At 43.2% G+C, this 525,594-nt stretch overlaps 1 protein-coding gene across 1 annotated transcript; it reads left to right on the top strand.

Annotated features, from left to right (window-relative positions):
* Positions 1–123,877: 123,877 nt before the first annotated feature.
* On the top strand, positions 123,878–365,315 carry LOC311150218 (metabotropic glutamate receptor 4-like; the record flags this gene model as incomplete). The annotated part of the gene is made up of 10 exons (XM_084187584.1): positions 123,878–124,423; positions 243,755–243,971; positions 291,708–291,843; positions 294,563–294,717; positions 295,020–295,160; positions 338,340–338,540; positions 349,427–349,563; positions 355,215–356,150; positions 362,100–362,346; positions 365,266–365,315. 10 exons carry the CDS (start codon positions 123,878–123,880, stop codon positions 365,313–365,315), a joined length of 2,766 nt encoding a protein of 921 aa, XP_084043710.1.
* Between the last annotated feature and the right edge of the window lie 160,279 nt (positions 365,316–525,594).

Raw genomic sequence — 525,594 nt, forward strand, 5'->3', positions numbered from 1 at the left:
GTTTACTGAGTACAGGAATAGGGAACAGTGGTACCGGCTTAATAGCTTGATTAGGTTTACCAGTTAATTGACAGGTGTGACAAGTTTTGATGAAATCAGAAACATCCCTCTTTAATCTTGGCCAAAAGAAATGTCGTAATATACGATTGTAGGTTTTTCTCACACCCATATGCCCAGCAACGTCATTGTGAGAAGTTGTTAGCACCAACTCACGAAGCTTAACTGGTACCACAACCTGACTAATCGCCTCCCCCAGAAAACAACTACCATGAGACATCCACTTTCTCATCAGGACCTCTTCTTGGAGAAAATAGCCCTGTGCGACATCTCCCAACTGTTCCACAGGCACAATTTGGTCCCGCAACTCTTCTAATGTAGGGTCAGTCCGTTGCGCCTCGATTAAATCGGAGCGGGATATAGATAACGGGATAACAGGGAAAACAGTAACAGACTTCTTTGTGGTATTCTCGTTAGCCAGTTCCGTGACCAGGTCGTCATAGATCATAGAACGCGTCACTGTACACGCAGAAAACACCTCTGGGAAATTCTGCGCACTCTCATCAGGAATCCCTACAATTGACGGCTTAGTGGAAACCACTAAAGATGGAAACACGATAGGCCACACACGCTCCCCAGCCAAGTTATTCCCAAGGATCACGTCAATACCCTCAATAGGCAATGAAGGACGCACCCCCACAACAACCTCACCTTTCACCAGTCCAAAATCCAACATCAGTTTATGCAATGGAACTGACAGAGTGTTCAGACCTATTCCCCTAATTAGAACACTATTCCCCGAATCAGTCTCCGCAGAGAAGGGTAACACAGATTCCAACACAAATGATTCAGAGGCACCTGTGTCTCTTAGGATCTTTACTGGCACTAGGTTCTTACTTCCTACCATAGACACAAAACCCTCCGTAACGAAAGGTAAATAGTCGGGATCAATATAGCCTTTCACCTGGCTCTGGGCATGAGACAATGCGTCAGGAGTGAACTGATGTGGAACAGGCGCTGCTAACGCTGCAGGCCTCGATTTACCATAAGCACCTGTACTGAATTTACCCCTAGATTTAAGAATCGGACATTCATTTTTCCAATGACCTAATTCTTGACAGTAGTGACACTCTTGACCAAAGTCAGTTTTACCACGGGTATCAGGCTCAACCCTAGTTGAATGAAACTCTGCCCGGGAACCGAAGTATCTCGGCGAGCGAGGCCCAAATCTCTGCAAACGCCCCCACTCACTCCGAATACGGGGTTCTGCAAAAACATTTTTGTGAGTCAACACATATTTATCTGCCAAAACCGCAGCTTCAGCGACATACTTTATTTTTCGTTCGTTAATGTACGTCGCTATACGATCAGGGATTGTGTCCTTAAATTGTTCTAACATAATCAGATCAAACAGCCCTTGGAAAGTCATAACTGCAGAGGCAGAACACCAGCGATTAAACTGTGAAGATAATATTCGCGCAAACTCAACTCTGCTGATCATCCCTTTTTAAAGTTCTAAATCGTTGGCGGTAAGCCTCAGGGACCAATTCGTAACTCTGTAACACAGCCGTTTTAACCTTCTCATAACTAACACTGTCTGCTACACTAAGAGCTGAATATGCTTCTTGCGCTTTACCAGTCAGCACACACTGCAACATCAAAGTGCGATCAGAATCAGGCCAACTCCTAGCGTCAGCAACACGCTCAAACAACGAAAAGAATGTCTCCGGGTCCTTTTCATTAAACTGGGGCAACAACCGTAAATTCCCAACAATATCAAATGTGTCTGGATTACGACCAAAAGAGGAACGACCCCTAGGTAACTCTGGATCACCTTCCCAGAGCAAACTCTCCCCTGAGAGCTTTCCTTCCCTAACCAACTCTAGTCACTCTTGTTGCAGCTTGATTTTAGCACGCTCCATATCCTGTTTAAATTCCAATTCCCTTTCATATTTTACACGATCATGCTCCATTTTAGCTTGTTCATGCTCCATTTTAGCTCTTTGTCCATTTTGTTCATGCTCTAGCTGTAACAGAAGCAGTTCTTTCTGCTGTTCAAAAAGAAGACTACTATGACTAACCGATGGAGCGGTCATTGTAACATATCGGGGAGACAACGTGTCCTCAGCAGAGGCTGCCCCAGTGGTAACATCCAGAATACCACTCTCCATCAAATTGGCCTTCAATATTAACCTAATAGAATTTTTTTGACGTTTATCACTAATTTCAACCTTGTAGTGTTCAGCAACCTTCAACAGCTGTTCTTTAGTACAGTGAGGGGAAAAAGTATTTGATCCCCTGCTGATTTTGTACGTTTGCCCACTGACAAAGAAATGATCAGTCTATAATTTTGATGGTAGGTTTATTTGAACAGTGAGAGACAGAATAACAACAATAAAATCCAGAGAAACGCATGTCACAAATGTTATAAATTGATTTGCATTTTAATGAGGGAAATAAGTATTTGACCCCCTCTCAATAAGAAAGATTTCTGGCTCCCAGGTGTCTTAAAGAGAGTGCTCATAATCTCAGATTGTTACCTGTATAAAAGACACCTGTCCACAGAAGCAATCAATCAATCAGATTCCAAACTCTCCACCATGGCCAAGACCAAAGAGCTCTCCAAGGATGTCAGGGACAAGATTGTAGACCTACACAAGGCTGGAATGGGCTACAAGACCATCGCCAAGCAGCTTGGTGAGAAGGTGACAACAGTTGGTGAAATTATTCGCAAATGGAAGAAACACAAAATAACTGTCAATCTCCCTTGACCTGGGGCTCCATGCAAGATCTCACCTCGTGGAGTTGCAATATCATGAGAACGGTGAGGAATCAGCCCAGAACTACACAGGAGGATCTTGTCAATGATCTCAAGGCAGCTAGGATCATAGTCACCAAGAAAATAATTGGTAACACACTACACCGTGAAGGACTGAAATCCTGCAGCGCCCGCAAGGTCCCCCTGCTTAAGAAAGCACATATACAGGGCCGTCTGAAGTTTGCCAATGAACATCTGAATGATTCAGAGGAGAACTGGGTGAAAGTGTTGTGGTCAGATGAGACCAAAATGGAGTTCTATGGCATCAACTCAACTCGCTGTGTTTGGAGGAGGAGGAATGCTACCTATGACTCCAAGAACACCATCCCCACCGTCAAACATGGAGGTGGAAACATCATGCTTTGGGGGGGGGGGGGGGGGTTCTGCTAAGGGGACAGGACAACTTCACCGCATCAAAGGGACGATGGACGGGGCCATGTACTGTCAAATCTTGGGTGAGAACCTCCTTCCCTCAGCTAGGGCATTAAAAATGGGTCGTGGATGGGTATTCCAGCATGACAATGACCCAAAACACACGGAAAGGCAACAAAGGAGTGGCTCAAGAAGTGGCCTAGCCAGTCTCCCGACCTTAATCCCATAGAAAATCTGTGGAGGGACCTGAAGGTTCGAGTTGCCAAACATCAGCCTCAAAACCTTAATGACTTGGAGAAGATCTGCAAAGAGGAGTGGGACAAAATCCCTCCTGAGATGTGTGCAAACCTGGTGGCCAACTACAAGAAACGTCTGACCTCTGTGATTGCCAACAAGGGTTTTGCCACCAAGTACTAAGTCATGTTTTGCAGAGGGGTCAAATACTTATTTCCCTCATTAAAATGCAAATCAATTTCTAACATTTTTTACATTAGTTTTTCTGGATTTTTTTGTTGTTATTCTGTCTCTCACTGTTCAAATAAACCTACCATTAAAATTATAGACCGATCATTTCTTTGTCAGTGGGCAAACGTACAAAATCAGCAGGGGATCAATTACTTTTTTCCCTCACTGTATAAAATGGCAGGGTTTTGATACCTTGTGTCCCCTTTGGCTTCATGTACATTCAAACAGACAATGAAGGCTCAACCATGAATCATATTCACAACAAGCTCTCACAGTCTCACATCAGAATTAGACGTTCATCCATGTCTCTCAAACGTCAAATTTCGAAGTTGTTCAAAACGTGACATTTCAAAGTGTTTAAGGTTAGAGACCGGGTTAAGTTTAGGCATTACGGTTTGGGATAGGCTTAAAACAAAAATAACTTTCTATCACGGGATTCAAACATGCAACCTTTGGCACCAGAGGCAGATGCTTACACCCATTACGGTTTGGGATAGGCTTAAAACAAAAATAACTTTCTATCATGGGATTCAAACATGCAACTTTTGGCACCAGAGGCAGATGCTTACACCCATCCACCCATCCACCAACCCTGCATTGGAAAAACCGAAACCTACTTGAAGGTAACAGCGCTCACTGTTGCCCCTAGTGGACAGTTTCCACGTCATCTCCCAACATCCTCAGACATGGCTGGACATCGAATACTGACTCGTATAATGGGTGACCTGGCTGATTCATTAGTGCACACTGTAGCAAAACGTTTTGCAACAAGAGTTTCTTATTGGACAATTACAGGTAATCCCTCAGTTTTCTTCCGATTTATGTCTAGTGAATACACCCCAGTGAAATCATGTCGTGAGAGAGCCAACACTCAGTTCTGGTGAAAAACTGATGGCATGGGCTTGAACCCCCTTCTTTTACTTGCATAAATACTGTATGTGAGGTAAATACATTTAAAACACTGCTCAGTGATTTACAATTTTTTATGTGCAACATGGCATGAGTTTGAGGTTCCATCTTGAAACAGGCATTTGTCATAGTTTACATAAATGAAATACAATTTGCATTCATATCTATTCCTGTACTGCATGGAGACTTGGCACTGATTGCATAATTGACACAGCAAAAGAACCTGAGCTCAGTATTCTCTATCAATACAGTTCCGATTCATTGTATTATATGAGCATGCATCCAATAGTTTATAGGTATGTAAATTCTATTTTAAATGCTAATTACATTGTCTGCTAAATGACCAAACTGTCACTCTTATCCAGAGCGACTTACTAGTTGGTGGTGATATTGATTTATCATTATCCAAATTCAAATAGAATTTCGACAGCTATATGCTTCCATAGATAGTAACAGAGAGCCATGCTAATTTGGAAACATTTGTGAATATGGAATAAAAACCTTCATAACCTGAGTTTCAGGCCCTGACAAGGGGTGTTGATGTCATTTCAGATTATTTTATAATAATTGTAATGTTTACATTTACATTTACATTTTAGTCATTTAGCAGACGCTCTTATCCAGAGCGACTTACAGGAGCAATTAGGGTTAAGTGCCTTGCTCAAGGGCACATTTACGTCATTTAGCAGACGCTCTTATCCAGAGCGACTACAAATTGGTGCATTCACCCTATAGCCAGTGGGATAACCACTTTACAATTATACTTTTTTTTTATTTTTTTTTTTTATATTTTTTTTATATGTTATGTTAATAATAATAATAATCTAATACATGACAACATATATTTTTGTACAAACCAAAAAAACTATTAACAATTCTGCCATTGAACAGACATGATTAAATAAAGCATAATTCATATTTCCATAAAGACAGTTAGCTACAGTACACTTGACAGACGACACCACTACACTGTTTCATCTCAAAGCAGCTTAACAAACTATTAAGAGTGTGATGGACGTTGTTCTTCTCAGGAATGCAGATCGTGAACCCTGGGTGAACCTCAATTGTAATGCATTGATTCCTCATGTCCTCTCTCCGCCCCCCCCATCTCAAAATACATTTGAGGAGAAGATCCAAGGTCCCTACCCTCAGACCTTCTCCACCAATGCATTTGTAGAAAGAGACGAGGAAATGGACACACGGAATCAAGGAAAGACAAAATGAGATCCTCCACTTGTGTTCTTGGGAGGGGCGGTAGAGGGCGGGGTCACCTGGGGGACGTGTGGGAGAGGGGCAGGCCCTCGTAGGCTAAACATGTCCCCACTGGACGAGTGTCAAGACGGGGCCTTTCCACACACCAGAGAGGGCTCTGCCTCTTTGATCTACATGGCCCGCTTGTAGAGCTCCGCTGCTTTCTCAAAGTCCCCCTCATAGCTGGGGGAAAGAGAGGGAGGAGGGAGGAGAGGATGATGGACAGAGAAGAGAGAAAACCAGGTTCATAAAGAGATGTGGGGTTGATGACAATGATGATAAGACAAGTCGTTCAGCTCATAGTACTGTATGTATATTAACAATACGATGGTGTGTGTGTGTGTGTGCATCTGCCACTGTGTGGGTTCAATGTTAAACAGATTTTACAGGATGTACAGTACATCCATTAAAGGGGCAATCCGCAGTTGAAACAATAACAAAGCGTCTGTTCCACAAGCCCATGGAGATGAGGCACAAGGTGGAGTTTTACAGGAAAGTGAGGAGGGAGTTTTATGAGGATGGAGTTTTAGAAGTGTTTTCTGATTAAGAGATTGAGAAACTGGAAGCCAGGTTGTTGGAGTTGACTGCAGAGATGGGCTTCCTATGAATCTCTGATTTATTTTGGAGATCTAATAGTACGATAAGATTGAATAAGGTAGGATTGGTAGGTATAGTAAGTTTGATTAGTGTAGGTTTCCTATTTTATAACAAAAAAGTATTAGTTTTTTTAAGTATCAAAATTGTGATGGATCTTTTTTGAGTGTGAAACTCAATATTTGGATATACAGTGCCTTCGGTAAGTATTTAGACCCCTTGGCTTTTTCCACATTTTGTTAGGTTACAGCCTTATTCTAAAATGTATTAAAACGTTTATTTCCCTCATCAATCTACACACAATATCCCATAATGACAAAACAAAAGCAGGATTTTATAAATTTTAGCTAAAAAATAAAATAAAATAAACAGAAATATCACATTTACATAAGTATTCAGACCCTTTACTCAGTACTTTGTTGAAGCACCTTTGGCTGCGGTTACAGCCTTGAGTCTTCTTGGGTATGACGCTACAAACTTGGCACACCTGTATTTGGCGAGTTTCTCCCATTCTTCCCTGCAGATCCTCTCAAGCTCTGTCAGGTTGGATGGGAAGCGTTGCTGCACAGCTATTTTCAGGTCTCTCCAGAGAAGGTTTGATTGGGTTCAAGTCCGGGCTCTGGCTGGGCCACTCAAACACATTCAGAGACTTGTCCTGAAGCCACTCCTGCGTTGCCTTGGCTGTGTGCTTATGGTCATTGTCCTGTTGGGAGGTGAACCTTCACCCCATTCTGAGGTCCTGAGCGCTCTGGAGCAGGTTTTCATCAAGGATCTCTCTGTACTTTGCTCCGTTCATCTTTGCCTCGATCCTGACTAGTCTCCCAGTCCCTGCCAGGTTTCCTCCAGAAGTGACACTTGGCATTCAGGCCAAAGAGTTCAATATTGGTTTCATCAGACCAGAGAATCTTGTTTCTCATGGTCTGAGAGTCCTTTAGGTGCCTTTTGGCAAACTCCAAGCGGGCTGTCATGTGCCTTTTACTGAAGAGTGGCTTCCATCTGGCCACTCTACCATAAAGGCCTGATTGGTGGAGTGCTGCAGAGATGGTTGTCATTCTGGAAGTTTCTCCTATCTCCACAGAGGAACTCTAGAGCTCTGTCATAGTGGCCATCGGGTTCTTGGTCACCTCCCTGACCAAGGCCCTTCTCCCCCGATTGCTCAGTTTGGCCGGGCGGCCAGCTCTAGGAAGAGTCTTGGTGGTTCCAAACTTCTTCCATTTAAGAATGATGGAGGCCATTGTGTTCTTGGGGACCTTCAATGCTGCAGAAATGATTTTGTACCCTTCCCCAGATCTGTGCCTCTACCCAATCCTGTCTCGGAGCTCTACGGACAATTCCTTCCTTCTCATGGCGTGGTTTTTGCTCTGACATGCACTGTCAACTGTGGGACCTTATATAGACAGTTGTGGGCCTTTCCAAATCATGTCCAATCAATTGAATTTACCACAGGTGGACTCCAATCAAGTTGTAGAAACATCTCAGGGATGATCATTGAAAACAGGATGCACCTGAGCTAAATTTCGAGTCTCATAGCAAAGGGTCTGAATACTTATGTGAATTAGCAAAAATGTCTAAAAACCTGTTTTCGCTTTGTCATTATGGGGTATTGTGTGTAGATTGCAGAGGATTTTTATTTATTTAATTCAGTTTAGAATCAGGCTATAATGTAACAAAGTGTGGAAAAAGTCAAGGGGTCTGATACTTTCCGAAGGCACTGTTTATATATACAGTATATATATACACTACCGTTCAAAAGTTTGGGGTCACTTAGAAATGTCCTTGTTTTCGAAAGAAAAGCAGTTTTTTTGTCCATTAAAATAACATCAAATTGATCAGAAATACAGTGTAGACATTGTTAATGTTGTAAATTGTTATTGTAGCTGGAAACGGCTGATTTTTTATGGAATATCTACATAGGCGTACAGAGGCCCATTATCAGCAACCATCAGTCCTGTGTTCCAATGGCACGTTGTGTTTGCTAATCCAAGTTTATCATTTTAAAAGGCTAATTGATCATTAGAAAACCCTTTTGGAATTATGTTAGCACAGCTGAAAACTCTTTCTATTCTGGTTAGAGATTAAATTAAATGTAATACAATGGCAATCCGGGTTATATCTTAAAATCCTACGCATGAACTGCCGATATTACTACGCATATTAATTGATAATGATGGAAAATAAGATATTCAAGATATTTGAATAGATATATATTTTTAAATAGTTATATATACAGTGGGGAGAACAAGTATTTGATACACTGCCGATTTTGCAGGTTTTCCTACTTACAAAGCATGTAGTGGTCTGTAATTTTTATCATAGGTACACTTCAACTGTGAGTTGAAAAATCCAGAAAATCACATTGTATGATTTTTAAGTAATTAATTTGCATTTTATTGCATGACATAAGTATTTGATCACTTACCAACCGGTAAGAATTCCGGCTCTCACAGACCTGTTAGTTTTTCTTTAAGAAGCCCTCCTGTTCTCCACTTATTACCTGTATTAACTGCACCTGTTTGAACTCGTTACCTGTATAAAAGACACCTGTCCACACACTCAATCAAACAGACTCCAACCTCTCCACAATGGCCAAGACCAGAGAGCTGTGTAAGGACATCAGGGTTAAAATTGTAGACCTGCACAAGGCTGGGATGGGCTACAGGACAATAGGCAAGCAGCTTGGTGAGAAGGCAACAACTGTTGGCGCAATTATTAGAAAATGGAAGAAGTTCAAGATGACGGTCAATCACCCTCGGTCTGGGGCTCCATGCAAGATCTCACCTCGTGGGGCATCAATGATCATGAGGAAGGTGAGGGATCAGCCCAGAACTACACGGCAGGACCTGGTCAATGACCTGAAGAGAGCTGGGACCACAGTCTCAAAGAAAAACATTAGTAACACACTACGCCGTCATGGATTTAAATCCTGCAGCGCACGCAAGGTCCCCCTGCTCAAGCCAGCGCATGTCCAGGCCCGTCTGAAGTTTGCCAATGACCATCTGGATCCAGAGGAGGAATGGGAGAAGGTCATGTGGTCTGATGAGACAAAAATATAGCTTTTTGGTCTAAACTCCACTCGCCGTGTTTGGAGGAAGAAGAAGGATGAGTACAACCCCAAGAACACCATCCCAACCGTGAAGCATGGAGGTGGAAAAATCATTCTTTGGGGATGCTTTTCTGCAAAGGGGACAGGACGACTGCACCCGTATTGAGGGGAGGATGGAAGGGGCCATGTATCGCGAGATCTTGGCCAACAACCTCCTTCCCTCAGTAAGAGCATTGAAGATGGGTCGTGGCAGGGACTTCAAGCATGACAACGACCCGAAACACACAGCCAGGGCAACTAAGAAGTGGCTCCGTAAGAAGCATCTCAAGGTCCTGGAGTGGCCTAGCCAGTCTCCAGACCTGAACCCAATAGAAAATCTTTGGAGGGAGCTGAAAGTCCTTATTGCCCAGCGACAGCCCCGAAACCTGAAGGATCTGGAGAAGGTCTGTATGGAGGAGTAGGCCAAAATCCCTGCTGCAGTGTGTGCAAACCTGGTCAAGACCTACAGGAAACGTATGATCTCTGTAATTGCAAACAAAGGTTTCTGTACCAAATATTAAGTTCTGCTTTTCTGATGTATCAAATACTTATGTCATGCAATAAAATGCAAATTAATAACTTAAAAATCATACAATGTGATTTTCTGGATTTTTGTTTTAGATTCCGTCTCTCACAGTTAAAGTGTACCTATGATAAAAATTACAGACATCTACATGCTTTGTAAGTAGGAAAACCTGCAAAATCGGCAGTGTATCAAATACTTGTTCTCCCCAGGTGACAGCATTGGAAATGCTTATGGCAGTTAATCTGCTTCTGTTTTTTGGGTGGCACTGTGTGCTGTTTTTGATGGATGGGTCCTGGCCTCTCGGGGCCCTAGGGATCCGGAGGGACGTGGGTGGGATGCCGATCACTGGGATGACGGCTCAACTTGGGATGGGGAGGGGCTTTAGCGGGGGAATTAGTGGAGAACAATTGAAGGGTTACTTAGTAGCAATGCAAATATCAAGATACAGCTATATGGACACTCAATCATTACGGTATTTTTTATTGGTAAATTTACAAACATATATAATGATAAATAGACTTGAAACTTGTATCTCATTATGGTGTATGGTGAAATAAGTATAGCCAGTTATAATTGTAATGGCTTAGCTGATAATAACAAAAGAAGAACAATATTTACATGGCTCAAAGAGAAGGAATATAATATCTATTGTTTACAGGAAACGGATTCAACAATTCTAGATGAAGTTGCGTGGAAAAAGGAATGGGGGGGCGAAATATACTTCTCCCATGGGCAAAGAAATTCAAAAGGGGTGATGATATTAATTAATAGTAATTTCGATCCGAATGTGCAAATTGTCCAAATAGATACGCAAGGTAGATGGATTATTTTAAATATGTTATTGGACCATAAACAGATATGGCTCATTAACCTTTACGGACCAAATAATGATGATCCATACTTCTTTGACAATATATATACAGTGAGGGAAAAAAGTATTTGATCCCCTGCTGATTTTGTACGTTTGCCCACTGACAAAGAAATGATCAGTCTATAATTTTAATGGTAGGTTTATTTGAACCGTGAGAGACAGAATAACAACAAAAGAATCCAGAAAAACGCATTTCAAAAATGTTATAAATTGATTTGCATTTTAATGAGGGAAATAAGTATTTGACCCTCTCTCAATAAGAAAGATTTCTGGCTCCCAGGTGTCTTTTATACAGGTAACGAGCTGAGATTAGGAGCACACTCTTAAAGGGAGTGCTCCTAATCTCAGCTTGTTGCCTGTATAAAAGAGCCCTGTCCACAGAAGCAATCAATCAATCAGATTCCAAACTCTCCAAGGCCAAGACCAAAGAGCTCTCCAAGGATGTCAGAGACAAGATTGTAGACCTACACAAGGCTGGAATGGGCTACAAAACCATCACCAAGCAGCTTGGTGAGAAGGTGACAACAGTTGGTGCGATTATTAAGAACTGTCAATCTCCCTCGGCCTGGGGCTCCATGCAAGATCTCACCTCGTGGAGTTGCAATGATCATGAGAACGGTGAGGAATCAGCCCAGAACTACACGGGAGGATCGTGTCAATGATCTCAAGGCAGCTGGGACCATAGTCACCAAGAAAACAATTGGTAACACACTACGCCGTGAAGGACTGAAATCCTGCAGCGCCCGCAAGGTCCCCCTGCTGAAGAAAGCACATATATAGGGCCGTCTGAAGTTTGCCAATGAACATCTGAATGATTCAGAGGAGAACTGGGTGAAAGAGTTGTGGTCAGATGAGACCAAAATCGAGCTCTTTGGCATCAACTCAACTCGTCATGTTTGGAGGAGGAGGAATGCTGCCTATGACCCCAAGAACACCATCCCCACCGTCAAACATGGAGGTGGAAACATTATGATTTGGGGGTGTTTTTCTGCTAAGGGGACAGGACAACTTCACCGCATTAAAGGGACGATGGACGGGGCCTTGTACCGTCAAATCTTGGGTGAGAACCTCCTTCCCTCAGCCAGGGCATTGAAAATGGGTCGTGGATGGGTATTCCAGCATGACAATGACCCAAAACACACTGCCAAGGCAACAAAGGAGTGGCTCAATAAGAAGCACATTAAGGTCCTGGAGTGGCCTAGCCAGTCTCCAGACCTTAATCACATAGAAAATCTGTGGAGGGAGCTGAAGGTTCGAGTTGCCAAACGTCAGCCTCAAAACCTTAATGACTTGGAGAAGATCTGCAAAGAGGAGTGGAAGAAAATCCCTCCTGAGATGTGTGCAAACCTGGTGGCCAACTACAAAAAACGTCTGACCTCTGTGATTGCCAACAAGGGTTTTGCCACCAAGTACTAAGTCATGTTTTGCAGAGGGATCAAATACTTATTTCCCTCATTAAAATGCAAATCAATTTATAACATTTTTGACATGCATTTTTCTGGATTTTTTTGTTGTTATTCTGTCTCTCACTGTTCAAATAAACCTACCGTTAAAATTATAGATTGATCATGTCTTTGTCAGTGGGCAAACGTACAAAATCAGCAGGGGATCAAATACTTTTTTCCCTCACTGTAATAAATTATCAACCCTGGTTTATGGTGGGGGATTATAATACTGTTTTAAATAGCTCAATGGACCGTAAAGGAAATCACACCACAAACAATCACCCACATGCTCTTAAGGAAATCGTGAATGTCATGGATACATTAGAACTAGTAGATATATGGAGGCTTACATATCCTGATCTAGTGAGATATACATGGCGGAGAGTCAATCAAGCTAGTCGTCTTGACTTCTTTCTTATCTCATTCTCGTTGGCACCAAAAGTTTAAAAAGTGTTGATAGGGGACAGAATGCGGTCGGCCCGTCATATAATTGGCATATACATTACTCTTACTGAATTTCCACGTGGGCGAGGATATTGGAAATTGAATCAAAGCCTATTGGATGATAATTAATTTTTTAACTAGGACAAAGGAATTTATAACTGACTTTTTCCGACATAACATAGGTACAGCAAATCCCCTTATTGTATGGGACACATTTAAATGTGCCTTTAGAGGCATGCAATTCAGTACTAATCTCGAAAACAAAAGCAATTCAGGTCAAAAGAGTTTATACTAAGAAAGGAAATAGAAAGTCTAACAGAACAGATAGATGGCAATAAAAACTGTAACATAGAGGCTCAGAATAAATTAGAGGAAAAACAAAAAGAAATGGAAAAACTTATTCAAGAAAGATCAAGTGTAATATATTATAAAAATAAAGCAAACTGGATGGAATATGGGGAAAAATGCACAAAATTCTTTTTTAATCTTCAACATAGGAATGCTACCAAAAAGAACTTAATGAAACTGGTTACAATTGACGGAGTCACCCATAATTCACCTAATTATATTTTGAAGGAAGAAACAAAGTATTTTAAGCATATGTTTTCTTTTCAGTCGCCTCCATCTCCTCTAACTGAAGCTAATTGTAGAGATTTTTTTTCTATTGATAATGTCAAATTAACAGCCACACAGAAAGACTCATGTGAAGGTGAAATTACAGAGGAGGAACTTCTGGATGCAATTAAAGACTTTAAGTCCGGGAAAACTCCAGGGTTGGATGGCATACCAATCGAGGTATACCAAACCTTTTTTGATATACTAAGAGGACCGTTATTAGCATGTTTTAACCACTCCTATGTAAATGGTAGATTATCTGACACTCAAGAAGAAGATCTCATTATTACTGAAACAGGATACAAGTGGAAAATATAAAGATCCAGTCCAATTACAAAATTGGAGGCCCCTTACACTTCAGTGTTGTGATGCAAAAATCCTAGCAAAATGTATAGCGCATAGAATTAAAAAGGTATTGTCGGATATTATTCATTCTAATCAGACAGGTTTTTTACATGGAAGATACATTGGAGATAATATAAGGCAAGTATTGGAAACAATAGAACACTATGGAAAATATGGGAAACCAGGCCTGCTATTCATAGCAGACTTCGAAAAGGCATTTGATAAAGTTCGACTGGAATTTATATATAAATGCCTGGAGCATTTCAATTTTGGAGAATCTCTTATAAAATGGGTCAAAATCATGTATAGTAACCCTGGGTGTAAAATAGTAAATAATGGCTATTTCTCAGAAAGTTTTAAACTGTCAAGAGGAGTGAAACAAGGTTGTCCACTATCGGCATATCTATTTATTGTGGCCATCGAGATGTTAGCTATTAAAATCAGATCCAATAATAATATCAGAGGATTAGAAATACAGGGCTTAAAAACAAAGGTGTCATTGTACGCAGATGATTCATGTTTTCTTTTAGATCCACAACTAGAATCCCTCCACAGCCTCATAGAGGATCTAGATACATTTTCTAACCTCTCTGGATTAAAACCAAATTATGACAAATGTACTATATTACGTATTGGATCACTAAAAAATACAATTTTTACATTACCATGTAGTTTACCAATAAAATGGTCTGATGGTGATGTGGATATACTCGGAATACATATCCCAAAGGAAATAAATGATCTCACTTCAATAAATGTTAATAGAAAGTTAGCAAAAATAGATAAGATCTTACTACCATGGAAAGGAAAATACCTGTCAATTTGTGGAAAAATCACCCTGATTAACTCTTTAGTATTATCCCAGTTTACCTATTTGCTTATGGTCTTGCCTACGCCTAGCAAACAGTTTTTTAAATTATATGAGAAAAAAATATTCAATTTTATTTGGAACGGCAAGCCAGACAAAATTAAAAGAGCATATTTATATAATGAATATGAATTCGGAGGACAGAAATTATTAAATATTAAAGCATTAGACCTATCACTAAAATCTTCAGTCATCCAAAAGATATACTTAAATCCGAACTGGTTCTCAAGCAAATTAGTAAGATTGTCTCACCCACTGTTCAAGAAAGGCCTTTTTCCCTTCATTCAGATTACAACCTCTCACTTTCAGTTATTTGAAAAGGAAATCATCTCCCAAATATCCCTATTTCTAAAACAAGCCATAGAAAGTTGGTTGCAATTTCAATTTAATCCTCCAGAAACGACAGAACAAATAATGCAACAAATATTGTGGTTAAATTCAAATATACTAATTGACAAAAAACCTTTATTTTTTGACAGAATGTTTAAAAAAGGTATAATCTTCGTAAATGATATCATCGGTAGGACTGGTGGAGTTATGTCGCACATGCAGCTAACAAAAACATATGGAAATGTCTGCTCTTCCCAAAATTACAACCAAATAATTGCAGCCTTACCGCAAAAGTGGAAGAGGAAAGTTGAAGGGGGAGAAAGTAAGGAACTTGTCTGTCGGCCTTGCATTAAAGAACATAATTGGTTAAGGAAAACTGTGATAAATAAAAAAGTATATCAGTTTCACTTAAGGACCAAAGGATTGACAGCCGTCCCATATAGATTGCAAAATAGTTGGGAAGAGATCTTTGACGTACCGATCCCATGGCATAGTGTTTATGAACTGACACGCAAAACGACACCGGATTCAAAAATTAGAATCTTTCAATTTAAATTATTATATAAAATTCTTGCTACCAATAGAATGTTATTTATATGGGGGATACAATCTTCCCAGCTCTGCAGATTTTGCTGTGAAGAGACAGAATCATTAGATCATTTGTTTTGGTTCTGTCCATTTGTAGCTTGTTTTTGGACACAGGTCCAGGAATGGCTAAAGGATTGCAATATTTACCTGGAACTAACCTTGCAGATATCATTACTGGGTGATCTGAAAAGTCATAGTCAATCAATAATATAATAATACTTTTAGCAAAAATGTTTATTTTTAATTCATAATCTGTAGAAGCAATGAGAATAGAAAGGTTCAGAACTTTTGTAAAACATCACAGTACGGTTGAAATATATATGGCAAATAGAAATCCTATATGGATGGTGTTAAGAGATAGATGGGAGGTATTGAATAGAGTTGAAGGATGGGACTAATAACAAATAACAACAAATAATAACAAAGATAGCTAATAATGTAAGCATACTGTGTCCATAATAAGTATATAGGTTGTATGTTGGGAGCTTTTGGGAAAGAGCACAGTTAGAAAGATATAGCATTTAGAAGCAAACCGGATGGACATCATGAAAATGATCGGAGAGGTTGAGAGTAGAAGAAGTTCAGGAGCAAAAAAATCAATAAATATATATATATATATATAGAATTATTGTAAAATTAACTCTGTCCATAAGGTGTAGATAGTAAGTATAGACCGGAAGTAGAGGCCTGGGCGTTGTTGTTCACTAATTTACTCCAAGTAGGGAAAGGATGGTGGGGTTGAAAAGTAATAAAGGGGAATATATATATAAAAAATATTTAAAAAACATGGGGGATTGGAAGTGATGCAGACAATTACATTGATAGAAGATACAATCTATCTGCAATATTAAGCTGATCCATTCCCCCCCAAGAAAAATAAATAAAAATAATAATAAAATAAAGAAAATAAAGAAAAAAAAGTATAAAAAAAATAAAAGTAAAAAAAAATGAGATTAAAAAAAAGAGATAATTGATAAAAAGAACAAAAAAAATAAACAAAAAAAAAATAAACAAAGGAAATAGAAAGTCTAACAGAACAGATAGATGCCAATAAAAACTGTAACATAGAGGCTCAGAATAAATTAGAGGAAAAACAAAAAGAAATGGAGAAACTTATTCAAGAAAGATCAAGTGTAATATATTATACAAATAAAGCAAACTGGATGGAATATGGGGAAACCTGCACCAAATTATTTTTTTTATCTTCAACATAGGAATGCTACCAAAAATAATTTAATGAAACTGGTTACAATTGACGGAGTCACCCAAGATTCACCAAATTATATTTTGAAGGAGGAAACAAAGTACTTTAAGCATATGTTTTCGTTTCAGTCACCTCCATCTCCTCTAACTTAAGCTAATTGTAGAGATTTTTTTTCTATTGATAATGTAAAATTAACAGCCATACAGAAAGACTCATGTGAAGGTAAAATTACAGAGGAGGAACTTCTGGATGCAATTAAAGACTTTACGTTTTTTGATATACTAAGAGGACCGTTATTAGCATGTTTTAACCACTCTTATGTAAATGGTAGATCATCTGACACTCAAGAAGAAGGTCTGATCTCATTATTACTGAAACAGGATACAAGTGGAAAATATAAAGATCCAGTCCAATTAAAAAATTGGAGGCCCCTTACACTTCAGTGTTGTGATGCAAAAATTCTAGCAAAATGTTTAGCGCATAGAATTAAAAAGGTATTGTCGGACATTATTCATTCTAATCAGACAGTTTTTTTACATGGAAGATACATTGGAGATAATATAAGGCAAGTATTGGAAACAATAGAACACTATGGAAAATCTGGGAAACCAGGCCTGCTATTCATAGCAGACTTCGAAAAGGCATTTGATAAAGTACGACTGGGGTTCATATATAAATGCCTGGAGCATTTCAATTTTGGAGAATCTCTTATAAAATGGGTCAAAATCATGTATAGTAACCCTGGGTGTAAAATAGTAAATATTGGCTATTTCTCCAAAAGTTTTAAACTGTCAAGAGGAGTGAAACAAGGTTGTCCACTGTCGGCATATCTATTTATTGTGGCCATCGAGATGTTAGCTATTAAAATCAGATCCAACAATAATATCAGGGGATTAGAAATCCAGGGCTTAAAAACAAAGGTGTCATTGTACGCTGATGATTCATGTTTTCTTTTAAATCCACAACTAGAATCCCTCCACAGCCTCATAGTGGATCTAGATACATTTTCTAACCTCTCTGGATTAGAACCAAATTATGACAAATGTACTATATTACGTATTGGATCACTAAAAAATACAACGTTTACCAATAAAATGGTCTGATGGTGATGTGGATATACTCGGAATACATATCCCAAATGAAATAAATGATCTCACTTCAATACATTTTAATAGAAAGTTAGCAAAAATAGATAAGATCTTGCTACCATGGAAAGGTAAATACCTGTCAATTTTTGGAAAAATTACCCTGATTAACTCTTTAGTATTATCCCAGTTTACCAATTTGCTTATGGTCATGCCTACGCCTAGCGAACAGTTTTTTAAATTATATGAGAAAAAAATATTCCATTTTATTTCGAACAGCAAGCCAGACAAAATTAAACGGGCCTATTTATATAATGAATATGAATTCGGAGGACAGAAATGATTAAATATTCAAGCATTAGACCTATCACTAAAAGCGTCAGTCATACAAAAGTTATACTTAAATCTGAACTGGTTCTCTAGCAAATTAGTAAGATTGTCTCACCCAATGTTCAAGAATGGTATTTTTTCCTTTATTCAGATTACAACCACTCACTTTCAGTTATTTGAAAAGGAAATCATCTCCCAAATATCCCTATTTCTAAAACAAGCCATAGAAAGTTGGTTGCAATTTCAATTTAATCCTCCAGAAACGACAGAACAAATAATGCAACAAATATTGTGGTTAAACTCAAATATACTAATTGAAAAAAAAAGAAAGTATAATCTTCGTAAATGATATCATCGGTAGGACTGGTGGAGTTATGTCGCACATGCAGCTAACAAAAAAACATGGAAATGTCTGCTCTACCCAAAATTACAACCAAATAATTGCAGCCTTACCGCAAAAATGGAAGAGGAAAGTGGAAGGGGGAGAAAGTAAGGAACTTGTCTGTCGGAACATAATTGGTTAAGGAAAACTGTGATAAATAAAAAAGTATATCAGTTTCATTTAAGGACCAAAGGATTGACAGCCGTCCCATATAGATTGCAAAATAGTTGGGAAGAGATTTTTGACGTACCAATCCCATGGCATAGTGTTTATGTACTGATACGCAAAACGACACCGGATTCAAAACGTATAATCTTTCAATTTAAATTATTATATAACATTTTTGCTACCAATAGAATGTTATTTATATGGGGGATACAATCTTCCCAGCTCTGCAGATTTTGCTGCGACGAGACAGAATCATTAGATCATTTGCTTTGGTACTGTCCATTTGTAGCTTGTTTTTGGACACAGGTCCAGGAATGGCTAAAGGATTGCAATATTTACCTGGAGCTAACCTTGCAGATAGCATTACTGGGTGATCTGAAAAGTCATAGTCAATCGATCAATAATATAGTAATACTTTTAGCAAAATTTTTATTTTCAATTCACAATCTGTAGAAACAATGAGAATAGAAGGGTTCAGAACTGTTGTAAGACATCACAGTACAGTTGAAATATATATGGCAAATAGAAATCCTATATGGATGGTGTTAAGAGATAGATGGAAGGTGTTGAATGGAATTGAAGGATGGGACTAATAACAACTAACAACAAATAATAACAAGATAACTAATAATGTAAGCATACTTTGTCCATAATAAGTATATAGGTTGTAGGTTGGGAGCTTTTGTGAAAGAGCACAGTTAGAAAGATATGGCATATTGTCACGCCCTGGCTCTGGGGACTCTTAAATGTTGAGCCAGGGTGTGGACTTGTTATGTTTAGTTGTCTATGGGTGTTCTAGTTCACGTATTTATATGTTGGCCAGGGTGGTTGCCAATCAGAGGCAGCTGTTGCTTGTTGTCTCTGATTGGGAACCATACTTAGGCAGCCTGTTGGCACTTTTGTTTTGTGGGATCTTGTTCCGGAAGGTTTGTGTATTTAACCTAGGACTTCACGTATCATTTATTGTTTTGGTTCGTTGTGTGTACAAGTAATAAAGATGTACGCTTCTCACGCTGTGCCTTGGTCCGCTTCTTCTTACGACGATCGTGACAGAAGATCCCAACTCGACTGGATCAAGCAGCGTGACGAGGAGAGAGGATGGTCTTGGGAGGAGATGAGTGCGAGTCTGGCAAGAGGGATGGAGGCCTTGAGCACGGGGGAGAGACAAGCCCAATACATTTTTAGGGGGGGCCTCACACCGTGGACGGCGAGGCAGCGGGAGGCCGCGATAGAGCGGTTCGGCAGGTTAGCAGAGGAGGCCGCCAGGTTACGGGGGCCACTGGTCACGAGGGAGAAGGGTAGTGTAGAGGCACGGCGAGAGGTACTGGGGTGTGTTACCAGTCCGGTCCGGCCCGTTCCTGATTCCCGCAAAAGGCCAGTGGTGTGTGTTCCCAGTACGGTCAGGCCCGTTCCTGCTCCCCGCACTAAGCCAGTGGTGCGCGTCGCCAGCCCGGTCCGGCCTGTTCCTGCTCCCCGCACTAAGCCAGTGGTGCGCGTCGCCAGCCCGGTCCGGCCTGTTCCTGCTCCCCGCACCAAGCCAGTGGTGCGCGTCGCCAGCCCGGTCCGGCCTGTTCCTGCTCCCCGCACCAAGCCAGTGGTGCGCGTCGCCAGCCCGGTCCGGCCTGTTCCTGCTCCCCGCACCAAGCCAGTGGTGCGCGTCGTCAGCCCGGTCCGGCCTGCTCCTGCTCCCCGCACCAAGCCAGTGGTGCGCGTCGCCAGCCCGGTCCGGCCTGTTCCTGCTCCCCGCACCAAGCCAGTGGTGCGCATCGCCAGCCCGGTCCGGCCTGTTCCTGCTCCCCGCACCAAGCCAGTGGTGCGCGTCGTCAGCCCGGTCCGGCCTGTTCCTGCTCCCCGCACCAAGCCAGCGGTGCGCGTCGCCAGCCCGGTCCGGCCTGTTCCTGCTCCCCGCACCAAGCCTATGGTGCGCGTCGCCAGCCCGGTCCGTCCTGTTCCTGCTCCCCGCACCAAGCCTGTGGTGCGCGTCGCCAGCCCGGCCCGGCCCGCGCCTGCTCCCCGCACCAAGCCAGTGGTGCGCGTCGTCAGCCCGGTCCGGCCTGTTCCTGCTCCCCGCACCAAGCCAGTGGTGCGCATCGTCAGCCCGGTCCGGCCCGTTCCCGCTCCCCGCACCAAGCCAGTGGTGCGCGTCGTCAGTCCGGCACGGTCCGTGCCTGTTCCACCTGTGCCTGGTCCGGCACCGGTCAGCTGCTCCACGCCGGAGCCAGAGCAATCCGCTCCACCGGTGTCCAGTCCAGCTCCGGCCAGCGGGGCCAGACCAGACCAGGGGCGCTACGGGGGGGTAGCGAGAGAGTGGTGGTCACGCCCGGAGCCGGATCCGCCTCCGAGGCGGAATGTCCACCCGGCCCCTCCCCTGTTGTGTTTGGTTGGCGCGGTCGCAGTCCGCGCCTTTGGGTGGGGGTACTGTCACGCCCTAGCTCTGGGGACTCTTAAATGTTGAGCCAGGGTGTGGACTTGTTATGTTTAGTTGTCTATGGGTGTTCTAGTTCACGTATTTCTATGTTGGCCAGGGTGGTTCCCAATCAGAGGCAGCTGTTGCTTGTTGTCTCTGATTGGGAACCATACTTAGGCAGCCTGTTGGCACTTTTGTTTTGTGGGATCTTGTTCCAGAAGGTTTGTGTATTTAACCTAGGACTTCACGTATCGTTTATTGTTTTGGTTCGTTGTGTGTACAAGTAATAAAGATGTACGCTTCTCACGCTGCGCCTTGGTCCACTTCTTCTTACGACGATCGTGACACATATAGAAGCAAACCGGATGGACATCATGAAAATGAACGGAGAGGTTGAGAGTAGAAGAAGTTCAGGAGAAAAAACAAACAAAATATAATTATTGTAAAATTGACTGTGTCCATAAAATGTAGATAGTAAGTATAAGCAGGAATTAGAGGCCTAAGCATTGTTGATCACTAGTTTACTCCAAGTAGGGAAAAAAAAAGAATAGACTGACGAGTTTCAGAAGAAAGTTATTTGTTTCTGGCCATTTTGAGCCTGTAATCAACCCCACAATTGCTGATGCTCCAGATACTCAACTAGTCTCAAGAAGGCCAGTTTTATTGCTTCTTTAATCAGCACAAGATTTTTCAGCTGTGCTAACATAATAGGAAAAGGGTTTGCTAATGATTAATTAGCCTTTTAAAATGATAAACTTGGATTAGCAAACACAACGTGCCATTGGAACACAGGACTGATGGTTGCTGATAATGGGCCTCTGTACACCTATTTAGATATTCCATAAAAAATCAGCCGTTTCCAGCTACAATAGCCATTTACAACATTAACAATATCTACACTGTATTTCTGATCAATTTGATGTTATTTTAATGGACCAAAAAATTGCTTTTCTTTCGAAAAGAAGGACATTTCTAAGTGACCCCAAACCTTTGAACGGTAGTGTGTATATATATAAAATACTTTATATATATACAGTGGGGAGAACAAGTATTTGATACACTGCCGATTTTGCAGGTTTTCCTACTTACAAAGCATGTAGATGTCTGTAATTTTTATCATAGGTACACTTTAACTGTGAGAGACGGAATCTAAAACAAAAATCCAGAAAATCACATTGTATGATTTTTAAGTTATTAATTTGCATTTTATTGCATGACATAAGTATTTGATACATCAGAAAAGCAGAATTTAATATTTGGTACAGAAACCTTTGTTTGCAATTACAGAGATCATACGTTTCCTGTAGGTCTTGACCAGGTTTGCACACACTGCAGCAGGGATTTTGGCCCACTCCTCCATACAGACCTTCTCCAGATCCTTCAGGTTTTGGGGCTGTCGCTAGGCAATACGGACTTTCAGCTCCCTCCAAAGATGTTCTATTGGGTTCAGGTCTGGAGACTGGCTAGGCCACTCCAGGACCTTGAGATGCTTCTTACGGAGCCACTCCTTAGTTGCCCTGGCTGTGTGTTTCGGGTCGTTGTCATGCTGGAAGACCAACCACAACCCATCTTCAATGCTCTTACTGAGGGAAGGAGGTTGTTGGCCAAGATCTCGCGATACATGGCCCCATCCATCCTCCCCTCAATACGGTGCAGTCGTCCTGTCCCCTTTGCAGAAAAGCATCCCCAAAGAATGATGTTTCCACCTCCATGCTTCACGGTTGGGATGGTGTTCTTGGGGTTGTACTCATCCTTCTTCTTCCTCCAAACACGGCAAGTGGAGTTTAGATCAAAAAGCTATATTTTTGTCTCATCAGACCACATGACCTTCTCCCATTCCTCCTCTGGATCATCCAGATGGTCATTGGCAATCTTCAGACGGGCCTGGACATGCGCTGGCTTGAGCAGGGGAACCTTGCGTGCGCTGCAGGATTTTAATCCATGACGGCGTAGTGTGTTACTAATGTTTTTCTTTGAGACTGTGGTCCCAGCTCTCTTCAGGTCATTGACCAGGTCCTGCCGTGTAGTTCTGGGCTGATCCCTCACCTTCCTCATGATCATTGATGTCCCACGAGGTGAGATCTTGCATGGAGCCCCAGACCGAGGGTGATTGACCGTCATCTTGAACTTCTTCCATTTTCTAATAATTGCGCCAACAGTTGTTGCCTTCTCACCAAGCTGCTTGCCTATTGTCCTGTAGCCCATCCCAGCCTTGTGCAGGTCTACAATTTTAACCCTGATGTCCTTACACAGCTCTCTGGTCTTGGCCATTGTGGAGAGGTTGGAGTCTGTTTGATTGAGTGTGTGGACAGGTGTCTTTTATACAGGTAACAAGTTCAAACAGGTGCAGTTAATACAGGTAATGAGTCGAGAACAGGAGGGCTTCTTAAAGAAAAACTAACAGGTCTGTGAGAGCCAGAATTCTTACTGGTTGGTAGGTGATCAAATACTTATGTCATGCAATGAAATGCAAATTAATTACTAAAAAATCATACAATGTGATTTTCTGGATTTTTGTTTTAGATTCCGTCTCTCACAGTTGAAGTGCACCTATGATAAAAATTACAGACCTCTACATGCTTTGTAAGTAGGAAAACCTGCAAAATCGGCAGTGTATCAAATACTTGTTCTCCCCACTGTATATATATACAGTATCTCACAAAAGTGAGTACACCCCTCACATTTTTGTAAATATTTGAGTATATCTTTTCATGTGACAACACTGAAGAAATGACACTTTGCTACAATGTAAAGTAGTGAGTGTACAGCTTGTATAACAGTGTAAATTTGCTGTCTCCATTGTTATTATATTATATATACAGTGGGGGGAAAAAGTATTTAGTCAGCCACCAATTGTGCAAGTTCTCCCACTTAAAAAGATGAGAGAGGCCTGTAATTTTCATCATAGGTACACGTCAACTATGAATTTATTTGCAAATTATGGTGGAAAATAAGTATTTGGTCAATAACAAAAGTTTCTCAATACTTTGTTATATACCCTTTGTTGGCAATGACACATGTCAAACGTTTTCTGTAAGTCTTCACAAGGTTTTCACACACTGTTGCTGGTATTTTGGCCCATTCCTCCATGCAGATCTCCTCTAGAGCAGTGATGTTTTTGGGGCTGTCGCTGGGCAACACGAACTTTCAACTCCCTCCAAAGATTTTCTATGGGGTTGAGATCTGGAGACTGGCTAGGCCACTCCAGGACCTTGAAATGCTTCTTACGAAGCCACTCCTTCGTTGCCCGGGCGGTGTGTTTGGGATCATTGTCATGCTGAAAGACCCAGCCACGTTTCATCTTCAATGCCCTTGCTGATGGAAGGAAGTTTTCACTCAAAATCTCACGATACATGGCCCCATTCATTCTTTCCTTTACACGGATCAGTCGTCCTGGTCCCTTTGCAGAAAAACAGCCCCAAAGCATAATGTTTCCACCCCCATGCTTCACAGTAGGTATGGTGTTCTTTGGATGCAACTCAGCATTCTTTGTCCTCCAAACACGACGAGTTGAGTTTTTACCAAAAATTTCTATTTTGGTTTCATCTGACCATATGACATTCTCCCAATCCTCTTCTGGATCATCCAAATGCACTCTAGCAAACTTCAGACGGGCCTGGACATGTACTGGCTTAAGCAGGGGGACACGTCTGGCACTGCAGGATTTAAGTCCCTGGCGGCGTAGTGTGTTACTGATGGTAGGCTTTGTTACTTTGGTCCCAGCTCTCTGCAGGTCATTCACTAGGTCCCCCGGTGTGGTTCTGGGATTTTTGCTCACCGTTCTTGTGATCATTTTGACCCCACGGGGTGAGATCTTGCGTGGAGCCCCAGATCGAGGGAGATTATCAGTGGTCTTGTATGTCTTCCATTTCCTAATAATTGCTCCCACAGTTGATTTCTTCAAACCAAGCTGCTTACCTATTGCAGATTCAGTCTTCCCAGCCTGGTGCAGGTCTACAATTTTGTTTCTGGTGTCCTTTGACAGCTCTTTGGTCTTGGCCATAGTGGAGTTTGGAGTGTGACTGTTTGAGGTTGTGGACAGGTGTCTTTTATACTGATAACAAGTTCAAACAGGTGCCATTAATACAGGTAATGAGTGGAGGACAGAGGAGCCTCTTAAAGAAGAAGTTACAGGTATGTGAGAGCCAGAAATCTTGCTTGTTTGTAGGTGACCAAATACTTATTTTCCACCATAATTTGCAAATAAATTCATTAAAAATCCTACAATGTGATTTTCTGGATATTTTTTTTGTCATAGTTGACGTGTACCTATGATGAAAATTACAGGCCTCTCTCATCTTTTTAAGTGGGAGAACTTGCACAATTGGTGGCTGACTAAATACTTTTTCTCCCCACTGTATTATTGAGATGAAGGTGAAGGAAGGAAAAGGATACATGAAAGGTAGGACAGTTTGCCAGAGAAGCGCAGTGGGTCGTATTCGAACTGATGCCGACTCTATTAGACTAGGCCATACATGTGTGCCAGGGTCCGTGGCACTAACCACACAGGCCACAAAATCTTGTGTTATGAGGGAGTTTACAGACATTTATTTAGATTAAATGGAAAACAATTACTTATAGATTAAGTATGCGTTGTGACATACTGTGAAGCAGGTGGTCTTCCCCCGGTATGATGAGATAGATGTGTCCAGACACAACGTTCTCACTCACACCTGACTCCATCCAGATCTGACCCAGCTCATTACATGCCTAGGAGGAAGAAGACGATGCAAAATTCATAATCTGATCTTCATCACGTCAATAATGTATGTTTTACAGTCAGGAAATAAGTTATGTGTTAGTACTCAAGTCAGAGTTAATTTTAAGTGCTTTTCACATGGGTCACGAGTACACTCATTACATAATTAAAAGGGAATAAAATAATGTAGGAAAATGGGGAAAGAGGATTATGGAGTACTGACTGTGTTGATGACCAATACTGACAGTTCTGCTTTTAAAGCAGCAGGAGACCTAATTGACTCAAACTGCTCTTAGAGGAGGAGTTCTGTTCCAAGAGCAGCAGCGCTCCCTGTTGATTTATGCTGCTACTAGAACAGCAACATTTAGCTGGCTAGTTAGCCAGCAGGCTTAAATTGTTTACTAGCAAGCTAGCTTGATAACCTAATGCTCAATCTGTTGAGCTAGCTAGCTAGCTTGGTAACTAACTAAGGCTGTAACAGTTTAGCCTTATTTACCAAGCTAGCTAGCTAGTTAGCTCAACAGTTGGCTAGCTAACATTAGCTAGAAAAACACATTTTAGCTAACTAACTATAGCTTGCATCACATTTAATATTGAATCAATTATTTAGACTAGCTGAAAAAAAAAACATTAATCTGCAAAATGAAGAACCTGCTGGCTATATTCAATTTACCTTGTTTTGCTTTCTTGTTACTGGCTCCTGCAGAATTTTGTTCTTCCTATTCTTCCCTCACCTTTTTCCCTAAAATGTTTTTGAATCGTGTCATATGACATGTCTACTCTCCCACCTCCTCTCCATTTTCAATGGTTGCCTGACGCAACCAATCATAATCCTTTCTGCTTTGAGAACATGCTTGAGTAAGTAAACCACCCATGAGCCAGAACCAATGGGAAACCAAAAACGTATGTTCCCAGAACTTCCAAGGAACCAAATGTGCTAGCTGGGATAGGTTCCAATAACAATGTTGACATCAGGATTATAAATGATGGTCCTCACTAACTGTATATACCCGAAACCTGGTAGTCAGTTGGAAAGGCCTCCTGCAGCCACCTTGGCATGCAGGTGATCCACGGTGCCAAGGCAGAGCTCCATGGCTTTACATCCGAATTAACCATCTCCACCTCCTCTTTGAGGTGGGGGCAGTGTGTATGTGTGTGTGTGTGTGGGGGGGGGGGGGGGGGGGGGGGGGGATCTGTAAGAACCACCAAGGCTGAGTGAGATACACTATATATACAAAGGGATGTGGACACCCCTTTAAATTAGTGGATTTGCCTATTTTAGCCACACCCCTTGTTGATAGGTGTATAAAATCAGGCACACAGCCATGTAATCTCCATAGACAAACATTGGCAGTAGAATGGCCTTACTGAAGAGCTCAGTGACTCAACGTGGCACCGTCATAGGATGCCACCTTTCCAACAAGTCAGTTCATCAAATTTCTGCCCTGCTAGAGCTGCCCTGGTCAACTGTAATTGCTGTTATTGTGAAGTGGAAACGTCTAGGAGCAACAATGGCTCAGCTGCGAAGTGGTAGGTCACACAAGCTTGCAGAATGGGACCGCTGAGTGCTGAAGCGCGTAAAAATCATCTGTCCTTGGTTGCAACGTCAGAACTGTTAGTCGGGAGCTTCATGAAATTGGTTTCCATGGCCGATCAACCACACACAAGCCTAAGATCACCATGCGCAATGGCAAGTGTCAGTTGGAGTGGTGTAAAACTCGCCGCCATTGGACTCTGGAGTGATGAATCCCGCTTCACCATCTGGCAGTCCGACGGACTAATCTGGGTTTGGCGGATGCCAGGAGAACACTACCTGCCCTAACGCATAGTGCCAACATAATTTTGGTCATGTAGTGTATGTCCAGCAAAAAGGCATGAAACATTTTTTATTGTTCCTTTTTTAACTTGGCAAGTCAGTTAAGAACAAATGCTTATTTACAATGACGGCATACCCCAGCCAAACCCAGACCCATTGTGCACCACCCTATGGGACTCCCAATCACGGCCGGATTGTGATGCAGCCTGGAATCGAACCAGGGTCAGTAGTGACGCCTCTAGCACTGACATGCAGTGCCTTAGACCGCTGCGCCACTCGGGAGCCCAAAACATACTGTGAAGAGACCCTGTTTTTATGCTGGGGATTAAAGACGGAGAATTGCATTAGCAGTCGTAATAGTTAGGAAAATCTTCAAAAGAAACAACATCTTTAACTGAACAGTACACTGTTCCGGTAGACTCTTTAGAATGGTCCTCATTTGAAACCCCTTCTGTTTCCCAGATTTTTTGTTTCTTTTGAATAAGACTTCCCCATCTGCGTAGGATTGGTCAACACCAGAAATCCACCTAGCACATTGGGGGTGATGAAACAACGGAGCCCCATTCATTTTCAATGAAGGGGACTGTTAGGGCGACATGAGCATGGGCGAGGGAGCGTGAAAACAGGGCGGAGCAAATTGGGAAAAGCTGAACTTTATGCAAATACTCCGCAACATTGCGTTGCTATTGACAAATGGAAGCTCACTATAGTTTCCAAACCCTACTGGATTGGCAGTTGATACCTAGTACTACCTAGCCTGCTTGCTAGCACCAACATGAGGGCGATGCAGGCTTGGCTATCAAAATGTATGCGATCTTGGCCGTATCGCTGTAGCAGTCATTTTGGCCTACGTATGTGGTTGTTGTGTTGTGCAGGTGTTACGGAGGTAAGAACGTGTCGTAAACTCAATCCACAGCAAGCATGAAATGTCGTGGATGGGGCTCAACCCTTTGGAACATTGTCAAGGAGGGTGGTCACGTGTGTTGTAAGGTCCCTCAGTTGAGCAGTGAATTACAAGCACAGATTCAACCACAAAGAGGTTTTCCAATGGTTAGAAAATAAGGGCACCTATTGGTAGATGGGTAATAATAAGCAGACATTGAATATCCCTTTAAGTATGGTGCAGTTATTAATTACACTTTGGATGGTGTATCAACACACCCAGTCACTACAAAGATACAGGCATCCTTCTTAACTCAGTTGCCGGAGAGGAAGAAAAACGCTCAGGGATTTCATCATGAGGCCATGAGGTGACATTAAAACAGTTGCAGAGTTTAGTGGCTGTGATAGAAGATAACTGAGGATGGATCAACAACGTTGTACTTACTCCATAATACTAACATAAATGACAGAGTGAAAAGAAGGAAGCTTGTACAGAATAAAAATATTCCAAAACATGCATTCTGTTTGCAATAAAACACTGAAGTAATACTGCAAAAAATGCGGCAAAGAAATTAACTTTTTGTCCTGAATACAAAGCGTTATGTTCGGGGGAAATCCAACACAACACATCACTGAGTACCACTCTTCATTTTTCAAGCGTGGTGGTGGCTGCATCATGTTATGGATATGCTTGTCATAGGCAAGGACTAGGGAGTTTTTTAGAAAAAAAAAACTGAATAGAGCTAACCACAGGCAAAATCTTAGAGGAAAACTTGGTTCAATTTGCTTTCCAACAGACACTGGGAGATGAATTCACCTTTCACACAAGGCCAAATCTACTCTGGAGTTGCATACCAAGAAGACGGTGAATGTTCCCGAGTGGCCGAGTTACAGTTTGGACTTAAATCTGCTTGAAAATCTATGCCAAGACCTGAAAATGGTTGTCTAGCAATGATCAACAACCAATTTGACAGAGCTTGAAGAATTTTGAAAAGAATAATGGGCAAATGTTGCACAATCCAGGTGTGGAAAGCTCTTCACCCAGATAGACTCACAGCTGTAATCGTTGCCAAAGGTGATTCTAACATGTATTGACTCAGGGGTTTGAACACTTATCTAATCAAGATATTAGTGTTTTATTTTTCAAGACATAAATTATATATATATACGCTACCAGTCAGAAGTTTGGACACACCTACTCATTCAAGAGTTTTTCTTTATTTTGACTATTTCTTACATTGTAGAATAATAGTGAAGACATCAAAACTATGAAATAACACATGGAATCATGTAGTGAACAAAAAAGTGTTAAACAAATCAAAGTATATTTCATATTTGAGAATCTTCAAATAGCCACCCTTTGCCTTGATGACAGCTTTGCACACTCTTGGCATTCTCTCAACCAGCTTCACCTGGAATGCTTTTCCAACAGTCTTGAAGGAGTTCCCACATATGTTGAGCACTTGTTGGCTGCTTTTCCTTCACTCTGCCGTCCAACTCATCCCAAACCATCTCAATTGGGTTGAGGTCGGGGGATTGTGGAGGCCATGTAATCTGACGCAGCACTCCATTACTCTCCTTCTTGGTAAAATAGGCCTGACACAGCCTGGAGGTGTGTTGGGTCATTGTCCTGTTGAAAAACAAATGATAGTCCCACTAAGCCCAAACCAGATGGGATGGCGTATCGCTGTAGAACGCTGTGGTAGCCATGCTGGTTAAGTGTGCCTTGAATTCTAAATACATCACAGACATTGTCACCAGCAAAGCACCCCCACACCATAACACCTCCTCCTCCATGCTTTATGGTGGGAAATACACATGCAGAGATCATCCGTTCACCCACACCGCGTCTCACAAAGACATGGCAGTTGGAACCAAAAATCTCAAATTTGGACTCATCAGACCAAAGGACACATTTCCACCGGTCCAATGTCCATTGCTCGTGTTTCTTGGTCCAAGCAGGTCTCTTCTTCTTATTGGTGTCCTTTAGTAGTGGTTTCTTTGGAGAAATTCTACCATGAAGGCCTGATTCACACAGTCCCCTCTGAACAGTTGATCTTGAGATGTGTCTGTTACTTGAAATCTGTGAAGCATTTATTTGGGCTGCAATTTCTGAGACTGATTATTCTAAATTACTTATCCTCCGCAGCAGAGTTAACTCTGGGTCTTCCATTCCTGTCGCGGTCCTCATGAGAGACAGTTTCATCATAGCGCTTGATGTTTTTTGAGACTGCACTTGAAGTGTCACGGACCCCCCCGGTTCTGCTGCTCATTCCGTTCACCAGCTCCGGAGGTCTACGTCATCGGCCTTCTAGGCGTCACTGACCTGGTTCATAACCACCAACCCCGGACTGTGTTGTCTCATTAAGCAGACCTGGTTCCCATTCCCCCTGATTAGTATGTGTATATATGTGCCCTCTGTTCCCAATTGTCCTTGTCGATTATTGTCCCATGTCCATTGGTCTTGTGAGTACCGTGTATTGTGTAGAGATTTACACCACATTCTTATATTTGGGTTACATCCCTTTGTTATATATATATATATATACAGTTGAAGTCAGAAGTTTACATACACTTAGGTTGGAGTCATTAAAACTCGCTTTTCAACCACTCCACAAATTTCTTGTTAACAAACTATAGTTTTGGCAATTCGGTTACTTTGTGCATGACACAAGTAATTTTTCCAACAATTGTTTACAGACAGATTATTTCACTTATAATTCACTGTATCACAATTCCAGTAGGTCAGAAGTTTACATACAATATGTTGAGTATGCCTTTAAACAGCTTGGAAAATTCCAGAACATGATGTCATGGCGTTAGAAGCTTCTGATAGGCTAATTGACATCATTTGAGTCAATTGGAGGTGTACCTGTGGATGTATTTCAAGGCCTACCTTCAAACTCAGTGCCTCTTTGCTTGACATCATGGGAAAATCAAAAGAAATCAGCCAAGACTTCAGAAAAAAACTGTAGACCTCCACTAGTCTGGTTCATCCTTGGGAGCAATTTCCAAACGCCTGAAGGTACCACGTTCATCTGTACAAACAATAGTACGCAAGTAAAAACACTATGGGACCACGCAGCCGTCATACCACACAGGAAGGAGACGCGTTCTGTCTCCTAGAGATGAACGTACTTTGGTGCGAAAAGTGCAAATCAACCTCAGAACAACAGCAAAGGACCTTGTGAAGATGCTGGAGGAAACAGGTACAAAATCAATCTATATCTATATTCACAGTAAAACAAGTCCTATATTGACATAACCTGAAAGGCTGCTCAGCAAGGAAGAAGCCACTGCCCCAAAACCGCCATAACAAAGCCAGACTACGGTTTGCAACTGCACATGGGGACAAAGATCGTACTTTTTGGAGAAATATCCTCTGGTCTGATGAAACAAAAATAGAACTGTTTGGCCATAATGACCATCGTTATGTTTGGAGGAAAAAGGCGGTACCTTGCAAGCCGAAGAACTCCATCCCAACCTTGAAGCACAGGGGTGGCAGCATCATGCTGTGGGGGTGCTTTGCTGCAGGAGGGACTGGTGCACTTCACAAAATAGATGGCATCATGAGGAAGGAATGATGTGGATATATTGAAGTAACATCTCAAGACATCAGTCAGGAAGTTAAAGCTTGGTCGTAAATGGGTCTTCCAAATGGACAATGTCCCCAAGCATACTTCCAAAGTTGTGGCAAAATGGCTTAAGGACAACAAAGTCAAGGTATTGGAGTGGCCATCACAAAGCCCTGACCTCAATCCTATAGAACATTTGTGGGCAGAACTGAAAAAGCGTGTGCGAGCAAGGAGGCCTACAAACATGACTCAGTTACACCAGCTCTGTCAGGACGAATGGGCCAAAATTCACCCAACTTATTGTAGGAAGCTTGTGGAAGGCTACCTGAAACGTTTGACCCAAGTTAAACAATTTTAAGGCAATGCTACCAAATACTAATTGAGTGTATGCACACTTCTGACCCACTGGGAATGTGATGAAAGAAATAAAAGCTGAAATAAATAATTCTCTCTACTATTATTCTGACATTTCACATTCTTAAGATAACGTGGTGATCCTAACTGACCTAAGACAGGGAATTTTTACTAGGATTAAATGTCAGGAATTGTGAAAAACTGAGTTTAAATGTATTTGGCTAAGGTGTATGTAAACTTCCGACTTCAACTGTACGTGTTTGTTTTGGGCTTTGTCCCTGTCGTTTTTCATGATGTACCTTGTGTTGGGTGGAGTAATTAAAACCCCTAATACGTATTCCTGCGCCTGTCTTCAATCATTATACAACGTGACAGAATAATCAACCCATAAAAATGGAGACAGCGGGAAAGGCAGAGATGGTGACCATCGTAGAGACAGTCCAGCATCACGAGGACTGTCTCTCCAGACTCTGCAGTGCCATGGACAGCGTGCTGGCAACTACCCTGCGGCTGGAGGGGAAAGTGCAGTCCCTCCAGTCTCCAGCACCGGTTCCGGCACCGGCCCCCACACCACCACTACCTGCCTCCGTCCCACCCGAGCCAGTCCGCGGAATACCCCTGTCCCTCCCGGATCACTTTGATGGCGCGCCAGCGAGATGCAAGGGATTCCTTCTACAATGCGACCTGTACCTCGCTCGCTACGCCGAGGCTGTCTCTGGGAGAGACAGTGTTGCCACAGTCATCTCAGTGTTTGATCACCCTGTGGAGGGCCGAGAGGGGGGTGAGCATCTACTCCGACTACGCCAGGGATCTAGGACCATCTCGGAGTTCGCCCTGGAGTTCCGGACAATCGCGGCCTCCACCGGATGGAACGAGTCGGCTCTGGTCACCGAGGTACAGATGGAGGTAGCCTGCCGTGATGACAACCTGTCACTCGACCAGCTCATCAGCATGGCGATCCGGTTGGACAACCTCCTGCGGTCCCGACGAAGACCTGCGCGGAATCCGGAGCCCATGGCTACACCTGCTCCGTGGCCAGAGCAGATGGAGGTGGGCTCTGCATGTTTGCCCGAGGCAGAGCATAGGAGAAGGAGGAATCTGGGCCTCTGCTCCTATGGTGGAGAAAGGGGTCATTTCTCCCTGACCTGCTCTCTATCCACTAATTGGCGAGGAGGTGACAAGGAAGGATGCAAGATCTCCTTTTCTGTCATCTCAACCAGTGTGTTTTCCATTAAATTCCCTGAATACCCTAGCCCCTCACTCCTGTTAGCTCTGATTGATTACGGAGCTGCCAGGAATCTTTTAGAATTAGCGCACTGGCCACTGCATTACGCATTCCTTTGATTCCCCTACAGTCACCCATTCCGGTTTGAGCCCTGGCTAATCGTCCAATAGGGACAGGGCTCGTACATCACAACACTGTTCCCGTTTCTCTGCTGACCCATGACACTCATTTAGAACAGATCACCTTTTTGATTCTAGACACCCCCAGGCATCCCGTTGTTTTAGGTCTCCCCTGGTTGAGTTGGCATAACCCTGTTATTTCCTGGTCCGAGAGGATACTGCTGTGTTGGACGCATGAGTGTCAGGGGAGCTGTCTCATGGTGTCTATCAACACCACTACGGTGGAAAGTACATATCACGCCACTCAAGTGGATTTACCGGAGGAATACCTGGATCTGGACCGGGTTTTCTCTAAGACCCAGGCTACACGCCTGCCTCCTCATCGCCCCTGGGACTGTGCCACTGACCTGCTGTCTGACACAGTTCTCCCGAGAGGACACGTCTATCACCTATCCTATGCAGAGACCGAGGCCATGGAGACCTACGTATAGGAGAGCCATCAGCAGTGTTTTATCCGCCCCTCTATGTCACCAGCCTCGTTGGACGGCGGAGGCAGAGAGGGCGTTCGAGAAGCTGAAGGCATGCTTCACCACTGTTCCCGTGCTGGCACATCCCGACCCCTCACTCCCCTTCATCGTCGAGGTGGATACCTCCGAAGTAAGAGTCGGGGCAGTGCTGTCCCAGCGCACCGGAACCCCTCCAAAACTGCAGCCCTGCGCCTTCTACTCCAAGCAGCTGAGCCCCGCCCAGAGGAACTACGACTTAGGGAACCGGGAACTCTTGGCGGTCAAGAAGGCTCTGAAGGCGTGGAGACACTGGCTGGAGGGGTCCAAACACCCTTTCCTGGTGTGGACGGACCACCGCAACCTGGAGTACATCAGGGCAGCGAAGAGGCTAAACCCGAGAAGGCCAGGTGGGCTCTATTCTTCGCCAGGTTTCAATTCACACTTTCCTATAAGCCAGGCTTGAGGAACGTGATGGCGGACACCCTGTCTCGCCTCTATGACACAGAGCAGATGCAGAGACAGGAGACCCCCATCATCCCTCTGTTCCATATCATCACGCCAGTGGTGTGGGACGTGGACGCCGACATACGGCAGGCTCTGCGTACGGAACCCACACCTGCACAGTGCCCGGAGAACCATGCTTATGTTCCCACGGGTGTGCAGGACCGCCTCCTTTCCTGGGTGCACACGGTGCATGTGTCGGGTCATCCTGGGATAGGCCGTACCATCGCCTGTCTGACTGAGTGGTACTGGTGGCCCACCTTGGCTAAGGACGTCCGGGTTTACGTCTCTTCCTGCTCCATCTGTGCCCAGTCTAAGACACCCAGACACCTCCCTTATGGAAAGCTCCTTCCCCTGCCGGTTCCACAACGACCCTGGTCTCACCTCTCGGTGGACTTTGTCACTGACCTTCCCCCCTCCCAGGGGAACACCACCATTCGCGTCGTTGTGGGCCGGTTTTGTCGCCTCCTTCTTCTGCCTGGGCTCCCATCGGCCATGCAAAACGCGGAGGCTCTTTTTACGCACGTCTTCCGGCACTACGGGATCCCGGAGGACATTGTGTCAGACCGTGGTCCTCAGTTCACCTCACGCGTATGGAAAGCGTTGATGGAACGCCTGGGGGTCACGGTCAGTCTCACCTCCGGGTACCGTCCTCAAGCCAATGGGCAGGTGGAGAGGGTCAATCAGGAAGTGGGCAGGTTCCTGCGGTGTTACTGTCAGGACCGGCCGGGGGAGTGGGCGGATTTTCTACCTTGGGCTGAGTACTCGCAGAATTCCCTCTGCCACTCCTACACTAACACTCACTCCTTTCCAGTGCGTTTTGGGGTATCAGCCGGCCCTGGCACATTGGCATCCGAGCCAGACCGAGGCCCCTGCGGTGGTCAGCACCATGAGCTGTCCATTTCCGATTGATTGTGCCACGGCTGCTGCTTCAAGTTTCAGCAACACAATGTAAGTTCCTCGAATCTGACTTATTGTGAGGTCAATAACTCTGATAAATACATCACGGGCAAGAAACATATTTTTTAAAATAAAATCAAGTAGTAGCAAGCTATCAAAGTTGACCTCCGGTACTCCTTCTCATCTTCGCGCGCTCCTTCTCAAACTGAACAGAACATAGGCTAGTCTGCGTGCAAGATAGTGAATCTTTTGGACTAGGCCTAATCCCAAATAATTTAAGGAAGAAACCTTTGACACTCCTCCTGAACTGCCACTGTAGCCCTATAGAGCAGAGCCATTGGTTAAGCAGCAAACAAAAACGTTTTTGAACAGCAAGAGCAGGCCGGGGCTCAGAGTTGGAATAACCATTGCAGTGTGTAATGCTGCCTAGTTTTATTTACACCATCCCAGCAGCTATCTTAGATATATAACTTTGCTCTGTGCTTCTCCAAGCATGCACTTCGTAGCCTATAGGAGCACTTGATATTGTGCTCCCAGCGGAGAATCAGAGATGAGGGGCAGCATCGGGCACACATCGATATACAGCCTAATACGCAACTAATTCTAAAGCAATGAGAAATATAGAAATGTCATCAATTACAAATTACATGACCCTGCCCTGGACTAGATAAAAAAATACTAAACCCTCCCCTTGACTGAAATTGAAATGCATGACCCTCCTCCATTTTCCTCCAGGTAACCATACTGTAAATTTCGATCTGTCCCTAAGTGAGTACTATTTTAATAGTAATGTTAGATAATACACATTGGCTGTTAAGCGTATTATATTATATGACTGCTGCCTCCCGTTTAAGGTTATTGTGATGATAATTACATTTATTTCTTCAAACTATGTGTTGCAAAATGCAAGATCCCACTGATTTCGCCGTGGTTCTGGTTCTTTCTTCAGTTCAAAGCTGCTTTCAAACACCGCCCTCTACTGGACACCGTACTTACAAACGTAATTAGGATTTTTTTTTACATGTGTTCTCATCTGAACTGTAGCTTGGCAGGTAGAGTAGGGAACTGTGGAACATTCAGGGATGTGAGGGTATTGGATCAAATCCCAGTGAAGGCCCACTATTTAGAAAATAGTTTTATGTGAAACCATACTTTCTGCACATTGTTGTTCAAATAATTAGTTTTATTTAGTATAGTATAAGCTTCTGTCTTAAGCAGAAAAAAATGTATTTTTATAGTTATAGTCAAAAGGGGAAGCATGATGTAAGAAGTGAACCTGGTATTCCAACTGATTGTAGGCTACTAAAGCCAATGCCTTACTGCTGCGCCACAGATTTTTGATGAAAACAGTGGGGAAAAAACTTCTGACAATCAAACACTGCTATTTATTGCTGACCAGCAGATGTCACTAATGTGCATTTTGAACCGATATTGAAGCCTAGAGTAATTAACCGTTTTTCTGCACAATTTGGTGAACGCTCCGAAGCCTTCAGAAAGCCTTGGTCTCCCATCACTACTTACAATTACCGAGACCATTTGATAAGGACTAATATTGCATCAGCTCCCGTTCTCCCAGAGCACGCCAACCTCACACAGCAAGACAACATTTCTGAATGAACGCAAACACTCAGTTTATAAAGGCAAAGTCCTGCACTTCATTGCTAACAAGCTGCACCTGTCAAGCGAGACAGAAGAGTGCTACTCAGTGTCCACCTGTCACACATAGTAAAACGTTCTCAGAACATCCCTGCAACCTAAAAATGAACGTTGCCAGAACAGGCTACATTTTTACTTCCGTTCACATTGCAACAACCATGACCAAATTCCCTGAGAATACATTACATAAGATGAAGAAACAATACTCAGAGCCGCAGCTCCATACTACTTGTCAGACATAGAGAACTGATACTATATACTCATTGTTGAGCTGGGATTGACGTATGGTGTGGGGGTTCCGTTGGTGGCTTTTGACAATTTCTCATTATTAGAAAAAAGTTTGGTCCGAATTGGATGTTAGGTACCATATTTATTGAATATTGTATAAATCGATAGAAATTAATGGCCAATCTGTGTGCAATCAATTAGCTTAATTTCTCAGAGATCAAATTATTTTCCAACAAAATAATTTTGCAGGAATGCTAACCTTAATTGTTTCTAACTACAGAAACGATTTCAGAACAATCTGAGATGGTGGGTGTCATGGCTTGCTGAAGCGACATGGAACAACCAAGAGGAATACTGGGCAGAATTAATCAACCTATGGCCCCACTCTGTTTGGCGCGGTGATGGTGAGTAGAGAGCAGAATAAGGCTGCTTTTAAGCAGAACCCTATGGGCCCTATAGTTCACTACTGTTGACCAGAGCCATATGGGCCCTGGTCAAAGGTAGTGCACTAGGGAATAGAATGTCATTTGTTACAGCCCAGGTGAATTTTTAATCTGGCATATGCCCTGAACAATTAAATAATTAAAGCTTTAGAGGTTTGGAAAAGTCATCCTGGACTGGAACTCATGTATGAGATAGGAAGAACTGTGTCTGTCTTTTGACAATGTCTAGGCCTATGTCTAGGTTTTAGTCCTTGTCGTTCATTGCTGTTTCCTTACCCTGTTGAGATCTTTTACGACCACTAACGAGATAATCACAAAATATAGCTTTTCTACTACTTAATAGATTTATAAAATGATCTATTGTAACGCAACCATTGGAAATGTATCCATTTATGTATAACTGCATCAAGGTTTAACACACAAGATGTGTCTAATGTTTGTTAAAGTTGTTAAAGTTGATGCAGAGAAAGAAAGTCTGTATTGATGGGATGTTGATGCTAAAACCTTTACTATGCAGTGCATGGCATCAGGATAAACAACATTAGTCACTTTTAACCTGCTCTATCTCCGGAGAAGGTCTGCTCTGTTGCATGCTAATTGATACAAATTGCAGCCTACTAATGAAGACCATAAGGACCAAAACTTACTTGCCTTGCAACTTCACTATAAAGTGCCTTTGTGTATCCAATTCTAAGAGTACTCTCAATGTTACAAGGAAAGAAATTAATAGGAATATATACTGTATGTAGCTTAAATACAGTTGTTTACTATTCTACTTAGAGATGGACATTTCTTATTTTGTTTTTCTATTACCATTGTATTGGGTGGCAATGGGGGTAGTCTAATACCGAATACTATCATAAGTTCATTAAATAATAAAAGTATAAGTTAAATTAAAAAAGCTCTTAAGGATCGGACCCTTTTTTTCAATTTTCGCCTAAAATGACATACCCAAATCTAAATACCTGTAGCTCAGGACCTGAAGCAAGGATATGCATATTTTAGATATCATTTGAAAGGAAACACTTTGAAGTTTGTGGAAATGTGAAATTAATGTAGGAGAATATAACACATTAGATCTGGTAAAAGATAATACAAACAAAAAACATGTGTTTTCAATTTTTTGTTTTGTTGCATCATCTTTGAAAAGCAAGAGAAAGGCCAGACAGTGATGTAGGATTATAGATGTAGTTTAGATGTTGTCCACCAGATGACAAAAGTGTGTGTGAAAAGTTTCAGACTGATCCAGTGAAGAACTACATCACTACACAATATTTTGTGTGAAGTCTGCCAGGAGTTTTCCCAAATGTGCCGAATTGGTTTTCAAGTACATAACTATAGAGAACATACACAAATGCTATGGTAATACAACATTTAAGTTAGCACACTCCCAAGAATGTCATAAATGATGGATCATTAGCTTCCCTACAGAAAAGACACTAACCTTCACACATCTAGATGGCCGGGCGGCGTGGGTGTGGAGTCAGAGGTGAAACTATTGAACCCAGTTCCTACATTTGAATATAAAAATGGATTTTTCAAAAATAACTACACTACATTTTATCTCTGGGACCCTCAGGATAGGATGACAAATCAGAGCAAGATTACTGAATGTAAGTACATTATTGTCACGCCCTGACTCAGGGGACTCTTATATGTTGAGTCAGGGTGTGAATATTCTATGTTAGTATTTCTATGTTTCAGTCTAGGTGTTGTATATCTATGTTTGGCCGGGTGTGATTCCCAATCAGAGACAGCTGTCACTCGTTGTCTCTGATTTGGGCTCATTACTTAGGCAGCCTGTTGGCATGCATTAGTTGTGGGATCTTGTTCCGTGTTTAGGTTTGTTGTGTGTTCAACCTTAGGACTTCACGTTTCGTTTGTTTATTGTTTTGTCGTGTGTTTATTAGTTTAATAAACATGTACGCATTTCACGCTGCACCTTGGTCTGACCCGTCCTTAAACGAACGTGACAGAAGATCCCACCAAACACGGACCAAGCAGCGTGCCCAGGAGGACCGAACACCCTGGACACAGGTGGGGAAGATTTGGTCTTGGGAGGAGATATTTGCGGGAAAAGGACCCTGGGCGAAGAAGGAAGCCCAGGCAGGAGAGGAGCAACGGCAACACAGAAGCCAGCCGAGGAGGAAGCCCGAGAAGCAGCCCCAAGAAAATGTTTGGGGGGGGCTAAAGGAGTGGTCGGGGAGCAAGAGAGAAGAGCCCCGACCACTGCACCCGGTGGGTTTCCAGATTGAGTCCTTACGACCATGGGAAGAAGAGTGGGAACAGTTCTATACTGAGGAGTCGGAGGATGACGACGACGATGAGTGTCTGTTCCCTAACTCGTGGGGGCTCCCGGAGGAGTCCTCACTGGAGGAGGAGTGCCGAGAGAGAGAGAGGGATTGGTTCTGCAGGGTAAGAGAGGAGGCCACCACATTGCGGGGGCTGATAGCTAGAATAGAGCAGGAGAGATCCATTCAGGAGGCACTGCAGGAGGCTCGTAGGGAGAAGGAGGAAGTAGAGGCACGGAGAGAGGAGCTGGTTAGGCAATATAAGGAGCGGGGGTTAATAGAGGAACCTAGGTATGCGGAGAAACGCACTGTGCCAGCGCCCCGCACGTGTTGTGCGAAAGTGGGCTGCCAGCCAGGACGGGTTGTGCCAGCTCTCCGCTCCAGACATCCAGTCCGCCTCCACAGTCCGGCCCGGCCCGTTCCTGTTCCTCGCACCAAGCCAGTGGTGCGTGTCGCCAGTCCAGCCCGGCCTGTTCCTGCTCCTCGCACCAAGCCAGTGGTGTGTGTCGCCAGCCCGGTACGCCCCGTACCTGCTCCCCACAACAAGCCAGTGGTGCGTGTCGCCAGTCCGGCCCGGCCCGTTCCGGCTCCTCGCACCAAGTCAGTGGTGCGTGTTCCCAGTCCGGCCCGGCCTGTTCCTGCTCCTCACACCAAGCCAGTGGTGCGTGTCGCCAGTCAGGCCCGGCCCGTTCCTGCTCCTCGCACCAAGACAGTGGTGCGTGTCGCCAGTCCGGCCCGGCCTGATCCTGCTCCTCGCACCAAGCCAGTGGTGCGTGTCGCCAGTCCGGCCCGGCATGTTCCTGCTCCTCGCACCAAGCCAGTGGTGCGTGTTCCCAGTCCGGCCCGGCCTGTTCCTGCTCCTCGCACCAAGCCAGTGGTGCGTGTCGCCAGTCCGGCCCGGCCCATTCCTGCTCCTCGCACCAAGGCAGTGGTGCGTGTTCCCAGTCCGGCCCGGCCTGTTCCTGCTCCTCGCACCAAGCCAGTGGTGTGTGTCGCCAGTCCGGCCCGGCCTGTTCCTGATTCTCGCACCAAGCCAGTGGTGCGTGTTCCTAGTCCGGCCCGGCCTGTTCCTGCTCCTTGCACAAAACCAGTGGTGCGTGTCGCCAGTCCGGCCCGGCCGGTTCCTGCTCCTCGCACCAAGCCAGTGGTGCGTGTCGCCAGTCCGGCCCGGCCCGTTCCTGCTCCTCGCACCAAGCCAGTGGTGCGTGTTCCTAGTCCGGTCGGGCCCGGTCAGCTGCTCCACTCCGGAGCCAGAGTAGTCTGCTCCACCGGTGCCTGATCCAGCTCCGGTCAGCTGCTCCACTCCGGAGCCAGAGCAGTCCGCTCCACCGGTGCCTAGTCCAGCTCCGGTCAGCGGCTCCACTCCGGAGCCAGAGCAGTCCGCTCCACCGGTGCCCGGTCCAGCTCCGGTCAGCGGCTCCAGTCCAGACCCAGACGTCAGCCCCTCTCCAGGTTCGGGGTCTCCCACACCAGGGTCCAGACAGGGCTTGGAGTATCGTGGGAGGAAGGAGAGGGGAAGCAGCGCGCTGAGGTCCAGACCAGACCAGGGGCGCAACAGGGAGGCGGAGAGTATGTGGTCGTCACGCCCGGAGCCGGATCCGCCTCCGAGGCGGAATACCCACCCGGTCCCTACCCTGTTATGTAAAGGTTGTGCGGTCGGAGTCCGCACCTTTGGGGGACTCCGACCGCACACTCGTTGTCTCTGATTGGGGATCATACTTAGGCAGCCTGTTGGCATGCATTAGTTGTGGGATCTTGTTCCGTGTATAGGTTTGTTGTGTGTTCAACCTTAGGACTTCACGTTTCGTTTGTTTATTGTTTTGTTGTGTGTTTATCAGTTTAATAAACATGTACGCATTTCACGCTGCGCCTTGGTCTGACCGTCCTTAAACGAACGTGACAATTATTTACCTTAAGAGATGAATGAACAAAACCAGTTACCGTGATAAAAGTGTTTTGTTGTTGTGCACTATCCTCAAACAATAGCATGGTATTTTTTAGCTGTAATAGCTACTGTAAATTGGACACTGCAGTTAGAATATCAAGAATGTAAGCTTTCTGCCCATATAAGACATGTCTATGTCCCGGAAAGTTGGCAGTTGTTTACAACACCATTCTAGTCACATATCGCATATTGAGCAACAACCGTCCCGTATAAATGTTTTATGTAAATGGATGTTATAGAAGGGTCCAGACACCTTTTGTGTGATTTCACATATTTTTGAGAAACTTACCCCAAACAGCAAATCACTTCCTCATCTTTGTTGTGTAGTATGTGGCCCTGAAAAAACATGAACAAAGGCTCCAAAAACACCCAACTATGTACTTTTTGGGAATGACAAAGCTCTCAGTATAGTGCTGCAGGTCTTTAGATGTTTTACACATGAAATTGTGCCATTCTGACCTTTATCCGTAACATTATATTACAGGCAGAGCCCCACCTGTTTTGAGCCCCACCTGTTTAGAAAAAAATAAATTGTAAAAAATAAAATGTTTTGCATGTTATTTTGGCATTAATATGTGTCACATATCAGTTTGCAAACAATGTAAAAAAAATCTAAAAATCATTGAGTTAATAAAGCCGCACACAAACATGGTCTCTTTTTTGCTTTCTTGAGTAAGGCAGCTCCAAAATGCAGGTGTTTCAGCCTAGCTCAGTGCTTTCTGTGGTGGTGGGGCAGCCAGCGGAAAATACGGAGCGTAGGGGTTGGTAACGTTCTCTAGTTGCACCGTGATTGGCTCAGTGTTCTGTCGCTCCTGGGGACACTATGTCACCGCTAAATCTACGGGGAGAGCTCAGAAATTCAAGCCCCTTGGGTGCTGCCATAGAGTTACATTAGAAGTGCCCATCCAAGAAGGCTCAAGGTCATTGGCCACATATAAAATGATGTCAAATCAAGTTATATCTACCGTAGCTTTGATTGGACTGATCATGTCAACATCATATTTTCAAAATCTTAGCTAGCAAGCTAGACAAGCAGTCATCATCATGAATCACGTCGACAATCTACTGGCAAATCCTTTTTAATCCTTGTCATATGAAGAGAAATTATAAATAAAACGTATCAGTGCTCATCGGCCATTGGACATAAACAATACACAACAAGTTGGAAATCGCAAATTCAACAATGAGTGGTTTGGAAGGAATCAGTGGCTAACTGCAAGCATTGCAAAGCAATCACTAGCCTGCTATTCAGTGGAGTGGGTGTGTGGTCCAAGTCTGGGTTTAAGGGTCTGTTTTCCAAGCTTAAAAGGATAAACATTCAACACTATGGGCATTGGCCATATTGTCAATCCAACATGACTTCTGCCGCATTCAAAACAACTGGAAACTCGGTACTAGGAAATCTCAGACTTCAGTGAGTTCAAGACAACTAGGAACTTTGAAAAAAACTAGCTCCGACTGGGAAAATACGTTTTGAATGGTCAGCCAACTCGGAATTCCAAGTCGGGAACTCAGGCCTCTTCTAGAGCTCCGACCTGAAGATCACTGACGTAATGATTCGACCTTGTTTTTTTCAGAGTTCCCAGTTGTCTTGAAAGCACCATCAATCCAGAGAATGCCAGACTTTGATGCCAAAGTTTGATGACAAAATTTGCCCACAAGGACCGCCGCGCCACCTTCCTGTTCAAGTGAGCACAGCACAAAAGGTGAGTCCAAAAATGTCACGTATGCTGCTGCATAAATGATGTAATGTGCCAGGGCGATATGAATACTGTAGCTAAGAAAGTAATACGAAGTGTATGTTGTGTAGTAAACTGTTGTATCCCATGTGCCTCACCCTAATCATTTGGTCCCTTTCCCCCTCACAATTTAGCCTACTTCCCCCCTCACAATTTAGCCTACTTGGTGGTGCACATGCAGCCTATAGCCTGTTCTAGAGAAATGTAATCAGCAAATATTGTAAGAGCTTTAATTGTCTGCTTATATGCCCCCTTTATTATCCTATGGTTCTGACTTGGTGTACAGGGAGAATACTGTGAGAACGGCCCATGTTCTGAATTCTGTCACTGTACATTTCAAAATTGCTGAACAAATAGTTATATTGACTACGTCCGTCCTAGCTCGCTCATTAATGTCTTAATCGAAATTACAGATTGCCTCTTATCTGCTCGTCGTCCCCTTATGCCATAGTTTGTACATCTCAATTGTCAGTAGAAACCACATTTGTTTAAGCAAGTCAGCCATATCAGCTATGTATTTTTTTTAAGGCAGTAAATGAGGGTGAATGAACTGTTTCGCTGCCAGACAAGGCTCCGCTGATAGCCAGGTGTAGCAGTGGTAAGGATTCACTCCATTGTGCTGAAAAGAAAGCTCTGCTATTGGGATAGCTTTATGTAGGCCCTATTCCGTTATAGTGCAATTAATGTATTGTTTAGTGTTGTGTTGTGTTGTGTAGTGGCTTTGCTGGCATGCATCTAAAACAATTTTATATTTTTTGCCCCACCAAGATTTACATGCTAAAATGACCACTGTACAAAGTATATTGAACACATGGGGTGCTTCCACACAGGAAGTTCCAGACACTTGTAGAATCCATGCCAAGGCGCATTGAAGCTGCTCTGGCGGGTCGGAGTGGCCCAAAGCACTATAAAGACACTTTATCTTGGTGTTTCCTTTATTTTTGCAGTTACCTGTACCAGCAGGCTACATGGAGAATGGAACCGCTGGATAGGGGAAATGGCTTGAGTCACGCAAAAGGGAATATAAGATTGTGGATAAAGTTTGGAATGACACAATCTCATGTGTACAACATCTAAAGACCTTCATCACTATACTGAGAGCTTTGCTGTTTCAAAAAGTACATATTTGGGTGTTTTTGGAGCCTTTGTTTATGTTTCTTCGGGGCCCCCATACTACACAACCAGGATGAGGAAGTGATTTGCTGTTTGGGGTAAGTTTCTCAAAAACGTTTGAAATCACAAAAAAAGTGTCTGGCCCCTTCTATAACATTTACATACAACATAGAGATTTGGTTGTAAAAATATTTATTCTTTAATGACCTGTTATTCAGTAAAGGAATGGTTTGACAATGTTCAAAATGACAAACAATTAATGGAATGTACTCAGTGTCGTGGGAATGTTCTGAGATAGACACCCAAATGGGAACCATTTGCTTGTTTCCCATTTGAATGGGTAGGTTGGGTTCAGGCTATTCACTCATTATTGGAAGGATGCACTAAACTCACCAAGTGTGTGTGTGTGTGTGTGTGTGTGTGTGTGTGTGTGTGTGTGTGTGTGTGTGTGTGTGTGTGTGTGCCTGCGTGCGTGCGTGCGTGTGAGAGTGAGATGGCATGGAGACATGTTGAATTTTATGTTAACATTTTTTTTATCCTGGTTTTTAATTATCATATTTTTATTCTCCCAGATTAAGCAATTTTGGTATTCCAATATCCAACCATACTGAGTAACCTAGCAAGGATGTCAGGAAGGAGGTAATTTTAGCATTGAAGATAACTCAAGACTGTATGAACAGAATAGCAGTTGTTGACAAAACGAGGCACTAGACGGCGCCGTCAACCTTCAGAATGATTGTAATGCAATTAATTGACTGGCCAGTCGCAGAATTAAATTCCCACCCACCCACCCCTGTGTTTCCACCACAGCTTTTCACTAAGCCAAAGTAGCCAGAAAGGTTTCTCCAGCCATTTGCTCTCTGTTCTCTTCTGTAATTCGTCACCGACAATTATGTTCTTCAGGTTTGCCGATTCAAAAGTTCCAGCAACGCCACACCAGACACCACAAAGCGTCAATATGTCAACATTTACCAATAGGCCTATAGTTTTGCATTATATTGGATGATTTGGTAGGGTTTGGATCTCCCAGAAGCGAGCTGCGTTTCACTGCCCCCATAGCACCTGCTTAACTTCAGTGATGAAGCGCCTGATATACAGCGAGTGCGCTTCAATGCAGCACCAATTCTACTCCACACAAGAGTTAGAAGAGAACGGCCAGTGTAACTTAAGCTCATTAGCCTACTATCAACCATAAACCCATAACAGACTCCGATATGTTGTTCCCATCATAGCTTCCAGTGAGGAGAAAAATAGGGACAGGAGAAAGTGTGCCTATTATGACAAAAATGTGTTGAAAAGAATGCATGACAAAATCGGTCTATTTATTTTGTTGTGATCTCGAACTGGCTCCCAAGTTTGGCTGAACACCTGAACACCTGTAATCACTTAAAAGGCCATATTTCTATAGGCTATATCTTCTCTCGTGTACTTTAACATAAGGTTAGACAAACGTGAGTAAAAAGATCAGAGAAGAATCGTGGGTATTATCTTTTTCCTCACTATCTTCTGATATTAATTCATAATTCGTTTGTCTGTCGCCCCTATTGATATTTTCAAGCCGCTTAGTTGCACGGAAGCATTGACCTATGAGACATTGATTTGTTTAAAAGGCACTGATTTCGACGTAATATTTCTTGCATCGATTTTGCGCAACCCCTGTTCTCAGCATGCTGGAATGTTCTATTATCAGTCACTCTCATTGCCAGAGTCAGGATTGCACGATAAAGCTCAGTATTCGGATGGATTTCTCGTGGTAAGACGTTATAGACTATTTTCCTGCAGAGTGGGAGGGGGTGGCTTTGTAGGCTACAGTCACAGAAAGTAGAAAATAACCAGCGCAGGGACCCTTTCAGCACCACTCGCCAATGGACAGCAGTTTCAGCACGCAGAGTCATTGGGCAGTTTGAGAAGTGACAGGATTTGTTAGGAGTCTTGACCAGTGGGATTTGGACTACCGAGCCATCAAGACAGGTACAATCCTGGAGGTTCTATTCTCGTAATTCTTCGGCACTGATATTGTATCCCCCACTACAGGACTAAACATATGCCTTTGTATCCTTACACCTGTTTTTCGCGAGCTCGGGTTCTAACCAAAGAGGAGTTCTCTGGAAAGAATCCGTATATCTACACATGCTGACAGACAGTCGCTGAAAACAGAAATTTAGAGTGGACGGTACCAATTCAACTTCATCTTCATAAACTCATTTTTCTGAAATAAACTTGAGTGGGTTTCATTCAAAGGTAAGAGTTAATTTTCTCTCAGCTCATGGAAAAATAATCATGTGGTGGGCTACATGTGATTATTTAATTGAATGAAAACTTCTCCAATACATACACATTAGGCATCTTTATATCAAGGCTGACATAATTTTTTTGTCTCCAAGTTTAGCTAAAATGTTTCTTCATGAAGGTTGTAGAATAGCTGCATTCTGTTGTAGATCTGCATCCTTTAGGTCAGGGATGGGCAACTTCGATGGGGGTGGGGCCCACAAAAAATCAGAACTCATCATGAGGGGCTGCAGTGGCTTGCATGGCTTGTGGGTCTGCGTACCTACATCCATACCCACACATGCAGCCAGAGCTGGCCCTAGCCTTTTGGGGGCCCTAAGCAAAATGTTGCTAGAAGATTTGGCAATTGGATAACTCATTTCATGTAATTCTTCTCATTTTGCCATGGGCGGTAAGAAACATTAGCAGTTTTTAATATGATATCAGAGTGAGTGTGACTAACAAAATCAATGGAGGCCCCACGGTCGGTAATTCGAGTGACTGACATGACAAGAGAAAAACTGTTTATGCACAACCAAATTTCGAATATGCAGCTTGTGTATTCTACTATTCACATGTGGGAATGGACACTGCCTCAAGGGGGGCTACGGGCCGCCAGTTGTCCATCCCTGCTTTAGATGACTGAAAAAGCTTGGGCTTCGGAGAAAGATACATTTTTTGTTGTCCTGATATCGGATGGATCATGATATTTGAGTTATGAAAACATACTGGCTTGATTCATTCTTGCGCACTCGAGTCCAAAGTGAGAGTGTGGTCAAAGCAGGCTATTTAAAAAGTTATTCGATGTAGCTTGACATTAAATGTGCTGAATCCAGAGTGTGTATTTGCTTGTCTGTCAAAATGATTGAGGGATATTCACTTGTTTCATTTCAGCGTGTGTGTGTGCACTGCTCAGAGTGTGCGTGTGTGCGTGCACGCTCAAATCCGCTGCACTAGCTCTTGTGTGCACTCATGCAGTCCATATACATTTATCCCTTTCTATTTTTTTGGTTTGTCGCCTAACTAGATACTCAACAGATGAATCACATCCAAGGATTCTAAAGCCCAGTGGGCTGGGGCAGTAGTAGGCTAACATTCTTCGTTACAGTGTACACAATACAATGAGCCCCTTCATCAGCTGTGTCAAAGCAAGCCCCCCTAGCAAGCCCCTCTGTTTTTCCTGCTCTATTTAGCTGACATTCAGACGAGAATAGATAATGGGATGTAATCAATTGAAAAGCAGCAGGTATGAGTCAGAATGAAAATTAATTAATTAAATTAAGATTATATTCAAGTGAGATTCTTGCTTTGTTAAGATTGGGTTAAGATTTTAATGTTGAATATTGGATTTAATTACACTTGAATACATTGAAAATCACTATCACAAGGAGGCAAAATTCATGCAATGGGATATGTCTGTGTGGCTACCAGATTTTCAATAATTTCACATTCTGGTGTTTTCCCCTCTTCCTTTCAAGTGCCAATGCAACAATGTTATATAATATATATAATGTATGTTTAGGAAGGTGTCTGTCAAGGATTGTCAGATCCAATCAGTTTCTAGCATTGTATTGAGAGAGAGAGAGGGAAGAGAAAGTTTGTATAGATTTCTTTGTGTACTATTTTCTTTTAACCTTTTCTTGCTGCTTTTCCTTGACAATATTTTTTTTTTTCAAACATACATAGACAAAAGCAATAAACAACTTAACATTCACATAAATACATTTCCACAAACATTAATGGCATCACATTTGTTCAGACCCACATGTTCCTACCATATCCACACCCAATATTGTTTCTAATACTTGTAAGACTCTGCCCCATAAGACCTCAAAGTGTGCTATGCTGTTTCTGTCCGTAGCCAGATTCGTCTCAATATTTAAATAATAAAGCATTTAATTATTCCATTCCCTTAACGTTGGGGTATAATTTGACTTGCAGTATTTAAGTAATAACTTCTTCAATGTAAGTGACGAAAATAATATTGTCCAACCCATTGGGTATCACCGCACCCCCATATGTCATGTCTTGAAATATGCAGTAGGGGTGCGTAGGTAAAATTACTGGTGAAGCTAAGCCAGGAAAGAAAAGTAATATTACAACCTATGTGTTGTGATAATTGTGTTGTTTGCTCTATAACCTGTAAGTTCATATGCCTTGCCATCGTGATATATAGGCCTAAGGCCGAGACAATAAGAAGACACAGTGGCGGAATAAATTCAACCACACCTTTGTGGAGTCCACAAAACACATTGCATGTAACAAACAGTTACATGACCTACAGCATGGTCAATCAAGTTAATGTTTCTGAGATTTTCGGACTACTAAACAACTATTGATTTAGAACCATGGAGATAACCGCAAGTTGCAAAGAAAACATGTGCTGCCTCCACTATTCCAGCACCATTTCAACATAATCTGATCACCTATGCTTAGTCCAATACAGTGACAACTAAAATATACCAAAAAACGACTCTACCTGGCTAAAATGCTTGCTCGCTAGCCTTACTTCCTTTCATGGGCAACGATGTGCCAGGCCAGCCAGTTAACACAACTAGCTACATGTTGAACTTCCATCCTCTCAGGCCAGTGACACGGTGTATGCATTTATGGTTGGATCATAATCACCGTTATTATCATTGGCCAGTACAGAGAATTAAGTAAAACCACAAGTCCATCCATGGCTAATTTAGGAAAGGGTTGATTTTAGCTAGCTAGCCAGCTAGCCACCAGAGGACAACAACACAACGAGATGCAACAATTCAAGTTTTTTCTGTCACGTTTGGCTTCTGATGTGATGTGACTGGTGTGAAGCCAAATCCAAACTGGCTTCCCTTGACACTTTTTTTTGGTGTGCCAGGTCCATTCACAGCTGAGCTCACTCAGTTTAGCTCAATGCTGATTGGCTATTATTTTATTTTAAAAATTATCAAGGGAGGCCAAATGCTCGCTGGCTTCCCTTGCATTCAATGCTATGGGCGGCAACAATGTAATACTCTTTTTGACCAGACAGCATAAGATAGATGGGCTACACATATTGAGACAAAGGGGCGCTGTTTCGTTCATCGCTCGGATGCTTTCTCCGGAGATACATTCAGCCTCTTGTGAATTGAAGGAAATTCATGAAACACAGAGAGACTAAAACATTGTTTATTTATAAAAAAAATTGGGGGAAGCCTGGCTTCCCTTGGCACCCATTAATACACGCCACTGGAAATATGCAGATAGACAGATTAAAAGTAAATTTACGTTGTAAAACCTCTGACAGACAGCTTTCTAGCTCCGCCCGTAACTTTTGGACTACATAGAACTCCCAGAAGGCATTAATTATTGAGTCATTGTTAGTTTTACACTTAAGACATGACTCTGTGGTTGTGCTGTAGAATTTGTGAATTGTGTCTCTTGTGTAATAAATTCTATACATTAGTTTATACTGGATTAAGCGTACATTTTCGTTAACTGTCATTTTGTTCGTTATATTCTAACACTCCCCCCATCTTGTGCCAAAATCAGTTATTTTTAAGTATTGGTTCCAATAGTTTTTATTTATTTCTAAGAGATTCTCAGTTAGATATGCTCTCTGCCAGGTTTTGTATAGCTTACCTATCATCTTTTTCTGACTCAAATAGGATTCCCTCAACATTGTTCTGATGTCCAAAAGCTTTCAAGTCGAAATTTCGCGAAAGAGTTTGTAGTGAGAGAGAGGGAGAAATAGAGAGATAATCAAAATGGATGCACTACAACCTCACTCTCCCCACACTACATTGGTTAAGCAGATGTATTGTCTTTAATGGGAGAGATATTTGATATCTGTTCAGGTTGAGATCAGTTCCATGATTTATTCAGCCAATTCAGGAAATTAATTTAAATTGTATGGAGATTTTCAATTAACAATTTCTGACTTTCAATCTCAATTCATTTTCTGATCTGACAGAGTTCAAACTGAATGTAGACCCCCCTCCCTCCCCTACATACACCTGTTGTGCCTCTGACGTCAGAGGTTACAGTTAGAGTATGCAATGTCAAGGATTTCAACGAGCTGCTCCTTTTCAGGGTCATTGCGTGTTACTCAACATGTCAACATGCTGTTACTGGATCATGCTTCGACTAAAAGAGCCAAAACAACATATTGAGGGAGCAGACTATCAGACCATCAGATGCCACTTTGTCCCCTCAAGTCTAAATATTTGGAAGTTTCTTTCGTTTGGAGTTTTCTAATGACTCCATGTTCATGGTGTGTCCAGTCCACATTCTGGTTCACCTCCTCTGCTGTTCCTCCTGGCTACGACCATCTGTTCATCAGGGGGCCTGATGTCTGCCGAGTTTGGATCACAGTCTGATTATCATATTAGCGCCAAAACATCATGCCCCTAAACAAGCTTAAAATATTATCCTAAAAGCAAATTTAAAAAAATATATAGGCCTAGAGCAATTGGTATTTTTCCAACTTTTACAGTTTCCGAGTCCACATGGCACTGTGGTGCCATTCATCCAATACGAACAAAAATGGAAGTGAAGTGGCTCTTCTAATAAATTTACGTAAGAGGTTTGGATATTGATTTTGCATTATACTTTTAGGTCGGAAGTGAATCATGGTGCCAAGAAACCTGTGGAGTATGCCAGTACCATTAAATGGCTGGTCTCGTAGTTCCTGTTGTGCTCACCCACTGTTATAATGGACTTATCAGACTGGCTTTGGCAGATTCTCCAATGGGTCATTCATTTCCAATGGGAGCTCACAATGGGGCATGGTGCTCCATGGCACGACCATCTGCAGTTGGATGCATGTGAAAAGTTAAGATGGTTTTACACAGCTTGGACCATGGTGCTGTTGGAGGAAGTTATATTACATCACTTCTCAGGCCACCTTTACACGTTATTAGGTTGTTGCCATTTAGCAACTAACCCATTGTGACACTGCTTATCTTGTTTTTTTCATGATTTAGCTAGCACGGTTTGGTGTGATCGGGTCCATCCATACACAAGCATTTGGCGGCTCTGCCAGTGGGTGATTATTTGCGATTTGTTGATGTTAATGTAATGTCAATGTGTGATGGCCCCTACTGCTGTCGGTGTTTGTTTGTGTGCACACTTGCGTGAGTACATGTCTCTACACTAACAATCTGTCTTGCCTACTACTTACTAAAACTACATACTGTGTACTAATAGCACTACAGTAAAAACATATGCACTAAGCAACAAATATCAACATATCACTTATCCATACTGAGAAGGCGTCATCTAATGCACAATCACGCTTTATCCCCACCATTCGTTCATTTTGGTAGCGCTATTCTGATTATTAGCTGTTGTCAAACACGTGAGTGTGAAAAGACGATTATCTTCCTCAATAGTGCGCAGTGAATTCTACTTGATGAAAAGCCAAAATGAGTTTGACATCCTGGAATTTAAAGCATACTCATCTTCGAAATTTCACATACTATAAAGCCTTCCATTTTCGCATACCCAAAAAGCCTATTATTTAGAACGCCAGTATGGGTATTCGGACACGGCCAGTGTCTAGTCTGATCACACAAGTGCATGAGAGCTGAAATGTGCCCACAGTTTGATCCACTTCATTAGAGGCCGGCTGACACTGATCGGAGATGACATCTGTTCGCGCTGTGGCTAATTTCTGAGATTTATGACATAAACAACGGACTGAACAATCTATTCATCCTGGTACGGCGGTACAGCTTCCCCTCTCTCATCTCCTGAGGGGCCCCTCATCTCACAAGGCGAAGCATTCGTCATTGTTTTAGGGGGGATGTCATAACTCAAGGCTGTTATTCCTCTGAGCACAGTGGCTGACATTAGTGTTCATGTGTGTGTGCCTCTTCAGTGCTCCCATGCATGCAAACATCCATACAAACAGGATTAGGGCATAGATCTATAAAGGGAGAGTGGCTCTCTCAAATCAATTTCTTCCATCACACACAAGCAAGCAGAAATCTTGAGAGATAATAGGCTGATAGATCTCTCACACCCCAAGACCTGATAATGTCTTATTTAGACAAATACGCAAAATGCATTGATTTAACCTGTATACCTGATTACCCTATTATAGGGTACATCAGAGTCACCCACTTTTCTCTTGCAAAAACACTTCCTTTATCTGTATCAATTCCAGAGAAGTTGCTATGCTCTCAGAATGTTGTATTTCTTCCCTGTTCATCCTATCTATGAAACAAAGATAAATTACATAAAGAATGATAGTAAAAAGCTTTGGAACACCTTAAATGAAATTTTGGGAAAAAAGGCAAACTCAGCTCCATCATTCATTGAATCAGACGGCTTATTCATCACAAAACCAACTGATATTGCCAACTACTTTGATGATTCTTTCATTGGCAAGATTAGCAAATTTAGGCATGACATGCCAGCAACAAACACTGACACTACACATCCAAGTATATCTGACCAAATTATGAAAGACAAGCATTGTAATTTTGAATTCCGTAAAGTGAGTGTGGAAGAGGTGAAGACATTATTGTTGTCTATCAACAATGACAAGCCACCGGGGTCTGACAACTTGGATGGAAAATTACTGAGGATAATAGCAGACGATATTGCCACTCCTATTTGCCATATTTTAAATTTAAGCCTACTAGAAAGTGTGTGCCCCCAGGCCTGGAGGGAAGCAAAAGTAATTCCGCTACCTAAGAATAGTAAAGCCCCTCTTACTGGCTCAAATAGCCTACCAATCAGCCTGTTACCAACCCTTAGTAAACTTTTGTAAAAAATGGTTTGACCAGATACAATGCTATTTTACAGTAAACAAATAGGGAAGGACATTCAACAATCACAGCACTTAAAGAAGTGACTGATGATTGGCTGAGAGAAATTGATGATAAAAATATTGTGGGGGCTGTTTTGTTAGACTTCAGTGCGGCTTTTGACGTTATCGATTATATTCTGCTGCTGGAAAAACATATGTGTTATGGCTTTACACCCCATGCTATATTGTGAATAAAGGGTTACCTGTCTAACAGAACACAGAGGGTGTTCTTTAATAGAAGCCTCTCCAACATCATTTACATAATGAGTAAAGCCAGTGTCTATGTATGCTGATGACTCAACACTATACACGTCATCTACTACAGCGACTGAAATGACTACAACAATTAACAAAGAGCTGCAGTTGGTTTCAGAGTGGGTGGCAAGGAATAAGTTAGTCCTAAATACAGTACCTGTCAAAAGTTTGGACACACCTACTCATTCAAGGGTTTTTCTTTATTTTTACTATTTTCTACATTGTAGAATAATAGTGAAGACATCAAAACTATGAAATCCCACAAATGGAATCATGTAGTAACCTAATCAAAATATATTTTATGTTTGAGATTCTTCAAAGTAGCCACCCTTTGCTTTGATGACAGCTTTGCACACTCTTGGTATTCTCTCAACCAGCTTCACCTGGAATGCTTTTCCAGCAGTCTTGAAGTAGTTCCCACATATGCTGAGCACTTGTTGGCTGCTTTTCCTTCACTCTGCGGTCCAACTCATCCCAAACCATCTCAATTGGGTTGAGGTCGGGTGATTGTGGAGGCCAGGTCATCTGATGCAGCACTCCATCACTCTCCTTCTTGGTAAAATAGCCCTTACACAGCCTGGAGGTGTGTTGGGTCATTGTCTTGTTGAAAAACAAATGATAGTCCCACTAAGCGCAAACCAGATGGGATGGTGTATCGCTGCAGAATGCTGTGGTGTGCCTTGAATTCTAAATAAATCACTGACAGTGTCACCAGCAAAGCACCCCCACACCATCACACCTCCTCCTCCATGCTTCACGGTGGGAACCACACATGTGGAGATCATCCGTTCACCTACTCTGCGTCTCACAAAGACATGGCGGTTGGAACCAAAAATCTCAAATTTGGACTCATCAGACCAAAGGACAGATTTCCACCGGTCTAATGTCCATTGCTCGGGTTTCTTGGCCCAAGCAAGTTTCTTCTTATTATTGGTGTTCTTTAGTAGTGGTTTCTTTGCAGCAATTCGACCTTGAAGGCCTGATTCACTCAGTCTCCTCTGAACAGTTCATGTTGAGATGTGTCTGTTACTTGAACTCTGTGAAGCATGTATTTGGGCTGCAATTTCTGAGACTGGTAACTCTAAAGAACTTATCCTCTGCAGCAGAGGTAACTCTGGTTCTTCCTTTCCTGTGGCGGTCCTCATGAGAGCCAGTTTCATCATAGCGGTTTTTGCGACTGCACTTGAAGAAAACTTTGAAGTTCTTGAAATTTTCCGGATTGACTGACCTTCATGTCTTAAAGTAATGATGGACTGTTGTTTCTCTTTGCTTATTTGAGCTGTTCTTGCCATAATATGGACTTGGTCTTTTAACAAAAAGGGCTATCTTCTGTATACCACCCCTACCTTGTCACAACAAAACTGATTGGCTCAAACGCATTAAGAAGGAAAGAAATTCCACAAACTAACTTTTAACAAGGCACACCTGTTAATTGAAATGCATTCCAGGTGACTACCTCATTAAGCTGGTTGAGAGAATGCCAAGAGTGTGCAAAGCTGTCATCAAGGCAAAGGGTGGAATATCAAATCTAAAATATATTTTGATTTGTTTAACACTTTTTTGGTTACTACATGATTCAAAAAGTGTTAAACAAATCAAAATATATTTCAGATCAATCAAACTGACCACCATAGTCCCTGTGCCCAAGGACACTAAGATAACCTGCCTAAATTACTACCGACCCGTAGCACTCACGTCTGTAGCCATGAAGTGCTTTGAAAGGCTGGTCATGGCTCACATCAACACCATTATCCCAGAAACCCTAGACCCACTCCAATTTGCATACCGCCCCAACAGATCCACAGATGATGCAATCTCTATTGCACTCCACACTGCCCTTTCCCACCTGGACAAGAGGACCACCTACGTGAGAATGCTGTTCATTGACTACAGCTCAGCGTTCAACACCATAGTGCCCTCAATGCTCATCACTAAGCTAAGGATCCTGGGACTAAACAACTTCCTCTGCAACTGGATCCTGGACTTCCTGATGGGCCGCCCCGAGGTGGTAAGGGTAGGTAACAACACATCTGCCACACTGATCCTCAACACGGGGGCTCCTCAGGGGTGCATGCTCAGTCCCCTCCTGTACTCCCTGTTCACCCATGACTGCATGGCCAGGCACGACTCCAACACCATCATTACGTTTGCTGACGACACAACAGTGGTAGGCCTGATCACCAACAACGATGAGACAGCCTATAGGGAGGAGGTCCGAGACCTGGCGTGATCAAGACAAAGGAGATGATTGTGGACTACAGGAAAAAAAAGAGGACTGAGCACGCCCCCATTCTCATCGACGGGGCTGTAGTGGAACAGCTTGAGAGCTTCAAGTTCCTTGGTGTGCACATCACCAACGAACTATCATGGTCCAAACACACCAAGACAGTCGTGAAAAGGGCACGACAAAGCCTATTCCCCCTCAGGAGACTGAAAAGATTTGGCATGGGTCCTCAGATCCTCAAAAAGTTATACAGCTGCGCCATCGAGAGCATCCTGACTGGTTGCATCACCGCCTGGTATTTAACTGCTCGGCCTCTGACCGCAAGGCACTACAGAGGGTAGTGCGTACGGCCCAGTACATCATTGGGGCCAAGCTTCCTGCCATCCAGGACCTCTATACCAGGCGGTGTCAGAGGAAGGCCCTCAAAATTGTAAAAGACTCCAGCCACCCTAGTCATAGACTGTTCTCTCTGCTACCGCACGGCAAGCGGTACCGGAGCTCCAAGTCTAGGTCCAAAAGGCTTCTCAACAGCTTCTACCCCCAAGCCATAAGACTCCTGAACAGCTAATCATTGCCACCCGGACTATTTGCACTGCCCCCCCCCACCCCCACCCCCACCCCCCTCTTTTACGCTGCTGCTACTCTGTTTATTATTTATGCATAGTCACTTTAACTCTACCCACATGTAGATATTACATCAATTACCTTGACTAGCTGGTGCCCCCGCACATTGACTCTGCACCATTACCCCCCTGTATATAGCCTCCCTACTGTTATTTTATTTTACTACTGCTCTTTAGTTATTTGCTTGTATTTTTTTTACTTAACACTTACATTTTTTTTTACAAAAAATGCATTGTTGGTTAAGGTCTTGTAAGTAAGCATTTCACTGTAATGTCTACACCTGTTGTATTCGGCGCATGTGGCAAATAAAATGTCATTCCATATGTGTTATTTCATAGTTTTGATGTCATCACTATTATTCTACAATGTAGAAAATAGTAAAAATAAAGAAAAACCCTGGAATGAGTAGGTGTGTCTAATCTTTTGACTGGTACTGTATTTCTAAAACTAAAAGCAGTGTATTTGGGACAAATCATTCACTAAACCCTAAACCTCAACTAAATCTCGTAATAAACAATGTGGAAATTGAGCAAGTTGAGGTGACTAAACTGCTTGGAGTAACCATGGATTGTAAACTGTCATGGTCAAAACATATTGATACAACAGCAGTTAAGATGGGGAGAAGTCTGTCCATGATAAAGCGCTCCTCTACCTTCTTAACAGCACTATCAACAAGGCAGGTCCTACAGGCACTAGTTTTGTCGCACCTGGACTAATGTTCAGTTGTGTGGTCAGATGCCACAAAAAGGGACTTAGGAAAATTGCAATTGGCTCAGAACAGGGCAGCACGGCTGGCCCTTGGATGTACACAGAGAGCTAACATTAATAATATGCATGTCCATTTCTCCTGGCTCAAAGTGGAGTAGAGATTGACTTCATCACATTTACATTACATTTACGTCATTTAGCAGACGCTCTTATCCAGAGCGACTTACAAATAGGTGCATTCACCTTATAGCCAGTGGGATCACCACTTTACAATGTTTTTTTGTTTGTTTTTTTGTTTTTGGGTTGGGGTTTGGGTTGGGGTAAGGGGGGGGGGGGGGTAGAAGGATTACTTTATCCTATCCCAGGTATTCCTTAAAGAGGTGGGGTTTCAAATGTCTCCGGAAGGTGGTGAGTGACTCCGCTGTCCTGGCGTCGTGAGGGAGCTTGTTCCACCATTGGGGTGCCAGAGCAGCGAACAGTTTTGACTGGGCTGAGCGGGAACTATGCTTCTGCAGAGGTAGGGGAGCCAGCAGGCCATAGTTGGATGAACGCAATGCCCTCGTTTGGGTGTAGGGACTGATCAGAGCCTGAAGGTACGGAGGTGCCGTTCCCCTCACAGCTCCGTAGGCAAGCACCATGGTCTTGTAGCAGATGTGAGCTTCAACTGGAAGCCAGTGGAGTGTACAGAGGAGCGGGGTGACGTGAGAGAACTTGGGAAGGTTGAACACCAGACGGGCTGCGGCATTCTGGATGAGTTGTAGGGGTTTAATGGCACAGGCAGGGAGCCCAGCCAACAGCGAGTTGCAGTAATCCAAACGGGAGATGACAAGTGCCTGGATTAGGACCTGTGCCGCTTCCTGTGTAAGGCAGGGTCGTACTCTCCGAATGTTGTAGAGCATGAACCTACAGGATCGGGTCACCGCCTTGATGTTAGCGGAGAACGACAGGGTGTTGTCCAGGGTCACGCCAAGGCTCTTCGCACTCTGGGAGGAGGACACAACGGAGTTGTCAACCGTGATGGTGAGATCATGGAACAGGCAGTCCTTCCCCGGAAGGAAGAGCAGCTCCGTCTTGCCAAGGTTCAGCTTGAGGTGGTGATCCGTCATCCATACTGATATGTCTGCCAGACATGCAGAGATGCGATTCGCCACCTGGTTATCAGAAGGGGGAAAGGAGAAGATTAGTTGTGTGTCGTCAGCGTAGCAATGATAGGAGAGGCCATGTGAGGATATGACAGAGCCAAGTGACTTGGTGTATAGGGAGAATAGAAGAGGGCCTAGAACTGAGCCCTGGGGGACACCAGTGGTGAGAGCACGTGGTGCGGAGACAGCTTCTCGCCACGCCACTTGGTAGGAGCGACCGGTCAGGTAGGACGCAATCCAAGAGTGAGCCGCGCCGGAGATGCCCAGCTCGGAGAGGGTGGAGAGGAGGATCTGATGGTTCACAGTATCAAAGGCAGCAGACAGGTCTAGAAGGACAAGAGCAGAGGAGAGAGAGTTAGCTTTAGCAGTGCGGAGAGCCTCCGTGACACAGAGAAGAGCAGTCTCAGTTGAATGACCAGTCTTGAAACCTGACTGGTTTGGAACAAGAAGGTCATTCTGAGAGCGATAGCAAGAGAGTTGGCTAAAGACGGCACGCTCAAAAGTTTTGGAGAGAAAAGAAAGAAGGGATACTGGTCTGTAGTTGTTGACATCAGAGGGATCGAGTGTTGGTTTTTTGAGAAGGGGTGCAACTCTCGCTCTCTTGAAGACGGAAGGGACATAGCCAGCGGTCAAGGATGAGTTGATCAGCGAGGTGAGGTAAGGGAGAAGGTCACCGGAGATGGTCTGGAGAAGAGAGGAGGGGATAGGGTCAAGCGGGCAGGTTGTTGGGCGGCCTGCCGTCACAAGTCGCAAGATTTTATCTGGAGAGAGAGGGTAGAAAGAAGTCAAAGCATAGGGTAGGGCAGTGTGAGCAGGACCAGCAGTGTCATTTGACTTAACAAACGAGGATCGGATGTCGTCAACCTTCTTTTCAAAATGGTTGACGAAGTCATCCACAGAGAGGGAGGAGGGGGGGGGGAGGAGGATTCAGCAGGGAGGAGAATGTGGCAAAGAGCTTCCTAGGGTTAGAGGCAGATGCTTGGAATTTAGAGTGGTAGAAAGTGGCCTTAGCAGCAGAAACAGATGAAGAAAATGTAGAGAGGAGGGAGTGAAAAGATGCCAGGTCCGCAGGGAGTCTAGTTTTCTTCCATTTCCGCTCAGCTGCCCGGAGCGCTGTTCTGTGAGCTCGCAATGAGTCATCAAGCCACGGAGCTGGAGGGGAGGACCGAGCCGGCCGGGAGGATAGGGGACACAGAGAGTCAAAGGATGCAGAAAGGGAGGAGAGGAGGGTTGAGGAGGCAGAATCAGGAGATTGGAGGGAGAAGGATTGAGCAGAGGGAAGAGATGATAGGATGGAAGAGGAGAGAGTAGCGGGAGAGAGAGAGCGAAGGTTGCGACGGTGCATTACCATCTGTGTAGGGGCAGAGTGAGTAGTGTTGGAGGAGAGCTAGAGAGAAAAGGATACAAAGTAGTGGTCGGAGACATGGAGGGGAGTTGCAGTGAGATTAGTAGAAGAACAGCATCTAGTAAAGATGAGGTCAAGCGTATTGCCTGCCTTGTGAGTAGGGGGGACGGTGAGAGGGTGAGGTCAAAAGAGGAGAGGAGTGGAAAGAAGGAGGCAGAGAGAAATGAGTCAAATGTAGATGTAGGGAGGTTGAAATCCCCCAGAACTGTGAGGTGTGAGCCATCCTCAGGAAAGGAACTTATCAAGGCGTCAAGCTCATTGATGAACTCTCCAAGGGAACCTGGAGGGCGATAGATGACAAGGATATTAAGCTTAAATGGGCTAGTGACTGTGACAGCATGGAATTCAAATGAGGAGATAGACAGATGGGTCAGGGGAAAAATTGAGAATGTCCACTTGGGAGAGATGAGGATTCCTGTGCCACCACCCCGCTGACCAGATGCTCTCGGGGTATGCGAGAACACATGGTCAGACGAGGAGAGAGCAGTAGGAGTAGCAGTGTTTTCAGTGGTAATCCATGTTTCCGTCAGCGCCAAGAAGTCGAGGGACTGGAGGGTAGCATAGGCTGAGATGAACTCTGCCTTGTTGGCAGCAGAACGGCTGTTCCAGAGGCTGCCTGAGACCTGGAACTCCACGTGGGTGGAGCGTGCAGGGACCACCAGGTTAGAGAGGCAGCAGCCACGTGGTGTGAGGCGTTTGTGTAGCCTGTGCGGAGAGGAGAGAACAGGGATAGGCAGAGGCATAGTTGACAGGCTGCAGCAGATGGCTACAATAATGCAGAGGAGATCGGAATGAAATGAACTAAACATCTGGGAAAGGAGAGAGCGGGGCCTCCCTCACCACAACTCCCAAATATAACTCTCCCAACTTCCACCTCAGAAACTATAATTGTTGTAAACTACAGCGGTTCAATGTTTTCTAGGAATAGACTAACTTAGTTTATTCAGCTAGCTAACTAGGTGCAGTATTATTCCGTGAAAATTGTCCAGGCACTTAGTCATAACACGCCACAGCCAGCTAGCATGCCGGACTCCAACAACACGGTTTAGCGCCAATACTCGGCCAAAACAAACCACCAGTGTATCAACACGCAAGCAGATCGTTCGTGTCCGTGTCTAACGTTGTGGGTTAGTCCCGACAGCTTGAGCGAGTCCGTCGTCAACTTATTCAGCCAGTTAGTTAGCTAGAATAGTTAGCAAACTAGCTAGCCATTGCTTTCAGACAAAGAAGAACCCCTCCTTTCACAGCACGAACACACAGAGAGAGCCAAACTAACGTTAACTAGTCACCCATGTCCCGAATTCCTTGAACGACTCGGGCTATCAATATGTAAAAAACAAAACACAAATGTAGGTTATGACTTACCCCTAGCAGCTACTGTTAGCTAGCCAAGTGCAAAGCTAGCCACTGAATTGACTCAGCCAGTTCGCGTCTGTTCGCTCGGTCGTTCCAGCTATTGTTTACTAGTAGCTATCCAGGTAGCAACAAGCTAGCTAAATTTCAAGCACAGTAGCCATTTGCTACCTAATGTTAATGGTTCAGACAATGAGGTTAGAAAACAGCTGAATGGTAGGCAATTATTGTATGTAATTATTGTAGGCAGCCAGCTGGCGTAATTACAGGCACTCTCAGGCGTGAAACAACTATACCGTTGCTAATAGCTACTCGCCAGCTAGTCCAGGTGGTGGGTTAGCTAGCTAGCTTCGTGCTACACCGGGCATAGCCGAATACAATACTAACCTACAATAATTACATACAACAACCCACGATAACTACCTACAATACCTAACTACAATCTAAATACATAGTTTAAGCCTTACTCGACAAAGCCCAAGCTATGTATAAAGCCAAGCTTACCCGACGCCAAGCTTACCCGACGACCTCCTTACCCGACTCATTGTACCGAGTCAATGTATTCACCACTTGTATTTATGAGAGGTATTGACATGTTGAATGCACCGAGCTGTCTGTTTGAACTACTGGTGCACAGCTCGGACACCCATGCATACCCCACAAGACATGCCACAAGAGGTCTCTTCACAGTCCCCAAGTCCAGAACAGACTATGGGAGGCGCACAGTACTATATAGAGCCATGACTACATGGAACTCTATTCCACATCAAGTAACTGATGTAAGCAGTAAAATTAGATCTAAAAAACAGATAAAAATACACCTTATGGAACAGCGGGACTGTGAAGCGACACATACATAGGCACAGACACATGCATACACACACACGATAACATACGCACTATACACACACGTACACATGGATTTTGTATTGTAGATATGTTGTAGTGGTGGAGTAGGGGCCTGAGGGCACACAGTGTGTTGTGAAATCTGTGAATGTATTGTAATGTTTTAAAAATGGTATAACTGTCTTAATTTTGCTGGACCCCAGGTAGAGTAGCTGCTGCCTTAGCATCAGCTAATGGGGATCCATAATAAACACAAATACACATCTGCAGTGGCTATCCAGAGTCAGAGTTACAGATGTAGGATCTTAATTTGAGCAGTTTGCTACAGCAGGAAAATTATCCTGCAGCAACAGGAAATGTGAATTATTATGTGGATTATAATTAATTGACTTTTTTTGTGGGGTTTTCTAAATGTTTTGTTAGGGCAAATCAAGTCTGACTTTTTAAAGTGGAAATTACAAACTTTAGAAGCCTTTTTAAACCTCGAATACACTACACGTTAGAATTTTTGAAAATTCTCAGAAACAAAAGAGTGATCAAATTAAGATCCTACATCTGTAGGCTTGATAAATCATATCTCACATTGCCAGGGTCTCTCTGTACCCTACAGAGAGGCATCAAAACCAGCCACAGCTCCACCAGATTAGGCCTTGTTCTTCTCACCAGAGTACTGGAGGACTCCCTCCCTCATATACAGATGCTGCCACAGGCAGGCTGGGAACAGCCCAGAACAGCCCCTAAATCCTGGCGTTAACAATCAACCAGCTCTTGCTGCTCCACTGGCCTGATTTCCTTTCATATGTCACAGCAGCGGCAGCCTTCATCAACACATGGGAACATGGAAGAATTTAACTGTTATTTTCGCCTTCATGTCAGCGTTGATGCTCTATTGCCTCAAGGTTTTACATGGAATATATTGTTGGCTTTAATTGTGTGGTTTAATGCTGGAGTGCTTCAAAGCCTTTGGTCCTAGACCATTTTAATATCATTTAGCTATTGCAGTGGCCATACAAGTCCATGTTAGCCACTAAGGTCTTAGTCTGGACTGTCCATCCAAGGACTTTTGTGGTCCTCTGTAGCTCAGCTGGTAGAGCACGGCGCTTGTAACGCTAAGGTAGTGGGTTCGATCCCCGGGACCACCCATACACACAAAAAAAATTATGTATGCACGCATGACTGTAAGTCGCTTTGGATAAAAGCTTCTGCTAAATGGCATATTATTATTTATTATATTATTACTTTAAACGTTTATAGATCCACTGTTCACATCAACTTTTCTCAATAGCCTGGCGGTGTCTTATAGAGAGTTGAATGCAAAAGGCAGCCGAGACATATAGGTTTCACTGTCAGCACACACTGGTCATGATTTATTGCATCGCTATACTCTCATTGTTTTACCCTAACTCTACAATTGAACGTGAACAAAGCAAGACGAAGCTAGGGACAAGGGAGAGGAGAAATAGCATCAGTTTCTGTAGGGATGCATTAGCTAACTTACAGGCTGGCTGTCTTTTCTCTTCTCCTCCTGATCAAGACTGCAGATGCTCGTTAATTATCTGGCGTGATTAAGGTACTGTAAGTACAAGACAATAACTTGAAGTGTGTGTGGCATTAATGAAACCATATTGTAACCACTTGATTGACATCATTGCTCAGCTCCGCTTGTTTTATAGGCTTACTTGCTTCATCAATTTCACACATTTAGGCCTAATGAAAAAGTATCTTGGTCGATCAGACTGATCATCGACAATACAGCCCCTTGTATTATCATTATTCTATACTTTACTACTACTGTGCATACACCATAGTAAATTAGCATGCATTTGCCATTCAGAATAAAATGGGCTACATTGTAATTAGAGGCAGGTGGCTGATCCCTCAGTTCTCTTATTCTCTTCACGCTGTGTCTCATAATTAGACTGAATGGCTACTGTGTGTAGGCTATATCTCATAATGGAGCCTGGATAATATGTAAGAGCTCATTAACCTCTACGGGATCAGTGTCCCGTATACGTGACGGTTGAGCTAACGTGCGCTAATGTGATTAGCATGACTGTTGTAAGTAACAGAAAACTTTCCAAGACACAGACATGTCTTATATGGGCAGAAAGCTTACATTCTTGTTAATCTAAATGCACTGTCCAATTTACAGTAGCTATTTAGTGAAAAAATACCATGCTATTGTTTGAGGAGAGTGCACAACAAAAAAAACATATCACGGCAACTGGTTTGATACATTCACCTCTGAAGGTAAATAGTGTACTTACATTCAGTAATCTTGCTCTGATTTGTCATCCTAAGGGTCCCAGAGATAAAATGTAGCATAGTTTACATTTTAGTCATTTAGCAGACGCTCTTGTCCAGAGCGACAGTTAGTGAGTGCATACATTATATTTTTATTTTTCATACCCCCCGTGGGAATCTAACCCACAACCCAGGCGTTGCAAACACCATGCTCTACATCCCTGCTGGCCATTTCCTCCCCTACCCTGGGCCAATTGTGCCCCGCCCCATGGGTCACCCGGTCATGGCCAGCTACAACAGAGCCTGGATTCAAACCAGGATCTCTAGTGGCACAGCTAGCACTGCAATGCAGTGCCTTAGACCACTGCGCCACTCAGGAGTTTGTTTGATAAAATCAATTTTTATATTCAAATGTAGGAACTGGGTTCTAGAGTTTGAACCCCTGCTGTCTCTGGCTCCACACCCACCCCGCCCGGCCATCTAGATGTGTGAAAGTTAGTGTATAAGATAATACCCATCATGTATGACATTCCTGGGAGTGGGTAAACTTACATTTTGCATTACCATATCATTTATGTATGTTCCCTATAGTTATATACTTGAAAATGTATCAATTGACCAATTCGGCACATTTGGGCAGTCTTGATACAAATAGTCCAGTATTGCAATGCTTCACTGGATCAATCTGAAACGTTGCACACACACTGCTGCTATCTAGTGCCCAAAATCTAAATTGCGCCTAAACTGAAATATTATATTGTGGCCTTTCTCTTGCATTTCAAAGATGATAAAAAAGAAGAAAAAAAGAAAACGCATGTTTATTTGTTTGCATTATCTTTTACCAGATCTAATGTGTTATATTCTTCTACATTAATTTCACATTTCCACAAACTTCAAAGTGTTTCCTTTCAAATGGTATCAAGAATATGCATATCCTTGCTTCAGGTCCTGGGCTACAGGCAGTTAGATTTCGGTATTTCATTTTAGGCAAAAAAAAGGGTCAGGTCCTTAGTAGGTTAATCAGAGAGAGAAGCCTCATCATTGACCATGGCCTTTCTCCTCTTCATTCTCCAGCTAGCGCCACACTTCACCTAGCTGATAATGAGACGTCTTTATTTACACCAGTGTTTTATTTACACCACTGATTAATAATGCAGGGGCCTAGCCAGTGACACAGGATATATCTGTCTAACACCCCCACCCCTCATCGTTTGGGCTGTTGTCTCACATCCCTCCCTGATCTCTCTGTGAAATGTAATTGTGAGTAGTACCAAAAACACACAGTTTAAAAACGGACTTCCTGAAGCTTGCTTCAACTCTTCACACTTTCGTGAATTACCCAATCTCTGGCAGGCTTACAATTTATATGTATCGGTTGCATGGTCTAATGAAAAAAAATAGTATTATAAATGGTCAAATAAAATAAAATCAGACTGGATCCCTTGTTATGTTTTGTTCATCTTGAAAGTCCAAAAGTGCAGGCAAACACATCCTCATATATACGACCGGTTGTTCACCATGTTTGTTCAACATACAGTATCAGTCAAAAGTTTGGACACACCTACTCATTCAAGGGTTTTTCTTCATTTTTACTATTTTCTACATAATAAAATAATAGTGAAGCCATCAAAACTGATGGTTATTTCATAGTTTTGATGTCTTCACTATTATTCTACAATGTAGACAATAGTAAAAATTAAGAAAAACCCTGGAATGAGTAGGTGTGTCCAAACTTTTGACTGGTACTGTACTTCCATAGAGGCATGCTGCTCTAGTCTACTGGCACCTGGTCTGAGGTCCTCATCATATCTGCTGTACCTGCTCTTTGTTTACACCCGTGCTGTAATAGGGGCTTTGTAGACTGCCCAATCGATACTAATGCTATAGCATGAGAGCAGGCTCCAACAGCATCATAACCAGAAACATGACAGCACCATCCACTGCAGCTCTCTTCAAATGCTTCAGGCGATATATCCCTGAACGTCTGATTCATGTAGAGGAAATATTTGTACATGGCTGTGACTTCCTTTAATGCATTAGGCCTGAAAGAGAGCGACCCGGCTCTACGTATTTTACTGCTTTGTGACCCGGCTCTACGCATTTTACTGGTTTGTGACTCACTGACACCGACCCTGGTTAGAGGGGAACAAAGCAGGCCAAGAGTTTACACACACAGGGAACTTTATTTACACACTCAGGAAGATGAACTTGGGGATGTACATGGGGATGGTTCTGTAATGGACAGAAACAGAGAGATAATAAATATGCTACACAGGAGATAAATACACTGGCCTGAATATATATATGCAGAGTAGGATAGAATGGGATATGGGATAGAACAAGAAGGACCATAGCTAATAAATGACCCAATAACCCAACCTGGTCTCAGAGCATTTCATATTGTTCTTTACGTAAGTCGTTTAGTTAAATATGTTGCCTTTCGTATGGTATGTATTAATTTGTGGATGTCGATCACCCATTTCCTATGATATGTTACGAATTACAATTCTTATTATATGTTATGAATTTTCAAAACGTACAATATGTTACGAATTTGCAAAACATATGACATGTTCCGAATTCTAGCTAGGTGGCTAGGTGGCTAACATTAGCTAGCTGGCTAACGTTAGCTAGGCTAGGGGTTAGGGGTTAGGGTTAAGTTTAGGAGTTAGGTTAAAGGGTTAAGGTTAGAGTTAGGGTTAGGGGAAGGGTTACCTAAAAGTGTTAAGGTTAGGGTTAGGGGAAGGGTTAGCTAACATGTTAAGTAGTTGAAAAGTTGCTAATTAGCAAAAATGCTAAACTTGCCCTTGATGAGATTCAAACTCGCAACCTTTGGGATGCTAGACGTTCGCGTTATACATCCACCCACCCAACCTACTTTCCTTTTTACCTTAAGTAACCATCTGTCTTATGTAACCATACCAAACGTAACATATCATACCAATTTGAGTGTCCCGGATTTAAGTTTAAGTAAGAATAATGCCAAGGACTGTATATTATACAAATAGTAGGCTACTGCACAGCAACACACAAGAGCAAGGACTCATCATTGCAGACAATATCAGTAGTAATATAATAATAATAATACAGTAATGAAAACTACATAGAATACTGCTACTCTAGCACATACTACAATGATAACAACAGCGACAACTTACATTGTAGTTACGCATCTCATGCATGTATGTCCACCCACGCTCTGACACCGGAAAAAACAAAGTTCAGGCCCGGCTAATACTTATACGATTGAGAGAGCATGCAACGGACCCGACTGGCCAGTACTGGGCTAGCTAGGAGCATCTGACCAATCACAGGATGCGTGATCAGTGCATGGGCAAAGTGTAGGGTGCATGGGGACAGTCTGATTGGCTGAAGCCATGAGCTGGAGGTGATCCATATCTCTCATATGAGGGGGAGAGCTAGACTACGCAGTGCCAGCCAGACATAAACAACAACACACACGGTGGAAATTAGTCCCACACAGTGCCCTCGGCAGGGGCATTCTGTAACACCATGTACATCCCCATGTTCGTCTTCGTCAGTGTGTAAATAAAGTTCCCTGTGTGTGTCAACTCTTTGACTGCCTTATTCCCCTCTAACCATGGGCGGTGTCAGTGGGAAGCCAGTAGAATAGGTAGAGCCTGGTTGCTCTATTTCAAAGTCATTTAACCACTCTTAACCGCCCATGTAACTCGTGTTTGCGTCCTTATGATTTTTGTATTTATTTAATTAATTAATTTATTTATTTCACCTTTATTTAACCAGGTAAGCCAGTTGAGAACAAGTTCTCATTTACAACTGCGACCTGGCCAAGATAAAGCAAAGCAGTGCGATAAAAACAACAACACAGAGTTACATATGGGGTAAACAAAACATAAAGTCAAAAATACAACAATATATATACAGTGTGTGCGAATGTAGTAAATTATGGCGGTAAGGCAATAAATAGGCCATAGTGCAAAATAGTTACAATTTCGTATTAACACTGGAATGATAGATGTGCAAAAGATTTGTTGATAGTCCCTCACTAATAATTAGGCTGTGTGTTTTAATCACGCAGATAACAATACAGCGGTATTGCCGCAAGGTAGATGTTTAAGGTACTTAAATGGCAGCGCTCCAGCACTTGTGCCGTCTGTGTTTGAGAAAAGACAGCAGACTAGTCTACTGGGACATATAGGATTATGAGTATCACATGAATAAAAAGCCTTGGCTGCACCCTTTCAGCCGTGCTGTGTAGGCACTCTAGCATATAGCCTCTCTTCTCATCTCAGTGTGTTAGTGAGTTGCGCTGCGGCACAGCCAGGCAGGTTCATGCTCAGTGTTTCAAATGAAAAATCCATCTCTGACATTAGACTGCCATTTTCACGCTCTATTAAACTTCATACATTCATCGCACTGGTATGCATTATGTGCCATTGACTCCTGCTATCCTGCAGCATCGTTTCAATAATGGGGGGTAGGGGATGTGGGTAGAGTGAGGGTTCATCAGTTAGTAATTTCACCACAGTCCCTATTATAGATTTTCTTTCGGTGGTTCCAGATTATTTCCTGTGTAATTTTCCATCTTGATGGGTGCCCTGCAATCTGTATTTTGACAGAAGAGACAGTATTAAGAACAGCCTCAAAATACAATAAATGATTGTCTTATTATCATATCTATTTCATAAACCAATATTTGTTATTTGATTGTAGTCAGCTACGATTCCAAAACAGACATACTGTATATACACTCATTATTATTGTTTATTATTGTTTGGACCGTGATTTCTAAGATTCAGGCTACAATTTGAGGGCCCAGTTAGAAAACGTACAGTACAGTATCACATCCAGGTAGATCATCTGACGCCTCACTTTGAGAACAAAGGGAAGGAGAGGAGGAAGCTGCAGCACAAACATAGGACTAAATAAAGCTCCAGCTGATTTAATCAGAGAGAAGCTGTGAAACTGAACAGCATCACAAGGTTGTGATCCTCACTGTCTTCACATGGTAAGGCTGAAGAGGGGAATGTGGATTCGTATATACAGTGTGGTGTATTAACATTATGACTGTTTCATGAAGAAATGCAATGTTGTTTATGTTAGTATCAAAAGGGAATGTTTTAGGTGTAACGCCACATACAACCGACAGGAAGTGTGTTGTAGACAGGGGAGACTGGTGATTGGCCAGAAGAGGGAGCATCATTGTTTATAAATAGGGGGGAAAACGAAGGAGAGGGCAGAACGAGCAGCCATTCTGAGGCGTCGCTCTCCGGGTGTCATGTCACCTGTAACTTATGCTGTAACCTCGTGATTTTAATAAAAGCCTCTAACACGGTGCAGCATAAACGGACTCTTTGTTGACAGCAATAATATGCCACCATTCACCCGATACGACAACAGCAACAGCACCAAGGTTTTCTTCAGGATGGCTAAGTGGAATCCTAACCCTAATGCAAAGTAAAAAGATCAAAGACTTGATTTGAGTGCAGACTCCTTGTTCCAATGCCTCTTGTGAAATAGTTATCTCGCTCCTAATCATGCATGAGCATACCCACTAGTCCTTAGAGTTGTAGATTTCTCACAAATGTAGAGCTTGGAGGAAACTTTTTGTACTACTGTATCTGTCATGCATTGATGGATTTCTCTGCCCTGAACTAAAAATCACAGTTAATAAACACATACATAAACTGTGTTTAATCCGGTTACGCAAGAGTAAACATAATGTCAGAACCAGTCACTTTTCTATGTCAAATCAAATAAACCCTCACAATATTTTGTTGTGATGTTAAAATAGTTGCTTTTTGAAAACATTTACCCCAAATGTGCATAGTCTGAATGGAAAGTCTAATGGTTGGGCATTAGACAGAACCCAGATGTCCTCTGGTAACTATCACATTCAGTTTAGGAAACAAATACCCCCACAGAGTGTCTTCAACACAGTCAATATTTGTAGAGACATGCTCTACTCCTCTATTTCACCGCAAAACATCACAGGCTTGAATAATTTAGGGACCTAAAGCATTCATAGGATCAATAAAGATTAAACATAAAAAAGACATACCATGGCTGTGTTGTGCAAATATTTACTATTTTCCCGTTAGAAGTACTGAATTATATATGAGATATTCTTATCACAACCAGGGGTGTAGTGCTGCCGGAGAACGGAGGAGCGGCGCTCCTTCACTTTTTTCAATTTGACTCGAGAATACACGGAGCTGGTAAAACTATTTCTGGAAAATTAATTCTGATAAATTCGAAATAAATTATATTTAATTACCACAACAATTCAATGAAAAACGATAGAATGACAAACCAAATAAATATGGATAGCAGCCTAGAGGTAGGTACATTGTGTTTTCTTCCCCATCTTGGTGAGAATGATATCTCCCGAGTGGCGCAGTGGTCTAAGGCACTGCATTACAGTGCTAGCTGTGCCACTAGAGATCCTGGTTTGAATCCAGGCTCTGTCGTAGCGACCGGGAGACCCGGGGCGGCACACAATTGTCCAGGATAGGGGATCACTAACTGTAAGTTGCTCTGGATGACAATTTTTTTAAACAAAAATGAATAACTATTAGGCTACCTGTGTGCAATGCGGAGGTCCGTTGGAGTCTTGACCACTTTGGCCAATCGGAATGTTGAAAAAAATTAAATAATTCAGTGTGTGTCAGTCTTGAGGATGTTCTTAAAACACGGACGCCTCTTACGCATTGGAACCCAGAATGATATGTGATCACTTGTTTATGGCGACGCTGTTTTGCCGAGGACACCCAAACCAGAGTTGCCACCGCAAAGCCCAAGGTACCTGACCCTCTCTGGAAGTTGCTGTAGCCCTGCTTGGGATATTTAGCCTACATTGGCTGTTGGTTGAGACATAGGGTCCATTCTAGCTTGGTATGTCAGGGTGGGCAATTGGAAATGTGAATTGGGCCAAGTTGGAGGTCAAGTTTTGAGATGCATTGTCAGTAGCTGAGTGTACATTTACATTTACATTTTAGTCATTTAGCAGACGCTCTTATCCAGAGCGACTTACAGGAGCAATTAGGGTTAAGTGCCTTGCTCAAGGGCACATTTACGTCATTTAGCAGACGCTCTTATCCAGAGCGACTCACAAATTGGTGCGTTCACCCTATAGCCAGTGGGATAACCACTTTACAATTTTTTTGGGGGGGGGTAGAAGGATTACTTTATCCTATCCCAGGTATTCCTTAAAGAGGTGGGGTTTCAAATGTCTCCGGAAGGTGGTGAGTGACTCCGCTGTCCTGGCGTCGTGAGGGAGCTTGTTCCACCATTGGTGTGCCAGAGCAGCGAACAGTTTTGACTGGGCTGAGCGGGAACTATGCTTCCGCAGAGGAAGGGGAGCCAGCAGGCCAGAGGTGGATGAACGCAATGCCCTCGTTTGGGTGTAGGGACTGATCAGAGCCCGAAGGTACAGAGGTGCCGTTCCCCTCACTGCTCCATAGGCAAGCACCATGGTCTTGTAGCGGATGCGAGCTTCAACTGGAAGCCAGTGGAGTGTGCGGAGGAGGGGGGTGACGTGAGAGAACTTGGGAAGGTTGAACACCAGACGGGCTGCGGCATTCTGGATGAGTTGTAGGGGTTTAATGGCACAGGCAGGGAGGCCAGCCAACAGCGAGTTGCAGTAGTCCAGACGGGAGATGACAAGTGCCTGGATTAGGACCTGTGCCGCTTCCTGTGTAAGGCAGGGTCGTACTCTCCGAATGTTGTAGAGCATGAACCTGCAGGAGCGGGTCACCGCCTTGATGTTGGCGGAGAACGACAGGGTGTTGTCCAGGGTCACGCCTAGGCTCTTCGCACTCTGGGAGGAGGACACAGCGGAGTTGTCAACCGTGATGGCGAGATCATGGAACGGGCAGTCCTTCCCCGGGAGGAAGAGCAGCTCCGTCTTGCCAGGGTTCAGCTTGAGGTGGTGATCCGTCATCCATACTGATATGTCTGCCAGACATGCAGAGATGCGATTCGCCACCTGGTTATCAGAAGGGGGAAAGGAGAAGATTAGTTGTGTATCGTCAGCGTAGCAATGATAGGAGAGGCCATGTGAGGATATGACAGAGCCAAGTGACTTGGTGTATAGGGAGAAAAGGAGAGGGCCTATAACTGAGCCCTGGGGGACACCAGTGGTGAGAGCACGTGGTGCGGAGACAGCTTCTCGCCACGCCACTTGGTAGGAGCGACCGGTCAGGTAGGACGCAATCCAGGAGTGAGCCGCGCCGGAGATGCCCAGCTCGGAGAGGGTGGAGAGGAGGATCTGATGGTTCACAGTATCAAAGGCAGCAGACAGGTCTAGAAGGACAAGAGCAGAGGAGAGAGAGTTAGCTTTAGCAGTGCGGAGAGCCTCCGTGACACAGAGAAGAGCAGTCTCAGTTGAATGACCAGTCCTGAAACCTGACTGGTTTGGATCAAGAAGGTCATTCTGAGAGAGATAGCAAGAGAGTTGGCTAAAGACGGCACGCTCAATAGTTTTGGAAAGAAAAGAAAGAAGGGATACTGGTCTGTAGTTGTTGACATCAGTGGGATCGAGTGTTGGTTTTTTGAGAAGGGGAGCAACTCTCGCTCTCTTGAAGACGGAAGGGACATGGCCAGCGGTCAAGGATGAGTTGATCAGCGAGGTGAGGTAGGGGAGAAGGTCACCGGAGATGGTCTGGAGAAGAGAGGAGGGGATGGGGTCAAGCGGGCAGGTTGTTGGGCGGCCTGCAGTCACAAGTCGCAGGATTTAATCTGGAGAGAGAGGGGAGAAAGAAGTCAAAGCATAGGGTAGGGCAGTGTGAGTAGGACCAGCAGTGTCATTAGACTTAACAAACGAGGATCGAATGTCGTCAACCTTCTTTTCAAAGTGGTTGACGAAGTCATCCACAGAGAGAGAGGAGGGGGGGGGGGGGGGGGGGATTCAGCAGGGAGGAAAATGTGGCAAAGAGCTTCCTAGGGTTAGAGGCAGATGCTTGGAATTTAGAGTGGTAGAAAGTGAGCTCGCAATGAGTCATCAAGCCACGGAGCTGGAGGGGAGGACCGAGCCGGCCGGGAGGATAGGGGACACAGAGAGTCAAAGGATGCAGAAAGGGAGGAGAGGAGGGTTGAGGAGGCAGAATCAGGAGATTGGAGGGAGAAGGATTGAGCAGAGGGAAGAGATGATAGGATGGAAGAGGAGAGAGTAGTGGGAGAGAGAGAGCGAAGGTTGCGGCGGCGCATTACCATCTGTGTAGGGGCAGAGTGAGTAGTGTGGGAGGAGAGCGAGAGAGAAAAGGAAACAAAGTAGTGGTCGGAGACATGGAGGGGAGTTGCAGTGAGATTAGTAGAAGAGCAGCATCTAGTAAAGATGAGGTCAAGCGTATTGCCTGCCTTGTGAGTAGGGGGGGACGGTGAGAGGGTGAGGTCAAAAGAGGAGAGGAGTGGAAAGAAGGAGGCAGAGAGAAATGAGTCAGATGTGGACATAGGGAGGTTGAAATCCCCCAAAACTGTGAGGGGTGAGCCATCCTCAGGAAAGGAACTTATCAAGGCGTCAAGCTCATTGATGAACTCTCCAAGGGAACCTGGAGGGCGATAGATGACAAGGATATTAAGCTTAAATGGGCTAGTGACTGTGACAGCATGGAATTCAAATGAGGAGATAGACAGATGGGTTAGGGGAAAAATTGAGAATGTCCACTTGGGAGAGATGAGGATTCCTGTGCCACCACCCCTCTGACCAGATGCTCTCGGGGTATGCGAGAACACATGGTCAGACGAGGAGAGAGCAGTAGGAGTAGCAGTGTTTTCAGTGGTAATCCATGTTTCCGTCAGCGCCAGGAAGTCGAGGGACTGGAGATTAGCATAGGCTGGGATGAAGTCAGCTTTGTTGGCAGCAGAACGGCAGTTCCAGAGGCTGCCTGAGACCTGGAACTCCAGGTGTGGGGTGCGTGCAGGGACCACCAGGTTAGAGAGGCAGCAGCCACGCGGTGTGGGGCGTTTGTGTAGCCTGTGCAGAGAGGAGAGAACAGGGATAGGCAGAGGCATAGTTGACAGGCTGTAGCAAATGGCTACAATAATGCAGAGGAGATCGGAATGAAATGAACTAAACATCTGGGAGAGTAGAGAGCAGGGCCTCCCTCACCAAAAACTTCTACCTCAGAAACTATAATTGTTTCACTGAACCACCCGAACAAAAACTCTACCAACTTCCACCTTTAGAAATCAGAATTGTTGTGAACCACAGCGGTTCAATGTTTAAAGGAATAGACTCAACCCACTTTATTCAGCTAGCTAACTATGACACCATAGCTAACTAGCATGCTAGCATCCAAAAACACACAGTTTAGCACCAACACTTGGTCACAACAAACCACCAATAGTGTGTTAACACACTAAGCAGATAATTCGTGTCCGTGTCTGTTGGCTAGCTAGCAATGGCCACTGTGTTGACCTTGTTTGAAGAACGGCTAGCTAGCTAGCTTCGTGCTACCCCCGGCACCGCCGAAAAACAATGCCAACCCACAGTAACTACCCACAACAGCCCACGATGCCTAGCTATGACGCCATAGCTAACTAGCATGCTAGCATCCAATAACACACAGTTTAGCACCAATACTTGGTTACAACAAACTACCAAGAGTGTGTTAACACACTAAACAGATAATTCATGTCCGTGTCTAGTTCCTTTCATAACGCAGCAAAAATTAAACGTTGGCTAGCTAGCACATTAACATTGGAAACAACTCTCCACCGTTGCACTAAACAGATAATTACCAATAAACGTTACCAGTAGCTACCCGCTAGCTAGCTAGCATACCAAGAGTGTGTTAACACACTAAACAGATAATTCATGTCCGTGTCTAGTTCCTTTCATAACGCAGCAAAAAATTAAACGTTGGCTAGCTAGCACATTAGCTAGCACATTAACATTGGAAACCACTCTCCACCATTGCACTAAACAGATAATTACCAATAAACGTTACCAGTAGCTACCCGCTAGCTAGCTAGCCTCGTGCTTCGCCGGGCTCCGCCGTAAACAATACTTAAACAATACGTAAACAATACTTACCTGCAATAATTGCCTACGGAAACCTACAATAACTACCTAAAATAACTACCTAAATAAACTACCTACCTACGATCTAAATACATGGTTTAAGCTTTACTCAACACCATATGAGAAGCCAAGCTTACCTCCTGCTAGAGAAAACACAACCTCTCTCTCTTCCATAGACCAGTGATGGAGGAGATAGACAGATGGGTGAGGAATCAAGCGCAGGAAACACGGGCGTTCGTCAACAGACTTTAGTAACAAAAATACAGCACCAAACAGGCGAACAGCCAACCCAACCGGGAGGCCAAATACAAAGTACGCACAACACACACAGTGCGTAAAAATGATGATAGCGCACACAGTGCGGACTCTCGGAAAACAACAATCCAGAGAGTAAATACCAAAGAGCAACAGCTTGACAAATAAACAATACCACATAACACCTGCCCCCACACACTAAAACTAAATAGGCAACCAAATCAAACACTAACAAGGGACAGGTGTACAAACAGACAAAACCAAACAAACATGAAACATCGAACGGTGGCAGCTAGTACTCCGGGGACGACGACCGCCGAAGCCTGCCCGAACAAGGAGGAGGAGCAGCCTCGGCCGAAACCGTGACAGTACCCCCCCCCTTGACGCGCGGCTCCAGCCGTGCGCCGATCCCGGCCTCGGGGACGACCAGGAGGACGCGGAGCAGGGCGCGCGGGATGGTCCCGGTGGAACTCCGACAGGAGAGATGGGTCTAGGATGTCCCTCCTCGGCACCCAGCACCGCTCCTCCGGGCCGTACCCCTCCCACTCCACGAGATATTGGAGACCCCCCATCCGGCGTCTCGAATCAAGGATGGACCTCACAGTGTACGCCGGAGCCCCCTCGATGTCCAACGGGGGCGGAGGAGTCTCTTCTATCTCATAGTCCTGGAGTGGACCAGCTACCACCGGCCTGAGGAGAGACACATGGAACGAGGGGTTAATATTCCTGTAATCAATAGGCAGTTCTAACCTGTAACACACCTCGTTCAACCTCCTCAGGACTTTGAATGGCCCCACAAACCGCCGACCCAGCTTCCGGCAGGGCAGGCGGAGGGGCAGGTTTCTGGTCGAGAGCCAGACTCGATCTCCAGGTGCGTACACAGGCCCCTCACTGTGGTGGAGATCGGCGCTCGTCTTATGCCGACGGATGGCCCGCTGCAGATGAACGTGGGCAGCGTTCCATGTCTCCTCCGAGCGCCGCACCCACTCATCCACCGCAGGGGCCTCGATCTGGCTCTCGTGCCAAGGTGCCAGAACCGGCTGGTACCCTAACACACACTGGAAAGGGGTTAGTTGGGTGGAGGAGTGGCGGAGAGAGTTCTGTGCCATCTCGGCCCACGGAACGTATCTCGCCCACTCCTCCGGCCGGCCCTGGCAATAAGACCTCAGAAACCTACCCACATCCTGGTTGACACGTTCAACCTGCCCATTACTCTCCGGGTGGTAACCCGAGGTAAGGCTCACCGAAACCCCCAACCGTTCCATAAACGCTCTCCACACTCTGGAGGTGAACTGGGGGCCTCGATCAGACACTATATCCTCGGGTACCCCGTAATGCCGGAAGACATGGGTAAACAGAGCCTCAGCGGTCTGTAGGGCAGTAGGGAGACCCGGCATGGGAAGGAGACGACAGGCCTTCGAGAACCGATCCACAACTACCAGGATGGTAGTATTCCCCTGTGAGGGGGGAAGGTCTGTAACAAAATCCACCGAGAGGTGGGACCAGGGTCGTTGTGGAACGGGCAGGGGTTGTAGCTTACCCCTGGGCAAATGTCTGGGCGCCTTACACTGGGCACACACCGAACAGGAGGAGACATAAACCCTCACATCCCTGGCTAACGTTGGCCACCAGTACTTAGTGCTAAGGCAGTGAACTGTCCGGCCGATACCTGGATGTCCAGAGGAGGGGGACGTATGAGCCCAATAAATGAGGCGATCGCGTACCTCGAGCGGAACGTACGTCCGACCCACTGGACACTGTGGAGGACTTGGGTCGGTGCGTAACGCCCGCTCGATCTCTGCATCAACCTCCCATACCACCGGTGCCACCAGACAAGACTTTGGTAGTATGGGAGTGGGCTCAACGGACCTCTCCTCCGTGTCATACCGCCGAGACAGGGCATCTGCCTTCCCGTTCTGGGACCCAGGGATGTAAGTGATTTCAAACACAAACCGGGCTAGAAACATAGTCCAGCGGGCCTGGCGAGGATTCAGTCTCCTAGCTGCCCGGATGTATTCCAGGTTACGGTGGTCAGTCAAAATTAGGAAAGGGTGTTGAGCCCCCTCAAGCCAATGCCTCCACACCTTTAGGGCCTGTACCACGGCTAACAGCTCCCTGTCCCCTACGTCATAATTCCGCTCCGCCGGACTGAGTTTCTTAGAATAAAAAGCACAGGGGCGGAGTTTAGGTGGTGTGCCAGACCGTTGTGAGAGAACGGCCCCAATACCGGCCTCGGACGCGTCTACCTCTACCTGGAATGGAAAAGCGGGATCCGGATGCGCCAACACCGGCGCCGAGGTAAACAGGTCCTTCAGTCTCCCAAAAGCCCTGTCCGCCTCAGCTGACCACCGCAAGCGCACCGGACCCCCCTTCAACAGAGACGTTATGGGAGCTGCCACCTGTCCAAAACCCCGGATAAACCTCCGGTAGTAATTCGCAAAACCCAAGAACTGTTGCACCTCTTTCACAGTGGTTGGGGTTTGCCAATTACGCACAGCTGACACCTGGTCAACCTCCATCTTCACCCCTGACGCAGACAACTGATAACCCAAAAAGGAGACCGACTTCTGAAAGAACAGACATTTCTCTGCCTTGACATATAGGTCATGCTCCAACAGCCTCCTCAACACTCGGCGCACCAGGGCTACATGCTCTGCTCGGGTAGGACTGTACACCAGAATATCGTCGATGTACACGACTACTCCCTGCCCCTGCATGTCCCGGAAAATCTCATCGACGAAGGATTGGAAGACTGAGGGAGCATTCATTAACCCATATGGCATGACGAGATACTCGTAATGACCGGAGGTCGTGCTAAACGCTGTCTTCCATTCATCGCCCTCTCTAATGCGCACCAAGTTATATGCGCTCCTGAGATCCAATTTTGTGAAGAACTGAGCACCGTGTAATGATTCCGTCATAGTCGCAATCAGAGGAAGTGGATAGCTGTACTTCACCGTAATCTGATTGAGACCGCGGTATTCAATACACGGGCGCAGACCTCCATCCTTTTTCTTCACAAAAAAGAAGCTCGAGGAAGCGGGTGAAGTGGAGGCCCGTATGTATCCCTGTCTCAGAGACTCGGCGATGTAAGTTTCCATCGCCTTCCTCTCCTCTTGAGACAAGGGATACACATGGCTCCGCGGGAGGGCTGCTCCTAACTGGAGATCTATCGCACAATCCCCCTGTCTATGAGGCGGCAGCTGCGCCGCCCTAGTCTTACTAAACACCAGTGTCAAATCCTCATACTCGGGGGGAATGTGCAGTGCATGCATTAGATTCGGACTTTCCACCGAGGTCGCCCCAATGGAAACACCCAGACACAGCCCCTCACACTGAGCAGACCACCCTTTAAGAGCTTTCTCTCGCCACGAAATAGTAGGGTCATGGGTAATCAACCAGGGAAGCCCCAGCACCACCGGATACGCAGGAGAGTCAATCAGATAGAGCTGAATCGTCTCCTCATGACCCCCCTGCGCCTCCATCTTAAGGGGCGCTGTGACCTCCCTAATCAACCCAGATCCTAACGGACGGCTATCTAGGGCATGTACAGGGAAAGGCTTATCAACGGGAAGGAGAGGAATCCCTAATTCTACCCAGAACTGGCGATCTACAAAGTTCCCAGCTGCGCCTGAATCGACTAGCGCCTTATGCTGGGAACGAGGTGCTACCTGTGGAAAACAAACAGGCAAGGTTATGTGAATGACAGAAAGCTCTGGGTAAGTAGGGCGCCTACTCACCTGGGAGGACTCCCCAATGCGTGGCCTGCCTTCACCTCCACCGGGGGACCTTCCCCAACACCTAGCCGCGGTGTGCCCTCCACGGCCACAGTTGGTGCAGGGGACGGCCCCCCTCGGGTTCCTACTCCTCCTTTCTCTAGCGCCAGCACCTCCGAGCTCCATAGGGCTCGGCTCGGAGGTGCTGGAGGGTGAAATGGGCGACCCCCATCCGGGACGTCCACGGGTGGCGAGCAGGGTGTCCAACCGAATGGCCATGTCGACTAGTTGGTCAAACGTCAACATAGTATCCCTGCACGCCAACTCTCTTTGGACGTCCTCCCGGAGGCTACAACGAAAGTGGTCTATGAGGACCCGCTCATTCCACCCTGCATCTGCCGCTAGAGTCCGGAACTCCAGGGCAAAATCCTGTGCGCTCCTCATCCCCTGTCGGAGGAAGAACAGACGCTCCCCCGCCGCCTTCCCTTCTGGTGGATGGTCGAACACGGCCCGGAAGCGGCGGGAGAACTCCGCATAAGTGATGGTAGCGGTGTCCATTCTCCTCCATTCGGCGATGGCCCACTCCAACGCCTTGCCGGTGAGACAGGAGATGAGGGCGGAGACGCTCTCGTGTCCCGAGGGCGCCGGGTGTACGGTGGCGAGGTAGAGCTCCACCTGTAGCAGGAACCCTTGACACCCGGCAGCGGAGCCGTCGTACGCCCTCGGGAGCGAGAGCCGAATCCCACTGGGTTCCGGAATGTGGACAGGAGGACTGACCGATGGGGATGGTCCGGTAGGTGGGGGCGTGGGTACCCCGCTGCTTTCCCATCGGTGGAGATTGTTCATCACCCGATCCAAGGCGTGCCCGATCTGGTTAATCCGGTCCTCCTGTCCACGAAGACGGTCCTCCATGACCTCTGTCGGCGCGGGTGCTCCTGCTGACTCCATGAGGTTGTGGTATTCTGTCAGTAGCTGAGTGTAGATGCGGTGAGGAATCAAGCGCAGGAAACACGGGCGTTCGTCAACAGACTTTAGTAACAAAAATACAGCACCAAACAGGCGAACAGCCAACCCAACCGGGAGGCCAAATACAAAGTACGCACAACACACACAGTGCGTAAAAATGACGATAGCGCACACAGTGCGGACTCTCGGAAAACAACAATCCAGAGAGTAAATACCAAAGAGCAACAGCTTGACAAATAAACAATACCACATAACACCTGCCCCCACACACGAAAACTAAATAGGCAACCAAATCAAACACTAACAAGGGACAGGTGTACAAACAGACAAAACCAAACAAACATGAAACATCGAACGGTGGCAGCTAGTACTCCGGGGACGACGACCGCCGAAGCCTGCCCGAACAAGGAGGAGGAGCAGCCTCGGCCGAAACCGTGACATGCATGAATACACCACACCAAAAATGTGATTTTATGGCTGTGCAATTCTATATAGTAATGATCTATGTTCACTACTTGGTCAATTGATTTGATAGCATTTTTAATCTATGCAAATCAGTTCTATGAATTGATAGTTCACCTCTCTGTTTTCTTTTATTCTGTAATAGGGTATATTGTAGCCACGTGTTCAAGCTAATCAAATCAAAATGGATTTAGGATACAGAGTGTAAGCTACACAATACAATGGAATGCCTACTCGCAATAAAGCTCTCCTCGCAAACAGTGCAATGATATTAAGCTATATGTATTTGTATTTACATTAGGCTATAGCCTACAAATAGCTATACCACGTAGTCATAAGGCTTTTAGGCTATACTGAAAATTATTGTTGTTTGTTCCTGAACTGTCTGAATGGCAGAGCTATCCTTCAACTATCCTTCAGCACCACAAGTTAGTTCAACTTCTTTAATTAACATCATTGCGTGATCCTGGCGCTGTCCTTTCAGCACCTTTCCATTAAAATGTCCTTTCAGTCCTTTCGCTTAAAATGACATTTCATCAAGATCTATTGCCTACGACTATAATAGTCATACTCATCACTTATTATTATTATTACTACAAATAGAAGATTATTCCTTCTCACAATGGTGCTTGTTTACTAAAGTTAGATCAAATAATCAATGTCTAGCAAGATCACACAATGATTAATTTGCATGTTACATAACAGAACCGTATATAATACCATAGCATAGTAGGGCTGTAATGTTACTGCTACAACAAACACCTCCTCATTTCTAATGAGATTTTAGGATGGTTAGCTGAAGCCGAATTGTCAATTACATTTTTCTCATGCGCCAAAACTCAACAGAGCGCACTACTAGGTAGAAGATATGCTTTGATTGAAACAAAATACAAGAAAGGCTAATAGTTTGTTAACACCATCTTCTCTAATTCGCTCATGAAAAAGTAATTCAAGATCTACAGTAAATGCATATTCCCATGAAACTGATTGAGATCAATCAAATGATTGGCATGGACATGCAGTTTGGACGTTTCACCGGTAAAACATGAAGAATTGCGCTAGTCAGCCATCAGCACTCAATATCAATGTCTGTAAAGCCATCAGATTACGCTAGAACACTGATGAAGCTCTCGCCATTGAATCAATCTCTAGAGATCCTGGTGCTTTGCTTTTAGCTGCACCTTGATACAGCTTTAAACCAAACAAAAGGCTCAGGAATAAAAGGCTTGTGAGGAACCACACAGTGTACAATCTCTAATTCTGTTAGTGCTGTTCCGGCTCTTTCTCTCTCTCTTCACCCCCCTTTGTCACACGGTACATGTTTAATCGCCTTAAAACAAGTTGATAGAGTGGTAATATAAATGAGATAGCATGGCCATCTGAGGAGCCGTCTTCATTAGGATCTGAGGAGAGAGTTTCTATTAGTTTTCTATCAAGATGGGATGACGGCGTGTGGGAAATGACACGTCACAATACAAAGCACTGACGGCCCCAGAGCTCTGAGCTGGGCCCAATGGAGGATGAAAATCCTTAATCAACGGGAGGGGAGTACCGGTGACAGGGCACCATGATCTCTCCTCATGTCACAATCAAGGAGATTATTGCTAGCTTCCTGACACTTCCTCTACAACACTGAGGGGAGGGCGCCTCTCCTTTTCGCTCCTTTATCTTCTCCACATTAAGGTCATTCATCTTTCTTCTTTTCTTCTCTGCTGGCGTGATGCACACTTCTTTCTTTGTTCAAGGGGAGGACAGCTGGCCTGTTAGGACAAATTATGATTATAATTAGTCTGTGACTTTTCTGAGGATCTGAGAATGTTGTAAAACAAACGGGTTCATTTTGCTCCAGTTAATAGTCATGAGCTAAGACAAGAGAAAGAGATTATTCACAAGGAGAAAACCCCCCATCAATGCATGTTTTTCCCCCTATGATATATCCATATGTTGCTCTTGTTTTTTCCCCCAATGCAGCTTGTTCTATTTATTCTATTTCCCACCAAGACATTATTTCACAATTATCATACAGCTGTCTGTCTGTTGGTCCTTTTCTACCCATGATCAGAAGCCCATTAGTTTGAATTAGTCAGCTGCCATTATTTAGGTTTTTGTTCGTATTACTCATCTGGCACCTAAAAAACAGGGCCTGCAGAGGGAAAATGATCTTTATCTCTGACCTGATTCTAAGAGTGACCTAAATAATTATTGCCCTATTTCTAAATTTTCTTTCCTAGCTAAAATATTAGAATCCTTGATCCTTGAATTCTCAGCTAAGATCTTTCTTAACTTTGAAATGTATTCTAAATGTACATCCGTCTGGTTATATACACTATCTCTGCTGCATCCCTAGTTATAAATTATGTGATTAACTGTTTGGATAAAAGGCAACATTGTGCTGGCCTCTTCATTGACCTGTCAAAGGCTTTCGATACTGTTGATCACTCACTGCTAATTCAGAGGCTTTCCTCAATTGGCCTAGATCAGGCTGCATGTAACTGGTTTCAAAATTACTTGACAGATAGAACTCAATGTGTATCTACTGATGGTGTTAAATCAGGTTTCCTGGATTTTACGAAAGGTGTCCCACAGGCGTCGATTCTGGGTCATGTACTTTTTACTGTTTACATTAACAATATCGACTTGTCTGTAAAAAACTGTAACCTGCACTTGTATGCCAATGATACTATTGTGTATGCTATTGCCCCCAAGGTTGACCAGGCTCTATCTGAACTACAGACTGCCTTCATTGTATTACAGAGAAACGTTATTGACCTGAAATTAGTATTGAATGCAGGTAAAACTAGCTATATGTTGTTCTCGAGAGTGCATAAAAAAAGCTCTGATGATGTAAGCGTATGTACTTTGGATGGTGTCCATATTGATCATGTCCCTGCTTACAAATATCTGGGCATCTGGAAAGATGAAAAGGTGTCTTTCAAAAAGCATATTGATGAGTTGGTAAAGAAGCTGAGAATATAAATGGGCTTCTTCTATAGAAATAGGTCCTGCATCTCGCTAAATAGTAGAAAGCAGATTATTCTGTTGACGTTCCAATCGGTCCTAGACTATGGCAACATCATCTATATGAACGCAGCTGCCACTTCATTAAAGCCGTTAGATGCAGTTTATCATAGAGCACTGCGCTTTATTACGGGCAACACTTTTAGTACTCATCATTGCATTCTCTACCAGAAAGTTGGTTGGCCCTCTTTGATGTCACGTAGGTTGATACATTGCTATGTTTTCATTTATAAAGCCCTTTTACAAAAAGTCCCACTGAACCTAACATCTTTCCAAAATTACCACACCCGGTCTCAGGGATGGTTAACTCTGGAAAATCCTTTGGTCTCTACGGAGTTAGGTAAATCAGCTTTTAGTTTTCTTGCACCTTATTTATGGCACAATCTTCAAAATGTTCTTAAATTTGATGTTTTGGTGTGTGTATTTTCTGTAATTTATGTAATTCAGGGCTCATCTGTAAAAGAGACCTTGGTGTCAGTATGACTCCTTGATAAAATAAAGGTTAAATAAAAGATAGCTTTAGAATTATTGAATTTCTGAAATTCAACATCTGAAATGTTATTCTTCAAACCACCTAGCTGTGAAATATGGCCTGGTCTTCGTTATGACAACAAGTATTTAGATGAGGATTGCATCAGTGAATGCGGGTATCACTTCTACGCCTCCCTCCACCAGCCTCCACTGGATTGCATGTAGACCTGTTGCACTTTGGGTGGGTGGGAGGGATCAAGAGCAGTCCCATAATTGGAGGGGGCCATCACCTCAGAATGCTAGTCCAGCACTGTTATCACAAACACAGTTTGCCCAGCTGTTTATCCATACTTGGCCGGTCCTCCATCCAGTGCCAGGGTGCAAGGGTCACCATCGGAGCTCAGTGGGTCCTCTGCCATCCCCTCCTCGACGGGGCACAGGCTGATAATTAACATGATTAATGGCCCTGGTCCACGGTGGCAGCATTAGCAGTTGAGGTAATTAACAAATGAGTCGGCAAATACTTCCTTCTTGCTTTCAAATGAGAGGGATGCTAATTGTCCAACACACTGTTTAATGGTGGTGTGGACTGTTTACCAGATTCCCATGCAGATGGGTGGGCACCACAAGCATGTCAGTGTGTACCCCCTGTTCCCTGTTTGAGAAGATACTGTATGTTCCTGCCAAAAGCCTGAGTGAGGGAATAGGACATATGCAGGGCCTGTTTCACAGGCCAAGAGTGAGGACCCTAACCCTGGACTGAAGAGTGTTTTAATCAAGAACCTGGTTGGGTTATCTCAAGCGTAGCAGATAGGCTAAAAGCATGATGTAAGACATGAAACTGTTAAAAACAAAGGGAAGAGTGAGCTGTGTATGGGCATCTTATGTCTCTCCCAAGCATGTAGTGTCTGGCCTACCAATAGCTACATTAACTAGCCTTCATTGAGGGGTATCTGCCTGTTAGATGTTGCAGAACCCGTTGCATATTCTATTTGCTGCCAGTGGGTTACGTAAAGAGGGCTGCCTTCTGAGGTTCTGCCAAAGCGAAGCGGGGGACCCTGTGCTCTCTTCTGATTAAGTGACAAGAAAGATGGCCCAGGGTTATGAAGAGTGTGCACTGAATTCTGCATACTAAGTGTTTCATTCCAAAACGCTATATATCCCTTTTCAGAAATGTTGGTAAATTAGCTTTTATTGTTTAAAGAACATATGAAAGAGATTGGTGTGTTTTTTCACTATCTAATCATGGCATGGGATTGTTCAATAACAGACATGTATTTGTTTGAAATCTATCACTTGATGGTTTCATTTCAGAGAGACAAATAATCATGTTTTGTTGCAAAACGCTATATATCTGCCACACTTTCAGAGAAATAAGTAGTGCTGCTAGGACGTTTTACACAGTCAATTGTGTCAAATAACTTTTTTTTTTTTTAATAAAGAACTGTAGAAATTATACATTTATGACATCCATATAAAAATAAATAAATGAATCAATACAGTAATATGAGATCTGTATGTAAAATATTTACATTTGTCATTTTAGACATTTATCAGATTTGAGTTCTATGTAGAACCCTTTACACAGAGGGTTCTACATGGAACCCAAATGAGTTCTACCTGGAACCAAAAAGGGTTCTCCTATGGGGACAGCCAAATAACCCTTTTGGAACCCTTTTCTTTCCAGGTAGAGGGGATGGCCAGAAACAGTGACAGGGCTGTCTGTCGCCTCAGCCTGGCTGAACCTTAACGCCTGGAGCGATCCAAAATGGCAGGACAGTCACACCCTGCCTCAACCATAGTCAGACATCCTTCAGGGGAACTTTTATGGTTATTGCAGTGTCTGCCTGTGCAACAAACAGGGCAGGACTCCTTTTAAAACTTTAATTGGTAGGCAGCACAGTTCTGCTCAGTGGTCTTTGCCTGTGGTTGCACCCTCGGCTGTGCTAAATTACATAGTTTTGAAGTATAATGGAGAGGTGATGAGTTTACCTCACAGGGGTCAGATTAACTAAGCGTTTGCACCAGGTGAAAAGTGTGTTCTTTCAGCAAGGGATAAAGCACAAAAAAAAGCTAAAACATGAAATTCTTTCTCCTAACCTTATGTTACCTTTTGGCTCTGTCCTCAATGTCTAATTAGCTTTTTAAGAAACAGCAGGTGAAAATCTGTCCCATGGTGTTGTCAATAACAATGTTCTCCCAATGTGGTTAGACCTTGAACACGTAGGTGAGCTTTAACCATATTATCCCTCTGAAACTTCAGTTATTGCTCCTTCCCAGCATTGATATTCTGGACAGTGTTGGAGATGTGCTGGTGGAGGACTCGGTCATCCCGCTCTGGCCCTCTCCTCTCCTCCTCTGGTCACGTCTCTACGGCTGACTGAGGTCTTGGTGGGTAAGCGGCAGCTCCCCTCATCAGGAGCGAGAACAGAGCCTAGCTGTGAAGCCTAGCTTCTTTGAAGCTTGGAGGGCTGTGCAGAGTTCACCCAACTGCCAGTTTAATGAATTGGGTCTGGCATTCCATTGATGCCGCAGAGACACAGCTATTTGCTGGGCTTAAAGTTGAGAGAGCAAAAGGGACTGTTCTTTCTCTATTTCTCGTTCTCTTGCTATGCCTCTCTCTCTCTCTCTCTCTCTCTCTCTCTCTCTCTCTCTCTCTCTCTCTCTCTCTCTCTCTCTCTCTCTCTCTCTCTCTCTCTCTCTCTCTCTCTCTCTCTCTCTCTCTCTCTCTCTCTCTCTCTCTCTCTCTCTCTCTCTCTCTCTCTCTCTCTCTCTCTCTCTCTCTCTCTCTCTCTCTCTCTCTCTCTCTCTCTCAAACATTTCTGAAGTCTTGCACTGTATGGAATTCAAGGCTTCCAGAACTATTCGATCTAACGAGCATACTTTGGCACATGGTGTGACACTAGAATGAGTAAGTCAATGTTTGAATTATTTTCTGAACATTTCGTGCTGAGCTTCGAAACTTTGCAAGCTCTAAAACCTTTATATCGATGATGGGTTGCAACCCTAGTGTGTATGGTTCTGTATCAACTAGCCTACTGAAAATACAATCAGCTTGGGAAAACTGCCTTGGAAAGTGTTTTTGTGAAGAAATACAGTGGGCTTGACCGAACTAAAATTCACGCATTTATCTATTGGACAGATTTGCTTCAGATTCAGTTATTTTCCATAGATGTCAATTGTCATGACTGACAGCGAGGCAAGGAAGTGAAGGAAACTCTCCAGTGGCACAATGGGAAAGGGAGTTAAGATTCCACTGGCAGTCCTCTGGGTGAAATGTCACAGTGAGCACATCCAGGAACGGAATTAGGGGTCCCTGATCTATACTACAGAAATGCATAATTATGGTTATGAATATCACTTCATGGTGATGTATCCTGAATAGGTACACAAAGGTAGAAATATGCAATATCCTTATTTTACATATCTGGGTATTATTCTACACACTGGCTATTATTGTAATGAGCTTCGCCCCCAAACAAGACCACATTTGGTTGGTCCGGACCAGACCAAATCTGAAACAATCATAGTCATCTATGTTTCACAAATTTGGACATCACAGTAAAGCACAGTAGAGCACAGTAGAGTGCAGTACAGCACGGCACAGCACAGTAGATATGTTCACTACAGTACAGTACAATGCAGTACATTATACTGTACTCTACTCTAGTGTGCTCTACTGTACTGTACTGAACTCTACTGTACAGTACTGTAGTTTTCTTTACTTTACTGTGCTGTAGTGTTCTCTACTGTGCTCTACTGTACTGTGCTGTCCAAACTTGTGAAACAGAGACGTCTATGAGTGGTTCAAATTTGGGGAAGAGAGAGCGAGCGAGAGAGAGAGAGAAAGAGAGAGAGAGAGGGGTTTTCAAAGTCTTGCATGGACCACCAGATGACAGAAAGAGAAAAAAAACAGTTATGAGCTGAACATAACAGTATGCCAGTGGAAGGGAGGACGGTAGCAGGTGACCCAACTGTGGTTTGTGACTACTATGATTTCCCATTGTAGCCAATTCAATTGCAGTAATTCTGTTACAGATTTTTTGGTAATTCCGTTACCGATTTGGTAACAGAATTACAAGTTTGAATCACTTAATAATTCATAGACAAATTTTATATCAGTAAAAACACTATAACTAATTGGTTGGTCTACCTTTACTTGTTACTTCTGTAAACTTTCATTATCCTCCCTCCTCATGAGGGAGAGAAATTAGAAAATATCTTAAAGATATGTTTCTTAAACTTACACTACGCAAATAATTTCCCAAATAATTTCCCCAAAACTAAATATTGATATTAGTTGGCAGGGGTCTTTACTTCAACATTATTGTGTTTTGATGTATTTCTAATACCTTTTAAGAATTTTTCTGGTAGATGTTGTCTAAGACCCCTTTTCCATCTGTTTGACCAGAAATCAAAGGCTTTGCTTATTCCTAATTTCTTGACTGGAAAATGTTTGAAAAATGTATATTTGCCATAATGTACAAACAATATAGACTCTTAGCTTTAATTTGATACCCAATTTGACATGCTCTTGTGAACTTCAGAGTGAGTGTGCTGGTAGTAATACTGCAGTCTCGTTCTGAGCTGGCTGGTTGACTGGGCAGACGGCATGTGTCTGTGTTAACTCAGGATGGTGGGCCATCTGGTCCAGTCACTGAGACTGATGAAGGGGATAACACTGTCCAGTGGAAACAGTGAGAGAAACAAGGAGAAAATAGCAGTGGCCCGTATGCTGAGGATATGAGACACTATTTACAACTGAATACCACCAAGGAAACGTAACAGTTGAGACCAATGATGTATGGGGTTCATGAACTTGCCATTCTGCCAGTCTTTAGATAGAAATAGACCCAACTTTGTTTTCTGATGGTCATGGTTTTAAATTAGGTTTACTTTGAGCACTAATTCTTCTTCCAAAGCAGTAGTTCCAACAGCCAATATGAAGAATAGAATGTAATGTCAGTTCAATTACTTGGTGAAGTCATGGACTTTTGGATTAAGAGTACAAAGGAGGCATTGATTAGCTCAGAGTTTGACAATAACAAACAGCAGAGCACTCTAGCTTGAAGCAGTTACTGCCTCGCAGTCAAGTTATTAACTCGACTGGTTGCAATCAACTTAAACAAACTCCAGTTCCTGTCCGCAAGACCTCTTTGGCAAACAAGTGGCCCCGTGTAGCTCAGTTGGTAGAGCATGGCACTTGCAACGCCAGGGTTGTGGGTTCGTTTCCAATGGGGGGCCAGTATGAAAAAATGTATGTACTCACTAACTGTAAGTCGCTCTGGATAAGACCGTCTGCTAAATGACTAAAATGTAAATGTAAGTGATTAAATGTATGGCCTTCATTATTCCGATAGTCTGATAGATATCCTGTGAGATGGATATTTCTGCTCATGATTTAAAGAATTAGAGTTGAACTCCATGAGGGAACCAGAAAATGCTCCTCTCATCCATTTAGATGTTGTTAAAGGCAGGTGATTAAAGCCTGGTTGTAATATAATAACATGAATATAATGGTGTGTTATCATCAATCGTTTTGTGAATGTGTTAGCATCAGTGTATTCTGAAAGTGACACTTTCAATTAGAAAGTAACACTATTTAGTGCTGTGTGTTGTGGGTGTAGGTCACAGACCTTTTCATTTAAGTGATGTATGACCAGTAAGACGATAATCTCATTGAAGTTCTTGTTAGAAAGCCTGTATGCGTTGGCCAGACAAGTCTAATGTACGCTTACTATGCTTCGCAAATCTGTTTTAAAGTGACCATTATTATGTTGATTATTGTGAGAAATTAGTTTGATTAATATCAAGTAATGAATGCCCTGTTGAGGAGTAACTTACTAACTACAACATAGACCTTTAATGGAAACATGGTGTAGTTTTACCTCATGCAATAATTACTGTACATCTGTTCAGAGATCCAGTCTTGCAGGAAAACGTTCCCTAATTACCATCTTTGTCGCAGTTCTACAGTAGTCTGAAGGGATAATAACAGCTGGCCACACTAATTGTTACTTTATGAACTTATTTGTAGAATTATGCTGCTGAACCTTCCCCCTAGAAGCTGGTTTATTGTTCTGCACACAATGGGTCTGTGGTGGTGCATCTTTAGATTTTGAACCATTGCGTAAACTCAATGAATATACTTGTATCGTATACTAGTATTCAACAGATATATTCACGTCATCCAGTTTGTATATAAATCTACCTTTGTTCCTCATATTTTACAGACATTGTAATCATAGCAATTAGTCTGTAAAGCCCTTAAAGTGGTCCAAAACGTGGGCGTTGGCTATGCCAGAGCTCCTCTGACAGGGATAATACCACGGCTACCCTTCTGTATCCATATTCCTTTAACTTTAATCAAAAGATGCAGACAAGAGGAGAGCCTCATGTTCTGTTCTGTTCTGTTGTGTGGTGGAATCGATGTGCTGGTCAATGAGTGTGATTACCATCTCAGTCGTTTCACTCCCATGTCTTCACTGTCAGAGCTAGAGGAGGTAATGAGAGAGCACACATGATTGGGTTCTGCCGTGATCCTGTTGAATGAACCTGAAATGAGCTGAGATAATCTAGTCCTTTTTATCTGCCCTGTTTGTTGTGGATATATGGTGAATGAGCTAGGCTGGTTTGTGTAGACCACATATAATTACAGTAAGATGAGATAGACATTTGGTCTCAATGGAACCGATAACCTAACCATTACTGTGATTATTTCCTTTGAAGTAGTGCATTATGTGATAGAGTCCTGGTCTCAGGAGCCAATCACATGGACTTCTCTGATGAACTAACCAGGGAAATTACATCCAACTCTGACGGCAGCCTTTTCTAGCTGATTTCCAACCGAAGTTTTGCCATTTTCCACAAAATTATAATACAAAAAAACAACAAAAAAACAACAACCACTGACTGAAATGCAGAAAGGTTAGAAAGCAGGAGCCTCTGTGAACACGTCATGCCTGATCCACTGAGAGAATCCTGGCACATTAACTGAGCTCTTTGTGTCTGCATTAATAATGCAGAGGCCAATGTGAGCGAATGAGAGAGAGAGAGAAAGTGGTTATGTACTGAAAGACCTGCCATTGCGTTAATGCACCATTAATCACACAGGTTAAGACAACAGCCCAGGGCGCAGTTGATCCCCTCTCTCTAGGGGTAGGGTGGGTCAAACAGTAGGGCTTCCGGTAACTCAGTCCCTGGACCTGGGTAATGTGGTGTTGAGACTTGTTGTATTCCAGTTGGTTAACCTACCTGAACCTCTCCCCACCCTCATGCTGTGTGCTATGGAGTGTGAGCCTCATGAAGAATTCAAATCTCTCTGCTGACAATCTCAACTCTTTACCTGTCGTGGCTCATCTGCAAATCACATTTCACATGTTTCTTTGTGCGGCTGGAAATCACTTTTCATGGCTCTCGTCAAACCCCAAATGGGATTTGATTGGGTTACAGCCAGTGAAATTCTCACTTTACAGTGTGCAGGTACAGGTATGTGGTCTAAGACAGTGGTTCCCAATCTGAGGGGTCGGCAGGGCGGGCGTCCCCCCACAAAAGGAACTCAGTCCTCCTTTCAACTTCTCTTGAAAGTTGTAATAGTAGAATGCTCTAGGTGCAATTTCTAAATTGAGTTTTCCACTTGTTAGGTCAGTCATTGCCTACCTTAAAGAGCTATTTATAACTTGTCAGAAATGTCCAGATCAACTAGCCCATGTCAGCTAATGTGATTCTTTTTTTTTTTTTTTTTACTTTTTACCCCTTTTTCTCCCCAATTTCGTGATATCCAATCGGTAGTTACAGACTTGTCCCATCGCTGCAACTTCTGTACGTACACGGGAGAGGGGAAGGTCGAGAGCCATGCGTCCTCCAAAACACGACCCCTCCAAGTTGCACTGATTGCTTAACCAGCCGCACCAATGTGTCAGAGGAAACACCGTACAGCTGGCGACTGAAGTCAGCGTGCATGCGCCCGGTGCGCCACAACGAGTCACTAGAGCGCGATGGGACAAGGACATCCCTGCCGGCCAAACCCCTCCCCTAACGACACTGGGCCAATTGTGCGCCGCCTCATGGGTCTCCCAGTCACGGCTGGCTGCGACACAGCCTGGGATCGAACCCGGGTCTGTAGTGACGCCTCTAACACTGCGATGCAGTGCCTTAGACCGCTGCACCACTCATGAAGCCCTCATCTTTCGTTTTTTAGCTAGGTTTTTTAGCCGATAGATTTTGTAGTAATGTTTGAGTCACTCAAATATCACATGAACACACATTAGACATGACAAAATGTAAAGAATTACAAGAAAATGAGCTTTAAAACTGCAACATTTTCTCTCCACCAACAAGAGGAGTGTGAATAGTTTGTGTCAGTGCATGAATAGTGCTTGTGCCCATTGAAAGGGAGTAGATGTGGCAGACGCGCGAAGGGGAGGGGCGGTGGGATGATCACCCAAGGCTGGAAGGGCCTGAGTGAAAACGTTTGGGAACCCCTGGTCTAAGATGATGAAAGTCGTTAAAAAGAAAGTCCAACTGTGCTTTCAAGGTAGGGTAAAAGAAACGCCCAATAGTGACCTCAATCATTTGGGTTTGTAGACTGAGCTATTTCTTTGTATCCACATGGGTATTGCCACACTTTGTCGGACTACATTTTGCTCAGCTGGGGATAGACCGACTACTACTTTGAAGGCTCTTTCCGTATAGCACCAAGCTCTCGGTACTCTCATACCCTTTTTCTCCATCTCTCCTGCCTCCCTGAACTGAAATCAATGCCCTTTCATCCTCCCAGCGGAGGGAGCGCCTCGACAGGAACAGAGTCTATCAGGCCTCACCATCCTGACATTTCCCTCCAGTTCCTACACCTACTAGGCCTAGGGGACCGGGGCTGACTCATTCCCCCTTAGGGTGGATAATCCGGGGGTGAAATCCCCCCAGGCCCCAGCTCCCCCTACCTCCTGTGATTAATGATATGTATTGTGGCTGTGACCATTGTTCTCTCCCTATGATGCCTTGTGTCAAGCCCTGGGAGTTATGTGTGAGAGCAGGGGAGCTTTTGGTCTTTATAATTATTTACTGGCAAAGCAGCCGCTGGCAAACATAGACAGACTGACAGGTCTTTTATTAGCAGATATAGAGAGCTTTATATTACAAAGACAAAGCCTGTATGTATTACCCCTGGCCCTACCTCTGCACAGCCTTGTCTTCTGGTCTGCAGTATTCTGGTCTGTCCTGCTGAGCACACGTGCTCCAGCTCCACATTGATGGGTTAATGCAGGGATGTTACTGGTACTCTCAGCGCAGTGTCTCACCACTGCACATATTTGTGACTGCTTGTGCAAATCCCCCTTCCTTCCTTGAGAACAGCTGTTCTGTAAATGTGGGTACAGAGACGACAGCCTCCTTCAGCTGAAACCATCTTAGTGGATTCAGTGACACTCAGATGATAATTGGGTGTTCATTTGGGTTCAAGTGGAGATGATGCATTTGAGAGAGCAATATAATTTCTTCCACCCACAACTAATGCAGTCATTGAAAATGTGGATTTTTCTCTATAAAACATTTATTGGTATCCATGTCAACTGAGCTCTCTTGTTCTGTAGACTCTTATGCCTTTATTTACCTCAGTTTCTCAGCTAGAGACTGAACCAGACGGTGAAACAGTAGCTCTAACAATACTCCCACCGAAAAGCTGTATGGGGGAGCAACAGGGAACAGCAATAGTTTAAGTCTCTTTAATTTACTCATACTGCCTGCCATGGATCTTCTCGGAAGCCATGTGGTGCAAGACATTGGGCTGTTTGATTGTTGATTTGGTGCCAAATGTACATTGATCCTATACTAACTGGAGTGGCAGTCTGAATAGCACGTTACGTATTGGTAGTACAGGTCATTGTTAGGTCCTTTTTCATCTGGCTTAACCAAAGATTGTCTGCCCTTCAAGACTGAGCAAACCAACCTTCCTACAGACTGCACTATGCTACCCAGGCCTGGTGTCTTTCCCAGCATGATCAGTTCCTCTACCTCACCTAGTATCTAGCAGCCCCACTGTTCTTCAAGCTACCAAGTTCCCCTAATGGCTTTAAAGGTATTCAGAGCCTCCTCTGCCTCCAAAGTAGCTCCTCCCTCTGGCAGCTCTAAGAGCCTTTATCCGTGTTTCACATGTCCTACTGTATCTGTGCAGTGCTCAGTGTCTGACTCTATATCCTGGTGGAGCTGCAGAAACATGTAAACATATTCTTAACATATTCTCCTCGCATTCTCCTATGTTAAAGACTTGGATTTACTTGGATAGAGTTCAAGGTTAGGATCCTGTTTGTAGGACACTTGTTCAGTCAGTCTCCTATGTTAAAGACTGGATAGATATCAAGGTTAGGATCCTGTTTGTAGGACACTTGTTCAGTCAGTCTCCTATGTTAAAGACTGGATAGATATCAAGGTTAGGATCCTGTTTGTAGGACACTTGTTCAGTTAGTCTCCTATGTTAAAGACTGGCTAGATATCAAGGTTAAATCTGAACAGAGGGATTGTTTTCAGGAGGATCCTGTTTGTAGGACACTTGTTCAATCAGACACCTAACTACCCCTGATGAGGTGCTTCATGTTAATGACCTTATTTCTCATTTCTCCTCCTCCTTTTCTTCTGGCCAGGAGGGTGAATACTGTATCTTCATGGTGAGCTGTCAGGATGTGATGAATGCAATTGGAAGAATGGGTCTCAAAACCTGCGTACATTATTAAGGAAATTATACAAATTATTCTAAAGACAAAGCACTAAGCAGGTTGGAGCAACAAGCACACAGTTATGTCAGGGTTTCTTTACAGATTTAGCTAGGCGGTAGGCTTCAATGGAGAGCATTGAGAGTGCCATTGTGTTACAAGAGCTGTCAAATGACTTCATACAGTATGGAATCAAGGAATGGTGACCTTGAGTTCCTATGAGATCATAAATCCATGCAGTGTAGATTAGGATGATCATGCATCAGTGTTTTGTCCCCTTAAGGCAATTTATACAGCAAAGGTATATCAATTGTCATCAATCAACCCTTATCTTCCTATTCACTTAGCTACCTTTTAATGCTACTTTCAGATATTGAATGATTGTTATTACCCACTCAAATACGCTCAGGAACTTTCTCTGCAATTCCTGCTTTCTCAGTTGCAGCAGGTGCACAACCAATGTACCACCCAAGTGACTAATTAATTCAACTTCATTTCTACTCAAGCACAGCACAGATGGCTGTATTCCGGGGCTGCTAACCCATCTACCTCTTAGCCAGTACGCTAGATTGCAGTGTCTTATTCATGCTTTGCCCCGTCTTGTTTGATGTTAGATTTAACAAGGCAGATGAAAGGGACAATTATCGTCTCCCAAGCTCCACTTAAAGGTGTGCCTTACACGAAATTGGTGTGGTACATCGCAAGCTCTGCTTCAAAGAGGATGTTTTCTCGTTTTCCGCAGTGGAGAAGTCACCAAAAGAGACAGAGGGGAGAGATAAAAAGAGAGAGGGACTGAGATAAAGTGGGAGGAAGTAAATAATGAACGCTCATATTTTGTAAAAACCCAGGATGCATACAACAAGTCTGTAAATAAGATAAGCTCACAGTAGCATTCTAGGGAGGGATGGATAGGGAAAGGAAGGGAGGACGGGAGGAAGGGAGGAAGGAGGGAAGGGAGGAAGGAGGGAAGGAGCGAGAGACTGCACTATAACCTGTCTCTCACTCTCATCAGAGTTAAATTATAGAATATTTCAGGGACAAGTGCTCGCGCAGGAGGGGTAAAGGTTCTGGACCTGAACCAACTTTTAAAGTTAGGTTTACTCTCTCTTTTGCTCTCAGATGATGGAGATATTTTTCAGAGCATCAGAAAAACGTAAAGAATAAATAAAACGTTGTGAGGTCATACATAGGCACTTCTGTCATCGGGAAAACAGAGCTTCCTTTGTAACTGTAGTTACAGGCACTTCAGTAACGATGATGACGATTATGATTATTATTCCAATTATATAAATGCCGATGGTTATTATTCTCCTATAAGAGCACTCCTGAATGAGAGGCACTGCTTTAGCCATTAGTCTTAGCTGGCAATGCAAACAGATTGATGGACAGTTGGACAGGCTGTCATCACTTCTTTTTAGCCTAACACTGTAAAACTCTCCCAGCCAGCAATTAGTCCCTGTGATTCAGAGCTCTGGGTGAACAACAGCTTCTGACAAGTCACAGAATCCTCTATAAACCCATCCACAGGCCTCAAACACAGGTCAGATGGTTATTTTCACAGCCCACCTCCTCTGAAGACAGGGTCTTAAGGCTAGCCTAGAGACCAGTGTCAGAGAATGATGAACCATACAGGGACTGTGAGGGGACTACGTTGGAGAGAGTGATATGACATTCCGCCACCTTGATGTTATCTTTTTGAGGTCTAGGATTATATAGTGGGCTATGTGGTGGTCACTGAGTCCCGGTATGCATCATTGGAAAACATTGAAATACATTAAGCTGTATTTCCACTATACAGTAAAGATTTACAGTTCTGCGATTGCAGTCTACCCATAACAAGCTTACCTTCCTCCCAACAGATTAATTGCTGTGTGATACTGAGATAATTAATCCAATAAAAACACGGAGCTCAGCGCACAAACCATGCATATCAACAAAGGCTTGGATGCACTTCAGCACCCCACACAAAGACATGATGATTGGTATTACCAGAGGAATACACACATGTATTCCTTCCAATTAGTGTGTATCCCCTCATCTCTAATCCAGTCAGTTGCATGGCATTCACTTACAGCTATGGCACATGAACAACGTTTTCCACACATGCTGACGCAGTGTTGTGTGTGGTGTGGCAACCCTATGGCACATTATGCGTTGGCTGGTTGATGCATGTACGCTCCCCTGAACTCCTGAGCTGGTATTAGGAGTCTCTGTCAACATCACAGTGAGTCCCTTTCAGACATGTCCGGTTTTTGGTGCTGTCATGTTCCCTTTTTGCTGCAATCATTACTAAAGCATTCAGTATGTTGAATTTGTCCCAGGGCTAGAGCCCCGGCTAGCTGACGCTATCTGCCAACCTTGGAGTCTCTCCTCTGTTTTCCCATTCATCTTTTCTTACAGGGATCTACTCCCAGCTTCAAAGTGCACTTTGAGAGCCTTTGGTCTTGATGCCATGGACTTAATCCCCAGACTAAAGGTTTTATAGAAGTGTTCTTTCCATGTGAAATGGGAATATGGGAGTCAGGCTGTGAGACGGGGTGAAGCTGAACCACCCTGTTGTGGTGATGTCAGAAGGAACCAGGGGGAGCTAAGTACAATGATTATTACTAGATCCTCAAAAGCTCTCAGCCAATGTCTTCTGAATTGGGAGGAAAATGTGCTCTTATACAAATAAAACCTAAAACTGTGGCCATTTACAGTGCATTCGGAAAGTATTCAGATCCCTTGACTTTTTCCACATTTTGTTACATTACAGCCTTATTCTAAAATTGATTAAATTGTTTTTTCCCCTCATCAATCTACACACAATATCCCATAATGACAAAGCAAAAACAAGTTTTTAGACATTTTTGCAAGTATTCAGACCCTTTACTCGTTGAAGCACCTTTGGCAGCGATTACAGCCTTGAGTCTTAGGTATAACGCTAAAAGCTTGGCACACCTGTATTTGGGGAGTTTCTCCCATTCTTTTCTGCAGATCCTCTCAAGCTCTGTCAGGTTGGATGGGGAGCGTCGCTGCACAGCTATTTTCAGGTCTCTCCAGAGATGTTAGATTGGGTTCAAGTCCGGGCTCTGGCTGGGCCACTCAAGGACATTCAGAGACTTGTCCCGAAGCCACTCCTGCGTTATCTTGGCTGTGTGCTGAGGGTTGTTGTCCTGTTGGAAGGTGAACCTTCGCCCCAGTCTGAGGAAATAAGCACTCTGGAGCAGGTTTTCATCAAGGATCTCTCTGTACTTTGCTCCGTTTATCTTTCCCTAGATCCTGACTAGTCTCCCAGTCCCTGCCGCTGAAAAACATTCCCACAGCATGATGCTGCCACCACCATGCTTCACCGTAGGGATGGTGCCAGGTTTCCTCCAGACGTGACGATTGGCACTCAGGCCAAAGAGTTCAATCTTGCTTTCATCAGACCAGAGAATCTTGTTTCTCATGATCTGAAAGTCCTTTAGGTGCCTTTTGGCAAGCTCTAAGCGGGCTGTCATTAGGGCTGTGGAGGTCATGAAATTCTGTCATCCAGTGATTGTCAAGCAAATGACGTCTGGTCTCATGGTAATTGACTGTTAATTAACATAAACACATTTAGCGTCTCCTGTCTTCCACGCATAGCCTACAAGCCACTGATGCAGACCTTTGGAACATCTACATTTTAAAAGTCTAATAAATCCATGTAATATGGCCTACACCAACACAATAAATCCGTTATTTATTTTAGACAGGTCTAAAGAAACATGATATGAAGAAAATGTAGTCTATTTCAGAAGAACAGAATAGCATACTCTGCGTTGTCCTTATGTTAGGCCCTGATCTGGCTATGCCATATGGCTTTGGGCTACACTAGTTCATTTAGCAGACAAGATTTACTTAGAATTCTGTAGCATTATTTTATATTATTTTAAAGTATGAAGAATACAATTGAACATAGCTGAATAAAATAGAAAGGATATTTTCTCCAAACGATTTGAGGGAGTGCGCACATGTGGCTATTCTGTGTTGAGCAGTTAACAAAGAAACAGGTACTCTTAATTTAGAGTTATTTATGTAACTTTAGTTGTGATACAAATGTTGGGCTATACGTTTATATTTTTTATACATTCTAAAGCTGCATGATGCGACTCTAATAATGATTAGAAAAAGTATCATGAAAGGCATGAGCTCTGCTTTGCTTTTTTGCGCAGGCTGTACACACTTCATCAGTCTTTCATTCACAATTTGACAAGCACTTTATAATGCCTCGAATTTCCCGGCTGCATCCCCTTTGTGTGGCCATAATCCCCCTAAAAGAATCCATGCCTTTTGCGGCCAGTGGTCATTATGCCCTTGGGCTGAATATAGTAACTATAATTCCCTTCTCCCCGCTGTGTGCCGAAGCACCTCTCACTCACATGGCTCTCAGTCATGTGATCGGGTCTTTCTCACAGGCTACAAGTGAAGACAGACACATCGGGGACGCAACTGCGCGCATCCTTATCCAATTCCGAGGCGCATATTGAAGACATTGGAAGAACTGCCCACATTTACTTTTCGTCAGCCAACAAGATCAGTAGGCCTAACGAACAGCAAAAGCACTAGCCTATGTCAATCTACTATCCCCCATAGTACAAACGTTGACATATTCTATTGGTCAACTTGTCTTTCTGTGAGAGAAAGAAATATTCCAAACAAAGTCCAGGAGAGTTGTGGGATACGATAGATCTCAAATTAATACAAACGGCAGCATCAAAAAACCTGTTTTAAGCAATGAGCCTGACGCAACAGATGAGAACGTTTAGCTTAAAATGTTGATAAACTATTAGGCTACTTCTACACATTATAACCGCAGCAATGCGCACACGGCAGTAGGCTATAAGCGCAAATGTTCCATTAGCAGGAAAACACCATTCTCAAAAGTGACCACAAATGTACACTACCAGTCAAAAGTTCAGACACACTTACTCATTAAAGGGTCTTTCTTTATTTTTTACATTGTAGAATAATAGTGAAGACTTCAAAACTATGTAATAACACATATGGAGTCATGTAGTAACCAAAAAAGTGTTAAACAAATCAAAATATATTTTATATTTGAGATTCTTCAATTCCTTTGACCTCATGGCTTGGTTTTTGCTCTGACATGCACTGTCAACTGTGGGACCTTATATAGACAGGTGTGGGCCTTTACAAATCATGTCCAATCAATTGAATTTACAACAGGTGGACTCCAATCAAGTTGTAGAAACATCTCAAGGATGATCAATGGAAACAGGATGCACCTGAGCTCAATTTCGAGGCTCATAGCAAATGGTCTGAATACTTATGTGTAAATAAGGTATTTTTTAAATATTTTTTAAAATACATTTTCAAACATTTCTAAAAACCTGTTTTCGCTTTGTGATTATGGGGTATTGTGTGTATATTGATGAGGAAAATGTTTCATTCAATCCATTTTAGAATAAGGCTGTAACATAACAAAATGTGGAAAAAGTCAAGGAGTCTGAATACTTTTCGAATCCACTGTATATCTCACAAAGGAAAGACGGAATACTGGAGTAGTATTGTTATTATGAGACTTTCCAAGTAAATGTTTCAAAGGCAGTTGTCCTCCTGTAAGCATATGTTCCCAGCTAGCACATAACGTTCTGAGAACCATACATTTGAGTGTTATAATCCTATGGTTATTCTGCATACAACTTTCTGTGAATGGTGCAGGATAGCTGCTTGGCTTTGGAACATTTGTAACAACTTAATTTTCTTGGTATTTTATTATTTTAACAGAACGTTTCCTAAAAGTTCAAACATGGCTACATTTAATTATTTGACATTGGGAATGTTCTCAAATAGTTCAGAGAAAGTTAAGAAACAATATTCTTCTGTGGGAATTTCAGTACTTGAGCAAAACGTTTCATACAGGTTTCCTCATGGTTCTATTTAAAGTCCTGTTCTCAAATGGTTCCAAGAACGTTAAGAAACAACGTTCTACTGTGGGAATTTCAGTATTTTAGCATAACATCTTCTACAGGTTTCCTCATGGTTCTATTTAAAGTCATGTTCTCAAATTGTTCAGAGAACTTTAAGAAATGTTCTATAAAAACCACAATAAAACTTTAGTAGCATTCAGTGAATGTTCTAAGAATGTTATTTAAAAAACATATACATTCTGTTCTCAGCATCAGCAAAATTCTCTCTATCCTCTATCTTGTTAAGTGTGTTGAGGTGTGTTGGCCGCACCCACTAATTGGCCACACCTGATCTTAATGAGTGCTTGTTTCCTTTGAAATGGGGTGTGCTTGAATAGACTAAAATGAACACCTTTGTATGCATAAAAAAACATTTAATGCTATCTTCATCCTTGTGGACTAATTCCATGGATAGAGAACAGAAGGTTATATATTCTCACTGATTCTTAGTCACAATATAAAATAAATATGTTTGCATGAATAATGCCTAAGAAAATACATTTCCATGTGTCCTATCTGTGCTTGGAGTTCAAAAGAGTTAACCAAAATAAGCTATCAGTGTTATTAAAAGTCTTATTGAAACGTTCAGTAAAAGCTTTAATGAAGTTATAAAATTCCCCAAAACCTATAATTTCCAATGTCAGAATGTTATTAAATACTCCCGGGAGACTTTCAGTAAAACGTTCTCAGAACCTCCCTGCAACCTAAAAATAAACGTTCCCAGAACATGTGAAATTTCCACTTCTGTTCTCTGTTTTACCGGTCAGGAAACGTACAGTATGGCTTTGTTCCCAGAACCAAAGGGAAACCAAAAACGTACATTCCCACAATTACCAAGGAACCAAATAAACCCTTCAGGAAGATCCCTCATCCCTGGCCTACAGGTATAGGAAAGCATCAGAGGCAAATGGAAGAGCTGTCATGCTAAAGATCCCTACCTTCTCCATCCATGTGTGCCTAAATATTAAAACGCTCTTTGACGGGTGGTAAAACGCAGAGGGGATGCAATATTAATGCCTTCTGTTTTCAGGACCATGAATAAACCCAGGCTATATTTGGAACAATGTTACTGTGACATTCCCAAGCATTTGGAATCCTCCTCACAAATACAGTTCATCATATCACCCCTTCGCTACATCCCCCACTGCTTCACTCCTGTCTTCTTACCGGCTGGGAGGTTTCCCTAGAACAGTGACATAGCCATTGTGTGATTCCCAAGCATTTGGAATCCTCCTCACGAATACAGTCTCTCTCCCCCTTCTCTCCATCCCCCACGCTTCCACTCCTGTGTCCCTAGAACAGAGGCATAGCCATTGCCTACTCAGGGCCTTGGTACACTGCCACCACCTGCCCTGGCTGCACCGTTGCCTGTAGCTTTGTGATGTACTAACCAGTGTTATCCAGTCATTACTGAGGCACTGCATGGAAACAGATTGCTGTCTGTTCGGTAGGGTGGATGTGATGCTTAGTAGATGCCAGAGTAGTTTTCCATTTGTTTTCTGGGTAGAAGACATGACAAAACCTTTGATTGTTATGATCAAGCTTGGTGTTTGATGTGGGAGCTGATGTTGCATCATATCTCCCCTGGAAGTTTGCGTTTCCTTTAGGTGTACAATAGAAGGTGGTCACATGCGTTGGTGTGTATCCCATTCTATCTTGGCAGGGAGCTTATCAGTATTCGATGCAAAGTCAACACGTCCATTCATGATGCTTTTAGTTGCAACACACCTTTAGCTGTAGGTATTCTCAGACTATCCACATCACGACTCCCCTTAGACACCAGAGGTGAGTCATGAGAGCAAGTGGCAAACAATAAATGACCATGGATAAATACATTTACCATGGAGACTAAAGCTATATTCACCGCTTAGAATTTGCAATTCAGATCTCACACATGCACACACACACCACTTCCATCTCATTTTGATATTATGAACCAACCTTTTCTGCCTTCCTCTCTCCATCCCTTCCCCCATGAGCCTGATGCCTCAGGCTGTGACAGTCATGGAAGTTGGATGACGGTTATTGGTCAGCCAAATGACCGCGGTCACCGTAATAACCATTTTAATAGCAATTATTATTTGTATAAATAATAATAATCGTAATAATTTTGCCTAGGCAACCGAAGACTCGTTTGCTACAACACCTTGCCTGTTTCATCAAGGAGCAACAAAGTTTAATCACTGTGTAGAGTCCAAGTTACAGCAGAGAAACGTACTCAACTGCACGACTGCTCGGCCGTCCCATCATCAGTCAGCTGTTCATTCCACACCCTACATAAAAATAAAAAAAACGGTTATTTTATTTTCATGACGTTCTTCATCCATAACCGTCGGTTACACAGTTATACGGTAATTGTGCCAGCCCTAGTGACGCATGTGTATTGATCTGCAGTAGAGTGTGTGTGTGTGTGTGTATTTGTGCGTGTGTGTCTGTGTGTGTGTCAGCAGCATCGTCTGTCCTGAGTATCAAATAGAATAATACTCCTCCTTATTCGTCTGGCACCTGCTGAAAAGCACACGCTGGCAACATTGATCTGTCAGAAGGAGAGGTGTTTAGAAAGGAGAGAAGGAATCCCAATCGTTCCATGTTGAACATCTAACTCACATGATGTGATCACTGATACTCTGTCTGGTGTCTGGACTGTCTGCAACAATTCCAAGTGTATGTCTGTCGCCTACACCTCCGCCAATATTTACACCAAAACAGCAGGGTGTCATGTCAGCCATTTTGCAAGCCTCACCGTTCTGATTTATAAGAGCATTAGACAATCCTCAGTATTAATATTGAGTTGCATTGGAAATGATGTATTGCATTATCATCAACGCAAATGTATTGCTTGGTCTAGTGTTATTTGAGTGGGTCTGTAGAGCAACCCCTACAGTATAATATGAGGCTAGAGCCTTGCAGCTGGGTGTGCATGCGGCAGTGGTTCACTGTATCTCATTCACATGGCACATTTAGGGCGCATTCTATTCAATTGCTTATGGTAAACCACAGTGTTAGCCTCTTAAACAGACCAGCCAGGCTTAAAGAGCTTGTTGTAAACTGTGGCACATGTAAAATTAGCCCAAGCAAAGTGGGACACACATGGAACCTCTGCTACTAGCTTTGCTCGTTGCTTAACTGGCTTCCCCCTTTCTCCCTCCCTCACCTCCCTCTCTCTCTTTTCCACAGTCTCTCAGAGAGACATTGTGTACCTTTACAGTAAAAATAAAAGGAAATCCAAAACAAAGACAGACTTTTCCTCCTCCACCACTAGCTCAAATCCCACCAGTGTGACATTACAGAGCAACTTAAAAGGCCAGGCTGTAAATAATTGACACATTTCATACATAGTGGTGGGGGAGACCTTGAGAGGAACTAGGAACTACGTAGATAGTGTCTTTAAACACTGGCAGGGTAAGGGTTGGGTTGCATCATACAGTAGGCTTATAAACAGAATAAACAGGCATTTAATCACTGCCTGATGCTGAACGAAACTCTGTCATAGGCTCTGTCGTAGCTGGCCGCGACCGGGAGACCCATGGGGCGGTGCACAATTGGCCCAGCGTCATCCAGGGTAGGGGAGGAAACGGCCGGCAGGGATGTAGCTCAGTTGGTAGAGCATGGCGTTTGCAACGCCAGGGTTGTGGGTTCAATTCCCATGGGGGGCCAGTATTATAACAAAAAATAAAAAAGAAAAAAAAGAAATGTGATGTATGCACTAACTGTAAGTCGCTCTGGATAAAAGCGTCTGCTAAATGACTAAAATGTAAATGTAAATGAAACCGATCACATCCAGGGTGCCATTTTGTCTCAGAGTAATACATGTAGCCTATTGCACAGAGACAATGTTGGGTTTCCATCAAGGATGTTTGTATTACATCACACTACACCAGGGCTTTCTCAACTAGCAGACATTTGGAAGTTGTTGGAGTGTAAGTTTTTGGTTTCCCATTGGTTCTGGGAACGAAGCCATACATTTCCTGACCGGTAAAACAGAATATTTTTTTATGTTTTGAGAACGGAAGTGAACATTTAGCATGTTCTGAGAATATTACTTTTTAGGTTGCAGGGAGGTTCTGAGAACATTTTACTATGGTTCCTTGAAAGTTTTCCTGGGAAGTTTTATTAACTTTCTAAGAATGGAAATTATATGTTATTTGAAGGTAATTAAATAACGTTCTGAGAACATGTTTCAATAAGACTTTTAATACCACTGCTAGCTTAAGATAATTCCAAGCACATATAGGACACATGGAAATTCATTTGTTTAGGCAAATATTTTATTGTGGCATGGCGTCAGTAAGATTCAAACCTAGGATCTTCTGTTCTTTATCCATGGAATTAGTCCACTGCACCCCCAGGACAGAGCAAGCATGCCATGTTTTTATTTTACTCATACAAAGCTGTTAATTTTAGTCTATTCAACCAGACAACCTTTTCAAAGGAAACAAGCACTCATTAAGATCAGGTGTGGCCAATTAGTTGGCATGGCCAACACACCTGAACACACTTAACAATATAGAGGATAGAGAGTTTTGTTGATGCTGAGAACTGAATTTTTATGTTTTTAAATAACATTCTTAGAACGTTCTTTAAAATATACTAATGTTTTCTTGTAGTTTTTATGGAAAATATTCTTAATGTTCTGAGAACATAATTTTATATGGAACCATGAGGAAACCTGCAGAAAATGTCATGCTGAAGTACTGAATTCCCACAGTTGAACGTTGTTTCTTAACGTTCTCTGAATGTTCTGAGAACATGATTTTAAATAGAACCATGAGGAAACCTTTAGAAAACGTTATGCTGAAGTAATACAATTCCCACAGAAGAACGTTGTTTCTTAATGTTCTCGGAACCATTGAGAACATTACTTTAAATCAGGGGTGTCAAACTCATTTTAGCTCAGGGGCCACATGGAGGAAAATCTATTCCCAAGTGGGCCGGACCGGTAAAATCATGGTATATATAACTTAAAAACAACAACTTCAGTTTGTTTTCTTTGTTTTAATACAATCAACATAAAACATAAAGCTGGAGCCTAAGGACAGTGTGTCCAAAATAGTACAAGCACAACATAACTATTAATCATAAAACACCTCAAGTTTATTTGAAAATTCTAAAGAAAAAGAACACACAAACACACAATGCCTCAGTGATTCACAGAACTGTTTTACAGATCACAGAACTATATCAGGGTGTCATTTCTCAGGCAGAAATGTAGATAAAAATAATGAAATCCTGTTCCCCAAACAAGTGCAAGAACCACAGAGTCAAGAATAGGTTAAATATACAAATAAAATAAAATCAATTAAAAACAATAGCACATCAACATAAAAACATATCAACATAAAGCTGGAGCCTGAGGACAGTGTGTCCAAAAGCACAACATCACTATTAATCATAAAACACCTCAAGTTATTTGAAAGTTCTGAGGACAAAGAACACACAAACACACAATGCCTCAGTGATTCACGGAAGTATATCACAGATCACAGAACTATATCAGGGTGTCTCATGCAGCACTTTAAGTGGGGTTGCATAGTTTATTTGACTCCTGATACCTGGCATCTTTTAGCTTTCACCAGCGCATCAATATCAGGCGTCACATCCTGAGTGGCAGCCAACTTCAGGATGTGATTCAAGTGCTTGTGCGTGAGCCTTGAGCGCAGCTTTGTTTTATTTATGCTCATTACAGAGAAAACCTGCTCTCTGTCAAGGCTGAGGGGTATGTGGTGTGGGAGTCAGGCGCAGGACACCGAAGCTTAGTCCAACAAAGTTTACTGTGAAACCACTAGGCAAAGATACAGTAAACGGCCTCAAAACAAAACAGAGGCGAGCAATACGCAAACTATGCGTATTACACTAAACAACGAAACAGATACAAAAACACGCAGCACTACGGACAGGCGAAAAACAACACACAACCTAACCAATACAAAACAGGCAACTTATAGGACACGTAATCAGACACAAACGGACACAGGTGTAAACGACAGACAAAAGCAATCAAACATAGAAACATTAAACGGTGGTAGCTAGTACTCCGGGGACGACGAACGCTGAAGCCTGCCCGAACCAGGAGGAGGAGCAGCCTCGGCAGAATCCGTGACAGTACCCCCCCCTTGACGCGCGGCTCCAGCCGTGCGCCGGGGACGGCCAGGAGGACGCGGACCCGGGCGCGTGGGATGCCCACGGTGGAACTCAGTAAGGAGGGATGGATCTAGGATGTCCCTCCTAGGCACCCAGCACCGTTCCTCCGGACCGTACCCCTCCCACTCCACGAGATACTGGAGACCACTCATCCGGCGCCTCGAGTCCAAGATGGTCCGGACCCTGTACGCCGGGGCCCCCTCGATGTCCAAAGGGGGCGGAGGGGTCTCTCTTATCTCATCTTCTTGGAGTGGGCCAGCTACCACCGGCCTGAGAAGAGACACATGGAACGAGGGGTTAATATTCTTGTACTCAATAGGCAGTTGTAACCTGTAACACACCTCGTTCAATCTTCTCAGGACTTTAAAGGGCCCCACAAACCGCCGACCCAGCTTCCGGCAGGGCAGGCGGAGGGGCAGGTTTCGAGTCGAGAGCCAGACTCGATCTCCCGGTGCATATACCGGTCCCTCACTGCGGTGGCGATCGGCGCTCGCCTTTTGTTGACGGATGGCCCGCTGCAGATGGACATGGGCAGCGTCCCACGTCTCCTCCGAGCGCCGAATCCACTCATCCACCGCAGGGGCCTCGATCTGGCTCTCGTGCCATGGTGCCAGGACCGGCTGATACCCTAAAACACACTGGAAAGGTGTTAAATTGGTGGAGGAGTGGCGGAGAGAGTTCTGGGCCATCTCTGCCCAGGGGATATACCTAGACCACTCCTCCGGCCGGCCCTGGCAATAGGACCTCAGAAACCTACCCACATCCTGGTTGACTCGTTCAACCTGCCCATTGCTCTCTGGGTGGTACCCCGAGGTAAGGCTCACCGAGACCCCCAAGCGTTCCATGAACGCCCCCCAGGCTCTGGAGGTGAACTGGGGACCTCGGTCAGACACAATATCCTCGGGGACCCCATAGTGCCGGAACACGTGGGTAAATAGGGCCTCAGCGGTCTGTAGGGCAGTAGGGAGACCCGCCATTGGGAGGAGACGACAGGCCTTGGAAAATCGATCCACAACGACCAAAATGGTGGTATTCCCCTGGGAGGGGGGTAGGTCGGTCACAAAATCCACCGAGAGGTGGGACCATGGTCGTTGTGGAACGGGCAGGGGATGTAACTTTCCCCTGGGCAAATGTCTAGGCGCCTTACACTGGGCGCACACCGAGCAGGAGGAGACATAAACCCTCACATCCTTAGCTAACGTTGGCCACCAGTATTTCACGCTAAGGCAGTGCACTGTCCGGCCAATACCTGGATGTCCAGAGGAGGGTGATGTATGAGCCCAATAAATAAGGCGATCACGAACCTCGAGCGGAACGTACGTCCGCCCCACAGGACACTCGGGGGGAGTAGGGTCGGTACGCAGTGCCCGCTCGATCTCCGCATCGACCTCCCACACCACCGGAGCCACCAGACAAGACTCCGGCAGTATGGGAGTAGGCTCAATGGACCTCTCCTCTGTGTCATACCGCCGGGACAGGGCGTCTGCCTTACCGTTCTGGGACCCTGGGATGTATGTGATCTTAAAAACAAACCGGGTCAGGAACATGTTCCACCTAGCCTGACGAGGGTTCAATCTCCTAGCTGCCCGGATGTACTCCAGGTTACGGTGATCAGTCAGAATGAGGAAAGGGTGTTGAGCCCCCTCAAGCCAATGCCTCCACACCTTTAGGGCCTGGACTACAGCTAACAGCTCCCTGTCCCCTACGTCATAATTACGCTCCGCCGAGCTGAGCTTCTTGGAATAGAACGCACAGGGGCGGAGCTTAGGTGGCGTGCCGGACCGTTGTGACAGGACTGCCCCAATACCGGCCTCGGACGCGTCTACCTCTACTTGGAATGGTAAAGAGGGATCAGGATGCGCCAGCACCCGGAGCCGAGGTGAACAGGTTCTTCAGTTTGACAAATGCCCTGTCCGCCTCAGCTGACCACTGCAAACGAACCGGACCCCCCTTTAGCAGGGACGTAATGGGAGCTGCAACCTGTCCAAAGCCCCGGATAAACCTCCGGTAGTAATTAGCAAAACCCAAAAACTGCTGCACCTCTTTTACAGTGGTTGGAGTTTGCCAATTACGCACGGCCGACACACGGTCAACCTCTATCTTCACACCAGACGCGGACAACCGATAACCCAAAAAGGAGACTGACTCCTGGAAGAACAAGCATTTTTCTGCCTTGACATACAAGTCATGCTCCAACAGTCTCCTCAACACTCGGCGCACCAGGGCTACATGCTCGGCTCGTGTAGAAGAGTACACTAGGATGTCGTCGATGTATACTACCACACCCTGCCCATGCATGTCCCGGAAAATCTCGTCAACAAAGGATTGGAAGACTGAAGGAGCATTCATTAACCCGTATGGCATGACGAGATACTCGTAATGACCCGAGGTGGTGCTAAATGCTGTTTTCCATTCATCCCCCTCCATAATGCGCACCAGATTGTACGCGCTCCTGAGATCCAACTTTGTGAAGAACCGCGCTCCGCGTAATGATTCTGTCATAGTCGCAATCAGTGGAAGAGGGTAACTGTACTTAACCGTGATCTGATTGAGACTACGGTAATCAATACACGGGCGCAAACCCCCGTCCTTCTTCTTCACAAAGAAGAAACTCGAGGAAACCGGGGAAGTGGAGGACCGTATGTATCCCTGTGCCAAGGACTCGGCTATGTAAGTCTCCATAGCCGCTGTCTCCTCTTGAGACAGGGGATACACATGGCTCCGCGGAAGTGCCGCTCCTGTTTGGAGATCTATCGCACAATCCCCCTGTCTATGAGGTGGTAGCCGTGTTGCCCTCGTTTTTCTGAACACCAGTGCTAAATCCTCATATTCAGGGGGAATGCGCATTGCGGGCACTTGGTTCGGACTCTCTACCGAGGTCGCCCCTAAGGAAACCCCTAGACATCTCCCTCTACACTGGGCAGACCACTCCATAAGAGCCCTCTGTTGCCACGCAATGGTAGGATCATGGGCGCTTAACCAGGGAAGCCCCAGCACCACGGGATACGCAGGAGAGTCAATCAGATAAAACTGAATGATCTCCTCATGACCACCCTGCGTCGTCATCTTAAGTGGTGCTGTGACTTCTCTGATCAACCCCGACCCCAACGGCCGGCTGTCTAGGGCATGAACAGGAAAGGGGGCTTCTACCGGCCGAAGGGGAATTCCTAACCTATAACAAAATGCACGATCAACAAAATTCCCAGCTGCGCCTGAATCTACTAGCGCCTTATGCTGGGAATGAGGTGCCACCTGTGGAAATCTCACAGGTATACACATGTGACCAACAGAGAGCTCTGGGTAAGTGGGGCGCCTACTCACCTGAAATGACACCCACAGTGCGTGACCTGTTGTCCCCTCTCCCAGGAGACCCTCCCCAGCACCTGGCCGCGGTGTGTCCTCCACGGCCACAGTTGGTGCAGGGGATGGCCCCCCTCGGGTTCTCTCTCCTCCTCTCTCTAGCGCCAGCACCTCCGAGCTCCATGGGAATCGGCTCGGAGGTGCTGAAGGGTGGAATGGACGACCCCCACTCGGGACGTCCGCGGGTAGCCAGCAGGGTGTCGAGACGGATGGAGATGTCCACCAACTGGTCGAAGGATAGGTTGGTGTCCCTGCAGGCCAGCTCACGACGAACGTCCTCTCGTAGGCTACACCGGTAATGGTCGATGAGGGCCCTCTCATTCCACCCCGCGTCCGCCGCTAGAGTCCGGAACTCCAGGGCGAACTCCTGTGCGCTCCTCTTCCCCTGTCGGAGGTGGAACAGACGCTCCCCCGCCGCCTTCCCCTCAGGTGGATGATCGAAGACAGCCCTGAAGCGGCGGGAGAACTCCGCGTAGGTGATGGTAGCGGCGTCTATTCCCCTCCATTCGGCGTTGGCCCACTCCAACGCCTTGCCGGATAGACAGGAGATGAGGGCGGAGACGCTCTCGTATCCCGAGGGCGCTGGGTGTATGGTGGCCAGGTAGAGTTCCACCTGCAGGAGGAACCCCTGACACCCGGCTGCAGAACCATCATATGCCCTCGGGAGCGAGAGCCGAATGCCACTGGGTTCCGGTGCTGAGAGAGGAGGACTGGCCGTTGGTGATGGGATGGTGTGAGAAGGCGTGGGCACCTCCCCCGTAACCAACCGGCGCAGAGTGTTGGACACCTCGTTCATGGCGGCCCCAAGTTGCCGGATCATGATGTCTTGGTCGCTGATCCGATCCTCCAGCGACTTGGGTGCCGCCACTGCTCCTGCTGACTCCATACAGGTGTGTTGTTCTGTCAAGGCTGAGGTGTATGTGGTGTGGGAGTCAGGCGCAGGACACCGAAGCTTAGTCCAACAAAGTTTACTGTGAAACCACTAGGCAAAGATACAGTAAACGGCCTCAAAACAAAACAGAGGCGAGCAATACGCAAACTATGCGTATTACACTAAACAACGAAACAGATACAAAAACACGCAGCACTACGGACAGGCGAAAAACAACACACAACCTAACCAATACAAAACAGGCAACTTATAGGACACGTAATCAGACACAAACGGACACAGGTGTAAACGACAGACAAAAGCAATCAAACATAGAAACATTCAACGGTGGTAGCTAGTACTCCGGGGACGACGAACGCCGAAGCCTGCCCGAACCAGGAGGAGGAGCAGCCTCGGCAGAATCCGTGACACTCACAAAGATATGTGGTTCCAAACATGCACAACAGTTTTACAGTGAGGGCTGTCAAGTTGGGGTAACCTGGCAAGAGATTCTGATAAAATGTGTCCAAGCCAGCTGCGGCAAATTTGCCCTTCAAATCCGAGTCACACTGCAAGTCTATTATTTCAAGGGATGCTGACGGGCAGATCAGAGGGATTCACGGTGAATGGCGAGCAAAAATCGTTGAAGTCTTTCTCCAGTTCACCAAAAATCTGAAAGCGTTGCTCAAACTCCCGTAAAGTCCCGTTATTTTATCTTTGAACCGCTTCATGTCTGCCACATGTTGGGTCGCGCACACATTTTTCAGACAGGGGAAGTGAGCTGCATCACCACCGGCGAGTTGCGTCTCCCACAATGACAGCTTCAACTTGAAAGAACGTATGCTGTCATAATACTGCGTGACAACTTTGTTGCGCCCTTGCACCTGTTTGTTCAAGTTATTCAGGTGCTCTGTAACATCCACCATAAATGCAAGGTCCTGCATCCATTCTGCGGAATGAAATTCTAACACTGGTTTGCCCTTTTCTTCCATGAACTGTTCAATTTCTTCTCGTAAATCAAAAAACGCCTCAGCACAGCACCTCGGCTTAACCATCTTACCTCAGTGTGGTATGGCAGGCCATAGATGTGGTCTTTCTCTCTGAGAAGGCTGTCAAACTGACGGTGGTTCAGGCTTCTGGATTGGATGAAATTAACAGTCTGGATGACCACCTTCATGACGTTATCCATCTTTAATGACTTGCAACACAAAGCCTCCTGGTGCAAAATACAGTGAAAAGTCCAAAAATCACATCCTCCATTTGCAGATTGCACTTTCTCTCTGAACTTTGTCACAACGCCTGCTTTTTTCCCGATCATTGAGGGCGCACCATCTGTAGCCAGGCTGACAGCGCGGGACCAGTCCACTCCGACTCTGTCCAGCGCGCCGACGATTGCGGTGAAAATATCAGCTGCTGTCGTTGTATCTGTCATCGGCACCAACTCCACGAACTCCTCGGTGACGGTCAATGTGTCATCAACTCCGCGGATGAAAATGGCCAGTTGTGCAACATCTGTAATGTCCGTGCTTTCATCAATTGCAACCGAAAACGTAATAAATTACTTTACTTTTTGCTTCAACTGGCTGTCCAAATCCACTGAAAGATCGGAAATCCTGTCTGCAACTGTGTTTCTTGTCAGGCTGATATTTACAAAAGCCTGACGCTTTTCAGGGCACACAATCTCCGCTGCCTTCATCATGCATGTTTTTACAAATTCACCCTCACTAAATGGTTTTGAAGCCACTGCGATTTCATTAGCAATGAGGTAGCTAGCTTTCACTGCAGCGTCACTGATGTCTCGGCTGTGAGTAAACACAGACTGCTGTTTCTTCAGACCCGCCAACAGTTCATTTACCTTCTCTCTTCTCCGCTGTCCTTGAAAGTTGTCATATTTGTCGGCATGAAGACTCACATAGTGGCGATGAAGGTTATATTCTTTCAGCACTGCAACATGCTGTGAACACACTAAACATACAGCTTTCCCATTCAATTCCGTGAATAAATAGGAGGATGACAATTTTTCTTGGAACACTTTTCTCTTTTTTGACAGAGACATATTGGGGCAATGAGGGTGCCAAAGCACATAATGTTAAAAGTAGAAGCCGTAATAAATATCGCGGGCAAAACAAAGTAGCTCATCCGGACTGGCTGCACTTGCTTGACCTACTTGCTCTGCCCCGGTATAAACAGTTTGCTTGCTTAACACAATTGCTATTGCGCCATCCAGTGGACGCAATTGGAACAGCAGTGTATTTTATTTTTATACTTAACAAAATCATCTTGCGGACCGGATTAAACCCGTTTGCGGGCCTGATCCGGCCCGCGGGCCAGACGTTTGACACCCCTGCTTTAAATATAATGAAGAGGAAACCTGTAGGAAACGTTATGATGAAGTACTGAAATTCCCACCTAAGAAACAAATGATTCTCAGAATGTAATGTGCTAGCTCGGTATCTTGCAACATTCCCAGAATGTTGTGGGATGGTTGTATACAAAATAACCATATGACAACCACGCTCTCACCAAGCTCTAAGAAACATATGGTTCGCAGAACATTATGTGATAGCTGGGTATGGACTGTACACAGACAGTCCTTTGAAGGTTGTGTTTCTTTGCTCACATTTCTTTGCTCACATTTCAAGGCTTTTTCATCCCAGCTTCAGTACATACAGTGATTTGGGTGTTGATAGATGTGAAACCAATTTGAGAGCTGTTGTTTATAGCACGTTGCTTTGCATGCAGTTCAACATCATCATTAGCAACACTAGCACCAAGGATAGTGGCAACTAGAAAGAAATACAGTTTTGTGAACAATTTTGTCAACTGTAATTAACAACAAAAAAATTATGACCAAACTGTTCTTTAGTGAATAAGCATTTTTCCAATATCCTTCGTCATTGTGTGAGTAAGCTGATGGTGTATAGAGGGAGTCTTTGAATATGGTGAGTGTCTGATGTCTGTTATAGAGGTGGGATGAATGCAGGTAGCATAATATGGAGTTAGAATACATGTAATGAACCTGCTGCGCTCTCTCTCTCTCTCTCTCTCTCTCTCTCTCTCTCTCTCTCTCTCTCTCTCTCTCTCTCTCTCTGTCTCTCTCTCTCTCTCTGTCTCTGTCTCTCTCTCTCGCTCTCTCGCTCTCTCTCTCTCTCTCTCTGTCTCTCTCTCTCTTTCTCTCTCTCTCTCTCTCTCGCTCTCTCTCTCTCTCTCTCTCTCTCTCTCTTTCTCTCTCTTTCTCTCTCTCTCGCTCTCTCTCTCTCTCGCTTCTCTTTCTCTTTTTCTCTTCCCCTCTCTACTCTGTCTTCTCTCTCTCTCACCCGCCCCTCTTCCCTTGTTTTTCTCTCTACCTCGGTTCTAGCTCATTGTGCACAGAACATTTCTCAATAAATGAATGTGATACTTGCCAAGATTATAATACATGCATTGTAGTTCTGTGTATAATTTATTTTCTTGCCAGTCATATTCCTGAAAGAAGATCCTGTGTTGTCTCCCAGATTGTCCCTCTGGCATCTTACTGATTCATTCATAATAGATGAACTGTTAGGTAACACGAATCTGGCTACAACTGCTGAAATCTGACTTTCCCTAAACTCTAACCCTAAACCTAATCCTAACCCTAACCCTAACCCTAACCCTAACCCTAACCCTAAACCTAAACCTAACCCCTAAGCCTAAAATAGCCTTTTTACAAGTGAGGACAGACAAAATGTCCTCACCTCTCTGAATTTTAGTTGGTTTACTATTCTTGTGAGGACTTCTGGTATTCACAAGTATAGTAAAATGTGTACACACACACACACACACACACACACACACACACACACACACACACACACACACACACACACACACACACACACACACACACACACACACACACACACACACACACACAAGCATGCATGCACACACACACACACTCAAATACAATATCAAACAGTCAAGCAATTAACTATTGATCGTATTGATCCTAAAAAATATTCTAAAAAATATTTATTTTTATCTTCATTTTGGTACGCAATTTCTTCCAGACATGTTGAAAAAGGGTAACAATTATAAATGAAGATTGCTTTCCTCAATATGTAAATCTGTTAATGCTGCTGTTTAAAAAAACATCCCTTATGCAAATAAAGATACAGTGTTTACTTGCACCTGTCTTAAACAAGTGACCACATGCTGATTTGAGACTCTTTTGACAGAGTCTGTACGTATTTAGGATCTGTCACTGCTACCAATCTCAGACAGTGAGGAAATACTTTTTCTCTTTCCCACTCAAGTGACAGTCAGTCACAGTGGTGGTTGATCCCAGTGGTGGTTGATCTCACTTGCTCAGTTCTATTACCTTTCAAGTAGCTGACAGACTTTACTGGATGTGGATTCCTCCAGTGTCTGTCTGATGGATATGGAAACCTATAAGACCTCTTTGAGCTTGGATAGAGATTGGATACAGGTTGTTGTATGTGTGCCGGTGGATGTAGGTGGGTGTATATTTGTTTATATGCCAGCAAGTGAGTGGTATGAGCCCTTCCTGATATAAGAAGGCAGACACTTGTGTCTTCAAGGCAATGAAACATTGGGCTATCGTATATTGACTCTGAGGAGATTCATGCACCACTCTCCCCAAACACAATAGTTCATTTCTGCTCCCCACTGTGATCCTATTGCCCATTTGGGGCCTAAGTATGAGTGCTGATGAATCATAACGGCCAAACAGCAGTCTCCTGTCGGATTAGGATATCACTGTCAGACGCATGGCTGCCCAGCCGCACTCTGAGGGCCCTATTAGCACAGTGCATGGCATTACCAGGCTTCAGCTCTGTGATCTGAAATTGAACTGAGTTGAGCCCCCCACTCTGGCTCCTTATTCCATCCAGACAGACATATTGGTCCAGGGGCCATTTGTTTGCAGCTGATGCATTCAATTTGTGTCTGTGTGTATACACCAGCCAGGTATTATGATGGCTCATAATGGCACAAACAGTTGATGCCAAGTAATTCATAACATGGATGGTCTATGGAGCGTTCAAGCTGAAATACCAAGGTAGTGGTTGGTGTAGGTGGATGTTATCGCGGGTGTAGCGAAATGCTTATGTTCCTAGCTCCAACAGTGCAGTAATAACTTACAATACAATACACGCAAATCCCAAAAATTAAAAGAAAGGAATTAAGAAATATAGAAATATTAGAGAACGAGAAATGTCCGGAATATAAATATATACTGTACTGTATGTAAATTATATGATGGTGTGTATAGACATTTTGGACAGTATATGAATATAAAAGGTGTGTAAAGAAGTAGTTATATAGGATGACTAGAATACAGTATATACAGTTGAAGTCGGAAGTTTACATACACTTAGGTTGGAGTCATTAAAACTCGTTTTTTTCAACCACTCCACAAATTTCTTGTTAACAAACTATAGTTTTGGCAAGTCAGTTAGTACATCTACTTTGTGCATGACACAAGTAATTTTTCCAACAATTGTTTACAGACAGATTATTTCACTTATAATTCACTGTATCACAATTCCAGTGGGTCAGAAGTTTACATACACTAAGTTGACTGTGCTTTTAAACAGCTTGGAAAATTCAAGAAAATGATGTCATGGCTTTAGAAGCTTCTGATAGGCTAATTGACATCATTTGAGTCAATTGGAGGTGTACCTGTGGATGTATTTCAAGGCCTACCTTCAAACTCAGTGCTTCTTTGCTTGACATCATGGGAAAATCAAAATAAATCAGCCAAGACAAAAATAGAACTGTTTGGCCATAATGACCATCGTTATGTTTGGAGGAAAAAGGGGGTCGCTTGCAAGCCGAAGAATACCATCCCAACCGTGAAACACGGGGGTGGCAGCATCATGCTGTGGGGGTGCTTTGCTGCAGGAGGGACTGGTGCACTTCACAAAATAGATGGTATCATGAGGAAGGAAAATTATGTGGATATATTGAAGCAACATCTCAAGACATCAGTCAGGAAGTTTAAGCTTGGTCGCAAATGGGTCCTCCAAATGGACAGTGACCCCAAGCATACTTCCAAAGTTGTGGCAAAATGGCTTAAGGACAACAAAGTCAAGGTATTGGAGTGGCCATCACAAAGCCCTGACCTCAATCCTATACAAAATGTGTGGGCAGAACTGAAAAAGTGTGTGCGAGCAAGTAGGCCTACAAACCTGACTCAGTTACACCAGCTCTGTCAGGAGGAATGGGTCAAAATTCACCCAACTTATTGTGGGAAGCTTGTGGAAGGCTACCCGAAAAGTTTGACCCAATTTAAACAATTTAAAGGCAATGCTACCAAATACTAATTGAGTGTATGTAAACTTCTGACCCAATGGGAATGTGATGAAAGAAATAAAAGCTGAAATAAATCATTCTCTCTACTATTATTCTGACATTTCACATTCTTAAAATAAAGTGGTGATCCTAACTGACCTAAGACAGGGAATTTCTACTAGGATTAAATGTCAGGAATTGTGAAAAACTGAGTTTAAATGTAGTTGGTTAATGTGTATGTAAACTTCCGACTTCAACTGTACATAATATGAAGTGGGTAAAACAGTATGTAAACATTATTAAAGTAACCAGTGTTCAATGTACGTAGGGCAGCAGTCTCTAAGGTGCAGGGTTGAGTACCGGGTGGTAGCCAACTAGTAACAGTGACTAAAGTTCAGGGCAGGGTACTGGGTGGAGGCTGGCTAGTGCTGACCATTTAACAGTCTGATGGCCTGGGAATAGAAGCCGTTTTTCAGTCTCTCGGTCCCAGCTTTGATGCACCTGTACTGTCTCCGCCTTCTGAACAGGCCATGGCTTGGGTGGCTGAGGTCCTTGATGATCTTCTTGGCCTTCCTGTGACACCAGGTGCTGTAGATGACCTGGAGGGCAGGCAGTGTGCCCCCGGTGATACGTTGCCATACCAGGCGGTGACACAGCCCGACAGGACGCTCTCAATGGTGCATCTGTAGAAGTTTGTGAGGGTCTTAGGGGCCAAGCCGAATTTCTTCAGTCTCCTGAGATGGAAGAGGCGCTGTTGCGCCTTCTTCAGCACACTGTCTGAGTGGATGGACCATTTCAGGTTGTCAGTGATGTGCACGCCAAGGAACTTGAAGCTTCATTGACCAACAACCGGTCTGCATGTGCATCCTGGATTATATAAATTCCTAAACACACCTACACACACACATGCACACTCTCAACCAATTTTCTTGTTGCTCATGCACTGTAAATTAGAGATGTCAAGTAAAGTAAAATGTTTGTCAGTGACACCTGCAATCAGTTCGGCAGTATACAGGCTACGGGCTTTGGATGAAAGTGGATGTTGATTTGCAGGAGTTGTAATGAGGAGATGTTTTTCAATTTCCGCCGAGTTGCTGTGTCGTCAGCAATTGCCCTGTATACCTCCTAATCCTCTTCGACAGACAGAAAGATGATGTTGATCTCCTCTCCCCATCTGGGTCTAGAACATCTGGTGTAGATGCCACCATGCGTGCAGTCTCCGACGCTGACAGCAAATGGCACGGCCCCGGCACATAACTATAGTGTCCACATTGGCTAAGAGGGCATGGTGAGAGAGAGTGAGAGACAGAGATAGAGATAGAGAGAGAGAGGGGGGGGGGGGGGGGGGGGGGAGAGGGTGAGAACAAACTCAGGCAGCATGAGTAATATTCAAACTGATTTATTTCCTGGGAATGGGAGATACGATATGTGGGACTTTTTCCCGCCTTGCGCCACAGTGCCAGGGCTTGTTATTCTGATCTGGTTTCTTGTCATTTTATGTCATTTCACTGGAAAATTGTCCAGCGCTGAAGCAATTTATTTGTCTGCTCTGTTTGGTCACTACGCTGTAATTACCTTCCTTGTTGTTGTATTAGCTTTGTAATCTTAACAACGTGGGGGGAAGGACATTTGGAAATTAGACTCATGCAGATAACTGGCCTGCAGCTTTTCAAATTATCATAGACTAGACGTAACATAGTAAAGGTAAATCCGGGACACTCAAATTAGTATGATATGTTATGTTTGGTATGGTTACATAAGACAGAAGTTTACTTAAGACAAAAACTAAAGTAGGGTGGTTGGTCGGGGTGGATGGGTAGAAGTTTAATGCGACCGTATAGTAACCCAAAAGTTGCACTTTCGAATCTCATCACGGACAACTTTGAGGTTGCCAAAAAAGGTTGAAAAAGACTTAAAAAACAAACAAATCACTGAAAGGGTCCAGTAATAAAAAGGACTTGGCCTAAGCAGGCATTCCTGCCAATATAACTCTCTTGACACTGACGGGGTCTACCTGGCCCAATATTGGACTAGAGGAGCCTAACGTTACTCCTTATAGTCCAAGGACCTTACATGTTCTGTTCAGAGGCTAATTGGCTCTGTCAGACAAAACAGCCATATACCATCTAAACGTGAATCGATTCTCAATTGCGGTATGGTTCTAGAAACAGAAAGCCCTCTACTTTTTTATCACATCAAAATAATTTCACAAATGCAAAATAGGCACATACTGTAGACTTTTAACAGTTTTTCTTTGCAGCCAACAGTATTTTTCAGTGCCACGTTTGTTGGGTCCGTCTTCCGTTTGCACGCGGGAGTTCGGAGAAGCAGATAGCTAATTATCACAGGTAGTCCACTCTGTCTTCCGTCTGTTCTCCGTAAACAAATGCTGTGTGCAGGTCAGTCAAGTTCTGCCTGGGGGAATTGAATTGCTGAAACAGGAAAGGGCCTTCCCTAAACTATTGCCACAAAGTTGGAAGCACAGAATCATCTATAATGTCATTGTATGCTGTAGTGTTAAGATTTCCCTTCAGTGGAACTAAGGGGCCTAGCCCGAACCATGAAAACAAGCCCCAGACCATTATTCCTCATCCACCAAACTTTACAGTTGGCACTATGCATTGAGGCAGGTAGCGTTCCCCTGGCATCCGCCAAACCCAGATTCGTCTGTCTGACTGCCAGATGGTGAAGCGTGATTCATCACTCCATCAGTCCTGCTCCAGAGTCCAATGGCGGCGAGCTTTACACCACTCCAACCGACGCTTGGCATTGCGCATGGTGATCTTAGGCTTGTGTGCGGCTGCTCGGCCATGGATACCCATTTCATGAAGCTCCCGACGAACAGTTTTTGTGCTGACGTTGATTGCAGAGACAGTTTGGAACTCAGTAGTGAGTGTTGCAACCGAAGACAGATGGTTTTTACGCAGTACGCGCATCAGCGCTCGGTGGTCCTGTTCTGTAAGCTTGTGTGGCCTACCACTTTGTGGCTAAGCCGTTGTTGCTCCTAGACATTTCCACTTCACAATAACAGCACTTACAGTTGACCGCGGCCGCTCTAGCAGAGCAGAAATTTGACGAACTGACTTGTAGGAAAGGTGGCATCCTATGACGGTGTCACGTTGACAGTCACTGAGCTCTTCAGTAAGGCCATTCCCCTGCCAATGTTTGTCTATGGAGATTGCATGGCTGTGTACTCGATTTTATACACCTATCAGCAACGGGTGTGGCTGAAATAGCCAAATCCACTCATTTGAAGGGGTGTTCACATACTTTTGTATATATAGTGTACCTTCATCAATAGGCGCTAAAGGTAGTTAGTGTCTATGAATGGGGTAGATATGGAGTAGCCTAAACATCTTCCTGAGATAGGTTAGCTAGTAACATGCTAACTATTCACAGTCGGACAAAAAGCTGTACTATTTTTTAACAGGTCCTCTTCAAGCTAGGCCGTCTCCATCACAAAATTGCAAACCATTTTCCTTATTTTGTGAGGACATTGGTTTCTTCCCAGCCTCATTTGAGGAGGGAGAGAGTCAGTGATTACCTTCCTTATGCTCTGCCAAGCCAGCCCTAATCCTCCATGGACCCTGAGCTGCATCTGCTTCACTTTCTTCAACCATCTTTCCCTCTTTCCTTTACAAAAGCCTTGTCCATTGTTTTGCCCCTCAGTCCCCAGCCCCCCTCTCATCCCTCTCTCCAGAACTAGATGTTGTGCTTCAGCTGAGCCTGGGAAGCCTTCATCCATTATGGATGCTGTTTTAGGAGGCTGATCTATAAGATCTCCCTTTGGATACCAGCAGGACAGGAGAAGCCAGCACAAAGCAGCTAGGACACTCTGCATCTTTTTACTGTACAGTTACTGGAGCAGGGCATTTTTATTTCTTGATTTGTTGTCTATAATTCACGAGGCATGGCAGCGTACTAAGGCAGCCCGATACTGTATATTGTAAATCCTGTTGGAGGCTGATAGGGGTCTGCAGAAAAGCATCTATTCCCTTCTTCGACCTCTGTCTTCCTCCTACTTCCTACTCTGATCAGGGCCATCAAAGCCACAACAGAGGGACCCTACTACCCATTGTTTGGGTTGAGGAGCAGCATGTATCTCCTTTTATGTTGACCTGTTTTCTGCCATGTGCCCTTCCTAGCCTCCATCACAGGACAAGCCAGGCATGGCAGACAGCTGTATGTGGGCAAGTCTGCATAGGCAGTTGCTGTTGGACTGATTGACTATACATGGGACAGTCAATGAAAGAGAGGAAGAGAGAGGGGGTGGAGAGAAAGAGAGGTAGAAGCGAGAGAGAGACACACAAACACAAACAGAGGGGGAGAGAAGAAACACAGACTCAGCTGCAGGTCTTTCCCACTGGGCATACATCCACCACTTTATTAGTCTGGCACAGTGGAAGAGGAGAGCCTGCTGTGGTGGGACGAAACACACACACACTCACACACAGAAACACACACACACACACACACACACACACACACCAATGTGTCCAAATAGAGACAGAAGCCATACAGCTGAGATGATGGGTTTGGAGAGGAGAATTGAGCGAGGGGAATGTGGAGTCCAAGCAGATGTCTTAATCAGTCAAGTGATATTCCTACTTTGATTATGAGCGTCCTGTGTTGTCAATTTGAGGCAGGATATTTTCTAAGCCTTTGGTAAAACACCCTGGAGAGATTCTGCTCTCCACATGAAGAAAGCGGGACGTGGTTACAAAGCAGCCTATGGACTCGTGCCGCTTAGACTCTGAGTCAGTTATACTCCAGGCCTTATAGGAATAATTCATAACAGTGCTCTGATAGCAAGTGAAGCAAGGGTGTGAAATATTTTTAAAAAAATTATACGACTGCAGTATTATGCTTGGTGATTTTTCTGCTTGAATATCTGGATCCACTATTTGATAGAAACGTGACTCTCCAATGTTGTTGTGTATCCTCAGATATGTTTATCAAATGCAAAAGCAATGAAGAAGCATGACTCTGCTTCTTATCTGCGTCATCACAGTAGAGAGTTAGTGAAAATGTATTTCATGTTTCATTGAATTGAAAAGCAGTGCGTGGGAGTTAACGACAATTGAGATAGAATTGTTATAAGAACCATGTGGGAAACTAATATGCAGCAAACCCCCTCAGAGCCTTGCACTGAGAAATCTATTGTTGATCAGACTAATGAAATCCCATTTCATCTCTCAATCTTTTTTTTAACAGAGTTCTACCTTTCTCTCCTCTTTTTCTCAGAATCTCATCCCTTTTATCTTTCAGAAGTTTGCTGTCTTTCTGAGCTTGAGGAGGGAGGCCATGTCTGAGTACCTGCGGGTCTGCTCGGGCTGACTCAGGACTTTCTGCCTGCTCCAGGCGGGTGATCCAGAAAGAAGCTAAACGCCCCTGACTGGCTCTGGAGGAGTGGAGAAAAGAAGGCTTATCTCCCACCTTTGTTCTCTCTAATGCCCCCTGAGATGGCTTTCAACGGACCCACTCCCACCTCACTCAAAACTGTTTAGTAATTCCACACCGTCTCCATACCCCAACAGCAGGGAGAAAGAATACCCCACAAGGAAGTGGAGAAAGAGAGAGAGAGAGAAAGCTAATTAGTATTACTGAGATTGTGTCAAAGCTGAGAGACATGAGAAGAGACTTCTTAAGAGATTTCTGTGCTCTGAGGGATATTGCTGCTAAACTTTAGGACGTTTGTTTGTGGGATTCCTTTTTTTAAGTGACTCAATTAGTGGGATGCAGATTTAGCTTAGCCTTCCGTCATGACTCTTCTGGGAAGCTGTATGAGGAGGGGGCAGACTGACTGCCACAGAGGTGGTCCGGCTGGGCCCTGTCAGGTCCTGCTCCTGGCCTGCTGTATCCTGGTAATCCTGGGGGCCAAGCCAAAGACACCTGGCCACACACACCTCAACTCCATCCGCATTGACGGGGACATCTCACTGGGTGGGCTCTTCCCTGTACATGCCAGAGGCAACAACGGTAAAGCCTGTGGGGAGCTGAAGAAGGAGAAGGGGATCCACAGACTGGAGGCCATGCTGTTCGCTCTGGACCGCATCAACAACGACCACGAGCTGCTGCCCAACATCACTCTGGGGGCCAGGATCCTGGACACCTGTTCCCGGGACACCCACGCCCTGGAGCAGTCACTCACCTTTGTCCAGGCGCTCATTGAGAAGGACGGGACAGACATCAAGTGCCTGAGTGGCGGGCCGCCCATCATCACCAAGCCTGAGAGGGTGGTGGGTGTCATCGGGGCCTCCGCCAGCTCCGTGTCAATCATGGTGGCCAACATCCTGCGCCTCTTCAGGGTAAGTGCCTTTCAGTTGACACTTATTGGTTAATGGCTGTGAATGATGGTGGTGGCTATGAAAGTAGTCGTTTGTAGGATGGCAGGCAGCACGCTCTGCAAGTGAGAATGCAAGTGAGGCTACTATGAAAGCAATGTGACAGAAATCTGTAGCTGACGCTATTGCCTGATTCATGTATGATTATTAGTAATAGGTGTCATCAAAAGGCTAGGTTGCTTTTTCTGGTAAAAGTGTTTGTAAGTGTTTTCATGAAAGGATAAATATCTATTCTGTCATTTTCCAACATTATGGAACTGTTGATGTGATAAAAACACTCCCCACATTTTCTATAGGCTTTTACTTCATGTCTTCTCTCTAAGGTGATATTACATAGTGTAGCTAGGGGCGTATTCAATATCTCACATTTCAGGTATGCTCTGTGTCTGTGAAAATGCACCATGTCGCTCTTGTATGGGCATCAACTCAAGTGAGGAAACAGGTTTACACAGGGGTGAAAGTAAGGCGGTACGGTCCGGTACAGCGTCCCTGCAAAATAAATAATGGGGGTATGCCTTACCTGTAAAACATGAGCCAAAATATCTGGAGGCTATTACACCATTATTTATCATTACCGCATGTCAGAGGCATGATAAATTAGCAAATGGACATGAAAACGGGTGATATAGCCTACGCTCTAAAGTGCGATGTAGTCAGTCGAGAACACTGAAATTTTGCCAAGGCAGAGATGAGTGGCCGACACCGAGACGCGTGTGGACAGCAGTGGACGCATACATTCTGGCCTAATGACAATCGCCAAATGTCATTAGGCCTACACTTTCTGGTGTTTTGTGTAACAAATGTCTCTTTCCATTCACCATTGTTTGGAGGCTGGAAATATGTTGCGAGTGGATGAACGTGCACGGGTAGCTTAGTAAAGGAGTCTTTTGAAGTGATTGTTTGACAATCAGATGAAAACATCATGACTGGTTGGGTTTTTGCCACAAAAAAAGGTAATACATTTTAAAAGTTAAATGACAAATCTTTACGACTAGGCCGACAGAGATCCTATTGAATTAATAGGGATTCTATATGTAATTCTATGAGCGTGCACCCATAGGAGGTCCCGTACTGGGAAGAAATTAAATATATTTTCACCCCAGGGTTTAATCCCCTCATTAAACCAATCAAAACTCATATTCCTAAAGATTTTTGATTATCAAACCAACATGTCTGGTCTTCTGCCTGTATGTTGGCCATCTGTGTTTGCCTCAGTTGGATGTGGTCTTTGTGGTTTGTAAGTTATATAAAAGTCCCATTAGAACCAGACATATTTTTCACTGTCCTGACAGTTGAGGCTCATCGTTAGTCCTCAGTCTCTCCCCATAATGACATTAATTTGGGAAGAGTCCTTAGCGGTGCTTTGCCTCTAATTAAATAAGCCAAGTCATGCATGTAACCACGTGAGCTCGTTCAACACTTATTAAAGATCTAAAACGAGCCTCAACAGCATTATGTTTGCTCTCAGGATCCAAACATAATGTGCCAGTGTGAAAACCCAAAAAGAACCAAACACAACAAGACAGGCCCTTTCATAATGCCAACACAAAGCTGTCATAGGAATGACGAAGATGCCAGGCAGAGCAACAGGCAAACAGTTGGACTGTGTTATAATGTAGCTACAATATTATGATGCTCATAGAACATTTGGAACATCGGAGGGAAGACTGGATGCTTGAGGCTTGTTTGAATAACATAATTCCCATAATGCAATATCAGCACAGCGATCTGTGTTCTCTGTATTGTGTTCACAGTGCCAGACAGTGACAGTAACAGATAATGCTTGGGGGGCATGCAGAGCATAAGCTGGTTGGATTTAAACTGTGTGTAATCAGTGTTCTTAGCTTCTCAGGTCACCTCAGTGGTGAGCATGTACTGTAATCGCCCCCTGCACAAAGAGCCGCCTGTTCTGTATTTGTACTGCAATTCAACTGAATAAAAGCCAGCAAGCCATCCCAGGTCCCTGCCATTGTGATATTAGCTATGCACCTCGTCGTGATTTCCAAGGCTATGTGCTCTGATAAGTACCCTTTTGAGCTCTGTGCAAATATAATTTGAATATCAACCGAGAAGCTGGGAAATGTCCGCAGAACTTAAAAGTCAACAAGGACCATCGGGAGACACTCTACTGCAGTAGCTGGCAGTAGCAGTCTGTGTCTGCTGTAAGGATATAATAACCAGTGCTGTGCTCACATCATGCTGGCCTACCTCAGCCTGCCTCACGCTGGATCACATCACCATCATTAGCTCCATATAATGGCTCCTCTTCATTAGTGAATGAGGGTGGTATTGCCGCAGATACATACACCTCTTGTTTCTAATTATTTCAAGAACTTGACCTGATACTGTATTTTTCATCTGCACAACCTATGTTTTTGTCTCTCTCATCCTCACTGTTGAGGAATGAGTGTGTGTTCTTCAGATGATTGGATGATGGTGGTAAGAGATTTGATCAAAGTGGGAGGCAGTCCTCAGAAAGATGTTTGGAGAAGATTGCACTGATTTCAGATTGCACTGGTTTCAGATTGCACTGGTTTCAGATTGCTCTGGTTTCTAATTCAATTGCAGTGATGAAGGGCTCATGGCCAAGTGGTACACCAACTAAGTGCAGGTCACTAGAGCCCCGTTTTCACTGGCACTTAAAATTAGGGATAAAATTAGGGACAAATTAGGCCCAAAATCGAGCTGTTTCCAACGGAATTCTCAAATTCTAGCTGGGTCGAGGGAAACAACTGGTGTTAGCGCGTTTAGAATTTGGGCTGGTGACGCCTTTACCATGCAACCACCAAGCTGATCACTGCTGGATGCTGACACAATGTTTAGCTAGCTCGTCTGGGCTGGTTGCTACCTAACATTAGCTAGCAAATCAGAGTTGAAACAAGCTGGCTAGCTAACGTGAGTTAGCAGGAATTTAGCCAGCCAGGTCGTATTGAAAGCTAGCTACATCATATCAAACCTGTCGCCTGGTTTGCTTGGTTAGCTAGCTAGCTAATAGCCATTGCAATGGCAAGCAAGGACCAAGGTAGGAATTAAGCTAGCTAGCTAGCCTGTTATGCTAGCGATGATGCTAACTGTTTAGCTAGCTAGCTAACGTCAGCAAGCTAAATACATGGCTCTGAGTCTGGCTGGCACTGGAAGTAGTATTGGGTAACATTAGTTACATCATGGTGAGGGTGAATTAAATTCTTCAAAATCTTGTTAGCTAGCTAGCAACATTAGCGAAGCCAGCTGCAGTCACATTTTGGCTACTTAGCAACATGACATCATTTCTCATTTCTGGAGGCAGTGGAAACGCAATTTGAGCTTGCCCAACAAGGCCAGCCCAACCTGGGTTGACTTCAAAGTGCCAATGGAAACAGGGCTCTAGGTGAGCTCTAGATAATGACATTCAGTAGGCTACACACTCCCTTTTCAATATCATAACAGGGTTGGAGAGACTACTGACCATGTTTACCTCAACATGGACAATTACAGGTGTTTTACACTTTACTATTGCACCTTTTTCTTTATTTTAAAAGCAGAAAGTAGGCGAGCTTCTCAGCCCTGGCAGACTAGCTGAGGATAGGGCTGTCCCAGCCGCACGTAAGCTATACCCAGTAAACTCTTGGTGAGTCAACTGTTTCCTGTGCCGAGGTCAGGTGATCTGCCTCGTCCATATTTTGTTTTGTTTTGAACACGCAAGGCAAGCACAACACTTACACTTCAGTTTGGGTCCCAACCCTTCTTCTTACTATTCCTTGCCATGCCTAAGGGTAGTGGCCATAACACACTGCATGCTTGCTGTTGTTGTCAGAATGCTTCATTCTTTCTTCCCCACTTCCCTCTCACAGTCTTAGATCAGCTGAGGCTGGGTAAAGTGTTTACTCAGCACTCCAGAGCAGTAGGCAGGATCCCGTCTCTATTGTGCTGCATGAATATTTTACTCCCAGATTACGTAATGTTCGCCTGGGGATCCGGTTGGGGTTTGAAAGCTCCCTCCCTTCATGGTTGGCCCTGTCTGCTCATGCTCTGTGATGTTCTCATCAGTTGGGCCTTTTACTGCAACATAAGCAGGAGTAAAGTGTGCTAGCGCCCAAGCTAATTTGCAGAGGGCTGGTTATGACACTGTAGCGACTGCATTTGATTACCCACTCACGACAAGGCTGGTTTTAATAAGGGATCCAGCTTTGTGATTGTGTCTTGGAGACGTTGTCTCTGGCCCTGTGCACGTCAGATCTTCTCTCGGTCTTGTGTAGGCTACTGTATCAGCACTCTAACTGTCACATGGGTATGATGGTGGGTTCAAATGCCACTGTTGAGTTGCTGAGACATAAGCATATGTTCTCAGAGAAGAATAGGGGTGCTTCGGCCACCTCCACCGAGGTGTACAGTCTGCTAAGGCACAAACAGCCTACGCACATGCCTGTACTTCTGCCTTCTAAGCAGCAGGGAGGATGCCTTCAGAGAGGAGAGGGGAGGGAGGTGAGAGTAGCTTAGAGGAGAAGACGGGGGAGCCTGTAGTTAGCTGTAATAGGAGGGTTAACTAGCTGTCTGTTGTGCTGTCTGTGAAGCAGAGAGACTTTGCAGCCCCTGTCTCTTCCCTCATTAGAGACAGAGATGGTAGACCCTCAGACACTGTACATTCCTCCTCTCAGCATCTCAACATGTTGAGACAGTGTTCTCTCTGGATTAACGCAGGAACCATCATGGGCTGTAAAAACCTTACACAAAAATAAATCAATTTGGAAAATGTGATGAAAGGATGCCTCTGCTCTGTTTGCAGAATGCTGGGCAGACATTTACAGGAATCTGTAGAATGCCTGTGCTGTAGGGAATGTGTGGAACCAGAATTATTTTCAATGGTATACCTTTGAATTAATTTGGCAAGACAGTAGCTGAGTATTTAGCAAAACTAGACTGAATGACGATGGCAACTGTATGAGCTGAAGCACAACTACACAAAAGCCAGTAGCTCTCTTTATGACCCTGAGACAGGCCTGCCAAGGTGTGTCCTGTCACCTTCATGGATCCTCAGCATCGTAGCTCTGTGGTAATTAAGAAGAATTGATTCTATGGTGGACTCCTATTCTAAGTGGACTCCTATTCTGCACTAAGTGTAAATTGGTGCAGCCACACTAAATCAGGTCATTCAAGCCAGCCATTCCAGCCCTTTACTCGCCCATCCATGCCCAATAAATCCAAGGAGTGAATTCTCTACTCGCATGTGACTTTTAAAATCTCATGCAGGCAAAGCCAACAAGGGAAGAAAAGCAAACAAGCGTCGCAAAAGACTTGCAGGAAATTGTTTTCTGCAGGTTTACAGGCCAGTGGTTGTGCAGTGTCACTCAACCAGACTTTTACAGTCGGGGAAGACCTGATCCTTGCAGCTGTCTTTCTCACTGTTCATTGCAGTCTTTCCCTTCCACATAGAGCTCCGGCCATAGCAGAACCACTCCTTAATTACAAGATTAGTTCCGACTCAAGTCGCTTAGACGACCCTGGTCCCAGCGGTCAATTCCCAGTACATCCATGAGGGAAGAGTGCCCAGAAACATGTCCCTTGCCTCTAAGTTTTGCTCTCTTTTTTCTTAGTTTTGCCCATTCTGTGTGCAAATCCCATCACAGGAAGCTGGAACACCAGCTGCTAATCACCATCCATAGTGGTGAAGGGGCACGGTGCGGTGGTCTCCACATGTGCACTGCTCGCTGTGTGGAGACGCTTGGTTTCACTCAAATTAATTTGTGGCATTTAATTACTGTAAGTTTGCAGGTCTGCAGAGTGAATGCTGCATGGTGGGGAGGGGAGGATGTCGAGTTTGTTTTAAAGTGGATGGTTTCATTTTTTTCACTTCATGAGAGAAGTGATTGAAATTCTTCACTACAACTCTGTGGAGACTAACACCATCTGCACTGATTTTAACAGCAGAGGAGATATATAGTGCTTTGGTAGAAACACAAGACAAGCTACACCTGAGATAACAGCTCCAATGTTCTAACCCTCTACATAGTCATTTGACATTGTGTATTCTTAAGGCATGATAGCATAAATAATTTTTCTCTAACACAGTAGACATACAACATGAATAATGTTCAACACTGTGTGTTTATAGAGTATACTCTTACCCTTCCCCTGTGAAAAGAGGGGGTTGTCTTGGAGAAAATCCAGTGTTACAATCATGCTGCTAATTTACTGTTGGCATTTTCTCCAATTACTGTACATCGCTTCTTCAGCACTCCTTGAAGCTCACTCCTTGAATTTGTGACACTGTAAATTGTCAGTAAGTCTTTTGATTTTGGTCTACATTTACAAACTGTCCATATGCTTACTTGCAATTGTAATTCCTCAAAACAATTGGTGTCATCTGATGTCCTGTGAGCTTGTCTCATAGCTGCCACTACTACACTCCCCCTGTCTCCAAATCTAGGCATTCCAGATATTCATCTTTAAACAGCCACATCTCTAAACAGAACCCAAGCAGCAAATCCATGGTATCTCACAGTTCCCTCAAAAATAACTCAGGATTAGTCGCTTGCAGCTGTCCCCCCTGGAAGATCTGCCCATCAACCAAATAACATTCTGTGACCTACTGTCTGGAGATACTGTATGCAATGCATATAGATTTGTAGTTGTAAAGATGGTTGAGTGATTAAAAGACAGACAGACCACACAGTTGTTAGTAGGTGAAATATATTTGAATTCATGTGATCGATGGAGGCATGACAGTTATTGATTCTGGGAGTAGTGAAATTTGATCGAGAAGTGACAAGTGGTACGTCGGAGTGATGGTATATATCAGCAAATATTCCTTGATAAATTGACATACTCTCTGTTTTTATCCCTGCACACTTTTGTACATTGCCTGAATTATGACCGTAAAAACATAACCACTAAGAAATGTAAATGCACTGCAATGTTAGCATAATGATAGTCAAGTTGTGTTGATCTGAGATTTTCTATGTCTGCTCAATTCCTTCCTGTGCCATCCCATATCCTCCACCTGGCCTGAAGCAGTGACAGAGAGTGAGTTTGGCCTCCCCCAGGCTATAGTAAGAAGCTTGGATCATCCAGTCAACGTGCACGTCAGACAACATGGTAGCTAGCTTCTATGAGTCATCTACCCTCCATCACACAGAGGAATTCACTCTCTCTTCTCTGAGGCAGTAACGATGCTCCATTACAAATGACCATTTGAACGTTAGACAACTAGGACAAAACATATTAATTCAGAAGTGTGAAGATTTATCAGATCTGTATTGCATTAGTGACCTTCAGCAGCACGTACTGTCACACACAATTTGTTTTATTGTTGAATATAGTTTCAGAAATGTTTAAACAAAATGATGAGATACATGTATAGTAACAGTATGAAATGTCCATGGTTTTGATATAATGCCCCCTTTCTGATATTACATCATACTAGAGGACAATGTCAGGCAGAACAAATAAAAGGACATAAACAATAAGACACGCACCCGTTCAAAGCATTTGTACACACCAACATTAGCAGACAGACAGAGAAGGATCAATTCTCATTTACTGGTTAATTATCTCTTTCCAGACCTCCCTCAGTCAGTAAAAGAGACTAAGTCTGTAATAAATCCCTACACAGAACACAGACTCTGGGTTTATGTTGTACCCCTCCGTCACTTTTATTATTTGTTCCGTACAATCATTAAACAGTCAAGCAAGCTGTGAAGACCCACTCCCACACAAACACAGCACACCTCTTAGATTGCACTCCTTTTTTAGGTATTGAACCTGAGGCAGGGAACTATTGTGACAGCAAACTCTGTTTCCTGGAATTGTACCCTCGTCTTTTTCCTGCTGTTGAAAGGCAATGTTTGAAGTTACACGATGGAAGGAAAGTTGGTCCACATTGGTATTGATTTCACACAAGGTTGAGGTGCTGACATTTAAATTAAGATAAATGTACTAACATAGTGTTTGTTTTTGGTACATAGGCTATCTTACCTGGGCTGTTGCAGACAATTCTGATTGTATCTTCAATGTCCCTGACCTAGGATGCCACCATACTCACTGTGTCGGTCGAGGATCCATTCTTGCAAGAGCACCAGTTCAGTATGGTAGCTTATGGTACACACAGCAACACAAAGCATAAACAGCTTGGAAATAACAGTAAGTCTATAAATGAGTTTTGGTAGTGTGTGACTGTAGTTATTGAATCAGACCACAGCACTTGCCCAGCTAGAGGGTTTGTGGTCAAATGTTTCCTACCTGACTGGGCCTGAAAAGATGCTAAACATTTCTTGGAGGCTGCTAGGTCATGTGTAAAATCTTGTTCCTAAGAAACCCTGTTTTGTGTATTTTCAGCGGTGACCCTGCGGCGGTGTGGCATGTCCTGAGGTGGTTTATCTTATTCAGGACTACTATATTCCCCGTACGTCTAATTGACTCACATACAGCAATAGTTAATCTGATCTGACAGTTCTGTCTGCACTCTATGGCTGGGTCTGAAATGGCACCCTATTCCACCCCACGGGGGGTATGAAAAATAAAAAAATTATGTATGCACTCACTAACTGTAAGTCGCTCTGGATAAGAGCTTCTGCTAAATGACTTAAATGTAAATATATAGTGCAACAGTTTGGTCAAAAGTAGTGCACTATATAGGGAATGGCATGCCATTTCAGACGCATCCTATGTGATGGGTAATTGTGAATAAAGGGTCTCCAAGTACATCCAGAGACGGTGGTGAAAGAATACTGTATTACTGTATGTGCATTAGTGGAAATGGTTATGTACAGATTGACTCTCTGCTGCATGGGATCTGTCTGTACATCAATGCCACAACTACCTCAATCATAATGGAGTTACATTCAGGGCAGCTCTGTCCCCTCAGAGATAGCCTGCTACAATAAACATAATTTTACCTTTGAGACGATCGATCATACCTTTGCTTTCCCCTCCAGATCTAGTACTCTGAACCCCTCTTTTCTCTGCTTACTGACCCTCTGCTCCAGTTCTTTAGAGGTAGGTGAAGTGAGTGCAGTGTGGCCAGCTGGATGGCTGAATATGTCAGCCCAGGAGTCCTAGGGTCATCCTCAAGGACACTGCAGCTCCTCAGCCCTGATTTTAGTGATTTAATATGCCAGGCTGACATGTTGGCCTGAAGGTCTCTTTCCCTCCAGCTCTCCTCTCCTCTCCTCTCCTCTCCTCTCCTCTCCTCTCCTCTCCTCTCCTCTCCTCTCCTCTCCTCTCCTCTCCTCTCCTCTCCTCTCCTCTCCTCTCCTCTCCTCTCCTCTCCTCTCCTCTCCTCTCCTCTCCTCTCCTCTCCTCTCCTCTCTATAGACCAAGGCATGCTCCACAGGCTCAGAGCCACAAAAGCACAGCCTAGTGTCATTGGCATTTGTCCTTAACACAGCTACTGATGAGAAATAATTGCAATTCCAACCAAGGGTCAGTTTATTCATTTTAGGTTTGTGTAAATCAGGTAGGTAGTTTCCAGGTGTTCTTTAGATGGCAACCTCCTGTCTTCTGTTTGACCCCAGATTTACTCTAGAGCACATCAGATCAAGCCAAATGTTCTCATTGACCTCTGCTAGAGCTTGCCTGTAAGTTCAGTACCTGACATTGCAGAAAGAAAAGATCAGACACCCCAAAGAAGCAATGCACTTTTTATCTAACCACTTCCAAAGTCAAACAAAAACCCTCAGTCTTATTAAAAAGCTTGTCAAAGTATGTCATTTACACTCAACAACCCTTAAATTAAGTTTTATTCATGAGAGACCAATTGCTACTATGCCACTGCTGTTAAACATGCTCAGATTATGTGTTTCTAGAAATTAACAAGACATTAGCGCCGCTTGACTCACTTTATTTGGATGAGATGAGTTCTGAGAACAACTTGAGCATGGGAGAAAACCCTCTGATCAGATAAGTTATTATCTGAATCTCAAGGAGATTTTGTGAAAATCGGGTCAGATTCGGTGGAAATAATCAAAGGAGTCAATTTGCAGAGAAATATTAAAATATACAATATATTTCTGAAAGATGTAGCTGACAAAATGGTTATTGCTACTTAAAATGAAAACAGTTTCCAATAGTGGATCGTACTTGTAGGTAAAGGTCAATAGTATGTGCAGTATATCATAGAATTTTATTAAACAAAACCAAGCGACAACGAACAGAGAGAATCGGTGCGTCTCATAGCATTATAGAAGTAGAGGATGCCATTTGATGAGGTCAGTGACCATCAAGAGCTCGCAAGCGATGTTACAATAACTGGTGAAACAATTCTGACTTGATGTGAAGTAGCATTGTGTGTTTATTTAATGTGACTCTCACAGAGAAATTGCTATGTCTTCATTATGCAGTGTATCTGGACCATTTAGAAACTGATTATCTGACATGAATGCAGTAACATACAGCAGAGGTCAGAGTTACAGGGCAAACATGAGAGGCGTTGTTATTATCCTCTTTAAATGGCACTTTAAAACCCGATTGAAGAGCGTTTAAGCCTTACAGTGATGTTCGCAAAGTGGTACACTGTACTGTTGCCCTTCTGGCTTTTCCTCAAGTGTTAAACTGGCCATTAGGTTGATGTTCAAAAATGGTTGGAGTAAAATAGAGAAACATTCACCCATAACACTTGCCCAAATGCCATTTCATGCAACTGTAGGCTAACTCATTTTAAACACATTATGAAGCTTAGGAGAACTAATAGCGAGTGCGCAAAGGATGTATACTGAATAAAAATATAAATGCAACATGCAACAATTTCAAAGATTTTGCTGAGTTACAGTTCATGTAAGGAAATCAGTCAATTTAAATAAATAAATTAGGCCCTAATCTATGGATTTCTATAGGCCTGGGAGTGCATAGGCCCACCCACTTGGGAGCCAGACCCACCCACTGGGGATCCAGGCCCAGGCAATCAGAATGAGTTTTTCCGCACAAAAGAGCTTTATAACAGACAGAAATACTATTTTGTGTTTTTTTGCATTGATCTTAACTTTTTCTTGTACATAATGTTTCTACCATAATTTTCTATGACTGAAAATAAGTTCTGGACATGAGAACAGCAATCACTAACCTCGATTTGAAAGAAGATTTCTACTTCAACAAGTCAACAGGACATAATGCTCACCCCAGACCAGGCCCTAATCCCGGAGACTCGGAAAAGATTAAGGTGGCATAAGAGAGGCCTACGTGCAGGCACCCTGGCGAAACTACGTCGGCGCGTTCATAACCTGCCTCTACCATCCGTTCTATTGGTGAACGTACAATCACTGGAGAACAAACTGGACGAGCTCCGTTTGAGACTATCCTATCAACGGGTCCTGAAGAACTGTAAAATCCTATGTTTCTCAGAGTTGTGGCTGAACAAGGACATGAATAATATACATCTTGCTGGTTTTTCTATGCATTGGCAGCACTGAACTGCAGCGTCGGGTAAGCTTAAGGGGGGAGGTGTGTATCATTGTTAACTACAGCTGGTGTGCAATTTCTAATATTAAGGAAGTCTTGAGTTTCTGCTCACCTGAGTTAAAATATCTGATGATAAGCTGTAGACCATACTATTTACCAAGAGAGTTTTCATCTATATTTTTCGTAGCTGTCTATTTACCACCAGAAACCGACGCTTGCACTAAGACCACACTCAACAAGCTGTATAGGGCTCATCCAGAGGTGGCGCTCCTAGTGGCCAGTGATTTTAATGCAGGGAAACTGAAATCCATCTTAACTAATTTCTACCAGCATGTCACCTTTGCAACTAGTGGCGAAAAAACTCTAGATCACCTTTACTGTCTCACACCGTCCATTTGGCAAATCTGACCATAACTCTATCCTCCTGATTCCTGCTTACAAGCAAATTCTCAAACAGGAACTACCAATACGGAAGTGCTCCAATGAAGTGGATACTAGGCTACAGGATGTTTCGCTAGCAAAGACTAGAATATGTTCCAGTATTCATCCGATGGCATTGAGGAGTTTACCATATCAGTCACCGGCTTCATTAATAAGTGCATGGACGATGTCGTCCCCACAATGACCGTATGTACAGTCGTGGTCAAACGTTTTGAGAATGACACAAGTATTGGTCTTCACAAAGTTCGCTGCTTCAGTGTTATGAGATATTTTTGTCAGATGTTACTATGGTATACTGAAGTATAATTACAAGCATTCCATAAGTGTCAAAGGCTTTTATTGACAATTACATTAAGTTTATGCAAAGAGTCAATATTTGCAATGTTGACCCTTCTTTTTCAAGACCTCTGCAATCCGCCCTGGCATGCTGTCAATTAACTTCTGGGCCACATCCTGACTGATGGCAGGCCATTCTTGCATAATCAATGCTTGGAGTTTGTCAGAATTTGTGGGTTTTTGGTTGTCCACCCGCCTCTTGAGGATCGACTACAAGTTCTCAATGGGATTAAGGTCTGGGGAGTTTCCTGGCCATGGACCCACAATTTTGATGTTTTGTTCCCAGCGCCACTTAGTTATCACTTTTGCAGTATGGCAAGGTGTTCCATCATGCTGGAAAAGGCATTGGTCGTCACCAAACTGTTCTTGGATGGTTGGGAGAAGTTGCTCTCGGAGGATGTGTTGGTACCATTCTTTATTCAGTGAGTCCACTCCCTTAGCTGAGAAGCAACCCCACACATGAATGGTCTCAGGATGCTTAACTGTTGGCATGACACAGGACTGATGGTATTGCTCACCTTGTCTTCTCAGGACAAGGTATTTTCCGGATGCCCCAAACAATCGGAAAGGGGATTCATCAGAGAAAATGACTTTACCCCAGTCCTCAGCAGTCCAATCCCTGTACCTTTTGCAGAATATCAGTCTGTCCCTGATGTTTTTCCTGGAGAGAAGTGGCTTCTTTGCTGCCCTTCTTGACACCAGGCCATCCTCCAAAAGTCTTCGCCTCACTGTGTGTACAGATACTTTTTCCACGTTTTGTTACATTACAGCCTTATTCTAAAATTGATTAAATTATTTTTTCCCTCATCAATCTACACACAATACCCAATAATGACAGAGCGAAAACAGATTTGTAGACATTTTTGCAAATGTATTACAAATGTAACCCTCTCACCAGGCTCGAATTTGACTCTCACGATAATACCTTATTTAGAATATCTGAACAGCATGGGATATTAGGTGAGAAGGACATCTCCAATAAGAATCCCTATTGTAAACTTGCTAGGGTGAATGACAAATAGGGTATTAACTTCAGATAGAATGATTATAGACTTGGTTATTGTTATAAGGATATGCTTTCCCATGCATTAAATGAAACTGAAACAGTAAATGACTCCACCAATACAACAGACATAAGGTTCAAGATCTATATTAATCAAATGTTCAATGTATCACATCAAAATAAATAAAAATAATAAACCCAATGATTTTTCCACAACCCATGTCCAAATTATTTGCAAGCTTGCTTAAACCCTGGGCGCGTGTTGGAGCTCATAAAAAAAATTACGACATACATAAAGTCCCGAAGTCCACCCCACATTTGTAGTTACTCACTACTTGTAGATAATGCCTCAGCAAAATATAGTAGTTCCGTGCTGGTGTCCTCACAAGATCCACAGCGAACACAGCTATCAATGCAGCCAGTACTCGGTAGCAGCAACAGACATCCGTTGGAAACCCGAACTCGTTGATCGTCACAAGCAATTCTCTCCAAGTCTTGCACGATGCTAGGCTAACCTCTAGGATGTCGAATGTCTCCACAATGCGACGGCAGCTTCAGTCTCTACTAGGTCTTTCTTAACGAAATAATAAACACTCTCTTATAGAAATAAAATCAGGATTTCCCTTTAAAAAAAACCTGTAGGTATGGTTTTGTTTTCTCTTTATCGTTTCCTTTGGTCGTTTTTCCTTCACCAACCCCACTAACGTCTCTCCTCTCCCTTCTTTCAACCTTTCCCTCTCTTTTCTTTCCCAGCAACCAGTCCACTCTCCCATTGGCCACAACTTAACAAGTTACCTCATTGGTCAAAACTTTAACGAGATATGTGGGAAACTTAAACTTAAAAGTAAACCAACCTATTCACTTGTACATTTAAAAAAAAAACATTGCTTCAAAAGAAATGCATTAATGACATTACAAATCAGGAGCTATTTGATCACCTTTTAAATCTAATACCAATGAATTATAACAAATAAACTCTATACTTGGTTTTAGCAAGGTATTACAGTCTCCCCCCACCAAAATAGGCATGTCCTCATGACTTGTAAACATAAGTGAAATGTAATGACAAGTAAATGTGTCAACTCTTAACTACAACCTACAGCTGAGACAAAACTTGTTAGATAATTGAAAATGAGATACATTTGTGTTTCCCTTATCCAATCCACTTGTACAATGTGGAACAATATCTGACAACTGGGGCTATACTTGGAACTCCAGGTTTATCATAGGTAAGTAATACATGTGCTTTCTTTACTCTCTGACATCTTCTTATCCCTGGTCCTTCCATTTCCTCCGAAGTTTCCACTTCTCCCTGAACTTCTCGTTCCTCTTCTGTAATCTCTTCAACTGAGTTAAATGCCTCATTATCATCTGCTTCAACTCCAGTTGCGACCTCAGCTTCTTGACTGGACTCTTTTACTTCCAGAACTTGGTTTGCTCTTTCAGGTTCCCCTGTCATTTGATTCCAAACTATGTCTAAGTCCAAGCTAAATGGTTCCGACATCTCTTCCACTTCTCGGCTTATACAGTTTGTATTTGGCACTTCATACCATACTCCGATGTCCTCATCTTCTGAGTCAAAATCCTTCTCATCTTCTGGATTCTCAACCTCTTCAACTTTCTCATCATTCCGAGGAGTACAGTTTCCAGGCAACTTTTCATGTCCCTTTCTCTTCCTCCTTCTTTGCAGGGTCCTTCTACCAGGTGTTGGTTCTATGTTAACCACAGGTTCTATGCGCACTTTCTGCCCCAGTGGTAGCAGGTGATTTCGATGAAGAATCTTAATGGGTCCATCTCCAATTTCAGGCTTCAAACGAAACACAGGTAAGTTTGACATCTGACTTTCCACCACATATGGCGTAGAGGCCCAGCGATCTGCCAGCTTATGTTTTCCTTGCAGTCCTAGATTCCGTATGAGGACTCTGTCTCCAGGCATAAGTTGCGTGTAGCGGATCTTCTTATCATATCGCTGTTTGTTTTCTTGGTTTTGCTTTCCAGCAGTGCTCTCAGCAAGTTTGTAAGTAGCTTGTAACTATTTCTTCATATCAGATACATACTTGAGGTAAGTTCTCTCTGAAGAGCTATCACTCGAGGCTCCCAAACAAATATCAACAGGCAATCTAGCTTCACGTCCAAACATAAAAAAATATGGCGAATAGCCAGTCGCTTCATTCCGACTACAGTTATACGAGTGCACTAGATGCCCAACATACTGACTCCATTTGTTCTTTCGTGTAGGATCAAGAGTTCCAAGCATGTTCAACAAGGTTCGATTGAATCTCTCGGGTTGCGGATCTCCCTGAGGATGATATGGTGTTGTCCTTGACTTCTCCACTCCAAGCATATTCAGTAGCTCATGGATGAGTCGACTTTCAAAATCTCTACCTTGATCACTATGCATCCTCTTGGGCAGACCATAATGGATGAAGTACCTCTCCCACAATATCTTGGCGACCGTGGATGCTTTCTGATCCTTCGTAGGAAAAGCTTGAGCGTATCTTGTGTAATGATCCGTAATGACAAGAACATTCACTGTGTTACTGGAGTCAGGCTCAATGGACAGGAAATCCATACACACAAGGTCCATAGGTCCATCACTTTGCATATGACCAAGCGGAGCAACTATCTTTGGAAGTGTTTTCCTCTGTACACAGCGAGCACAGGACTTACAGTACTCCTCTACTTCCATCTTCATGCGTGGCCAGTAGAACCGGTCTCTGACAAGTCCATATGTCTTGTCAAATCCTAAATGACCTGAGTCATCGTGCAGTGACGTGAGAACCATAGTTCTGAACTTCTCTGGAAGAAGTAACTGAGCACGACGAGTCTTGTTTGGCGGATGTGTGATCCTGTACATAACTCCATCTTCCATCTTTAGCTTCTCCCACTCTCTCAGGAGCAAAGAGATGAGTGGGTGTTTTGTCTTGGTCACCCTGGTGATATCATGTTTATTAAGAGCAACCCACATCTCTCCTAAGCAAGGTTCTTCTTGTTGTGATGCAGAAAGTTCCATGGTGCTCAATCTGGGCATGTTAGACGTCAGCATGCTCAGGTTACAGTATGCTTGAGGCACAGCATGCATAGAGGCTCCCAACTGATCAATCACTCTACTATGAGATGATCCAGGAGTTATTCTAACAACATTAGACATCTGGCACATGGCTCTAACACCGGATGCAGGAATGTCTCTCCAATCTTGTTCCACTGCATATTGCTGATGAGGGCGGCGAGATAAAGCATCGGCATCTATGTTCTGCCTGCCTGGCCTGTACTTGAGACTAAAGTCATAGGTAGACAACGCAGCCAGCCAACGATGACCAGTGGCATCCAGTTTTGCGGACGTGAGGACATATGTCAATGGGTTGTTGTCTGTTCTAACCTCGAACTTGACCCCATACAGGTAATCATGTAGTTTATCAACCACGGCCCACTTCAACGCAAGAAACTCTAACTTGTGAGCTGGGTAGTTGCGTTCAGAAGTGGTCAGGCTTCGACTCACAAATGCCACAGGACGCAGACCCTCACCTTGATCTTGGTACAGTACTCCACCTAACCCTTCGCGGCTAGCATCTACATGTAGAACGTATGGCAACTGAGGATCAGCAAAAGCCAACACAGGAGCTTTTGTGAGGCTTTCCTTCAATGTCTCGAATGCCAATTCACACTTTTCATTCCACCTTGATCCAAATGGTTCTGAGTTGTTGAGGTAGCTTTCACCTCTTCCTTGGACTTTCTCCCTTTCTTGCCTGCGGGAAGATATCCACATAAGAGCTGATTCAGGGGGTAACTCACTTTAGAGTAGTCTTTCACAAATCTCCTGTAATATCCACAGAATCCTAGGAAAGAACGCAGAGCAGTCACAGTTCCAGGCCTTGGCCTCTTGGTGACAGCTGCAATTTTTGATGGGTCTGTGGCCACTCCATTCTGGGATATGATATGTCCAACATAGTTGACAGATGTGCGGCAAAACTGACACTTGTCAAGGGACAGTTTTAGGCCTTCACTTTTCAAGCGGTCCAACACCTTGAGCAACCTCTGCTCGTGTTCTTCCAGCATCCTTCCAAACACGATTAAGTCGTCAAGGTAAACAAGAACTTCGAGTAGATTCATGTCTCCAACTGTCTGTTCCATGACACGTTGAAATGTTGCAGGTGCTCCGGACACACCCTGTGGCATCCTCTCAAATTGGTAAAATCCAACTGGACAGATAAATGCAGTCTTCTCTTTATCTGTGTCACCCATTGGGATTTGATAGTATCCGCTTCAGAGATCTAACACACTGAACCATTTGCTCCCACTCAAACATGTCACACGTGGGACTGTGTACTGGTCGGGAACAGTGCGCTTGTTGAGGGTCCTGTAATCAACACACATGCGTATGGTGCCATTCTTTTTCCTCACCACCACAATAGGAGATGCATAGGGGCTTCTCGACTCAGATATGATCCCAGAACTTTTCAAGTTATTTAGATGCTTCCTTACATCTTCAACATCAGCTGGAGCCAAGCGGCGAGATCTCTCCCTAAACGGTTTGTCTTCAGTAACTCTGATGGTGTGATGAGTACTCTTTGAACAACCCACATCAAACTCATGTGTTGAGAACACTTCTTTCCGTTCCATCATCTTTTCACATAACCTCTTCTTCCATCCCTCAGGCACTGGAGAATCTCCAAAGTTGAATGAAGAAGACGTCAGTTTCTCAGATGAATCCTGCTCTCGTTTCTATGGAAACCCAGGAGCAATATCTACAGGAAACAGATGAGCAATAGGCATACCTCGTTTCAGAGTGATCTCCTTTGTCGAGACATTCCTGACAGTAAGGGTGATTCTTCTAGACGACAAAACTGCAACCGTCTGGATTTCAGGCCTCACTAGTAGTTCTTCAGGGAACCGGGGTTCTTCAGGCCTCTCTACCAGAAGGGTTTGAGTAGAAGGTATCCCAGGAAACTTTGGAATTCCAGTAACTCTTGCCTGCCCACCAGGTGGCAGGGTGACAGGTTTTGTCTGTGCGAACCAGACCGTTCCTCTCTTCTCATCATCATCAGTTGAGCTTTCTCTCATCCTCTCATATGCCTCCTTGATAGCAGGATGAACTTGTAGTGTGCTAAGGAAACCTTCACCTTCCTTTTCTCTGCAAGCAGTCATAAGTCTCTTCACTACAGACGTATTTGTGCCGACCAGAATAGACACGTCACCTTTCATGGCCGGATCTGGACATACCAACACAAGTGCTTCAATGGTCTCTGCTACGCCCACAACCGATCCCGAGAACTCAAGCTTGAGCGACAAATAGCCATCATATGGATACTGCTCAGAGCTAAGGCCCCATATCTCTAAGTTTCCTATAGGAATCAATGGCAAATGCATCAGGTACCTGTCATAAAAGGATCTGTAAAGTAGAGTAATCTGAGAACCACTATCTAGTAAAGCTTTAGTATAGACACCTTCAATCTGTACAGAAACGACAGAACTTGGGCCAACTAAACCTGTAGGTAGCATGTCTTTCATGTCTTCATACTTGTGGCACTTTGTGGAACGTATCTTCACCGGGACGTCAGGCCGCTCCTTTACTGGGTCCCTCTGTAGTTTCCCATAGACCGTTTTTGTTTGATCAGGCGTGTGTTGACTTTCCTCAAGTTCTCTTCACCTTCACAGTTTCTCTTGAAATGGCCATCTTCTCCACATCTATAACAGAACACTCCAGGGTTTCTGTCGGCCTGTGTCTGTTCTTGTGATGGATTTACCCTTTTCTTTTTGCTTTTAAATGCAACATCTGACCTTTGTGTGTCAGAGTGAGCTGCTGTGACGTTAGCAGACATGAGACGTGTCATTTCAATTTTCAAACCTTTTAGCTCTTTTCTCAGCACTTCTATCTCAGTATTAGCTTCTTCACAAACTGTAGCAACAGGAGCAACAGCTGATGACTTCACAACACTCTTCGTTGTGTTCCTGTCTTGAATCATGTCCTCCTCCTCCCTTACTTCCTGCAGCAGCTCAGTAAAGGTTGGTGGATCACGCAGCTTATAGGTCATGCGAATACGAAGCGCAACCATGTCATGTGAGGATGCACCTCTCACTACTTGGCCAATGTGTGTGCGATTCATCTCTGACAGCTCAATGCCTCCTTTTCGACATACATTGTGCAGCAATTTGTCAAGTCTCAACAGGTAAGCTGAAAGCTTTTCTCCTTCACTCTGGAATGTGTTTCTGAACCTTACCATGAGATCAGGTGCACTTTCGGTGGTACCGAATGCGGTTTCTAGAGCCTTCATGTATTCGATCGCTGTAGCATGGGGGTTTCCGGTCCTAAAGAACCTCACAATGTCAGCAGCAGGCCCTTTAAGACTTTCTATTATTCTCTGTTTTTTCACATTGTCGGTGCACTGCCATTCCTCTAGAAAATGGGTGGTTTGCTCAGCCCATACTCTTCTTCTCCACTAGGAGTGGGCTTCACACCTGAGAACATACGTAGCTTACGGAAACTCTGAGTCTCAGATGGCACATTGTTGCATTTTTCTACCAGTGAACTTATGGCAGTAACCAGTTCAGCGTTGAGGTCAGCACCAGAGGGACTTACCAGGCCTTTAACATCAGCCACAGTCTTCCCTTCATGTCTCAGAAAGGATAATAGCTTTGCCTGGAAATCTTCACCCTCTTTCTCAACTGGAGATGTGACTTGTGAAACTACATGTACAGGCCAGGGACCCAACTCTCCAGGTATCCCAACAACACTTGGCACAGCTATTTCGTTAAGGTTGTTTGATATCTCTACCAAAACATACTGCTTTTTACCAGCTGAATAAGAACAACGACCATGCAATCTAATTTTACCAAAAGCCTTAACATAAGTCAGCGTTTCCAGCAGAACCTCATCAGACACATCATCTGTAACACTGCTAAGGACAACTGCACGATTAGTAGCTAGCTGTTTCTCTCTACACCAGGTAACAATCTCTTCAACATGCATGTTGTAGGTTTATGCCTATACAGCAATGTCAGAAGAAAATCCAAAATGTCAATTCAAAATTGTCAAATGGGGAGTCAAAAATATCCCATCAACAATAACCAAGATCCCGGACGAGCCCCCAAAAATGTAACCCTCTCACCAGGCTCGAATTTGACTCTCACAATATTACCTTATTTAGAATATCTGAACAAATCAAATCAAATCAAATCAAATCAAATTGTATTGGTCACATGCGCCGAATACAACAGGTGCAGACATTACAGTGAAATGCTTACTTACAGCCCTTAACCAACAGTGCATTTATTTTAAACAAAAAAAGTAAGAATAAAACAACAACAAAAAAGTGTTGAGAAAAAAAGAGCAGAAGTAAAATAAAGTGACAGTAGGGAGGCTATATATACAGTAAAATAAAGTGACAGTAGGGAGGCTATATATACAGGGGGGTACCGTTGCATAGTCAATGTGCGGGGGCACCGGCTAGTTGAGGTAGTTGAGGTAATATGTACATGTGGGTAGAGTTAAAGTGACTATGCATAAATACTTAACAGAGTAGCAGCAGCGTAAAAAGGATGGGGTGGGGGGGCAGTGCAAATAGTCCGGGTAGCCATGATTAGCTGTTCAGGAGTCTTATGGCTTGGGGGTAGAAGCTGTTGAGAAGTCTTTTGGACCTAGACTTGGCACTCCGGTACCGCTTGCCGTGCGGTAGCAGAGAGAACAGTCTATGACTAGGGTGGCTGGAGGCTTTGACAATTTTGAGGGCCTTCCTCTGACACCGCCTGGTATAGAGGTCCTGGATGGCAGGGAGCTTTGCCCCAGTGATGTACTGGGCCGTACGCACTACCCTCTGTAGTGCCTTGCGGTCAGAGGCCAAGCAGTTGCCATACCAGGCGGTGATGCAACCAGTCAGGATGCTCTCGATGGTGCAGCTGTAGAATTTTTTGAGGATCTGAGGACCCATGCCAAATCTTTTTAGTCTCCTGAGGGGGAATAGGCTTTGTCGTGCCCTCTTCGCGACTGTCTTGGTGTGTTTGGACCATGATAGTTCGTTGGTGATGTGGACACCAAGGAACTTGAAGCTCTCAACCTGTTCCACTACAGCCCCGTCGATGAGAATGGGGGCGTGCTCAGTCCTCTTTTTTTTCCTGTAGTCCACAATCATCTCCTTTGTCTTGGTCACGTTGAGGGAGAGGTTGTTGTCCTAGCACCACACGGCCAGATCTCTGACCTCCTCCCTATAGGCTGTCTCATCGTTGTCGGTGAGCAGGCCTACCACTGTTGTGTCGTCGGCAAACTTAATGATGGTGTTGGAGTCGTGCCTGGCATGGGATATTAGGTGAGAAGGACATCTCCAATAAGAATCCCTATTGTAAACTTGCTAGGGTGAATGACAAATAGGGTATTAACTTCAGATAGAATGATTATAGACTTGGTTATTGTTATAAGGATATGCTTTCCCATGCATTAAATGAAACTGAAACAGTAAATGACTCCACCAATACAACAGACATAAGGTTCAAGATCTATATTAATCAAATGTTCAATGTATCACATCAAAATAAATACAAATAATAAACCCCAATGATTTTTCCACAACCCATGTCCAAATTATTTGCAAGCTTGCTTAAACCCTGGGCGCGCGTTGGAGCTCATAAAAAAAATGACGACATACATAAAGTCCCGAAGTCCACCCCACATTTGTAGTTACTCACTACTTGTAGATAATGCCTCAGCAAAATATAGTAGTTCCGTGCAGGTGTCCTCACAAGATCCACAGTGAACACAGCTATCAATGCAGCCAGTACTCGGTAGCAGCAACAGACATCCGTTGGAAACCAAGTCTTGCACGATGCTAGGCTAACCTCTAGGATGTCGAATGTCTCCACAATGCGACGGCAGCTTCAGTCTCTACTAGGTCTTTCTTAACGAAATAATAAACACTCTCTTATAGAAATAAAATCAGGATTTCCCTTTAAAAAAACTCTGTAGGTATGGTTTTGTTTTCTCTTTATCGTTTCCTTTGGTCGTTTTTCCTTCACCAACCCCACTAACGTCTCTCCTCTCCCTTCTTTCAACCTTTCCCTCTCTTTTCTTTCCCAGCAACCAGTCCACTCTCCCATTGGCCACAACTTAACAAGTTACCTCATTGGTCAAAACTTTAACGAGATACGTGGGAAACTTAAACTTAAAAGTAAACCAACCTATTCAGTTGTAAAAATTTTTTAAAACATTGCTTCAAAAGAAATGCATTAATGACATTACAAATCAGGAGCTATTTGATCACCTTTTAAATCTAATACCTATGAATTATAACAAATAAACTCTATACTTGGTTTTAGCAAGGTATTACATAAATAAAAAACAGAAATACCTTATTTACATAAGTATTCAGACCTTTTGCTATGAGACTCTGAATTGATTGGAGATCACCTGTGGTAAATTCAATTGATTGGACATGGTTTGGAAAGGAACACACCTGTCTATATAAGGTCCCACAGTTGACAGTGCATGTCAGAGCAAAAATCAAGCCATGAGGTCGAAGGAATTGTCTGTAGAGCTCCGAGACAGGACTGTGTCAAGGCAGACATCTGGGGAAGGGTACCAAATAATTTCTGTAGCATTGAAGGTCCCCAAGAAAACAGTAGCCTCCATCATTCTTAAATAGAAGAAGTTTGGAACCACCAAGACTCTTCCTAGAGCTGGCTGCCTGGCTAAACTGAGCAATCGGGGGAGAAGGGCCTTGGTCAGGGAAGTGACTAAGAACCTGATGGTCACTCTGACAGAGCTCCAGAGTTCCTCTCTGGAGATGGGAGAACCTTCCAGAAGGACAACCATCACTGCAGCACTCCACCAATCAGGCCTTTATGGTAGAGTGGCCAGACGGAAGCCACTCCTCAGTAAAAGGCACATGACAGCCCGCTTGGAGTTTGCCAAAAGGCACCTAAAGGACTCAGACCATGAGAAACAAGATTATCTGGTCTGATGAAACCAAGATTGAACTCTTTGGCTTGAATGCCAAGCGTCACGTCTGGAGGAAACCTGGCACTATCCCTACGGTGAAGCACGGTGATGGCAGCATCATGCTGTGGGGAAGTTTTTCAGTGGCAGGGACTGGGAGACAAGTTAGGATCGAGGGAAAGATGAACGGAGCAAAGTACAGTGAGATCCTTGATGAAAACCTGCTCCAGAGTACTCAGGACCTCAGACTGGGGCGAAGGTTCACCTTCCAACAGGACAACAACCCTAAGCACACAGCCAAGAAAACGCAGGAGTGGCTTCGGGACAAGTCTCTGAATGTCCTTGAGTGGCCCAGCCAGAGCCCGGACTTGAACCCGACCGAACATCTCTGGAGAGACCTGAAAATATCTGTGCAGCGATGCTTCCCATCCAACCTGACAGAGCTTGAGAGGATCTGCAGAGAAGAATGGGAGAAACTCCCCAAATACAGGTGTGCCAAGCTTGTGGCGTCATACTGAAGAAGACTCTAGGCTGTAATCGCTGCCAAAGGTGCTTTAACAAAGTACTGAGTAAAGGATCTGAATACTTATGTAAATGTGATATATTTCAGACCAAAGCACTGGCAAAATCCTGGAGGAAACTCTGGTTCAGTCTGTTTTCCAACCGACACTGGGTGACAAATTTGTCTTTCAGCAGGACAATAACCTAAAAGACAAGGCCAAATATTTTATTTATTTATGTTTATTTCACCTTTATTTAACCAGGTAGGCCAGTTGAGAACAAGTTCTCATTTACAACTGCGACCTGGCCAAGATAAAGCAAAGCAGTGCGATAAAAACAACAACAATACAGAGTTACACATGGGATAAACAAAACATACAGTCAATAACACAATAGAAAATCTATATACAGTGTGTGCAAATGTAGTAAGTTATGGAGGTAAGGCAATAAATAGGTCGTAGTGCAAAATATTTACAATTTAGTATTAACACTGGAGAGATAGATGTGCAGAAGATGATGTGCAAATAGAGATACTGGGGTGCAAATGAGCAAAATAAATAACAATATGGGGATGAGGTAGTTGGGTGGGCTAATTACAGATGGGCTGTGTACAGGTGCAGTGATCGGTAAGCTGCTCTGACAACTGATGCTTAAAGTTAGTGAGGGAGATAAGAGTCTCTAGCTTCAGAGATTTTTGCAGTTCGTTCCAGTCATTAGCAGAAGAGAACTGGAAGGAATGGCGGCCAAATGAGGTGTTGGCTTTGGGTATGACCAGTGAGATATACCTGCTGGAGCGCATACTACGGGTGGGTGTTGCTATGGTGACCAATGAGCTAAGATAAGGCTGGGATTTGTCTAGCAGAGATTTATAGATGACCTGGAACCAGTGGGATTGGCAATGAATATGTAATGAGGGCCAGCCAACGAGAGCGTACAGGTCACAATGGTGGGTAGTATATGGGCCTTTGGTGACAAAACGGATGGCGCTGTGATAGACTACATCCAATTTGCTGAGTAGAGTGTTGGAGGCTATTTTGTAAATTACATCGCCGAAGTCAAGGATCGGTAGGATAGTCAGTTTTACGAGGGCAGGTTTGGCAGCATGAGTGAAGGAGGCTTTGTTGCGAGATAGGAAGCCGATTCTAGATTTAACTTTGGATTGGAGATGCTTAATGTGAGTCTGGAAGGAGAGTTTACGGTCTAACCAGACACCTAGGTATTTGTAGTTGTCCACATATTCTAAGTCAGACCCGCCGAGAGTAGTGATTCTAGTCGGGCAGGCGGGTGCAAGCAGCGTTCGATTAAAGAGTATGAAAAATGTATGCACTCACTAACTGTAAGTCGCTCTGGATAAGAGCGTCTGCTAAATTACTAAAATGTAAAATGTAAATGTAAGAGCATGCATTTAGTTTTACTAGCGTTTAAGAGCAGTTGGAGGCTATGGAAGGAGTGTTGTATGGCATTGAAGCTCGTTTGGAGGTTTGTGAACACAGTGTCCAATGAAGGGCCAGATGTATACAAAATGGTGTCGTCTGCATAGAGTTCGATCTAAGAGTCACCAGCAGCAAGAGCGACATCATTGATATACACAGAGAATGGAATCGGCCCGAGAATTGAACCCTGTGGCACCCCCATAGAGACTGCCAGAGGTCCAGACAACAGGCCCTCCGATTTGACACACTGAACTCTATCTGAGAAATAGTTGGTGAACCAGGCGAGGCAGTCATTTGAGAAACCAAGGCTATTTAGTCTGGCAATAAGAATGCGGTGATTGACAGAGGCGAAAGCCTTGGCCAGGTCGATGAAGGCGGCTGCACAGTACTGTCTTTTATCGATCGCGGTTATAATATCATTTAGGACCTTGAGCGTGGCTGAGGTGCACCCATGACCAGCTCGGAAACCAGATTGCATAGCGGAGAAGGTACGGTGGGATTCGAAATGGTTGGTGATCTGTTTGTTAACTTGGCTTTCAAATACTTTCGAAGGGCAGGATGGATATAGGTCTGTAACAGTTTGGATCTAGAGTGTCAAATATACTTTGGAGTTGCTTACCAAGACAACATTGAATGTTCCTGATTGGCCTAAATACAGTTTTGAATGAAATCGTCTTGAAAATATATGTCAAGACTTGAAAATGTCTGCCTAGCAATGATCAACAACCAACTTGACTTGAGCTTGAAGAATAAAAAAAAAAAATATGCAAATATTGTACAATCCAGGTGTGCAAAGCTCTTAGAGACTTACCCTGAAATCACAGCTGTAATCGCTGCCAAACGTGGATTCTAACATGTATTGGCTCAGGGGTGTGAATAATTATGTAAATTAGATATTTATTTATTTCATTTTCAATACATTTGCAAATATTTCTAAAAACATGTTTTCACTTTGTCATTATGCGGTATTGTGTGTTGATGGGTGACAAAAAAATATTACATTAATAGATTTTGAATTTAGTCTGTCACACAACAAGATGTGGAATAAGTCACGGGGTATAAATACTTTCTGAAGGCACTGTACAATAAGTGGATTGAACTAGGTAAGACAACAAGTGGGTTGGGCAGTATCCAGATTTTCATACCTTTCCTGTACCATACTGGGGTATATGTTATTACCAGAAGTGCACACCAGGGGTGCTATTTCTTTCCAAACGTAAAAAAACAACAACAAAAAAACATACCACACTCATTGCATATAAAACTGTAAAACCATTGATCTAGAAGAACCATAAAGAATTGCTTAAAAAAATAAATACAAATAATTGCAGCTGTAGCACGTCTTGTGAGGGAGCAGAAATGTAATTACCAATAACCATTACGCTCATCGACAAAAACCCAAAGGCTAATATGCTACCGCCCTGGCCGATAACCTGTGTTTATCAACAGAATTGGCCATTCTTTACCTCTAACGGGCATGCCCTCTTCGGGTAAACTGCATCCCTTAACAAGACAGATCTTAACAGCCACTCACTCGTCTCCTGTTTGTGGCTATCAGTCTGGTCTTGGGCCCCTCTAAAAGCAATTACAGTGTGTGCCGTGGCAGTGTAAGGGGCAGAGGCGTTGACTCACTGAATACATTACCTGTCTGTGTACTCTTCTCTCAGTTAATCAAAATTACTGAGTCTAAATAGAAGCATCAGATCTTGACACTGACGCCTTCAATGGTGCCGGCTGCTGCTGCTGTTGCTGCTGAGGGCAAAAACAAACGTGTGAAACAGAATGCTCCATATCATTGGCAGAGTCCTCAGACACCTCCATCGATTTTCATCTTAAAGCCTAAGAAAATGAATATCAGACCAAGATCGAGTCCAGCTTCATAAGTCTATGGGAAAGTGAAAGGGGAATATGAAAACTCAACAAGTCTAAGGCAAGGTCATCGTAGACTGGCTCAGAAAGAGCTTAATGAAGCTATCAACTGGGCTTTAATTGGTAAACATTGAGTTATTGTGAATTGATTTTAGTCTGAAGGAGACAGACTTTCGGTTTAAAGTCATAAAGTCAACCATGATGCTTACATACCCAATGTAAATATGAATTTTAATTGAATCTGTACTACTTGAACTGTAAATATAGGCTACACTAAGCTCAGAAACAGTGGAATAACCCATAAGTTCTAAACCACAAAAATCTCTTCAATTAAATTCTAAATACGACCATATGGTGTCTTTATGTTTTCCAGACCGTCACCATGAATAAGAAATATGATAAGATTGATGCAAAAACAGTGTACTGCCAAACCTAATTTGACTGAGCAATGGCATTGACTACCTCTCCCTTCACTGACCATAATGGCGTTGGTTAGTAATGCTATGTGACATGTGTCAGTACTCTTAGGGAAATGTGTTTGATATGGTCCTGTAGGAGGCCTGGTAATGGCCATAGTATGTGTTTTACTTGCATGTCCATCACCATCTGCTGCTTTGATGGATGAAACACAACATGGTTCTGGAACATGCAGGGTTCAAAGTACCAGATATATTTTTTGCCTGAATTCCGTGAGGAGGTGGAATCAATCAAATGTTGCTGTGAGATTGAGAATATTCGGTGAGACTTTGAAGATCTTGGATCTTAATCTTGACCTCCATATAATGTTGATGTGCAGGTAGAACCTCTTAAAACATGCCATGTTGTCTACATCTTCTAGGTTGAATATATTGTGGCCTCTTTGAGCCTTACAGATCTTTGCAAAAAAAGAAAGTCATAGAGGAGATGGCGAAATACTATTACAAGTGGGATTTTCTCGTAGCTTCGTAATGGAAGTAGACCTTTAGACAACATTACATCAAAAAAGCTGTCAGAATACTTTAATGTTTGAGTTCTTACAGATGCACAGCCAGAAGATGACCATCAGTTTCTCTAACAAACAGATGCACCAGTAACGTTCATTCTGCAGATACAGATTGCACCATTCAATTTCACTTTCCTTCCAAACGAATTTCAAACTTCAAAGATCCGCTCAGGTGAAAAGGGCTGGTTTGCTGTGACGTTGAGAAGTGAGCTGCCTGTGTGACTCAGCGTCAAGAGGCGAAGCGAAAGGAAAACGCTAGACACAAAACACAGAGCCAATCTCCCTGCATGGCTTAGAGATGTTAGAGATGTTAGAGATGTTAGCTGTGAGCGGGAGAGAGGGAGAGAGACTGTGGGCGCACACATCCCCCCTCTGTTGCCCCTTAACTGGCATACACCGTGATGTGCTACCTGCTTCTTTCACCGCCCTGCTTCTCTTTTCTGCAACTTTAGCTGAAAAATGTAAGTAAACTATTGGGGATTTCAGCAAGCCTTTTTCTTTCTTTTGGTGATCTCCAGTGAGAGACATATCTGCAGTGTAGGTTGGAGTTGGACCAGGTAGGCGTGCAGCCCTTTTCACGTGACAGCTGTGATGATATGCACTAATCGTTCCCCTTTTACTTGAATTTCATTCTAGGTCTGGCTGTGCAACCTGTGCTTTATACAGAATGCATTGTCCTTGTTGGGTCGCCTCATCCTGTTCATAAAGCTTGCGGCGTGGTTTTTTAAAACTCCTGTATGATCATACATGACAGGGAGCACATACTGTAACTAGTGGAGTTGTGATTATAACTAGCTGATGAAGTCAGGTATTTATGAGGTTAAGGTCATGCAAGTGGACCAGGGGACTGCAGTGTTTCTGGGGACTGAGAGGGGGTCTACAATGTACTTGTTTTCACTGGTGTTTTAATAGTTGCAGTAGAGCGGGATCTCATGGGGATGGATTATAATTGGCGCCCGTGTGGCTCACTTGGTAGAGCATGGTGCTTGGAATGCCAGGGCTGTGGGATCAATTCACACTGGGGACCAGTGTGAAAAAGTGCACTCACTACTGTAAGTTGATCTGAATAAGAGTGTCTGCTAAATTACTAAAATGTATAAACTACGGAACTATTTACATTAGTTTATGATGCTGCTGTTCAACACAATCAGTCCTTGGCAAGTATAGTGTTTAGTGAGATGACAAAAAAGCACAGTTACACCAGACGCTGAAAATGTGTAGTGTATTTTCTACAATCGGTTATAACTGTATCCACAGATCAATGTTTCAGAGATATTCTCTTAATTTATTCAGTGCAAACTAATGCATTGTATTTTGATATTTCATAGTCTGATTTTATATTTTATTACGCATTGTTTGGTTGATAACTATGAACCTATATGTCAACTAGGACAAATGGAAAGGTAAAGGTATTCATTATCTCCAGCAGCATACCAATGTTTACATATGTGAAAACGGCGAGTTTCTATGATCTGTGGTTAAAAAGATAAGAAAGGTCCTAAAAAATGCTTCTCTGTGACATCACAGGGTAGGATTAAAAGCAAGGGTTGGAACCAATTCAGGGAACAGAACAGAATACCTAAATAAATAAATAATTTTAGGAACAGAACCCAAACAGATAATGAAAGTGATCTATACTGTTCCGGAACGGAACTTTTATTTTAAAAGCATGGGAACCGGTTAACAACGTTATTTTACGTTCCGGGCATTTTTTTCCAGGCCCACAAAAATCCCAACAAAGCGCCTATTTAAAGGCAAGCTTCCTCCATCCTCTCTCGCTCTCTCCTCACCCTCAACATTTCAGTTGCATCTCGCGCCCTACACTGTGACTGGCAGCACAGTGTGTGTGTTTGTCTTTCATTATGATTAAACCATGCTGTTACAGCAAAATACAATTTGCTCTTAACTTTCCTATACAGAATAAATCGCTTACCCGCTCCACAGCAAGCTGCTCTATCCGCACTGATTGGTGAAGTAATTTAATGTTGAGCTAAATTTAAAAAATAAAGTATATTTCAGAGGTTTAAAAAGGAACAGAAAGGAACTGTATAAAAAGTTATTTTTTTTTGGTTCGAACCGGTTGAGAACTTTATTTTGCTGGTCGGAACAGTGTAACGGAACAAAACAATTATGGTTCTGTTCAGAACAAAACGATTGGAAAATGTTGGTTCCAATCTCTGATTAAAAGTAAGAAAACCAGTCATTTTCAGAACCTGCACCGGGATTCTAGCCAGAGGGAGGCAAAATTCTTGCTCCCCATGTCACTGTGAATCTCATAGTGTTTGAAAATCACTGTTTTAAAAATGTTTTCACTTTTGATGATGTCATTAGATTACATTTTTTTCTCCACAAAACATAGAAATGTGTCGTTTTCACATGTGTATCAAATCAAATCAAATCAAATGTTATTGGCCACATGCACCGAATACAACAGGTGCAGACATTACAGTGAAATGCTTACTTACAGCCCTTAACCAACAGTGCATTCTCTTTTCTTAAAAATAAAACAACAACAAAAAAAGTGTTGAGAAAAAAAGAGCAGAAGTAAAATAAAATAACAGTAGGGAGGCTATATATACAGGGGGGTACCGGTGCAGAGTCAATGTGCGGGGGCACCGGCTAGTGAGATGCGTACATATTTATTTTATTGTACACCACAGCGAACAAAACAACAAACGAAACGTGAAGTCCTTCGATACAAACACAAATCAAAAGGAACAAGAAACCACACCAAACGAATGCCTTACAGCTACCTAAGTATGGCTCCCAATCAGAGACAACGAGCAACAGCCGTCTCTGATTGGGAGCCACCCTGGCCAACATAGAAACACAAAACTAGAACCTAACACCCTGGCTCAACATACGAGAGTCCCCAGAGCCAGGGCGTGACAGTACCCCCCCCCAAAGGCGCGGACTCCGGCCGCGCCAACCAAACACAACAGGGGAGGGACCGGGTGGGCACTCCGCCTCGGCGGTGGATCCGGCTCCGGGCATGACTCCCACTCCCTCTCTAACCCCCCAAAGCGCCCCTGATCCGGTCTGGCCCTGCTGGCCGGAGCTGGACTGAACACTGGTGGAGCGGAATGCTCTAGCTCCGGAGTGGAGCAGCTGACCGGTGCCGGACCAGGCACCAGTGGAACAGGCACGGGCTGTGCCGGACTGACGACGCGCACCACGGGCTTGGTGCGGGGAGCAGGGACGGGCCGGACCGGGCTGACGACGCGCACCATTGGCTTGGTGCGGGGAGCAGGGACGGGCCGAACCGGGCCGATGAAGCGCACCACTTGCTTGGTGCGGGGAGCAGGAACAGGCCGGACCGGGCTGACGACGCACACCATTTATTTGGTGCGGGGAGCAGGGACGGGCCAAACCGGGTTGACGAAGCGCACCATTGGCTTGGTGCGGGGAGCAGGGACGGGCCGAACCGGGCTGATGAAGCGCACCACTTGCTTGGTGCGGGGCGCAGGAACAGGCCGGACCGGGCTGACGACGCGCACCATTGGCTTGGTGCGGGGAGCAGGGACGGGCCGAACCGGGCCGATGAAGCGCACCACTTGCTTGGTGCGGGGAGCAGGAACAGGCCGGACCAGGCTGACGAAGCGCACCATAGGCTTGGTGCGGGGAGCAGGAACAGGCCGAACCGGGTTGGCGACGCGCACCACAGGCTCGGTGCGAGAGGCAGGAACAGGCCGAACCGTACTGGGAACACACGCCACTGGCCCTAAGCGGGGATCAGGAACGGGCCGGACCGGACTGGCAACACACCCCAGTACCTCTCGCCGTGCCTCTACATACTCCTTCCCCCTGGTGTCCAGTAACTCCCGTAACCTGGCGGCCTCCTCTGCCAACCCTCTGAACCACTCTATCCCGTACTCCTGCTGCCCCGTCGTCCACGGCGTGAGCCCCCCCCTAAAAATTTTCTGGGCTTGTCTCTCCCCCGTGGACCAGGCCTCCTTGGTTCTCGTCCAATTCTCTCTCCACTTCTCGTAATTCCAACCTTTCTCCTCATCACGCTGCTTGACCCAGTCGTGGTGGTTTCTTCTGTCACTATCGTCTTGAAAAGAAGCGGGCCAAGGCGCAGCGTGAGATGCGTACATATTTATTTTATTGTACACCACAGCGAACAAAACAACAAACGAAACTTGAAGTCCTTCGATACAAACACAAATCAAAAGGAACAAGAAACCACACCAAACGAATGCCTTACAGCTACCTAAGTATGGCTCCCAATCAGAGACAACGAGCAACAGCCGTCACTGATTGGGAGCCACCCTGACCAACATAGAAACACAAAACTAGAACCTAACACCCTGGCTCAACATATGAGAGTCCCCAGAGCCAGGGCGTGACAGTACCCCCCCCCAAAGGCGCGGACTCCGGCCGCGCCAACCAAACACAACAGGGGAGGGACCGGGTGGGCACTCCGCCTCGGCGGTGGATCCGGCTCCGGGCATGACTCCCACTCCCTCTCTAACCCCCCAAAGCGCCCCTGATCCGGTCTGGCCCTGCTGGCCGGAGCTGGACTGAACACTGGTGGAGCGGAATGCTCTAGCTCCGGAGTGGAGCAGATGACCGGTGCCGGACCAGGCACCAGTGGAACAGGCACGGGCTGTGCCGGACTGACGACGCGCACCACAGGCTTGGTGCGGGGAGCAGGGACGGGCCGGACCGGGCTGACGACGCGCACCATTGGCTTGGTGCGGGGAGCAGGGACGGGCCGAACCGGGCCGATGAAGCGCACCACTTGCTTGGTGCGGGGAGCAGGAACAGGCCGGACCGGGCTGACGACGCACACCATTGACTTGGTGCGGGGAGCAGGGACGGGCCAAACCGGGTTGACGAAGCGCACCATTGGCTTGGTGCGCAGCCGTCACTGATTGGGAGCCACCCTGGCCAACATAGAAACACAAAACTAGAACCTAACACCCTGGCTCAACATACGAGAGTCCCCAGAGCCAGGGCGTGACATATGGCTTGGGGGTAGAAGCTGTTGAGAAGTCTTTTGGACCTAGACTTGGCACTCCGGTACCGCTTGCCGTGCGGTAGCAGAGAGAACAGTCTATGACTAGGGTGGCTGGAGTCTTTGACAATTTTGAGGGCCTTCCTCTGACACCGCCTGGTATAGAGGTCCTGGATGGCAGGAAGCTTGGCCCCAGTGATGTACTGGGCCGTACGCACTACCCTCTGTAGTGCCTTGCGGTTGGAGGCCAAGCAGTTGCCATACCAGGCGGTGATGCAACCAGTCAGGATGCTCTCGATGGTGCAGCTGTATAATTTTTTGAGGATCTGAGGACCCATGCCAAATCTTTTCAGTCTCCTGAGGGGGAATAGGCTTTGTCGTGCCCTCTTCACGACTGTCTTCGTGTGTTTGGACCATGATAGTTCGTTGGTGATGTGGACACCAAGGAACTTGAAGCTCTCAACCTGTTCCACTACAGCCCCGTCGATGAGAATGGGGGCGTGCTCAGTCCTCTTTTTTTTCCTGTAGTCCACAATCATCTCCTTTGTCTTGGTCACGTTGAGGGAGAGGTTGTTGTCCTGACACCACACGGCCAGGTCTCTGACCTCCTCCCTATAGGCTGTCTCATCGTTGTCGGTGATCAAGCCTACCACTGTTGTGTCGTCGGCAAACTTAATGATGGTGTTGGAGTCGTGCCTGGCCATGCAGTCATGGGTGAACAGGGAGTACAGGAGGGGACTGAGCACGCACCCCTGATAGCCCCCGTGTTGAGGATCAGTGTGGCAGATGTGTTGTTACCTACCCTTACCACCTGGGGGCGGCCCGTCAGGAAGTCCAGGATCCAGTTGCAGAGGGAGGTGTTTAGTCCCAGGATCCTTAGCTTAGTGATGAGCTTAGAGGGCACTATGGTGTTGAATGCTGAGCTGTAGTCAATGAATAGCATTCTCACGTAGGTGTTCCTCTTGTCCAGGTGGGAAAGGGCAGTGTGGAGTGCAATAGAGATTGAATCATCTGTGGATCTGTTGGGGCGGTATGCAAATTGGAGTGGGTCTAGGGTTTCTGGGATAATGCTGTTGATGTGAGCCATGACCAGCCTTTCAAAGCACTTCATGGCTACAGACGTCAGTGCTACGGGTCGGTAGTCATTTAGGCAGGTTATCTTAGAGTCCTTGGGCACGGGGACTATGGTGGTCTGCTTGAAACATGTTGGTATTACAGACTCAGTCAGGGACATGTTGAAAATGTCAGTGAAGACACTTGCCAGTTGGTCAGCACATGCTCGGAGTACACGTCCTGGTAATCCGTCTGGCCCTGCGGCCTTGTGAATGTTGACCTGCTTAAAAGTCTTACTCACATCGGCTACGGAGAGCGTGATCACATAGTCATCCGGAACAGCTGGTGCTCTCATGCATGCTTCAGTGTTGCTTGCCTCAAAGCGAGCATAGAAGTGGTTTAGCTCGTCTGGTAGGCTTGTGTCACTGGGCAGCTCGCAGCTGTGCTTCCCTTTGTAGTCTGTAATAGTTTTCAAGCCCTGCCACATCCGACGAGCGTCAGAGCCAGTGTAGTAAGATTCAATCTTAGTCCTGTATTGACTCTTTGCCTGTTTGATGGTTCGTCGGAGGGCATAGCGGGATTTCTTATAAGCGTCCGGGTTAGAGTCCCGTTCCTTGAAAGCGGCAGCTCTACCCTTTAGCTCAGTGCGGATGTTTCCTGTAATCCATGGCTTCTGGTTGGGGTATGTACGTACGGTCACTGTGGGGACGACATCATCGATGCACTTATTGATGAAGCCAGTGACTGATGTGGTGTACTCCTCAATGCTGTCTGAAGAATCCCGGAACATGTTCCAGTCTGTGCTAGCAAAACAGTCCTGTAGCTTAGCATCTGCGTCATCTGACCACTTTTTTATTAACCGAGTCACTGGTGCTTCCTGCTTTAGTTTTTGCTTATAAGCAGGAATCAGGAGGATAGAGTTATGGTCAGATTTGCCAAATGGAGGGCGAGGGAGAGCTTTGTATGCGTCTCTGTGTGTGGAGTAAAGGTGGTCCAGAGTTTTTTTTCCTCTGGTTGCACATTTAACATGCTGGTAGAAATTAGGTAGAACGGACTTAAGTTTCCCTGCATTACAGTCCCCGGCCACTAGGAGCGCTGCATCCGGATGAGCGTTTTCCTGTTCATTTATGGCCTTATACAACTCATTCAGTACAATCTTAATGCCAGCATTGGTTTGTGGTGGTAAATAGACAGCTATGAAAAATATAGATGAAAACTCTCTTGGTAAATAGTGCGGTCTACAGCTTATCATAAGATACTCTACCTCAGGCGAGCAAAACCTCGAGACTTCCTTAGTATTTGATTTTGTGCACCAGCTGTTGTTTACAAATATACACAGACTGCCACCCCTTGTCTTACCGGAGTCAGCCGTTCTATCCTGCCGATGTAGCGTATAGCCCGCTAGCTGTATGTTATCCATGGTAGACACAGGTATTGTGCTGGAGAAAATGAAAGGCAATTGGTGAAATTGCCCTTTAATTGCAATTGGAAATAAGATAAGAGGCATGTCATGAATACGAAAAATCAGTAAAAGGGCTCTTAATTGCTTTTTGGTAATCAGTCACCCTGAAGAATTTAAAGGGAATCCAAGATGGATTTCAATCTCATGATATCATGAGGATAGCTTTGAACTACCAGGAGACACGTCATCCTAGATTTAAATTTGAATAAAAGTTTGACGTCATAATGCCAATGAGATAACAAAAGTTAGAAGCACATAGATGAATAGCCTCTGTCAGAGGCTTTTAAAGCACAGAGGGTGGATGAATGGCCCAGGCTGCAGAGTGCATTGAATTATTTAATGTTGCTGTGCATTCATCATGTGCACTGGCCATATTGTACATATACTGAACAAAATATAAACAAACACCTAAAGTGTTGGTCCCATTTTTCATCAGCTGAAATAAAAGATCCCAGAAATTTTCCATAAGCACAAAAAGCTTATTTCTCTCAAATTTTGTGCACAAATTTGTTTACATCCCTGTTAGTGAGCATTTCTCATTTGCCAAGATAATCCATCCACCTGACAGGTGTGGTATATCAAGAAGCTGATTAAAAAGCATGATCATTACACAGGTGCACCTTGTGCTGGGGACAAGAAAAGGCAACTGTTTTGTCACACAACACAATGCCACAGATGTCTAAAGTTTTGAGGGATGTGCAATTGGCATGCAGACTGCAGGAATGTCTAACAGAGCTGTTGCCAGATAATTGCATGTTAATTTCTCTACCATAAGCTGCCTCCAACGTCATTTTTGAGAATTTGGCAGTACATCCAACCAGCCTCACAACCGCAGACCATGTGTAACCACGCCAGCCCAGGACCTCCACATCCGGCTTCTTCACCTGCGGGATCATCTGAGGAGGGTGAGGGGGAAAAACTCATTCTGATTGGCTGGGCCTGGCTCCCCAGTGGATGGACCTGACTCCTGCCCAGTCATGTGAAATCCATCAATTAGGGCCTATTGAATTTATTTCAATTGACTGATTTCCTTCTATGATCTGTAACTCAGTAAAATCTTTGAAATTGTTGCATATTGCATTTATATTTATGTTCTTTATAGTTGGCTTCAGATGAAAAGGTGCCTGGCTGGAAGATACAATTAGCTATCAATGTTACAGGTCATATCAGTAAATTCAACTGTGGGAAAACGTAAAACCTGCATTATGAATTGTCTGGCTTTTCATTTCATATTCAAAGGCAAGTAGGGAGGCCCCAGGTACAGTAGACTGAAAATATTCCATATCTCACTATAATAATGAGGACATACTTAGCCTCCTTGAGTTACTCAAAGTGCATCCTGTGTAACCCATTTTACCGGCCAGTTACATTTGAAATGGCTTATATGTTCATTAGTGAAAGGGTAAAGTACACTGAGTGTACAAATCATTAAGAACACCTGCTCTTTCCTTGACATGGACTGACCATGTGAATGCAGGTGAAAGCTATGATCCCTTATTGATGTCACTTGTTAAATCCACTTCAATCAGTGTAGATGAAGGGGAGGATACAAGTTATTAAAGAAGGATCTTTAAGCCTTGAGACAATTGAGACATGGATTGTGTATGTGTGCCATTCAGATGGTGAATAGGCAAGACAAAATATTTAAGTGCCTTTGAACGGGTATAATAGTAGGTGCCAGGCGTACCGGGTTGAGTGTGTCAAGAACTGCAACGCTGCTGGAGTTTTCATGCTCAACAATTTCCCGTGTGTATCAAGAATGTTCCACCACCCAAAGGACATCCAGCCAACTTGACACAACTGTTGGTAGCATTGGAGTCAACCAACATGGGCCAGCATCCCTGTGGAACTCTTTCGACACCTTGTAGAGTCCATGCCCTGACAAATTGGGGCTGTTCTGAGGGAAAAAGGGGGAGGCTCAATATTGTTCTTAATGTTTTGTAGACTGATAAATGCAAATGGAGGAACGTGAGCCCATTACGCCTCTTCATAATCTGAGTTACCCAGAAGTAAAATAATTTTGCGAAATTTTGTCATTTCCGGTTTTACTTCTGGGGGGAATGCTGTTAACAATTGTGATTACCTTTGTGCAAAGGAAGGAAGCGAAGTATCCTCCCTCGCAAACGGAAACTCTCAGCCAAACCCCTCCCTTCCACTCATTTCACCTGTGTTTATCATGGCCAAAAAGCTATTTTGTTTTCATGGATTTTTACGATATAGCCAATTTTGACTGGCTGTGGAATCTAGTGGAAGCCGTTTATCATCCCGCCTTCGTCCAATCCTGATTTGTCCAAATAATCAATGACGAAAACAACAAACCAGGAACTACTGCTGCTCATAACCACATAATTATATGTGAGCCTTGACTGATTCTCGCCATTTCATGTCCACGAGAATCTGTCCACGAGAGATTGTCCTCTTCACAACTGTCACTTGCAAACTCATTCTGTCTGCATCTGGAATTACCCCTGGGCCAAAGACTGGTTGGCAATACTGAAATGAGAAGCCATTACTTATTCATTTATATGCTATCTTAAGCAGAGCTTCTCTTTCCTCTATCAGTAGCATGTGATGCAAGACAACCACAAACCCCCACTTACTCCCTCCAATGACAGAAATCACTCAACTCATGTATGCGTGGGTGTGCTGCAAATGGCTGGGATGAATATGATGTGTCCTCAAATTCTGTGTTATTTGATGCTTCTGCCATAAAACAAATGCTTACTGTGCATTAATGTAATGCACACACATCAATGTGAACTTAATATTGTACTGAAAAAATTAAAGGCTTTGAAAATGCCTCCTAACTTGAAGACATTTAAAATAATAATATTTGTGTCATATGACAACTCATGCTTCACAGATTCATCCAGCATGCTCTCTTGAGGTCTGTTGAACTGCAGATGAGGCATAACATATTCATAGATGATAGATTTTCATCATCATTTGGTTGATAGATGACAAAGTTACACCTGTTGTATGGTTTCCATTTTAGGACATCCTCAGCCTCATACTGCTTCCTTGACTAGATTTTCACGTTTCATACCAAAAAAGGGTCTCTGTCTAGCACCTTTTTTTTATTAATTCAATAGATGAGACTGAAACATTCAGTCAAAGGTATTAAATAACCAGAGCTTAAACAAACTGAATTTAATTAGTTTTTATTCCTCGCGTGTTAGCTCAATACCTTTTGTTCCCTTTTTGCTTACAATAGGCTTTTCCTCGTGACTATTGGCCACTATCCCTCATTTCCAGACCCTCCTCAGTGGTATATTCATTATCAACTTCCACTTTTTATGAGCTATCTGTAATGGCTCTTGACCAATTATAAAGCGTTGGGATAATTAGTTGCTTGGGCGAGTGAGTAGGCTCCAAAATGTTTGTGCTGGAGGGGAACTTTGGGAGAAATATGTCACTGGAGGGAGAGAGTGAGAGGGAGAAATGGAGAAAAAGAGAGAGTGAGAGAGAGATGAATAGAATGAAAAAGAGAACGAGAGAGGGAAGAAGAGTTATTCAGTTCACTGGAGTAGCAGCAACACTGATGGAGGGAGGAGGAACACTCAAGTAGATCCCCCTTGCAATCTCCAAGCATTGTTGACATATTAAAATACATATTTTTATAGGGTCATGTACTCTGTCCTCTTTCTTGAAGCTCTGATGCCACTGAGCAATAAGATACATAGGTTGTATCCTATGTACATCTACCCACCTTCTCTGTCTAAACCTCCTCCAGATAATGCCAGGGAATACATCAATGTGGGCTGAATCTTAAGGCTTTGTTTCTGTTTGTGTTTATCAGTCTCCCACAGATCCCCTATAGTGTAGGCGTCTGGGGTAATGGATTAGAGCGTTGGTGTCAGCGATAGCATGCTTGAGAAAGAGCTGCATATTTCAGTGTCTGTCTTTCTCTTTCTTTGTGCCTGTGTGATGCCTGTGTTTTTCAAGGAAGGAAGAGTTTCACACTGCCACTGATATGCCTATCGGCACGATGGTCCAGTGTGGGCACAGTGTACAGTGGTCTACACTAATGATGTGAAAAGGCTGGGTGTTAAAAGTGCAGTAGAAGGCAGACCAGACTATGAGGATTTGTTTTGGTGTGTGGTTTGGGGAATAGGGAGGTTAGCATTTGCTCTTCTGGCGAGGACACCATGGAATGTTTACAAATAAAATCCAATGTGAATGTGATACCTGTTGCATTCCAGAAGGATGTCATGATTTCATATTTTTTGGGGGATTTAGTATAAACAGTACAGAAAAAAGCCATGTGGCAACAATAACTGTGACTCAGTGTTGTAATTAGTGTTGGAAAGGGAGGGTATATTACTGGAAACTTTCAGTAAACTACCAGAATTTTGGTAACTTTCAAGTTTTTTATTACATTATCAGATGACATCTAATGGCCTTTTTTGGGTACTTCAGATTATCACAGGTGTCTGTAATTATCTCAGCTGTATTATACAGCTGAAGTCGGAAGTTTACATACACTTAGGTTGGAGTCATTCAAATTCGTTTTTCAACCACTCCACAAATTTCTTGTTAACAAACTATAGTTTTGGCAAGTCGGTTAGGACATCTACTTTGTGCATGACACAAGTAATTTTTCCAACCATTGTTTACAGACAGATTATTTCACTTATAATTCACTGTATCACAATTCCAGTGCGTCAGAAGTTTACATACACTAAATTGACTGTACCTTTAAACAGCTTGGAAAATTCCAGAAAATGATATCATTGCTTTAGAAGCTTCTGATAGGCTAATTGACATCATTTGAGTCAATTGGAGGTGTACCTGTGGATGTATTTCAAGGCCTACCTTCAAACTCAGTGCCTCTTTGCTTGACATCATGGGAAAATCAAAAGAAATCAGCCAAGACCTCAGATTTCTTTTTTTGGAGTCTGGTTCATCCTTGGGAGCAATTTCCAAACGCCTGAAGGTACCATTTTTATCTGTACAAACAATAGTACGCAAGTATAAACACCATGGGACCACGCAGCCGTCATACCGCTCAGGAAGGAGATGCGTTCTGTCTCCTAGAGATGAACGTACTTTGGTGCGAAAAGTGCAAATCAATCCCAGAACAACAGCAAAGGACCTTGTGAAGATGCTGGAGGAAACAGGTACAAAAGTATCTATATCCACAGTAAAACGAGTCCTATATCGACATAACCTGAAAGGCCGCTCAGCAAGGAAAAAGCCACTGCTCCAAAACCGCCATAAAAAAGCCAGACTACGGTTGGCAACACATGGGGACAAAGATCGTACTTTTTGGAGAAATGTCCTCTGGTCTGATGAAACAAAAATAGAACTGTTTGGTCATAATGACCATCGTTATGTTTTGAGGAAAAAGGGGTAGCGCTTGCAAGCCGAAGAACACCATCCCAACTGTGAAGCATGGGGGTGGCAGCATCATGCTGTGGGGGTGCTTTGCTGCAGGAGGGACTGGTGCACTTCACAAAATAGATGGCATCATGAGGAAGGAAAATTATGTGGATATATTGAAGCAACATCTCAAGACATCAGTCAGGACGCTAAAGCTTGGTCGCAAATGGGACTTCCAAATGGACAATGACCCCAAGCATACTTCCAAAGTTGTGGCAAAATGGCTTAAGGACAACAAAGTCAAGGTATTGGAGTGGCCATCACAAAGCCCTGACCTCAATCCTATAGAAGACGTGTGGGCAGAACTGAAAAAGCATGTGCGAGCAAGGAGGCCTACAAACCTGACTCAGTTACACCAGCTCTGTCAGGAGGAATGGGCCAAAATTCACCCAACTTATTGTGGGAAACTTGTGGAAGGCTACCCGAAATGTTTGACCCAAGTTAAACAATTTAAAGGCAATGGTACCAAATAATAATTGAGGGTATGTAAACTTCTGACCCACTGGGAATGTGATGAAATAAATGAATGGGTTTGTGTGCATGGAACACATTTTTATATTGGATAAGCTAGGATCTAATCATTTGCATCTACAGTTGAAGTCGGAAGTTTACGTACACTTAGGTTGGAGTCATTAAAACTCATTTTTCAACCACTCCACAAATTTCTTGTTACCAAACTATAGTTTTGGCAAGTCGGTTAGGACATCTACTTTGTGCATGACACAAGTAATTTTTCCAACAATTGTTTACAGACAGATTATTTCACTTATAATTCACTGTATCACAATTCCAGTGGGTCAGAAGTTTACATACACTAAGATGACTGTGCCTTTAAACAGCTTGGAAAATTCCAGAAAATGATGTCATGGCTTTAGAAGCTTCTGATAGGCTAATTGACATCATTTGAGTCAATTGGAGGTGTACCAGTGGATGTATTTCAAGGCCTACCTTCAAACTCAGTGCCTCTTTGCTTGACATCGTGGGAAAATCAAAAGAAATCAGCCAAGACCTCAGAAAATAAATTGTAGACCTCCACAAGTCTGGTTCATCCTTGGGAGCAATTTCCAAACGCCTGAAGGTACCACTTTCATCTGTACAAACAATAGTACGCAAGTATAAACACCATGGAACCACGCAGCCGTCATACCTTTCAGGAAGAAGACGCGTTCTGTGTCCTAGAGATGAACGTACTTTGGTGCGAAAAGTGCAAATCAATCCCAGAACAACAGCAAAGGACCTTGTGAAGATGCTGGAGGAAAAAGGTACAAAAGTATCTATATCCACAGTAAAACGAGTCCTATATCGACATAACCTGAAAGGCAGCTCAGCAAGGAAGAAGCCACTGCTTCTAAACCGCCATAAAAAAGCCAGACTACGGTTTGCAACTGCACATGGGGACAAAGATCTTACTTTTTGGAGAAATGTCCTCTGGTCTGATGAAACAAAAATAGAACTGTTTGGCCATAATGACCATCATTATGTTTGGAGGAAAAAGGGGATAGCTTGCAAGCCGAAGAACACCATTCCAACCGTGAAGCACGGGGGTGGCAGCATCATGCTGTGGGGGTGCTTTGCTGCAGGAGGGACTGCTGCACTTCACAAAAAAGATTGCATCATGAGGAAAGAAAACTATGTGGATATATTGAAGCAACATCTCAAGACATCAGTCAGGAAGTTAAAGCTTGGTCGCAAATGGGTCTTCCAAATGGACAATGACCCCAAGCATACTTCCAAAGTTGTGGCAAAATGGCTTAAGGACAACAAAGTCAAGGTATTGGAGTGGCCATCACAAAGCCCTGACCTCAATCCTACAGAAAATGTGTGGGCAGAACTGAAAAAGCGTGTGCGAGCAAGGAGGCCTACAAACCCGATTCAGTTACACCAGCTCTGTCAGGAGGAATGGGCCAAAATTCACCCAATTTATTGTGGGAAGCTTGTGGAAGGCTACCCGAAACATTTGACCCAAGTTAAACAATTTAAAGGCAATGCTACCAAATACTAATTGAGTGTATGTAAACTTCTGACCCCCTCTGAATGTGATGAAAGAAATATAAGCTGAAATAAATAATTCTCTCTACTATTATTCTGACATTTCACATTCTTAAAATAAATTGACCTAAGACAGGGAATTTTTACTAGGATTAAATGTCAAGAATTGTGAAAAACTGAGTTTAAATGTATTTGGCTAAGGTGTATGTAAACTTCAGACTTCAACTGTATAAAATAATCAAATAAGAATGAAAAAGCTGTAAAACATTATCCTAAATATAAACCATCAACTTAGTGAATACCATTGGTGTTTAATATGAGGGTTTCAGCATGAAATATCTTTCATATCTTTTTTAACATACTTTTATTTATTTCACTATGTCAATATGTCTTTGTTGTCAATGTTTAGGCGCCAAACTGATGGTAATTGTGAAAAAAGTTAAACGTTGGAAGAATTGCAGAGTTCATTGAAAAAAATGCCATTGTTGATTATATATTTTTTTTCTCTTGAACCATATGGTCTATCCACTAGAAACTCATGGACAATATGGACACCCAAATGTATACTATATCAGATTTTTTCTTTAAGGTATTCAAATATATACTGAACACAAATATATATGCAACATGCAACAATTACAATGATTTTACTGAGTTACAGTTCATATAAGGAAATCAGTCAATTGAAATAAATGGGTGGGCCTGGGAGGGCATAGGCCCACCCACTTGGGAGCCAGGCCCACCCACTGCGGAGCCAGGCCCAGCCAATCAGAATGAGTTTTTCCCCACAAAAGGGCTTTATTACAGACAGAAATACTCTTCAGTTTCATCAGCTGTCCAGGTGGCTGGTCTCAGACGACCCCGAAGGTGAAGAAGACAGATGTGGAGGTCCTGGGCTGGCATGGTTACACATGGCCTGTGATTGTGAGGCCGGTTGGACGTACTGACAAATTCTCTAAAATGATGTTGGAGGCGGCTTATGGTAGAGAAATGAATATTACATTTTCTGGCAACAGCTCTGGTGGACATTCCTGCAGTCAGCATGCCAATTGCATGCTCCCTCAAAACTTGAGATATCTGTAACACTGTGTTGTGTGACAAAACTGCACATTTTAGAGTGGCCTTTTATTGTCCCCAGCAGAAGGTGCACCTGTGTAATGATAATGATGTTTAATCAGCTTCTTGATATACCACACCTGTCAGGTGGATGGATTATCTTGGCAAAGGAGAAATGCTCACTAACAGGGATTTAAACAAATTCTATATTTTTGTTCAGTGTAAATTACCAAAATTACCATAGATTGCCATTGATTACCTGTTCATTACAAAAATTACTGAAAATTCTGCTAACTTTATTAATTACCAGTAGCCTGCATCCCTAGTTGGAATTCCAACACTGATCCTCATCTGGCAGGGCTCCCAATCCCTATCATCCTGTACATTTCATGTGAAGCAGGGCACCACAGCGAGATAAAAACAGGATGACATCAATATTGACCTACCTGGATGTAGAGATAGGAGGAGGAGACTGGATTCTCACGCACTGGGAGGAGGATATAGCGTGTTCCTCTCCTAGCTGCTTCTCCGCAGCATGTGCTGAAGGCAGGGAGCAGTCAGGGTGGCAGTGCGCTTTCCTTAAGTGATGGGAGTCATTATATGATCATATTTCAGGTTAAACGGATGTGAGAGCAATCAAGAGCCTAGAGCTACAGAGGCACGTGCCCCCTCCAGTAGTGGTATGTGGGTAAAATGATTGAGGAAGCCAAGCCAGGAAAAAATCTATATTACAACCTATGTGTTGTGATAATTGCGTTTGCTCTATTTTATTCATTTATTTATTTGCGTTTGCTCTATAACCTGTTAGTTTATATGCCTTGCCACCATGATACAGTGGGGAAAAAAAAGTATTTAGTCAGCCACCAATTGTGCAAGTTTTCCCACTTAAAAAGTGAAAATAAGTATTTGGTCAATAACAAAAGTTTCTCAATACTTTGTTATATACCCTTTGTTGGCAATGACACAGGTCAAACGTTTTCTGTAAGTCTTCACAAGGTTTTCACACACTGTTGCTGGTATTTTGGCCCATTCCTCCATGCAGATCTCCTCTAGAGCAGTGATGTTTTGGGGCTGTCGCTGGGCAACACGGACTTTCAACTCCCTCCAAAGATTTTCTATGGGTTTGAGATCTGGTGACTGGCTAGGCCACTCCAGGACCTTGAAATGCTTCTTACGAAGCCACTCCTTCGTTGCCCGGGCGGTGTGTTTGGGATCATTGTCATGCTGAAAGACCCAGCCACGTTTCATCTTCAATGCCCTTGCTGATGGAAATCTCACGATACATGGCCCCATTCATTCTTTCCTTTACACGGATCGTCGTCCTGGTCCCTTTACAGAAAAACAGAAAAACAGCCCCAAAGCATGATGTTTCCACCCCCATGCTTCACAGTAGGTATGGTGTTCTTTGGATGCAACTCAGCATTCTTTGTCCTCCAAACACGACGAGTTGAGTTTTTACCAAAAAGTTCTATTTTGGTTTCATCTGACCATATGACATTCTCCCAATCCTCTTCTGGATCATCCAAATGCAATCTAGCAAACTTCAGACGGGCCTGGACATGTACTGGCTTAAGCAGGGGGACACGTCTTGCACTGCAGGATTTGAGTCCCTGGCGGCGTAGTGTGTTACTGATGGTAGGCTTTTTTACTTTGGTCCCAGCTCTCTGCAGGTCATTCACTAGGTCCCCCCGTGTGGTTCTGGGATTTTTGCTCACCGTTCTTGTGATCATTTTGACCCCACGGGGTGAGATCTTGCGTGGAGCCCCAGATCGAGGGAGATTATCAGTGGTCTTGTATGTCTTCCATTTCCTAATAATTGCTCCCACAGTTGATTTCTTCAAACCAAGCTGCTTACCTATTGCATATTCAGTCTTCCCAGCCTGGTGCAGGTCTACAATTTTGTTTCTGGTGTCCTTTGACAGCTCTTTGGTCTTGACCATAGTGGAGTTTGGAGTGTGACTGTTTGAGGTTGTGGACAGGTGTCTTTTATACTGATAACAAGTTCAAACAGGTGCCATTAATACGGGTAACGAGTGGAGGACAGAGGAGCCTCTTAAAGAAGAAGTTACAGGTCTGTGAGAGCCAGAAATCTTGCTTGTTTGTAGGTGACCAAATACTTATTTTCCACCATAATTTGCAAATAAATTCATTAAAAATCCTACAATGTGATTTTCTGAATTTTTCTCAATTTGTCTGTCATAGTTGACGTGTACCTTTGATGAAAATTACAGGCCTCTCTCATCTTTTTAAGTGGGAGAACATGCACAATTGGTGGCTGACTAAATACTTTTTTCCCCCACTGTATATAGGCCTAAGGCCGAATCAATAAGAAGATAAAGTGGCAGAATAAATTCAACCACACCTTTGTCTCATCACAAAACCAGAGTGCAACAACACAAAGCATATTGCATGTAACAAACAGTTACATGACCTACAGCATGGTCAATTAAGTTAATGTTTCCTACATTTTCAGACTACTAAACAACTATTGATTTAGAACCACAGAGAGTTACCGCAAGTCGCAAAGAAAACAGGAGCTGCCTCCACTATTCCAGCACCATTTCAACATAATCAAATCATCTATGTTTAGTCTAATACATTGACAAGATACCAAACACAATTTAGTCCAATCAACGTAAGCTAAATATGATGGGGCTGTCCATGGGACTGATTTCTGTGTGTGTGTGTGTTCAAGTAGAAAAAAACATCCTAATATCATATATTATATATTTCTTAATTCCATTCTTGTACTTTTAGATTTGTGTGTATTGTTGTGAATTGTTAGATATGACTGCACTGTTGGAGCTAGGAACACAAGCATTTCGTTAAACCCGCAATAACATTTGAGTTGGAACATGTTGACTCACCCTACTTGTAGAGAAATGCCAATGCCATCCTCCTCTCTTTCATGTTGCCGAAATGGTCTATAACTCTGTCGTACAGTAGGCTACACGCGTTTAGTTTTTGTTGTCCTGGCTAAAATGCTTGCTCGCTAGGCTAACTTCATTTAATGGGCAACGATGAGCCAGCTAGGTAACATTAGCCTACTACATCTAGCTACATATTGAACTTCTCAGGCCAGGGGCACAATGTATGAATTTATGGTTGGATTAGAATCGCCGTGATAATCATTGGCTAGCACGCATAGCCACGGGAAGATGTTTCGGGGTGGGGGTGCTGCGATTTTTCCCTCGCTACAGACGGCTATATCTGTACACTAATACAGGACTAGTAAAGGCCCAGTGCACTACTTTTGTGGAAAATAAATAAACAAAACATCGGATTTTTTCAGGGGGTGCTGCAGCACCTTCAGCACTCCTACTTCCTGTGGCTATGCCAGTATGGAAAATTAAGTAAAACCACTAGCCCAAATCCCTATCTCCATCCATGGCTAATTTAGGAAAGGGCCAATTTTAGCTAGTTAGCCACTGGAGGACAACAACACAACGAGATGCAACAATTCAAGTTTTTTTGTCAATGATGTTTGGCTTTTGTTGTGATTGGTGTGAAGCCAAATCAAAACTGGCTTCCCTTGACACTTTCTTTTGGTGCGCCAGGACCATTAACAGTTGAGCTCAAGGCTGATTGGCTATTATTTTTTATTTTTTTTGTCAAGGTAGGCCAAATGCTCACTGGCTTCCTTTGCATTCAATCCTACGGGTGGCAACAAAACTATTTTTGTCAAAAATGTTATAAATTGATTTGCATTTTAATGAGGGAAATAAGTATTTGACCCCCTTTCAATCAGAAAGATTTCTGGCTCCCAGGTGTCTTTTATACAGGTAACGAGCTGAGATTAGGAGCACACTCTTAAAGTGAGTGCTCCTAATCTCAGCTTGTTACCTGTATAAAAGACACCTGTCCACAGAAGCAATCAATCAATCAGATTCCAAACTCTCCACCATGGCCAAGACCAAAGAGCTCTCCAAGGATGTCAGGGACAAGATTGTAGACCTACACAAGGCTGGAATGGGCTACAAGACCACCGCCAAGCAGCTTGGTGAGAAGGTGACAACAGTTGGTGCGATTATTCGCAAATGGAAGAAACACAAAATAACTGTCAATCTCCCTCGGCCTGGGGCTCCATGCAAGATCTCACCTCGTGGAGTTGCAATGATCATGAGAATGGTGAGGAATCAGCCCAGAACTACACGGGAGGATCTTGTCAATGATCTCAAGGCAGCTGGGACCATAGTCACCAAGAAAACAATTGGTAACACACTACGCCGTGAAGGACTGAAATCCTGCAGCGCCCACAAGGTCCCCCTGCTCAAGAAAGCACATATACAGGGCCGTCTGAAGTTTGCCAATGAACATCTGAATGATTCAGAGGAGAACTGGGTGAAAGTGTTGTGGTCAGATGAGGTGTTTTTCTGCTAAGGGGACAGGACAACTTCACCGCATCAAAGGGACGATGGACGGGGCCATGTACCGTCAAATCTTGGGTGAGAACCTCCTTCCCTCAGCCAGGGCATTGAAAATGGGTCGTGGATGGGTATTCCAGCATGACAATGACCCAAAACACACGGCCAAGGCAACAAAGGACTGGCTCAAGAAGAAGCGCATTAAGGTCCTGGAGTGGCCTAGCCAGTCTCCAGACCTTAATCCCATAGAAAATCTGTGGAGGGAGCTGAAGGTTCGAGTTGCCAAACGTCAGGCTCAAAACCTTAATGACTTGGAGAAGATCTGCAAAGAGGAGTGGGACAAAATCCCTCCTGAGATGTTTGCAAACCTCGTGGCCAACTACAAGAAACGTCTGACCTCTGTGATTGCCAACAAGGGTTTTGCCACCAAGTACTAAGTCGTGTTTTGCAGAGGGGTCAAATACTTATTTCCCTCATTTACGGACGGGGGGCAGAGCTCATTAACAGTTGAGAGCTGCCAGCTCTGGCTCTCATTCTCTTTCATTCATTCATTCCTACATGGTGACGACATCTGTGTTGATGAGTAAGCAGAGACGCCAGGTTCCTTTCAGTGCTGCTAGTATAAACACTGTTATCTTAACACCCTCATGCTCATTACTGAGACACAGAGGGTATTTTTCTAATTTATTCTGTGTCTAAAGCTTTAGATAACCCAATCAGCTTCTGTCTGTCAGTCACGGCCACTTCAGAGGCATCGGTGGAGTGCTTTGTTGTGGGTCTGGCTGGGGTGTATGGGAGGTTGAGAACCATGAGAGCCATTACAGTGGCAGGAATAGGTAACTGTTGGAAACTAATGAGCTATTTGCCCTCTCTCACTTACGCTGCAAAGATGAAAAGGACAATGACAATGCAACATTTGTCGACTGAAGATGACAAAACACTGACTAAGACTAAGGCCAACACAACCACAATGTGTTCAACATTATTGAATCAAATTATTGGAAGCATAATATAAATGTTCAACTACAGAATTCCATTCTATTAACATAACCTCTCAATAAGACATTTAAAAAATGCCTCAAGCAAACGGTCTTCTTTTTATTTCCGTGTTGAGTTTGTGAATATATATTACCCATAAGAAATGGTTAACTGGCACTGATCTCTACACAATCATCCTGAGAGAAAAATACTTTTCAATTTCTTCAACTTAACTGAAGTAGTCATACCAAGGTAATTACTAAATTAATATTCTTTCTACAGTGGATCTGAGCTATTTCAGAATTTGTGAGCAACAATGTTTTGATCAAAAGAAAAACGGATAACTTAAGAATGATTCAGCAGGAGAAGTGCAGGAAGTGATTTTGGATTAGAACTGAGATAGTGACTCTGGGTTTATCCAATCAAAAGAAAAGGATGCCCTATTTTCTGAATAAACTACACATTTTAGTGGAGGGGTCCATGGAGGAAGTTAATTAATTCAAAGCTCTCCTGTGCTTACTGTACAGAAATACAGCTATTGAATTGGCATAACCAGCCAAACTACCAGGAGGAAAGAAAACTACTCCCTTCTTGTCTTACTGTGTTTTCAAAGTGTTTGAGGGGCAATGGAATTGTTATGCTGTGTTTTTTTCTCTTAATCAATCTAGGTGGAAAAGGACACTATGTCCTGCAAAAGCAACCCTGCAACTGCTTGAGAGAAACAGAACATAACGTATTATAGTGGAGACTGAGTGAGAAACTGCTAGGCTACCAACTAAAACCACTAGGATGACTCAAAGCTTGTCCTTTCTTTAAGTTTGTAAGGCTACTGTGTACATTACAGGGCAGGGATTTATCGGCCCAGTCCCCCTGATGCTGCCCCCTCAGCTGGGAGTCTGTACAGTAGCAACATAGGCAGGCATCTCTCTGTACTGAAGAAAATCAACTGAACTACATCAGCTATGCTTCATCAGGCTTAGAAACGGCACCATGAAGAGTAGCCTTTACAGGGCACTATACGGTAAGGTGATATGGGGTGTGTACTACATCATATAACAGACCATCGTATAAGGTCATACAGTACATGCTTATGACACTTCTTATGCTTTATAGCCACATCATAATGCATTAAACCATTATAAAGTGTTACAGAGTATTGAATAGGGAAATAATAACTCTCTTTGTTTGATATATAACTGTAGGTCCTATACGCTTAATATAACTGTAGTTCCTATATTCTTAACCGCAGTGATAACGTGCAAACCCTTGGTGGTTGTGGCTCCATTGGTGGGGGGTGAATGGCCAACAGAGGATCACAGAGAGGTTTATGTCAGTGAATGGAAGTTGTCTATAAGACACAAGAACAGGTTGTGACAAATCTGAATAGACATGAGTGGACCATGATTGATGGCTCAGAAAGACATTGAGGAGACAGGCGTGCATTTATGATCCAGTGCCATACTTTAAGTACAGCGAGGAATTGGAGACAGATGAAAAGTACTAGCTATAGGATGGATTACTTTCTTTCTTTCCATCCTGATTCCTGTCAAGATTGTAGTATCTGAACAGATGGAAGACTAGAGGAGAGTGAAGATGAATTGCACAGAGCATAATGTGAGGGTTGTGGTGTGGTTCACGAGTTCGGCTTCTCGCCATCTGATGAACATGTCGGAGTGGGTAGTAGTTGTCAGAGTTTGGTATGAGGGTTTTGCCGTGGATGGTGGTCAGGAAAGCCAGCCCCCGGTCGTGGATCGGGGTTGGAAGCTGGTCTGCCGGCAGGGTCAGCCCCCAGTCGTGAACTGTGGTTGTGCTGAGCCTGCTGGCAGGGCCAACCTCCTGCCGTAGGCTGAGATTGTGCTGGCCTTCCTGCTGGCGGGGCCAGCCCCCTAGTCATGAACCAATGTTGAGCTGGCCCGCCATATTTGCAGGCCGCCTGGAGGGTGACTCGATGGTGAGGAGGACGGGGTGGTGGCGGGTCAATGGATCAGCACGAACATGCAGTACAGACTGTTTGTTAGGCAGATGTACAAAGGCGTCAAGATAGATGTTTAAATACTATGAGGGTGGTTGAGGCAGGCTTCTGGCTAATGAAGATTGGATGCAGGTGAGCAGATTGGCATAGTCACGGCTCTATGTCCATATATGGATTTTCTTACTAATAGGCCACATTCAAATATGAGTGTCTGGGACCATATATGGAGTTCCTGCTCCTGGGCCACGTTCCAATATGAATGTCGGTGCCCATATACAGTATGAAGTTCCTACGCTAAGGCTGTGTACCAATACGGAAGACAATGCCCATATATGGAAGTTCCTGCTGTGGATTAGATGTGTCTTCTGAAACGTAAAGCTCTCCTCCCGAAACTGTGTGATAAACTACTACACATATCAGAGCATCATAAGTGACTGGTGAGACCAAGATGTTGGCATAGATTCAGCTAGGAATAAGATACCTGCTCTATCTCAAACACCATGTAGCTTACTGTACTGTCAACATCCCCTATGGTATTCTCTGTTTAGATTAATTTTAGGGCACCTGCTGCTGGCTTGGGCAGGCTCTGATATAGTGAACCCATTATTTCATACAGTATGTGGATACTTCTGCTGGACAGGGGAATTAGAGTATAAATTGTCCCACCGGAATATAGTACATCTCAGCACCATCCAAACACCTCAGAAAAATAAAGATGAGCCATTAAATTATAGAGTAAGAGCCAGCAGTCACAGGTGTGGAGGTGGTATAAACCAAAATGCTGTAAAAATCAGTGTTGAATCGCTCTGTCACATAACTTCTTAATCTGGAAAACAGAAAATACAGATTGACCAACAGGGGATGCCTTGATCTCTGAGACATCTCTGAGATGTTCACTGATTTCTTCATTGATCCCTCCAGTTGTCAGCCTTGACAATAGTTCCTCTAGCCTGGGGGAGTTAAGCCAGTAGCCAGTAGCTACAGAAATTGAATCATCAATATTTGATGACTAACCAGTGGTGTTGACTCTCAAAACATTCCCAACATTCCCAGTGAACATGATTAAACATCACCCATACACTGTATGCCCACAGAAAAGCCCCTGGTTCTATACTGTGTCACGATGGATGAGGGCTTATGAATCTTGAATGCAATCACTGTCAGCAGATAAGGTATGAAAAGCTATATACAAAGATTGCACAAGGTTCTATTAATCAGAACACAATAAATACATGTTCCTACTCGATGATCAGCACATTTCCATAAGCTAATATTTCCTTTAGCATGGCTGATGAGAGCAGGACCTTGTTAAACAAATGTAAGCAGCACTGAGTTATGATTCCGAATAAATGCGTAGTCATGCATTCCTGGGAGGGAAGGATTAATATTCTCTCTCCTTCAGCAGAAATGCCAGCAGAGCCTAAGGTTTGTCTTTCTCGCCTCCCTTGTGCGCCATTTACCAGTAGAGTGGACCGTAAATATCCTCAACTAAATCAATTAATCAGATATTACTGAGCAGTTTACCCACAGCATGCAGGGAGTATCTGTATGCCATTCAGACTTTAGGCCTGAACTAGGATGATGGAGGGAGAATCTCAAATGTCCAGATAGAAGCCCACCTCTGCCAGTTGAATGTGAGCAAGAATGATTTCAAGCCTAAACATGAGTCCAACAAGGTGTGAAATTCTCCTCTCCAAGTCTTGAACATGTGTTGAATCTCTGTTTCTCAATTCCCCAAATAAAACCACTATTCGTTTTCCTTGACCAGGCTGAAACCCATTTTATTATTGACCATGAGAGGATGCTTGTATGTATTAAATAGACTTCAACAAGCTTAGAGAGTGGTGAAGCAAACTGAGGGACATGTGCCTATGGGAGATGAGGAATGGAGGAATGGGACTGCATCTCCTGTTAGCTCCTTACTCTTTGGTTGTATGGGAAAGAAAATGTACAGTTAACACCTGTCACGAATTCCGCCGAGACTGCTCCTCCTCCTTGTTCGGGCAGGCTTCGCCGTTCGTCGTCCCCGGAGTACTAGCTGCTACCGTTTGATGTTCTCTATGTTTGTTTGGTTTTGTCTGGTTGGTGCACCTGTTTCATATCATGTATTGATTATGTCACCTATAAGTTTCCTTTGGTTTTGTTTGTAGTTGTGTGTTGTTGTACGCCTGTCCGTTGGTGTAGGTTTATTGTTTTCTTGTTGTTCGTGCTTTACGCACTTTACGCACTGTTTGCGTAATCGCTCGCCTCCTGTTTGTTGAGGCCCGTTGTTGTGTATTTTGCCTCTTTGACTATTAAAGTCGGATCGACTAAGCTTCTGTGTCCTGCGCCTGACTCCAAAACCGCATCCACATCAGCCTCTGACAGAACAACACACCTTTACAATGGAGTCAGCAGGAGCAGCGGCGGCGACCGAGTCGCTGGAGGATCGGGTCAGCTGGCAGGACGCCAGGATCCAGCAACTCGGCTCCGCCATGCAGATGAACACCCTGCGCCGATGGGAAAGGGGAGGCGTGCCCACACCTCCTCCTACATTACCACCACCATCGGCCAGTCCCACCAGACCAGCTCCGGAATCCAGTGGGATTCGGCTCTCGCTCCCGAGTGCGTATGATGGCACAGCAGCCGGATGTCAGGGGTTCCTCCTTCAGGTGGAACTCTACCTGGCCACCATACACCCGGCGCCCTCGGGATACGAGAGCGTTTCTGCCCTCATCTCCTGTCTCTCCGGCAAGGCGTTGGAGTGGGCCAACGCCGAATGGAGGGGAATAGACGCCGCCACCATCAGCTACGCGGAGTTCTCCCGCCGCTTCAGGGCTGTTTTCGATCACCCTCCTGAGGGTAAAGCGGCGGGGGAGCGTCTGTTCCACCTCCGACAGGGGAAGAGGAGCACACAGGAGTTCGCCCTGGATTTCCGGACTCTAGCGGCGGATGCGGGGTGGAATGAGAGGGCCATCATCGACCACTATCGGTGTAGCCTGCGTGAGGACGTTCGTCGAGAGCTGGCCTGCAGGGACACCAATCTGTCCTTCGACCAGCTAGTGGACATGTCCATCCGTCTGGATACCCTGCTGGCCACCCGCGGACGTCCCGAGATGGGGCCGTCCATTCTATCCCCCAGCACCTCCGAGCCGAGCCCAATGGAGCTCGGGGGTGCTGGCGCTAGAGAGAGAAGGAGAGAGAACCCGAGGGGGGCCGTCCCCTGCACCAGCTGTGGCCGTGGAGGACACACTGCGGCTAGGTGCTGGGGAGGGTCTCCAGGGAATCGGGGCAACAGGTCGCGCACTGGGGAGTCATTTCAGGTGAGTAGGCGCCCCACTCACCCAGAGCTCTCTGTTGTTCACTTGTGTATACCTGTGGTATTTCCTCAGGTTGCATCTCATTCCCAGCATAATGCGCTAGTCGAGTCAGGCGCAGCTGGGAATTTTATTGATCGGAAATGTTGTTCTAAGTTAGGGATTCCCCTCCTGCCCGTTGATGCACCCTTTCCTGTCCATGCCCTAGATAGCCGCCCGTTGGGATCTGGGTTGATTAGGGAGGTCACAGCGCCACTAAAGATGAAGACGCAGGGGGGTCATGAGGAGATTATTCAGTTGTACCTAATTGACTCTCCTGCGTATCCCGTGGTGCTGGGGCTTCCTTGGTTAATCACCCATGGTCCCCCCATTTTGTGGCAACAGAGGGCTCTCAAGGAATGGTCTGGCCAGTGTGTTGGGCGATGTTTAGGTGTTTCCGTTGGGGCGACCACGGTGGAGAGTCCGAACCAAGTGCCCGCAATGCACATTCCCCCCGAGTATGAGGATTTGGCACTCGTGTTCAGCAAGACGAGGGCGACGCGTTTGCCACCTCATAGGCAGGGAGATTGTGCGATAAACCTCCAGACAGGTGCGGCACTTCCGCGGAGCCATGTGTATCCTCTGTCTCAAGAGGAGACGGCGGCTATGGAGACATACATAGCTGAGTCCCTGAGACAGGGATACATACGGTCCTCCACTTCCCCTGCGTCCTCAAGTTTCTTTTTTGTGAAGAAGAAGGATGGAGGTTTGCGCCCGTGTATTGATTATCGTAGTCTCAATCAGATCACTGTGAAATACAGTTACCCTCTTCCTCTGATTGCGAGTATGACTGAATCATTACGCGGAGCGCGGTTCTTCACAAAACTGGATCTCAGGAGCGCTTATAACTTGGTGCGCATTAGGGAGGGGGATGAATGGAAGACGGCATTTAGTACCACCTCAGGTCATTATGAGTATCTTGTCATGCCATATGGGTTAATGAATGCTCCTTCAGTCTTCCAATCATTTGTGGACGAGATCTTCCGGGACCTGCATGGGCAGGGAGTGGTAGTGTACATTGACGACATCCTAGTGTACTCTGCTACACGAGCCGAGAATGTAGCCCTGGTGCGCCGAGTGTTGGGTAGGCTGTTGGAGCATGACTTGTATGTCAAGGCAGAGAAATGTCTGTTTTTCCAGGAGTCCATCTCCTTCTTGGGTCATCGGTTGTCCGCGTCAGGGGTGAAGATGGAGATTGACCGGGTGTCAGCCGTGCGTAACTGGCAAACCCCAACCACTGTTAAAGAGGTGCAGCAGTTTTTGGGTTTTGCCAATTACTACCGGAGGTTTATCCGGGGTTTTGGACAGGTAGCAGCTCCCATTACTTCCCTGCTGAAGGGGGGCCCGGTGCGTTTGCAGTGGTCGGCTGAAGCGGACAGGGCGTTTTGTAAACTGAAGGACCTGTTCACTTCGGCTCCGGTGCTGGCGCACCCGGACCCCGCTTTAGCGTTCCAGGTAGAGGTGGACGCGTCAGAGGCCGGTATTGGGGCAGTACTGTCGCAATGCTCCGGCACGCCTCCTAAACTCCGTCCCTGCACTTTTTATTCTAAAAAGCTCAGCCCGGCGGAGCGTAATTATGACGTAGGGGACAGGGAGCTGTTAGCCGTGGTTCAAGCCCTAAAGGTGTGGAGGCATTGGCTTGAGGGGGCTCAACACCCTTTTCTCATTCTGACTGACCATCGTAACCTGGAGTACATCCGGGCAGCTAGGAGATTGAACCCTCGTCAGGCTAGGTGGAACATGTTCCTGACCCGGTTCGTTTTTATGATCACTTACATCCCAGGGTCCCAGAACGGTAAGGCAGACACCCTGTCCCGGCGGTATGACACAGAGGAGAGGTCCATTGAGCCCACTCCCATACTGCCGGAGTCTTGTCTGGTGGCACCGGTGGTATGGGAGGTCGATGCGGAAATTGAGCGGGCGTTACGCACCGACCCTACTCCCCCAGAGTGTCCAGTGGGTCGGACGTACGTGCCGCTCGAGGTCCGTGATCGTCTCATTTATTGGGCTCATACGTCACCCTCCTCTGGACATCCAGGTATTGGCCGGACAGTGCACTGCCTTAGTGTTAAGTACTGGTGGCCAACATTGGCTAGGGACGTGAGGGTTTATGTCTCCTCCTGCTCGGTGTGCGCTCAGTGTAAGGCGCCTAGACACCTGCCCAGGGGTAAGTTACAACCCCTGCCCGTTCCACAACGGCCGTGGTCTCACCTCTCGGTGGATTTTGTCACGGACCTTCCCCCCTCTCAGGGGATTACCACTATTTTGGTCGTTGTGGATCGGTTCTCTAAGGCCTGTCGTCTCATTCCAATGCCGGGTCTCCCTACTGCCCTACAGACCGCTGAGGCTTTGTTCACCCACGTCTTCCGGCACTACGGGGTTCCCGAGGATATAGTGTCTGATCGGGGTCCCCAATTCACCTCTAGAGTCTGGATGGGCGTTCATGGAACGCTTGGGGGTCTCGGTTAGCCTTACCTCGGGTTACCACCCTGAGACTAATGGGCAGGTGGAGAGAGTGAACCAGGATGTGGGTAGGTTTCTGAGATCCTATTGCCAGGGCCGGCCGGAGGAGTGGTCGGGGTATATCCACTGGGCAGAGATGGCTCAGAACTCTCTCCGCCACTCCTCTACTAACCTGACCCCTTTTCAGTGCGTGTTAGGTTATCAGCCGGTTCTGGCACCATGGCATCAGAGCCAGATCGAGGCTCCTGCGGTGGATGAGTGGTTTCGGCGCTCGGAGGAGACGTGGAACGCTGCACACGTACATCTGCAGTGGGCCATCCGCAGGCAGAAGGCGAGCGCCGATCTCCACCGCAGTGAGGGTCCAGTCTACGCCCCTGGAGATCGAGTCTGGCTCTCAACTCGAAACCTGCCCCTTCGCCTGCCCTGCCGGAAGCTTGGCCGGCAGTTTGTGGGGCCATTTAAAGTCCTGAGGAGATTGAACGAGGTGTGTTACAAGTTGCAACTGCCTAATGACTATCACATTAACCCCTCGTTCCATGTGTCTCTCCTCAGGCCGGTGGTAGCTGGTCCACTCCAGGAGAGTGAGATAAGAGAGACCCCTCCGCCCCCACTGGACATCGAGGGGGCTCCGGCGTACTCAGTCCGGTCCATCGTGGATTCGAGACGTCGGATGGGGGGTCTACAATATCTCGTGGAGTGGGAGGGGTACGGTCCGGAGGAACGGTGCTGGGTGCCTAGGAGGGACATTTTAGATCCATCCCTCCTGACTGAGTTCCACCGTAGTCATCCTACGCGCCCTGCTCCACGTCCTCCTGGCCGTCCCCGAGGCCGGGGTCGGCGCACGGCTGGAGCAGCGCGTCAAGGGGGGAGTGCTGTCACGAATTCCGCCGAGACTGCTCCTCCTCCTTGTTCGGGCAGGCTTCGGCGTTCGTCGTCCCCGGAGTACTAGCTGCTACCGTTTGATGTTCTCTATGTTTGTTTGGTTTTGTCTGGTTGGTGCACCTGTTTCATATCATGTATTGATTATGTCACCTATAAGTTTCCTTTGGTTTTGTTTGTAGTTGTGTGTTGTTGTACGCCTGTCCGTTGGTGTAGGTTTATTGTTTTCTTGTTGTTCGTGCTTTACGCACTTTACGCACTGTTTGCGTAATCGCTCGCCTCCTGTTTGTTGAGGCCCGTTGTTGTGTATTTTGCCTCTTTGACTATTAAAGTCGGATCGACTAAGCTTCTGTGTCCTGCGCCTGACTCCAACACCGCAACCACATCAGCCTCTGACAACACCCAAGCAGAGTGAGTACTGTAAAGACACTTGTTATCTATTGATAGTTGTCTTCAGTCGTTTTGTTGTTTTTCTAATCCTTGAATGCACCTTTGAGGACTACTTTATATCTGATCAATGTGGCTTGCGAAAGTATTCACCCCCCTTGGCATTTTTCCTATTTTGTTGCCTTTCATCCTGGAATTAAAATGGATTTTTTGTGGGTTTGTATCATTTGATTTACACAACATGCCTACCACTTTGAAGATGCAAAATATTTTGTGTGTGACACAAACAAGAAATAAGACAAAAAACTGAAAACTTGAGCGTGCATTACTATTTACCCCCCCAAAGTCAATACTTAGCAGAGCCACCTTTTGCAGCAATTACAGCTGCAAGTCTCTTGGGGTATGTCTCTATAAGCTTGGCACATCTAGCCACTGGGATTTTTGCCCATTCTTCAAGGCAAAACTGCTCCAGCTCCTTCAAGTTGGATGGGTTCCGCTGGTGTACAGCAATCTTTAAGTCATACCACAGATTCTCAATTGGATTGAGGTCTGGGCTTTGACTAGGCCATTCCAAGACATTTAAATGTTTCCCCTTAAACCACTCGAGTGTTGCTTTAGCAGTATGCTTAGGGTCATTGTCCAGGCTCAAATTTCTGGAAGACTGAAACAGGTTTCCCTCCAGAACTTCCCTGTATTTAGCGCCATCCATCATTCCTTCAATTCTGACCAGTTTCCCAGTCCCTGCCGATGAAAAACATCCCCACAGTATGATGCTGCTACCACCATGATTCACTGTGGAGATGGTGTTCTCGGGGTGATGAGAGGTGTTGGGTTTGCGCCAGACATAGCGTTTTCCTTGATGGCCAAAAAGCTCAATTTTAGTCTCATCTGACCAGAGTACCTTCTTCCATATGTTTGGGGAGTCTCCCACATGCCTTTTGGTGAACACCAAACGTGTTTGCTTATTTTTTTCTTTAAGCAATGGCTTTTTTCTGTCCACTCTTCCGTAAAGCCCAGCTCTGTGGAGTGTACGGCTTTAAGTGGTCCTATCGACACGTACTCCAATCTCCGCTGTGGAGCTTTGCAGCTCCTTCAGGGTTATCTTTGGTCTCTTTGTTGCCTCTCTGATTAATGCCCTCCTTTTTTATTTTATTTTATTTCACCTTTATTTAACCAGGTAGACCAGTTGAGAACAAGTTCTCATTTACAACTGCGACCTGGCCAAGATAAAGCAAAGCAGTGCGATAAAAACAACAACAACACTGGTCCGTGTGTTTTGGTGGGCGGCGCTCTCTTGACAGGTTTGTTGTGGTGCCATATTCTTTCCATTTTTTAATAATGGATTTAATGGTGTTCCGTGGGAGGTTCAAAGTTTCTGATATTTTTTTATAACCCAACCCTGATCTGTACTTCTCCACAACTTGGTCCCTGACCTGTTTGGAGAGCTCCTTGGTCTTCATGGTGCCGCTTGCTTGGTGGTGTCCCTTGCTTAGAGGTGTTGCAGACTCTGGGGCCTTTCAGAACAGGTGTATATATACTGAGATCATGTGACACTTAGATTGCACACAGGTGGACTTTATTTAACTAATTATGTGACTTCTGAATGTCATTGGTTGCACCAGATCTTATCTAGGGACTTCATAGCAAACGGGGTGAATAAATATGCATGCACCACTTTTCTGTTATTGATTTTTTATAATTTTTTGAAACAAGTTATTTTTTTCATTTAAATTCACCAATTTGTACTATTTTGTGTAAGTCCATTACATGAAATCCAAATAAAAATCCATTTAAATTATAGGTTGTAATGCAACAAAATAGGAAAAATGCCAAGGGGGATGAATACTTTTGCAAAGCACCGTAATTCAAACTTTTCTTCAGGAGATACAGTATCATGTTGGGATGGTGTATCAATTCCCCAATTGCAATATTGCCCCCTAACAGCTCAAGATTCTTCATGTTTTCTTGAAATAGCCACATTGATCAGATATCAAAAGGAAATAAATGCACACCTTTCAGTTTATAAACCTCAGGGGACTTTACTATCTAAGAATTTGCTGAATACGAGCATTTCTGTTATCCGAAAAAAAAGAGAAGATACATTTTCAGTTAGTCACTGGGGTATTACACAAGTTCAGATAACAGTGACTGCTACTCAGGCGATGCTTTGACTCAGCATGCTACAGGAATTTAAATCACTACAGGAGCTAAGGCCTAAACCTCAACCATCATCCCACCTCCCAGATGGGCTGGCAGAGAACCTGCAATCTTGATTTGATCCCACTGCTCTGAACATTTATCAGGTTTTCAAAAACTGACATTAGCCTGTCTGAGAGGTCCCAAGAGCTTGGTTATGCTAGTTAGCTGTGAATCTGTCGCTGGGGAGAAGTATGTCCTGGAGCCCAGTTTGACACTGTGTCGCTTAGATCTGCCATTCAGCCCCCCTCTCCCCCTGGGTGGTGTGTGAGTTATCACTCCCACGCGAAACAGCTGTAAGGGCTGTGTCTGTGCTGCAGAGGAGAGATGACTGCTCCAGTGCCCCGTGGCTCACTGCTGTTTCACGGTAGGGGGCCAGGGCAGAACCATTTGAAGGTGGTAGGGAAACCCTAGGGCAATTCTTTCCCTCCTGGCCTGCCATACTGACCATTATACCATATTGCCCATGGCTCTTCTAGGCTACATCCCTTTCCCACGCTCTCATTTGCATTTACATATTCGTCACCCCCTCTCCTTTTCTCTCTTTTCTACTCTTGGTTTTCTCTTTCTCTGCCTTAGTTAATAATTTATCAAGTTTTGTTAAGTCTCAGAACCACTCCCAAAGGGCTTTGTGCTTACTTTGGCCAGACCAGAAGTTAACTGATGCAATTAGTACCAATATTTAATGAAATCAGTACAGAAATGATAGCTCTGGTCGCACGTTTGTTTTTCTACAGTAAATGGGAAATCTATGGGGGTTTAGATTTCTAACAGCATCATTTATTTTTTTGCTACCAACATGTCAGGCCTTAACGCCCCTGGTCAGATAGAGAAATTGACACTTACATCTGGTTTTTATGTTGGCTAACCTGCCAATTTTTCATCCTCTAATGGCTGTGGGTGAAACAATAAAGTTAAACTGGTGCCGCTAAATGTGCTGAGTACACAGAGGCTGTGTTTGTTTGGTAAGAAAGGAAAATAAAATGACTATAAAGTGTAGAAATCCATGTGCAGTTTTTCTGGTATCCCTCTGTCTAATGAGTAGACTAGAGGTGCCCTACTTTTACCCAAAAAGTGTGCAGCTGTAACACTACTGCACAAGAAGAGCAGACAAGACAAATATAGATAACATAATTAAATCAAACAATGCTAGAAAAAATAGGATGGGGCAGAGGAGTATCTTAAGACTGAACTGCATACCCAATGATAGCAAAGCCCTGGAGACATTCTAGGCACACAGTCATGAGGCATGCTGGGTAATGACAAGCAGTTATTTATATGTACACTTTGGTGGCTGTGATGGGCTCAGAGGAATCACAACATGCAGTTGACATATGAACATGTTAATTGCCAGTTAAGCTGGACAGGGCTTGAAGCTCAAGGTGGATCTCATGCGAATTAGCCAACTTCTTTCCTTCTCCCATCGTCCAATTCCATTTTTGCAGGTTACATTATATATTTCCAGTGGAACAAAGCACAGTTATCATGTGGACCATGGGGTTTGGTGTCCAATGCATAAACATGCAGAGTGATTCAGCAACCCAAGGCATACCGGTAGCATGCTTGAAACGATCCGATTTCGGAAATCCCTATGGGACCAATAAATGGGAGATTCTTTCCTTGAGCAGTAGAAGGAGAAGAAGGTGACATCACAGTTCTGCTCTCTGTCAAACAGCTTGATCTGATTGCATTACACTCATCTCGACAAGATACTGAAGTGTTTCTCTGTACAGACATAGGGTCGGGACGATACCAGTATAACAATACTTGTTAGTATCGTGGCAAGGAAACAAAGCACAAAGCGGATTTAACTTCTTTAGGAAAAACAACCCACATTTTGAAAACAAACATCATTATCTTGTCATCCAGAGTCACATTTATTTCCCAAGCCATAGCACACAATATTTTACATAGAGAAGGTTTTTAAAAAGGACCAAAATAGTTAGGTCTGCTTCGTGTGTAGATTTTTGCCATTGAAAAAATATTGCAAAACTGGGATCGTCCCGGCCCTAACAGATATACCATACAGTTTATCATTCACCCGTCATCCTCAGTCTGTTGCCTTAAATGTGACTGACATGTTGGCAGCTCACTTTATCAACCATCACATTATTCTCTCATTGACAAGGTGTTTGATGAAACTTCAATAAAATGTTCTCGTTGCAGAGAAAAATGAATAGGCACAGTGATGTATATCTGCTAACCAATCAATACATAATTTTCGCATGAACTTATCTGACTGTCTTTTCCATCCATCAACTCAGACAGAAATGACTGTGGATAATACTAGCCATTATTTCAGATGACTTGTTGTTGTGTTGTGCTCTGCTCCTGTAGTCAGGCCAGCTGGTCCAGCATACAGGAGCTTCTCTACAAGTGTTCTCTCTCTGAGCCATTGAACTAGTGCCTCTTAACCCCCAACCTCCACGGCTGTATCTTTGCACTACTTCTCCAATGCCACCTTAGCTGTTATTAATAGCACCTACAGTAAATCCAGTCCACTCCAGCAGGTTGGGCCTGCCTGGCTGTGTGTGATATAAAGCAGCTCCATGCAGTGACGTGATCATGGCAGACTAATGGCTTTCATTTAGGGTCTAACGGCTTGGTATTTGCCAGCCCCTGTTGTGTTGATGGATCTCTTAATTTTGAGTCATTTGTTTACCCAGATGCCATGCCCCCCACTCTGTCTAGTGTGTGCTCATTCTACACGTCACTCCCGCTGAGAAATAACAGAGCACAGACAAGGGCAAAGTCACTGGAATAAGATTAATATGACAAATTCGGATGTTGAAGCAGATGAGTGTCAATTAATGGTCTCCCTCAGGCAGGTTCAGATACTGGTTGTTTACCTGGAAATCACTATTTTGTTTGACACCATTTTTATAGCCAGCTTTGTTACTGGCAAGCGTTATTATACGCATTTGACTGCTTGTATCAATAAATTATACACTAGGCTAATAAAATATTCAAGTTTTGTTTTGAAACAAATGAATCTCAGATATGACATGATTGAATATCAAAGCCATATAACAAGTGGATAATCATTGGAACCATCATCATAATAGTGATAATAGGAAACTTGGCGTTGGTGCCAGAAAAAGTCTATACTGTTGATAGCATGTGATCCCTCATCATCATTGATGCCAAGTGCTGCTGACATTCCCTATGACCCAGGGCTGATATTGTACCCTGACATTATCAACCCAACTTGCATGGAGGTTTCTACCCAGCCAGACGAAGAGCTAATCTAATCCCTTGTCGGTCCCAGGGTTCCGGGGGGACTTAGTATGACAAGGTGGGAGTTTATAGGAGCTGGGAACATCTCTAGCAGGGATCCAAGGACCTGTCTTCAACCTTCAACTGAGACAAGATGATCAAAGGATCCAAAGTGTCGCTGAGGGCAGAGGCCCTGACTGACTGGCTGGCAGGTTAGAACTGAACTCATCATCAACAGAAGGCCAGTAGGTAGTGTGTCATCAACATGGCTGAGATTATGCCTACAGGAGAGATAACCTTTACCTGTCCTATAGGTACAGTCCATGATAGGAATACACTTTAGCAAACAATATCTGCTGAATTTTAATTATACAACTTCAGCCATTTTCCCTTCCAAACCAAGGTTAGACACAAGGCCAGGAGAGATGAGAACATGTTGAGTTGACACTAAATACTAAGTAAATGTCTGTATATGAACGCAGACTTAAAGATCTGATGAAGGTGAAGAGTGTCTTACTGTAACAACAACTCGATGGAGTGATTGTGATAGTATTCAGTTTGTGCATTGAATGGTTATTTATGATGTTATAGGTAATTCCTCAAGCTCCATGATGATGCTTTACTTTAACCTAATTTCCTCATAACATGCACCACATGTCAACTGTCCCAGTAGTCTCAGCTGTCTCATGTTGTTAACTTTAAAGTTTGCAAATAAAATATGTATGCTGGCTTTCACTGATTCTGTTTTGATCAAGCTTGTTCATGCATGTGGGAGATCATGTCAGGATTAACAGCACATATTTTAAAAAGGGAATTTTAAAGATTAATATTAGCATTTCCTATTAACAAAGGCACAACAATGGAGTTACAGTGCATTCGGAAAGTATTCAGACCCCTTGACTTTTTCCACATTTTGTTTCGTTACAGCCTTATTCTAAAATTCAATTGTTTTATTTCCTCAACCTACACACAATACCCAATAATGACAAAGCATTTTTTTTGTTCAGTTTTTTTTAAATGGATTTATAAAAAATAAACTGAAATATCACATTTAAATAATTATTCAGACCCTTTACTCAGTACTTTGTTGAATAACATTTGGCAGCAAATTCAGCCTCGAGTCTTCTTGGGTATGACGCTACCAGCTTGGCACACCATTCTTCTCTGCAGATCCTCTCAAACTCTGTCAGGTTGGATGGAGAGCGTCACTGCACAGCTTTTTTGTTTGATCGGGTTCAAGTCCGGGATCTGGCTGGGCCACTCAAGTACATTCAGAGACTTGTCCCGAAGCAACACCTGCATTGTTTTGGCTGTGTGCTTAGGGTTGTTGTCCTGCTGGAAGGTGAACCTTCACCCCAGACTGAGGTCTGAGCGCTCTGGTGCAGGTTTTCATCAAGGATCTCTCTGTACTTTGCTCCGTTCATCTTTCCCTCAAGCCTGACTAGTCTCCCAGTTCCTGCTGCTGAAAAACATCCCTACAGGATAGTGCCAGGTTTCCTCCAGACGTGACGCTTGGCATTCAAGCCAAATAGTTCAATCTTGGTTTCATCAGACCAGATAATCTTGTTTCTCATGGTCTGAGAGTCTTTAGGTGCCTTTTGGCAAACTCCAAGTGGGATGTCATGTGCCTTTTACTGAAGAGTGGCTTCCGTCTGGCCACTCTACCATAAAGGCCTGATTGGTGGAGTGCTGCAGATATGGTTGTCCTTCTGGAAGGGTCTCCCATCTACACAGAGGAACTCCGGAGCTCTGTCAGAGTGACCATCGGGTTCTTGGTCACCTCCCTGACCAAGGCCCTTCTCCCCGATTGCTCAGTTTGGCCGAGCGGACAGCTCTAGGAAGAGTATTGGTGGTTCCAAACTTCTTCCATTTAAGAATGATGGAGGCCACTGTGTTCTTGGGGACCTTCAATGCTGCTGACATTTTTTGGTAACCTTCCCCAGATATGTCTCTCGACACAATCCTGTCTCTGAGCTCTACGGACAATTCCTTCCACCTCATGGCTTGGTTTTTGCTTTGACATGCACTGTCAACTGTGGACCTTATATAGACAGGTGTGTGCCTTTCCAAATAATGTCCAATCAATTGAATTTACCACAGGTGGACTCCAATCAAGTTGCAGAAAAATCTCAAGGATGATCAATGGAAACAGGATGCACCTGAGCTCAATTTCCAGTCTTATAGCAAATGGTCTGAACACTTATGTAAATAAGGTATTTCTGCTTTTTATTTGTAATACGTTTTCAAACATTTCAAAAAACCTGTTTTACTTTGTCATTATGGGGTATTTTGTGTAGATTGAAGAAGAAAAACATTTACTTAATCCATTTTAGAATAAGGCTGTAATGTAACAAAATGTGGAAAAAGTCAAGGTGTCTGAATACTTTCCGAATGCACTGTAATCTATCGTTGGTGATTATATGAATTACACCTCACACTGGCTGTGGTAGACAGATCAGAAGCCTATAACCTGAGACTAATGTGCTTTTTATGTGATGTCCTTCATGTCAGGACAACCAGGAACATCTAGCTTTATGGGTTCAGAGAGACAAATGAGGAGGAGAGAAGGAAAGAGGGGCTGTAATTGGGTCCTGGGTACGTGTCATTCCACAGATAGAGGCCCCACTCCACTTTACATTGTGAACCTGCTCCCTTGTGAGATATCATTTATTTCTCTCTTGATTTGGGGTGCGACATAACCGTCTTTTTCTAGGCCTCATAAAATCCTGAACTGCAGCCATGTGAAGACAGATCGGAGGGGAAATGGAGAAACCAAGCTTCCTCTCAGATGACTGTGTTGAGATTGACAGATTGAGAGTACACACATGCCATAAAGACAATATATGTTTTCTTCTCCCTTCCCCTCATAATCCATGAGTGAAACCAAACAAACAACACTGAAAGAGTGACAGAGGAGAACATTTACATTTTTCTTCCCTCCTTTTCACTCTTCGCCATGTTTCTACAGACGTAGGATCTTAATTTGAGCCAGTTTGCTACAGCAGTAAGATAATCCTGCAGCAACAGGAAATATGAATTATTATGTGGATTATAATTAACCTTTTCACGTGTTCCAAATATCCCTAACGGTCGCCCCAGTGTGAGTTTTTTTGTGCGTGTGATGTCAGAATGCACTGTTTCAAAATGTGATTGTTACGCAATAGGACAGTTAATCCACACTGCCCTCAAATCAAGGCACGCTGCCTGCTAAATATATATAGGCTATGTTTCAATTTGTAAATTTCAAATTATTTTCAGACAAGTTTTATTTTCTAACAACAGTTTGAATTGACATGTGTTCCGACTCCTCATTTATTCACATAGAAGTAGGCCATTTCACTGTTGCGGACAATTTACGTTTGAGGCATTACTGAGCCGGACAAACGTCTCTCTTCTATGAGAGCCCAAGCACAAACGTAAAGTCCATCATTACTTTAAGACAAGAAGGTCAGTCAATACTGAAAATATCAAGAACTTTGAAAGTTTCTTCAAACCATCAAGCGCTATGATGAAACTTGCTCTCATGAGGAGTGGAAGACCCAGAGTTACCGCTGCTGCAGAGGATACGTTCATTAGAGTTATCAGACACATCTCAACATCAACTGTTCAGAGGGGACTGTGTGAATCAGGCCTTCATGGTCGAATTGCTGCAAAGAAACCACTACTAAAGGACACCAATAAGAAAAAGAGACCTGCTTGGGCCAAGAAACACGATCAATGGACATTAGACCGGTGGAAATGTGTCCTTTGGTCTAGAGTCCAAATTGGAGATCTTTGGTTCCAACCGCTGTGTCTTTGTGAGATGTGGTGTGGCTGAACGGATGATCTCCGCATGTGTATTTCCCACCGTAAAGCATGGAGGAGGAGGTGTTATGGTGTGGGTGTGCTTTGCTGGTGACACTGTCTGTGATTTATTTAGAAGTCAAGGCACACTTAACCAGCATGGCTACCACAGCATTCTGCAGCGATACACCATCCCATCGGGTTTGGGCTTAGTGAGAGACTATCATTTGTCTTTCAACAGGACAATGACCCAACACACCTCCAGGCTGTGTAAGGGCTATTTTACCAAGAAGGAGAGTGATGGAGTGCTGCATCAGATGACCTGGCCTCCACAATCCCCCGACATCAACCCAATTGAGATGGTTTGGGATGAGTCAGACGGCAGAGTGAAGGAAAAGCAGCCAACAAATGCTCAGCATATGTGGGAAATCCTTCAAGACTGTTGGAAAAGCATTCCAGGTGAAGCTGGTTGAGAGAATGCCAAGAGTGTGCAAAGCTGTCATCAAGGCTAGGGGTGGCTATTTGAATCTCAAATATACAATATATTTTGATTTGCTTAACACTTTTTTGGTTACTACATGATTCCATATGTGTTATTTCATAGTTTTGATGTCTTCAATATCATTCTACAATGTAGAAAATAGTACAAATATAGAAAAACCACGGAATGAGTAGGTGTGTCCAAACTTTTGACTGGTACTGTAAGTGCCTTATTACGTTATCATTATAGTTTCTGTACATCATTTTCTCATTTCTACTGTAGCACACCGTGTGCATGTATGGAGCATCATGTATTTACTGTTTTATTCACATGTTTTCAAGTACTGGTGACAATTCATGCATTGCGATTCTTGCATAGATTGTAATGGACACATATGATGTGTGTAAAATACTATTTTGAAGGTTGTACTGATTATGATACGCTAATGCTAAGCTAATTATCAGTTATGTGTAGCACCATGTTTGTTGACTTCATGCAATACATTCTGGTTGTCACGTAAACATCTGTCAGACCAAAGATGTTATAACAAAACGAGGTGAAGGGATGGTTCACTCGTCTTTCGAGTAAACTTATGAAGTGAATGATGGAAGTGAATGATGGTAGACGACACACCCCTTTCAACATGCATACTGCAAACAGACCCAACTCATTTTGTAACATCTTATCTTTGATTGACGCGAAAAAACAAACATGGCGACACGCACAAACAACACATCGTTGGATTACTTTCATTACAAAAAAATAATGTTTTACTGAATTATTTAGATCACTGGTGAGGTCACCCGTTATGTGATGAATCATAAATAGTAATTGCTATTACCTAATTAATATTATAGTTTCTGTCAGCCGAGAGTTAGCTAAATATGACCGCTTGTGTTAGGTCACTCTTTCTTCAGTTAGCGCTACGACTAATGTAGCCTACATTTTCTGGTTTGGATGAGAATTGTGTTATGCTGTCGCTACTTCTGTGAATGTCTGAACATTGCATCCAAAAATAATCTGCTCACATTGAGGACATAATGTTGTAAAGACTGTGTTTGTGCAAAATGTTTCTGTTAAAAAACAGTTTGGCCAGCTCAAACGCTGACTGTTGCGTCAATCGTAACTGGACATTCTAAATAAGTGTTCTAATCACACCGGTTTGAGCGTATGCTGCAGGGACCACTGTAGAATTATCACACCCGTTTGTTCGTATGTGTCAAAGGGTTAATATTTTAAAAAATGTACATTTTGATACATTGTTTGTTTGGGCAAATCAAGTCATACATTTTAAAGTGGAAATTACACACTTTAGAAGCCTTTTAAACCTTGAATACACTGTCTTGCAGGAAAATTATCAGCAACAAAAGAGTGATCAAATTCAGATCCTACATCTGTAGCTCCTCAAAGTAACAGGTGACAGCCAAATGAGTGGCGTGTGGTTTTTGCTGCAATTTGTCAGGTGTAGCTTGCCATTTCAGCTTTGATACATTGTCAAAAGCACCACAGGATTTCATTTATTACTAGTATCAAATACACCTCAGGCCTGCCTTTCATACTGTAACCTAGCAGCAGCACAAATTTCACAGAGCTACGATGCATATGTGCATATTGTTTTGTATTGCTAGGTATTATTACTGCACTGTTGGAGCTAGAAACACAAGCATTTCGCTGCACCTAAAATAACATCTGCAAATCTGTGTACGTGACCAATAAACTTTGATTTGATTCGATACATATCAGTAATAAATGGAATGGAGTAAATGGAATGCTATCAAAAACATGGTTTTCAAATGTTGGATACCACCCCATTGACTCCATTCCAGACATTATTGTGAGCTGTCCTCCCTTCAGCAGACTCCACTGATACATACCATATAAGCCAGGGGTAGGCAACTAGATTCAGCCAGGGGGTGATTTTTGTCGGAGCGGATGGTCGGGGGTGGGGGGGGGGGGGCGCGGAGCAAAATTATAATACTTTTGAACACTGCAAATTGACCACAACTAAGCCCAAAAAGAGATTGTATTTGAAAATAACAATAATTTTATATCTTGATTACATTGATAAACGATCATGTTTCTTTTTTTATTTATGGAAATACTTTTCCTGAAATAAACAATTTTTTTGCTGAATTACTGTAGATTTTTTGTTTGGTTTACTAAAAACTTTGGGGGGCCCAAATAAAATCACTTGAGGGCTTGTTTTGGCCCGTGGACCGCCTGTTGCCGACCCCTGGTATAGGCCTTCAGTTTATCATAAAAATATATTACAAATGTGAAATGGTCAAGAATTCAGTATTGTTCTCCAATATTTTAGCAGATGTTATGTGGAATTTCAATACGATTAGACTCTGGTGTTTCTCAGTGCAGTGAGTGTACAGGGTGAGGTAAAAAAAAAACAATGGGCGCTGTGAAATTGGAGAAGTGGTAAACTGCACTATACAGGCCCCTGATGGATGGCCTTGGGGTGAATGTTTGGAGGGGAAAATCTCATTTTCTCCATGCTAGCTGGAGGGAGCACTAAATTGTATCAAACATAAATGTAATCAAACAAGTCGTAGGTCTTTGTAGCCGCTAAGAGGTCTCTGTCACCAAGGCATTATCATCTGGTAGTGCATCTAGAGAGGGCAGGCCTCCCTCTCTCCTCCTCTCTCTCTTCTATTCCCTCTCCCACTATAAACCCAAACACCATTGGAACCAGGGTGACCAAGGTCACTATTAGGAGGTTTTGGAGCGGTAGATAGGGGGGTCAAGTATATTGCTTGTATTTTCCCTGCTTTGATAAATCTCTTGAATCGTTCTGACTGAAATGGCATTAAACAGAGAGTGCAGAAGGGCGGATAAAGTTTACATTGCTGAGGTATTAGACATGGTTATGGTTACGCAACTCAACTGTCCTTTCGACCTCTGAGGAAATGTGGTGGAAGTGAGGATGGCACCCAGTTGTTGTATTGATTCAATACAGTACTTGTCTATTGTCTATTTTGTCTATGTCTGGCTAGAAAACCTCTGAATCAGCAGAATAGAGTTTATAGATCACTTCGAAAGGTCACAAGACTGAGAAAGACCATGTGCACTTTTGAAAGTTCAATCAATTAACTGCAGGCATTTACTGGCATAAGCAACACACACAGTAATGAAGCATTTCAATATTCAAGCAGGAAGACTATCATATAAATTGTTATTTTGCTATTCCTTTTTCAGAACTGATGCCAATGACTTAATTGTATTACCATAATAAACTACATCACAACAAAGTGCCGTGGCAGAGACTAATACATCTGAGTCAGTGGCACAATGGCATTGTTTAGATTGCTGAAATGGCAAGCTTTTATAATTGAGCTGGTCTATTAGGCTACTTCTCAACCTTGCTCTATGGTGGTGGTGTGATAAGGATTTGGAGTGGTTTAGATACAGAGAAGTCCCTGAGGCAGTCATACAGCAGTGTTGGCCTCACAGACTCATAATCACTTCTCTGGCTAAATAAGTGGAGGTCAGATGATGCCAGATGGTTCACGGGTCAGGGAAAGGCCAAGGGTCATTTCACTCTTCCAGGTCTTCATTAACTGAAGCAACCAGTATTGCACCTCACTCTGTACTTCCTCTAGAGTCACTCTCTGCCTGTAAATAACCTCCACTCATATCCATCTCTTTGAACTATTCAATTACCCAAAGCTGCTACTGAGCAGCTCTGTCTCTGCCTAATAGTGTTCCATCACTATCTGCTGTCTCTGCTTTTGAATCTTTTCCTTATATCTAACTCATTGTTTAAAAAAAGTTTGGTCCAAATCTGATGTTAGGTACGCTACTATATTTATTGAATATTATATGACTCTTATAAATTAAACTAAATAAATTATATTTAATTAACTTCTAAATAAATTATATTTAATTACTACTAGCATTCCATGAAAAACGCTAGAATGACAAACCAAATAAATATGTATAGCAGCCTAGAAGTAGGTTTGATCTCTGTCTTCTCTCTGGCGGTGGTGAGAATGATTAAGAACTGTAGGCTATGTGTGTGCCCTGCGGAGGTCCGATGGAAGCTTGACCACTTTGGCCAATCAGAACATTGAAAAAATATATAAACTCGCCGTGTGTCTGCCTTGATGTTCATAAAACTCCACGGAACCGCTCTGGTGCAGTGGAACCCAGAACGATATGTTACCACTTGGTTACGGTGACATCCAAACCAGAGTGGCCACCACAAAGCCCAAGGAGCCTGATCCTCTCTGGAAGTTGTTGAAGCCCTGCTTGGGATATTTAGCCTACATTGGCTGTTGGTTGAGACACATGGCCCGTTCTAGCTTGGTATGTCAGGGTGGGCAATTGGAAATGTGAATTGGTCCAAGTTGAAGGTTACAATGCATTTAGGTTATAGTTTTTGAGATGCAAGAATACACCACACCAAAAACTAGATTTTATGGCTGTTTTAAAAATAACTTCTTGCAATTCTACCTAGTAATGATTTATGTTCACTACTTGGTCAATTGATTTGATAGCATTTGTAATCTATGCAAATAAATTATATGAATTGAATTCACCTCTCTGTTTTATTTTATTCTGTAATAGGGTATATTGTAACCATTTGTTCAAGCTAACCAAATGAAAATGTATTTATGATACAGAGTGTAAGCTACACAATAAAATTAAATCCATACTCGCAATAAAGCTCTCCTCGCAAACAGTGCAATGATATTAAGCTATATGTATTTGTATTTACATTAGGCTATAGCCTACAAATAGCTATACCACGTAGTCATAAGGCTTTTAGGCTATACTGCAAATTATTGTTGTTTGTTCCTGAACTGTCTGAATGGCAGAGCTATCCTTCAACTATCCTTCAACTATCCTTCAGCACAACAAGTTGGTTCAACTTCTTTAACATCATTACGCAATCGTGGTGCTTTCCTTTCAGCGGGCACTCCAATCGCTTAAAATTACATCTCATCAAGACCTGTTGCCTACGCCTAATAGTCCTACTCATCACTTATTATTATTATTACAAATATCACTTCTCACAATTGTGATTGTTTAGTAAACTTAGATTAAAGCTGAATCAATGTCTCGCAAGATCACATAATAATTAATTAGCATTTTACATAACAGAACTGAATATAATAACTTAGCATAGTAGGCCTATAACGATACTGTTACACTAAAAACACCTCCTCATTTCTAATGAGATTTTAGGATGGTTCGCTGAAGCTGAATAGTCCCCCGAATAAATATAATGCGCTAAACTCAACAGAACGAACCACTAGGCACAATATATGCTTTGATTGAAACAAAATACAAGAAAGGCTCACAAAACAGTAATTCAAACAGATCTAAATGCATATTCCCATGAAACTGATTGAGATCAATCAAATGATTGGCATGGAGATGCAGTTTGGACGTTTCACCGGTAAAACATGAAGAATGATCATTTACGATTGACAGTGATGATGACCTATTTTAAAATTAGGTAGCTTATGCTTAAGTTGGTGTTTGAGGGTATTAAAAATATAGAATTTGTGTGGGCATAGGTAGACATTGCAATTATTTTATGCATATTCTAAAATAATAGGCAATTCAAGTTTGTACATCTGTCGGTGCAAACTTTGACTGAGAAAATTATTATGACGTCATTAAAAAATGTAGGCGTTCCCTCACCTAAAGAAATTGCACTATGCCACTGACTGTGACTCCCCTTGAAATGTGCATGCATGGTGTATGTGTGAGGACAGAGCTGAGAGATGTGTGTAGCACAGCCTGCATGGATGTTGAGCTGCCTTGTGTTACTGTATGTTCAAGAGATTTCATTGTTAGTCTATCTACTGCACCTTCAATACTAGTCTTTACCTTGGAGCCATGTTTCACATGACATGATGCCCTTCCACATGATGCTATGTCCTCTGCTTTTTAAGATGCCTGACCTTTACCTTCCACACATGCTTTCAAAGAAGAAGAATTACCACTGTGCCCAAGCTGCAGCCTCTGAACTTTGATCCATTTACTGTAGTGTCCAAGCTTGGCAGTTACAATATGGGCAAGACTACAGTATGAACTACCCTAAAGCTGTCTTTTACTGAACTTTCATTAGATCCTCACCACTTCACCTGAAGCGTATTACTGTATCATACCTCCCTAGTGGTCAGTATGTTTAGTCAGAACTTCCCTATTTTCCTGATCTGCTGCTCAACACTGCTGCTCATGTACAGTAAGCAGATTTGGCTAACACCAGACACAGAGTCACAAAGATGGAAACGCTAACGTTGCGGGGTGAAATTGGCAGCAACAGCAGCTTGTTGCTGTTAGACAAAGATAATGTTTTGTAACCCCACTCCTCTTCCTGTACTGGTAATGTTTTTTCCATTCACAACCCAAGCCCTCAGTCCCAACCTGATGTCACACTGATTTCGTTATGGTAATTAAAAATCAGAGTCTGACTGCAATCCTTCACAGGGATTTGGAGGACATGGCATTTATAACAGCAAGAGGAGAAGTTTCCAAAACAACTCGGCAGGGTCTGCGAGACCCCTGCCTGCACCCGTACCACCCTATGTTATCCTACTTCCTCTAGCATACCCATTATCATGTAAATACCATGCCACATTATTATTAGGAGAGGGGAATTTGTTAAAGTAGAATTTCCCCTGTGCGGCTGGTTGATAGATAATGTTTACCAATTGTCAATTACCATATCTGAGGGAGTATTAGCTAGCTGGAGCGTGGTTGCACTGTAACGAATGGAGAGAGGGAAATGTGTAGAGGTTCACACAACGGTCGGTTCTGATATACTCTAGAAAATCAGTGTGTAATGAAGTAGCAGCAGGATTATTGGCACTGATTTCAGAGGTTTCCTGAGGTTGACAACCCTATAATTCTATACACACTGAAACCTGAAGTAATCAACTGGTGATATACTGTAGGTAGAGCTCTTTATTACCACTGCAGCTTCTGCAGAGTTTTGTGAAACCTTACCCCAGTAAATTCTCTCTTAGCTGCAGCAGCCTCTCTATGACAATATATCAAATTAATAACTCCACAAAAGTACTGTAAAGCAGTTCTGACTGTGTGCTCTTATTTGAACTTTCCAAAGCTTTCCAATGTCTCTAGCTTTGCTCCACCAGCTATTGATATTGAGGATTGCAAACATATTATTCAAGACACTACTGTATTGAAGATCCAAGCTACAGTAAAACACTTATAATGGGTTACTAAAACCTACGCATCAAGTTATAATTACTTCCACTAATTTCATTGTTGTGGTGTTGATATGAAAACATGCATTGCAATTAACAACAATTAGTTGTATTAACCCTATCGTTGTGTTTTCCCATTACTCTACTGTATATTCAAGCAGTGCACGACTTCAGCTGACTTCCCTTTTCCCAGAGAGTGCTGTGAATATTAGATTGTTGTTGACACAGTCTAGTTCCACTGGGGATCTGTCTGTTTAGCATTTTCTTCAGCCAAACCAATAGCCACTTCTAACAGACCCTGCCCTTCCCTTACAGTCCTCCTTTGTTTGTCTAGACATTACTCTTCTCTCCATCTATTGCTTTAGAACATTGCAAGACCTAAAGAACCTCAATTGCATTTCTTTGTTCGAGGACTGAGAGTTCTTAAGGAAACAGAGCAAGAGGAGAATCCTTCCTATTGACGGTACATTTCAATTAGCATCATATCGATGCGGCAGGACTGTGACTTTGAGGCCATTGATTTTGGTTTTAAGAAAAGGTCAGGTTTAATCACTTACAAGTGCTCCATGCTAGCTTTGATCAGTTGAAACGCAAGGAGAATGTACTGTACTGTATGAGGCTATGGGCCTTTTTCATTATCAATATGGAAACAAACTGGTGAGTGTTATGGCAATGAGTAATTTCATTCACAACTCTCCTGCCAATTGTGGATTCCAGGTAGCAGTGGCAGAGAGTCAAATAATTAGACAGAGTAAGAGGACATGTTTTGTCGATTAAATGTACCTTTGGTCCAATCATGATATATTTTCTGTTATTAACTCTTAATTTATTGAGATGCACTGTATCTACTGTAACCCAGTTCCATCCACTGCATGCAAACCCCCACACCTCCCACCAAGCTCTCCCAGCCCCCTGTCAGGCGTGCGGTAGGTGTAAAGGTGGAATCAAACGCAGGACTCGATATTCCCAAAGGCTTGTATTAAGGCCAAACCAAGGCAAATGGAAACTTTGCCCGGAGGCAACAATCACGCACGAAGGCGAAAAGAAACTGCGCACAAACAGGTGCGACAAAATAGTAACCGTGCCCAAACAGGTACGACAAAATAGTAACCACGCACAAACAGGTGCGGAAATACTCCAGTATAATGGAGAGAAGCTCAACCGAGCAATACACACAACTGACGGAAAATCAATTACACACAACACTAGACAAACACAACGAGAAACTTATAGGACACTAATTATGCCAAAACAGAAACAGGTGTGAAAACAAACAGACCAAAGCAAACGAACAAGAAACAAACAGCGGTGGCAGCTAGAATTCCGGAGACGACGAACGCCGAAACCCGCCCGAACAAGGGAGAGAGGCAGCCTCGGCCGAAACCGTGACAGTACCCCCCCCCTTGACGCGCGGCTCCAGACGTGCGCCGACTCCGGCCTCGGGGACGACCAGGAGGACGCGGTGCAGGGCGCGTCGGATGCCCCCGATGGAATTCCGTCAGGAGCGACGGGTCCAACACGTCTCTCCTCGGCACCCAGCACCGCTCCTCCGGGCCGTACCCCTCCCACTCCACTAGATACTGGAGACCCCCCATCCGACGTCTCGAATCCAAGATGGATCTCACGGAGTACGCCGGTGCCCCCTCGATGTCCAACGGGGGCGGAGGAGTCTCCAAGATCTCATCTTCTTGGAGTGGGCCCGCTACCACCGGCCTGAGAAGGGACACATGGAACGAGGGGTTAATACACTTATACTCCACAGGTAACATTAACCTATAACATACCTCGTTCAACCTTCTCAGGACTTTAAATGGCCCTACAAACCGCCGACCCAGTTTCCGACAGGGCAGGCGGAGGGGCAGGTTTCTGGTAGAGAGCCAGACTCGATCACCAGGTGCGTACACCGGTGCCTCACTGCGGTGGAGATCAGCGCTCGCCTTCTGACGTCGGAGGGCCCGCTGCAGGTGGACGTGTGCAGCGTTCCAAGTCTCCTCCGAGCGCCGCGCCCACTCATCCACCGCAGGAGCCTCGATCTGGCTCTGCTGCCAGGGTGCCAGAACCGGCTGGTAACCTAACACACATTGAAATGGAGTTAGGTTAGTGGAGGAATGGCGTAGGGAATTCTGGGCCATCTCGGCCCAGGGAACGTACCTCGACCACTCCTCCGGCCGGTCCCGGCAGTATGTTCTGAGAAACCTACCCACATCCTGGTTTACGCGTTCCACCTGCCCATTACTCTCCGGGTGGTAACCCGAGGTGAGGCTTACCGAGACCCCCAACCGCTCCATAAACGCTCTCCAGACTCTGGAGGTGAATTGGGGACCCCGATCAGCCACAATGTCCTCGGGTACCCCATAGTGCCGGAACACATGGGTAAACAGTGCCTCGGCAGTTTGTAGGGCAGTAGGAAGACCCGGCATGGGGAGCAAACGACAGGCCTTAGAGAACCGGTCCACCACGACCAGGATGGTAGTATTCCCTTGGGAGAGGGGAAGGTCTGTTATAAAGTCCACTGAGAGGTGGGACCATGGTCGTTGTGGAACGGGCAGGGGTAGCAACTTACCCCTAGGTAGATGTCTAGGCGCCTTACACTGGGCGCACACCGAGCAGGAGGATACATAAACCCTCACATCCCTTGCCAACGTGGGCCACCAGTACTTGGCACTAAGACAGTGCACTGTCCGGCCGATACCCGGATGTCCAGAGGAGGGTGACGTGTGAGCCCAATAGATCAATCGATCCCGAACCTCGAGCGGAACGTACTTCCGACCCTCCGGGCACTGTGGTGGACTAGGGTCGGTGCGTAACGCCCGCTCGAGTTCAGAATCGACCTCCCACACTACCGGTGCCACCAGACACGACTCAGGCAGCATGGGAGTGGGCTCCACGGACCTCTCCTCCGTGTCATACCGCCGAGACAGCGCATCTGCCTTGCCATTCTGTGACCCAGGGATGTACGTGATCTTAAAAGTAAACCTGGTCAAGAACATACTCCATCTTGCCTGGCGAGGGTTCAGCCTCCTCGCCGCCCGGATGTACTCCAGGTTACGGTGGTCCGTCAAAATGAGGAAAGGGTGTTGAGCCCCCTCAAGCCAGTGCCTCCACACCTTTAGAGCCTGTACCACGGCTAACAGCTCCCTGTCCCCTACGTCATAGTTCCGCTCCGCCGGACTGAGCTTCTTGGAATAAAAAGCACAGGGGCGGAGTTTAGGTGGCGCGCCAGACCGTTGTGAAAGCACGGCTCCTAAACCGGCCTCCGACGCGTCCACCTCAACCTGGAACGGCAAAGAGGGATCCGGATGCGCCAGCACCGGGGCCGAGGTAAACAGGTCCTTCAGCCTCCCAAACGCCCTGTCCGCCTCGGCCGACCACTGCAGACGCACCGGACCCCCCTTCAACAGAGACGTGATGGGAGCTGCCACCTGTCCAAAACCCCGGATAAACCTCCTGTAGTAATTTGCAAACCCCAAAAACTGCTGCACCTCCTTCACAGTAGTTGGTGTTTGCCAATTACGCACGGCCGACACCCGGTCTACCTCCATCTTCACCCCTGACGCAGACAACTGATAACCCAAAAAGGAGACCGACTCCTGGAAAAACAGACACTTCTCTGCCTTCGCATACAGGTCGTGCTCCACCAGCCTCCGCAACACTCTTCGCACCAGGGCCACATGCTCGACACGGGTAGGCGAGTACACGAGAATGTCATCAAATTACACCACCACTCCCTGCCCCTGCATGTCCCTGAAGATCTCATCCACGAATGATTGGAAAACTGACGGAGCGTTCATCAACCCGTATGGCATGACCAGATACTCGTAATGGCCCGAGGTGGTACTAAAGGCTGTTTTCCATTCATCACCCTCCCTGATGCGCACCAAGTTGTACGCGCTCCTGAGATCTAATATCGTGAAGAAACGCGCCCCATGCAACGACTCAGTCATGGTCGCAATCAGCGGGAGTGGATAACTATACTTCACCGTAATCTGATTGAGACCACGGTAATCGATGCACGGACGCAAACCACCATCCTTTTTCTTCACGAAAAAGAAACTCGAGGACGCAGGGGAAGTGGAAGGCCATATGTATCCTTGTCTCAGAGATTCGTCTATGTAAATCTCCATAGCTTTCTTCTCCTCCTGAGACAGAGGATACACATGGCTCCGTGGGAGCGCAGCTCCTGCCTGGAGGTCTATCGCACAATCCCCCTGCCTATGGGGTGGCAACCGCGTCGCCCTCGCCTTACTAAACGCAATAGCCAAATCCCCATATTCAGGTGGAACGGGCAATGCGGGCACCTGGTTTGGACTCTCCACCGAGGTAGCCCCTACGGAAACGCCCAAACATCTACCCACACACTGAGCAGACCACTCCATCAGAGCCCTCTCCTGCCACGAAATAGCTGGGTTATGGGTACCCAACCAGGGCATGCCCAGCACCACCGGATACGCAGGAGAATCAATCAGGAACAGCTGAATCATCTCCTGATGATCCCCCTGCGCACACATCCTAAGTGGCGCCGTGACCTCCCTGATCAAGCCCGTACCCAACGGACGACTATCTAGGGCATGAACGGGGAAAGGAACATCAACAGGAGTAAGGGGAATCCCTAACGCTAAACAAAACTTTTTATCAATAAAATTCCCAGCCGCGCCTGAATCTACCAGCGCCTTATGCTGGGAATGAGGTGCTACCTGTGGAAAACTGACAGGTATACAAAAATGGGCAACAGTGAGCTCTGGGTGAGTGGGGCGCCTACTCACCTGGAGGGAATCCCCAGTGCGGGACCTGTCGTCATCTCCCCTAGGAGGCCATCCCCAGCACCTAGCCGCGGTGTGTCCTCCCCGACCACAGTTGGTGCAGTGGATGGACCCCCTTAGCCTGCCGACTCCTCCTTTCTCTAGCGCCAGCGCCCCCGAGCTCCATAGGACACGGCTCGGAGGCGCTGGAGGGTGAAATGGACGGACCCTCCGCAGGACGTCCGCGGGTAGCCAGCAGGTGATCCAGCCTGATGGACATGTCGACCAGCTGGTCGAAAGTGAGGCTGGTGTCCCTACAAGCAAGCTCCCGACGGACGTCCTCTCGTAGGCTACATCTGTATAAATCGATGAGGGCCCGATCATTCCACCCTGCATCTGCCGCTAGAGTACGGAATTCAAGAGCGAATTCCTGGGCACTCCTCCTCCCCTGCCGGAGGAAGACCAGACGCTCCCCCGCCGCTTTCCCCTCCGGGGGATGGTCAAACAACGCCCTGAAGCGGCGGGAGAACTCGTCGTATGTAATCGTCGTGGCGTCGATCTTCCTCCACTCCGTGTTGGCCCACTCCAACGCTTTACCGGCCAGGCAGGAGATCAGGGCGGACACGCTCTCATGCCCCGAAGGTGCCGGGTGCATTGTGGCCAGGTATAGCTCCACCTGGAGTAGAAATCCCTGACACCCAGCCGCGGTCCCGTCGTAGGCCCTCGGGAGAGATAGTCGGACTCCTCGAGGTTCCGGCGCTGGAATGAGCGGGCTGGCCGATGGTGCTGGCAGGGAGGGAGGTGGTGGAGGCGTACCCCAGCCTCGGATGGTGGGAATCACCTCCTGCATGGCGGTCCCCATCTGTTGGATCTGCTCTCGTTGGTCCCGAACCTGGGCCTCCAGTCTCGTCTGAGCTGCTTCGGCTCCTGCTGATTCCATTGATGGTGTGTAATTCTGTCAGGCGTGCGGTAGGTGTAAAGGTGGAATCAAACGCAGGACTCAGAACGATATTCCCAAAGGCTTGTATTAAGGCCAAACCAAGGCAAATGGAAACTTTGCCCGGAGGCAACAATCACGCACGAAGGCGAAAAGAAACTGCGCACAAACAGGTGCGACAAAATAGTAACCGCGCACAAACAGGTGCGACTAAATAGTAACCACGCACAAACAGGTGCGGAAATACTCCAGTATAATGGAGAGAAGCTCAACCGAGCAATACACACAACTGACGGAAAATCAATTACACACAACACTAGACAAACACAACGAGAAACTTATAGGACACTAATTACGCCAAAACAGAAACAGGTGTGAAAACAAACAGACCAAAGCAAACGAACAAGAAACAAACAGCGGTGGCAGCTAGAATTCCGGAGACGACGAATGCCGAAACCCGCCCGAACAAGGGAGAGAGGCAGCCTCGGCCGAAACCGTGACACCCCCATTCTGTTTTGATTGTCAACTTCAAAAAAATTATAATTCAAAGGAGACTCCGATGGATTGCATGCTCATGATGCAATTACAAAGTTACAAATAAAGTCACAGAATAGTGAAGAATATAATCCTCCACAGTAAACAGCCAGAAGTGGAATAAACGTCAGCTAATATGCACTATCAATCACTGACTCCTGCACTAATTCACCCCATTATGCCATTTACTGAGAACGAGGGCAGGCTGATCTCAGTAACACGCTGAGATGTTTGTCGTGAGTGAGCTGCAGAGCACAGCTTGACTCAGGCTTGATTTAGACTTCAAACCAGTTTCAGACTTGTATTGACATCCGTTAGTAGGCTATAGCAGCGTCACTTGACAGTCTCATGGTGCAACTGTAAAACCCATCAAGTTCCATTGTTAACTGCCTTGGATATGGAGCGCATTGATAATTGATACAACTCAAAGACACAACTCAAAGAATCAATATAGACTTGGTGAAATTGTGATGTTAGCTGAAGTCTATAGCCTGCACTAATTCGATCCACAGTTAATAGTATTAGGAAAAGATGGGCTGGTGCCATTGAGATATCTGGGGAGGCTCTTAGGTGGCTGAGAGACAGAGGATTGAATACAGACAGGATAACCTTTCTTCAGGGGCCACTTTAGTCATGTTGAGCTCACAGGGCACAAAGGTACTTATTTTTCCATTAACTTATAGTACATAGCCTTGCCTTTATTTCCTTTTGTGTTAATCCTCCATCCTGTATTTCCATCCTTCTCCTTCCCCCCTTTAGGATTGCATTCTGTTGTATTGATTTGTCTGTCTATACTCCCCTGAAGTTACTGTAACTATTGAGACATACCTAATTGCAATCAGAATCATACCTGCATATGTGCTTGCCATCATGTGTTGGATCAGATTATAGCGAATTGCACATTATTTTATTTATTTATTTTTATTTCACCTTTATTTAACCAGGGAAGCCAGTTGAGAACAAGTTCTCATTTACAACTGCGACCTGGCCAAGATAAAGCAAAGCAGTGCGATAAAAACAACAACACAGAGTTACATATGGGGTAAAACAAAACATAAAGTCAAAAATACAACAGAAAATATATATACAGTGTGTGCAAATGTAGCAAGTTATGGAGGTAAGGCAATAAATAGGCCATAGTGCAAAATAATTACAATTAGTATTAACACTGGAATGATAGATGTGCAAGAGATGATGTGCAAATAGAGATACTGGGGTGCAAATGAGCAAAATAAATAACAATATGGGGATGAGGTAGGTGGGTGGGCTAATTTCAGATGGGCTGTGTACAGGTGCAGTGATCGGTAAGGTGCTCTGACAACTGATGCTTAAAGTTAGTGAGAGAGATAAGAGTCTCCTGCTTCAGAGATTTTTGCAGTTCGTTCCAGTCATTGGCAGCAGAGAACTGGAAGGAATGGCGGCCAAAGGAGGTGTTGGCTTTGGGGATGACCAGTGAAATATACCTGCTGGAGCGCATACTACGGGTGGGTGTTGCTATGGTGACCAATGAGCTAAGATAAGGCGGGGATTTGCCTAGCAGTGATTTATAGATGGCCTGGAGCCAGTGGGTTTGGCGACGAATATGTAGTGAGGACCAGCCAACAAGAGCGCACAGGTCACAGTGGTGGGTAGTATATGGGGCTTTGGTGACAAAACGGATGGCACTGTGATAGACTACATCCAATTTGCTGAGTAGAGTGTCGGAGGCTATTTTGTAAATGACATCGCCGAAGTCAAGGATCGGTAGGATAGTCAGTTTTACGAGGGCATGTTTGGCAGCATGAGTGAAGGAGGCTTTGTTGCGAAATAGGAAGCAGATTCTGGATTTAACTTTTGATTGGAGATGCTTAATGTGAGTCTGGAAGGAGAGTTTACAGCCTAACCAGACACCTAGGTATTTGTAGTTGTCCACATACTCTAGGTCAGACCCGTCGAGAGTAGTGATTCTAGTCGGGTGGGCTCGTTTGGAGGTTTCTTAACACAGTGTCCAATGAAGGGCCAGATGTATACAAAATGGTGTCGTCTGCGTAGAGGTGGATCTGAGAATCACCAGCAGCAAGAGCGACATCATTGATATACACAGAGAAAAGAGTCGGCCCAAGAATTGAACCCTGTGGCACCCCCATAGAGACTGCCATAGGTCCAGACAACAGGCCCTCCGATTTGACACATTGAACTCTATCTGAGAAGTAGTTGGTGAACCAGGCGAGGCAGTCATTTGAGAAACCAAGGCTATTTAGTCTGCCAATAAGAATGCGGTGGTTGACAGAGTTGAAAGCCTTGGCCAGGTCGATGAAGACGGCTGCACAGCACTGTCTATTATCGATCGTGGTTATAATATCATTTAGGACCTTGAGCGTGGCTGAGGTGCACCCATGACCAGCTCGGAAACTGGATTGCATAGCGGAGAAGGTACGATGTGATTCGAAATGGTCAGTGATCTGTTTGTTAACTTAGCTTTCAAAAACTTTCGAAAGGCAGGGCAGGATGGATATAGGTCTTTAACAGTTTGGATCTAGAGTGTGACCACCTTTGAAGAGGGGGATGACCGCGGCAGCTTTCCAATCTCTGGGGATCTCAGACGTTACGAAGGAGAGGTTGAACAGGCTAGTAATAGGGGTTGCGACAATTTCGGAGGCTAATTTTAGAAAGAAAGGGTCCAGATTGTCTAGCCCAGATGATATGTAGGGGTCCAGATTTTGCAGCTCTTTCAGAACATCAGCTGTCTGAATTTGTGTGAAGGAGAAGCGGGGGGGCATGGGCAAGTTGCAGCGGAGGGTGCAGAGCTGGTGACCGAGGTAGTGGTAGCCAGGTGGAAAGCATGGCCAGCCGTAGCAAAATGCTTGTTGAAATTCTCGATTATTGTAGATTTATCGGTGGTGATAGTGTTTCCTAGCCTCAGTGCAGTGGGCAGCTGGGAGGAGGAGCTCTTATTCTCCATGGACTTTACAGTGTCCCAAAACTTTTTGGAGTTAGTGCTACAGGATGCACATTTCTGTTTGAAAAAGCTAGCCTTTGCTTTCCTAACTGCTTGTGTATATTGGTTCCTAACTTCCCTAAAAAGTTGCATATCGCGGGGGCGGCAGTGATCGCTGAGATCCTGGTTGAAGACAGCGGAGGTGTATTTAGAGGGTAAGTTAGTCAGGATGATATCTATAAGGGTGCCCATGTTTATGGATTTAGGGTTGTACCTGGTAGGTTCCTTGATAATTTGTGTGAGATTGAGGGCATCCAGTTTGGATTGTAGGATGGCCGGGGTGTTAAGCATATCCCAGTTTAGGTCACCAAGCAGTTTGAACTCTGAGGATAGATGGGGGGCAATCAATTCACATATGGTGTCCAGGGCACAGCTGGGGGCTGAGGGGGGTCTGTAGCAAGCGGCAACAGTGAGAGACTTATTTCTGGAAAGGTGGATTTTTAGAAGTAGGAGCTCAAACTGTTTGGGCACAGACCTGGATAGTATGATAGAGCTCTACAGTAGATTGCAACTCCACCCCCTTTGGCAGTTCTATCTAGACGGAAAATGTTGTAGTTGGGGATGGACATTTCTGCATTTTTGGTGGCCTTCCTAAGCCAGGATTCAGACACTGCTAGAACATCAGGGTTGGCGGAGTGTGCTAATGCAGTGAATAACTCAAACTTAGGGAGGAGGCTTCTGATGTTAACATGCAAAAAACCAATGCTTTTACAGTTACAGAAGTCAACAAATGATAGCTCATGGGGAGTAGGAGTGATACTGGGGGCTGCAGGGCCTGGGTTAACCTCTACATCACCAGAGGAACAGAGGAGGACTAGAATAAGGATACGGCTAAAGGCTTTAAGAACTGGTCTTCTAGTGTGTTGGGTACAGAGAGTAAAGGGGGCAGATTTCCGGGCGTTGTAGAATAGATTCAGGGCATTATGAACAGACAAGGATATGGAAGGATATGAGTACAGTGGAGGTAAACCTAAGTACATGTATTGGATGTACTGTAAAGACTGTGTTTACGAATTACTCTACACCATAGACCCACTTAGGACCAGAGAGAGAGAGTTTTTGAAATGTCTGTGGGGTCAGTCTGAAACCAATGAGAAGATTGTGCAGCTATCACACACCCTTCATCATCCCATAGCTCTATTTATAAGCCTCCCCATACACCAGGCCAACTCTCTAGGGAGGTCATTAATTTGCCTCTAGGTCAGCAATATGCCCCACAAAAAAACAGATTAAAACTAGTACTCTGCTCATCTTATAGTCTCCATTTCTCTGGCAATACTAAATCTCAAAGAGGAACCCTAATTACTCTAATATATCAGGGCTACTACTTGTCCTGACAACGTGACAATGTTTTCCTGTTCAAATCATGCTGGATCCCGCACCTGTATCAGTCCAAACTTCCATACACTGTGTTGTTCATCAATTCGGAAAATCGGGGCCTCTAAAAACATTGCATAGTGCAGATGTTTCCTCATGCACCGAGCTAAAAAAGTAATCCAGTCAGTCTGCGACTTCTCTGACCTCCTGTGGTAGTGTTGTGTGTGGCTGTTTACTCACTTCCCTTGTCTCAGCATTTATCTGAGCGCTGCCACACTGACCCATGACCTCTCTAATCGTTCTTCTCATTCAGAGTATCAGAGCACTGTACTGGGCTTGCTGTGAAGTGGCTGCCTAATGAACTGCCTCACAGGGAGAGAGGGGGATGCTCCGGCAGTGGTTCACCCTCCTCCTTCTTTCTCCACCCTTTCTTATTTACAGCCATATTTCAGCTTGGTTCCTGCTGAGATGAAATGCACCGGAGGTGTGAATAGTTCATCTGGAAACAGATACATCATGCTCTGGGATTTGCATGATATGTATAAGAGTGATAAGAGCACAAAAAGCTGCTTTGCTGTAGCAAAACAGAAATATTAGCTGTTATATTGGATATTGGTTAGAATGTACTTTTTTGAGCAGTGTTTCCTTGACTTCCTGAATACATTAGAGTGCAAGGTCTGTGTAGAGGTTGCAAATAGAATACATTTCGCATGAAAATCTGTCGCAAATTGTATGGAAACCTAGCTACTTACTGTTGTATACACAGTAGAATAGTTGAGGTGATGTAAAAGTGTTTAAATACTATGTAAAGGATTCCCTGAGGATGGTATAATAATTTCTTTGGAAATGAAAATGGCAGATGCACAATAAACCGATCAATAAATACAATTTGATAACAAACACATTGTGATAGACACTACAAAAATAACCACAACATTACAAAATAACTACAGTATTTAGCTATTTCTGTCCCATTCTCTACCCCCTGGTCAATGGTTCTTTGTTAGGAGCTACATAGGGTACATGAGATAGCAGCCATTATTGATCTATTCATCATTGATCAACTCTCTGTGTGAATGGGAACCTCCAGTGGAGGTTCATACTGTATGAATGTAGCTTGCTTAGCATTATCATTGTTAGCATCTTAAACCTGTCTTGGGGCTCATATGGGAAAAAATAACACTATTTTGTTCTAACACAAGTATGAGTGTGTCTATTTACAAAATATAACTGAAAATGCATTACTTTCTCTGGACCTTGATCTAAGTCTGATTTAATTTAAAAATATGCTGTGTGCTCCATGTCCCTAAATATTTATAGTCAAATAACTGCCTGTCAATTCTTCATAAAGCATACATTGTGTGTGCATTGGTTACTTGGCAACCATCTACAGTATGGACTGCAATATGTCAGCAGCACTTCCAGGCTTCACACAGTCAGGAAACTGCACAGTGCTCAAGTATGATAAACACATTCTCAACAGAGTGAGCAAATTGGTGAGGTCTTTATAGGTGCAGCCAGATGCTTGTCCACTGAATTGGAACTCTGGCTGTGTCTGTATTTGCTGCTATGAGTGGAATGAACAGTGAACATGTTCTTATTTGTGGTTGGGTTTATTAAAGTCCTCTGCAATAGCTAAATGTTTTCTCAGCCAGGTTGTGAGTAGATCGTAATAATGATTTCTCGAACAGTGAGCACTTTGTGGTTGCCTCGGAGAGGTGAAGGGGACCTGCAAATAGCCTTCCTTTGTATCTTAATAAGCAATAACTCTTATTAGGGGAGGACATGCTCATTTTCTTTCTCAATTTGCAATCTGATGGCTTCTATTTCCTTCCCTTCTCAATGTTTGAATGGCTGAGAGTTTTATGGCTGTTTCAAATGGGCCTTGATCAGACTAGGACAAGTGTTGATACTACATCCCCGTATCACACAGTGAGCGAGACAAACAGTCTATCTATTCTATAACTTTGTGGAGAGATTGTAACAAGTATAGTTAGCTTCAAGTTGACTGACTTGTGATTAGTCAGCACCATGATTCTGGCCCTAAATGTTAGGAAACCGACCATTCAAACAACAGAGTACGTTTTACCTTCCACACTGTCTCTAACTATCATTTCTATTCTCACTGCTTCGGCCATTCAGTGTTGATCATCATACCACATCTTTCATCAATACCCCATCTCCATTCATTATGCTGAGAGATCCAGCCTAACACAGCATGCATGGTCAGCCGTTCTGTCAACACAAATCCAGTCTTCACCGGACTGAATACGGCTTTAATTGACTGGACTGATAATGACGATGCATCATTCCCAACCTGCCATCGCATGCCATCATGGTTTGGTTGTTAGTTTGTTAATAACAAGCAGCGCATACTGCATTTTCTGGGAATATTGTATTTATTTATTTATTAAGAGCTTGGTGATGATTCAGACATGTTGAATAAACATAGTAATCCAGAGCTTTGTCAGACCAGCCGTCAATTCACATGTCTTGTACACAATAGGATAGATGATCTGGCTGTTATCATAGAGTCCAGTCACATAGCTACTTATCACTTTAACACTGTGGCTGGTGGCCAGAGCTGTTTGTGTTAAACCACAATACTGCACCGATACAGCCACATTGCTACTACTCATCTAAGTATCTTGTCACGCTCGTCGGGAAGAGAGGAGGACCAAGGCGGAGCGTTGAATGCGAACATATTTATATAATGATCACACGATCAAAAGCAACAAAACGATAACGTGACAGTCAATGGTCCAACACAAACCAACACGAACAAGATCCCACAACCACTGTGGGCAAACAGCCTGTATAAATGTGGTTCCCAATCAGAGACAACCAGCCACAGCTGACACTCGTTGCCTCTGATTGAGAATCACACTGGCCAACATAGGAATGAAATACATAGATCTACACACCCTGGCTCAACATAACAGTGTCCCCAGAGCCAGGGCGTGACAGTACCCCCCCCCTAAAGGCGCGGACTAAATACCACAGGGGAGGGACCGGGTGGGCACTCCGCCTTGGCGGCGGATCCGGTTCCGGGCCTGATCCCCACTCCCTCTCCAACCCCCCAAAGTACCCCTGGTCCGGTCTGGCCCCGCTGGCCGGAGCTGGACAGCACACTGATGGAGCGGATTGCTCTAGCTCCGGCGTAACGCATCTGACCGGTGCCGGACCAGGCACCAGTGGAACAGGCACGGGCCGTGCCGGACTGACGACGCCCACCACTGGCTTGGTGTGGAGAACAGGCACGGGCCGTGCTGGACTGACGACGCACACCACTGGCTTGGTGTGAGGAGCAGGAGCGGGCCGAACCGGGCTGGCGACGCGCACCATTGGCTTGGTGCGGGAAGCAGGAGCGGGCCGTACCGGGCTGACGATGCGCACCCCTGGCTTGGTGCGTGGAGCAGGAACGGACCGGACCGGGCTGACGATTCGCACCCCTGGCTTAGTGCGTGGAGCAGCAACGGGCCGGACCGGGCTGACGATACGCACCCCTGGCTTGGTGCGTAGAGCAGGAACGGGCTGGACCAGGCTGACGACTCGCACCCCTGGCTTGGTGCGAGTGGCAGGAACAGGCCGAACCGGGCTGGCGACGCGCACCATAGGCTTGGTGCGGGGAGCAGGAACAGGCCGGTCCGGGCTGACGATACGCACCCCTGGCTTGGTGCGTGGAGCAGGAACAGGCTGGACCGGGCTGGAGACTCGCACCATCGGCCTGGTGCGGGGAGCAGGAACAGGCCGGACCGTACTGGGGACACACACCACTGGCCCTACGCAGGGATCTGGAATGGGCCGGACCGGACTGGTAACACACCCCAGTACCTCTCGCCGTGCCTCTACACCTTCCATCCCCTCTTCGACCAGTGGCCCCCGTAACCTGGCGGCCTCCTCTGCCAACCCGCTGGGCCGCTCTGTCGCGGTCTCCTGCTGGCCCGTCGTCCACGTCGTTAGCCCCCCCCTAAAAATTTTCTGGCCGTCTCTCCTACCCGTGGACCAGGTCTCCATGTCCCTCGCCAGACTTTCGCCCTTCTGCTTCCAAGTCCGGCCCTTCTCTTCCTCACCCGGCTTGACCCAGTCGAGGAGGCGAAGGAGATCTGCTAGAGATCTCCCTGGCGATGGCTCCTGGACACGCTGCTTGGTCCAGTCTTGGTGGGATCTTCTGTCACGCTCGTCGGGAAGAGAGGAGGACCAAGGCGCAACGTTGAATGCGAACATATTTATTTATATAATGATCACACGATCAAAAACAACAAAACGATAACGTGACAGTCAATGGTCAAACACAAACCAACACGAACAAGATCCCACAACCACTGTGGGCAAACAGCCTGTATAAATGTGGTTCCCAATCAGAGACAACCAGCCACAGCTGACACTCGTTGCCTCTGATTGAGAACCACACTGGCCAACATAGAAATGAAATACATAGATCTACACACCCTGGCTCAACATAACAGTGTCCCCAGAGCCAGGGCGTGACATATCTATTAATCTTTCCTGTTTCCTATCTCCTCCCCAACTCTCTCCAAAGATGCACTATTAAACACATTTATCATTTCATCTGCTTTATCAAAGCATAAGGGGCGTCCATTGAGGAGACACGTTATCGTCCTTCTTTGACTGATTCCCCAACATGAATCACACAACTAACAAGGTGTTAAGGGGGAAAAGAATGTTGACTCACGTGACATTTGGTAGTGGTGGTGAAGAATAAGCCCATAACCACTATGGGAATGATTCATGACAACAATAATCATTATTTGAATGAATATGTTGTTCATTTATTATTTGAATGAATGAACTGTTTTTATCAGTAGTGTGCGATCTAGCCTTTTCACAGGTTATATGTGTATTTTCTAAATGACAGGCTAGAGGATTTTCTGTCCTACATGGTCAGGGTCATAATTAGCCTACTAGTTTTGTCAGAGCAGTATTGACTGCATGTAATGAGGGCAACGTTATAGTAAGGAGATTAGTGTGGAATCCTGTGTTCTCAGGGATTACAAAGACCCATGCAGTGGTTATCTTCGCATGGCGACCACACAACAACAGCCATTTAGGCTCTGTTAGGGCCCTCAGAAGCTGCAATCACAAGCTGCTCATACCTACAATTTGTCTGCATGCTTTAGCTCATAATGGCTGCCATGTATTGCTGTGCAGCACTTTTACTGATGTTTGCATGCAGAGGGCAAGCTCACTGGCAGAGGCGTCTATGTCTAGTCATGTGCAGTGGGACTTTATTGAAGATACTTAGGAGCACCTCTGTCCTTATTTGTCCCCTCATTTTTAAGAGGAATTGTATGTAGTACCTCACATGGGAATCTTTGCATACAATCTCTGGACGTATTAAACACAGTCAAACAACAACATAAATATTATATAATAGCCTGCCTCCCTATTGCTAAAAGGCTCCAAGCGTTTCTGCAGAGTCTGTGTTCTTTCCTGAGCAGTTACTGTAGGTTGCTATTATTAAGGAGAGACAGTACTCAACCACTTCATATAGCACATCTTGGACATGTATTATTATTGCCATAATAGATTCACAAGGCATTACTAAACTGTACAATGTTTTGATTACATTTTCCAAGTACTCATGACATAAACCTCGATAGGGACACAGGAGTGCCTGAAGACAAGAAAATATTTTGTTTTGCTTCATGAATACTTACACAATCTTCCAATCCTTTTAGAGTTTACTCTAGAGTTTAATGTTGCCCTGTAAATGCAGGTACTGTGTAAGTTTAAAAGAAAAGTGTCATACTGCATAAGGCTGCCTGGAGTGACATGTTAAAGGTCCAAGGCAGCGGGGGTGGTCTTTTCAAACAGCTCTTACACATAATTTTCACTATTTCACAGTATTATTCCAACCTCATAGTGTGGAAATATATATGAAATCTAATGTTCGACTGCACTGGGCCTTTAACAGTACTTTAAAAACAGTACTAACGTCTTTCCCCTAAAGTACGTTCCACCTTTCTGTTGTGTGTGGAGCATGCATAGTCCACATGAATCTTGTATGAGGCTGAAAGCACCACAGTGCAGACATAGTGCCAACATACTGCCTTGTCCTTTCTGCTACAGTACTATTTCATCTACATTCTACACATCTGTGTCTCTTTTGGTATGAAGTACTATACACATCCTTCTTGGTATGAAGTACAATACACATCCTTCTGTGTTTGATGATGGCAGGCAGGATCTCTTCTGTTCTGGGGAGAGCTGAGCAGGTATCTGGGTATTCTACATTATTTTGCAGAGCAGATAATATTTTATCACATCCTAAATTGACACAATTCCCTGAGTGTATGCATACATCTCCCTACAGGGACTGCTGATCCAAAGACCAAACCAATTTATTTGTGGATCGTTTTTTAGTTATCCTACTGGGTATAAATCTGTCCCGCTTTCTTTCTTTTTTTGCCCGAGGGTCCAGTGAATCTGAAGAAGAAGATGTTTTTTCATTCATACAAGTCCCCCTGGTACCTTGCTACATATCATGCTGAACATCAACAGTAGAATCCTCTCGTAGAGGTAATGACCAGGGGAACACTGTCACAGTAATGACAGCATCACTCTCATTTTCTTTGTCAGAGCATTGCAAGTATCTGAGCAAACCTATTGAAGATTGTTCACCTTGCTCAAACAAGTAGGTGTATGCACTTTCAAACCATTGATTCATAGTGCCCATATAATGTCATACACTTCTTGTAATACTATTTATTACATATGGTATTAAAGATGCATCCATTGCATATATGTATCAGTTATATGGTAGCATTAGATGTGGGCTGAGATGACTTGAGGTAAGCAATGACATCATATGAAATTATTTGAGTTTTTTTCATGCATTGTACTAATGAAAATCACTGGTTTCCGTTTGTAATCATGACATTCTCTCAAGGTGGTGAGAACAATTTGCTTTCACTGCTAGACTTAATTGAAGATATGCAATGCAAATACATGATAATATTGCCCTCAGTGTTGGATAAAGCTGTATCTGTGCTAGGGAGATGTGAGGATCTACTGGGTAACACTTTACAATAAGGTTGCATAAAGGGTTTGTAATTACGTTACTAACGGTTATTAAATCATTTGTAAATGCATTATACCACCATTAATAAATGGGTTATAACAAATTGGCCAAATAGTGCGATTGCCAGTCAGCGCTTGCCAAAAAATAAGCCACTATTTACCAGCTATTAATAATTTATAAATGCACTTACAAATGTGTATAATATTGAACCCTTATGTATCATCATGCAACCTTATTTTCAATGGTTGCACAGTTAAACAATAGTTATTTTCTCACTTTTGGGTGTGAATCATTGTTGCTCGGTCTCAGGAACAGAAATGGTTGGTTTTCAGACCAATGGTCAACATCCATGATGTGTCTTGTCCCACGTTTGAAACCCTGATGATGCATTGGTACACTTATTTATTCCAGGAATGAAGGCCTCATCTGAAAATCTCAAGCCATATTATTGGTGTGTTTGCTGGTTTCTGAGAAATGTCCCCGACTTTGTGAGATCTGCCGATCTGTGAAACGTGCTTGAATTAAAGACAACTGGAACGTGCCTAGAATATTTAGTTGGCAATGACATAATGTGACAGTGCATCATGAAGAATCAGGATGGATGTGGCTATGAGAAGTGTGCAAAGGCCAGACAGAAGAGATTGAGCGAAATTAATGTTGTTCACAAGATAAAAATGTTGACAGTGGAGAGAAGGTAAATTCTCTATGCAATTTGTTTTACTTTTGGACACAGAAGTTCTGCTGGATGATTTAGCACGCTGCTCAGCTAGCAAAGTAGCTATCTAGCTAATGTTGGCTAGCAGCTCTGTCCTAACGAATCTTGTTTCTCATGGTTTGAGTCCTTTAGGTGCCTTTTGGCAAATTCCAAGCAGGCTGTCATGTGCCTTTTACTGAGGAGTGGCTTCCGTCTGGCCACTCTACCATAAAGGCCTGATTGGTGGAGTGCTGCAGAGATGGTTGTCCTTCTGGAAGGTTCTCCCATCCATCGCCACAGAGGAACTCTGGAGCTCTGTCAGAGTGATCATCGGGTTCTTGGTCACCCCCCTGACCAAGGCCCTTCTCTCCTAATTGCTCAGTTTGGCTGGGCGGCCAGCTCTAGGAAGAGTCTTGGTGGTTCCAAACTTCTTCCATTTAAGAATGATGGAGGCCATTGTGTTTTTGGGGACCTTCAATGCTGGGTACCCTTCCCCAGATCTGTGCCTCGACACAATCCTGTCTCTGAGCTCTACGGATAATTCCTTTGACCTCATGGCTTGGTTTTTGCTCTGACATGCACTGTCAACTGTGGGACCTTATATAGACTGGTGTGTGCCTTTCAAAAAAAAATTCTCCAATCAATTGAATTTACCACAGGTGGACTCCAATCAAGTTGTAGAAACATCTCGAGGATGATCAATGGAAACAGGATGTACCTGAGCTAAATTTCATGTCTCATAGCAAAGGGTCTGAATACTTATGTATAAAAGGTATTTCTGTTTTTAATTTTTTATAAATTTGCAAGCATTTCTAAAAACCTGTTTTCACTTTGTCATTATGGGGTATTGTGTGTAGATTGAAGAGGCAAAATAATAATAATTTAATCAATTTTAAAATAAGGCTGTAACGTAACAAAATGTGGAAAAAGGGAAGGGGTCTGAATACTTTCCGAATGCACTGTACATGTTGGTAAATCATTTATAGAGAGCACTCAGAGCTTAGATATACGTAATAACAAATAATAATATGCCATTTAGCAGACGCTTTTATCCAAAGCGACTTACAGTCAGGTGTGCATACATTTTTACGTATGGGTGGTCCCGGGGATCGAACCCACTACCCTGGCGTTGCAAGCACCATGCTCTACCAATTGAGCTACAGAGGACCAGTATAGGCAGTATTGGATACTCATCACTACATACATGAGAGAAGATTCAACACTTTGTTAAAGATGTTCAGTCAATGAATGGGGGGTATGAAGACCAAAACATTCAACATTGTGAGAGGATACCTCCTCCACTGTTTCACCAACCAAAGGTATCATTTCACACCAGAGCGTTCACCATACTTGGACTATCACAGAGAAGTGTGTTCATATAATCTGGTAAGGGGTAATATGTTTGGAATGATGATTGAATATTGTCCTGGATGTAAATTTGGCCAGGGCATCAGGGTTTCAAAGGTGGGTCAAGACACATCATGAAAACCAACCGCTTCTGTTCCTGGGACAGAGCACCAATGCATCACTCCCAAAAGTAAGAAAATAGCTATTGTTCAACTGTGCAACTATTGAAAATAAGGCTGCATGATGATACTGTACATAAGGGGTAATCCTTTAAGCATTTGTAAGTGTGTTTATAAATGGTTAATAACTGGAGGTAAATATTGGCTCACTATTTGGCAAACACTGACCAGTTATTGCACTATTTTGACCAATGCAATATAACATTTATTAATGGTTTATAATGCATTTACAAATGATTAAATAATAGTTAATAATGTAATTATAACCCCTTTATAAACCCTTTACAAATGGAACCTTATTACCCAATACTGTTCTTGCGTTGAGCAAGAACGAAAGATGGACGGTTCTCACTCTGAAACATTAAGTTAATTCACATCTCAAAGGACAAATAGGAATGCTGCTTATTCTATTCTCCCAGCGGCTATTTTTTTAAACCATTGCAGTAGAAAATGGCCGTTGCCTGGGGAATAGAAAGAGAATGGGGTGGTGGCAAGGGATGCTGAATACAATAGACATCTTTATTCTCTTAAGCACATGGCCTCCCAGGCAGTTCATTACAGGTCAGATTTAATCATAAATTTGACATTTTGAAATAAAACTGCCAGGGCCCCTCACGCAGGAAAGTGTCATTTCAATAGATAACTATATCAGATACCTAAAACAGATTAGGGTAAGGATTAAGAACTCTATTCAATCCATATCGCGGAAGTTCAGCCTTACAGCGTGATTGAAATTTAAAGCCAAAGTTCCTGCGTTAGCTGAGACTGCATTCACAATAAATGCTGCATATGTCGGCTCAATCAGACATGACCTTTCCTTTTCTGTCGTGCAATCTGTAACGCTTCAGCAATACAGATTGAATAGAGCCCTAAGTGTAAATCTTCAATGGTACCAACAATGCATTTAGATTTCAGAGAATATGGCCTACATTTATCTAGAGTCGCCATTTTTCAAGGAATGATCTCAAACAAAGTGAATCAATCAGAAAATCTAATTCGACATAACCGGAGGCTGAAATTGTCGTCTCTTAGCACTAATTGCAGTTTTCCATTGGCTCCCATCACTTTCTGTGGTAAACAAGTGTATTATTGTCTCTGCAGTCATTCATTAATCACAAATGACATTTTTGTTCAAATTTCAGAGCAGCCTCAACCTTTATTTGTGATCACTTGGATGTTTAACGTAATAATAGTTCAACCTGTAATGAGATAATTAATCACAGTTGACAGTACACAAATTAATGATTGCCATTCCTTAACAAATGGAATAACACCCCCATGTAGCCAGCAGCTTTCACAAAAGGGAAGAAACAATAGGTGCCAGGCCTCCTCATACGTTCAGTTCATCCCCGGCATTTGTTTTTTTGTTATAGCAAAGTATGAAAAATGAGATCCCTATTTGTTACAAAGAGTGGGAAATGAAATGGAAACAGCCCACTCAGCCAGAATGGGAAATAAATTATTATCCTGTGTTGCCTGTCTGTTCTTTCTGCTACGAGACACAGTGATACATGCAAACTCCAACAATTTAGTGTCACTGTCTCACATTGTGTCTGTGCATGCATTTGTGTGTGTGCATGCGTGTGTGTGTACGTGTGTGTTTAAATGGATGGGAAAGGCAGACGTACACATTCCTTTTTGTTGTAGTTATGATGGATGTTTCTCATCCCATGCAGGGGCCTGTCACTCTGTTTCCAATGAGTCAATAACACTTCAGCTACTATGTATACATATTCATCACGTATGCATCAGTCTGTATGTGTACATTCCTCCATGTGTCCTTCAAGTTGTCACAGCCTAGCATGGCGCCAACTGGCAATGGCAGCATTCTGGGTAGGCTACAGCTCTAAATCAACATGCGGGTTAGTGAACAATCACATAGCTAAGACTTAGAGTTCAGTTATCTAACCAAAAAGACAGTAGGAGGACTACTGCATACTAGTAGCACTACTGCATACAGCAGTATACAGTATACTCTTAGAAAAAAAAGGTGCTATCTAGAACCTAAAAGGGTTCTTCAGCTGTCCCCATAGGGGAACCCTTTGAAGAACGCTTTTTTGTTCCTGGAAACAAAAAGGGTTCTCCTATGGGGACAGCTGAAGAACCCACCCTTTTGGTTCCAGGTAGAACCCCTTTGAGTTCCATGTAGAACCCTTTACACAGAGGGTTCTACATGGAACCCAAAAGAGTTCTACCTGGAAACAAAAAGGGTTCTCTAATGGGGACAGCCGAAGAACCCTTTTGGAACCCTTTTTTCTAAGTGTGTATACTTCCTGAGCAGGTCTAAGATGAAGACTGCTCAGTATCTGTAACATTAAATCATGCCCGTAGTCTCTTTATACACACAGCTACAGTATGCATATTCATTGCCCAAGACTCACTTTCATGAAATATAGGAGAAGTCAGTGTAGACTTGATTAATTAGACCGTTCACCAACATATGCTACAACGTCTGTCATCTCCCATATCCTGTGAACACGCTTGTCACACACCTGAAGCTGAGCAGCATAGGTGTCAGCCACTGAACAAGGACGAGGAAGCGCTGATTTGTTCAGACATTACACATTATTTTTGGAATCAGTCTTGTACGTTGACGCTGTTGGTCATAGTAATTATTCCACTTGGCTCAGGTTACCCAGTTGTCTTATGTTGTGGGCTATGATGCTACAGAGCAGAAATAGAGTGTCTTCCATACCTGTGTTTTTTCTGGAGTGAGCTGGAAGATTAGCTTATTCAGGCATGGCTTGTTTAGTGGTGCTTTCTGTAACGTGAGTGCCCTCGTCTACTCAGTGAATAGTATGGGGATATATTTACGCAGGTGATCCTAAATGGTGCAATGCACAGTAGGGATGAACTGACATTTCATTGGCTCTTAAAATGGGATAAGAGTTAGATAGTAGAGGTAGTCTACCCTCTTAGAAAAGATATGCTATCTAGAACCTAAAAAGGGTTATAGCTTAGTGGGTAAGAGCGTTGTGCCAGTAACCGAAAGGTTGCTGGTTCTAATCCCCGAGCCGACTAGGTGAAAAATCTGTCGATGTGCCCTTAAGCAAGGCACTTAACCCTAATTGCTCCTGTAAGTCGCTCTGGATAAGAGCGTCTGCTAAATGACTAAAATGTAATGTAAAAATGTTATTTGGCTGTGCCCATAGGAGAACCCATTGAAGAACCCTTTTTGGTTCCAGGGAGAACTATTTTGGGTTCCATGTATAAGACAATCAGAAATACTGTTAGAATATTTTTCTATTGACTGCCATAGCCCCAAATAAAAGTATTTTGGTTGGGGTCATGAGAATTTTCAGATATCAAATAGGGTCTGCCAAAAAAGTTTGGAAACCCATGGGTTAGCTACTGCTTGGTGTAATACAGTGAATTTTCAACCAACCTTAGCTTGGCGATACTGTCTTCGTCCTCGATTCGTGGAAACGGGAGACTCATAAAACGTCTGTGTCCACAGTCCCCAAGTCCAGAACAGGCTATGGGAAGCGCACATGACTACATTGAGCCATGACTACATGGAACTCTATTCTACATCAAGTAACTCATGCAAGCAGTAAAATTAGATTTAAAAAAACAGATAAAAATACACCTTATGGAACAGAGGGGACTGGGAGGCAACACAAACATAGGCACAGACCCATGCATACAAACACACGATAATATACGCTCTATACACACATACACATGGATTTTGTGTTATAGATATGTGGTAGTAGAGTAGGGGCCTGTTGTGAATGTATTGTAATGTTTCAAAAATTGTATAACTGCCTTAATTTTGCTGGACCCCAGGAAGAGTAGCTGAGCAGCTAATGGGGATCCATAATAAATACAAATACGGGGGTTCGTTTGAATTTAGACAGGGCTCTACAGTGCGACCTTTTTAGTCTCATATGCTCCTAAATACAAGTATTTTCCTGTGCGACTTGGAATTTTTAGTTAGGAGCACCAGTGCGTCGAGAAAAATGTAAGCTGCACTATGCAGAAATTGCTCCGCAATTTCCTGGTTGCTAAAATTCTAATAGTTTGCCTAGTAGAGTACCAAAGTATGAGTCATAATACCCATGGAACCTGGTGGTCAAACAGGGAAATGGTTCCAATTGTTTTTCCACCATTCATTTTTCCCATAGGGAATTTTAAAAACCCTTAAAATAAGGTCTGTGTTTGGTGTGGGCTTGCCCCGGTGTGACATTTTGATAACCATGCAAATCTCTCTAGGACAAGTAGATTTTTATCAATATATTTGCCTGTATTTACCACCCAAAAATGAAATTGTTGCTGATTAGCTGCTAATGTGGCTATCATAAAGAACTACAAATGCCAAGATGATCTGGACGAGACTGCCAAATCGAGGCAAAGGTAAGAATCGCTGGATTAACTATCTGTTAGCTACATTTAGTAATTAATTGACAATTCTTTGAACTATCTTGTGCAAGTTTTAAATTGACACGATACCTGTTAGCTAAGGTGCCAGCTAGAGATGACATGCAGGAGCTTGCAGGGATTTGTAGTCTTGCATGATGTCTACTTTGATGCTAATTAGCATTTTTGAATCTGAGTAAATAGAGCCGAATATATTGATGTGACCTTGCCCAGGAGAGATTTGCATGGTTATCAGGGCTTCATGCCGGGGTAGGCCTACATGAAACACAGCCGTTATTGTAGGCCCTGTGTAGCTCAGTTGGTAGAGCATGGCGCTTGCAACGCCAGGGTTGTGGGTTCGTTTCCCACGGGGGGCCAGTATGAAAATGTATGCACTCACTAACTGTAAGTCGCTCTGGATAAGAGGATCTGCTAAATGACTGAAATGTAAATATGAAATGTAATGAAATATGTAGAACCCTTTCCACAGAGGGTTCTACATGGAACCCAAAATGGTTCTACCTGGAACCAAAAAAGGTTCTACCTGGAACAAAAAAGGATTCTCTTATGGGGTCAGCCGAAGAACCCTTTTGTGTGAGTGTTGAGATGCTGGTGTGATCGCTAACAACAAACAGTACCTGAGAGGACAGTGCCTCAAAAATCGCTCTATATAACACTCTAATATACAGTGGGGGAAAAAAAGTATTTAGTCAGCCACCAATTGTGCAAGTTCTCCCACTTAAAAAGATGAGAGAGGCCTGTAAATTTCATCATAGGTACACGTAAACTATGACAGACAAAATGAGAAAAAAAAATCCAGAAAATCACATTGTAGGATTTTTAATGAATTTATTTGCGAATTATGGTGGAAAATGAGTATTTGGTCAATAACAAAAGTTTCTCAATACTTTGTTATATACCCTTTGTTGGCAATGACACAGGTCAAACGTTTTCTGTAAGTCTTCACAAGGTTTTCACACACTGTTGATGGTATTTTGGCCCATTCCTCCATGCAGATCTCCTCTAGAGCAGTGATGTTTTGGGGCTGTCGCTGGGCAACACAGACTTTCAACTCCCTCCAAAGATTTTCTATGGGGTTGAGATCTGGAGACTGGCTAGGCCACTCCAGGACCTTGAAATGCTTCTTACGAAGCCACTCCTTCGTTGCCCGGGCGGTGTGTTTGATATCATTGTCATGCTGAAAGACCCAGCCACGTTTCATCTTCAATGCCCTTGCTGATGGAAAGAGGTTTTCACTCAAAATCTCACGATACATGGCCCCATTCATTCTTTCCTTTACACGGATCAGTCGTCCTGGTCCCTTTGCAGAAAAACAGCCCCAAAGCTTGATGTTTCCACCCCCATGCTTCACAGTAGGTATGGTGTTCTTTGGATGCAACTCAGCATTCTTTGTCCTCCAAACATGACGAGTTGAGTTTTTACCAAAAAGTTATATTTTGGTTTCATCTGACCATATGACATTCTCCCAATACTCTTCTGGATCATCCAAATGCACTCTAGCAAACTTCAGACGGGCCTGGACATGTACTGGCTTAAGCAGGGGGACACGTCTGGCACTGCAGGATTTGAGTCCCTGGCGGTGTAGTGTGTTACTGATGGTAGGCTTTGTTACTTTGGTCCCAGCTCTCTGCAGGTCATTCACTAGGTCCCCCCGTGTGGTTCTGGGATTTTTGCTCACCGTTCTTGTGATCATTTTGACACCACGGGGTGAGATCTTGCGTGGAGCCCCAGATCGAGGGAGATTATCAGTGGTCTTGTATGTCTTCCATTTCCTAATAATTGCTCCCACAGTTGATTTCTTCAAACCAAGCTGCTTACCTATTGCAGATTCAGTCTTCCCAGCCTGGTGCAGGTCTACAATTTTGTTTCTGGTGTCCTTTGACAGCTCTTTGGTCTTGGCCATAGTGGAGTTTGGAGTGTGACTGTTTGAGGTTGTGGGACAGGTGTATTTTATACTGATAACAAGTTCAAACAGGTGCCATTAATACAGGTAACGAGTGGAGGACAGAGGAGCCTCTTAAAGAAGAAGTTACAGGTCTGTGAGAGCCAGAAATCTTGCTTGTTTGTAGGTGACCAAATACTTATTTTCCGCCCTAATTTGCAAATAAATTCATAAAAAATCCTACAATGTGATTTTCTGGATTTTTTTTCCTCAATTTGTCTGTCATATTTGACGTGTACCTATGATGAAAATTACAGGCCTCTCTCATCTTTTTAAGTGGGAGAACTTGTACAATTGGTGGCTGACTAAATACTTTTTTCCCCACTGTATAACCAATTTGTCATTGTATAGAGTGGGGGGAAAAAAGTATTTAGTCAGCCACCAATTGTGCAAGTTCTCCCACTTAAAAAGATGAGAGAGGCCTGTAATTTTCATCATAGGTACACGTCAACTATGACAGACAAATTGAGATTTTTTTTTCTCCAGAAAATCACATTGTAGGATTTTTTATGAATTTATTTGAAAATTATGGTGGAAAATAAGTATTTGGTCACCTACAAACAAGCAAGATTTCTGGCTCTCACAGACCTGTAACTTCTTCTTTAAGAGGCTCCTCTGTCCTCCACTCGTTACCTGTATTAATGGCACCTGTTTGAACTTGTTATCAGTATAAAAGACACCTGTCCCACAACCTCAAACAGTCACACTCCAAACTCCACTATGGCCAAGACCAAAGAGCTGTCAAAGGACACCAGAAACAAAATTGTAGACCTGCACCAGGCTGGGAAGACTGAATCTGCAATAGGTAAGCAGCTTGGTTTGAAGAAATCAACTGTGGGAGCAATTATTAGGAAATGGAAGACATACAAGACCACTGATAATCTCCCTCGATCTGGGGCTCCACGCAAGATCTCACCCCGTGGTGTCAAAATGATCACAAGAACGGTGAGCAAAAATCCCAGAACCACACGGGGGGACCTAGTGAATGACCTGCAGAGAGCTGGGACCAAAGTAACAAAGCCTACCATCAGTAACACACTACACCGCCAGGGACTCAAATCCTGCAGTGCCAGACGTGTCCCCCTGCTTAAGCCAGTACATGTCCAGGCCCGTCTGAAGTTTGCTAGAGTGCATTTGGATGATCCAGAAGAGGATTGGGTGAATGTCATATGGTCAGATGAAACCAAAATATAACTTTTTGGTAAAAACTCAACTCGTCGTGTTTGGAGGACAAAGAATGCTGAGTTGCATCCAAAGAACACCATACCTACTGTGAAGCATGGGGGTGGAAACATCATGCTTTGGGGCTGTTTTTCTGCAAAGGGACCAGGACGACTGATCCGTGTAAAGGAAAGAATGAATGGGGCCATGTATCGTGAGATTTTGAGTGAAAACCTCCTTCCATCAGCAAGGGCATTGAAGATGAAACGTGGCTGGGTCTTTCAGCATGACAATGATCCCAAACACACCGCCCGGGCAACGAAGGAGTGGCTTCGTAAGAAGCATTTCAAGGTCCTGGAGTGGCCTAGCCAGTCTCCAGATCTCAACCCCATAGAAAATCTTTGGAGGGAGTTGAAAGTCCGTGTTGCCCAGCGACAGCCCCAAAACATCACTGCTCTAGAGGAGATCTGCATGGAGGAATGGGCCAAAATACCAGCAACAGTGTGTGAAAACCTTGTGAAGACTTACAGAAAACGTTTGACCTGTGTCATTGCCAACAAAGGGTATATCACAAAGTATTGAGAAACTTTTGTTATTGACCAAATACTTATTTTCCACCATAATATGCAAATAAATTCATTAAAAATCCTACAATGTGATTTTCTGGATTTTTTTTTCTCATTTTGTCTGTCATAGTTGACGTGTACCTATGATGAAATTACAGGCCTCTCTCATCTTTTTAAGTGGGAGAACTTGCACAATTGGTGGCTGACTAAATACTTTTTTTCCCCCCACTGTATATGGTTTTATATATTACTGTATATCACCTTAAATACCATGTGGCTGGGTATACAACGAAAGTATTCAGACCCCTTGACTTTTTTCACATTTTGTTTGCCTCATTCTAAAATAAATTAAATACATTTTTTCCCTCATCAATCTACACACAATACCCTATAATGACAAATTGAAAACAGGTTTTTAGACATTGTTGCAAATTTATAAAAAATAAAAACAGAAATACCTTATTTACATAACTATTCAGACCCTTTGCTATGAAACTCGAAATTGAGCTCAGGTGCATCCTGTTTCCATTGATCATCCTTGAGATGTTTCTACAACTTGATTGGAGACCACCTGTGGTAAATTCAATTGACTGGACATGAGTTGGAAAGGCACACACAAGTCTATATAAGGTCCCACAGTTGACAGAGCATGTCAGAGCAAAAACCAAGCCATGAGGTCGAAGGAAACATCACGTCTGGAGGAAACCTGGCACCATCCCTACAGTGAAGTATGGTGGTGGCAGCATCATGCTGTGGGGATGTTTTTCAGTGGCAGCGACTGGGAAATTAGTCAGGATTGAGTGAAAGATGAACAGAGCAAAGTACAGAGAGATCCTTAAAGATAACCTGCTTGAGAGCACTCAGGACCTCAGACTGGGGTAAAGGTTCACCTTCCAACAGGACAACGACCCTAAGCACACAGCCAAGACAACGCAGGAGTGGCTTCGGGACAAGTCTCTGAATGTCCTTGAGTGGCCCAGCCAGAGGCCGGACTTGAACCAGATCCAACATCTCTGGAGAGACTTAGCTCTGAAAATAGCTCTGCAGCGACGCTCCTCATCCAACCTGACAGAGCTTGAGAGGATCTGCAGAGAAGAATGGGAGAAACTCCCCAAATACAGGTGTGCCAAGCTTGTAGCGTCATACCCAAGAAGACTCAAGGCTGTAATCGCTGCTGCCAAAGGTGCTTCAACAAAGTACTGAGTAAGGGTCTGAATACTTATGTAAATGTGATATTTAAGTTGTTTATTTGTAATACATTTTCAAAACATTATAAAAACCATTTTTTGCGTTGTCATTATGGGTTATTGTTTGTAGAAAAACGATTTAATCCATTTTAGAATAAGGCTGTGGAAAAGGTGGAAAAAGTCAAGGGGTCTGAATACTTTCCAAATGCACCGTATGTCATGTTTAGGAGGCTAGCAACACATTTAGAAGTTCATTGTCAGAGATATTAATTTCTCACCCAGTTAACACTGCAATGGGTTTTAGAGAAAGTACACAATAAACGTCAGCGATAGGTATAAAATGAAGAGATGCCAGGTACCTGGGCATTTGACATTTTCACAACTCCATAACTGGAAACGGTGGTGTTCACAAGGTGTCCCTTTTAATAGTATGCAGTGCAAAACATTTTCTCAAGTCCTCCACTTTCCAGGCAGAACACCTATTAATTATAGACTGCAAGCCAAGAGCTGCAAATGATCCAGTTTGAGGGACTTGTCCCCTTTGCGTCCCCAGGACTCATTGTTCTCCCCAAGCCTCACCATATTCATCATAGTTAAACACAATGGAAATATCCTGGTGTGGTTTTTCATATGACTTAGTGGATTGGTGCCAGTAGTTCACAGGATTATACAGTCCGAATAGTAGTTACTCCCAGATGGGGAAATTGGTTTGTGGCATACAGTCAGGGTAGGGTCAAGCCAAAGAGTCTACTGGTTGAAGTAAAAACCTTCTGTGATTTAGCAGTATAACCAGGATGGACAACACCAGTAGCACAGGCTGCAGCAATTTGTATTAACATTCCTCTCACAACCTGAGACAGAGCAAACATAGCATTTTATGACCAAGATATTGCTGCTTGGAGGATTGCAAAAATTAGTTGACACTTCATTGCCACTGTAGAACAACCCTCTTCTACTTACTTTCAAAAGCATCCCTCACTGTGTGTCAGCAAATCACCAGGGGATGGGAGACCTTGAATCCCACCCAGTAGCTAGCTACCTCTCCTTGGTGGCTTCTTATTTTAATGGAGGAGTCTGCTCCGTGTCTGAATGTATCTGAAGGTTCCATCATGTATAGCAGGGATAATCAACTAGATTCGGCCGTGGTTCTATTTTTTCTTGAGCGGATGGTCAGGGGACTGGAACATAATGACAAATAATTTGTAGACTGCAAATTGACCACAAGAAGCTCAAACAGATACCATATTTCACTAAAGCATAATCATTTCAAATTTTGCTTGCTTTTGTATACGATCACATATATCTCTTTATTATGAGTGGGAATACTTTGAAAATTAAAATAACTTGGAGCTGATTTTCTGGTGTTTTTACAGTGTTTAATGTCCCCCCCCCCCTCCCCCCCCTCCCCACACACACACACATAAATGTATAGCCTGAGCCCGGGGACTGAGGAGGCTGCAACGTGTGGTGTTCAGCTCTGCAGGGCCCCTTATGAGCTGGCTGAGAGCAGACTGACTTGTCGTGACAGGGTTTGCCAATAACTGAACCTGACAGACAGGTGTGAAGCCCCCTACCGCCAAATAAGAATCTAGCCCATTACCTTGGCGACTGCAGCCCCCCACTGGGCGGTTGACAGCCTGGGGGATGAGGTGGAACTGTTGTCGTGTTGTTGTGGTATAGGGTGTGTGTGGGCGTCTGACAGAATCCCTATGTGCTGCTATACCACCACAAAGAGAGCCACATACATACCCTTTCCTGGGTATCAGGCTCAGATGGTCGTTTTACCACATCTCATATTAAGGATGTATAGCAACAGTCAGCAGTAAAGCACAATTCCTTGGATAGACAGCCACCCTGGCAGACTGGTAGCTAACTTCACCAGTCTCAGACATCCATATCCAATAGACATGAATCACTTCAAGTCATAAACCTAAACTATTTGTTTCACTGCCTGGCAGGCAAATGCACAGTCAGAGAAACAGACTTGACTGAAATATTCACCAAGCAAATTAGAGTTTCAGTGCCAGCCCGAATGCTTTTGATTTTTCTTTGCCAGCCACACAGTGCAGATGTACGGTATAATATTTCTGTAGGTTTCTAATGAGCATCATTACTTCAGCATTGATGTTGTGCCAAATGAACTCATTGCATTTTTTAAAAAGCCACAGTTATTTAAAGCAAGTGAATTGAACATTAAAACTGTATCAAAAAATCTGCTTGAGACTCCATCACCGTAATTTCTCCCACAATGAATGGGGAGGGATGAGGAAGTGTTGAGGGAGAGGTGGGGTAAGGGGGTTAATTTCTAAATTCTGGTCACGTTCATAATAAATCTGTGGGAAAGGTCAGGGTTAGGTTGAAGATAACAAAGGTTAAAACAAGAGGATTCTAATATCCCATAATGCTTTGCAGCAACGAGGAAGAATTCTAAACAATGGGACCAGCGATGCTAGTTAGTAACGGCACTGGTCCATCTGTTTATTTTAAAAAGCTTCCTCATGGAATTATTAGCCTGTCCTAACCTGGGTATCTTCAACCTAGGGTCAGGGAACACCTGGCTCTTGAGGTCAAAAAGCTTTGCTGATTTAGTCCTAGAGAAAGTAGATTGGGAGGCTGAATCCCCCAAATGAAAAGGAACATATGGGTTTTAGGTATCTGTCCTTGATCTTGATGGAAATTCCAAGCCACATTGGTACACCAGGCAGTGCCTTTGCTTTTAGATGGACAAGGCATTCTCTGGGCTGTATGTATATGTTGTACAATATTCTATCCAAACAAAGGTTTCTCTAGTTTGTCTAAACTCATTTTCTCTCATGGGTCAGAGAGGAGTTTGGATGGGGAGTTGAATTCCTTGAGTCAAAGCGTGTAAGTTTACAGTATGTGTTCTATTACTGAGAACATCACGCATCAGTACTTTCACTGTACTCCAGAGAGGGAGCGAGAAAGAGAAATCTAACAAACAAAAAACATGATAAGCTCAGCCTGTCCTGCTTCTTGACAGGATGCTGAAATTCAGTAATTGTTACAGGAGGAAAATTCCCTCAGGTGAAAAATTTAACATTACACAGAGTCCCTAAATATCTACAGCAAGTCTTGCAGATATATTTCTGAGGGTTGTCATGGCAGAACCACCATACATTGCTTGAAAAACAAAAACATATATGTATTCCCTCTTCAACATTTAGCTATTAACAGTATTTAGCTTAATGTCATTGTGCTATCCTGTAATCATAATGTTAGATAACTGGCTCCACCTACAACTCTTATTAGGAAGTCCATTTGCTATTAACAGATTTAAGAAGCATCCCAAAACTTTAATGCTATGTTTCATAGTCTCGGTAATACTTGATTTGGATAATCCCATAGACCTTTAGTCTAAGTTTTCAGCCATTTTCTCCAAGATTGAAGAGCTAAGAACTGTTATTTTATGGAGTAACAATGGAAGCGAGGCTTTCAGGTAGACTACAGTGATGCGGGATGTCAGCAGGGATCCTGTTTGATTTGTTATCTGTGTTTAGACAAGCTCCCCTGGGATGAAAACCTGAGTGAGCCTCGTGGGTGGCACAGCAAACACACCATGTGTGACAGGAACAGTCCATTGACGTTTTTGATACACTACTGTATGTTATTTTACATTTCAGTCATTTAGCAGACGCTCTTATCCAGAGCGATTTACAGGTGCATACATTTTCATACTTTTTCATACTGGCCCCCCATGGGAAACGAACCCACAACCCTGGCGTTGCAAGCGCCACGCTCTACCAACTGAGCTACACTTTCCTTTCTTTCAAAGGAACATAAAAGCACAGGTAAAAAATACACCAGGATAGGAACAAGAATCCCAAACCAAGTGAAATACAAGTGCAGTACAACGCAATCACATCCTTTGCAACTTGAGAGAAGCTCTGTTGGATGAAGGTGAAAGTCTTTGACGAGTTAAATGCAAGTGAAATAGTGGATATTCAAGCGCTCTAAAATAAGACGTTGTTAGCAGCTTCCAAATACAGTTTAGCAGTCCCTTTAATGATGTTCAGGTAGGAGGCAGAACATAGACAGGGCCCTCCCCATGACTTCAAAGCCAGAACAAAAATATGAGGCCAGCACACTTACTTTTCCTTACAAAAGGAGACAGGAAACAGTTTCACTTAACCTCAAAGTAGACACAAGTGGAGCAAAGTTTGGTGTGAGGACAGATTCCTTGAATCTGTTTCCAGCAGGATATTTCCACTATCCTCCTTCTGTGCCCCCTCAGTCACAGCCAACTGTTTAAGTCTGATGACCTCTGTCGGTTCCTGTGGAGCCCTCTGGACATGTGCCAGAGACCACAGACACGACTGAAGCCTGAGTGTCCCCATGAGTTTTCCAATTATGAGACACACAGAGTGGCCAGAGAGACACACAGTAGCCTGTCCAGGCTGCAAGGAAGACTTGGCCTGTTGTCAGGATAGACCAAGGAGTTGAGGTGACAGGACTATGGACCATTCCCAACTGACTCATCTCATGTTGTATAATCAGTCATTACACATCAAGCACAATGCACTGTGCAATGTAAGACATCCACCTACATGGATGAGCTAGTGGTATTCTCCTTGCATAAGAAGAGTCGTGACACATCTTCGCTCTAACATTCTAAGGAGTAAGATTATGTCCCTTATTTTATATTTACATACTTAAATACGACCTTACTTTGCATGTGTCACTCGAAATGAGAGGTGCTGTATGTTGTTCATTTGCATAATTTAACCGATACAACCGCGCGGGTGGAGGAGGAGGGGGCGGGATTAGGACTGACGCGGGTGTTAGGGGCTGCAGGCACTGGGCACAGCTTGTTTGTACTCCAATAGTGGCTGCGGGGGTGAACACACCAGTGTCAGGATCAATGGGAGCTGCAACTGAACACATCAAAGCCAACCACAGTGTGAGGCAGGGAGAGGGGAGGAGGATAGCTCTACAGCAGTCAGACTGCGTTCAGACCGCAGTGGAATGACGCATGCTGGTGGAATACTGTACTGTAGTTGCAGGAGGAAGGTTTTGTCCAGGTTAACTCTACTCCTGTGCTGCAGAGGTTTAGCCTCAGAGGAGCCTCTGATCTACAGACTTGCAAAATGCATCAGTTCATTCCGGAACATATTACGCAGAGCTGAACTCACCAGCATGCGTCATAGCTCACACATATCTCTCTCCTAAGGTAACTACCCCTCACCCTGTTTGAAATCAATTATTCAGGATAGGCTATATCAAGGGAAAAAACTCTGAACAAAGGTTATTACAGCTCAGCGTGAACAGATTCATAGTGGTACTTTAGCTTCAGTGTACAAAGATGGGATTTCTGTTTAAGATGTTTTAGAATATGACCAGATTTATACAAATATCAGTAGATATTGCTGATACTGTGTAAACTTGCAGTCCTAATAACCACAAAATTAATATACAAACCATTCTGCCTTAAAACATCCGTGCATCAATCTAAGTAACATAATAAAAAAATCCCCATCAAAATCCGTCAGTTTAAGATAAAATATCTGCATCCGCCTATGTCGACTTTCCACATCTGCGGTGGAAGGAAGGTGGCCAAGCTACAGCGGCGTTTGTCAGACCATGAGACATTCCGAAAATAGGTCTTCTCACTAAAACATCTGTAGCGTCTGAACAGTTTAGCCAACAATCTAATATGGCCACTATGTAAAGATGAGACTCACACGATGGTGTTCTCTGTTTTGCTCTACGACCTCCACAAGACCCACGGGACGCCGATGTGCCTACTTCTGTCTTGACCAGGGCATAAAATAATGCATCTGCCACCGGCCAGATGCAGGTAGATTTTGGTATTGGTGGGTAAGAATGTCTAATTCACCAGCCACAATGGTGGGTGGTCAATTCGCAGGGCTCTACAGTGCGAGCATTACATTCGCATTGTGAATAAACATAGAGTCAAAAGTCAAGTATGAGCATATGTGCGAGTTGCGATTTCTAGCAGAAAAATGCTGATGTAGCTGTTTTGTTTCAGAGCTGCTAATCACACAAAGAAATATGAATCCTACATCCCACCTCGTACCGCAACAGCTTTGCACACTGTGATTGAAGCGCTGAAAGATACATTTTTGGAGGCGCTGGGACAGGCATTAAAGTGGGTCTAATTTACTCAAGTCAGCAAAGTGATACTGTCCTCGTGTTTCTTGGCTATTTTCAATGTTTTGTTCAAAAGCTCGGTTGTTTTTCAAGTTAGTTTGAATCTACTACTAGTCACATCCCAGATCTCACACACACACAGATACACCTGACATGACTCCAGTGGCCCCATTACCACGGTAACCTCCCGCCCTTAAAAGGGCAGCTGAACATTTTGTCTCATCTGATATTTTGGTTAAAAGACTCAGGTCACAGAAAATGAAATGAAATTGAGCAATATAGCACATTACTTCTTACTAATACATTTCTTGTTTTATAAACATTACAAGCATGGTCATCAGTTTTTTGCAGTAATTATGGTGAAAAATGATTTTGGCTGGTAAAAAATCTGAGTGGCTGGTAGACCTTTTCATCTACCTGCTACAGTGGCTGTTGGAACAAAAACTACATTTTTAGCTCTGATCCGAACCGTTTGGGCTACAAACTATATGACCACTCTATGGAAAGATGAGGTAGGCACAAACATGATGGTGTTCTCCATTTAAGTGTCATGGGACTTGTCTGAAGGTAACCCGGTACCTGTTAAAAAAAATTATGGAAGTATGGAGGTAGTTTTGTGCCAACAAAAAAAGGGGTTAAATACACTACATAGCCAAAGGTATGTGGACACCCATTCAAATTAGTGGGTTTGGCTATTTCAGCCACACCTGTTTCTGACAAGTGTATCAAATCGAGCATACAGCCATGCAATCTCCATAGATAAACATTGGCAGTAGAATGGCCTTACTGAAGGCCCAACGTGGCACTCTCATACGATGTCACCTTTCCAACTTGACTGGCCTGCACATAGCCCTGACCTCCACACCATCTAACACCTTTGGGATGAATTGGAACGCTGACTGCGAGCCAAGCCTAATAAGCCCAACATCAGTGCCTAATGCTCTTATGGCTGAATGGAAGCAAGTCCCCGCAGCAATGTTCAAACATCTAGTGGAAAGCCTTCCCAGAAGAGTGGAGGCTGTTGTCACAGCAAAGGGGGGACCAACTCCATATTAATGGCCATGATTTTGGAATGAAATGTTCGATGAGCAGGTGTCCACATACTTTTGGCCATGTAGTGTATGTGTCCAAAAAACAAAAATGTTTCCTGAGCTTTCTTATATCTCCTAGATAAAGGACAAACACTTCAAAATTGTATTCCTTATTTTTTTAACTGTCTCTTTTGCCATTATGAATGCGTTTCTATGGGCTATATATTAAAGGCCAAATTCAATATTCTATCAAATAATTGTTTTATTTTTGGGGGTATACCTACAGGGGTCCAACAATTCTTAATCAAATAGCTAAATTATCCATGGTATGACCTTCTTAAAACAATTCCATATGTTAGCTTAGTCACCCCCCCCCCCCCCACCCCCCGACCCCCCCCCCCCCCCCCCCCATTCTGAAAACTTACTTAAGTCAATATCTGTCTCTCCAGATCTGTCGGTCTCTCCCTGGTGATTATTCAAGGTCACAGCATATGCCAATAACCCTAGAGGCTGTAGCTGTAGCCTAGTGACAGAAAACATTTGGAGAGAGATCAGGCCGAGTTCACTAAACTGTCAGTCATATCTAAGATGTCTGTATCAGGGTCATACAGCAGTCATGATCTTCCTTCAAATAACCAGGACCACATCCAATTAGAGACTGCTACTCAATAGTGATGGGGGGAAAAAATCGATACAATTACATATAGCAACATTATTTTGGACGATATTATATAAATACTTTGACTCTAAGTATCGATTTTTATTTTTAGCATTAGCTAGCGCTAGTCGGCTGTACTTGCGCCAAAATACCGGTATTTTTAATCCTATAGCTTATTTTCCATCTTATTTTTTAATAGTGAGCCAACATGTTTTCAGCACTTTTATTTCCATGACTGATCAAAACTCATTTTCTCATGCTCTCTCTGCAGCAGACATATAGTAAGCAATGTGTTCGGAACATCAAATCGCAATAAAATCACAGTATCGAAACACAATACATATAGAAACGTGAGAATCGCAGTACATATCATATTGGCACCATAGTATCATGATAATATCGTATTGTGAGGTCCCTGGCATTTCCAAGCCCTATTACTCAATTCACAAAACATACACAGGACGTGTTTACTTCCAGTGTTGCTTTGCTTATCATGAGAGTATTCACTATAGCCCTTATTGTTTTCATTTAGTTATAGATTTTCATTATTAACCATTTGGTAAAGCAAAAGAGTGGCATGAGGCATCTGCGTGTGGGGTACCCTGATCATTTTAAACCCCTGACTCTGGCATGGTTTCATTGTGATGTAAGGCCATAGGTTTGTAGGGCAACCTAGCCCCTGAAGTGACTCTTCTTATCAACTGTATGCAAGAATGTCTTAGGTTTGTCTCTTGGGGTTGTCTCTTGCCAACCCCCATGGTCGGTCTCTCTCTCTCTCTCTCTCTCTCTCTCTCTCTCTCTCTCTCTCTCTCTCTCTCTCTCTCTCTCTCTCTCTCTCTCTCTCTCTCTCTCTCTCTCTCTCTCTCTCTCTCTCTCTCTCTCTCTCTCTCTCTCTCTCTCTCTCTCTCTCTCTCTCTCTCTCTCTCTCTCTCTCTCTCTCTCTCTCTCTCTCTCTCTCTCTCTCTCTCTCTCTCTGACCATGCTTAAAATAATGCATTGTAATACTTGTTAATGCTTAAGCTTACGCCTTGTATAATGTCATCATTCATTTTACTAAGTATTTAAATACACTTGTATTTAGAATTCAATTCTCAGACATTTATTCATTGCCTATTACTGTGACTCAACCATAGTCACGTGCATATTGCTATTTGTCTTGTGGAGTCAGATAAACATTCTAATAGGCTAATTGCTTAATCTTATTACGAGTCGCGTGTGATGTACAGTGGGGGAAAAAAGTATTTAGTCAGCCACCAATTGTGCAAGTTCTCCGACTTAAAAAGATGAGAGAGGCCTGTAATTTTCATCATAGGTACACGTCAACTAGATCCAGACAATCACATTGTAGGATTTGTAATGAATTTATTTGCAAATTATGGTGGAAAATAAGTATTTGGTCAATAACAAAAGTTTCTCAATACTTTGTTATATACCCTTTGTTGACAATGACACAGGTCAAACGTTTTCTGTAAGTCTTCACAAGGTTTTCACACACTGTTGCTGGTATTTTGGCCCATTCCTCCATGCAGATCTCCTCTAGAGCAGTGATGTTTTGGGGCTGTCGCTGGGCAACACAGACTTTCAACTCCCTCCAAAGATTTTCTATGGGGTTGAGATCTGGAGACTGGCTAGGCCACTCCAGGACCTTGAAATGCTTCTTACGAAGCCACTCCTTCGTTGCCCGGGCGGTGTGTTTGGGATCATTGTCATGCTGAAAGACCCAGCCACGTTTCATCTTCAATGCCCTTGCTGATAGAAGGAGGTTTTCACTCAAAATCTCACGATACATGGCCCCATTCATTCTTTCCTTTACACGGATCAGTCGTCCTGGTCCCTTTGCAGAAAAACAGCCCCAAAGCATGATGTTTCCACCCCCATGCTTCACAGTAGGTATGGTGTTCTTTGGATGCAACTCAGCATTCTTTGTCCTCCAAACACGACGAGTTGAGTTTTTACCAAAAAGTTATATTTTGGTTTCATCTGACCATATGACATTCACCCAATCCTCTTCTGGATCATCCAAATGCACTCTAGCAAACTTCAGACGGGCCTGGACATGTACTGGCTTAAGCAGGGGGACACGTCTGGCACTGCAGGATTTGAGTCCCTGGCGGCGTAGTGTGTTACTGATGGTAGGCTTTGTTACTTTGGTCCCAGCTCTCTGCAGGTCATTCACTAGGTCCCCCCGTGTGGTTCTGGGATTTTTGCTCACCGTTCTTGTGATCATTTTGACCCCACGGGGTGAGATCTTGCGTGGAGCCCCAGATCGAGGGAGATTATCAGTGGTCTTGTATGTCTTCCATTTCCTAATAATTGCTCCCACAGTTGATTTCTTCAAACCAAGCTGCTTACAGGTGTCTTTTATACTTATAACAAGTTCAAACAGGTGCCATTAATACAGGTAACGAGTGGAGGACAGAGGAGCCTCTTAAAGAAGAAGTTACAGGTCTGTGAGAGCCAGAAATCTTGCTTGTTTGTAGGTGACCAAATACTTATTTTCCACCATAATTTGCAAATAAATTCATTAAAAATCCTACAATGTGATTTTCTGGATTTTCTTTTCTCAATTTGTCTGTCATAGTTGACGTGTACCTATGATGAAAATTACAGGCCTCTCTCATCTTTTTAAGTGGGAGAACTTGCACAATTGGTGGCTGACTAAATACTTTTCCCCCCCACTCTATATAATATATAATATACTGTATATACACATATCAAATATTACTGCCCACTACAGGTTTTCATTGTCTATTAGTGTAATATATAACCTACAGGGATTTGGTGCCAATCAAAAGTGCATCAGCATAAAAAGTGTGTCTTTGTATTTTATGTTGTAACATGAAACACATTATTGAGTGTCATAAAATCTGCTCAGTTAAATCCCAAAGTGTGCAGGGAAGAAGCTATGGAAAGATCACTGAAATTACTTGAGCAAGCAGGAATAGAGATTACTTATCAAGTGGAGAAAGTCTCCAGCGCTTGAGGCAGTCTTTAAGACTTCTGCACTGACACTACTACAGTACATTCGGCAGAGTGAATCAAATCTATTATTACAGTATATTTCTGGCACAGGCACAAACACAAATAATATGGAAACCATTTGACTTATCATTATTTAATACATATGTTGAACAAAAGGAATTATAGTACTGGTTGACTAGATCAATAGTGGACCCAGGGTCTTGTCAGTGGGGTGAGAAGCATCAAGAGGCACGCAGGATTCGATTGCAAAATGGTGGTATTTATTTACAGTTGCAGAAAGTGAAGATGGATCCAAAATATGAACAGCATGTTGAGGAACACTGACAAATACTTTGAAAACAACAAACAATAATCTAAATGGCAAACATACAGAAGCTACGACTGGCTTCTAAGGCAGAGCACCTTCAAACTAGACGGAGAACCTATAACTTAGACAGATCATCAATAATTCCTCAGTTGAGAGCCCAGGGCAAACATGTCATTCCTTCCAAACTCTCCGGAAATGAGAAACCTGAATAGGTTATAAGACCACCTAAACAGGTATTTCATTCCCATCACAATCAATACTTATCAAATGTCATTATATAAATGGCCAATACGTTTCCCAATATCAGGACATATTATAACATAGACATATAACAAATAAATGTATTAGGAAAACTGAGCGTGTGCGCACTTGCTGGGTAACCACGTGGCTGTACCAGCGCTCACTCTCCAAATCGGTCCACAAACAATCCACGGTGGTGAGTAGGCTACAGTTTGGTGAGACAATGTCACTTTAAACTCTAACAAACAATGTTAACATTTCTACTCGCGTGTGATCTTTTGTATAACTGTGGGACATAGTGATAGGATATGCTTGAAAATGCTTGCATGAAAACTAAACATAAGCAAACATTTGCAAGCTATGTTTTGGACACAGTGCCCTTCGCTCCCATTTTCCAAGGACTTCTGTCCGGCAACGGCATGGGAAGTCTACCTAGTAGCCAATATCAGTGTGAAGCAATAGTACACCCATCATTAGTACTTTTAATAAAAAATTAAACAATTGTCCGTTTTACAACTGAAAATGTACATCTATGTAAAACGAACAGTGACATTCGACTCAGGGTCGTATGTCACTATAGCAGAGCGCCTTCGACCCACCCACTCCTTTCCACATGCCCACTACTTTCCTTTCGACACACCCACTCTGTCATGAGCCTCTCACTCCACCGGGTTACCACCTTAATTTTCTTCCACTCTGCTCACCACTCTCTCTACTCAGCCTAACTAGCTCCACCTGTCCCTGCTCTGCTCTGCTCTAATTACTCTGCCAGCTGCGCTGCATTACCCACTACCTCTCCCAGTATTTAAGGCCCTGTCTTTCAGCTCTCCGGTGTCAGATCGTCTGCAAAGCTCACACCCGGAACCTGTTTGCTCGCGCTTCTGGCTCACCCTGGTTTTGTGACCCCGGACCTGCCTGATTTTTGGATACTCTTCTGCCCCAGGAGATCCAGACCTGCTTCTGCCATAACGACTCCTGACTACTCTTCAATCCCGGTAACTCTGACCAGCCTTCTGCCTTGCTACTACGTATTTTGGATTTCCCTTGAACTGTACTGCTGCCTTGTTTCATTCCGCCCTGTTGTGTCTGTGTCTCCCCCCCCCAGGACTTCTGGACCACCCACCACCGGCTTCATAGGACGCATCGCTGCCACTGGGGGGGGCACAGACCCAGCACATTGGACGGGATCCCTGTTACCCCTGGAGCCTTCATTCACTCCCTACTTCCCTTTTCCTTAAGTTTTAATAAACTTTCTGGTGTGACGCAATTGTGGTCCTCTGGTCGTCTGTCTGAACCGTGACACACTCCTTTCCACACGCCCACTACTTTCCTTGACACACCCACTCCTTTCCACATGCCCACTACTTTCCTTGACACACCCACTCCTTTCCACACGCCCACTACTTTCCTTGACACACCCACTCCTTTCCACACGCCCACTACTTTCCTTCCGACACACCCACTTTCCCATACTCCGGTCACCATATTGGGCTGCAGCTACCACCTTTTCGATTCTCTGGGACATTTTGATAGAAAAATATATCAGACAGACAACTCTCCCAACAAATCATGAGTTTGGGTAGGCAGGGCTTAAAATGAGGGCGGGAATTGTGCTCATGTTTATCTAGAGCAACAAGTGAATACGTGCCGTACTGTGATGCACCTTCTATTTCCGACTCATCCTCTGTCCCAACTGATTTCAGAACTTCTACAGACATGTAAACTGGAGCATTGGTACATTGTGGAAGGCAACCCGTCTGTCTAGAGAGACTACGTGCTCCACAGTACACCTAATTTCATGGAGACATAAAGGGAATATATTTGTAAAGGATGTTATCAAAGGATGCACATTTTACTCTGAATTGTATTCTTGTAGACAAATATACATTACCAAAACTATACAGTTTATATTATTACCATATTCTTGTTCTCTCCACAAAAAAACTAAAAACAATGTTGCCCTTGTGAATGCCGGGAAAACACAAGACTGACTTGTCAAGTTACTTTAAAATGTGTTATCACAGGCCCTTGTCTGTAAACACTTTTCACTCCCAGAGAGATGAAAGGGGTGGTTAATGAAACAACTCTGATAGTTCATAAATATTTGATATACTTTGCTCAATTATGTTACCACCAGCCCACCAAAGACCTTTCCCCTTAGGAACAAAATGTACTTCATATGTTTTACTAGTTTAATATCACTTATCTCTCAAATAGGTCGTCAGCTTTTAACACAGCCAATCAAGCCTCTACATTCTGTAAGTCAAGAGTCCTCTGGACTGATATGAGAACACTGAGAGCTGACTGCATACTCACAGTGATTACCTCTGTAAATGAGAAATGACCTACAGTACTAATCTTGAACGAGAGCCGACTTGATAATCTCATAACAACTAATCTTTAATAAGAGATTGAGTTGTACTAACTTCCAACATTCCTCCCAGCATACAGTGAGGGAAAAAAGTATTTGATCCCCTGCTGATTTTGTACGTTTGCCCACTGACAAAGACATGATCAGTCTATAATTTTAATGGTAGGTTTATTTAAACAGTGAGAGACAGAATAACAACAAAAAAATCCAGAAAAACGCATGTTAAAAATGTTATGAATTGATTTGCATTTTAATGAGGGAAATAAGTATTTGACCCCTCTGCAAAACATGACTTAGTACTTGGTGGCAAAACCCTTGTTGGCAATCACAGAGGTTAGACGTTTCTTGTAGTTGGCCACCAGGTTTGCACACATCTCAGGAGGGATTTTGTCCCACTCCTCTTTGCAGATCTTCTCCAAGTCATTAAGGTTTCGAGGCTGACGTTTGGTAACTCGAACCTTCAGCTCCCTCCACAGATTTTCTGTGGGATTAAGGTCTGGAGACTGGCTAGGCCACTCCAGGACCTTAATGTGCTTCTTCTTGAGCCACTCCTTTGTTGCCTTGGCCGTGTGTTTTGGGTCATTGTCATGCTGGAATACCCATCCACGACCCATTTTCAATACCCTGGCTGAGGGAAGGAGGTTCTCACCCAAGATTTGACGGTACATGGCCCCGTCCATCGTCCCTTTGATGTGGTGAAGTTGTCCTGTCCCCTTAGCAGAAAAACACCCCCAAAGCATAATGTTTCCACCTCCATGTTTGACGGTGGGGATGATGTTCTTGGGGTCATAGGCAGCATTCCTCCTCCTCCAAACACGGCGAGTTGAGTTGATGCCAAAGAGCTCGATTTTGGTCTCATCTGACCACAACACTTTCACCCAGTTCTCCTCTGAATCATTCAGATGTTCATTGGCAAACTTCAGACGGGCGCGGGCGCTGAAGGATTTCAGTCCTTCACGGCGTAGTGTGTTACCAATTGTTTTCTTGGTGACTATGGTCCCAGCTGCCTTGAGATCATTGACAAGATCCTGCCGTGTAGTTCTGGGCTGATTCCTCACCGTTCTCATGATCATTGCAACTCCATGAGGTGAGATCTTGCATGGAGCCCCAGGCCGAGGGAGATTGACAGTTATTTTGTGTTTCTTCCATTTGCGAATAATCACACCAACTGTTGTCACCTTCTCACCAAGCTGCTTGGCGATGGTCTTGTAGCGGCAGGTAGCTCCCTTTAAGAGTGTGCTCCTAATCTCAGCTCGTTTTGTATAAAAGACACCTGGGAGCCAGAAAACTTTCTGATTGAGAGGGGGTCAAATACTTATTTCCCTCATTAAAATGCAAATCAATTTATAACATTTCTTACATGCGTTTTTCAGGATTTTTTTTTTTTGTTATTCTGTCTCTCACTGTTCAAATAAACCTACCATTAAAATTATAGACTGATCATGTCTTTGTCAGTGGGCAAACGTACAAAATCAGCAGGGGATCAAATACTTTTTTCCCTCACTGTATATCGATACTATAAAGTGGAACTACAGTAGGTGCTCACACCATGTTCTCGTTCTCTCTCCTCAGATCCCCCAGGTGAGCTATGCCTCCACGGCTCCGGAGCTGAGTGATAACACGCGCTACGACTTCTTCTCCCGCGTCGTGCCCCCGGACACCTACCAGGCACAGGCAATGGTGGACATAGTCAAAGCCATGCGCTGGAATTACGTCTCTACAGTAGCATCAGAGGGCAACTATGGAGAGAGCGGTGTGGACGCCTTCATACAGAAGTCCCGCGAAGACGGTGAGTCATCTCTATCTCACCTGAACATTATTTTCACTGTTCCACATGCATGCTGGGTCTTATTTAAAGAAATTATGTTTGATTGGCTCCTGAAATCAGGGACCTATTATGACATCACATGGCTTCACAAATTGGTCGGGTATGGAATCTTCCCGATGTTTTGGCTCGCAAACCCTCAGGATCCATAGGTTTATGGGCATTGGAAAAGCTACATTTAGTTAAATTGATACATCATTATCATGTTGCATTTGAGTTAAATTTGCCCTATTGCAATGAAGCCAATCACTTAACATAGATGCCATGCTTTTGTGTGTTAAGCCTAGTGTTGCACTGTCATTTACCTAAGAGTCACTGGCTTGAAAGCGGAATCGGTTGTTTGCTGTTAAAGGTTTCTATCTCTGTGCAATGCAAACACTAACGGAGATTGAATGGCACTAGACCCTTTATGTGGATATGCAGATGTCATGGTGAGAGACAGTCCTCGAATAAAATGCTATGTTCAAGCAGCTGAACCAAACAAAGCAAGGGAACTCATTGGAAATTACCCTGTAGCTTTTGAGTGCTTTTATCTCTGCATTATTATTTCACACAACAGCCTGTATCTGCTTAGGAGTTTTTCAGGTATGGCATTATGCCATTTAGCTGTGTCTCCTTATGAAGCGTTAGAGGCAGAGAGGTCGGTAGTTTTCATGGGAGTTCATCTTGTTGTGACCATGCAGAATTCAAATGAAAGGAAATGACAGTCATAAAAGAGCTGTTCCATTTAAGCATTCCATCCACAGATCAAACAACACCTTTTAGATATAATAGTAATGGCCATTTGGCCCACAGAATGAATGAACAGTCAAAATGAGATAATAATGTTGGCTGTACTATGACGATCATCATCCATCATACACATCATACTGTACATATAGAATAATTAATTCAATTTTCACATTTGCATTAACCCAGCTGACATCAACCAAATACATAATGGTTTATCTGACAGTTGACAGGATAACATATAGCATAAAATTGCCTAACATGAACAAATTAAACATGTGGTAGTAAAGCTTGAGAAATGTTGAACCTGCTAGAGATAGCCTACCACATATGTCAAAATCAAAAGGTCTTCTCTCTCTTTTTATGGAATTGAGAGTTGTATTAATCTCTTTCAAAGTGAGGTTATGAAGGCTGAGAAGTGTTCTCACATTGCAGCAGTACAGCCATGCCTGGGACGTTGGAAGGAATGATTAATTGTTTCTTTTTGTTTGCTGGTAAAGAGCTCTAGGCCATTCATCTTTGTCTCCCTGGCCTCAAATCTGCCACAGATTGATGGGCGTTTGGCAGCATAATCTTAAAATAAGTGGATACTGATTTGTAATGTAAATCACATGAATAATTAAAATATTGGGAAGTGAAACAGGTCAGTGATTCTGAATGAATTATCCATGTTGATGAATTCATATCTTAATAGAAAACAGTCATTTATTTATTCCCATTTGCCATAAAGGATAATTGTTTGTCCACCCCCCCATGTGCACAAATGACCTGTGTGCGTGCATTCGTATGTGTATTTTTGCCATTATTATGACTCCGATTCATGTGTTGATGATGCTCGTCCTGCTGACACTACACCCTCTGTGAGCTTACGAGTGTCAGTGTCCTGAAATGGGCACCATGGCCACATTTAGTGTCAGCTTTGTGGCTAAACCAAAGCAATTTGTCCAGTGGGATTGGAAAAGTGTTGAGGAAGGGAAAATGAATCAGTATTCAAAGATAGCTAGAAAGTGAGCAAACAAGAGAGAACTGAGAGGGAGAAGTAGAAGTGAGCATGACTGCCCGGAGTGCCAGTGGGCGTGGGCGTAGCACAGCGTTGGGAATACAGTCAGCTCCGAGCAGGGAGCAGGCCTCACGCTCAGCCTGACCCCTGACCCCCGCTGGGGTTGAATGTAATCACTACCGACATGCCTACCGCTCTCTGTGCCACTGCGTCTCGCTCCTCTGCCGGCTCCAAGCTGCTGCCCATCATACTGTATGTCCTGGAGAGAGACCAGTGGCGGAGGAAGCGGAGGAGTGCCCCTGCAGAGCCCTCCAGCTTCCCCTGCTCAGCTCTGTGGAGGAGAAGTTCATATGAGGAGAGTTTAGCAGGCTCAGCAATTTATAGGTTGGAGCCTCTAGGTTGCACCATGGGGAGCCTCCAGAAAGGTAGTTCCATGTGTAGGCTACCAGATTAGCCAGGATGGAGCTAATTTCTTGTACAGTAGGTCGAGCTCAGTTCAACTAAAGCAGCAAACTCCAAACCCACTTCTTTTCGCAGATAGACAGACAATATGGTAGGGTTATATACTGCATCTTTCCAAGCACCTCTTCCGGGAGTTAAAAACACACCATCTAGCTGCCAAGCCAACTTGCTGAATCCCCCTTATTGCTTGGCTTCTTATTCGCTGTGGCAACATAAAGCAATCCAACACGTCTATGAATACCCACCAAACCATGACATGTCCAATTAGCATTCCCGAGTGCTCAACTCAAAAAGCTCCCTGCGCTCAAGTCTCCATGTGCCAGACCATTACACCCTGAAGTTTAATGATACTGAGAGCATGGCCCTTTTCACTGATCCTTATAACAACCCAAACTATGTAGGATGTTATATTGAAGTCAGCATACCCTGGATTTGTCATTGTACTCAGATTACACCAGGGCCACCGGAAAACTTGTGGCGAGGCGGCATTTGCCACAGCACTTTTCAATCAGGTGTGGCAGCGCCATAACACTTTTGATTTAGTTTAATAAAATACAGTATATCGATGCTAAATGTTAAAAAGAGGGGCAAAGTGCTTTTTTAGACCGATTTGCCTCATGATTTGTCAACTCAATCACAATGTATCTGTCCATCACATCGGAGTGCTGCTACAGGCTCTTTGCGTGTCTTGACCAATCAGATTCACGGAAATTGCATGTCGCACCGGCCGGGGCACAACGCACAAAGCTCAAGGTGCGCTCTTCACTTTCCACCGGTATTTATTTAGCAAGCATGATAACACATTACTCCCGACAGCCACAAGCAAAAACTCTTACAGAAATGTAGTAGCCTATACACCTAAATATTACTGATCTGACATGCTGGATTGCATGGAAACTGGACTATTTTTCAGTCTGATCAACTGTAGGCTACTAACAACAGCAGCTGCATAGTCTCAACTCGGATGTTGGCCCATCACCTCAAGCTCAACCTCGACAAGAAGGAGCTGCTCTTCCTCCCGGGGACGGCCTGCACGCTCCAAGACCTCTCCATTACGGTTGACAACTCCATGGTGTCCCCCTCTTAGAGTGCAAAGAACCTTGCTGTGACCCTGGACAACACCCTGTCGTTCTCTGCAAACATCAAAGCAGTGACTCGCTCCTGCATGTTCATGCTCTACAACATCCGTAGAGTATGACTCTACCTCATACAGGAAGCGGCACAGGTTGTAATCCGTAATCAAACCCCTGCAATTTATCCAGAACGCTGCAGACCACCTGGTGTTCAACCTTTCCAAGTTCTCCCATGTCACCCCGCTCCTCTGCACACTCCAATGGTTTCCAGTCGAAGCTTGCATCCACTACAAGACCATAGTACTTGCCTACGGAGCAGCAAGAGGAACTGCCCCTCCCTACCTTCAGGCCTACCTCAAACCCTACACCCAAACCTGAGCACTCCGTTCTGCCACCTACTAGCCAGTAGCCTTAATTCTTGCACAGAATCCAGCCTAGCTGAAGCGATGCAATTTTCCAGATATCTGACCACTTTTTTTCTCTGGCCTCCATTGATTTAGTCACCCTAATTCTGGCTAAAAACTCCAATAACTTTTGAATGGATTATGGTAGAGGCATGAGGTTTCGACCATTGGTTTACTTAGAGGATTATCCACACAGTAACATATTTTTTTCCCATTGGTCAAAAGATGCGTTTTGATTGGACAATCTTATACTATGCCCCCTGTCCCTCTGGCCAGGGTAAACAAAGTGGTAACGTTGTGTATTTATAGTCCATTTGTTTGTGAGAAAATGTGAATGGGATCAAATTTGGCTTATATTCAAACTTGGGCTGACTCGGCTACCTACACTATTTCAATCCAAAATTATTAACTGGAATTGATCAATATACACAATAGCTGACATAGACTGTGAGTTAGTGTTTCAATAGGCCTACAGTTGCAAAGGGCAGGACTACATGATGCAAACCTGCATAAAGCAAGCTCAGCCCTGTGAGTTTTATTGTCCAATCATGTTGCTTTCTCTGTGTATAGGAAACCCCCCTAGTCCTTCTTTAAAATATCATTCATACGAACAAGTACAAGGTTGCTGCAGTTTAGCAGGGTTTTGATCCTCCCCAAGGCCAGAGTTTTTTTTAAACCATGTGACCTGATTAGAAAAATTCTGGTCCCATCATCGCCCATATTAAACCTTTTTACAACAGATTAATCACGTCATACCGTATAAGGTCCAGAGTTTTACCTGGTTAGGTACCAACACAACACCACTCTGGGACCTGTGGTGCCACCTATGGATTACACTGATATAGTATGTCAGATGGTATGTTGGTGAAATGGAGCAGAGACAATACAGTAAAACAGAGGCAGCAACAAACCACACAATTTAATCAGTGTGTTGTGTGATGAAGGGCGGCAGGTATTCTGGCGGTTAAGAGTGTTGGGCCAGTAACCAAAAGGTCGTTGGTTCGAATCCACGAGCTGACTAGGTGAAACATCTGTCAATGTGCCCTTGAGCAAGGCACTTAACCCTAATTGCTCCTGTAAGTCAATCTGGATAAGACCGTCTGCTAAATTATTAACATGTAAATGAAGGAGAGGCTAGAAATTCCAACCGTACTTGAAAAGCGATTAGAATTACTGTCATTATTATCTGATTCAAAGCTGATTGGGATGCATGGGATGCACAGGCTGATGTGAAGTATAGTGATTACCTTCTGGGCTGCAATTAAGTACTGTATGTGAACAAAACAGGCTAAGAAGAAAGGTAATGAAATACTGGGCACCAGCAGTATACAGAAGGTATTTGTGTTACATACTCACGGTCTCCTAGGCCTAGGACTCACATAAACATACTCCATGGACTCACATAGGTGCAGTTTGATAGTGACCCAGAAAGCTTCAACAAACATGAACGTGTGTAGTAAGTGAAAATCAAAGCCACAGGTTGTTTGGCTGCCTGACAGAAAGCCACCAGAGAGGTTCCCTTTCATCTTAGAGTGGCCAGCCCGGAGCAGAGATGGAGGGATGGAGGGATGTGGCCTCATTATTAATCAGCCAAACAGAGACAGAGTCAATAATGCTGGGCTTTACTCTGTCCCATCACGGCCTAACCCACCTGACAGGGTAGACAGAGAGCAGGCGCTACCCCACATCACAATGTGGACAATGCATAATAAGTGCACTCTGCAATTCAAACGGCTTAGGATCTGTTAGATTTAACCTAGCCTCTGCAGAGTCTCCAACAACCTGATGTTCCGGTTTTCTGGGGAAATGGAAAGAGAGCCTGTGATGCAACTTCCACTTTTGTACGTTAACAAGGTGACACTCCATCTTAACCCCTCCTCCACTTTTACTGGATTGGTTGAACAGTGCAGAAGAAAACGTCTCCCAAATGTTTTTTTTCTTCTCGTCAAGACCAGTATGTAGGGGAACTTGTTTCAGGCATTTATTTTATGCCTGCTACGTTAGGTTACATTTAACCTAATGATTACAATCCCGTTTAACCCTCTGAAAATGAATATTTTAAATTTTTTATGTACTGTATGTTAGCATTATTCACTTTTCACATGAGATTCTTATGTTAGGCTAGGTGGGGACTCAGGCGCAGAGACGGACACACGGACAAAGAGGGTGAATTAAGATGTTGTTTATTCAGCGTGTTTTGGCAGAGAGAATCAGTTCAGGGTGGAGCAGCTTCAGACCGGGGTAGGAGCTGAGTGGGGTGGAGAGCCAGTAGCACTGAGAGCTGGATGACGAGGATATCAGACAACAGATGAGCAGGTTGCGGCGTGGGAGTGGCAGGCAGGCAGGCAGCAGGAACAGACGGGATCTGGTCGAAGGAGAGACAGGTTACAAACGTGGCAGAGACAACTATAATGCTGAGAGGGTAACAACTAAACTGAGATTGCTGTACGGAGCCAAGTTACCACAGGTGGTGTAGGAACGAACTGGCGCTGGAGAGGTGGCCAGCCCGGGTAGATAACTGCTGGTTGATTGGTGACAATGAGCTGCAGCTGGATGTAACTGAGCAGGAGAGAGAATGGCCACGCCCCCTGACCTAGATCCTCTGACTGGGCTGCACAGCGGGAGGAGACAGACACAGACAACACACACAGGGAAAAAAGGAAAAGGAAAACAAGCGGGGACAGGAACAACAGTGCCGGACCGTAACAGTACCCCCCCCTCAACGGGCGCCACCCGGCGACCCACCCGGCTTGTCAGGGTGGTCCCTATGGAAGTCAGCCACCAGCTGCGGGTCCAGTATAAACCGCCGGGGAATCCAGGACCTCTCCTCGGGACCGTATCCCTCCCAGTCCACCAGGTACTGAAGCCCTCTACCACGCCTCCGGACGTCCAGCAGTCTCCGCACCGTGTAGGCTGGATGGTCGTCAATAATACGCGGTGGCGGAGGGGGATCCACAGGCGGACACAAAGGGCTGGAGGAGACCAGCTTCAGCTGGGACACGTGAAATGTAGGATGGACTCTCATGGCCTGGGGAAGCTTCAACCGAACAGCCGAAGGGTTGATGATGGAGTCGATCTCGAAAGGACCCAAATACCGGGGCGACAGCTTACGGGAGTCAGTGCGCAGAGGGATGTTGCTGGAGGAGAGCCAGACTCGCTGACCAGGCTGGAACTGGGGAGCGACTACCCTGTGCCTGTCCGCCACTCTCTTGTTACGCTCTGCTGTCTGTAGAAGGGCCTCACGGGTGTCCACCCACACCTTGCGGCAGCGACTAAGGTTATCCTGAACTGACGGGACGGCTAACTCCCTTTCCTGAGACGGGAACAATGGCGGTTGGTACCCCAAAGCCGCCTCAAATGGTGAGAGGCCGGTGGCAGATGAGGTGAGGGAATTGTGGGCATATTCGACCCACGGGAGGTGTTTGGCCCAGGTGGACGGGTTCTGGGATGTCACACAGCGTAGAGCAGCCTCCAGGTCCTGATTGGTCCTCTCAGTCTGGCCATTGGACTGGGGATGGAAACCTGATGAGAGACTGACAGAGGCACCCAGAGCAGAACAAAACTCCTTCCATACCCGAGAAATGAACTGTGGGCCTCTATCGGACACTATGTCCACAGGTATTCCATGGGGACGGAATACATGTAGGACAAAGAGGTCGGCTGTCTCACTGGCAGACGGTAATTTTGGTAATGCAACAAAATGGGCAGATTTAGAGAATCTGTCCACGATGGTGAGTATGGTGTCATTACCTTCAGACATAGGAAGTCCAGTGACGAAGTCCAAGTCCACGTGAGACCAAGGACGACTCGGGACTGGGAGAGGCCGCAGCAGGCCCGAAGGAGCCCGGTGGGAAGCCTTATTTTGGGCACAGATGGAACAGGCCGCCACGTATTCCCGGACGTCAGCCTCGACGGATGGCCACCAAAAGTGCCTCTTCAGTAGCGACAGTGTACGGTTCATACCAGGGTGGCAGGAGAAGCGCGAGGTGTGGATCCAGTTGAGCACTTGCGGCCGCACGGCTGCGGGAACATAGAGAAGGTCGGGGGGGCCATCGGCCGGTCCAGGTTCCGACTCTTGTGCCGATCGGACGAGGGACTCGATTTCCCAGTGAACAGCCGCCACCAAACAGGAAGCGGGCAGAACAGGTTCAGGATTGCTGGAGTCTTCATTGTCTATAAACTGGCGAGAGAGAGCATCAGGCTTGATATTACGTGTGCCAGGACGATATGTTAAAATAAACTTGAACCTGCTGAAGAACAGAGCCCATCTGGCCTGACGGGAGTTTAGCCTCTTGGATGACTGGATGTAAGCCAGGTTCTTGTGGTCTGTCCAGACTATGAAGGGTTGCTCTGCTCCGTCTAGCCAGTGCCTCCACTCCTCCAACGCCAACTTGACAGCAAGCAACTCCCGGTTACCCACGTCGTAGTTCTTCTCAGCAGGGGTCAATCTCCTGGAGAAAAAGGCCACAGGATGGAGCTTCTGGTCCGTGGGGGAACGTTGTGACAGGACAGCCCCCACCCCCGAATCAGAGGCGTCCACTTCCACAATAAACTGCAAACTAGTGTCTGGATGAATAAGAACAGGGGAGGTGGAGAACAGTTCCTTCAGTGTACTCACGGCTGACTCGGCCTCAGAAGTCCACAGGAATGGCACCTTTGGGGAGGTGAGCTTGGTCAGGGGGGCAACCACTCGGCTGAAACCCCTGATGAAGCGGCGGTAGAAGTTGGCGAAGCCCAGGAAGCGTTGTAGCTGTTTCCGAGACGTGGGTGTGGGCCACTCCGCAACCGCTCTGATTTTGTCAGGGTCTGGTGACACTTGTCCCCGCTCGATAATAAAACCCAAAAAGGGGACAGACTGCCGGTGGAACTCACATTTTTCTGCTTTCACATACAGTTTATTTTCCATGAGGCGTTGGAGAACCAGACGGACGTGGGAGACGTGTTCATCCTGTGACTTAGAGAATATTAGAATGTCATCCAAATAGACAAACACAAAACGGTGTAGAAAATCCCTCAACACATCGTTAACCATGGCCTGAAACACTGCTGGGGCGTTAGTGAGACCGAATGGCATGACTAGGTATTCAAAGTGTCCGAGAGGGGTATTGAACGCAGTTTTCCATTCGTCTCCCTGCCTGATCCTAACGAGGTGGTAAGCATTACGCAGGTCGAGTTTGGTAAACACGGTGGCACCATGAAGGGGTTCAAATGCTGAGTTGATGAGAGGCAGGGGGTACGTATTTCTGACTGTGATGTTATTTAGTCCTCTGTAGTCAATGCAGGGGCGTAATGTTTTGTCCTTCTTCTCTACAAAAAAGAACCCAGCACCAACAGCGGAAGATGAGGGACGAATGATGCCAGAGACTAGGGAGTCGCCTATGTAGGTTTCCATAGCTTCTCTCTCAGTACGGGACAGATTGAAAAGCCGACTGGACGGCAAAGGGGCTCCAGGCAGTAACTCAATAGCGCAATCGTATGGCCTATGAGGTGGTAGTGAAAGTGCTTTGGACTTACTGAATACCTCGGCCAGGTCCAGGTACTCTTTAGGGACTGAAGAGAGGTCTGGGGGTTTGACAGGGGAAGCAGGGGAACCTACAGAGGGCGGAATAGCCGACCCAAGGCAAGCAGAATGGCAGTGAGTGCTCCAACTGTGTATTTTGTGGTTTTGCCAGTCAATATGGGGGTTGTGAAGGCTAAGCCAAGGGAAACCGAGGATAAGAGGGGAGGCCGAGGAGGAGACTACTTTAAACTGGATGGTTTCTTTGTGATTGCCGGACAGCATGAGAGAAACGGGGACAGTTTGGTGGGTGATGTTGGCAAACTGATGGCCGTCAATAGCGGTTACTGTTATAGGCTTAGGCAGGGGCTTAACAGGGATCTCAGCCTGAGTGACCAGGTTAACGTCAAGGAAACTATCCTCAGCACCAGAGTCAATGAGAGCAGCTAATGGGAGAGACAGATTCCTGAACTGGACTGTAGCTGGGATAACTAGACGGGGTGCTGTGGGCATTGAGTCAGGTGTAGCGCTCGCAAGTACGCCCACTTTTACCTGCGAGCTTTGTCTTTTGGGCGAACCGGACAGTTAACCAGGAAATGAGTGCGGTCCCCACAGTACACGCACTCACCAGCCCGCATGCGCCGTTCCTTTTCGGCAGGGGACAGACGAGCACGGCCCAGCTGCATGGGCTCGTCTAGTTCCGTGGAGGGATCCGCTGAGGTGTGTGGGCGGTGTCCGAGTGGTGGTGTTGCTCGGGTTGCAGAAAGCGAGGGGGCCCCGCCTGCGGTGCGGACCCGACCGCCCCTCTCCTGTCTCCTCTCCCGTAGCCTGTTGTCTATTCGTGTAGCAAGGGAAACGAGAAGATGAAGGTTAGCAGGCTCATCACGAACAGCTAGTTCATCCTTAATCGTGTCACTCAAACCGTTAACAAACGCTCCCTGAAGAGCTTCGTCATTCCACTTGGAATCGGCTGCCAAGGTCCAAAAATCAATGGCGTATTCAGCCACGCTACCCGTGCCCTGTCGTAGCTTCAACAGTCTCTTTGTGGCGGTCCCGGCATGGTCCGGGTGATCAAACACAATTTTCAATTGAGAGGAAAAATCGTCAAACGACAGGCTGGCAATCTGCTGAGTAGAACAAGCCGCTTCTGCCCAAATCAAAGCTTTGCCCCTCAGTAACCCCAGAGCGTAATGTACCTTTGAGGATTCCGTGGAGAAAGACAGGGGCTTCTGTTGGAACACCAAGCGGCACTGAAGCAGGAAACCACGGCATTTGTTCAGGTCCCCGGTGAAAGGTTCGGGTGAGGTTGTAGGGGGTTCCCGCAGGGCAGGAGCGGAAGCCGAGCCTGGAGCAACTGTAGGAGGAACAGGCGGAGGAGAAGCAGAGGGAGGAAGAGTAGTGAGTGTTACCAGGTTAGCTACCTGAGAGGTGAGCTGAGATACTTGATCCAACAACCGCTGGTTGTTATCCAATAGAGACCGGATGAGTTGGTCGTGTTGTCCCAATAACATTCCCTGTGAATGGAGGGCGCGTTGTACGCCATCACCCGTTGTTTCATGTGGCATCTCTGCTGAGTCCATGTTTGGCCAGTTCATTCTGTTAGGCTAGGTGGGGACTCAGGCGCAGAGACGGACACACGGACAAAGAGGGTGAATTAAGATGTTGTTTATTCAGCGTGTTTTGGCAGAGAGAAGCAGTTCAGGGTGGAGCAGCTTCAGACCGGGGTAGGAGCTGAGTGGGGTGGAGAGCCAGTAGCACTGAGAGCTGGATGACGAGGATATCAGACAACAGATGAGCAGGTTGCGGCGTGGGAGTGGCAGGCAGGCAGGCAGCAGGAACAGACGGGATCTGGTCGAAGGAGAGACAGGTTACAAACGTGGCAGAGACAACTATAATGCTGAGAGGGTAACAACTAAACTGAGATTGCTGTACGGAGCCAAGTTACCACAGGTGGTGTAGGAACGAACTGGCGCTGGAGAGGTGGCCAGCCCGGGTAGATAACTGCTGGTTGATTGGTGACAATGAGCTGCAGCTGGATGTAACTGAGCAGGAGAGAGAATGGCCACGCCCCCTGACCTAGATCCTCTGACTGGGCTGCACAGCGGGAGGAGACAGACACAGACAACACACACAGGGAAAAAAGGAAAAGGAAAACAAGCGGGGACAGGAACAACAGTGCCGGACCGTAACATCTTAACTCTGTATATATTTCTACCAGGGGTTGGAACCAAAATTATTTTCCAATCGTTTCGTTCTGAACAGTACCATTACTTTTTATCGTTCTGTTACACTGTTCCGACCAGCAAATAAAGTTCTGAACCGGTTCCAACCCCAAAAAAGTAACAGTCTATATAATTCCTTTCTATTCCTTTTTAAACCTCTGAAGTCATTTTTCTTTTTTTTAGCTCAACATTAAATGACTTCACCAATCAGTGCACATAGATCAGCTTACTATGGAGAAGGAAAGCGATGTAATCTGTATAGGAAAGTCACTAAGAGCAAATTGTATTTTGCCGTAACAGCGTGGTTTAATCATAATGAAAGAAGAAAAAAACAGAAACACTGTGCTGCCAGTCACAGTGTAGGGCGCGAGATGCAACTGAATTTCTGCGGGTGAGGAGAGGGTGAGAGAGGATGGAGGAAGCTTGCCTTGAAGCGACTGGGCATCTTGTTATGACATGCATTATCTGAATTAGGCCAACAGAATTCTACCTATGTAGGAGCGACTTCTATGGAGGAACTTTTAATGTCTTTGAACATCCGAGTTGGTTTAACGTTGGACCAGACCAAACGTTAGCGGTGGGGTTATGGTATTGGCAGGCATAAGCTACGGACAATGAACACAATTGCATTTTATCGATGGCAATTTGAATGCACAGAGATACCGTGACGAGAGCATGAGGCCCATTGTCGTGCCATTCATCCGCCGCCATCACCTCATGTTTCAGCATGATAATGCACGGCTCGCAAGGATCTGTACACAATTCCTGGAATCTGAAAATGTCCCAGTTCTTCCATGGCCTGCATACTCAACAGACATGTAACGACTCATTGAGCATGTTTGGGATGCTCTGGATTGATGTGTACCACAGTGTGTTCCAGTTCCTGCCAATATCCAGCATCTTCGCACAGTCATTGAAGAGGAGTGGGACTACATTCCACAGGCCACAATCACCAGCCTGATCAACTCTGTGCGAAGGAGATTCTTTTAAACAGCTCTTCGTAATTTCTGTTTCATGCTTGTAACGTCGTCAGTAGGCTACAGTAACCTATGCTTCAGAGGGGATGGGCAGGTAGCCTACACACACCCACTGGCAAAGATTTCCAGCTGCCAGGCAGATGCTGGAATACGTTTCTGAGCGACTGAGTGAGGGCTTTACATAGGCACTTTGTTGGGATTTTTTGGGGACTGGAAGAAAATGGCAATATGTTTAGCAATATGTTACTGTATGTAATTGAATTTGGAGTGCTAATTAGTTGACCGAGGGGTGGCAGAAATCAGCTTCTTGGTAATCTGAGGCCTTTGAATGCCGTGTCGTCTGGTGACTGGTGATCAGACAGCTCCTTTACCCAGCGTTAGTTCAAATCAAATCAAATCAAAATGTGTATTGGTCACATACACGTGTTTAGCAGATGTTATTGCGGGTGTAGTGAAATGCTTGTGTTTCTAGCTCCGACAGTGCAGTATATCTAACAAGTAATATCTAACAATTTCGCAACATATACGCAATTCACACAAATCTAAGTAAAGCAACAGAATTATTATTATATAAATAAATATATGGACGAGCAATGTCAGAGCGGCATAGACTAAGATACAGTAGAATAGTATAGAATACAGTATATACATATGAGATGAGTAATGCAAGATATGTAAACATTATTAAAGTGACTAGTGTTCCATTTATTAAAGTGGCCAGTGATTTCTAATCTATGTATATAGGCAGCATCCTCTAATGTGCTAATGAAGGCTATTTAACAGTCTGATGGCCTTGAGATAGAAGCTGTACTGACCTCGAATTCTGGATGATAGCGAAGTGAACAGGCAGTGGCTCGGGTGGTTGTTGTCCTTGATGATCTTTTTGGCCTTCCTGTGACATTGGGTGCTGTAGTTGTCCTGGAGGGCTGATAGTTTGCCCCTGGTGATGCGTTAGGCAGACCGCACCACCCTCTGGAGAGCCCTGCGGTTGCGGGCGGTGCAGTTGCCATACCAGGCGGTGATACAGCCTGACAGGATGCTCTTAATTGTGCATCTGTAAAAGTTTGTGAGGGTTTTAGGTGCCAAGCCAAATTTATCAGCCTCCTGTTGCGCCTTCTTCACCACACTGTCTGTGTGGGTGGACTATTTCAGTTTATCAGTGATGTGTACGCTGAGGAACTTGAAGATTTCCACCTTCTCCACTGCAGTCCCGTCAATGTGGATAGGGGGGTGCTCCCTCTGCTGTTTCCTGAAGTCCACGATCATCTCCTTTGTTTTGTTGACGTGGAGTGAGAGGTTATTTTCCTGGCACAACGCTCCTAGAGCCCTCACCTCCTCCTTGTAGGCTGTCTCGTCATTGTTGGTAATCAAGCCTACTACTATTGTGTCGTCTGCAAACTTGATGATTGAGTTGGAGGCGTGCTTGGCCACGCAGTCATGGGTGAACAGGGAGTACAGGAGGGGGCTGAGCACGCACCCTTGTTGGGCCCCAGTGTTGAGGATCAGCGAAGTGGAGGTGTTGTTTCCTACCTTCACCACCTGGGGGCGGCCCGTCAGGAAGTCCAGGACCCAGTTACACAGGGCGGGGTTCAGACCCAGGGCCTCGAGCTTAATGATGAGCTTGGAGGTTACTATGGTATTGAATGCTGAGCTATAGTCAATGAACAGCATTCTTATATAGGTATTCCTCTTTTCCAGATGGGATAGGGCAGTGTGCAGTGTGATGGCGATTGCATCATCTGTGGATCTATTGGGGCGGTAAGCAAATTAAAGTGGGTCTAGGGTGGCAGGTAAGGTAGAGGTGATATAATCCTTGACTAGTCTCTCAAAGCACTTCATGATGACAGAAGTGAGTGCTACGGGGCGATAGTCATTTAGTTCAGTTACCTTTGCTTTCTTGGGTACAGGGACAATGGTGGCCATCTTGAAGCATGTGGGGATAGCAGACTGGAATAGGGAGAGATTGAATATGTCCGTAAACACACCAGCCAGCTGATCTGCGCATGCTCTGAGGATGCGGCTAGGGCCGGCAGACTTGCGAGGGTTAACACGCTTAAACGTCTTACTCACGTCGGCCATGGAGAAGGAGAGCCCACAGTCCTTGGTAGCGGGCCGCGTCGGTGGCACTGTATTATCCTCAAAGCGGGTGAAGAAGGTGTTTAGCTTGTCCGGAAGCAAGACGTCGGTGTCCGCGACGTGGCTGGTTTTCGTTTTGTAGTCCGTCATTGTCTGTAGACCCTGTCACATACATCTCGTGTCTGAGCCGTTGAATTGCGACTCCACTTTGTCCCTTAGGGAAAAGCTGATCTTGACCCTGAGATTAAATTAGCTTTTTTTCATGACTGTGCTGCAATGTATGATGCAGCAAGTTAACATTTTAACTTGCTGCATCATACAAGAGAAAGAGGCACTGTATGTCACTAAAATTTAACATTATGTGGTTGTGGGTGGAATTTACATTTAGATAGTTCAGTGTACAGTAGTAGTTACATTAGAATGACTTGTTTTTTCCAAAAATATAGTTGAGTTCTGTTTTACTGTGACTGGACAAGCCAATGTCATGGTCTAGAGAGCCACAATATGGACTATATACAGCTCAACTGAAAACCAGAGAGCAAGTTGTTTTCCCATTGCTGTTCCCAATCACAGTGTTTCCCATTACAGCCTGCAGGATTTTGGTCAGGGTTCACAGTACGTATGGATTTCCACAGCACCACAGCAAACCAATATTTCACCACCTGAAACACAGCTTCATCTCAAAGTGGTCATGCTGTATAGAATGGATCTATACAGTTGTGGCTGTTTTATCAACAAAAGGACAGTTGGTAGTTTTTTTTGCTTGCAAAAAGCCCAGAGCAAAAATAAGCACACATAACCACACAGAAACTCACACATAGACACAGTGAATGTCCACAAATGAAATGTGAAAAACAGGAAGGACGCAGCTCAAATGTTAACTCACAGGAAAACATCAATGTGAAGTAGTGATAATGGAGAGTTTATATAATTCATAATATTATGTCCACATATGTTAACATCTGTTGGATATGGAGCTCCAGTATCTGCTAGTCTTTCCCAATAGCTTCAGGACATCATCTCATCTCCGATGGCAAGAAAACAGCCCACCTAGTCAGCTCTAGTCTCATGAGTAGGCTACATTTATGTGATGATTGACCTATATAATTATTTTGATGCAGCACTATGTTTCACGTTTTCAACATACATAGTGGAATAATGTGTGTGGGCATTAGTTTGTAAACAAAGTCACTGTGTAAACATCGCTATGGCAGGTGAGACTGAATCCCAGCCACTGTCCTCAGGCTCTGTAAGATAATTAATAGCATATTGTTTGCATGGCCATATGTGAGACAAAGAACTCTCGTAAGTCGAGACACCTTAAATAATAGCCACTATTCTTACTTGGTCTCTGCAGTCTTCTTGCAGATTGCCATTTCAGGAACCTTTGCTTGGCATGCTATGTCACTTAATTATATAAATTAGTCTGTGCTGCAGTTGGGGGCTGCAGGGTGGATTTGCAAGTCTCTCTCTCTCTCTCTCTCTCTCTCTCTCTCTCTCTCTCTCTCTCTCTCTCTCTCTCTCTCTCTCTCTCTCTCTCTCTCTCTCTCTCTCTCTCTCTCTCTCTCTCTCTCAAATTTAGAGTCTGAGATGTTGGTAGCACTCTGTCTCAAAGCAATGTGAATAATATCATTATTTTACACTGATCATGTTGCCTTAACACCACATTATATCCAACTCACCAGACACAGATACAGTATATGCATATGAGGCTGGCTGGTAGTTCGTTCTAAACCAGTACCATCTTGGACTTATAATTGCTTCACTGCGACAGCTGAGAGAATTATCTGAGTCTGGGGACTCCCCAGCTTTAAACAGTCAGACCAGGGGCTCCAGGTTACACATTATGGGAGTAATGATCCCCAATGATGTGCTAAATTATGTTATAATCATGCAATTTCCATTTTATGACCAAATGTTCGGCTCTGTGTTTAATGTTAAAACAGTTGTTAAAAATGCATGCTGTACAGATGTAGGTTTTATTTTGAGGAACACATTTCATGTTTCAAGGGGTTATCTAATGGTAATTCCACGGTAATGGAATTTCGCAGAGACTTTAAAATGTATGCCAAACAGAAGTTTAACAAACCATACAATTCTACGCACAATGACTACTTCTAACAATTTACACAGTTAAAAAATATATATACTGGAAAAACTGTGCAGCTGCAACGTTTGGTAACAGAATTACGGTAAAATCCTCCCAAATATTATTCTGTTACCAAATGTTGTATCTGCACAGTTCTTTCTGTAAATGTTTTATTTATTTTTTATGTTCAGTGGAAGTTGTTAAAAGTAGCCATTGTGCATAGAGCCCTATGGTTTCTGAAACTGTGAAATCAGTGGTTTTTGTTTTGGTATACATTTTAAAGTGAAAATTTAGAATTATGTTATTATGGGAATTGCCCCTAACAGTTTCCCCACCCCTTACCACCACTTCCGTTGTCATTACAGAGAGTTTTGTATGGTAGCATTACTAGCATGTTGGTAGTTTATTTTATCATTGTAACAGATTACTGTACCTGTTCCCCTGTGCATCTGCACATGGTGATAAAGGAATTCCAGGATTATTCAAGACTCCTCTGCTATATGTGAATGTAGGTGTGCATGAGTGAGTGCATCCATGTGTGTATGTGTGGTATGGCTTTTGGCCAAGATTCAGCTATAATCATATCTCTTTCCTTGCAACCCTTTAGCATTACACCTGCCTCACCAAAGCACAGAGGCAGATGTAATTCCCGCTCAGCCCAGTCAAAACTGTTCGCTGCTCTGGCACCCCAATGGTGGAACAAGCTCCCTCACGACGCCAGGACAGCGGAGTCACTCACCACCTTCCGGAGACATTTGAAACCCCACCTCTTTAAGGAATACCTGGGATAGGATAAAGTAATCCTTCTACCACCCCCTTACCCCAACCCACCCCCCCCCCCCCAAAAAAAAACAAAAATAATAATAAAAAACGTTGTAAAGTGGTTATCCCACTGGCTATAAGGTGAATGCACCTATTTGTAAGTCGCTCTGGATAAGAGCGTCTGCTAAATGACGTAAATGTAATGTAATTGGTTTGAATCTTCCTCATACAAAAACAAGGAAGTGAGCTAAACATGGCATACATAATTATTAAGGCCAGGCACCACATGCTAAAATTACATTTTTGTATTGTCAAGGTAGATGTAGGTGGGTGTGGTGGTGGAATCAGGCGCAGGACGCAGAACGTTAGTCCAAAAGACTTTAGTAGAGCACAACAAAACAATCACGAAATAAATGCCCAGAGGCAAAACTCCGCACGTAGGCGAATAACAACGGGCGCACAAACAGGTGCGCAAAACACTCCAAACTAATGGAGAAAATGCTCAACCGAGCAAACAGTGGAAATACAGCCTACCGGCACGACAGTAAAACAATCACACACAACACTAGACAAACACAACGAGAACTTAAAGGACACTAATTACACTAAACGATAACAGGTGTACAACAATCAGACAAAAGCAAACGAACATAGAAACATGCAACGGTGGCAGCTAGTATTCCGGAGACGACGAACGCCGAAGCCTGCCCGAGCAAGGGAGAGAGGCAGCCTCGGCCGAAACCGTGACATGTATATACTTATACATTTTGAGATGTTTTGTAATTTGGATCATTAATATTAGTATTTTCAAAAATGATGAAAAAAATATGTCAAAAAGTTCATGAAATATATATTTTCATTAATTTATTATACTACCGTCATCAAACTGTCATTAATTCTAACCACTTTTAAATTGACATGCATCCATAATTTCAAAGGTCATTACATTGAATCAGAAATAATTTAAAAGCCCATTTCATAGAGAATGTTACAAACTGGACTATACACTTCATGACCAAAAGTATGTGGACACCTACCCGTCAAACATCTCATTCTGTCGGACTGCCAGATGGTGAAGCATGATTCATCACTCCAGAGAATGCGTTTCCACTGCTCCAGAGTCCAATGGCGGCGAGCTTTACACCACTCCAGCCGACATTTGGCATTGCACATGGTGATCTTAGGCTTGTGTGTGGCTGCTCGGCCATGGAAACCCATTTCATGAAGCTTCCGACTAACACTTCTTGTGCTGACGTTGCTTCCAGAGGCAGTTTGGAACTCGGTAGCACCCAAGGACAGACGATTTTTACGCGCTTCAGCACTCGGCGGTCCCATTCTGTGAGCTTGTGTGGCCTACCACTTTGGCAGCTGAGCCGTTGTTGCTCCTAGACGTTTCCACTTCACAATAACAGCACTTACAGTTGACCGGGGAAGCTCTATCAGGGCAGAAATTTGACGAACTGACTTGCTCGAAGGGTGGCATCCTATAACGGTGCCACCTAGAAAGTTACTGAGCTCTTCAGTAACGCCATTCTACTGCCAATGTTTGTCTATGGAGATTGCATGGCGGTGTGCTCGATTTTATACACCTGTCAACAATGGCAACAACGGGTGTGGCTGAAATAGACAAATCCACTAATTTGAAGGGGTGTCCACATACTTTTGTATATATAGTGTATGTAGTAACTTCCTTTGAAGAGATGGTGATTGGGTCTTAATAGGTGTTTGGCGTTTGGTAGTCTAAATTCAGTATTTGTGTCTTTAACTGCCATTTCCCGAATCTTCCTACACGCAAAGACATTTTCTCAGCCTCCGAAGTATCTGCATTCACCAAATGTTGTGTGGTTATCCTTAGAATCATTCTCCAGACTTATACATAGGGAATTGTTGATATGTTGTCAACTGTTTATTCTAGATTAGATTTTATCCAATTTTTGTTGCCAAAAATGCATCCATTTTACATACCTTTCTATAGTATTTTACAGATAATAAGATGAACAAAGTGTGTAAGGCTATGTGGAAGTCTGGTCCTGGGGTGTCTTAACGAAATGAAACCAAAAGTATTCGGTCTGACTTCATCTAGTGTCCAGAAAAATGGATTTGAGTGGTATGGAAATACGTACATATTTAATTATATATCACATACTTTGCATATTTTAATACAATATTTCAGAATTGTTTTTATACAGAAAGTATTATTTTTGTGTCCACATTCAATTGGTAAAAGTTGATTGTGATATGATAAAAAAAAAAAAAAAAACGATTAGGGTGAAACACCTTGCTGTAACTTAATCCTTAGAGGGCCACTTTGTCTTTGTCACTTGAAATAGTCCTTTGCTCCTTTGGCTCCTTATCTCTAACCATCTTCTGATGGGTGGACACGTTTATTATGATTCACGAGGCAAGGAGATCTATTCTAATGATCTACCTCCCCCTGTTCAGATAGTACCTTCTCATTACCATGTTGAGTGATGATCCCTGGCTGCACCTACAGACTCCATAGAGACTCCATACATGGCCATTCACGTGGCTGCTTCTCACTGCCCATTATATACGTCTGGTCAAGTATTCCTGATGGATAAAGTTGTGCTGGAGTCCAATTGCAAAGCATGTTAGCTAGAGTTTTCAATGTGATGTGCTTGCACTGCAGTAATGAAATTACAGCTTTGTGACCTCAGAAAGCAAGGCTGTCCTTAATGTAGTGATCTGTTCTCTGCTCTGTATGGGGATTCATTTTGTCCACAGTGACTGCTATTGTTGAAAAGACACTCTATTCTCACGTCTTACTAGAGACTCCTTAGCCTTGTGCAGCAACGGGAATAGCCGATTAAACTAAATTCCACAATTTACGATGGAGTAGAAGGGCGACTAGTATGGGCAGACTGGAGCGCTGACGTCACACCCAAAGAATAGCTTGCAATTACACACAAGATTTTTCGGTGTAATTGCAGGCTATTCTTTGGGTGCTGATATAATTTTATGTGACTTCGGAGCTCCACACTAGTCGCCGCTCAACTCAATCATAAATCGTGGTGAAAAGTGCCAAGGCAATATCATATTTCTATGACTTCACATATTAGAGTCTAGTCCATCTAAAAATGGGCTAGGGGGAAGAGGGGGCTTGGCGCATTGATTGTGGCTGAGCCTGACCCCTGCTGATTCCATGTGTAGGCACGCAGGTGACAAACATCCTCAACAGCTGTGCAGGGACAGTGTGCCAAATGCCTCCCACACACAATAAACAGCTTATGCATTAGCCATTGATTAAAGGCCTGCTCCAAAAAAAAAGATTAAGACAAAACAGATAAAATGGTGGGTGTGTTTAAGATTTGTGAATTTAAATGTAATGCATTTTTATGCCAGATAAATAGTGTGTGGTCGCTAGAAGATAACACCTCTATGTATAATACTGACTGTATAGTGGTCAGTGCAACCAGTGCCTACTCAACCCAGTGATGATTGGTATCATTGTTCCATAATCATGCAACCAAAACAAGAACAAGAGCAAACCCCATGGCTTTAAATTCCTCTCACACTGTTTGTGACTGCACTGCATCAGCTATTCCGTTGTTCCCTTCCCTGTGTCAGGGTACGCTTATAGATGGTTGGAGGCAGCGATACAACCTATAATGTATGAAAGTAATGACAAAATTACTATTTTCTACCACAAGAGGAATCCTCCACATTTAGCTCATTTAGAGTACCTGTGGCATCTAGTGGTGAGCAGCCCAATGTAATTGTCCAATAGAGCAGCATTTTACAGCTGCATATCAATGTGGGAGGCAGGTAATTTGGAGTTCGGGGCCAACTGAAACGTTTTTTTGATTGACAGGTGGTGCAACAAGGAGGGCAGTGGAGGCAGACAGGGCAGTGGGATAGCAGGAAGATTTATTATGCAAATATTAGCTTTGAGGGTAGTGTCCCTTCAGCATGACAGGAATATCAAGAGGAAGAGTGATGATTAGGAAACCTTTTTCTATTCCACAGAGATGTTACTAAGCAAAATATCCGAAGGACCACAGGAGGTTGGTGGCACCTTATTTGGGGAGGACGGACTCATGGTAATGGCTGGTGCGGAGTAGGTGGAATGGTTTCAAATACATCAAATACAGCTCTGGAAAAAATTAAGAGACCACTGCAAAATGATCAGTTTCTCTGGTTTTACTATTTATAGGTATGTGTTCGGGTACAATTTACATATTTTTTTTATTCTATAAACTACTGACAACATTTCTCCCAAGTTCCAAATAAAATATTGTCATTTAGAGCATTTATTTGCAGAAAATGACAACTGGTCAAAATAACAAAAAAGATGCAGTGTTGTCAGACCTTGAATAATACAAAGAAAATAAGTTCATGTTCATTTTTAAACAACACAATACTATTTTTTTAACTTAGGAAGAGTTCAGAAATCAATATTTGGTGGAATAACCCTGATTGTCTTGAGATTGGGCTGGCCATGACAGGGTCTTGATCTGGTGGTCCTCCATCCACACCTTGATTGACCTGGCTGTGTGGCATGGCACATTGTCCTGCTGGAAAAACCAATCCTCAGAGTTGGGGAACAATGTCAGAGCAAAAGGAAGCAAGTTTTCTTCCAGGACAACCTTGTACGTGTCTTGATTCATGCGTCCTTCACAAAGACAAATCTGCCCGATTCCAGCCTTGCTGAAGCACCCCCAGATCATCACCGATCCTCCACCAAATTTCACAGTGGGTGCGAGACACTGTGGCTTGTAGGTCTCTCCAGGTCTCCGTCTAACCATTAGATGACCAGGTGTTGGGAAAAGCTGAAAATTGGACTCATCAGAGAAGATTACCTTACTCCAGTCCTCTACAGTCCAATCCTTATGGTCTTTTGCAAACCTCAGCCTGGCTCTTTTTTGCTTCTCACGACTTCAGCCCTGCCCCTAGGAGCCTGTTTCGAACTCGCCGTGCACTTCACCCCAGCTACCATTTGCCATTATTTTTGTAGGTCACTTGATGTCATCCTACGGTTGTTGAGTGACATTCGAATGAGTTGGCGGTCATCCCGGTCAGTAGAGAGTCATTTTCGCCCTCTGCCGGTCTGTAGCTTTGTTGTCCCCAATGCCTGCTGCTTGACCTTGTTCTTATGGACCGCCGTCTTTGAAATGTTAAGGACAGAAGCAACCTGGCGCTCACTATATCCCTCTGCCAGTAAAGCCAGAATTTAACCCTTATTTTCCTCACTCAAAACTTTCCTTTTCAACTCTTTTGGCATGGTCCATAGTTATTTCTGATTAATATAACTTTTGAGGGACTATTAGCACTGTTTTGCCATCCAGCTGGTCCTATTGCAAGAGGATAGTGATGACCACAGCAGTGGTTTTTATACTTTTCCTCATTAAATAAGATTTGGTTCAGGTGATCACCTAATCAGTACCTAATGCAGTAGAATGAGGTGTGCCTGTGTTGGAATTCAACAGACACTGGATTTGGAATGGCTGTCATACATGTAGAGAGGCTGATTTAAGAAACATTTGCAGTGGTCTCTTAATTTTTTCCAGAGCTGTATATGGTTTCCATGTGTTTGATGCCATTCCATTCGCTCTGTTCCAGCCATCATTATGAGCCTTTCTCCCCTCAGCAGCCTCCACTGCGAAGGACTTTTCGATATTTTAGCTGTCTGTCACACATACCCAATTTCAAATTATCTCCCAAATTCTCAGAAATATTTGCTTAATTTTGTAGTGCCAAGTGCTTTTTAGTGCAGGTGGTTTTAAAAGGAAAGATCATTTCCACCTGCTTGGAATAATAATTCTCAAACACTATTCCAAATTGCGACTTTGAGGATATGTCTATCACAACATGGTTAATAGGTCATTATTGAAATTAACTAATTAGCCAGCAAATCATTGTACATGACCATTTAGTAAAAGTTTAATTGCACGTATATGCCTTACTACTCTTTTTCACCCTTTAACTGTCCTTAATGAATGCCTGTAAAATAGAGTTAATTTAGATTAACAGTTACAGTAGGTACAGAAGATTTAATTCAACACAAAAAGAAAGAAGGATCCCAAAATCATATACTTTAAGGCAGGGATGGGCAACAGCACAAACAGATCTGGGACCAGGCTAGTTTAACAGGGGCAGGAGGGTAAATCACAGAATACAGAGTTTATTCCGTCATACACAGTTACGCTGGATAGCGACAACAAAATACAGGCACAGGGGAACAATCTACCCCAGCAATACAAGGTACGGGTAGCTCCAACAAAATACAGGCACAGGGGAATAATCTACCCCGGCAATACAAGGTATGAGTAGCTCCACCGAGCTACACTCAACTCACATAAAACAATCACCTTCAAGGACAAGTGGGCAGAGGGAACACTTATACACAGACTAATGAGGGGATATGAACCAGGTGTGTGTAATTGACAAGACAAGACAAATGGAATGATGATATATGGAGCGGCAGTGGCTAGTAAGCCGGTGACAACGAACGTCGAAGCCTGCCCGTACAAGGAGGGGAGGCAGCCTCGGCGGAAGTCGTGACAAAGTGGCTTCAAAGCCTGCTGGTTACCCTATTACATTCCTGGGCAGAAGTGTTAATGTCTGGATTGGCCTACGAACAGAAGCAGCAAATGTTGTTACACTCGAAAGCATAGGGGTTTTGCCTTTTTTCATTTTAAAATAAAGCTGTGCTCTGAGTGCTTTCCAAGGGGGGTGAACTGAGACTCTCAGGGCTGTCAGATGAGTCATTTCATCACCGTACAGGACGGTTAATCTCACAACACTGAGAGACTTCAGCCCTGCTATTCTCCTACTTATAAATAATTTAGCCCAAGTAAGAAAATGTAATTTAGTCATTTTGAATTCAAATTTATGCTTGCCGTAGACCCCACTGTCATGTACCTTTTATTTATTAAAGACCAGGGAACAGAGCACAGTCCGTAAATTCCCCTGTGTTAAGTCGTTCTTTGCAGAGACCTCAGACAAAAATGCAAGGAGAGTCTTAAATTGGGCACAATGATACATGGAATTGTGCTATCCAGATGCCACTGTGAGTCTAGAATAGATTATTTGATGTATCAGAGGAAACAAAAACCTGTTTGAATGGTATGATTTATTTCCATGTATGGTTAGAAAACACTGTATTTAGTCAGTTGTGTAATCATCACGATGCAGTTATTTTTCACATACAGTATGTTATTCAGATGTTACTACATTTTTACATTTCATATGTGATATCGTGTGAGATTGTCAGTGGACTGCATACCAGCCCAGATTCTGACTTAGAGGGGGTGGGACTTCACTTTCTTGGTGACAAACTGGGGAGACTGATATACATGTTCTGTCACTCACTGCACAGTAACTGCTACCCATGTGCCAGGGATAAATAGAGAGTCTGGGTCCATTTCCCCATGGGAATTAAAGACTGCTTACAGATGAAATCAGTGCTGCTGATGGATGGCTTTGTTGCAGTTTGTTTTCGAAGGCTTTGGAAACTAGGCCTGTCAACACACCCTCACCACTACATACAGTTGGTCCATCACCTAGAAGGCCAGTTTATAACTAACAGCATACAGCTCAACCTACATTTTAGTCATTTAGCTGACGCTCTTATCCAGAGCGACTTACAGTTAGTGAGTGCATATATTTTCATACTGGCCCCCCGTGGGAAACGAACCCACAATCCTGGCGTTGCAAGCGCCATGCTCTACCAACTGAGCTACAGGGGACTAATAGTGTTCTCATGCATGCTGTTCATGGTAGATTACTTATATCATCAATATTGTTACTTACATGCGCCACTAGATAATTGTTGATTATGGCAGCTAATGGTTTTGCTCAATCACTTTGTATATTAGCTGCTGCGGTTTGTGGAATTCTTGTCCGATCATAATTTAATGTATCTGGCCAATAACAGACAATAAATAGTATAAGGCTTTATCATAGCACAAGCCACAAAATATTTGATTTGTAAAATTCTTACATAATGTAACTAAACTGATTAATTATTCAACATTAACACGTTTTTGATCTTCATGTTTCCAACACATTGTACAGTAATTATCATATTGATTGTTTTAACCTTTATTTAACTAGGCAAGTCAGTTAAGAACAATTTCTTATTTTACAATGACTGCCTACCCTGGCCAAACCCTCCCCTAACCCAGACGATGCTGGGCCAATTGTACACCGCCCTATGGGACTCCCGATCACGGCCGGTTGTGATACAGTCCGGGATCGAACCCTGGTCTGTAGTGACGCCTCTAGCACTAAGATGCAGTGCCTTAGACCACTGCACCACTCGGGAGCCACATGGAAAGGGATAAGACAACCTCTGTGCAATATGCAATACATCTAGGTTTACTTCATAAATTCTGTAAGCAAAAAACAACAAATGACATTATGAAAACATGTGTTTCTACACAGTTGCAATGATATCCCTTTTTATCCAAGCGTAAGTCCTCTTATCGCCAGCAGGATCTTGCCGACTGTTATGATGAGTTTCTCGGGTATCAAGTAATTCATGATGCAAGAAGATATTTAACAATTAGATGGAGAGTTCATACAAATATTTAATAGATTCGGTACCGGGTTTGTCTAACAAAAGGAGCATGCCTTTTGTCACCCGAACTACTAGACAAAGAAAATATCTCTCTTCTTATAGTCCCTGTTACATATTGCTTCCACAACATCTGGTAACCATCAGTTGGCACTCCCTTCTTTGATGGTATTATCTTGTACCCCAAGTCAGTATATCCCATCTATCAATCATTCTAAGATAAACGCCAGTAAGCTCCCTTGACATACTGGAATCCAGACTCGGTGGCACCAATAATTACCTATCTACTAAATTTCCTTGTTCCCACAACACCATGAAGAGACATCATAACACTGACTATCAACACAGAGAGAGCCTCACTAGAGAGTACATTAGGAGCCATTACATAAGACTACACAACAAGATGGAGAAACCATTCCCTGGGATTTTGTTTCATCTTGTCATCCTTTGATAACAAATCGGTTGGGGACAGCACTTTCCTCAACAACATGGCACAGAGTCAGGTCCTTTTCCAGACATATGCATTTGAAGCTTAAGGCATGATGGAGTATGCGTTCTTGGCTACCTATCGTAGTGAGGCAGGGGATAAGGTCATTCATGAATGAAACGTCTGATTCGTTATCTAATTAAAGATTCCTGTATTTCCGACTATAATTTTAATGAGTGTATATTGCAGTTCCATTCTTAATCATGTATTTAACCGAACACTGAAAATTGCTTTAGTTGCATATTCCATTGTCCCTTCCTCTCTCTCACGTGTCTTCCAGCTCTCTGTAGATCTCTATTTCTTCTGCTCAACAGGTAATGATTCCATTTGCCTTTTGATTTGTCATTTCTTAAATGTTTCCACACTAAGCAGATTTTTGGAGCAATGGGCTTGATTAATGATAGGAAATAACATGCTCAAGACATTGGTCACGACTCATGCAAACAATAAAAATCGCTCTCAACTGCTGAGCATCCATTTCAATTCCGCCTCTGAAAAGGCTTATGTTTGATTGAGCGATGCCCACTTTACAAGAGGACCTTTTTAGTTGAATTGGCATCATCCCCCTCCTCATCATGATCACACTTTGTTTTGTTTCACAACAGTTTCCTTTGAAGGATGACATCCATGTATCACAGGCAGTGACTAGAGAAAGCCACACACTAACACAGGATAATATTTACACTTAAGCATACTTATATCAACTCATGCTCTTGCAACTACCTACTCTCTCACATACAAGTGTCACTGGCTACATCATGATGCAAAATACCAAAAGTTCAATTTTGAGTGGATTTTCCCTTTAAGGGAAAGTAATAAAAAAGTAACAGAAAGTAATCAGATTACGTTACTGAGTTTGGGTAATCCAAAAGTTACATTACTGATTTCAATTTTGGACAGGTAACTAGTAACTGTAATATATTACACTTAGAAAGTAACCTACCCAACCCTGATTGTTACAGTATTCGTTTCTGTAACATTGGCTACCTCAATGTACACAAAATTAATTCAAGCCCACCACAGTTCATTTTCACACATCAATAGTATTAAACCACACTCAGTCTGCTGCAGCTTATGTCAAACAACAACACTGATAATAATTTCAATCACACAGTCCATAGCTGCCTGTGAGTGGAGATCCTGTTGATCAAATATCACACTCTGTCATAAATTATTATTCTTATCCGTCTCTATTTAGCTACAGAACAAAGCATGCTTTCAACTTTACTTCCCTTAGCTTTCAGCTAATTGGCTTTTCTTTTTTTTGTTTAATTTTTAACTTTTATTTTATCAAGAAGTCATACTGAGACCAATGTCTCTTTTATAGATCAGCCCTGAATTACAGAGATTACAGATAATACACATATCAAAATACAAATACAAAATGCTAGCAGAAAGACAAACACAGTCATAAAAAACAAACACATTAATCAGTAATAAGGTCCTCAATCAGCTTTCTGAATTGCCCAAGAGGCACCAAAACATCCTATTTAAGAACATTTTGAAGATCGTTCCACAAATAAGGTGCAAGAAAACTAAAAGCGGATTTACCTAACTCAGCAGAGACCAAAGGAATTTCTAGAATTAGCCATCCCTGAGACTGGGTGTAGTAACTCATAAGTCTAAAGTTTAGTAATGATGTTAGTTAGCTACAGTGAGAGTTTTTGTAAAAGGGCTTTATACATGAAAACATAGCAATGTATCAACCTACGTGACATCAAAGAGGGCCAACCAACTTTCTGGTAGAGAATGCAGTGATGAGTACTACCACTGTCGCCTGTAATAAAGCGCAATGCGCTATGATAAACTGCATCTAACGGCTTTAATGAAGTGGCAACTGCATTCAAATAGATGATGTTGCCATAGTTTAGGACTGATAGGAACTTCGACTGAATAATCTGCTTTCTACTATTTAGCGAAAGGCATGGCCTATTTTTATAGAAGAAGCCCATTTTTATTCTCAGCTTAATTAACTCATCAATATGCTTTTAAAAAATATCTTTCCAGATGCCCAGATATATGTGAGCAGGGACACGATCAATATGGACACCAGCCAAAGTACACACTGTATGTTTAAATCATGAACGTTATTTTTATGCACTACAGAGAACAACATATACTTAGTTTTACCTGCATTCAATACTAATTTCAGGTCAATAAAGTTGTTCTGTAATACAATGAAGGCAGACTGTAGATAGAGCCTGGTTAACCATATGGGCAATAGCATACACAACAGTATCATCGGCATACAAGTGCAGGCATTTTTTTTTTTACAGACAAGTCGATATTGTTAATACAAACGGTAAAAAGGACAGGACCCAGAATTGACCCCTGTGGTACACCTTTCGTTATGTCCAGAAAACCAGATTTAACACCATCAGAGATCAAATCCTACTACACCGGCTCTGACACTCATTGGATGTGGCAGGGCTTGCAAACTATCACGGATTACAAAGAGAAACCCAGTGACGCGAGCCTACCAGACGAGCTAAATGCCTTCTATGCTTGCTTGGAGGTAAGCAACACTGAACCATGCATTAGAGCACCAGCTGTTCTGGACGACTGTTTGATCACGCTCTCCATAGCCAATATAAGACCTTTAAACAGGTTAGCATTCAGAAGGCTGCAGGGCCTAACGGACTACCAGGCCGCAGATCATGCGCTGACCAGCTGGCAAGTGTCTTTACTGACATTTTCAACCTCTCCCTGAGCCAGTCTGTAATACCTACATGTTTCAAGCAGATCACCATAGTCCCTGTACCCAAGAACGTCAAGGTAACCTGCCTAAATGACTATCGCCCTGTAGCATTCCCATCTGTCGCAGTGAAAAGCTTTGAAAGGCTGGTGATGGCTCACATCAATGCCATCATCCCAGACACCCTGGACCCACTCCAATTCGCATACCGCCCCGAAAGATCCACAGATGAGGCAATCTCTATTGCACTCCACACTGCCCTTTCCCACTTGGACAAAAATAATACCTACAGTGGGGAGAACAAGTATTTGATACACTGCCGACTTTGCAGGTTTTCCTACTTACAAAGCATGTAGAGGTCTGTAATTTTTATCATAGGTACACTTCAACTGTGAGAGACGGAATCTAAAACAAAAATCCAGAAAATCACGTTGTATGATTTTTAAGTAATTCATTTGCATTTTATTGCATGACATAAGTATTTGATACATCAGAAAAGCAGAACTTAATATTTGGTACAGAAACCTTTGTTTGCAATTACAGAGATCATACGTTTCCTGTAGGTCTTGACCAGGTTTGCACACACTGCAGCAGGGATTTTGGCCCACTCCTCCATACAGACCTTCTCCAGATCCTTCAGGTTTCGGGGCTGTCGCTGGGCAATACGGACTTTCAGCTCCCTCCAAAGATTTTCTATTGGGTTCAGGTCTGGAGACTGGCTAGGCCACTCCAGGACCTTGAGATGCTTCTTACGGAGCCACTCCTTAGTTGCCCTGGCTGTGTGTTTCGGGTCGTTGTCATGCTGGAAGACCCAGCCACGACCCATCTTCAATGCTCTTACTGAGGGAAGGAGATTGTTGGCCAAGATCTCGCGATACATGGCCCCATCCATCCTCCCCTCAATACGGTGCAGTCGTCCTGTCCCCTTTGCAGAAAAGCATCCCCAAAGAATGATGTTTCCACCTCAATGCTTCTCGGTTGGGATGGTGTTCTTGGGGTTGTACTCATCCTTTTTCTTCCTCCAAACATGGCGAGTGGAGTTTAGACCAAAAAGCTCTATTTTTGTCTCATCAGACCACATGACCTTCTCCCATTCCTCCTCTGGATCATCCAGATGGTCATTGGCAAACTTCAGACGGGCCTGGACATGCGCTGGCTTGAGCAGGGGCACCTTGCGTGCGCTGCAGGATTTAAATCCATGACGGCGTAGTGTATTACTAATGGTTTTCTTTGAGACTGTGGTCCCAGCTCTCTTCAGGTCATTGACTAGGTCCTGCCGTGTAGTTCTGGGCTGATCCCTCACCTTCCTCATGATCATTGATGCCCCACGAGGTGAGATCTTGCATGGAGCCCCAGACCGAGGGTGATTGACCGTCATCTTGAACTTCTTCCATTTTCTAATAATTGCGCCAACAGTTGTTGCCTTCTCACCAAGCTGCTTGCCTATTGTCCTGTAGCCCATCCCAGCCTTGTGCAGGTCTACAATTTTATCCCTGATGTCCTTACACAGCTCTCTGGTCTTGGCCATTGTGGAGAGTTGGAGTCTGTTTGATTGAGTGTGTGGACAGGTGTCTTTTATACAGGTAACGAGTTCAAACAGGTGCAGTTAATACAGGTAATGAGTGGAGAACAGGAGGGCTTCTTAAAGAAAAACTAACAGGTCTGTGAGAGCCGGAATTCTTACTAGTTGGTAGGTGATCAAATACTTATGTCATGCAATAAAATGCAAATTAATTACTTAAAAATCATACAATGTGATTTTCTGGATTTTTGTTTTAGATTCAGTCTCTCACAGTTGAAGTGTACCTATGATAAAAATTACAGACCTCTACATGCTTTGTAAGTAGGAAATACTTGTTCTCCCCACTGTACGTACGTGAGAATGCTGTTCATATACTACAGGTCAGTGTTCAACACCATAGTGTCCTCCAAGCTCATCACTAAGCTAAGGACCCTGGGACTGAACACCTCCCTCTGCAACTGGATCCTGGACTTCCTAACCGGACGCCCCCAGGTGGTGAGGGTAGAAAACAACACATCCGCCACTCTTACCCTCAGGGGTGCGTGATTAGTACCCTCCTGTACTCTCTGTTCACCCACAACTGCGTGGTCATGCACAGCTCCAACACCATCATTATGTTTGCAGAAGACACGACGGTAGTAGGTCTGATCACCGATGACGATGAGACAGCCTATAGGGAGGAGGTCAGAGACATTGCAGTGTGGTGCCTGGACAACAACCTCTCCCTCAATGTCAGTAATTCAAAGGAGCTGATCGTGGACTACAGGAAACAGAGGGCCAAGCACACCCCTATTGACATAGTCGGGACTGTAGTGGAGCAGGTTGAAATCTTCAAGTTCCTCTGTGTCCACATCACTAAGGATCTATCTTGGTCCAAACACACCAACACAGTCGTAGAGAGGGCACGACAACGCCTTTTTCCCCTCAGGAGGCTGAAAAGATTTGGCATGGTGCTTCAGAGCCTCAAAGAGTTCTACAGTTGCACCATTGAGACTGGCTGCATCACCGCTTGGTATAGCAACTGCTTGGCATCAGACCGCAAGGCGCTACAGAGGGTAGTGCGTACGGCCCAGTACATCACTGGGGCTGAGCTCCCTGCCATCCAGGACCTCTATACCAGGCGGTGTCAGAAGAAGGTCTTAAAAACTGTAAAAAACTCCAGCCACCCAAGTCATAGACTGTTGTCTCTGCTACCGCATGGCAAGCGGTACCGATGCACCACGTCTGGAACCAACAGGACCATGAACAGCTTCTACCCCCAAGCCATAAGACTGCTAAATTGTTAGTCTAGGTAGCTATTTGGTTAATTATTTAACTATCTGCATTTACCCTTTTTACACTAACTTTTTTGACTCATCACATACGCTGCTGCTACTGTTTACTTTCTGTCACTTTATTCCTAGTTATATTTACATATCAACCTCAATTACCTAGTACCTCCGCAAATCGACTCGGTACTGGTACCCCTTGTATATAGCCAAGTTATCGTTATTCATTGTGTATTTATCATGACTTTTATTATGACGTGTTTTACTTTTCTCTTATTATTATTTCTCTATTTTCTTTCTCTCTGCATTGTTGGGAAGAGCCCGTAAGTAAGCATTTCACTGTTAGTCCACACCTGTTGTTTAAGAAGCATTTGACTAATAAAATTTTATTTGATCAGTAGATACACATTGAATTATATCTGTCAAGTAGTTTTTAAGCCAGTTACATGCAGCCTGATCTAGGCCAATTGAGGAAAGCCTCTGAGTTAGCAGTGAGTGATCAACAGTATCGAAGGCCTTTGACAGGTCACTGAAGAGGGCAGCACAATGTTGCCTTTTATCCATACAGTTAACCACATCATCATATCACTAGGGATGCAGCAGAGATAGTGCTATGACCTGGTCTAAAACCCGAATGATGTTCTGTACATTTAGAATACATTTCAAAGATAAGAAATATCTTACATGAGAATTAATCAAGGATTCTAATATTTTAGCTACAAGTTGACAGATTAACCGTTGAGTCAGATAGAGGCTGGCAGAGGGAAGAGCAGTCGATTGACTGACCAGGGTCAATTAAACCACTGTTTCAAATAAAAAGGCTGCCTAGATAAAATTATGATTAAAAGCGTCACTTCTCACATTCTTCTCGGTTATGATACCAGAGTCAGACAGAACTTTCTTAGGCAGGGAAGAAGAGGAGTTTGTACGCTTCAGTGCATTTACTGTTTTCCAAAATGTTGAAGGGTCACCAGCGTCAGAGATTAAAAAGTAGCTTGATTTTGCTTTCTTAAACAAGATAGTACATCTGTTTCTCAGTTGTCTGCAAGATTGCCAGTCCACTACAGCGTCAGTTTTCCTTGCTTTTGCCCAGGCCTGAATTCTCATCTGAATGAACTCAGATAGATCTAACCATTGGTTTTCTTCAGAGCTATCTTTGACTCTGAATTGTTTAAAAGGGGGTGTGTTTATCTGCCAGAGGAATAAATATGGAGGATACATTTTCTAGACCCAACTCAGGGTCAGGAGTACAGGAGACGGTGGCTAAATTAGAGTAGAACATGTCATGTAAAAACCCTAGAGGAGAAAACTTTTTAAAATGTATCTTCTTAATTAAACGAGGATTACAATTTTGCTGTTTGGTATCTCTAATACATAATATGGGACAATGATCACTGAGATCAATATGCAAATACTGAGATCAATATGCAAATAATCAATCAATGAGAAGTTAACAGGGTTTTTCACATTTAGCTGTGTGGGTTTTGAGATCAATTGCGTTAGATTTAAATCAATGCATATACTCTTAAATTGATTCGAGGCTGAGGATAGCCAATCCAGATTAAAATCCCCTAAAATGCCCAACTCCGAGGACAGAAAAGGTGTTAAACACTCAGATATAGCACCAATAGGGGTGCTATTTTCATAATTAACCAGTATTCATTTAATTTCAGTCAGATAGAGATAATATCATGATAGAAATGCAAACATGGTGTCAGGGTGTTGGCGTGCTGGCGTGCTGTAAGTTTGTATCGGGTGGATGGAACAAGCTGAAGAGGCTTCTCAGCACAGCAGTCTGGCGACATGGCTCAACAGACCACCAGCAGGAACACGTCCCCTGACCAAATGATGTTTAGTCGTTCTCAATGACCCCTCCTGCTCCATGGAGATGCTTTATACTGCATGCAGAGGCTGAGTTCTCTGTCGTCCAGGATATTTCTGTGTTTCTCTGAACCTCTCCTGGTTTTTTTCTGGTTTTTTCTTGTAGCGTTAATATTATTTTATGTCTGATACAATTCCACAGTCTGTGTTGTGCACCATCATAACCGTCTGAGTGGGCCAACAACAGTACATAGTCCCATAGCCAGCTAGCACCAAGCATGAGGGGGGCTTGGGAATAGACTACTTAGTTACTACCTAGTTCAAAATTAGAATAAATGTTTGCCTTCAGCCCCTTCATACCGTTTCACTTTCAATGGAACCTTCTAGGAGCTTTGGGCAACACTTTCATTTGAAAGAGCTTGGTTCAAGAGTTCTTGATGAAAATACCAAACTCTTCAGGCAAGAATACAAGCCAAAGGAACAACATGTCACCCCTGTTCATATGGCATGGAAGGCAAGAAATGGCTGCCTAAATCTTGTCTTTTGCAGTAAATGGTGCAGTCAATGTCATAACATTAGATCATCGATTACCACTTCCTTCTAGAGGGAGAAGCATTGTTTTAAATTCATATATTAATATGAATATTAATATACTGTGGCATGTGATTTGGACGGAGTCAGGCGCAGGAGGGTAAATCACAGAATAAAGGTTTATTCCGTATATATGTCTATACAAAGTACAAGGAGCTCCACCGAGCTCATATAACCTCCACAATAAACAATCACACACAAAGACAAGGGGGCAGAGGGAACACTTATACAGGTACTGATGAGGGGAATTGAAACCAGGTGTGTGTAATAAACAAGACAAAACAAATGGAATGATGAGATGAGGAGTGGCAGTGGCTAGAAGGCCGGTGATGACGAACGCCGAAGCCTGCCCGAACAAGGAGAGGAGGCAGCTTCGGAGGAAGTCATGACATATACCTGTCCTTCGTGTATGCAATTTAGGGCTATGTAACATCAAACTTTTCAAAGTTGTCAGCCATGTCATCATGCATCAACATAAATATTATTGAGTAACTGGAGCTGTATTAACTAGGAAGTACATGATCAGCAGCACCAGAGTAAGAGAGGAGAGGCAGGATATTAGTGTGAATCCCCATGGGCCCTAAATGTGTTTGACAAGCAGGCCTGTGGGCACAACACAAACGGCTGCATTCTCCCACAGTGACGGTGAACACACGCCTCTACCACAATCCATTCCAGAGCTGCTGCCTCATATTACCATGCACACTGAGTAAACCCTATGCTGTCTGACAAGTCCTCTAGTGTCTGCCATTCCTTACAATAGAAGCACACTTTCCCTTACTATCAAGGAATGGCATTTACACATAGGTGCCCTTTTGGATTTTGTACATTTCTCAGTTCAAAAGTGGATGATAGGGGGAGTTCTGAGAAATGGCTTTGGCATAAAGAAAACATTTCCATGCTAGGGCGGTTGCAACATTCACCGTGTTTTTATTAATTGCTTGACTATCTGTTTTCTGTCTACATGTTCATACCGTATGACAGTGGATCTAAACGATTGGACTGCAATGTGGGGAATTTCATCAGAGAAGAGGGGAGAGAGGGAGAATTTTCCTAATTAAAACCTGTCCTGCGGCTAAATGTAATCTAGAAATGCATTTTGTGGAGAAACAGATTCCTGGAAGGCAGTCATTACCGTTGGATTATTACCTTGCATAAACTATAATAGCAGATGCATAATGAGGGAACGATCATAATTTGATCGATAAAAAGGCATAACAGTCTGTGCTGGATTTGTTTTCGCAGTTCAGTATAAACTCCCCCACCAAACAACTCTGTAATGAGGAAATAAACAGAATACCTGCAGAACAATGAATACATATTATATTCCTACAATTGTACAGAGATTGGTAATTACATCGACATTTTAGTCATTTAGCAGACGCTCTTATCCAGAGCGACTTACGTGAGCAATTAGGGTTAAGTGCCTTGCTCAAGGGCACATTGACATATTTTTCACCTAGTTGGCTCAGGGATTAGAACCAGCGACCTTTCAGTTACTGGCACAATGCTCTTAACCACTAAGCTACCTGCCGCATTGTAATATGATTGCAATATAATTGCTGATGAACCAGGCATGCTAGCAGCACAGTGCTAAATTATAGTGTTTTGTGCCAGTGATACATTATGGAGTTTTGTGCCACTGACCCAGTAGAGGACCCAGTGAGTTCAGTTTAGTTCAATTTTTGTTTAATTTATTTGCACCTAAGAAAACAAGTGATAGACAACAATACAGATTTATTTTTTAAATATAAAAAAATGGTGTGCAGGTGTGGTTGGAAGCCCAAGGGCGTATATGAAAACCACACCACAAAACAAATGATACAATACATAAGTACAAAAATAAAAAAAGGTTTGTTAAAACAGATAACAAAACCTACTAATCATAAATGTATAAATGAATTGATCAGTAATCATGAAAAAAAATATATATATTTGTTTTGTTTAAATGTGTGTGTGCGTGCGTGTGCATGTGAGTGTGTGAGTTAGGCTATATGGAGGAGATTACTGAGTAGTTTGATTCATCAGGCTGGTGATGTTTTGGCAATGTGAAGATAACAATTCCAGAGTATGGTACCTCTGTATCTGATAGAGAATTGACTATGTGAGGTGCGGCAGTGGGGAGGGTAAAGGTTATCGCAGTGTCTTGTGTTATACAGATGGATTTCAGAATTAACCTGGAAGAATCCATTGAAGGGTTTTAGGTAAACTGTCTGGGAGGTATGAGTATTTGTAGATGAAAGTCTATAACTGGCGTACATTAAATGTCATAAATAGACAAGATATTGAGTTTCTTAAACAAAGGTGCAGATGGAGCCAGGTAATTAGAGGAGGTGGCTAGTCTTGCAGATGTATTTTGTATGATGAGTAATTTGTGTAGGTCGGAGACATATGTACTGGCCAAGACAATATTACACTAAATGAGATATGGATAAATTAAGCAATAGTATAGAGTTAGGACGCAAGCCTGATACCACAGATTTCATAACTTTGCTGCCGACAAAATGAATATGATCTTTCTAGGATAACTTTTAATCAATTAGAACTCTGAGGAATCTAGTGGATGTGACTTGTTCCATTTCGTTCCCACCAATTGAGATTCTGGCTCTTTTTTAAATTTATTTTTTACAATATTTCTTATTCTTACTAGTGAATACAATAAAGTAGGATTTTTTTTACATTTAAAGATAATTTCTTTATCTGGAACAATTCAGAAAATGTGGCCATGCCTGAGTTGGCTTCATTAATTAGTGAATCAAAATTATTGTGTGATAAAAGACACAGCAGCAAGGTCATTGATATAGATTAGGAATAACAAAGGTCCAATTATCGAACCCTGTGGCACGCCACAGGATATCTTGGCCTAGTAGATGCACAGCCATTTGCATAAACAAATTGTTCTCTATCATAAACATAACTATCTAGCCAATTATATGTATAATCATGAAAACCGTAATTATGCAATTTATAAATAAAGTAATATTTCATGATCAACCGTGTCAAACGCTTTGAATAAATCTAAAAAGATGCCAAAAGCGTATTCATTGTTATTCAGGGCTGTAAAGATTTGATCCACAAGTTACAAAAGTTTTTACGAAAACCATATTGGTGTGCATATACAGTGCTTTCGGAAAGTATTCAGACCCCTTGACTTTTTCCACATTTTGTTACGTTACAGCCTTATTCTAAAGTTGATTAATAAAAATAAAAACTCAGCAATCTACACACCATACCCTATAATGACAAAGCAAAAACAGGTTTTTAGAAATGCTTACTAATTTATTACAAATAAAAAACGGAAATATCACATTTACATACAGTGAGGGAAAAAAGTATTTGATCCCCTGCTGATTTTGTACGTTTGCCCACTGACAAAGAAATGATCGGTCTATAATTTATTTGAACAGTGAGAGACAGAATAACAACAAAAAGATCCAGAAAAACGCATGTCAAAAATGTTATAAATTGATTTGCATTTTAATGAGGGAAATAAGTATTTGACCCCCTCTCAATCAGAAAGGTTTCTGGCTCCCATGTGTCTTTTATACAGGTAACGAGCTGAGATTAGGAGCACACTCTTAAAGGGAGTGCTCCTAATCTCAGCTTGTTACCTGTATAAAAAAAACACCTGTCCACAGAAGCAATCAATCAATCAGATTCCAAACTCTCCACCATGTCCAAGACCAAAGAGCTCTCCAAGGATGTCAGGGACAAGATTGTAGACCTACACAAGGCTGGAATGGGCTACAAGACCATCGCCAAGCAGCTTGGTGAGAAGGTGTCAACAGTTGGTGCGAATATTCGCAAATGGAAGAAACACAAAATAACTGTTAATCTTCCTCGGCCTGGGGCTCCATGCAAGATCTCACCTCGTGGAGTTGCAATGATCACGAGAACGGTGAGGAATCAGCCCAGAACTACACGGGAGGATCTTGTCAATGATCTCAAGGCAGCTGGGACCATAGTCACCAAAAAAAACAGTTGGTAACACACTACGCTGTGAAGGACTGAAATCCTTCAGCACCCGCAAGGTCCCCCTGCTCAAGAAAGCACATATACATGCCCGTCTGAAGTTTGCCAATGAACATCTGAATGATTCAGAGGAGAACTGGGTGAAAGCGTTGTGGTCAAATGAGACCAAAATGGAGCTCTTTGGCATCAACTCAACTCACCGTGTTTGGAGGAGGAGGAATGCTGCCTATGACCCCAAGAACACCATCCCCACCATCAAACATGGAGGTGGAAACATTATGCTTTGGGGGTGTTTTTCTGCTAAGGGGACAGGACAACTTCACCGCATCAAAGGGACGATGGACGGGGCCATGTACCATCAAATCTTGGGTGAAAACCTCCTTCCCTCAGCCAGGGCATTGAAAATGGGTCGTGGATGGGTATTCCAGCATGACAATGACCCAAAACACACGGCCAAGGCAACAAAGGAGTGGCTCAAGAAGAAGCACATTAAGGTCCTGGAGTGGCCTAGCCAGTCTCCAGACCTTAATCCCATAGAAAATCTGTGGAGGGAGCTGAATGTTCGAGTTGCCAAACGTCAGCCTCGAAACCTTAATGACTTGGAGAAGATCTGCAAAGAGGAGTGGGACAAAATCCCTCCTGAGATGTGTGCAAACCTGGTGGCCAACTACAAGAAACGTCTGACCTCTGTGATTGCCAACAAGGGTTTTGCCACCAAGTACTAAATCATGTTTTGCAGAGGGGTCAAATGCTTATTTCCCTCATTAAAATGCAAATCAATTTATAAAATTTTTGACATGCGTTTTTCTGGATTTTTTTGTTGTTATTCTGTCTCTCACTGTTCAAATAAACCTACCATTAAAATTATAGACTGATAATTTCTTTGTCAGTGGGCAAACGTACAAAATCAGCAGGCGATCAAATACTTTTTTCCCTCACTGTGTGTATTCAGATCCTTTACTCAGTACTTTGTTGAAACACCTTTAGCAGGGATTACAGCCTCGAGTCTTCTTGGGTATGACGCTACAAGCTTGGCATACCTGTATTTGGGGAGTTTCTCCCATTATTCTCTGCAGATCCTCTCAAGCTCTGTCAGATTGGATGGGGATTTTGATGCTGCCACCACCATGCTTCACCGTAGGTATGGTGCCAGGTTTGCTCCAGACGTGACACAGACGTGACACTCTTGGTTTCATCAGACCAGATAATCTTGTTTCTCATGGTTGGAGAGTCCTTTAGTTTTGGCAAACTCCAAGCGGGCTGTCATGTGCCTTTTACTGACGAGTGGCTTCCATCTGGCCACTCTACCATAAAGGCCTGATTGGTGGAGTGCTGAATAAATGGTTGTCCTTCTGGAAGGTTCTCCCATCTCCACAGAGGACCTCTGGAGCTCTGTCAGGGTGACCATCGGGTTCTTGGTCACCTCCCTGACCAAGGCCCTTCTACCCCGATTGCTCAGTTTGGCATGGCGGCCAGCTCTAGGAAGAGTCTTGGTGGTTCCAAACTTCTTCCATTTAAGAATGATGGAGGCCACTGTGTTCTTGGGGACCGTCAATGCTGCAGACATTTTTTTGGTATACTTCCCCAGATCTGTGCTTTGACACAATCCTGTCTCGGAGCTCTACGGATAATTCCTTCGACCTCATGACTTGGTTTTTGCTCTGACATGTACTGTCAAATGCGGGACCTTATATAGACAGGGGTGTGCCTTTCCAAATCATGTTCAATTAATTGAATATGCCACAGGTGGACTCCAATCAAGTTGTAGAAACATCTCAAGGATGATCAGTGGAAACAGGATGCACCTGAGCTCAATTTCGAGTCTCATAGCAAAGGGTCTGAATACTTATGTAAATAAGTTATTTCTGTTTTTTATTTTGATAAATTTGCTATAATTTCTAAAAACCTGTTTTTCAACCTGATTGATGAGGATTTTTTTTATTTAATCCATTTTAACAAAATGTGGAAAAAGGGAAGGGGTCTGAATACTTTCCCAAATGCATTGTAGAATACAGTGTTGATTTAAATGTTTCAACATTCTCTTATACACCAATTTGTCTAGGATTTTAGAAAAACATGGTAGTACAGATATTGGGCAATAATTTGTAAAATATATTGGATGCCCAGATTTATAGAGGGGGATAACCTTCGCAATTTTCTATTATTTAGGAACAATACCAGTTTGCATAGATTTGGTGAAGATATACAGTACATTAGAGGCTCAGTAATCGAGGAAGACACTGATTTCACCAAAGAGGCACCAGTCTCATCATGACCTGCTGCTGATATCTTTAAGTTACCAATTACCTCCATCACCTCCATTACAGTACATCAGGAGGATCAAACAGAAGCAGAGAAGGGAAATGTCCCTGAATATAATCCAATGGATTTCCATCAGTTTTCTCTATTTTATTTGACAGAGAGGAACCCACAGGCAAAAAAGTATTAAATTCACATGAAATAACATCAGGATCACTATAGGTCTTATTTCCAATAATAAATTGAGTTGGAATAGTTGTAGATTACTTTTTCTTATTCAACAGTTGATTGATGATTTTCCAAGTTGACTTTATATTATTTAAGGATTCTTGGAATTTGTTAGGAAAATATTGTTGGGGGGATATATTTTGCAATTTGCAGAATTCAGGGGAGAGGAATTTGTGAGAAACTTTTTATAGAACTTGTTTTTATTAACCGGTTGTAAACCAAGGTTTCCAGAACCCTTCTGCTGCTCTTTTACGTCATTTAACGAAGGGAAAGCAGTGGTGAAATACAGAATTGAAAGATGTGAGAAAAGTCTGGTAAGCAGACTCCACATCGGCCTGATTATAAAAAATGTCACATGAAATATCCTCAATCAATATCTTAAAGCACTCACAATTACTTTAGTTAAATATTCTACATTTAATGCTACTAATCATTCAATCTGTTCATTTCCAGCTGCCAAAGAGAAGTGGAAAATTGGAATGTGGTCAGAAATATCAGTATAACGTATAGCTGTATTAGCCACATTATTCAAATCATTTGTAAAATTATTATCAATAAGGGTGGCAGATGAACTATTCAAAAAGTCAGATGTCAGTGAGTGGTTCTCACTTTTAAATAAGTTTATGTTGTAATCACCCAATAGAAAACACATTTTAGCTTCATTAATAATCAGATCCAAGGTTGATGCAAGGATATCAATGAGACTAGCAATGTCAGAATTGGGTGGCTGATAGATGCATCCCATCCCAACATTAATGTTATCAGATGTAAGTGTGAGGTCCTCACTTACAAAGAATTGAAAATGTTTATGACACTCTTCCTCCCATTCTTGATGTTTTACAGTGGCGAACAGCATTATAAGGAGACGTCATAAAGCATGGCTGTCTCTTCAGTCAACCATGTTTCTGAAAGGGCAACAATGGAAAATTGAGAGAAGACAGATAATGAACAAGGTGGTTATGATTTTTAGGAAGACTATGAACGTTCAAATGAAAGGTAGAAAATAAGCTTGTCTTGGAATTAGATAAACTGCTATACAGGTAGCTCAACATTATAGTAATCACAAGTGATAGACTAATCTCTGGTAAATTTCAGGAAATTTGAATCTGGATCAACACAATCATTATATTTATCGTTAGCTTTATTAATATCAGGGTTGATATCGTGCCCAACTAAGAGAGATACACAGTCGGAATCATCCAGAGAGTGGAACAGAAACACAAAACTGCATGACTCACATGTCTAATACAACCATACATTTGTCTTAGTTTTATCAATAGGGGTGCACTTATTATGGAATGCACATTGACACAGTCCACATAACACCACTGAAGACTTCAGAGGGTTTGACATTTAGAGCGGTGTGTTTTTGGTCATGAGGTTAGATGAAACACATGAACAAAGTAGAATAAATATGTGTGTATGTGTATGTGTGTGTGTGTGTGTCAAATCAGTTGACTATAGCGGAGTCACTTGCAATAGGCAAGAGAGGGGGGTGAACGACCACCTTATCATACTTCAGGTATGCAATGTTGCCTTTCTTTGGTTCTTCAATTAGTCGTGGCAGCAGTTCCTTTCTTTTGAGGCGTACCTTTTTCGGAGAAGTCTTCATTGATTAATATTTTGGTTCCCTACAGTCACTTGGCTCTCCTGAGAATCTCCTCCTTGTCTTTGAACCTGAGCAGTTTCACCACTATAGATCTGGGCCGTCCATCGGGGAAGAAAGGGCCATTCCTATGCGCCCTCTCCATCTCGATGAGTTTAGGGTCCAGTTTGAGTTGATCTGCCAGGAGTTTCTTGGCCTTGACATGCCAAGTTTCAGTCTTTACGTCCTCAATTCCATCGATTAAAATGTTATTGCGCCTCAATTGGTTTTCAAGGTAGTCTCCTTTGGAAGAGCGCTTGTCAAGTGTTGTTTGGAAAATTGCGAAATCCTCAGACATGGTTTTGAATGCGGTCTGGCTGGTGACATTCGAGGCTTTTAGCTTCTCCACCTCCGACCACGTAAATTCCAAACTGTGTTTAAATTCCATTAAATCCTTAAACAGATCATCAACCGTTTTGTTGGTAGAATCCATAAAGAGTTGCATGAAGGACTAAAAGTTATTTTCCTGCAGATCTATTAGATCTTTATAGTGGGCCTCGACTGCAGGAGGCTAGGAGCTTTCACTTTCTATCTCTCTATCTCCCTCCCCCCGTCTCCAGAGGCCATAGAACAGTAGCAGTGAAGTGAAAAGGGAATGGGGAGAAGGGATAACTCTCTATCTCCTCCACAGAGCATATGGTTAGGGACCCTGGGACTGAGACACCAGTGAGGCAAAGACGTACTTAAGATGGATACAGTCTCCGGCAATGACAAGGAGAGGTGCTATAGCATTCCTCTAGATCTTGCTGAAGTAACATTTCCAATGAGTCTACTGGCTACGTACCCTATATAGAATGAGACAGCTAGCTGGATAGACAAACCTATTAGGATAATTAGTTTAGACTGGGTTTAATTAGATGGGAAAAGTTTACGGGTGGAATAGAGTAGGATTGGAGACGGACAACAAGAAAGTGGGATGGGAGACTGCATAGAGTGGGGCCCTGAATGGTGGTTTGTAGGATTGTAGTTGGTCTATAAAGCGCTCCCTAATTTACTGTCTCAAGTAAGAGTATACTATAGATGTAAACCCACAAATGGCTTTCAATCTAATGTGGAGTGTGGAGGAAAGAGCGAAAGAATTGTGGAAGCTGGAGAATCATGGATCTGTCAATATGACGATGGCTGGCCATGCAAGAAACAGACATGAACCACAATATGAGTAGGAATAAGTCTCTATTTTTCCAGAGAAGAAAAATTAAATTATCCAGCCCAGTGACTGCATGGGCAGAGTACTGCCAGTGCCAGCTGCTTCATCTAGGCTTATTTGTTGTCACATGCATGACCAGCAGCATTAGAACACTCAGCAGGGAAGCAAATAGTGAGAAAAACCCAGTGGTTTATCAATACAGCAAAATCTAAGAAGAAGAAACTACAATTACTTGTACTATACAGAATGTGGGAGTACAAGAACATCTGTGTGTTGGTGCACTCCATTGACTGAGGACTGATGCATGCCATCAACTGGAAGTGGCCCTTTGCACCTATGAGCTAGCCTGTCATCACGGCCATGGTTGTCCCTCTAATGTTCTTTGCTACTTCGTTTTTTCTTACTTCCACTTTTCCAACCTATTAGTATCAGAGCTGGGAAGCCGCTTTGTTTTCTGATCCATCGTGAGGCCCTGGCAGCCATTCACTGAACAAGAGGGTATTATTCCTGCATTGATCATACAGCGGGCCGGCTATGTATGAGTCAGGAGAGGCGAGTTCATTAGCATGCACATAGACGCTGTGGCATTTTGGCAGGACGACAAAACAATTCTCCTGAAATGTTTCTCTGGGAATTAGAAAGCCTTGGCTTGTTTGGTATCCAATGGACGTATGCTGGAGCTCTCTCACTTCCTTTCTGCTGCTCGATACCAATGCCTCAAGGCAGGGGAAGGTTTAGTTTGTTGCTCTCTTTGGGAACTTGTAAGTGTATTGTGTGTGTGTAACAGTATTGTTTGAGTCCATCTCCTCACCCCAACCTGGGCTGGAACCAGGGACCCTCTGAACACATCAACAACAGTCACCCACAAAGCTTAGTTATCTATCGCTCCACAAAAGCTGAGGCTCTTGCAGAGCAAGGGAAACAACTGCTTCAAGGTCTCAGAGCGAGTAATGTCACTGATTGAAACGCTACTAGCACACACAGCTAACTAGCTAGCCATTTCACACCGGTTACATGTGTCAGAGTCTAACACGGCAGATTAGGAATGGTCAGTATGGAATTAGGTTACATGGGTTTGACTGATTGTATTTAGATGAAATAGCACTGGTTTCCATAACATGTGTGTTGAATGGGTGGGCTATTACGTAACTATTCATCACTATTCATTTATTTGCGACAACAGTCCATTTTTTAAAATGTTTCTGAAGGCCCACTTAATTGTTGTATGAGTCAGTGGAATTCCTTAAGGCTTGATACATTTGGATGTATTCAGTACACAACATTAATAATGCTTACTGTGTCAGAAAGTAGAAAGTTGAAGCTGCAGATCAATTAAATTATGCTTTCCCAGTAAGCAAGGCATATGTATTTCATAACTAATCAAAAGCCTAACAATGCTAAAGTTAAACAATAATACATGGAGAGAATGTGTTCTTAATTGACAAGCCTGGTAAAATAAAGCTAAAAAAATTGTACAAAATTGCAGCTGTTCACAAATGTATTCAGTGCTCACCGTTTAATTATGAGTATAGGTTCGCTCAGAATTGCTACACAATTTCTCCAGTCTCATTGGCAGCCCTATAAACTAAATTGATGGGTTTTTGTGTCTTAGATCTGCCCCTTGTGGTGCATGAAAATATTGTTTAATATCTTGCATTCCTCCTACTGTGAAATATTACACCTGCACAATTTTAATCTTGCATCCAGACATCCATAAAATGTCCTGAAGACATGAATAGGATTAGTGTTGTTGGTTTAGTTGAGAGCGAAAAAAATACTCTCCTTTGCTTTGGCCTACTTTCAGTTGACACAGAGAAATAAGAAAGAGGGTGATTCTAAGAATGATATGCCAGACTAGCTTGGGGAGAACCTGAATTTAGATAGAGGTTTACTGTATCTAAATGCAGATGCCCTGTAATGGTTTTACCAATGTAGTTATTTCGGATGCTGATGCCCGACAGGTGTTCCATACCAATACTCCAAACTACAGTGGCTTGCGAAAGTATTCACCCTCCTTGGCATTTTTCCTATTTTGTTGCCTTACTACCTGGAATTAAAATGGATAATTGGGGGGTTTGTATCATTTGGGGTTTGTATCATTTGATTTACACAACATGCCTACCACTTTGAAGATGCAAAATATTTTTATTGTGAAACAAACAAGAAATAAGACAAAAAAAACAGAAAACTTAAGCATGCATAACTATTCACCCCCCCCCCCCCCCAAAGCCAATACTTTGTAGAGCCACCTTTTGCAGCAATTACAGCTGCACGTCTCTTGGGGTATGTCTCTATAAGCTTGGCACATCTAGGCACTGGGAGTCTTCAAGGCAAAACTGCTCCAGCTCTTCAAGTTGGATGGGTTCCGCTGGTGTACAACAATCTTTAAGTCATACCACAGATTCTCAGTTGGACTGAGGTCTGGGCTTTGACTAGGCCATTCCAATACATTTAAATGTGTCCCCTTAAACCACTCGAGTGTTGCTTTAGCAGTATGCTTAGGGTCATTGTCCTGCTGGAAGGTGAACCTCCGTCCCAGTCTCAAATCTCTGGAAGACTGAAACAGGTTTCCCTCAAGAATCTCCCTGTATTTAGCGCCATCCATCATTCCTTCAATTCTGACCAGTTTCCCAGTCCCTGCCAATGAAAAACATCCCCACAGCATGATGCTGCCACCACCATGATTCACTATGGGGATGGTGTTCTCGGGGTGATGAGAGGTGTTGGGTTTGCGCCAGACATAGCATTTTCCTTGATGGCCAAAAAGCTCAATTTTAGTCTCATCTGACCAGAGTACCTTCTTCCATATGTTTGGGGAGTCTCCCACATGCCTTTTGGCGAACACAAAACGTCTTTGCTTATTTTTTTCTTTAAGTAATGGCTTTTTTCTGGCCACTCTTCCGTAAAGCCCAGCTCTGTGGAGTGTACGGCTTAAAGTGGTCCTATGAACAGATACTCCAATCTCCGCTGTGGAGCTTTGCAGCTCCTTCAGGGTTATCTTTGGTCTCTTTGTTGCCTCTCTGATTAATGCCCTCCTTGCCTGGTCAGTGAGTTTTGGTGGGCGGCCCTCTCTTGGCAGGTTTGTTGTGGTGCCATATTTTATACATGTTTTAATAATGGATTTAATGGTGCTCCGTGGGATGTTCAAAGTTTCTGATATTTTTTTATAACCCAACCCTGATCTGTACTTCTCCACAACTTTGTCCCTGACCTGTTTGGAGAGCTCCTTCGTCTTCATGGTGCCGCTTGCTTGGTCGTTCCCCTTGCTTAGTGGTGTTGTAGATTCTGGGGCCTTTCAGAACAGGTGTATATATACTGAGATCATGTGACAGATCATGTGACACTTAGATTGCACACAGGTGGTTTTTATTTAACTAATTATGTGACTTCTGAAGGTAATTGGTTGCACCAGATCTTATTTAGGGGCTTCATAGCAAAGGGGGTGAATACATATGCACGCACCAGTTTTCTGTTATTTGTTTTTTTAGAATGTTTTGAAACAAGTAATCTTTTTCATTTCACTTCACCAATTTGGACTATTTTGTGTATGTCCATTACATGAAATCCAAATAAAAATCAATTTAAATTACAGGTTGTAATGCAACAAAATAGGAAAAACGCCAAGGGGGATGAATACTTTTACAAGGCACTGTACATCAAAGATGGCACACCCTTAGAAAGATAAATGTTTATTTAAGTCCCCAGGTACAGATTTTAAACTGTTTGGATGGAGCCCCAAGACAGATCAGCAGTTCAGCTTTTGTTCATGTCTATTTTCCTCTGTCTATTGTTAAGAACCATATTTTGATGATTATTCCCTATTGGAATTTGGTCTCTAGGTACCCACTCTAAGTTCAGAGGTTACCATAAAGCAATACTTAGTAATTGGTATCTGGTCTCCTGAGCCATAAAATTGGCCATGGGTGTCAAATGTATAGTCTATTCAACCCCCAGGTTTCAGCCTTGATTTAGTGTTTTGGAACTAGGCACGGAGGGATGAAACAACGAACAGATAAGGAAGAGCATTTAGGTCCGCCCTTCCCTCTGGAGGGTGACAGTTTATTACGGACCTTGCAGAAGTCTCGTTTTGGTCTCCCTGTGCACATTTTTGTTTAATAAAACTCTTAAGTATAGAAGTTTATCTATTGCATCCAGCATTTCTCCACACCTTGACCAGTTTTCAATTCCTAACAATATAATAGTCCTAAAATGTTTTTCCTCTGTCTTGGTTGCAGGAGGTGTGTGCATCTCTCAGTCATTGAAGATACCACGAGAACCTAAGCTTGGAGAGTTTGACAAGGTCATCCGTAGACTGTCGGAGAACCCCAATGCCCGGGTTGTCATTCTCTTTGCCAACGAAGATGACATTAAGTAAGTTCAGTTGACTGTTACAGGAATGAAAAAAATATGAAACTAACTAACTAAATGATGCCAACAAAGTTACTCAATCCATCTGAGTTTCTGTTTAATGACACATTCATAATGTTGGCCCATTGGGTATACACTGTGGTGTAAATGGCTGTAAATGTGTATATTGTCCTCCTCAGATAACATTCAATTAGTTATTTACTGTAAGCTATAACAGCTTTGTTTTCATTAGGTGTCCATAGTGTAATGGATGTGTGCCAGTTTACATTAAATATATACAATCTAACTATATGTAGCATTCTGATAATATGTTCTTCTCATCTGTGGTATATATTTCTAGATTATAGCAATTTCCAATCTTCTGCATCTTGTTTAATTTCCTCTGTTCCCCTGCAGTGTTATAAACCTTTAATAGGACTGAGGAGCATCTTGATCAGTTGGCATGGGGTGGCAGGTGGTGATGTGCGTGGGTGCAAGTAATGCAGCTAGCCATTATGTTTTGCAGCACATTCTAAAATTACCTAGTACTAACACAAGCATAGAATATACAGTACATATATAGCACAATGTATGGGTTTGTCCTCCATATTGATATAGTGCAACATTTGCCATCTGTCTGTCATTGGATACACACATAGGATCCAAAACATTTCACAAAACAACACTGCAGTGGCTTATGGTATGTAAATATGAACACAGGACTTTTGTTGAGAGGTGCATGAGAAGAGAGAGAGAGAGAGAGAGAGAGAGAGAGAGAGGGAGCCCTACACAATTTATTGCCAATTTGATTTATATTTGAACTATACTGTGAACTTTTTCTATTCAAGAATATAGCAATGACTTTAACATGTAATTTGTACTCACATATATAATAAATAATGCTAACTTATTCCAATAGCTTGGTGAGTAGAATGCATATTGTATAATATCCATCTGCCCTCAGAGGCAATATACCAAATGCAGGGATTTTGAGGTTCTATGAGGTAATAGGCTTAAAATAAAAATCGGGTTGCTGAGTCAAGTAACACATACAGTATAAACCAATGTGAGAAGTATCCAAAGGCAATTTATTACAATAACCAAAGTTACCATTAAATAATTTTGCACTTTTTTTACCCTGTCCTATTGCTTTTGCTCAACAGTACAAATGTGTAGAAAAGAGTTGTTATAAATAGCATTAACCTAGAATTACCATGTAGAGGAGCAGTTGACATTAGTCAGGTATATATTCTTCTTAAAGGATATAGGCAGTGATTTGAGGAAGCCGTAGATGGTGGATGACCGGGGCAGAGGTCCCAGTGCTCATTGACTTAATCCAAGCTTGATAATGGGTAATAGTGTGGATATACAGTAATTATACAAAGCCAGGGGGATTTAAGCTCAGTATGTCTGCTCTACCCTTGAACCCAGTCAATGTCAGTTGGCAGCCACTTAATAAAAAAACAAAAACTATAGAAAACTGCTTGAGCAAGAGTTGCCTCATCCACAGGAGAATGATGTTAGTGCTATCCTGCATTTTGTCCTAAACATAGACCTTCAGTCCATGTAATTGAGTGATTTCATGATGAGAACACCTGGTGTTTATGTGATAAACTAGATTGTCCTGTGAACGACCTTAAGGGGGGGTTGCAATTGACAGTTGACGAAACAGTCTCCTTCCCTTCTCCTTACGTCCAGGAAGATGTTCTATCTTATTTTGAAGGATGGAACAAGTTGCCATGGACCCATACAAATAACAATTCTCAAGTGAGGCAAAAAAGGAGCATATGACAACATTTGCATAGTATACTGTAGGTTTTGTTATGGACATTATTGTCTCCTGTAAAGCCACATGGGAAAGCTGGGACTCAGAATAAACCATGTTTATTCAGTGAGAGGTAGGAGAAAGGTCATTATAACTCAAACATGCATTATTCTCAGTCTCTTCATTCTTTGGATTGAGTGGTGAGGAATAGGGGTAGCAGAGTGACTCAGGAGACACTGTGTTGTTATTGTACCTGGCTGTTGTAGCGACTGTGTTTCCAGTACTACGTCTAATATATCCTGATTGCCTAGTCACTTTTACCTCTACCTACATGTTCATATTAACTCAAATACCTCAACTACCTCGTACCCCTGCACATTGACACGGTACCTGTACTCCTTGTATATAGTCTCGTTATTGTTATTATATTGTGTTGCTATTTCCTTTTGAAGTTTCAGCAAATGTATCTTACTTTTTATCTCTGCATTGTTGGGAAAGGGCTCGTAAGTAAGCATTTCACAGTAAAGTCTGCACCTGTTGTATTCGGCGCAGGTGACAAATACAATTTGATTTGAGTACTGTGGTCCTGGTGGCAGCAAAATGAGTGATTTAATACAGAGCCTGGTGGAACAGCAGGGAACGCCGGCTGGCTCATCATGGTTGCTTCTTAATTAGCTCTATTACCAGGGAGGGACCAACCTTGGAGTAATGTGGCAGCACTGGCAGCCTGGGATGGGTGTTCACTAGCCTGCACCATGCACACTCCACAGGGTGCCCTCTGTCTTAGGCAGGGAGGGTGGCAGTGTTCCAACTGTGTTCTTCTTTAGTGTGTTGTGCTGGTCCTAGGGACCCACGGGATGTGCAGGTAGGCTTTTGTTCATGTCCAGTACCAACACACGGTTTTCAACTAATCATCAAGGCCCTTTTGTATATAAGTGGCAAGAATTGTATTGTATTCTCTCTTTTCCCCTCTTACAGGCGGCTTCTTCAAGCAGCTAAGAAGGCTAACCAGACAGGACATTTTATATGGGTGGGGTCAGACAGCTGGGGGTCTAAGATCTCCCCCATCCTGAACCAGGAAGAGATGGCAGAAGGGGCTGTCACGATCCTACCCAAACGACAGTCCATCCGAGGTATTGATGTTATACACACTATATAATGTCCTTTATTCCTCATTGTCATAAATGCCACACAACGGTAGGCAGTTCTGGTCAAGTGAGGATGACATTTAAATCTATTTTCTGTTGTCTATGACAATGCACGTCTAATATAGCTAGATATTTCCATATCAAACACTGACACACTGTAAACAACAGCAGGATAAGAACACCAGTGAGATGAAAGTACTATGCGGAGATAGTGTTGAAAAAATATGTTGATAAAGTCATTGCTGCAGTAGTTCAAATCCAAATGTGCCTCTCATTGATCTCTCTAGGGTTTGATCGGTACTTCATCAGCAGAACTTTGGACAACAACAGAAGGAATATTTGGTTCGCAGAGTTCTGGGAAAACAACTTCCAGTGCAAACTCAGTCGACACGCTCTGAAGAAAGGATCCGGCATCAAAAAGTGCACAAGTAAGAAAAGGATTTCCTTGTTTACCATAGCCTACTCTCACACACATTCTGTTTATGACCTCACAGATGCAATCGCTAGTTGTAGTATTCTGAACATGTTTTGGTTGATGTGCCATTCCATCTATTTAAAATACTATGGTTATTTTGCATGCAGGGGTGAGAAACATGGAGTCCAAAATGTACGCCCAGGTTGCAGGGGTATACTGTACATACTTCCTGTGGCAAGTTCCAAACTCTGCCAGGAACTTTGATTATTCAAATATTATCAATTAAGCAGAATAGAAGAATCATCACTATATTGCACTTAAGTGTAACTAGAGGAATGCGGAATATGTTTTGCAAGTGCAATGCCAACTAAATAGATTGGTTTCATTACGGTTCTTAACATTTATTTGTGCTTGAATGTAAACTTATAACCCTTCTCCAACAGCCTTATGCATCTGCAGAGATGTAGGCTACTGTAGTATGAGCTAGGGTAAATGTTAGGTAAATGCAATGTAAAGGGTAGGATCCTCTTGTTCTGTTAGACATGATTAAATGTTCCCATTACTCCACGTCTCCAAGTACAATCTGCACTGCAGTACAATAGCAATCACCAAAACTGGGCCATTACACAAGTTGAAAACACAATCAATAGCAAATCCAATCAGCATATTAGAGACAAGCTCCCAGGTCATTAAAATCAGTAGGCACTCCAAGCCTGACTGTCTTTCATTTCCCTGTACAGACAACACAATCTTCAGGATTCTAATCAGTCTAGACAGGACTGATTCTGGAATTGGTTGGATTGTGAAGCTTTGATGGTTGATTCCTTCTTACGCGTTAATGTCTCTTACTTTCATCAGCTTGCTACGATAGTTGCTGGGAACTGATGGGTTTCCTCGCAACAGTTGCATGACGTCATAATGTCACAACTATTTGCAGTGAAGACATGATTTGTTGTGGCACACTTTATACAGGTTCAGTTCTTGGTGATCAAAAGGGATCCAAAGAGAGTGGTTGAGAAACATGGCCTCAGTAATTATGTTCAGATCCTTGTTTCTAAAATCATATGTACTTTATTTAATGCATAAGGCGGGGTGTACTGTAGAGCTTGTGTTACACTTGACAACCTGATGAAAGACATGAATTTGATAACTTAATGCACTAAATTAACTGTAAACATGATCCTGCCTTAAACTCAAGAAAGACCACTTAAGATATTTTCCCATCGAAAGGGCGGCAGGTAGCCTAGAGCAGGGGTTCCCAAACTTTTCTACTTTGTGACCCACCAATTGAGGAGTCTTTTGAGTCTCGACCCACCATAATGGCTGTGGTGAAAAAATATATACAGACCAAAGATAAGTTCAAAAATGTTATCTTGGCAGCAGAGCGAGGTTTTTCAGTTTCAAAGCTAATCTCCTGCAATTCTACACAACCTGCCATGGAGCTGAAAGAAAATCTTGCAATTTTATAGCCAATTTCCTGCAATTTTATACATTTTGCCATAGAGCTGTTTTGTTATTAAGTCCTACAATTCTACGCATTTTGACATGGCTAATGCTGTGTTCTAATGCTTAAACATTATAACAAAATCAATGGTGGCCTGATTGTCTAGCTTTGTTTGTAAATTCTCAAAGATTATAGGCTATTATTGAAAAATATATAGGTCCATTATCTTTTCTACGTACTTTCTATTTGGTTTTAGTCATTTAAGTTTACACTGAAAGCATTTTTCTATATATATACAGTACCAGTCCAAGGTTTGGACACACCTACTCATTCAAGGGTTTTTCTTTATTTCTACTACTTTCTACATTGTAGAATAATAGTGAAGACATCTATGAAATGACACAAATGGAATCATGTAGTAACCAAAAAAGTGTTAAACAAATCAAAATATATTTTAGATATTAGATTCTTCAAAGTAGCCACCCTTTGCCTTGATGACAGCTTTGCACACTCTTGGCATTCTCTCAACCAACTTCATGAGGTAGTCACCTGGAATGCTTTTCCAACAGTCTTGAAGGAGTTCCCAAATGCTTAGCAGTTGTTGGCTGCTTTTCCTTCAATCTGCGGTCCAACTCATCCCAAACCATCTCAATTGGGTTGAGGTTGGGTGATTGTGGAGGCCAGGGCATCTGATGCAGCACTCCATCACTCTCCTTCTTGGTCAAATAGCCTTTACACAGCCTGGAGGTGTGTTTTGGGTTATTGCCCTGTTGAAAAACAAATGATAGTCCCACTAAGCGCAAACCAGATGGGATGGCGTATCGCTGCATAATACTGTGGTAGCCATGCTGGTTAAGTGTGCCTTGAATTCTAAATAAATCACTGACAGTGTCACAAGCAAAGCACCCCCACACCATCACACCTCCTCCTCCATGCTTCACGGTGGGAACCACACTTGCGGAGATCATCCGTTCACCTACTCTGTGTCTCACAAAGACACGGCAGTTGGAACCAAAAATCTCAAATTTGGACTCATCAGACCAAAGGACAGATTTCCACTGGTCTAATGTCCATTGCTTGTGTTTCTTGGCCCAATCAAGTCTCTTCTTATTATTGGTGTCCTTTAGTAGGGGTTTATTTGCAGAAATTCGTCCATGCAGGCCTAATTCACGCAGTCTCTTCTGAACAGTTGTTGTTGAGATGTGTCTATTACTTGAACTCTGTGAAGCAATTATTTGGGCTGCAATCTGAGGTGCAGTAAATTGCCGATTTCTGAGGCTGGTAACTCTAATGAACTTATCCTCTGCAGCTGAGTTAACTCTGGGTCTTCCTTTCCTGTGGCGGTCCTCATGAGAGCTAGTTTCATCATAGCACTTGATGGTTTTTGCGACTGCACTTGAAGACATTTTCAAAGTTCTTTACATTTTCCGGATTGACTGACCTTCATGGCTCAAATGCATTAAGAACAAAATAAATTCCACAAACTAACATTTAAAAAGGGACACCTGTTAATTGAAATGCATTCCTGGTGACTACCTCATGAAGCTGGTTGAGAGAATGCTAAGAGTGTGCAAAGCTGTCATCAAGGCAAAGGGTGGCTACTTTGAAGAATCTAAAATCTAAAATATATTTTGATTTGTTTAACACTTTTTTGGTTACTACATGATTCCATTTGTGTTATTTCATAGTTTTGATGCCTTCACTATTATTGTACAATGTAGAAAATAGTCAAAATAAATGAAAATCCTTGAATGAATCGGTGTGTCCAAACCTTTGACTGGTACTGTATTTATATTGTTGTTGCTTTATTTGGGGGGGGGGGGGGGGGGAGGGGGGGGGGGGGTGTCATCCCACAACCCACCTGGACCCCTGCCGCGAGCCACAAGTGGGTCTCGACCAACAGTTTGGGAACCACTGGCCTAGAGGTCAAGAGTTTCTGGTTCGAATCCCCAAGCCGACTAGGTGAAAAATCTGTTAATGTGCCCTTGATCAAGGCACTTAACCCTACTGCTCCTGTAGGTCCCCCTGGATCAGAGTGTCTGCTAAATGACTAAAATGTAAATGTCAACCTTAACCATGTCATTAGCTGATAATAGAGCAGCCTCAAGTGCAATATGTTAGTCATTGGTAAATTTAGGGCCTCCGGCACAAGCCAATGTCCTCCTGTCATGATATCAGCCAAGCAAAACATAATTTTGATAACACACTTTGGTGCCGAAGCAGTGTGTTGCCACAACATTTCTGAAAATGCTGGTGTCCACGTATCTGAAAACTCACATTACTGTATATAGCATACTCCCAGAACCACAACATACCTCATTCAGCATCACCATGTGAGGATCTAATTTACAATTCAAATGAATGGTGATTAGTTTTCTAAATTGTATAAAGGAATAGAACAAATGTAAGCTCTTTGTTTATTTTAGCTCATTAAGCAAAATGTTGAGGAGCTTGACAATTATGCAATATTTCCATTATTCATAATCCAATGCAAGAATGAGATGTACAATCTTGTCTCCAAAATTTCACAGGGGGCCTGAAGTAATCCAGCTGAATGTAAAAATAATGAAACTGCATTAGTTTTAGCACAACATTAGTCAATTAAGCAAAGACTTAACTGTAAGGTCTCTGCACATACCTTATGCCTTACGGATGCTCTCAAACAGACTTGCCTCCTAAGTTTCAAGAGAGAGGATAGTATTCTCTTTGTGTGTACTGGTACCTTTCATCAGTTGTCATGGTTGCGGCCCTTGAGCCAAATTGCAGCAGTTTTTTTCTGCAGTGAGTGGCCCCAGGAGCACTGTAATTTCGTACAGTAAAGAGTTACTGTATATCCACTCTACTCAGAACCCCCATATCCTCCACAACAACTATCATCTATTCTCTCTCTCTCTCTCTCTCTCTCTCTCTCTCTCTCTCTCTCTCTCTCTCTATCTCTCTCACACTCTCTTTCATCTCCTCTTTCTCTCTCTCTTTCGCTTTATTTTTCTCTCTCTCTCCGTACCATTCACTATAGTATATTTCAGGGGTGCGTTTTGCAGTACGATTGTGCTGGCCCTCTGTAAAATTATTGATTTGCTCTAATAGACAACATGATTTGAATTAAGAGTTTGCCAAATCATCAAATTTGAGGGAGAGTGGGAAAGAGGAGTATTCTCCTGTGATCTGTCTCTGCTACAGAGATACACTACATGACCCAAAGTATGTGAATACCTGCTCATCTAACATCTCATTCCAAAATCACGGGTATTAATATGGAGTTGGTCTCCCCTTTGCTGCTATAACAGCCTACACTCTTCTGGGAAGGCTTTCCACTAAATGTTGGAACATTGCTAAACGGACTTGCTTCTATTCAGCCACAAGAGCATTAGTGAGGTCGGGCACTGATGTTGGGCGATTAGGCCTGGCTCGCATTTGGCGTTCCAATTCATCCTAAAGGTGATCGATGGGGTTGAGGTCAGGGCTCTGTGGAGGCCAGTCAAGTTCTTCCACACTGATCTCGACAATCAATTTTTATATGGACCTAGCTTTGTGCACGGGGGCATTGTCAAGCTGAAACAGGAAAGGGTCTTCCCCAAACTGTTGCCACAAAGTTGGAAGCACAGAATTGTCTAGAATGTCATTATATGCTGTAGCATTAACATTTCCCTTCATTGGAACTATGGAGCCTAGCTCGAAAAACAGCCCCAGACCATTATTCCTCCTCCACCAAACTTTACAGTTGGCACTATGCATTAGGGCAGGTAGTGTTCTCCTGGCATCCGCCAAACCCAGATTAGTCCGTTGTACTGCCAGATGGTGAAGCGTAATTCATCACTCCAGAAAACGCGTTTCCACTGCTCCAGAGTCCAATAGCGGCGAGCTTTACACCACTCCAGTTGACGCTTGGCACTGCGCATGGTGATCTTAGGCTTGTGTGCGGCTGCTCGGCCATGGAAACCCATTTCATGAAGCTCCCGACGAACAGTTATTGTGCTGACGTTGCTTCCAGAGGCAGTTTGGAACTCTGTAGTGAGTGTTGCAACCGAGGTCAGACGAGTTTTACGCACTACGCGCTTCAGCACTTGGTGGTCCCATTCTGTGAGCTTGTGTGGCCTACCACTTCACGTCTGAGCCATTGTTGCTCCTGAATGTTTCCACTACACAATAACAGCACTTACAGTTAACCGGGGCAGCTCTAGCAGGGCAGAAATTTGACAAACTGACTTGTTGGAAAGAAGGCATCCTATGAAGGTGTCACGTTGAAAGTCACTGAGCTCTTCAGGAAGGCCATTCTACTGCAAATGTTTGTCTATGGAGATTGCATGGCTGTGTGTTTGATTTTATACACCTGTCAGCAACAGGTGTGGCTGAAATAGCCGAATCCACTCATTTGAAGTACTTTTGTATATATAGTGTATTTATGAATCAACCTCCTGCTATTGGCCAACTGCTGATGTTACTGCAAACATTTAACTGAGGAAGCTGGGACTGTAAAGCACTCCATTTAATTTCATAAGAAACCCCAGGGACCGGTGGTTATGGGGACTGATACCCACGTGTACCCCCTCAGAAGTTTAGAGTTTTGTGTTTGTCGATTGTATGTGGAAAGAACAGCAAAACAAAATCATGGTTATTGTAAGTCACATACTTCTTTTTTTTTTGTAGACACTCTTATCCAGAGCGACTTACAGTTAGTGAGTGCATACATTTTTCATACTGGCCCCCCGTGGGGAACGAACCCACAACCCTGGCGTTGCAAGCGCCATGCTCTACTAACTGAGCTACAGGGGACTACACAGGCTCCTTCCCTTCTCCTTACCGCCAGGAAGATGTTCTATCTTATTTCGAAGGATGGAACAAGTTGCCATGGACCCATACAAACATACTGTACATCAACCACTTACATGTGCACCTCAGCTGTGGGTACTTATGCTATAATGCTGGGTTTTAGTACCTTTTTAGTACCTTTTCTCATCTATTAGGATGGTGGCTCCAGACTGAACGAGCTAGGCCCCAGAGTCTGGATGTATTCAGATCCAACTACTAGTCTCAGTCCAAATCTCCTTGCTTGTACTTAGGTTTACATTGTAGGTGACAACCACCTCAACCTGTAGGTCCCTGTATTGCTCAATGTGTCCATTGCCAGATGGTGACGAAACCTACTCAATAGTGGATGGCAGACAGGTCATAAGCCAAGCCACTAAGTACTTGAATTCCACACATTGATATCGGAGCGGAAGTGTCGGCCAATGAGAGCAAGTGCCTCTCCATCTGACTATACTAGCTGGACTGGAGTCATTCAACTAGATTAGAGGAAATTGCACGTTGATGATTAATCTGATTTGGAAAATCACAGGCAATTACTTGCCAAGACTCCCACAGTCAGAAATAAGGAAATCCACAGCAACTTAAGAATGTCACGCTCGTTGACGGACGGGACGGACCAAGGCGCAGCGTGATATGCATACATGTTTATTATCACGAATAAACACACGACAAAACAATAAACCAACGACACGTGAAGTCCTAAGGTAACACACAACAAACCTTATACGGAACAAGATCCCACAACCCACTAGTGCCAAAAGGCTGCCTAAGTATGGTCCCCAATCAGAGACAACGAACTACTGCTGCCTCTGATTGGGAACCACACCGCCAACATAGATCTACACATAATAGAACTACAACATAGAATATATATAACAAAGAATATACACTCCCTGACTCAACATATAAGAGTCCCCTGAGTCAGGGTGTGACAGAGAAGGCTCTTAGTGCCAATTAGGGTAGAATAGCGGGAACCAGGCTACCGAGATTTACTAAGATTTACCGCCCAAACCCACTCCCTTTTCCCAGGATAAATAACTGCGACAAACTGGTAAATTATAATAAATTAATTCTATGAACAGCATGATGTGAAATGGAACTGTTAAATTATATGGGATGTCTAAAGCTGGCCTCTTTATGGCCTTCTCTCTGCTATCTGCATGATCAATGCTCAGGGTTGGGACAGACAACACATCTCTGTATGGAGTGCAGTTCACAATGAATGTCATCATGGTAAAAAAAAATATTTTGACTGGTAAGTCTACATTTGCTGCAGCAGAGCCTATGCTACATTAATATAAGGACTGAATGTATGTGTAATTTACACATATTCTCTAATTTACACATATCAATTTGGCTTTGAGGGGTCACCTTATTTTTAAATGGTCAAGATCAGTGGTGGTCAGTGCCGTTTAAGATGAGGGAGGACTATTTTCTTTTTTTATAAGCATGGCCTTATTTCTATTACAGCATATTGGATGACTGTCATTCATATTCCATTCACCCAGTTCAATGTAACATCGATAGGTTAAGGCTACTACATGATACTCATGAGGTTGCTACAACCTAGCCTATGAATGAAAGATTACAACGTAGGTGCACAGAGGTCGAGACAAAATGTTGTGACAGACATGGACAGACAGCGACACATTCAATACCACCTTGCACACTATTGCCTGCATCTAGCTGATCTAGGGTATAATCATTAGTCTACCAGTTGCAAACAAAAGTTTATATTGGACAAATTCAGGTATGTTTATTCCTGTTTCGTTCCGTTTGCTTCCGTTTAAGAAAGGTTTTCAACAGAATCGGCGGAATGAATACACCCATGGTCACGCGTAAACACAGTTCACATTCATAGCAGCCACGTTGCTCTCCTCCCACTCCCCTTTTCCCTTTGTTTGTGGACTTCAATGCACAACACATCAGCTGTATGTGACCAAGCAAAAAACCTTTCCAAGCCAAACCATAGCATAACTGCTACACACAGCCTACATAGTTGTCACCATATTAGCTAAAGTAATGTCATAGTCAACTTAGCTAAAGAACTAACGCATTAGTAAACCCGCCACAATCATGCAGTAACTTTACAGTGTATAGTCAGTTGGCATTTTAGCAGTTACGCCAGCAGGCCCCGGTAGCAATACATTTGTAAAACCACAAGCTTACATTGACTTGGAAGAGTTCCAGAGTTGTGTTGGATAGTCATAGCCAGCTTGCGAACATAGCATCCCTCTGTTTGAGCAGGGTGTTTGAGTAGGCTAAACTAGCTAGCTGCATTTGCTAGCTAAGTAAGTGAAACTGTAAGTGAAAAAAAATATCTAAATCTCTCTCTCTCTCTCTTGCTCTCCTTCATTTTTGAATAAATTAATTTGTTCAAAACTGTTAAACTATTGTCTTTCTCCCTCTTTAAGTCAACTACTCACCACATTTTATGCACTGCAGTGCTAGCTAGCTGTAGCTTATGCTTTCAGTACTAGATTAATTCTCTGATCCTTTGATTGGGTGGACAACATGTAAGTTCATGCTGCAAGAGCTCTGATAGGTTGGAGGACATCCTCCGGAAGCTGTCTTAATTACTGTGTAAGTCTATGGAAGGGGGTGAGAACCATGAGCCTCTTAGGTTTTGTATTGAAGTCAATGTACACAGAGGAGGACGAAAGCTAGCTGTCCTCCGGCTACACCATGGCGCTACCCTACAGAGTGCTGTTGAGGCTACTGTAGACCTTCATTGCAAAACAGTGTGTTTAAATAAATTATTTGGTGACGTGAATATATTTAGTATATTTAAAAAGATTAACTTTTTTTATGTTTTACCATTTTTATTTTTATGAAAATCACTGATGAGGATGGTCCTCCCCTTCCTCCACTGGTCAAGATTGTATTTATTTTTTAAATTGCAGCTAATTTAGATCAGTGTCTCTATCTCCATCAATTCTATTCAAATTGCATCCAAAATAAATAATCCTGATAATCCTGTTCAAGATTAATATATATATGTGCAAGTATTCAGACCCCTTGACTTTTTCCACATTTTGTTAAGTTACAGCCTTATTCTAAAATTGATTAAATACTTTTTTCCCCTCATCAATCTACACACAAAACCTCATTATGACAAAGCGAAAACTGGTTTTTAGAATTTTTTGCAAATGTATTAAAAATAAAAAACTGAAATACCTTATTTAAGTATTCAGACCATTTGCTATGAGACTCGAAATTGAGCTCAGGTGCATCCTGTTACCATTGATTATTTGAGATGTTTCTACAACTTGATTGGAGTCCAGCTGTGGTAAATTCAATTGATTGGACATGATTTGGAAAGGCACACACCTGTCTATATAAGGTCCCACAGTTGACAGTGCATGTCAGAGCAAAAACCACGCCATGAGAAGGAAGGAATTGTCCGTAGAGCTCCTTTATGGTAGAGTGGCCAGACGGAAGCCACTCCTCAGTAAAAGGCACATGACAGCCCACTTGGCATTTGCCAAAAGGCACCTAAAGATTCTCAGACAATGAGAAACAAGATTCTCTGGTCTGATGAAACAAAGAATGACCTCTTTGGGTTGAATGCCAAGCGTCATGTCTGGAGGATACCTGGCACCCTCCCTACGGTGAAGCATGGTGGTGGCAGCATCATGCTGTGGGGATGTTTTTCAGCGGAAGGGACTGGGAGACAGGATGGAGGGAAAGATGATCGGAGCAAAGTACAGAGAGATCCTTGATGAAAACCTGCTCCAGAGCACTCAGGACCTCAGACTGGGGTGAAGGTTCACCTTCCAACAGGACAATGACCCTAAGCACACAGCCAAGACAACGCAGGAGTGGCTTCGGGACAAGTCTTTGAATGTCCTTGAGTGGCCCAGGCAGGGCCCGGACTTGAACCCGACCGAACATCTCTGGTGAGACGCTCCCCATCCAACCTGACAGAGCTTGAGAGGATTTGCAGAGAAGAACGGAAGAAACTCACTAAATACAGGTGTGGCAAGCTTGTAGCGTCATACCCCAAAATACTCAAGGCTGTAATCGCTGCCAAAGGTGCTGGGTAATGGGTCTGAATACTTATGTAAATGTGATATTTCAGATTTGTATTTTTAATACATTTGCAAAAAAAATCTACAAACCTGTTTTTGCTTGGTCATGATGGGCTATTGTGTGTAGATTGATGAGGGAAAAAATATTTAATCAATTTTAGAATAAGGCTGTAACGTAACAAAATGTGGAAAAAGTCAAGGGGCCTGAATACTTTTCGAATGCACTGTACGTCATGATCCAGGAGAAAGTATGTTTTGGTTCTGTCTGGCATTTGCTGGAGCATTTTGATTTTATTCATCGTATATATCCAACATTGGTCAAAATTTGTTTTCTCTACGAGGTTTCAAATAATGAGACCGAATTGTATGTTGAGCTCCAACAGTAGGACCAGATACATCACGCAATCCTGTCCTATCTAGTGAACATAACCACAGAGCCAACATAATACTGGCAAACTTAAATGAATAAACCCATACTCTGCCATGGCTGATCTCCTGATACAGTACGTGAAAAGGGGCACAAATTAGAGACAAACAAACTTCTCTTCCGTGAGCAAATAAATCTGCACAGTGGTGTGGCATGAGATTTCCTCAGATTATCTCTGCATGGACAATCATGAATAATGCTCAACTGTCAATGGGAGTACAAATAGATTGGATTGCTCTGTGAAACCATGGACCCCTGGCATTTATTTAGCAGAATATTGTGTCTTTATCACACATGTTCAATGCATCCATTTTCTGGTGAGATCTAGTCAAAGCTGTGAGGTGTTTAGGATGACTTTGCTGTCCCATTTTGATTCTTCAAAACCTTGAATCGTTGTATTTTACAAAATTATCATTACTTCAATTTGAGCACAGATTTCTGTCACAGCTTGTTCATTCAGCTAGTGTGTCACCTTTATCAGCCTGTGGCATTTCTTTGATAAAAACAACCTTTTCGGTAATTAATGTGCCTGGAACACCCAGCGCCCTAGGGACTAGGGAATTTACAGCTCCGTCAGGTATGATGCTTGTCGCTGACTTCAGTCCAAGGTGAGGCCTCCTGTCTGGGTGCACTGAGGAGTCAAGCAAACATGACTGACTGAATGACTGACTCACTCTGTTGCTCACCATCCCAGTCGACATTAGTCACCAAGGCCAGCGGAAGCAGGAGGATGAGGAGAGTTATCTGCTTGACTGGCTGAGGCCATACTCTTGCTGAAACTCAAAGGCCGCCTGAAGTCAAGGTCACCTTCCATAATCAAGCAATGTTTGGTGTGTCTTTGTGTTCCTTGACTTACAACATTCGTCAATCATGTCTGTGAACCTGAGTTATTCTGTTAGCACTGAGACGGTTTGCCCTAGTAGGAAGCACACTGTGAGCAATTCACCTATCAATTATAAATATCACTGTGATGTCTACCTCTGAGAAGCCTCCCAGTAAAGCAATAAAAACAATCAAGCAACCTAGAAAGCGCAAAAAATTGCCAACATTAACATATGTAGCCTAAGAAACAAGGTTCATGAAATCGATAACTTGGTAGAAACAAAGTATTCAGATACTGGCTATCTCTGAAACTCACTCAGATAATTCCTTTGATGATACAGTGTGAGCAATATATGGTTATAACATCTACAGAAGAGACAGAAATGTCAATGGTGGTGGTATAGCTGTTTATATTCTGAGTCATATTCCTGTAAAGCATAGAGAATCTCATGTCAAATGGTATTTAAATAATATGGCTACAGGTTCACCTGCCTCATCTAAAGCATATTCTTGTGGGAAGTTGCTATAGACCACCAAGTGCTAACAGTGAGTATCTGGATGATATGTGTGAAATGCTTGATAATGTCTGTGATATTAACAGAGAGGAATATTTTCTGGGTGACCTAAATATTGACTGGCTCTCATCAAGCTGTCCACTCAAGAAAAAGCTTTGAACTGTAACCAGTGCCTTTAACCTGGTTCAGGTTATCAGTAAACCTACCAGGATATTATCAAACAGCACAGGATTGAAATCATCCACATGTATTGATCACATCTTTACTAATGCTGCAGAAATCTGCTCTATAGCAGTATCCACATCCATCGGATGTAGTCGTCATAATATAGTAGCCATATCTAGGAAGACCAAAGTTCCAAAGGCTGGGCCTAATATAGTGTATAAGAGATCATACACAAGGTTTTGTAGTGATTCCTATGTTGAAGATGCAAAGAATACTTGCTGGTCTGTTGTGTTTAATGAGGAGCAACTAGATGCTGCACTTGATGCAGTTATGAAATTGCTTATTCCAGTTACTAATAAGCATGCACCTATTAAGAAAATGACTGTAAAAACTGTTAAATCCCTGTGGAAAAATGATGGTTGAGAGGGACGAGGCAAAAGGGATGGTAAATAAGTCTGGCTGCACAGCTGATCGTCAAACGTACTGTAAATCATGTGACTAAACAAAAAGAAAAGAAGAAGAAACTGTTCTATGAAACAAAGATAAATGAAATAAAGAATGATAGTAAAAAAGCTTTGGATCACCTTAAATGACATTTTGGGCAAAAAGGCGAACTCGGCTCCATCCTTCATTGAATCAAATGGCTCATTCATCACAAAACCCACTGATATAGCCAACTACTGTAATTACTTTTTTCATTGGCAAGATTAGCAAATGTAGGCACAACAAACTCTGAACCTACACATCCATTCATAACTGACCAAATTATGAAAGACAAGCATTGTAATTTAGAATTCCGCAAAGTGAGTGTGGAAGAGGGGGAAATATCATTGCTGTCTACCAACAATGACAAGCCAGCTGGGTCTGACAACTTGGATGGAAAATTACTGAGGATGATAGCGGACTATATTGCCACTCCTATTTGCCATCTTTTCAATCTAAGCTTACAGGAAAGTGTGCCCTCAGGCCTGGAAGGAAGCAAAAGTCATTCCACTACCCAAAATATCAAAGCACCCTTTACTGGCTCAAACAGCCGACCAATCAGCCTGCTACCTACCCGTAGTAAACTTTTGGAAAAAATTGTGTTTGACCAGATACAATGCGATTTCACAAGAAACAAATTAACTCTGAATTTCAGCATGCTTATAGGGAAGGGCACTCAACATTACACACTTACACAAATGACTGATGATTGGCTGAAATACATTTATAAAAATAAGCTAGTGGGAGCTGTTTTGTTAGACTTCAGTGCAGCTTTTGACATTATTGATTATAATCTGCTACTGGAAAAATGTATGTGTTATGGCTGTATATCCACTGCTACAAGTGCCCTCTATAATTATTGGGACAGTGAAGCATTTTTTCTTCTTTTGGCTCTATACCTCAAAAGTTTGGGATTTTAAATCAAACAATGACTATGAGGTTAACCTCTTAAGGATTGGACCCTTTTTTTTCAATTTTTCACAAAAAATGACATACCCAAATCTAACTGCCTGTAGCTCAGGACCTGAAGCAAGTATATGCATATTCTTGATACCATTTGAAAGGAAACACTTTGAAGTTTGTGGAAATTTGAAATTAATGTAGGAGAATATAACAAATTAGATCTGGTGAAAGATAATATTTTTGTTAGTTTTTTTGTTCCATCATCTTTGAAATGCAAGAGAAAGGACACAATATTGATTTTGGACACTAGATGGCAGCAGTGTGTGCACAACATTTCAGATTGATCCAGTGAAGCATTGCAATACTGGACTATTTTGTATCAAGTCTACCCAAATGTGCAGAATTGGTCAATTGATACATTTTGAAGTACATAACTATAGAGAACATACAAAAATTATATGGTAATACAAAATGCAAGTTTACACACTCCCAGGAATGTCATACATGATGGATCATTAGCTTATACACTAACTTCACACAGCTAGATGGCCGGGCGGGGTGGGTGTGGAGCCAGAGACAGCAGGGTTTCAAACTGTAGAACCCAGTTCCTACATTTGAATATAAAAATGGATTTTATCAAACAAAACTATGCTATATTGTCAGGCGGTCAGTGGGATGTGGTAGGACGAAGTCAAGCGCAGGACACAGAGCTAATCGAAAACGTACTTTACTCGTAGGTAATGTAACCTCCAGGCAAGGAGAAACAAACCCGCTCACCAGACGACAACCAAACATGAACAAACATGCACACAAAATCAGTGGGAGCCAGAGGGTTAAATAGGAAACAAATCATAGACATAATGTACAATGAAGACAAAACAAGTAGAACACAGAAACATAGATCAGTGGCAGCTAGTACTCCGGTGACGACGAATGCCGAAGCCTGCCCGAGCAAGGAGGAGGAGCAGCCTCGGCATGAACAGCCTCGGCATGAATCCGTGACAGTACCCCCCCCCCCCCCCCCCCCTTGACGCGCGGCACCAGCCGTGCGCCGACACCAGCCTCGGGGACGGACAGGAGGACGCAGCGCAGGGCGAGTCGGATGACGACGGTGGAAATCCCTCAACATGGAGGGATCGAGGATGTCCCTCCTAGAGACCCAGCACCGTTCCTCCGGACCGTACCCCTCCCACTCCACGAGATACTGCAGGCCCCCCACCTGACGCCTCGAATCCAGGATGGAACGGACCGAGTACGCCGGTGCCCCCTCGATGTCCAGTGGGGGCAGAGGAACCTCCTGTATCTCAGACTCCTGGAGTGGACCAGCTACCACCGGCCTGAGGAGAGACACATGGAACGAGGGGTTAATACGATACTCAGGAGGAAGCTGTAACCTATAACAAGCCTTGTTCAATCTCCTCAGGACTTTAAATGGCCCCAAAAACCGCCGACCCAGCTTCCGGCAGGGCAGGCGAATGGGCAGGTTTCGGGTCGCGAGCCAGACCCGGTCCCCCGGTCCATACACCGGGGCCTCACTGCGTTGGCGGTCGGCGCTCACCTTTTGTCGCCTGCAGGCGTATATGGGCAGCGTTCCAGGTCTCCTCCGAGCGCCGAAACCATTCATCCACCGCAGGTGCCTCATTTCTGGCTCTGATTCCATGGTGCCAGGATCGGCTGATAACCTAATACACACTGAAATGGAGAAAGATTAGTGGAGGAGGGCAGAGGGAATTTTGGGCCATCTCTGCCCAGGGGATGAAAACCGACCACTCCCCCGGCCGGTCCTGGCAATAGGACCGCAGAAACCTACCCACATCCTGGTTTATTCTTTCCACCTGCCCATTACTCTCGGGGTGAAATCCTGAGGTAAGGCTGACCGAGACCCCCAGACGTTCCATGAACGCCCTTAAGGGGAACTGGGAACCCCGATCAGACACTATATCCTGAGGTACCCCGTAGTGCCGGAAGACGTGTGTAAATAGGGCCTCCGCAGTCTGTAGGGCCGTAGGGAGGCCAGGCATAGGAATGAGACGGCAGGACTTAGAAAACTGATCCACAACGACCAGGATCGTGGTGTTCCCTTGAGACGGGGGAAGGTCCGTAACAAAATCCACCAATAGGTGGGACCACGGCCGTGGTGGAATGGGTAGGGGTTGTCATTTCCCTCTGGGCAGGTGTCTAGGTGCCTTACACTGAGCAGGAGGAAACATAAACCCTCACGTCCTTGGCTAAAGTGGGCCACCAGTATTTCCCACTAAGACAGTGCACTGTCCGACCGATGCCAGGATGACGTGTGAGCCCAATAGATCAATCGATCGCGGACCTCTAACGACACGTACATACGACCCTCTGGACACTGGGGGTGAGTGGGCTCTGTACGTAACGCCCGCTCGATGTCCGCGTCAACCTCCCACACCACCGGTGCCACCAGACACGACGCCGGAAGTATGGGAGTGGGCTCAATGGACCTCTCCTCTGTTTCATACAGACGGGAAAGGGCGTCTGCCTTAGCTTTCTGGGAACCTGGTCTGTATGAAAGGGTGAACACAAAACGAGTGAAAAACATGGCCCACCTTGCCTGGCGAGGATTCAATCTCCTCGCCGCCCAGATGTACTCCAGACTGTGGAGGTCAGTCAAAATGAGAAAACGGTGTTTAGCCCCCTCAAGCCAATGCCTCCACACTTTCAGAGCTTTAACCACAGCTAACAGCTCCCGGTCCCCCACATCATAGTTGCGCTCCGCCGGGCTGAGCTTCTTCGAAAAGAGAGAACAGGTGCGGAGTTTTGGTGGCGTACCCGAGCGCTGAGATAGTACAGTTCCTATCCCAGCCTCGGATGCGTCTACCTCTACCGTGAATGCTAAGGAGGGATCCGGATGAGCCAGCACTGGAGCCGAGGTAAACAGGTCCTTCAGGTGACCAAATGCCCTGTCCGCCTCGGCTGACCACTGCAGTCGCACCGGTCCCCCCTTCAGCAAGGAGGTAATCGGAGCCGCTACCTGACCAAAGCCCCGGATAAACCTCCAGTAATAGTTGGCAAACCTTAAGAATCACTGCACCTCCTTAACCGTGGTTGGAGTCGGCCAATTACGCACGGCTGAAATGCGGTCAATCTCCATCTCCACCCCTGATGCGGACAGGCGGTGCCCTAGGAAGGAGATGGACTTTTGAAAGAACAGACATTTCTCCGCCTTGACGTACAGGTCATGTTCCAACAGTCGACCAAGCACCTTGCGCACCAGGGACACATGCTCGGCTCGTGTACCGGAGTATATGAGAATATCATCTATATACACCACTACACCCTGTCCGTGCAGGTCCCTGAAAATCTAATCTACAAAGGATTGGAAGACTGATGGAGCGTTCATCAACCCGTATGGCATGATGAGGTACTCATAGTGCCCAGATGTGGTACTAAACGCCGTCTTCCACTCATCTCCCTCCCGGATACGCACCAGCTTGTACACGCTCCTGAGATCCAATTTTGTGAAGAAGCACGCCCCGTGCAATGACTCCGTCATACTAGCAATGAGCGGTAGTGGATAACTGTACTTGACAGTGATCTGATTGAGACCCCGGTAGTCAATGCACGGACGTAAACCTCCATCCTTCTTCACAAAAAAATTAACTTGAGGAGACAGGTGAAGTGGATAGCCGAATGTATCCCTGCCCCAGAGATTCGGAGACATATGTTTCCATAGCCGCCGTCTCTTCCTGTGACAGGGGATACACGTGACTCCGGGGAAGTGCCTACCTGGAGATTTATCGCAATCCCCCTGTCAAATCGGCATATTCGGGGGGAATGTGCATGGTGGAGACCTGGTTTGGACTTTCCACCGTAGTTGCCCCTATGGAAACACCTACACACCTCCCCGAGCACTGACTTGACCATCCCTTGAGAGCCCTCTGTTGCCATGAAATCGTGGGGTCATGAGAAGTTAACCAGGGAAGCCCCAACACCACTGGAAATGCAGGAGAATCAATCAGATAGAGACTAATTTTCTCCTCATGACCCTCCTGCGTCTTCATCCAGAGTGGAGCTGTGACCTCCCTAATCAGGCCTGACCCTAAAGGGCGACTATCTAATGCATGTACAGGGAAGGGCACATCAACAGGAACACTAGGAATCCCTAAACTACGAGAAAACTGATGATCAATAAAGTTCCCAGCTGCGCCTGAATCTACGAGCGCCTTATGCTGGGAATGAGGGGAAGACTATGGAAATACGATATCAATGCACATATGCGCAACAGGGAGCTCTGGGTGAGTCGGGTGCCTACTCACCTGAGATGGTCCACCAGTGCTCTGCCTACTGCCTCGACTCCCTAAAGACCCTCCCCAGCACCGACCAGCAGTGTTTCCTCTGCGGCCACAGTTGGTGCAGGAGATAGCCCTTCTTCCGGTCTCCCTAAGCGCAGCACCTCCGAGCTCCAAAGGGGTAGGGTCGGAGGTACTGGGGGATAGAATGGACGGCAGCTGTACCATCGTATGCCCTCGGGAGCGAGAGCCGAATCCCACTGGACCCAGGTGACGAAGGGGTGGACAGCGGTGTGGGTGGTTGTGTAGTTGGAGGAGGTGTAGGATAACCACCTCTCTCCCATTGCTCCATGGTGTTCAACACGCGCTCCATTGCGGTGCCGAGATTCTGGATCATGGTCGCCTGCTGTTGGACACGTTCCTCCATTGATCCGGACGAAATGAATGTACCTGCTGACTCCATTTATGGTGCGTGTTTCTGTCAGGCGGTCAGTGTGATGCGGTAGGACGAAGTCAGGCGCAGGACACAGAGCTAATCGAAAACGTACTTTACTCGTAGGTAACGTAAATAACATAACCTCCACGCAGGGAGGAACAAACCCGCTCACCAGACGACAACCAAAGATGAACAAACACGCACACAACACAGTGGGAGCCAGAGGGTTAAATAGGAAACAAATCATAGACATAATGGGAACCAGGTGTGTACAATGAAGACAAAACAAGTAGAACACAGAAACATAGATCAGTGGCAGCTAGTACTCCAGTGACGACGAACGCCGAAGCCTGTCCGAGCAAGGAGGAGGAGCAGCCTCGGCTGAATCCGTGACATACATTTTATCTCTGGGACCCTTAGGATGACAAATCAGAGCAAGATTACTGAAAGTACTGTAAGTACATTATTTATCTTCAGAGGTCAATGTATCAAACCAGTTGCAGTGAAACGTTTTTTGTTGTTGTGCACTCTCCTCAAACAATATCATGGTATTTATTATAATAATAATAATAATAATAATAATAATATTCACTGTAATAGCAAATGTAAATTGGACAGTGCAGTTAGATTAACAATATTTTAAGCTTTCTGCCCATTTAAGACATGTCTATGTCCTGGAACGTTTGCTGTTACTTACAACAATCATGCTAATCACATTAGCGCACGTTAGCTCAACTGTCCCGTATACGGGACACCGATCCCATAGAGGTTAAAGTGCAGACTGTCAGCTTTCATTTGAGGGTATTTTCTTCCATATCGGGTAAACCATTTAGAAATTACAGCAATTTTTGTACATAGTCCCCCCATTTTAGGTGAGCAAAAGTATTGGGACAAATTCACTTATGTGTATAAAAGTGAAGTATTTGTCCCATATTCATAGCATGCAATGACTACATGAAGCTTGTGAGTATACCAATTTGGTTGATGCATTTGCTTTGTTTTGGTTGTGTTTCAGATGATTTTGTGCACAATAGAAATTAATAGTAAAGAATGTATTGTGTCATTTTGGAGTCACTTTTATTGTAAATAAGAATAGAATATGTTTCTAAACACTTCTACATTAATGTGGATGCTACCATGATGACGGATAATCCTGAATTAATCGGGAATAATGATGAATGACAAAGTTACAGACGTACAAATACCATATTGAAGGCACTAAACCATTCACACCAAGTCCGATGCGTTTTCCGAAAAATATGCATAACGTCACCAACGATCGAACATCTCTGGAGAGACCTGAAAATAGCTGTGCAGCGACGCTCCCCATCCAACCTGACAGAGCTTGAGAGGATCTGCAGAGAAGAATGAGAGAAACTCCCCAATTACTCCCCAAATTTATAAACAAGCAAACATTTCTAAAAACCTGTTTTTGCTTTGTCATTATGGGGTATTGTGTAGATTGAGGAAAAAACTATTTTATACATTTTAGAAGAAGGCTGTAAAGTCAAGGGGTCTGAATACTTTCCGAATGCACTGTAGGCTAAATGAATTGATGCATTAATATACAGTATTAATGTCACATCTGCCCCTGCAACGCCCTCTACTGCTCATCCTGTGTCTCCTTGACCTGCCGCCACTCCCCCAGTACTCTCTCCCTCTCCCTCTCTCTCTGTGTGTGTGTGATTGTGTGGGCGGAGACAGGTGTGCTGGAGTCAGAGCAGATCTCCACCAGCTGCAACCTGTTCAATAATCAAGACCTCTACAAATACTCAGTCCGGCCACTTTTACACTGCCAGATAGTAATCTCTGCTCAGTCAGTCTACGGTTCTAGCCCGTTTGTTACTATTGAGATCGTGTTATCCATTGTGCCTGTTTTCCTTGCCTGACGCTGTTTTCCTCTCCGCTACAGTTCTGCCCGCTCCGACTCTGGTCCCTTTCTCCAGTACCACGTCTCGTCATCCTGCTACTCTGTCCTGGATTCCCCACTCTACTGCTCCCTTGGATTCCCCTCCGGACCTGCCCACCCTTTCTCAACCCCCCTCGCTCCAGCCTCAGCCTCCGCACCTGGTTTCCAGCAGTTTCCCCTGACCTGCACTCCATCTTCCCCGTGTTTCAATAAATACCTTGGTTACTTCATCCCAGTCTCCTCGTCTGAGTCTGCTCTTGGGTTCCCCTGTTCCATCTCTCTCGCTATCCACATCGACCACCGTCTCCGTGAGCGTCGGAGGGAGAGGGTAGGTAGGGTTGCATGTCCCATAATATCTGCTTCAGTACCTTGTCCTCCTCCGACTGCATCCCATCTCCAGGCTCGTCCAGATCCTGAACCCATGCAGCTCGGCCGGGCCCATCTCTCTCCAGAGGAGAGGCAACGACGAATCGGCGCTAGGAGCTGCTTATACTGTGGCCAGGTTGGTCACTTTGTCTCCACTTGTTCCCTGCATCCAGCAAAAGAGGGGGCTCGGCAGTAGTGGGGGATATACTGTTGAGCCAAATCGCCTGCCCATCTTCCCCCAGACCCCTGCTTGAAGGCAACCTTGTGTGGCAGAGACAGGCTTTTCCTTTGTCTGCTTTCATCGATTCGGGCACTGACGAGAGCTTCCTGGACCGAGGTGTCATTACCCAGTTGGGCCTGGACACTGTCCCACTCGATTCACCCCTCGACGCCAACGCTCTCAATGGACTGCTTCTCACCCATGTCTGTGAGAGAACCGTCCCTATCATCCTGCATCTCTCTGGAAATCACCAGGAAAATATCAGTTTCCACATAATCAACTGTCCTTGCTCTCCCCTCACTGAGGCCGTGCATAGACTTTCGTGGTCTGAATAATATCACTGTTAAGAACAAGTACCCCTTGCCACTCATCAGCTCTGCTTTTGTCCCCCTCCATGGTGCCAAGGTATTTACCGAACTCGACCACTGGAATGCCTACCACCTTGTCCGCATGAGAGAGAGGGACGAGTGGAAGACTGCGTTCAACACACCACTTGGTCACTTTGAGTATTTGGTCATGCCTTTTGGTCTTACTAACACCCCTGCTGTTTTCCAGAACCTAGTCAATGACGTGCTGAGGGATGTGATTGGACGCTTCGTTTTTGTCTATTTAGATGACATCCTGATTTTTTCCAAGGACCCTGAGGCTCACCAACAACATGTTTGCTAAGAAAAATTTGAGTCCCATGCTGCCACAGTGTCTTTCCTGGGTTATATTATTGCACAGGGACAGTTACGTATGGACCCCGCCAAGGTCATGGCAGTCACAGAGTGGCCTGCGCTCTCCAACCTGAAGCAGCTACAGCGTTTCCTGGGGTTTGCAAATTTTTACAGACGTTTCATCCGCAACTACAGACGTCTGGAAAGCACCTCTCACCACTCTCAATGCCACCAACACTCCGTTCCACTGGACTCCTGAGGCAGAGGCAGCATTCCTGAAACTCAAGCGTTGCTTCACCTCCGCTCCGGTCCTTACTCAGCCCGACCCAGAACTCCAGTTCATCGTGGAGGTGGACGCCTCTGACACCGGGGTAGGTGCTGTTCTGTCTCAACGTTCCCCCTCTGATCAGAAGGTCCACCCATGTGCATTCTTTTCCCGTAAGCTCTCACCTGCAGATAGGGATTTTGACATCGGAAACTGGGAACTCCTGGCAGTTAAGCTGGCTCTGGAGGAATGGCGTCACTGGCTGGAGGGCTCTGTAACCCCCTTCATCGTGTGGACTGACCATAAAAACCTGTCCTACATCCAGACCGCCAAACGTCTGAACCTCCGGCATGCCAGGTGGGCCTTGTTCTTCGGTAGATTCAATTTCACACTCACTTATTGCCCCGGTTCGTAGAATACCAAGCCTGATGCCCTCTCTCGCCAGTTCACCACCAACAACACGGGTACCGAGCAAGAAGCCATTGTGCCATCCACCTGCATCGTTGCCGTCGTCACCTGGGAGATCGTATCCGCCAGGCTCAGCAGAACCAGCCTGATCCGGGTAACGGTCCTAGTAATGCTCTGCTTGTCCCAGATTGTGTTCGCTCTGATGTTTTTCAGTGGGGCCATTCTACCCACCTCACCGAACACCCTGGTATGAACCGGACCTTCGCCTTCCTGCGTCAGCGCTTTTGGTGGCCCACCATAGAGCGAGATGTCCGGGAGTTTGTCTCAGCCTGTTCAGTTTGTGCCCGGAACAAACTGTCACATCTGCTCCTGCAACGGCCTCTACTGCTCATCCTGTGTCTCCTTGACCTGCCGCCACTCTCCCCAGTACTCTCTCCCTCTCCCTCTCTCTCTCTCTCTGTGTGATTGTGTGGGCAGAGACAGGTGTGCTGGAGTCAGAGCAGATACCCACAAGCTGCAACCTGTTCCATAATCAAGATCTACAAATACTCAGTCCTGCCACTTCCACACTGCCAGATCGTAATCTCTGCTCAGTCAGTCTACGGTTCTAGCCGTTTGTTACTATTCATATCGTGTTATCCTGTTGTGCCTGTTTTCCTTGCCTGATGCTGTTTTCCTCTCCACTATAGTTCTGCCCGCTCCGACTCTGGTCCCTTTCTCCAGTCCCACGTCTCGTCATACTGCTACTCTGTCCTGGATTCCCCACTCTACTGCTCCCTTGGATTCCCCTCCAGACCTGCTCACCCTGTCTCAACCCCCCTTGCTCCAGCCTGAGCCTCCGCACCTGGTTTCAAGCAGTTTCCCATGACCTGCACTCCATCTTTCCCCTGTGTTTCAATAAATACCTTGGTTACTTCATCCCAGTCTCCTCGTCTGAGTCTGCTCTTGGGTTCCGCTCTTGCGTAACAATTAACTAACTTGTTGCAAACTGGTCTCAGAGCATTTCGTATTATTCTGTATGTAAATCTGCAACACTACATTTAGTATGTTATGTTTCATTTGGTATAAATTAACTTGTGGATGTCCATCACCCATTTCGAATGATATGTTACACATTTACAAAACATACTAAATGTTAAGAATTTGCTAAACGTATGACACTTTCAAAACGAAGCCTACTATATGTTACGAATTTGCTAAACTTATTTTAGTTTATGATTTCTAGCTGGTAGGGTTAGGGTTAAGTTTAGGAGTTAGATTAAAGGGTTAAAGTTAGGGGAAGGATTAGCTAAAAGGGTTACGGTTAGGGGAATGGTTAGCTAACAGGCTAAGTAGTTGCAAAGTAGCTAAAAGGTATTAAGTTGTTGAACATTTGCTAGTTAGCTAAAATGCTAAAGTTGTCAAAGATGAGATTTGAACATGCAACCTTTGGGTTGCTAGACATTTGCATTATACGCTCACCCATCCAACCACCCTTCTTTAGTTTTTGCCTTAAATAACCATCTGTCTTATGTAACCATACCAAACGTAACATATCATACTAATTTGTGTGTCACAGATTTATTTTTACTATGTTACGTCTAGTCTATGAGACCAGGTTACAAAAACTTAAACATCTCTCTGTCTTCACTGTTCCCTTTTTGCGCAATTCACGCATCTCCGCTGACATCTCCACTGGCTTATCTCTTCCCCCTTTCTCAAGCTTTTGAATGAGTTTACCCTATGAACAGCAATATAGTTACAAACTTATTTAGAGCAATTTTTTTAAACTAATAGGTCTAAGCCTATTAGAGGAGAGAAGCATCAATCGATCCTCTTGCTTGCTGAATGGCTATAAAATAGGCTGCAGTGTTGGCAATGAACTGGCGGGGAAGTTTGAATGGCGAGAGCGAAGTGTAGCTCTGGTGCATTGGCTAAATTGATATTGTTGCACTGATGCATTGCAAAGGAAAAACCAGGCAGAGAGAAATAAATACATTAATTCATTCCCAAGACATGTGCAAGTATTTGTTTATATTTATTTTCGTCCGAATTATTCAGACGAAAAAAACGGACTTGGCCTCGAGATTGAATGTGGAGTCAGCAGTTCAGTCGTTCTACTTGTAACCACTACAGCACAATAACTGAACAAGCCCAAGACATTGCTTGCAGCGGTTTCCAATAGCTGGGATGAATTCACTACATGTGACTGGAAATGTATTTTTGGGCGATGATGACATGAACTGTAGTCTGTTTTGAGCTTAAGGGAGATAAGGCCAATTCTTCATAATGAGATAGAGGAAAGAATCACGCTGCTATATGATAGCCTTCCACATCAGTCAGTGCCATGGTGGCACCAGCTCACTTGAACCTACAACAGCCTTTCATGTTCAATCAAGTGCAAGGTTCCAAACCTACTTGGGGGAAAGAGTAGAGAGTGACTCCCGACTGACATATGCACAACTGATGTCACCCATATACCACTCTTGATTTAGCTCTACTTTTGAAAATGTAATATTCCCCAATAAATTATGTGGTGGGTGATTGGTTGGGTTTCAGATGGTTGGATGTATTGCCTGCTGCGTCTTTACACCATTTCAGTGTTTAAACAACACACAACAATATGTTTCTCCTTCTGGGACAAAAAACAGTCATTTAGAGTCAAAAGAAGCAATTTAAAACCAACCCTCTCTTGGGAAAGAAAGTCTACCACTAATGATTACTGACAAACATACAGTATAAATCCACATCAGAAGGCAATGGCCATAAGCTGTTGGGCATTCAGGGAGGATGCATCAGTACAGTAGGTTTCTGCCTAGCTTCAGTGGAATCAGCATTTATCAAAGTCAGTCGACAGTCTAATTATAATTGTATAGTTGTTTTGAAACTTAGCATAGGGATACATCCTACCCTTTTTTACTATAGATACTTCCAACTAGCATTGCTTATTTAAAATGGCCTTTGATGTCCAATTTAGCTCAATACGTTTTAAGAAGAAACACCAGAGGAATCCTGTAAAACATTAGTTTCATACAGTTTCTTACTGTCAAGAGATTACCAGTCCATTCATTTGCTACCACTATATTATAAACAGTAGGGTCGTCATTCAGGACCCCCCCCCCCCCCCCCCCCCCCCCCCTCTCTTTCTCTCTCTCTCTCTCTCTCTCTCTCTCTCTTTCCTGAATTATTTCAATATGCAAAACATTATAAATCCAGTGTATTTCTTTAGACAAAGGGTAATAGCACAACATGCATAGTGAACAATACACATATATATATACAGTGGGGAGAACAAGTATTTGATACATTGCCGATTTTGCAGGTTTTCCTACTTACAAAGCATGTAGAGGTCTGTAATTTTTATCATAGGTACACTTCAACTGTGAGAGACGGAATCTAAAACAAAAATCCAGAAAATCACATTGTATGATTTTTAAGTAATTCATTTGCATTTTATTGCATGACATAAGTATTTGATACATCAGAAAAGCAGAACTTAATATTTGGTACAGAAACCTTTGTTTGCAATTACAGAGATCATACGTTTCCTGTAGGTCTTGACCAGGTTTGCACACACTGCAGCAAGGATTCTGGCCCACTCCTCCATACAGACCTTCTCCAGATCCTTCAGGTTTCGGGGCTGTCGCTGGGCCATACAGACTTTCAGCTCCCTCCAAAGATGTTCTATTGGGTTCAGGTCTGGAGACTGGCTAGGCCACTTCAGGACCTTGAGATGCTTCTTACGGAGCCACTCCTTAGTTGCCCTGGCTGTGTGTTTCGGGTCGTTGTCATGCTGGATGACCCAGCCACGACCCATCTTCAATGCTCTTACTGAGGGAAGGAGGTTGTTGGCCAAGATCTCGCGATACATGGCCCCATCCATCCTCCCCTCAATACGGTGCAGTCGTCCTGTCCCCTTTGCAGAAAAGCATCCCCAAAGAATTATGTTTCCACCGCCATGCTTCATGGTTGGGATCGTGTTCTTGGGGTTGTACTCATCCTTCTTCTTCCTCCAAACACGGCGAGTGGAGTTTAGACCAAAAAGCTCTATTTTTGTCTCATCAGACCACATGACCTTCTCCCATTCCTCCTCTGGATCATCCAGATGGTCATTGGCAAACTTCAGACAGGCCTGGACATGCGCTGGCTTGAGCATGGGGACCTTGCATGTGCTGCAGGATTTTAATCCATGACGGCGTAGTGTGTTACTATTGATTTTCTTTGAGACTGTGGTCCCAGCTCTCTTCAGGTCATTGACCAGGTCCTGCCGTGTAGTTCTGGGCTGATCCCTCACCTTCCTCATGATCATTGATGCCCCACGAGGTGAGATCTTGCATGTAGCCCCAGACCGAGGGTGATTGACCGTCATCTTGAACTTCTTCCATTTTCTAATAATTGCGCCAACAGTTGTTGCCTTCTCACCAAGCTGCTTGCCTATTGTCCTGTAGCCCATCCCAGCCTTGAGCAGGTCTACAATTGTATCCCTGATGTTCTTACACAGCTCTCTGGTCTTGGCCATTGTGGAGAGGTTGGAGTCTGTTTGATTGAGTGTGTGGACAGGTGTCTTTTATACAGGTAACGAGTTCAAACAGGTGCAGTTAATACAGGTAATGAGTGGAGAACAGGAGGGCTTCTTAAAGAAAAACTAACAGGTCTGTGAGAGACGGAATTCTTACTGGTTGGTAGGTGATCAAATACTTATGTCATGCAATAAAATGCAAATGAATTTCTTAAAAATCATACAATGTGTTTTTCTGGATTTTTGTTTTAGATTCCGTCTCTCACAGTTGAAGTGTACCTATGATAAAAATTAAGTAGGAAAACCTGCAACATCGGCAGTTTATCAAATACTTGTTCTCCCCACTGTAGGTATTTTGTACAAAAGTATTTGATCTCCTGCTGATTTTGTACGTTTGCCCACTGACAAAGAAATGATCAGAGACAGAATAACAAAAAAAACGCATGTCAGAAATTTTATAAATTGATTTGCATTTTAATGAGGGAAATAAGTATTTGACCCCCTCTCAATCAGAAAGATTTCTGGCTCCAAGGTGTCTTTTATACAGGTAACGAGCTGAGATTATGAGCACACTCTTAAAGGGAGTGCTCCTAATCTCAGCTTGTTACATGTATAAAAGACACCTGTCCACAGAAGCAATCAATCAATCAGATTCCAAACTGTCCACCATGGCCAAGACCAAAGAGCTCTCCAAGGATGTCAGGGACAAGATTGTAGACCTACACAAGGCTGGAATGGGCTACAAGACCATGGCCAAGCAGCTTGGTGAGAAGGTGACAACACTTGGTGCGATTATTCGCAAATGGAAGAAACACAAAAGCACTGTCAATCTCCCTCGGCCTGGGGCTCCATGCAAGATCTCACCTCGTGGAGTTGCAATGATCATGAGAACGGTGAGGAATCAGCCCAGAACTACACGGGAGGATCTTGTCAATGATCTCAAGGCAGCTGGGACCATAGTCACCAAGAAAACAATTGGTAACACACTACGCCGTGAAGGACTGAAATCCTGCAGCGCCCGCAAGGTCCCCCTGCTCAAGAAAGCACATATACAGGGCCGTCTAAAGTTTGCCAATGAACATCTGAATGATTCAGAAGAGAACTGGGTGAAAGTGTTGAGGTCAGATGAGACCAAAATCAAGCTCTTTGGCATCAACTCAACTCGCCGTGTTTGGAGGAGGAGGAATGCTGCCTATGACCCCAAGAACACCATCCCCACCGTCAAACATGGAGGTGGAAACATTATGCTTTGGGGGTATTTTTCTGCTAAGGGGACAGGACATTTTCACCGCATCAAAGGGACGATGGACGGGGCCATGTACCGTCAAATGTTAGGTGAGAACCTCCTTCCCTCAGCCAGGGCATTGAAAATGGGTCGTCCTGACAATGACCCAAAACACACGACCAAGGCAACAAAGGAGTGGCTCAAGAAGAAGCACATTAAGGTCCTGGAGTGGCCTAGCCAGTCTCCAGACCTTAATCACATAGAAAATCTGTGGAGGGAGCTGAATGTTTGAGTTGCCAAACATCAGCCTCGAAACCTTAATGACATGGAGAAGATCTGCAAAGATCTGCAAAGAGGAGTGGAACAAAATCCCTCCTGAGATGTGTGCAAACCTGGTGGCCAACTACAAGAAATGTCTGACCTCTGTGACTGCCAACAAGGGTTTTGCCACCAAGTACTAAGTCATGTTTTGTTATTCTGTCTCTCACTGTTCAAATAAACCTACCATTTAAATTATAGACTGATCATGTCTTTATCAGTGGGCAAACGTACAAAATCAGCAGGGGATCAAATACTTTTTTCCCTCACTGTATATATATTTGACTGGTATATACAGTACCAGTCAAAAGTTTGGACAAACCTACTCATTCAAGGGTTTTTCTTTATTTCTTACTATTTTCTACATTGTAAAATAGTGAAGACATCTAAACTATGAAATGACACATATGGAATCATGTAGTAACCAAAAAAGTGTTAAAGAAATCAAAGTAGCCACCCTTTGCCTGGATGACAGCTTTGCACACTCTTGGTATTCTCTCAACCAGCTTCACCTGGAATGCTTTTCCAACGGTCTTGAAGGAGTTCCCACATATGTTGAGCACTTGTTGGCTGCTTTTCCTTCACTCTGCGGTCCAACTCATCCCAAACCATCTCAATTGGGATGAGGTCGGGTGATTGTGGAGGCCAGGTCATCTGATGCAACTCTCCATCACTCTCCTTCTTGGTCAAATAGCCCTTACAGAGCCTGGAGGTGTGTTGGGTCATTATTGAAAAACAAATGATAGTCCCACTAAACGCAAACCAGATGGGATGGCGTATCGCTGCAGAATGCTATGGTAGCCATGCTGGTTAAGCGTGCCTTGAATTCTAAATAAATCACTGACAGTGTCACCAGCAATGCACCTCCACACCATCACACCTCCTCCTCCATGCTTAACGGTGGGAACCACACTTGCGGAGATCATCCGTTCACCTACTCTGCGTCTCACAAAGACACGGCGGTTGGAACCAAAAATCTCAAATTTGGACTCATCAGACCAAAGGACAGACTTCCACCGTTCTAATATCCATTGCTCGTGTTTCTTGGCCCAAGCAAGTCTCTTCTTATTATTGGTGTAAAACGTCAGTATAGAGACAAGGTGGAGTCGCAATTCAATGGCACAGACACGAGTTGTATGTGGCAGGGTCTACAGATTACAAAAGGACAACCAGCCACTTCACCGAGACCGACGTCTTGCTTCCGGACAAGCTAAACACCTTCTTCGCCCGCTTTGAGGATAACACAGTGCCACCGACACGGCCCGCTACCAAGGACTGTGGGCTCTCCTTCTCCGTGGCCGACGTGAGTAAAACATTTAAACATGTTAACCCTCGCAAGTCTGCTGGCCCAGACGACATCCCTAGACAATGCAATAGCCATCACACTGCACACTGCCCTATCCCATCTGGACAAGAGGAATACCTATATAAGAATGCTGTTCATTGACTATAGCTCAGCATTCAACACCATAGTAACCTCCAAGCTCATCATTAAGCTCGAGGCCCTGGGTCTGAACCTCACCCTGTGCAACTGGGTCCTGGACTTCCTGACGGGCCGCCCCCAGATGGTGAAGGTAGGAAACAACACCTCCATTTCACTGATCCTCAACACTGGGGCCCCACAAGGGTGCATGCTCAGCCCCCTCCTGTACTCCCTGTTCACCCATGACTGCGTGGCCAAGTACGCCTCCAACTCAATCATGAAGTTTGCAGACGACACAACAGTAGTAGGCTTGATTACCAACAATGACGAGACAGCCTACAAGGAGGAGGTGAGGGCTCTAGGAGTGTTGTGCCAGGAAATTAACCTCTCACACTACATCAACAAAACAAAGGAGATTGTGGACTTCAGGAAACAGCAGAGGGAGCACCCCCCTATCCACATCGACGGGACCACATTGGAGAAGGTGGAAAGCTTCAAGTTCCTCAGCGTACACATCACTGACAAACTGAAATGGTCCACCCACACAGACAGTGTGGTGAAGAAGGCGCAACAGGAGTCTGAAGAAATTTGGTTTGGCACCTAAAACCCTCACAAACTTTTACAGATGCACAATTAAGAGCATTCTGTCGGGCTGTATCCTGGTACGTCAACTGCACCGCCCGCAACCGCAAGGCTCTCCAGAGGGTGGTGCGGTCTGCACAACGCATTACCGGGGGCAAACTACCCGCCCTCCAGGACACCTACAGCACCCTATATCACAGGAAGGCCAAAAAGATCATCAAGGACATCAACCACCTGAGCCACTGCCTGTTCACCCCATTTTCATCCAGAAGGCGAAGTCAGTTCAGGTGCTTTAAAGCTGGGACCGAGAGACTGAAAAACAGCTTCTATCTCAAGGCCTTCAGACTGTTAAACAGCCATCACTAGCACATTAGAGGCTGCTGCCTATAGACATAGACTAGAAATCACTGGCCACTTTAAGAAATAGAACGCTAGCTACTTTAATAATGTTTACATATCTGCATTACTCATGTCATATGTATATACTATATTCTATACTATTCTACAGTATCTTGGTCACTTTAATAATGTTTACATATCTTGCATTACTCATCTCATATGTATATACTGTATTCTAAATTATTCTACGTTATCTTACTCCATGCCGCTCTGACATCGCTCGTCCATCTATGTATATAGTCTTAATTCATTCCTTACCTACAGTCGTGGTCAAAAGTTTTGAGAATGACACAAATACTAATTTTCACAAAGTCTGCTGCCTCAGTTTTGATTATGGCAATTTGCATATACTCCAGAATGTCATGAAGAGTGATCAGATGAATTGCAATTAATTGCAAAGTCCCTCTTTGCCATGAAAATGAACTTAATCCCCCAAAAACATTTCCACTGCATTTCAGCCCTGCCACAAAAGGACCAGCTGCCATCATGTCAGTGATTCTCTCGTTAACACAGGTGAGAGTGTTGACGAGGACAAGGCTGGAAATCACTCTGTCATGCTGATTGAGTTAGAATAACAGACTGGAAGCTTTAAAAGGAGGGTGGTGCTTGAAATCATTGTTCTTCCTCTGTTAACCATGGTTACCTGCAAGGAAACACGTGCCGTCATCATTGCTTTGCACAAAAAGGGCTTCACAGGCAAATATATTGCTGATTGAGTTAGAATAACAGACTGGAAGCTTTAAAAGGAGGGTGGTGCTTGAAATCATTGTTCTTCCTCTATTAACCATGGTTACCTGCAAGGAAACACGTGCCGTCATCATTGCTTTGCACAAAAAGGGCTTCACAGGCAAAGATATTGCTGTTAGTAAGATTGCACCTAAATCAACCATTTATCGGATCATCAAGAACTTCAAGGAGAGAGGTTCAATTGTTGTGAAGAAGGCATCAGGGCACCCAACAAAGTCCAGCAAGCGCCAGGACCGTCTCCTAAATTTGATTCAGCTACGGGATCGGGGCACCACCAGTGCAGAGCTTGCTCAGGAATGGCAGCAGGCAGGTGTGAGTGCATCTGCACGCACAGTGAGGCGAAGACTTTTGGAGGGTGGCCTGGTGTCAAGAAAGGCAGCAAATAAGCCACTTCTCTCCAGGAAAAACATCAGGGACAGACTGATATTCTGCAAAGGGTACAGGGATTGGACTGCTGAGGACTGGGGTAAAGTCATTTTCTCTGATGAATCCCCTTTCCGATTGTTTGGGGCATTCGGAAAACACCTTGTCCGGAGAAGACAAGGTGAGCGCTACCATCAGTCCTGTGTCATGCCAACAGTAAAGCATCCTGAGACCATTCATGTGTGGGGTTGCTTCTCAGCCAAGGGAGTGGGCTCACTCACAATTTTGCCTAAGAACACAGCCATGAATAAAGAATGGTACCAACACATCCTCCGAGAGCAACTTCTCCCAACCATCCAAGAACAGTTTGGTGACGACCAATGCCTTTTCCAGCATGATGGAGCACCTTGCCATAAGGCAAAAGTGATAACTAAGAGGCTCGGGGAACAAAATATCAAAATGTTGGGTCCATGGCCAGGAAACTCCCCAGACCTTAATCCCATTGAGAACTTGTGGTCGATCCTCAAGAAGCGGGTGGACAAACAAAAACCCACAAATTCTGACAAACTCCAAGCATTGATTATGCAAGAATGGGCTGCCATCAGTCAGGATGTGGCCCAGAAGTTAATTGACAGCATGCCAAGGCGGATTGTAGAGGTCTTGAAAAAGAAGGATCAACACTTTGCATAAACTTAATGCAATTGTCAATAAAAGCCTTTGACACTTATGGAATACTTGTAATTATACTTCAGTATACCATAGTAACATCTGACAAAAATATCTCATAACACTGAAGCAGCGAACTTTGTGAAGACCAATACATGTGTCATTCTCAAAACTTTTGACCACGACTGTAGATTTATGTAAATTGTGTATATGTTGTGAAATTGTTAGATATTACTTGTTAGATATTACTGCACTGTAGGAGCTAGAAGCACAAGCATTTCACTACACCCGCAATAACATCTGCTAAACAAGTGTACAATGGCTTGCGAAAGTATTCTCCCCCATTGGCATTTTTCCTATTTTGTTGCCTTACAACCTGGAATTAAAATTGATTTTTTGGGTGTTTGTATCATTTTATTTACACAACATGTCTACCACTTTGAAGATGCAAAATATTATTTATTGTGAAACAAACAAGAAATAAGACAAAAAAACTGAAAACTTGAACACCCCCCACAAAATCAATACTTTGTAGAGCCACCTTTTGCATCAATTACAGCTGCAAGTCTCTTGGGGTATGTCTCTATAACATTGGCACATATAGCCACTGGGATTCTTGCCCATTCTTCAAGGTAAAACTGCTCCAGCTCCTTCAAGTTGGATGGGTTCCGCTGGTGTACAGCAATATTTAAGTCATACCACAGATTCTCAATTGGATTGAGGTCTGGGCTTTGACTAGGCCATTCCAAGACATTTAAATGTTTCCCCTTAAACCACACGATTGTTGCTTTAGCAGTATGCTTAGGGTCATTGTCCTGCTGGAAGGTGAACCTCCGTCCCAGTCTCAAATCTCTGGAAGACTGAAACAGGTTTCCCTCAAGAATTTCCCTGTATTTAGCACCATCCATCATTCCTTCAATTCTGACCAGTTTCCCAGTCCCTACCGATGAAAAACATTGGTGTTCTCGGGGTCGGGGTGATGAGAGGTGTTGGGTTTGCGCCAGACATAGCGTTTTCCTTGATGGCCAAAAAGCTCAATTTTTGTCTCATCTGACCAGAGTACCTTCTTCCATATGTTTGGGGAGTCTCCCACATGCCTTTTGGCGAACACCAAACGTGCAATCTGAGGTGCAGTTACAGTCGGAAGTTTACATACACCTTAGCCAAATACATTTAAACTCAGTTTTTCACAATTCCTGACATTTAATCCTAATAAACATTCCCTGTTTTAGGTCAGTTAGGATCACCACTTTATTTTAAGAATGTGAAATGTCAGAATAATAGTAGAGAGAATGATTTCTTTCAGCTTTTATTTCTTTCATCACATTCCCAGTGGGTCAGAAGTTTCATACACTCAATAATTATTTGGTAGGATTGCCTTTAAATTGTTTAACTTGGGTCAAATGTTTCAAGTAGCCTTCCACAAGCTTCCCACAATAGGTTGGGTGAATTATGGCCCATTCCTCCTGACAGCGCTGGTGTAACTGAGTCAGGTTTGTAGGCCTCCTTGCTCGCACATGCTTTTTTTGTTTTGTTTTTTTAGTCATTTAGCAGACGCTCTTATCCAGAAGCAATTAGGGTTAAGTGCCTTGCTCAAGGGCACATCAACAGATTTTTCACCTAGTCGGCTCGGGGATTAGAACCAGCAACCTTTCGGTTACTGGCACAACGCTCTTAACCACTAAGCCAACTGCCGCGTTCACTTTTTCAGTTCTGCTCACACATTTTCTATAGGCTTGAGGTCAGGGCTTTGTGATGGCCACTCCAATACCTTGACTTTGTTGTCCTTAAATCATTTTGCCACAACTTCGGAAGTATGCTTGGGGTCATTATCCATTTGGAAGACCCATTTGCGACCAAGCTTTAACTTCCTGACTGATGTCTTGAGATGTTGCTTCAATATATCCACATAATTTTCCTTCCTCATGATTCCATCTATTTTGTGAAATGCTGCCACCCCCGTGCTTCATGGTTGGGAAAGGTGTTCTTCGACTTTCAGGTAATGTCGATATAGGACTCGTTTTACTGTGGATATAGATACTTTTGTACCTGTTTCCACCAGCATTTTCACAAGGTCCTTTGCTGTTGTTCTGGGATTGATTTGCACTTTTCGCACCAAAGTACGTTCATCTCTAGGAGACAGAACGCGTCTCCTTCCTGAGCAGTATGACGGCAGCGTGGTCCCAGGGTGTTTATACTTGTGTCTCCCGAGTGGCGCAGTGGTCTAAGGCACTGCATCGCAGTGCTAGCTGTGCCACTAGAGATCCTGGTTCAAATCCAGGCTCTGTCGTAGCCGGCCACGACCGGGAGACCCATGGGGCGGCGCACAATTCGTCCAGGGTAGGGGAGGGAATGGCCGGCAGGGATGTAGCTCAGTTGGTAGAGCATTGTGTTAGCAATGCCAGGGTTGTGGGATTTGATTCCCACGGGGGGCCAGTATGTAAAAATAATGTATGCACTCACAAACTGTAAGTCGCTCTGAATAAGAACGTCTGTAAAATGTAAATGAACTATTGGTTGTACAGATGAACGTGGTACCTTCAGGCGTTTGGAAATTGCTCCCAAGGATCAACCAGACTTGTGGACATCTACAATTTTTTTTCTGAGGTGTTGGCTGATTTCTTTTGATTTTCCCATGATGTCACGCAAAGAGGCACTGAGTTTGAAGGTAGGCCTTGAAATACATCCACAGGTACACCTCCAATTGACTCAAATGATGTCAATTATCCTATCAGAAGCTTCTAAAGCCATGACATCTTTTTCTGGAATTTTCCAAGCTGTTTAAAGACACAGTCAACTTAGTGTATGTAAACTTCTGACCCACTGGAATTGCGATACAGTGAATTATAAGTGATATAATCTGTCTGTAAACAATTGTTGGAAAAATTACTTGTGTCCTGCACAAAGTAGATGTCCTAACCGACTTGCCAAAACTATAGTTTGTTAACAAGAAATTTGTGGAGTGGTGGAAAAATGAGTTTTAATTACTCCAACATAAGTGTATGTAAACTTCCGACTTCAAATGTAACTCTAATGAATTTATCCTCTGCAGCAGAGGTAACTCTGGGTCTTCCTTTCCTGTGGTGGTCCTCATGAGAGCCAGTTTCATCATAGCGCTTTATGTTTGTTGTGATTGCACTTGAACAAACTTTCAAAGTTCTTGACATTTCCATATTGACTGACCTTCATGTCTTAAAGTAGTGATGGGCTGTCGTTTCTCTTTTCTTATTTGAGCTGTTCTTGCCGTAATATGGACTTGGTCTTTTACCAAATAGGCCTATATTCTGTATACCACACCTACCTTGTCACAACACAACTGATTGGCTCAAATGCATTAAGAAGGAAAGAAATTCCACAAATTAACTTTTAACAAGGCACACCTGTTCATTGAAATGCATTCCATGTGACTACATCATGAAGCTGGTTGAGAGACTGCCAAGAGTGTGCAAAGCTGTCATCAAGGGAAAGGGTGGCTACATTGAAGAATCTCAAATATAAAATATATTTTGATTTGTTTAATGCTTTCATTGGTTACTACATGATTCCATATGTGTTATTTCATAGTTTATGTTTTCACTATTATTCTACAATGTAGAAAATAGTAAAAAATAAAGAAAAACCCTTGAATGAGTAGGTGTGTCCAAACTTTTGACTGGTACTGTACGTATACTGTATATATTGTCAAGGAAATTTTGCTGTGTGAAGAAACAGTCTTGAAAATGTTCATCTTGTCTTTGATGTCATAAACAATCCTTGGTTCCTGCCTGTTCCTGGTCAAGATATTTTGGGGGGACCTTCATGACCTCCTCCTTGGGACCATCTGGCAGAACGCCAGAATATGTTCTTTAAGTTAAGATAGGAGATGGTGCCAGACACATGCCGGAAACCAACCCTATGAACTGTACCTATGTAACGTGTATGTAACCAGTATATAAGGGAACTAACTGGACTGCCCCGGAGGAGCTCCTGATCGACATGTGTACTTAGTGCATTGAGTTGGTTGGAACCTCTCCAGTTAACTGTTAATAAACAATGATTCATTTAAGATTGACTTCGAGTGTCCATGTGTAGCATTTCCACAACAATTATTATATACAGTGGGGAAAAAAAGTATTTAGTCAGCCAGAAATTGTGCAAGTTCTCCAACTTAAAAAGATGAGAGAGGCCTGTAATTTTCATCATAGGTACACGTCAACTATGACAGACAAAATGAGAAAAAAAAATCACATTGTAGGATTTTTAATGAATTTATTTGCAAATTATGGTGGAAAATAAGTATTTGGTCACCTACAAACAAGCAAGATTTCTGGCTCTCACAGACCTGTAACTTCTTCTTTAAGAGGCTCCTCTGTCCTCCACTCGTTACCTTTATTAATGGCACCTGTTTGAACTTGTTATCAGTATAAAAGACACCTGTCCACAACCTCAAACAGTCACACTCCAAACTCCACTATGGCCAAGACCAAAGAGCTGTCAAAGGACACCAGAAACAAAATTGTAGACCTGCACCAGGCTGGGAAGACTGAATCTGCAATAGGTAAGCAGCTTGGTTTGAAGAAATCAACTGTGGGAGCAATTATTAGGAAATGGAAGACATACAAAACCACTGATAATCTCCCTCGATCTGGGGCTCCATGCAAGATCTCACCCCGTGGGGTCAAAATGATCACAAGAACGGTGAGCAAAAATCCCAGAACCACACGGGGGGACCTAGTGAATGACCTACAGAGAGCTGGGACCAAAGTAACAAAGCCTACCATCAGTAACACACTACGCCGCCAGGGACTCAAATCCTGCAGTGCCAGACGTGTCCCCCTGCTTAAGCCAGTACATGTCCAGGCCCGTCTGAAGTTTGCTAGAGTGCATTTGGATGATCCAGAAGAGGATTGGGAGAATGTCATATGGTCAGATGAAACCAAAATAGAACTTTTTGGTAAAAACTCACCTCGTCGTGTTTGGAGGACAAAGAATGCTGAGTTGCATCCAAAGAACACCATACCTACTGTGAAGCATGGGGGTGGAAACATCATGCTTTGGGGCTGTTTTTCTGCAAAGGGACCAGGACGACTGATCCGTGTAAAGGAAAGAATGAATGGGGCCATGTATCGTGAGATTTTGAGTGAAAACCTCCTTCCATCGGCAAGGGCATTGAAGATGAAACGTGGCTGGGTCTTTCAGCATGACAATGATCCCAAACACACCGCCCGGGCAACAAAGGAGTGGCTTCGTAAGAAGCATTTCAAGGTCCTGGAGTGGCCTAGCCAGTCTCCAGATCTCAACCCCATAGAAAATCTTTGGAGGGAGTTGAAAGTCTGTGTTGCCCAGCGACAGCCCCAAAACATCACTGCTATAGAGGAGATCTGCATGGAGGAATGGGCCAAAATACCAGCAACTGTGTGTGAAAACCTTGTGAAGACTTACAGAAAACGTTTGACCTGTGTCATTGCCAACAAAGGGTATATAACAAAGTATTGAGAAACTTTTGTTATTGACCAAATACTTATTTTCAACCATAATTAGCAAATAAATTCATTAAAAATTCTACAATGTGATTTTCTGGAGAAAAAAAATCTCATTTTGTCTGTCATAGTTGACGTGTACCTATAATGAAAATTACAGGCCTCTCTCATCTTTTTAAGTGGGAGAACTTGCACAATTGGTGGCTGACTAAATACTTTTTTCCCCCACTGTACAGTGCATTCGGAAAGGATTCAGACCCCTTGACTTTTTCCACATCTTGTTAAGTTACAGCCTTATTCTAAAATTGATTAAATATTTTTTTCCCCTCATCAATTTACACACAATACCTCATTAATTTTTCTGCATTAGTATTCAGACCCTTGCTATGAGACGCAAAATTGAGCTCAGTTGCATCCTGTTTCCATTGTTCATCCTTGATATGTTTCTACAACTTGATTGGAGTCCACCTGTGGTAAATTCAATTGATTGGACATGATTTGGAAAGGCACACACCTGTCTATATAAGGTCCCACAGTTGACAGTGCATGTCAGAGCAAAAACCAGGCCATGAGGTTGAAGGAATTGTCCGTAGAGCTTTGAGACAGGATTGTGTCGAGGCACAGATTTGAGGAAGGGTACCAAAAAATGTCTGCCGCATTGAAGGTCCCCAAGAACACAGTGGCCTCCATCATTCTTAAATGGAAGAAGTTTGGAACCACCAAGACTCTTCCTAGAGCTGGCCACCCGGCCAAACTGAACAATCTGGGTAGAAGGGCCTTGGTCAGGGAGGTGACCAAAAACCCGATGGTCACTCTGACAGTGGAAATGGGAGAACCTTCCAGAAGGACAACCATCTCTGCAGCACTCCACCAATCAGGCCTTTATGGTAGAGTGGCCAGACGGAAGCCACTCCTCAGTAAAAGGCACATGACAGCCCGCTTGGAGTTTGCCAAAAGGCACCTAAAGACTCTCAGACCATGAGAAACAATATTCTCTGGTCTGATGAAACCAAGATTGAACTCTTTGGCCTGAATGCCAAGCGTCACGTCTGGAGGAAACCCCCAAATACAGGTGTGCCAAGCTTGTAGCGTCATACCGAAGAAGACTCTAGGCTGTAATCGGTGCCAAAGATGCTTCAACAAAGTACTGAGTAAAGGGTCTGAATACTTATATAAATGTCATATTTCAGTTTTTTAGTTTTTATACATTTACAAACATTTCTAAAAACCTGTTTTTGCTTTGTCATTATGGGGTATTATGTGTAGATTGATGAGGAAAAAAACAATCTCATCCATTTTAGAGTAAGGCTGTAACGTAGCAAAACATGGAAAAAGTAAAGGGGTCTGAATACTTTCCAAATGTACTGAGTGTACAAAACAATAGGAAAACCTATATATTCATAGCCTTTATTTTTCTGTCTCAGAGCAAATTAATTATGTATCAAAAGACATCAGCCTTCATGGTCCTCTGTAGCTCAGCTGGTAGAGCACGGCGCTTGTAACGCAAAGGTAGTGGGTTCAATCCCCGGGACCACCCATACACAAAAATGTATGCACGCATGACTGTAAGTCGCTTTGGATAAAAGCGTCTGCTAAATGGCATATTATTATTATTCATTTAGTGGAATTATGTGTGTACAGATGCAAAATCTTAATTTCATCACCCAGTTGCAGGATAACTTTCCTGCAAGGCAATTTAAAACTTGTAGTGTATTTCAGATTCTAAAAGGCTTCTGAAGTTTGTAATTTCCACTTTGAAATTTCAGACCAAAAAAGTCAATTAATTATAATTCACATTTCCTGTAGCTGCATGATTATTTTCCTGCTGTAGCAAACTGGCTCAAATTAAGATCCTACATCTGTATGCTCAGTCAGAACACATCACCTGGCCTCTTCTGACTCATCTTTTTCTTTCAAACTCTCAAGGCCCACCTTGATGCTGTCCCTTGATGAACAATACAAAGACACAAAGGTTTCATTTTCATCTGCGGCCTTGGCTGTGTACCACAGCAGGCACTCTCCAGTCTGCCAGGCAGTCAAACACAGTATCCAGTCACGGCCCTCTTCTTTTCTTCCTTTATAATCCAATAAATGTCAGCCCAGTACGAGGAGAGCAGATTGTCTAAATCTGTTCAAACCTGCCCAATCTAGCACACATTGTTAATTTCTTTGAAGTGCTGTATTTTATATGCAACCAAGAGAGTACCAAAGGTGTATTGATCCAGGTGAAATGATTGTAAAGCTGTGCAAAAAGGTTTTGTTTGATACATGAAAATATATAATATGCTGGGTTAGATGTGACTTCATGATCAGTGAAAAATATCTTGTTAAATTTTGAGCAGCAGCTAGCAGGCACCTATCAGTCCACTGGCGGCTATGAGGCAGCCCACCACTGTGGACAAGCTGGTATAGAACCATTGTCGGCAGTGGATATGGTGCTATGATGCTAGCAGCCCAACAGTGCATTGACCATGGCTATAATCATGAGAGATAGTTTGCAGTGTGGTAGAAACACATTGCAGTCAACTATGTTTCAGAATTACTTTCTGCAGTTCCGGTAATGGAGTTACTCTCAGGTTGAGCACTGCAGACATTTCTACATGCAGCAACTCCCTGACATGCATTTCCATGCACCTCATTTAAGGTATTCTTCTTTGTAGTCTGTCAAAAAGCTCTTAATGTGAAAAAAATCCATTACATTTGCCACATGTGCCGGAGTGAAAAATTTGAAAACTGCTATGGTACTCAACTCATCTGAAAAACACTTAATATGCGAAACCATTGGGGAATGTATTTTATTGCCGCAAATGAGCAGCAGAAACCTGTTCAGTGATCAGAGCCTCCTCATCCTGGGATTCTAAGTTATTCGTCCCGTTAATGCGAAAATATTGACAACAGCCGAGGTAGGTATGTGTGGGTTTGTGTGTGTGTGTGTTCTTATGATTGGTACACCAGTGGCACACGAGCACAGGACCATAACTGGCAATTTTTTATTCAAGCATTCAAAGTCTTGTCAGGGATGTTAAATTGCTTCTCCCAGCCTGGGCAAATACTGATTCAGACCGCAGATAGCAGCAGCAAGAGAAAATACAAAAAAGAATATCTGTTCACAGCCAGCATTTAACATTAAGTACCTCTGTTTAGATAAGAAATGGCCATGTAGACCTTCCAAGAGGCATACAGAAAACACAATGCTGAGCAACTTTATCAATTACTCCATCCTGTTTTTCTTTATCTTATTATACATTCTATGTTTTGTTTACATTTGGGGAACCAGTGGATTAGGCATTAAGAGACAAAGTGAGATGAGAGAGAGAGTTAGATCTGGAGCTGGAACTGGAGCTGGGTCTGAAGGGAGAGGGAAAGGGGAAGAAGTGGGCAGAGAAGCCATCCCATAGATGGCACTGCCTGTTGATTTTTATTACAGCCTTCAACACTGGGCAGTAGAGTCCTTACTTACCGAATGCAAGAGTAATATGTGACAGGGTCCCATTCATCAGGGATGACGTCTGGCTACCGGCACAGAGACCACTTTCCGAATGGACATGATTATGTAAAATGTTGCCTCTCCCTGTATCAGTGGTAAGGGGGGATTTGGTAACAGAAACACACAATACACAAAAAACGTGCATTTATTGACCTGTTTTATTAAGTGTAAGTCTGAAAATGACAGTATGAATGTACAATGCATGTACTTTCACATACTTACTGGTTAAAGTTGAGTAGAAAGTATGTGAAAAATAGTACTGTATATTTACTCCCACAATCTTCCACTTTATCTCAAGCATGACTCAGAGAAGTTATCCAGTCTACTCATTTAATTCCATGAGCAATAAACATCAAGCATTGAGAATCTCAGCAAGCAATCTGACAAAGTCCTTTCATTGACTAGGAGTGTTTGAACTGTCTCAGAGGACGTTGATCCTGTTGATTTTACTTGAATCGCATGGTGACAAATTGATCATGCAGGATTAAAGAGTGGCAGATGGCATCTGTTACCTTAAGGATCAGCTGTCAGTGCCTTTACAAGTTGCCCATATCCTACTCCCCTCGCTAGCTCCTCCATACTCTGGTTCTCCGCTAATGATTTCACAGGGCAAGGATGCTACTTTTAATAATCTTTACTGACAGTTATTAAAATGTGTGCTGTGACAGTGTTCATATTAGCTGTATGACTCAACCCATTGCATCCCTCTGAGAATGGTTTCAATCCTGTTCAACTTTGTTCAGCATGTCTTATAGATTACATAATTTGATCCCCAGGCAGGTGAAAACACTTTTTAATATTGAAATAATAATTACAGTTATGAGAGCCAGATGGGGCTCCTGTTTAGTGGTGTTGTTAGAGTCTGAACGTGACTTCTAATCCACTGATGTCCTTGCCTTTGTTGACATGTTCTGTTGACCTTTTAGCACTATGCCAAAAAGAGTAATGGAGTGGAAAAAACGATCTCTGTTCATTAATGTAAGGCTAGTGATGGCTATATCAACAACAGCAAGGAAAGGAGATTTTGTTGTTGTTTTTAGTTTCTATCATTAGGCTTCACAAAATTCCTCTTTTGTTGATTTCATTAATTTGCTACAGCCGGTGTTAAAAGCGTTCATAATTCAGACAGCAGAGCAACCCAAATCTGTATATCTTTCTAATCAGACTCCTCTCAATGGCTGAAACCTCTGGTCTGGCATACTGATTATATAGAGTCTAGACTATTGTCATGCCTCTTTACGGAATCACAACTCACTTAATTGTTATATAGAGCAGTCAGACCCAATGCCCCCACCTTGGCTGGTGGTGATGGTTTTTCCTTCTTACTTGTGCTGCTGTAATAATAGCTAAGACCAGCCGATTAAAGGCCAGTGGAGTGTCCCACTGTCACTCTCTCCATGCCGACGCGCTGACAAGGCAACAGCTAATTGCAGGACCAGGATGTTAATTGAAACCTTACTTGGTGATGAACACATTTCCAAAGCATTGAAACAACCTCGGCTATGATTAATATACACCTGTCATAACTAATTACATTAATACTAAAGAATGATTAGGCCTGTCTAGCTCTGTCTTCCAGTTGTCCTCCACTCCTCCATCACATACTCTCGCCTTGACTAACACACCTCTGATGAATAGTAGAACATAGCAGATAAACAAGACCTGTCGGTCGGTCATGTTTTCATTCTATATTAAAGGAGCCTATCCAAAAATAAATATATTTGTTAGACATGTATATTTTTTGTCTCAAGGGAACTCTAATTTGAATTGTACACCAGACAACGGGACATATTCACTGTAATACAGAAGTGTGTTTATTGTCTTTGCACTAGATGTTATTACATGAGTGTTATGCTACTGTATAATGACTGAATTTAACAGTGGCTCTTATTTTGGTGTCCCTTTAGACCACGAGCGGATCGGGAAGGACTCATCCTATGAGCAGGAGGGGAAGGTCCAGTTTGTGGTTGATGCAGTTTACGCCATGGCTCATGCCCTACACAACATGCACAAGGAGCTCTGTCCAGGGAAAGTGGGCCTCTGCTCCAAAATGGAAACCATCAATGGAACCATGTTGCTCAAGTTCATACGCAACATCAACTTTACAGGTTTGTCTTTGTAACGCAGACAACAAACACCTGTGAACATGCAAGGATACAGATACACACACAAACACTATACAAATATACACATTGGCAAAGGCATCAGCATTTCCTGCATCTCTTGTCTGTAAGACAAAGCCTTACACCATGCATTTGTAAAGCCGGTTTATCAATTGAAACAGACTTCAAACGCCAGCTTTGTTCCTCCCACCACATTTAGCTTGAATGATGTGTCTTACGAGTGTAATTATTTTGAAAACAAACCGTAATGCAAGAAACACTGTGGTTCTATGGCCAACTGAAATATCCCAGTCTACCAGAGAGCAACATGAAAAATGCCTCCCCTAACAAATCAGTTAAGAAAACATGAAAGGAAAAGCAGACTGCTGTGCTTGGGTACAAACCGATATTACAAGCTTACTGTTACTCAGTTCAGAGAACTCATCTTGTCACGACTTCCGCCAAGGCTGCCTCCCCTCCTTGTTCGGGCAGGTTTCGGAGTTCGGCGTCACCGGCTTAGTAGCTACTGCCGATCCATTTATCATCACTCCATTTGTCTTGTCTTCAATCACACACACCTGGTCCTTATTCCCTCATTAGTCATGGTATAAGTGTTCCCTCTGCTTCCTTGTCTGTGTGGGTGATTGTTTAATGTGGAGGTTAGTGAAGCTTGGTGGAGCTTGTGTATTGTGTTTCGACTGGAGTATTTTTCCCGTGTGCCTTGTATTTTCCAGTGTGCCTGTTTTGTGCCCTGGAGTGTGTTTGACGCATTTTTGCGTAAACCTGTATTTTTTGCGGATTAAAGCCTGTTGTTCTGTGATTTACCCTCCTGCGCCTGACTCCTTCATCACCACCTCATCACACATCTGCATTTTTATGGAACCTCTGTTGCCGGAGAAGCATTTGAAGTGGTGGTACACTACACTGTAGTACACTGCAGTAAAAGTGGGGAAAACATACAAGTGTGCTGCTTTAATAGAACATGGTTAATGAAAAATACCTTATAGTTGTGGTGTAAGGTAAAAAAGAGAAAGTGGACATTTGATTACAATCAGCCGCACTGTGTAAAGCTTGGTTAGTATTAGTTTGTAGATCCATTAAAGATCATTTGTAAAAGTTGCAATGCTTATTATTCCTGCATTTTTCAGACAGAAAATGGTGCCCACACTGTCATACTCATTTTATTAACCTCAAAGTGACAACCTCATCTCCAGTCTTCATGCGTGCTGAAATTTCAAGGAAGGACAAACTCAGATTGCCTAATAGCCAACCGTGTGACTGTGACTCATTGGCCTGCTAGGCTACTTTAGAGTACGGTCTCTGTCTGATGTCACTTTCATCTGTTATAATAAGGTGCTGCTAATTATACATCAAGTGAGCAGAAGGTTAGAGTGACACAGTTAAGCAATCAGGCATAATGCAACACGTGCATCCTGACACCCGCAGACTGCTCAGACCCTCTCTTAGAGCTAATTATATGGTAATGAATGCCCTGTTTGGATGGAGGTATGGTGTGATACTAGAGGAAGGCACAATCCAGTTGGAGAATGGAAGGGAGAGCTGTAGGGTCAGAATAGAATAGCTGAACCGCATAATGGGAGGGCTGGCTTATCACAGGGCTCTGGTGCACTGCTTATTATGTTATGCACAAAAGGAGACACAGGCAGAGTGTATATTGAGTAGAATTTCGAAGATAATGCCTAAACTTAACCCTAAACATAAAAATGTGGAGTTAATGCCTAAACTTAACCTTAAACACTTTGAAATTTGACGTTTGAGAAACATGGATGATAGTCTAATTCTGAGGTGAAACTGTGAGAGCTTGTAGCAGAAACAGGCCGCCTACCTCGTGTTGCTGGGCACAGTGACTAGGCTACTGATATTCCCTGGGGTTGTTCGGCCTGCAAAATGACTTGTAGATCAATGTCAACACAGTTACATGCTTAGTTTGACACTGAAGGAGAGGACGCATCAGTTGTCACAAAATATGAATCACTCAGTCTCATTTGAATCACTCAGTCTCACTGACTTAATGTTATCTACCTAATTTCCCTTTAAAGGGAATTGTCTATCTGCAAAATATAAGACAAAAGGGCAGCCTTCTCTTACAAAGAATACGTTTTGTCCTGTTTTCATGTTTTCGCCTTTTTTAGACAACCAACCACAATTGTGCCCAAAATGTACCGTGTGTGTGTGTGTGTGTGTGTGTGTGTGTGTGTGTGTGGAACATATGGAATTGTTTTAAGCTGGTCATACCATGGATCATTTAGCAATTATATTTTGAATTTTAGGACTCCTTAGGTATCTTAAAAAAAAAATATATATATATATATATATATATATTACATTTGGCCTTTACCACTATAGCCCCTAGAAACGCATTTAATAATGCATGCATAAATGGCAAAAAAGACAGTCAAAAAGGTTTTGATGTATCTGTCCTATATCTAGTAGATATAAGCAAGCTCAGGAAATTTTTTTGGACACCTATTTAACCCCTTTATTTTTGTTGGCACAAAACTACCTCCATACTTCCATTCGTTTGCGTGGGTTACCTTTAGACGAGTCCCCTGACACTTGTGGGGGTTGTAGAGCAAAACAGAGAACACCATCGTGTTCGTGAGAGTCTCTCCTTTCCAAACCATTCTGACACTACAGACGTTTTCGTGAGAAAACCGATTTTCAGTATGTCTCATGGTCTGACAAACACCGCTGTAGCTCGGCCACCTTCCACCGCAGATGCGGAACGCCGACATAGCTGGATGCGGTGGATTGAGACGCAGCCCATCTCTAGCTTAAACTGACGGATTTTGCTGAGGATTTTTTTACTATGTTACTTAGACTCTTAATTAAGCTCCCTTTACCCCTCTTTTGACATCCAGCCTACACCTACCACCTTCTCCAACCTAGCAGTAGCATTCCCCTATGGAAAAGGACTTGAATGCCTGTGACAAAGCTGACTCAGTAGCTCTCGTCATGAACGCGCATGATTTAATTCCCCTTATAAATTGTTTAGCGCCTTCATTTTTCCCCATATATATAGTAATTAATGTATCCTAAATGTATATACTGTTGTTCTTTTGCCAGTATCATGGGCATTTACTGTGCGCAAGGTTAATTATGTGTCGAGGAGATGTTTGGTCGAGTTGCATTGTGACGCATTTCAGATTTACAGTGCCTTCGGAAAGTATTCAGACCCCTTGACTTTTTCCAAATTTTGTTACATTACAGCCTTATTCTAAAATGGATTAAATAAAACAAATCCTCTGCAATCTACACACAATACCCAATAATGACAAAGTGAAAACAGGTTTTTAGATTTTTGCATTAAAAATAAAAAACAGAAATACCTTACATACATAAGTATTCAGACCCTATGCTATGAGACTCGAAATTGAGCTCAGGTGCATCCTGTTTCCATTGCTCATTTTAGTCATCTCATCCTTGAGATGTTTCTACAACTTGATTGGAGTCCACCTGTGGTAAATTCAATTGATTGGACATGTTTTGGAAAGGCACACACCTGTCTATATAAGGTCCCACAGTTGACAGTGCATGTCAGAGCAAAAACCAAGCCATGAGGTTGAAGGAATTGTCCGTAGAGCTCCAACACAAGATTGTGTCGAGGCACAGATCTGGGGAAGGGTACCAAAAAATGTCTGCAGCAGCAAAAGGCACATGACAGCCCGCTTGGAGTTTGCCAAAAGGCACCTAAAGACTCTCAGACCATGAGAAACAAGATTCTCTGGCCTGATGAAACAAAGATTCAAGTCTTTGGCCTGAATGCCAAGCGTCACTTCTGGAGGAAACCTGGCACTATCCCTACGGTGAAGCATGGTGATGGCAGCATCATGCTGTGGGGGTGTTTTTCAGAAGCATGGACTAGTCAGGATCGAGGCAAAGATGAACGGAGCAATGCACAGAGAGATCCTTGATAAAAACCTGCTCTAGAGTGCTCAGGACCTCAGACTGGGGTGAAGGTTCACCTTCCAACAGGACAACAACCATAAGTACATAGCCAGGACAACACAGGAGTGGCTTTGGGACAAGTCTCTGAATATCCTTGAGTGGCCCAGCCAAAGCCTGGACTTGAACCCGATCAAACATCTCTGGAGAGACCTGAAAATAGCTGTGCAGCTACGCTCCCCTTCCAACCTGACAGAGCTTGAGAGGATCTGCAGGGAAGAATGGGAGAAACTCCCCAAATACAGGTGTGCCAAGCTTGTAGCGTCATACCCAAGAAGACACAAGGTTGTAATTGCTGCCAAAGGTGCTTCAACAAAGTACTGAGTAAATGGTCTGAATACCTACGTGAATGTGATATTGATATTTATATTTGTCATTATGGGGTATTGTGTGTAGATTGATGAGGGGAAAAAACAATGTAATCAATTTTAGAATAAGGCTGTTACCTAACAAAATGTGGAAAAAGTCAAGGGGTCTGAATACTTTCCGAAGGCACTGTAAATGCAGTAATTTACCATTTTGCAATTCTCCAAGCTGGATGTGATGTTCAGGTGCACATGAACACTTGCTACACTGACAAGAAAGACGTTTATTTATTTCCATATTGTAACGTGTCTGAAGTTCACGTATCTCGGAAATCCATGTCTTGTCTCATGTCTGTGTGTAATGGGCGGGTGTGTGGTTCCATAAGTAATATGTTGGCCTGCAGAACTATTGTTATGAAATGTGTATTCTTTAATGGAAAGTATTTCCGCTTTGAGGATAAGCCAGGAGTGTTTAAGATGATTATTTAAATGAAATATGTAAATGTGGGTATAATGAAGATGTCTGTTACATGATTTAATATGCCGTATTTGGGTAAAGAGCTCCATGGTTAATGGTATGATCCATAGGGAGTGGCCATAGGTATAAAGGTACAGTACCTGTTAGTTCAACCTGTGAGCTGGGGAGTTATGTTCTAGCTCTGGTATGTGAGCTGTGTGGGGAGGCTTTCCATAGCCTGGTATACCCCAACTTGATATTTTTGGTTTGGCATGGTAGGCCTGATTGAGGCTTATGTTTTCGATTTAGATTCAAACCTGTATTTTGAGAGTGTTCATTTTGTAAATACCTTTGTAGATTATGTATTCATTGGATTTCGTCATTCACCAGGAACCACCTTTCACTGTTAATAAACTGGACACTATTTTTCACCGGATCCTGCTGCCTCCTGTTACTTACTGCCCTTAAGGCTGCTCCAACATCCGGTCCCTACGACAATGGCCTTTACTTGAATTACTGGAAAACTTCTCAGTAATAAAACTCAAAAGTATTGCGGTTAAACCTAAGATGAACAAAAACTCTCTGACAAAAACACATTACCGAAAGGATGTATTGCTTTCAAAAGTCTTACTGTACATTAGAATGTACAATTTCAAATATTTGAAGGAAAACAACAGGAGGTGTTAACGTGATCCCAGTGTATTCTGTCTGGGACCTGGAAATACCCATGCTGACTAGAGGAAAGGAGGCCATTCCTGATATTGTTGAGGAGGTTGATTCTTGTTGATGTTAGTCCTACCACCACATTCTCTGTTTTTTTCAGAAACAATGCTTCTGCTGCACTGGTTAAATTGTATAATATTCAGGGGATAGGATAGCTTACATCGTGAAGTCCCTTGGTTCAATGAAAGCGAGGTTAGAGATAAAAAGCTCAAAATACCCATATCCATTACACTAAAACCCAACGGCTTTGCTTTAATTAAAAGCATAGAACTGTTAACATTTTTGTGATTGTAGGATGGCTGAGATTGTTAGTTCAGCTAGAAAAATACAATCTACTTCTGTGTTCTTCAACAAACAATGGATACTTTTCCTTAGTGAGTAGACATAAGCAAACCTTCAAGTCAAGAGGGACCTGGCACATATGAACTTGCCGATTTGTAAAGCTAGTTAACAGTTGCAACTGCCTGCATATGAAATTTTAATTACTGAGTGGGGAAGCATAAACGCCAAATGCCATCCTCCCTGCCAGGCAACTAACAAAATTATGTGCAATAACAAACCGTGAGGGTAGGGTAAAATACAGCTTGGAAATCAATGCAGCCTTCTTTTTGAGTTCGGTGTCACAAAGAAATGACAGGGAGAGGCTGACAGAACAATCAGCCACAGCATTGGCTGACTAATAACCAAAAAAGGCTGGGCCTCCATTTAAAGTGGTTGTAAATTATAGCGTGTCAGCGTCACCACTGAATCCCTGCGTTTCCAAAGCCTACTGTTGCATTTACAGGGAAATGTAGAAGATTGTGGTAGTTGTGTATCTTCACTGTTAGTTTGGTTGAGGATGCTGCAGCAGTGACAGAGAGGATGTTTCGTGGAGTTGTTACAGATAGAGTATAATCATATATACAGTACAAGTCAAAGGTTTGGACACTCCTACTCATTCAAGGGGTTTCCTTTATTTTTACTATTTTCTACATTGTAGAATAATAGTGAAGACATCAAAACTATGAAATAACACATATGGAGTCATGTAGTAACCAAAAAAGTGTTAAACAAATCAAAATATATTTTAGATTTGAGATTCTTCAAAGTAGCCACCCTTTGCCTTGATGACAGCTTTGCACACTCTTGGCATTCTCTCAACCAGCTTCATGAGGTAGTCACCTGGAATGCATTTCAATTAACAAGTGTGCCTTGTTAAAAGTTAATTTGTGGAATTTCTTTCCTTCTTATCTCGTTTGAGCTAATCAGTTGTGTTGTGACAAGGGGGGGGGGGGGGGGCAAGAACAGCTCAAATAGGCAAAAAGAAACAACAGTCAATCATTTTAAGACATGAAGGTCAGTCAATACGGAACATTTCAAGAACTTTGAAAGTTTCTTCAAGTGCAGTCGCAAACACCATCCTCATGAAACTGGCTTTCATGAGGACCACCACAGGAAAGGAAGACCCAGAGTTACCTCTGCTGCAGAGGATAAGTTAATTAGAGTTACCAGCCTCAGAAATTGCAGCCCAAATAAATGCTTCACAGAGTTCAAGTCACAGACACATCTCAACATCAACTGTTCAGAGGATACTACGTGAATCAGGCCTTCATGGTCGAATTGCTGCAAAGAAACCACTACTAAAGGACACCAATAATAAGAAGAGACTTGCTTGGGCCAAGAAACACGAGCAATGGACATTACACCGGTGGAAATCTGTCCTTTGGTCCAAATTTGAGATTTTTGTTTCCAACCGCCGTGTCTTTGTGAGACGCAGAGTAGGTGAACGGATGATCTCTGCATGAGTGGTTCCTACCGTGAAGCATGGAGGAGGAGGTGTGATGGTGTGGGTGTGCTTTGCTGGTGACACTGTCTGTGATTTATTTAGAATTCAAGGCACACTTAACCAGCATGGCTACCACAGCATTCTGCAGCGATACTCCATCCCATCTGGTTTGCACTTAGTGGGACTATCACTTGTTTTTCAACAGGACAATGACTCAACACACCTCCAGGCTGTGTAAGGGCTATTTTACCAAGAAGGAGAGTGATGGAATGCTGCATCAGATGACCTGGCCTCAGAATTCAACCATATAATGCCAGTATTCACACATTCGATAAGAGCCGGATTTAACAAAACTACAGTAGAGCAATAACCTCTGAGATAAAATACAAAATGATATAGAAAGTTGACACCCTAAAAGTCTTCTTTGATTCATCAAATGCCCATGAAATCTTCTTGAATAGGTAAAGTGTGCCAATGCCAGTCTATTTTCCATCAGCTTCTTTAATTAATGACTTTTAAAGGTTGCCATTTTTATCTGGCACTGGATAAACCTTTCTAATTCATACATTTTCAATGATTCACACAGTACTTCATCAAAACGCTATGAAAAGTGACTTGTATATGAATACAATTGGAGTAGTTTTATTTTTGTGAAAAATGTATACAGTGGAGGCTGCAAAGCATTCTCATATCTCACGCAAGACAACAACTTAAGTTTGCAAACTGAGAATATTGGCCTTTGATATGCTCTTCATGGGTGACACCATTTCACTTGTGGACATTGCCCCCTTGGAAGCAATTCTCTTTAGATGTAGAGAGACCTTTTGACTTGAGTAGATAGTGAGTGGAGCAGAGAGAATGTATGGGTCACATTCTTAGCGATGAGAAACATGATTATAAACTGGATGTGTTCAGTGTGGGTGTATCTCTTTGAAAGTGGGATGACCAACTCTTCTACGAGAACTCATTCCCTATAGATTAGATAATATGCTTGGCTACAGAGAAAACGTTTGACAGCGGTTCCCCATAAGGGATACTTCTATGATGTTCTGAAGCACAAAAAAATATCCACTATCCACTCTAGGCCCATATTGCATTTATACAGTAAGTCAGCACTAAAATGAACCATCTTGCACTTCAACTCACCTTTTAAAATCTAAGCTTTCTTACCCACTAACCTTCACCGCACGGATCTGAGATCTGACTTGCAAGCACACCTATGTGTATTGCTTTGAAGTTTTGGAGTGTGTGATGTCAAGTGCCACCAAAGTGAGCTGCAACCATATTTCAAAGGGCTCGGGGGAATGTGATGTGGGAAGGAGAGAGAGAATGAAAGAGAAAGAGAGAGAGATACTCTCTATGGCCTTCTCCCTTTATTCACATCTATCCACAGCCAAACTCTCTATGGTCTACTCTCGCACATCTTTCCACAGCCACACTAATATGGGGCAGCTGGCTGCAGTGCTCTACTCTCGGCTCCCAACAGAAAATCACAGGATCCCCACACCCCTCATTTTACACAGTGAGGAGTTTGAGAGGGGTTTGTGAGCTTGCTCAGGTCCAGGACCAGGCAGGCACACACAGAGAGGAAGAGTTGTGGGGGGGGGGGGGGGGGGGGGGAACCTTACTGTAGTAATCAGGCCCCATGCTGTCATTAGACAGTTCTCAGAGGGGACTTTGGGGGAAAAACAAAACAACAAGCAGAATGAAAGAGAGTGAAATAACATGAGAATGGGCACAGACATGAGCTCTGGTCCGACACCCAGGGGGAAAGTCCCACATGGCTGTCAGCATCCATTTTACTCCCCTCATTTCTAACAGTATGGTAGAGGACTCATGCCCCAGAAGTTTAGACCTCATGTAACACTAATCACACAAAGCATATGATGAAAAAAAAGACCAAGGAAAGATTTTCATGAATAAACAAATACTTCATTACATAATTTCAGATAATGAAACGACCCTCTACCTTCCAGTGTTTCTGATGAAATGTTTAATAACTATTCTGTACATTTGGATGTTCATGCCAAGGTTGTTATACAGTGGGGGAAAAAAGTATTTAGTCAGCCACCAATTGTGCAAGTTCTCCCACTTAAAAAGATGAGAGAGGCCTGTAATTTTCATCATAGGTACACGTCAACTATGACAGACAAAATGAGAAAGGATTTTAAATGAATTTATTTGCAAATTATGGTGGAGAATAAGTATTTGGTCACCTACAAACAAGCAAGATTTCTGGCTCTCACAGACCTGTAATTTCTTCTTTAAGAGGCTCCTCTGTCCTCCACTCGTTACCTGTATTAATGGCACCTGTTTGAACTTGTTATCAGTATGAAAGACACCTGTCCACAACCTCAAACAGTCACACTCCAAACTCCACTATGGCCAAGACCAAAGAGCTGTCAAAGGACACCAGAAACAAAATTGCAGACCTGCACCAGGCTGGGAAGACTGAATCTGCAATAGGTAAGCAGCTTGGTTTGAAGAAATCAACTGTGGGAGCAATTATTAGGAAATGGAAGACATACAAGCCCACTGATAATCTCCCTCGATCTGGGGCTCCACGCAAGATCTCACCCCGTGGGGTCAAAATGATCACAAGAACGGTGAGCAAAAATCCCAGAACCACACGGGGGGACCTAGTGAATGACCTGCAGAGAGCTGGGACCAAAGTAACAAAGCCTACCATCAGTAACACACTACGCCACCAGGGACTCAAATCCTGCAGTGCCAGACGTGTCCCCCTGCTTAAGCCAGTACATGTCCAGGCCCGTCTGAAGTGCATTTGGATGATCCAGAAGAGGATTGGGAGAATGTCATATGGTCAGATGAAACCAAAATAGAACTTTTTGGTAAAAACTCAACTCGTAGTGTTTAGAGGACAAAGAATGCTGAGTTGCATCCAAAGAACACCATACCTACTGTGAAGCATGGGGGTGGAAACATCATGCTTTGGGGCTGTTTTTCTGCAAAGGGACCAGGACGACTGATCCGTGTAAAGGAAAGAATGAATGGGGCCATGTATCGTGAGATTTTGAGTGAAAACCTCCTTCCATCAGCAAGGGCATTGAAGATGAAACGTGGCTGGGTCTTTCAGCATGACAATGATCACAAACACACCGCCCGGGCAACGAAGGAGTGGCTTCGTAAGAAGCATTTCAAGGTCCTGGAGTGGCCTAGCCAGTCTCCAGATCTCAACCCCATAGAAAATCTTTGGAGGGAGTTGAAAGTCCGTGTTGCCCAGCGACAGCCCCAAAACATCACTGCTCTAGAGGAGATCTGCATGGAGGAATGGGCCAAAATACCAGCAACAGTGTGTGAAAACCTTGTGAAGACTTACAGAAAACGTTTGACCTGTGTCATTGCCAACAAAGGGTATATAACAAAGTATTGAGAAACTTTTGTTATTGACCAAATACTTATTTTCCACCATAATTTGCAAATAAATTCATTAAAAATCCTACAATGTGATTTTCTGGAAAAGAAAATCTCATTTTGTCTGTCATAGTTGACGTGTACCTATGATGAAAATTACAGGCCTCTCTCATCTTTTTAAGTGGGAGAACTTGCACAATTGGTGGCTGACTAAATACTTTTTTTCCCCACTGTAGTTTCATATTGTGTACAAAGAATGTGGATTTTATTAACAAAAATGTCCCTTTTCATTCTTCTGCAGGAATTGCTGGCACTCCAGTGATCTTCAATGTGAACGGAGATGCCCCTGGTCGCTATGAGATCTATCAGTACCAGATAAATCACAACACCACAGAGTACAAGATCATCGGCCACTGGGCAGACCAGCTCCATTTAGATGTATGGATATTTCTCTCACTATGACTTCCACTTGTTTATTGCATGGCACCCGTCAAGGTTTTCAGTAATGTAAATCCAAATAAATAACGTATGCAGTTAGAAATAGTGTCTGTGAAGGTTTGAGTTTAAGTTTATTTTTTTGAGTTTAAGTTTATTTTTACAGGGACAGTGCACATTAATCAACGTTTCAGTAAAAGTGCCGGTTTTAGCCAGCCGGCTAATTTTCAACCGCAGTCCCTGGGCAGGTTATTAAAAACAATTACAATATAGACAATAACAACATAGAACAAGACATAATTTATACAGTACAGAAAGGTTTATACAGTACAGCATATTATTTGGTGAAAAAAGATGCACTGGCTAAAAACACGTCATATTAAACCATGATATGAATGTATTATTCATTACTGTATCCATAGCAGTCTATGCACCTTGCCTTGAGTTGGGTTGCTTTACCATCTAAGTCATGCAGGACCTGGGACTTATCTATTTCACAATAGGGCAGTAGATATCAGGAGCCTACTGTGGGGTCACTGTTGCACACCCATTCCAGTTTTACAATTTTCATAGATTCCCCCCTAGCTGTTGCGAAATGCAGGCCCAAGGATAGCGATAGTAATATTCACAAAACGCTAACAACCGTGTTGCCATTCAGAGACTGTTTACTTAGCTGATTCAGATTCTAAACCAGGCCATTTCAGGTAACCTTCAGGCATCCAAAACATATGGTAATAAACAAACTAATGGCAAAAGGACAAGAGTGGTATGCGGTATTAAATTATGTAAGCGTTACCATATTACCACATTTGCTCATTCTACCTAATTAGGTGGAAAGTGCCTTTTAAGCAAGGCTTATGTGGCTGAGAAGAGGACAGATACCGTATGCAGTTTCCTGCTGAGTTACATTATATACAAAAGTATATGGACACCTCTTTAAATTAGTGGATTCAGCTATTTCAGCAACACCCGTTGCTGACAGGTGTATAAAATCGAGCAAACTGCCATGCAATCTCCATAGACAAACATTGGCAGTAGAATGGCCTTACTGAAGAGCTCAGTGACTTTCAACGTGGCACCGTCATAGGATGCCACCTTTCCAACAAGTCAGTTCGTCAAATTTCTGCCCTGCTAGAGCTGCCCCGGTCAACTGTAAGTGCTGTTACTGTGAAGTGGAAACATCTAGCAGCAACAACGGCTCAGCCGCGAAGTGGTAGGCCACACAAGCTCACAGAACGGGACCGTTAAGTGCTGAAGCGTGCAGCGCATAAAAATCGTCTTTCGTCGGTTGCAACACTCACTACCGAGTTCCAAACTCCTTCTGGAAGCAACGTCAGCACAAGAACGGTTTGTCGGGAGCTTCATGAAATGGGTTTCCATGGCCGAGCAGCCACACACAAGCCTAAGATCACCATGCACAAACGTGTTCTCTGGAGTGATGAATCACACTTCACCATCTGGCAGTCCGACAGATGAATCTGGGTTTGGCGGATGCCAGGAGAACGCTACCTGCCCGAATGCATAGTGGTGGAGGAGGAATAATGGTCTGGGGCTGTTTTTCATGGTTCGGGCTAGGCCCCTTAGTTCCAGTGAAGTGAAATCTTAACGCTACAGTATACTAGACGATTCTGTGCAGAAATGGTTAGTCGAGATCGGTCTGGAAGAACTTGACTGGCCTGCACAGAGCCCTGACCTCAACCCTATCGAACACCTTTGGGATGAATTGGAACACCGACTGCGAGCCAGGCCTAATCGCCCAACATCAGTGCCCGACCTCACTCATTCTCTTGTGACTGAATGGAAGCAAGTCCCCAAAGCAATGTTCCAACATCTAGTGGAAAGCCTTCCCAGAAGAGTGGAGGCTGTTATAGCAGCAATGGGGGAACCAACTCCATATTAATGTTGGAATGAGATGTTTGACGAGCAGGTGTCCACATACATTTGGTCATCTAGTGTATAATCTATGAAGAAGGCTGTATTCTATGCTTTCAGATAAGAACAGCTTTCAAAGCAATGACTTTGTGATTTATTTTATTTTATTTTTTTAATGGTCCTTAAAAACAGATATCTTTCATCCCACCCTCCTCGTGTTTTTGGTTTTGAGAGTTTTTGGATTTATTCTAATCCACTAAAAGTTAATTGAATTGTGCCCTCATGCATATGTAATATTTATTTTTAATATTCAAAAACATAAACAAGATAGTTGCGGCCACACAATGTGATCAGTGTTAACTTTAACAGGCAGTGGGTACGTCTACATTTTGGCCAATTGTATTCCTGAATGCCGGTCATTGACCTAATGCAAAGCCAACACTTCTTGTCCCTTCAAAAGAGTTTACCCTTCTAAATTCATTCAATTCATTTACTATCTATTAAGTCATCTATTAATAGCTATTAATTAATATATTAATAACAAGAAAGTGATATTTCTCCATTTCTATTTTAGATTTAAGATTATAAAATAGTCACAAAAAGTATAGTTTTATTGACCTATTGATGAACTGCTGTTAATGTAAATGGCTAGCTAATTTATATATCCTAGATCCCTAGTTAACCATTGGTAATCTGAACATAGTAAACTACATCATTTCTGAAGAGGTGTCATTTCAGAATGAGGGCTGCTGTAGCTCTGCTGGTGTTGTTGTTCTGTCTGTCGAGGGCATGAGCACAGGAAAGGAGGAGAGTGGAGGGGTCAGAGAATGACATCATTCAACAGAGTGACAATGAAGAGGTAGAGAGCAGGGTGAGAGATTCAGATTAAGAGCCAAAGGCCTGAGGATACAGAGACGACCCACAACTGACTGGCCAGGCCACCACACACACCCCTGCAGTACACTCCTCTCCCCGCCCCCTTCCCCTCCCTGCATTCCTGCCATGTACTCAATCACACACCTAAAATTTAGGGAAGATCTAGGTGTCTCAGAGTAGCATTGCTGATCTAATATTACTGTTCAGGTCCCCCTTTTCCATGTAATTAGCAGATTCAGAACTGTTCAGCACTGAGGAGGGGTCCCCTGATTGAGTTATCATTATGGGAAAAGGCCCATTTAATAAATGATTCTGTATTCTTTATGGTTATATTGCATTTTGCCCACCCACCCACAAGCCGTCAAATCCTTGCTTCTTCCTTCCTTGTTTCCTTCATTCCTATCAAAACATTTTACTAGCTGTCAAATCCTTTTTTCTTCTGTGAAGAAAAAGTGCTTTGAGAGGGAGGTAAGGAATGAAGGAAACAAGGACAGAAGAAAAAAGGATTTGACAGCTAGTAAAATGTTTTGATAGGGAGGGAGGGAGTAGCCACAATACCTAGCAAGGTTATTATAGTTTTGTGTTTTGATATTAGTTTTTTTTATTATTAGTTTTTTGCTATTATTACTTTTAGTTTCAGTTAGTTTTTAGACCTGATTTGCTCATTTTCATTTTGTTTTATTTATAAAAAAGAATCTGTCTATTTCGTTTTTTATATTATTTTGTTTAGATTGTAGTTTTAGTGTTAGGGACAGAAAACATGTGTGGGAGGCTAGGACCCATTTGTGTTGTATTGATTTTGTGTGGTTTTTTGGGATGTTACTTCTTGCCACTGGGGGACAGTAATACTGGGTCAGGTCATAGTTTAGGTTTAAATTATAAAGTTAATCTCAATGTCACTTGGGTTTAAAAGGAATAGGGTTAATTTAAAGCTAGAATCCTTAGTTTCTGTATCCATTTTTTTTTTACTTATACATTAATTATATATACCCATTGACTCTTAAAGAGTATAATTTATAAATGCCTCATGAGCTCATACCCCATCATAACCCAAAATAAAAGCCTTTTTCCCTCCAATGTTTGAAAACAATGTAAATGTAAACAAACACTCAAAACATGGTTAAAACTATCATTTTAATATAATGGATGGTCAGTCCTTGCAGCCACACCTCTGTCTATGAATTTGAGAGTGATAACATTTCTACAGGCCCATCCCTCAGCTTTTTACAAAAATAATCAAGTTAGCTACAGATCTTAATTTGAGTTAGCAGGAAAATAATCCTGCACCAACAGGAAATTTGAATTATTATGTGGATTATAATTAATGGACATGTTTGTAGGGGGTGATACAAAATCAAGTCAGAAATTTCAAAAGGGGAAATTACAAACTTCAGAAGCCTTTTTAAACCTCAAATACACTACAAGTTTTTAATTTCCTGCATTGCAGGAAAGTTATCCTGCAACAGAATGTTAAAATGAAGATCTACATCTGCACCCAGACGAGTGTACTGCAGGTGTGTGTGTGGTGGCCTTGCCAGCCTTGGGCTCTTAATCTGAATCTCTCACCCTGCTCTCTACCTCGTCATTGTCACTCTGTTGAATGATGTCATTCTCTGACCCCTCCACTCTCCTCCTTTCCTGAGCTCATGCCCTCGACAGACAGAACAGCAACACCAGCAGAGCTACAGCAGCCCTCATTCTGAAATGACACCTCTTCAGCTCTTCATTAATGGGTCAATAAACACTATAATTTTGTTTTATAATCTTAAATCTAAAATAGAAATGGAGAAATATCACTTTATCGTGCCATTAATGGATGAATGAATAGCTATTCATAGATTACTTAATATACTGAACAAAAATATAAACGCAACTTGCAACAATTTCAAGATTTTACTGAGTTACAGTTCATATAAGGAAATCAGTCAAATGAAATACATTCCTTAGGCCCTAATCTATGGATTTCACATGACTGGGCAGGGGTGCAGCCATGGGTGGGCCTGGCTCCCACCCACTTGGGAGCCAGGCCCACCCACTGGGGAGCCAGGCCCACCCACTGGGGAGCTAGGCCCAGCCAATCAGAATGAGTTTATCCCACAAAAGGGATTTATTAGAGACAGAAATACTCCTCAGTTTCATCAGCTGTCCGGGTGGCTGGTCTCAGACGATCCCGTAGGTGAAGAAACCAGATGTAGAGGTCCTGGGCTGGCATGGTTACACGTGGTCTGTGGTTTTTAGTCCGGTTGGACGTACTGCCAAATTCTCTAAAACAACATTGGAGCGGCTTATGGTAGAGAAATGAACATTCCATTTTCTGGAGAAATATTGTAATGGGAATTTTCTATCTGTGCAAATACAAACATCCTTTCAAATCCATATCATTATTCCCTCTCTGCCTCTTATCTTCAAGATGTTTCACAATATTATTCAGTACATGTCATTCTACTGGTAATCTAAGCATATAAACTGTAAATGCATTAATTTACATGCATTTAACACATTTTTTATCATATTTTATTAATATTTGATATCAGTCCTCATTTAAGTAGGCCTACCTTCCATTTTTAGTAAATGAAGCAGACGATGTAAATTCATGTATCATTTTTTAGATTATTTAAAAAGTCTAAGCAATATCCAATACAACATTTGTTTACTCTAATCGGGCAACTCAACCGGCTGGTTTAAGTCACGCAAACAATTTATTTATTTTTTGGGTGTGCCAGTTAAAGGCTTAATTACTGTTTTATTTGCATAATATAAACTTTTCGATAAGTGCGAATGTTAATCTAAGTTTTAATCAAATTTCATTAGGCCTATTCAAGGAAAATATCCATTCAGAAAGTACACTATGTAACAGTCACAGACAGTCAGATAACTCCCCCTCTCCTTCACCTTTTCTCCACCAGACTAAGGAGATGCGGTGGCCTGGAGGGACATGGCAGGTACCCCAGTCTATCTGCAGCCAGCCCTGTCATCCTGGGGAGAGGAAGAAAACAGTGAAGGGTGTCCCCTGCTGTTGGCACTGTGAGCGCTGTGATGGCTACCAGTACCAGGCCGACACCTACAACTGTAAGATGTGCCGCTTTGACCTGCGGCCCAACAAGAACCACACGGCCTGCGAGGCCATCCCGATCGTCAAGCTGGAGTGGAGCTCCCCCTGGGCCGTCATCCCCGTCCTCATCGCTGTGCTGGGCATCATGGCCACCATGTTTGTGGTGGCCACCTTCATCCGCTACAACGACACGCCTATTGTGAAGGCGTCAGGGCGCGAACTCAGCTATGTGCTGCTGACAGGCATCTTCCTGTGCTACGCCACCACCTTCCTCATGATCTCAGCACCTGACGTTGGAATCTGTTCCCTCCGACGGATCTTCCTAGGTCTGGGGATGAGTATTAGCTATGCAGCGCTGCTCACCAAGACCAACCGTATCTATCGCATCTTTGAGCAGGGCAAGATGTCAGTGAGCGCCCCCAGGTTCATCTCCCCGGCCTCCCAGCTGGTCATCACCTTCAGCCTGATCTCAGTGCAGCTCCTGGGGGTGTGCATCTGGTTCGGTGTGGACCCATCTCAGGCTATCATCGACTATGAGGACCAGCGCACGTCCAACCCGGACATGGCCCGTGGCGTGCTCAAATGTGACATCTCAGACCTTTCTCTGATCTGCCTGCTTGGCTTCAGCATGCTGCTCATGGTCACCTGTACGGTGTATGCCATCAAGACCCGGGGGGTGCCAGAGACCTTCAATGAGGCCAAGCCCATCGGCTTCACCATGTACACCACCTGTATCGTCTGGCTGGCCTTCATACCCATCTTCTTTGGGACTTCACAGTCAACAGAAAAGGTAAATGTTTATTTTAACAATTTAACTCTTGGTAATGATGCTTTTAAATGCAATACCTATTAATTCATAATAATCACATTTTAAATGTTTTGTTGTTGAACTTTAGTCATATTATGATAGGAACATTTTATTTTCATTATGCATCTGTTTAAAACAATAAATTATGAAAGAATTTAGTTATTAGCCATTACTCATACTATCCTGTTTTGAGGAATTTTCCAATGTTGGCCGATTGAACTAGCTTGTAAAACTAGCTTGTAAGTGGTGAGCACCACCAGGACAAGCAAATTAAATTCACTGGTGTATGCCGAGGATTTCTCAAGTCTGTCCTAGAGCAGATGCCATTGAAGCTAATCACAGAAAGGAAAAAACAGCATGTGATCCTCCTAGAACAGAGCAAAGCTGGTGCACAACCCCCTTGTCTTGAAAAATAAAACACATTCGTAGGTTTTGATATTATGCTTAATGTGTACAATTTTATTTAGGCCTCCGTTGGGTAACATAACTGTACTGTCTATATTGAGGACTATCGCTGTAGGAAACAAAGCAGCCATTGAACGTCCCATACAGTAATAGTCCAATTACTGAGGTAAGCTGTTTAGGAAGGTCAATGGGCAATACAAAGCAAAACGTGGCCATCTTTACGATGGTGAGAGCTGCATGGTAATTGCTGTTATTTTCGAAGAAAAGCATACAATCATGTTAACATAATTATACACCCCGGGGGGACAGTTTTGTCCGAGCACAAGACATGTGATACATCGGAGTGAGACCTGCAGTCTTGTACACCCACAGAGGTTAGCAATGGCAGCATGTCTGTCTTCTATTGGCAGGTTGACATTTATTGTCATGAATATTGCCCTGGAGGCAGAACTGAGGGATTTCTGCTAGATGGGCCAAGCCGCAAAGTCATAATTTAATTTAAGGTTAGGGTTAGGCATTAGGTTAAGCAGTGTGGTTAAGGTTAGGGTTAAGGTTAGGGTTAGGTTTAAAATATGATTTTATGACTTTGTGGCTGTGCTAGCTAGGGACCACTCTGCAGAGCTGCCTCCAGAATAAGATTCATGACGAAAAATTCTAGCCTGCCTTCTATTGGTTGTGATTATTGTTTACAGTGTACATTGGGGATACATTACTTCACCTTAATTTATCAGCCCACACAATTTAGATTTGTAGGCAATCTTTTGAGGATATAGAGTGCCAAACTCCCAGGGAACTCCAATTGAAAATGCAAATGTATTTTGGATCTCCTGCTGTGGATGTTTTGGTTATAGAGATACGTTCTGAATCATGTGAACAACTAGCTCTAATTGAGTCACCTTGCAACCACCTGGAAGGGGTCTTGTTACATAACAAGGCTCTTGTTAAATTTTTTCCCTTGAGGTCCCCACAACGGCCCTTTTTTTTCCTCGAGGCCACCACACCAACCCATTATCATTTTGCGCATAAAAAACCCAAGTTAGACAGGCCCACTGGGCAAAAAATGGACCAGCCCATCTGGCATTTGCACGAAATGCCAAATGACCAGTTCGCCCCTGCTCCTGGTTGACTGGCAGCAGGAGTAGAGTCAGCCCAGGAGGTGGTAGGTGGCAGCAGTAGACTGGCAGGTAGCGATAGGGCTCTGTTAATTGTGCCATTGTCTCCTGGTTGAAAGGAGGGTGGCATAGCACCAAGCTCTCTTCTGTGTTTGATAAGGAGGACAATGCAGCTGATTGGCAGGGTTGTCAGAACAGGGCTAATCATGCATGACGATATGCCATGCTCTGCCAATCTGGGATGTTTAACTTCTATGTAGAGACAATGGAGAGCATGGCTTTACATTGCTATGGCCATACACATGACATAAAGCTTAAAGAGCAACTATAAGAGTTGCATAATGTATTCTTAAAAAAAAAAGCTTTTTAAAGGCTATCCAATGGTTTCTTCAAAGTTTGATAAAAAGGGAGGCACTGCAGCAAAGAGGGAAAGAGGTGTAATGCAGTATGTTCTGTATTGTACTGTGGAAGCAGATGATAAATGCTCATTAAAGCACAAAATAGCCTTAAAATATATTCCTTATCTTGTCTTACTTCAAAGGAAGCTTTTGCTGGCTTTCAACCACCGCAAACGGCAATAAGTAATGACTAACATCTCGAGCATTTTCGCTGCAATTAACAAACCCCAGCCAATGGGAATACAGAAATATAAAAAAGCGAATCTTATTAATGCATTAATGTTTAGATGTTTTTATCTGTTTGAAGGCGCTGCGTGAGGATTGTCGCTGTGATATTATGGACCCAGATAAATTTCTGGCACTTGGGATAATGCAGAGAATTTGAATTGTGGTGGTTCGAAGGGAGGGCCAGTTTCATGAGGCAATGACTACCCCCATCTCACTTAATGGTCCCTGGCACTGTCTGCCTTCCAGTGACGAAGGCGCTAGCATGCACAGGGCCAGGGATAGGGCCCTTTGGATGGCACTGTAGCTGCAGTCAGGTGCAGGCAGTAAGCACAAGGCACGGCTGGTGAGAGTCCATTATGTTTGATTGATCCAACCCTGCAATCCAAGTGCTGCAGCCCCAACTCCAACCAGGTCTGGCAATTCCATACAAATATGCATAATTTGATCATCATAAACGGTAAGGCTTTTGTTTCTAAGGTATTTCATAAGGATAATAGGGTGCTCATATTTTTACCATTTAAACCTATACTACGATGCGAATGTAGTTACCTTACCACGTCTGGAAAGAAAGGCAGGGGCTGAAATAGCAGCTGGCTGGAGGGAGCACAGATTTGATGCCTAATCACTTTGGAGAGAAAGGTTTTTCTGCTCCTAGAACAGACATAATGGCTTCGCCTGCTGGAGTTTTCCTGCTGTGGCAATGAGGCACATTGGTGATCATATCAGTTTGTCAAGGCGAATCTATCTGGACAAGGCCGATGGACGGGGACAGGGGTCCTGGCCCCCCTCACAGAGTGACTCCACGCTGTACTCCGGAGGGGCAGCAATATTGTGCCGGGCTCACCTAGGGCCGTGTGTAATCTTCTCAGGAGATTACATACTCCCCCTCAGTCCCCCTATCACTCTTATTTTTCTCAGGCATCCTTTCTTCTCAAAGGACGTTTCTTTAGGGGCTTCATATACTGCATACAGAACAGATATGTTATGATTCAGTAATACATTATTTTATTTAGTTAAGTCTTTGGGACATATGGCAAGCAGCACAACCTCTTTAAATTTATATTATTGGCTGACTGAAGTTAGAGGTGCAAAAACAGAGTGCCAAAGCAGCACTTTAACTATTGTAAGATTAGTTATAGCTGTTGACATTTTCATGACAGAGGACCTGTCGGGTTATTTCCTGTTGCCATACCACTCAGTCACTCATGATGTCTGCAAATGTAATGTCAGTCTCCACCTCAGGCAAATCTGTTAGCGAGGTGGCTGGGAGCTGTGTTTCCAATTTACACCCTGCTCACTTCTTTCATCAGTCCCGGAATAGCTCAGCAACCCTATCCCAAAGGGAGATGGAATTATGTTCAAAATAAGAAGTTGTTAACGAAAAGTATTTTGCATTTCTGTAGGAGGATATCCCTGATACAGTGAGGGAAAACAGTATTTGATCCCCTGCTGATTTTGTACGTTTGCCCACTGACAAAGAAATTATCAGTCTATAATTTTTATGATAGGTTTATTTGAACAGTGAGAGACAGAATAACAACAAAAAAATCCAGAAAAACGCATGTCACAAATGTTATAAATTGATTTGCATTTTAATGAGGGAAATAAGTATTTGACCCCCTCTCAATCAGAAAGATTTCTGGCTCCCAGGTGTCTTTTATACAGGTAACGAGCTGAGATTAGGAGCACACTCTTAAAGGGAGTGCTCCTAATCTCAGTTTGTTATCTGTATAAAAGACACCTGTCCACAGAAGCAATCAATCAGATTCCAAACTCTCCACCATGGCCAAGACCAAAGAGCTCTCCAAGGATGTCAGGGACAAGATTGTAGACCTACACAAGGCTGGAATGGGCTACAAGACCATCGCCAAGCAGCTTGGTGAGAAGGTGACAACACTTGGTGCGATTATTCGCAAATGGAAGAAACACAAAATAACTGTCAATCTCCCTCGGCCTGGGGCTCAATGCAAGATCTCACCTCGTGGAGTTGCAATGATCATGAGAATGGTGAGGAATCAGCCCAGAACTACACGGGAGGATCTTGTCAATGATCTCAAGGCAGCTGGGAGCATAGTCATCAAGAAAACAATTGGTAACACACTACGCCGTGAAGGACTGAAATCCTGTAGCGCCCGCAAGGTCCCCCTGCTCAAGAAAGCACATATACAGGCCCGTCTGAAGTTTGCCTATGAACATCTGAATGATTCAGAGGAGAACTGGGTGCAAGTGTTGTGGTCAGATGAGACCAAAACTGAGCTCTTTGGCATTAACTCAACTCGCCGTGTTTGGAGGAGGAGGAATGCTGCCTATGACCCAAAGAACACCATCCCCACTGTCAAACATGGAGGTGGAAACATTATATATCAAAGGGATGATGGACGGGGCCATGTACCGTCAAATCTTGGGTGAGAACATCCTTCCCTCAGCCAGGACATTGAAAATGGGTTGTGGATGGGTATTCCAGCATGACAATGACCCAAAACACACGGCCAAGGCAACAAAGGAGTGGCTCATGAAGAAGCACATTAAGGTCCTGGAGTGGCCTAGCCAGTCTCCAGACCTTAATCCCATAGAAAATCTGTGGAGGGAGCTGAAGGTTCGAGTTGCTAAACGTCAGCCTCAAAACCTTAATGACTTGGAGAAGATCTGAAAAGAGGAGTGGAACAAAATCCCTCCTGAGATGTGTGCAAACCTGGTGGCCAACTACAAGAAACGTCTGACCTCTGTGATTGCCAACAAGGGTTTTGCCACCAAGTACTAAGTCATGTTTTGCAGAGAGGTCAAATACTTATTTCCCTCATTAAAATGCAAATCAATTTATAACATTTTTGACATGCGTTTTTCTAGATTTTTTTGTTGTTATTCTGTCTCTCACTGTTTAAATAAACCTACCATTAAAACTATAGACTGATCATGTCTTTGTCAGTGGGCAAACGTACAAAATCAGCAGGGGATCAAATACTATTTTCCCTCACTGTATATGTTCACCACAGAGAGTACATTTATCTGATGACAATCTTCCAATCTTCAACATATTATCTTCTCTCTTTTTTGTGGATACAGTTTTTTTTTATTGATGTTGTTGTTTTCTACTACCATACTGAATCAGCCGTACTGTCTAACAATGCAACCAGATGACCTATATGATCTGACACATTTAATTCCATTGAGAATATAATATAATTTATATGGGAAAAGCACTCTCAGGCACACTCTTAGGCATTGTATTGATGTTCTCAAGATGTCTCTCTGTGATCCTTGCATGTAGCCATGTTTTCAGATCACAGCTGTCTTTACACTGAGTCGACTCCAACCCCTCTACCACAGCCCGGGACCCGAGGGCAAGACATCTGTAGTACAGTCACTCATTGGGAGGCCTCCTCCATTAGTCACATGTCATAAACAAACAAATAAACACACCAATAAAAACACAAACAGGAGTTGATGAATAATGCAAAGAGCACTTGACAACAGAGCAGTTTGCATGTGTCCACTCCATGTGTGTTATTGCATCTGATGGTGGGTGTTTGATATTGCTGGAAGATCTACTAGGATACATAAGTGCACTCGTACGTGTCTAAGTAAAGTTGTTTTTGTTCTAGTCTTGTATAAACAATGTATAACTAGTACTAGACTGTATTTTCACAAAGCCAAAGGTCTTTGCTGTCGGGGGGAACCATATCTTGAGTAGGTTACCCTCTTCTTACCCTCTTAAACTGGATAATTTCTATCTTACCTTACCACAATGTTTCTCTTTTTCTTCTCCATCTCCCCCCTCTCCTTCACAGATGTACATCCAGACCACGACTCTGACCATCTCTGTGAGCCTGAGTGCCTCTGTGTCTCTGGGGATGCTCTACATGCCCAAGGTCTATGTGGTCCTTTTCCACCCGGAGCAGAACGTGCCCAAGCGCAAGCGAAGCCTCAAGGCTGTGGTCACCGCAGCCACCATGTCCAACAAGTTCCCCACTAAGGGTGGCTTCCGGCCCAACGGAGAGGCCAAATCTGAGCTGTGTGAAAGCCTGGAGACACAAGGTTAGCACCAAGGGCCTCGGGTTAGGGATGGAGCGAGACGGGAATAGAGATCAGGGAGGAGAGAGGAAATAAGGATACGTTTTTATAACACTCTGTCCTTGAGTTTATGCCTTAATGTCATTGAGTAATTTCGAGGGGAAAGTATCGGGCTATAAAATTGAAAAACAATCCTCACCTTTATGTAAACTTAATTGATGCCATTGTTATTTTACACCTCAACAGCTTTGGGAAATTAGCTGGTGTTATTTTCAGGATGCAGGGAATTGGAAGGGCATTTTTTTTGTGCCAATCCGTGTGGCATTAAGCATTGGCTGATGCTCTAAAACTTGGCAATGTCTGCAAGCAGGAAATAAAGAACAGAACAGGGTAATGTGGATCGATAGGAAAGGCTTCACATTCAGGCATCATACTGTAGAGCTGGCCAGGTGTATTAACTCTCCAGCCTCCAGCCATTTCATTGGTGCAATAGAAGGCAGGATTATTACTCCAGCACTTCAGTCTATCCTACAGTAACACAGCTGCCGTGGGCGGAATTAGCAAATGCCATAATTGTAAAAACATGTATTCCAAATCATGGGGAAATAATTTGATTTATGGATAGTCACACTCATTCATCCAAACAGAATGATGTTTCCCTGTATCTAATGTATCATCAGTAAATATTCCCATCACCTTTGGAGAACCAAAGCCAATGTTGAGAACATGTTTGGAATTCTCTATCATAGTGCTATTTGAAATATCCAGTTGCACTTTCTCTGAATGTGTAGGAAACAGGAGATGTGGCCATGTGTCATTTTTCAGAGTGTCTATGTAAACTCTCAATATGGGGATTGTCACAGAGAATGCTACAAGGAGATGACAAGAGGTAGAAAATGGCATGCCATTGGGAAATGGAAAAAATTATTATAGCCCCCATGAGAGATGCTTCCCCAACTTCACAGTTTGACACCTATACTATGACCCCTCTGGCCCAAGCCAGGGGACTAACAGCTGCTCTTTGTGCTTGTGTGTCAGACTGTGACGAGGGAGGGGAGCCCTGTGAGAGACTTTAGACACACAGGTAACGGATGGAGAGCCTCTATCAGCTTGCCTCTATCACTCTGTATGACTGACCACTTTTTACCCCATTTACTTTGTGCTAATGTTCAGTTGGATCCCATGCCTGCCTAAGCTATGTTTGCACAAAAACTCACCCACAGCTATAGCACCTTGGATTGTGTCAGACAGTTCTCACGCTCACATACACACCCTTGACACACAGACGCTGATGTCGGTAGACAATGTTGGCGTGTTCTGCAAATGGCCTGAGAGCGTGGTAACAGCCTGATGGCAGCCGATGTGGGGAGATGACACCATTCTGGGCTGAATGCGGGGGACAAGTGAAAGCCGCACGTCCCCTGTAATTTGTTTCCCATGTTGACAAACGAAGGATTTTTCTGTAATTGCTGTAAAACAACAATAAGAGGGGGTAGAAGGGCAAAGACAGATGGATCTGCCAGCTCCAATTCTTTCTGGACCATCTATTTTTTATCTTAGCCTCGGAGCGAATAAATATTTAAATAAGGTTCATTTATCAGTGCTGCTCTGGGAGAGGTTCTGGGTGGAATGTAGAGTGTTCCCCCCACACCCTCCCTCTCCCCCCACTACACATCCCTTCCCTCCAGTGCTGTTGCCCTCCAACCACCCAAGCTGTCAGCAGTCGCCTCTCAGATTTATCCGCTCTGACTCACCCAATCAGCGAATGCTGTTGTGGACAAGATTGGCAGATTTGTGTGGTGATTACACTGCAGGATGAGCAAGCTGATGACGCCGATATTTAGAGAGGACACACACCATACGCACACACATAAATGTGTGTGTGTATGGCAGGTAGAGACATATGGTAATGTTGGGTTACAGCATGTTAGGACACTGCCAGCACTGGTCTCTCGGTCCACTGATATGCCCTAAGGCCGTCTCCCCTGGGTTGTCTGCCCATGGCTGTGACACCAAAGCCAATCCAAAAGCTGATAAACCACATTCAAATGTATATTTGCTCAGGAATGACAACTAATATCGGTAAATTCAGGCCACAACATTTTGTCAACTTTATACAGTATCTCTCACATCTGGTAATTGAGTTATACAATGTTCACCATGTACTACAAAGTCACATATTGTATTCTATTGCTCAATGTTATCTAATGTTATCACAATTCTAAAAGACATGTTCTATGCTCTTCTTCAATGGCATTATATCTATGGACATGGTGCCACTGCTGCATGCTTTGCTTGGTGCACAGAGAGAGATCTAAGATCTGCATGTAGTTACGGAGCCTTGCATTTGAATGAGTACTATTGCATCACATACTACCGTATACTGTTTGTTAAACTAAATAACAGCTGCAAAGAATACTTTACCATGAAATAGTCTTCACTTCTAGATCAAGTTGCAATTACTGGTTAAAAAAGTAATTTTAAAGTCACTTCCAGTACTGTATATATCCATGTGGTGACATGTTACAACAGCATCCTGATAAGGAATCCAATATTAGTTTTGATATTCAGTTACTAGCTGCAGCCACATCTGTACCCTGCTCTGCCTGACTTTGCATCAGATCCAGGAAATCTGCATTTATATGCAATTTACAGTTGGCAACACATTTCCCAGGAAGTATTTTAATACTAACCACAAAACATGTTACTCACTGCTTGCTATTCATATGAATTACCCTCTTACACTATTGGTTCCACCTGTACTCTATGGTGACACTTGGGTCTGATAAAGTCATGCATAAATAGAACCTGTGCAAGCAATCACCTTAATGGACTGGAAGATGAGCCCTTGACAGATGGTTAAATTAGCCTTTAATGAATTATCCACATCTTTTCCTTTTTCTCTTTTCTCTCTCGCTTCCTCTCTCATGACTCTATTCACAGCATTGGCCTCCAAGCAGACATACATCAGCTACAGTAACCATGCCATCTAAGAAACAGACAGTGGAGACCCGGCTCGGAAGCCTAGCAAGGACCTGCGTGTGGAATGAACGAACACCAAAACCGGAGCACCAAGTTGCAAGAGCAGTGGAAAATGTGGAGAAATTAGAATAATCACTCAACATACTGAACAGATGTCATTATTTTCATGAAGACCAGTCAATGCAAGGCTATTGAATGCCAAACAAAAGCAGTGGGAAGGTTCCTTGGGGGGTGGGGAGGTGGGGGTTTCAGGCAGATATTACAGTGATGTCTCCCCTCCCCATCCCCCTTGTAACATGTCAGAGACATCAGGCAGTCACATTTCCAAATTAAGTCAGTGTTTTCCTTCTGGAGTTTATAGAACAGCTTTTCTCTTCTGGTGTTTTGTCTGAAGCTGACTAACACCCTGACTAACACCCTGGCCAACACCCTGGCTAGCTCCCTGACTATAACCTGTAACATTTACATTATGTTGTCATCATTTTAATGAAGATCATAGTTGTGAAACAGAGAAAACAAATATGCAACTTTCAAACATCTGAATATTCAGTGTTACAGCATGGGTCCAATAAATGTTTCCATCATGGACAGTACATCAAATATAGCAGTGGGTTTTCCCAGATGATGGCTATACCATATCTTATACCATCTTTACGGTCCTTGTGTACAGTCCTAGAGCATGCCTGTGGGAGCATAATGTGTACTGTGCTGTGTTGTCAAAATCTATGGAATGCAACATGTGTGAGGATTGCGGTTCAATAGTCACAGTGGCGTTATCATTGTGGACTATTACACACGTGATACCTTTTGCAGATGAACACAGATAAAATACAAGAAACAGCCATAAGAATTAGCTAACAAGTAAAAGCCTTGTATGTACTCCACTTCCTATTTTTCTGTGAAATACAGCCTCAAGACTGTCCCGTGTAGCTCAGTTGGTAGAGCATGGCGTTTGCAACGCCAGGGTTGTGGGTTCATTTCCCACGGGGGACCAGTATGAAAAAAAAAAAAATGCACTCACTAACTGTAAGTTGCTCTGGATAAGAGCGTTTGCTAAATGACTAAAATGTAAAATGTAAGACTACAGCCCATAGACAGCTGAAGTGCAATGCCTCACTGCATCCAAGCTGGCATTCTTACATGTGAGAATATCATTTCATGGTCTTGTTCCATTAGAAATTCCGAAGTTCCATCTCATCATGTGACGAATTTGGAATCTGTACCAGAAATGTCTAACATAACATATAGCCATTTGATGACACATTATGTAATGGTACAAAACACACTCGTTGGAGTATCAGCAGTGTACTCCATCCAGTGTTCACCATCCTTAGTTACGTTATTGACTCTTTTGCAAGGCGCCTGTGATTTCAGTAAAAGCGCTTGTTCCTTTCATGTTATTCAGAGAGAGGAAGTCGCTCCAAATCCACATGTGTGAAATAGCTTTAAGAGTAAGCCTATCCCTGCTAGCACAATAGATGAAACCACTGCATAAAAATAACAACAAACAGAGCTCTCATCTCCTTCTGTATTGTGTCCTGGATCCAATGTTGTTAGTCATACTGTATTGTTAGTCTAATTTCATCATTCCATTTCTGGAAAAGTCCTCAACATTAATGTTATCGTATCAAAGCCAGTCACTTAATATAGTAAGAAATAGATTGTCAAGATGCTGTATCACAGCCAGTCATATCATAACGTGAATAGAAATGATCCTATAAGCTCCAGAACGAAAACTACTGTAAAAAAAAGTTTATAAATAAGATTGGAGAGAGGACAACCCTGTCTGTTTAATTTATGATTCTCAGCTCTCTGCTTCAACAATGATCCCAGATGTTGCAGCAAAATGAAATGTTTGTATTTTTCATTGTTTAAAGATAAAGTATTGTGGGATTGTTTGTGTTTGTGAATATGATGATTTACTGCTTTTTGCCTCCAATTCATCTAATTTGTTCCAACACTTTGTCAGTGTTGCAAAATAGAGTGTGTAAGTGCTGACCGAACTAAATGGCAAGTTAATGTACGTTATTAAAAATGGATTGATCATGTCTGCTTTATGTACTGACCTATTAAAAAAGAAAAGAAAAAAGAAAACAGAAAAAATACAGTGCCTGGATATTTATGAATTATCTATAGAAAACATGAAAATGTGTAGAGCATGTTAATTTTTATACAAGATATTTCTAATAAAATACTGTTTTGCAAAAAACAACTGTTGCTTTTTTTATTGTTAAGGTCAAAATATGACATGTTATCGATTACATTATCTCTGGGGAAATCATAGTGCTGTTGTAGCCCAAGAGATAGAGCGAGATATAAAGCCCAAGAGATGCGGGGAGAGCTTTTTACTTGAGCCAGTTGGAACAAATCATCATTAATATTATCTATCTGCAGGACATACTGTAGTGGAGACAATACACAGGCAGGGGGACCAACAAACTTGCACCAGAACCACCCCTGCAGTGTTCAGGAATGCTAACCTCCTGCTGCAGCCCAACACAGCCAGACGTTAAAACCCCAGCCTTCATGCCTTGTTTTCGGTTTAAAGGGATGTCACTTTTATTATAGACAATGTGGTCAAATGTGATATACTGTAGATCACTGCAAATTGATTCAAATTCCAAAAGTGTTCTTTGAGTGGAGAGAAGGATCTCTACTTTCCCATAACCCCCACTACCCCACACAAAAATAAATGATTACAGAAAAACAAGTCTAAGTGGAAAACTCATTATCACACAGATTCTGAAATGAAAGATTTTGCGAGCGGGATGGTGATTAATCACGTTAGTAATAATGACAGGAGAAAAAGATTGCACCAGCTCTGTTACTTCATACCATTGTTCTCATTGCATAATTATTCTTGATAATTGCTTGTGAGACCAAGATAAATTAGCACAGAGTGCAAGATAGTTCACCTACCCAGTCTTGTTCCAGTTGAACTGTATCTTGTTCCAATCCTAAATAGTAGTTTACATCTGCAGATCACAATAAGTAAGGAGATAGCTATTCTTTATTTTATTTTATAAAAGCTAAGGAAAATAATAGCCTAGACACATTGATAGTGCTCACTCTTCAGTGTCAAAGAACAGCTAAGGCAAGTGTTATTCTATTCTAACTGTGAGTGATGACATACCACATACTGTATATGTCAGTAAGAAACACGTTGTAGTTTTCATCTGTTATTTTGTTTCATCATGTGTCTAAACATGAGGCTCAGACGTAAACCTATCTAACATCGACACAAAACTAATTTGAAGCTATATTGTAAACATTTTCAGATGACATATAGAAAATAAAATTAAAAGTAATCCATCTCTTATATCTGGTCTATCCTTGTTGGTATTAAAGGAACATATAGAGAATTCTAACTACTGCATGTGTAAGATGCCACCTTGGGGAAAAGTCCTTGTTGGTAGATTTCCACATTCAAATCAGACAGCATATCCCATCCAGGCATCTGCATGGCCTAGGGCCAAATCTGAGCCTTTGCAACATACTGATACTGGCAACGCTCATAATATTGCAACTCGTCATTCACACTGTTCAATCATAAAAGCCATGTGGTCTGCCAAGGGAAATGTTGTCAGGGGGATTGCTAGAAAGATGAATGGATGTTACCATCTGCCAGAGATAGAAAACTAAAAGTGGAAGGGATTGAGGTGGATTTACTGAAAGACTGTAGAGCTCCTGAAGGCCAAGCCAGTGCTGGGTCTTTGCTACATGGTGAATGCTAAGCATACTTAGCCGTGATCTTTTGACCACAGTACAACAACTACTGTATAGTACAACATGAATACAAATCAGACACCATCACGAATCATGAGTGACAACACAATGTTTCACACATACAGAGAACTGAAAGGTAAAGGATAAGAACAAAGGGTGTTGAATGAAACCCTTTATCTTTACACCAGATCAGCTACAGATCAATACTGTAGATTCCCCAGTCTAACAAGAAGTGGGAAGATGTAATTCCATCTATAAGAGCTGTCAGGGTTATGGAATGGCGCCGATGAAAGGCAGCTCTGGCAAAAACACCTGTCCATAGCAAATATGTTTCAGCCTCTAAATGTGTCTTCTGAGTGATCAATGAATAGACTGTATCATTGGTCTTCTGGTAGGTCTCTATTTCTGAGGGGGAAAAAACGGAAATATATGAAACATCAGAAGAATTGGAATTACTATGAAAATAGCTCAGTTGTTAATCACTAAATTCAAAATTCTCCAATAGAAAATGCCTGCATTCTCCACCATAAGTGGTGGTGCTGCAATAACTGCATATTCCAATAAGTTACACAAATAACACTTGAGCAGCTAACACATGGGGCTCCAGGAAAGACGGTGAGAAGCACAAAGGAAATAAACGTAACTTTTGCGTTGATTAAACATTTCACAAAAAGAGAATGTCTCCAATGAAACCTTGGCAGAAAATAGCTGTATTTTGTAGTTTATTTGAAAATACCAACTTTTCAAACGCTCGAGGTAGACAAATATGGCTTATATAGAGTTTCATTTAAAAGGCAACTATTTTCTTTGATATTTAAATACAGGTCTCAGAAAACCAAATAATATTTGAAGATATTTGAATATATGCAAGTTATTTGAAAACAAAAAATATGTATTTAATTGCTGCCAAATATTTGATGAAGAAGCAAAAACTACAATGAATGAATTTGTCTAAATATGTGATTAAAGCACATGGTTTGGAGGGCTCTCAGAATATAACCTATAGCCTAGAATTAAATACATGAGGGACATGGAATCACTTCAACATTAGAGTACAAACCTTTTGCAGCTTCAAAATGACTAACAAATATATTTTCATAATGAGTGAGACACAAGGTAATCTGGTAAGAGATGGTTGAGACAGCGACACTGAGGAGGGCATGTGTCTTGCATTTTCCTGCTCGACTTCGCTATTTTATGGCTATTTTTACATTAATTATTAGTTTTTTGCTCAGAATGTTTGTGCAATAACTTCCTATGGCCGATAAACACTTCTGGATCATGAATCAGAAGCTACACTTATCTCAGCCTCCCAGATATGGAATACTACATTTGTTCCCCGCACAGCAAGCTAACCTGTTGCTGCTGACCAAGATGACCGAAGGCAACACTGGCGACGAAGAAGAGGAAGGAAAGGGGGACTTCAAGCTAGGCTGAAAAGACAGGCACTGGTGGACATACCATTAGGCAGAAGAGACAATTGCCTCAGGCCTCACATCATCAAGGGCTGGGCATAACACATAAAATTAAAATATTAAAAAATATATATCCGCTTGAGGCCTCATTATGCTCTGCTCAGGGCATATTAAATAACTAATAAAATAATCACAATCAAAATCTCTGTTTAAGCTAGAGATATCTGTATATTGCTTGGGCTGTGTCTCAATCCACCGCATCGGCCGATGTAGGCCATCCGCATCTGGGGTGGAAGGTAGCCGAGCTACAGCAGTGTTTGTTAGACCAGGAGACATCCCGAAAATCGGTCTTCTCATGGTACCAGGCCCAAAAATGTATGGAAGTGAGTAAAAGGTATATACGGGTAATTCCATGATAATAATATATATTTGTGACTCGTTTCAGGAAACTAGGCGTATGTCGCGCGTCACTACTTCTGGAACATGTGAACTTTCATGTGCCTCAATAACAAACTTGTATGCCATCTGTAAATACGAATAAAATTGTTAAATTACGAGCCTAGTTGGTTTAGCCACAGAAAAGGACAGCAACCTTCCCGCTAGCCATGATTGACTGAGATAATGAGTGGGCTGGACATGCCGAGAGATGACTTCGGATTGGTCTGTCTAACGCAGCTTTTTAAAAAATATATATTGCGTAGTAGAACTGCATAAGTATTGCTTTCCACTTTCCGGAGGACTGAGTTTTGAAATTAGAATATGATAGCTATGGAGATGGAGAAAATACCTGTCTCCGGATTACATTTTCAAACTAAGGGCAACCATGGCATCTGTGACAGAGAGGGAGAAGTGTCCATCCATGTATACGGGTAAGATAGTCTAGCTAGTTACATTTTCAGATATTACACGTTTCTAATTTTGACAGAAAGTCGTTTTCATTTCAAGTTAAAGTGTACTGTTAGCTAGCTAGCTAACGTTAGCTGGCTGACTTGCTAGCTAACGTTACATGTATGATCTATGTAGTAATATTATTCGTATCTCAGAGCCATTTGCTTTGCTAGTTATAGCCTAATGTTAGCTAGCTAACATTGAACCTGGTTGGTTAGCTACCTGCAGATTCATGCAGGATAGTAACGTCATGAGTTGGGATTATGGTTCATTGTTTAGCTAGCAAGCTACATGTCTTAAAAAAAGACTCCACTATGCAAGTATCCATTTCAATAGAATGTTCATGATGTCACTGCAACAGCTGTTGATAGACGTAGCTGGTAAGTTCGCTCTGGCTATCTACTCCGATTTCAGAGCACTCTCATCTGAGTGTGCCAGAGTGCAGAATAACTGATGAATTGATGAATGCTCAACACCTGTTGAATATGGCCGGTGTCAGTAAACGTTGGTAAAAAAGCGCAATTAAATTGTTTCCAGCAGTACAGTTGCAGTCACCAACGCTCTGGATAACATAAAAACAGCCTAACCAGCTCTGCTAGGGCGAGTAAAATGGTCAGAGTGAGCTGTTCTCTCATTTGTGTCTGGAAGTAGCTAGCAATCTAGCCAACGTTAGCTAGTTAGCTTGGGTGCTTGACTGCTGTTGTTCGGTCTGCTAGCTAACGTTACGTGTATGAGCTGTGTAGTAATATAATTTGTATCTCAGAGCCATTTGCTTTGCTAGTTATAGCCTAATGTTAGCTAGCTAACATTGAACTGGTTGGTTAGTTAGCTGCAGATTCTTGCAGGGTAGTGACGTCATGAGTTGGGATTATGGTTCATTGTTTAGCTAGCTAGCTACATGTCTTAACAAAAGTCTCCACTATGCAAGTATCCATTTCAATAGAATGTTAATGATGTCACTGTGACAGCTGGTGATAGACATAGCTGGTAAATTTGCTCTGCCTATCTACTTCGATTTCAGAGCACTCTAGTCTGAGTGTGCCATAGCGCAGAATAACTGACGGATTTACGAACGCTCAACACCCGTTGAATATGGCCGGTGTCAGTAAACGTTGGTAAAAAAGCGTAAATGGTCAGAGTGAGCTGTTCTCTCATTTGTGTCTGGAAGTAGCTAGCAAGCTAGCCAACGTTAGCCAGTTAGCTTTGGTGCTTGACTGCTGTTGTTAGGACAGAACACTCGGATCAACCCTTAAAGAGATGGGTGGGGTTAAAGCTTAAGAGTGTGTGAACGATGCTGAATGGGTGTAGACAAAGAAGAGCTCTCAGTAGGTGTATCAAAACATTCAAAGGCCATTTTCTCAAAAGTGAGGTTACAAGTTTATCAACTTTCAAAGCAGAATTACTTTCCCATTGTTCCTCAACTGTTGTGTATGATATATAATTTTTTAGCTCTGAGTCTCTACTTTTATCCAATGTAAAAAATACAATTTCAAATTTTGCTAATAAGACCGAATCGAGCCGGTGGTCACATTTTTTCGGAGGTTTATTATATCTTTCAGATATAGGACAGACACTTAAAACATACTTCCTTTTGATACATTTTTTTGACTATCTGTTTTTCCATGTATGAATCTGTTAAGAAATGCATTTCTAATGGCTAATATCAGTATGGCCAAATTCAGTTGTAGGCCTGATAACCAACAACAAGTCAGGAAGGAGGTAAGTGAACTGGCATTGTGGTGCCAGGACAAAAACCTTTAACCCTCAACATCAGCAAAACAAAGGAGTAGATCGTTGACTTCAGGAAGCAGAGGAGGGAACATGCCCCGATCCACATCAACGGGACTGCAGTAGAGAGACTCAGGAGATTTAAGTTCCTCTGCGTCCACATCACAGAGGACTTCACATGGACCAACAACACCACCACACTTGTCAAGACGGCGCAACAGCGTCTCTACTTCCTAAGGCATCCTCTCCAAATACTAGCACTGCACCATCGAGCGCGTCCTGACCGGTTGCATCGTAGCCTGTTATGGGAATTGTCCGTCCACGACCCTCCAGCGGGTCTGAGGTCCAGTACATCACTGGAACCGTGCTCCCACCCACCCACAACATCTACTCAAAACAGTGCCTGAGGAAGGCCCGCAGCATCATCAAGGACCCCACACACCCCAGCCACAAGCTGTTCACTCCCAGATGGTATTGGAGCATGAGGTCGGATACCAACAGGCTTAGAGACAGTTTCTAAGCCATCAGACTGCTGAAAACTTGAACTGGACTGACCACCTGCACTGACTCTCCGCACCTCAGCACACATGCACTCACTCACGCACACACACACACACAAACATATATATACACACATACAGTGGGGGAAAAAAGTACTTAGTCAGCCACATATTGTGCAAGTTCTCCCACTTAAAAATATGAGAGAGGCCTGTAATTTGCATCATAGGTACACGTCAACTATGACAGACAAATTGAGGAAAAAAATCCAGAAAATCACATTGTAGGATTTTTAATGAATTTATTTGCAAATTATGGTGGAAAATAAGTATTTGGTCACCTACAAACAAGCAAGATTTCTGGCTCTCACAGACCTGTAACTTCTTCTTTAAGAGGCTCCTCTGTCCTCCACTCGTTACCTGTATTAATGGCACCTGTTTGAACTTGTTATCAGTATAAAAGACATCTGTCCACAACCTCAAACAGTCACACTCCAAACTCCACTATGGCCAAGACCAAAGAGCTGTCAAAGGACACCAGAAACAAAATTGTAGACCTGCACCAGGCTGGGAAGACTGAATCTGCAATAGGTAAGCAGCTTGGTTTGAAGAAATCAACTGTGGGAGCAATTATTAGGAAATGGAAGACATACAAGACCACTGATAATCTCCCTCGATCTGGGGCTCCACGCAAGATCTCACCCCGTGGGGTCAAAATGATCACAAGAACGGTGAGCAAAAATCCCAGAACCACACGGGGGGACCTAGTGAATGACCTGCAGAGAGCTGGGACCAAAGTAACAAAGCCTACCATCAGTAACACACTACGCCGCCAGGGACTCAAATCCTGCAGTGCCAGACGTGTCCCCCTGCTTAAGCCAGGCCCGTCTGCAGTTTGCTAGAGTGCATTTGGATGATCCAGAAGAGGATTGGGAGAATGTCATATGGTCAGATGAAACCAAAATAGAACTTTTTGGTAAAAACTCAACTCGTCGTGTTTAGAGGACAAAGAATGCTGAGTTGCATCCAAAGAACACCATACCTACTGTGAAGCATGGGGTTGGAAACATCATGCTTTGGGGCTGTTTTTCTGCAAAGGGACCAGGACGACTGATCCGTGTAAAGGAAAGAATGAATGGGGCCATGTATCGTGAGATTTTGAATGAAAACCTCCTTCCATCAGCAAGGGCATTGAAGATGAAACGTGGCTGGGTCTTTCAGCATGACAATGATCCCAAACACACCACCCGGGCAACGAAGGAGTGGCTTCGGAAGAAGCATTTCAAGGTCCTGGAGTGGCCTAGCCAGTCTCCAGATCTCAACCCCATAGAAAATCTTTGGAGGGAGTTGAAAGTCCGTGTTGCCCAGCATCAGCCCCAAAACATCACTGCTCTAGAGGAGATCTGCATGGAGGAATGGGCCAAAATACCAGCAACAGTGTGTGAAAACCTTGTGAAGACTTACAGAAAACGTTTGACCTGTGTCATTGCCAACAAAGGGTATATAACAAAGTATTGAGAAACTTTTGTTATTGACCAAATACTTATTTTCCACCATAATTTGCAAATAAATTCATTAAAAATCCTACAATGTGATTTTCTGGAGAAAAAAAATCTCATTTTGTCTGTCATAGTTGACGTGTACCTATGATGAAAATTACAGGCCTCTCTCATCTTTTTAAGTGGGAGAACTTGCACAATTGGTGGCTGACTAAATACTTTTTTTCCCCACTGTACACACACACATTACAACATTACAACTGCAACTGCTGCTACCAGACTCTTATTATTATTGCTAAATACTGCACCATTTAAACATTTGGCCCCCAGTCCCCCCTTCCCCAAAACACATGTAAATATTTGACTATAAATTGTGCTTTCTTCTATTGTACTTATGCTATAATGTTTATTTTATTCTACTGAGCTTTTTATGTTTGCTTTCTGATCTTTTATTATTTCTTATTGTTGTTGCATTGTCAAGAAGGAACCTGCAAGTGAGCATTTTGTTGGACTGTGTATACCATGTGTATCCTGTACATACAACTAATAAAACTTGAAACTTGAAACTAACACTTGACATTATGTTCTTATACATGTGTGGTAACTTTGTGATTATTACAATAGCAACATTGTTGTTACAAAGGACTTTGGAAATTGCTTTATAATAGCATAATAATGGAGTTATTACATAAGTGGAATAAGGAACAGTCCCTATTCATCTTACACTGAACTAAAATATAAACGCAATAGGTAAAGTGCTGGTCCCATGTTTCTGAAATAAAAGATCCCAGAAATGTAGCATACGCACGAAAAGCGTATATTTCTGTGCACAAATGTGCTGGGGACAATAACAGGCCACTCTAAAATGTGCAGTTTTGTCACACAACACATTGCCAAAGATGTCTCAAGTTTTAAGGGAGCGTGTAATTGATCTGCTGACTGCAGCAATATCCACCAGAGCTGTTGCCAGAGAATTTCATATTAATTTATTTACCGTAAGCCGCCTACAACGTCGTTTTAGAGAATTTGGCAATACATCCAACTGGCCTCAAAACCGCAGAACACGTCTAACCACGCCAGCCCAGGACCTCCACATCTGGCTTCTTCACCTGCAGGATCGTCTGAGACCAGCCACCCGGACAGTTGATGAAACTGTGGATTTGCACAACTGAAGAAGTTCTGCACAATCTGTCAGAAACCGTTTTAGGGAAGCTCATCTGCTCACCTTCAATGGCCACTGGCCGGCTGGAGAAGCAATTTGAATGCACAGAGATACCATGACGAGATCCTGAGGCCCATTGTCGTGCAATTTATCCGCCACCATCACCTCATGTTTCAGAATGATAATGCACGGCCCCATATCGTAAGAATCTGTACACAATTCCTGGAAGCTGAAAATGTCCCAGTTCTTCCATGGCCTGCATACTCACCAGACATGTCACCCATTGAGAATGTTTGGGATGCTCTGGATCGACGTGTATGACAGTGTGTTCCTGTTCCCGCCAATATCCAGCAACTTCGCACAGCCATTGAAGAGGAGTGGCACAACATTCCACAGGCCACAATCAACAGCCTGATCAACTCTATGTGAAGGAAATGTGTCTCGCTGCATGAGGCAAATGGTGGTCACACCAGATACTGACTGGTTTTCTGATCCACGCCCCTACCTTTTCTTTAACCTCTACGGGATCGGTGTCCCGTATACGGGACGGTTGAGCTAACGTGCGCTAATGTGATTAGCATGACTGTTGTAAGTAATAGCAAACTTTCCAGTACGTAGACATGTCTTATATGGGCAGAAAGCTTAAATTCTTGTTAATCTAACTGCACCTTCCAATTTACAGTAACTATTACAGTGAAAGAATACCATGCTATTGTTTGAGAACAAAATAATTATCACGGCAACTGGTTTGATACAGGTTAATAATGTACTTACATTCAGTAATCTTGCTCTGATTTGTCATCCTAAGGGTCCCAGAGATGAAATGTAGCATAGTTTTCTTTGATAAAATCTATTTTTATATTCAAATGTAGGAACTGGGTTCTACAGTTTGAACCACTGCTGTCTCTGACTCCACACCCACCGCGCCCGGCCATCTAGATGTGTGAAAGTTAGTGTATAAGCTAATGATCCAGCATATATGACATTCCTGGGTGTGTGTAAACTTACATTTTGTATTACCATATCATTTTTGTATGTTCTCTATAGTTAAGTACTTGAGAATGTATCAATTGACCAATTCGGCACATTTGGGCAGACTTGATACAAAATAATCCAGTATTGCAATGCTTCACTGGATCAATCTGAAACTTTGCACACACACTGCTGCCATCTAGTGGCCAAAATCTGAATTGCGCCTAAACTGCAATATTATATTGTGTCCTTTCTCTTGCATTTAAAAGATAATGGAACAAAACAATTGAAAACGCATGTTTTTTTGTTTTTATTATCTTTTACCAGATCTAATGTGTTATATTCTCCTACATTATTTTCACATTTCCACAAACTTCAAAGTGTTTCCTTTCAAATGGTATCAAGAATATGCGTATCCTTGCTTCAGGTCCTGAGCTACAGGCAATTAGATTTGGGTATGTCATTTTAGGCGAAAATTGAAAAAAAAGGGTCCGATCCATAAGAGGTTAAGGTATCTGTGACCAACAGATGCATGTCTGTATTCCCATTCATGTGAAATCTATAGATTAGGGCCCTAATTTCTTTATTTCAATTGACTGATTTCCTTTTATGAACCGTAACTCAGTAAAATCTTTTAAATTGTTGCATGTTGCGTTTACATTTTTGTTCAATGTATGTACAGTACTTGAAAAAAACTCTCAGCTCATTGCTATGCCATTAAAATGCAATTACAAAGTATTATGTAACAACATGCTAATAAAATGTTGCCTCAAAAAAAATTACAGTTTTATTACACAGGCACAAGAACAGTTTAATGTTAAGTGTTTCTAAGAATGCTAACAATAACAACATGTGGCTATTAAGTGTCTAAAGGAAACGAAATATCCCAAAACTTCCAATCAACTACTGGCAAGGTAGGTGGAAAATCATGCTAGTTTGTATTCTGAGTAAACTATCCTTTTAAAGATGGTATAGTGTGTGTTTGAAACAAGAACACTTACCCTCAGATGGACAAAGAGGTTTGAAGTTGTTTTTGCTAAGCATCCAACTTGCTGTTTGCAATGTTTGACAAACATTGGCAATAGAATGGCCTTACTGAAGAGCTCAGTGACTTTCAACGTGGCACCGTCCTAAGATGCCACCTTTCCAACAAGTCACTTCATCAAATGTATGCCCTGTTAGAGCTGCCCCAGTCAACTGTAAGTGCTGTTATTGTGAAGTGGAAATGTCTAAGAGCAAGAACGGCTCAGCCGCGAAGTGGTAGGCCACTCAAGCTCACAGAACGGGACCGGCAAGTGCTGAAGCGTGTAGCACGAAAAAATCGTCTATCCTCGGTTGCAACACTCACTACCGAGTTCCAAACTGTCTCTGGAAGCAACGTCAGCACAAAAACTGTTCATCGGGAGCTTCATGAAATGGGTTTCCATTACCGAGCAGCCACACAAAAGCCTGAGGTCACCACGCGCAATGCCAAGCGTTGGCTGAAGTGGTGTAAAGCTCGCCGCCATTGGACTCTGGAGCAGTGGAAACGCGTTCTCTGGAGTGATTAATCACGCTTCACCATCTGGCAGTCCGAAGGACGAATCTGGTTTTGGCGGATGCCAGGTGAACGCTACCTGCCTGAATGCATAGTGCCAACTGTAACGTTTGGTGGAGGAGGAATAATGGTCTGGGGCTGTTTTCATGGTTCGGGCTAGACCCCTTAATTCCAGTGAAGGGAAATCTTAACTCTACAGCATACAATGACATTCTAGACGATTCTGTAATTCCAACTTTGTGGCAACAGTTTGGGGAAGGCCCTTTCCTGGTTTGTTGAGATCGGTGTGGAAGAACTTGATTGGCCTGCACAGAGCCCTGACCTCAACCCCATCAAACACCTTTGTGATGAATTGGAATGCCGACTGCGAGCCAGGCCTAATCGCCCAACATCACTAATGCTCTTGTGGCTGAATAGAAGCAAGTCCCCGCAGCAATGTTCCAACATCTAGTGGAAAGCCTTCCCAGAAGAGTGGCTGTTATAGCAGCAAAGGGGGGACCAACTCCATATTAATGCCCATGATTTTGGAATGAGATGTTCGACGAGCACGTGTCCACATACTTTAAGTAATGTGGTGTATCTTCAACATGCAGTTCCAGATACAGCCCTGCCATAAGTTGAAGGCAGCCAATCCAATTGTTTCAGAAAAGTAGTCATTTCCTGAGAAAGTAATTACTTTCTGAAATCTGTATTCAAATAGTTTTGAAAAGGTACTCACTTTCTGAGATCTGTATTCAAATAGTTTTAAAAAGTAGTACTTTTTTGGAATAAAAGAATATACTATTCAAATAGTTGTAGTCACCTCAAAGTTAAAAATAGTTATTAGTTAAAAATAGTTATTTCCACAAAAGCATAGTGAAAACTGTAGTTATCCCAGGTCTGCTCCAATGCACCTACAGTTGGCTACTCATCACAATTCAGATATTTTGATTACATCAGCTTCCTGCAGGCTTTTAGTTTACTTCTCTAGGACTTATATCTGGTCAACAAAACCTCACATATTCTGCCTTTCCTATAGTGATATGGGGAAATACATTTAATATCTATAATTACTCTTCTTAAATGGAGACACTAGAGCACCTGATAAATTGTATAGCTTGGCTGAATGCATGTGTAATTCTACATTGCACTGCAGTGTAAGTTATGGGCAGCTTGCCCTGGAGGTCTTGTTCATGTTATGGCCAACACACCCATTTCAATAACCCAGTAATTATTTTATAAACACTTTATAATGAATTACAGTGATGGCCATTTTGTTTTCTGGAACTTAAAAGGAGTGTGCTGAACTGATAGGATCAGGTTATTTTCTAATCTCTACAGTTTTGTGTGTTTCCTGTCCATTTAATCCTTATCTCTGTCCAGGTACAGTGAGGGAAAAAAGTATTTGATCCCCTGCTGATTTTGTACATTTGCCCACTGACAAAGACATGATCAGTCTATAATTTTAATGGTAGGTTTATTTGAACAGTGAGAGACAGAATAACAACAAAACAATCCAGAAAAACGCATGTCAGAAATGTTATAAATTGACCCCTCTGCAAAACATTTGGCAACTCAAACCTTCAGCTCCCTCCACATATTTTCTATGGGATTAAGGTCTGGAGACTGGCTAGGCCACTCCAGGACCTTAATGTGCTTCTTCTCGAGCCACTCCTTTCTTGCCTTGGCCGTGTATTTTGGGTCATTATCATGCTGGAATACCCATCCACGACCCATTTTCAATGCCCTGGCTGAGGGAAGCAGGTTCTCACCCAATATTTGACGGTACATGGCCCCGTCCATCGTCCCTTTGATGCGGTGAAGTTGTCCTGTCCCTTTAGCAGAAAAACACCCCCAAAGCATAATGTTTCCACCTCCATGTTTGACGGTGGGGATAGTGTTCTTGGGGTCATAGGCAGCATTCCTCCTCCTCCAAACACGGCGAGTTGAGTTGATGCCAAAGAGCTCCATTTTGGTCTCATCTGACCACAACACTTTCACCCAGTTCTCCTCTGAATCATTCAGATGTTCATTGGCAAACTTCAGACGGGCCTGTATATGTGCTTTCTTGAGCAGGGGGACCTTGCGGGCGCTACAGGATTTCAGTCCTTCACGGCGTAGTGTGTTACCAATTGTTTTCTTGGTGACTATGGTCCCAGCTGCCTTGAGATCATTGACAAGATCCTCCCGTGTAGTTCTGGGCTGATTCCTCACCGTTCTCATGATCATTGCAACTCCACGAGGTGAGATCTTGCATAGAGCCCCAGGCCGAGGGAGATTGACAGTTATTTTGTGTTTCTTCCATTTGCGAATAATCACACCAACTGTTGTCACCTTCTAACCAAGGTGCTTGGCGATGGTCTTGTAGCCCATTCCAGCCTTGTGTAGGTCTACAATCTTGTCACTGACATCCTTGGAGAGCTCTTTGGTATTGGCCATGGTGGAGAGTTTGGAATCTGATTGATTGATTGCTTCTGTGGACAGGTGTCTTTTATACAGGTAACAAGCTGATATTGGAGCACTCCCTTTAAGAGTGTGCTCCTAATCTCAGCTCGTTACCTGTATAAAAGACACCTGGGAGTGTCACACCCTGGCTCTGGGGACTCTTATATGTTGAGCCAGGGTGTGTAGGGTCTATGTTTTGTGTTCTATGTTCTGTTTCTAGTTCATGTGTTTTCTAGGTTGGCCGGGGTGGTTCTCAATCAGAGGCAACGAGAATCAGCTGTTGCTTGTTGTCTCTGATTGGGAACCATACTTAGGCAGCCTGTTGTGCACTTGTGTTTTGTGGGATCTTGTTCCGTGTTGGTTTGTGTTATGACCGAGGACTTCACGTTTCGTTTTGTTGTTTTGTATTTTGTATCGTGTTGCTAGTACACCTCTGTAGCTCAGCTGGTAGAGCATGGCGCTTGTAACGCCAAGGTAGTGGGTTCGATCCCCGGGACCACCCATACACAAAAATGTATGCAAGCATGACTGTAAGTCGCTTTGGATAAAAGCATCTGCTAAATGGCATATTATTATTTATAAAAGATGTACGCATATCACGCTGCGCCTTGGTCCACTCATTATGACGATCGTGACAGAAGATCCCACCAATTCAGGACCAAGCAGCGTGCCCAGGAGCAAACGCCGGAGGTAACGTTAGTGGATGTCCTCCTCGGTTGGGGGCAGATCACGGAGGAGGAGGCCGTCCGTTACCGGAGGGCGATGAAGGGGGAGACCCAGGCAGGAGAGGAGAAGCGGCGCCAACCCGGCCGTTGTCGGACAGGCGAGAGGCACCCCCAAGAAATTTTGGAATGGACGACGGGGCTGCTGGAGGCAGATAAAGGGCGAGTTTGTGGACGAGGAGAGAAGGCCACCAGGTTACGGGGGCCATTGGTCATTAGAGGGAAGGAAAGTGTAGAGGCACAGCGAGAGGTACTGAGGTGTGTTACCAGTCGGGTCCGGCCCGTTCCTGATCCCCGCACAAGGCCAGTGGTGTGTGTTCCCAGTGCGGTCAGGCCTGTTCCTGTCCCTCGCACCAAGCCTGTGATGCGCGTCGCCGGCCCGGCCTGTTCCTGCCCCTCGCACCAAGCCTGTGGTGCGCGTCGCCAGCCCGGCCCGGCCTGTTCCTGCCCCTCGCACCAAGCCAATGGTGCGCGTCGCCAGCCCGGCCCGGCCTGTTCCTGCCCCTCGCACCAAGCCAATGGTGCGCGTCGCCAGCCCGGTCCGGCCTGTTCCTGCTCCCCGCACCAAGCCTATAGTGCGCGTCGTCAGCCCGGCCCGGCCTGTTCCTGCTCCCCGCACCAAGCTAGTGGTGCACTTCGTCAGCCCGGCCCGGCCTGGTCCTGCCCCTCGCACCAAGCCAATGGTGCGCGTCGCCAGCCCGGCCCGGCCTGTTCCTGCCCCTCGCACCAAGCCAATGGTGCGCGTCGCCAGCCCGGCCCGGCCCGTTCCTGCTCCCCGCACCAAGCCAATGGTGCGCGTCGCCAGCCCGGCCCGGCCTGTTCCTGCTCCCCGCACCAAGCCTATGGTGCGCGTCGTCAGCCCGGCCCGGCCTGTACCTGCTCCCCGCACCAAGCCAGTGGTGCGCTTCGTCAGCCCGGTCCGGCCCGTTCCTGCTCCCCGCACCAAGCCAATGGTGCGCGTCGTCAGCCCGGCCCGGCCTGTTCCTGCTCCCCGCACCAAGCAAGTGGTGCGTTTCGTCAGCCCGGTCCGGCCCATTCCTGCTCCCTGCACCAAGCCAATGGTGCACGTCGTCAGCCCGGCCCGGCCTGTTCCTGCTCCCCGCACCAAGACAGTGGTGCGCTTCGTCAGCCCGGTCCGGCCCATTCCTGCTCCCCGCACCAAGGCTGTGGTGCGCGTCGTCAGTCCGGCACAGCCCGTGCCTGTTTCACCGGTGCCTGGTCAGGTACCGGTCAGCTGCTCTACACCGGAGCCTAAGCAATCCGCTCCACCGATGTCCAGTCCAGTTCCAGCCAGTGGGACCAGACCAGGGGCGCTACGGGGGGGTTGTTAGAGGGTGGTGGTCACGCCCGGAGCCGGATCCGCCTCCGAGGCGGAATGCCCACCCGGCCCCTCCCCTGTTGGGTTTATGTTGGCGCGGTCGCAGTCCGCGCCTTTGGGGGGGGGGGGTACTGTCACGCCCTGGCTCTGGGGACTCTTATATGTTGAGCCAGGGTGTGTAGGGTCTATGTTTTGTGTTCTATGTTCTGTTTCTAGTTCATGTGTTTTCTAGGTTGGCCGGGGTGGTTCTCAATCAGAGGCAACGAGAATCAGCTGTTGCTTGTTGTCTCTGATTGGGAACCATACTTAGGCAGCCTGTTGTGCACTTGTGTTTTGTGGGATCTTGTTCCGTGTTGGTTTGTGTTATGACCGAGGACTTCACGTTTCGTTTTGTTGTTTTGTATTTTGTATCGTGTTGCTAGTACACTATTAAAAGATGTACGCATATCATGCTGCGCCTTGGTCCACTCATTATGACGATCGTGACAGGGAGCCAGAAATCTTTCTGATTGAGAGGGGGTCAAATACTTATTTCCCTCATTAAAATGCAAATCAATTTATAACATTTTTGACATATTTTTTTTCTGGATTTTTTTGTTGTTATTCTGTCTCTCACTGTTCAAATAAACCTAACATTAAAATTATAGACTGATCATTTCTTTGTCAGTGGGCAAATGTACAAAATCAGCAGGGGATCAAATACTTTTTTCCCTCACTGTATGTCTCCCTCTGTGCTGTGCAATTTATGTTGCCCTTGCTACCAAGCAACTATCATGGGCAGTAGATGTGCATTTAATCTGGTAGACAAGGGAGATTGGCAAACCTCTACAAGGTGAGCAAAAACAACAAAATTAACCCTATCTATGTTTCGTACAGTATGAACACACTGGTTGAAAATTGTGGCTGGCTATTCTCCAACTGTATGATATTCATGTAGATAGCTATGGTACCATGTACACTGAGTTTACAAAACATAAGGAATACCTGCTCTTTCCATGACATAGATTGACCAGGTGAATCCAGGTGAAAGCTATGATCCCTTATTGATGTCACTTGTTAAATCCACTTCAATCAGTGTAGATGAAGGATTTTTAAGCATTGAGACACTTGAGACATGGATTGTGTGTGTACCATTCAGAGGGTGAATGTGCAAAACAAAATATTTAAGTGCCTTTGAATGGGGTATGGTAGTAGGTGCCAGGCACACAAGTTTGAGTGTGTCAAGAACTGCACCGCTGCTGGGTTTTTCACGCTCAACAGTTTCCCGTGTGTATCAAGAATGGTCCACCACCCAAAGTACACACAGCTAACTTGACACAACTGTGGGAAGCATTGGAGTGAACATGGGCGAGCATCCCTCTGTAACGCTTTCGACACCTTGTAGAGTCCATGCCCTGACGAATTGAGGCTGTTCTGAGTGCAAAAGGGGGTGCAACTCAATATTAGGATGGAGTTCTTAATGTTTTGTACACTCAGTGTATTTTGCCAATATAATTATAAACTCAAATCAAACCATTTCCCCCCCTTTTCTACCTTTCCCTCTTTACATAAAACACAGTAAGCTAAACAAGTGACATTATATGCACTTCATAGTTGACAATTCAAAAGAGATTGACCCATTTGGTCTGCAGGAGTTGATGAGTCATACAAACACATTCACGAACAACAGACGTTTCACAGTATGGTGCTGTCTGAGAAAATGGTGCTGTCTGAGAAATGTGGAACATGCATATTTTGACGGATCAGCTTGTCCGAAACACCCTAACACAGGCGGGAGGCATGAAATGAACAGACCGGAGGCAGTGGTTTTGGTTCCTTTTCTTTTGTATTGTCAATAAACTGATTTTCTTTCACCCAACAAAATGATTCCAGTACAGGGTAGCGTCCAACGCTGAAACAACAGTGAAAAAAAGGAATAAAAAATCAACTAAGCAGTTGACCAAAAGGCTGTGGCCAAAAAGGGAAAACAAAACAACAAAAGGCTTCACCCGTCTTTAGACTATTGTCTACACATAACATTTACAGGGGGAACGCTTCTATCTATAGCCTGCCTTGTTAAACAGAGAGCCAAGGTGTATCAGATGAAAAAGCTTTGTCTGAGGTAGAGAAGTACGACATCCTCACTGGTCCCCGTGTCTGCTCCCAGCCCCGAGCTCATCTCCTGCCACACCTATCCCCTGAGGAGGGTGCTGTCATGTCGTCTTCCTCCGGCCGGTCACTGAACTCTCACAATATGTTATCAATAGTTTACAATATAAACTACGCCTCTTCCATATAAAGTGCTCACAATGACATCTTATTTAATAACATTGAAAGGATATCTATGTCATCCATGTCAGTTCAAAGGAATAAAAGTGGGAGCAGTAACCTTGAGTGGCTAATGATGTTCCTGTAACAGGATTGGTCTTGAGAGGTGTTAGTTGACTCCTCTATTGTCACTGATGACCTGTGATCCCCAGGTGGATAAGTCTTTACACAATTCAGTTCACCTAGTGTCACATACTGGAAAACAGCCTGCATGCACAAATGAGGAGAATAATACAATGATAGAGACGTTCTGCTACTAGCTTTACAGTGTCTGGAAAATTTCAAGAAATATAAGACACTGGGGAAATTGCATGATATATAGTCCATAAAAACATGAAAGGTGCTGCATTTAGAAATGAAAGCACAGTCAGATTCATATTATGAATTTAATCTATTATTTGTCCCTGTGTACTGTAGGCTATACTAAACACAGTGCAGGTACACCTTTTTTGTAAGTACAAAGTCCTAAGATATGTGAAACTCAACACCACTGTTTTAAAGCATTGTCCAATGTGAAACAGTTTTAGACACATTAAATGACCTCTAGCAACATAAGTAAGAAACACAAAACGAGAGAAAGTTATAAATAGGCAAAACAATTAATTATAACTACACCCTAACTGCCGGGACAGTCAACCTTCCTGTGTGGCCCTGGCCCATTACAAAGCGCCTATATCAAATCAAATTTGTATTGGTCGTAAACGTTTAGCAGATGTTATTGCGGGTGTAGCTATAGGAGCAATCACAGATAAATCCTTCCAGAATGCTTCTTTCTTATTACCCACAGAGCAAGAAGTGTAAACCATTAACACATATCTCCTGATAAGTGTGTTTCTCTGTTTTAGTTTTCCCTTAAAGAAAGGCAACAGAAAGACATTCTGGTGATGAAGACTGAGACTTCATGAAACTCAAAGTGGGAATACATGTCTGGTGCTGTCAGTCATAGAGTTATTTAGTATTTGATCTCTGCCAGCACAACTTGAATAGTTTTAAGTCCTAAAGAGTCATCCCACCAGGAAAAGTCTTGAAAAAGTCAAATTAACATTCCATTTAGTTTGATATTGGATTAAGTTGTCAAAGAATGTGAATTCAAATAGCTAATTCAACCAACTAGCCGTGTTGATGAAACATGATTACATTGATAAAGGATTTTGAAATAACTAGGAAGCTAATGATGACACATCCCATTTTTGCCCGGAAGTTTGACTCCAATGATATTCCATTTCATAACTAATTTGATTGCAAATTCAAATAAACATGATTGAAAGTGGCAGTCCAGTCTCCTTTACACTTCATTTAACACCTGATTTACTTAACAAAAGGCACATCTTAATAGGTTGTCCAGGTAAGTCGTGACATAGCACAAGTGGGTGGGGGTGGGCCTTTCCTCTTTTGTTCTCTATTGTTCCTCTATTGTTCCTCAAGCAAGGGGGGAAGCCGATGACATCACAGATTCACATCAGACGAACTCCTTTGATGCCCTACTCCTTAAACTTGCAGTTGTGTCTAAAAAACATTATTTTACTCAACGTGTATTATTTTACCCTTTAGTGTGTGTACTTTATTGTATTTATACTTGGGATTTTGCTTTTCAACAGTAAAAGTTACAAAATCGCTGGCGGACGTCTTGAAGTATAATTGTTAGGAGAACGTTTTCACAACGACGGACAGGTCAGCTAGAATCCACTGATTACATCAATGTCTCAACAGCATGCGTGTGTATAACAGTGGCGGTCGGTACCGTCTAAGATTTACATTTTTATGAGCATGGCCTTATTTATATTACAGCGTATTGGATGACTGTTATTCATATTCCATTCACACAGCTCACTGTAACATCGACAGGATTAGGCTACTACATGATACTTTAATTTTACCTATACCCATCAAGAGGTTGCTACAACCTAGCCTACGAATGAAAGTTTACAACGTAGGTGCACAGGTCGAGATAAATTAGAGTAATCAAGGTGACAGACAGTGACACATTTAATACCGCCTTACACACTCTTGCCTGCATCTAGCTGATCTAGGTTGTAATCATTAGTCCAACAGTTGCAAACGAGAGTTTCCATTGGACAAATTAAGGTATGTTTATCCCCACTTCATTACATTTGCTTCTGTTTAAGTGGAATCGATGGAATGGCGGGCCTCCCGAGTGGCGCAGCGGTATAAGGCATTGCATCGCAGTGCTTGAGGTGTCACTACAGACCCGGGTTCAATCCCAGGCTGTGTCGAAGCTGGCTGCGACCGGGAGACATATGAGGCGGTGCAGCGTTGCTCGGGTTAGGGGATGGTTTGGCCAGCCAGGATGTCCTTGTCCCATCACGCTCTAGTGACTCCTTGTGGCTTCCGGGTTAAGCGAGCAGTATTTCAAGAAGCATTGCGGCTTGGCAGGGTCATGTTTCGGAGGACGCATGGCTCTCGACCTTCGCCTCTCCTGAGTCCGTACGGGAGTTGCAGCGATGGGACAAGACTGTAACTACCAATTGGATACCATAAATAAGAATCAGTGGAATAAATACACCCCTGATCACACGCAAACACAGAACCAGCAGACACATATAAACCGCATGATCACTTTGCTTGTTGTACATATAATTCCTTCTCGCATCTACGCTCTCTCAACTTTTCCCTTCGCTTGTGGACTTATCAGCAACCATCAGTCCTGTGTTCCAATGGCACGTTGTGTTTGCTAATCCATTTTTATCATTTTAAAAGGCTAATTGATCAGTAGACACTCCTTTTGCAATTATGTTAGCACAGCTGAAAACTGTTGTTCTGATTAAAGAAGCAATAAAACTGGCCTTCTTGAGACTCGTTGAGTATCTGGAGCATCAGCAATTGTGGGTGCGATTACAGGCTCAAAATGGCCAGAAACAAAGAACTTTCTTCTGAAACACGTCAGTGAATTCTTGTTCTATTCCATGCTAGAAATTGCCAAGAAACTGAAGATCTCGTACAACACTGTGTACTACTCCCTTCACAGAACAGCGCAAACTGGCTCTAACCGGAATAGAAAGAGGAGTGGGAGGTCCCGGTGCACAACTGAGCAAGAGGACAAATACATTAGAGTGTCTAATTTGAGAAACAGACGCCTCACAGGTCCTCAACTGGCAGCTTCATTAAATAGTACCCACAAAACACCAGTCTCAACGTCAACAGTGAAGAGGCGACTATGGGATGCTGACCTTCTAGGCAGAGTTGCAAAGAAAAAGCCATATCTCAGACTGGCCAATAAAAATAAAAGATTAAGATGGGCAAAAGAACACAGACACTGGACTTTTTCTTTGCAACTCTGCCTAGAAGGTCAGCATCCCGGAGTCACCTCTTCACTGTTGACGTTGAGACTGGTGTTTTGCGGGTAAGTCTGTGTAAGTCTATGGAAGGGGGTGAGAACCATGAGCCTCCTAGGTTTTGTATTAAAGTCAATGTATCCAGAGGGGGACAGAAGTTAGCTGTCCTCCGGCTACACCTTGGTGCTACCCTACAGAGTGCTGCTGAGGCTAGTGCAGACCTTCATTGCAAAACAGTGTGTTTTAATCAATTATTTGGTAACGTGAATATACTTAGTATAGTTTTATCTAAAAAGGATAACTGTTTTAATATTTCACTATTTGTATTTTTCTGAATTCACTGAGGAGGATGGTCCTCCCCTTCCTCCTCTGAGTAGCCTCCACTAGTGTATAATGAGACATATAATATTGGATACATTTCGCACAGTCTTGATTATGTCTTACACGCCCTGCAGTTTATGAATGCAGTCCATCAACTATTCAGAGACAGGAACATTTCCACTGAACCGGAATTCAATGATTGAAATTCAAGCGGGCACATCCCTACTACAAGCAATTTAAATCACCCAGGCAGAAATTCATTATGGATAGTAACAGCCTTTTCTGGACCTCAAATAAACTTAAGAAACCACAAGGCAGCATAATGAGAGCTGATACAGTAGCTATATAAGAGATGAATATTCCCTGGCCAAAGCTCCAGGACCCCTCTTTAGAAAGAAGAGTAGCATACAGAGCAGTATGAGCTGTTCAGAAAGAAAATCAAGAGCCCCTACGCTGTCTTTCAGGGTTGAAATGACATCAAACATTGGAATGACAAAAAAGGGACTTTTACTAACTAACTCAGTGTGGATAGTTTCAAACTTTGTTATGGATGTGTTTGCATATAGAACTCCCCATTGACATTATCATTGGAGACATACTGTACACGAAAACCCATTCAGCAAACAATTAAATGTTTAGGTACATCTAATAATATAGGAATGTAAAGGAGTTTGAGTAAAACATTAGTGTGTGCATGCATGTGTACGTGTGTGTTTCAAGTCGGGAGGGAGGCGGCAGCTATTAGCTCGTTGATGCCCTTACTGCGGTGATGTAGGCCGTCCAGACGCCATGTTATTACACTTCACGCACAGGCAGGGGCTTCTCTACTCCCTGTCCCTCTCCCTGTCCCTGTCCCTCTGCTCCAGCCACCCCAGCATAGTATTTATGTGTTCACTTGGCTGTGCTACTGGAGGGGACGGCCCATATGTCTCTCTGAATGCTCTGAATAATTTAGCCCAACAGCCATTCCTATAAAAAACCCATCTATATTAATGAGGCTGCTCCGAGCCCTCGGATCACAGCAAGAAGGTGCTGGTCGCTCCATCATCTTGGAGGTGTCTGCGCAGGTGTAGCCACAGCAGGGATACCTCATGGTTTCAGCTCCTGGTCAATACCATAGGTCAGAGGTTGAGAGGTGGTCTATGAAAATGAAAAAATCCACCATTGTTATGGTTTATGTTCTGATTGCAAAACCATGCAATTCTAGTAATGGATATCTGGGGATTTGATTGGCTGTCTCTGGTGTGTTTTGATAACAGAGAGGGTATTTGCTGGTGTTGGTCGGACAGAGAGGTAATAAAAGGAGGTTATACAAGTATTTTGCTGTCTAGAAATAAAAAAGAAAAGACTACCCAGTACTGAAACATTGCTGCTGACAAACAGGCCAGAGAAAAAGTGGGTTCAGCAGATTGTATGGCCGGTAGATTCTGTAGTATAGTACATTCTGTAGACTTGACCATGAATACCATAACACCAAAAACCAATAGGTCCTCCTTCACAGACACATTCATTCTTTATAGTTGGACGAACAAATACAGTATATTCAGCATGTGAGAAAATAATGGCAAACCACAGGAGGTTGGTGAGGGGAGGACAGCTCATAATAATGGCTGGAATGAAATGGAAATGTGTTTGATGTGTTTGATATCATTCCATGAATTCCATTCCAGTCATTACTATGAGCCTGTCCTCCCCAATGAAGGTGCCACCAGCCAACTGTGTGTCAAACGTCTGCTCCTGCTGTGGGGTCGTCCCAGACACAGACATGGATCACCGCCACCCTACTTATCTCCTGTCAGTTGTTCAAAGGCCACCTACAGCGAGTCTACTGATACCCCCTCAGACAGACACAGCCAGTCAAGCCTAACTCATGGCAGGCTGTATTCATGTAGCTGCCCTCCTCATCATCAGCATCAGCACATAGGGGTTCTTGTGTAACCGACCGAGTGTAAAGTCAGTAACCTCTCAATCACCTCAGAAGCATAGGAGACCTTTGGTCTTTAGGAGCCTGAAGAGGCCATGGTACCTATTCAGAGAACATTTACTTCGAAGGCCGGAATTCCTACTATGGAGGTATTGAATCATACCTCTCTTTCTACTGTAGGTCCCTATCTCGAGAGCTGCTGTGTGTTTGTCTGTTTCAGTTCTATCTCAGCTATTGTAACACAATTGTTTTTTGTGGAAGTCAGTTCAGATGGCAGCATAGGAGAGGAGAGGTGGATGAATACCCAACACCAAAATGAGCCTGTTTGCAGTAGAATTACACACCTTGTTGCTCAGCATTTCAATCTATGTATATCTCTAAGGTTAGAGCCGCTATAATGCATGTAGTCATTCTTTATGAGCAGTGGCTATTCAACAAGCATAAGTACATCCTAACTGGGAAAAAGTTTTAGTACTATCCACCCACTGGGCTAGCACTTGGTTGGTACACTGATAGACTGGCTATTAGCAATTGCAATTTGTTTGTTGATCACTTCTGTAATTATCTCAAACAAGTTACCTTGGCAGCTATGAAATTCCTTGCATATCTTTTGTTTACATCTATACTGTACCAGTCTGTGGTCCTTATACTCCATGGCCATCAGCATTCCCCCCTCTTCTGGGGTTATAACTCTTTTGTCTTAACAGCATAGTATTAAATGCAATTTATTTTCTGGCGTGAAGTGCTGTTCCAGGATCGATGGATTCCCCCCATTGATGACTTTATGGTGTGGCAGTCTTAAAAAGTGCCTTAACAGTTTGGGGGGGATCTGCTATTGATAGCCAGGGAATTACTGCTTCTAAATTAAGATTAAATGAGGCTCCTTCCATAAGTTCCCCCCCAAACTGTTCTGCTCTCTCTCACCTTCCACTCTGTCTTTCATTCTTTCTCTCTTACTTTCACCTTCTCTCTCCCTCTCTCTCTTACTTTCACCTTCTCTCTCCCTCTCTCTCTTACTTTCACCTTCTCTCTCCCTCTCTCTCTTACTTTCACCTTCTCTCTCTCTCTCTCTCTCTCTCTTCTCTCTCTCTCTCTCTCTCTCTCTCTCTCTCTCTCTCTCTCTCTCTCTCTCTCTCTCTCTCTCTCTCTCTCTCTCTCTCTCTCTCTCTCTCTCTCTCTCTCTCTCTCTCTCTCTCTCTCTCTCTCTCTCTCTCTCTCTCTCTCTCTCTCTCTCTCTCTCTCTCTCTCTCTCTCTCTCTCTCTCTCTCTCTCTCTCTCTCTCTCTCTCTCTAATAAACAGCCAATAAACCTGTTCTGTTCCTCTGCTCAACATCTGCTGCCATGACTCGCCATTTGTCTTTATGGGTAATAATTTACTTACCACCAGGACCCAGGTAGAGCCTAAAATTTAATCAGCAAAAATTGGCCTGTTTGATTTGAAACAAAATAAAAGATCAGTGTGGAACAAAAAAATCTGTATGGCGGAAAAGGAAAACAATCCATTTTATTTGGCTTGGTTTGGTTATGCAGTGTTTGTATTTGGAAACAGTTATTCAATGCCAATATGTGACATTTTGCATATTTTATTTTTTATTCACTTTTATTTATTCAGGGTAGCCCAATTGAGACCAGGGTCTCAATCCCAGTGGTGCCCAGAGTAATTTATCTTTTGTCTCTCTGTGTTTTCATTATTTTCCTTCAATTTGCAAGAGGCTGAATGTTTCTCACCTGAGAAAGCATCCGAGCGAACGAAATAGCGCACCTCTGTCTCTGTATGAGTAGGCCATCTATCTGATGCGGTCTGGTCATAAAGAGATCACCCGTAGTATTGAATGCAAGGGAAGCCAGCGAGCATTTGGCCTCCCTTGATAAAAATAAGGTATAAAATAATAGCCAATCAGCGTTGAGCTAAACGGAGTGAGCTCAACTGTGAATGGTCCTGGCGCACCAAAAAATAAGTGTCAAGGGAAGCCAGTTTGGATTTGGCTTCACTCCTATCACAGAGAAATATGTCATCAATAGAAACAACTTGAATTGTTGCATCTTGTTGTGTTGTTATCCTCCGGTGGCTAGCTAGATAGCTACAATTGGCCCTTTCCTAAATTAGCCATGGATGGAGATAGGGATTTGGACTTGTGGTTTTACTTCATTCTCCGTACTGGCCAATGATTATAATGGCAATTCTGATCCAACCATAAAATACATGGTGCTGGAATAGTGGAGGCAGCTCCTGTTTTTTTTTGCAACTTGCAGTAACTATCTGTGGTTATAAATCAATAGTTGTTTAGTAATCCAAAAATGTCGGAAACATGAACTTTCTTGACCATGCTGTAGGTCATGTAACTGTTTATTACATGCAATATGCTTTGTTGACTTCGCTTGACAGAGGTTGCTCTCCGGTTTTGTGTTGAAACAAAGGTGTAGTTGAATTTATTCTGCAACTGTATCTTCTTATTGTCTCGGCCTTAGGCATATATCACAGTTGCAAGGCATATGAACTAACAGGTTATAGAGCAAACAACGCAATTATCACAACACATACAGTTGAAGTCGGAAGTTTACATACACTTAGGTTGGAGTCATTAAAACTCGTTTTTCAACCACTCCACACATTTCTTGTTAACAAGCTATAGTTTTGGCAAGTCGGTTAGGACATCTACTTTGTGCATGACACAAGTAATTTTTCCAACAATTGTTTACAGACAGATTATTTCACTTATAATTCACTGTATCACAATTCCAGTGGGTCAGAAGTTTACATACACTAAGTTGACTGTGCCTTTAAACAACTTGGAAAATTCATGGCTTTAGAAGCTTCTGATAGGCTAATTGACATAATTTGAGTCATTTGGAGGTGTACCTGTGGATGTATTTCCAGGCCTACCTTCAAACTCAGTGCCTCTTTGCTTCACATCATGGGAAAATCAAAAGAAATCAGCCAAGACCTCAGAAAAAAATGTGTAGACCTCCACAAGTTTGGTTCATCCTTGGGAGCAATTTCCAAATGCCTGAAGGTACCACGTTCATCTGTACAAAAAATTGTACGCAAGTATAAACACCATGGGACCACGCAGCCGTCATATCGCTCAGGAAGGAGACGCGTTCTGTCTCCTAGAGATGCGAAAAGTGCAAATCAATCCCAGAACAACAGCAAAGGACCTTGTGAAGATGCTGGAGGAAACAGGTACAAAAGTATCATATTCACAGTAAAACGAGTCCTATATCGACATAACCTGAAAGGCCGCTCAGCAAGGAAGAAGCCACTGTTCCAAAACCGCCATAAAAAAGCCAGACTATGGTTTGCAACTGCACATGGGATGTCCTCTGGTCTGATTAAACAAAAATAGAACTGTTTGGCCATAATGACCATCATTATGTTTGGAGGAAAAAGGGGATAGCTTGCAAGCCGAAGAACACCATCCCAACCGTAAAGCACGGGGGTGGCAGCATCATGCTGTGGGGGTGCTTTGCTGCAGGAGGGACTGGTGCACATCACAAAATAGATGGCATCATGAGGAAGGAAAATTATGTGGATATATTGAAGCAACATCTCAAGACATCAGTCAGGAAGTTAAAGCTTGGTCGCAAATGTCTTCCAAATGGACAATGACCCCAAGCATACTTCCAAATTTGTGGCAAAATGGCTTAAGGACAACAAAGTCAAGGTATTGGAGTGGCCATCACAAAGCCCTGACCTCAATCCTATAGAACATTTGTGGGCAGAACTGAAAAATCATGTGCGAGCAAGGAGGCCTACAAACCCGATTCAGTTACACCAGCTCTGTCAGGAGGAATGGGCCAAAATTCACCCAACTTATTGTGGGAAGCTTGTGGAAGGCTACCCGAAACGTTTGACCCAAGTTAAACAATTTAAAGGCAATGCTACCAAATACTAATTGAGTGTATGTAAACTTCTGACCCACTGGGAATGTGATGAAAGAAATAAAATCTGAAATAAATCATTCTCTCTACTATTATTCTGACATTTCACATTCTTAAAATAAAGTGGTGATCCTAACTGACCTAACACAGGGAATTTTTACTAGGATTAAATGTCAGGAATTGTGAAAAACTGAGTTTAAACGTATTTGGCTAAGGTGTATGTAAACTTCTGACTTCAACTGTATGTTGTAATATGGCTTTTTTTTCTGGCTTGGCATCCCCAGTGATTTTACCCACGCACTGCTATTGCTGAGTACAAACATTTTGTCACAACAGGAAGGACAATTTAAATTATAATTAAAACAAGAAGAATAAAAATAACCACAAGGCACAACCTCAACACCACAATTTCAACAAATAAACCACTACAATCAATCGAAACAACTGCAATCCTCAATTAATTCATTCAACACCAGAGTCCTAAACTGCCCTAGCGGCACCAGGGAATCAAGATGCAAGGAATTTTGTAGGTTATTCCAACAACGGGGGGCACTAAAACTAAAGGAGGATTTACCTATATTGGTTGAGACCAGAGGGACCTCAAGAGTTAACCAATCCTGCGAGCGGGTTTGGTAGCTCATTCTTTTATACGTTAGCAACGAAATTAGGTAAATTGAAAGCTTGTGTAGTAAGGCTTTGTAAACAAAAAAGGGAGTAAGGAATTGATCTACGGGACTTTCATTAGGAGCAGCCAATCTTTTGACACAGGATGCAGTGGTGAGTATTAAAACTGTCAGCAGTGATAAAACGAATGGCACTATGGTAGATGGCATCTAAAGGTTTAAGAGTAGTGGCTGCTGCGATCTGGTAAATGGTGTCACCATAATTAAGAACTGGCAGGAAAGTTGACTGTACAATCTGCTTTCTGCTATTTAGGGAGAGGCAATATCTATTTCTAAAAAAGAAGCCCACTTAAAATATTAGCTTTTAGTTCATCCGTATGTTTTTGAAACATTAAGTCTTTGTCAATCCAAATGCCCAGATATTTGTAGGCGTGAACCCGTTCAATGGGAGAACCATCTAATTAATAAATATGTAGTCCATCTGAAACATTCTTGCTAGAACTAGAGAACAACATGTATTTAGTCTTGCCTGCATTAAGTACACATTTTAAACCAACTAGAGCTTTCTGTAAGGTAGCAAGGTCAGATTGCAGCTCTAACATAGCCTGGTTAACAATTAGGGCAATGGCGTACATAACAGTGTTGTCTGCATACAGATGAATATTAAACGTTTTAACACATAGACCAATATTATTTATAGAAATAGTAAAGAGAACAGGTCTCAGTACCAACCCCTGCGGTACACCTTCTGTAATGTTGAGGAAACTAGACTTAACACCATCAGAGATCACACATTGAGTCCTGTCTGAAATATAATTTTCAAACCACTTGCAAGAAGCCTGATCCAGGCCTATTTCAGTCAACCTTTGAATAAGAATGTGATGGTCAACGGTATCGAAGGCCTTGGAAAGGTCTATAAATAAGGCAGCACAATGATATTTATGATCCAAGCAATTTAACACATCATCTAAGACAAGTGTAGCAGCTGAAACTGTGCTATGTCCAGGTCTAAAACTGCATTGGTGCACATTAAGAATACAGTGAGAAGTTTAAAAAAGAAGTTTAGCTGAAAGTTAGTCAGGGATTCTAAAACTTTGGAAAGGCAAGATCATTTGAAAATTGGATGGTAGTTATCTAATACCCTTTTCATACATAGGACGCCGCTACAGTAACGGGTCGATAGCGACAATTTACAACCTTTCAGACAATTTAAAAAAGTGCTGCATCAGAAGCGTCTGTACCTTTTCAGACAGTAGAATTCTGCTCTGGCATAGAATGTTCGGTATAGTTTCCCTGACAACAATAAACGTTGCATATGCTGTTGTTTTGTTTTTCTGCTGTTTTTTCTGGTATGGTAGATAGATGTGTTTTCTTTCTACTAAATGTATTGGTAAGTCATTGTATTTCTCACAAGCGAGTGGTCTGCGCGCAGGCAGGCAGACCACACGCAGGCATCTTGAGATCATTTGATTGACAGTTCTGATTGCCTAGTGATGGATGTTATCCCGCTTCAGAAGCGGCATTCCTTTACAGACAAGATAAATGCTCATTCAGTGGCGCTTACACAATATCTCCAGAGAAGGTTTCGTGGCAGCATTTAAAAAGCCGTAGTGTACCCTTTCAGACAAACAAACATGCCGTATCCGAGGCGCTTTCAAGGAGCCACATTCCATATGTCTGAAAGAGGTATAAATCAGAAGGATCTCCAGAATAATGCTGGATTACCACCACTCTCTGATACACAATTCAAGAAATATATTGATTTTGCTTTTTTAACCAGGGATAGACATCTATTTCTTAAATGTCTGGACTGCCAATCAGACGTTGAATCAGTCTGTCTAGCCTTAGTCCAAGCTAAATGTATTTCCTGTAATTTCGTAAACCAAGGATTACATTGGTCTTTCACCCTTAATTGTTTGTACGGCACATGTTTATCTGCAACAGAGTTAAACAAGGAAATAAAAAATATAGCAGCACAAGGTGCACCTGTGTAATTATCATGCTGTTTAATCAGCTTCTTGATATGTCACATCTGATGGATTATCTTGGCAAAGGAGAAATGCTCACTAATAGGGACGTACAGTGAGGGAAAAAAGTATTTGATCCCCTGCTGATTTTGTACGTTTGCCCACTGACAAAGAAATGATCAGTCTATAATTTTAATGGTAGGTTTATTTGAACAGTGAGAGACAGAATAACAACAACAAAAATCCAGAAAAACGCATGTCAGAAATGTTATAAATTGATTTGCATTTTAATGAGGGAAATAAGTATTTGACCCCGTCTCAATCAGAAAGATTTTTCCTCCCAGGTGTCTTTTATACAGGTAACGAGCTGAGATTAGGAGCACACTCTTAAAGGGAGTGCTCCTAATCTCAGCTTGTTACCTGTATAAAAGACACCTGTCCACAGAAGCAATCAATCAGATTCCAAACTCTCCACCATGGCCAAGACCAAAGAGCTCTCCAAGGATGTCAGGGACAAGATTGTAGACCTACACAAGGCTGGAATGGGCTACAAGACCATCGCCAAGCAGCTTGGTGAGAAGGTGACAACAGTTGGTGTGATTATTCGCAAATGGAAGAAACACAAAAGCACTGTCAATCTCCCTTGGCCTGGGGCTCCATGGAGGATCTCACTTCCATAGTCACCAAGAAAACAATTGGTAACACACTACGCCGTGAAGGACTGAAATCCTGCAGCGCCCGCAAGGTCCCCCTGCTCAAGAAAGCACATATACAGGCCCGTCTGAAGTTTGCCAATGAACATCTGAATGATTCAGAGAACTGGGTGAAAGTGTTGTGGTCAGATGAGACCAAAATGGAGCTCTTTGGCATCAACTCAACTCGCCGTGTTTGGAGGAGGAGGAATGCTGCCTATGACCCCAAGAACACCATCCTCACCGTCAAACATGGAGGTGGAAACATTATGCTTTGGAGGTGTTTTTCTGCTAAGGGGACAGGACAACTTCACCGCATCAAAGGGACGATGGACGGGGCCATGTACCGTCAAATCTTGGGTGAGAACCTCCTTCCCTCAGCCAGGGTATTGAAAATGGGTCGTGGATATGTATTCCAGCATGACAATGACCCAAAACACACGGCCAAGGCAACAAAGGAGTGGCTCAAGAAGAGGCACATTAAGGTCCTGGAGTGGCCTAGCCAGTCTCCAAACCTTAATCCCATAGAAAATCTGTGGAGGGAGCTGAAGGTTCGAATTGCCAAACGTCAGCCTCGAAACCTTAATGACTTGGAGAAGATCTGCAACGAGGAGTGGGACAAAATCCCTCCTGAGATGTGTGCAAACCTGGTGGCCAACTACAAGAAACGTCTGACCTCTGTGATTGCCAACAAGGGTTTTGCCACCAAGTACTAAGTCATGTTTTGCAGAGGGGTCAAATACTTATTTCCCTCATTAAAATGCAAATCAATTTATAACATTTTTGACATGCGTTTTTCTAGATTTTTTTGTTGTTATTCTGTCTCTCACTGTTCAAATAAACCTACCATTAAAATTATAGACTGATCATGTCTTTGTCAGTGGGCAAACGTACAAAATCAGCAGGGGATCAAATACTTTTTTCCCTCACTGTAAACAAATGGGTGCACAACGTTTTAGAGAAATAAGCTTGTTGTGCAAATGGAACATTTCTGAGATATTTTATTTCAGCTCATGAAACAGGACCAACACTTTACATGTTGCGTTTATGCTTTTGTTCAGTATAGATTAAGATCACCCACTATCAGTAATTCAGATTGAGCATATTTAGACAGAAGGTCAGACAATTTACTAAGAGCACATATGGAGGCCGAGGGAGGGCGATAAATTCCCACAAGAGTCAGATTGGCATTTTTAGGACTAGACATTGAAATTGCTTAGGGACAGATCGCAATTTACTGGGGAGGGGTGGTCCAAAATAGGGGAGGGTTGTTAAACTTATTTTTTGCTTTGGGTAGGGTTGTGTGGTTTTTCATTGGGCACAGGGGAGGGTAATGCGTTTTCTCTCCTGGTTAGCATTCACTCTTTTGTGGGTTTTACAATATATAATTTCTTCCATCCTAGCCATTTCCTCATCTGCTTGCATGTGCATCCCCTATATCAAGGTGTTTTGGTGCTTCCTTTATGCACTATGCTTTTCAGTGCACTAACTCTTACTATACCACAGGTCAGTATAGTCTACCAGTCTAACGGTCTGTTCTGCCCTCTATCCACCATTCATAGTGACAATAGCAGTAGGTGGACCGTTTGTCTAGATCTGCAAATAGGCTAACTAGCAATCATACTACACATAAAAGCATTCAAAACTGCATCAATTTTCAATCTGAATTGACAAGAACAAATAGGAATAGCTGATAGGCAGCGGACAGGCCAGGTGCATCATTGCGCATGAAAGAACAGTGAAGGCATGAAACACACAGCTCAAAAAGCTCCCCTATTGATCTTGTTTAGGGACAATACAATGATCCTACCTAGACTATAGTAGCCTACAACACCACAATGCAATGAATAATTGCATTATTGTTTTCAATTGAGTACAAATTCTACTCTAGGCTGCAGTGAAAATCTAATTTGAATAATGGCGCAAAAGCCCTGTGACATTCTGTTTTCTGTGACTTGGATCAGTTGTGGGTCTACTCTTGACAGTTTATAAGGTCTAGAAATGCACAGTAGCAGGCCAGTCTGGCTGAATTTTTTTTTCTGATACTGAATGCACTGTCTGTTTCAGATCATCATTATCCCAAGGCGTCCTATAATAATGTTGCCACATACAGTATGCTCGTTGCAGGCCCAGTTATTCAGAAAAGCTTAACATGCGCTCTGCCTCCTCCAATCCAAACGGTTTTCCTCGTGCACCTAGAACCTAATGCTTCAATATAGCCTAAATATCTATAATTTAACTTTTACCTTTTATATGTGGCATAAACACAACCAGTCACAATGGCTACTTCAAAAGTCTCCTATAGGCATGTGCACGTTCATCCAAAATATAATTTGAGCATCCTCAACATGGCTTGACATTATCCAGGTTTCCATCCAACCTTTTTCTGCAGTAAAGTAGCCTACATGTCGGATAAAACATTTCACAACATCATGGGAAAGCATGCAGTTTATTAGGCTACAGATAAAATAAGCCACCACAGGGTGGTGAAAGTGCATAGTGATGAGGTTGATGCTCCTTTCAAAAAATATGGAGGATCTTACTCTGGTGACATGAGACGCATGGGGCGGTGCACAATTGGCCCAGCATCGTCCAGGGTAGGGGAGGGAGTGGCTGGCAGGGATGTAGCTCAGTTGGTAGAGCATGGCGTTTGCAACGCCAGGGTTGTGGGTTCGATTCCCATGGGGGGCCAGTATAAAAAAAAATATATGTATGCACTCACTAAGGATAAGAGCATCTGCTAAATGACTAAAATGTAAATGATTGATGCTTGGCTGCCATTTGACAAATAAAAATAATCTTGCACTTTTGTCCATAATAATCTCATCATGTAGTAGGCTATACCTGCCAGTAGAGGCTTCTCAGAGGAGGAAGGGAGGAACATACTCCTCAGTGAATTTCAGAAGAAAAAACATTAAAGTAATCCTTTTTAGATAAAATTATACTAAATATATTCACCCGTCACCAAATAATTAATTAAAACATAATGTTTTGAAATTAATGTCTACAGTAGCCTCAGCAGCACTCTGTAGTGTAGCACCATGGTGTAGCACCAGCTAACTTCTGTCCTCCTCTGGGTACATTGACTTCAATACAAAACCTAGGAGGCTGAAGGTTCTCACCCCCTTCCTTAGACTTACACAGTAATTATGACAACTTCTGGAGGACGTCCTCCAATCTATCAGAGCTCTTGCAGCATGAACTGACATGTTGTCCACCCAAACAAGGATCAGAGAAATAATCTAGTACTGAAAGCATAAGCAACAGCTAGCTAGCGCTGCAGTGCATCAAATGTGGTGAGTAGTTGACTCAAAGAGAGAGAAAGACAATAGTTGAACAGTTTTGAACAAATTAATATCTTCCAAAATTAAGGAGAAGCAAGAGAGAGAGAGAGAGCGAGAGCTAGCTATATTTCGAAGTCTACATTTTTAAAACTTTCACTTGAACTTACTTAGCTAGCAAATGCAGCTAGCTAGTTTAGCCTACTCAAACACCCAGTTCAAACAGAGAGGGATGCTATGTTAGCTAGCTGGCTATGGCTATCCAACACTGGAACTCTTCCAAGTCAAGGTAAGCTTTTGGTTGTATGAATTTATTGCCACCGGGGCCTGCCGGTGTAACTGTTAAACTGCTTGCTGTACACTGTACTGCATGATTGTAGTGGGTTTACTAACGCGTTAGTTCTAGTAGCTATGTTGACTAAGACGTTAATATGGTGAAAACAATGTAGGCTGTGTGTAGCGGTTAGCTGTTATGGTATGAAAGTTTGGCTTGGAACTTTTTTGCCTGGTCACAGGCAGCTGTTGTATTGTACACTGAAGTCCACAAGTGAAGGGAAAAGGTGAGAGGAGGAGTGAGCGTAGATGCGAGAAGGAATTATATATACAACGAGCAAAGTGATCATGCATTTTATATGTGGCTGCTAGTTCTGTGTTTGCGTGTGATCACGGGTGTATTCATTCATCCGATTCTGTTGAAAAACATTTCTTAAACGGAAGCAAACGTAACGAAACGGGGATAAACATACCTGAATTTGTCCAATAGAAACTCTCGTTTGCAACTTGTGGACTAATGATTACAACCCAGATCAGCTAGATACAGGCAAGCGTGTGCAAGGCGGTATTGGATGTGTCACTGTCTGTCACCTTGATTACTCTAATTTCTCTCGACCTGTGCACCTACTTTGTAAACTTTCATTCGTAGGCTAGGTTGTAGCAACCTCATGAAGGGTATAGGGAAAGTTTGAGTATCATGTAGTAGCCTAAACCTATCAATGTTACATTGAGCTGTGTGAATGGAATATGAATGACAAGTCGTCCAATATGCTGTAATAGAAATAAGGCCAGGGTCATACATTATTAAAATAATAATCTTAAGCGTCACCGACCGCCGCTGATACCTGATACCTGATACCTGCACTGTATCTGCAAGCTGTTGGCTAGAGCGCACGTGCCAATACCAGACTGGGCACATTAGCTAGTTAGAAGCTTATGCTCTTTATGTACAGTAACAATCATTCAAGGGTTTTTCTTTAGTTGTACAATTTTTTACATTGTGGAATAATAGTGAAGATATCAAAACTATGAAATAACACATATGAAATCATGTAGTAACCAAAAAAGTGTTAAACAAATCAAAATCTATTTTATATTTGAGATTCTTCAAATAGCCACCCTTTGCCTTGATGACAGCTTTGCTCACTCTTGGCATTCTCTCAACCAGCTTCACCTGGAATGCTTTTCCAATAGTCTTGAAGGAGTTCCCACATATGCTGAGCACTTGTTGGATGCTTTTCCTTCACTCTGCCATCCGACTCATCCCAAACCATCTCAATTGGGTTGAGGTCGGGAGATTATGGAGGCCAGGTCATCTGATGCAGCACTCCATCACTCTCCTTCTTGGTAAAATAGCCCTTCCACAGCCTGGAGGTGTGTTGTGTCATTGTCCTGTTGAAAATATAAAAATATAAAAATAAAAACAATTGTAAAGTGGTTATCCCACTGGCTATAGGGTGAATGCACCAATTTGTAAGTCGCTCTGGATAAGCGTCTGCTAAATGACGTAAATGTAATGTAAATGAAAAACAATTGACAGGCCCACTAATCCAAACCAGATGGGATGGCGTATCGCTGCAGAATGCTGTGGTAGCCACACCTCCTCCTCCATGCATTACGGTGGGAACTACACATGCTGAGATCATCCGTTCACCCACACCGCATCTCACAAAAACACAGCAATTTGAACCAAAAATCTCACATTTGGACCACCGGTCTAATGTCCATTGCTCGTGTTTCTTGGCCCAAGCAGGTCTCTTCTTCTTATTGGTGTCCTTTAGTAGTGGTTTCTTTGCAGCATTTCCACCAAGAAGGCCTGATTCACACAGTCCCCCTGAACAGTTGATGTTGAGATGTGTCTGTTACTTGAGTCTGTGAAGCATTTATTTGGGCTGCAATTTCAGAGGCTGGTAATTCAAATGAACTTATCCTCTCAGCAGAGGTAACTCTGGGTCTTCCATTCTTGTGGCGGTCCCCATGAGAGCCAGTTTCATCATAGCGCTTGATGGTTTTTGCAACTGCACATGAAGAAACGTTCAAAGTTCTTGAAAATGTCCGTATTGACTGCCTTCATGTCTTAAAGTAATGATGGACTGTCGTTTCTCTTTGCTTATTTGAGCTGCCAAATAGGGCTATCTTCTGTATACCCCCACTACCTTGTCACAACATGGCTCAAACGCGTTAACCTCTTCATCACTAGGCACCTGGCTAAAGTGCCTGCCTCGAAAATGCATGCCCAAATTGAATAGAGTATATCTCCAAAACGACAAGGGCTATCAACATAATCTTGGTAGCAAAAGAAAGGTAACACATGGGAATGCATTTTTGAATGTGGGTATTACTGTGTCAGAGTACATAAAGCTAGAACACAGCATAAATTGGGAGGTTTTGATTCCGTCTGAAAGTAACTTCAGGTTTTATAGGGAATCATTTATTGGACTTACGCAGCTGCAGCCCCTAAACACTATTGGACCATAGCCCAATATCTGATGAGTAATTATGTGAAGTTTGATGCCAATAAAGTAAAGTAAACCAAAGTTGTAGGGGTTTTAGTTGAAGTATGTTTAGGCGGATTACCAAATAGAGACATTTGGGTAGATTTGGGCACCATCAGTGCCATTTGACTTTTATCAGGTACCAGACAGCAAAAGGCATTTAATTTCACTAACATATCACTATATGTGTACATTCCATCAAAATACAACTGTTTTGATGTTGTTTCCCATGTTCTCCCAGACCTCTATACGTGTTCCCATTGAAATAAACCATACAATGGGAATGTTTGACTCCAAACTGAGCAGACTTATTAGAAACTATAAACAACAAATTTAAAAACAAAAATTACACACATCCCAAAACGATAAACAATGATATGTTGTCCTTGGGTGGGTTGTCACACAAAATGTAGACCCTTTTCTCTTCTCTATTATGCCACCTATCTTCTTCTTCCTCCCCGAATCTTGGAGTGGCAGGCCTACCTCCACCACGCTGACTTGGATGCGCTGACTTTGAGAAAGCTTTTCCTTTTCTTTTGGGTTGAGGGCTCTTTACAGGGGACTCAGTGTCCGATGAAGACCGTGGCCGAGGGAGGGTAGCAGAAGTGCGTTGTCTAGACAAGCGGCCAGGCTGAGGAAGAGGAGGCTCTGCCTGAGGAAGGGAAAGCTGTGGCTGAGGAGGCAGATGCTCTGGCTGTGGCTCATCACCCCTATAATCATCTTCACTGTACAAACAAGACAAAAGAGAAAAGAAAATCATGACTAAAACACACTTGTATTAATTCATTGACAAATCTGAATCAAAACAGTCAGATATATAAAATAAATAGTTAGAACTATGAGAATGTTGACTTAAGTGATAATTCAGTGACAATAAATAATACACATAGCGTTCTATTGTAAGTCAATTTGCGCGTGGGCCTCTAGGCTAAGCTAGCTGGCGCTAACTTACGTTGAGCTTCAGTTACTCAAATAGATATTTTAGAATGTATGTTTTGTACTCATACAATAAATTAGTAATAGTAGTATTAGAAGTAATAAATAACAATGGGATTACATACTCTTCTGATGCTTGAGTAGGGCCCTAAACACGATAACCTTCGTTCTCGTCGTTGGGGTCTGGTTCGTCCGGTCTAAGCAGGTCCTCATCGTCTGATTCAGAGTCAATGGGGATACATGGAGTCCAACTTTCATCTGTTACAATTAATAACGCCTCTGTAACTGTATATTTGTTACTAGAGCCTGCCATATTTGAATAAACTTTGCGTTTTTACCTCCGAAATTCTAGTGTTGTTGTGCGCTCTGCGTAACCGTGCGTAACGCAGCAAGTCAACTAATATGAGACAATGAGGTGCGCACTTGGATATTTCAACAACCGGTTGGTCGATTTTGACATGTGACCCCTCTATCGAAAGCTCTGGATCTGTAGAATTAAATGAGAACAATGACAAACCACGAGGATTGCATCATATATCCAGAAGATGGCGACAAAACAATGCCTGTTGTGATTGAACCAAACTACTGACTTCATCTTCAAACACATTTTTGGCCATGTAAAACGATGGAAACTCATTGAAATCGACTCGGAATGAGAGAGAGACCCTAGAGTATCTTTTCAAGTGGTTTTATTCGATCAGACACTACTTTTGGTAACAGAAACAACAAAGGTAAGATGCAGTTTGTTGTTGTGATAAAAAAAATGGAAGTTTGTTATTGACTTTCTTTGATTAATAGTTTAGTGAGTGTTGGTCATAGAGGAACACGGCTATCACTGTTGGAATCTGTGAGCTAGCAGCTTTTGAATGGTGTATCGTTTGTGTAGATAGGTTGAGAAAAATACTTTATCTGTCTACGAATATACGGGCATGCACGGTTTCAAAATACAGTACTGGTTTTGCTACATGCTTATATATTTGCTTGGAGTCAGAATATTATTTAATATGGGCAACAACAGTTTAGCTAGATTCACAGTTGAGACGCTTCTCGTTCCAGTAGTGTATAACATTCAGGTATTCACTCATGTTTAAAAACCGTACTATGCCATTGTTTGAGATTGCGGAAGGAGTACCCCGGATATGGGGAACCTCGTGATGAAGAGGTTAACAAGGAAATAAATTCACACAAATTAACTTTTAAGAAGGCACACCTGTTAATTGAAATGCATTCCAGGTGACTACCTCATGAAGCTGGTTGAGAGAATGTGAAGAGTGTGCAAAGCTATCATCAAGGCAAAGGGTGGCTATTTGAAGAATGTGTTTAACACTTTTTTGGTTACTACATGAATACATATTTGTTATTTCATAGTTTTGATGTCTTGAATGAGTAGGTGTATCCAAACTTTTGACTGGTAGTGTACAGTGCCTTGCAAATGTATTCATCCCCCTTGGCATTGTTCCTATTTTGTTGCATTACAACCTGTAATTTAAATTGATTTTTAATTGGATTTAATGTAATGGACATACACAAAATAGTCAAAATTGGTGAAGTGGAAATATAAAAATAACTTGTTTCAAAAAAGTCCAAAAAATTAATAACGGAAAAGTGGTGCATGCATATGTATTCACCCCCTTTGCTATGAAACCCCTAAATAAGATCTGGTGCAACCAATTACCTTCAGAAGTCATGAAGACCAAGGAGCTCTCCAAACAGGTCAGGGACAAAGTTGTGGAGAAGTACAGATCAGGGTTGGGTTATAAAAAAATATCAGAAACTTTGAACATCCCACAGAGCACCATTAAATCCATTATTGAAAAAGAAGAATATGGCACCACAACAAACCTGTCAAGAGAGGGCCGCCCACCAAAACTCACGGACCAGGCAAGGAGGGCATTAATCAGAGAGGCAACAAAGAGACCAAAGATAACCCTGAAGGAGCTGCAAAGCTCCACAGCGGAGATTGGAGTATCTGTCCATAGGACCACTTTAAGCCGTACCCTCCACAGAGCTGGGCTTTACAGAAGAGTTGCCAGAAAAAAGCCATGGCTTGAAGAAATAAATAAGCAAACACGTTTGGTGTTCGCCAAAAGCCATGTGGGAGACTCCCCAAACATATGGAAGAAGGTACTCTGGTCAGATGAGACTAAAATTGAGCTTTTTGGCCATCAAGAAAAACGCTATGTCTGGCGCAAACCCAACACCTCTCATCACCCTGAGAACACCATTCCCACAGTGAAGCATGGTGGTGGCAGCATCATGCTGTGGGGATGTTTTTCATTGGCAGGGACTGGGAAACTGGTCAGAATTGAAGGAATGATGGATGGCGCTAAATACAGGGAAATCCTTGAGGGAAACCTGTTTCAGTCTTCCAGAGATTTGAGACTGGGACGGAGGTTCACCTTCCAGCAGGACAATGACCCTAAGCATACTGCTAAAGCAACAATCGAATGGTTTAAGGGGAAACATTTAAATGTCTTGGAATGGCCTAGTCAAAGCCCAGACCTCAATCCAATTGAGAATCTGTGGTATGACTAAAAGATTGCTGTACACCAGCGGAACCCATCCAACTTGAAGGAGCTGGAGCAGTTTTGCCTTGAAGAATGGGCAAGAATCCCAGTGGCTAGATGTGCCAAGCTTATAGAGACATACCCCAAGAGACTTGCAGCTGTAATTGCTGCAAAAGGTGGCTCTACAAAGTATTGGCTTTGGGGGGGTGAATAGTTATGCACGCTCAAGTTTTCAGTTTTTTTGTCTTATTTCTTGTTTGTTTCACAAAAAATAATATTTTGCATCTTCAAAGTGGTAGGCATGTTGTGTAAATCAAATGATACCAGAGTTACAATAAAATACATTTTCGAAATCAAACTTCTGGCATTTACATGAATCAGTCCAAGGCCGTAGCTGCAGGATTTCTGATCAGATTAAGTTTATATTACAAACATGCCATGTTCAACAGGTAACCCCCTACTAAAAAATACCATGGGGCTGGCTTGAATTGGAAATGATGCAAGATTGCCTAGAACTGAACCATTAGGCCTATGGCTCGAACTATGCTCAGTTGGTAATGCCTTATTTGAAAATACCATAAGTTTAACTTGAATTTGTATAGATAAAAGATTGCCTCGAGCGAGGATGTGGGTTAAAACAAGTGTCAATGATGCTTACTTGTTGCGGGCCTGCAGTATGATGATAAAGCTGATAATTTATGGTTGGGATTACCTGAGCGGGTCTTGTGGTGTTGATAAGTCAATGTCTCAGCGCGGCCTTGAAATGCAAGGACAGGGTCCTGGCACCAAGATTATTTGGATTGACCCCATTCTCTCTGTAGAACATCTTCTGTTTCCAAAAGATGTCAAAGTTATCCACAAAAGTAACTCCAACAGAGATATGGTAGTGCCAGCAACCTACTGAATCGTTCGCTGCCATGATTCAGTGATGGCACTGGGCCTGAAATAATTGGACATTTATTGGAGTCTTTCAGAATTCCAATCAGTTCTATAAAGTCCAGTTTCAGATGTTCCGAGCTAGCCATCCTAATGTCATTAGATTCCACATGGATTACAACAGCGACAGCCCCTGTGTTCTGGTTTAAAACAGTAGTAAGCAGCCTAGTAATGTCCTGTACCCAAGCCCCAGGATAGCGCAAGGTTTTTTGCCCCTGGAACCGAGATGTTTCTCACCATAGAGCTGCCGATTATAATGACTGGTGAGATAGCAGAGGAGGTCCGTCAGTTTTTGCGCCTCGAGCCGGCCACAAAACCCATTGTGGCTGATGGAGGAGCTGGCGCGTCAGACACCCTTGAGGTCCGGTGATCCGAGTCCAAAGCAAAATCCGAGGCAGAATCCCCCTGGGATGGCATCAGGATAGGGGACAATGGCACTGGAACCTCCGAAGCCGGGAGGGCGAAGCTGTTCGACAACTGGATTTAGGTCTGGCTTCCCACCACTTAAGAAGCCCCATTCGCCACAGGCCGCTTCCCGGCGGGTGACGTGCTTTCCATGGTTGGGCAGCAGGAATGGTGACAGTATCATCCATTAAATCCATCAGAAGCGATGGTCCTGCTCCATTTTCCAGGGAAGTGGGAGACTTCTTCGGGGAGGGGTCCCTGGAAGGCATTGGACATTCAGTCAATGACTGTTGACATGGCGGTGATACTCTCAACAGATCGGAATGGCGTCCAGCCTGTGGAGTAGAGAACGAGAAGGTAGGCGAGGGTGCTTTCCCCAATAGATTGTGAAAGTTCTAAATCTGTTTGCTACGAGTAGCCACTTCTTCTCTATAGTCCTCTGCAAGTAAACAATTGTTTCATTGGAACTCCAGTTGGTCCACATTGTCCCAGAATAGAGCATAGTAAATACAGCTCCTGCAGCACAAAATGCTCAATTTTTCCTCTGAATGAGAAAGCATCCATGAGAAGAGACATAGCAACAGAATCCATGTTGGAGATAACTTTTTACATGCAGAGTAAAAAAAAGAAGAGACAATGACTGATGTATTTTTCTGGACCTATACAGGCCGTCAGTAAATACACCCAAAACAAAACAAATAAAATGAAACAAATAGACTGAGTCTAGACTGTCAAACTTAACTTTCGGCAACAAACACTCTCAATAATTTGTGCACTCGCTATCCTTCCAGTCAAAGAGTGGGCGTGTATAGCTTGTGCCCTGGAAAGCTTTACCTCCCTGTATACCCTCTGCCCTGTGTGAGCCTGGCTGACATATTCATTAGAAGAATATGAGTTCACCCAGGAAATTATTATGCTATTTGGCATCTGACTGCAGCCAAAGCAGAACCGCTGAGATCAGCAGTATGTGCGTGTCTACACTGTGTACACGGGCATTGGTCTTCCCCTCCTCTGACATGTTTTACACTGATGTGAATCTCCTGTGTTACAGAGCATCTATTGTTGTCAGCTTTAGGGATCTGTCTTCATTTGTTTCTGTTGGATCTCAAAGCTTCCGCTATATCATAAATGTGCGGTGTACAATATATACTATTATGGCTAATGCTCAGGTGTGAGTAGACACATTTAGATGCATTCTTGAGATACAGTATTTATGATTCAGTCTGACTGATTTGGTGAACCTATGCTTTGGTACATGTGATTCCAGGGTCCTGAAGACAGCTTTGTCAGATCATATATCCGCTAATGGTGTGGAAGACCACCTGTCACTGTGTCTAGTCCTTGCTTTCCACTTGGCCTACCTTATTGTGCAAATAACAGCATGGATGCTGAGTGGCAGCCAGGGGAGAGCAGACAACAAAGGTGGAAAATGTCTGCAAGGTAAAAGTACAGAGCAGGGTTTAGACATGTACAGTGGCTTACGAAAGTATTCACCCCCCTTGGCATTTTTCATATTTTGTTGCCTTACAACCTGGAATTAAAATTGATTTTTGGGGGGTTTGTATCATTTCATTTACACAACATTGTCACGACTTCTGCCGAGGCTGCCTCCCCTCCTTGTTCGGGCAGGTTTCGGCGTTCGGCGTCACCGGCTTACTAGCTACTGCCGATCCATTTGTCTTGTCTTCAATTACACACACCTGGTTCTTATTCCCTCATTAGTCATTGTATAAGTGTTCCCTCTGCTTCCTTGTCTGTGTGGGTGATTGTTTATTGTGGAGGTTAGTGAAGCTCGGTGGAGCTCGTGTATTTTGTATCGACGGGAGTATTTTCCCGTGTGCCTGTTTTGTGCCCTGGAGTATGTTTGACGCATTTCTGCGTAAACCTGTATTTTGCGGATTAAAGCCTGTTATTCTGTGATTTACCCTCCTGCGCCTGACTCCTTCAACACCACGTCATCACAGAATCACCCACCCACTATGGAGTCAGCGGGAGAGAAGCGCATGCCTGGAGTCGTGGAACGGGTCCAGGAGCATTCAACTATGCTAGCCAGCTTGGGTGAAGCGATGGATCGGGTTCTTCGGGTCGTCCAACGCCTGGAGAGGAGAGAGCCCGAGCCGTCGAGACCAGCTGGGCAACCGGATCCCGCCACCTACACCCCAGCACCCGGAGGGATCCAGATATCCCGACCACGGGAGTTCGACGGGACAGCGGCGCTGTGCCTAGGATTCCTTCTCCAACTGGAGCTCTACTCCTCCAGCATCCGGCCGGTCCCAGCGGAGCGGAAGAAGGTTTCCGCCCTCGTCTCCTGCCTCTCGGGGAAAGCACTGGAGTGGGCCAACGTGGTGTGGAACGAAGGAGGAGCCACGTTGGAGAACTACGGGGAGTTCGCTCGCCTCTTCCGGCCGGTCTTCGATCACCCGCCCGAGGGTCGAGAGGCGGGCGAGCGGCTGGTCCACCTGAGGCAGGGGACGAGGACTGCGCAGGACTTCACATTGGAGTTTAGAACTCTGGCAACTGGGTCCGGGTGGATGAGCGGGCCCTGATCTACCATTTCCGGTGCCATCTGCGAGAGGACGTCCGACGGGAGCTAGCCTGCCGTGACACCATGTTGTCCTTCTCGCAACTGGTGGACATGGCCATTTGTTTGGACAACCTGCTGGCAACCAGAGGACGTCCTGAAGGAGGTATGCCCGTTTCCATCCCAGCCGACTCGGATCCAGAACCGATGGAGATGGGTGGAACCGCTAGCCGAGAGAGCGGAGGACGACAGCGCCAGTGCCACACTGGTGGCGCGAAGGGACATTTCACCACACGTTTTCGTCAACGCTCTTCTAGGCGGCAGGCAGGGCACTCTCGCATCACCCCAGGTATCGAACACCCACACTCGTTCAGAGCCCTCTGCTGCGCACTGTAAAATACACATCTCCTTTCCTGAGCACATGGTAATTCCCCAGTGTAAGGCACTTGTCGATTCAGGCGCAGCTGGGAACTTTATGGACAGGGCATTCGCACACTGTATAGGCATTCCATTGATTCTCCTATCCATTCCACGCCCCATCAGAGCACTTGATAGTCAACCATTAGGGTCCGGGTTGGTTAAGGAAGTTACTGCACCAGTCACCATGATTACCCAGGAGATTCATTGTGAGCAGGTTACTTTTTCCATTATTGAGTCTCCTGCTTTCCCTGTGGTATTAGGTATCCCTTGACTAGCACTCCACAACCCCACCTTCTCATGGCCGCAGAGGGTTCTCATGGGGTGGTTGCGAGAGTGTCAGGGTAGGTGTCTAGGTGTTTCCGTTGGTGCAACCACGGTGGAAAGTCCAGACAGTACCTCCACCGTGCGCATTCCCCCTGAATACCTCGATCTGGCGCAAGCGTTCTCTAAAACGCAGGCAACTAAATTACCACCTCATCGGGCGAGGGATTGCGCGATAAACTTCCGGGTAGACGCTGTACCTCCCAGGAGTCATATATACCCCCTGTCACAGGCTGAAACGGTGGCTATGGAAACATATGTCACCGAGTCCCTGCGCCAGGGGTATATACATCCCTCCACTTCACCCGCCTCCTCAAGTTTCTTCTTTGTGAAGAAGAAGGACGGAGGTCTGCGCCCGTGCATTGATTATCGACCACTGAACAGGGAGACGTTAAGATTTAGTTATCCTCTCCCCCTCATTCCTTCAGTGATTGAGTCAATGCATGGGGCGCGCTACTTCACCAAATTAGATCTCAGGAGTGCGTACAACCTGGTGCGTATCCGAGAGGGAGATGAGTGGAAGACAGCATTCAGCACAACCACGGGGCAGTATGAATACCTGGTGATGCACTATGGTTTGATGAATGCTCCATCAGTTTTCCAGTCCTTTGTGAACGAGGTGTTTCGGGACATGCTTGGTCGCGGTGTAGTGGTCTACATCGATGACAACCTGGTGTATTCCGCTACGCACGCCGAGCATGTGTCCCTGGTTTGCAAGGTGCTGGCCCGACTGTTGGAAAATGACCTTTATGCTAAGGCAGAGAAGTGTATGGTTTTCCAGCAGTCCGTCTCCTTCCTTGGATACCGCATTTCCACCTCAGCTATGGAGATGGAGGGAGATCGCATTTCAACCATGCGTAATTAGCTGACTCCAACCACAGTTAAGGAGGTGCAGCGCTTCCTTGGCTTTGCAAACTACTATCGGAGGTTTATCCGGGGCTTTGGCAAGGTCGCAGCTCCCATTACCTCCCTGTTGAAGGGTGGGCATCCCGGCTCCGCTGGTCTGCTGAGGCTGACCTGGCCTTCAGCAAACTGCGTGATCTGTTCACCTCAGCCCCAGTACTGGCCCACCCCGATTCACACTACCATTCGTAGTGGAGGTGGATGCGTCTGAGGTTGGGATAGGAGATGTCCTGTCTCAACGCTCGGGTACGCCACCCAAGCTCCGCCCCTGTGCATTCTTCTCAAAGAAGCTCAGCCCGGCAGAGCAGAACTACGGCGTTGGTGATCGGGAGCTGTTGGCTGTTGTCCGAGCCTTGACCGTGTGGAGGCATTGGCTCAAGGGGGCAAAACACCCTTTCCTCGTCTGGATGGACCACCGTAACCTGGAGTACATCCGGGCAGCGAATAGGCTGAATCCTCGCCAGGCCAGGTGTGCCCTATTCTTCATCCAGTTTGATTTCACTCTATCATACATCCCGGGTACGAAGAACGTGAAGGGAGACACACTGTCCCGGCTGTATGACACAGAGGAGAGGCCCAGCGACAACACTCCCATACTGCCGGCCTCCTGCATTGTGGCTCCGGTAGTATGGGCGATGGACGTGGATATAGAGCAGGCATTACGCACGGATCCCTCTCCCCCTCAGTGTCCAGATGGGTTACAGTACGTGCTTGCTCTTATCCGTGATCATCTGATCTACTGGGCACACACGTCACCCTCCTCTGGTCACCCAGGTATCAGCCGTACAGTGCGCTGCCTGACCGGAAAATACTGGTGGCCTACCTGGGCTAAGGACGTGAGGGTGTATGTCTCCTCCTGCTCAGTGTGTGCCCAGAGTAAGGCACCTAGGCACCTCCCAGCTGGTAAGTTACAACCTTTACCAGTTCCACAATGACCATGGTCTCACCTAAGTGTTGGTTTTCTAACTGATCTTCCCCTCTCCCAAGGTAACACCACCATCCTGGTCGTTGTGGACCGCTTTTCTAAAGCCTGACGCCTCCTTCCTCTGCCCGGTCTCCCCACGGCTCTGCAAACTGCGGAGGCCCTGTTTACACACGTCTTCCGGCACTACGGGGTACCAGAGGATATAGTGTCTGATCGAGGTCCTCAGTTCACGTCCAAGGTCTGGAAGGCATTCATGGAACGTCTGGGGTTCTCGGTCAGCCTGACCTCTGGGTTCCACCCCGAGAGTAATGGGCAGTTGGAACGGGTAAATCAGGACGTGGGTAGGTTCCTGTGATCCTACTGCCAGGACCGGCTGGGGGAGTGGTCGGTGTTCTTGCCATGGGCAGAATATGCCCAAAACTCTCTCCGCCACTCCTCCACTAACCTAACGCCTTTCCAGTGTGTTCTAGGTTACCAACCGGTTCTGGCACCGTGGCACCAGAGCCAGACCGAGGCTCCTGTGGTGGATGACTGGTTTTGGCGCGCGGAGGAGACGTGGGATGCTGCCCACGTTCACCTCCAACGCGTCGTCAGAAGGCCAACGCTGACCTCCACCGCAGTGAGGCCCCCGTCTTTGTACCAGGGGATCGGGTCTGGCTCTCGACCCGGAATCTGCCCCTCCGCCTGCCCTGCCGGAAGCTGAGCCCGCGGTTTGTGGGGCCGTTCAAAGTCCTGAGGAGAGTCAACAAGGTCACTTATAGGTTATTACTTCCCCCTGATTACCTTTTTAACTCCTTGTTTCATGTGTCTCTCCTCAGGCCGGTGGTAGCTGGTCCGCTCCAGGAGTCTAAGGTGCGGGAGGTCCCTCCACCTCCTCTGGACATCGAGGGGGCCCCGGCATACTCTGTCCGTTCCATCCTGGATTCGAGGTGTCGGGTGGGGGGCCTTCAGTACCTTGTGGAGTGGGAGGGGTACGGTCTGGAGGAACGGTGCTGGGTCCCGGTGAGGGATATCCTCGATCCCTCCATGTTACGGGATTTCCACCATCGCCATCCTGCTTGCCCTGCTCCGCGTCCTCCTGGCCGTCCCCGAGGCCGGGGTCGGCGCGCTGCTGGAGCCACGCATCAAATGGGGGGATACTGTCACGACTTCCACCGAGGCTGCCTCCCCTACTTGTTTGGGCAGGTTTCGGCATTCGGCGTCACCAGCTTACTAGCTACTGCCGATCCATTTATCATCACTCCATTTGTCTTGTCTTCAATCACACACACCTGGTCCTTATTCCCTCATTAGTCATTGTATAAGTGTTCCCTCTGCTTCCTTGTCTGTGTGGGTGATTGTTTATTGTGGAGGTTAGTGATGCTCGGTGGAGCTCGTGTATTTTGTATCGACGGGAGTATTTTCCCGTGTGCCTTGTATTTTCCAATGCGCCTGTTTTGTGCCCTGGAGTATGTTTGTTTGCCACATTTCTGCGTAAACCTGTATTTTGCGGATTAAAGCGTGTTATTCTGTGATTTACCTCCTGCGCCTGACTCCTTCAACACCACCTCATCACAAACATGCCTACCACTTTGAAAATGCAAAAAAAAATTTTTGGTGAAACAACAAGAAATAAGACAAAAAAACAGAACACTTGAGCAATTACAGCTGCAAGTCTCTTGGGATATGTCTCTATAAGCTTGGCACATCCACCAATCAGGCCTTTATGGTAGAGTGGCCAGACGGAAGTCACTCCTCAGTAAAAGGCACATGACAGCTCGCTTGGAGTTTGCCAAAAGGCACTTAAAGACTATCAGACCATGAGAAACAAGATTCTCTGGTCTGATGAAACCAAGATTCAGCTCTTTGGCCTGAATGCTAAGCGTCACGTCTGGAGGAAACCTGGCACCATCCCTATGGTGAAGCATGGTGGTGGCAGCATCATGCTGTGGGGGTGTTTCTCAGCGGCAGAGACTGGGAGACTAGTCAGGATGAGGCAATTATGAACGGAGCAAAGTACAGAGAGATCCTTGTTGAAAACCTTCTCCAGATAGCTCAGGACCTCAGACTGTGGCGAAGGTTCACCTTCCAACAGGACAATGACCCTAAGCACACAGCCAAGACAACGCAGGAGTGGCTTCGGGACAAGTTTCTGAATGTCCTTGAGTTGCCAAGCCAGAGCCCGGACTTGAACCCGATCTAACATCTCTGGAGAGACCTGAAAATAGCTGTGCAGCAACGCTCCCCATCCAACCTGACAAAGCTTGAGAGGAGCTGCAGAGAAGAATGGGAGAAACTCCCCAAATACAGGTGTGCCAAGCTTTAGCGTCATAACCAAGAAGATTCAAGGCTGTAATTGCTGCCAAAGGTGCTTCAACAAAGTACTGAGTAAAGGGTCTGAATACTTATGTAAATGTAATATTTCAAAAAACCTGTTTTTGCTTAGTCATTATGGGGTATTGTGTGTAGATTGATGAGGGACTATTTAATACATTTTTGAATAAGGCTGTAACCTAACAAAATATGGAAAAAGTCAAGAGGTCTGAATACTTTCCGATGGCACTGTATAATCATAATCTCAGCTAATAAAGATATCCTGTATAGCACTTAAAATGCATTTAGGCCTAGATTCAATCAGATCAAGCGTTAACCTGCGATAGCCAACACCCACATAGATGGTGTTTTAGTGGTGTCGGAGGTATAACTGCTTTATAGCTGTCAAATCGGTTAGCGACTGCTAATGTGGTCATTGACACGAAGTTCAGAATTGAAAATCATTAAATGAAATGATGAGGATTTCTATCAGCCTAATCAGGGTGTAGATTACATCTCACATTCCAGTGTTCGAACTTGTAAACACGTCTGCATGGGATTTTTGTTAATGCGACTCCGTGCAGCCAATGGCAATGTTCGCTTTAGGTATAATGCCAGGAGCATTTGACAGCTCTAACACAGTTCCACGTCCGACACCGCCAGAACAACCTTTTAATATATGCTATTCTAATTTGTTTGAGCACTTAACTGATCTCTTGGTAATGTGTGTGGTAATTACATAAACATTTCCTTCCCATTAATAAAGAAGTGGAAATGAGTTTTTTCGTAGCGTAAAGAAAGAGAGATAGAAGGAATGCAAATGTAACTGAATGCAATTTGAATGAGCTGGAGATAAGAGTCGTTATGGCACCTTTGCCATCCATCACTCAGCGTGGAGCGGAGAGTGACTTGCAGGGCTCGTAAAACACTGGGCCTGATTACCACTCAGGTGACCTGCATGGCCTGTTATAATGAAAGAACCAGAAAAATCTGCTGTTATGCAACTTGTCAGTGGGAGAAAGGTGCTATAATATCATGGTGGTATCGGCTTTGGTCACTGCAGAGTATTTGAGGATTCTGTGATTATGGGTGGTCAGGGTTGATATTTACTGTATCTAAAGGGAAGCACAGTCACTTGATGTGCTCTGAAGGGGATACCCCCAACTTCTCCCTAAGGACAGGCCTGTGGAAATCCCAACAGGAAGAAATGGCTGGATAATGGCCTTGTTTAATCTGGACCACTAAAAATGCTCCCACCCTGTCTTACTGCACTACTGTGAGCTGCCAAGTACGATGATATGCACGGCCCATTAGACTGTCCTGTATTACATGGAGGAGTTCTTAATGTGCAATATCTAAGCCTGTCTTGTCTGCCAGATGTGTACTCATCGACAATTACCTCTCAGGTTTGCTCTGATCCCTGCACAGACAGGTGAGTAATTCAGATGAAGAGGAGGAAGGAAATGTATATCCTGTCCTCACTGGCGAGCTACAGGCACTGTTTTTTAAACCCATTAAACTCTCAGATATTTCAACTATCAGGTGACAATTTAATGATGAATGTTAATTTTGCATGTTTACATGTCTTCATGTACAGTTTTAATCTTGTCACATCCCCCCATGGAACCTGTAATGGCAGGCTGCCTTTCACTGTGATAGATTGGATTAATTACTACTTAAAACTTCCTAAACATTAGCACACATCTCAGCAACCTCCGGGAAGGAATTTGCCATTCAATTATTCTATCACAAGCATTACCAAAAAGATCAGCAAATTGGACAATTATCACTAGGGGGTGGCTCCATAACATCAGTGCTTTCATAATAATCCATTCTGTTGTTTGAGTTTCTGGAAGACATGATTTGACTGACAGGAAGGCCTCTTAAATAATTATCTCCTTGTTTACCAAAGGCATCTGTAAATATTAAGCCTGTCTTCAGGCAATCTTTAGCAGCAGGAGTTAAAGGAAGGATGGAGAAATTATAATCTTTTGATGCTTCCCAAACTGCAGGAGACAAGCTGTCACTAAGCAATTGATGTTACTGTAATATCTCTCAGAAAGACACAGAAGTAATAACAGCCAACTCCCCAAAAAAGAGCAATTACCAACCTAGAATCCTTTATACTTGGGCATGTGGGGTTAGAGGAGCTACAGTATGTTTAGACATAGGGCTTGATTCTATCCGTATTGCCAAAGTTCAGCTCTATAGCGTGCTTGAAATTGAAAGGTAATTTCCGATTGAGCCGACATATGAAGTGCTTACCGTAAATGCAGTCTCCACGAATGCGGGAACATTTAAATTTCAATCACGCTATAGCACTGAACTTCGGCGGTACGTAATGAATCAAATAAAATTAAATTTAGTCATTTAGCAGACGCTCTTATCCAGAGCGACTTACAGTTAGTGAGTGCATACATTTTCATACTGGCCCCCCGTGGGAAACAAACCCACAACCCTAGTGTTGCAAGCGCCATGCCCTACCAACTGAGCTACAGGGGACTATTTGTCACATACATGTGTTCAGCAGATGTTATAGCGGGTGTAGCGAAATGCTTGTGCTTCTAGCTCCGACAGTGCAGTAATATCTAACAAGTAATATCTAACAATTTCACAACATATACCTAATACACACAAAACTGGTAGGGAATGGAATTTAAGAAAATATACATATATGGACAAGCAATGACAGAGTGGCATGGACTAAGATACAGTAGAATATTATAGAATAGAATGCAGTATATACATATGAGATGAGTAGTTCAAGATATGTAAACATTATTAAAGTGACTGTAAACATTATTAAAGTGATTAGTGTTCCATTTCTTAAAGTGGCCAGTGATTTCAATATGCAGCAGCAGCCTCTAATGTGCTAGTGATGGCTATTTAACAGTCTGATGGCCTTGAGATAGAAGCTGTTTTTCATTCTCTCGGTCCCAGCTTTGATGCACCTGTACTGACCTCGCCTTCTGGATGATAGCGGGGTGAACAGGCAGTGGCTCGGGTGGTTGATGTCCTAGATGATCTTTTTGGCCTTCCTATGACATCGGGTGCTGTATGTGTCTTGGAGGGCGGGTAGTTTGCCCCTGATAATGCGTTCGGCAGACCGCACCACCCTCTGGAGAACCCTGCGGTTGCGGGCGGTGCAGTTGCCGTACCAGGTGGTGATACAGCCCGACAGGATGCTCTCAATTGTGCATCTGTAAAAGTTTGTGAGGGTTTTAGGTGCCAAGCCGCATTTGCGCCTTCTTCACCACACTATCTGCGTGGGTGGACCATTTCAGTTTGTCGGTGATGTGTACGCCAAGGAACTTGAAGCTTTCCACCTTCTCCACTGCGGTCCCGTCGGTGTGGATAAGGGGGTGCACCCTCTGCTGTTTCCTGAAGTCCACGATCATCTCCTTTGTTTTGTTGACGTTGAGTGAGAGGTTATTTTCCTGGCACCACACTCCCAAAGCCCTCACCTCCTCCCTATAGGCGGTCTCGTCATTGTTGGTAATCAAGCCTACTACTGTTGTGTCGTCTGCAAACTTGATGATTGAGTTGGGGGCGTGCTTGGCCACGCAGTCATGGGTGAACAGGGAGTACAGGAGGGGGCTGAGCACGCACCCTTGTGGGGCCCCATTGTTGACGATCAGCGAAGGGGAGATGTTGTTTCCTACCTTCACCACCTGGGGGCGGCCCGTCAGGAAGTCCAGGACCCAGTTGCACAGGGTGGGATTCAGACCCAGGGCCTCGAGCTTGATGATGAGCTTGGAGGGTACTATGGTGTTGAATGCTGAGCTATAGTCAATGAACAGCATTCTTACATAGGTATTCCTCTTGTCCAGATGGGATCTATTGGGGCGGTATGCAAATTGAAGTGGGTCTAGGGTGACAGGTAAGGTAGAGGTGATATGATCCTTGACTAGTCTCTCAAAGCACTTCATGATGACAGAGGTGAGTGCTACAGGGTGATAGTCATTTAGTTCAGTTACCTTTGCTTTCTTGGGTACAGGAACAATGGTGGCCATCTTGAAGCATGTGGGAACAGCAGACTGGGAAAGGGAGAATATGTCCATAAACACACCAGCCAGCTGGTCTGCGTATGCTCTGAAGATGCGGCTAGGGATGCCGTCTGGGCCGGCAACCTTGCGGGGGTTAACATGCTTAAATGTCTTCATCACGTCGGCCACGGAGGAGGAGAGACCACAGTCCTTGGTAGTGGGCCTCGTCAGTGGCACTGTGTTATCCTCAAAGCGGACGAAGAAGGTGTTTAGCTTGAATCGAGCACATAGTAAAACAATATCCAATAAATATATTGAGACACAGGGTCCTATTCAATCAAAATCCATAACCCAGTTTCTGGGATACCCTGGAAAGCAAACTCCAGGGAGGAAATTAGAGCTAGATTCAATCCAGAGCGCAGAAGATCTGTGATATAGCGTGAATGAAATGTAAAGATAATTTCTGATTGAGCCGACATATGCAGTGTTTACCGTGAATGCAGTCTCCGTGAACATGGGAATATTGCCTTTAAATTTCAATCGTGCTATAGTGCAGATCTTCCGTGCTCCGGATTGAATCTAGGCCTTGCCATTCCACTATTGTATTATAAGCATTACCAGAAACATCAACAAATTGAACAATTATCGGCAGGTGTTGAGTCATCAACACAATACTTCTATGCGTAACAACACAGAATTATTACCAAAAAGAAAAAGAAAGTATCATAAAATCTGATGTCCACATTATCAGATGCCCCACTGTCTCTATCCCAAACATCTCTAGACTAACGCCACTGACTCAGGGGATGATGAGAGTAAATGAATCACAGCTAGCCGACAGGGACAGGATACGATTAAAGTGCCTCTAGCAGGAGCTAAATGAAATGGAACGGATTGTAAAAGCAGTCTCAAAGCTGACAGCCTTGAACAGCCGGGCGATTTATGAGGCAGGGTTACAGAGATGTATGGCTTATTTGGACTGAGTCCCGAGATCACAGGGGTCTTCTAGAACTGAGTTTTAAGAGAGAGAGAGAGAGAGAGAGAGAGAGAGAGAGAGAGAGAGAGAGAGAGAGAGAGAGAGAGAGAGAGAGAGAGAGAGAAGACGCTGATACTCATCGAACAGGACAGATGCTCAATTGGCACAAACAGTAAAACAGCAGAGCTACAGATCACCACATAGTGTAATTAAAATTGGCAAAACATTAAGAGCAGTTATCAATTAGGTATCAGGTATCAATTATTAGGTATTATTATTTATTACTAGCATAATATTTGTGTGAATGGTGTCTCTTGGTAGTCCAGCATTGTGGGCTTATCATAGTTCTAAAAGTTGTAGTAATGGACTTCCATGGTGGCAGGAATTGGTCAGACAGTTTGTTTGTTTAATTCATTAAATTATCTGAGGGTGTGGTAAGGATATGACCCTATGATAAACCACCTGCTCATTCAGGCAGTGAGGATATTGATTTTGTTGAAAACTCTGGAGCATTGTAGAAATTATCCTGTTCTATGAACCAAAGGTACAGTGCATATTTTGTACTTGTAGTATCCAGCTTTCGATGGCTGACTATGTGCTGCAATTCGTTTTTTAATTTCCTGTCTGAAAGAAAACATAATTAAAAACAGTCATAATAGCAGTGATATGCAATCAACTATTCATCTTTTCAAAAGAATGATCTATTTGTTCCAGTATACAATAAATATGAAAGCATGTTTGACAACAAATGTACACAATAGGAAGTCCCTCAACAATGGCACTTACAGTGCATACGGAAAGTATTCAGACCCCTTCACTTGTTCCACATTTTGTTACGTTACAGCTTTATTCTAAAATGGATTAAATACATGTTTTTCCTCATCAATCTACACACAATACCCCATAATGACAAAGCGAAAACAGGTTTTTAGAAATGTTTGCAAATGTATATAAAAAAAACTGAAATACCTTATTTATTTAAATGTATAAAAAACTGTTTTTGCTTAGTCATTATGGGGTATTGTGGGAAAAAAACTATTTATTCAATTTTAGAATAAGGCTGTAACATAACAAAATGTGGAAAAAGGGGTCTGTGTTCTTTCCGAATGCACTGAATTGGCCTTTGAAGTACAGCATTATCTTTGATTCTGTTGAAAGTGTAATAATATTCTAGTGATCAGTTTGTTGTAGATTGTGGGAGGCACTTAGCAATTCTGGGAGGCTAGCTGTGATTAGACTAGGTATCTAACGGTGCAGCATGGCTCTTCTGTCGGGGGCATTGCATGGTGGATATTCTGTCCCACAGCCTCCAGGCAAGATGAAGAGGTAGAGGTTCTCCGCCACACGCTGCCTTTACAACATTAAACATAGTGAATCACAACACACAAGACAATTCTGCAAGAGATGCAGCCACTTGCTTAACCCACAGGGCTAAAGACCCAGTCAAGGATAAAGACTGAAGCAAGTTGTTTAGTGGCTACTTTTTGTGGTCCAGTTGTTAGAAATTGGTGCTTGCAACGCCAGGATTGTGGGAACGATTCCTGGGGCCACCCATACGAAAAATGTATGCACCATGACTGTAAATCGCTTTGCATAAAAGCGTCTGCTAAATCGCATATTTACATTTACATCATTTAGCAGACGCTCTTATCCAGAGCGACTTACAAATTGGTGCATTCAACTTATGATAGCCAGTGGTAGTTATCATCGTCAGGTATTACATTACATAGAGCAAATAAGACACATTTTCAAACAGGTTTTGATGGTGGGAAAATTAGGGCATGTTTTCTAACATACAGTATACTGTTTTTCCTCATCAGTGACAACAGGAGAATGTTGTGTATTGAATTTTTTGTTCAACATAATATTTCATGTTCGGTCCTCCCTACCTCCCTTAAGATGCAGTTCATTTGTCTCTTGGTATTAGACCAAGGCTTCTTCTCCACTGAGTAACAGTCTCCCCCATGGGACAAGCATCCAAGACCCTGTCAATAAACCGGCGGAGGTATATCATAGCCCTTGTTAAGTGGGTCTGTAGTGACCCAACTGCTGCACAGCACAATAAGACAGGATGAAAAACTGGCCTTTTCATTCTTCTGGCCAAGCCGAACAATGCAGCCTCCCTGGCCTCCTCCTTAATGACATTACAACGGCTCAGATAAAAATGTTGTATATTTATTTTTTGCCATTTTTTCTACCAAGCATAAACCATCTGCTCCTTGACGGTGCAGATTTACCTGCTGAGGCGTTGGGAGTGGAGCAGCCTGCTTTGCTATGCACATAATCATGTTGGTAATGTCCAACACATATCCTGAGACGTATACAATCACACATCACATTTATACATGACATTCATTTTTAATGGAGGTGAGGTATGAATGATTATTGCCATACAAATAATCTAAGAATGCAAAGTCCATGTAAAATATGTTGAGGACTGTAAACATACATCTGGTAACACCTTGGGGCTTATCCTATACATGTGTAGTGACACTGTAATAACAACATTAATATGTACTTACATAGTCATTTATTCATTGTTTTGTGCTCCCCTTCCCCTCCCCCTTCCTCTTCCCCTTCCCCTTCCTCTCCCCCTTCCCCTCCCCCTTCCCCATCTCCTTCCTCTTTCCCTTCCTCTTCTCCATCCCCATCTCCTTCCTATTTCCCTTCCAATTTCCCTTCCCCTACCTTTGGCATCAAAATCTGGAGCCTCATCTTATAATTTTACATTTTACATTTTACTCTTATCCAGAGCGACTTACAGTTAGTGAGTGCATACATTTTCATACTGGCCCCCCGTGGGAATCGAACCCACAACCCTGGTGTTGCAAGCGCCATGCTCTACCGACTGAGCTACACTTGCAGTTAACTCCATACCAGGAGGCTTGTGGGAGGAGCTATAGGAGGAACGGCTCATTGTAATGGCTGGCATGGAATTAACGGAACGGAGTCAAACTTGTGGTTTCCATATGTTTGATGAGTTTGATACCTTTCCATTAATTCCATTCCAGCCATTACAATGAACCCGTCCTCCTATAGCTCCTCCCACCAGCCTCCTATGACACCAACCCCCCTTTCCCTGTAGTGTGTGAAGTATTTGATTGGTCCTAATGCAAAATTCATTGCTGGTGTTCCTACTCCACACAGTGGACCTTGCTGGTAATAACGTCAGACTACCAAGTACTCCAGAAGAGTTAACCTTTGTTGGGCCAGAGGAGATAAGATGATACACTGTTTTACACGGTTCAAACAGAGTGTGAGTGTGGACACTCCTCCCATAACTAATCAGGGTACCCACAAAAGCATTAGAAGTTTTAATAACGCTGGTATACTGATGTTTAGGGAAATGTTTTTGGCTGCCAGTGAAAAACGGTATATTGAATAGCTAAATATTTGTGTCGCCATGAAAATTGAAATTGGAAATAAGTATCAAACACAAACACATATAAACCATCTGTATGAATGTGTGCACTAACAAAGTCTGTAATGTACAATTGCAGCATTAATGCAAAAATGGAAGAGGAAAGTGGAAGGGGGAAAAAGTAAGGAACTTGTCTGTCGGCCCTGCATTAAAGAACATAATTGGTTAAAGAAAATTGTGATAAATAAAAAAGTATAACAGTTTCATTTAAGGACCAAAGGATTGACAGCCATCCCATATAGATTGCAAAATAGTTGGGAAGAGATTTTTGACATACCAATTCCATGGCATAGTGTTTATGAACTGATACGCAAAACGACGCCGGATTCAAAACTTTGAATTTTTCAATTTAAATTATTATACAACATTTCTCCTTCCAATAGAATGTTATTTATATGGGAGATACAATCTTCCCAGCTCTGCAGATTTAGCTGCGAAGAGACAGAATCATTTGATCATTTGTTTTGGTACTGTCGATTTGTAGCTTGTTTTTGGACACAGGTCCAGGAATGGCAAAAAGATTGCAATATTTACCTGGAGCTAACCCTGCAGATAGCACTACTGGGTGATCTGAAAAATCATAGTCAATCGATCAATAATATAACAATACTTTTAGCAAAAATGTTTATTTTCAATGTACAATCTGTAGAAACAATGAGAATAGAAGGGTTCAGAACTTTTGTAAAACATCACAGTACAGTTGAAAAATATATAGCAAATAGAAATCCAATATGGATGGTGTTAAGAGATAGATGGGAGGTGTTGAATGGAGTTGAAGGATGGGACGAATAACAACTAACAACAACTAATAACAACAAGATAACTAATGTAAAGCATATTGTGTCCATAATAAGTATATAGGTTATAGGTTGAGAGCTTTTGTGAAAGAGCACAGTTAGAAAGATATGGCATATAGAAGCAAACCGGATGGACATCATGAAAATGATCGGAGGTTGAGGGTAGAGGAAGTTCAGGAGTAAAAACAAACAAAATAGAATTATTGTGTCCATAAAATGTATATAGTATGTATAAGCTGGATGTAGAGGCCTAAGCATTGTTGTTCACTAGTTTACTCCAATTAGGGAAGGGGTGGTGGGGTTGGAAAGTAATATAGGGAAATATATATTTAAAAAGGATATGTACAGTGGGGAAAAAAAGTATTTAGTCAGCCACCAATTGTGCAAGTTCTCCCACTTAAAAAGATGAGAGAGGCCTGTAATTTTCATCATAGGTACACGTCAACTATGACAGACAAAATGAGAAAGAAATTTCCAGAAAATCACATTGTAGGATTTTTAATGAATTTATTTGCAAATTATGGTGGAAAATAAGTATATTGACGTGTACCTATGATGAAAATTACAGGCCTCTCTCATCTTTTTAAGTGGGAGAACAATTGGTGGCTGACTAAATACTTTTTTTCCCCACTGTATGTATATGTATTTAGATGTCTGTATGTGTATGTAGGTATATGTATATATTTGAAAGAAAAAAAAAACATATGGGGGATTGGAAGTGATGCAGACAATTACATTGATGGAAGTTACAATCTATCTGCAATATTAAAGCTGATCTACCCCCTAAAAAACAAAATGCAAAAAAAAGATGTCCAAAAACAAATAACAATTAAACATTTTTTAAAAAGTCTGTAATGTACATACTGTTGAAGTCAGAAGTTTACATACACTTAGGTTGGAGTCATTAAAACTCGTTTTTCAACCACTCCACAAATGTATTGTTAACAAACTATAGTTTTGGCAAGTCGGTTAGTAATTTTTCCAACAATTGTTTACAGACAGATTATTTAATATAATTCACTGTATCACAATTCCAGTGGGTCAGAAGTGTACATACACTAAGTTGACTGTGCCTTTAAACAGCTTGGAAAATTCCAGAAAATGATGTCATGGCTTTAGAAGCTTCTGATAGGCTAATTGACATAATTTGAGTCAATTGGAGATGTACCTGTGGATGTATTTCAAGGCCTACCTTCAAACACTGTGCCTCTTTGCTTGACATCATGGGAAAATCAAAAGAAATCAGCCAAGACCTCAGAAAAAAATTGTAGACCTCCACAAGTCTGGTTCATCCTTGGGAGCAATTTCCAAACGCCTGAAGGTACCACGTTCATCTGTACAAACAATTGTACGAAAGTATAAACACCATGGGACCACGCAGCCATCATACCACTCAGGAAGGAGACGCGTTCTGTCTCTTAGAGATGAATGTACTTTGGTGCGAAAAGTGCAAATCTATCCCAGAACAACAGCAAAGGACCTTGTGAAGATGCTGGAGCAAACAGGTACAAAAGTATCTATATCCACAGTAAAACAAGTCCTATATCGACATAACATGAAAGGCCGCTCAGCAAGGAAGAAGCCACTCTTCCAAAAACGCCATAAAAACACCAGACTACGGTTTGCAACTGCTCATGGGGACAAAGATCTTACTTTTTGGAGAAATGTCCTCTGGTCTGATGAAACAAAAATAGAACTGTTTGGCCATAATGACCATCTTTATGTTTTGAGGAAAAAGGGGATAGCTTGCAAGCCGAAGAACACCATCCCAACCGTGAAGCACGGGGGGTGGCAGCATCATGCTGTGGGGGTGCTTTGCTACAGGAGGGACTGGTGCACTTCACAAAATAGATGGCATCATGAGGAAGGAAAATTATGTGGATATATTGAAGCAACATCTCAAGACATCAGTCAGGAAGTTAAAGCTTGGTCGCAAATGGGTCTTCCAAATGGACAATGACCCCAAGCATACTTCCAAAGTTGTGGCAAAATGACTTAAGGACAACAAAGTCAAGGTATTGGAGTGGCCATCACAAAGCCCTAACCTCAATCCTATAGAAAATGTGTGGGCAGATCTGAAAAGGCATGTGCGAGCAAGAAGGCCTACAAACCTGACTCAGTTACACCAGCCCTGTCAGGAGGAATGGGCCACAATTCGTTTGACCCAAGTTAAACAATTTAAAGGCAATGTTACCAAATACTAATTGTGTGTATGTAAACTTCTGACCCACTGGGAATGTGATGAAATAAATAAAAGCTGAAATAAATCATTCTCACAACTATTATTCTGACATCTCACATTCTTAAAATAAAGTGGTGATCCTAACTGACCTAAGACAGGGAATTTTTACTAGGATTAAATGTCATGAATCGTGAAAAACTGAGTTTAAATGTATTTGGCTAAGGTGTATGTAAACTTCTGACTTCAACTGTTTGTACAATATCCCCATATTTCACATAATTTAGTATTATTCATCGTCTAGAAAAATCTTTATCCATGATGACATTATTCCTTTAGCCACAGAAGTCATTATACTCCACAACTTAAAACCTAATTAAGTGAATAGTGCTAATAAATCTGTATTCCAGCCTGACCCGGAGTGGAACCTGACAGACATGCTGCATTAACCTGCATTAAAATGTCTAGGCTCACCCTCATTTACCTGTCTCTGATGAATATTAGCAGTAATATTAAGTATTTTTTACCACTCATTTGCTTTTAGGCTTTCTGATTAGCTCCATTTATTTAATGAAGTCTGTATACGTTGTTTGACAAACTTTTTCACATAATTTTTTTGTGCAATCCCTTCACCTTTCTACATTAATAAACATGCGTCACAGTCTGCTAAACGTGCAAGACTCATTAATTCAGTGCTTGGCATATCACTCTCTGCAAATGTCACCTGAGTGGTGATGGTCCCTGGGATTCTGTCACATTGTGTTGCATCATCCACTGACTTCCACCACCATTCTCACCATAAAATACATTGTAGGATTTATAGGTAGCTTGGTCTTCATACACAAATGCAGTGCAACATTGATGTGTGATGTCGCGGCAAAGAAAAACAGCATGCATTTGGTCAGGGAACAAGTTTATTTGTTTCGTTAATTTGTTTCACTCTAACATTTTCTACCAATGAAAGTTTTTTAATAAATGGTAGAAATGAGAAAATGTAACTGTGTACAGTTAGTGTATTCAGAAGCAAAAGAAATCTCTCCACAGAGTCGACAACACATAAGCCGTGGATGCAAAGCAGTATTGATTTTCCACTCGGTCTGAGAACATCTACATTTTTCATTTTCGTCAAAATGGATTTCTAATATTGCTGCTAACATAGCACACATTGGAAGGAAAAGGTGTGCACTTACAGTATTTAGTCCTGTACTTCACATGTCATCTACAGTCCTTAATACTTTACATGTGTCCCATGTTTCTGCAAAAGCAATACGTCATGGTATTTGGTAATCCTTGGCTGTGTTTATAATATGTTTATAATCAGGTGGTTAACCCGCTCTTAAACTCTGTCTTTCCACAATCACCCACTTTAAAGAACTGCTTTAAATACATTGCTAGTATTCCCCCAGAATCCCTAGCTAGCTATCTTCTACACGGTGTGGCCATTAACTGTCCTAACTCCCTCGCCTTGACTGGCAAGTTGCCACAGTCATTTCCCTGTCTTTGATGTTCACCTTTAATTATTTACACAATTGTTAGGACAGTAATCCCTCAACGATGAGTCATTTTGCTTATTTTTTATATTTCAAGCTTGGTAATCACAGAATGATTCATTAAACATACAATTTCACATAAATAATTTGTTTCCTCCATCTGCTCACAAATGATCCCATCAAAGCAATGGAGCAGGGTCTAAGTTGTAGTAACAATTTGTGCAATGATGAACATAAAAATTGCAACAACAATAAAAAATGCAAGGCATCAACATTCTTTTGATATTTTTTTATTTTAATAGGGATCCCCATTAGCTGCTGCCAAGGCAGCAGCTACTCTTCCTGGCGTCCAAACACATTAAGGCACATCACACAAAAAATGTTTTAATCACAAATAAAACAGTACATCAAATAACATTACTACACCACTACTTATCCACAACACAAAATGTACAATATCACCATACAACAATACCACAGTGTACGTGTGTGTAGAGTGTGTGTGCTAGCATGTGTGTGCCAGTGTGTGTGTCTCCTCACAGTCCGCGTTGTTCCATCTGTTTTTTAAATCTGATTTTACTGCTCGCATGAGTTATTTGATGTGGAATAGAGTTTCATGTAGTCATGGCTCTATGTAGTACTGTGCGTTTCCCAGAGTCTGTTCTGGACTTGCGGACTGTGAAGAGACCCCTGGTGGCATGTCTTGTGGGGTATGCATGGGTGTCCGAGCTGTGTGCTATTCGTTTGAACAGACATCTCTGTGCTGTCAACATGTCAATACCACTCACAAAGACCAGTAGTGATGCAATCAATCTCTCCTCTACTTTGAGCTAGGAGAGATTGACATGCATGTCATTGATGTTAGCTCTCTGTGTACATATAAGGGCCAGCCGTGCTGCTCTGTTCTGTGCCAACTGTAATTTGCCTATGTCCCTCTTTGTGGCACTTGACTATATGACTGGACAGTAGTCCAGGTGCGACAAAAAACTAGGGCCTGTAGGACTTGTTTTGTTGATAGCAATGTCAAGAAAGCAGAGCAGCACTTTATTACGAACGGACCTCTACCCATCTTAGCATATTGCATCAATATATTTAGACAATGACAGTTTACAATCCAGGGTTACACCAATCAGTTTAGTCTCCTCAGCTTGCTAAATTTCCACATTAATCGTTACAAGATTTAGTTGAGGTTTAGGGTTTAGTGAATTGTTTGTCCCAATGCTTTTAGTTTTTTAAATGTTTAGTACTAGCTTATTACCTGCCACCCATTCTAAAACTGACTGCAGCTCTTTGTTAAGTGTTGCAGTGATTTCACTTGCTCTGGTAGCTGACGTGTATAATGTCAAGTCATTGGCATACATAGACACACAGGCTTTACTCAGTGCAAGTGGCAGGTCATTAGTAAAGATTGAAAAAATAAGGGACCTAGACAAATGCCCTGTTGAATGGCAGACTCTACCTGGAATATGTTGGAGAGGCTTCCATTATAGAACAACCTCTGTGTTCTGTTAGACAGGTAACTCTCCATCCACGATATAGCAGTGGATGTAAAGCCATAACACATTTCTATTTCCAGCAGCAAACTATGATCGATGATGTCAAAAGCTGCACTGAAGTCTAACAAAACAGCTCCCACAAGCTTCTTATTATCAATTTCCTTCAGCCAATCATCAGCCATTTGTGTAAGTGCCGTACATCTTTAGTGCCCTTCCCTATAAGCATGTTGAAAGTCAGTTGTTAATTTCTTTACTGTGAAATAGCATTGTATCTGGTCAAACACGATTTTTCCCCAAAGTTTACTAAGGGTTGGTAGCAGGTTGATTGGTCGGCTGTTTGCTTCCCTCCAGGCCTGAGGGCACACACTTTCCTGTAGTTTTAGATTGAAGAGATGATAGGAGTGGCAATATAGTCCGCTATCATCCTCAGTAATTTTCCATCCAAGTTGTCAGACCCAGGTGGCTTGTCATTGTTGATAGACAACAACACATTTTTCACCTCATCCATACTCACTTTACGGAATTCTAAATGACAATGCTTGTCTTTCATAATTTGGTCAGTTATGAATGGATGTGTAGGTTCTGTCACGATCGTCGTAGGGAATAGACCAAGGCGCAGCGTGATGAACGAACATGTTTAAACTTTATTATCTTTAGTGATAATAGACAACAATAAACCAAAATAAGAAACGACTCGTGAAGTCCACGGTAACAATGACCAACACGGAACAAAAACCCACGAACACAAAGGGAAAACAGACAGTTTAAATATGGCTCCCAATCAGAGACAACCAACGACAGCTGACACTCGTTGCCTCTGATTGGGAGTCACTCTAGCCAACATAGAAATAAACACAACAGAATGAACACACCCTGGCTCAACATATAGAGTCCCAGAGCCAGGGTGTGACAGGTTCAGAGTTTGTTGTTGGCATGTCATGCCTAAATTTGCTAATCTTGCCAATTAAAAAATAATTTAAGTAGTTGGCAATATCAGTGGGTTTTGTGATGAATGAGCCATCGGATTCAATGGATGGAGCTGAGTTTGCCACTTTGGCCAAAAATTAATTTAAGGTGCTCCAAAGCTTTTTACTATCATTCTTTATATAATTGATGTTTGTTTCATACTACAGTTTCTTCTACTTTTTGTTTAGTCACAATTCTCAATTTACAATATGTTTGATGATCAGCCATGCAGCCAGACTTATTTGCCATTCACTTTGACTCAAATTCTTAAATCAATCCATGGGGATTTAACCGTTTTTACAGTCATTTTCTTAATGGGTGCATGCTTGTTAGTAACTGGAATAAGCAATTTCATAAATGCGTGAAGTGCAGTGTCTGGTTACTCCTCATTACACACAACAGACTAGCAAGTATTATTTACATCTTCAACATAGGAATCACTACAAAACCTTGTGTATGATCTCCTATACACTATATTAGGCCCAGCCTTTGGAACTTTGGTCTTCCTAGATATGGCTACTATATTATGATGACTACATCCGATGGATGTGGATACTGCTTTAGAGCAGATTTCTGCAGCATTAGTAAAGATGCGATCAATACATGTGGATGATTTCATTCCTGTGCTGTTTGATAATATCCTGGTAGGTTTACTGATAAACTGAACCAGGTTGCAGGCACTGGTTACAGTTTGAAGCTTTTTCTTGAGTGGACAGCTTGATGAAAACCAGTCAATATTTAGGTCACCTAGATAATATAAATCTCTGTTGATATCACATATATTATCAAGCATTTCACACATATTATTCAGATACTCACTGTTAAAACTTGGTGGTCTATAGCAACTTTCACAAGAATGGGCATTAGATGAGGCAGGTGAACCTGTAGCCATATTACTTCAACATCATTTGACATGAGATTCTCTCTAAGCTTTACAGGAATATGACTCTGAATATAAACAGCACCTTCACCATTGGCATTATAGTTCTATAAATGCTACTAATTATAATGTTGCGTTTTATGCTATGGTAATTGAACCTCAACTTAATGCACCCAAACATTTTGCATTTGCAACAGTCAGCAGACTGATGATGTACAACATTTTTGTGTTTTAGAAAGCAAATATTGTTTGGAAGAATGAATGAATTAATTAATTAATTGATGCTTATTATTGCTAACTGATGATAGCCTAATAGATAATTGAATCACCAAGAGGACACCAGCTCCATGATACACACTCCATCAGACAGTGTTCGGTGAGTTGTGTAACATGTCTTAGCTAGCACAGTTACTTGTAATTGCATCACTTAGATCCTATTGACATAAGGTTATATGAGGGCTCTTTCCTGTCTTTGCACTAAACTCTAATCCAGTCAAGTAAGGATATGGCCTTTCTATGATGTGGGTTTCTAACTAGTGTGGCTTATTGGGATCCTCTAGCCACCCCTGGCTTGTGGCGGTTAATCACAGGATGCATGACAAAGCAGTCGGCTCTCGGCTCTCTGAGCACCACCATGTTCATTCACTCAGACAGGATGGATAGAAACACTCTCCTGTCTGTCTGTCTCTCTGTCCACTCCTCCTGAGATTGAAGGGAGTTCTTGTTGTTTATGCTCTCAAACACAGGCTAGCTCTCCAGCTCTAGCAGTGGGTGTAGATACGCATTGTTATCCTCTGCCTTGGAGGAAAAAGGGCAGTGTTCTACAATTATGTTTGGTTCAGAGAAGCATGCAAATGTTCTGCAATAATATCACAAAACCATACATTGTTATTATTTCTATTCAACAGTAAAATAGAATACATGTACAATAGTTTTAATTGGTCTAAATAACCACACGTGAAGAACCTCCTCACCTCACCTCCTTTATGTTGCAGTGAGTCACCTCTGGCCAGCAATGCTTAGACTGAAGGTAACTGGCTAGAATAAAGCCTCAGGAAATCACATAAGGCTATATCCTTGACCCTAGAACTACACCGTCCATGTGATTGCACAATAAGAAATGAATACAAACTGTTTTGCAGTAGCTACTGACCCTCTTCTTCTTCTGTTTGAGGAGGCATGTGTGAGCACAGTCAAACAAAACTGCATATTGGATCAAATGCAATGACAAGATGGCAGCCATAAAGGATATTAGCATGAGCTTTATTCTGTGAGGTTTAGTCTATTAAAAGGTACAGTAGCCTAGTTACACTAACATATTTTATGGCATATCCACTAATTATCTCCCTCATCACCAGAGCACTGGGCTCAACTCAGTGGTGCTGTAGTAGAATAAACAATACATTTGGAATATCGTGCCCTGAACAAGGTTTCAACAGAAAAAAAACAAATAATTGTCCAAAGTTATAATCCCACCAATTCCTACCACATTGCATTTTTAACGAGGCACGCTTTATTCAAAGAACACGATTTTGGATAAACAAAACTACTATACCTTGTCTAGCTTCTTAGCAACCACGTGCCAATAGGGAAAGAGAGAGAGATGTCAGGATGGTGCTTACATTTAATCAAACAACTGCAGATGCAACTTCCTCCATTTGTTCTCGTTCAAGGCTGACTGTTCGTAAGCCCCTTAATGGAGCAGTGGGATTGGACTATCCTAGTCGAGAACCAGGCTTCTTTATAACAGGTAGCCTGGGGAAGTTCATGGCAGAAAAATTGCTAAATAGGGGTGGAGACCCGGTGTAAATCAGTGATGCCTCACAACACGCCTCAAATGCCTTGCTTGGGCAGAGCACCAATAGTGTTCACTAGATTAGTGTTGTAGGTGGAACAGTGCGTGAGGATGGCTGGGTAATCGCAGATTAAACCACATCAAAATATGTTGATGTATGTCTATTTTGTGTATAGAGCACACTTCTGGCAAAACAGAATTCCGTTTGTCCTCCAGGTTGTCTTCCATTTTCTGCAATGTTGCAAACTTGCAGATGGAATAACTCTCTCCAAAATGTGTCCTTCCCGGTCTGAAAACAGTGACGAACATAACACGTAGCATCAACGGGCATGTGGGCGGAGGATACTTGAAATGTTCCCAGCGGACCGTTCAAACCATTTTTGCTATACAAAATTATCCAGACCTCCAAGGGAGGCATGACAGCAACGTGATTTTGGAGGTATGGCAACGTGAGACTAGACCATCAGGTTGAGAACATTGACTCTGCTTAAACTGAGCAAGCAATGGCTGGGCACTCATCTGATCCTAATTATAACACCTTAGCTAGGGCTCCTCATGTGAGAGGTTGCTCTATGGCTAGATGTCCTAACAACAAGAAAACTACAAGTACTTCTGGTCAAGGGCTAACATTATACGCTGTATCTATTGAATACATACAGTACCAGTCAAAAGATTGGACACACCTACTCATTCAAGGGTTTTTCTTTATTTTTACTATTTTCTACATTGTAGAATAATAGTGAAGGCATCAAAACTATGAAATAACACATATGGAATCATGTAGTAACCAAAAAAGTGTTAAACAAATCAAAATATATTTTAGATTTTAGATTATTCAAAGTAACCACCCTTTGCCTTTGACAGCTTTGCACACTCTTGGCATTCTCTCAACCAGCTTCATGAGGAATGCTTTTCCAACAGTCTTGAAGGAGTTCCCACATATGCTGAGCACTTCTTGGCTGCTTTTCCTTCACTCTGCGGTCCAACTCATCCTAAACTATCTCAATTGGGTTGAGGTCGGGTGATTGTGGAGGCCAGGTCATCTGATGCTTTACTCCATCACTCTCCTTCTTGGTCAAATAGCCCTTACACAACCTGGAGGTGTGTTTTGGGTCATTGTCCTGTTGAAAAACAAATGATAGTCCCACTAAGCGCAAACCAGATGGGATGGCGTATCGCTGCAGAATGCTGTGGTAGCCATGCTGGTTAAGTGTGCCTTTAATTCTAAATAAATCACAGACAGTGTCACCAGCAAAGCACCCCCACACCATCACACCTCCTCCTCCATGCTTCACGGTGGGCACCACACATGTGGAGATCATCCGTTCTCCTACTCTGCGCCTCACAAAGACACAGCGGTTAGAACCAAAAATCTCAAATTTGGACTCATCAGACCAAAGGATAGATTTCCTCCGGTCTAATGTCCATTGCTCGTGTTTCTTGGCCCAAGCAAGTCTCTTCTTCTTATTGGTGTCCTTTAGTAGTGGTTTCTTTGCAGCAATTCAACCATGAAGGCCTGATTCACACAGTCTCCTCTGAACAGTTGATGTTTTAATTTGGGCTGCAATCTAAGGTGCAGTTAACTCTAATGAACGTATCCTCTGCAGCAGAGGTAACTCCGGGTCTTCCTTTCCTGTGGCGGTCCTCATGAGAGCCAGTTTCATCATAGCGCGAAATGCTTATTGCGACTGCACTTGAAGAAACTTGACTGACCTTCATGTCTTAAAGGAATGATGGACTGTCGTTTCTCTTTGCTTATTTGAGCTGTTCTTGCCATAATATGGACTTGGTCTTTTACCAAATAGGGCTATCTTCTGTATACCACCCCTACCTTGTCACAACACAACTGATTGGCTCAAATGCATTAAGAAGGAAAGAAATTCCACAAATTAACAAGGCACACCTGTTAATTGAAATGCATTCCAGGTGACTACCTCATGAAGCTGGTTGAGAGAATGCCAAGAGTGTGCAAAGCTGTGTCAAGGCAAAGTCTGGCTACTTTGAAGAATCTCAAATATATTTTGATTTGTTTAACACTTTTTTGGTTACTACATCATTCCATATGTGTTATTTCATAGTTTTGATGTCTTCACTATTATTATACAATTACATTTTACTCATTTAGCAGACGCTCTTATCCAGAGCGACTTACAGTTAGTGAGTGCATACATTATTTTTTGTATTTTTCATACTGGCCCCCCGTGGGAATCAAACCCACAACCCTGGCGTTGCAAACGCCATGCTCTACCAACTGAGCTACATCCCTGCCGGCCATTCCCTCCCCTACCCTGGACGACGCTGGGCCAATTGTGCGCCGCCCCATGGGTCTCCCGGTCGCGGCCGGCTACGACAGAGCCTGGATTCGAACCAGGATCTCTAGTGGCACAGCTAGCACTGCGATGCAGTGCCTTAGACCGCTGCGCCACTCGGGAGGCTACAATGTAGAAAATATTAAAAATAAAGAAAAACCCTTGAATGAGTAGGTGTGTCCAAACTTTTGACTGGTACTGTATGTATAATGTGTTTACTTTATTGTGAATCACAGCACTAGGAATAGTCTTTTGAGGAACCATTGTTTGCTTTTGAAGAGTGGTTCAAAAATATTGAAAATAATCTTTGGGTTGCACAGAATGGTGAAAGTGAAATGAAATCGAGAACTATGAACAGCCTCGATGTATGAGACTATTAATTTTACGGTAATAATGAGAATAATGTGATTCAATAAAAACAATGGTTTGTACAAGGGTACATTTAAATGTTCTGCTATGTTGAGTTCACTGTTATTGCTTTGTAGAGTTTTAAATGTTCTCTAACTGTGTGCTGAGTGCACCTTGTTGATTTTATGCAAACAATTTCCTGAAGCTGTAACAGGCTGTTGTAGATTACCTTCAGTTGGTTTTTGTGAATTATTTACATTTGAATTAGAGGTATCTCTCTTTGCGACCTTGTACTAGATCAGGAGTGGGTGTTGTGCCCTGCACAAAGAGCTAGCTGTTAATCGTGTTAACATTCAGTTTGAAATAGTGATTACACCATGGTGTCCTTTTCCTTCAACTCTTCCTCACTGCTGTGCTCAGGCCAGACCCTGAGCCAGTTGTTGGATTATGAACATTTTCTCTATCAATTGTCACTTAACTTTTTATGCCAATTATCTTTATCTAGCTGTACTTGTTACCTTTAGCATTTCACAGTAATGGGTTATAATGACTCGCAACATGTGTATCTTGGGACAAAAGGTGAAGCATAAATGAGAAGCAAAAGTGTCCCTCTCAGTGCATCTGTGGGTGCAAAATTGCCAATGAGACACTAAACAGTAGATTTGAGCAGGTCATTTGTTTCACTTGTTACCAGTGCTGCTGGATTCTTCTTCTATGTTCCATCCCTCCAGGGGTAGTAGTAAACTCAGTTGGGTGTCTGTCAGCTCCGGGAGCTGTAAAAGTGGAAACTGTTCCAAATGAAAATGCCTTGAGTGCCTCATTTATAACCATCACACTACATTTCTGCATGCGGCATTTCTGAAAAGTCTATGAGGTACAAAAATATTGAGATTTATAAACTTGATGTTTACCGTTATGAATCAGATCCGACGTAAAACTGTGTGTGCGTGAACGAGCATTAAAACTCTGCCTGGAAAAAGCCTTCCATTCACCTTTAATGGTGACAATATGCCCATTATTTGCTGTATAATAAAAAAAAACTATTGGAATTAGGCCACGGCAGGTTCTATAAGAGCAATGGCAATTTTATATCACATTTCTGTAGAGGTGTGGGCAGAATGTTTTCATTTGTTGCAGTGACATTTTCTAAGTAAATGCATGCTGCCTATATAGCAAATGCCTTCTCGCGCATTGTGCAAGACTAATTGTATATTTAAAATAATTTAAAAGTAGGCTAAATGCTACCGCCCACACTTCTATGAAAAATATAAATTGTTGTTCAATATTTCGTTAATCAATATTGAGTTTGTAGTGTATGTTATTCGTAGGTGTTACCGTCAATCAAGGAGTCTGCTCATACTGAACGTCGATCATAAGGTTTATTCAGATCATAAGCTTCAGCATGAGTAACAGGTGACATGACACCCGGAGAGCAGTAGTGTCGTCCAATTCTGATGTCTGCTCTGACCTATCTTCTTCGTGTACCCCTATTTATAACCAATGCAACAAGATGGCTCCCTCTGCTGGCCAGTTTACAATACACTTCCTGTCTATTATATGTTACATTATACTAACAACCAACATTCCATTTCGTCATGAAAAACATTTAACAAAGGCATAATCTTCAGATACGATATTCCCCCCTTTCGAGACGAAATAAACGTCTCGAAAACAAACAGAATAAGATTATGACTATTAACCATTTATCTCATTGAATATTCTTAACCTTAAACCCAAAAACATTCTCCTCTAGAGTGTAAATACCTTTCTATGAAATACCTGTTTATGAAGTGTAAATACATTACTATGACCCATGAAGAAATCTCTATGGAGTGTAAATACATTACTATGACATATGAACAACTGTTTATGAAGTATGAACACATTACTATGAATTATGAATAAATCTCTATGAAGTATGAACACATTACTATGAATTATGAATAACTCTTTATGGAGTGTAAATACATTACTATGAATTATGAATATATCTCTATGGAGTGTAAATACATTACTATGAATTATGAATATATCTCTATGGAGTGTAAATACATTACTATGAATTATGAATATATCTCTATGGAGTGTAAATACATTACTATGAATTATGAATATATCTCTATGGAGTGTAAATACATTACTATGAATTATGAATATATCTCTATGGAGTGTAAATACATTACTATGAATTATGAATATATCTCTATGGAGTGTGAGAGCGAAAAACTGTCCAGCAGCCATCCATCCATATCAATCAAGACAGTAAAATTCTCTCACCGTCCCTCTGCCCCAGGCAACCACCGTCGGTACTCCAGATAACCTCATAACTCATGTAAATGCATTTGAAACTATGATGTAATTAAATACCCATGTAAACAAAATCCTATCCATAAATATCCACTCTCAGGCTGGTCAACCCATAGGACCTGAAAGGGAATCTCTCCCTGCTTAAACATTCTGTCCCTAACCCCATCGAAACAAACAAAAGCATCTACGATCCTCATCTGCATTCAATAACCTCAAACATAATTATACTAAAATCAATACCTAAGAATATGACACAATTATGTATTACACATGTCTATATTTCATTGCAGACACTGGAATGTAGTCCACTACACTTCGTCTCCCTGTAATGTCCTCTTCCAATGGACTTGTTGATGATGGAATCAGCCACACCCTCCTTGTTTCATCTCCTCCAGTCATATTGTCTTTGTTTGAGTATTCCAATCTCCACATGCTTCTGGAATGACAAGAAAATAAACGACCAAACAGTATCCTTTGCAAAACAACCACTTTCAAATTAAACCTCCATTTCACCTAAGAATTTAAAAAATGATACATAAATGATGCATGAATCACATTATCCATTCCCCCCATTGATTCATAAATCACACTAAAAATCATACTAAATTTGAAAAAACAATTTGAAAAATCATCAAATAATCCAAAATGATATTTATCCCTCAGTTCCACTTGTCCATCTTTATCCAGATCAGGAACAGTCCACACCGGCATCTGAGTGTTGTCTCCAGGCACCACTTCTCCAACCTATCTCAATCTCATAACTTTCTCAAAAGTCAGTACAAACATCACACAGTGTTATCAAAGCTTAAACTATAATCTGACCCATCACTGCCCCTACTGGCCTAATTGATATTGCAACCAAATCCTTTCAAATGCATCCCTTACAATGCATCCATAACCCCAGTGATATTATCTGAACTATCTGGACTCACAGTAATACACTAATATTTATCAATATTATCTTCCCAAATGTTACACCATACCATGAATGAAGTCCCCCCTTCTCCCTTAAACTTATTCTTCAATGATAGGCTTGAAGACTATGACATGTCGCCATGTGTCTGCTAAATGACTGAAATGTAAATGTAATGTCACCCTTTTAACCCTAGATTTAGCTGTATCCAATGCTATCCCTCTTATAATGGTAAAACCTCATATGGAAGCTTCAACGTTGACCTGTAACAACATCCTATCCCCATAGGGTAAGAATATACTCTATCATAATTTCCCCTTATCCTCTAAAATTCCCATAGTCACATTGTCAGTCAAAAGCTAATCTTTTAACCATCAAAGTCCTGCTCTTCTTACTACCCGATATATAAAAAGTAACCTATTATTTGTCATTACTACCCTTAAGGTCATACTTATCCAAAGTTATCATCTAACATCCCAATCTGATCTTTCCATAAACATACCCCTTACCTCATATGTTTTATTAGACTTTTATCCCTCAATATTTCACCTGAATACTTCAGAGTTTGCAATTACCTGATTTTACTTTCCCTCTAACCAATGCTCATAGGGTAATCCCTTCACCCAAGAACACTTAAACCCTACTGTTTTGACAACAACTTAATTTTATCTGTCAATGACTGTTGCCAATTCCACAGTTATGACAAAGCTCAAAACTGATCCACACCTGACAGAGGCTGCGCAACCGTCTAACAGGTCCTGGATGGAATTCTCAACAGACATGGACCCTCAAGATTCCTCACTGATTCTTACAGAATGAGTTAATCTATCTCTAATCTTCACAACAGAGGAACGAGCAGCACTGATCAGATGCCCCCCCCCTCTGTCATCAAAATCAAAAGACCCCATACTGTAGCTTCCATGACGAATCTCTATTCTCCATTTCAGATTAATCTATATTGTTTATATTAATATTGGCTCTCCTTTTTTAACCCTATTCGTAATAACCTAAACCCCTGAGTCTCTCTTGCTGCCTCCTTCAATTTCAGAAAAGTTGTTGTCATCCTTCCTACATTTGCTATTACCATCGTATCATTAATCCCTTCCAAAGTTACCATTAACGTCGTTGATTTAGTTGATGAATTAAAACCCTTAATTCCCTCTAGTGAGAAACTACCAACATCCTATTCGATTATTCCCTGTTGGAGTGACTACTGTAATAAACTTATCCTTAACTCCCTCTGTGACTGTGGAAAGTTCTACAGACTTCAAATCTTCCATTATAAGCATCACCTTACAAATTACATAGCCCTTTAACCAATAATTCTTAACCAGAACAACTTCTAATGCTTGCACTAGATAAGTACAGATATATTCTCCCTGACCTTTCTCTGTAACATTACGCAACATAAGTGAACAGTCACTCCTAACCCTATTCCAAACTATACCTCCTTCTACTCCTGGTCCTGATAACAATACTTATTCTCCATAATTATCTCTCCATATGAGAGAAACGTCCCCATCTTAAACCCTAATAAGTATTTTTCCCCCTAAAATTGGTGCTGTATTGGTTCCCTTATAATCAAATGCAATATGTTTATGACTTTAATCCCTATCAATGTTGAAAGAGTTAAATTGCTTCTCCCTGTTGTTATAATAGACTGAAGTGTTAATGTCCTTAGTTACTCCTAGTTTTCCCCAAAGGAAAAAAATGGTCTTTGCTTGTACTTCCATCTATCACCACTAGTGTCACTTTTTCCCCCTTTCAGTTCTACCTCTAAACTTTAAAACCTCCTGATTATAACAAAATACACCTATAATGACCTTGATCTCCCTACTGGAAACTGTAAATATAGATACTCAATCACGCTCAAATCATTCAGCAACACATACTTTCTCAATGCATCTGCTCCTAACCGATTTAAACTCCTCCCCTATCTTCCCACTAAACTTTAAAATGTCCTTCCTCACTGTTCTCTCTCTGTCTTACTACTAACTTTGAAACTTAGCTTACTGTCTCAGAGTCCCTTCAACCTAGCCTACCCCTAACTTATTTTAATCTAATCTTTTCTCTCATAACATTTAAAACCTTTTCCCCTGATTTATTGACAAAATCTCTTACCACCAAATTTTAGAATATGTGATTGGGAAAATTCCCCACCTGCTTCTGACTCATTACACACAGACTTGGCAAAACCGACTAAACACCTTTTAGCCTAACCTCAAATCTCTTAGTGTAAGAATGTAACCCAAAATAACAGTCACCCCTATTAACTTTTTTCCCAGACAGATTGTCTAACAGGCAATCTAATACATTATCATCCTTCCTATGATATTATCTTTTAAGCAAATGATTCCCCAAAAACCCTACTTCTTAAAATAGTCTCCCAGACAGTCAGTCGTCTATTGGGCCTCTGATTGAATACTTCAATTTACCCCATGCATCTCTTCCCACAATGTCATTGTTATATTGTCTCTTTTAATTCCTATTTGACTTCTATAGCAGAGCTCAATTGATTCCCTAAGAGTATTTAAACTGTTTTACTACCTCAAATCCCTATCCTAATTAGTTTACCTTACAGAGTGATATGTTTAACCTCTTTAGACTGAACCCAGATAAGTTTTCCCCTATTCACTATCACTTCTAATGGCCGGTGGTTTCAACTGTTAGCTATTTTCTCTTCTTCTCTAATCGAGGCTCTCAGCAATGCACCCCTTCCGGATATTCTCGGCACTCTAGAATATTTAGTGTTCACCTGAAGCACCGGTGATCTTCACTTGCTCGTTGATCTTCCTCTGTTTCTTCTTCTCCAATTATGTGTCTGTCCAGAAACTGACCGTCGATATGGAACATATGGTCCCCCCTTGGTTGATACAATTGCCTTTGATATTGTTCAGTTAAAGCTGTAACAGTGATTGTTGATTTGATTCACTCTGATTCTTCATAACCAACACTTATTTTCTTCTTCTCCACCACCAGTTATAAGTTGTATTTGATAGAGTTTTCTTCGTCCGTTTCTTCTCGTTGTGGACCTATCAGTATTCTTCAAACGGTTATCTTCTAAGTTCTGTTCTTGAAATATCATCTTCTTACCAGTGGCCTTTCCTTTAGCCTCACTGTATTATTATTTTCCTTCAATTCTTGAGGTCTTCATCCAGTCATGTTACTTCCATTTCTCCATTTCGTCTTTCCTCTCTTGTACCTTCAACTTTCATCAGAGATCAAATCTCTAGTATCCATTTCTTCTTTCCTCTCTTGCCACCTTCTGATCACAGAGTCACTTCCTTCTGATCACAGAGTCACCTCCACCCATGACCTCTCATCATCATCATCCTCTTCTCCTTAAGTTCCCAGACATCCCGATTTTCTTTCCTTCTTCTGGATTCATCTTCATCGTTGTTTCTGCTCATATTCGTCTTCATCTCTGATGCCATAATCACCCTGCTGGATGATGTCTTTCTGCTGAATCCATGTGTGAGAAAGGGGTACTAACTTCTGCCATTAGTCTCTCCTAACACTAGTCTACTTTGATTAAAAAATGACTATTTTAATCAATTTCCCCCTATATCAAGCCCTTTATATTCCTTTATTGTGAACTATCCTATTTTAGACTATTTAAGTTATAGACTTCCCCCCTAAAATTGTTAATATAACCTAAACAAATCCATTAACCATCCTGAATAATTAACCCCAATTCCTATTCCTAGTATATTACCACAGCCCATCAACTGCCAGTAAATGCAAGTTAGTCATCTTCAGACTAAAATACCCATAACCAAAGCCTTACCTTCAATACTACAATACTCCAATTCCCATAACCCCTTGCTCCATTAGCTCTAATTATCATAAATTTAAAGAATAATGTCAGTACCTGATTTCCAATCGAACTGCAATCCAGCCCAGTGATGCACATAGCTTCCAAAATGTAACTTTTATTGAAATAGAATTTGCCAAGCCCCTTGTAAAATCGTCATAACATCACATATCCTGTTAGGGAAAGATCTTGTAACCATAATCAGTACCAAACCCTTTTTGACTTGATCCTCTGCCACGTGACGTGATCACTTCCTGTATCTCCTCACTCCTCTCACTTAGCGTTCCTCTCATATGACAGAAGAACAGAGACACAACATAACATTTTAGTCGTTAATGCAGTCACTGAGTATTTCCAACCATTCAATATTCGTTCGTTCTACATTATTCACTCTAAGACTAAACTCAGAATTAAATAAATCGCTCAAAAACCTTTTTATTTTTTATTTTAATCCGTTATTGAATTCTTTAATTAAATGTATTATAATCCGCTACCATATATCTAATTTATAAATTCAATAGGCTACAAAGCAAGTTTCATCTTCAACCAATCTTTAAACTAGAATACTCGTACTAAAATCTCTCTGTCTGTGTGTTTCTCCGTCTCCCTGCAGCCCCCATGTGTTGTTTTGCAGAATCCCACGCATGCGCAAATATCATTTATTACATAGATCGCTCCAAAACATTTCATTTAATCTTAATCGTTTTATTTTAATTAATTATACTCCGTCAACATATATTTGATCTATAAATGTACTACATCTCGCCAAATAGTTTAACGTTCACATAACAGTTACTTTAACGATTTTAAAAGAGTCGTGTTCACCTCTCTCTTCCGGTAGCCCTTAAACCCCTGAACAAGAAACCCCAAACAAACATATGACCTTACGCCACCATTTTGTTTCGTCGACCGCATGTCGTAGATTTAGTGCCATAAACCAAAACGTGTCCTAATCTCGTGTCCTAAACTCCCCTTTCTGTAGTGTAGTGTCGCAAAATTAAACGCATGCGCACAACCATTCAAAAATACGTTTCCCCATGAAAGAATGATTCTCTCCTCTCTCCCCAAACAGAAAGAATAACAGCCAGCTGTAACTTCCCATGTCCCCTATAGTCAAACAACATTTAACAGCGCTCACAAAACATACAACCTGACTTACAAACACATAAACAAGTTTAAGAGACTTTCACCCGTCGCAACGGAATCTCTAAGGATACGTTAGCATGTAGCACGCAACACCATTAGCATTCAACCTTAGCAGTTAGCTTAGCCTACGGTACATCGTGACACAAAACACAATTAACACTAGCATCCAGCCACCATGATGTAGCCTGATTCACACTTTAGCCTTACAAAAATTAGCCTCAAGCCTTAGCATTTAGCATTTCGCCACGATGTACCACGTGACCCGAACCATACAATCAAGCCTTAGCAACGAGGCACCACGTGGCCTGAAACAATCCAGCCTTAGCTTCAGCCTCTAGCCAACAGCGGCCTACAACACAAATCAATATCCTGCACCGTGGCCAAATAAATAATCGTCCAATTCTCTCCCCGTCTAACTTTTTGTTGCCTTGAAAGATGAATCTCATATCCAGAGGTCAATCCCAAACCAATTTCCCGTCGACCAGAGGCAGAATATAACATAAATACACCAATTCACTTCATAATTTCCGCTTAAGAAATCAACCTGCCCAAGCCTACCACTTAACACAGGATTTGTAGCCCACTTAATAATAATAATAATTATTATTACAAGTCGCCTCGTTTCGAGGTCTTTTCCGTATTCCCGGTGCCCTAATTATGCAGATATCTCCCAACATATATATTCTCTACCAATCCATTTGTACAATCCATTGTTGTAAACAGCGTTTACACATCAACCAAATTTAGAATATTTTCGTTCAGACTCCCAGTTAACAGCAACACCATACCTCAATAACGACCCAAGTACTTTTAACTGTGCACCGTCAAAGCCCTCTCCCCAATCAACGAAATGACTGGTGTCCAAAGTTTGTGAATAATCTCACCTTTTAGCCGGCTTGAACAATAGTCAATTCACGAATCCAGGAAAGGGACCAATAACGATGCAATCAATATCTCAGCGGAGCCTCCATTATGTAGTGTATGTTATTCGTAGGTGTTACCGTCAATCAAGGAGTCTGCTCATACTGAACGTCGATCATAAGGTTTATTCAGATCATAAGCTTCAGCATGAGTAACAGGTGACATGACACCCGGAGAGCAGTAGTGTCGTCCAATTCTGATGTCTGCTCTGACCTATCTTCTTCGTGTACCCCTATTTATAACCAATGCAACAAGATGGCTCCCTCTGCTGGCCAGTTTACAATACACTTCCTGTCTATTATATGTTACATTATACTAACAACCAACATTCCATTTCGTCATGAAAAACATTTAACAAAGGCATAATCTTCAGATACGATAAGTTTCTATGTCCTGCCTTGGTATAGGCTCTGAGATTAAATAGGCTATGATGTCACCCTCCTATCGCACAGCAATACTGTAGCCTACCCATGTTATCAAATATTTTACATAAGCTACCAGTCTAATTACTGGTTGACAAGTTTTACAAATCTTTTGCAGTGATTTATGCTGTATCTGGCAACGGACTGTGTCAGTTTCTAGAAAAGAAAACAATGGCAAATAGTTGTGGACCTGTCAGCAGAACATGCATCGACTTTTCACCCAATCTATGATGATGGACTGCCCTCGAATTCTGAAACATTGTAAAAAAAAATATATAAGATTACAGTACTTACAGTAGCATATGTAACCCTCTCACCAGGCTCAAATTTGACTCTCACGATATTACCTTACTTAGAATATCTGAACAGCATGGGATATTAGGTGAGAAGGACATCTCCAATAAGAATCCCTATTGTAAACTTGCTAGGGTGAATGACAAATAGGGTATTAACTTCAGATAAAATTATTATAGACTTGGTTATTATTATAAGGATATGCTTTCCCATGCATTAAATGAAACTGAAACAGTAAATGACACCACCAATACAACAGACATAAGGTTCAAGATCTATATTATCACATTTTCAATGTATCACATCAAAAGAAATAAAAAGAATAAACCCCAATGATTTTTCCACAACCCATGTCCAAATTATTTGAAAGCTTGCTTAAACCTTGGGCTCACATTGGAGCTCCAAAAAAATTACCACATACATACAGTCCCGAAGTCCACCCCACATTTGTAGTTACTCACTACTTGTAGATAATGCCTCAGCAAAGTAAAGCAGTTCCGTGCAGGTGTCCTCACAAGATCCACAGTAAACACAGCTATCAATGCAGCCAGTACTCGGTAGCAGCAACAGACATCCGTTGGAAACCCGAACTCGTTGATCGTCACAAGCAATTCTCTCCAAGTCTCGCACGATGCTAGGCTAAGCTCTAGGATGTCGAATGTCTCCACAATGCGACGGCAGCTTCAGTCTCCACTAGGTCTTTCTTATCGAAATAATAACACTCTCTTCTAGAACTAAAAACAGGATTTCCCTTCAAAACTCTGTAGGTATGGTTTTGTTCTCTCTTTATCGTTTCCTTTAGTCGTTTTTCCTTCACCAACCCCACTAACGTCTCTCCTCTCCCTTCTTTCAACCTTTCCCTCTCTTTTCTTTTCCAGCAACCAGTCCACTCTCCCATTGGCCACAACTTAACAAGCTTCCTCATTGGTCAAAACTTTAACAAGATACGTGGGAAACTTAAAAGTAAACCAACCTATTCACTTGTAAATTTTTTTAAAACATTGCTTCAAAAGAAATGCATTAACGACATTACAAATCAGGAGCTATTCGATCACCTTTTAAACCTAATACCAATTAATTATAACAAATAAACTCTATACTTGGTTTTAGCAAGGGTATTACACTCTCCCCCCACCAAAATAGGCATGTCCTCATGACTTGTAAACATAAGTGAAATGTAATAACAAGTAAACGTGTCAACTCTTAACTACAACCTACAGCTGAGACTAAACTTGTTAGATAATTGAAAAGGAGATACATTTGTGTTTCCCTTATCCGATCCACTTGTACAGTGTGGAACAATATCTGACAACTGGGGCTATACTTGGAACTCCAGGTTTATCATAGGTAAGTAATACAGGAGCCTTCTCTACTCTCTGAGATCTTCTTATCCCTGGTCCTTCCATTTCCTCAGAAGTTTCCACTTCTCCCTGAACCTCTCGTTCTTCTTCTGAAATCTCTTCAACTGAGTTAGATGCCTTATTATCATCTGCTTCAACTCCAGTTGCGACCTCAGCTTCTTGACTGTACTCTTTTACTTCCAGAACTTGGTCTGCTCTTTCAGGTTCCTCTGTCATTTGATTCCAGACTATGTCTAAGTCCAAGCTAAATGGTTCCGACATCTCTTCCCCTTCTCGGCTAATACAGTTTGTATTTGGCACTTCATACCATACTCCGATGTCCTCATCTTCTGAGTCAAAATCCTTCTCATCTTCTGGATTCTCAACCTCTTCAACTTTCTCATCATTCCGAGGAGTACAGTTTCCAGGCAACTTTTAATTTCCTTTTCTCTTCCTCCTTCTTTGCAGAGCATCCTCCACACGTTGAGGGTCCTGTAATCAGATGTCAACTTCTCAGATGAATCCTGCTTACTTTTCAATGGAACACCAGGAGCAACATCTACAGGAAACAGATGAGCAATAGGCATACCTCGTTTCAGGGTGATCTCCTTTGTCAAGACATTCCTGACAGTAAGGGTGATTCTTCTAGACGACACAACTGCAACCGTCTGGATTTCAGGCCTCACTAGTAGTTCTTCAGGGAACCGGGGTTCTTCAGGCCTCTCTACCAGAAGGGTTTGAGTAGAAGGTATCCCAGGAAACTTTGGAATTCCAGTAACTATCGCCTGCCCACCAGGAGGCAGGATGACAGGTTTTGTCTGTGCGAACCAGACCGTTCCTCTCTTCTCATCATCATCAGTTGAGCTTTCTCTTATCCTCTCATATGCCTCCTTGATAGCAGGATGAACTTGTAGTGTGCTAAGGAAACCTTCACCTTCCTTTTCTCTGCAAGCAGTCATAAGTCTCTTCACTACAGATGTATTTGTGCCGACCAGAATAGACACGTCACCTTTCATGGCCGAATCTGGACATACCAACACAAGTGCTTCAATGGTCTCTGCTACGCCCACAACCGATCCCGAGAACTCAAGCTTGAGCGACAAATAGCCATCATATGGATACTGCTCAGAGCTAAGGCCCCATATCTCTAAGTTTCCTTTAGGAATCAATGGCAAATGCGTCAGGTACCTGTCATAAAAGGATCTGTAAAGTAGAGTAATCTGAGAACCACTATCTAGTAAAGCTTTAGCATAGACACCTTCAATCTGTACAGAAACGACAGAACTTGGGCCAACTAAACCTGTAGGTAGCATGTCTTTCATGTCTTCATACTTGTGGCACTTTGTGGAACGTATCTTCACCGGGACATCAGGCCGCTCCTTTACTGGGTCCCTCTGTAGTTTCCCATAGACCGTTTTTGTTTGATCAGGCGTGTGTTGACTTTCCTCAAGTTCTCTTCACCTTCACAGTTTCTCTTGAAATGGCCATCTTCTCCACATCTATAACAGAACACTCCGGGGTTTCTGTCGGCCTTTGTCTGTTCTTGTGATGGATTTACCCTTTTCCTTTTGCTTTTAAATGCAACATCTGACCTTTGTGTGTCAGAATGAGCTGCTGTGACGTTAGCAGACATGAGACGTGTCATTTCAATTTTCAAACCTTTTAGATCTTATCTCAGCACTTCTATCTCAGTATTAGCTTCTTCGCAAGCAAACTGTAGCAACAGGAGCAACAGCTGATGACTTCACAACACTCTTCGTTGTGTTCCTGTCTTGAATCATGTCCTCCTCTTCCCTTACTTCCTGCAGCAGCTCAGTAAAGGTTGGTGGATCACGCAGCTTATAGGTCATGCGAACACGAAGCGCAACCATGTCATGTGAGGATGCACCTCTCACTACTTGGCCAATGTGTGTGCGATTCATCTCTGACAGTTCAATGCCTCCTTTTCGATATACATTTGAGTCTCATTGTCAAGTCTCAACAGGTAAGCTGAAAGCTTCTCTCCTTCACTCTGGAATGTGTTTCTGAACCTTACCATGATATCAGGTGCACTTTCGGTGGTACCTAATGCGGTTTCTAGAGCCTTCATGTATTCGATCGCTGTACCATGGGGGTTTCCGGTCTTGAAGAACCTCACAATGTCAGCAGCAGGCCCTTTAAGACTTTCTATTATTCTCTGTTTTTTCACATTGTCGGTGCACTGCCATTCCTCTAGAAAATGGGTGGTTTGCTCAGCCCATGCGTCATTCTCTTCCTCTCCACTAGGAGTGGGCTTCACACCTGAGAACATGCGTAGCTTACGGTAACTCTGAGTCTCAGATGGCACATTGTTGCATTTCTCTACCAGTGAACTCATGGCAGTAGCCAGTTCAGCGTTGAGGTCAGCACCAGAGGGACTTACCAGGCCTTTAACATCAGCCACTGTCTTCCCTTTATATCTCAGAAAGGATAATAGCTTCGCCTGAAAATCTTCACCCTCTCTCTCAACAGGAGATGTGACTTGTGAAACTACATATACAGGCCAGGGACCCAACTCTCCAGGTATCCCAACAACACTTGGCACAGCTTTTTCGTTAAGGTTGTTTGATATCTCTACCAAAACATACTGCGTTTTACCAGCTGAATAAGAACAACGACCACGCAGTCTAATTTTACCAAAAGCCTTAACATAAGTCAGCGTTTCCAGTAGAACCTCATCAGACACATCATCTGTAACACTGCTAAGGACAACTGCACGATTAGTAGCTAGCTGTTTCTCTCTACACCAGGTAACAATCTCTTCAACATCCATGTTGTAGGTTTATGTCTATACAGCAATGTCAGAAGAAAATCCAAATTTCAATTCAAAATTGTCAAATGGGGAGTCAAAAATATCCCATCAACAATAACCAAGATCCTGGACGAGCCCCGAAAACTGTAACCCTCTCACCAGGCTCGAATTTGACTCTCACGATATTACCTTACTGAGAATATCTGAACAGCATGGGATATTAGGTGAGAAGGACATCTCCAATAAGAATCCCTATTGTAAACTTGGTAGGGTGAATGACAAACAGGGTATTAACTTCAGATACAATTATTATAGATTTGGTTATTATTATAAGGATATGCTTTCCCATGCATTAAATGAAACTGAAACACTCCCGAGTGGCGCAGTGGTCTAAGGCACTGCATCGCAGTGCTAGCTGTGCCACTAGAGATCCTGTTTCGAGTCCAGGCTCTGTCGCAGCCGGCCGCGACCGGGAGACCCATGGGCGGCGCACAATTGGTCCAGTGTCGTCCAAGGTAGGGGAGGGTTTGGCCGGCAGGGATGTGGGTTCGTTTCCCACGGGGGGCCAGTATAAAAAAAACATGTATGCATTCACTAACTGTAAGTCGCTCTGGATAAGAGCGTCTGCTAAATGACTTAAATGTAAACAGTAAATGACTCCACCAATACAACAATAAGGTTCAAGATCTATATTATCACATTTTCAATGTATCACATCAAAAGAAATAAAAATAATAAACCCCAATGATTTTTCCACAACCCATGTCCAAATTATTTGCAAGCTTGCTTAAACCTTGGGCGCGCGTTGGAGCTCCAAAAAAATTACGACATACATACAGTCCCGAAGTCCACCCCACATTTGTAGTTACTCACTACTTGTAGATAATGCCTCAGCAAAGTATAGCAGTTCCGTGCAGGTGTCCTCACAAGATCCATAGTAAACACAGCTATCAATGCAGCCAGTACTCGGTAGCAGCAACAGACATCCGTTGGAAAGCCGAACTCGTTAATCGTCACAAGCAATTCTCTCCAAGTCTCGCACGATGCTAGGCTAAGCTCTAGGATGTCGAATGTCTCCACAATGCGACGGCAGCTTCAGTCTCCACTAGGTCTTTCTTAATGAAATAATAACACTCTCTTATAGAACTAAAAACAGGATTTCCCTTCAAAACTCTGTAGGTATGGTTTTGTTCTCTCTTTATCGTTTCCTTTAGTCGTTTTTCCTTCACCAACCCCACTAACGTCTCTCCTCTCCCTTCTTTCAACCTTTCCCTCTCTTTTCTTTTCTTTTCCCAGCAACCAGTCCACTCTCCCATGGGCCACAACTTAACAAGCTTCCTCATTGGTCAAAACTTTAACAAGATACGTGGGAAACTTAAACTTAAAAGTAAACCAACCTATTCACTTGTACATTTTTTTAAAACATTGCTTCAAAAGAAATGCATTAACGACATTACAAATCAGGAGCTATTCGATCACCTTTTAAATCTAATACCAATTAATTATAACAAATAAACTCTATACTTGGTTTTAGCAAGGGTATTACACATACATATATGCCTACTTCAATGTAAAATATCAACTGTTCACCTGTTAAATTCGACTGTATAATATAAATCGCGCTGCCTATGGGATTGCAAAACTTGAAATATAGCCTATGTATTTACTATATGAGAGATGCGCATGGTAATATGATGTATGTCTACTTCAGGAATATGAACCCATCACGGCCAGAAAAGGTGAGCAATTTATTCTGCAATGGTTATGAAAATAAAATAAATAGAAAAAGTTTTTTTATTCTAAAAAATTATTTTAGATTCTAAAAATAAAACACAGATTTTTGCTCTTACTAATGTCAAATGGCTGCATTCTTGTTCATGTTTTCCTTTTTGTTATGAATAAGCTTCATATCATATCCCCAATTTGCACAAAATATTTGCTTGCCAACTTGCAATACAATATTTCAACCACTTGCAGATGTGCCTACGCATGGTCTAAAGTTTGTGGAGAGGTGAGCACATTCTCACATCAAGTTACATTTGTAAATATGTCAACTTTGTGTGAAAACTGGCACACGCACATTTTGGGGTATACTGTATTTTGTATGTACTCATGGTTTATAAAGAGGCCCCCGGTGTGTAGTGGTGGTGTTGATCTTAGAGTTATACTTTGTGACATGCTACTTTAAATTTGTCATAATACCTCCTGTTGAGTTTTGAGGCAGTAATAATAAAAGTGCCCATCACAGATCTGAGTTAACAAATTAATCATGCAATAGAAAGTGATGGACAGTAAAGCACATTTATTTCGTTTGCTGAATCTACTGTCACCTCCAAGTAATAATAAAAGAGCCCATCACAGATTGTCTGAGTTAACAAATGAGTCATGCAATAAAAAGTGATGGACAGTAAAGCATATTTATTTCGTTTGCTGAATCTACTGTCACCTCCAAGGTCAAACGCTGTAAAGGCAGCGGGACATTTGCTGAAGAGCAAATAATATTCAGGACAATTATAAGATTGGAGGGCATTTGTCAAATGTTTTCCTCTGCCATTTGCCATTTATTAGGTAGCATGTCATTTTTGAATGGCCACCTTATCCCCAGGTTTGCCCCTATATTGTTAACAAGACTACAGTCCCAATCAGAGTGATGCATTACTTCCATTTTCCTTCACATACTGCAAGGTAGTGGTCGCCAACTACAGTAAGCCAAGTTAAATATGTTCTGGGTCTTTCCACTGATTTGGTGCCTTTTTACATTCTGTCATAAAGAGCACATGTTCAACTTCATAACAAACATGTTGTCACGACTTCCGCCGAAGTTAGTGCCTCTCCTTGTGCAGGCGGCTATCGGCGGTCGTCGTCACCGGTCTTCTAGCTGCCACCGATCTACGTTTCTTTTTCTATGTTGTTTTGTCTTGATTGTACACACCTGGTTCCCATCACATATGATTAGTCCCCTAAGTTAACCCTCTGCTTCCCTCGTGATTGTTCTTTGTTTGGTGTTGTTACTGTTGTGAGCAGTGGCGGCTCCTGAAAAAATTCTCAGGGGGGGCAATTTTTCTGATGATTTAGGTGACCTACACACATTTTAAAAAAGATATGTCCAGCAACAACATGAAGACAGGGGCAGCATATAAGTCAATACTGATATACACATTACTTGCTTCAAAAAGGCCTCATGGTTGAATTGGAAATATGTGCACCTGAGCATAATTCACAACAAGCAAGCAGGAGCTTTTGATAGAGGCTACTGAAAACATTGATGCAAGTTATTGGTAATAAGAAATTTTTATAGACTTCCATATTCTGCCCTCTTGTATAGATTTGTGAAAATGAACAGTGATAGACATTTTGCCTGAAAACAGAATTTGAAAATAATTTCTAGAAAAGGTAAACACAGCTATCTGTATGGCTTTGTAAAAATGAACAACCATATTCTGGCCAATTGTATAGATTTGTAAATATGAACAACCATATTCTGGCCAATTGTATAGATTTGTAAAAATGAACATGAACAGATTATTATTTATTTTTTTACTTTAAAAAAAATGAAAAATAACTATTTTAAACAACATCAACTGTGAACTGATTTGGGCATGTGTGTGTTAAAGAGACAGACAGGGAGGGACAAAGAGAGAGAGAGGCTACATTACTTGTACTGAAACTGTTCTAGCTTGCTGCATGATCAAATTCAGCTGATGCGCATAGCAATGCACGTAATGGGCATTCTTGAAATGCTCACGCACCTTTTGCTGCACACCAGCCTTCTCTCCCCTCATCACACTGGCTCCATCGTAAGCTTGCGCAATGAGTTTGACTTTCTCGTCGTCGGCAAAAAGACCGTTCAGTCTCTCCAAAAGCACACTGGCGATTGAGACTGAGGTTGATTCCGAGATGGGAAGGAACTCAAAAAAGCGCTCCTGCACTTTGTGGTTGCTATCTATGTACCTCAGCACAAGCACCAGCTGTGTCTGTGTAGAAACGTCCGTGGTCTCGTCAGCTTGGATAGCTACGAAGTTCGCCGACTTCACCTCCTCCACAATATGTTCCCTCATGACCGCTAGCATACACTCCAGTAGCTCGTTTTGAATGGTCTTTGATGTGCCCTTGAAAACTTTAGCATTTTTAAGATGGTCATCAAACACCTCATCTAATTGTGCCACAAAGTTGACAAGTCCAAGAAAAATACCAGGGTTGGTGGAGCCCTCAGTTTCATCTTTGCCTCGCAAAGCTAGCCATCTTGACAGTTGTACGTGAATTGATTGACGCTGCTACCCGCTCTTTTCTTAGTTATGTTCATGGTTACTTATGTTACGTATGATGAAAGCGCGTAAGTGCAAGCCCTCCCGGAACCCATAGAGATTGTATTGAAAGCTCTGATATTTGAAAAAAAAAAGACTTTACATGATAGTCTATGAGAGACTCCTGGGCGATTTTCAACCTGACTGAAATCGCCCCAAAAGGGGCGGGGCCATTTGAAGCACGACTTTAGCCTGATTGGACATTTAGTGGCAGATCAGACGTCTAGATTAGAACACTGATAACTACTGTTGCCGTGATATAATTGATTAGAAAAAAAATCCCTTCCTTTTCCCGTTTGGCAGTGCGTCGCCCATATCGCCCTAATGAACACACCGCCCCTGGTTGTGAGCTGTTATGTTTCCCTGCGTGGAAATGAGATTTTGTTGTTTTCCCGAGTAAAGTTCGTTGTTTACTCAGTTCTGTGTCCTGCGCCTGACTCCGTCCTACTGCTGCACACTGACACCTTGACACATGTTTTCCCATTTCAAGAGGTTAAATAAAAATATGACTATAGTAAGTGCAAAATAAATGCCAAATAAAGTAACAGAATTGACCATAAATAACAGGATTGACAATTTCATCTTCAATCAGCCATAAATCCCCTTGTGACATGGGGAATTGAAGCTTGTTGTGGGAATTGAAGCTTCAACCCAAAACAATATTGTAAAAATGTTTTATAGCCTGTCTATCTAAGGGTAACACGGTTGACGTGGATGCTCGACCCGCTCAGTTTTCCACCACAAAACACCAGAAAATTGCCAAAAAGTGTAGAACCAGCTCACCTGCTTTTACACTATAATTGGAATATTAGCTAGATGTTCAATGTTTCTTTTGAAAAAAATATTTTTAAAGGATTTATTTTGTCATATTAAAACGAGAGTTCAGTTCACTTAACAGGGTTGACCTTAAAAAGAGGGACAGATCTAAATGAATTACTAATCACTTGAAATAAATGATAATCTTCAGAAATGACTGTCAAAGCAACAAAATAACTACAGCTTTACAATAATGGTGAAACTTTGAGTGACACAGTGTTGACGAAGGAACAAGTTTTACTAGTTAAATGTATGGGATATACAGAAAGTATTCATACCCCTTGACTTATTCCACATTTTGTTATGTTACAGCCTGAATTCTACATTGATTAAATAAATACAATTCTCACCCATCTACACACAATACCCCCTAATGACAAAGTAAAAAAAGGTTTTAGAATTTTTTGCACATTTATTGAAAATTAAATACAGAAATATCTCATTTACATAAGTATTCACAACCCTGAGTCAATACACGTTAGAATCACCTTTGGCAGTGATTATAGCTGTGAGTCTTTCTGGGTAAGTCTCTGAGAGCTTTGCACACCTGGATTGCACAATATTTGCAAATTATTCTTTAAAAAAATCTTCAAGCTCTGTCAAGTTGGTTGTTGATCATTGCTAAACAGCCATTTTCAAGTCTTGCCATTGTCAAAACTGTAACAAGGCCACTCAGCAACATTCAATTTCGTCTTGGTAAGCAACTCCAGCATTACGGGACAAAACAGCTTGTGGCTTGGGTGTGTGGAGTCCTTGGTGATGCTGTGTGCCTTCCTCAGGCCCCGTTTCGAGTAGATGTCCTGGATGGGTGGGAGCACGGCACCAGTACCAGGCCGGGATGCAACTGGTCAGGACGCTCTTGATGGTGCAGTGGTAGTATTTGGAGAGAACCCTGGGCGGCATGCCACATTTCTTCAGCCGCCTTAGGAAGTAGACGCTGTTGCACCCTCTTGACAAGAGTGGTGGTGTTGTTGGTCCATGACAAGTCCTCGTGATGTGGACGCCAAGGAACTTAAAACTCGTGACTCTCTCTACTGTAGTCCCATTGATGTGCATGTTCCCTCCTTTGCTTCCTGAAGTCAACAATCAACTCCTTTGTTTTGCTGATGTTGAGGGTGAGGTTGTTGTCATGACACGATAATGCCAGTTCACTTACCTCCTCCCTATAGGCTGACTCCTTTTTGTTGGTTAGCAGGCCTACAACCATGAAATCATCAGCAAACTTGATGATGGAGTTGGTGTCGTGCAAAGCCACACAGTCGTGGGTGAACAGGGATTCCAGCAGAAGTGAGAACATACCCATGGGGGGCCCCTGTGTTAAAAGTAAGTGTGGAGGGGGTGTTGCTGCCAATCCTCACAGCTTGTGGTCTGTCCGTCAGGAAGTCCAGGATCTATTTGGAGAAGGTGGTGTCCAGACCCAGCGCTCTCAGCTTGGTGTCGAGCTTGGAATGAACAATAGTGTTGAACTGTAGTCAATGAACAGCATTCTCACATAGGTACAGTGGGGAAAAAAAGTATTTAGTCAGCCACCAATTATGCAAGTTCTCCCACTTAAAAAGATGAGAGAGGCCTGTAATTTTCATCATAGGGACACGTCAACTATGACAGACAAAATGAGGAAAAGAAATCCAGAAAATCACATTGTAGGATTTTTAATGAATTTATTTGCAAATTATGGTGGAAAATAAGAATTTGGTCAATAACAAAAGTATCTCAATACTTTGTTATATACCCTTTGTTGGCAATGACACAGGTCAAACGTTTTCTATAAGTTTTCACACACTGTTGCTGGTATTTTGGCCCATTCCTCCATGCAGATCTCCTCTAGAGTAGTGATGTTTTGGGGCTGTCGCTGGGCAACACGGACTTTCAACTCCCTCCAAAGATTTTCTATGGGGTTGAGATCTGGAGACTGGCTAGGCCACTCCAGGACCTTGAAATGCTTCTTACGAAGCCACTCCTTCGTTGCCCGGGCGGTGTGTTTGGGATCATTGTCATGCTGAAAGACCCAGCCACGTTTAATCTTCAATGCCCTTGCTGATGGAAGGTTTTCACTCAAAATCTCACGATACATGGCCCCATTCATTCTTTCCTTTACACGGATCAGTCGTCCTGGTCCCTTTGCAGAAAAACAGCCCCAAAGCATGATGTTTCCACCCCCATGCTTCACAGTAGGTATGGTGTTCTTTGAATGCAACTCAGGATTCTTTGTCCTCCAAACACGACGAGTTGGGTTTTTACCAAAAAGTTATATTTTGGTTTCATCTGACCATATGACATTCTCCCAATCCTCTTCTGGATCATCCAAATGCACTCTAGCAAACTTCAGACGGGCCTGGACATGTACTGGCTTAAGCAGGGGGACACGTCTGGCACTGCAGGATTTGAGTCCCTGCCGGCGTAGTGTGTTACTGATGGTAGGCTTTGTTACTTTGGTCCCAGCTCTCTGCAGGTCATTCACTAGGTCCCCCCGTTTGGTTCTGGGATTTTTGCTCACCGTTCTTGTGATCATTTTGACCCCACGGAGTGAGATCTTGCGTGGAGCCCCAGATCGAGGGAGATTATCAGTGGTCTTGTATGTCTTCCATTTCCTAATAATTGCTCCCACAGATGATTTCTTCAAACCAAGCTGCTTACCTATTGCAGATGCAGTCTTCCCAGCCTGTTGCAGGTCTACAATTTTGTTTCTGGTGTCCTTTGACAGCTCTTTGGTCTTGGCCATAGTGGAGTTTGGAGTGTGACTGTTTGAGGTTGTGGACAGGTGTCTTTTATACTGATAACAAGTTCAAACAGGTGCCATTAATACAGGTAACGAGTGGAGGACAGAGGAGCCTCTTAAAGAAGAAGTTACAGGTCTGTGAGAGCCAGATATCTTGCTTGTTTGTAGGTGACCAAATACTTATTCTCCACCATAATTTGCAAATAAATTCATTAAAAATCCTACAATGTGATTTTCTGGGAAAAAAATTCTCAATTTGTCTGTCATAGTTGACGTGTACCTATTATGAAAATTACAGGCCTCTCTCATCTTTTTAAGTGGGAGAACTTGCACAATTGGTGGTTGACTAAATACTTTTTTCCCCCACTGTATTCCTCTTGTCAAGATACGTTACGGCCATGTGAATAGTGATGGAAATGGCATCTTCCCCGGATCTATTGGATTGGTAGGCAGATTGGAGTGGGTCCAGTGTGCCTGGCATGCTGGCCTTGATGTTGGCCATGACCAGCCTCTCTAAGCACTTCATGATGACCGAGATGAGCGTGACGGGGCGATAGTCATTTGGGCATGTCACCTTGTTTTTCTTAGGCATTGGGACGATGGTAGTCTCCTTAAAGCAGGTAGGGACTACAGCCTTGGACAGGGCAGGTTAAAGATATCAGAGAAGACGCCTGCCAGCTGGTCAGCACACATTTGAGGAAGCGGCCAGGGATGCTATCTGGGCCGGCAGCTTTGTGAGTATTCTCACTCTTGAGAGTTTTCTCGACGTCTGCCTCGGAGAGCGAAAGCAACTTGTCGTCCAGAGCAGCGAGAGTCTTCCTGGATGGCTCAGTAATGTCTGCCTCGAAGCGAGCATAGAATGTGTTAAGCTCGTCTGGGAGGGAGGCTTCAATGGGCACCGCACAGCTGGACATGTCAAAATGCTAAACTTCACCATGTTTACTGCTGTCTACACCTGATACCATACCATAACACAATTTAAACTGTTAGCCTCCAAAGTGGCATCTGAGGTTGACAGATTGACAAGCAGCCTGTGATTTGTACCTGCATTGGGTTGGTGGGCTGCTGCTAAATTCATACCCTGCAACACCAATAATAACAATGATGCAGAAAAGGTTTCACTTGATATCCAGTATCCATTACGATCCCTACCAAACTGAGACGCTCTCCAGGACAATGATGTCCCCTAAAAGCACTTCCAATGCGTTTAACGTTCTGATCTCCAGCTCATTTGAAAGGGTGCTGAGTAGGATCCACTAATTGCTGAGGGGGAGAGCTCTGGGGAAACATTTGGATAGTAGATAGAAAACTAGAGTAGGCCCTGAGTCAATAGCCATAACTAAATGGCCATACATTGGCAGATGCCATCATTAATAATCTAAGCAGATAATTACCAATGCTCACTCAATCAGTGATTCATCTGGCGATTTACATGTTTATTCTCAGTGGCACTGGCTGTGTATTCTAGGCTTGTAAAGTTGACACCTGACGCGGCTTAAGTGAGCTCGCTTTTGCTTTATAAAACAGCTAACAGCAGGGTTGTTTGGTGTGTAATCTTCACCATCGTGATCACTATCATTCTGTAATTGAATTTCTATAAATAACATAATGAACGACTCAACATCCATTTTATCCTCTAAGATCACTTGCAGAAATATCATGGTACGAAAGTAAATATAGAAGACCGAAATGTTGGGTGGCACAGAGAGGCAAGAGACGGTGTCAGAAAAGCTACCTATATGCCACGTTGGGAATTGCGGGGGCACTTTACATCAATAGCTTCATAAATTGAACTGATTCTCTCCATACACTCAAAGTGACTGCATTGGAGGCCTCAAACCCACATTCCTCTGCTGTTGGAGTGCTCTCAGTGACAGTGAGCACCAATGGCATATAATTTCTGTCCATTTATTTTGAAGAGCCAGGCCCACCTCGCCCCACCACCATCTGTGTATTTGTCAGCCAGAGTGCAATCAGAATTCATTTAACCTCCTCAGCGATCCTCGGTGGCAGTCTGGAGAAATGTCATCCATTAGGTGTGGAGAGGAGAACTTGTGTACCCATGACCCTGTTATGAATCACAATCATAGTGTCACAGACAACAGCTGCCACACAAACACCATCTGATTTACTATAGTGTCTGCCACTCACACTAATGGGAAACCAACTCTATAACCAAGTGAAATACCAGTTTGTTTTCCATTTAATTGACCGGGCTTAATGCATGTGCCATTATATACATTGTGTTTTCCTTCCTGTGCATTGTATAACTTTTCACACATTTCAGATTTTTAGTATACCTTCCCTGCAATGCTCATTTCTATGATGTATAAATTAGAAGCTTCCTTTGGTAGATTGAATGCTGGGCAGAGTTGCTAATGTGTTACAATAACCCTAATTTACTGAAAATTAGACGTCTTGCACAGTGTACGATAGGGTTGTAACGGCAACATAATGACCCATTAATTATCCAGAAAGCTACATTTTAGGCCTACCTCGGCTCCCTCTGTGACATTATTGTAGAATGCAGATATCCTAATTATTAGAACGCATAGAAGTGATTGTTTCACAGCACATTGCCTTCTATAAAGAGTAGCGTAATATTATTCCCAATAGATGCAGTAAAGAGGCCAATGGAACTCGACAAAAACTATGGAAATGCCAATGAAACATGTGGGGGAAAGATCCCAAATCTCCTCATTGCCCCCCGGCAAATTTAGCCTTAATTTACGCTATTGTTTATATGTGTATTTCACACTATGTTTATGTAAAAATCGGAGTATAATGCTTGTATGGATGCACCCCCTGAAGTTAGAGAATTTAGACATTTTCAAACACCTGAAACAGCTTTTTCCTGCAATCTAGAACCATAATCATTATGCTTAATTCTGTCAAAAATGTGTATTTTTTTCTGCATATCTAAGCATACCTCTTGAGCTGTCTGTGTCCTCCTGACTGGTGTTTTTTTTTTTTAAGTAACTAAATATATGCTAAAATCTGGATAAAAGATTGAAAGGAATGTGAGTCTTATTCAGTACATTTAGTTAATGCTTGCTTTTCTTAAGTCTACCAACCTTGCCAGCAAGCATGCCAGCTAAGATAGTTAGACAAGCTAGCTACACTAACTTGATAGCCTGAAATTGATTCTTGGCAGTTAGTTATGAGGTTGAGAAATTGGGAACCTATCTGGGCTAGCTAAAGCCACCTTCATAAAATTGCTAGGTGGCTAGTAGTGTTACAGATACATTTGTTGTAATACAATTATTATTATTATTATTATTTTAAAAGATTTAACAGGAAAATCTGAGGGGGCACGTGCCCCTGTGCCCCTTATGGGCATGACACCTATGGGATGTCAACCCCAATACATATTAATGTCATCGTCACCAATCAACTGCATTACAGTTAAAAACGACTTTGACTACCACCACTGATTTCTGTATGCTAGCTATGCTACCAGCTTATATGAATGGGAGTTAGCATTTAGCAGTCACTTCTTCTAAACCTAAGAAGGGACAACTTCTAAATGTTATGCAGCGAAAACAGCCAAAATATCCAAATCGGACTTTAGCAACCACATTGTGGGCCTGTTACAATACATCAATCATGACGGATTTGACGAATATCCAATTTGTTAGAACAGATTTGTTGAATGTGCGCCAATCCGACGTCCTTATTCTATCCCCCACGGTCTGTATTCCATTGACCTCTTTACCACATCTATTACCTTGTCATAAACACATTGTCTAATCATTGTCTTGCATACAGTACAACTCAATGACACCAACCATTATCTCCAGTGTCTTTCTTTAATGGCTACCATCGAGACAATCTGGATGAGCCATTACACAATACCTCACTGTGAGGTGCAAGGATTCCATCTTGACCGGCTGTTGAAAACAATGCTTCCACTTTACTAACATGGTAACTAATGTATGTTTCTAACCATTTTATAGTCTGGCTTGAATCAATCATCCTCCATCTTTGCCTCTCTGCCTATATCTGGGACGGTTAACAAGGTCACATTTGCAACAGTCGATAGAATTCCCATTTTACGTTTCTCTCCATGCATGATTAGGACCTGTGGGGAGAGGACAGAGTAGGTAAAAAACAATTAACTATTTGATAGCACAGCCATAGGTTTAGATTGTCTTCTACCTGATGCTGTTGCTAAATGATACCTGTCCTCCTCCCACACCATTTAGATTAATGCACATACTCAACCCTGAACATGGTGGAGCAAAGTAGAGAGAATATATTGAAAGAAGAGAGTAGGTTGAATTGCAACCACCAGCCATCAAGAGAAGCAGTTAGAGCTCTCTTGAGATGTTATTGTGAAAGCTTGAATGGGACTCAGGTAAGTGAGAGCAGGCACCAGGCACATTCACAAACAACAGACGTTTCACAGTATGATTCTGTCTGAGAAATGTGGAAAATGCATAGCAATGTTATCAATAGTTTATAATATAAACTACACCTCTTCCATATAAAGTGTTATTTAATAACATTGAAAGGATATATATTTGTTTAAATCCATATCAGTTCAAAGTTTTTTTTTAGTTTTTCTGTTGTTGTAAAAAATGTATGCCCAGCTTATGAGGCCCCTTGATGATGTGAGGCCTGAGTCAATTGACTCTTCTGCCTAATGGTATGTCCGCCAGTGAGTGGGAGAATGCAATGGAGGCAAAAGTGGGGGATTCCATGAATTGCCTACTATTTGCTCAAGTATTATACATAAATAGGATGCCCTACGGAGGTTTTTTTCAGCTTTTATATAATCTAATTTCAACTTCAACATCTCATGACAATTGAAGCAAAATAAACACCATTTTGAATTCAATTTTATGTGGTCAATGTACAGTTAGTTACATGTTGGTAACCTGACTAGGTTATGGAAATAATAGTATGTCTAAGAATTTATTTGAATATTGACTTGTGGATACAGAAGGCGAGGGACTGCACATGATCTAATACACACACCTGTTCTAGATACCAGGAACCCATGCAATAATAATGAAGGAATCCTATTTTTACATTTACATTTTAGCAGACGCTCTTATCCAGAGCAACTTACAGTTAGTGTGTGCAAAAATTTTTATACTGGCCCCCCCATGGGAATCGAACCCACAACCCTGGCGTTGCAAACGCCATGCTCTACCAACTGAGCTACATGGGACCACAATGGATGTGGTTGGGAGCCGGGGATATAGGTAGTAGTTCAAATGTAATTACCTTTTTCTCTGCCTGCCCAAATGTCCCTCTAGGGGTCTCCCATGGAGTAAATTATGTGGTGGTACTAATGGAGTTTCAGTTGTTTAATACAATTAAAGCTTATAAATGTTTTTTATTTTTTACAAGTGGAGCTCTTCCATCATTACCGAGGAGCAAGGCCCCATTATTATTCCAGAGTATTTGTTGCCATCATTCCCCATGCAGCATTGCCTTGCTGGGGACAGTGGCTGTATAAGCAGAGCTATGGTCTCTAAAAGGGCAGATCTACAGCAGTCCGGCCGGGTGGTACATGACAAACGAGGAGCTCGAGCCGGCGCTTATTTATGGCTACTTAAAGCTGTCAGTGGGAGATGATTGAGGGTGACCGCTTGATTGGAAAGTGTTGGATTGGCCCAGTCGCTGTAAGCAGTGAGCAGCCTGACAAAGGCACAGGTGAGATGGGGAAAAGAGGTGACACAGTGCAGGAGACTATCTGATTATGGGTGATAAAATGTTTACCTGTCAGGCCAAGAGCCAGGAGGTGTAACATATTCTAGCTTGGTTCCAGGTCTGTTCTGGCTTACCAATTTGAAACTATTAATCACATAAAGGATGTTAATTCTTCTATTTATATTCTTCTTCTATTTTTAGAATTCAAATTTGTAACACTCTAATACATGTGTTATTACACGGTAATTGCTCTGATAACAACACTGTAATAACATGCTTTGCCAGTTAGTGTTTAATATACTGCTCTTAGGTCACATCATCAAGTTTCAAAATAAACTAATTTATTTTGTTGTTAGGTACTATAGAGTGGATCACCTGACCTAACTCAGCTATATGAAGGCTTTGGCTCACGTGAGTACTGTATGTTATCTTTAAACCAGACCTACTGGGGTATATCCTTCAGGCAGCTAGCTGCCATTCTGTGAGAGGAGAGAAGGACAATGAGGATACCAGATAGACCTCAGAGATATCCTCATATCCTGTTAGCCTGCTTTAGTTAAGAATTATTTGTTTCAGTCAATCCTGCGTTAGGCCTGTGAATGAGAGGAATCGATAGGAGAATTGAGCAGGCTTGTGGTATCTCTTGAATTCATTAGTGAGTTAAATTACATGCCTGCTCAAAAAACAGGGGGTTTAGAGATTATGGAGGATGAAAAAATAGAAAATAGCATAATGTGGGGGTGGGATAAAGTATGTCTCTCCTTAGTAATAGGTGAGGGAATTGATTGGTAAAATCCATTTGCAATCACCTTCATTACTATTATATAACCTTTACCAGTCCATTTCACGTGTGGAGAGGCTATTTTGTAGGGCTTTCATCTCCTGTACTAATGCACTATTGTATTTTTGATCCCATTTACAGTGCCATCCATGCAAACACCAGATACCAAGCACAATGATTTTATTTTATCCTTGCAAATCTACCATTCAGCTATTTCCTGTACTCTATTCGAACATTTACACCACATTTTACTATTTCATTGTGAGAAAGATGTCTCTTTCCGAGTCTAGTTCTGCTGAACTTGTCTGCAAAATGAAACTCATAAACCTAATACATTCAACTTTAGTGCAGCCTTAACATTTTACTGGCTTTTTCTGACATCTCTATCTTCTGCAGCACTTGCAGTAGCAATCAGCAAAGTTCAAAGACTGATAGGTACCCCATTGCAATGTTCTTCATTCTCTTCTAATTGCTACTTGCTGCTGGCCTGACTTGGGTAGCCTGGTCCCATATCTGATGGTGTCATCTTGCCAACTCCTATGGTGTGACAATGACTATACGAATTGGCAGTAGAGCTGGCACGATAATTGTATAATTGTGTAACCGACGATTATGGATGAAGACCATTCCCCATCATGAAAATAAAATAAGCGTCATAACGTTTTAATATTAGAGTATCAGAGAAGTGAAGAGAAAAATATATAAACAGCGACGGGTGGTGGTACTAGGATACATTTTTTTGTTGCACGATAGTACTTTAAAAAATTGGCAATATTTAAAGAATAAAATTGAGATATTTTGAGAATAAAGTCTCAATTTAATTTTGTGAATAAAGTGGCAATATTTTTAGAATAAAGTGCCAATATATTTTGAATAAAGTAGCAAATTTAAAGAGCAAATTTAATTTAGACTTTATTCTTGAAATATTGCCACTTTTTTAAAGTATATACTATCCATGCAAAAATAATTATTCCAGTATCACCACCCTTCACTGTTTATTTATTTATTATCTTCACTTGGCCCTAATACTCTTCTGTATAATATATATCAAAATATATATATCTTTAAAAAAAAATTAGGAACATTTTCATGTTGACAAACCGTGGTAACAATGAACTCTTTACAACGTGATGAAAGTTTGTTGCTCCTTGTTTCAGCAAGGTAGCAAACGAGTATCATTAAATACAGTATGTGCACCCAATGGCTTACCAAAAACAAGACACTCTGTGCCGTCAGGAGCAGAGCAGAGGAGAAAAAGTGCAAATGTATTTATTTTGTGCCTATTCAAATGATTATAACGGTAACCCTGCTCTTTGACAGACAAATAACCATCATCCAAAATTCATGACTGTCACAGCCCAAGTTGGCAGCTACTAGGCTATGCCTTGGATGACTATAATCTGTGACCAGCATCATGATGTCACTGCGGCCTGGTGAGAGTGACAGGTGGTCAACTGTACTGCTGCTAACAGATTGGGACAGAGACACTTAAAATGGCTGTCCAACCAGCTGTTGTCACAATCAAAACCACTGCTGACACCCTATTCTGGTATCACTGGCCTAAAAAGCCTATACTCTGTTGGTCACTGTGCCCTACACTGTATCTGGCAGGATAACTATCTTATCATGCAGTTGGGTCATATTTCAAACCGGCTCAATGTCTGAGATGATAAGCTACATTCATTGGTAGGATAGTAAATGAGCGCAATACTGTATGCAAATGGTGGGCCTGAGTGTTACTCTATAAACTTGGTTGTATCTGACACAGGGACTGACTTCAGCATATCTCTCTAAAGTCCTCCATACAGTGTCGTGCAAATCAGCTTCAGTGAATATATGTAAACTTACCAACTTTCCTAATTTATTTAATGTTAACTATACAGACTGGCCTTGGACAACCGAGCTAGGTCTGTCAGTGTACTTCTGAGTGGATTATCAGTAGTAAGCTACTGCTCTGGCTTCTATCTGCAGGATCATGTTCATGAACACTTTTCATTCATCAGCCTTCAATCCATAAGATACAATCTACACTCTTAGAAAAAAAGGTGCTATCTAGAACCTTAAAGGGTTCTTCGGCTGTCCCCACAGGATAACCCTTTGAAGAGCCCTTTTTGGTTCCAGGTAGAACCCTTTTGGTTCCAAGTAGAACCGTTTTGGGTTATATACAGAACTCTTTCCACAGAGGGTTCTACATACATTTGACATTTTAGTCATTTAGCAGACGCTTTTATCCAGAGCAACTTACAGTTAGTGAGTGCATACATTTATTAATTTTTTTTTTCATACATGGAACCCAAAAGTGTTCTACCAGAAACCAAAAAAGAGTTCCCTTTTTTCTAAGAGTGTATACTCTTGACAGAGAATAGCACTGAGAATATCACAGGCCAAACCATTGTAGAGTACTAAGGCCAACACTACCAGCATATTGATTACCATGACAACCATGACAACCATGGTGATCAATGCAGAATTAACATGATTTATTGATAGTGCCACACCGGTAACTAAAATGTGATATGAAACTAATCTATTCGGTAACACCTTATGTTGGACTCATTATGGAAGTGGGTCTTGCCTTATCGTTATCATGCCGGTCACTGCATGGATGTAGAAGGTACAGTGAGGGAAAAAAGTATTTGATCCCCTGCTGATTTTGTACGTTTGCCCACTGACAAAGACATGATCAGTCTATAATTTTAATGGTATGTTTATTTGAACAGTGAGAGACAGAATAACAACAACAAAATCCAGAAAAACGCATGTCAAAAATGTTATAAATTGATTTGCATTTTAATGAGAGAAATAATTATTTGACCCCTCTGCAAAACATGATTTAGTACTTGGTGGCAAAACCCTTGTTGGCAATCACAGAGGTCAGATGTTTCTTGTAGTTGGCCACCAGGTTTGCACACATCTCAGGAGGGATTTTGTCCTACTCCTCTTTGCAGATCTTCTCCAAGTGATTAAGGTTTCGAGCCTGACGTTTGGCAACTCGAACATTCAGCTCCCTCCACAGATTTTCTATGGGATTAAGGTCTGGAGACTGGCTAGGCCACTCCAGGACCCTAATGTGCTTCTTCTTGAGCCACTCCTTTGTTGCCTTGGCCGTGTGTTTTGGGTCATTGTCATGCTGGAATACATATCCACGACCAATTTTCAATGCCCTGGCTGAGGGAAGGAGGTTCTCACCCAAGATTTGATGGTACATGGCCCCGTCCATCGTCCCTTTGATGCGGTGAAGTTGTCCTGTCCCCTTAGCAGAAAAACACCCCCAAAGCATAATGTTTCCACCTCCATGTTTGACGGTGGGGATGGTGTTCTTGGGGTCATAGGCAGCATTCCTCCTCCTCCAAACACGGCGAGTTGAGTTGATGCCAAAGAGCTCGATTTTGGTCTCATCTGACCACAACACTTTCACCCAGTTCTCCTCTGAATCATTCTGATGTTCATTGGCAAACTTCAGAAGGGCATGTATATGTGCTTTCTTGAGCAGGGGGACCTTGCGGGCGCTGCAGGATTTCAGTCCTTCACAGCGTAGTGTGTTACCAATTGTTTTCTTGGTGACTATGGTCCCAGCTGCCTTGAGATCATTGACAAGATCCTCCCGTGTAGTTCTGGGCTGATTCCTCACCGTTCTCATGATCATTGCAACTCCACGAGGTGAGATCTTGCATGGAGCCCCAGGCCAAGGGAGACTGACAGGTCTTTTGTGTTTCTTCCATTTGCGAATAATCGCACCAACTGTTGTGACCTTCTCACCAAGCTGCTTGGCGATGGTCTTGTAGCCCATTCCAGCCTTGTGTATGTCTACAATCTTGTCCGTAACATCCTTGGAGAGCTCTTTGGTCTTGGCCATGGTGGAGAGTTTGGAATCTGATTGATTGATTGCTTCTGTGGACAGGTGTCTTTTATACAGGTAACAAGCTGAGATTAGGAGCATTCCCTTTAAGAGTGTGCTCCTAATCTCAGCTCGTTACCTGTATAAAAGGCACCTAGGAGCCAGAAATCTTTCTGATTGAGAGGGGGTCAAATACTTATTTCCCTCATTAAAATGCAAATCAATTTCTAACATTTTTCACATGTGTTTTTCTGGATTTTGTTGTTGTTATTCTGTCTCTCACTGTTCAAATAAACCTACCATTAAAATGATAGACTGATCATTTCTTTGTCAGTGGGCAAACGTACAAAATCAGCAGGGGATCAAATACTTTTTTCCCTCACTGTATCTCCCAAAATTTATTAATGCAAACACACAAGTGTGCACAATTTAGCCTGAGTGTGAACCCCAATAATCGTCTGAGGGCTGTTTAAAAACCAAATCAAGCTTGAGGGCTCTAAGTGGCCGTGGTGTAAAGTATTTAAGTAAAAATACTTTAAAATACTACTTAAGTAGTTTTTTGGGGTATCTGTACTTTACTTTCCTATACATATTTTTGACAACTTTTACTTTTACTTTACTACACTCCTAAAGAAAATTATGTACTTTTTACTCCATTCATTTTCCCTGACACCCAAAGTACTCATTACATTTTGAATGCTTAGCAGGACAGGAAAATTGTCTAATTCACACACTTATCAAGAGAATATCCCTGGTCATCCCTACTGCCTCTGATCTGACGGACTCACTAAACACTTGCTTCATTTGTAAATGATGTCGTAGTGTTGGAGCGTGCCCCTGGCTATCCGTACATTTAAAAAACAAGAAAATGGTGCCGTATGATTTTATTAATATTAGGAATTTGAAATGATTTATACTTTTACTTCTACTTTTGATACTTAAGTATATTTTAGCAATTACATTTACTTTTGATACTTAAGTAGGATTGTACTGGGCGACTTTCACTTTTACTTGAGTCATTTTCTATTAGGGTATCTTTACTTTTACTCAAGTATGACAATGGGTGCTTTTTCCACCGCTGCTAAGTGGACACAGCTGTAGAGGGGTAAGCAGAAGAAAAGCTTAAAATAGACATCAACTTTGTACTCTTGTCTGACAAACAGGACAACCCACTCACATTCAGAAAGGTGATTACCATTAGGCCTGATTTGCTTGCTCAGGCATTTGATTGCTGAGGATCAATTTTGCATAGGAGTAATGCAGTGCAGAGGCCTCAGACATCACATTGCAGACAACAGACAGACAGACAGACAACGGAGGATCAGCAGGGAAGACAATAAACCCTTAGGGGGGAGTTTATAGGATGCCACACAGCTGGGTCAGGGCGAAAGGGCCAAGAGAAATAATGTCGAGATATGTAGATCGTAAAATGTAACTAGAGAAAGAGTGACTCAGAGTCTGAGGCGTGATGTTACACAGAGGGGAACTCTTACCAGTGAGCCACAGAGTTGTCCTGTCTGATGCAGTGGTTCTCCTGAGTGATATCTGGGATCTCAGCCAATGGCAGCCATTTTCCTTAGAGACTCATACTGCACACGTCCACCATGTCCTTGGCTGAAATGAGAACAAACATAAAGTTTAGGTATCTACCAGAGTTTGTTAATGGCCTACTTCACAGACAAATACTTCACAAAACAATCAACTCCCCTTCAGATGAAGGGTCATTTGGACGTTTCAGAGAACTAACTTCTGGGGAATATCATTCAAATTCTCCTCAAGGTAACAGCTGTTCTGAAGATAAGAGAACAGAGTGATACGTGAATATAAGTAGGTTGAGGGATTGTCTTGCAGGCCAGGGACAGAAGAGAGTGTCAGAGATGGTAAGGCAGTGTATGATAGCATAGCGTATGATTTAGCAGCACCGAACGCATGTGGTTTTAAGCTTTTCTTCTTGTTGCAGTTGCTTGGTGTCAATCAATGGATGACAGGCACACATCTTTCCAAATAAGCTTTTTCATTTTCTTTCAACGAGATAGCCTTGCCATCTCATTGTGAAGTGCCCCACTCACATCCTGCAAATGAAAGAACCACTGAATGGAAATATTGGAAAGGAAAAGTGCAATACACTGCTGAAATTCTATGGAATTATTTTCTTCATCTTTACAAACACCAAGACTACCTTGGTGTTTTGTGTTTACAGTTCTCCAATTTAATGTATTTTTAGAAAATAAATCTTGCCATTTTGCAGCTATTCAACCATACCACAGAACTGGGAAATGTGATGTAGGAAAGAAACTCTTGTGCCAGATAGCATGCCCTGTATGTTCAAGTGTAAAGCACATGGTACGGCCATCTAAGGGACCAAAAGGACTTAGATTTGCCTTTAGTCATCAGATTTGTCACACGCTGGCTCTGGGGACTATAATATGTTGAGCCAGGGTGTGTAGAGTCTATGTGTTTTGGTTCTACGTTCTATTCTAGTATTGTGTTTCTATGTTGGCCAGTGTGGTTCTCAATCAGAGGCAACGAGTATCAGCTGTTGCTTGTTGTCTCTGATTGGGAGCCGTACTTAAGCAGCCAGTTTTCCCACAGTGTTTGTGGGATCTTGTTCCTTTTGGTTTGTGTTAGTACCGTTGGACTTCACGTATCGGTTGTTGTTTTGTTTATTCGTGTGTACACTTAATAAAATAAGATGTACGAGTATCACGCTGCGCCTTGGTCCTCCTCCTTTGACGATCAAGACAGAAGATCCCACCACACCAGGACCAAGCAGCGTGTCCAGGAGCACATGCAGGAGGTAACATTAGTAGATGTCCTCCTCGGTTGGGGGCAGATTACGGAGGAGGAGGCCGTCCGTTGCCGGAGGGCTATGAAGGGGGAGACCCAGGCAGGAGAGGAGAAGCGGCGCCAACCGGGCCGTGGTCGGACAGGCGAGAGGCACCCCCAAAAATGTTTTAGGGGGGGGCACATGGCATGGACGACGGGGCTGCTGGAGGCAGATAAGGGGCGAGTTCGTGGACGAGGAGAGAAGGCCACCGGGTTACGGGAGCCATTGGTGAGAAGAGGGAAGGAAGATGTAGAGGCACGGCGAGAGGTACTGAGGTGTATGGCCAGTCCGGTCCGGCCCGTTCCTGATCCCCCGTTTAAGGCCAGTGGTGTGTGTTCCCAGTACGGTCCGGCCTGTTCCGGTCCCTCGCACCAAGACTACGGTGCGCGTCGCCAGCCCGGCCCGGCCTGTTCCTGCCACTCGCACCAAGCCTACGGTGCGCGTCGCCAGCCCGGCCCGGCCTGTTCCTGCCCCTCGCACCAAGCCTACGGTGCGTGTCGCCAGCCCGGCCCGGCCTGTTCCTGCCACTCGCACCAAGCCTACGGTGCGCATCGCCAGCCCGGCCCGGCCTGTTCCTGCCCCTCGCACCAAGCCTACGGTGCGCGTCGCCAGCCCGGCCCGGCCTGTTCCTGCTCTCGCACCAAGCCTACGGTGCGCGTCGCCAGCCCGGCCCGGCCTGTTCCTGCCCCTCGCACCAAGCCCACGGTGCGCGTCGCCAGCCCGGTCCGGCCTGTTCCTGCTCCCCGCACCAAGCCTATGGTGTGCGTCGCCAGCCCGGTCCGGCCCGTTCCTGCTCCACGCACCAAGCCAGGGGTGCGCGTCGTCAGCCCAGTCCGGCCCGTTCCTGCTCGCCGCACCAAGCCAGGGGTGCGCGTCGTCAGCCCGGTCCGGCCCATTCCTGCTCCCCGCACCAAGCCAGGGGTGCGCGTCGACAGTCCGGCACAACCCGTGCCTGGGTCACCGGTGCCGGGTCAGGTACTGGTCAGCTGCTCCACACCGGAGCCTAAGCAATCCGCTCCTACGATGTCCAGTCCAGCGCCAGCCAGCGGGGCCAGACCGGACCAGGGGCGCTACGGGGGGATTGTTGGAGGGTGGTGGTCAAGCCCGGAGCCGGAACCGCCTCCGAGGAGGAATGCCCACCCAGCCCTCCCCTGTTCGGTTATGTTTAGGCGCGGTCGCAGTCCGCGCCTTTGGGGGGGGGTACTGTCACACCCTGGCTCTGGGGACTCTAATATGTTGAGCCAGGGTGTGTAGAGTCTATGTGTTTTGGTTCTACGTTCTATTCTAGTATTGTGTTTCTATGTTGGCCAGTGTGGTTCTCAATCAGAGGCAACGAGTATCAGCTGTTGCTTGTTGTCTCTGATTGGGAGCCATACTTAAGCAGCCAGTTTTCCCACAGTGTTTGTGGGATCTTGTTCCTTTTGGTTTGTGTTAGTACCGTTGGACTTCACGTATCGTTTATTGTTTTGTTTATTCGTGTGTACACTTAATAAAATAAGATGTACGAGTATCACGCTGCGCCTTGGTCCTCCTCCTTCGACGATCGTGACAAGATTATTCGATTTTTTTCCCATTTAGAGATATTGAGTACCATTCTTTAAATCATTTCTGTAGTGTGTCCTGGCAGTGTGTTACAACTCATAGATTACCTGATCATTAAGTCATACAAACCTTCTGTAACAGGCGCTGTTTGTTGGCAACAAGCAAAAAGTACTCACATTATTTATACAACATCAGACAAGGACATTACATATATGTAGCTCATCATTCTACAGGAAGCTCTGAAATCATGCAAATTCCTCATTAAAGTGAGTGTTTTTTTGTTATTCAACATCATTCTGGTAAATGTGTGTGTTGCTGTAAAGGAAATTAGTGCAGATTGGGATTTTGGTTTTCCAACCAAAGTCATTGGGTCTTATTTCAAATGGCTGCAGAATCAAAGTGTCATACCACCACCTTGAGCAAGCCATGGGAAAAGAAGCCCACTTGCTTGGTTTTGGTCACGGGGAATAGCCTGATGTAGCCTACCACTACCACGGCAACTGTGTCAAGTTACCATGGGGTCAACAGACTGTCACCAGGATACAATCAATTTTAAGAATCACAAAGAGAAGCTGTTGACAAGGAGTTTAATCACCTCAGTGAGGGGCCCAGACTATAATGACATGACATTTGAGGAAGACCTCTACTACAGCAGTGTTCCCTGTGTACGATTTGACGTATTGCAGAGACCGATACTAGAACGAGATCTGAGGCCGTGGGTCAGACATCAAAATATCACAAGACCTGTGATTTGCAGTTTATATTGCAAGAGTTTTCAATTTCACTTTTTCACCAAAGCCATGAAACAGAGAAGACCTAGTACATGTCCGTATCTTTGAGACATGGTGGAAGGAAGCTAGCACATGCATTTCTCTGTAAATAATCTGCATAATTCCCTAAATTTATGAGAAACACTTCATGTACTTAGTCAGAGAAAATAAAAAGATTAATACGACCATATCCAGGAAGCTTGTAAGTATGACACGGTATGATTGATTCAGAGTCATTCAGGAATGTTCATGTTCCATATTTTCCTCAATTTATACACACTCTCTGGTTGTGGAGTGCAGTTATCTGATAAAATGGGAGTGTTACTTTTGCCTATGTTACTTTCGTCCCGGCTCTCCCCTACACTACACCAGTGTTTCCCAACTCCAGTCCTCCACTACCCCAACGTTACACATTTTTGTGGTAGCCCCAGACAAGCACACTTAATTACATGTGTCAAGTAATCATCAAGCCCTCAATGAGTTGAATTAGGTGAGTTTGTGAGGGGCTACAACAAAAATGTGTGCTGTTGGGGGTACTGGAGGACTGAAGTTGGGAAACACTGGTGTAGTGTAGGGGAGAGCCGGGACGAAAGTAACATAGGCAAAAGTAACACTCCCATTTTCTCAGATAATATAAGCTACAATGACGTAGTGAAGTCAGCACCTTCCTAATGTGGAGGACGACCTCTCTGCAAAAAAAAACAGACCAGTCTCACCATGTTTCGTCGATTTATCAACAAAAAGTGGTTTTGAGCGACGTAAGTTTAAAAATAAACGGACCAGGAAGTATTTTTCGGATGTAGAGTTGTGTTTAGTTGTTTAAGGTTCCAAACATACAGTGGGGAGAACAAGTATTTGATACACTGCCGATTTTGCAGGTTTTCCTACTTACAAAGCATGTAGAGGTCTGTAATTTTTATCATAGGTACACTTCAACTGTGAGAGAAAGGAATCTAAAACAAAAATCCAGAAAATCACATTGTATGATTTTTAAGTAATTAATTTGCATTTTATTGCATGACATAAGTATTTGATCACCTACCAACCAGTAAGAATTCCGGCTCTCACAGACCTGTTAGTTTTTCTTTAAGAAGCCCTCCTGTTCACCACTCATTACCTGTATTAACTGCACCTGTTTGAACTCGTTACCTGTATAAAAGACACCTGTGCACACACTCAATCAAACAGACTCCAACCTCTCCACAATGGCCAAGACCAGAGAGCTGTGTAAGGACATCAGGGATAAAATTGTAGACCTGCACAAGGCTGGGATGGGCTACAGGACAATAGGCAAGCAGCTTGGTGAGAAGGCAACAACTGTTGGCGCAATTATTAGAAAATGGAAGAAGTTCAAGATGACGGTCAATCACCCTCGGTCTGGGGCTCCATGCAAGATCTCACCTCGTGGGGCATCAATGATCATGAGGAAGGTGAGGGATCAGCCCAGAACTACACGGCAGGACCTGGTCAATGACCTGAAGAGAGCTGGGACCACAGTCTCAAAGAAAACCATTAGTAACACACTACGCCGTCATGGATTAAAATCCTGCAGTGCACGCAAGGTCCCCCTGCTCAAGCCAGCGCATGTCCAGGCCCGTCTGAAGTTTGCCAATCACCATCTGGATGATCCAGAGGAGGAATGGGAGAAGGTCATGTGGTCTGATGAGACAAAAATAGAGCTTTTTGGTCTAAACTCCATTCGCCATGTTTGGAGGAAGAAGAAGGATGAGTACAACCACAAGAACACCATCCCAACCGTGAAGCATGGAGGTGGAAACATCATTCTTTGGGGATGCTTTTCTGCAAAGGGGACAGGATGACTGCACCGTATTGAGGGGAGGATGGATGGGGCCATGTATCGCGAGATCTTGGCCAACAACCTCCTTCCCTCAGTAAGAGCATTGAAGATGGGTCGTGGCTGGGTCTTCCAGCATGACAACGACCCAAAACACACAGCCAGGGCAACTAAGGAGTGGCTCCGTAAGAAGCATCTCAAGGTCCTGGAGTGGCCTAGCCAGTCTCCAGACCTGAACCCAATAGAAAATATTTGGAGGGAGCTGAAAGTCCGTATTGCCCAGCGACAGCCCCGAAACCTGAAGGATCTGGAGAAGGTCTGTATGGAGGAGTGGGCCAAAATCCCTGCTGCAGTGTGTGCAAACCTGGTCAAGACCTACAGGAAACGTATGATCTCTGTAATTGCAAACAAAGGTTTCTGTACCAAATATTAAGTTCTGCTTTTCTGATGTATCAAATACTTATGTCATGCAATAAAATGCAAATTAATTACTTAAAAATCATACAATGTGATTTTCTGGATTTTTGTTTAAAGTTCTGTCTCTCACAGTTGAAGTGTACCTATGATAAAAATTACAGACCTCTACATGCTTTGTAAGTAGGAAAACCTGCAAAATCGGCAGTGTATCAAATACTTGTTCTCCCCACTGTATGTCATTTTCTTAACCCATCTATTGACTAAATGACAGCATAGGTTTCAAGTATCATGCTAGCTAGTCTTGGGTGTTAGCCTGGGAGAAATTACAGGAGAGACGGGTAGGACGAAAGTAACACAACGTAAACTGTTGACCTGGAATAAAATAAAATAAATGTTTAAGCACAGGCCATTGTCTCCTCTAGTTCATATTGCTTTTATAATGTTAGCAAAATATCAACATGTTACTGACTGAATGTTTGAAAATTATATATGACATCATTAGAATTCTGCCTTAATCAATTTACTTGATGGATCAGCTTCTCACATAAGCTTTTATCGACAGGTTAGTGGTAGAAATCTTATGTCAAGCCATGGAAATGTGATAAGCATGATGAGTTTGCCATTTGTGAAGAGAATAAAGACGTTTATTCTATCAAGACAAGAGGAGTGCGCATAACAAGTACAGCTGGAGCGCACCTGATTGGTAGGGCTAAGCATGAATAGTCATTGAAAATGGTGAAAAACATCTTCTACTATTTTCCCATTAAAGTGAGATTAGAAAATTATGGTTAATATAGCTATTATGTGATCCATTTTAGTCCGATTAACATTGTAAGACAAACTATTGTGGTTGCGCTACATTGCAATGTTGACACATGGCTCATTTTTATAAATTATGAACCTATAGCATTAATTATTGGAATCGACACAAACAAATGAAATTATGTCTGATAGTACATTTGTCTGATAGTACATCGCCAGATGTTACTTCCGTCTCAAGGCTGTGTTACTCCCGCCCCGCCGGCAGGTACAAAAGTAACGTTGCGGTAGTTCTGTTCTCGGTCTATTTAATTTCAACTAATTTACCCTATAAATTAAATTACAGTTGCTAATGGTAGAGGCAGGGGCGCAACTTTCAATGGGGACTTTCAAAACACATTCTTAAATTGCATTTTTGTTCCCACCAGTTTTATAATTGCACTGTGATACAAAACGTGGCACAGACACCACAGAGCGTGCAGATTGGCTGTGTGAAGGCAAAGCTTCTGAAAGGCTGGCGTATAGGACCAACATGGGAGAGATGAACAGAGGCAGCTGCTGTCTGTGTTGTATTTTTTCTCTGAGTTGTAAAAGCAAGCAGAAACTGGCTCCTTTTTAGTTGACTGATCTAGCTGGCAAGGTAACTTCTGTTTGACAGAAGAAAATAAAAAATACTCCCAGTGCTGAGCTACTAGTGTACCTGATATGTTAGGTTAGCTAATGTTTTATCCCCTCTCGACTGAAGTGAATGAACTAGTAGCAGCTAGTTAGCTCGCTAGTAGCTACCACAGCCAGTTCAGCTCTAGCTAGCCTCTGGCTCTGTCAGGTAGCAGTATCTAACAGCTGTTGTGTGTATGGAAATGTCTTGTAGCCTTTGTTTGTCTTGTTTCAACAGAAGTAAATTTGATGATGTACCATTGTACAATTAGCTAGTAGAGCGAGCCTAAAGTTGGCTAACGTTAGCTAGCTAGCTAGCTCACAAACTTTAGCTATTATTTTTGCCTCAATCACACAGTGGTGGAAAAAGTACTCAATTGTCATATTTGAGTAAAAGTAAAGACACCTTAATAGAAAATGACTCAAGTAAACATGAAAGTCACCCAGTAAAATACTACTTGACTAAAAGTCTAAAAGTATTTAGTTTTAAATATACTTAAGTATCAAAAGTAAATGTAATTGCTAAAATATACTTAAGTATCAAAAGTTCCTTATATTAAGCAAACCAGACGGCACAGTTATTTTTATTTATATACAGATAGTAGGGGCACACTCCAACACATTTGTGTTTAGTGAGTCCGTCAGATCAGAGGCAGTAGGGATGACCAGGGATGTTCTCTTGATAAGTGCGTGAATTGGACCATTTTCCTGTCAAAATGTAATGAGTACTTTTGGGTGTCAGGGAAAATGTATGGAGTAAAAAGTACATTAGTTTCTTTAGGAATGTAATGAAGTAAAAGTAAAAGTTGGCAATAATATAAATAGTAAAGTACAGATACCCCAAAAAACTACTTAAATAGTACTTGAAAGTATTTTTACTTAAGTACTTTACACCATTGCAATCACACTAGACCCAAATCAAACAATGAAACCAGCAGCCAAACGATTGAAGACTGATATTCTGAAGTTATTTCAGCGCAATGTGAGTTTTTATTAGTCAGTATATTAATGTAACGTTATTGATCTGTCCTTTTTTCACACTGACATGGTATAAACAGCTCTACAGGCTTCACTGTCATGGTGCACAGTCAGTACACAACACTATGCTCATCATGTCTTAGCAGGATCAGATGGTGACAGGTGTCCCTACAGGGTTAGACAGCCAGAGAAAACCAGTCTACAGAGCTCAGGTGAATTTTGCAGTATAGTATAACAATCAGTGAATGGATACAAAGTTCCATCTTGAGTTGATGGGTAGGCTACAGTCTGGGAACTGGGAATAATGGTCAATTACATTTTTTAACCATTGATTCTATTCATGGATAATATAATGTATAAATGAACACCAATGTACAGTGAGGGAAAAATTATTTGATCCCCTGCTGATTTTGTAAGTTTGCCCACTGACAAAGAAATGATCAGTCTATAATTTTAATGGTAGGTTTATTTGAACAGTGAGAGACAGAATAACAACAAAAAAATCCTGAAAAACATATGTCAAAAATGTTATAAATTGATTTGCATTTTAATGAGGGAAATAAGTATTTGACACCCTCTCAATCAGAAAGATTTTTCTGGCTCCCAGGTGTCTTTTATACAGGTAACGAGCTGAGATTAGGAGCACACTCTTAAAGGGAGTGCTCCTAATCTCAGTTTGTTATCTGTATAAAAGACACCTGTCCGCAGAAGCAATCAATCAATCAGATTCCAAACTCTCCACCATGGCCAAGACCAAAGAGCTCTCCAAGGATGTCAGGGACAAGAATGTAGACATTTACATTTACATTTACGTAATTTAGCAGACGCTCTTATCCAGAGCGACTTACAAATTGGTGCATTCACCTTATAGCCAGTGGGATAACCACTTTACAATATGTTATTTATTTATTTATTTTTTGGGGGGGTAAGGGGGGGTAGAAGGATTACTTTATCCTATCCCAGGTATTCCTTAAAGAGGTGGGGTTTCAAGTGTCTCCGGAAGGTGGTGAGTGACTCCGCTGTCCTGGCGTCGTGAGGGAGCTTGTTCCACCATTGGGGTGCCAGAGCAGCGAACAGTTTTGACTGGGCTGAGCGGGAACTGAGCGGGAACCAGCCAGCCAGAGGTGGATGAACGCAATGCCTTCGTTTGGGTGTAGGGACTGATCAGAGCCTGAAGGTACGGAGGTGCCGTTCCCCTCACAGCTCCGTAGGCAAGCACCATGGTCTTGTAGCAGATGCGAGCTTCAACTGGAAGCCAGTGGAGTGTGTGGAGGAGCGGTTGACGTGAGAGAACTTGGGAAGGTTGAACACCAGACGGGCTGCGGCATTCTGGATGAGTTGTAGGGGTTTAATGGCACAGGCAGGGAGCCCAGCCAACAGCGAGTTGCAGTAATCCAGATGGGAGATGACAAGTGCCTGGATTAGGACCTGTGCCGCTTCCTGTGTAAGGCAGGGTCTTACTCTCCGAATGTTGTAGAGCATGAACCTACAGGATCGGGTCACCGCCTTGATGTTAGCGGAGAACGACAGGGTGTTGTCCAGGGTCACGCCAAGGCTCTTTGCACTCTGGGAGGAGGACACAACGGAGTTGTCAACCGTGATGGCGAGATCATGGAACGGGCAGTCCTTCCCCGGGAGGAAGAGCAGCTCCGTCTTGCCGAGGTTCAGCTTGAGGTGGTGATCCGTCATCCACACTGATATGTCTGCCAGACATGCAGAGATGCGATTCGCCACCTGGTTATCAGAAGGTGGAAAGGAGAAGATTAGTTGTGTGTCGTCTGCATAGCAATGATAGGAGAGGCCATGTGAGGATATGACAGAGCCAAGTGACTTGGTGTATAGCGAGAATAGGAGAGGGCCTAGAACTGAGCCCTGGGGGACACCAGTGGTGAGAGCACGTGGTGCGGAGACAGATTCTCAGATTCACGCCACGCCACTTGGTAGGAGCGACCTGTCAGTTAGGACGCAATCCAAGAGTGAGCCGCGCCGGAGATGCCCAACTCGGAGAGGGTGGAGAGGAGGATCTGATGGTTCACAGTATCAAAGGCAGCAGACAGGTCTAGAAGGACAAGAGCAGAGGAGACAGAGTTAGCTTTAGCAGTGCGGAGAGCCTCTGTGACACAGAGAAGAGCAGTCTCAGTTGAATGACCAGTCTTGAAACCTGACTGGTTTGGATCAAGAAGGTAATTCTGAGAGAGATAGCAAGATAGTTGGCTAAAGACGACACGCTCAAGAGTTTTGGAGAGAAAAGAAAGAAGGGATACTGGTCTGTAGTTGTTGACATCGGAGGGATAGAGTGTAGGTTTTTTGAGAAGGGGTGCAACTCTCGCTCTCTTGAAGACGGAAGGGACATAGCCAGCGGTCAAGGATGAGTTGATGAGCGAGGTGAGGTAAGGGAGAAGGTCTCCGGAAATGGTCTGGAGAAGAGAGGAGGGGATAGGGTCAAGCGGGCAGGTTGTTGGAGAGAGAGGGGAGAAAGAAGTCAAAGCATAGGGTAGGGCAGTGTGAGCAGGACCAGCAGTGTCATTTGACTTAACAAACGAGGATCGGATGTCGTCAACCTTCTTTTCAAAATGGTTGACGAAGTCATCTACAGAGAGGGAGGAGGGTGGGGAGGGAGGAGGATTCAGCAGGGAGGAGAAGGTGGCAAAGAGCTTCCTAGGGTTAGAGGCAGATGCTTGGAATTTAGAGTGGTAGAAATAGGCTTTAGCAGCAGAAACAGAGGAAGAAAATGTAGAGAGGAGGGAGTGAAAAGATGCCAGGTCCGCAGGGAGTCTAGTTTTCCTCCATTTCCGCTCGGCTGCCCGGAGCCCTGTTCTGTGAGCTTGCAAAGAGTCGTCAAGCCACGGAGCAGGAGGGGAGGACCGAGCTGGCTGGGAGGATAGGGGACATAGAGAGTCAAAGGGATGCAGAAAGGGAGGAGAGGAGGGTTGAGGAGGCAGAATCAGGAGATTGGAGGGAGAAGGATTGAGCAGAGGGAAGAGATGATAGGATGGAAGAGGAGAGAGTAGCGGGAGAGAGAGAGCGAAGGTTGCGACGGTGCATTACCATCTGAGTAGGGGAAGAGTGAGTAGTGTTGGAGGAGAGCGAGAGAGAAAAGGATACAAAGTAGTGGTCGGAGACTTGGAGGGGAGTTGCAGTGAGATTAGTAGAAGAACAGCATCTAGTAAAGATGAGGTCAAGCGTATTGCCTGCCTTGTGAGTAGGGGGGGACGGTGAGAGGGTGTCAAAAGAGGAGAGGAGTGGAAAGAAGGAGGCAGAGAGAAATGAGTAAAAGGTAGACGTAGGGAGGTTAAAGTCACCCAGAACTGTGAGGGGTGAGCCATCCTCAGGAAAGGAACTTATCAAGGCGTCAAGCTCATTGATGAACTCTCTAAGGGAACCTGGAGGGCGATACATGATAAGGATGTTAAGCTTGAATGGGCTAGTGACTGTGACAGCATGGAATTCAAATGAGGAGATAGACAGATGGGTCAGGGGAAAACGAGAGAATGTCCACTTGGGAGAGATGAGGATTCCTGTGCATGGAGGTGGAAACATAATGCTTTGGGGGTGTTTTTCTGCTAAGGGGACAGGACAACTTCACCGCATCAAAGGGACGATGGACGGGGCCATGTACCGTCAAATCTTGGGTGAGAACCTCCTTCCCTCAGCCAGGGCATTGAAAATGGGTCGTGTATGGGTATTCCAGCATGACAATGACCCAAAACACACGGCCAAGGCAACAACGGAGTGGCTCAAGAAGAAGCACATTAAGGTCCTGGAGTGGCCTAGCCAGTCTCCAGACCTTAACCCCATAGAAAATCTGTGGAGGGAGCTGAAGGTTCGAGTTGCCAAACGTCATGCTCGAAACCTTAATGACTTGGAGAAGATCTGCAAAGAGGAGTGGGACAAAATCCCTCCTGAGATGTGTGCAAACCTGATGGCCAACTACAAGAAACGTCTGACCTCTGTGATTGCCAACAAGGGTTTTGCCACTAAGTACTAAGTCATGTTTTGCAGAGGGGTCAAATACTTATTTCCCTCATTAAAATGCAAATCAATTTATAACATCTTTGACATGTGTTTTTCTGGATTTTTTATTATATAGACTGATCATGTCTTTGTCAGTGGGCAAACTTACAAAATCAGCAGGGGATCAAATACTTTTTTCCCTCACTGTAATTATTTGTCATGTCTCATCTGAGCAGGATCAGGATCAGATGGTGACAGGGGTCTCATCAGGGTCAGACAGCCAGGGAAGACCAGTCTGTGATGGAGCTTTGGTGAATTTTTGCAGATACAACACTTTATTTTCTCTGTGCAGCAAACACTGGACAAGCAAGAAGCTTCAAAGATTGAAACTATTTTAAGGCAGTCTGACAAACCTCTAAAGTTGATTTCCAATCTGTATCAAGGGTTGATAGAGTCTTTTCCCGAGGACACAAAACATGTAAAACAAAAATGTGAGGAAGACCTGGGAGACGCTATTGATGATGATGAATGGATACAAAAATGTTAGAATGCCCAGTCATGTTCATATAATCTCAGACATAAATTACTGCAGTTTAAGACCATCTATAGAATGTACTATATGCCAGTTAAATTGAATATCATGCACACAGAAATGTAATTATTCTGCTGGAGGTGTAAAACACAAAAGGGGACATATTTGCATATGTTATGGTCTTGTGAAGGCTGGCTGAATTCTGGCAAAGATTATGTTCTTTTCTCTCAGCATGTCTACAGATTCTCTGTTCTCCCTGTTTTTGACTGTTATCAGAAGAAACTGTATAACCTAGCATGTATAGCGCCTAAGAAATACATTTCCATTAATTGGAAGGTTGGTTATCCTCCCACAATGTCACAATGGATGGCAGAAATGTCAAGTTATGTATCAATAGATTTGATTTATTATAAGATTAAGGGTATACTGTGCAACTTTCATGGATGCCTTGTATGGAATACTGTAAGACAAAAGGAGTCTGTATTGAAAACATGCCCATGTCAGGGGAGATACCTATTTAGGCAAATACCTATTTAGGCAATCCCTAGCTGCTGGGCTGCTCAGTCCTGGCCCTGGGGGTCTGCCATACTGTTGGTTGACACTCTGGCCTAACACACCTGAAACCAATAATGAATGTTTCACTAAGATACGCCAAGCCAGCGTGTCTTATTTGCAATAAAAATGTGGCTGTTTGCAAAGAATTCAATCTCAGACGTCATTATGAATCTAAGCATGGAACTTTCAAAGTGGCCTTCCGGCCCCAGACAGAGGCCCAACGCAGAAACATTGAAGCGTTAACTGCAAGCTACACACACTGCTTTTTTGGCTGACATATTCTGTCACTTTAACGGGTTAAATCTCCAGTTACAAGGAAGAGGGGAAACAGTCGTGGACATTGTGGAAAAACTTGAGGCCTTTAACAGGAAGCTTGAGTTGTTCGATTTTGACTTGTCATCTGGAAGGCACCTGCACTTCAGCACACTGAAGAAACAACAGGCAGAGGGACCAGGCCGATGCATTGTCACAGAGGTGATGGAAGATTTCATCAAGCAGCTGAGGGACAACTTCTCCACCAGATTTGAAGACTACAGCATGCCTAAAGGTTTGAAGACTACAGCATGCCCAAGGATATCATTGCATTTGTACGTGTCCTCTCACAGTCAGCCCAGGTGGAGAATTCTCCTCCCTTGCTAAGAAAACGATACCCTCGCTGGATTAGGCCGCAATTCAAACTGAGCTGATTGAATTCCAGACATCGAGCCAAATCAGAGATGCGCTCCGGAGTGCCGAATCCTTGTGTGCTTTTTGGTTGGCATGCTCAGAGGAATACAGCACAGTAAAGAAACGTGCATTTTATATGCTAACAATGTTTGGATCGACTTACATCTGCAAGTCCTCATTTTCCTCTTTGAACGCAATATAGACTCACGACAGCAACTGGCTTTCACTTTGTCCATGTAGTTTTAATTTGACTCATGAAACCCCACACTATGTAGGCCTAGTCCAATGGCGGTCCATGCAGACTCCATCAGATACTATTACTACCCTAATTGCTCCTGTAAGTCGCTCTGGATAAGAGCGTCTGCTAAATGACTAAAATGTAAATGTAATACTATAATATGATGTACAGTCGGGAGAACAAGTATTTGATACACTTCCGATTTTGCAGGTTTTCCTACTTACAAAGCATGTAGAGGTCTGTAATTTTTATCATAGGTACACTTCAACTGTGAGAGACGGAATCTAAAACAAAAATCCAGAAAATCACATTGTATGATTTTTAAGTAATTAATTTGCATTTTATTGCATGACATAAGTATTTGATCACCTACCAACCAGTAAGAATTCCGGCTCTCACAGACCTGTTAGTTTTTCTTTAAGAAGCCCTCCTGTTCTCCACTCATTACCTGTATTAACTGCACCTGTTTGAACTCGTTACCTGTATAAAAGACACCTGTCCACACACTGAATCAAACAGACTCCAACCTCTCCACAATGGCCAAGACCAGAGAGCTGTGTAAGGACAGCAGGGATACAATTGTAGACCTGCACAAGGCTGGGATGGGCTACAGGACAATAGGCAAGCAGCTTGGTGAGAAGGCAACAACTGGAAGAAAATGGAAGAAGTTCAAGATGACGGTCAATCACCCTCGGTCTGGGGCTCCATGCAAGATCTCACCTCGTGGGGCATCAATGATCATGAGGAAGGTGAGGGATCAGCCCAGAACTAGACGGCAGGACCTGTTCAATGACCTGAAGAGAGCTGGGACCACAGTCTCAAAGAAAACCACTTTTGACTAATTGGCTGGAGCAGTGGAAACGTGTTCTCTGGAATGATGAATCACGCTTCAAATCAAATCAAATCAAATGTTATTTGTCACATGCACATGTTTAGCAGATGTTATAGTGGGTGTAGCTAAATGCTTGTGCTTCTAGCTCCGACAGTGCAGTAATATCTAACAAGTAATATCTAACAATTTCACAACATATACCCAATACACCCAAAACTAGTAAGGAATGGGATTTAAGAATATATACATATATGGACAAGCAATGACAGAGCGGCATGGACTAAGATACAGTAGAATATTATAGAATAGAATGCAGTATATACATATGAGATGAGTAGTTCAAGATATGTAAACATGATTAAAGTGACTAGTGTTCCATTTCTTAAAGTGGCCAGTGATTTCAATAGGCAGCAGCAGCCTCTAATGTGCTAGTAATGGCTATTTAACAGTCTGACGGCCTTGAGATAGAAGCTGTTTTTCATTCTTTCTGTCCCAGCTTTGATGCACCTGTACTGACCTCGCCTTCTGGATGATAGCGGGGTGACCAGGCAGTGGCTTGAGTGGTTGATGTCCTTGATGATCTTTTTGGCCTTCCTGTGACATCGGGTGCTGTATGTGTCTTGGAGGGCGGGTAGTTTGCCCCCGGTTATGCGTTCGGCAGACCGCACCACCCTCTGGAGAGCCCTGCGGTTGTGGGCGGTGCAGTTGCCGTACCAGGCGGTGATACAGCCCGACAGGATGCTCTCAATTGTGCATCTGTAAAAGTTTGTGAGGGTTTTAGGTGCTAAGCCGAATTTCTTCAGTCTCCTGAGGTTGAAGAGGCTCTGTTGCGCCTTCTTCACCACACTGTCTGCGTGGGTGGACCATTTCAGTTTGTCGGTGATGTGTACGCCAAGGAACTTGAAGCTTTCCACCTTCTCCACTGCGGTCCCGTCGATGAGGGTAGCGGGGTGCACCCTCTGCTGTTTCCTGAAGTCCACGATCATCTCCTTTGTTTTGTTAATGTTGAATGAGAGGTTATTTTCCTGGCACCACACTCCCAGAGCCCTCACCTCCTCCCTGTAGGTGGTCTCATCATTGTTGTTAATCAAGCCTACGACTGTTGTGTCGTCTGCAAACTTGATGATTGAGTTGGAGGCGTGCTTGGCCACGCAGTCATGGGTGAACAGGGAGTACAGGAGGGGGCTGAGCACGCACCCTTGTGGGGCCCCAGTGTTGAGGATCAGCGAAGTGGAGATGTTGTTTCCTACCTTCACCACCTGGGGGCGGCCCGTCAGGAAGTCCAGGACCCAGTTGCACAGGGCGGGGTTCAGACCCAGGGCCTCGAGCTTAATGATGAGCTTGGAGGGTACTATGGTGTTGAATGCTGAGCTATAGTCAATGAACAGCATTCTTACATAGTTATTCTTCTTGTCCAGATGGGATAGGGCAGTGTGCAGTGTGATGGCGATTGCATCGTCTGTGGATCTATTGGGGCGGTATGCAAATTGGAGTCGGTCTAGGGTGACAGGTAAGGTAGAAGTGATATGATCCTTGACTAGCCTCTCAAAGCACTTCATGATGACAGAGGTGAGTGCTACAGGGCGATAGGCATTTAGTTCAGTTATCTTTGCTTTCTTGGGTACATGAACAATGGTGGCCATCTTGAAGCATGTGGGAACAGCAGACTGGGAAAGGGAGAGATTGAATATGTCCGTAAACACACCAGCCAGCTGGTCTGCGCATGCTCTGAGGACGCAGCTAAGGATGCCGTCTAGGCCGGCAGCCTTGCGGGGGTTAACATGCTTAAATGTCTTAATCACATCGGCCATGAAGAAGGAGAGGCCACAGTCCTTGGTAGTGGGCCTCGTCAGTGGCACTGTGTTATCCTCAAAGCGGGCGAAGAAGGTGTTAAGCTTGTCTGGAAGCGAGACGTTGGTGTCGGCGACATGGCTAGTTTTCCTTTTGTAGTCCGTGATTGTCTGTAGACCCTGCCACATACATCTTGTGTCTGAGCCGTTGAATTGCGACTCCACTTTGTCTCTATACTGATGTTTTGCCAGTTTAATTGCCTTGCAGAGTGAGTAGCTACACTGTTTGTATTCTGCCATAATCCCAGTCACCTTGCCATGGTTGAATGCGGTGGTTTGCGCTTTCAGATTTGCGCGAATGCTGCCATCTATCCACGGTTTCTGGTTAGGGTAGGTTTTAATAGTCACAGTGGGCACAACATCACCTATACACTTCCTGATAAACTCAGTCACCGTTTCAGTGTATTCGTTTAAATTATTTCCGGAAGCTACCCGGAACATATCTCAGTCCGCGTGATCAAAACAATCTTGAAGTGTGGATTCTGATTGGTCAGACCAGCGTTGAATAGTCCTTAGCACGGGTACTTCCTGTTTGAGTTTCTGCCTATAGGAAGGGAGAAGCAAAATGGAGTTGTGGTCAGATTTGCCGAAAGGAGGGCGGGGGAGGGCCTTATAACCATCCCGGAAGTTCGAATAGCAATGGTCGAGGATTTTAGCAGCGCGAGTACAACAGTCGATATGTTGATAGAACTTCGGCAACCTAATCCTCAAATTTGCTTTGTTAAAATCCCCGGCTACAATAAATGCAGCCTCAGGATATGTGGTTTCCAGTTTGCATAAGGTCCAGTGAAGTTCTTTGAGGGCCGTCGTGGTATCGGCTTGAGGGGGGATATACACGGCCGTGACTCCCAAGAAAATACTCTTGGGAGATAATACGGTTGGCATTTGATTGTGAGATATTCTAGGTCGGGTGAGCAGAAGGACTCGAGTTCCTCTATGTTACTACAATTACACCATAAGTCGTTAATCATGAAACCCACACCTCCGCCCTTCTGCTTCCCGGAGAGATATTTATTCCTGTCTGCGCAATGAACTAAGAACCCATCTGGCTGGACCGATTCCGACAGAATATCCCATGAGAGCCATGTTTCCGTGAAACAGAGGATGTTACAGGCCCTGATGTCTCTCTGGAAGGAAATCCTTGCCGTAGTTCGTCGAGCTTGTTAACCAAAGACTGAACATTAGCGAGTTGAATACTTGGAAGCGGTGGGTGGTGTGTGCACCTCCTAAGTCGAACCAGCAGGTCGCTCTGAGTGCCTCTCCTCCGCCGGCGATGTTTTGGGTCAGCCGCTGGAATCTGTTCAGTTGCCCTGGGGAGAGCAAACAAAGGATCTGCTTTGGGAAAGTCGTATTCCTGGTCGTAATGCTGGTGAGTTACTGCCGCTCTGATATCCAATAGTTTTTCCCGGCTGAGCTAATAATGTAAAAAAGAATACATAAAAAAACTAAATACTGCAAAGTTTCCTAAGACCTAGTCACGAGGCCACCATCTTCGTCGGCGCCAGGAATACACCATCTGGCAGTCCGACGGACTAATCTGGGTTTGGTGATGCCAGGAGAACGCTACCTGCCCAAATGCATAGTGCCAACTGTAAAATTTGGTGGAGGAGGAATAATGGCCTGGGGCTGTTTTTCATGGTTCGGGATAGGCCCCTTAGTTCCAGTGAAGAAAAATCTTAACGCTACAGCATACAATGACATTCTAGATGATTCTGTGCTTCCAACTTTGTGGCAACAGTTTGGGGAAGGCCCTTTCCAAGAGCCCGATGAGGAGGCACAAAACCGGACAGGCAGATGATGTCAGTGACTCAACCCACTCAAGTCGAGTATAGCGAAATAGCCTGGCATGACATGATGCATCCCTCCTAGGGACGGCATTGGAGAGCTAGTGACTCAGCCCCCGTAATAGTTTCAGAGGCAGAGAATCCCAGTGGAGAGAGGGGAGCCGGCCAGGCAGAGACAGCAAGGGTGGTTCGTCACTCCAGTGCCTTGCCATTCACCTTAGCACCCCTTGGCCAGACCACACTCAATCATAGGATGTACTGAAGAGATGAGTCTTCAGTAAAGACTTTAAGGATGAGACCGAGTCTGCTTTTCTCACATTGATCGGCAGACCATTCCATACAAATTGAGCTCTATAGGAGAAAGCCCTGCCTCCAGCTGTTTGCTTAGAAATACTAGGAACAATAAGGTGACCTGCGTCTTGTGACCGTAGCGTACGTGTAGATATGTACAGCACGACCAAACCTCAGCGATATGTAGGAGCAAGTCCAGCTAATGCTTTGTAGGTTAACAGTAAAACCTTGAAACCAGCCCTAGCCTTAACAGGAAGTTGGTGTAGAGAGGTCTAGCACTGGAGTAATACAATCAATTTTTTTGGTTCTAGTCAAGATTCTAGCAGATGTATTTAGCACTAGCTAAAGTTTATTTATTGCCTTATCTGGGTATCTGGAGAGTAGAGCATTGCTCTAGTCTAATCTTGAAGTGACAAAAGCATGGATTAGCTTTTCTGCATAATTTATGGCAGAAAGATGGAAAAAAGCTGCTCTTTAGATACTTTTAATATGTTAGTCAAAAGAGAGATCACTACAATACATTTTAATAGAAAGTTAGCAAAAATAAATAAGATCTTGCTACCATGGAATGGAAAATAACTGTCTATTTGTGGAAAAATCACCCTGATAAACTCTTTAGTCATATCCCAGTTCTGTAGCTCAATTGGTAGAGCATGGCGCTTGTAACGCCAGGGTAGTGGGTTCGATCCCCGGGACCACCCATACGTAAAGATTTATGCACACATGACTGTAAGTCGCTTTGGATAAAAATGTCTGCTAAATGGCATATTATTACTTTTATTTGCTTATGTCCCTGGCTATACCTAAAGACTTGTTTTTTAAATTATATGAGCAAAACATTTGCCATTTTATTTGGAACGGCAAGCCAGACAAAATTAAACGGGCCAATTTATATAATGAATATGAATTCTGAGGGCAGAAATTATTAAATATGAAAGCGTTAGACATCTCACTAAAGGCTTCAGTCATACAAAAGCTATACTTAAATCCGAACTGGTTCTCCAGCAGATTAGTAAGAATGGCTCACCACGTGTTCAAGAATGGCCTTTTTCCCCTTTATTCAGATTACAACATCTCACTTTCGGTTATTTGAAAAAGACAGAACAAATATTACAACAAATATTATGGTTAAACTCAAATATACTAATTGATTAAAAAAATGTAATTTTTGAAAATAATGTTTAAAAACGGTACAATCTGTGTAAATGATATCATAAATAGGACTGGTGGAGTTATGCCACACATGCAGTTAACATAATATATGGAAATGTCTGCTCTATCCAAAATTACAACAAACTGATTGCAGCATTACTGCAAAAAAATGGAAAAGGCAAGTGGAAGGGGAAGAAAGTAAGGAGATGCATTAAAGACCAAAATTGGTTAAAGAAAACTGTGATAAATAAAAAAGTATACCAGTTTCATTTAAGGACCAAATAATGGACAGCTCTGCCATACAGATTGCAAAACAGTTGGGAAGAGATTTTCGATGTACCGATTCTATGGCACATGGTTTATGAACAGATAAACAAAACGACGCCGGATTCAAAACGTACAGTTTTTCAATTAAAATTATTATGAACATTTCTTGCAACCAATAGAATGTTATAAATATGGGGGATACAACCATCCCAGCTCTGCAGATTTTGTTGCGAAGAGACAGAATCATTAGATCATTTGTTTTGGTCCATATGTAACTTGTTTTTGGTTGCAGGTTCAAGAATGGCTGAAGAATTGCAACATTTACATGGAGCTAACTCTGCAAATAGCACAGCTGGGGGATTTGAAAAGTCATAGTCAATCGATCAATAATATAATAATACTTTACAATCTGTGGAAACTATGAGAATAGAAAGGTTCAGAACTTTTGTGAAACATCACAGCACAGTTGAAAAATATGGCAAATACAAATCAAAACTGGATGGTGTTCAGAGACAGACGGGAGGGGTTGAGGGGAGCTGAAGGGTGGGAATAAAAAGAACCCAAAAAAAGTAATAACTAGTGTAAAATATACTGTGTCCGTAAAATGTGTATAGTATGTACTGTGTAAGCTGGAAGTAGAAGCTTAAGTGTTGTTGTCCAGTAGTTTACTCAAATTAGGGGAACAAATATACATACAGTGGGGAGAACAAGTATTTGATACACCGCCTATTTTGCAGGTTTTCCTACTTACAAAGCATGTAGAGGTCTGTAATTTTTATCATAGGTACACTTCAACTGTGAGAGACGGAATCTAAAACAAAAATCCAGAAAATCACATTGTATGATTTTTAAGTAATTAATTTGCATTTTATTGCATGACATAAGTATTTGATCACCTACCAACCAGTAAGAATTCCGGCTCTCACAGACCTGTTAGTTTTTCTTTAAGAAGCCCTCCTGTTCTCTACTCATTACCTGTATTAACTGCACCTGTTTGAACTCGTTACCTGTATAAAAGACACCTGTCCACACACTCAATCAAACAGACTCCAACCTCTCCACAATGGCCAAGACCAGAGAGCTGTGTAAGGACATCAGGGATAAAATTGTAGAACTGCACAAGGCTGGGATGGGCTACAGGACAATAGGCAAGCAGCTTGGTGAGAAGGCAACAACTGTTGGCGCAATTATTAGAAAATGGAAGAAGTTCAAGATGACGTCAATCACCCTCGGTCTGGGACTCCATGCAAGATCTCACCTCGTGGGGCATCAATGATCATGAGGAAGGTGAGGGATCAGCCCAGAACTACACGGCAGGACCTGGTCAATGACCTGAAGAGAGCTGGGACCACAGTCTCAAAGAAAACCATTAGTAACACACTATGCCGTCATGGATTAAAATCCTGCAGCGCACACAAGGTCCTCCTGCTCAAGCCAGCGCATGTCCAGGCCCGTCTGAAGTTTGCCAATGACCATCTGGATGATCCAGAGGAGGAATGGGAGAAGGTCATGTGGTCTGATGAGACAAAAATATAGCTTTTTGGTCTAAACTCCACTCGCCGTGTTTGGAGGAAGAAGAAGGATGAGTACAACCCCAAGAACACCATCCCAACCGTGAAGCATGGAGGTGGAAACATCATTCTTTGGGGATGCTTTTCTGCAAAGGGGACAGGACGACTGCACCGTATTGAGGGGAGGATGGATGGGGCCATGTATCGCGAGATCTTGGCCAACAACCTCCTTCCCTCAGTAAGAGCATTGAAGATGGGTCGTGGCTGGGTCTTCCAGCATGACAACGACCCAAAACACACAGCCAGGGCAACTAAGGAGTGGCTCCGTAAGAAGCATCTCAAGGTCCTGGAGTGGCCTAGCCAGTCTCCAGACCTGAACCCAATAGAAAATCTTTGGAGGGAGCTGAAAGTCCGTATTGCCCAGCGACAGCCCCGAAACCTGAAGGATCTGGAGAAGGTCTGTATGGAGGAGTGGGCCAAAATCCCTGCTGCAGTGTGTGCAAACCTGGTCAAGACCTACAGGAAACGTATGATCTCTGTAATTGCAAACAAAGGTTTCTGTACCAAATATTAAGTTCTGCTTTTCTGATGTACCAAATACTTATGTCATGCAATAGAATGCAAATTAATTACTTAAAAATCATACAATGTGATTTTCTGGATTTTTGTTTTAGATTCCGTCTCTCACAGTTGAAGTGTACCTATGATAAAAATTACAGACCTCTACATGCTTTGTAAGTAGGAAAACCTGCAAAATAGGCGGTGTATCAAATACTGTATGTATATTTGTTCCCCTAATTGGAGTAAACTACTGGACAACAACACTTAAGCTTCTACTTCCAGCTTACACAGTACATACTATACACATTTTACGGACACAGTATATTTTACACTAGTTATTACTTTTTTTGGGTTATTTTTATTCCCACCCTTCAGCTCGGCAAAAAAACTTGTTCTCCCCACTGTATATGCACTACCGGTCAAAAGTTTTAGAACCCCTACTCATTCAAGGGTGTTTCTTTATTTTTACTATTTTCCACATTGTAGTATAATAGTGAAGACATCAAAACTATGAAATAACACATATGGAATGTAGTAACCAAAAAAGTGTTAAACAAATCAAACTATATTTATATTTGAGATTCTTCAAAGTAGCCACCCTTTACCTTGATGACAGCTTTGCACACTATTAGCATTCTCTCAACCAGCTTCATGAGGTAGTCACCTGGAATGCATTTAAATGAACAGGTGTGCTTTCTTAAAAGTTAATTTGTGGAATTTATTTCCTTCTTAATGCGTTTGAGCCAATCAGTTGTGTTGTGATAAGGTATGTAGAAGATAGCCCTATTTGGTTAATGACCATGTCCATATTATGGCAAGAACAGCTCAAATAAGCAAAGAGAAGCGTCAGTCCATCATTACTTTAAGACATGAAGGTCAGTCAATACGGAACATTTCAAGAACTTTGAAAGTTTCTTCAAGTGCAGTCGCAAAAACCATCAAGTGCTCTGATGAAACTGGCTCTCATGAGGACCGCCACAACATGATTCCATATGTGTTATTTCATAGTTTTGATGTCTTCACTATTATTCTACAATGTGGAAAATAGTAAACAATAAAGAAAAGCCCTTGAATGAGTAGGTGTTCTAAAACTTTTGACCGGTAGTATATATATATATATATATATATATATATATATATATATATATATATATATATATACAGTGGGGAAAAAAAGTATTTAGTCAGCCACCAATTGTGCAAGTTCTCCCACTTAAAAATACGAGAGAGGCCTGTAATTTTCATCATAGGTACACGTGAACTATGACAGACAAATTGAGGAAAAAAAATCCAGAAAATCACATTGTAGGATTTTTTATGAATTAATTTGCAAATTATGGTGGAAAATAAGTATTTGGTCACCTACAAACAAGCAAGATTTCTGGCTCTCACAGACCTGTAACTTCTTCTTTAAGAGGCTCCTCTGTCCTCCACTCGTTACCTGTATTAATGGCACCTGTTTGAACTTGTTATCAGTATAAAAGACACCTGTCCACAACCTCAAACAGTCACACTCCAAACTCCACTATGGCCAAGACCAAAGAGCTGTCAAAGGACACCAGAAACAAAATTGTAGACCTGCACCAGGCTGGGAAGACTGAATCTGCAATAGGTAAGCAGCTTGTTTTGAAGAAATCAACTGTGGGAGCAATTATTAGGAAATGGAAGACATACAAGACCACTGATAATCTCCCTCGATCTGGGGCTCCACGCAAGATCTCACCCCGTGGGGTCAAAATGATCACAAGAACGGTGAGCAAAAATCCCAGAACCACACGGGGGGACCTAGTGAATGACCTGCAGAGAGCTGGGACCAAAGTAACAAAGCCTACCATCAGTAACACACTACGCCGCCAGGGACTCAAATCCTGCAGTGCCAGACGTGTCCCCCTGCTTAAGCCAGTACATGTCCAGGCCCGTCTGAAGTTTGCTAGAGTGCATTTGGATGATCCAGAAGAGGATTGGGAGAATGTCATATGGTCAGATGAAACCAAAATATAACTTTTTGGTAAAAACTCAACTCGTCGTGTTTGGAGGACAAAGAATGCTGAGTTGCATCCAAAGAACACCATACCTACTGTGAAGCATGGGGGTGGAAACATCATGCTTTGGGGCTGTTTTTCTGCAAAGGGACCAGGACGACTGATCCGTGTAAAGGAATGAATGAATGGGGCCATGTATCGTGAGATTTTGAGTGAAAACCTCCTTCCATCAGCAAGGGCATTGAAGATGAAACGTGGCTGGGTCTTTCAGCATGACAATGATCCCAAACACACCGCCCGGGCAACGAAGGAGTGGCTTCGTAAGAAGCATTTCAAGGTCCTGGAGTGGCCTAGCCAGTCTCCAGATCTCAACCCCATAGAAAATCTTTGGAGGGAGTTGAAAGTGTTGCCCTGCGACAGCCCCAAATCATCACTGCTCTAGAGGAGATCTGCATGGAGGAATGGGCCAAAATACCAGCAGCAGTGTGTGAAAACCTTGTGAAGACTTACAGAAAACGTTTGACCTGTGTCATTGCCAACAAAGGGTATATAACAAAGTATTGAGAAACTTTTGTTATTGACCAAATACTTATTTTCCACCATAATTTGCAAATAAATTCATTAAAAATCTTACAATGTGATTTTCTGGATTTTTTTCTCTCATTTGATGAAAATTACAGGCCTCTCTCATCTTTTTAAGTGGGAGAACTTGCACAATTGGTGGCTGACTAAATACATTTTTCCCCCACTGTATATTATTATATGGGGGATTGGAAATGATGCAGACAATTACGTTGATTGAAGCCACAATCAATCTGCAATATTAAAGCTGATCTATCGTTTGGTATCAAATTTTGCCAAAAGGTTCCCAAACGGCCCAGCCATTGAAAGAACGGCACCGTGTGTGAAAGATCCTATGTTTTCCTATAGATTTTTCAGATTTTCACTCTCAAAATCACACTTTTTTTAAATACAAAAAATACAAAAAGTCCATAACAATGCTTAAACCACATCAATCTGATTGGGTGGGCCTGTCAGGGCCTGGCTCCCCAGTGGGTGGGCTTGTGTCCACCCAGGCCCATCCATGTCTACGCCTCTGATGCAAACAGCTCATGATGACAATTGGCTTCACAAAAAGCCAACACTTCGGACTACATTTTTTCAATACCTGGTTTGCATACCCATTGTTGCCATAGTTAGCATTTACTGGTAGATATAATAAATTGAAACATCTTTCCTACCCTACCATCTACCAATGCAGATGATATTCCGCTGAAACTGGGCTATGTGTGCGGCACACTTGAATATATTTCACGTGATTTGCGATTGTGTAGGCTACTTTGTGCATGATTTCTCTATTGTACTACATAATTGATAAGTCGTATACCTCCACTACACAACATTGATACGCATCAGTAGGGATTAAGAAGTGAGTATACGCAATGTCCACACAAAAGTAAGTGGGTATACGGTTTGTACCAGCGTATAGCCTCCACTACACCACTGGGCCTTTGTGTTTTACAAAAAGTGCACTCTCCTACATGAGTGCGCTGGTAATACGGTTGCTGTCCTTTCAGAATCATGAACCTGTCACACAATGAAGGCCTATAGGTTCACCACTGCACAAACATGTCTATAATAGAAAAGGCTGTTAAGATATTAATGTTTCAAGAAAGGAGTATACATAAATTATTTGGCCAGGCGAAGCGGTTTTATCCGCTGACAGAATGGAAGCTGATAAGTGAGTTTTTTTACTCCACTGGTCTCAGGAAGAAATGACATGTCCTCACTGTCGGAGACTGAGTCAAGACCGAGTACAAATATATCTGACACCAAGACAAGACCAAGACACTCAATATGTGGTCTCGAGACAGGACTCGAGACCGAGACCTCGGTCTCGAGTACTACAACAACACTCGCAAGACAATTTTGACAATTTCAAGACAAAAATCTTGACTTCACTTGTTTTTTCTTCCTCCTTTCCTCATTCAGCTCTTGTTGTGTCTGTTGTTGTATTCTGACTGACCAGTCACCAGTGACATAACCCAAAGGTTCCTCTCAGCAAGGCTACATGCTCCAATGAGGGGCCGGCCATTGCTGTCTAGTTAGCACCCATGGACAAGCACTTCCGTCAGTGCTTGTCCATGGCCAGAATGATCACTATGTGCCATGACATTTTATCAACATTTGAATAGGCTATGGAAAAGGAATTAGTTTTAAGACTTAATCCAGTAGGTTTATGTGGGCTCATGCCTACTCAGGAGCCTATTCAGTTCCATTAGGGGAATTGCACGTGGAAGGAAGACCATGACAGGAGACTGGCATTACTTGAAAATAGCCAGTCTTATTGAAACAAACACATCCACTGTCTGGTCAGCCGTGGCTTCTTATATTTGTACCTCCCGACGATTAGTATGTCATTCTTTTAAGATGGCTCACTTTAAAAAGGGAAGCTAGGAGAACTAACAAATATTTGAATATTTCTAAGATGAGAAACATCCAAAAATGTCTACACAGATATGATAGTATTCATATATTTATGCCCTTCTTGAAATATGCACTTCTTAAAATAATACTTGAGGTAAAAAAACAAATGTTTGGGAAAAGGTTCAAGTACTATGGTCTGTACGCATCTCACTAGCAACAAAGCTTTGAAAGCATGTACGGCATTGTGGTGTGTGTCAGTTGAAAGATCTCTGGCACATACTCTATACAACAGGAGCAAGCCGTCCAAACCTCTTGCTCCCTGTGATTTCGTTTGCAGCGCAATGTAAGGCGTTTTATTACCCAGTGTCACAAGTGTAGAGAGGAGTAGGAAGGAGGCAATCGCAGGTTTAGAACTACTGAATTCATTTAAGCACCATAGCTTAAAGCGGGACGAAACCCATAGTGCAAAATATAAAGTACTTAGGAAATAGTCGGAGAGATTCCTCTCAGGAAAACAAGCAACATATACAATGACCAACAAAGACAAATGACAGAAGGAGTATATTTACAGTGATAGAGTGGGGATTGTAATGATGACGAGACAAGTCCGGGGTTGATGAGGAAGGGTGTTTGCCAGCAGCAAGTTTGGCAGCAGCTAGAAGGCCGGTGACGCCGAACGCCTGAGCTAGACAGGAGGGGGAGCCAAAGCGAAGGCTAGTGTGACACCCAGCTTAAAATATCCTCTATGTCCTTTCATCAATCATGGTCAAGTGACCACATTTGTCATATCAAGTTTTGGGAACATGAAATTGGTACAATAATCAAGAATATGAACTTGTTATGCTGATAGTTGCACTTACCTTTAGATCAGCGTTTCCCAAACTTAGTCCTGGGGACCCCAAGTGGTGCACGTTCTGGTTTTTGCCCTGGCACTACACAGCTGATTCAAATAATCAGCTATTCATCAGCTATGTATTGCTAGGGCAAAAAACAAAACATGCACCCGTTGGGGTCCCGTGGACTAAGTTTGGGAAACACTGATCTTGTCACGCCCTGACTCTGAGGACTTGTATTTGTTGAGTCAGGGTGTGTATTTTCTGTGTTGTGTTTGCTATGTCGATGTTCTATGTTTAAGATCTAGAATGTGTAGATCTATGTTGGCCTGTGTGGTTCCCAATCAGAGGCAGCTGTTGCTCGTTGTCTCTGATTGGGGACCATACTTAGGCAACCTGTTGGCACCAGTTAGTTGTGGGATCTTGTTCCGTGTAAAGTATGTTGTTTGTATGCTACCTTGGACTTCACGGTTCGTTTGTTGTTTTGTCGGGTGTTTATTCAGTAGATAAATAAACATGAATGCTTATCACGCTGCGCTTTGGTCCTTCTCGTTCGTAAACGATCGTGACAGATCTAAAGGTAAGTGCAACTTTCAGCATAACAAGTTCATATTCTTGATTAGTTATGTCACCATATAGGATAGTGACATAGAAACAAATGACAGAAAGACTAGTAGAGCTTCTGTACAAACCGTAACAATACCAACAACAATCTGCACAACATGTTGTATCCCCCAGCCGGTGTTTGGAATTCTCATTCGGATCATGACCAGACTGTCAAAGCAGCAGTGATTACATAGAAGTCGCTCAGTGTGAAGGATGAAGATCTCAGATATATCGGAAACACACACGTTGCCATGGAGAGGACAGAGTATAAACAGGCATTACACTCTGCCATTGGAAATGCAGGAACAACTGCATAAACAAAGTCTGTCAGACACGACTGTCAGACAGATGATGAGATAAGGTTTTGACTAGGCTGTGTAGTATCTGAACATTCCAGAACTTGGCTCTGCTTGCGGAAACATCTGGAAAACATTACTATAGGGGCCCCCTAAGACAGAGGAGATTCGGATGTGTAAAGGCCAGGTATTGGTCTATAAAAAAACACCCATATTATGTTACATATTATAAATACCATGGTTGGAACAAAGGACGGAGAGAATAACATATTAGAGATTGGGTCAGTTGTTCTCCAGATGTCTGCAGGAGTCTGTAAATTGATACTGTAATCTTTGATGTAATAAACCATTATAATCAAGGACAGTGTCAGCGGATTTCTTGTCATCACAGCATATCAGCATCGTTGTCTCGACACCACAGCTGTTTTGACGCTAACATCATGGGTGCGGTTTTCATGCTTGTTCTCCTGACTTCTTTATGCTATCAGTATCCTTTCAAGAAGTGATCATGTACACTGAGTGTACAAAACATTAGGAACACCTGCTCTTTCCATGACATGGACTGACCAGGAGAATCCTGGTGAAAGCTATGATCACTTATTGATGTCACTTGTTAAATCCACTTCAATCAGTGTAGATGAAGGGGAGGAGACAGGTTAAAGAATGATTTTTAAGCCTTGAGACAATTGAGACATGGATTGTGTATGTGTGCAATTCAGAGGGTGAATGGGCAAGACTTAAGTGCCTTTGAACGGTGTATGGTAGTATGTGCCAGGCGCACCAGTTTGAGTGTGTCAAGAACTGCAACGCTGCTGGGTTTTTCACGCTCAACAGTTTCCCGTGTTTATCAAGAATGGTCCACTGCTCAAAGGACATCCAGCCAACTTGACACAACTGTGGGAAGCATTGGAGTCAACATGGGCCAGCATCCCTGTGGAATGCTTTCGACACCTTGTAGAGTCCATGCCCCAATTAATTGAGGGTGTTCAACTCAATATTAGGAAGGTGTTCCTAATGTTTTGTACACTCAGTGTATATTAGAGGAATGCTGAAACTGAGATCCTTGTATTGAGGGTTTTCCTTTTACAAGAGTCCCAAGAGTCCCCCAATAACAACTCTCTCGGAGCACTACCAGGAATAGAACAAGAAATGCCAGATACCCTTTATTATGCAACACATTTTACATAATGCGTTTAGCATGATGAAAGGAGCAAGTGACTCCTTCTTAACCTCAACCTCTGAAGTCATCACAGCTGATGAGCATTAGAGCTATGACAGGTCAGCTATGTAAGGTCAATACGAACCCACGTTGTGTTTGTCCAGCCATATGGGAAGCATATGGTGTCTCCGTCTTTTCACCTTGATGAAATAACAAACATTTTCTTTGAAAGGTTTTTTTTTGTGGGGGGGGGGGGGGGGGTGGGATAGATCAGCTTTAATGTTTCAGATTGTAACTTCCATCAATGTAATTGTCTGCATCACTTCCAATCCCCCATATGTTTTTTTTTCTCGCATATATATATATATATATATTAGGGGTGTAACAGTCCATCTACTACATCGATTTATATTCCTATGATCCAACTACATCGATCTGTGCTCGGCGAGTTGGCCTTTTGGACAACATATATCAATCTAACATCGTTTTAAAATGTAATAAATCGATTGTATCGATACTAGGAAATAACCCATTGGATTTAAGCACATCAGACTTTATATGGATGTTTTTTCTTAGCACTTTTAATGATAAAGGCTTTAAACATTACTCGATTCAGTCTGCCTATCCGTGACGTCATCGCCCCGCGCCAGCAGCAGCGCAAAGGCGCAAAGACAACAAAACATAGCATGGCGGACGACAGAGGAGAAGCCGACGAGCGAGAAATTATCAAGCCACCATTGCGGTCCTTACAAGAAACAGGAATCTAGGAAACTTCACCTGCACTGTCCAGTATCCAGGTATTTATTTCAGTCACACTGGTTGAATTTTTGGCTAAAAGGTTACTGAATCGATTTCAAGTCACTGAATCGTTTCGGATCGTATCGTTCTAAATGAACCAATATCGTCCTTGAATCGTATCGACAACCACAAATCGTGATACAAATCGAATCGTTGTTAAAATGAATCGTTACACCCCTAATATATATATATATACATACATACATATCCTTTAAAATATATATATTACCCTTTATTACTTTCCAACCCCACCACCCCTTCCCTAATTGGAGTAAACTAGTGAACAACAACGCTTAGGCCTCTACTTCCAGCTTATACATACTATATACATTTTATGGACACAGTCAATTTTACAATAATTCTATTTTTTGTTTTTACTCCTGAACTTCCTCTACCCTCAACCTTTCCGATCATTTTCATGATGTCCATCCGGTTTGCCATATCTTTCTAACTGTGCTCTTTCACAAAAGCTCTCAACCTATAACCTACAGTATATACTTATTATGGACACAGTATGCTTTACATGACGTATCTTGTTGTTATTAGTTGTTGTTATTAGTCCCATCCTTCAGCTCCATTCAACACCTCCCATCTATCTCTTAACACCATCCATATTGGATTTCTATTTGGTATATATTTTTCAACTGTACTGTGATGTTTCACAAAAGTTCTGAACCCTTCTATTCTCATTGTTTGTACAGATTGTAAATTGAAAATATTTTTTTTTGCTAAAAGTATTATTATATTATTGATCGATTGACTATGACTTTTCAGATCACCCAGTAGTGCTATCTGCAGGGTTAGCTCCAGGTAAATATTGCAATCCTTCAACCATTCCTGGACCTGTGACCAAAAACAAGCTACAAATGGACAGTACCAAAACAAATGATCTAATGATTCTGTCTCTTCACAGCTAAATCTGCAGAGCTGGGAAGATTGTATCCCCCATATAAATAACATTCTATTGGTAGCAAGAATTTTGTATAATAATTTAAATAGAAAAATTATACGTTTTGAATCCGCCATCCTTTTGCATATCAGTTCATAAACACTATGCCATGGAATCGGTACGTCAAAAATCCTCTTCCCAACTATTTTGCAATCTATATGGGAAGGCTGTCAATCCTTTGGTCCTTAAATGAAACTGGTATACTTTTTTATTTATCAAATTTTTTTTAACCAATTATGTTCTTTAATGCAGGGCCGACAGACAAGTTCCTTACTTTTTCCCCCTTCCACTTTCCTCTTCCATTTTTGCGGTAATGCTGCAATTATTTGGTTGAAATTTTGGGTAGAGCAGACATTTCCATATGTTTTTGTTAGCTGCATGTGCAACATAACTCCACCATTCCTACGGATAATATCATTTACGAAGATTATACCTTTTAAACATTTTCTCAAAAAATAAAGTTTTTTTATCAATTAGTATATTTGAGTTTAACCACAATATTTGTTGCATTATTTGTTCTGTCGTTTCTGGAGGATTAAATTGAAATTGCAACCAACTTTCTATGGCTTGTTTTAGAAATAGTGATATTTGGAAGATGATTTCCTTTTCAAATAACTGAAAGTGAGAGGTTGTAATCTGAATAAAGGGAAAAAGGCCATTCTTGAATATGGGGTGAGACAATCTTACTAATTTGCTAGAGAACCAGTTCGGATTTAAGTATAACTTTTGTATAGGTAAACTGGGATAATACTAAAGAGTTAATCAGGGTGATTTTTCCACAAATAGACAGGTATTTACCTTTCCATGGTAGCAAGATCTTATCTATTTTTGTTAACTTTCTATTAAAATGTATTGGAGTGAGATCATTTATTTCATTTGGGATATGTATTCTGAGTATATCCACATCGCCATCAGATCATTTTTCTGGTAAACTACATGGTAATGTAACAATTTTATTTTTTAGTGATCCAATACGTAATATTTATCATAATTTGGTTGTAATCCAGAGAGTTTAGAAAATGTATCTAGATCCTCTATGAGGCTGTGGAGGGATTCAAGTTGTGGATTTAAAAGAAAACATGAATCATCAGTGTACAATGACACCTTTGTTTTTAAGCCCTGGATTTCTAATCCCTTGATATTATTGTTGGATCTGATTTGAATAGCTAACATTTCGATGGCCATAATAAATAGATATGCGATAGTGGACAACCTTGTTTTACTCCTCTTGACAGTTTAACACTTTTGGAGAAATTGCCATTATTTACTATTTTACACCTAGGGTTACTATACATGATTTTAACCCATTTTATAAGAGATTCTCCTAAATTGAAATGCTCCAGGCATTTATATATAAACTCCAGTCGTACTTTATCAAATGCCTTTTCAAAGTCTGCTATGAATAGCAGGTTTGATTTCCCAGATTTGTCATAGTGTTCTATTGTTTCCAGTACTTACCTTATATTATCTCCAATGTATCGTCCATGTAAAAAACCTGTCTGATTTAGAATGAATAATGTCCGACAATACCTTTTTAATTCTATTATGGTCCCTGGAAATGAAATGTCAGGGTTGACCCTACTCTGTATGAACTTGCAATGGTAAGTTAAATGTAGCTTACCTTCCAGTGGCCTTTCTACAGCTCACGTCCTATTAGTTCTACTCAGACTGTATTTGATGGCTTGGGTATTTCCTTGGGTATTTCCTTTGGGTATTTCCTATTTCCTGTTCCTATGATGACACTCAATTCAAAAATTTCTCCAAAGATTTACTACCAAGCAAAACATCGAAGGCAGCGAGGAAATACCCCAGGAAATACCCAAGGAAATACCCAAGCCATCAAATACAGTCTGAGTAGAACTAATAGGACATGAGCTGTAGAAAGGCCACAGGAAGGTAAGCTACATTTAACTTACCATTGCAAGTTCATACAGAGTAGGGTCAACCCTGACATTTCATTTCCAGGGACCATAATTCAGATTTCAATCCCAGGCATACCCGAAACGAACCTGCAGAGTTTTAAGGTATATTGGGTTTTGAAAAAACAAACCCTGAGGGATGTAGTACGAGGGAGACCAGTCGGTATCAGGAATTACCATACTTTGTCTATTTGTAGTTTTGAATTATGCCATTGTGACAATATATCCGTTTAACTGTTCTACACTGGACCAATTCTGTATTTTCCCCAATCAATCTGACCGAGCACAGTATCTCTGTAATTAATTGATTCCTGTCGTCAATTTGTTATAATGCAATATTTCCTGCTGCACACAATTAATGTAGTGTTATTAATGAGATGTGGGTTAAAGTTTGTGTAGGCTATTTAAGAACATTTGTATCAGCATTTCACTGTGGCGTGTTTAACCACTGTGGTGTGTTCAACTGAAATGTGTCTTCCGCATTTAACCCAACCCCTCTGAATCAGAGAGGTGCGGGGGGCTGCCTTAATCGACATCCACGTCGTCGGTGCCCAGGGAGCAGTTGTTGTTGGGGGTAACTGCCTTGCTCAAGGGCAGAACAGCAGACTTTTCCACCTTGCCTGCTCAGGGATTTTAACTAACAACCTTTCGCTCTTATCTGTTAGGCTACCTGCCGCCCCGTAAGGACAGGCATAGCGAAGACATATGAAGTCATTGCAGTAGGCAGGCCTGGGTTCAAATACTATTTGCTTTAGCCTGCCTGGAGTGCCTGGTGGACGGCGTTTGCACTTTTGAGACTTTTCTATTGGTTACATTGCAATAGACAAGCTCAATCAAGCACATAGTACATACAGTGTTTAAAATTATTTCAAATAGTAATTGAACCCAGGTCTGCCAGTAGGTTACCAGCAGGGTCACAGCTAACTATAGCATGAGATGTGTGCACAATCAGTGTTTGATCTGCTCTTATGACTCTCACGAGACAGAGGAACATGACAGGAAGGGAATACTTGGCATCCTGACGTTCATTCCAGTCATACACTGTTTATTTAGTATGGTGCTATGATGACACTCAAATCCCTTTTGGACTCTTCCCTGTAGCATTAACAATTCAATTGAAACTGTAGCTGCTGTGAATTTCACAATTTAAGAGTTTGCCATTTTGTTCAGCAGGGTTGATTTATTGTACTCACATCAGCATATACTTCTTGTTTTGGAATGTGTTTTCCCTTTTTTCGAGGATAAAAAATAAATCCTGTACACCAATCTCTCGGATCACTCTGATTGATTTGTAATACTGAACTGTGCCCATATTTCATCAGGTTTCATTTAGATTGCTAGACTAAGCCTCTCACTATGTATCAGTTGGCAGGTACACATGCAAGTGAAGTTCAAAGGGTTTAGACTTAGAGCATGGAACACTCAATCAGAGCAGCATTTCTGGGTGATTCCACGCCAGCGGTCCGAGCAGAAAATATTTTTGTCATCTCAGATTGTTCTGGCAATTCTCCCATAGGAACTTCATTGAGAGGAAAGATGTTTAACATGTTTTTTACATTTGTACAGTATATATTTGTTTTAAATCATGATGAAATCGCCAATTTTAGGCCCTTTTTAGACCTACTGTATAGAGGCCTCCTGTAAGACCGTATGATCTGTGAACAGTACATGATACAGAAAACATCTTGGTGCATTATACTCCTTATAGTGTGCACTAACTTATGGAGTATGTCTGGATTCTGACTCATGTATGTTCAGAGATCATACATGGAGGCATGTATAGGTCTAAAAATGGCCTAACATGGTGTCGTGACATGACTTACTTTAATGTATGACTGTTATTTATCGAATCACCTAATTATGTTTAATTGTCACTCGATTAAATTAATCATGTAACAATTAACTCATTAGGAATTTGGGGCACCACGGAAAGACGTTGTTTAACGAGTTACCATCTCCCGAATTAAACTATTAGAAGATATATATGTTATATATCGATAATAGTCACTTATCAAATAATTACCTCTTATCAGTCTCATTCTGAACTTCGCATAATCCTTGAACCTGCAAGAACCCTAACCTTATTGATGAATCAGCAATACACAAATTGGCTTGATTATTTATTTACTAACGAAATAATAACACAATACAAACACACACTCACACCTAGGTTATTGATGACTAACGTAATACAACGAAAACAGGTCCCTAGTGGACTGGACTAACATTAGTATGAATGCTTGGGTAGAAGGAGGATCAGAGTGGAAGGGAGAAAGAGATTCAAACTATCGTGGCTACTTTGGAAACTACACTCATTCAGATTAGAAATGCAACATGTATTTACGTGTAGCTGTCCTCGATAGTTGAGTTGATGATGAAGGACTCTGGTTTGCCCACCAGAGATCCCAATGTGGTCCTCTGTAGCTCAGCTGGTAGAGCACGGCGCTTGTAACGCCAATGTAGTGGGTTCGATCCCCGGGACCACCCATACACAAAAATGTATGCACGCATGACTGTAAGTCGCTTTGGATAAAAGCGTCTGCTAAATGGCATATATATATATATATATATATAATGTCCTTGGTAGAGTTTCTGGTCGTAGTAGTGGTTAGAATGAATACTTCAGATGTACCAGCGGTTGTCTGAGCGGGATTGTTCTCTCCTCTCATATATTTAGTGAAAGTTCTCTAGACAAATATACATGCCAGCTGCAGACTGAAATGATACGGTCTAGTGCATTGTCTTCTTCTTCACCTCGTGTAGAGGTTGAGAGATTCAGAGTTTCTCCATTTCAAACGTGTGGACTGACGTCTCAGGTTATCTGGTCTTTTTGGTTTAACCATTTTGTAACGTGTAGCTTCAGCTTCACGCTTCTTGGTGTTGTAGAAATTCAACCACTTGCAACATCTGGCTTATACCGTAGTATGCTTGGTCTTCCTTTTGTAACGTTTAGCTCACGCTTCACGTCTGCTGGTCTAATGTTTAAATGTTTTTCAAGGCTTTTTATGCACTCTGGGTATTTTTTTTTTTAGGGGGTAGATCAGCTTTAATAATGCAGATAGATTGTAACTTCAATCAATGTAATTGTCTGCATCACATCCAATCCCCCATATGTTTTTTTCTTCTTTTTTTCGCATATATATATATATATTTACACAGTGGGGGGGGAAAAGTATTTAGTCAGCCACCAATTGTGCAAGTTCTCCCACTTAAAAAGATGAGAGGCCTGTAATTTTCATCATAGGTACACGTCAACTATGACAGACAAATTGAGAAAGAAAAATCCAGAAAATCACATTGTAGGATTTTTTATGAATTTATTTGCAAATTATGGTGGAAAATAAGTATTTGGTCACCTACAAACAAGCAAGATTTCTGGCTCTCACAGACCTGTAACTTCTTCTTTAAGAGGCTCCTCTGTCCTCCACTCGTTACCTGTATTAATGGCACCTGTTTGAACTTGTTATCAGTATAAAAGACACCTGTCCACAACCTCAAACAGTCACACTCCAAACTCCACTATGACTAAGACCAAAGAGCTGTCAAAGGACACCAGAAACAAAATTGTAGACCTGCACCAGGCTGGGAAGACTGAATCTGCAATAGGTAAGCAGCTTGGTTTGAAGAAATCAACTGTGGGAGCAATTATTAGGAAATGGAAGATATACAAGACCACTGATAATCTCCCTCGATCTGGGGCTCCACGCAAGATCTCACCCCGTGGGGTCAAAATGATCACAAGAACGGTGAGCAAAAATCCCAGAACCACACGGGGGGACCTAGTGAATGACCTGCAGAGAGCTGGGACCAAAGTAACAAAGCCTACCATCAGTAACACACTACGCCGCCAGGGACTCAAATCCTGCAGTCTACTTCATGCTTATACATACTATATACATTTTATGGACACAGTCAATAATTATATTTTGTTTGTTTTTACTCCTGAACTTCATCCGATCATTTTCATGATGTCCATCTGGTATGCTTCTATATGCCATATCTTTCTAACTGTGCTCTTTCACAAAAGCTCACAATATATAACCTATATACTTATTATGGACACAGCATGTCTTACACTAGTTATCTTGTTGTTATTAGTCCCATCCTTCAGCTCCATTCAACACCTCCCATCTATCTCTTAACACCATCCATATTGGATTTCTATTTGCTATATATTTTTCAACTGTATTGTGATGTTTTACAAAAGTTCTCAACATTTCTATTCTCACTGTTTCTACAGTTTGTGAATTGAAAATAAACATTTTTGCTAAAAGTATTATTATATTATTGATCGATTGACTATGACTTTTCAGATCACCCAGTAGTGCTATCTGCAGGGTCCGCTCCATGCAAATATTGCAATCCTTCAACCATTCCTGGACCTGTGTCCAGAAACAAGCTACAAATGGACAGTACCAAAACAAATGATCTAATGATTCTGTCTCTTCACAGCCAAATCTGCAGAGCTGGGAAGATTGTATCCCCCATACAAAAAACATTCTATTGGTAGCAAGAGTTTTATATAATAATTTAAATTGAACAATTCTAAGTTTTGAATCCGACGTCGTTTTGCGTATCAGTTCATAAACACTATGCCATGGGATTGGTATGTCAAAAATCTCTTCCCAACTATTTTGCAATCTATATGGGACGGCTGTCAATCTTTTGGTCCTTAAATGAAACTGGTAAACTTTTTTTATTTATCACAATTTTCTTTAACCAATTATTTTCTTTAATGCAAGGCCGACAGACAAGTTCCTTTACTTTTTCCTCCTTCCACATTCCTCTTCCATTTTTGTGGTAATGCTGCAATTATTTGGTTGTCATTTTGGGTAGAGCAGACATTTCCATATGTTTTTGTTAGCTGCATGTGCGACATAACTCCACCATTCCTACCAATAATATCATTTACGAAGATTATACCTTTTAAAAATCTTACTAGTTTGCTAGAGAACCAGTTCGGATTTAAGTATAATTTTTGTATGACTGAAGCTTTTAGTGATAGGTCTAATGCTTTAATATTTAATAATTTCTGTCCTCCTAATTCATATTCTTTATATAGGCCCATTTAATTTTGTCTGGCTTGCGTTCCAAATAAAATGGAATTTATTTTTCTCATATAATTTAAAAAACTGTTCGCTAGGCGTAAGCAAGACCATAAGCAAATAGATATACTGGGATAATACTAAAGAGTTAATCAGGGTGATTTTTCCACAAATTGACAGGTATTTACCTTTCCATGGTAGCAAGATCTTATCTATTTTTGCTAACTTCCTATTACATTTTGTTGGAGCGAGATCATTTATTTCATTTGGGATATGTATTCCGAGTATATCCACATCACCATCAGACCATTTTATTGGTAAACTACATGGTAATGTAAAAAATTGTATTTTTTAGTGATCCAATACGTAATATAGTACATTTATCATAATTTGGTTGTAATCCAGAGAGGTTAGAAAATATATATAGATCCTCTATGAGGCTATGGAGGGATTCAAGTTGTGGATTTAAAAGAAAACATGAATCATCAGCGTACAATGACACCTTTGTTTTTAAGCCCTGGATTTCTAATCCCTTGATATTATTGTTGGATCTGATTTTAATAGCTAACATCTCGATGGCAATAATAAATAGATACGCCGATAATGGACAACCTTGTTTCACTCCTCTTGACAGTTTAAAACTTTCTGAGAAATAGCCATTATTTACTATTTTACACCTAGGGTTACTATACATGATTTTAACCCAATTCATAAGAGATTGTCCAAAATTGAAATGCTCCAGGCATTTATATATATATAATCCCCAGTCGTACTTTATCAAATGCCTTTTCGAAGTCTGCTATGAATAGTAGGCCTGGTTTACCAGATTTTCCATAGTGTTCTATTGTTTCCAGTACTTGCCTTATATTATCTCCAATGTATCGCCCATGTAAAAAACCTGTCTGATTAGAATGAATAATGTATGACAATATCTTTTTAATTCTATGCGCTATACATTTTGCTAGAATTTTTTCATCACAACACTGAAGTGTAAAGGGCCGCCAATTTTTTAAATGGACTGGATCTTTATATTTTCCACTTGTATCCTGTTTCAGTAATAATGAAATCAGACCTTCTTCTTGAGTGTCTGATAATCTACCATTTACATAGGAGTGGTTAAAACATGCTAATAACGGTCCTCTGAGTATATCAAAAAAGGTTTGGTATACCTCGACTGGTATGCCATCCAACCCTGGAGTTTTCCCGGACTTAAAGTCTTTAATTGCATCCCGAAGTTCCTCCTCTGTAATTTCACCTTCACATGAGTCTTTCTGTATGTCTGTTAATTTTACATTATCAATAGAAAAAAATCTCTACAATTTGCTTCAGTTAGAGGAGATGGAGGCGACTGAAACGAAAACATATGCTTAAAATACTATGTTTCCTCCTTCAAAATATCATTTGGTGAATCCTGGGTGACTCCGTCATTTGTAACCAGTTTCAATAAAATATTTTGGGTAGCATTCCTATGTTGAAGATTAAAAAATAATTTGGTGCATTTTCCCCCATATTCCATCCAGTTTGCTTTATTTTTATAATATATTACACTTGATCTTTCTTGAATAAGTTTCTCCATTTCTTTTTGTTTTTCCTCTAATTTATTCTGAGCCTCAATGTTACAGTTTTTATTGCTACAGTATCTATCTGTTCTGTTAGACCTTCTATTTCCTTTGTTAATGTGGACTCTTTTGACCTAAATTGCTTTTGTTTTCGAGATGAGTAGTGAATTGCATGGCCTCTAAAGGCACATTTAAAGGTGTTCCATACAATAAGGGGATTTGCTGTACCTATGTTATGTCGGAAAAAAATCAGTTAAAAATTCCTCTGTCCTAGTTAAAAACAAGTTATCATCCAATAGGCTTTGATTAAATTTCCAATATCCTCGCCCACGTGGAAATTCAGTAAGAGTAATGTATATGCCAATTATGTGATGGTCCGACCGCATTCTGTCCCCTATCAACACTTTTGGTGCCAACGAGAATGACATAAGAAAGAAGTCAAGACGACTAGCTTGATTGAGTCTCCGCCATGTATATCTCACTAGATCAGGATATTTAAGCCTCCATATATCTACTAGTTCTAATGTATCCATGACATTCACGATTTCCTTAAGAGCATGAGGGTGATTGTTTGTAGTGTGATTTCCTTTACGGTCCATTGAGCTATTTAAAACGGTATTATAATCTCCCACCATAATAATAGTCTTGAATTGCTTGCAAGGTCGATCATTTATTATATATATTTTCAAAGAAGTGTGGATCATCATTATTTGGTCCGTAAAGGTTAATGAGCCATATTTGTTTATGGTCCAATAACATATTTAAAATAATTCATCTACCTTGCGTATCTGTTTGGACAATTTGCACATTCGGATCACAATTACTGTTAATTAATATCATCACCCCTTTTGAGTTTCTTAGCCCATGGGAGAAGTATATTTTGCCCCCCCCATTCCTTTTTCCACGCAACTTCATCTAGAATTGTTGAATAGGTTTCCTGTAAACAATAGATATTATATTCCTTCTCTTTGAGCCATGTAAATATTGTTCCTCTTTTGTTATTATCTGCTAAGCCATTACAATTATAACTGGCTATACTTATTTCACCACATACCATAATGAGATACAAGTTTCAAATCTATTTGTCATTATATATGTTTGTAAATTTACCAATAGAAAATACCATAGTGATTGAGTCTCCATATACTGTGTGTATATACACTGCTCAAAAAAATAAAGGGAACACTTAAACAACACAATGTAACTCCAAGTCAATCACACTTCTGTGAAATCAAACTGTCCACTTAGGAAGCAACACTGATTGACAATAAATTGCACATGCTGTTGTGCAAATAATATAGACAACAGGTGGAAATTATAGGCAATTAGCAAGACACCCCCAATAAAGGAGTGGTTCTGCAGGTGGTGACCATAGACCACTTCTCAGTTCCTATACTTCCTGGCTGATGTTTTGGTCACTTTTGAATGCTGGCGGTGCTTTCACTCTAGTGGTAGCATGAGACGGAGTCTACAACCCACACAAGTGGCTCAGGTAGTGCAGCTCATCCAGGATGGCACATCAATGCGAGCTGTGGCAAGAAGGTTTGCTGTGTCTGTCAGCGTAGTGTCCAGAGCATGGAGGCACTACCAGGAGACAGGCCAGTACATCAGGAGACGTGGAGGAGGCCGTAGGAGGGCAACAACCCAGCAGCAGGACCGCTATCTCCGCCTTTGTGCAAGGAGGAGCAGGAGGAGCACTGCCAGAGCCCTGCAAAATGACCTCCAGCAGGCCACAAATGTGCATGTGTCTGCTCAAACGGTCAGAAACAGACTCCATGAGGGTGGTATGAGGGCCCGACCTCCACAGGTGGGGGTTGTGCTTACAAACCAACACCGTGCAGGACGTTTGGCATTTGCCAGAGAACACCAAGATTGGCAAATTCGCCACTGGCGCCCTGTGCTCTTCACAGATGAAAGCAGGTTCACACTGAGCACATGTGACAGACGTGACAGAGTCTGGAGACGCCGTGGAGAACGTTCTGCTGCCTACAACATCCTCCAGCATGAACGGTTTGGCGGTGGGTCAGTCATGGTGTGGGGTGGCATTTCTTTGGGGGGCCGCACAGCCCTCCATGTGCTCGCCAGAGGTTGCCTGACTGCCATTAGGTACCGAGATGAGATCCTCAGACCCCTTGTGAGACCATATGCTGGTGTGGTTGGCCCTGGGTTCCTCCTAATGCAAGACAATGCTAGACCTCATGTGGCTGGAGTGTCAGCAGTTCCTGCAAGAGGAAGGCATTGATGCTATGGACCGCCCGTTCCCCAGACCTGAATCCAATTGAGCACATCTGGGACATCATGTCTCGCTCCATCCACCAACGCCACGTTGCACCACAGACTGTCCAGGAGTTGGCGGATGCTTTAGTCCAGGTCTGGGAGGAGATCCCTCAGGAGACCATCCGCCACCTCATCAGGGGCATGCCCAGGCGTTGTAGGGAGGTCATACAGGCACGTGGAGGCCACACACACTACTGAGCCTCATTTTGACTTGTTTTAAGGACATTACATCAAAGTTGGATCAGCCTGTAGTGTGGTTTTCCACTTTAATTTTGAGTGTGACTCCAAATCCAGACCTCCATGGGTTGATACATTTGATTTCCATTGATCATTTTTGTGTGATTTTGTTGTCAGCACATTCAACTATGTAAAGAGAAATTATTTAATAAGATTATTTCATTCATTCAGATCTAGGATGTGTTATTTTAGTGTTCCCTTTATTTTTTTGAGCAGTATATATATATTACCAGTCAAACGTTTATTTTTACATTTGTTTTTACATTGTAGAATAATAGTGAAGACATCAAAACTATGAAATAACACATATGGAATCATGTAGTAAACAAAAAAGTGTTAAACAAATCAAAGTATATTTTATATTTGAGAATCTTCAAATAGCCAACCTTTGCCTTGATGACAGCTTTGCACACTCTTGGCATTCTCACAACCAGCTTCACCTGGAATGCTTTTCCAACAGTCTTGAAGGAGTTCCCACATTTGCTGAGCACCTGTTGGCTGCTTTTCCTTCACTCTGCGGTCCGACTCATCCCAAACCATCTCAATTGGGTTGAGGTTGGGTGATTGTGGAGACCAAATAAAATAAAATTGTATTTGTCACATGCGCCGAATACAACAGGTGTAGACCTTACAGTGAAATGCTTACTTACAAGCGCTTAACCAACAATGCAGTTTTAAGAAAGAAAACAAAAAAAAATCACAAATACAATATAAAAAAATATGAAATAAAAGTAACAAATAATTAAAGAGCAGCAGTAAAAATAACAATAGCGAGGCTATATACAGGGGGTACCGGTACCGAGTCAATGTGCGGGGGCACCGGTTAGTCGAGGTAATTGAGGTAATATGTACATGTAGGTAGAGTTATTAAAGTGACTATGCATAGATAATAAACAGAGAGTAGCAGCAGCTACTAGTGTGGCTGGAGTCTTTGACAATTTTAGGGCCTTCCTCTGACACCGCCTGGTATAGAGGTCCTGGATGGCAGGAAGCTTGGCCCCAGTGATGTACTGAGCCGTACACACTACCCACTGAAGTGCCTTGCAGTCGGAGGCCGAGCAGTTGCCATACCAGGCAGTGATGCAACCACTCAGGATGCTCTCGATGGTGCAGCTGTAGAACCTTTGGAGGATCTGAGGACCCATGCCAAATCTTTTCAGTCTCCTTAGGGGGAATAGGTTTTGTCGTGCCCTCTTCACGACTGTCTTGGTGTGCTTGGACCATGTTAGTTTGTTGGTGATGTGGACACCAAGGAACTTGAAGCTCTCAACCTGCTCCACTACAGCCCCGTCGATGAGAATGGGGGCATGCTCGGTCCTCTTCTTTTAGCATTCTCACATAGGTGTTCCTTTGTCCATGTCTGAAAGGGCAGTGTGGAGCGCAATCTGTGGATCTGTTGGGGCGGTATGCAAATTGGAGTGGGTCTATGGTTTCTGGGATAATGGTGTTGATGTGAGCCATGACCAGCATTTCAAAGCACTTCATGGCTACAGATGTGAGCGCTACAGGTCAGTAATCATTTAGGCAGGTTATCTTAGTGTCCTTGGGCACAGGGACTATGGTGGTCTGCTTGAAACATGTAGGTATTACAGACTCAGACAGGGAGAGGTTGAAAATGTCAGTGAAGACACTTGCCAGTTGGTCAGTGTGTCATGCTCAGAGTACACGTCCTGGTAATCCGTCTGGCCCTGTGGCCTTGTGAATGTTGACCTGTTTAAAGGTCTTACATCGGCTACGGAGAGCGTGATCACACAGTCGTCCGGAACAGCTGATGCTCTCATGCATGTTTCAGTGTTACTTGCCTCGAAGCGAGCATAGAAGTAATTTAGCTCGTCTGGTAGGCTTGTGTCACTGGGCAGCTCACGGCTGTCATCTGATGCAGTACTCCATCACTCTCCTTCTTGGTCAAATAGCTCTTACACAGCCTGGAGGTGTGTTGGGTCATTGTCCTGTTGAAAAACAAAGATAGTCCCACCAAGCCCAAACCAGATGGGATGGCATATCGCTGTAGAATGCTGTGGTAGCCATGCTGGTTAAGTGTGCCTTGAATTCTAAATATATCACAGACAGTGTCACCAGCAAAGCACCCCCACACCATCACACCTCCTCCTCCATGCTTTACGGTGGGAAATACACATGCGGAGAGCATCCGTTCACCCACACCGCGTCTCACAAAGACATGGCGGTTTGAACCAAAAATCTCCAATTTGGACTCCAGACCAAAGGACACATTTCCACCGGTCTAATGTCCATTGCTTGTGTTTCTTGGCCCAAGCAGGTCTCTTCTTATTATTGGTGTCCTTAAGTAGTGGTTTCTTTGCAGCAATTTGACCATGAAGGCCTGATTCACATAGTCTCCTCTGAACAGTTGATGTTGAGATGTGTCAGTTAGTTTGGGCTGAAATTTCAGAGACTGGTAACTCTAATGAACTTATCCTCTGCAGTAGAGTTAACTCTGGGTCTTCCATTCCTGTCGCGGTCCTCATGAGAGCTAATTTCATCATAGCGCTTGATGGTTTTTGCGACTGCACTTGAAGAAACTTTCAAAGTTCTTGAAATGTTCCGTATTGACTGACCTTCATGTCTTAAAGTAATGATGGACTGTCATTTCTCTTTGCTTATTTGAGCTGTTCTTGCCATAATATGGACTTGGTATTTTACCAAATAGGGCAATCTTCTGTATACCCCACCTACCTTGTCACAACACAACTGATTGGCTCAAACGCATTAAGAAGGAAAGAAATTCCACAAATTAACTTTTAAGAAGGCACACCTGTTAATTGAAATGCATTCCAGGTGACTACCTCATTAAGCTGGTTGAGAGAAAGCCAAGAGTGCGCAAACCTGTCATCAAGGCAAAGGGTGGCTATTTGAAGAATCTCAAATATAGAATATATTTTGATTTGTGTAACACTTTTTTGGTTACTACATTATTCAATTTGTGTTATTTCATAGTTTTGATGTCTTCACTATTATTCTACAATGTAGCAAATATAAAAAATAAAGAAAAACCCTGGAAGGAGTAGGTGTGTCCAAACCTTTGAGTGGTACTGTGTATATATACTGCAAATCAGTTTCACACAAAAAATTGATAATTCTCTAGCCCACAGACAGTTATGAGTAAGATCTCAGTCTGACACTTTTTTTGTGATTCTGTGTTTTGGCATATTTATCAGTGTGTTCCATAGACGTACCATGTCCCCTTTTTGCCTAACCACACATGGTTCCCAACCCATACCTCCACAGATGGCCAGGTTTGGAGTCAGTTTGTACACACCAAGAACGCAGCGGATTGCTCTGTTTTGAACATTGTTTCAATTATTACGCACTTTGGATCCCCATACCCCAGCAGCATAGTCCATCACTGGACACACACAAGATTTATACAACTAAGAATAAGCACAGTAACCAAGATCCTTACTTATTTTAATTTTGTTTAACACTGACCCCAAGGCTCTACCTGCAGAATCTGCCAGTGATCTAAAGCCATCTTCAAAGGTCATGTGTTCATCCAGAGTGAAACCAAGGTATTTATGGAGCCCAATGTAGAATAATGTTGTTGTACCAAAACAAAGGTTGTGTGCACTTCTCTGCAGGCCCTTCGTTCTGAAATGAACAATCTGGGTCTTCTCTTGATTTACCACTAGTCTCCATTTAGTACGCCATAAATTAACAATATTCAACATATTTTGGAGGTCATCTTCGGTCTCTGCAAGGAGAACTATGTCATCAGCATACAACAAGATGCTCAGGAATATATCCGCAACTTCAACACCAAGTTTAGCATGTTTTATTTGTAGTGCTAAATCATTAACATATAGTGCAAATAAAGTGGGCGAGAGTATGTCTCCCTGCTTTACACCGTGAGGGTTTGGAAACCAGCCAGTCTTGAGGACATTGACCTGAACACAGGCAACTGGAGCCCGATAAAGAGCTTTGAAGGCATCATAGAATCCTCCATCAATTCCCATTTTAATTAGTCTAAAAGCAAGTCTCTTTTCACCCAATCGAAAGCCTTCTGAAAATCAATAAAACAGGCAAGTTGGTTCTCTCTCTTGAATTCTAGCCCAGACCACTGTGAAGAAAGTGTGTGTGTATATATATGGTCTATAAACGCTCTGGCTTTCCTAAGTAATTCTGTTCATCAGCAAGCTGACCAGACAGTTCTAGATAGTGGGAGAGCCTGTTATTTAGAATGCAAGAATACAATTTACATACAGTGCTAATGAGACTTATCCCTCTATTGTTCAATGGGATTTTAGTGTCATTTTTGGGGATAGGCTTGATTATGGATTTGTACCATACAGATGTAATAATGCCTCAAAACAAGCCTGGAAGAGTTTTTGGAACAAATAAGGTATTTCCACAGCTCTTAACTTTTGAGAATTGCCTCCCATACCAAGACCCTTATACGATGACCTTTGTCTTCCACTTTTTGGCGAGACAATTCTTAGGCTGCATTTACACAGGCAGTCTAATTCTGATCTTTTGCCAATAATTGGGCAAAAGATCAGAATTGGGCTGCCTGTTGTCGTGGAAATTCTAATTATTTAATGAGGAGAGACAAGGTCAATCACCAATCAGGATATTACTTTATTCTAAACGTATTACTAAGGGAGCAGGTCACACCACACACAAATGAATAGAGTGAGTGCTCTGCAATAATGAGGCTGGTCGACCCCACACTCTTGAGTATTGGGCCGAGAGCTCTGACACACAGAGATAAACAAAGTCTTATATAGTAGACCTATAAATGCTTAGTCATGGCTAGTTCCACCACAACTGTCTCAATGTGTCAAACCAACAGATATCTACTGGATGAGGTGGCCAAATATTCGGAGTCCTCTGTGTTCTCATGCGAGTACTAAGAACTGTTTGTTCTTAGAATAGAGGATAAGGAGAGACTTCGTTCGGAACAGAGATACCTTGTATCTGAACATGCAAGTTTCAGAGTACAGAGGGTGGGGGTAAGAACATGAGATGTGCACAGCCGTGGTGGATTAGGTACAAAGTTATGTTAAAACAGCAATTTACACAACCAGAGTAACAGGATTGTACACACCTATCATTTATATTAACCTTAAAGTAATGCTAATACTAATGTTTCTCTCACACTGTGTAAATACAACCTTAGTGGATTTAATTAATGGGGATTTAAAGCTATTTAGATATGCATTAAACAAGTAGATATGGTTTTTATACTTATAACAAAAACCTTGACCTTGCTATTTTTATCTGCTTACCTATTCAAGTATAACCCCTCCATTCATTTGCACAATGTCGGTGACAGCATGGTCATAGTTTTATTAGGTACAGTTGAAGTCAGAAGTTTACATACACCTTAGCCAAATACATTTAAACTCAGTTTTTCACAATTCATGACATTTAATCCTAGTAAACATTCCCTGTCTAAGGTCAGTTAGGATCACCACTTTTTATTTTAAGAATGTGAAATGTCAGAATAATAGTAGAGAGAATGTTTTATTTCAGATGTTATTTATTTCATCACATTCCCAGTGGGTCAGAAGTTTACATACCCTCAATTATTATTTGGTACCATTGCCTTTAAATTGTTTAACTTGGGTCAAACATTTCGGGTAGCCTTCCACAAGCTTCCCACAATAAGTTGGGTGAATTTTGGCCCATTCCTCCTGACAGAGCTGGTGTAACTGAGTCAGGTTTGTAGGCCTCCTTGCTCGCACATGCTTTTTCAGTTCTGCCCACACATCTTCTATAGGATTGAGGTCAGGGCTTTGTGATGGCCACTCCAATACCTTGATTTTGTTGTCCTTAAGCCATTTTGCCACAACTTTGGAAGTATGCTTGGGGTCATTGTCCATTTCGAAGACCCATTTGCGACCAAGCTTTAGCGTCCTGACTGATGTCTTGAGATGTTGCTTCAATATATCCACATAATTTTCCTTCCTCATGATGCCATCTATTTTGTGAAGTGCACCAGTCCCTCCTGCAGCAAAGCACCCCCACAGCATGATGCTGCCACCCCCATGCTTCACAGTTGGGATGGTGTTCTTCGGCTTGCAAGCGCTACCCCTTTTTCCTCAAAACATAACGATGGTCATTATGACCAAACAGTTCTATTTTTGTTTCATCAGACCAGAGGACATTTCTCCAAAAAGTACGATCTTTGTCCCCATGTGTTGCCAACCATAGTCTGGCTTTTTTATGGCTGTTTTGGAGTAGTGGCTTCTTCCTTGCTGAGCGGCCTTTCAGATTATGTCGATATAGGACTCGTTTTACTGTGGATATAGATACTTTTGTACCTGTTTCCTCCAGCATCTTCACAAGGTCCTTTGCTGTTGTTCTGGGATTTATTTGCACTTTTCGCACCAAAGTATGTAAATCTCTAGGAGACAGAACGCGTCTCCTTCCTGAGCGGTATGATGGCTGCGTGGTCCCATGGTGTTTATACTTGCGTACTATTGTTTGTACAGATGAACGTGGTACCTTCAGGCGTTTGGAAATTGCTCCCAAGGATGAACCAGACTTGTGGAGGTCTACAATCTTTTTTCTGAGGTCTTGGCTGATTTCTTTTGATTTTCCCATGATGTCAAGCAAAGAGGCACTGTGTTTGAAGGTAGGCCTTGAAATACATCCACAGGTACACATCCAATTGATTCAAATGATGTCAATTAGTCTATCAGAAGCTTCTAAAGCCATGACATCATTTTCTGGAATTTTCCAAGCTGTTTAAAGGCACAGTCAACTTAATTTTAATGACTCCAACCTAACTGTATGTAAACTTCCGACTTCAACTGTATGTGCCCTGTCACACGCACAAGGTCTTGGCTGTTAAATGAAGTGCAATAATCTTTTGAATCCCATGTAATTAAATTGTTTTCTGATGGTTCTTAAATGAGCATACCACCAAAATAAGATGAAAGGCAATGCACTGTATGCTATTTCTTTACCAGACTATGAGGAACACAGCAATCACACACAAACACACGTTGCCTTACTCAAGATACACAATCATACGCATCCCATAAATTATGAAATGTCAAAAGACAACAAAGAAGTTGTGACGAGTACTGAGGATACGAAGAGGCAGGACGCAGACATCAACAATGTAAAGGTTTACTTAACACTGAGCAAGAGAACAACAAAGAGTGAGTACACGACAAGACACTAACAATCACACACAACACAACACTGAACAGTCCAGGGCTATATAAGGGTGGTGATGAGATGATGAGGTGATTAGGGTGTGTTGGTTTTCATTCCGGTGGTGCGCTCAGACAGGTGGCTCAGTAGACCGGTGAATCAGAGTGCCGGAGGGGAGCCACGGGAGGAGACATGACAGTACCCCCCCCCCCCCCCCACCCCCCGCAGGACGTCACCAGCCAGGAGAACGACCCAGAGGATGAGGAGCGGGCCGGTCAGGGTGGCGACGGTTGAAGTCCCGAATTCGGTTGGGGTCCTGAACATCACCAGCCGGAACCCAGCTCCTCTCCTCAGGACCATACCCCTCCCAGTCCACCAGGTAACGGAGTCGTCCCCCACGGAACCTGGAGTCCAGCAGGTCCCTCAACGCATACGTCGGACTCCCAGGCTGGAATAAGGGGGCCTCACTGCAGTGGTGGTCGGCTTGGTCCTTCTGCCGACGAATGGCCCTCTGGAGATGGACATGGGCGGCGTCCCAGACCTGTCCGGCCCTGCGGAACCACTCGTCGACAGCGGGCTGGCTGGTACCCCAGGACTCACTGGAAGGGTGTGAGCCCCATGGAGGAGTGAACGTTGGAGTTCTGGGCATATTGTGCCAAGGGAAGAAACCTTGCCCACTCACCCTGCTGGTCCTGACAGTGGCAACGAAGAAACCTCCCCAGCTCTTGGTTCATGCGCTCTACCTGCCCATTCGACTGAGGCCTATAGCCAGAAGTGAGGCTGGCCGTGGCCCCGATCTTCTCCAGGATAGCCTTCCACACTCTGGAGGTGAATTGGGGGCCACGGTCCGAGAAGATGTCCTCCGGAAGTCCATAATGCCGGAAGACCTGTTGGAACAGGACCTCAGCGACCTGGAGAGCAGAAGGAAGACCAGTTAGTGTCAAAAAACAGCATGATTTGGAGAACCGATCTACGACCACCAGGACTTTGGTGAAGCCGTCAGAACGTGGGAGGTCGGTGACAAAGTCTATGGACAGGTGTGACCAATGTCGCTGAGGCACTGGGAGAGGAACTAGTTTGCCTGCCGGGGCATTCCGAGGGGTCTTCGTTGGCAGGCGCTGGGTCCTCCTGAGTCGCCAGGCGGATGTCTTCGTCCACATCCCAAATGACAGGTGCCACTATGAGAGACGGAGGAAGGATAGGACCCCCCCAGATCCTTCCTTTCTCCGGTATGGTGCATCCTGGAGAGTATGTCGGCATTCACATTCTGGGATCTTGGCCGGTAGGACAGAATAAACTAAAAGCAAGAAGAAATTGGGCAACCTGGCTTGACGAGAGTTCATCCATTTTGCAGCCCGTATGTGCTCCAGATTCCGGTGGTCAGTGAGAATCCGGAATGGATGGACTGCGCCCTCCAGCCAGTGTCTCCATTCCTCCAGAGCGAGGACCACCGCCAACAGCTCCCGGTCTCCAACTCCATAGTTCCTCTTTACGGGGGTAAGCTTTTTTGAGAAAAAAGCACAGGGATACATTTTCTCTGGCTTACCATGCCGCTGGGAGAGGACCCCACCCACGCCCTCCTCAGATGCGTCCACCTCCAGGATGAAAGGACGAGCTGGATCTGGGTGTTTTAGGAGGGGCGCTGTGGTGAACTTCTCCTTCAGTCACTTGAAGGCAGCGTCAGCCTCAGGGTTCCAGGCCAGCTTCTGAGGTCCCCCCTTAAGGAGAGAGGTGAGCGGAGCGGCTATGGAGCTGAAGGACCTGATGAAACACCGGTAGAAATTTGCGAAGCCCAGGAAGCTCTGTAGGCCCTTGATGGTGGTGGGGACTGGCCATGACCTGACGGCATCCGTCTTCGCTCTTTCCATGAACACCCCGAGGACTGATCCTGTATCCCAGGAAGGAGATGGCCATTTCTCCCCCTTTACAAACAGGCTGTGTTTCCGGAGGCAGAGTAGTACCGATCTGACGTCCTTGACGTGCTCGTCGAACGTAGCCGAGCAGATCAGGATATCGTCGATGTACACCACCACCTGTCTACTCAGCATGTCTCGGAACACGTCATTGACGAAGGACTAGAACACGGAAGGTGCGTTGGCGAGGCCGTAGGGCATGATGCAGTATTCATAGTGGCCTGAGGTAGTGCTGAATGCCGTCTTCCACCCGTCTCCTTCCCGGATTTGGATCAGGTTGTAGTCACTCCTCAGGTCCAACTTGGTAAAGTACCGGGCCCCTCGCAGCTGCTCGATGGCCGACGGAACCAGAGGGAGGGGGTACCGGTACACAGAACAGACTGTGGGAAGATCTCAATTGCATACTCCTCGCGTCCTCTCTCCTTGTCTCCTTCTCAAAACCTATTGGATGAGAAAGCTAGAGGTCCCTCCCCTCTGACCTTCTCCTCCAATGGGTTTTGCGTGTGCAATTGAGATTCTCCCTAAGACAGAGAAGACCTCAAACATCAAGCTTTATCTTCAGAAGGACCCCAATGATTGCCAGAGAGAATGAAGATGGGAAGTCGTTGTGGTTCACTGTGGTATTGCAGGAGCCTACAGTATTATCGGCAGCATACTGTATGTTGCCAGAAAGCCTGCTTTGAACATAGCTAAGTATACCTGCCAAGTAAAACCATTTTTGATAATAGCTGGGTTACAAAAATGCTTTAATCATGCCAATTATTTTCCCAACATACACAGGAGAAGATGTTTTACTTTTTTTCATATTGCGAAAAGGCTGTCCTTATGTAGATAAGAACCCAATGGAAGAAATTGTACTTTGGTTATTTCTTAATGCAGTGTGGCTAGTGGGCACTAGTGTGATAGATTAGTAGTATCTTATGCAATTACAATAAAGGAACTGATGAGACAAATATTTTGCTTTATGGTAATGAGTAAGAAGATACTACTGAGGACCACAGAATGCCAATAGCAGAGCTCTTGCCAACTCGTAATCCTCAGGCTCTATGGATGTACCAAGGTTCCTGATCAGTCTATTATGAGATGAACAACCCCAAGACAAACCACAACAGAAGGAATCGATTACAAAATAAGTACATCTTGTTTCAAGTGATCAGCAGTTTCAGAAGAGATTACTGCAAGACCCAAAACAAGGAACAAGACAGGATGGAACACAATTTAGAATGAATGTTCAGTCTCATTGAATATTGAACTGTGCAGATGAGCCGGAGTCTCAAGAGGAGGGCTGTCTCTTTTATACACAATGGCATCTCTCTGAAATATAGCCATTCAATCAGAGTTGACCATAAACACATGAACATTGGAATTGCCCTGAGGATGGGGAGGATGACGGAATGGACAGCTCTAGGGTCTAGTAACATGTCTCACAGAAGAGAAATAACATCTCTACAACAATAAATTGTCTGAGAAATTAATGAACTTGTATTTCTCTACTGACTTGGTCCTCTTCATTAGGTTAGTCCATAAAGGGTATGTCTTAAGTGGTATTATCCTTCATTACTTGTTATAAGCATATACATGTATGAGCCTTTATGGTGTTTTATTATAAGGCTTATAATACGTTATGTCTCTATATATTTGCGGCTTTAAGTAAAATGTTACCATATTATTGTATGTCTGGAATCTATCCTGTCTTTACCATACATATCCTAATGTCTCTATACCAAGTACTAGGTCTCAGCCATGTCTTTGCCAGAAAGGTTCTTCTCCTCTCCCTTTCCCCTCCCTCTCCCCAAGTCCTTACCAGGATTAATGTCTCTTGTCCCATCTGCTTCCATGTCATCACTTTGTCTTTGCATGCCCAGGCCCTTCACAGGCTGAGCAGGAAGAAGATTTTAAAAAAGGTAGGACAGTGATTAATAGCAAGTTTTGCTTTTTCACTCACTAGTGTTTTGTTTTTCAAATTCCACACAATGAGGTAAATTGATTTTGATTGTGTGTCCTGAGGTTAGACATATTCTGGGCAACCAATCAAATCAGTTTAGCTCATGCTGTCTTTAGGGCAGATCTGAATATGAAAAACACAAACAACCAAAATGTTCAAGCTATTTTTGATGAAAAGAAACAGTGGTATAGTATCTGTATTGTATACATATTTCTAGAAGAATGTGTAGTATGCATGCACATTTTTCTGGAATGAACATGCAGAGAAATAGAAATGTAAATTTTCCTGAGAAATTGTAAGACATAGAGAGAAACTGTAATCCGTGTACTTCAGGATAAAGAGGTTGGTTTTATCTCTGATGTCTACATTCTGTTAAGATATATATATATATATATATATATATATATATATATATATATATATATATATATATATATATATATATACACAATTGCTCTTCTCATTACAAAACACTTCCTAAACCTCCAGGCCATTCTCCTGTGTGATAATGTAAAATGCTATTCAGATTCAAGGACAACAATAATACAAAATGTGTTATAGGCTGCCTAGTGTACTTTGGATTATCATTGTCCTGTGATGTGCACGGTAAAGACTTTGAAACCATTTCCAGTACCTCACTTGGGGAAAAGCATGCCATGACTGACATCTGCTGGTAGGAATACGTCTGTCATGCAAAATACAGAACCGCTTCATTTTAGGGCCAGATATGCAGCAGATGCATAGTATGTGGTCCTGTGTGGCTCAATTGGTAGAGCGTTGCGCTTGCCACGCCAGGGTTGTGGATTTGATAACCACGGGGGAACAGTATGAAAAAGCAGGAAAATATATGCACTCACTACTGTAAGTTGCTCTGTATAAGGGTGTCTGCTAAAAGCATGTGTAACTAGCTACTGTAGTCTAGACCCAGGCCTACTGCTAGCTAAAATAACAGGATGCCTCCTCTCCACTAATGACTTGTAAGAAAATGGAAATAAATATACCATCATTTAATAATTGTCCCCCACAATGAAATCGGGGAGGGGACTGTGGATCTGTCTGCATCCGTTCATTCGTTAGTAACGCGCGATAGCTGACACAGCACTGGGCTGATTTTGACGAAACTGAATGATGAATGATGCAATCCACTGATTGAAGTGGATTTAACAAGGGATCATAGCTTTCACCTGGATTCACCTGGTCAGTCTATGTCATGGAAAGAACAGGTGTTCCTAATGTTTAATGCACTCAGTGTATCTGACTTATTTTCTTTTTGCTTCTCATGTTTTCTCCAGCTGGCATCAAGAAGAGGTCCAAGGTTCCTGGGGTCATGATCACGCAGTTTATAGAGGAGCTACCGGAGGGCAAGAGCACCCCAGACTTCCTTAGCAAACCCATCGCTCTAACCATTCAAGAGGGTGAGCCCCTTAGATGTTTTAAGAGATCTGTATCAGGCCTATGCCCTCTCAGTGTCTGTCTATGTGAGA

Source organism: Coregonus lavaretus (assembly GCF_964263955.1).
Source record: "Coregonus lavaretus genome assembly, chromosome: 22".
In the NCBI taxonomy this organism is placed as follows: Eukaryota; Metazoa; Chordata; class Actinopteri; order Salmoniformes; family Salmonidae; genus Coregonus; species Coregonus lavaretus.